Below are 576,716 nucleotides of genomic sequence, written 5' to 3'. Positions count from 1 at the left end.
CTGCACTCCAGTCTGGGTAACAAAGAAAGACTCTGTCTCAAAGAGAGAGACAGGGAGAAAGACAGAGAGAGGGAAAGGAGAGGAGAGGAGAGGAGATAAACTTTACTGTAATTTACACTATGGGTAAATGGTTGATATACAGAACCAACTCTTCTGTGCCAACTACTTCTGTGAATAGTTTTGGGAGAGGGGAGACACTAATGCCTGAAAGATGAGGGACATGGAGATGGCGGTTAGAATCAGGGCCCAGGCAACACATTTTGATGACCTCACGGTTTTGCCTCTATGAGGTCTGGATACCCCAGTCTTTCCCAAACACAAACATCTTACACTTACCTCCTCTTCTTCACAATCAGAAATAAGAGGTAATAATGTAGTTACTCACTTATTTTTTAAGGAAGTGATTGGGCTTTTATTCTCCCCAAAAGCCATAGAACGACTAGCTAATCTAAACCAAACCAAAACTTCTACCCACTGTTTCGCTGTGGTCAAGAAACACATTAACAGCTTTTGCCATGGGCTTGGATCAAAAGTCTCAAGCTGGGCTATCCAGGGGCTTAGCAGATTCCCATGCTTCCAGGCTATGGAGCAGTGCCCCTAAAGAGGATTTTCTCAAGTTAGCATTGTCAGTCATTCCAGAGGCCGGGCTAGGGAACAGAGCACAGCTAGGACTGGCTTGCCATCTGCAGCTGCCCCACTCACACTACCTCCCATGCACCTCACGCATGGACAGGCACAAGCACATTCCACCTCCCACCCAACAGACACACTCGTGCATGAGCTTGCCTGCACGCACACACACACCCTCCTCTCCAGTCTGTTTCCCTGCTGCCTCCTCCGCAATGCTCACTGCTGAGAAGCACTCCTTCCTCTGAGGTTCTGCTGGAAGGTGTCTATGGACACAGGTGAGGCCTTCCTGAGCCCCTGCTCCCATATGGATTGAGAATTACCAATTTTACTTTTGAAAAGGCCTTTTTTTTTTTTTTTTTTTTTTTTTGAGATGGAGTCTTAACTCCATCACCCAGGCTAGATTACAGTGGCATGATCTCAGCTTACTGCAACCTCCACCCCCTGGGTTCAAGCGATTCTCCTGCCTAAGCCTCCTGAGTAGCTGGGATTACAGGCGCACACCACCATGCCTGGCTTATTTTTATATTTTTATTAGAAACAGGGTTTCACGATGTTGGCCAGGCTGGTCTCAAACTCCTGATTTTAGGTGATCCGTCTACCTCGGCTTCCCAAAGTGCTGGGATTACAGGTGTGAGCCACTATGCCCAGCCTGAAAAGGCCTTTCTTAACTCCCTCTTTAATTTAATATCCCAGGATGTGAAAAAGAGATTTGGCCAAGAAATCAAGGGCTACCATGGATCAGGTAGTTGTGGACTCTTGGCGTTCCCAGTTTCAACATTCACGATTCCAGCTTCCCCTGTGTGACCTTGAAGATCCAGGACAAGTGGACATTGGCGATTTTCTGGTACACAAACTTGAATCAGACTCACCGCGTGGCTGGCATGCAAATGAGTCCCTTAATTAGAGTGAGCAAACCTAGTTGAGCACCTAGCATGTGCATCTCAGCCCAGCATCGGGGCTCTCTACTGGAAATATAGAATACATTTACCAAAAGAAGGGAGAGTCATTTAGGCATCTGAGGCTCTCGTGAAGGTCTTGGAATATATCTCCATAATGCCATGAGTCATCCCTTTTCTCTTTCACTGTCATAAAGACACCAGGAAATGTATCCTTAAGTGTGGGTGGGGATAAAGTATTTGGTTCTGTGAGCTGTGTTGATAGTACAACCTGCATGGATCAGTCAGTAGGTCAGGATTTAGATGACATAGGGTCCCCACATCAGGAATCCCCCAAATCAGGATTTCTGTTCTAAGCAAAGGAGTTAGACAAGCAATGGGCTTCATCCCTTCCTCTGGGAACTTGTGGTATCAGCAAAGAAAACACAGTCAGAAAGAGAAAAGAAAATGTAAGTTCTTTGTCTGATGAGTAGATTGCAAAAATTTTCTCCCATTCTGTAGGTTGCCTGTTCACTCTGATGGTAGTTTCCTTTGCTGTGCAGAAGCTCTTTAGTTTAATTAGATCCCATTTGTCAATTTTAGCTTTTGTTGCCGTTGCTTTTGGTGTTTTAGACATGAAGTCCTTGCCCATGCCTATGTCCTGAATGGTATTACCTAGGTTTTCTTCTAGGGTTTTTATGGTATTAGGTCTAACATTTAAGTCTCTAATCCATCTTGAATTAATTTTCATATAAGGAGTAAGGAAAGGATCCAGTTTCAGCTTTCTACTTATAGCTAGCCAATTTTCCCAGCACCATTTATTAAATAGGGAATCCTTTCCCCTTTTCTTGTTTTTCTCAGGTTTATCAAAGATCAGATGGCTGTAGATGTGTGGTATTATTTCTGAGGACTCTGTTCTGTTCCATTGGTCTATATCTCTGTTTTGGTACCAGTACCATGCTGTTTTGGTTACTGTAGCCTTGTAGTATAGTTTGAAGTCAGGTAGCGTGATGCCTCCAGCTTTGTTCTTTTGACTTAGGATTGTCTTGGAGATGCGGGCTCTTTTTTGGTTCCATATGAACTTTAAAGCAGTTTTTTCCAATTCTGTGAAGAAACTCAATGGTGGCTTGATGGGGATGGCATTGAATCTATAAATTACCTTGGGCAGTATGGCCATTTTCACGATATTGATTCTTCCTATCCATGAGCATGGTATGTTCTTCCATTTGTTTATGTCCTCTTTTATTTCACTGAGCAGTGGTTTGTAGTTCTCCTTGAAAAGGTCCTTTACATCCCTTGTAAGTTGGATTCCTAGGTATTTTATTCTCTTTGAAGCAATTGTGAATGGAAGTTCATTCATGATTTGGCTCTCTGTTTGTCTGTTACTGGTGTATAAGAATGCTAATATCCAGAACCTACAAAGAACTCAAACAAATTTACAAGAAAAAAACAAACAACCCCATCAAAAAGTGGGCAAAGGATATGAACAGACATTTCTCAAAAGAGGACATTCATACAGCCAACAGACACATGAAAAAATGCTCATCATCACTGGCCATCAGAGAAATGCAAATCAAAACCACAATGAGATACCATCTCACACCAGTTAGAATGGCAATCATTCAAAAGTCAGGAAACAACAGGTGCTGGAGAGGATGTGGAGAAATAGGAACACTTTTACATTGTTGGTGGGATTGTAAACTAGTTCAACCATTATGGAAAACAGTATGGCGATTCCTCAAGGATCTAGAACTAGAAGTACCCTATGACCCAGCCATCCCATTACTGGGTATATACCCAAAGGATTATAAATCATGCTGCTATAAAGACACGTGCACACGTATGTTTATTGCAGCACTATTCACAATAGTAAAGACTTGGAATCAACTCAAATGTCCATCAGTGACAGACTGGATTAAGAAAATGTGGCACATATACACCATGGAATACTATGTAGCCATAAAAAAGGATGAGTTTGTGTCCTTTGTAGGGACATGGATGCAGCTGGAAACCATAATTCTCAGCAAACTATCACAAGAACAGAAAACCAAACACCACATGTTCTCACTCATAGGTGGGAACTGAAAAATGAGATCACTTGGACTCGGGAAGGGGAACATCACACACCGGGGCCTATCACGGGGAGGGGGGACAGGGGAGGGATTGCATTGGGAGTTATACCTGATGTAAATGACGAGTTGATGGGTGCTGATGAGTTGATGGGTGCAGCACACCAACATGGCACAAGTATACATATGTAACAAACCTGCACGTTATGCACATGTACCCTAGAACTTAAAGTATAATAAAAAAAAAAAAAAAAAGAAAGAAAAGAAAATGTAAGTTAACAACAATGACTGACTCCTCAATTCAAGGAAAGATACGAGGACGTGCTTGTCTATAGGGGAAAGGTTTCTGTAGTGTCTCAAAGCACAGCTTTGATGACAGACGTGGCTTAATGTCCAGCTCTGCCATTATTGGTTTTAGTATTTCCCTAGCCTTCATTTCTTTATCTGAATATGAAAAATAATAAAGTATCTTCCTCACTGAGTTATGAGGTTTCAATTAAAAGATGTGTATGAACTAGTAAGTGCTCAATTAACATTAAATAGCATTTTTATGATTTTACTACCTGTTAGAGAATAACGGAAATCAGAAATTTCCTGGATGCCTAAAGCACCACTTTCTCCTTCAGCTGCTTTTGGTTTTGAGGTTTATTTTCCCTGTCCGATAAATGTCTCTGGGTTTCGACTCCTGTGAAGCCAGAGTGACCTCCAGAATTCAGTCCATTCTCTAAGCCTATAGTAACAGGCAAGCCCTACCTTGTGGTTATTAGATAACTTTACTCTCCTGAAAGAGAATTGGAAGGCCAGGGAGGGTCCGTCTGGGCAAACAGCTGGTTAATAAAAGCCAAGGTGCTGCAAAAGGAAGAAACAACGTTTCAGAAATGGGATGGGCCCCATTCTGTGATGGACAAGACATCTGTTTGTTCCATCTTGCAGATTTGGTAATGCTGGGTCTGGAGCTGTTTTTTTCTGACAGCATTAGATGGAATGCTGTGTCTATGCTCACACAGGGTGTCTTTTCAACTCCAAATGTAAATATTTAGCGCCAAGAATGGAAGAAATACTAGATTGCAGGAGCAAGCAATTACATGGTGTTTCCTTAAAGGATCCCCCAGTTTGGGACCACTTGATGGTAAATTAACTCTTGATCAACACCCCCATATAGTTTGGAAGGAGCAAAGTTTTAAAATCAGACTAGTCAGCCTGGAAGGAAATAATCAAAATACACATATTTGGGAAAGGACTTTTAATCAGATTATACAAAGAACTTTTGTAATTCAGTAATAAAGAGTGAAGCAACTCAATTTAAAGAAAAATGGAGAAAATATTTTAATAGACATTTTGTCAAAGAGATATACAAATTGCTAATAAGTTCCTAAAAAGATGTGTGAAATGCAAATTAAAACAATAATGAGATAATACTATACATTTATTCAAATGGCTGATTTTTTTTTAAATTGACAATATCAAGTGTTGGTGATGATGTGGAGCAACTGGAACTCTCATACATTGTTGGTGAGAATGGAAAATGGCACCACTGCTTTGGAAAACATTTTGGAAGTTGCCTATAATGTAAGACATACACTGATCTGATAACCTAGCAATCCCACTCATGGGTACTTACTCAAGAGAAATAAAATATGTCTACATAAGGACTTCTATGTGAATGCTCATAGCAACTTTATTCAAAATAGCCCCAAACTGGAAATAAAACAAATATCCATCAACAGGTGAATGGATAAACAAATTGTGATGTGGCTATGCCCCTGCTATGGAATACTACTCAGCAAAAAAAAAAAAAATGAATGAACTAACATATACAATAACATAGTTGAATCTTAAAAACATTACACTGGCCAGGCATGGTGGCTCACCTGTAATCCCAGTACTTTGAGAGGCTGAGGCAAGTGGATCACTTGAGGTCAGGAGTTCGAGACTAGCCTGGCCAACATGATGAAACCTCACCTATACTAAAAATACAAAAATTAGCCAGGCATGGTGGCAGGTGCCTGCAATCCCAGCTACTCCAGAGGCTGAGGCAGGAGAACTGCTTGAACCCAGGAGGCAGAGGTTGCAGTGAGCTGAGATCATGCCACTGCATGCCAGCCTGGACAACAGAGAAAGATTCCATCTGAAAAAAAAAAAAATTATGCTCAGTAAAATAAATGAGACACAAAAGACTACATACTGTGTTCTTCTATGTATATGATGCTCTAGAAAGACTACTCTAATGTACAGTGACAGGTTGCATAGGGCTGGGGTGGTGGGAGATTGAATAGGAAGGAGCATAAGAAAGTTGGTAATTCTCAGTACACATATTTCTTTTGCTTAGAATATATGTATAGATATTCCTTTTCAAAACACTTCCTACAAAGTTACAAAGATAAAAATGTTACTAATGAGAATGTAGTCTATGAATAGATTTTCCCTGTTAACCAAAGTGAAATAACAATAGAGAAAACTTATATAATATTTATTATGTGCCAGGACCCTTTTTAGACACTTCAGGCATTCAGTCGTCTCAGGAGCCTATGAGATCCATACTGTTATTATCCTCATAGTTGAGGAAACTGAGGTGCAGAGAGGGTGCTCAGATAGTAAGTGCCTCAGCTGAAAAGTGAAAGAATTAGGATCTGGACCCAAGTGGTATGGCTCCAGGAATCTGCCTTCTTAACCGCTTTGCTATGGTGCCTCTCTTGGAGTGGATAATATTTTGGTGCCAGAGACTTTAATTTCCTAGAATTAAAAACATCTCCTAGAAATGGAAGCAAAACAGAATAGCTCTAAATGGCAGAAGGGGGTACTTCCCAATCAGCATAAGTCGAGTTTCTTCTTGCTGAGAAGATCTTTGAAAGGAAATGGGCAACTCTTTACACAGGTCATTATTTTTCTGGAGGCAGGAGAATGAATTGAATCAATAGCTGAAAATCCCCTCTCATCCCTTGCCTGCGCTGGAGTTTGTAAGAAGGTTAGTTTGCATGCTGGGCAAAGGAAACACACATCTGAGCCAACATATGGATCTCAAGCTAGTTAATCCGAGAAGGGGCATGAAAAAAAACTTGAGGGGAAAAAATGAGAAAGGAAGAGTCTAACAAGTACCCCAGGATAAAGAAAAGAGCCCATGGGACAGAGATGACACCAGAGACTCTTTCCTGTGCAGAGATTAAGTGGGAAGGTGAGACAATAAAATCTCAATGCCCACTCCTGCACGAACTTACAAATCTTCTCTCTGGCAATTCCCAAGGGCAGGAATCAAGGGAGGTTCATTTTGGTGCCAGGCATCACTATCAACATCCAACAAAATCACCTGACCACAGAAATCTTCACAAACAAGCCATGCATGAAGAAGAATCAGCACCTTCCCAATGCAAGCAAATAAGGAGATCCTCCTGGGAGTCCCAGTTTCCCAAAAGCCTTGAGTCACAACTACCTAATTGCACTTAGCCTCCTTCACACCAACCTGAGATGGTGTCCTCTGTTCTAAACCCTTTTTTACAATCTTGGGATGCTTTTCAGATTCTATCTTGCACACGTTTTATATCTGTTTTTATTTCCTACTAGAATGTAAACTCCATAAAGGCAAGGACGACTCTGCTTAAACATCTGTGTATCCGCCTCACTATCTCCCATGCATTAACTACCGGTACATATTTGACAAAAGAAGACAGGAGGGAGGCAGGAAATGAATGAACAAATAAATGCATCCACATTTTCTTAAAATACTAATGATGGTAACCAGTAATATTAAGAAGCAAACTTGGCCAAGCACGGTGGCTCATGCCCGTAATCCTGGCACTTTGGGAGGCTGAGTTGAGTGGATCACTTGAGTCCAGGAGTTCGAGACCAACATGGGCAACATGGCAAAACCCCATTTCTGCTAAAAATACAAAAAGTAGCCCGGTGTGGTGGTGAGTGCCTGTGGACCCAGCTACTCAGGAGGCTGAGACAGGAGGATTGCTTGAACCTGGGAGGTTGAGGCTGCAGTGAGCCAAGATCACACCTCTGCATTCCAGGGTGACAGACAAGACCCTGTATAAAAAAAGCAAACTTCCCTAACCTGCCAAGGCCTCATGCTTCATGATGTTAAAACATCCCCGATAGCCGATGTCTTCTAGGGGCTCCATTGCTTCAGAACCAAATGGTGATTTCTGTTCTTCGTTGTTAGTCTGCCATCCCAACCCCGGCTGATAAATAACTCTTTGGATTGTCATCAGTGAGTAATATTTTCCAGGTGCCAAGTTTTGGATAAATACATCTGTCTTCCTAGGAAGCTCAGTAGTTTTTTTAAATGGGAAACTATAAAACTCCAAATGGATTGGCTTCTACTGGGTGCATCCTCCTCTACCATTCTTATCCTGGTTTGAGTAACAAGATCCAGATGAACTGTAACATTAGTTAATTTCTCTCTGGACCCTGATTTCCTATGAGAAAGGAAGGTGAATGACATTTCAAAAGGGCCCTCTATGATTTATGTTTTTGTATCCATGGAGGTCTTCCCAGAGTCTAGTATTTTTCTCATAACCTGTGGAAGCTCCTTTTGTCTGCCTTGAAAATATTTATTAGCTGAACAATTTTTTTAGGCAGATTGAAAAAAGAAATAGTCTAAAAGTAAAAGTTAAATAGAGAGGAGTTAGGAAAAGGAAAATAATTATTTGTGAATTTCCAGTAGTAACAAATGGTCTCACTTGAAAAAATACACACACACGCACACACACACAAGTGTGTGTACATCCATATGTATGTGGGTGTATGCATGTGCATGTATGAAGAGAATGGCATTTATTATTTTAGTACATCAAAATAATCCTACTTTTCCTATATTGTGTTACAGGGAACACAGATAGGCTACTTTTATCTTGTGCAACCAAACAAACCTTTGCCTAAAATGAATTCCAGCATGAATTGCCATCAGAACACACCCTGCCAGACCTCTGTGACACTCACAGCACAATACTAGCTCTTTGAAGCACAGAAAGAAATGTAAGTCCCTGGCCCTGCTTTAAAGAGTTTATTGTCTTCGTGGAGACACTCAAGACACGCATATAAAATCTGATCATATCATTCCCCAACAGAAAACCCCAGAATGGCTTTCCACTGCACTTAGGATAGAAAGTTAAAACATTAAGCTCAGCCTCAGTAAGTCTTTTACTCTCCATGCATTGCTCTCTGCATATTCAGCTAGGCATGGTGGCTTCTTCAGCTCCTCAAATACACCAAGCTCTTTCAGACCCCAAGCCCTTAGCACCTGCTGTTTTCTCGTCTGAGAGCCTTCTTCCTCCCCGCTTCAAGCCTGTGCTTAAATGTTACACACTCAGGAAAGTCTTCCTCCAATAAATCGGGCTATTGTTACCTTGCTGGAGTGCAATGACACGATCTCCGCTCACTGCAACCCCCGCCTCCTGACTTCAAGTGATTCTCCTGCCTCAGCCTCCCGAGTACCTGGGATTACAGACACTTGCCACCATGCCTGGCTAATTTTTTGTATTTTTAGTACAGATGGGGTTTCACCATGTTGGCCAGGTTGGTCTCGAACTCCTGATCTCGTGATCCACCCGTCTCGGCCTTCCAAAGTACTGGGATTATAGGCCTGCGTCACTGCTCCCAGCCCTGTAGTTTATCTTTATCTTTATTTATATTTATTTCCAAATTTCCCCCACGGAACTATAAGTTCCAAGATCCCTGCACTTTTTTGTTCCTTGCTATCTCAAGTCACTAGCACCATGCCTGTCACATAGTAGGTGCACAATATTGGTTGATTGAATTAATAACTCAATAAATGTGGAGGTTCACCAGCCATTCAAGACAAATTCACTGAAGGGTACAGTCCAGTCATGTTTTCTCAACTTGTTACACATGCTCTACCTAAATTTCTTGCTATGTTTCCTTTTGCGATCTTCCACCACTTGACAATGTAAGACAGAGGCCCCACCGCTGGGGTCACATGCCCAGTGCGGCTCTGGGCATCAGAGTCTGGTTATCAGACTTTTCCCCAGAAAGTCTTCCCTCTGGTGGCTAAACACTCCCTCCTAGCGCCGGTTCTGCCGTCTGCTTGGTAACACGGGGAGGGTGGAGTGGGAGTGGATGAGGTCTTTCCTAATCAGCAGAAGTTTTCATGAATCTTCCAGAGGAAAAGCCATTGTTGCTGAAACACAGGCCCAAGAAAGACACTTGTGGGAACACAGCTCTCCATATTCATCAGGGTACGAGTATTTTTGTCTTAATGCTTAAAGATAGAGACCACAATTCCCCACTTTACAGAAACAGAAGTAGAAGTGACACACTCAGAGTGACAAGAAAAGTTCTAAAGAATATTAAAAACCAGGCCTCCTGATGGATGGGCATTGGACACGCAGGAAATCTTCAGGCATTTGGTTGCATTCATAATGTTTCCTTTGGGGAAAAACAAGTCACTTTGCTTTCATGATGATAGTGGCAAGAGTGAGCACCCATCAGAACCCTCAATGGGGAAACAGACATGGATGCCAGGGCTTCCATAGAAACAGCAAGCATTGGAGTGGAGCCGGCTGCTGGCTGCCAGACCGTGCATTCCCTTCTGCCACAGAAAATCAGGGGCCTGTGGGGTGGGTCTCCTTTGTACTATAGTAGCCTGACCACTACATACCCCCCAGTTTTCCACAAAATTGTATATATTCCACATTAGACTCTTACACTCCTTACTTTGCAGTAAGTAGTGAAGACAGCAATGCATACCCTGACCAAGTTCTTGAGTGAAGTAATTTCTAATCTACTGCAAGTCCTGGAGAAGACTGGACAAGAACCACTTGCACCATGAGGGTGATGTCCCAGGGATCAGCAGTCCAGGGGCGAGCACGAGGTCATGCATGATGAGGGGTCCTGGGGTCGTGGAGGAGAACGTGATAGACTAGTTAAAGGATGTAGGACCATAGTACCAAGACAACTGCATATGTTTGTGCAAATGAACGAAGCTGGATCCCTTCCTTCTACCATAAGTAAAAATTCACTCCAAAGGATCAGAGACCTAGGTGTAAGAGCTAGAATTATAAAATTCTTAGGAGAAAACATAAGAGCAAACCTTTGTGACCTTGGGTTAGGCAAAGTCTTCTTAGATGCAACATCAAAGAAACAAACAATAAAAAGAAAAATAAATTGGAATTCATTAAAATTAAAAACTTGTGTTACAAACAATACTATTAAGAAAACGAAAAGACAACCCACAGAATGGTCAAAAATATTTTATTATTGAGTTGTAACAAAATCCAGTCTAGATAGAACACTATATAAAGAACTCTTACAATTCAATAATAAAAAGACAATAACACAATTTAAAAATAGACAAAGGATCTGAACAGACATTTCTCCAGAGAATATATACAAATGGCCAATAAACACACGAAAATATGCTTAACATCATTAACCATTAAATAAATGAAAATCAGTCACAATGAGATGCCACTTCATACCCACTAAGATAATTATTAAATAAATAAAAAATAGGCCAGGCCCAGTGGCTCATGCCTATAATCCCAGCACTTTGGGAGGCTGAGGCAGGCAGATCACTTGGGGTCAGGAGTTTGAGACCAGCCTGGCCACTATGGTGAAACCCCGTCTCTACTAAAAATACAAAAATTAGCCAGGCGTGGTGGCACACACCTGTAGTCCCAGCTACTTGGGAGTGTGAGGCAAGAGAATTTCTTAAATCAGGGAGGCAGAGGTCATAGTGAGCCAAGATCGCACCACTGCACTCCAGCCTGGGTGACAGAGCAAGACTCTGTCTCGAAAATAATTAATTGGTCTGGCGCAGTGGCTCACACCTGTAATCTCAGCACTTTGGGTGGAAGGATCACCTGAGGTCAGGATTTCGAGACCAGCCTGGCCAACATGGTGAAACCCCATCTCTACGAAAAATACAAAAATTTGCTGGGTGTGGTGGTGCACACCTGTAATCCCAGCTACTCAGGAGGCTGAGGCAGAAGAATCACTCCAACCCGGGAAGTGGAGGTTGCAGTGAGCTGACATCACGCCACTGCACTCCAGCCTGGGCGACAGAGCGAGACTCCGTCTCAAAAAACAAAAAAAAATAATTTAATAAAAAATAAAAATAAATTTTTAAAAAATGAAAGGAAGCAGAGATATCTGCAGTCAAGATCCCAGAAAGAAAAGAGGCACAGAGAGGTGACCTGACATTTGGCTCCTTTTCCCTTCAAGCTTTTTCCACTATATAGTTGGTGACAAAGAGGCAAAGAAACTAAGCAGAGCTTTTGGAGCTGGGGAGACAAAATTGGGGTTTTGGAGGAAAGGTCCTGTGAAACACCTCAGGTTTTCTGTTAAGACCCCTGAAAGCCTCTACTCTGGGATTAAAGATAATGAATAGCATTCACAAATACAGAAATCCAGCTCAATCCAAGATTGGATAAAGTAATTCACCCTCAGCTCAACTGCCTGGAAGAATCAGATTATATGATTATGGAAGTTAAAAACTCAGAAAAAAACAACAGATAAACTATTAGAATTAATCAGTGAATTTAGCAAGGTCACTAGATACAAGGGCAAGGTTAAAAAGTCCATTTCATTTCTATATATCTGTAAGGATTTTTTTTTTTTTTTTTTTTTTGAGAGACAGTGTCTCACTCTGTCTCCCAGGCTGGAGTGCAGTGGTACAGTCACGGCTCACTGCAGTCTCGACCTCCAGGACTCAAGCAACCCTCCCACCTCAGCCTCCTGAGTAGCTGGGACTACAGGCATGCACCACCATGCCCTGCTAATTTTTGTATTTTTTGTAGAGACAGGGTCTCACTATGTTGCCCAGGCTGGTCTCAAACTCCTGGTCTCAAGTGATCCTCCTGCCTCAGCCTCTCAAAATGTTGGGATTACAGGCATAAGCCACCATGCCCAGTCCCAGAAAATATTTTAAGATGAAACTTTAAAACCTGTACTATTTATAATAGCATCAAAAATCAAATATCTAGGAATAAATCTAACAAATATATGTGAGATCTCGCTACATAAAACTACACAATATTATTGAGCATAATTAGGGAGGACTTAAATAAATGGAGAGATACAGTCTGAGTCAGAAGACTCAATAGTGTAAAGATATCAGTTCCTCCCAGACTGATCTATAGATCTGATTTAGTCCCAATCAGAACCCCAGCAGGTCTTTCTGTCCAAATCGAAAATATATATGGAAATGCAAATCACCATGAAAAGTCCATAAAATCTTTAAGAACAAAATTGAACAGTTTATATGGCAAGATACCAAAACTGATTATGAAGTTATAATAAGACAATGTGATATTGGCAGAGGGATAGACAAATTAACCAATGGAAATAGTCCAAAAACAAACCTTCCTATAGTCACTTAATTTATGGCAGAAATGCAATGCAGTGGAGGAAAGAGAGTCTTCACAATAAGTGGTGCTGGGCCAATTGGAAATCTATATAGAGAAAAATGAATCTTGACCCCTACCTCACCCGACACACAAAAATCCTTTCCAGATGGATTGCAAATCTAAATATGAAATGTAAAACAGTAAAGTTCTAGATGGAAACATGTAATACCTTCATAAACTTGGACTTGATTAAAATTAAGAATTTCTGTTATTAATACATCCAACAATAGACTTGAATTCACAATATTTAAAAACTTCTACAAATCAATAAGAAAAAGACAGATAAACCAATTTTAATGGGAAAATGTGAATCCACACTACATAAAAGAGAATATCCGAATGGTTAATAAGCATATGAAAAAGTGCTCAACATCACTAGTTTTCAGGGAAATGCACATAAAATTACACTGAGATAATCACGAAACACCCACCAAAATGGCTAAAACGTAAAAGACTGACAGTACCAACTGTTGGCAAGGATGTAGAACATCTGACACTTTCATGCACTGCTGGTGGAAGTATAAATTGCTACAAACTTTTGGATAACTGTTTGGCAGCATCTAGTTAAACTGAACATATGTATACTCTGCCTGAGCAATTCTATTTCTACGAATATACATAACAGATATATGTACATATGTTCACCAAAAGACATGTGTAAGAATGTTCACAGAAGCATTCTTTGTAGTAACCAGACCCAGAAATAGCTCAAATGTCCACTATCAGTAGAATGGATACAATGTGGTATAGCCACATAATAGAATACTGTACAAAAATGAAAATAAGCAACTGCACCCAACGATACAGATGAATGGGCCGCAGACATAATGCTGAATGAAAGCAGCCAGTCACGAAAGAGGATAAACCTTATGATTCCACTGTTATAAAGTTCAAAGAAGGCAAAACGAATCTATGGTGTCAGAAATCACCTTGAGAGCTGCCTCTGCTGGAGGAGCTGGCAGTAGGAAGGAGAGGGGGCTTTGGCCCAGGTGCTGATTGCATGGTTGTGTTCACCTTGTGAAAATACATTTGACTAGCCAGTGACTTGCCCTCTTTTCTGTATCAATGCTGTACTCAAAATCTATTTTTAAATAATTGATCATCTGAATTTTATTGGCTTTGTTCGTATTTATTTTGTATAAGAACTAAGAGGCTATCAAGATTATAACTAGTCATGTTCATGCATATTTACATTTTATTGTAACAAAAATAAGAAGACATTAAGATGTTAGAATCATTTTTAAACTCCTTGTCTGAATTTTAGATATTGATGAGTGATGCCAGATATCAAAATCAGGAAATTAAACTTTTTAAACTTCTTCCCACTTCCCTCTCCTAAACTTCTGTTTTGTCGCTGTTAGTTTTGTTATCTTGTCTTTTATAACATATTTACGTCCTATTCAGTGATCACAAACCTCGTGGTCATTTATTCTTAATTCTAATTTACATTATTCACTTCTCACCTCCCACCTCTTTCTTTTACTTCAACTTTTTCATTCCTGAATTTGTCAGATGAGACCACTATTCAACATATAAGATAAAAAGACAAAACTGAAGTTACTGCTTTATAAGAGAGAACTGTGCTGGTCAGCAGAACTGACTATGGATCTCATACAGGGTTTAGGGGAAGGTGGAAGTTAGAGACAGGATTTCCAGGGGTGTAGGTGGGCAAACGTCATTGATGACACTGTTGTTGATTGGTTGGCACTTGGAGGCATGTTTAATTGAAGTGAGTCCCTCCCTGACTGGCTGACTTTCAGAAGGGAGACCTGACACCGATTGGTTGGCTTTGAAAAGCGTGTTCACTCAGTTGCCGCGTTGTTGATCTATTGGCAGGTGAAAAACAGGGATATGTCCAAAGTCTCCTAATGTACAACAGTTCCATTTTCTTGCCGTTGTATCATCTCAGTTTTTTAGCTCTCTTTTTCTGTGGGTGTTTTTCTCTTCTACACTAGCTTGTTCATCTATCTTTGTGTGTTCTGTCCCTCTGGTATCTTTTCTTCTCTAATATTCTATACATTTTCATGTCTTTCTTTTTTGAGACAGAATCTTGCTCCGTCGCCCAGGCTGGAGTGCAGTGGCATGATCTCGACTCACTGTAACCGCCACCTCCCAGGTTCAAGTGATTCTCCTGCCTCGGCCTCCCAAATAGCTGGGATTACAGGCACCTGCCACCATGCCCAGCTAATTTTTGTATTTTTAGTAGAGACGGGGTTTCACCATGTTGGCCACGCTGGTCTCGAACTCCTGACCTCAGGTGATCCGCCTCATCCTCGCAAAGTGCTGGGATTACAGACTTGAGCCACCACACCCACCAATGTCATTTTTTTTTTTTTTTTCATCTTTTTCATGCTTAATGTGGGCAATGCCATCCAGATGCTCTACAATCAGTGGCACAAAATTAGCACCCCATGAAACAAACTTTTATTTTCTTTGGTCTGTCTGATTTTTTTCTTTTTTCTTTTCTCTTTGTTTCAAAAAGGCAAATTTGTTGCCAACATTTAAAAGCTGGGAGGTGAGACATGAAATTTCAGAATTTTAGCTTCTCTTTGGAAAACAAAATCAAAAGACATGACAATACTGGACTTACGTTCTCAGAGAGCAACAATCACCTGGAGTCTTAATTTTTATAGCTTCATGTATTTTAATACAGGAACGGCACAGAAGACAGCCAACATTAAAAACATGTATTTGCATGTAGGACAACTCAGAAAAGTCTGCGGATGGAATCTGCTGTATGATAAAAGTGCTACAAACACCAGTTAGTTGTGGTCAATAAGAAATTTGCTTGTTTTAAAAAATTCAAATGCTGCCATCATTCAGAAACATTTAACAGGTATATTTGTAATTGCTGTAAAGTTGAACTGCTGAAACTTGTTCAACAAAACTTTTGACTTGCATGAATGCTTTACATCTCATTTATATTAACAATTCACACACAGATGAAAATGGAAAAACTGCCCACACCTGATTTCTGTCTCCTATTTTTCCACTCACAATCATATACTTAGGTACCCTTTGGCCCCATGGGAAAAAAAAAAAAATGTCTAATGTTCACAACTACCAATAACAGGAAGAAGAGGGTTTTTATTTTTTTGAGAATGAAACGTGTTTCTCATCATGGTAGATTATTAAGCCGTTCTCCACGTGCTAGCTGGATGCCTTTTGACGTAATTGCTACATGTCGGGCATGGACGGCACACAGGTTGATATCTTCAAAAAGGTCAACCAAGCCAGCTGTGGTGGCTCACACCTGTAATCCCAGTACTTTGGGAGGCCAAGGCGAGCGGATTACTTGAGGTCAGGAGTTTAAGACTAGCCTGGCCAATATGGCGAAACCCCGTCTCTACTAGAAATACAAAAACAAAATTAGCCTGGTGTGATGGTGTACGCCTATAATCCCAGCTACTCAAGAGACTGAGGTGGGAGAATCGCTGGAACCCGGGGGAAGTTGGGGCAGAGGTTGCAAGGAGCTGAGATTGCGCCATTGCAGTCCAGCCTGGGCAACAAAGTGAGACTCTATCTCAAAAAAACAAAAAAAGGCCAACCAGGTAGGCCTCCTTGCCTCCTGCAAAACACCAATAGCTGTAACTCTAGAAGCACAGATCTGTTTTGATGTCCTGTGCAATTTCTCTCACCAGGCGCTGCAAAAGAAGTTTTGAGTTGTAAGTTCAGTGGACTTCGGACACCATCTAATTTCATAGAGTGGCACAGTGGTAGGCCTGTAACAATGAGGTTTCTTTAGCCCTCCAACATGGGGCCCACTCTTGTGAGCAGCATTTGTAACCAGCTCCTTCCTGGGTGCTTTACCCCCAGTTGATTTGTGGGTAGTCAGCGTGGTAGGAGCCACAGTATAGAAACTTCCTTCCCCACCCACCTTCCTCAGCTGGAGCTCAGCAAGCTAGAGGTGGCAGCACGGAAGTGGCTATGAACACAATTTGGAGACTGTTTAACGTCGGCAGTTTTCAAACGTTAGTGAGCATCAGGACGACCAGGAGGGCTTGTTAGAACACACATTTTCAGGTTGGGTGTGGTGGCTCAAGCCTGTGACCCCAATACTTTGGGGGCACTGAAGCAGAAGCATCCCTTGAGGCCAGGAGCTTGAAACCAGCCTGGGCAACATAGCAACATCCCATCTCTACGATAAATTGTTTTAAAAATTAGCCAGGTGTGGTAGCCTGCCCTGTAGTCCCAGCTACTTGGGCAGCTGAGACGGGAGGATCACTTGAGCCCAAGAGTTCAGGGCTGCAGTGAACTATGATCATGCCACTGCACTCCAGCCTGGGAGACAGAGTGAGACCTCTGCCTCGGGGAAAAAAAAAAAAAAAAAAAAAAATCACAATACTCTTAACCTTTTCCACAGGCTGCCTATTTACTCCACAGGTTTTCTTTTCTTTACATTGGTAGATATTAGTAAGAATTCTCAGAATTTCATCACCAGCCTCCTTTTCTTGAAACACTCCAGGCAGGCAGGATGGGATTGGTAGATACCTGTGTGGTCTACACTAGAAGCTTTGTTTATTTTCTTGACCACCATGGTTTAAAGTTTCTAACAAGAGTTTGTGCCCCTTAACTTAATTTGTTTACTACTGGAGAGTTTTTGCTGTGTTTTGGCACTTTTTATTCCTTTCGTGAGATCTTCAGGAAGGAGCTATAGGCCAACTTCCTGTACCCTCATTGTGAAAAAATCCAACTCTGGGTAATTGAATGACCCTGTTCTAAATGGTCAATCTCTTTCTCAATGTTTGTCCTACCCCCACACCACTTCCCACCCCCAGAGACTAGAATCAGTCTGGGGCGAGGGCCAGGTATCAGGATCTTTAGAAGCCCTCTGGGTCATTCTACTGTTATGCCAAAGTTGAGAGTCACTGCCACAGTTCAGTGCTTTTCAAATGTTAGCGAGTGCGCCAATCTCTAGGTTCTAGCTAAACTTCAGATTCTGAATCAGTAGGTCTAGGGCGTGGCTCCACAGTCTGCCTTCTATCCAGCTCCCAGTGATGGTACCGCTGCTACTCCTTAGACCACACTTGGTAGTGAACTTTTAGAGCTAACTCAGCTAATGCTTTTGCCCCGGGTACGCTTAGTGCCCCGTGTCCTCAGACTCAGCGTGGCAGATGTCCTGTCTAAAGCATGGAAGGTGATGTACAGAGACTACGCTTTTTGGAAATTGCTTGGGACTCGTGTGGAGTGAGGTCAGATCATCATAGAGTAAGAGCCAATCACACATTGGACCCTGAAGTTAGCCACTTGTAATTATAGCAACTGGACATTCACAAATTCTTAGGGTTCCAGGAAGGGCATGGAAAAGATAGAAACATCCTCTTAAATCCTACTTCAGAACAGACATATGATTGGTACATAGGTACCTATCATTTGTCATCAGTTCTCCCAAGGATAAATGGCGCCACACAGAGAAATGCCATCACCAGCATGTCACCAGCATGCCACAGTGAGAGGCACAGGAGTGAGGCACAGCCAGAAAGAGAGGAACAGTGAGCAATGTTCCCATCTTCTGAGGAGCTGATGGGAGGCCAGGCAGCTGACTGCACTTTAGTAAGTGTGAAAAACAAGAAGACGTCACTGAAACTTATTCTTGGGAACACTCAGGGTAACTCTGAGAGTGGCCACAAAACCTGGGACCACGGCCAGGCTGTGTTAGTGCAATAGCACCACAAGATGGCGCCATTGGCTCGAGGAACACAGAGTGTCCGCCCAGTGCTGGTGAGGATTTTGCTTCAGCCCTGCTTTAGGGAACAATGCTTAGATCTGTAGAATGAAAACGATGGAAGTGAAAAATCAGGGCTGCTAGAAGCTGCTTTTCATCAGGCCAGAAGCCTTTCTTTTTTTCCATTTTAAAACATTTATTTTTTACTGATACACAAATATTTGTACATATTTATGAGGTACGTGTATCTTTTGTTACATGCATAGACTGCATAATGATCAAGTCAGGTTTTTTATCATATCCGTCACCACAAGTATCATTTATATGTATTGCAAACACTTCGAGTCCTCTCTTCTAGCTTTTTTGAAATATGCAATACCTTGTTGTCAACCCTGGTTATCCTACTCTGCTGTCAAACATTAGAACTTATTTCTTCTAATTGTGTGTGTGTATCCATTAACCAACCTCTCTTTACCCCTATCTCCCACTACGCACCCTTCCCAGCTTCTAGTGTCTGTCATTCTACTCTCTATCTCCATGAGATCAGCATTTCTAGCTCCCACATATCAGTGGGAACGTTTGACATTTGTCTTTCTGTGCTTGGTTTATTTCACTTAACATGATGACCTTCGGTTCCACCCATGTTGCTGCCAATAACATGATTTCACTCTTTTTTCACGGCCAAAGAGTATTACATTGTGTATATGTACCATATTTTCCTTATGTATTCATCCATTGATGGGTATTTAGGTTGATTCCATGTTTGCTATTATGAACAATGCTGCAATAAACAAGAAGGTATACATATCCCTTTAATGCACTGATTTCCTAAGCTTTGGATAAATACCCAGTAGTGGAATTGGTGAATCATATGTTAGTTCTATTTTTAGTTTCTTGAGAAATCTCCATACTGTTTTATATAAAGGCCGCACTAATAATTTACATTCCCACCAAAGTATGTAAGAGTTCCCTTTCCTCCGCATCAAGCCAGAAAGCTTTGACATTCAGAACAACCTAGCAATGTCTAAGGGGCATCCAGCTGTTGGTGGCTGACCAGGTCACTCTTGTTCGCATGACAGAAGGATACCTGGAGGAGTCTTTCTACCCACTGGATTAGTGAAAATAAAATCTTTTTCTACCAACTGGTAGAATCCTCTTTTGAAGTAAAAAATCTTTTCCATTTTTTATTTTCACCTTTTCAAAGTTATTATATATTGAAGGCTTATATGAAAGGAAATGTGTTAAAGGCCTCAAGTCCACTTAATCTTCACAGTAGCCCTGTGGCCTTGTTATTATCCCCATTTTACAAGTGGGGAAACTGAGGGCTGAAGAGATTAAAGCCACTTACCCAGAAGATGAAACCAGGACTTGAACCCAGTTAGATGTGTCTCCAAAGCCTGTGAAGGGAACCACTGTGCTATACTACCATCCAGTCGGTATTTATTCAGAAATGCACATGTGTACACGGCAGACTTTCTCGGTCCAGTATTCTGTGCCTTGCAGCAAAAACATCTCACAGAGACACGGTGTGGCAGGGGAAGAACAGGTATTTTAGGTGCCCATAAGCGGGGACCTAACCCATTCCTTAGCAGTTAAAAGTTCCCAGGACATCTTTATTTCTCTTCTTCCTTCTTCCTAGTATCTCTTCTTAGCATGAAATGCTATCAGCTGCTTCTACTAGCTGAAAAAACAACAGCTGCCTCCACAACCATCTAGGAAGGGCCCTGCACCTGGTGACTCAACTCCCTCCTTTTGCAACTTCCTTTCCAGGCCTGTCTCTCCCGCATCACCTCGCAAACACATTTCTTTTTCCTCAGTAAATTAATCTGTGAAATGGAAAGCAAGCCAGTTGCATTAATTCTTAGCAAAGTGTACACAACTGAGAGTCATTGCAACATATTATCCAAATATCATCCAAATAAGCGGTGTTTGGCTTTGGAGTAAAAGGAATGTGATTTCAGTGATGGTATTTCAGCCTACATATTTTTTATAGCTCAATGCTTTTGCTGATTCGGGGAGACAGACCCTGAGGAAAAGACCACAGTCAGGGAGAAAGGGTAAGGCCTGCAACTAAAAAGGATCCATTAGTAATTATGAAATTTCACACACATCTGGTGCTAAACGTTCTATGATAATAAGCAAAGCTAAAAAGAAGGCTATTTCTTTCCTAGGCTAATTCCATGGTCTGAACATAATACGCTCTTTTTTTCCTCAACTGGAGAAGGATAGACTACTTAAAAAAACAAGAAAGCTGAGGAAATCATTGGCTACTTTAACAATGATATAAACTATTCCAAGGTGACAAAATAACTCTAGTTTTCTTTATATAAAGAAAAAACTCCAGCTAATAAATGTGGAAGGAATGGTAGAATTAGAAAATCCCCGCCGGGTGCAGGGGCTCACGCCTGTAATCCCAGCACTTTGGGAGGCCAAGGCGGGCGGATCACCTGAGGTCAGGAGTTCGAGACCAGCCTGGTCAACATGGCAAAACCCTGTCTCTACTAAAAATACACAAATGACCTGTGCGTGGTGACGCGCATCTATAATCCCACTCGGGAGGCTGAGGCAGGAGAATCACTTGAACCCAGGAGAGGGGAGGTTGCAGTGAGCCAAGATCATGCCACTGCACTCCAGCCAGGGTGACAGAGGGAGACTTCTTCTCAAAAAAAAATTTTTTTAAAAAAGGAAAATCCCCATTGTTCAATCCCTAATTGAAATAACTGCTTCCAGCAACATAGTGAGCAAACGAAAAGTTGCAGAGAAAAGATGGAAGGTGGAGTTTGAAATGGACGGGTCTGGCTGACATTACTGACCCCCACTGATCTTGCCTGATGGACTAAAGACCCTCTGTGTCCCTTCGGAAGTGACGCAGTAGGCAGTGGACCAGCATCTCCTGGGAAGTGCATCTCCCTCAAACATTTGCACTCATACCAAAGAAGCCTCTAGATCTGCTTGCACTCTACAGGAAGCATGGGGGATACAGGAAGAAATTAAGTGACTCCACGAGGAAGCGAACACACAGTTTCAGAATGGAGAGCATTCTGCTGAGCAACGGACTCCGTTTCCTCACCAAGCGGGAGTCCACTGTGCAAATGAAGAGACGTAAGAAACATAGAACCAAATACAGCATGTGGACCCCCATCAGACAAACCCACAGTAAAGGGGGAGCGAGGCTGGAGACAACTCGGAGATTTTTATGAACTCGGTCTTATGATACCAACGAATTACTTTTAATTTTGTCAGATCTGATCATGGCATTGTAATTATATATGAATATGTCCATTTTTAGAGATGTTTACTGAAGTACATAAGGGTGAAATGACATTATTTGCTTTAAAGACTACCTACCTCAACCAAAAGGAAGAAACAGGAAATGGGATGGACGGATCAAGTGTCGTGTAGTCTTTATAACTGCTTAATGTTGGTGATGTGTAGATTCGGGTTCATTTCACTATTCTCTATATATGTGGGCCTTTCATTTTTTAAAAATAAAATTTCGTTTTGTTTGTTTTTTGAGTCAGGGTCTCACTGTGTCACCCAGGCCAGAGTGCAGTGGTGTAGTCACAGCTCACTGCAGTCTCAACCTCCCTGGGCTCAGGTGATCCTCCCACCTCAGACTCCCAAGTAGCTGGGACTACAGGTGCTCGCCACCACACCCGGCGAATTTTTTATGTCTACTGTTTAGCAGACGTGGGCTTTCTCCATGTTGCCCAGACTAGTCTTGAACTCCTGGGCACAAGTGATCCATCTGCCTCAACCTTCCTAAGTGCTAGGATTACAGGCATGAGCCACTGCACCTGGCCAAACATATTTTAAAAATCAAAAAGACATGCTCACTTCAGCGACATCAGGTAGGATGAAAGACAATTCAGTAAGTTGATGATATTTTCAGCTTTGATGGAACACACCCACAGCCCCTGGCAGAGTTCATCATCAGCCTCAGGTCCCTGAAATCATCTGTGTCAGGTCCCAAATGTCCCCCTTGTCAAACTGCATTGCATTCCATTTACCCATCTCAGAAAGATAGATGGCGCCATCAGCCTGGTTAGGATTGGTTTCAGTGACCAAGCATTTCTAACGAGAACACACTGCAGAAACCAACCACTTCCTTGCGTAAGATTTAGCTACAAACCCTGGTGGTTAAGCTGCGATGGGTTCTGCCAGCTTTGAGCCTGGGTCACAGACCTGTTCGAGGGCAAGCGTTCTTCCAGCACTCCAAGAAAGAGATGCTCGTTGATGCAGATGGCTCTGAAACATATGAAAAGAAGCTCAACTCCATTCATAAGAAGAGAATGCAAATGAAAGCATACTGAGGTTTTCAAGTTGTGGGAAATTACAATTGAAAACACACTCACTGGGGATGTGGGAAAACTGACATTCTCGTACTTTACCGGTGGGAGTATAAACTGGAGCAATGCCTATAAGGGGACAAACTGGCAGTGTCTAGTAAAATTACCAACACACGTACGCTTTGCTGCAGAAATTCCTCTTCCATGAATTTATGCAACTTACACTTGCTCCCACTTCAAATCACATTTGTCTAAAGTTATTTATTACTAAATCATTTAATAGCACATGACTTGAAAACATACTTATCAGAAGGGGACTGCTAAATAAACTATGGAACAGCCAAATACTACGTAATTTTTTAAATGCAGAAACTATCTTTATAATTATATTTAACTATCTCCAAAACACAGTAAGTGGACAGAAAAAAAAGGCAAGGTAAAACAACTGTGTATATAGTTAATTTTTAAAGAAAATGAAAAAAGAATACTTGTGCTTGCATTGCAGAAAATACTTCTGGAAGGGCTGGGCACAGTGGCTTACGCCTGTAATCCCAACACTTTGGGAGGTTGAAGCAGGAGGATCACTTAAGTCCAGGAGTTCAAGATCAGCCTGGACAACATGGTAGGATGCTGTCTCTACAAAAAAAATAAAATAAAATATATAACAAAAATTAGCTGGGCATGGCGGCGTGTGTCTACAGTCCCAGCAACTCGTGATGCGGAGATTAGGAGGATAACTTGAGCCTGGGGAGGTCGAGGCTGCAGTGAGCTGTGATCATACCACTGCACTCTGGCCCGGGTGACAGAGCGATGCCCTGTTTCTAAAAAGAAAATTAAAAATAAAATATTTTTGGAAGGATGCCCAAGACACTAATAACATTGGTTGCACTCAGGTAGCTGGGAGGAGGGAGAATTTTCACTGTAAATCTTTTTATGTCTTTTTATTTTAGAGCTCTGTAAATCCCTGACCTTTTCAAAAAATAAAAACAATTTGCTAACACAGAAAACAAAAAAAAATTGTCAGTTGACTTTCAAACCAAGCTTGAAGGGAAAACATCGTATTTTAATTAGGGGCTAGTCTGGGACTGGGAGCTGGAAGTTGTACCCACTGGAATGTGGGCCACTAAACGGCAAAAAGAACAAAACACAGTTAAAGCTCCCTGTAGGGGCAAAATATTTCACAGCCTGTTAAAGCCAACTTACAGTAGCTGGTCAACTTAATGCCAGTTTCATCTTACACTCAGGCTTCACTCTCCTGATGAGCTGGTCTCTGAAATCCTGAGGAGCAGACTCTGGAGGCTGGGCATGTCAGAGCCCCTGCATTTCAGCCCATGAGGGGCTCTGGGATGTGACTCTGAGAGGGAAATCCAGCTCGCCACCAGCGTCTGCATAACCCTGAAGCAGTGGCTTAGCGATTCTGGGCCTTGCGCTGGGCAAATGCACATATGAAGAATGCATCACTGAAACAGAGCACAGTGGACTCGAGTTTGTTTTTCAAACATGTCCGTTCAAGTGAGGACAGAGCCTGGTTTTAAAATCTATGAAACAATTCCTGTTTAAAAAAAAAAAAAAAGTAGTATAGGAACAACAAAAAATGTACCTGTCTTTTAGGGCTGTTGTGAAGATAAGTGAGTTGATACATGCACACAAAATAAGTCAGCTATGGCCAGTGCGGTGGCTCATGCCTGTAATCCCAGCACTTTGGGAGGCTGAGGTGGGCAGATCACCTGAGGTCAGGAGTTCGAGACCAGCCTGGCCAACATGGTCAAACCCCATCTCTACTAAAAGTACAAAAATTAGCCGGGTGTGGTGGTGGGCGCCCGTAATCCCAGCTACTTGGTAGGCTGAGGCAGGAGAGCTGCTTGAACCTGGAAGGCAGACGTTACAGTGAGCAGAGATCAAGCCATTGCACTCCAGCCTGGGTGACAAAAGTGAAACTCCGTCTCAAAAAAAAGAAAGAAGGAAGGAAGGAAGGAAGGAAGGAAGGAAGGAAGGAAGGAAGGAAGGAAGGAAGGAAGGAAGGAAGGAAGGAAGGAGAGAGAGAGAGAGAGAGAGAGAGAGAGAGAGAGAGAAAGAAAGAAAGAAAGAAAGAAAGAAAGAAAGAAAGAAAGAAAGAAAGAAAGAAAGAAAGAAAGAAAGAAAGAAAGAAAGAAAGAAAGAAAGAAAGAAAGAAAGAAAGAAAAGAAAGCAAGCAGGAAAGCAAGCAAGAAAGAAAGATGCAGCTATTATGGAAGGGAACATGGGAGTTGGAAATACTTAAAGCTCAACATATCTGTAGCGTCTGTTCTGCTTGACAGCAGTCAGTCATCTTTAAGGTCACGCCAGCATAGCTACAGACCACACCATGTGACCACTCTGAAGAATGACAGAAGGTAGGATTTTGGAGCTGAAAGGGCTCATGTCCCTGTGGTGTCGCCTCTTAGTGTTCACTGTGTGCTTTTCTCCACAGCTTCCCAGGCATGCAGAAAACTCTACCTCCTGGCCCTTCCTCTAAGTGAAGCCACCAGACTGGATCCAGCCAATGAAATGTGAGCAGAGGCGAGGACCTGGAAAGCCCACCAGCAAACCACGTGTGGAAATGGTCAAGCCACAGTAAAGAAGGAAACTAAAGCTAGAGTGGCTGTAATCCCAGCACTTTGGGAGGGCAGATCGCCCGAGGTCAGGAGTTCAAGACCAGCCTATCCAACATGGTGAAACCCGCCTCCACTAAAAATACAGAAAAGTAGTCAGGTGTGGTGGTGTGCACCTGTAATCCCAGCTACTTGGGAGGCTGAGGCAAGAGAATTATTTAAACCTGGGAAGTGGAGGTTGCAATGAGCCAAGATCATGCACAGCATTCCACCCTAGGAGACAAAGTAAGATTCTGTCTCAAAAAAAAAAGGAAACAATTCTTCTGTCACTGCCTAGAGAGCTGCCAAACCCATGGCAGATTCTGCATGGGTTAAAGTTTTAAAGTAAACTTTCATGTGTTAAACCACTGAAATTTTGGAGTGTGTTACTGAAGTGTAGCCTAGGCTAGCCGCACCCAGCCCTTACAGCTTTAAAGGTATCCCTGTTTTCAGTAACGTTACAGGAGCTTACAAAATGTTTTTGCTTTTAGAGGGAATTTGACCCATGTGGTGTGATGAAACCAGTTAGCTTTCAGGCTGGTCAGAATTTACAGGCTGTTTGTAATATACGCCATTCGCTTGGGTAGACAGATCTTTGAAAGCATCAGTTCCATGCACTCGCTTCAGCAGCACACATACCAAAATCAGAATGCCACAGAGAAGATTAGCAAGGATGACTCACACATTGGTGAACCATTCTATAAAACAAACACACAAGCAAACACTGGAACCACAGTGGCATAAGGTTGACAAAACAGAACTTTTGGTACAAAAAAGTTGGGAAACCTGGACAGTTGTCCGCTCGTTTTAGGGATGAAAACAGAGACCCTGGGAGAAGCTAGGGACCTGTCCCAGGTCACGTCTAAGCCTTATAAGGAGCAAGTCTCCAGGTCAAATGTCAAGGGGGAGAGGTAAAGAGCCCTCCTGCTTTAGATCAGCCTGGTCAGGCTCAACAGGCACTCAGGGATTTCAGCACCCCCAAAAAAGTTCCTGCCTGTTCTAGGGAAAATTTTAGGGAATCGAATACCCTACATGGATCTGTCCCAAATTCAGCAACAGGAAAGAAGCACAAATGAGTGAGACCAAAGCAGGGAACATCTAATTTGTTTCCATACCATATTGACAGATCTTCTACCTTTTCCAGAAACACCTAAACACTCGGTGCATATGTGAGATCTCTGGATTTTTCAATGTTGGCAATCATTTGAAAATGAAAACAAAAACTCTGTACGAATCAAACAAAATACACCTGAGGACTGCATTAGGCCTTCAGCGCATTTTGTTACCACTTCACCTTTCCTGTTTTCTTAACTGCAGGGACATGACCGTGGCGACAGCTACAGTCATACCACAGACACATCACTTCCGGTAGCATTACAAGATTTAGCTAACAAAACCATAGGATGCCCAGTTGAATTCAACTTTGGATAAACAATGGATAATTTTTTAGTATAAGTATGTATAGGCAATACATTTATTATAGAGTATAATTATGTCCAGGGAATATTATGTATTATATATTATATCACAAGTTATATGTATCAGTATTATATTATATATTATACTTATGTAATATTCCCTGGACATAGTTATATTCTACAAATATATATATATAGATATACACACACACACACACAAAAATATATACCTATACAAATTCAGCCTGGGACATGCTCATGATAAAAAATTATTCACTGGTTATCTGAAATTCAAGTTTAACTGGTGTCTTATATATGGACCAAGACAGTTAATGAGCTCTTCTTTCTTTGGTGCTAATTTATCAGGAAATCTGGAAAACAAAGGTATCTGGGTCCAGCTAGGCTCAGAGCAAGTCACCAAAGCTCTGGTGTGTGAATAAGTGTCTGGGATGATGTAGGAAGGACTTGATCCCACCCACAGAGTGGCTACTGTCCTGGGCAAATGACCACTGGAACTGGCTGTCTGGTCAGGCTCCCCTGGCTTCCTTCCAGGTGGGAGGCCTTTAGGCCACAACAGCAATGCATTTTATTTTCCCTGTCCCTTCCGCTCCCTGAGGGTCACGCCCACTACCCACGGGTGGATCCTCTGCAGGCCGCACTGGCTCCGGCCGTGCCCTTTCCTCTCCCTGCCATGATGGCTGCAGCAGATGCTGGGGCTCTCAGAGCACAGGTGGGCTCACTTCACTTGTCCTCCGAACACTCATCGTGCCCTTACTGCTGGTGGGGGCCGGAGCTATGGAGCTCAGCTGAGGTTGCTCCAGGCCTCCCTCCCACCCCTTGGGAGAGGGAGGCCAGCTCAGAAACCACAATCCTCCCTCCTTCCTGTAGACTTAACTATCTCACCTTGTCCACCCTGCTCCCCGGTGGAGCTGCAGAGGATATTCTTGTCAGCCAGGAAGCCAAACAGAGATCCCAAATGCTACCATCTGCCTCGAACCACCCCCATATGGTGGCACAGGTCAGTCCCATGATTGGGCAGGGTCAGAACTGCACCACCGAACATGCTGGAAGCCCCACTTTGTCCAAAGAGTCTCCATCTTCACTGCTCCTTCCTTGCCCTCTTCCTCCTCCTCCTTCAAAGGCACGCTCGTAAGGCAACTGGGTCCTCCACCCACATTTCAAAATGCTTTCTGACTGGGTCTCACTCTGACTTTAAAAAAAGAAAAATTCTCTTTGGGTAATTTTTCTTTTAATTGGTCAAACCAATCCATAACTGTGAAGGGCAAATAATTGTCCTCGCCCCCTAAGCCCTGTGGGGATGATGTAGTTAGTAGTATTCGTAGCTGCTGATTACTGGTGCTAACCACCCCCCGCCCCCACCCTGGGAGCCTTATTACAATGATTTGGACAAATTAACATGTGCTTTTACCCTGAGAGAGTATTTTATTCACCTGGGTGGGTAATTTAAAGACGAGCACTATACCTCAAGTATTATGACTAGATTTGCCTTTTCCTCCTTCGCTGGAGGGCCTGACTGAGTTCTCTAAGGCTGCTCCCTGGATGGGAGTGGACTTCGAGGTTGTCACTGCACTTGTGGATTCCTGGGAGGGAGGGAGATATCCCCTCCCAGAAGTTCTGGTTGAGAAGATTTAAAGATGGATTCAGAATCTAAATTGTTTGAACAGACACTTTAGGGGATTCCAGATCCAGTGAGTCATAGACGCCACTTGGAGAAAATATGAATGAAATGGTTTTCCTGGCTATTACTGGCCTAGCAGTTTTAATAAAGTTGTGTCTTAAAATTACATTTCCTCCATGGTGGCATTACATAATTCACATTTGAGTTTAAGCCGCAAGCCATAGTCAACACGCATGCATGTCATCAGCCAGGCTGAAACTTCTAGGAGGGTCTTCAGCGCCCCATGTGCTAGGGGCTTCTTGGAAATCCCCTGCCGGTCCTATGCCGTGGGGTGGGGAAATATGAATGCCATGGTTTGTAGTCACAGCTGTCCTGGGAGAGGGATCCTTGAATTTGAGTTAAATGAAATATAGTAAAGATGTCTTTGAAATACCCTCACATCTTTTTCTGGTTTGGCCAAGAGATGAACCAGGAGGACTGACAAGCGGAGGGAAAATGCTGACTTCACGCATTTACCTCCACTGGCCTCCAGGGGGCAGCAGAGCCAGGAAGACCATTCAGGCAGGCGGCTCAGGGAAAGGGAAGGTCCTGGTCGCTCTCACCTGCAGGGTTTCACGCCTTGTCCTCTCAGGCTCCCGGGGGTTGCCCTCGACAGCCACGGCCGCAACTCCCACCTCTGATGGAGGCGGCTTCGAGCCCAGGAGAAAGCCAAGTGGCTGGGCAAAGATCCAGGAGTCCCAAAAAGCCCTGTGAACCCCGAGCCCATAAACTGGATCCAAAGTCCTGAGACCAAAGCCCACATCCACCCCTTCCAGATAATTGACCCTGAGAAACTTACTTCTTTGCTTCCTCATCTGCGAAACAGGAATGGTGATCTACTGACCTCATGTGGTTGTTGAGAGGATTAAATGAGTTAATAGATGTTAACAACGACTAGCACAGAGTAAGTGCTTTTTAAATTTATTATTAAGAGACAGGGTCTTGCTCTGCTGCCTGGGCTAGAGTGCAGTGGCACAATCATAGCTTACTGCAACCTCGAACTCGTGGGCTCAACAGATCCTCCTGTCTCAGCTTCCTGAGTAGCTAGGGCTACAGGTGTGTACCACCACAGCTTTTTAAAATTTTCTGTAGAGATGAGGTCTCACTATGTTGCCTAGGCTGGTCCCAAACTCCTGGGCTCAAGTGATCCTCCCACCTTGGCCTCCCAAAATGCTGAGATTACAGCTATGAGCCACCACACCCAGCCAGAATAAGTGCTTTTTAAATGCTCGCTCCTGTGTTCACTTAACTCCAAACCAGTTTTGGAAAATGTGGGAATCTAGGTAGAATCGGGTTTTATTTTGTTTTGTTTTGGTTTTTGGTTTTTGGGTTTTTTGAGATTGAGTTTCGCTCTTGTTGCCCAGGCTGTAGTGCATGATCTCGGCTCACCACAACCTCTACCTCCCGGGTTCAAGCTATTCTCCTGCCTCAACCTCCCGAGTGGCCAGGATTACAGGTGCACGCCACTACGCCTGGCTAATTTTTGTATTTTTAGTAGAGACGGGGTTTCACCATGTTGGTCAGGCTGGTCTCAAACTCCTGACCTTGTGATCCACCTGCCTCGGCCTCCCAAAATGCTGGGATTACAGGCGTGAGCCACCGTGCCTGGCTAGAATTATTTTTTAATAAATTAATTTGCATTTGGGTTGGATTTAGATAATGTTTCAAAATAATACCTAGCAGGTGCTTTGAATTGCTAATTTGACTAAATCAGTGTTGGATTAATAAGATTTTCTCTAAGGGTATAAACAGTGGTATACAAAACATTATTCCAATTCTCAAAACTCTGGATACAATAAGATATCTTTAATACTAAGCTGCATTAGACATAATGTTTCTTGAAGATTCAGGATCTGCAGTGAATCTCAAATATTACTGTATTAGACATATGCAGACATGCTGGTTCACAGGGCTGTCTTGAAGATAGAAAACTGAATAAATAAATCAGCTGGGCGCAGTGGCTCACACCTGTAATCCCAGCACTTTGGGAGGCCGAGGCGGGCGGATCACGAAGTCAGGACATCAAGACCATCCTGGCCAATATGGTGAAACCCCATCTCTACTAAAAATACAAAAATCAACCAGCTGTGATGGTGCACACCTGCAGTCCCAGCTACTCGGGAGGCTGAGGCAGGAGAATTGTTTGAACCCGGGAGGCGGAGGTTGCAGTGAACCAAGATCATGCTACTGCACTCCAGCTTGGCGACAAAGTGAGACTCCATCTCAAAAAAAAAAAAAAGAAAAAAAAGAAAAAGAAAACTGCATAAATCAGTGTTTGCTGTGGGCATATTCACTCATTCGTGTTGTTTTACATATGCTGTTGTCTACTCAGGCAGCCCCAAACGATATATGCCCACCTGGTTGCTGGTGGCCCAAGCTGGTTTTAGATCAGGGACAATTCATAGAGATATACTGAGGTCAGAATGGTGGGCTGACCTAACAGATGCAGGTAGTAGATGCTCAATAAAGGCTAGTTCTCCCAGCTCCCTTTCCAACATCTCCCTTCATTTTTAATCTCAAGTCCATTGAGTGAGATTTTTTTGAAACTCTAATTGAAACTACTTCCTATTTTCTCAAGGGGGACAGGCCAAAGGAGATAGGTTGACAAAGATTTATTTATCCATGGCTTCCACAGCTATTCCTTTCGATGCTCAAGCTGTTCTCCAGCAACTCATTCATTTTTCTTTCTCTCTCTTTCTCTAGGGTCTCTGATAGATTTTGGTATACCTTTGAGCAAAGTAGAAAAAGGCTTCTAAAACAGCACATTTTCTGGTCTGACAAATTGGAAAAGGGCACCCACTCTGGATCTGAGGCCCCACTTGCCCCTTGGCTGGACCCATTGGTGCAATACACAAAATGGACAGCCACCACAGCAGCCTGTTTCACCCAGTGATCCCTGAAGGCAGAAGCAACAAGGAAAGCCAGGGGCTGCATGGACAGCCAGCAGTCTGCTAGTGAGGACAGAGCCCACTGGTATTGCCATAGCAGCCCCTGGGGCTGAGAAAAGTCCCACGTTTAACTCACCCACCCTCCCTCTATAGCAACCATCACACATCTGGTTCTGCCATATTTGGCTAGGAGACAGAGATACTTCCACAGATCTTAGGAATCTTTCATTTTAATCACAGTGGCAGGATGAGGTCATGGTCTAAAACCAACAAGCAGTGACTCAAGTCTTCTGAAGTGATAATTTTTCTCAATAACTGCTGAGTTTACTTTTGGTTAAGTCCAGTGGCTTTGCCCATGGTATATATGAAACTCTTGACATAGCCTAACAGTCTCAGCAAACTCTCAGAATCCAATTAGTAAATAAACTCCATTGTAATTTAAGGGAAAACCACTACCTTTCCTATTTACCCTTCACACTGAAATAGTAAATGATACTGTGGGAACATTGAAGCATATCCAGAATAGACCATCAACAAAAGGCAAGATTGCCTCTCCTGAGCCTCCTCTGCCCTCTGAGATCAGAATTTGGGGAGGATGCATTCAGAAATGATTTTTTTTCCAGTAATGACAATGTACAGTACCATATAAGAAATGAAATTGAAGCATTGATCTTATTCTTCAAATATAAGATAGCTTCAATATTAAAATTAACATATAAATTTAGCATCCATCTTATTTTCGACTCACTTCTGCTGAGTAAATGCACATATAAAGAATGAATCACTGAAACAGTATGCAGTGAAATAAAGTTCATTTTTCAAATATGTCAGTTCAAATGCAATCAAAGCCTGTTTTCTGGGCACCCAACAAATGTTCCCAAGATGCTCCTTCTCCCACCACTCCCAACCCCTCTATCCTTAGGGCAAGCTAGGGACCTTAGGATTTGAGTCCCTAAAGAGCAAGTCTGGCAATACAGGACTGTTACACCTCTTACCTCCTTCTCTAGTCCTGTTTCTTTTTATAAATTTGAAATGTTCTTAGGCTCTTATGAGCCCGTTGACGAACTTAACAGCCTGGACCAGTGGTCCAGAATCACTGCCCCTTTTCTCTGGTACCCGTGCCTCTCAAGTTTGCCCTACCGTTAATTTCAACCACATCCATGTACCTAACAAATGTCATGCTTCTCAATTCATCTATAAAACTACTTCCTCCCACCCCCATCAACAAGAATGTTGCTATTTCTTAAAGCTCAAATCTCGAGGGCAAAACCTATTCCCAGATGTCACTAGTAAACTGGAAATCATGGGACAGCCAGAAGGATCAGCAGTGCCAAAAATTCTGGCCCTCCCCTTGGGGGAAAGAATAGCACCTTTAAGCTCTTTTCTGGTCCTTCACCAACCAAATTTCCAGAAACAAGCAAGTCTGATCCCAAATGTATACTCAACCTAATAATTGACATTGATGCCAACACTGTTTGAACTAGATCTAGGGTATGTTCTAAGACTGTTTACATGTTGATGTTTACCCTTGCCCTAGAAAAGTAGGTGGGAATGGGGGAGAAAAGGCTTAACATCGCAGCATAAAAGTTTATAGCCTTCAGCCCTTTTACATGGCATAGATCTAAAAAGAAAACCCAAGGATGTGATGAAGAGGGAAGTCATTCTCACATCTTAGTAAGTGTACAAATTACCTGGAGAGGATGATAAAAATCTACTGCTTAGGCTACCAGGGATTCTGACTCAACAAGTCAGGCCCAGGAATCCACACTAGAAATTAAGCACCTGAGTACATGGACCACACTTTGACACGAATGCTCTAGAACATAACTAACCCACCCACACTCACAGCATCTTAGACAAACAAAGCATTTACACCAACACTAGGAGTGGGCAGATCCACCAGAAGGGAGGAGAGGCATTGTGGTTTAATGTGGATTAACTTTCTCTAAGACTGGGTTGACACACAAGTCAAACATCAGTTGATAAAAACTGAAAGTGTACAGCCTAGCCCGGCCCCCACATGTGTTGCCTGTGTGCCAGAGGGAATTACAACAGAAGTTGGTTTTTTTTTTTCTCTTCATCCAGATGTTCAGTTTCATGTGAAAGAATAACTGAGAACCTGTGGGCAGATGAGTATTCATTTCCTTTGAATTCTACATGCTGCGGCAGGATGGTCTCTGAGAGCTGAGTTAGAATCCAAGAGGTTTGCCTCTTTAACCAGAGGGGGCTCAGAAATCGGGACTCAGAGGGAGTAAAACTGAATGCTAGGAGGACATAGGATCTTAACACCCAATTTCTCATTTCTGACCCCTGACCACACTTACCCCACTGAAGCAAACATTTCTTTCTTTAGATTTTTTTTTTTTTTTTTTTTTTGAGACGAAATCTCACTCTGTCACCCAGGCTGGAGTGCAGTGGCATGACCTCGGCTCACTGCAACCTCCACCTCCCGGATTCAAGCGATTCTCTGCCTCAGCCTCCTGAGTAGTTGGGACTACAGGCACCCTCCACCACGCCTGGCTAATTTTTGTATTTTTAGTAGAGACGGGTTTCACCATTTTGGCCAGGGTGGTCTCAAACTCCTCATCTCAGGTGATCCACCTACCTTGGCCTCCCAAAGTGCTGGGATTACAGGCATGAGCCACCATGCCAAGCCTCTTTTTTCGGATTATACTGAGGACCAAAAATACCTGCACTAGCCCACAAATAAATTGCTTTACAGATAATTCCATTTTGCTGGCCATCATAAAGAGGTCAATAATAATGATTTATAGGCAAAATCAAGCTGTAAGGATGCCGTATCAGTGAGGTTTTGTTCAGTTTGGGTGGTTCAACCTGAAGTAATATCCGAGGACAGGCTTTGTAGCATCTTGGCTTAGGTGCTGTGGTATATTATTATTATTGCTTGTTAAATGTGGGTAAACTTTTGCAATGAAGATGCCTTTAAAATACATTTGTCCTAGATAGGTCCAGACATCAGCACTTCATTGCTACATAAAATGTCCTGGATATGTCTTTAGAATCAGGGGGCAAACCACGTTCTCCTCCTCCATGCCCTTTCTTCCTTATATAAACATTAATGTTTAAATATAACCTTAACAAGAAACCGTATTTACTTTTTTTTTTTTTTTTTTTTGAGACAAGGTCTGGCTCTGTGGCCCAGGCTAGAGTACAGTGGTACAATCTCTGCTCACTGCAACTTCCGCCTCCCCAGCTCAAGCCATCCTCCCACCTCAGCCTCCCAAGTAGCTGGGACTACAGGTACATGCCACCACACCTGGCTATTTTTTGTAGAGACGGGTTTTTGCCATGTTGCCCAGGCTGGTCTCAAACTTGTGAGCTCAAGCGATCTGCCTGCCTCGGCCTCCCAAAGTGCTGGGATTATAGGCATGAGCAACCATGCTTGGCCCATATTTACTTTTAAACACTCTAATATGTAACTATGTCAATTAAATACGTACTAGTCCAACTAGTACAGGGAATTTTTTCCCCTCAAAGGTTTTTCATGTCAAAAGTGCCCAATGGAAATAAAAATTAGAAGGCTCTTTTGTTTTAAATATTTCCCTTCCCATGGGAACCCATTCAAGGGTGCGGAGCATCTCAGGCTGAGAACTTGCCCTTCTCCCTTCCAGGACCAAAGAACCTTTTAAGACTTACTCCTGCACTGGGAGCTCTCTCTGCATCCTTGTCATGTAGAGGCTTTTATTTATTTGCTTATTTACTTTCCCTTCCACATTCATAAGTTTATCGTCTGACCTAAGCAGTCATCTTACCTTTCAAGCACTTTGAAAAATGGAAACAGTAAGTCAGAGAAGTGGTTGGTGTGAGCACCACTGAATATTACTGTTTGAAAATTCTCTCTAAAAAAAATCTGAGCAAGAAGTTTGTCATACACAGCACTTCAAGAATGTTTTTAAAATGAAAGAAAAAAGCCCTGGTTTTCAATGTTTGCCTCAAACCAGAATGCCATGTTCTCCAAGTAAGAATGAAGGAATGCACGTCTATATTCTGAATGCAAAGCTACTCAATTTAATGAATAGAAGCAATAGTTTTCATGGACTGCGTACTTCCTATGTCAGGTACTGGGCTAAGCACTTTCCTTGCTTCCCACACTCAACTGTACATTGTTGGGAGTTTTCCATTTTTACTTTGTTTTCAATGGGATTCTCCACAAAAATACCTGCTTATCTTGGACTCATTGGTAGGTAACTTGGACAATACATAGAAAGCACATTCTCTTACACATAGTAGGCACTCAATAAGTATGTTAGATAAATGAATGGATGGAGAGAATTAACTAACTCCATTCTTGAACAAATTATCTGTCTTTCTGAATATAGCCCTAAAACTTTGCCATTCATATTTCTCAGGAATGTCTCATTTAATTGATAATTTGATTCCTAACCCATGCATTAGTAAGTCATTTTTACATCAAGTTTCTATTTTTAGAGATCCTCTTTCCACAAGTAGAAATGACATAATCCAAGTTCGTCTTCTTAGTTTATTTTTTTTCTAGAGTCCTTAGCATGCTACATTAACCTGACAAAGCTTAATCTTGTGTTCGTTTCACAATACATTTCATGCAGTTCACAGCTGTGATTGGTTTTACATTGACATTACACATGTTTCGATTCAGCCATGTGAAAAGAGTAATTCTTAATGGGGTTTGTCTCTGAAAACTGTCCAAGCTTAAATAAGCACATGAGCAGTTCACTCTATTCTTAAGTGCATCTCTCTTTAAAATGCAAGGATTTTTAGCATAAGAATATAATGTCCCTGTTTATAGTCCATTTGCAACCGAACCACTTCCTTTAGGTTTCACATATCCTGAGGAATCCACTTTTACAAAATTGCATTCAAGTATATTATTTCATTTAACATTCCAGGTTGGGTTTAGGTGCAAGGCTGACCTTCAGCTTTACATCCCCAAATAAATCTTCCATGGACCCAGCCTTCCCAAGACTATTCTTAACATTAGACTCTCTTTTACAATAAACATTCAGCACTAAAGCCACCGAGCAGAGCTATTTGGCATTTTCCAGTGAAGTGCAAGAAGTTAAATAAGTTATGTTTTTATTGCTAATGTATAGACTCAAGCACAGTCACTTTGTCAAACAGAAGGAAAGGGCATACACAAGATGTGGCCTCTCCTCAGATGCCTCAGGGACAAAACGCACAGAAAATGTCATCTGACCGCCACCCATCCAGCACCACTTTAAGATGATGTATTGAGTATTCTAGAGTCTGAGGAGTCAGACCTCTCATCATAGTCGTCCTCGGTGTAAATGGACTGCTTTGACACAATGGGACACCCATCATCAGGGATGGAAATCCGAGGGTCTTCCGTGGCGCGGGCAGGAAGGACGGGCGAGCTTCTGAAGACGCTGGTAGAGTTACTGGGGAAAGGACTGACGTACTGGGACCTCAGCTGATACTGCTGCTGCAGCGTCATGGTGTTCCACAGGGTGACATCATTGGGCAAAAAGGGGCTCGACTGGTTTCTCGCCAAAGTATTCCTCAGCATCAGCGGGTACCGGGGTGGCTGGGGGAAAGGGTGCTGCAGAGGCACAGCCAAGGGATTGGGGACAACATTACTAGAGTCGGCAGAAAACCTCAAGGTGTCTGGGACTCGAAAGGCTGATCCCACAGACCATTTGGAAGACGAGATGGGGTAGGAGCTCAAGGTATGTTCAAAGATGTGCCCGTTGGAGGGCAACACTAGACTCTCGGGTTCTGCGGAAGTTCGCTCTGCTCCCGTGACTGAGGATCGGCTGGACAGAAGGACTTCCACGGCGCTCACCAGGTCCCCGCCACAGCCCTTGAGGATGAGCTCAAGCACCGTTGGCTTCTGGTTGGGGAATATCTTTTTTAACACTTCAAGCGGCGGTCTGTTGGCTTTCAAGCTGAAGGGCAGAGAAACAGTCCCCGAGGGACCCTCAATCAGGAGGTGATTCTGCTCCGCGTGATACTTGGGGCTGTCCGGGCGGCTCTCAGGGTTGCCTCCGTTTTTCTGGACAGCGTACCCCCCTTCATCCACGGACACTATCTCAGGGCTCTCAGGGGTGAAGCAGCCCTTACTCTTTGCCACATCTGGGGAACTCCTCTGGTCAGTGTCTTTGTCACTAAAGACCTCTGTATTGTCTGCCGGGTTGCCGTCTCCAAGTCGTTCTTCAGTCAAATCTGAAAAACAGAACAGCTGAGTTAATCTTTTCCTGGTGTGCATAAAGAGGAACAGATGTGCTCAGAAGAGACCTGTACACGTGCTTTTTGGAAGAGCAAATACATCTCAGTGGGTCATAATATAGTACAAGCCTTTTAAATTCGGACTGTATCACTAGCAAATGAAACAAAAACCCTGTAAATAAAGATCTTGAAATCAGAGTGGCTTCCTAGAATGCTTTGTGCAAGGAAGTTTGCCTTCAACATAGAATGGCTACATGAACCTATAACCATCGAAGATGTGGCTTTCATAGCAGTAACAATCTCAATAGAGAGCCTCTTTGGCGGCGGGGGGCGGGGGGACTCCTAGAAGAGCAAAGCTCAGGGAGAAACAGGAAAATGAGATCAGCTTGTCTTCCAGCTCCTCTTCTGTAAATAAGGTCCCCAGCTGTAATCTAGGGACAGCACCATCCAGATACCCACAGGGAATTTTAATATCTTAAATCTATTTTCCCATAGGTTGATTTTGTGTTAAATATGTCTTATGAACCAATCAGTATGTTTCATCAGATTACTACGTACAATTGCTAGCTAATTCAACTGCTGAAGTGAAAGATACCTCTATCCATTGAAATCTTTCATAAGAAGCCACTTGAGGGATTGGCAAACTTGGTTGCCAATAACTTGGACTAGAAAGTAAATGAAACCAGCTATGACTTCTGGGTGGCAGGATAAGTTGCTGGAGAGGAAAAAAGGAAGTGGCTAGAAAGGGTTTGTGAAACTGCACGGGAGCATTATCCATCAATGAAACAATGCCACGGCGGGCTCCAGCCAGATACCTGCGCGTGAACTGTTTTGCTGGTAACGTTCATGGAAAGGACTTGAAGACACTTTTTAAACCAGTGAAATTTGAAGATACCTTTTTGTATCATATGAAAAGAAGGAGGGGGAAAAAAGTTTCCCAAATAAAGCAGAGACTTGCTATAAAGTAAACCAGTAGCAAATTTACCATGTTGACCTAAGGACATTTTTACTTAACGGCTGGTGATATTGCCGAGCTAAGCACACAGAAAAGAATAAGTCAGAGTGGTTTGCTTTGCAGTAGTAAATTCTAACAGGCCATTATAATAAAGAAACATATTTTTTAGTGGCAAGCTATTTGCAAATAGAGTTTTATCCTTTTTTGAAACACGCACTGGCTGTGGCTACTCAAAGCCAGGGTAACTGATCGAAAGATGAAAATTCGTAAGGAGCCGGTTGTTGAGTTGTAAACAATTGCTTTGCCTGTGTTTTCTGCTGCCCTGCCTGAATGGCCTCATTGTTGCCTTCTCTGTGGGTACACCTGATTATGTACAGATAGCCAGCTGGTGAAATTTCATCAAAGCACCTTCTAGAAACCATCTTGTCCTACACTTGTTGTTTATTTTGAAAGCCTTAAAGGCCTACTTATTAACATTCTTCTAATACAGGATGTATCTTAAGTGTAACCAAAAAAACAAAACTTTGTGAAATTTCATCAAAGCATCTTCTAGAAACCATCTTCTCCTACACTTGTTGTTTATTTTAAAAGCCTTAAAGGCCTACTTATTAACATTCTTCTAATACAGGATGTATCTCAGGTGTAACCCAAAACCAAAACTTTGCCCTTTAACAAAGCAATACATATGTGGCAAACATAAGTAAATACATTTTAAAACACTCTTAAATTACCTCAGTGCAGGTATCAACATAAATCTGATAGGAATTCATACTTATCCCAAATTTGCATTTTAATTAAACTGCTTTTTTAACACAAAATATAAGGTTTCCAAACACAAAATATATATTTTCCAACACAAAATATAAGGTTTTCATTTGTGTTACATACATATGAAGCCATCTTCTCTCCTACAGCTTCTTAGGATGGGGGACACAGCTTTTACCTCTTGAGTTAATGTGGTATTTGAACTCATGTCCTTGATCCGAAAGAGAAAAACAGCAACAAAAAGGCTTCTATAGATTTACTTTATAATCAGCTAGATCTATTTAAACTTTCCTGACTCATGACCCATACATACTTCTTGGCTATTACTCTATTACTAAACATTTGAAAATTATTAAACACTTGAAAAGCGATGTACATTAATATACTATCACTTTTAGAAATTGGAAAAACAAGTGAAATACTCTCCCCATGTAAATATGGACATAAAGTATTTCTTTAAAATACTATGTACTTCTAAACAGTTTCCTTATTTTTTTAACTTTAGCCTAATTATTATTATCAGCACCAAGTATTTATATTTCTGCAAGATACTGGGAGAAACAGAATAAAGGATGAAAAACACCAAGAAGTGTAAGACCCACGCCTAACTTATGGACCTTATCTTCCAGCTGGGGAAGTAAAACACACATGCAGGAGAAAAAGCAAACAGGGCCTGGCAGCATTTGCTAAGCCTCAAATATGACACACATCGTATACCAATGTTCACAGCAGTAACATTCACAATAGCCAAAAGGTGAAAGCAACCCAAATGTCCATCAATGCATGAATGTATAAAACGTGGTGTACACACACACACACATACACACACAGTGGGATGTTATTCAGCCTCAGGAATGGAATTCTGAAACATGTTATAACATGGATGAACCTTGAGAACATGAGGCTAAGTGAAATAAGTCAGACACAAAAGGACAAATACTGTATGACTCTACTTATATTCGATCCCAAGAATAGGGAAATTCAGAGAGAGAGTAGTATGGTGGTCGCCAGGGGCTGGGAGGAAAAGGGAATGGGGAGTTATTGTTTCATGGGTATGGAGTTTCCATCTGGAATGATGAAAAGGTTCTGAAGATGGATGATGGTGATGGCTGCACATTTTGAATAAACTTAATGCCACTGAATTGTATCCTTAAAAACGGTTAAAATTGTAAATTTTGTTATGTATACCACAATAAAAAAAAAGAAAAAAAATATGCCACACAGTGTCATAGTAATATAGAGAATGAGGAGATTTCTTTAAGCAAGAAAAACAACTAGTCCTTCCTGGGAATGAAGGGTACATAGGCACAGATGGAAAGCTCAAAGCTCAACTTTTTCTTTTTTTGAGACAGAGTCTCACTCTGTCACCCAGGCTGGAGTGCAATGGTGGTCTCGGCTCACTACAACCTCTGCCTCCTGGGTTCAAGTGATTCTCCTGCCTCAGCCTTCCAAGTAGCTGGGACTACAGGTGTGTGCCACCATACCTGGCTAACTTTTCTATTTTTAGTACAGACAGGGTTTCACTATGTTGACCAGGCTGGTCTCGAACTCCTGACCTCGTGATCCACTCACTTCAGCCTCCCAAAGTGCTGGGATTACAGGAGTGAGCCACCATGCCCGGCCAGCTCAACTATTTTTAAAGGAAATATGTGAACCAAATAGCTCCGTGTTTTAAAAGGTACATCCCTCTCCCCCCGCCCCACTTTGGATAAGTTTAAAACACTGAAAACATATTAGGAAGTGTTTTCTTAGGTCTGCCAACCAAAATGACTCTTCCACAGTACACTTCAGGCTTCAGAAAAAAAGTGGATCAAACAGCAGAGGCTAACTGAAAGGGGAATTAGGGAATGAGGTTCTCACTAACCTAATGACTCTACCATTACAAAAATGGAGTCTTTTTTTTTTTCAACATAGCAACAGATATACTGTCCCAATCAACTGAATACTTGATACCAGGACTACAAGTCTGACAATACAAAATTCCACTCGTGTACCTATTTTCCTAAGTTCTGCGGAACAGACGGTAGTGGAATCTTATGTCAGTGCCAGCTTGTTCAGCAACTGTGAACTCTCAGACTGTGAAAGTCACTTTCTCATTTTGTTGTGTAACCCTTTGCCCCTGCTACTGGGACATGCTAGTGTATCATGCACTTCTGGTTACTTGTCAAGGAGTGGTGACAGATTACACTGAAGTCTCCACACTTTCTCTGCAGGTTTCTGTGCTGTCTGGCTATGGACAAAATATGAGAAAAGCTAACAGGATGTCACAGGAATCAAATCTACAAATTCAGCGTAAACCAAGCAACCACCTGAACTCAGCACTGTTTATACTGTGTTCAAAGGAAAGACAAAGATGATGAAAGAACAACAAGCAGAGCACACCTGTGAGGCTTATGCACCTGAGCCACACACAAAGTCCTGCTAAGGAGTGCTGGGTGAGCCGAATCCCCATCAACAACTAAGGCTGCTGGAGTTTCAAAACCAGGCAAAGGAAGACTAGCCTCTAACTTTGCATCAAGAATAGCTCCTCACCAAACAATAATTTCTGAAGGGCAGAATATACAGTCCCTGAAATTTTGTGGCACTGTGGTCTCTAGTACTGGTTGTATTATTGCACCTAAACTAAATATATTGTAAATTATTCTATTATAAATACAGACTTTCACAGGTAATTATAGAGGGTGAGTTCTGAGCCCAGTGATAAAGTGTAATTTAATAACAAGTACTTCTTTACATCTCCAGATTTTTTCCTAAATAAACTTTACAAATCATTCTAGTTGGTTTAAAACATAAAGGCCTTTTTAGACATAGAACTTTGAAACTGCCAAGTAACACAATAAAATAGGAAATACTCCTGAAACACTTTACCTTCTTTCTTCTTGAAACTGAAACCCTAATTCCTAGAACATTAAGAGTGTATTTCAGCTGATAATATTTTTACCCCTAGTAGATGGGTATAGAAAGTCAAAACTATTAAACAGAGAAGAAATCAATTTTATCGAATATTATAAATATTACTGAAAGTGATACAATATGCTGCTTCTATTGCTAAACATGTAGATATTTTTGAAATCTCACCAAATATTCACTCTTCTGTTTAATATTTCATGGGGTAGAAGCACTTACAGCTATCCCTGAAATAAACTCTACACTAGGGTGAAGAGGTTTTTAAAAGAAGTAGATATTCAATTAAAAAGAAAAGTTTTTCTATAAATAACAATGCTACCAACTTCAAAATATATATGCCATAAGATGACAATACTTTTTTTTTTTTTTTTTTTTTTGCTACAAGACTTAACTAAGGAGAGAAAATAAACACTTATAAAAGTGCTTTCAATCTAAAATTACAGTTTGAAAATGTAACTTTCTTTAGGGGAGTTTTTCATATGAAAATGCAATTTAGTAAAAAAAATACATGTATCATTTCAAATACTTTGAGGAAGTCTATCACATATGAGAAACAAATACCCTGCTCAAGATGCACAAAAGTGAAAAATCTGGCCAGGCATGGTGGCTCACGCCTGTAATTCCAGTACTTTTGGAGGCCGAGGCGGGCAGATCTCGAGGTCAGGAGATCGAGACCATCCTGCCTAACACAGTGAAACCCGGTCTCTACTAAAAATACAAAAAAATTAGCTGAGCGTGGTGGCACGTGCCTGTAGTTCCAGCTACTCGGGAAGCTGAGGCAGGATAATGGTGTGAACCCAGGAGGCAGAGGTTGCAGTGAGCCGAGATCACGCCACTGCACTCCAGCCTGGGTGACAGAATGAGACTCCATCACGCCACTGCACTCCAGCCTGGGTGACAGAATGAGACTCCGTCTTAAAAAAAAAAAAAAAAAAAAAAGTGAAAAATCTTTCTGACTTAGATGTCATAGGTTGTATCCATTCTATCCAATTATATCTACAAAAACAAAATAGTTCTTACATACAGAATGAAAACACAGAAAAATTGGCAGAGAGGAATATTTCCTAGCTCAAAAGTCACTGGACTCCCCCATCCTTTTGAAATCATGTCATGCATTTTGAAACATAGATTGTCATATCCTCATCTGTTCACTTGAGCTGTGAGGAACACACCTCTAAATAACAGGTCCTTGATGGGTAGTTTTCAAAGCACACAAATCTTGTAGCAGTGGCAAGGGAGGGAGCCCAGGCAGGATGGGACTTTTACAGGAGACCATTGCCTAGTCAGAATTCTAACCGTAGACAAACGTTTCACATTTTCTGTTACCTTTATCTCACACTAGAAGTGATGAATCAAAAAAAAAAAAAAAAAAAACCCTGAATGGTTGAAAATCTAAAGAACACCAGGGAATGACCTCGGTCTAAAAACTTTCCTTTTCTTCCTGGGGTGGGTTGCCGGGTTGGGGAGGGTTGTGAAAAGTTTAAAAAAAGAGCCATGCTTTGCTTTTTAAAAAAATCATCAACAACACTGAATAAATAACGTATGAAGGAATCAGAGTGGTTCCTTGACGTTATATTTTGAGGGAATATTGCTATAGACAGGACTGGGCTGAAGGAAGTATGGTTTGCAACTGTGGACCTCATATATTTTGTAAAAATTTAGTTTTGATCTCTTTCTTGACTCAGAAGGGAATATCTTCCAAGAAGCAGAGGGGAAATTACCTACAAATCTACATGTTTATTTGGTACCTTCCAAAATGCACCTGTCTACTCATCCATCTATTTAACAAATGCCCCTAAATGCCTTCCTATGCTCTCATGTACTGTCTTGGGTAAGATTATACAGAGGTGATCAAAGCACTGCCTCTTGACCACAGAGAAGCTTACAGTTTATTGACTAATCTTTTGCAAAATTCCAAGTAAGCTGCAGTTGGTTATAATTTACATTGAAATACAGCAAATAACTCCAAGGATAGCAGCTGGGCAGACCATAGTGTCTTCACAGGAGGAAATATTGTTTTAAATGCTTACATATAAAGATTATGGGTGCTAGAGATATATACTAAACAAAGTAATAATCAGTGGGAAAAACGTGGAACACTAATTCCAGTTCTGTAAAACTTACGTCTGTCTAGTTGTAATCAAGAGATTGGAGATTTTATAAAGAAATGATGTGCTGAGTCTTAAGTTTTTCATAATTATTATTGTTATTTGGTACTTGATTGTACCTTTTATAGCTGTTTATACAATGCCAAAAAAAAAAAAACCAAAACAACAACAAAAAAAACACTATACCTAGTTATTTTAGTTTCCCTTCTGAGAACAGTAGTATGCATTGCTCAGGCAAGGGGATTACTCACTAAGGCAATGTGGGACGTAACTGACACAATCACAAGGCGGTGGACCTGTGAGGACCAGCTGTCCTACCACTGCATCCTCCACCTCTGCCATGAGCACCCATGCACAAGCCATCAGAGCCACACAGGACTAGACAAGAGGGTCCAAGGACCTGAGCAGCTAATGGCTAAGGGGCTGCAACAGGTTTAAAGGGGGAAGAAAGGAAAAAAGCAAGAGGCGAGGAAGAAAGGAAGAGAAAGAAAGAGGAGGAAGGCAGGCAGGCAAATGGCTTTTTACTGGGCTTAGTCCTCCTTCCTGTCAGGAAGAAGTGCAACATTTCCAGAAAGGGGCTCCGAGTCCTCCAGGGCCTTTGATTTATGAAGATTTATTCCTTTGCTCTCTGTAAAGCTGTTAGCAGAAAGTGCTGACTGGCTGCAGCAAAGAATTTCTCATCAATGCTCTTTGATTGTATTTTGCAAACAAAATGCCTGTTGCTTGGTAACATTTCACTTGAGCCTGACCTTCTCCGAAAGTTATTGCTATCAGATTCGATTTACACTGTCCTCCTGTGATTACTGTAATCTTTTAAACCCGGGAGTTCATCCATCAGAGAACAAGAAAAGTTGGTTGTGTAAGTCGAGAGCAAGGCTATCCTCCAGATTTATAACACCAAGGAGTGATTTGGAGGTGGGGAGAGGTTCTTTCCCAGATAGCAGTAGAACTCTGGTTCCTAGACATGGAACACACTCTCGTTTTTCCTCCCAAACGGTTCCAGATCCACAGGATGGACCCCAGCACCTCTCTGACGCCAGTCCCAGGCAGCACGGGCTCTGCAGAGAAAGAACTAGGAGATGAACACAGGCGACCCCACCTCCAAGGGGCGCCCTGCGTGGTTACCGGGGCTGAGTGAGGAAGGCCTAGGCCTATGGTTGCCAGATAAAATAACAGCATGTCCAGTTAAGTGGGAACTTCAAATAAACAATGAAGGCTTTCTAGTAAAAGTATGTCCCATGCAATACTGGCATCCTATTTTTTGTTTGCATGATTTTTGCAAAAGCTGGCAACTCACCTCGGGACTCCTGCCTTGGGAAGGACAGGGTAGTGAAGCTCAGGAAAAGCAGAGAGGAGCGAAGGCTCAAGAGCTGGATGAGGGAGAGGCAAGGGATGTGCCTGTCTCTGGGCGGTTCCTGAGCTGCCTAGTGAGCTGCTTCCTGACAGTGACCAAGGAAAGAGCCGTCTCTAGCAGGCAGCAAAGAGCTGGGCTCAACTGCGGCTCCGACCCCCTGGTGCAAGGGGACGGCAGTCCAGTGCAGCCCCAGGGAGGCGCTGCCCCCTATCTTTGCCCCTACTTTGAGCCCACTGTGGCCAGGGTCCCAGTCCTGGGCCAGCTGCTACAATCTTCCACAACACATACACACCATCTGCCCTGCGTGCAAACCAGCCAGGCCAAGAGCTGGGAAGACCCGTCCCCGGCAGCATCCCAGCTCCAAGAGCCAGCCCTGGGGTGGGGTTTGGAAGAGACCTTAGTGCCTGTATGCGTGTTCCTTTTTATTTGGTTGGGTTTTGTTTTTTAAAATGCAACTGAGTCAAGACCCTCACCCTCAAATCAAGCCATCTTAAAATGAGACCCTGTTTTTCAATTCACAGGTACACTTCATAAATGGTTTTCAAGTATTTCCTGCTTTTCATTTCCTCCTAGCCAACAGTCAGCGGGCTTCTCATCCTGGCCTGGACGAGTGTTCCGTAGCAACCATTACACTTGCAGGTGCTTCTCTTTGGGGAAAAAAACATTTCAAAAAAAGGAAGTGGACCTTGCAGGACCCAGTCAAGCTGGAGCAGAAAAGCTCAGAGGCAAGCATAAAGATGCTAGGAGGGGCAGGGCAAGAGGAAAATAAAATAAAGGCAGTTTTCCAAAATCTCCTTACTTCTCCCCCTAGTTATCTTGTTTGCTCCACCCCCATCCCCCAAGAAATAAACAGGAAAGAAGATCCTACTTTCCCATTTGATCCTGCTCTCTTATTCCTAACCAACTATGTTTTCGATTTCTTTTTCCTTTTAAGAGCATTTAAAAGAATGCGTGTACATATTCATTTTGATGGCAGATGGAGACCTAGGAAGAGTCTACAACCACAGATCTTTCTTCTCATCACACCACAGGCTAAGGTGACCCAGGACACTCCCCTGGAGGAAAAGTTGGGGGTGGGGAAGGGAGCCACAACAAAAGAATGTAACTTTAGCTTTTCACCTTGGCAGTGACCCTTCCCTCAGCTCTTGAGCCCACGTCCTGAAAGGCTGGCTAGGCTGGTTGAAACTGCTGATTCAGATACACTAACAGTTGGAAGATCTTCATGCCTCCTATATTTTCATGGGGAGAAGGAGTGTGAGAAGAACGTAGAGGAATTTTAGGAGAAGAATAAATGAATTAAATAGTGTATGTACATATACATATATACACACATATATAGCTTAAATTACAATTTAAATTTAAACTATATATATAGCTTTTAATAGATATATACAGCTTGGTATATCTATATATAGATAGCTTAATATGTCTATAGATATATATAGCTTAATATATCTATATATAGATAGCTTAATATATCTATATATAGATATCTGTCTATGTAGATATATAGCTTAATATATAGATATATAACTTAATATATCTATATATAGACAGAAATCTATATATATACATAGCTTAATATATCTATATATACATAGCTTAATATATCTATAGATATCTGTCTATATATAGATATATAGCTTAATATATAGATATATAGCTTAATATATCTATATATAGATATAGATAGCTTAATATATCTATATATAGCTTAAATCAAAATGTTGGGCTCAATCAAAATCTAATAATTCCAGGTCCATCATAGATGGTAATCAAAGAGCAGGACAAATCCACATTCAAAAAGAAAAAAGAATACTTCATAACTAGAAGTAAAAACCACTAGAATATGAAAATTCTCCTTAAAAACACCACACATTGAAAGGGATATTCAACATACTACACCATTAGATAAAATAACCCAATTTCTTTAAAGAATCTAAAGCAGAATTTGAGAAAAATTTCTTCCAGTTACAAAACTGAGTTTTGATGTGAATACGTCACTCCCTAAACTGGGTGGTTTTCCTCCAGTGATTCACAGCAAACATCCTCTTCCTTAAGGCATGTGCTTTTCTCAAAGATTTCTGGAGAGGAAAGACTCCATGTGCTTTTGTATACAAGAAAAAAAATATCTCTCCACAGCTATGTACTAAAGAGGCCCTTTGTCCTGCAAAAAGACAAACCACATTTTAAAATCAAAGTTCACAAAGTAATAGATCTATGCTGCCAGCAGATATTTAAAGATTTCTGATGGTCTGTATACTTAATGCACATGTGGACCTACCATCCCAATAGAGCTTTGCTTACTCTCTGCACTTAGTGAACTACTTATCCAGGAGTAGTTCTGATATGCTTCTAAATAAATATGGAATGCTGTACACAAATACATTATCAGAACAACTGCAAAAAGGGTATAATACCTATAGCAGCAGGCAGTCTCCGTGAGCAGTTTTCTTCAACTTAAACCCCAAATGGACTTTATTTCTACAAGCACTGTGTAGAATGGACCCACTTGTATGTTTGTCTTCCTAAAAATTATCTATTATTATCCTACCTTTTTCCCCACTCCCCATCAGAGTGGTGATTGACTTTTTTTAAAAAAATGGAATTATGGGGTCAAAGCAATTGAAAGAAGAAAACAAAAGTTGTGTACATCAATGTACAAGGTATGGGGGGGTGACCAGCTGGAAACTGAGCCCTTGCTCCCTGATGCCTCAGTCCCCCAAAGTCATCACTTTGACCTCTCCTTGTGATAAATCCTATTCTCCTTTGCAATTACTTGTTTTCAATTTGGAAGGCTCAGGCTATCCCTGAGTACTAAGTAGGAGTAAAACAGAGAGCACAGCTCTGGGTTGTCCAGTTGAAATCCGTTTCCTTTTTCTCTTCTCCCAAAGCATGTATCCTGCTGCCGCTGCCTACTCCACCTTCCTGCCTGCCCTCACTCCTCCTCCTCCTCCTCCTGGGGTTGTGTTTTCAGTATTGTGACTGACTCTTTAGAAATCATGAACTTTAGCTATCCCAAAGAACACTGAAGAACACAGGATGTGAAAGGAATCTCCGTGGACAAAGACCACAGAACCCAATGCCCTATCACAGGAATGCTGCTGGGCAGGTGACCACTGCAAAATGCTACCTCTGATATGAACTCCGGCCTCTGCCCTAGTCCTGGGGGAAACGGAACCAGAAAAGCTGGAAACGGAAAAAATTAAGAAAACAAATTGGTACAAATCCACTTCTAGAGCTGAGGCCAAACTCTTCCTAGTTATTTATTTAAACCTATGGGAGAAAAAAAAACAAACAAACCTTTTTCTCCTCCCTCCCCTTCATCTGTGGCAACTCCATAAATATAAAAAGATGAGAGACAAAAGAGAGACAACTGGCGAGCATTCCTGAGAAATGTTTATATGCTAACTTGGATTAAATATCCACAAAATCCAAGTTCAGCAAACTCTCTTCAGGCTTTAAAATTCCCAGCTCTACTCTCAAACAGGCTGTTCTCAGAGCTTCAGGCCTGGAAAGCGTTGCTGAAAGGGCAGCAGAACTCCACCTGCCAGTCACCCGTCGACTCACCACGAAACAGGTGACTCCACCTCACTTCCTCAGCTCCACAGGCTCCAGACAAAGCAGTCCTGGGCTCCTGAAAGCCTTTCTCCAGAAGCTAGGGGTACCGTCTTTAGGGAGTTGGCAGGTCAGTGTAGGTACCAGTTTTGCCACGGTACTACCTGCAGGAGGGCTCTGGACCTTCCCACTCCTAATTCCAGCATGCCCTCTTCCGGGAGAAAGTGGGCTGTGTTCCTTTGTACACTTGCCCCAGTTAAGGAGAAACACCAAACACATGTCTACTTTATTCCAAGAGCCATCAAAAGAGCTCTCGCGCTGGGCAGAACCGCAAGCCAGAAATTCCCCAGGAAGAGAGAGACGAAGAGACTCAACTCAGGCCTGCCAAGCTCAGGAGGCCTGGATGGAAACGGATGGGTGGTGGGGGATCAAATTTTGTTTTTTTATTTCTTTAAACCATGAAGGCAGCTGAGGGCGGCCTGGGGAACAGTGTTAAAGGATCTAGGTTCTGCAAAGGAGTGAATTCTGGGTGCACCAGATTCTTGGTCCCGCTATCAGCTCAGGAGCCTTTCGGGACCTTTTTACTATCAGTGCTAAATGGAACTTATTTCACCAGTTACAAGAGTCTGGAGGCCACGGAGCAAAGCTAGAAAGGCCAGGGTTCTGCGAGCTGGATACTTGTCCTCACTCAAATTTTCCTGGGCCCTGGGCCGGGCCAGGCCGGCGGAAAAGCACAACCAGCTAGGAGTGTTGGGCTTTGGCGCCTTCCCTACACCTACCTACCCATTCCAACTCCCGAATGGCGAGGACCTCTAAAGCCTGCAGCCAGGAAAACCCTACCCCACCGTGGTGAGTGTGCGCGCCTGGGTTTTCATTTGGTCCTGCCTCAACTCCGTTGTCTCCCTGCTCAATCTGACACGTTCCGAGCCCTTTAATCTCAGAAGGCACCTGGCGATCCTGACGCACAGTCCCGTCGTTTGGCTCCCCGGAGGCGCCTTCCCTGCGGGCGCGAGTGCTACTCGCGCTGGGTCCAGACTCAGCCGGCTTCTCCCGGGAGAGGAAGCCCTGGCCTGGCGGAGAGTGGGAAGGAAAGCCCCGCGAGGCCCACTTCCCAAAACTTTGCCTCCGGGCCTCCCAAGTGGAGCTGCAGCAGACACTCCGAAGTTCGCCCACGCACCCCGCCAAACTCCCGCACCTCAAACACTCTTACCTGGCTTGGCGAGCTGCGCCTGCAGAGCCCCGGGCTGCGGCTCGGCGGTCCAGCGCAGCGTGGCGGCCGCGGCCAACTCGGCAGCAGGGCGCGGCGGCTGCGGCTGAGACTGCTGAGAGGCCGGCGGCGGCTGCGGGGCGGCGGCGGCGTCCCCAGGCGGCGGGGGCCCTGGGAGAGCGCGCAGCGAGTCTGGGATGAGGCTCTCCAGGCTCTCGTTGGCCTGCTGCCGGCGCAGCGCCACCTGCGCAGCCATGACCCGCTGCCGCTCGATGATGAGGATGCACTTCTCGCAGGTGCAGTCCTTGAAGCGGCAGTAACGCTTGTGGCCCTTGAGCCAGGACAGTACACCGTGGTTGCGGCAGCGCGCGCACTTGGGCGTGCGCTGCAGGGGCGCCCGCTGCGGCTGCGACACCGGGCCGCCCATGTACAGGTAGGGGGAGCCGTAGCCGTTCATGCCCCGGGCTCCCGGATAAGTTGGCGGGCTGGCGGCGGGAGCGGGCCAGGGACCGCTGGACGGCGGGGCTGCGAGGCCCGCTTAGGGGCGGCCTCCGGGCGGCGCGGCCCTTGATCCCGCCGCCCCGGTGGTCGTGTGTGCTCCCGGGCGACTGGAGGTGCAGCAGCCGTCTCTCCAGCTCCCTTCGCGCTCACAGCTTGGTCTCCCAGCTCACACCTAGCCAACCCCGACGCGGGCCGCTGCCTTGGGCGCGCAGCCGGGTCGGCACGTCCTTCTGAATCGCGGAGGCGCTCAGCGGCTGCAAGGAGCCGGCGAGAGCTCTGATTAAGGTCTGAGCCAGCTCTTCTGCAGCTCTCTTGCGCGCTGGCCGGACCCAACACCTCCTCCGCCGCCCTCCCCCAACCCCTCCTCCTTCCCACCGCCACCCCCACCCCTGGGGTCCCTGTCTCCTTGCACTCCCCGCCCCACGCCTTCCTCCTTCTTTGCGCCCCTCGGGTGCCTGCACTTCACCTTCCTTGCCACCTGCAGCCAGGCCACTCTCGCGGGGGCGCTCACGGCCCCCTCCTCCAAGCCCTCTCCGCTACCCGAGCCCGCAGCGGGAGACTGCGGCGCTCCAGAACGCGGCGGTGCTAGCGGGGCGGAGAAGGGGAGGACCTGCGGGAGTGAGGGCGGGGGTGCCTGTAAGCGAGTGAGGTGGCCGCTCCCGTTCTCTCTTTTTTCCTCCCTCCGGTCCACATCTGGCCGCGTTTTTCCGAGCCCAAGGCCGCTTTTATCCCGACATTTGGCCGCAGAAGCTCAGCTCCGGGAGAACTCGAACCTACTGGAGTGTTGCGGGTGCACCCCGGACCTGGGTGGAGTTTAGGATAGGGGAGTGGAGTACTGTTGGTTTAGGAAAGTTAGGTTCTTTTCGTAATTTCCTTTTAGAACGTATTTTTTTCTCTTTTGTTGCTTTAGAAGAAAATGGTTTTGGAGATCTGCAGGCCCAAGGATGACAACCCATTTTGCAGGCGAATTTTACTTTTCTACGCTCCTATGTTTTAATATAAAACAGTATCCTGAAAGGTCAGGGACGTACGTGTTCCCGTAAAGGATTTGTTAAGCGCCGGGTATAAACTTTCAAGAGGCAGACGCAGAAGCCACATTAGTGCCCCCAAAGTTACCGATATCCTCTTTCCTCTCTCCCAGCAGCCACTGGAAGCAAACGGAGGTCTTGCGCCAGCCACTCAATTCAAATCCCCACGGATTCTGTGATTTAGTTATGGATATGGGATGGGGCCACTTTTTCACCTTCTTAACCCATAGACCCCAGTCATAGATGTCTTGGGGGAGAGGGTCCTTGCACAAGATGACAGCAGAAAACTTCGTTTAGATTATTTGCGTGTTACCATTCCCCCAGGAGTGGTGGGTTTGGCCTAGTGCAGGCTATCGCTATATATGCACGAGGAAGGCCCTCCCCGCTCGCACCTCCCCCCTGCCCATCGGCAAACAAACAAAAACAAAAACAAAAAAACAGGTGGATACACTGCAGGGCAGCACAATAGCTCTATTCGAAGCGGGGCAGTTCCAGAGCCTTCGTTGGATACGCTTCTGAGAGTGTGCACCCAGCTCATCTCCTGGTGGGGAATCGAATGCTAGATGAGAGCAGGCAAGTCCGCTGCAATGCCCGGCCCCTCGTGGGTACAGAGGCCCTTGTCCCCTCGGGGAGGCCGCTTTTCTCTGTACTGCCCTGGAAGTAAGCAAGCAACCCGAAAATGTTCCTCTGGTGTTTGCTGTGAATTCAAGGGAAGCACCACCAGTCATTCTGGCAGCCAACCCTCTGCCTAGAAGGCTGATTCTCGGAGGAGAGGAGGGTGGAAAACGGAACCAGTTGTGTGTTTCCCTTGAAGCCCTTAGCTGTCCCCGTTTCATACGCGTCCGGGAGGTGGGGATCGCGGGAGACTGACCTGGTGGAGTGTGGACAAGTAGCTCTGGCATTCGAGTGCTAGCCTTGGGAGGCCATCCTCCAAAGCCGCGTGCCCTCGGTCTTGCCCCTTCAGCCACCACTTTAATCCTTCCTCTAGTCTCAACCTTCTCTAGGAAAACAAGCCCTAAAACATAAATGGAAGGAATTTCGTCAGCTTTGGGGACGGGAGGCAGAGGTCGCCCCCAGCCCTGTATAGGCCCGAGGCTAGGAAGTGGGGAGCTGGACACAAGTCATTTAACGTGCTGAGATATAGAGGGCCTCAAATGACACCTTATCTGAAAACTGTTGCGCTGAAACCTCCGGATCTCTTGGAAACGAGGGGACCAACGGACTTTTTTCGAAACCAAATTTCTTCCGATTTTCTTCAAATAGTCAGTGAAACGAGGAAGTATAAAGAACTTGAGCATGAGTAAATTTTTTAAAGAAAAGCAGAAGAGCTCTGCATCAGGTTTGTGGGGGCATTCTCACTACCAAGGCGACCCCTTTTCCCCCGTTCGTCACCTAGCCACCCTATCTCGTTGCCACTCAAACAGTCTGGCATTATTTGGTCCCGGGGGCCCGTTTCACTCTGGTGCACATCGGGGGCTGAGATCTAAATACTCATTTGATATAGTGCAGTAATCCTTTTCTCATATTTGATGGGAATGTTTTCCATATCCCAGTATTTGACAACATCTCCCTATAGGGACAGGTTTGTATTTATGTTGGTAAAATGTCCCCTGCCTCAAAGTCTATTGTAACCCAACACCTGACAACCCCGAGTCCCATTTCTGTTTGCAGAAAGGGTTTATTCAAGCACATAATGGGATCCCAGCAGAAAGCCTTTCAGAACAAGGGGCTATGGTAAACTTCACCACATGAACTCCGTTTCCAGGGCTATTAAGCTTTTAATTGGAAAATAGCAGAGGAAATTTCAAGGTGACTATAACGTGTTAGCAGTTAGTGCAGAGAAGAAAAGCCGAAGCGGGAATGAATGTAGAAAGCATATGGTCCAAATCACATTTAGGAGGAGCGGCCTGCTTCTACTAAGTCCCAGTAGCTTACACACTTATGGGAAAAATCATCAAAGAAATTGGAAAGGGAAGGGGGAGGATTACAAGTAAATGTAACCTCACTAGACTAGATCCATTGGTGCTCTCCTCTGGATGGTGTGTTCTCAAACCGCAATTAACTGAGTAGAATTGTGGCAGATAATCGTGGAAGAGGGAAAAATAATGTGCGTTTGTGGGTCTTTCTCGGCACACACAATCGCTGAGTGTGTGTATATGTAAAAGCTCAGGATGAAGGTGCACTTGCTGAGAAAGTGATACTCCAGATCTGGGAGTCCTGGTCGGTGCTCCTCATCCCAACTAATACTTAATCAAAAAGACAGTTTCCGATTGTCCCGGATGTATAACGCTTCAGGAAATTCTCTGCTGGATTCTCATGGAAGGGGAGGTCAGGTTTCCTATTTTACTGTTTTCATCACGATCACGGTGATGTCAGTGCAGGCAGACACTGGAAGCCTGAGCGTGAGGAACCACTGTGAAAGCAGGAAAACTTGCCCCCTCTCCCTGTGCGTGAACTTAACTACTCAGCTCTCACCCGGTCGGCTTCTCGACCTCGCTCTTCGGCCAGCTTCAAATTGAAAGGACTTGGGGGAATGTCTAGCCAGGGGGTGGGGCATCCAGCAATCAATTTCTTTAGATGACAATAGTGTCCTGGTTCTCCCTCAGTTGGTTGGGGACAGACTCATGCAAACCCCCCATGAGATCTCCGAAGCCGCCCTCCGGGGTGAGGGGTGGAGAGCAGAGGCCACTGGGGGTCGGGGAGACGACTGAATCCACATCGAGCGGCCCAGGACACCACTGAACACGGGGGATGGTCCTGGACTGTTGTCCCCACATAATTTTGGTAGGGGAAGAGACGGGTCGCAGTCTGAGGCCTGCTCCTGATCCCCAGGTGCCGAGGCCTTTGGGGACAAACAGGGAGAGCAGACGGCCTGTGACCTCACTGGCCCTAAGCCGACCGGGCAAGAGCAGCCAGGTCCTTCATGTTCTCGAACTCTCGAAGCCAGCAGCGGCTCACGTCTAGGAGCCAGCGCTCTCCCCCTTGCGGATTCCTCAGACCCAACCTGGATACAAGACAGCGCCAGCCTTTTGTGGGGTTGAGGTGTCGCTACAGCACGGCTTCATCTGAGGGCCCACAGCCGCGACCTCAGCCCCGCGCTTTCGAAGGAACTGGAAAAGCGCGCGCCTGGGGCCCTCCCCGCTGGGCCGCGGTTCCTGGAGGCCTTGGGCACAGCCCTCGTCCAGCTCCAGCCTCGCTCCCCTGTCGGTAGCGCCCGCAACACACCCGACGCCGAGGAGTAGAAGGGCGTGAGTCCGGCGGGGGGCGTCGGCCACTTCCCCACACCATCTTGGAAGGGAGGGAGACGGGTCGCAGACCCGGTCCACCCTAAATGCAAAGGAAAAAAACACGTCTCCACCAACGTAAAATGAGCAGCGCTGATGTTAAGTCTTAAGATAATCGTTACCCTGCGACTTTAAAACACAAGCGCTGAAAAAATAATTTTAGGTAATTTGAGCAACATTCAAGGGACAAGGAAAGTTTCTTTTCCCCAGAGCGTTTGCTCTCAGGGCTCTGGGGCACTTCTTCCTCGGGACAAGCCCCTTTTCCAGAAAACCTCACCAGCCTCCCGCCTCCTCCCTTGCCGTCCCCGAACAAAGCCCAGCCGCAGGGAAAGCAAGCGGATGTGCGCGCTTCTGGGAAAGCGTTCGGCTTCAGGGGCCCGAGAGTAATGAAGGGAAACGGCCGGCGCTGCCGGCACCCCAGGAACAGTGGGCTCGAACTTAGCCTGGAGGCCAGGCCGAGGCGCCCAGCGGCGACGCGGGAACTAAGAGTAGGGAAGTGCCCCACCCGGCCGAAAGTAGGCCCGGACCCTCTCCTCACTTTCCTGGCCCAGGAGCCTCAAGGGCGGGGCAACTTCCGGAGTGCTCGGGGCCCCGCCCCCCGACACGCCCCGCTTTCCCCTCCCACCCCGGCCTCGCGGGCCGCGGCTTTCAACTGTGGAAAAGTTAGTTTGCTGGTTATTTGCACCGGGGCGGGGACCTGGGGGAGCGGCGAGGGGGAGGAACTTAAACAGGTGGTGGAGTAGAGGCGGGTCCGCGCTTCCGAGGGCAGGCGGGCGGGGGAGGGGCAAGGGGGCGACATTTAAAGGTGAGAATCGCGAGCTGTTGGCGGTGCCCAGCTTCAAAGTCGCAGGGCCTCTAAGGCTGCGGATTTAAGGCCTCGTCCGCGTGTGCGCGGAGGGCGAAGGGAGAGCCAGCGCCCCACGCCAGTTTCCCGGACAAAATTCCCAGAGGGGCAGCGGCGCGCGGGCAGACAGCCACGACCCTAACCCGCCCGGCGGACAGGGCCTAGCGGGGGAAGCCAAGGAATATCCTCTACTCCTCCACAGGCTGCCCTTACAGTTTCTCTGTAAAGCGCGACAAAGCGTTCTCAAAAGCGCCATTAATGCGACTCGGTGCAAAGCGTCAAAATGCGGTGCGATACACGTATACGTAGGAAACCGGTTCAGCATTAAAGTTCAAGTGGAGCGGAGGAGGCTGCATTTTTAAATTATTTATTTTTTGAGACGGAGTCTCACTTTGTCGCCCAGGCTTGAGTGCAGTGGCACGATGTCGACTCACTGCAACCTCCGCTTCCCGGGTTCAGATGATTCTTGTGCCTCAGCCTCCCGAGTAGCTGGGATTACGGGCGTGCACCACTACGCCTGGCTAATTTTTGTATTTTTGGTAGGCGCGGTTTCACCATTTTGACCAGGCTGGTCTCGAACTCCTGACTTCAAGTGATCCGCCCTTCTCAGCCTCCCAAGGTGTTGGGATTACAGGCGTGAGTCACTGGCGACCGGCCGGGGGCTGCTTTTTTATGTGTGGGCGGGAGTCTTGTTTTCGCGAGAATCGAGGGAAACCGCAGTGCAGGCCAGGTGGGTCTGACTCCCACCCCTGTCCCCGATTGCGGTCTCTGAGCGTGGTTAACGGAGGGAGCCCCAGCTGTAGGTATGACGGTGGTTGTGGCAGCAAGAAGATGAGTGTCACCTAGGGCGTCCTGGGCTCCAACTCAGTGGCGCAGGGTCTGCAAGACACGAGGTAGAATATGAGCCAAGGGCCCTGGGGCGGCGGCGCGAACCCGGCAGGCCTGCTTGTTAAGGTGGGTTGTCGGTCCGAGGGTCAAGTGCGCTGGAAGCGGGGAGGGGTCACCGGCGCCCTCAGCCATTGCGGCAGTTGGAAGCGGCCTGGGGGAAAGCGTGTGCTCCCTTTGCTTCTAGCCCCTCGTGGAGTAGCGGCCGCTCATCAAGAGTTCAGGAGAATTAGGCCTGGCGCTCCTGCCACGGTTTACCCACACCGTAGCAGTCAAACATCTGCAAAACTTGTCAAGGCTATCTGGGCAATCCGCACAGTGCGCCGGACGATCACACGACGCCTGCCACGCCCACACTTGTACACACGCGTTCTGTGCACTCTTAACACTGCACACACCATGGATCCCCCCCGCGGAAGGGGGCAGAGCTTTGGAAACTGACACCCCCTCGAATGTGTTTATTAAAATACGGTTAAAATCCAGCCGTCAAGATGCACTGTCTGTGCTCTACCTTGTGTTTAGAATTGGACATTCATAACGCAGTCCCCCTAGGCCAGACCTTGGGCCTGTCTTGCACTCTCCTGGGTCAAGACTAACCACCCGAGGAAACCTGAGCGTCCCTCCAACCCACTACGCGTGGGAGGAAGGCTCCAGACCCCGCTTTTCTGGGGCTATTGCACAAAGGCCAGAAGCCGGGTCTTCCGGTCAGCTTGAGACCTTGCGTGGCCAGCGGAGGTCCAGGGCCCACCCCTCCCGCTGGGAGTGGCCGTTCCAGACGACCCCGTGAGGCCGCTCGGATGCAGCACCAAACTCGGCGTTAGGCGAGGCAGGTGGGCTTAGAAGGGCCTTTTCAAAAAGGGGGATGGCTGACCATTGGACAGGCCTAGTTCCCAGGGTGCAAGCGGCCAGGATGCGCATTGCCTGCGCGACCCACGCCAGCTCCGCCGAGCCAAACCTGGCTCTCGGGGCTCACCAGAGGCCCAAAAGGTGCTCAGTCAAGGCTGAGAGCGCGCTGGCAGCCTACCTGGGCCTTGCCTAACTTTCCAGAAATGCAGGGGCACTGAAGGGGGCAGTGCTGAGAGGGGCACTTTCCCACTGAGGAGGCGGGCGGAGCTTCTCCAACCACCCCGCGGGTCACAATTAGTGTGTTGGGTTATCTGCGGAATGGCGGGAGCTGCAAGACTCTGGGGATCCTCAAAAGCCAGACTTAAAGAAATAGAGGGGGCAGTGGGCAGGGGGGCAGTGGGCAGGGGCCCACGAAGACGCAGGCGAGCTGAGCGCGGGATACTCATCTTCCAGGAGTCCACTAAGAACACCTTGGAGGTGACGACTCCGCGGCCCGGTTCCTTTCCCCGCGCGCCCGCAGCCTCCGCCGTAGCCGTCACAATAGCTACAGCTACAGCCGCCCGCCGAAGGGCACACGGCTGCAGTAGCAGCAGCCTGACAAGTGTGATAAAATGATCTTCCTTAACTAAACTCGTAAAGCACTGGGCAATAAAACTCAATCTTCTGTAAAATCCAATTAAGTCATTATCTGACTGATTGTATCTTTAATTGAAAACAGAAGTGACAGTAAATTTCTGTGATATATCAGGATCAATCGATACCGCTATACGATTCAGCCCCAAGAAGTGATTTATAATGTCAAACCTATATAGGTAACTCCACATTATTCTCTCTAAAACCACTGGTGGATGAAATTAAGAGTAAGTGCATTTAATAAAAAACAAGATGGTCAGGTTATTGATTACAACAGATGGGGGTGAAATCAAATAGATGTTTTCAAAGCACAGAGCGAAGAAAATACAAGTAATTTCTTTTTTCCTGTTTAATACCGCTCACCAAATATACACACAAGAAAATTCAGTCATCAATAACATTTTTATTTCAGGTACAGCTGCAACTAAGCAGAACAATGAATTTTTTTTAGACTACTTTCATTTCAGGATGGCTTCTGTTACATAACAAAGTACTGCATAGCAATTTTTAACAAAATAATGAACTCAAATCTGTAGTAACTTTTAAAGATGTACTTATTTCCAAATCAGATTACAACCTAAGGTTACAACAGTCTAAATTGCATCCATTTTTTTCCAGTAGTGGAAAGAATGTATGATGAACTAATTCTACACCACCACTCAGGAACGCTGCATCACTAAGGTCACTTTAAATTGCACTGTTTTCAAATTACACCCTTTACCAAAAACGCAGCAATTTTTTTTTTACAGGCTTTAATGTTTCTGATTGTATTTCAGTTACGTTTTGGATTGGAAGGATGGGGTGGGGCTATTTCCAACAGCAACACACACAATATATCCATTTAGCAGACTTCTTAAAAATCACTAATTTGACTGCTCTTTTTTTCTCACCCATCAGGTAACTTGGCTAAATTTATATCTTTGCAAGTTTTTAAAAAATACTTAAAAAAAAAAAAACCCTAAGGCACCTAAGATTTCATTTTAAAACTAAAAGTAACATCTAATTATGACTCATTTAGAGGCACACAAATGGCTTCACTTGAATGAATTATCTTATTTCTTGAAAACTACATGAAACCAGTGTCATTTAAAAAATGAACACTATTATTTAAACTCTGTGAGCAAAACACTGAAATCGTGCAGATGGTAGTCACAGACCCTAAAGTATTACAAATGTGTTACAGCCTCTGGACTAAACTCTAAGGAATATAAACCAAACACGTTCTCAACAGTTAAGATAGTATGAGTCAATGCAAAATATTAACAAACCCCATGGAAAGTGGAATAAGCCTGTTATTCCAAGTGAACCGCCATCGGCAGCAGGCACTGCTCACTCGTCCTCCTCGATGACAGGAGTGACTGTGAAGCTGCTGGGCTCCGACACAGGCTCACATTCGAGCACTGCCTTTGTGCTCTCGTTACTAATAGGAGAGCTGCTGGAGAGGGAAACCAAGCCAGAATCTTGACTGCTGGGCGGCGAGAATACTGGGAAGTGAGGGGAGAGAGAAAGGGAGAAGAGTACGTTAAAAAAAGTGGCTGGTCTTTATACATTCAGTATTCAATTAGGTTACAACAAAGAAAGTGGCGCTCTCCATTTCTATTCTGAGTTGAAAGTGTTTTTATAGACACTCATTAAAACCCCTAGCATTTCTTTAGAATAAAAAAAATAGTATTCTACACAGTATACCTATTTAACGAAAGGAGTAAGCTAGATAGCAGAGTTCCACTTTAACGTTCATTAAAAAAAACAAAACAAGTCGGCTGCATCCTCTTTGGGAAACTATTTCCACCCTTCACCGGACTCCTCCCCTTTATGCAAAGGATGCTGATGAAACTTGTCAAGTGATCCATCTGACAAATTACCCCAAGCAAGACTCCACCCATGCATTTCCACCATGACAGGTAACCCACCCTACTTTTCCAAGATACAGCAGATGAAGTTGATAGGCTATTAACTTTCCTATTATTCCTCATGGCATACCAGGACAAAGACGGGGGGAAGGGGATGTCAGCACAGATAACTTTTAAAAAGTAAAAGGCAGTAAATGGGAGAGAAAATTTTTAGAAACACAAAAAAGTAAATAAATTACATCACACTAAAATAGAAGTCAGATACAAATTGTGAAAGCAAATCTATGAACATAAAACTCTACTGGAAAACGCACATTAAATATGAAGGATGCAAAAGTAATAATGTGTTAAGCAACTTTTGCAACCTTAGCAGCCACAGTAGATAAAAAACTTAAGCAAAAGGGTCTCTGACCTTCTTAACCTTAGCTGAGTTTAGATCCACCCCCAGAACTCCCTTCCTGCCTAGTGTGAATGTAATTAAGGGGAAGCTGCAGTGGTAATTTCTCTCCTCATTAACTTCCTGATTGGTTTCAGCCTCAGGATTCTGCCGGGCAGTAGTTTGTCACCAATTCCAAATGGCCAATCGTTAATACTAATGTTTGTGTAACTAACTGCCAGCATCTGCCACGGCTTCTTGTACAACAATAATGGTGAAAGGGTACATTAGTGCTCCTGTGTTAATTCAGCTTGTGTTCATCAATAGGGAAATCTATGATGTAATTAGCAAAATGCATTGGGAGCTGAGTGCTGAAGTCATTTGTAGGGAACTAAATCATAGTAGAAGCTGTACTGGGTCCTGATGTGTTTGCCATCAATACTTATTATGTTTGGAATTTAATAAGGTATATTACCATGCTGAAAAGAGACCTTTTTACAACTGAACACTATTTACGCTTGTTATGGGTTTGGAAAAGGTTTGCTGCAGCTAGTGGAACCACACAGAAATAAAAGAACAGAGCTGCGATTTAAGAAGCAGACCCTTAACCACTCCACTGGACCAAATTATTTCAGAAAGCCTCCTTCTTCCAGTGTGACATATGGGGTAGACAGATAGACAAATGGATAGTTTTGTACCTCAATATCCAATAAGGAAAGAGATGATCTGAAAATTCAGTAAGTGAATAAATTTGAAAAACAATTTAGGCAATTTTCCTGACAAGCAGTTACTTTTTATATTGATAGATTTGTTTAGTCTTTAATAATTTAAATAAAAAGCAAAGGGTAAGTTTCTAAGCTTTAAAAGATAGGAAAATAATTTTTTTTAATTTAAAGGGAGTCATTAAGTAGTATTTTAGAACAAAAAAGCATGCATATGCATATATAAATATAGCAACCAAAACTAGGAACCTAGGAAATCTGAAGCCTTCATCTTATTAAAGTTCATAAAAGTATCTTACTTAATTTGTATTGTTATATGCATTTAAATTCCCTGCAAATCCAAGGTGATTCATTAATTGTATACATGCACCTGGCTGTCATACATATATATACAGAGAAATGTTTTCCAAAGGCAGTAGACTGCTTTGAGATCTCTCCAGTTACTATACAGATCTGGAGAGCCGACTAAGAGCTTCCTGGAGAGTCCGTGAGTTAATGTCCCCATCCCCACCCCAACCAGTGACAGAAGTTTCTCTGTATAGAAGCTATGGGGAATAACAGTAAACATTGCTGACTACTACCTGGATGCCACACACATACTTCAGTGAGGTATTTCACTCTCAAACCATTCACTGAGAGAATTACTCTCCCTGTTTAACATAGGGATCCTGTGCAAGCTGTCAAGGGCAGCGCTGTACCGGTTAGTCTGACTCTGGCATGCGCTGGCCCCTGCACCAACCTTCTCCTGGGCACACATTTCGGAACTGGCCGCTGAACCTTCCCAATCCCTGTGTGAGTTTAAGGAGGCAAAGCAACGGACCTTTGCCAAGCTGATGCACAGGCTGTAAAGGAATAGGTATGTGTTCTCCCAACATGTTCAGAGCCCTGGGCCTGTTTCCAGTTAGCCGCTGACTGGGAGACGCTCTCTCCTCATTTAGCCAACTTGGGACTAAAAGGGAGGAGTGGAAATTTTGCAAAAGAAAGGAATTTGACAATATCCCCCTTTTGCTCTAACCTGCCTTATGAATATTTTCTTAGAAAATATTCTTGCGAGTGGGGCCACAAAGCATGCAGAATGTTACCTGCATGGACTAGGGGGGGTCCAAGCATACTTTTAAAGCATGACTGCACTCTAGAGAACATGTAAAACTCACCCTGTTTTGAAAAACAGCTGTATTTTTACAGTGTTTCTCCACTCAAAATTTAAACCCATGTTATTTTTATGTTTGTTCAAGGCTTAGCATTGTTTTGAAAAAATAGGCTGTTGAAGTTAGAGACAGTATCTGTTTACCTCATTTTTGTAGAGCACCTCATAGAGTTCTAAGTATAGGAAAAGATTTAGTGTGTTTTTCCTTAGTGACTAATGTCCAAAATCACTTTTACTACCATCCTTAAAGATCGTCCCTCAAAGGTACCTTCTCCATTTTAATGCAGTTTCCTTAAACCTTTGGAAGGAGAAGGATAATAGTTGACTATTGTAAATTATTTTATACCAATTAAAAATTCAAAAATCAAAATGATGCTTTTCGCTCTTTGATTCTAAGGGGCCCTACACAAGGCTAATTTCAACTCAAAAGTCTTGTCTTAGTTCATTTTGTAAAAATGCTAACTCCTAGCGTCACAGTGGCACTGTGGGGGAACAGATAGTATTGGTAGCACTAGAAATTGGTTCAATCTTTCTGGACAGCAATCTAGTGACATGTAATAAGAACCATAAAGCTGTTCAGCCCCTCTGACCTGGTAATTCCACTCTGGGGAATAACCCCAAAGAAAGAAAGAATAATTGACCCTGAGATGCTCAACACACCATCAGTGAAGATGTTAGTGACTAGCAATGCTCTTGTGCTTGGGGAAGGGAGGTGGGGCCAGCTGCACTGGGGTTGGGGGCAGGAAGCATTCACAGGCAATAAACAATTAAGGATTATACTACCCTATAATCATTGATAGCCTCCCAGCATTTACAGAAATGGAAGAAATTACTTCTGCACACCACAGCAGAGACTGAAAAGGAAAGAAAAGAAAAAAAGGAAAACTTGCCAATCTGATATTTTGTCGTGTAATGAAAGGTGGGTAAACCCTCCAAGGCTGACCCTTGTCTGAACCAGCAAATCTAGTATCTGTTTTCTCTCAAGAAGCCTATTTGTCTACAGAAGCTACTGGGATGTTCTTTTATTATGATTTAAAAATAAACAGAAAACCTTACACAGGATCATTCTTACCAATGAGGGGAAAAAACACTTCAAGATGATTTTGATGCCATCTAACCACGAGTATTCTTTTTGAAAAATATTTATACTGTCAAAAAAGAAAACCTGCTTTAAAACAAAACAAAACAAAACACTAAGCGCTAAATCTTTTGACATTGCAAAGACCCCTGACTTTTAACTTGAATGATCTGTTGGAAGTCAATGGACTGGAACGAGTAATTCTCTTCCAGTGATGTGAGAAAACAGGATATTCATGCTTTAAAAACATTTTTCCTTCCTCTATATGTTAAATACTATTAAACTCCTAAGAAACCATTTTAAAATAAAATACAAGTGGCATTTTTCAGTTGTTAGCAACTCTTCATCTAGATGCTGACTGCCAAGGCAGACAAAATTGCTGGCCTCTTCAGTTTCCTAGAGTTTGTAGGCATAAGAAAGAATCTGATGAAAAGCTGATGAAAATTTCTTAAACAACAAATTCTTTCACTTCATGACAATCATAGTGTTTGGAAATAAAATCATGTGCAATCAATACCACTTAGCATATATTTAATGTTTCACAATAGAACTCTTTTCCAGAGTAGAACTGCTGCCCTTCTCACTAACATTTAAAATAATTAGGATTATCTTAGCTGTCTGAAGCTTGGCAGGTTCAGTTTGTACTTTCAAATAGCATTAATTCTTGGCACTCAGAACAAGGGATAAAAGGTAAAGATATGAATGGAGATCTTTATTCCACCTGATCTATCATGGATTAGCTCATTCTTTTCCAGTTCATGCCTGCACTCTAGTTAAGAAGAAGGCTGAGCTGTAACTGATGTAATTAGAAACCACAAGCTGAGAAAAAAATAGCCCTTTGGTAATCTCCTCCATTTACCATAAATTTACTAAAAAAAAGTAATGATCTTTGAAACAAATGTGTTTTTCCCCCAAGTGCAATTAAAGAGTAGTGATGAGAGAGTGGAGTATAGGATTGTGTTTTCCGTAACACCATATCTTAGTTATCAGCTTTAAAATCGAATATCGGTTTTGAAGGGGGCTAGCTCTGCACTTTGCATACTGTAGAGAGAACTGGCCAATCACTGTGAATGAAAGATCCTATAGATGGAATCAGGTAAATTATCAGTGCTTCCTCTTTGATACAACTATCACAACCTTTGCAAGCACTGGGAAATAGCATACTTTAAAAACTAGGTGAGCTTAATAGAAAAGTACATATTAATGCAACATTACCTCTTTCCCTCTAAATTTCATGTAAAACATAAGGTACACACAATTCACAAAATAATAATAGAACAATTTTTTAACTCTCAAAAGGAACAGAAGCCAAGCAAGCATCCTTCTGCAGCACGTCAGAGGTTGGGGGAGCACTGGCCTGGGAGTCTGAGAACCTGGGCTCACAGTCTGGTCCTACTGTAGCTGCAGATTAGTTTCCCTGCTGCTTGTGAAACTAAGTGATAATGCACCCATCAAACTTACTCCCTTCCCCACTTACAGAGTTCAACTGATAAGCAAAGGGAAGAAGCCTTTTTTGTTTATATTAACATGGTATACAAAAAGGGAAGAGAAAGAAGGGGCGCATTCAGCCTTATACCCCACCAGGGACTCAAGCAAAATCAGCTCAGGGCCAGGCGTTCCTTCTCCAATGCCACCTCCACCCCACCCAGGCCCTCCTGGACCAGAGCATGGCAGCTGGTGGGTCCCCAGTGCCACCTCCACCCCACCCCAGCCCACCCCTGGACCACAGCATGGCAGCTGATGGATGGGTCCCCACATTCCCTGCTTGTTTCATAGAGGAGGTCACCACAAGCAACTCGCGTCTCAAAGCCATGAATAATCAACATGTCCATATGGCAGCAGCCCTACCCTGATAGGGGCCCAGCACCCTTTGAAGTACCTCCTCTCCCCTCACTCCTCGCCTTCCAAAAAACCCTTCTTGCGTGTCAGCAATGGTAATGCTCCAGGCTGCTCCCTTGCCCCCAAACTCAGACAGTTGTGGCAACTTTCCTCCCACTGACATCTCTCCCTAAACCCTCTCAGAGGTGAGCAACCGTGCACACGAGGGGCTGACTCACTTTTACTGACTCAGTTGCCTAGTCCCATCCAGGGGTGCCGCATTTGGTGATATACGCAATCTAAACAGCCAACGTCACTCTAAAACTATGTTTTAACCAAAATATATTAAGTCTTAACACCTAATCATTGGGTGGCTTTTAATTCCCTTTAGTAACAAGATCCTGCAGGAAACCCACAGACCGTCAGACTCTTTGCTCTCCTCTCTTCTCCAGTAAAATGAACACGACCTAGACTTTTAAGAAAACTCCTTTTGTACCCGGGAAATTGTTTAAGCATCCTGTACCCTAGGTTCCCCATCTGTGAAAAGGGGGTAGTAACAGATAGTTGTGAAGATTACTGGAGTAATGTTTACTCAATAAATATTAGTTTCCTTAATTCCTCTGTCAGCTATCTAAATCTCCATGTCTTACTGCGAGAAGATTCTTGCTTTTGGACGCACCAGAATCCTATCAGGATGTAGCGCAAGGTCTGTTTACTCCAGGTCACACATACATGTTGCCTTTTTGAGAGAACCAGGAACACATGTTTACTGTGTAACAGCCAGAGCGTCACATCCCAAGAAGCAAACGACCTATTCCTCACTGGCACGGGTCCTTTGTTGACATCAGCTCTGCCTTTTTCGATCTTTTTGAGGAGGGAGGTGAGAAGATGGCTGGCATCAAATCAAACACCAGAGTGTCTGTGAACATGCTTTATAAACCAAACAGAAAATAGCGTTATTATCCCATGATCAAGCAAACCATCCCTTCAGACTAGCATTTGGAGGAAGGAAGAATCTGTGGTTTTTGAGCCTAAGTTTGTCATAAAAGTTGGGAACTCTGGGAAGTACAAGGCACAAGTGTCAATGTTTCCAAAGAAGTACAGGTCTCATCTGCTCCTAATCTACAGTTACTGGGTTCCTGGAGCCCTGTCAGAACGAGGCTTGGTTCTGAGGAGAGGAGAGCAAAGAGTTACCCCGTGTGTGGGTTTACTGCAGGATGTTGTTACTAAAGGGAATTGAAACGAGGCATCCCAGAAACTGTCCCTAGGTCAGAATACAACAGAGCAGAGGGGTCAGGTGTGTGGGCTCCGGAGGCGGGCTGTCTTACTACCTGAAGACCCTGGACAGGTCCCTTGAAGTCTCCATGTCTCTGCTTCCTCATGTGTAAAATGGGATAGAGTAGAGCACTTAGGAGAGTTCTGCACAAGGTGTGGGGCCCTATTAAGTACTACGTTCCCCCCGTGGTCACCCACACGTGTGGTGCGGTGACAACCACATCTCAGCACCTGATGCTGTCTGAACTTGAGCCCTGTACTTAGCGTCGCTTCTCAGCACTGCTCCCCCAATCCACTTCCCTAATCCGCTTCCGTTGTCTACACCTGCCCCACCCCACCCTACTTCATCTTTCTTGAGCTTGAAGAGGCAGCAGTCAGAAATGCAGGCTCCTTTCTGGGAGACGGTTTTCCCACCACACTCTGCACTCTCGGCAGGAGGGCTGAGGGAGGCCTGCGTCTGGCTGGCTCCTCTCACTTAGGAGGACCTGTCAGGCTGGGCAAAGCCCAGCTCCTACCCCTCAGCCAGGAGCAGCCACTGTCTGAGAACTGTCCAGAAAGACCAGGAGCTCTGCCATCGACACTGGCACCTCAATAAACACCCTGTGCCTCAGTTTCCTCAACTGTAAAAGAAGGTAATAAATATCTCACAAAGTGGCTTTGAGGATCAGGGAGACAAAACAGTTGGTAAACCCTAAGGGTCTATACACTTGTTACTCATTTTCTCTGTCCCCTCTCCTCTGGCAGAAGCCGTTACTCTTCTCTAGGAAAGAACTGTGTCTGTACTCCATTATAAATTAATAGGATTTTTATTAAACATTGGTTGAGAAAGGAAAAAAAGTGACAACACACCCAAACACCTCTGAGTGTTCTTGGACAAGTTTCAATTCCGACATGAGGGAGAGTCAATGATTGCTTTCTTCATCCCTCTTTACACACCAAAAGACTGAAAGTTAAGATGAATTCCAAACTAAAACCTGAGCCTATTGTTTGTGCTTTTCATGGCATCATGTATAGGCCTTCAGTGACACTTAACCATTCCTGAGGCTGGGCCAACAGGCAAGCCGACTCCACTGAATCCGGCTAGGGCAGAGAGCCAGGAGAACCACCCGGAGGCAGAGACACAAAGTCCACAAGGTAAAAGACAAACCTCGGGAAAATGGAAAGTGAGCTGAGAATGTCTACCATCCATTGTCCAGCACAGTGCAGAGCACATAGTGGGTGTTTAATAATGGATACATGAGTGAGAAAAACGATGGAATTTAGCCTTCACAAGACACACTACAACCACGAAACAGGACTAACCCATGCATGCACTGGCAAAGACAGTCTCAAATCTAAAACCAGTTTAAGGTGGCTGGGTGCGGTAGGTCACACCTGTAATCATAGCACTTTGGGAGGCCAAGGCAGGCGGATCACCCGAAGTCAGGAGTTCAAGACCAGCCTGGCCAACATGGCAAGATCCCATCTCTACTAGAAATACAAAAATTAGCCAGGCAGGCCAGGCGCGGTGGCTCACGTCTGTAATCCCAGCACTTTGGGAGGCCAAGGCGGGCAGATCACGAGGTCAGGAGATGGAGATCATCCTTGCTAACACGGTGAAATCCCATCTCTACTAAAAATACAAAAAAAATTAGCCAGGCATGGTGGTGGGCGCCTGTAGTCCCAGCTACTCGGGAGGCTGAGGCAGGAGAATGGCATGAACCCGGGAGGCGAAGCTTGCAGTGAGCCGAGATCACGCCACTGCATTCCAGCCTGGGCGACAGAGCCAGACTGTCTCCAAAAAAAAAAAAAAAAAAAAAAAAATTAACCAGGCATGGTAGCACATGCATGTAATCCCAGCTACTCAGGAAGCTGAGGCAGGACAATCACTTGAACCCGGGAGGCAGAGGTTGCAGTGAGCCAAGATCATGCCACTGCACTCCAGCCTGGGCAGCAGAGCAAGACTCCATCTCAAAAAACAAAACTACAACAACAATAAAACCAGTTTAAGGAGTTTAAAGTACAAGTGTTTGACTCAATTCTGCCTGTAGTTACTACATAGTGACTCTATGCAAAGCCTGGACACAGAGGCAAAGGGAAAAGCAGCATCAAACACACCCTCTGACAAGTGGTGGCACCAGGACCCTGTCTGCCCAAGCCAAAGGCCAAAGACCCCAGCTTTTAGTGCGCTCCTCAGGGACTCTGTGCAATGCAAATGAGCGCTCGGATCCACATATAGGTGCCATGAGTGGGCTGGCCACATACATCACAACTGCATTTGAAAACAGAGTTAAATATATATGTGATCATCTCAGTAATGAAGGCAGGCTAGGCAAAGAAAATGCTCTATGAGTTGTCTCTGAAATAGACTTGGCATTTGATTCTGGGAAAGCTGTTTTCTCAGATACAAAAGGAACCAAACCCATACGGTAGGCTGTGACATTTGCCACTCTACAGACTAGGTTGGCTGTCCAGATATTTTGCAGTAGGAGAAATTTTTTTTTTTTTTTTTTTTTTTGAGACTGAGTTTTGCTCTTGTTGTCCAGGCTGGAGTGCAATGGCGCAATCTTGCCTCACCGCAACCTCCGCCTCCCGGGTTCAGGTGATTCTTCTGCCTCAGCCTCCCGAGTAGCTGAGATTACAGGCATGCACTACCATGCCCGGCTAACTTTTTTGTATTTTTAGTAGAGACGGGGTTTCTCCATGTTGGTCGGGCTGGTATCGAACTCCTGACCTCAGGTGATCCACCTGCCTCGGCCTCCCAAAGTGCTGGGATTACAGATGTGAGCCACCGCGCCCGGAGCAGTGTGAGAAATTTTTAAAGCAGCCTTGCAGAAGAATCACAGATGCTCCAGCCTGAAAGGGTAAGATGTGATGGAAATCCCAACCTTGATGGGCATCTCAAAGCTAAGAAAAAGGATTACAGTTTTGGAGTCAACACCACTGCCAGGGGAGCTGGTCACAAATGTCAACACTGCCTTCTCATCTAGCGCTCCAACGAGCTTGATTTCCTATCTAATCCATAAACCGCAGTTAGCCTTTCATTTTAGATTTATATAATCTCTGATAAAACACAATGTTTAACAAAATATTTATACTTAGGATGTGCATCTTTAGCTATATGGTTTTTAGAAAGTCTTTCATTTAAAAATATTCTGGGCCAGGCGTGGTGGCTCACGCCTGTAATCTCAGCACTTTAGGAGGTCCAGGCGGGTGTATCACCTCAGGTCAGGAGTTTGAGACCAGCCTGGCCAACATGGTGAAACCCCATCTCTTCTAAAAATACAACAATTAGCTGGGTGTGGTGGTGTGTACCTGTAATCCCAGCTATTTGGGAGGCTGAGGCAGGAGAATCCCTTGAACCCCGGAGGTGGAGGTTGCAGTGAGCTGAGATCATGCCATTCATTCCACCCTGGGCAACAGAGCAAGACTCTATCTCCAAAAATAAAAATAAAAATATTCTGACACTTTGCAATTAAGTGGATATGAAAGTTCCTAAAGCCATTTCTCAAGTAGAATTTGTATAGAATTTGCAGCTTATAATTTGAAAATAAATATTGTGGCCCAAATGATATGCTAGTAGCACGGTAGATAGAGGATTGCATACAGCAAATTATTTTCTCTTTACTACTAGGAGACTCATATTCTTCAAAAAGCAAATATTAATACTATTTATGGTGAATGTTACATGTAAGACACAAAACTTCAAAGTTGGCTTATCACACTATGCCAACTATTTCCTTCTGTTTCTTTCTAACTATAACCAGCACTAATGAAAATTTAAGATTAGTACATTATTAATATTTTTGTCTTTTTTTTTTTCTTTTTTTAAAGACAGAGTCTCGCTCTGTCCCCCAAACTGGAATGCAGTGGCATGATCTCTGATCACTGCAATCTCCGCCTGCCGGGTTCAAGCGATTCTTATGCCTCAGCCTCCCAAGTAGCTAGGATTACAGGTGCCCGCCACCACATCTGGCTAATTTTTGTGTTTTTAGTAGAGCCAGGGTTTCGTCATGTTGGTCAGGCTGGTCTCGAACTCCTGACCTCAGGTGATCCACCAGCTTCGGCCTCCCAAAATGCTGGGATTACAGGCGTGAGCCACTGCCCCCAGCCCAATATTTTCTTATAAAATAGAAGGAGGAAGCAAATACCAGGACACATCTAAATAGAACATATGTCAATTGAAAAACAATCAAGATTGAACATTTTAGGCATTTCCAGACAGAAGAATACATGCCTACTCAAAGTTGCACATGTTATTTTACCGCCTAAAGACAACACGGCCATCATGGATGATAAGGTAAGTTCAGATTACAGAAGCAAGTGCACACTCTTTAGGAATGGCTCACATTAAGGGTGAAGAGAAATAAGAAAGTAACAGCACAGACTGTGTACGCTTTTCTGAAAGAATATTTCTATACATTGCATAAGACTCCAATTGCTAAAATTCTTTAACATATATATTTCTTAAAACATTTTTGTGGTTTAAATACCTTCTGTCCAATTAGCCCCAAGAAAGGACTTTAACCCTAAAGAGGTTTAGTCTCTAGGCAACATGAGGCATTCAGGAAGTGTTACTGTTACTGTGCCGCCTTCTCTCCAGGTGTTTATGATATTTTTAATTGTCTCAGGACAGGTGAGCTCATGTTCATGTTTCCACAGATATTTTAGTCTCCCTTCAAGAAAAGATGTTCCATTGGGTATGGACATAAAGATGGCAACGATCAACACTGGGGACTACTGGCGGGAGGCAAGGGTTGAAAAATTAACTGTTGAGTGCTATGCTCAGTACCTAGGTGACAGGATCACTCATACCCCAAGCCTTAGCTTCATGCAATATGCTGAGGTAACAACCTGCACATGAACCCCCTAAATCTAAAATAAAAATTAAAGGGAAAACAAAAAAGGTTTTCCTTTTTCTCCCTAGTTGCAGCCCACCTGAAGCCAAACTTAATTGCAGCCTTTCTTAAGGGGCTTCTCAGAACCACCACCTATGATCTCTGGGTGAGACGATCCCAGAAAGGGTCTATTGGTATTGGGTCAACAGACAAAGGCACTGAACTTAAGAAAGGCTGGCAGTTATTTACCAAAGCATGAGACAAATTTTTATTTAATTCTTTCTTCCCCTGGTCAACGAATTGGTTTCTTCCTGCATCTGGGTTTTTTAACTTTTACATTTTTCATTGTAATAAAATACACACAGCACAAAATTCATCATTTCACCATTTAAAAATTGTCTGTATGGCCTTTTAAATTTTGGGTGTTTTTTTTTGGTTGTGGTGGTCTTTTTGTTTTGTTTTGTTTTTTTTGAGACAGGGTCTTGCTCTGTCTCCCAGGTTGGAGTGCAATGGCTTAGTCATAACTCACTGCAGCCTCAAACTTCTGGGCTCAAGTGATCCTCCTGCCTCAGCTTCCCAAAGTGCTGGGATTACTGGCATGAGCCACCACAACTGGCCCTTAACCATTTTTAAGTGTAGTGTTCAGTGAAGTATATGCATTTGAAGTACATTCACAACCATTGCCACCATCCATCTCCAAAACTTCTTCATCTTCCCAAACTGAAATTCTGTACCCATTAAACAATAACTGTCCATCCTCTTCTCCCCTCAGCTCCTGGCAACCACCATTCTACTTTCTGGCTCCATGATTTTGACTACTGTAGGTACCTCATATAAATGGACTCATACAGTATTTGTCCTTTTGTGTCTGGCTTATTTTACTTAGCATAACCTTCTCGAGTTTCATCCATGTTGTAGAATACATCAGAATCTCCTTCCTTTTAAAGACTAAATAACATTCCATTGTATGAGTATACACCATTTTGTTTATCCATGCATGTACTAATGGTCATTTGGGTTGCATCCACCTTTGAATAATGCTGGTATGAACATGGGTGTATAAATATCTCTGTGAGACCCTACTTTCAATTCTTTGGGGTATTTACCCAGATCAGAACTGCTGGACCATATGGTAATTCCATGTTTAATTTTTTGAGAACTGCCATGTGGGTTTCCACAACAGCTGTATTATTTCACATCCCCACTGGTAATGCACAAGGGTTCCAACTTCCCCACATCTCAGCAACACTTATTTTCTGTTCACTGATTTTTTTTTTAAATGACAGCCATCATAATTGGTGTGAAATGCAGGATTTAGTTTTTTGCTGCTCCATTTTTTTTGAAACAGGGTTTCATACCCGTAGCCCAGCTGGAGTGCAGTGGCACTATCACAGCTCACTGCAGCCTCGACTTCACAGGCTCAGGTGATCCTCCTACCTCAGCCTCCCCAGTAGCTGAGAATACAGGCATACACTATCATGCCTAGCTAAGTTTTTGCAATTTTAGTAGAGGCAGGGTTTTGCCATGTTGCCCAGGCTGGTCTTGAACTCAAGTCACTCACCTGCCTCGGCCTCCCAAAGTGCTGGGATTACAGGCGTGAGCCACCATACCAGCCAAGTTTTTTGCCTCTTTCATAATAATCTTTTCCTTCCTTTCCTTCTTCTTGCTCTCCCTTAGCCGTGACCTACTGTCCTGTCTCTATTTTATTACACAGTAATGCTGGCAAACTGGCTACGGTCAAACTCCCAGAAAACTTTCCCCGTGCTCACGTGTAACCTGCTGGTCACCAATGCCAGTGGTCTGCCCTGCTTTTTCCTGCCCTCTCTCAGGAGCACCGGACAGGTGTCCATGCCCTACCCTCTCCCTCCTCCCCAGTCCTCAGGCCACAGTACTCTCCTCTCTCCAGGCCCTCCCCACTCCACTGACCACCTCTTCTCTAATCCAACCCTGAGCACTGACATTCTCCAACTGCTGAACTGGGTTCTCTTTTGTCACGAAGGGCTTTAAATATCACGTCCTTGCCAATGACTTCACAATGTATACCTCTTTCCCTGACTTCTCACTGAGCACTATGTCTGTATTTGAAATAGCTAATGAACAGTTGGGCGCAGTGGCTCATGCCTATAATCCCAGCACTTTGGGAGGCCGAGGCAGCCAGATCATGAGGTCAGGAGTTCAAGACCAGCCTGGTCAACATGGTGAAACCCCGTCTCTACTAAAAATATAAAAATTATCTGGGCATGGTGGTGCGTGCCTATAATCCCAGCTACTTGGGAAGCTGAGGCAGGCGAATCACTTGAAACTGGGAGACAGAGGTTACAGTGAGCCAAGATCGTACTACTATTACAGTCCAGCCTGGCGACAGAGCGAGACTCAAAAAAAAAAAAGCCCAAACAACAACAAAAAAACAAAACAAAAACAACCTGAACCTACCAACTTCTCCTCCTCCAACAACAAACCTGATACTCCCTCATCTCTTGGGTCTTGAGCTCACCCTCTTCTCTAGCCAGCTCAGACTCAAAGCTTAGACTACCCCACCTGCCTCCCACATCTAAGTAGCTGTACATCCTGCTTTCTTGAACTCTGCCATATCCCTCCTTTCCAATGACCCTGTCCCACCACACCCTCATCTGAATTCTGGCCCTCATCCCCTTGCACCTTCTCTGCTAGCATCTAGTGCCCTATCCGGTCCCTTCTCTCTCTGCTTCACTTTACCCTGGTGGCCATTATGCTTCCAAAAGCATGTCTCTGACATCTTTCCTAAATAAACACCTTTGGTGGTTTCTGCAAAGGTCCAAGCTCCCTGGCCTGGCATTTGAAGAGCAACCTGATCCTCCACTTCTCCCCTGCGCTTAAGCCACATCCTAGCCTCTCTCCTGCTCCAGATGCCTGCACAGACCTCTAAGGTCCCCTGCCTTTGACACTGAGTTCATGCCAGTCCCAGACTCTCCCCAATCTCCACAGCTTAACACTCAACTCAAATGCCAACCTCCTCTAATCCCTCTAAACAGAAACAACCCCCACTTCTCTAATGCCCACAGTGCTGTACCTTTCTTGGGCCACTATCACTTTCACTCTCATTATGGAACTAATGACTCCCCTACAGACCAGAGGAAGGACCATGTTATGGTTCTATCTTTAAAGCCCTTTGGTGGCCACTAGCAAAAAGACTTAACATGTGGCCAGCACTCAACAAACAGTAGTTGATGAATAAATGAAAGATCACTCTCCTGAGACAAAGCCAGCCAATCTGTTTCCTAGACCAATAGTGATCAGCACCCTAGGTAAGTATGCACGGAAAGAATGGTGGAGAGGCAGCTCTGGCAAGAGAGAAGAGATGATTGCTGGCCCCACATCAAGGAAGGGACGAGGAAAACTAAGAAGCAGCTGCGGCAGCAGTGGAGAGGGAGTACAACAACAGAAGTGGCAACAAACCCAAAACCTCAAGAATGGGTCAGCCTCCTGCAGGAGAGAGAAGAATCCACTTGATAAACCTTCCTGTCATCAAAGGTTGGGGGGCAGGGGCCTCTGACAACTGCAAGAGAAGATTTTCATCATTTAGAAAATTCGTGTATGTGAAACAGATCATTTCTCAATGATGGCGAGTTAATGAGGCATCCCAAATCTACCCTTAAACTCAGTCCTTGGATGGGTATAACTAAACTCCAGACACTAACAGAAATATCAGAATGACTAAAGCTAGAAGACCAAAAAGATACACAGACTTTTTTCTTCTCCATAATAAAGGAGGCTTATTAAAGCTACTACCTTAAAGAAATAGATAAGGGGTGGCCATCAGATACGTTTTAGATGGATCATTATCATTATTAATTGACCAAAAATGTAAACATGATAAGAAAGCTTAACTCCACATATATAAAATTCTTCATCCAACAATGAACAAATCCGCATTCTTCACAGGCACACACAAAGCATTTATGCAAAATAACCATGTACAGTCCACAAAGAAAGTCTCTACAAATTTCAAAGATGTGTATCTTTCAAAACCTTTGAAGTCTTAGAGATTTAAGTCTATAGGCTATGACAATATTTCCTAAGGAAAAAAAACCTTTCAGCTTTAAAAAATGATCAACAAAAAAAAAAATGTAAATTTCACTGACTCTGCCTAATCAACACGCCAACATTTGGTCACAATATAATTAATTTCACCCTTAATGTTACTGTTGAAAGTATTTAAATGCCCAGGCACTGACTCCAACCCACACACTCCTCCCTGATCCCACATTCCGAGTAGATCAGGTATTTTCACACTTGGTTCATCTTCAGTGAAGACTGTAATTAAATCTTTAATTTGAAAAAAAGAGTGAAAGTCCAGCACTCACTGCATTATTGGCTGGCTTCGAAGCTCAGGGCAGAGAGCAGTCAAATAACAAATGGCGACCTCAGGTCTTTCAAGCATAAGTAATCTGCTAATTTCAGAAATTACCAGCTCATCTCAAAAGTGACCAATTTACACGTAAAAATGCTTTCCGCTGTTAGGCGCAAGCTTCCTGGGAATCAGAAATGTTACTTAAATTGCACAAACTCTCAGGTTTATGGGCTGCCTGGCCTTTTGATTACACCATAATTTAAAAAGTATAAATTTTAGAACATGTTTTATTTCATGTCCAAGATATTGGAAGAGGCCTCTTTGGGAGCCGAGTACTCCAAGGAAAACAATAACTACTGTTAGTCCCTTTCTTAATTTACCTCCACAACTAGCTAAAACTCAAGAATAAAAGAAGGCAGTGTGGTGCTAATTTGGTTACTTAATTCACAGAATATTTACTGAGCATCTGTTCTGTGCCCAGCACTGTTCTAGATACAGGGGATATGGCTGTGAATAAAACAAGGCTCTGTTCTCAGAAGAAAAACACCTGTAATCAGACACACCTGGGATTACGTTCTGGCTGGGTCACTGACTAGTTATGAGACCCTGGGCAATCATTTAACAGCTCTGAGCCTCAATTCCTCATCTATTAAAGGAAAACAACAATGTTAAAAGCTATGGTGATTTTAAAATATATACATAGCATAGCAAGCTCCTTAGCTCAAAACAGGCATTGAATGGACACTGGCCCCCTCCCTTCCCGTAATAAGAGAGCAGGTAATCAGCAAGTGCTTCAAACTGGCACCAGGGACTACCTGAAACAGAATCAGAAGAAGGTACTATTTTTTTTTCTATTATGTGTTTGACTAGTCCTCTGCATCTTCCTCACATCTGTGCTTCTTTTCTGTTCTTAGGTACCCTGTGCCCCTTGGTCCACTCCCAGGATCTTGTTTCTGTCAAATTACAACTTATATCCTCCCTCAATCTGCTCCAGAACAGTTCTATTCTTTGAGTATATTGCTTGGAGCTCCTCAAAGAAAAGCATTCAATTAAACTAATTCACTCAAGAGGTACATGCAAGCTCCATGCTGCCAAGCCTCTTGTTGATATTTTCATTTTAAAGAGGAAGCTTCCAGACATTGCAGAGATGTCATCTTTGGGGGCAGGGCAAATTGCTAAAGTGTCATCTATACCATTCAGTACACAGAATACACTGCTAGGTAAGTGGATAAATCAAGTTTTATTTTTACTACATCAAATTTTCATAATTTACAGAAAAGACACATTCTTGCTGATCAAGGTTACTGTCTATGTCTGGTCTGTGTTTCCAGCTTACCAGAGGCTCAGCCTTTCAAAGTGATTTACCAGTGAACTAATCTCAAAATCATCCTCAGTTTCTCTTTAACTCTGCCTTCCAGGAGCTTAACTGGAATGGAGTCCTTACAGCCAAACAGAAATGACTGGTATTTAAAGAAAAATACATATTAAAATACATTTATTTTTCTGCTAGCAGTTAACTCTCATGTTGTCTAGTGCTTCAGTGAGGCTCTAGAATTTAATTATTTGTCAGAAATTTTAATAAAATCAACTTTTAATTATTTCCATTAGCAAATATTACTAGTTGTAATACTGAATCAGATAAAATTGAGAGAAAAGGCAAAAGACACAAATATTAGCATTAGCTAACTAATATGCCTGGTAGTAAGGGGGATATACTTTTTATAATCCTAAACCAAGGTCATCCATTTATTTAAAAAGCACTTATAACTTTATGTATGAAAACAACTATGAAACAATAAAGGATGAAACATTTTCGTAGTAACAAAAAGTGACAGAAAAAGAAAGCAAGGATAAAAGGAAATCCAAGAAAACAGTCATTTCTGGAAACACTGTTTTTCACTTGAATTGTAGGAGTGCGATGCATTCTTTAACGAGTCGGGGCTCTGAGATGCTGGGGAAATAAAACAGGAATTCTTAGGAAGTTTCATCTACCAGCCTAAGGCAGGAGCTGGTATATGCTGACTTGGGGAAGCAGGCTTGTGAAATGAAGTTCAGCCCACATTACTTATTAGCATAATTATTAATAATAATTCTGTCATTCATTGAGCCCCTATCATGTTCCAGGCATTGTATTTTACCATCTTCACAAAAACCCTTTGGGGAGGTAGATATTAACATCCTTACTTGACAGATTTCAAAAGCAGACTCAGATTAACATGCCCAAGCTCACACAACTGCTGAGTCTCAGAGCCAGAATTTGTACTCAGGACCTGAATCTGGGACTGCCCACAAGAGACCACAGTGCATCACAACAAGCTTGCTGGTTGTATTCCTCACGCTACCTCCTGCTGACCCAGAGAGCCCTCTGCAGTAAGCTTTCCTCCTTCACATCCACAAATCTGTTGCCCAAGTACCTCTCTAGTATAGTCATGATTTTGTTGGAAAAAGACAGCTCTCAAATCTAAGGCATCAACTGAGTTGCAGGTTTGCCTTCTAAAAATGAGCTGAGCAAGGAGATATCCAAGAGACCCCAATTCCCACATCTTTCAATCCACTTTCCAAGCAGAAGAGACTTCAGCAATAAAACTACTATATGATCCAAGAATGCTTCTTCTGAGTGTATATTCAAAGAACTGAAATCAGGATCTTGAAAAGGTATCTGCACACCCATATTTACTGCAGCACTAGTCTCAGTACCCAAGGAATGCATGGAAGCAACCTACATTGTCCACTGACAGACAGATGAATAAGGACAACGTGCTATATGCATACAATGGAATATTATTCAGCCTTAAAAAGAAGGAAATCTTACTATTTGCAACTGAATGAACCTGGAGGACACTGTGCTAAGTGAAATAAGCCAGACACTGAAGGACAAGTACTCCATGATTTCCAGTTACATGAGAAATCTAAAATAGCCAAACTCACAGAAGCAGAGTAGAATGGCGGCTACAGGGGCTGAGAGAAAGGGAAAACAGGGAGGTGCTTAAAAGGTACAAAGTTTCAGTTACACAAGATAAGTCCTAGAAATCTCTACAGCTTGGTGCCTACAGTTGACAATATTGTATTTTATGCTTAAAAACTTGCTAAGAGGGTAGGTCTTATGTCAAGTGTTCTTATCATGAATAAACAAAATAATAAAGCAGACAGTAAGAAACTTTGGCAGGTGATGGTTAGGTTCATGGCACAGACTGTGGTGATGGTTTCGCGGGTGTATGCTTACCTCCAAACTCACCAAGTTCTATACACGCAATAAGAACAGCTTTCGGTATTGTCGATCATACTTCAGAAAAGTTTTTTTTGTGTGTTTTTTTTTTTTTTTATTTCCCCCCAAGAGAGGGTCTTGCTGTCCCAGGCTTCAGTGCAATGGGGCCATCATAGTTCGCTTGCAGTCTCGAACTCCTGGGCTCAAGCGAGATCCTCCTGCCTCAGCGTCCCAAGTAGCTAGGACTACCTACAGGTATACGTCACCATGCCGGTTAATTGTTTTTTTTGTAGAGAACCGCTTTGTTGCCCAGCCTGGTCTTAAATGCCTGGCCTCAAGGGATTACAGGTGTGAGTCACTGCCCCTGGCAAGTGTGTGTTTGTTTTTTGAGATGGAGTCTTGCTGTGTTGCTCAGGCTGGAGTACAGTGGCATGATCTCGGCTCACCGTAACCTCTGCCTCCCAGATTCAAGCGATTCTCCTGCCTCAGCCTCCCAAGTAGCTGGAAGTACAGGCACCCACCACCATGCCCGGCTACTTTTTTTTGTGTGTGCATTTTTAGTAGAGACAGAGTTTCACCAGGTTGGCCAGGCTGGTTTCGAACTCCTGACCTCAAGTGATCCATCCACTTTGGCCTCCCAAAGTGCTAGGATTACAGGCATAAGCCACCGCACCGGCCTGTTTTGTTTTTAAAGGGAGAGACTTTAAGGACCCATTGTGTGACTCGGTGGAGTAAATTGTTGGGTGGCCACTCATCTGTTTGCTGCCTGGCAAATTGTGAGTGTTTCAGTAACACAGTGTAAGCTGCTTGGTAAAATTCCAGGTTTTCTTTTAAAACAACTACTTGTTGCACAGCCTTCTGCGCCCCAACACAGCAGAGCACAGAGAAAGGATGGTCTGTCCCAGGCCAGCAGAGAGGCTTCCAACAGGCCGTGGAGAGGATGCTGACTTCCACAGACTCTAGGGCATCTAATGGTAGAGTGTGAAATGGAACCGTAGGGTCTGGGAATTTGAGAGCTACCAGACACCCAGATGTCAAAGAGTTTTCAAGAAGTCTTGTTTTTCCCAGTAGTTTCATGTCCCTCTGGAGAGGAGAGGAGAAAAAACGGGCCAAATAATCTTCCTCATATAAATGCTTTGCTTTTCCCTTCATCCGATTTAAGATAATGATGAGAAAAACTGTTCATTAAAGCACACTTTCAACAGAGGGGAGGAGGGGCGGGCCTGAGCAAGCAGGGGGTGGGTTGCAAGCAAGGCAGGCTCCACCCCACAGGCCTCAAGCTCCCCACTGTGTTCCCAAAGCTCAAAGCAGCAGCACAGGAGGCCCACATTCCCTGCAAATCCATACAGGTGTGTTTTCAGAGTAGATAAGTAATTACCCAATTCCACCTCATGTGACCTTCCGTGAAGTGAGGGTGGAGAAAATGAAAAATGAACTGATTCACCCCAGCGAGCTCCAGCACCTCCCAGTCAGCAGCAGCAAGGGCTCCTGGAACATCTAACAGAAACATCGCATGGCTGACCCCAGGCCCACTGCTGGGGGAAATCCATTCATCAAAGAAGCTAACACACAGTCCAGCTCCAGCTCAGATCTATGACTCCAGCGACAGGAAATGGTTAGTAGTACAATAATAAAACTTGACTTCAGACAGTATTTGTCTTGAACAGCTATACCGTCCCCTTGGGCAAGTCATCTCTGGGGCCTCAGTTTCCACATCTAAAGTGAAGGGGTTGGTAGGGAGGCGGAGGTTGCAGTGAGCCGAGATCACGCCACTGCATTCCGGCCCGGGCAACACAGTCAGACTCTGTCTCAAAAAAATAAAATAGAAATAAAGTGAAGGGGTTGAGCTCAGTGACCTCTAACTTCTCTTTCAGAGTTTAAATTCTATCATTTTGTTATGATTTCTCCAATCTCCATTTCTTTTAAGCTCTAAAGGTTTGGTGCCTGCTCAAAGTCAGAATAAATGGAGTACAAAACAAGAGTGGATAATTTAGCATTGAGTGATTACTTCTGAAGCAAGACATTACGAGCTTTCCTTCCTTAATAGACACATTAACATTTTCTGTCAATAATGGACTAGGCCAGGGGTGTTCAACCTTTTGGCTTCCCTGGGCCACATTGGAAGAATAATAATTGTCTTGGGCCAGACGTAAAATGCACTAACAACAGCTAGAGAGCTTTAAAAAAAAATCGCAAAACAATCTCATAATGTTTTAAGAAAGTTTACAAATTTGTGTTGGGCCACATTCAAAGCCGTTCTGGGCTGCATGTGGCTGTCGTCCCGTGGGTTGGACAAGCTTGGATTAGGCTCTTTCCATTTACTGGAATTCAGCCACTAAATGGGGTAGGGTTCAATTCCTCTATCCTTCGGCTGCTGTAGACGAGTTGCTTCAAATGACATGACAGCCTCTGCCTCATAATAAACTGCCAATCATGTAACTGGTCAAAATCAAATCATTACTTAAATCTGCATGATGAATTTCCTCACATTATTGGCTCTTTGGTATCTTGATGGGCACAGTCTATGAATCCAGTCCCTGCATTCCCTGCATTGTCAGGCACCGCTCTATTGTGTGAATCTCAATTACTGCCAGTGTAACCTTGCAGACCTGGACGTACACACCCATTAGCACAGAAAGGACATACTCCCCAACCTTTCCTACCAAGGAGACAGCACATTTTTTAGCCCAAATGGAAACACAGTTGTCCCCACACCATGTCAACAAGACAGCAGGGTGGAACTGCCTTCTGCTTTCTGGTTTTATTTTGGGGAGATCGCCTAGTAATGAGAAAGTAGCTACAAGGAAGGAAAGTCACAAGGCTCTTTACCAGAACCTCTGTTTGTACAAAAGCCAGCGTTTTTATGTGGAGATTGATTGGGATTCAGTGTGAGGTGGCTGTTAGGCAGAGATGGACTATGTCGGGGCTTGTCTTATGACCTGTGACCCACTCTTGTACTTTTCTTGCAGAGGGAGGAGACAGCCATGGTAGATGAAATGGTCCAGTTACCTGGCACTTCAGGCACTGCACAGATGCTGGCTGGAGCACTTCCCTTTACCACACTGGCTCTGATGGAAATGGAAATAAAAACCACCGCTAGACTCCATTTCCCATCCATCCAATAGACAAAAATGTACATGTTGGATAATACCGAATTGCTAGGAATACATTGCTGCTAGGATTGTAAATGGGTGCAGCCAGTCTTGGGGTTAATTTGGCAGTATTCAATACAACCTTACTTGCAGGCTTTCATCTCCCCAGAAAAACACCAGCACAATTGCACAAGGAGAGGGCAGCATTTATTTGTCAAATCAAAAAAAAAGAAAAATAACATGACTGCCCATAAATAAGGAAATTAACTAATAAACCATGCTCCATCCAAACTGTGGAATAGTCATGCCAGTTAAGAATAATAAAGTAGACCGACATGTACCAAACACGTAAGATCTCTAAGACCAAGCATTGAGTGAAAAAAGGAAAGCACTGAGGAACAATACATTGACTACGATACCCCTTATGTTAAAAAGCCAAGCAAACCGCATTTCTACAGAAACACATATCTGCATGTAATTTCATAGCAAAAGGTCTGGAACGACACACATCAAGAGTTTAGCTCTTGAGGCAACTGTTAAATAAAATGAGGGAAAAGTAGGCTATAACACAGTATTACGCCAAGATTACAACTGGCAAAATAAAAGTGTGTATTTTTTTTTTTTAAAAAAAGCAACTCATCGGAACTACAGAGAATAAAAACAGCAGTGTTCTGTTCATTTAAGAAAAAAAAATAAAGGTGTTTAACTATACATTGAGAAACATGTTCTGAAAAACCAGTTTTCCAGTTATTTCTGACTGCTCTCTTTTAAATCTCTGCTATTAAAGGTATTTTTTAGATGAATAAAAGTACAAAACACAGCAGTGTAGCAAGTTTCATCTTGATGAAAGTATGAAATGGCTGACTGGAAATTATTTTAAAAGACAAAAACAGGCCAGGCGTGGTGGCTCACGCCTGTAATCTCAGCACTTTGGGAGGCTGAGGCTGGTGGATCACCTGAGGTCACGAGTTCAAGACCAATCTGGCCAAGATGGTGAAACCCTGTCTCTTCTAAAAATACAAAAAAATTAGTCTGGTGTGGTGGCAGGCACCTGTAATTCCAGCTACTCAAAAGGCTGAAGCAGGAGAATCGCTTGAACCTAGGAGGCGGAGGTTGCAGTGAGCTGAGATCGAGCCACTGCCCTTCAGCCTGGGCAACAGGGCAAGACTCTATGTCAGAAAAAAAAAAAAAAAAAAAGAAAGACAAAAACATTAGAGTCTAGCTAGCTACACTGTTAAGACGAAGCACTTTATTTTCATTTTTTGAAAATGCTATTTTGCAAAAGATCTAATTTGTTGATAAAACTTGCAGTAGATTTCATTATTATTGTCAATGTGTTTTTATACAGCTCCTTCATCTAACACAGGTTTGGACAATTCCCTAGATTAAGTCGGTTTGTTTGGGGGACATGAATTTTGGGCAACTAGATTTACTAAATTATCTTGTTAACTTTGTAAGTGGTCACGTGCTTTCCAAAGCAAGTAATGGACTAATAGAACTAAAATATGCTATAGTGCCTATGTTTGAAACACCATAGAATAGTAATATTTAACGACAACATAACCTTTTATTATAAGCATTTGATATCATAATGGGTGCACAAATATAGTATTTGGAATAAAACACAATTTAAAGCACTTCAAAAAGCAAGAATCAGGGCTTGGTACCATTTACCCAAAAGAGGTTGTTACTTATAAATGAAGGCAACAGATTTCTGTTCTCAAAATGTACCTGCCACGCAAGGACCAAAATATCTGAAATTCCACCAGTAAAGATCCATTTCTTCAGAATAAATACCGATCTCTTTTTAAAATGCAAATAATCAGGAGGACCAAGACGCAAAATCAATTTTATTTTACCATGTTATTTATCAAATCGTTTTCTCTCAAAGGAGGGAGGGGTAAGAGGGGAGTGAGCTGCTGAAAACTGTATGTGTGCTTATGTGCTTATTGTGTGAGGATGCTGGAGGGGAAATTACAATAGTCTAATCCTACTAAGCATACTGTTTCCTGGAATTACTCTTGACTGTAATCTTTCCACTGAAATCTTTCAAAACACTGTGGTAGGTTCAAAATCAGAAATACACAATAATTAATGAGATCATGGAACTCCTGGACAACCAATACAGGTAACTACAAATTAGTGAACACTACTCATGTGCCAGGTGCAGCGTTAAGCCCTTTACAAACACTATTTCACTTACCCCACACAAAAACTAAATGAAATGCATCCTATCACCTCCAACTTACAGTCAGGAAAACTAAGGTTTAGAGAGGGGAAGAAATTTGCCCAAGTCAAATGGTGCCCAAGGTTATATGATTACTAACTGATGACCCAGGTCTGAGAGACCCCAAAAGGCAGTACTCTCAACCATTACGCAATGCTGCCCCTCTAACCAATACAAGGGAAAAGAATCTGGCCACAAATGAGTGCTTAAGCCCAAAAGCCAACCACATACTCTGAAAGATACCTTTAAACTCATCTTTTCTTTAAATCAATGTATTTCGGTTAAGAAAGATAAAAATAACTTCTTTCCCATCATGCTTTTTCGGCTTTTCTTACAAAAAATAAATCCGCTTGAGAATGGGGTACTTCAGTAAATTGTAATCTGCTGGTAGATCTTTAACACGTTATTTCCAACAATCCTCCCAAACCTCTTGCTCCTAGCGGGAGACGAAGTCCGTTTCACTATGGACCACATACATTGCCCCACCATCCCCATGACCTTCAGACTTAAAGGAAATAAAAATAATTATCAGCACCCCAAATCCAGGACATAAGTGTTAGGCAACTGTGTATTACTTTCATAGAAAATATTTGGGTAAATGTACTGTCACGTGTGAGTTCCAGTGACACGCCTGTTGAGAGAGTGCCCTAGTAGCCCCTGGTGCCAGTTCTTATTCTCCAGCCAACACCTCTGTGAAAGCATCACCTCACCTCCCTGTGACAGCAACCTGCATGGAGAAGAGACTATCAGTCACTTCCTGTCCTGTTATTGTCTTTCAAGTACACAGGTGCAACTCAGATGTGAGGGGGTTCAACACCTCATTGAGAGATAAGGGCCCATGGGAAGGTAAATACTCTATTTTATCCACAGATGAATAACTCTGGGAAACTCAATAGGAACTCTGCAGAAAGCCCTGAATCTAACACTTGTTGCCTTCACAATTTTATGTTGGGTTTTCTTCCTCGCCCTGATCTTTCACTCTTACTCCTTGGAATAACAACCTGATATGCTATCAAAATGCAAATCCTTATTGTCTTTGGTTCTGCTTTTATGTGAAACCCAAACTAAGACACAGATATCCTGTATACTTCACCAAGCAGCATCATGTAGGGTTGGGGGGTGGGGGGCGGTGAGCAGAGGTTTAAAGTCAGATCTGGGTTTGAATTCCTGCTCTGCTATTTATTTGCCACATTCCTTAAGTGAGTAATTCTTTGAGGCAGGTGGCTTAAATAACACCCCAATGTTTTTTGTGAGGATTGAAAAAAAAATAGAAATAAAGAATTTCAGAAGTCTCTTTAGAAACAACTGTAAGTTATATTAACCAAAATTTACACATGTACAAATAAACTCATGATGTTGCTATGAAATGACCAATACAACCAACCAACCTCTGGAAAATCTATGAACACAAGAAAATAAACAAAAGAAAAGCAAGAAACTTGAGATGTACCTCCAGAACCACAGGCATAGTGTTTTTAAAAATTTAAGAGATCACCATTACAATTTTATATCAAGTTTAAAATGAAAAATAGGCCACGCACAGTGGCTCACACCTGTAATCCCAACACCTTGGGAGGCCAAGGCAAGAAGATCACTTGAGCTCAGGAGTTCGAGACTAGCTTGAGCAACATGGCAAAACCTCGTCGCTACAAAAAATACAAAAATTAGCTGGGTGTGGTGGCACACGTCTATAGTCTCAGCTACTCAGGAGGCTGAGGCGGGAGGATAAACTAAACCTTGGAGGTTGGGGTTGCAGTGAGCCATGATCATACCACTTCACTCCAGCCTAGGTGACACACTGAGGCCCTGTCTCAAAAAGGAAAAAGAAAATTGTTATTTCTCTTTAAAGAAAGACAAATTGCCAAAACTGAGGAAGAAAGCTTGTTTGTAAAAGACTACCGTAAAAGAAACAGAAAAGTTAATCAAAAGATTTACTCCCCATCTCCAAAAAGACCAAGGCCTAGACGGTCATGGGCAATTTTATTCAAATACCAAGATGTGGTCACACCTATGTCACTTAAAATGTCTTAGAGAATAAAGGAAGATGAATGGCTTCTATTTCATGCTATACGTTCATTATAACCATGATATAACAACATTACAAGGATACCACAAACTAGGATAGAAAGCCAAGCTCACTTCTGGATGTCAGTGCAGAAGTCTTAAATAAATAAAAGCAACATGAACCCAGCAATGTACTAAAAGGATAATGCCTCATAACCAGGTAAGATTTATTCCATGCAAAAAAGATACTTGATATAAATATAATGTCCATACTTTTTTCTTTTCTTCCTATATTTTTGGTGGTGAAATACATAAAATTTACCATCCTAACCATTTTTTAAGTGTACAGTTCAATAGCAATGAAGTTCACTCAGGCTATTGTGTAACTAACCATCTCTACCCTCCATCTCCAGAACTTTTTGTGTTCTCAAACTGTAACTCTGTACCCATAAAACAGTAATTCTCCATTCTCTCCTCCCCTCAACACCCAGCAACCACTACTCCACTTCTTTCCTCTATGTTCTGACTACTCTAAGTACCTTAAATACATGGAATCATACAGTATTTGTCTTCTTGTGAATGACATATGTAACTTGGCATAATGTCCTCAAGGTTCATCCATGTTCTAACAAGTGTCAGATCTTCCTTCTTTTAATATTCCATTGCGTGTGTGCGTGTGTGTATGTGTGCACTCACGCATGCACCATATTTTCTTTGTCCACCCTCTGTTGATGGACACTTAGATTGACTCCCATTTATGCTGCTGTGAACATGAGTGTACAAATGTCTCTTTGGACCCTGCTTTCACTTCTTTGGGGTATATATCAAGAAGTGTAATTGCTGGATCATATGGTAATTCGGGTTCATAGTTTGAGGACCCACCATACTGTGTGCATAAAGGCTAAACCACTTTACATTTCCACCAACAGTGCCCAAGGATTCCAATTACTCCACATCCTTGTCAACATCTACTATTTTTTTATAGTAGCCATCCTAATGAGTGTGAGGCAGTATCTCATTGTTGTTCTTATTTGCCTTCCCTAATCATTAGATATTGAGCATCCTTTCATATGCATATTAGCCATTAGTATATCTTGTTTACAGAAATGTCTATTCAAGTCCTTTGGCCATTTTTGAAATGGGTTGTTTTGCTGTTGATGAGTTTTAGCAGATAGATCTCTGTGTATTTTGGATATTAATTCCTTATCAGACATATGATTTGCAAATATTTTCTCCCATTCTGAAGGTTGTACCTCTTAACTCTGTTGAATAGTGTCTTTTGATGTACAGATTTTAAAATTTTTCATCAAGTTCAATTTTTTTTCCTTGTTACCTGAGCCTTTAATGTCATATACAAGAAGTCATTGCCAAATCCAATGTCATGAAGCTTTTCCTCTGTTTTCTTCTAAGCCTTTCATAATTTTAGGTCCTTCATTTAGGTCTTTGATCCATTTTGAGTTAATTTTTGTATATGGTATAAGGTAAAGGTCCAGCTTCATTTTTTCTATGTGGATAGCCAGTTTTCCTAGCTCATTTGTTGAGGAGAATGTTCTCTATTGAATGTTCTTAGCACTCTTGTCAAAAATCATTTGACCATACATGTGGGAGTTATTTCTGGGCTCTCTATCCTAGTCTATTGGTCTCTATGTCTATCTTTCTGCCAGTATAATGTCCACCCTATAGCTACTAATGACTATTTCTATAATCTACAGAGGAGGGAGAGGAAAAATACATAGTATCTATATGAAAGAAATCATAAAACTTCACTACAAAATTTCTGGTTTTATTTTGTACATTCCTACATTATTTGATTTTTCTCCCCAGTGAGCTTGTATTACTTTTGGTAAAAATGATAAAAATCACCTTGTATGAAGCACTAAAATAGGAGTTAAGCAGAGAATAATACAAAGCTGTCTTTGTAGCTGAGGTGTGCATTAAATGCCAATAAAGAAATAATAAAGTCCAGAGAACAAACGAGAGAAAGAATATACAACAGAGAACAGGACAAAATATTTTCAACATGTGTGAGGAAGTTTCATATTTTAAAACAAGACTGGCCATGGTAAATTAACTGTTTTTGTCATTCATTTTGGAAAATATCCTGACATAGGAGTTTTAGAAACGGCTAATTAAAGAAGAGGACTTGGTAAATGAGGGAAGTTAGGAGGATTGGGTAGGGCGTTAAGATTGTTCCCAGCATATGGTGCAGTTTTAGAGTTAAGTGCAACAGGAATGAGCAGACAGTTAAAAGGAGGTCCTTAGTGGCCTGGTAAGTGGTCTCTAGAGCAGGGGGTAAGCACTGTGATGGAAGTATCTTGAAAGGAAGAAGCTGAACTATCTAGGACAGACAGAAGATGAGCAGGGCCAGACCAGGATCCACTAAATCATGTAAACGAAGAGGATTCTTAGGGGAAACGGATGCATATGGCATAAATGGGATGTCACTGGTACCTTTGAGGTAGGCCTAGAAGGCTATGGAGTGGGGCAACCCAACCTAACCAGTGAAGGCAGTGGTGGGTTACAAGATCACCCAGTAGTTGACAACTCCACCACCCACTTCTTCATAGATTAATGATTGCCTTTGATTAAAGAGTCCAGAAAACAAGCAAATCAGGCTATTAATGTTCAACATGATCAAGGTCGTACATGAAAAACCCATAGCTAAACATCACATTCAATGGTGAGATAATAATGCTTTCCTCCAAAATCAGAAACCAAAGAAGGATGCCCACTTGTGCCACCTCTGTTCAATACAACACTGTAAATTCTAGTCAGAGCAAATAGGCTAGAAATAAAAAAGCATCCAAATTGGAAAGAAGGAAGTACAAAAGTACAATTATCTTTGTTCACAGAGGACGTAAACTTATTGTAGAAAATACTAGAGAATTCACAAAAAAACTGATAGAGCTAACAAATTCAGCAAAGTTGGAGGATATAAAATCAACACACAAAAATCAGTTATATTTCTATGCCCTAGTAACAAAATATTAAGAAATTCTATTTACAATACCATCAAAAATAATACTCAGAAATAAATTTAACCAGTGAGGTGACAGGCACAGATAAAACTATTTAAAAATGCCTAAAGAAAGTATTAAATACCTAAATAAACAGAAAGACATCATCCCATTTCATGGACTGGAAGACTTGATACTGTTAAGATGACAATAGTACCCAAAACAATCTACAGATTCAATTCGATTTCTATCAAAATCTCAAAATCTGTTTTTTGCAGAAATAGAAAAACCCATTGTAAAATTCATATGGAATTCCAAGGCACATCAAATAGCCAAAACAACTTGAAAAGAAAGAACAAAATTGGAGGGATCACATTTCATGATTTCAAAACTCACTACAAAAGCTGCAATATAAACCCTCAAATACACAGTCAACTGATTTTTGACAAATGTGCTAAGACCACTCACTGGGAAAAGGAGTCTTTTCAATAAATACTGTTGGGAAAACGGGATATCCACATACCAAAGAATAGAGTTAGATCCTTACCTTACATTATATACAAAAATCAACTTAAAATTAATCGAAGATCTTAAGAGCTAAAACTGTGACTATAAAACTCTTAAAAAAAAAAAAAGAAGTAAATCTTTATAACTTTGGATTTGACAATGGTTTCTTCAATATGACACCAAAAGCACAGGCAACAAAAGAAAAAATAGGTAACTTGGACTTTATCAAATAAAAAAAACTTTTGTGCAAAAGACACTAAAAAGAGAGTAAAAAGACAACCCACAGAATGGGAAAAATACTTGGAAATCATAGCTTATAAAGGATTTGAATAAAGAACTCCTACAACAACAAAAACAAAAAACCAAACAGCCCAATTTAAAAATGGGCAAATGACTTGAACAGGCATTTCTCCAAAGCCGATATAAAAATGGCCAAGAAGCACATGAAAAAAATGCTCAACACCATTAGTCATCAGTGAAATGCAAATCAAACCCACAATCAGATTCCACTTTACACCCATTAGGAAGGCTATTATCAAAAAAATGGAAAATTGTAATAAGGGTTGGGAAGAACGTGGAAAATGTTGAACCATCATGCACTGCTGACTGGAATGTAAAATCATGCTGACACTGTGGAAACCAGTTTGGCAGTTCTGCAAAAACGTAACCACAAGATTACCATTTAACGTAGCAATTCTACTCCTAGATATATATCCAGAAGAACTGAAAGCAGGTACGCACACAGATATTTGTACACCAAGCTTCACAGCAGCATTATTTCACAATAGCCAAAGGGTGGAAACCCAAGTGCCCATCAACAGACGAACAGATAAACAAAAGGCATACACATACAATGCAATATTATTCAGCCATAAAAAGGAATGAGGTTCTGACAACCACATGCTACAACATGGATGAACCTTGAAAACACTGTGCTTAGTGAAATCAGCCAGATGCAAAAGGACAAATATGGTATCATTCCATTTACATGAGGTATGTGAAATAGGTGAATTCGTAAAGATGGAAAGTAGAATAGAGATTACCAGGGGCAGGAGGAAATGGAAAATGGGAAGTTACTGCTTAAGAGGTAAAGAGTTTCTGTTTGGAATGATAAAAAAAAAGTTCTGCAAATAGTGGTGATGGTCACACAAGATTGTGAATGCATTTAATGCTACTAAATTGTATGCTTAAAAATGTTAAAATGTGGCTGGGCGCGGTGGCTCAAGCCTGTAATCCCAGCACTTTGGGAGGCCGAGATGGGTGGATCACGAGGTCAAGAGATCGAGACCATCCTGGCTAACATGGTGAAACCCCGTCTCTACTAAAAAATACAAAAAACTAGCCGGGCGAGGTGGCGGGCGCCTGTAGTCTCAGATACTCAGGAGGCTGCGGCAGGAGAATGGGGTAAACCGGGGAGGTGGAGCTTGCAGTGAGCTGTGATCCGGCCACTGCACTCCAGCCTGGGTGACAGAGCGAGACTCTGTCCCAAAAAAAAAAAAAAAAGTTAAAATGTGAAATTTTGACATTTTATGTTTTTTATATATATATTTAACATAGTACGAAAAAATGTAATAAGAAAGGACTATCAGGACTTCCCTGAAGAAGACTTTTTTTTTTTTTTTAGATGAACTTTTGCTCTGTTGCCCAGGCTGGAGTGCAATGGTGCAATCTCGGCTCACTGCAACCTCTGCCTCCCAGGTTCAAGCGATTCTCCTGACTCAGCCTCCCGAGTAGCTGGGATTGCAGGCGCCTGCCACCAAACCTGGCTAATTTTTTTTGTATTTTTAGTAGAAACGGGGTTTTGCCATGTTGGTCAGGCTGGTCTCGAGCTCCTGACCTCAGGTGATCCACCTGCCTCAGCTTCCCGAAGTGCTAGGATTATAGGCATGAGCCACCACACCTGGCCTGAAGAAGGTATTATTCATATAGCTTAATAACCTCACAGGAAATGTTAAGTGGAAGAAGACGATGGCCCATCAAAAAAGCGAAGAAGAAAGCCAGGAGATAGTTCTTTCGTCTGGCATTAAATTTCATAACCACAGCGCTACTACAATCAAACTGCAGCATCTATGTACTACCAAGAAGGGGCAGACTTCTGATAAGTCTTAATTTGCAAAAGGAATGCACACATTTCAACAGTTGTCTCTTGACTCCCAAGTAAATAAATATCAAGCAACACACATCCTTCATAAAGAAGTGGAGACAAGCAATCCAAAGAGAGAGAAATATATTTTCCAAAATTCACTTTCTTCTCATAGAAATGACTGGGACAAGAAACCATGCTTTTCCGAGTTCTGTGCATCGTTGCCACATATGAAGTAGTGGTTAGAGACAGGCTGCTACCCAGAGTTGTAGAATTACAATAAAGTGTCTCCAGCCTTGAAAACGACTTTGGGGTATTTCACTCATGGGAGGGTGGGGATAGGTGGCACTTTTCTACCTAACAATATACAGAATTTCCTCTCTGGTTTCACAGCAGTGAAGTGCTATTCACAGGATTAAAAAATGAACAAATCATCTGCCTCCACTTCCTGGAGACAAACATTTGGTTTGATAAGTAAACAAAAAAGTCATTTATACTCAAAAGACCACTTGGATGGATATAAACAGTTCTGATTTACTCCAACGGGTCTGGAGGGGGTGTAATTTATTACAGTCCACTTAGCGCTGTAACAACTGCTTTTCAAAACCCGACATTGATTCATGAAAATGAACATACGGACTCTCTTTGCAGCATAAACCCTCACAGCCTCAGGCAAGCGCTGATAGAAATGTAGTACAAGGCATTGCCAGACTGGTATGCGGAAGCAAGCAATTACGCCAGTACTTAGCCCAATCTATCGCTCATCAGAAAAGTGTTTAGCACTGGAGTCAGACCCAGACAGGCTGACAAGGAGCAGAGCCACTTAACTGTCCCCTCCAGCAATTACACTCTCTCAACCCAAGAGTGTGTCAAATTAAAACAACTACACATTGACTTTTCACTTCTGTAAACATTAAGAGGTGATTGACAATTTCAGGCTGCAACCAGCCAGGCATTATCCATCTGCCCCTCCTTTGCCTATCTGCTCTTAGCTCTGATAGTCTGTTTCTTTAGGAATATTCCTATAGGACACCAGAGGATATAGGGGCTTTTCCACTGGAGCTTACTATCTCTTACATATAAGCAGCTATAGATGACCCTTAAAAACTGGGTATTTCACCCAAAGGATTATAAATCATGCTGCTATAAAGATACATGCACATGTATGTTTACTGTGGCACTATTCACCATAGCAAAGACTTGGAACCAACCCAAATGTTCATCAATGATAGATTGGAATAAGAAAATGTGGCACATATACACCATGGAATACTACGCAGCCATAAAAAAAGATGAGTTCATGTCCTTTGTAGGGACATGGATGAAGCTGGAAACCATAATTCTCAGCAAACTATCGCAAGGGCAGAAAACCAAACACTGCATGTTCTCACTCATAGGTCGGAATTGAACAATGAGATCACTTGGACACAGGAAGGGGAACATCACACACTGGGGCCTGTTTGGGGGTGGGGGGCTGGGGGAGGGATAGCATTAGGAGATATACCTAATGTAAATGACGAGTTAATGGGTGCAGCACACCAACATGGCACATGTATACATATGTAACAAACCTGCACGTTGTGCACATGTACCCTATAACTTAAAGTATAATTTTTAAAAAAATTGGATATTTAAAAAATTACCATTAGTCACTTTCAATTAGAAAAACACTAGTCACTTAGAACTAGAAAAATTGAAAATCACCCACAGTCTTTAAATGCACTACTGTTTTCACTGCTTCTATCATAAGTCCTTATTTTGGAGGATTCCCTTCCCTGGTTAACCTATACACCTTTATTTCAGAACTGTAGGAAAGATATAGTTGAGACAGTTGGGATAGACAAACCAAAGTAAGATAACCTAGAAAATATTCACCAGAGAGATCCAGGTGTGTCAACAACTGCCAATTTTATAGGCTTGTGCTTAGGACTCAACATTCAATGTCTGGTGTTCTCTGATGCTCATAGAAAAGGGCCACAGTCACTTGAAAGTGTCAAAACTTTCCTCTTTTGCCACTTTGTCCTCTTGGCACCAAGACTATTTAATGGGAGGAAGGAGAGTATTTAACAAATAGCGCTGGGAAAACTGGATATTCACATGCAAAAGAATGAAGCTGGACTCTTCCCTTACACCACATACAAAAATTAACTCAAAATGGATCAAAGACCTGTATTAAACCTAACAGCTAAAACTACCAAATGCTTAGAAGACAATGTGACACTGGATTTGGCAATGATTTCTCTTTTGAAAATTTTTAAATTTTTTAATTTTTGAGACAAGGTCTCAATCTTTTGCCCAAGCTGGAGAGCGTTGGTGTGATTACAGCTCACTGCAGCCTCAAACTCCTGGGGCTCAAGTGATCCTCCTGCCTCAGCCTCCTGAATAGCTAGGACTACAGGTGCATGCCACCACACCCAGCTCTGATTTCTTAAATATGACACCAAAAGCACAGGCAACAGATGAAGAAACAAGACAAACTGGACTTCATCAAAAATTAAAAATACGTATGCATCAAAGGTCACTATCAACAGAGTGAAGAGGCAACTCACGAAATGGGAGAAAATATGTACACATCTTCTATCTGATAAGGGATGAATGCTACATCCCCACTTTTGCTTTTAATGAAAGCATCCTTGCCAAGTCTCCAAGGCTCACATGCTGCTCCAAGGCCATAAGACAAGTTTTCCACTCTGGGCAAGTACTATTCTTGGACTGAGATCAACCAAGTTCTAGCTGAGTTACTCACTTACATCATCCTTTTTTTTTTTTTTAAGTGCGCATCACAGGTTAGGTCCAAGGATCAACTAATTCTGTCAGCAGTCACTCAACAAGTCTGTCAGTAACAGCTCCTCAACTCCACAGGATATTAGAATAAGGGCTGACGTTCCCACAAAAGTCAAGATCTTTAAACGATGTTTGTGACCATATGGGACTTGTTTTCTCAGGTTTAAACCATGCATTGTCCTTTCCTGTCACTGTAAAGGACCCGAAAAGTTGCCAAATAGAACTGCCTATGATGATGTAAATATTTTGTTTCTGCACTATCCAATACGACTGAACTAGCCTCTTGTAGCCACAGAGCACCTGAAATGGGCCTGTTGTGACAGAGGAATTGCATTTTCCATTGTAATTAAAACTGAAATAACCCTGTGTGCTGGGAGCTGCAGTACTGGATGGTGCAGGTCTACGACATCAGGCTGAAGACAAGGGTTTCAACGCTGGTTTGACAGCTTGAGGGTGAAAAGCGTCCCATGAAGAAACCCGGTCAGGAGAGAGAAGGTCACCCTGCTCCACTCCTAGCTGTGTTACCCATTCTCTCTATTCAGCAATCGGCTTACGGATAAAATAGAGTCAGTGATTTTTGCTCTACCTACCTGTGGTATCACAGAAACATATTTGGTCTTTGTCCGTGGTTCCTGGCACAGAGTTCCTAAAACCCTTGGAATTTCCTGAGTGATAAGGATGTCAGAAGCCTCTTTTGTTCTAATAAGGTGACTTGGCGGCAGGCAGCTAGATAACTTCAGGATGGGGGCTGGTCGCCTGAAAGACCCTAAAGCCTTGATTAAAAGTTTGGAGCTCTCGCCCGGTCGCAGTGGCTCACACTTGTAATCCCAGCACTTTGGGAAGCCGAGGAGAGTGGATTGACCACCTGAGGTCAGGACTTCGAGACCAGCCTGGCTAACATGGTGAAACCCCACCTCTACTAAAAATACAAAAATTCGCTGGGCATGGTGGTGTGCACCTGTAATCCCAGCCACTCGGGAGGCTGAGGCAGGAGAATCACTTGAACCTGGGAGACGGAGGTTGCAGTGGGCCGAGATCACACCATTGCACTCAAGCCTGGGTGACAAGAGCAAAACCCATCTCAAAAAAATTTTTTTAAATAAAAAAATAATAAAAGCTTGGAACTCTCAAAGGGCAAGGAGATACCCTGCCCTACGCACATCTTCCATTTGGCTGCTCCTGAGTTGTATCCTTTATTTAAAAAACTGCTAAGAGTAAGTAAAGCACTTTCTGAGTTCTGTGACTTATACAGAGAATTATTGGACTAAAAGGGGACTGTAGGAACCCCTAATTTGTAGTCAGCTGGGTAGAAATGTGGATAGCTTGGGCACCCCATTTTCAGCTGGAGCCTAAAATGGGGGCAGTTTTGTGGGACTGAGCCCTTAACCTGTGACATCTGGGCCAACTTCAGAAAGTTAGTGTCAGAACTGAACTGAATTGTAGGACACCCAGTTTGTGTCAAAAGGAAAAAAACCTCTCATTACCTAATAAGATTGTTGTTAGGACTGAACAAAATGATCTATGTCAAAGTGCTTCCAAGAGTAAAAGATTATTTTTCATATTGGGATGGTCTATACAGACATTAGTTCATGAATGTTAGCCATGGTCAGTTTACTCTGAAGTTATCATTGCATTGGCTCATTATAACATCAAGAAATGACGCACTGCTCTCTCATTCACGTCCCTGCGTGTGGAGGCCCAAATTCTGCCGGATCTGCCAGAAAAACTGGCAAAGTCTCTCACTTCAGCAGTACATCAGAGTTAAATTGTTTAAGGTTATGCAGAGCACTTCTTAAAAGGCAAAGATGGCATGGGTTAGGAATTTTCTGAAATTCAGAGGTAGAAATGAAATGAAATGAAATGAAATGAAATGAAATGAAATGAAATGAAATGAAATGAAATGATATTCTAGGGAGTTAAATGAGGAAAAGAAGAGCAGCAACCTGGAAAAGTGTTCCTGTGAGTGGGGTGTGAGTAACCACTGCGTTCTCCATCTCTGAGAGCCACCGCTGGCTCTAGGGATGCAATCTGCAGATGAGGACCTGACGTGGGCTGGGGTCTCTGTGCTGGAGAGTTAGGAAGGTAAGTGATCAGCAAAGACCAGAATTGAGGCAGTAAGACCTGAAAACATACAACATACTCCATTCATTTTACACACACTCACCCACCAAATCTCATCAAGAAGAAACATTTAGAGACATAAAACCCTTCAACAGTGTTAGTGACCGAACGTAGTCTCTCTGCCAAAACTACTGAAGCCTAGCTCCCAGTGTGACTGTATTTGGAGACAGGGCCTTTAGGGAGATAACTGGGGTTAAATGAGGTCATACTCTCTAAGACTACTGTCCTTATAAGAAGAAGAGAGACCACAGCTCACATTCCATTCTCTCTCTGTGTGTGTCTGTCTCCACACACACACACACACACACACACACACACACACACACAGGAAAAGCCCTGTGAAGACATAAGACAGCAGTCTACAACCCAGGAGAGAAGCCTTACCAGAAAGCAACTCTTGACTGCACCTTGATCTTGGAATTCCAGCCTCCAGACTGTGAGAAAATAAATTTCTGTTGTTGGGGCCACCTAGTCTGTGCCTTTTTGTTACAGCAGCCTGACCAGACTAATTGAAATAGTATTAGCATAAAACGGAAAAATAACACAGCCTGGACTGCTCAACGTCCATATGCACCACATTCCTCTCACTGCATGGAGGAGATTCTACTCATTACATTCGTATGCTGAATTCAAAGAACTGGAGACTTAATGAAATGAGACAGAACAGATATTTCACTTTGATAATCTTGTGGTTTAATAGTCTTTCTTGGTCCTGGAATCGTTTTTGAACTAAAAATAAACCAAGTCCCTCCATATAATGGAATGTTACTTGACTACAAAAAGAAGTGAAGCTCTGATACAGGCTACAACATGGACAAACCCAGAAAATATTATGCTAAATGAAAGAAGTCAGACACAAAAGACCACATAGTCTACGATCCCATTTATACAAAAAGTCCAGAATAGGCAAATTCATAGAGACAGAAAGTAAACTAGTATTTTGGCAGGGGCTGGGAGGGAGGGAGAAATGGGAGTGATATGGGGATTGTTTGGGGATGATGGAAATGTTCTGGAATTAGATAGCGGTGATGGTTCCATAGCTTTGTTAGTATACTAAAATCCACTGAATTATACATTTTAAAATGATTAACTTATGCCTGTAATCCCAGTGCTTTGCGAGGCTGAAAACAGGAGGGCCACTTGAGGCCCAGAGTTTAATACCAGCCTAGGCAACATAGCAAGAACCTGTCTCTAAAAAAATTTTTAAAAATAAAAAAATAGCCAGGTGTGGTGGTGCGCACCTGCAGTCCTATATAGTTGAGAGGCTGAGGCAGGAGCATCACTTGGGCCAAGGAGTTCAAGGTTACAGTGAGCTATTATCAGCCACTGCACTCTGGCGTGGGTAACAGACAGAGACCCTGTCTCTAAAAAACAAATAAAACAATCAAGCTCCATCCTGCCTCTACAGCTATGTGATAAGAAAGGTGAAGCATGCCTGGAAAAGGCTCCATATTTGGAGCATTTATCGAGAATCTGACTGTAATCCTGGTTTCTCTAACTTGAGAAGAAAACACCCTCTTAGGTTTAAGAGGAAGACTTCAACCAGGTCTTGAATAAGGTCAAGACGACTAGGCACACAGCTACTCCATCCCACACCCTACAGAGGCACAGAGGCAAGGCTGTTCTGCAGATAGGAAGGGAAGGGAGGTGTCCCTAAGACGGCTGACCTTTCGCTATCACTGCAGCCATGCCTTCTCTCATGGTTCAGCTCCCAGAGCATTATGTGAGGCCCAGACACTAACTGGCACTCAATGAATTTCTCACTTTTTAACTGACGGAGCCATCAGTTTACATCCCGGGGGGATTTAAGGAAAGAGACACTGAGGAACTGGCCCTGCAGAAGAGCTTTAAGAGTCACCGTTTGGCCTGGCACAACCAAGGGGACAACGGAACAAAATGCATGAAAAGTATAAATTTCCATTTTCATTCTGAACAGCAGTGGATTAACTTTCATTTACCATATACCAATGTGTCTAGCCTATAAAATAGAAAGAAATAATAGGCCGGGCGCGGTGGCTCATGCCTGTAATCCCAGCACTTTGGGAGGCCGAGAGGTCAGGAGATCGGGATCATCCTGGCTAATACAGTGAAACCCCGTCTCTACTAAAAATACTTAAAAAAAAAAATTAGCCGGGCGTGGTGGTGGGCACCCGTAGTCCCAGCTACTCGGGAGGCTGAGGCAGGAGAATGGCTTGAGCCTGGGAGGCGGAGCTTGCGATGAGCCGAGATCATGCCACTACACTCCAGCCTGGGTGACAGAGCGAGAGTCCCTCAAAAAACAAAAAAGAAAGAAAGAAAAGAAAGAAAAAAGGAAAGAAAAGAAAGAAAGAAAATTCTTTTGACCTTTCTGGACCTATGTATCACCCAAACAGAAGAAATAATATGTTAACATGTTCAAGGATAAACTACAATCCAGAAACTTTTCACCAAAAATTACTAAACAACATCAACCGAAATAAGACCTTTCCAAGCATGATTAGCATTGCCCTCTTGTACTATTTTTGTAGAAATAAAAATGATACTCTGGAGGCTAAGGCAGGAGGATCACTTGAGCCTAGGAGCTGGAGTCCAGCCTGGGCAACATAGTGAGATCCTCATCTCAAAAAAAGAACAAAGCTGAAACCACCCATAGAATTGCTGAACATGCTTAGAGAAGGTACTGTGCTCCTTTGTGGACTTTCCATTTTTGCCGTCTATCCCAGGGTGTCTCAGAGAAGACACAGATGAAGTACAAGCTTGTCAGATTTAGCAAATAAAAATACAGGATGCTGAATTAAATTTAGGCCAGACATGGTGACTCATGCCTGTAATCCTAACACTTTAGGAGGGTGAGGCAGGTAGATCATTTGAGATCAGGAGTTTTGAGACCCGCCTGGCCAACATAGCGAAACCCCATCCGTACTAAAAATACAAAAAATTAGCCAGGCTTGGTAGCGTGCGCCTGTAGTCCCGGCTACTCGGGGGTGAGGCACAAGAATCTCTTGAGCTTGGGAGATGGAGGTTGCAGTGAGCCAAGATCACACCACTGCACTCCAGCCAGGGCAACAGAGACTGTCTCCAAAAATAAATAAATAAATAAATAAAAATAAATAAAATTTAAATTTCAGAAACAATTCTTAGTAGAATAAAATATTCATATAACATGCTTATACTAAACATTTGTTGTTGTACATCTTAAACTTAAATTTAACGGAGTGTCCTATATTTTATCGCGAAATCTTAATAAAGTGATTGCACGTGTTGGGCCGACTACCCTGGCAAAAACAAACTACTGGGCTGATTTGGGGATAATCTCTCCTCCTCCAGGAGTCAAAGCCAATGGAAAGCTTCCGGCTCCTCTACTGCCCCTAGAGGTCAAGTGCCATACGCCCGTGATTGTTTGCTGCCTTAGGAAGCTTAGACCTGGCTGAGGTTAATCATCTCTAGTAAGAAGACACTGCAACTAAGAGGCAGAGGGTATGGCTGGGAAGGATATGTTAACCTCTGCATTTCAACTGAGGAAATCCCTAACCCAGATTTTATGCAAGTATACAAGGGGGAGAGATACTGGATTCAATGTAGAGTCAGGTGTTTAAAGACCACAAAATGATTCTCTAACAATCCTGCTACAGTTAACAGAGAATTTAAAAATATGTGTGTTAAGCAGATGATCATGGGACTGCAGAGCCGGCTGTTGTCTCTGAATATTATTTTTTTATGGAGCTCATTTTTAATATCGGCATTTTTAGCGTGAATGTAAATAAACCTGATCATGCAATAAATTCAGTGTGCTCTTTTATTTTGCAGATTTAAGCTAAAACACCATCAATCTCTTGGAAGCAGCATCTTTCAGTATAACACTAGGCAGCACTAGGATTTTGATACCCACTAAAAAAATTAATAAAGAAACCACTGACTTCACAGACCTCCCCAAGCAGATGTGCTCAACAGGATAGGCAAGATGCTCCACAATGGGTGGCAACAGTTGTATGGGTTTCTCCTCTTTGCCCTCCTATCAAAGGGGCATTCCAGTGTACCACAATACTCTCAGGAAAAAGTGTTCCAAGTTTTCATAAGAAAGGATGGCAAATATGATCGCTTCACACACTGCAAAATCAAAGCTGCTTCTAAACTGAAATAACCATCTACTCTAGTTCCCCCCGAAGATTCCACTTATGCCAATTTCAATGGACAACAGTTTGGAAGGTACATAAAATCTGGTCACCATTCTTTACACCAGGAAGCGCATTTGGAACCTGACCTCAGCATCTATTGTATACCCTGTGTATATGGGCAAGATGGGAAGTATATGCCTATATATAAATATAAATACATATAAAGCTAACTTTCAGTGTTCAGAAAACAAAAGCTATCCCCATATAACAGCCAAATTCTGACATAATTCAATTTGGACACCTCATCTGGTGTGCACTGCACTCATTCCTAGTGTAAACCCCACCGCGCCGGGCAATGATATACTGTAATGTCACATCGCAATCTGGATTTACTATAAAGGGCCGCTGACGAGCTTCAAAGCAGTAAACACTGCAGCGAGGTGTATTTCACACTGAGCTGGTTTTTATGAAGAACACTTCACCGCCCAGGCACGGCACCTGGATGATGAATGGTGAAAGATGCATGACAAGCTTCATCATTGTTTGTAAATCTTAACTGTTCCTGCTCACTAACTCTGGAGGCAATTTTCAAAGACAGCGGCCGACAGAAGGACAGCACAGCTTTCCTGAAGGTTATTCAAGTTGTACTTGGCCTGGGCCGTGCCTCTGAAGAGGCAAGCAGGGAAAATAAACTCCAGAAGTACTCCACACCATCCCTGAAAAAAATCGCTAGGGCCCTGTGGATTCAGGTCAGATTCAAATGAGGAAATCTTATGAGTGATGATGCTGGAAGCTCTAACCCAACTGGCTACTGTCACATCCAAGGAGGGCCCAACAGACACACGCCAGTTCTCCAGGATGTTTAAATACAAATGGTCTCTAAATGAGTAACAGAAACTGGCCAACTTGATTTGTGATGTGCTCACAAGAGAATTGGGTCCCTCTACTGAGCAGGCAGGTAGGGAACTCACTGTCACACCTGAATCCCATGAAGATAACATCAGCATTGAAAACATAGACAAACAATGTTTTCTAGAATTATGTTCAACCTGGCTACATCGGAGCATTCAGGAATTTCTAAAATGTAGTTTCCAGGGCTTCTCTCTCTCTCCCCCGCCCCTGTATCTTCTCTAGGCTGCAATTTTTAGCCAAAATGAAAACCTCTGTGTAGTTGCTCTGTGTACTGAATCTATAGCTTTTAAAGAATAAATTAAAGACGTAAAAGCAACCTCATGATAAGCTACTGACAGACTAGGTGAAGATTAAATAACATCTTCCTCAAAAATTATCTGAGGAAAACTGCCAGGCCTGTTAGTCACAGTAATTTAACAATAAAATAACAAGTAGAATATGTAATCACTTAACAGCTAATGCCCACAGGGAAAAAAGAGAATAAATATTTTTGAAAGTAGTTCATTGTGTTTCTATTTGCACTTATGATTTCAAAGCTAATCACTAGTCATTTCATTTTGTGATTTCTGCCCTTATCAAACATTAACCCTTCCACTTGACTCTCTCTTATTAAATAAAAGGAAAATTCAAATATAACCACACAATTAAAAGTGACTTTACTGTGCTCATAAAGGTATCTTAAAGTTTATACTGAGCTTTGGGAATAGCCATGTAAAGAGAAATACCACACCTGATATGCCGAAGGGTTTCAGTTTGCTTTTGAGTTTTTAACTATGACACAAATGTGCTACAGAAAGACACCCCCAGATGGGGGCATTTCTGCATAAGGCATGTGCTAACAGAGCAGGTTTTGGAATCTCATCATTACAGCTAAAGAAATTGCATCCATGCCTTTAGTTCCTGCAAATAGAATATTCCCAAGTGCACTCTCAACCCCAATCACAGCCCATTTCCTTAAAAATACTTAAGACAGGAGGGTGCTAGACTGTAGCCCACTGAGGCCTTAGATAGACGGCATCATCACTGAGTTTCAGTTCCTCCATGTGCCACACGGGAACAGGACCCCTCCCTTTCCCCTACCTAACAGGCATTGTCTCTATGCTTCAATATCCTCATCTGTAAAATGGGGATAATAATATTATTCAGAGAATTAAATGAGTTACACACAGAGTGGTCAGACATTGTCTTACAGACACTGGAGGAGCTGGACATGTGTTTGTAAGAGAAGAAAAAGAAAAGGAAGGAAATGAACAGAAAAACACAGGATATACTAGACAAAAGAGCGCCCAGGAAAGTGATTCAGGATCTGAGTTCGTAGGTTGGCTCCTCCTCTTAAACACTAGCAACAAGGCTTAGAGGCAGTCACGGCACTCTGCCTGCACACCCACCCTCTGCTAAGTGTGAATACGGAATAAGCACCTCTGACCCTCCGGCGGGGCTGCATTCTTAATCAAAATACCAGTCGCATATAAAGAACTAAGTCCCTAAAATTCAAGTTTTCCAAAGGGAAGATTCTACACAGCATAAATCCAAGATGTCTGTGGCCTAGGGACAGTACCCCATGTTTGTTGGTGTCTGATTTATTTCACTGAATGCCTCACTGGACTACCCAACTCCAGGTAGATGAGGAATGAACAGAAAAGATTCCACAGTTGGTTTCTTACTCATTTAAGAAACGACAAACCATCCCGGCAGTCATCTGAGAACACTGCACGATGGCAGGCACCTGGAGGAGTACAAAGCTGACCCTCCGTGTGGGCACACACCCTGATAATTCTTGCTAACGTGCTGCAGTGAATAGACCTTATCCTTACATGAGTGAGTCTGACCTCCCTGAGGTAGGCCCCTGGGAAGTGCCTGCTATTTCCAGACTACAGCCTGGAGGAGGTCTTGTCAAATGGCACTGCTTTACACAGAGGACACGTTGCTCTCACTCTTGCCCACAGTTTGCCTTGTGGGGTGCTCTTTGAATGGAGAAAGAGAAAGATTTGAAGGAAAGACAGAAATCTGCTTGTCCTCATCCAACAGCATGTCAGCTTGCTTCTGTACTATCCTTTAGGCATAAAGGGACCTGCTGGTGTTCTTCACATTCCCTGTAAAGCACCGGTATGTTTTACTCGGCAAATATATCATAAGTGTAATATATTAAAAATACATCTTTAAAGCTGCCATTTCCAAATGTTTATTATCTGCTTAAAATTAGTATGCTCCATCTTCCTCACTCTGCAGACCATGATGTCTAGCTAATTTCAAGAATCATGATACACATACGCTTAGCCCTCCTTAATGATAGTAATCATTTTCATTTGTGCAGCCCACTGCCAGGCACCTGCTGAAATAGAAAGATACATAAGCCATGGTAAAAGGTCTACATACAAGAATATGAAAGTTGACAGATTCTGCCATACTTTTACATAATTCCTTATGCGATCCATATACATAAAAATAGATACGTCTGTTATTATTGTTTTCCACTTTTCAGATGTAACTGAAGCTCTAAGGGATTGATCAGGCCAGGCGCAGAGGCTCATGTCTGTAATTCCAGCACTGTGGAAGGTTGAGGTGGGCAGATCACTTGAGGTCAGGAGGTCGAGACTAGCCTGGCCAACATGGAGAAACCCCATCTCTACTAAAAATACAAAAGTTAGCTGAGTGTGGTGGTGCACACCTATAATCCCAGCTACTCAGGAGGCTGAGGCAGGAGAATTGCTTGAACCTGGGAAGCAGAGGTTGCAGTGAGCCCAGATCATGCCATTGCACTCCAGCTTGGGAGACAGAGCCAGACTCCATGTAAAAAAAAAAAAAGAGAGAGAGAGAGAGAGAGATTGATCATCTTATTACTGGCTCCAGAGCTGGGGACCTGAGCAAGACCTCGTCTCCTGGGATAGCTCCGACGCCCTTCCATTCACTAGCCTTGTTGCCACTGAAAGCCCCACTTACTTCTCTGTTCCAAGTTAAAGCTGAGAACAAAATAGTCACGTAAGGAAAATAGATTTACCTACAAAGTGCCCTTTTCTTTGAAATTTAGCAAATAATAAGTCATTTCTAAGGTGTCAAGTTTAAATTAAACTAAACATTTTCTAAATGTTGCATAAAACACATTCAGCTTTCCTTAAAGCAGAGAAAGACAAGGGTTGATGTTTTTCCCTCCTACTGGCTGAGAAATACAGCTCAGGGCAGGATGCACAACAACAAACACAGCCCTCCGAGTCCTTGCCCCACTGTCCTTCGTGCCAGAGCCAAACTCTACAACATGTCGAAAGCATCATTTTCCCTTACAAGAAGAGCTATGTGAAATGCCTACACAGCCCTCGCAGGAAAAACTGGGGAAAGTCATGATAACACCTGCCATCTTTTACCTGCATTTTGTGATTATTGAGCTTGTTTGCACATCAGACACCATTTCATCCTCACAATACTGGCGTGGCCTCCACAGAGCCAACATCCTCACCCTCTCTCAGCAGGTAGGGAAACCGAGGCTCTCAGGGAAGCATCTGGTACTGCCACATAACCTGCTAAGTCAGGCGTCCCATTTAGATTCCACATACAGAATTCTCTACCACCCCACATGGCCACTTGTCACAGAATATCGCCTCACCTCACATAAAGGGCACCTTTGGCATTCTGGATCAAGAGCAAGTAGATCTGAGGGTGCTCCCAACAGAGGGAAGAACCTCAGTGCTCTCACCCGCAAACTGGGGAGGTGCAGCCAGATGAACTTCCCTAAAAGTCCAACTCTGAGGTGCAGCATTAAGCAAGTCCACTCCCTGAGGTGCAAGCTACCCATTTTGCATGCAGTCCTGGTCATCAGGAAGGACAGACCTATGGTTATCAGTGAAATCAGGCACTGCTAGACTCCCTGGTCCACGGCATTGTTAATGCCAAATGGATTCGAAGAGTCATATTTGGGAGCAGAGAGGCTTCTGCAAGCTGCTCACACATCACAGAGGAGCATGAAGCCTTCACCTGCATGGAGCCCGTCACTGCCGGTGGCCATCTGACCTTTGGGTAAAACGTAGATGCTCTGCACTCGCTTCACGGAGCTGCTGGCAGCCTCTGTGTGTTACATGAGTAATACATGAACACTCCATGATCTGTAAGCACCTGAAATGTTTCTTTCTCCTGAAAAGAGTGCAGCTTGGATGTAAAGGAAGGCTGAGGTTGCACGGGAGGCTGCCACTCTGAGTCGGAACCAAAAGAAATAAGGCACCATTTCTTTTTTTTTTTTTTTTTTTTGAGACGAAGTCTTGCTCTGTCTCTCACACTGGAGTGCAGTGACGCGATCTCAGCTCACTGCAAGCTCCGCCTCCCGGGTTCAAGCCATTCTCCTGGAAATAAGGCACCATTTCTAACTTTTAAACCGAGATCACAAAATAAATAGACAAACATATCTAAGTGTATTATCTTCATCTGAAACCTAAACCTTTTTGCAGGTGTTGGCCAACCATGTACTCCAGCAACTTATACTCAAGAATTCAACATGCAGAGAACGATGTCTGTTCTCAGATGTGCAGTACCACCCACCTCTAGACACAGGTGCATCTGTTAAAACAGAGGGGCTTGCTGTGGAGATGTCTCTTCATCCCCAGTTGGGGAAGCATCATTTCAAAGCCGTTCCCACTGTCGCTTCCCAAACACCTTGCATCTGTTACTATGACACGGCCACACTCAGATAAGCCAACCCTCCATGTGAGCACTAGACAAGTGATCTTCAAACAGTCTATGGAGTGGGAGGGACCTGCTTTAATTTTTTTTTTTTCTTTCAGTTTCCAACGTACTGTGGTCTGGTACTTTGGCAAAATACAATAAAAATGAATTACTAGAGCCCCCCCCCCACCAAACTTTTTTCTTGGCCAGGTACGGTGGCTTACACCTACAATCCTAGCATTTTAGGAGGCTGAGGTGGGAGGATCGCATGAGCCCAGGAGTTCAAGACCAGCCTGGGCAATATGGCAAAACTCTGTCTCTACCAAAAAAAAAAAAAAATTAGCTGGGCGTTGTGGTGCTCACCTGTAGTCCTAGCTACCTGGGAGGCTGAGGTGGGAGGATCACCTGAGCCTGGGAGTTTGAGGCTGCAGTGAGCTATGACTGCACCCCTGCACGCTTGCCTGTGCTACAGAGCTGGAGGGCTGTGTCGTGACGCAGTGCTGGATGCAGTGTGGGTCTCGGGGTCCCGCTCTGTCACCCAGGCTGGAGTGCAACGGTGTGATCACAGCTCACTGCAGCCTGAAACCCCTGGGCTCCAGCGATCTTCCTGCCTCACCCTCCCAAGTAGTCAAGCAGTCAGAACTACAGGCACGTGCCACCAAACCCAGCTAATTTTTTTTTTTATTTTTTTTTGTAGAGATGGGGTCTCACTATGTTGCTCAGGCTGGAAACTATTTTTTTTAAATAGAAAACAAGTGTTGGCAAGGATGTGGAGAAATTGGAACCCTCATATATTAAGCTAAGAATGTAAAACGATGCAGCTGCTGTGAAAAACAGTAACGTGTACCTCAAAAATTAAATACAGACTTACCATAGGACCCAGCAATTCCACTTCTAGGCATATACCCAGAAGAAGTGAAATCAGACATTCAAACAAAGACCGGTACACAAACGTTCAAAGCGGCACTATTCACATTAGCCAAAAGGTGGAAACAACCCAATATCCGATGAATGGCTGAACAAAATGTGATCTATCTATCCATACCATGGAATGGCTATCTATCCATAGCCACAAACAGGAATGAAATACTCATCTATATGACAGTGTAGCTGAATCATGAAAACATTTAAGTTAAGCGAAGCAAGACACAAAAGGCTACATATTATGAGATTCCATTCCAGAATAGGCAAATCCATAGAGACAGAAAGCTGATTAGTGATTACCAGGGGGCTGGAGGAGAGAAGATGGGGGGTTTCCTTTTGGGGTGATGAAAGTGCCTTGGAACCAGATAGAGGTAACGGTTGCCCAACTCTGTGAATGTACCAAATGTCACTGAATTGGACACTTTAATTATGGTTAATCATGTTAGGTGGATTTCACCTCAATAAAAAATAGGCTACTAGAAAAATGAAAGACAAAAAATATAAGCCCCAATATTTTATTAGACTCAACAGACAAAACTGCTCTATCAAATTGCTGTAAAGTTTGTTTCCTCTCTATTTCTCATCGCCCCTCTTAGACAAATAACAAAGCACCCCCAGACCCACATCAGACCATGGTCCCCACTCTGCAAACCCTTGGATCCCACCCCACCTGGCTTGCTCAGGGTCACCCCTACAGCAATTGTGACCCCACGCATTCTGTGTATCCACAAATTCTTCCTCTACTGGGATCACCTCATCAGCATACAAGCCTATTATAAAATCCCCTCTTTAAAGAAAGAGCCAAGGCCCTTCCTTGAACTCACTTCCCCACAGGTTGATGCCCCATCCCACTATTCCTCTTACAGCAGAACTCCTGAAGAGCTGCGTGTACTCACTGCCCCAGTTCTTCTCTCCCATGCACTCCTGAATACGCAGGCAGGCTTTGGTTCTCACCTCCCACCAAAGTGGCCACTAAGAAGTTCATTGATCACTTCCAACTTGCAACAGCCGACGGTCGATTCCAGTCCTCATCTCATTTGACCTATTAGCACTCTTTGGCTCTCATTAAAATCCTTTAATTTGGCTTCTAAGGCACCACTCACCCACAGTTTCCCTCCTGCCTCACAGGCTGCTCCTCCTCCCTCTTTTCTTTGCTAGTCCTCCTCATCTACAGGGCCATAAACACTGGAGACATGCAGGGCTCAGTCCTTGGTCCTTTATTCTATACCTACATTCATCTCTCCAAATGATCTCATCCCATTGACTTCAAACAACACCTATGCACTGAACCCCCAAATCATCATCTCCAGCAGAGATATTTCCCCTCCACCACAGACTCCACACATCCCACTCCTAATCAACAATCCACTTGGGTGGTTCATGGACATCTCAAACTTAACACATGGAAAGTTAAACTCGTAATGCACACAAACTTGTTTCTCCCATAGTCATCTTTACCTCAATAATTGGAAACTCCAGTCTTCCATTTGGTCAGGTCAAAAATTAAGGAGTCATCCTTTGCGCCTCTCTTCCTGTCCAATCCAAAGCCCAACAGCAAATCTTGTTGGTTTTATCTTCAAAATATATCCAGAATTCGACCACCCACCATCACCACCACGCTCCCACCCTCACTCAGCCACCATCTTCTTTTGCCAGAATTACTGCCATCACCTTCTAACTGGTCTCTCAGCTTCCACCCTTGCATCCTTATAGTCCATAAGAAAACAGTCATTAGGGTGATCATTTAAAAGCACAAGACAGACAAATCACCCTGTGCTTCAACCCTCCTATGGCTCCCCATCTCACTTGAAATAAAAGTCTAGGGGGCGGAGCAAGATGGCCGAATAGGAACAGCTCCAGTCTCCAGCTCCCAGGGCGAGCGACACAGAAGACAGGTGATTTCTGCATTTTCAACTGAGGTACTGGGTTCATCTCACTGGGGAGTGCCGGATAATCGGTGCTGGTCAGCTGTTGCAGCCCGACCAGCGAGAGCTGAAGCAGGGCGAGGCATCGCCTCACATGGGAAGCGCAAGGGGGAAGGGAATCCCTTTTCCTAGCCAGGGGAACTGAGACACACAACACCTGGAAAATCGAGTAACTCCCACCCCAATACTGTGCTTTAAGCAAACGGGCACACCAGGAGATTATATCCCACACCTGGCCGGGAGGGTCCCACGCCCACGGAGCCTTCCTCATTGCTAGCACAGCAGTCTGCGATCTAACCGCAAGGCAGCAGTGAGGCTGGGGGAGGGGCGCCCACCATTGCTGAGGCTTAAGTAGGTAAACAAAGCCCTGGGAAGATCGAACTGGGTGGAGCTCATAGCAGTTCAAGTAGGCCTGCCAGTCTCTGTAGACTCCACCTCTGGGGACAGGGCACAGCTAAACAACAACAACAACAACAAAAGCAGCAGAAACCTCTGCAGATGCAAGCAACTCTGTCTGACAGCTTTGAAGAGAGCAGTGGATCTCCCAACACGGAGGTTGAGATCTGAGAAGGGACAGACTGCCTGCTCAAGTGGGTCCCTGACCCCTGAGTAGCCTAACTGGGAGACATCCTCCACTAGGGGCAGACCGACACCCCACACCTCACACGGTGGAGTACACCCTTGAGAGGAAGCTTCCAAAGCAAGAATCAGACAGGTACACTCGCTGTTCAGCAATATTCTATCTTCTGCAGCCTCTGCTGCTGACACCCAGGCAAACAGGGTCTGGAGTGGACCTCAAGCAATCTCCAACAGACCTACAGCCGAGGGTCCTGATTGTTAGAAGGAAAACTAACAAACAGGAAGGACACCCACACCAAAACCCCATCAGTACGTCACCATCATCAAAGACCAGAGGCAGATAAAACCACAAAGATGGGGAAAAAGCAGGGCAGAAAAGCTGGAAATTCAAAAAATAACAGCCCATCTCCCCCTCCAAAGGAACGCAGCTCCTCGCCAGCAACGGATCAAAGCTGGACGGAGAATGACTTTGACGAGATGAGAAAAAAAGGCTTCAGTCCATCAAACTTCTCAGAGCTAAAGGAGGAATTATGTACCCAGAACAAAGAAACTAAAAATCTTGAAAAAAGAGTGGAAGAATTGATAACCAGAATAATTAATGCAGAGAAGGCCATAAACGAACGGACAGAGATGAAAACCATGACACGAAAAATACATGACAAATGCACAAGCTTCAGTAACCAACTTGATCAACTGGAAGAAAGAGTATCAGCGATTGAGGATCAAATGAATGAAATGAAGCGAGAAGAGAAATCTAAAGAAAAAAAAAGAAGAAGAAATGAACAAAGCCTGCAAGAAGTATGGGATTATGTAAAAAGACCAAATCTGGGTCTGATTGGGGTGCCTGAAAGTAAGGGGGAAAATGGAACCAAGTTGGAAAACACTCTTCAGGATATCATCCAGGAGAACTTCCCCAACCTAGTAGGGCAGGCCAACATTCAAATTCAGGAAATACAGAGAACGCCACAAAGATACTCCTCAAGAAGAACAACTCCAAGACACATAATTGCCAGATTCACCAAAGTTGTAATGAAGGAAAAAATCTTAAGGGCAGCCAGAGAGAAAGGTTGGATTACCCACAAAGGGAAGCCCATCAGACTAACAGCAGATCTCTCGGGAGAAACTCTACAAGCCAGAAGAGAGTGGGGGCCAATATTCAACATTCTTAAAGAAAAGAATTTTAAACCCAGAATTTCATATCCAGTCAAACTAAGTTTCATAAGTGGAGAAATAAAATCCTTTACAGATAAGCAAATGCTTAGAGATTTTGTCACCACCAGGCCTGCCTTACAAGAGACCCTGAAGGAAGCACTAAACATGGAAAGGAACAACCGGTACCAGCCATTGCAAAAACATGCCAAAATGTAAAGACCATCGAGGCTAGGAAGAAACTGCATCAACTAACGAGCAAAATAACCAGTTAATATCATAATGGCAGGATCAAGTTCACACATAACAATATTAACCTTAAATGTAAATGGACTAAATGCTCCTATTAGAAGACACAGACAGGCAAACTGGATAAAGAGTCAAGACCCATCAGTCTGCTGTATTCAGGAGACCCATCTCACATGCAGAGACATACATAGGCTCAAAATAAAAGGATGGAGGAAGATCTACCAAGCAAATGGAAAACAAAAAAAAGCAGGGGTTGCAATACTAGTCTCTGATAAAACAGACTTTAAACCATCAAAGATCAAAAGAGACAAAGAAGGCCATTACATAATGGTAAAGGGATCAATTCAACAGAAAGAGCTAACTATCCTAAATATATATGCATCCAATACAGGAGCACCCAGATTCATAAAGCAAGTCCTTAGAGACTTACAAAGAGACTTAGACTCCCATACAATAATAATGGGAGATTTCAACACCCCACTGTCAACATTAGACAGATCAACGAGACAGAGAGTTAACAAGGATATCCAGGAATTGAACTCATCTCTGCAGCAAGCAGACCTAAGAGACATCTACAGAACTCTCCACCCCAAATCAACAGAATATACATTCTTCTCAGCACCACATCACACATATTCCAAAATTGACCACATAATTGGAAGTAAAGCACTCCTCAGCAAATGTACAAGAACAGAAATTATAACAAACGGTCTCTCAGACCACAGTGCAATCAAACTAGAACTCAGGACTAAGAAACTCAATCAAAACCACTCAACTACATGGAAACTGAATAACCTGCTCCTGAATGACTACTGGGTACATAATGAAATGAAGGCAGAAATAAAGATGTTCTTTGAAACCAATGAGAACAAAGATACAACATACCAGAATCTCTGGGACACATTTAATGCAGTGTGTAGAGGGAAATTTATAGCACTAAATGCCCACAAGAGAAAGCTGGAAAGATCTAAAACTGACACTGTAACATCACAATTAAAAGAACTAGAGAAGCAAGAGCAAACACATTCAAAAGCTAGCAGAAAGCAAGAAATAACTAAGATCAGAGCAGAACTGAAGGAGATAGAGACACAAAAAAACCCTCCAAAAAATCAATGAATCCAGGAGTTGGTTTTTTGAAAAGATCAACAAAATTGACAGACCGCTAGCAAGACTAATAAAGAAGAAAAGAGAGAAGAATCAAATAGACGCAATAAAAAATGATAAAGGGGTTATCACCACCGACCCCACAGAAATACAAACTACCATCAGAGAATACTATAAACACCTCTACGCAAATAAACTAGAAAATCTAGAAGAAATGGATAATTTCCTGGACACTTACACTCTCCCAAGACTAAACCAAGAAGAAGCTGAATCCCTGAATAGACCAATAGCAGGCTCTGAAATTGAGGAAGTAACTAATAGCCTACCAACCAAAAAAAGTCCAGGACCAGATAGATTCACAGCTAAATTCTACCAGAGGTACAAGGAGGAGCTGCTACCATTCCTTCTGAAACTATTCCAATCAATAGAAAAAGAGGGAATCCTCCCTAACTCATTTTATGAGGCCAACATCATCCTGATACCAAAGCCTGGCAGAGACACAACAAAAAAAGAGATTTTTAGACCAATATCCCTGATGAACATCGATGTAAAAATCCTCAATAAAATACTGGCAAACCGGATCCAGTAGCACATCAAAAAGCTTATCCACCATGATCAAGTGGGCTTCATCCCTGGGATGCAAGGCTGGTTCAACATATGCAAATCAATAAACGTAATCCAGCATATAAACAGAACCAAAGACAAAAACCACAAGATTATCTCAATAGATGCAGAAAAGGCCTTTGACAAAATTCAACAGCCCTTTATGCTAAAAACTCTCAATAAATTTGGTATTGATGGAACGTATCTCAAAATCATAAGAGCTATTTATGACAAACCCACAGCCAATATCATACTGAATGGGCAAAAACTGGAAAAATTCCCTTTGAAAACTGGCACAAGACAGGGATGCCCTCTCTCACCACTCCTATTCAACATAGTGTTGGAAGTTCTGGCTAGGGCAATCAGGCAAGAGAAAGAAATCAAGGGGATTCAGTTAGGAAAAGAAGAAGTCAAATTGTCCCTGTTTGCAGATGACATGATTGTATACTTAGAAAACCCCATTGTCTCAGCCCAAAATCTCCTTAAGCTGATAAGCAACTTCAGCAAAGTCTCGGGATACAAAATTAATGTGCAAAAATCACAAGCATTCTTATATACCAGTAACAGACAAACAGAGAGCCAAATCTTGAATGAACTTCCATTCACAATTGCTTCAAAGAGAATAAAATACCTAGGAATCCAACTTACAAGGGATGTAAAGGACCTCTTCAAGGAGAACTACAAACCACTGCTCAGTGAAATAAAAGAGGACACAAACAAATGGAAGAACATACCATGCTCATGGATAGGAAGAATCAATATCGTGAACATGGCCATACTGCCCAAGGTAATTTACAGATTCAATGCCATCTCCATCAAGCTACCAATGAGTTTCTTCACAGAATTGGAAAAAACTGCTTTAAAGTTCATATGGAACCAAAAAAGAGCCCGCATCTCCAAGATGATCCTAAGTCAAAAGAACAAAGCTGGAGGCATCACGCTACCTGACTTCAAACTATACTACAAGGCTACAGTAACCAAAACAGCATGGTACTGGTACCAAAACAGAGATATAGACCAATGGAACAGAACAGAGTCCTCAGAAATAATACCACACATCTACAGCCATCTGATCTTTGATAAACCTGAGAAAAACAAGAAATGGGGAAAAGATTCCCTATTTAATAAATGGTGCTGGGAGGCCAGGCGCGGTGGCTCAAGCCTGTAATCCCAGCACTTTGGGAGGCCGAGACGGGCGGATCACGAGGTCAGGAGATCGAGACCATCCTGGCTAACACGGTGAAACCCCGTCTCTACTAAAAATTACAAAAAACTAGCCGGGCAAGGTGGCGGGTGCCTGTAGTCCCAGCTACTCGGGAGGCTGAGGCAGGAGAATGGCTTGAACCCGGGAGGCGGAGCTTGCAGTGAGCCGAGATCTGGCCACTGCACTCCAGCCAGCCTGGGCGACAGAGCAAAGACTCCGTCTCAAAAAATAAATAAATAAATAAATAAATAAATAAATAAATAAATGGTGCTGGGAAAATTGGCTAGCCATAAGTAGAAAGCTGAAACTGGATCCTTTCCTTACTCCTTATACGAAAATTAATTCAAGATGGATTAGAGACTTAAATGTTAGACCTAATACCATAAAAACCCTAGAAGAAAACCTAGGTAATACCATTCAGGACGTAGGCATGGGCAAGGACTTCATGTCTAAAACACCAAAAGCAATAGCAACAAGAGCCAAAATTGACAAATGGGATCTAATTAAACTAAAGAGCTTCTGCACAGCAAAAGAAACTACCATCAGAGTGAACAGGCAACCTACAGAATGGGAGAAAATTTTTGCAATCTACTCATCAGACAAAGGGCTAATATCCAGAACCTACAAAGAACTCAAACAAATTTACAAGAAAAAAAAAAACAGGCCGGGCGCGGTGGCTCAAGCCTGTAATCCCAGCACTTTGGGAGGCCGAGACGGGCGGATCACGAGGTCAGGAGATCGAGACTATCCTGGCTAACACGGTGAAACCCCGTCTCTATTAAGAAATACAAAAAAAAAAAAAAACTAGCCAGGCGAGGTGGCGGGCGCCTGTAGTCCCAGCTACTCGGGAGGCTGAGGCCGGAGAATGGCGTGAACCCGGGAAGCGGAGCTTGCAGTGAGCTGAGATCTGGCCACTGCACTCCAGCCTGGGTGACAGAGCGAGACTCCGTCTCAAAAAAAAAAAAAAAAAAAAAAAAAAAACAACCCCATCAAAAAGTGGGCAAAGGATATGAACAGACATTTCTCAAAAGAAGACATTCATACAGCCAACAGACACATAAAAAAATGCTCATCATCACTGGCCATCAGAGGAATGCAAATCAAAACCACAATGAGATACCATCTCACACCAGTTAGAATGGCAATCATTCAAAAGTCAGGAAACAACAGGTGCTGGAGAGGATGTGGAGAAATAGGAACACTTTTACACTGCTGGTGGGATTGTAAACTAGTTCAACCATTATGGAAAACAGTATGGCGATTCCTCAAGGATCTAGAACTAGAAGTACCATATGACCCAGCCATCCCATTACTGGGTATATACCCAAAGGATTATAAATCATGCTGCTATAAAGACACATGCACACGTATGTTTATTGCAGCACTATTCACAATAGCAAAGACTTGGAATCAACCCAAATGTCCATCAGTGACAGACTGGATTAAGAAAATGTGGCACATATACACCATGGAATACTATGCAGCCATAAAAAAGGATGAGTCTGTGTCCTTTATAGGGACATGGATGCAGCTGGAAACCATCATTCTCAGCAAACTATCACAAGAACAGAAAACCAAACACCGCATGTTCTCACACATAGGTGGGAACTGAACAATGAGATCACTTGGACTCGGGAAGGGGAATATCACACACCGGGGCCTATCACGGGGAGGGGGGAGGGGGGAGGGATTGCATTGGGAGTTATAACTGATGTAAATGACGAGTTGATGGGTGCAGCACACCAACATGGCACAAGTATACATATGTAACAAACCTGCACGTTATGCACATGTACCCTAGAACTTAAAGTATAATAATAAAAAGAAAAAAAAAAGAAATAAAATCTAATTGTTTGCAATAGCTTACAAAGACCTGCATGATCTGACTCCACCATCTCTCTGACCTACCCACTTAATGTTTTTCAGGATAAGGAAAGAAGGAATGGTTCCTATCCTTTTACAAAAAAAAGCATGAAAAACAGTAACATGACAAAAAGAAAAACATTCCCTGTAAAATTCCTCCCCACCCCCTGCCCAACATTCAATTTTTTTCATGTTGCCAGCTTTAGCAAATCCAGAGGAAGACACTGAACTTGGACTCATTTTTTTTAGATGATAGAGAAGCTAAACTTAAATTTATTTTTAAAGAAACTGAAGAAACATGAATTTAATGGGCAAATTTATACCTGAATAAGACTTTAAAGACATTAAACTTACTGAAAATACTGTCTTTCAAGTTATTTAGAAATCCCTATTTAGAATAAATAATCACTTATGTATTAACACAGTCAACCAAAGGAACTTACACTTGATGTATCTGCTAAATGTAACCGGTTATGAGCCAGCCTTTGCCAATATCTCACAAATGAATATACTGATGTCCGTATCCCCACCCATCATTTCCTCTCTCTAGCCTCAGCCCTGCCTCCCAGAAGGGCTAACATGCTCTCAAAGAACTCCCCACTGTGTCAATGCTGATAAAACTGAGGATCCAGTGTCCCATGAGATGATCTTTGAGGTGTCCTTACTGACCTCCAAACACAATACTTCCTTTACCTTCCCACTTCCTTTGTAAAAATTCACACAATATTAAAAAACCCAAAATAGCTCACATTTGGAAGACATTAAGCCACACTTCTTTTAAAACTTAGCTGGGATTTTAATTTTCTACATATTTGTACATTCCTTCTCGAAGATAATTCCAAAGTAGATAGTGCTGAGATTTTACAGTAGTTCTTCTCGGCTCTCGTTTCTGAAGCTTGAGCCTCCTACTTAATTGTTAGTGGGTTAGCGGGGTACCAGGAATTTAAGCCTGGGGTCTCCTCGCACACTACTCTTTCAAATAAACACATGGCCAGAAAAGTTACAAGAAATTGTAGGTGGTGTTCACCTATTCTTCTTTCCCTGTGAGCGCTGGTACGGCTGGTCTTTTTCTTTCCTGGACTGTAACCTCTTTCCTTCTGAGTCGCTTCCTTTTCTGCCATAAATTCAAATGCCTACTGCTCCACTCCAAATTCACTCCTCTCTGCTCTAATAAATTGCCTCTTATATTTTTGTCTTATTGCCTTGCTCTGAATTTACACCTTTGTCTCAAGAATGCCAACGCTTCTAAAAATATTCCATAATTCCTGGAGTAAGAAGCGCAAGGCAATTTCTTCCTGAAAGTGGGTTTCATTCTTAATTCTTTGTATAAACAAATGTTCCTTTAACTGCTTTATCCCTAAATTATGCAGAGGCTCCATCAGACAAGCCAGTTAGCATTCTGACCCTTCATGCTTGCGCTCCCTTACAGGGCAAGCTGGGTTAAAAATAATACCAGATTCCTTTTGGAGGCTGAGACGGGCGGGTCACAAGGTCAGGAGATCGAGACCATCCTGGCTAACACGGTGAAACCCCGTCTCTACTAAAAAAATACAAAAAAAAACAAAAAACAAAAAACAAAAAACTAACCGGGCGAGGTGGCAGGCTCCTGTAGTCCCAGCTACTCAGGAGGCTGAGGCAGGAGAATGGCGTGAACCCGGAAGGCGGAGCTTGCAGTGAGCTGAGATCCGGCCACTGCACTCCAGCCCGGGCAACAGAGCAAGACTCCGTCTCAAAAAAGAAAAGAATAATAATAATAATACCAGATTCATTCATTCACTCAACCAACAAATAACAAATAAAAGGCATCATAGCAGGTAAGAAGGTATAGAAAATGTGTTGTTTGTCCTTAGGGAGCTTATAAACAAACAAATACATAGACTCAAAAGCAGTATGAAAGAAGGACCTATGGGCACATATTGTATAGTATGAATACTTAAAAAACAGAGTTCTGCTTGTCCACTCCCAATAAAAAGTAATTCTTAATAAAAGTGAAACTTCAATCAACAATGTGTGCTTCCACCTCTCTGCAGCTCAAACTATATAGGCTCCCGTGACCTATATATTTCATATTAATAGAAGTCCTTTATTTTATGTTAATATGGTAAATAAAGCATACTTTGCCAAGCTATTTTAGACTTTATGGCTCTGAATTTGGAAATCAAAGCATGGTTCTGATTCTTATTCTCTAAGTTCTCTAGAGAGTCAAGTTATTTAGAAAATGAACATATCCATTTACTTAGTACACAGTAAGTTCTCCTAGATTGGTTTCTCTTCCAAGACACTCACTACTGCCCTGATATCCACTTACTGCCTATTGTGTGTATTTCTCACTTTCCTACATCAAAAGAGGATACTTAACTACAAAGAACTTAAACACGGGATCTGCAAACGCAGCAGCTGTAAAGACCTGCCTCTCACCACAGTGAAAATGCTGGGGGATGTTAAAATTGAAGTTGAGGAACTATGTATTTCAAAGTGCTTTGATTCATTTAACAGTCATTTTTTATTTCAAAGCCATTATATCAGAGTTATTTGCATTGCTACTGCATAAACTCTGAGATCTATTGTATTAAAAAATGTTTTATTATGTTATTTTCCCCCAAAAGATAAATATGCCTTCAATTTTAAAATGAAAGTCTTTGGGAAATGAGTTTTCAATATACAGAAACTCACTTCACAAAAAATACCAGGTCTTGAACCACATTTAAAGTGCCCCTGTATTTCATATTGATCCTCTATAAAATACATTTTTAGCTTCCAAAGGGGAGTGTCTCATCTTACTCCTGTCACTCTAAGAATCCAGAAAGAAAAAAAAAACATGGTATTAAGAATCAAGCAAGGCAAAGTCATTTTATAACTAAATTCTTTAAAGGATACTTATCCAGGCTTCACATAGCAATAAACTTTTCAACAATTACTAACAGCTAAGCCATTAGAGACAGCTAATGACCCAGTACTGGATAGCCATCCTCTCTCAACCCCAAATCCAGTCTGTATGACCAGATACCTACCGCTCGCCCTGGCTTCCGGGTAAGAGGGAGCATCCTCGAAAGTGAAGAACTGGGGCACGCTCTGGCCCAGGTAAGAGGGAGGCGGGTAGTAAGAATGCATCCTGTACTGGGAGCTCATTGCATGGCGGTTCTCCATGTTCTTCATCTGCTTAAAAAAAAAGAAGAAATATACTGAGACCAACATTGTATGTCACAACTAGTACAATAATTGCCTAATTCTTTAAAATAAGGTAACAGGCTGGGCACAGTGGCTCATGCCTATATTCCCAACACCTTGGGAGGCCAGGGTGGGAGGATCACTTGAGCCCAGGAGTTCAAGACCAGCCAAGGCAACACAGTGAAACCTGTTTTCTACATAAAAATCAAAAAACTGGCTGGGTGTCATAGTGCACAAGTGAGATCTCAGCTCAGGAGGCTGAGGTGGGAAGATCACTTGAACCCAGGAGTTTGAGGCTGCAGTGAGCCATGACTGCTTGCACTACTGCACTCCAGCCTGGGCAACAGAGCAAGATCCTGTCTCAAAAAAAAAAGAAGCAAATTAAGGGAATGGCCTATTTAAGTTGGAAGTGGCCTCAGCCATGAACATGCTCCTCCAATGTACTGGGCCTAGAACTATGATGGTGCCCTTTATATCTTAAGGTCCCCTCTAAAGCACCCCTGAAATTCCTTCTGGTCATCTGGTGCTCGATTAACCAGTATAAAAGAGAACAGGGTGGTGGAGAGGGGACAGTGCTGCTTAGGAGACAACACAATCTGCTGCAACACTAACACATTTGTTTGAACGGGAGCAAGCTATCAGACCTCTTCCCATGTTTCTTCATGTGTAAAACTGGCATTTTATCTTGGTTACCTTACAGAGTTCATATGAGGAGAGTATTTAAAAAGACTGTAGGCTGGGTGCAGTGGCTCACACCTGTAATCCCAGCACTTTGGGAGGCCGAGATGGGTGGATCACGAGGTCAGGAGAGCAAGACCATCCTGGCTAACACGGTGTGGTGTTAGCCAGGGTGTCGTGGCCGGCGCCTGTGGTCCCAGCTACTCAGGAGGCTGAGGCAGGAGAATGGCGTGAACCCGGGAGGCGGAGCTTGTAGTGAGCCAAGATAGCGCCACTGCACTCCAGCCTGGGCGACAGAGCGAGACTCCGTCTCAAAAAAAAAAAAAAAAAAAAAAAAGATAAACCAGTTCTGTTCAGAAATATGAATAATTTCAAAATAAACTAGAATAATTCAAAATCATGTTTTCCAATGAAATATTTTAAGTGCTACTTGAAAAAGAAAATAGGACTAACTTGACAGAGCCTGGTAGTGTAAAACTAGGTACTGGGCTTCCTCATTTTCTATGAACATGTAGATTCTGGACAATTCACCAACTAACGCTAGCTTAAGTGTACTTTGGGTATTATGATGCTGTTTGATAGAAAGAGCTAATTCCCTGATTTCTGCCTGATGCTTTGAGAAGCTCAAGGAATTTATTTTTGATCTCTACTGCTCCCAAGCTGAAATCTATGTTCTCATGAGTGGATTATTTCTTCTGGAGAAGCAAAGAAGACATCATTACAGGTGACTATTTCCTTTCAAGTGAAGTTTACCTGGGCAAGTCCCCTTTGTCCTTTCTGGTTTGTTTTTCTAAAGTATATTAAATGGTGTCACTTCTAGGCCAATCACCCTGTTTTCACTTTCTACCATTACATTAAATTTTTACTAAATAAAAGGTTAAAGAAGCTTTACTTGGAAAATAGCAAAAAAGGAAAAACTGGCTACCCCCAACGAGTAAGACCACATGGCAGGAGAGTCCATTAAGAAGCCATTAAACCATTTAAGAGAAAAGGGACAATCGTGGTACCTACTTACTACACATACCCAGTTATCAATTAGAACAGTGCAGCATCTTTCAATGATTCCCAGCATCTCTCAATGTGCATACGAATGGCCAGGGGGTCCTGTTAAAATGCAGGTCCTGATGTATAGTTAAGACTGGGGTGGAGGCCAGGTGCAGTTACTCACGCCTGTAATCCCAGTACTTTGGGAGGCCGAGACGGGCGGATCACCAGGTCAGGAGATCGAGACCATCCTGGCTAACATGGTGAAACCCCATTTCTACTTTAAAAAATACAAAAAATTAGCCAGGCATGGTGGCAGGTGCCTGTAGTCCCAGCTACTCAGGAGGCTGAGGCAGGAGAATGGTGTGAACCAGGAGGCAGAGCTTGCAGTGAGCTGAGATTGCGCCACTGCACTCCAGCCTGGGCAACACAGCGAGACTCTGTCTCACAAAAAAAAGACTGGGGTGGAGATGCTGATACTGCTGGTGCCCAGGGACTAGAATAAGTGATCCTTCCTCTCATACTTAGTAACCTCTCACAGCCCACGACCAAAGGAAAACCTTCTAAAAAAAATTTTTTTTGAGACTGAGTCTCATTCTGTTGCACAGACTGGAGTGCAATGGCACAATTTCGGCTCACTGCAACCTCTGCTTCCTGGGTTCAAGTTATTCTCCTGCCTCAGCCTCCTGAGTAGCTAGACTACAGATGCCTACTCTACAGACACACACCACCACTTCCAGCTAATTTTTGTATTTTTAGTAGAAACGGTGTTTCGCCATGTTGCCCTGGCTGGTCTCAAATTCCTGGCCTCAAGTGATCCGCCCGCCTCGGCAACCCAAAGTGCTGAGATTACAAGCGTGAGCCACTGCCCCTGGCTTAAAAATTTTTTTACCAGCTGTTTACAACCATCCAGGTTCCAGCTGAACTGGAAGAGGGAAAATATGTAAATAGCAATTTTTAATTTTCATTCTTTTTTATTTTTATACAGAAAATTCCCCAGAACTAAAAGTTTTTTTCAGGGGTCTGCTGCCATCTACAACTGCTGCAGCAGTAAACACAAACTCAAACACACTTTGAATTGAAAAGCCATTTCTGTCTCCATAGACTTCCTTAAGTCAATTACACAGTCTAAGTAATGAACACTGAATTAGAAGCAAGGTGCCGACGTAAGCCGTAATAGAAATAATGGAGCCTCTCTGCTCTGGGTGCTGAGTTTGTCACATCTACTTTGGGTTTGACAATATCTGCAAGCCAGTCCTTCAAGGCAAATGCTTTTCAATTTTCCCAGGGTACAAGAAAAGTGATAGGATTTGAGCCTAAATGCTCTGCAAAACGCTGGATTTTTTTTTTTATACTATGAAAGTTTACACAAACCTTCCTTTCAAAATGTTTGAAAAATGTTAACCGTGAGTCTATAGCAGGGGTCAGCAAACTTTTCATTGTAAATGGTCAAACAGCAAGTATATTTTAGGCAAGCCATACAGTCTCTAGCAATTTGTAAAATGAATGGACATGGCTGTGTTCCAATAAAACTTTATTTGTAAACAGTGGTACTGATTTCTTCTCAAACTTCACTCTCGCTGGAGTAAGGTGAGAAGGGAACCCAGTACTGATGCCTGGACTCCACTCAAGAAAATCTGGTTTAACTGCTCTGGGATGTGGCCTGGGCCCCATGTATTTTCAAAGATCCCAGGTAATTCTAATATGACACCAAGATTGAGAACCAGTGCTCTACAATTACCAACATATCGTCCACATACCTTGGAAATACGAGATCCCAACAATCCCCTATATTAACTAAAACATGTGAAAGGCTAAACCTGACAAACAGACTGGCTAACTGCTGCCAATCCCAATGTATATATTATTTGACAAAAAGACGAAGATGAACAGTAAAATTCTTTTTTCTTTAAACTAACGCTTACTGGAAAATAAATACAATTTCAAATCCACGCGTATGCTTATTTATTCCCTTAATTCCTTTTCCACGTTTTCAGAAAGCATGAAATAAAAAGAATTATTAGGAAATAGGAATTTAGTCATTTATACTCAAACATTCACTATCCTTAATGAATCCCCAAGATCACTGAGCTATAAAAGACTTCCAGTAAAAGAAGAAAAAGATACGAAGGGTCAGACTCCATTTGAGGTTACTAGAATATGAACTGATACGGTTTGGCTCTGCGTCCTCACCCAAATCTCATCTCACACCGTAATCCCCACGGGTTGAAGAAGATTCCTGGCAGGCGGTGATTGGATCATGCGGGCGGTTCCCTCGATCTGTTCTGATGATATGGAGGGAGTTCTATTGAGATCTGATGCTTTAAAAGTGTTTGGCAGTTTCCCCTGTTCTCTTTCTCCTCTCTCCTGCTGCCTTGTGAAGAAGAGAAGGTGCCTACTTCCCCTTCGCTTTCTGCCATGCTACAAGTTTCCTGAGGTCTCCCCAGCCATGCTGAACCGTGAGTTACTTAGACCTCTTTTTTGTTTACAAATTACCCAGTCTCGGGTAGTATCTTTATAGCAGTGTGAGACCAGACTAATACATGAACTTACTGAGGTCATCAGTCACTTCAGCTACATCCACCTCAAAGAATAATCCAGAACAACCCATCCACGTGACAACTTGCTCATAAGAGGACAGTTCTATGTGTTTCTAAGTGTATGTGTAGCCATGTAAACATGACGTTAAAACTGCAATTCATGGATGGGCGGGGTGGCTCAGCCTGTAATCCCAACACTTTGGGAGGCTGAGGCGGGTGGATCACCTGAGGTCAGGAGTTCAAGACCAGCCTGACCAACATGGTGAAACCCCATCTCTACTAAATACAAAAAAAATTAGCTGGGTGTGGTGGCAGGTGCCTGTAATCCCAGCTACTTGGGGGAACTGAGGCAGGAGAATTGCTTGAACCCAGGAGGCAGAGGTTGTAGTGAGCTGAGATTGCACCATTGCACTCCAGCCTGGACGACAGAGTGGGACTCCGTCTAAAACCAAAAACAAAAACTGCAATTAGCCCAGAAAAAGGCACGGCAGAATGCAATTTCAAAGTAAATCACTTCCTGCTCTCTTCTAACTTTAAAAAGAAAATCACAACCCTGCTACTTTTGGCTTAAACAAAATGGGAAAATAACGAAGCCTTTGAAACTCACTTTACTTAAACCAGTAGTTCTCAACGAGGGGCAGTCTGGTCCTCCACGGGGCATCTGGCAACATCTGGAGATGCTTTTGATTGTGACAAGGGGGCAGGGAGTTGATGCTGGCATCTAGTGGTCAAGGTCAGGGATGCTGCTGACTGTTACTACACGGTAGTGTCCTACAGTTCCCACAGGACACAGAATTACCCAACCCAAGGCCTGAACAGCACCAGGGTGAGAAGCTCGCTTTAAACTAACCTAGCACCACCCCTGTGCTCAGTCCCTCACCTCCAGCTAGAAGAAAACAGCTAAGTGCTGCTGAGGGACAAGAGTGGCAAAGAAATTAGAGGAGCCACAGTTTTCCTGAAGGGATATATATTTTTCTCCTTGTTTCCTCTCAAGGGTTTTTTTTATTCCTTTAAGCTAAGCAAATAAATAAACCAAGTAAACCCTAAAAATCCAGGATTCCAGTGAATGATGACTACCATTATTATTAGCAGTGGTCACTGGCAAGCAAGAGGCATGTTTTATATGTTATTACCCATCCAAAGTCTCTGAACCAGAGTACGACCCATGGATAAGAGCTGGCTGGCAGAGGATGCTCATGGTGTTAGTATTAACCTTGCAGGAAACCCAAGACCTTGGAGTTCTGTTTTATTAAATTGTTAAGAATATGCATCACAGTAAATCTGAGCCATCATTTCCTTTTATACATGTTAGTCACCCTATTTTATAGTAACAATAATATCTGAAAAAAAACATAAAAATGTTTGAGTTCACTTCTTTTTAAAAAAAAAAAAAAATCCCAAATACCAGTCATTGGTTGTCTAGCAACAATTTAGATAAGGTGAGTGTCTGGTCTTGCATCAAAGTGAACAGTCTATCCAGGTGAATAACTACAAGGGATTTGTGAAGACCAAATTGCCATCTAGTTGTTTACTAAACATGGCTCAGCTGCATAAACCTGGAGTTGATGTAAGAAAGGGGAACAGTTTAAATGAGAAGAGGTTTTCTATAGGATAACATTCCTAACTGCAAACTGGTATTTAAACAAATAGTGTAACGACTCAGCCAGGCACAATGGCTCATACCTGTAAATCTCAGCACGTGGGAGGCTGAGGAGGAAGGATTGCTTGAGCCCAGGAGTTGGAGACCAGTCTGGGCAACATGGTGAGACTCCATCTCTACTAAAAATTTGCAAAATTAGGCAGGCATGGTGGCACACACCTGTGGTCCCAGCTACTCAGGAGGCTGGGGTGGGAGGATCACTTAAGCCCAGGAGGTCGAGGCTGCAGTGAGCTGAGTTTGCCCTGCTGACTCCAACCTGGGTGACAGGGTAAGACCCTGTTTCAAAAAAACAGAAACAAAAAAAAAAAACTCCCTTGGTATTGATATGTGGCTTACAGTCTTTTAAATGGCAAAAGCTGTATTTGGGGTAAACATTTGGTTTTCTGAACAGAAACCTTTTTATACAGGTAGGACTCTTAACAGGCTGTGGAATTCTGGGTCTTCTGGTGGTGCTGAGTATGAAGGCTGGGGTGGACTTTTATTCTCATTAAATGATGGCTTTAGTTTTAACAGACACTTCTTTTCAAACCATCTAAATGGGATGCCTGTTCCCAAGCTCACCTAAGCACACACTGTGAACTGTCTCAGCCTACAGACTTCACCTGTGCCAAGGGTTTCACCCAAACAGCCCTGTTCACCTTCCGAAATACACACCTCATTCATTTTTCAGCATTCCACATTTCATGCTGAGAAAAAATTTTAATATATAAGCTAAAAATGATTGCTATTATGCACACATTTCCGAGATTACCGAAGCACCAGGCCAAATGCTGAGGTGTGTGACCCAAGCAGATTCCCATAGCGAAAACCCGCCCTCCCAACTTCCTTTCCTTTTGTGTCCAGTGCTCTGAAGATGAGTCCTTTGCTCCCTTCCTCCCCTGCGCTCACCTTGCTTTCTCTTAGGTGGTCCTGCTATGGAATGCCCTCCACTCCCCTCCTAGAGGGAGGAAAGGAGAGGAGGCAGACAGCGACAGGCATTTGTGAGGGCTCAGCCTTTGTCAGGGATTCCCACAAAGGCCAAGAGGATCCTTCAATGTGTGTGGGGGTGAGGGGTGGACAGGGGTGAAGGTGCTGTGCTACGTGTGGGGCTGGGGCTGGCCATTCAGACGCTGAAGAACCCAAGAGTCCTTTTTTACCAAACGAAAGCTCCTCCTCCAAATGCACCCAGGAGACGTGGGAGGGGAAAATGGGGGAGGCGTGGAGAGGAGGGTGCTCACACAACAGGGCAGAGAGAACCAATCATTTAAGAACTGATACAGTTAAGATGTTTTAAGTTGTAAATTTCAGATTTTCCACTACACATGCAAAAACAAAAGAAACAGTGTGGGTGGGGTTTTCAAAAAAAAGAACCCAAGGAAAGTTTGTATCACAGTAGCTCTAAAAATAAAAATAAAAAACAGCCCTAAGATGAACCATAAAAAAATAAACAAGTCATATGGAAATACAGAAGCAAAATTGACCATGAGGATATAAAGCAAGCCCTCCCCCAGTTTCCAGAAATTGTGGAGAGGGCATGGAAGAGAATTCACATCAGTCTTTTAAAAAAAAAAAATTCAGAGACAGGGTCTCTCTCTGTCGCCCAGGCTGGAGTACAGTGATGCGATCGCAGCTCACTGCAGCCTCTGGTATCATGGGCTCAAGCGATCTTCCCACCTCAGGCTCCTGAATAGCTAGAACTACAGGTGCACACCACCAAGCCCAGCTAAATTTTTAAATAGTTTTTGTAGAAACAGGGTCCCACTATGTTGCCCAGGCTGGTCTTGAATTCCTGGCCTCAAGTGATCCTCTCACCTTGGGCCCCCCAAAGAGCTGCAATTACAGGCATGAGCCACCATGCCCAGCCCACAACAATCGTGAATACCCATTAAGGACAGAAACCCCACAGGATATCAGAATTACACTTGTATTTATTAGTGGTCCATTTTGCTTATCTTTAGCCAAGAAGCAATTCAGATGTGAGTATTGTGACATTTTACAAAGGCCAAATTATTTTTTTAACTTGTGTTGCTCAACTGTTTTCACCATCTGCCATCAGTGGTACTGACAGAACAACAGTGCACTTCTTGAGACCGTATTTTCCAAAAGGCGGGAAGTGCTACCTTTTGTAGGGCCCTCAAATAATTCAGTTTGCAGTGTGTCTACATATATATATGTGTGTGTGTGATATATAGATATATATATTTAGAGAACTGTATGGAATTGAACAGAATGCAGTAGAATAGAAGAGAATAAAAAGAGAATAGTATATAAGAATTCATTGCATACACAATTTGGGTAAGGGGTAAGAGCTGTTCTACAAAACTTGTCATTTTGTGTACATCTGTGTAAATATATACTGGAATACAGTTTCTTACTACGGGTTCTCAATCTAAAATGTTTGAAAGACACCGATGTATAAATCAGGTAAAGGGAGGCAAGTACCTCTAAAAGGAGGTAAATAGTAAGAAAAGGCCAAATTTTTTAAAAAAAGTTTCCTTTTCCTAAAACCTCAAAGGGTCTTGGTGCATTTCAGGGGGTTCACAAAAGAGTGGTCAGTTAGGACCAGTGTCTGGCTGGGACTAGCTCAGCACCTTCTTCATCTTAAGAAATCCATGAAAGATTTTCCAGTTCCTGGGTTAGAAACCTACATTTGTCTAAATACAGACCCTGACTTCCCAACTGAACCCACATATACCAGGCATAAATGCAGGTACCATTTACATAAAAGTCACTAAGAAACAGAGTTTCAGTAAAATGGCTGGAGAGAAAGGACATTTAAAAGGTTGCATTTTTAAAATTTGGTTAATAATGATCAGCACACTCCACTCTCTCACATGTCCAGTCTCTGAAGGCGTTCTACAACACTTCTGAAGACTGCGGTGTGTGTTTGTATGGATGGGGGTTGTACTGGTGATATTCTTAATGTTAATTTTCCTGAGAAAATACTGGTTACTGACAATAAGATTAACCAAATTTCAGAGGAAGAAAATGAGCATCTATTGAGAAATAATATAGAAACTTGTCTCATTATCTCACGAGTCTTCATAATTTAATAATCATAGATATAGGAAGCAACTGCTCAGAGAGATCAAATAACTTGGTTCTGGTCGCAAGGGATTTAAAGTAGAGATGGCAAGATTCAAAGTAAATCACCCTCAGACGCTTCTGATATTTCTCTCTACTCAACCGAGGAAACTTTCTAATTTTAAATGAAGATATCTGCTTAGTATAAAGACCTACTTTGCTGCCTTTAGCTTTTAACTCTTCACATTTTCTCTACTTCTGGAGCAAATAAACTTTATTTTTTGATTGTCTGAAAACAAGAAGAAAAGATGCCCACAACCGCACATTCAGGAACTTTGATTTCAGAACCAGAAACATCAGAGGTATCCATATCTGTTCCCACCTTGATGGACAAACTTAATTAACCTTTGCTACTCTGTTCCAACCTACTGTTTTAGACAAAACTAGTGACCCAGAAGCAATATGTTACCATCACAATCTCCAGGGCTGCGACATCAAGAGATATAGCCCTATCAGCAGTATAGGGAAATAAGCCACTTGAATTAGCTGCTCTAAGAAATATGGATTATATTCATGTCACACATGAGCTGTCAGAAACATTAGGATACTTTTAGCATAAATCAGCAGTGTGAAGGGTATCTTATGAGTACAGAACATGAGAGCCTGCCGGGAGGGCAAGGTGAGGCTGTCTGGGGCCACATTCTAACTAAGCCCATGCGCACACTCACATCCTTTACCAAACTGGTATTCACGATCTGAATGCAGGCTGGTGACCTCTGATGGACACTCTCAACTTGTGGGTGGCATGAAAAAACCCTGCCCATTCTAATACCATGAAGAGAGTCCACCTCCAACTAATTGAAATGACACAAGAATGACCAAAAGCATCACGTTACCACTGTTCCCTAAAGTACTTTGATTTGGAAGAGAGAGAGAGACAGAGAGAGAGAGAGAAAGAGAGTGTGTGTGTGTGTGTGTGTGTGTGTGTGTGTGTGTGTGTATCACAGAAGCATGCTTGAGAGACAGCATGCCTAGTGATTTTCCAGAATTTCAGGGTTTTACAAGGAAAAACAAGAAATGTGCACTGCCCTGCAAGGAAGGCAGAGACACCATGGGAACAAAGGTGTCCTCTGCAGTCAGGCAAACTCCAGTTCAAACTCCAGCTTCCCCGCTGCCAGCTGTGCAGTACTAGCTAGCTACTTTATCTCCCTGAGCCCCAGTTTCCTCAGTCACAAAAGGAGGCTCACAGCCCTGAAAGCTTGTGTTTACGGATGAAACGCAATAGGAGACAGGAAGTGCCCAGCAGCGTGACGCTGCTCCAGGGCTGTTCTGCTCACACCCTCCTCTTCCCCTCACAGGTCCACCTGTTTCTATCGACAGGAGAATGGGTGACCGCAATGAAAGACTCCTCCTCAGGGTTTGCAAACAAATGACTCAAACAAAAAACCTTTCCATTACACACTTTAAAGATTATTTTAAGTACATAAACTTTAGTTTGACATATCCTGCAGTGCCACAAACACACACACACACACACACACACAGGCAAGGGAGTGAGAAGACAGCAAAATTTCCAGTCCTTCCCATTTTTTGGTTTTATACAAATACTCCAGATATAGAATTATGTCTGCCTTCCTTCTCCTAGAACTGGGACTTGCCAGAATGAGTGTTGTGAGAAGGAATGTGATAAATAAAATGTGGAGATAATACCTTTTTCCCCGTTCCTCAGTGTTGATCCTACAGCAAGGGTAGTTGTAAGAATTGGTGCCTGCGATGACAATTTTCCCAGTGGCTCTTTGTCTGGAGCCAAAGCTCAGGGAGGGTGGTGGTGGGCAGTTTCACACTCACCACCAAACTGTAGGGGTGTTCCTATGAACACCCCTTCCAGGAGGTTGTGCATCTCAATGGTGATGCCCGCAGGGCCAATGCTATACCAAGGAGGGGGTGCTGAGGGCAACCCATCCTGGGTGGAGGCAGTAAGGGGGGGTACTCACTGTGGGATAATTTTTTAAAAATAAAACCCACTAAAGTCAATCTATCACCATGCACTGGAAATTCTAAACAACAGTTGTGATCAAACACTCGTCCCCACCCTGCCTCTTGGAATGCCACAGCAAGGGCTCATCTTTCCACAAGGGATCACAGTTCTCCCAGGCTCTGATCGAAACAGGAATAAGAGAATTACATGTGTCCTTTTTTTTTTTTTTTTTTGAAACGGAGTTTTGCTCTTATTGCCCAGGCTGGAGCACAGTAGCGCGATCTCTGCTCACCGCAACCTACGCCTCCCGGGTCCAGGCGATTCTCCTGCCTCAGCCTCTCAAGTAGCTGGGATTTCAGGCAGGTGCCACCATGCCCAGCTGATTTTGTATCTTCAGTAGAGACAGGGTTTCTCCATGTTGGTCGGACTGGTCTCAAACTCCTGACCTCAGGTGATGCACCCGCCTCGGCCTCTCAAAGTGCTGGGATTACAGGTGTGAGCCACTGCGCCCGGCCACATGTGTCTTTTGAGTTTTCTTTCTCATCCATTCTACCGTGAGCCAGTACTTGACAGTCTCTAGCACAGTGCCATGCACGGAGCAGCCACGCACTAAAAACCATCAACGAATGCATAAAGGAGTCTCTTATACATACTCTGTAATACAGTGGATATTTTTTGGCAATTCTAGTCTTTTTTTTCTATCCTATTCCTATTACGGTATTTTTTAAAAAAACAGGGCAAACCTGTCTGTTATTCTTTCCTTTGATTTTCATCTTTATTCAAATGATGAGGAACACTTACGAGACCACAGAAGTACAGACTCCTAAGAAATCTGAGAATCACTTATACATGTACTTAAACATTCTAAAAAAGCAACTAATTTTATGTCATATTCATGTCTACTTAACAGGAAAAAAAGTAAGCTAAAAGGGCAAACATAAATGGGTAAGATTTTGGCCACCAGCCCAACCAAATCAAATCTGAAAGCTTTCAAAAACTGTGATCTAATTATCTAAATTTCAAGCCAATTACAGAATCCCCAAATGACTATATTATTTACTAACCTAATGCTATTGTGTCAGATAATAGGTAATGTAACGGCCTCACAAGACTAATAATATACTTCTGCCTCCGATTCAATTGTGAAGTAGTCCCTGGAGTACATCAGCACTTTACAGGGGATTTCTTACTCAGCCCAGATCAAACTGAAGTCATCTAACAATGGAAATGAATCTCTAGGACAGCCCAGGACTTTCACAAGTCTTCCAAAGGTTCCTGAAAAACCTAAGGTTACACTCTCTCTGGCTTTCCTGGGATGTTACCGGACCACTTCAACCAGACTGAGAAAACAATCCCTTAGGATCCCCAGGTCCGCACTCCTTCCAGATATTCTGAGTCAGAGCTGCCTGTTCTCCAGCGCCCCAGGTATCCAGAGGCCAGTTCTAGTTTCTTCTAGAATCTACATATTTTTAACCAAAACGCACTACACTGTAGCTAAGGGATATTCCTAAACCCAACCTCTCACCATCTGTCTGGGCTTAGCGTCTAAACTGCCCACCACCACCCTCCCTGAGTTTTGGCTCCAGACAAAGAGCCACTGGGAAAACTGTCATCGCAGGCACCAATTCTTACAAACAACTACCCTTGCTGTAGGATCAAAAGCGTGCAAGTCATTAAGCTTTCATCATCTGTGAAACAAAACAGCAATTCCTTCAAGGAAAGGTGTAATAAAAACCAGATGATGACTGTCACGATCATCACTTGTCATCAGTTAAAACGAGACAAAATAGAAACTCCTTGGTGAAAGTGCAGGCAGGTGAGGTGATCACTTAGAAACAGAAAGCCAGGACTGCATTCACCCAGGCTTAATGCTTCAGAGGAGTAATGGGGGGGAGACGGGAGGGGCAGGGACTTCTCACTGCTCCTTACAGGGCCAGCTGGAGAAAGAAAGCTTTGCTCCCTGCAGGAGTAAGACTATGTTGTAAAGACCCAAGAGAATTGGGTCCACTATTTCTCCTTAAAAGAGAGGAACCTAATGAGGAATTATGTTTCAGAAGAAAACATCATAGGCATGGCTAAGACTTGACAAGCCATTTAAGGCAAAGTTTGTAGTAATGGCAATGTGACCCCTAAACTCAGGGAGCCTGACATCTTTAATTCCACTGGCTTTAAATTTTCTAGGGTCTATCATGACTTTGGAGTTGCATTTCCTTAAACAGATGAGTCTCCAAAACTTGCCTACTGACCTAGTAGGCCCAATCATTACATCCTCACCATGTACCTGATGGCAGAACCTACTTGGGGTTCCTGTGAATGAATTCCTCAAAATGTTAGACTAGCACGAGGGTGTTCCCATAGCTGTCATAAAAAGGAAGGGAAAGCCAGGCGCGGTGACCCACACCTGTAATCCCAGCACTTGGGAGGCTGAGGTGGGCGGATCACTTGAGATGAGGAGTTCAAGACCAGCCTGGCCAACATGGCGAAACCCCGTCTCTACTAAAAATATAAAAATTAGCTGGGTATGGTGGCGTGTGCCTGTAGTCCCAGCTACTCAGGAGGCTGAGGCAGAGAATCACTTGAACCTGGGAGGCAGAGGCTGCAGTGAGCCGAGACTGCATTAGTGCACTCCAGCCTGGGCAAGAGAGCAAGACTCCGTCTCAGGAAAAAAAAAAAAAAAAAAAAAAAAGTGGTGGGGGAGGGGAAGAACCCCACAGGTCAAAAGGTAAGCGCAAATGTAAGTCCACATAAAGGAGCACACTGAAGCCTCTAAAGAACTTCACTGTTGTCACAAGGACACACTGAGTACTGCAGTGGTCTTTCTGGATTTCACAGACCAGTAAAATGTAAAAACAAAAAAAACAAAACAAACAAAGGTGGGGGAGGAGGGGGTGCAGTAAGAAGGCAAGAGACAATGGGTATCAACTTTTTATATTGCTGAATAAGAGCATTAACAAAAAAAAAAATCCCGCCATCTAATAGAATCATCACTTTACATTTTAAAAAGTTGAAAAGTGGCCAGCGGGGTGGTTCACGCCTATCATCCCAGCACTTTGGGAGGCTGAGGGAGGTGGATCACCTGAGGTCAGAAGTTTGAGACCAGCCTGGTCAACATGGCAAAACCGCATCTCTACTAAAAATACAAAAATCAACTGGGCATGGTGGTACATGCCTGTAATCCCACCTACTCAAGAGGCTGAGGCAGGAGAATTGCTTGAACCCAGGAGGCAGAGGTTGCAGTGAGCCGAGGTCACACCTCTGCACTCCAGCCTTGGTGACAGAGTGAGACTCTGTCTCAAAAAAAAAAAGTTGAAAGGCTACTGCCTCAATAAAAACAATTCCTTGAACTGAATAATTTGGTCTTAAAAAAAACTCACTTGTCCTTATTTTCCTCATTTCTCTGTAAACCAGCACTGGTAATGTCCTGCATATACAATAGTGAACCACTAGAAACATTCCCAGTAAAACAAGGAACAAGACAATGACACCTGTGCCTACCATCACTGTCTAAACTGAACAACGCACTAAGAATGTGAATTAGAACCGGAGGAATTTAGAGAGAAGTGAAAATGTCAGGAGCAATGTTTCCATGGAACAAATGCCTACCTAGAAACTCCAAAATAAGCAACTATAAAATTATTAGAATTACAGAGTTCATAAAGGTGGCCAAATACAAAATAAATACCACATCATAGCAACCGAACATGTATAAAAGAAATATTTTCAGTCATCAACAAGAATTTATGTCTTTATAATCCCCTTGAAAAAACAAATTATGGTTGTTAGCCTAAGAGCCCACAGCAAATATCTATTTTCAATCTCCTTTCCTGAGGGAAAAAATTACTTTAAATGCTTCCAACTGAATATGTCTTTATGAATTCCTTTTATGCCTGCTTGCAAACTCTGTCAATTTTTCTTTCCAGAGGAAAAAGCCAGGCAATGTGGTCCTACCAGTAGACAGTGGCCAATAACCAGTTGGCTGTAAAAAGGGACACTAGGGCCGGGCACAGTAGCTCACGCCTGTAAACCCAGCACTTTGGGAGGCTGAGGTGGGCGGATCACGAGGTCACGAGTTGGAGACCAGCCTGACCAACATGGTGAAACCCCGTCTCTACTAAAAATACAAAAATTAGCTGGGCCTGGTGGTGTGTGCCTATAATCCCAGCTACTCAGGAGGCTGAGGCAGGAGAACCACTTGAACTAGGGAGAAGGTTGCAGTGAGCTGAGATCGCGCCACTGCACTCTAGCCTGGGCGACAGAGCGAGACTCTGTCTCAAAAAAAAAAAAAAAAAAAAAAGGCACCAGGGCTAGTTTCACCTGCTGATGGTGTGGGCCATGGGGGTGAGAGGGCAGCCTTGGTGACAGGGTGTGATCTTGTGGATCACAAGACTGTGAAGGGTTCCTGGCCAAGGGTGAGAGGGCCCAGGGCAGGTTCCTAAGGCAAGTCACTCCTGCTTTCTCCATCCAGAGCTTCCCAGGAGTTTCCAGTGACCAGATAGATGCACATCATCCTGGGAAACCTGACCGTGGAGCTCAGTGGCAAAAAAAAACTCATGTGAAGTCTCTTACTATGTCTTAAAAATTGGTCAGGCGGCCGGGCTTGGTGGCTCCCGCCTATAATGCCAGCACTTCAGGAGGCTGAGGCAGGCAGATCACCTGAGGTCAGGAGTTCGAGACCAGCCTGGCCAACATAGTGAAACCCCGTCTCTACTAAAAATACAAAAATTAGCCAGGCATGGGGGCAGGTGCCTGTAATCCCAGCTACTTGGGAGGCTGTGGCAGGAGAACTGTTTGAACCCAGGAGGTGAAGGTTGTAGTGAGCAGAGATCACACCACTATACTCCAGCCTGGGCAACAGAGTGAGACTCTGTCTCACCAAAAAAAAAAAAAAAAAAAAAAAAAAATTGGTCAGGCATTGGTGACTCATGCCTGCAAACCCAGCACTATGGGAGGCCAGGGTAGGCAGATCACTTGAGAGCCCAGGAGTTCAAGACCAGCCCAGGCAACATGGTGAAACCCCATCTCTACAAAAAGCATAAAAATTAGCCAGGTGTGGTGGTACATGCCTGTAGTCTCAGCTACTCAGGGGGCTGAGGTAGGAGGATCGCTTAAGCCCAGGAGGTGGAGGCTACAGTGAACTGAGATTACACTACTGCACTCTGGCCTGGGTGAGAGAGCGAGATCCTGTCTCAATTAAAAAAAAACAAAAAACTGAAATGGAGCTATGCACAGCAGCTCATGCCTGTAATCCCAGGGCTTCTAGAGGCTGAGGCATGAGGATCACCTGAGCCAGAAGTTTAAGACCAGCCTCGGCACCATAGTGAGACCCCCATCTCTACAAAAAAGGTTTTTTCATTAGCCAGGTGTGGCATGGTGGCACACACCTGTAGTTCCCAGCTACTCCTGAGACTGAGATGGGAGGATCACTCGAGCCCAGGAGTTGGAGGCTGCAGTGAGCTATGATTGCACTACTGCACTCCAGCCTGGGTAACAGAGCACGACACTGTTTCCAAAAAAAAAAAATTAAGTCGATTTTGCATTCTGCTGTCTTCTCCCTATTATGTCTGTTTTTTTTTTTCAATTGAAGAATATTTTAAAATCATATTTGTTCATTATAACTGTCTGCTGAGAGCCAGCTTCCGCCTTGTCTTCCCACGGCCCCACCCTCACTGCTCCTTCCTACAGCACAAACGTGGCACAGCTGCAGAGAGAGCTCTGGCTGCCCCCGCACAGCAGATGCTTTGGAAAGTGACTTGTTTTGACCATTCTTTTAAGCTAACAAACAGGTTGTCCTGATGCTGAGCCACACTAAAAAAAAAAAAAAAAAAAAAGCGGGTGGAGGGGGCGGTGGGGGCAGTGCGACAACAAGAGCCTGTCTGGCTGCTCCTTATGGCGGACAAGCAGTGGAAAGGTACTGGCTTTTCTGACTGCCCTGCCCAACCCTCCCACCCTCAGCAGGCAGAGGTGCTGGAGCACCAGCCCAGGAACACTCACAAGGGGGCACTTCTTTCTGTGCTTCAAGCCCCAGATGCCAGAAGTCGGTTTCCTTCCTACCTGTATCTCAGTTTCAAATATGGAGCAGTTTAGGTGCTCCCCAACTACAGGGATCAAGAAAAAACAGCCTTCTCCCAAGACCCACGTTTGTCAATTTTTGCGTTTTGTTCATTGGTAGATCCCTAGCACATAGTAGGCTCTCGAAGCATGTTAAGACATGAATGCATTCCTGCGAGGTGCCTATTCATCCACGGACAACCATAAAATACTTCAGAGGAAACCACATAACCACCAGAAAGAATGAAATCACTGCCAGTGCTGCCATCTGACCACACCCTAAACGTGGCTGGAATGCAAGTCTACACATCTGGTGGCACAAGCTTTGGAAAAGCAGTCAAGAGGGCGCCTGCCATAGGGCCTGAAAGGAGATCCGAGGCATAGCTCAGAGTCCTCCCATATTTATTTCTGCTCACTTGATATGCACCTCTCCCTTGTCAACCTGGTACAACATGTTTATTTAAGAGATAATGTTGCTGTGGAGGAGTGCACAAGGCAATAAACAGCTTTTGCAGGCAATTAAATGCAGAAGTGAAATTGAGCTGCTGGTCAGCGGAACCAGCCATTCATCGTGAGTTTGTTCCAGTGTCACAAATGTTATTCCTGTTTCACAACAGGACAGGAATCTATGATTGGGCCACAAATCTCCTCCACTGGCTGAGGCAGACCAGAAGCAATTAAAAGCAGCTCTCAGCAGGCAGGGCATTTACACAAAAGAGCCTTAAGATTCTGGAATGCCGAGCTAGGAGACTGCTCTATTTTTTAAGTAGGTTTGGCACTTAGTAGGTGCTCAGTAATTATTTGTGGCTTACTTGTTTTATAGAGAGGCTTGCAGGAAGTCTCAACTGTACAATAAAAAGTTTAAACCCTTTCTACTCATCTCTAAGAATTCGTTCTGGCTTTAAAAAGTTATGATGATCTCCACTAGGGTCAGTTTTTTTTTTTTTTCTAGGAATCAAAAAGGAGTTACTGGTTTTAATACAAATTGTTTTCTTGTTTCTTTTTTAAAATGTTGATTTTTTTTTTGAAGAAATATTTGAATCTTTCTTGATCCTGACATAAATCAGAAAGGAGTTTTCCTACAGGATACAAAAATCAACATACAAAAATTAGTTAGCATTTCTATATATGACTAGTGAACCATCTGAAAAAGAAATCAAGAAAACAATTCCATTTACAATGGTTAAAAAAATACATATAATCAAAGAGGTGAAAGATTTCTATATTGAAAACTATAAAACACTGATGAGAGAAACTGAAGACAGATAAAGATAATTCCATGTTCATGGACTGTAAGAATTAATATGGCTAAAATGTCCACACTACCCAAATTTGTATCAGAATCTAAAAGAAAAAGAGATTTTGTATCCTGTTAGGCAGGATAGCTAATAAAAAGATGACTCCATCTGGTGAAGTTAGGAGGAGAGTCTGGCCTTAGCAACATAGTCAAGAAAGTAGTTGAAGACCCAACCTCAGATTCTGGCCCTCAAGGTTGAGCCATTTTCACACCAAGTAAATCAGTCAGGAGAGAACAGCACAGGTGCTCTCCAAGTGCAGCTGTGGAGCACCTTCTACAGAGAAGAGAGATAAGCAGGGCAGCAACGAAAGAGCCCCCAACTCTGCCCTCTCCTAGGAAGCTGCCACCAGGAGGGGCAAGGCATTGTCCAAAGAGCAGAGTGAGAGAGCCTTCCAGGAATAGCAGAAAAAGCGAAGTGCCAAACGGATCTCTGTTCCTGACACTTCTGCTACCTCTCTGGGCCAGGCACGGTGACTCATGCCTGTAATCCCAGCACTTTGGGAGGTTGAGTGGGCGGATCACTTGAGGCCAGGAGTTCGAGACCAGACTGGACAACATGGTGAAACCTAGTGTCTACTAAAAATACAAAACTTAGCCAGGCGTGGTGGCACATGCCTGTAATCCCAGCTACTTGGGAGGCTGAGGCACAGGAATCACTTGAACCTGGGAGGTGGAGGATGAAGCGAGCCAAGATCACTCCACTGCACTCCAGCCTGAAAGACAGAGTGAGGCACTGTCTCAAAAAAAAAAAAAAAAAGAAAAAAGAAAAACGACTATGGTTAAAAAGTGGGCCATCCAGTTTCTCTCCCTTCAACATTAGCTAAAGGTATTATTTGTAGGTTTTTACTATTTAATTTTAATACTTTACAACATCTATGTCTTAACCCATTTTGCACCATTATAATTTTTACCCATGCTTTATGTTTTCTGTTTCCTAAGGGGATCAAATTCTTCTCTGACGATATAGAAATCAATCCATACACATTCATACTTGGTCCATATTCACATGTCAGTGTTTTAATAATAATTAACATATGTATTTTTATACCCTATCTTGCTACAAAGGGGATTTGAGGTAGCTAATGAAAATGCATATGAACAAACACTGAAGAATTCAATAGATTTTTTAGGCTGGGCACGGTGGCTCTCACAGACAGTTATAATGAAAAAATATGATTTTAAAACATTCTTAGGAAAAAACCAACAACAACATAATAGGGAGAAGATAGTAGAATACAAAATCTACTTAATCTTTTTTTTTTTTTTTTTGGGAGACAGCATCTTGCTCTGTTATCCAGGCTGGAGTCCAGTAGCGCAATCATAGCTCACTGCAGCCTCCAGTTCCCGGGCTCTCATCTTAGTCTCAGTTCCATAAATCATTGCATTTCCTTTATATGCATATTACTTCTCAATTCCAATATCAATGTGCTTTAAGCTGCCTTCAAAAATAGTATGATTCCCTCATGCCTGTAATCCCAGCACTTTGGGAGTCCGAGGCTGATGGATCACGAGGTCAGGAGATTGAGACCATCCTGGCTAACATGGTGAAACCCCGTCTCTACTAAAAATACAGAAAAAAAATAGCCACGCATAATGGCACGTGCCTGTAGTCCCAGCTACTCAAGAGGCTGAGGCAGGAGAATCGCTTGAACCTGGGAGGCAGAGGTTGCAGTGAGCTGGGATCGTGCCACTACACTCTAGCCTGGGTGACAGAGCGAAACTCTGTCTCAATAATAATAATAATAATAATTCCAAAAATAAAACGTATGGAAAACTTAAGAAAATTTGTAGCTCAGGGGATTAAAATTGACATTTTAATATGCCCAAGATGTCAGATCTCTGAGGATAGCAAGAGAACCAAAAAGTGGAATGACTTCCATTTTATCAACCTAATGACTTCAATTTGAACAACATTTTAATATCTAAAAAAGGCAGAGGCAAAAATAGAACAGAATGGCTCAAATTTCAACTCACATTTTCTTGAAGTGGGCTTAGGAAGGTCAAATAATTCTTTTTTCTTTTAAGACAGAGTCTCACTCTGTTGCCCAGGCTGGAGTACAATGGCGTGATCTCCACTCACTGCAACCTCCGCCTCCCAGGTTCAAGCAATTCTCCTGCCTCAGCCTTCTGAGTAGCTGGAACTACAGGCGTGCGCCACCACACCCGGCTAATTTTTATACTTTTAGTAGAGACGGGGTTTCACCATGATGGCCAGGCAGGTCTTGAACTCCGGCCTCAAGTGATCTGCCCACTTGGCCTCCCAAAGTGCTAGGATTACAGGCTTGAGCCACCGTGCCCGGCCCAAATAAACCTTAAAAAGTCAAACTCACAGAATCAGAGAACAGAGGTTGCCAGGAGCTCGAGGTGGAGGAAATAAAGAGATGTTGCATTAGCCGGGAGTGGTGGCGCACGCCTATAATCCCAGCTACTCAGAAGGCTGAGGCAGGAGAATCACCTGAACCCAGGAGGTGGAGGTTGCAATGAGCCAAGATCACATCAGCCTAGGTGACAGAGGGAGACTCCACCTCAGGAAAAAAAAAAAAGACTAGAAAAAAAATTTCAGCTTAAAATGTTCTTACTCCTTCAACAGAACAAGATACTAATGGTTGACAGATATCTACTAGTCAAATCAAAGCATTTATAAACAACAAGGGAAATAAAATTCATTGAGCTGGGAGAAAAAAAAAAAGATGATGGGCAAAGGGTAAAAAGTTTCAGTTACGGCTGGAAGTGGTGGCTCATGCCCAGCACTTTGGGAGGCTGAGGTGGGCCAATCACGAGGTCAAGAGATAGAGACCATCCTAGTGAAACCCTGTCTCTACTAAAAACACAAAAATTAGCTGGGCATGCTGGCGGGTGCCTGTAGTCCCAGCTACTCAGGAAGCTGAGGCAGGAGAATCACTTCAACCCAGGAGGCGGAAGTTGCAGTGAGCTGAGATTACACCACTGCACTCCAGCCTGGGCAACAGAGCGAGACTCCTTCTCAAAAAAAAAAAAAAAAAGTTTCAGTTATAGGATGAGTAAGTTCTGGGAATCTAATGTACAGCATGGTGACTATAGTTAGTAATATATTGCATACCTATAAAATACTAAGAGAGTAGGTCTTAAATGTTATCACCACACACATAAAAATGGTAACTCTATGAGGTGATTAATGTGTTTGCTAATTAGCTTAATTGTGGCAATCATTGTGCAAGGTATACATATATCATCACATTGTACACCTTAAATATATACGTTTACTTACCCATGATACCTCAATAAAGCTGGGAAAACGAAAAAGAGGGTCAAACACTTGCACTGAACTCCTAAATATATATGTGGCATTGCGTTGAATCAAATCCCTACTGAGAAAGCCTGAGCATAGCAAATGCATCCAGAATGAGAACAGTTCTTGCAGAATCCTAATGTTTTTCACTTGGAAGGGGGCTTGGAGGTGTCGAGTCTAACCTTTCACCTACATATTCCCACGACATACCTCTGTACATGGTAATCTAGCCTCCGAATGCTTTTGATGCCTTGAATCTGCTGCTAACAAACAGGCATGATGAAAATGGTTGCAACTGAGGAAGCAGAATAGCCCTGGATAAACGCTTCCTTCTCTGATAAAGTAAAATGTTTTTACTCCAAATATCAAATGCTCTTGATTGCATGCTATTTTAAAAACACATACTTGGGGCCGGACACGGTGGCTCATGTCTGTAATATCCCAGCACTTTGGGAGGCTGAGGCGGGCGGATCACCTGAGGTCAGGAGTTCAAGACCAGCCTGGCCAACATGGTGAAACCCCATCTCTACGAAAAATACAAAAATTAGCCGGGTGGAGTGGTGGGCGCCTGTAATCCCAGCTACTTGGCAGGCTGAGGTGAAAAGAATCACTTGAACCCAGGAAGCAGAAGTTGCAGTGAGCCGAGATCCCACCACTGCACTCCAGCCAGGGCAACAGAGCGAGACTCTGTCTCAAAAACAAAAACAAAACAAACATACTTAGAAAATGAAAGACTGACCTCTATTCCTAGCAAAAAATGCACCCAGGTTGGGTCCAGCTCAACAGTGACCTAATTCCTTTTCTTATCTTTCTTCCATGCAGATTATGACCTGTTTCCTTCCCAAGGTGCCAATTCATCATGCAGAGTACTGCCACCCAGAAGGCTTTACCAAGCATTTTCTAAGGTGCCCAAGGAAAGTGGTGGACAAAGCTGGAGGAGGTGGTACCTCATTCAGCACTGGTGAATCTGCCTCTGGCCAACTGGTTATTTATGCCACATTCAAAAAATGAGAAAAAAATTGAAAAAGAAAACAAGTTTGTACATTATTTCTTTCCAATTCCTTGCAGCCAACCTTTGGGGCTAAAGGGCATTATTGACAGAGTAAAAACATCCTTACACGTTTTGCATATTATGCCTACGTGTGTGCACAATGGCACACACACATACGTGTTATGTGTGTACTTGTGTGTCACCTGTGTGTGCCTCTGTGTGTATATGCATGTGTGCCTCTGTGTGTACGTGCATGTACGCCTCTGTGTGTACAAGTCCGTGTGTGCCTCTGTGTGCACAAGTGCATATGTGCCTCTGTGTGTATGTGCATGTGTGCCTCTGTGTGTATGTCACCTGTGTGTGCCTCTGTGTGTATGTGCATGTGTGTGCCTCTGTGTGTACGTGCATGTGTGCCTCTGTATGTGCATGTGTGCCTCTGTGTGTACGTGCATGTGTGCCTCTGTGTGTACAAGTCCATGTGTGCCTCTGTGTGCACAAGTGCATATGTGCCTCTGTGTGTATGTGCATGTGTGCCTCTGTGTGTATGTCACCTGTGTGTGCCTCTGTGTGTATGTGCATGTGTGTGCCTCTGTGTGTACGTGCATGTGTGCCTCTGTGTGTATGTGCATGTGTGTGCCTCTGTGTGCACAAGTGCATGTGTGCCTCTGTGTGTACAAGTCCATGTGTGCCTCTGTGTGTACGTGCATGTGTGCCTCTGTGTGTACGTGCATGTGTGCCTCTGTGTGTACAAGTGCATGTGTGCCTCTGTGTGTACGTGCATGTGTGCCTCTGTGTGTACGTGCATGTGTGCCTCTGTGTGTACAAGTGCATGTGTGCCTCTGTGTGTACAAGTCCATGTGTGCCTCTGTGTGTATGTGCATGTGTGCCTCTGTGTGTACGTGCATGTGTGCCTCTGTGTGTACAAGTGCATGTGTGCCTCTGTGTGTACGTGCATGTGTGCCTCTGTGTGTACAAGTCCATGTGTGCCTCTGTGTGTATGTGCATGTGTGCCTCTGTGTGTATGTGCATGTGTGCCTCTGTGTGTACGTGCATGTGTGTGCACATGCATGTGGCTCTCACACATCCAGTTCACTCTCTGGGTAATTAACGTCATACCTGCCACTGGTTTCCTGTCTGACCAGGCACATAAGGTCCTGGGAGGCCCCGAAGGCTGTTCTTCACAGGGGATCCCCCGAGGGGATTTCCCACCTCCCCAGAAGCAGAATCAGCAGCCAAGGCCATGGAGTACTGCGGGTAGTTGTATAGATTGTTGTAGTAAGGAAACAGAGGTGGCTGGTAGAAGCTGCTGTAGTAGGTGGAGTCTGAAACCAGGTCAGGTGTGTTCTCCACGTGCCCTCTGCTGGTGACAGCAGGAATATCCTGGATGACCATACGTCCCTCTAAATTGGAAGAAAAAAGAAAGACAACATGGTGTTAATGTGAGTCCACGAAACTTTACCTCTATACCTTCCTACTCAACACCTGTGGAGGAAGGCACCTGAATATGCAGAGGACAAAACCATCTGTTGCTTCTCCTATAGCCAAAATAAGGGAGGGTTTCTAAGGTTCATTGCACTCTGGTGGCACAACCGGAAGACTCAGATGATTGTTTTTACTGACAGTACCAAAACCATTTTAGAGGTGATTTGAATTACATAAAGCCCAACACCACAACTTCTATCCAGAAATTCCTATCCTAATGTCAAGATACTGAAGATCAAATCTAGTTGACCTGATTGTGCATTCTTAAAACAAAATTAATTGTAGCCACATAGATATGCCAGAAGGTCAAAGCAAGTGGTCAAGAGTTTAAGTGAATTTAGGTGAACACTGTTTCCTTAACTTCCTTCCACAGCTGATCATGTATCTTCAGAAATCTGGCCAAAGGTATGGACCATGGGCAAACTTCTAGTGTAAGAGGTCAGTAACTATTTCAGGCTTTCTCAACTATTCAGTCACTGCTGCAGCATGCTTGTGCTGCAATAAAACTTTATTTATAAAAATAGGCAGTGGGCTGATCTGACCCAAAGACTAGTTTGCCAACCTCTGGCATAGACATTAAACAGTTTATTGTCAATTCCAATAAATGAAGTCCTAAGTTACCCATCCAATGGACATTTATTAAACAATGTTCTAAGAGCCAGTCCGGGTGCCTGAAACGTCTGCCAGCCTGTCTTGCCCACAGGGAGTCTACAGTCGAGGATAGAGGATAAGAAGGGATTACAAATACCACCACCTGCCATCATACAGGAAGACCCATAAACTTTCATGGGAAGTCACAGGAAAGAGAGACGGTGTATTAGGAATTCATGGACAAAACTACACCTGAGTTGCACTTAAAAAAAGGACACAGGTGAAAAATGAGAAAAGGAGAGGAAGGAGAAAGGGCCAGCAAGGACAAAGGAGTGGAAGCAGGAAAGTGGGGATAGAGTTTGGAATGATGGGCAGGGCAATCAGGCTGAGGAACTGAATGAGAAAAGGGAAGGAGACATCCAGTATGAAAGATGGGCTAGGGTAAGGTGAGGCGGGCCTCAGTCCGGCTCTCCTGACTCTGGGATGTAATGGGAACCACTGAGTTCTGAGCAAGGAGGTTACACCATCAGAGCTGTGCTTGGAGGAGATTTATCTAAGGGCAATTGCTCTGGGCAAGTGATGGAGAGAGAGATCAGAGGCAGAAAGACCTGCTAGGGAACCACCAAAGTAGTTCAGGGACAGATCTATAAGGCCTGCAAATACAAGAGAGGAGCCTGTTCCAGGGACATGTGGGGGATGAAAAGCAACAGAACTGGAGGGCTGAGGGGTTGCCAGGAATTAAGATGCAGGAAAGGCAGAGAGCAGGAGCCTGGGTGTGTAGAGCAGAGGGCGGGCAGGCGCGCAGGTGGAGGGCTGGGTGAGGGTGAGGAACATGAAATGCGTGCTTTTGGGAGAGGCTGAGACTGGAAGCCAGATCCAAGAGCCACCACTGGAGGTGCTAGCTCCATCTGGGCAAGGAAGGGAGGAGCTGTTATGGAATAAAGGAGAGCCAACGCCAGGAGTGCGAAAAACAGAGAATACAATGTCAGGGAGCTTAAAGCTGACATGAATCACAGAGCGAGCAGGCTGTGGTGTCAACTGCTGCTAGGACATCAAGCAAACAGTTCTGGAAAAGACCAACACACAACTAGGTCTTCAGGGCCTTGCGGTTTTAACCATGATGAAAGGAGCAGACACAGGCCTGCCAGACAGCAAGGAGCAACAAGCAACAAGAAATCCAAAGAGATGACTCCAGTGAATGGCCTCTCTCCTACCAAGACTGCCAGGACGCAAGCAGGCACCCAGCCTCTGGGCACGCCACTGTGTCCTCCACGCTTAGCACACTGCCAGACACAGTGGGTCAACATTTGCTGACGGGACTGAGGAATAATCATTTTTCAAGTAGCTTGGCATCAAAAATCATGTGAGTTAAAAGTAAAAGCTCCAGCTAGGCGCGATGGCCCATGCCTATAATCCCAGCACTTTGGGAGGCCGAGCCAGGTGGATCACGAGGTCAGGAAATCAAGACTATCCTGGCTAACACGGTGAAACCCTGTGTCTACTAAAAATACGAAAAAAAAAAAAATTAGCCAGGCATGGTGGCACACGCCTATACTCCCAGCTACTCAGGAGGCTGAGGCAGGAGAATCTCTTGAACCCGGGACGTAGAGGCTGTAGTGAGCTGAGATCCGGCCACTGCACTCCAGCCTGGGCAACACAGCAAGACTCCGTCTCAAAAAAAAAAAAAAAAGTAAAAGCTCCAGGGAGTCATAAGATCTTGTCGTTTCACTTTTACTTTGTTTATTTATTTGAGACAAGGTCTCACACTGTGGCCCAGGCTGGAGTGCAGTGGCGCGATCTCGGCTCACTGCAACTTCCTCCTCCTGGGTTCAAGCAATCCTCCCGCCTCAGCCACCCAAGTAGTTGGGAATACAGGCACAAGACACTATGCCTGGCTGATTTTTGTATCTTTTTTAAGTAGAGACGGGATTTCACCATGTTGTCCAGGCTGATCTCGAACTCCGGAGACCAAGCAATCTGAATTTTAATAAGCTCTTAGGAGATTCGTTTTTGTTTTTGTTTTTGTTTTAAAAGGGTCTCACTATGTTGCCCAGGCTAGTCTCAAACTCCTGAGCTCCAGCGATCGACCCACCTTGTCCTCCCAAAATGCTAGGATTACAGGCATGAGCCACTGCACCTGGCCTTGTTTCACTTTTTAAAAAGGTTTAAGGCAGGGCGCGGTGGCTCATGCCTGTAATCCCAGTACTTTGGGAGGCTGAGGCAGACCTGATCATTTGAGGTCAGGAATTTGAGACCAGCCTGACCAACATGGTGAAACCCCGTCTCTACTAAAAAGAAATACAATTAAAAAAATTAGCCAGGTATCAGTGTGGTGGCACGCGCCTATAGACCCAGCCACTCTGGAGGCTGAGGCAGGAGAATCGCTTGAACCTAGGAGGCAGAAGTTGCAGTGAGCAGAGATCGCACCACTGCACTCCAGCCTGGGTGACAGAATGAGACTCTGTCTCAAATAAAAAAATAAAAATAAATAAGTAATATAAATAAAGAGGTTTAGGCATTCTTAAGCAGGGAGAAGTGGCTCATGAGAGAAATTTCCAGCACAAAACATGGTGCAAAGAAGGTGATCAGAAACCATCCACTGGTTGAGTGTGTGGGAAAACGAAAACATGCAAGGGACGAGGAGGGCATAACTAAAGTGCAAGCTCTGGAAGGTTTGGTTGAGATCTACAACAAAATTATTTTTGAAGCCTCATTTTAAAGTCAGCACTGGTGTCTCTTTTCTCTGAAAGGAGACCAAATCCACCTATCCTGGGCTCCTGAAAAGGCACTCCCAAACCACTATTTTATTCTATTCCTTTCCTTTCTTCTCTCCTCTTTCCAGCTAATGAGATGAGACATTCCAATGTCATTATTCCACATCCCCAAGTCTAGAGAGGGCACATATCCATTTGCTCCTCCTCAACTTCCCCATTGGGCCTTTCTCTTATTTTAAACACCAGTTTGGGCCAGACGCGGTGGCTCACGCCTGTAATCCCAACACTCTGGGAGGCTGAGGCGGGCAGCCTGAGATCTTGGCCTGAGCCAAGATCATGCCACTGCACTCCAGCCTGGGTGACAGACCAAGACTCTGTCTCAAAAACAAACAAAAACAAACACAAACACCAGTTTGGTGGCGTTAAGTGGTGGTTTCCTATATCATTCTTTTGTTTTCAAGGTCATATCTCTATTGTTCATCTGATTACAAAAGCAGTATGAGCTTCCCAAATCTAATAAATTATACGAGCATCTAAGTCAGAAAAAGAATAAATGACCTATCCTACCACGCAGTCATAAGCATTGATGGTTCATTCCTATACAATCTCATAGACGTTTAGGAAGGCATTTTAGACACTTAGGCCTGTCCCTGCAGTAAAAAACACTGAATACCTCCCACTTAGGGCCTGTCTTTCAAAAGCAAGCTTCTTAAAAAGGAAAATAAAATACAGTAGCAGACGAATAATTAAATAGAAACCCAAGAATTTCAGCATTCTAGAATCACGGCACAGCACAAGTTCTTGAATTTCTGCAGCATAACCTTAATCTGCACCTTTCATCAGGCCTCAGTTTATCAAGCAACAAAATAATGGCAGTAATAACTCTGAAGGTAACAAGAGAATGGCTTCAATAAACTGCACAGTAAACCTCAGATAAAATGTTATGTCAGGTCAAAGCAATAATTTGTTTTGTTACAGCTGACTGTAATTAGTTAACAACACCATTACTTTTCCCCTTACCCATATTTTATTTACTCTTTCAAGTTATACCAGGCTTTAAGAATAAATATGAGATATGTATTGGAAAAGTTGTTCCATACCAGTATTTAAATAATAAAACCATTTGAACTTTGGAAGAGTAGATGTCTACCTTTACACTGTTAAAATGTTTAACCACTTTTAAAAAGTTAGATTTGACAAAGTACCATGTTTATAAACCACCAAACTCTATTTGTTAAAATTCCAAATTAAAATTCTCAGTCAGTGTTAAAAACAGCTTTATAACTCCTCGCATTTATATGAACACTACTAGTACATGGAAAGGTTGAAATTAGTATCTGTCGAGCTACATGTCTCTAATCCAATGGTTTGCACCATGTGGTCCCTCAATCAGTAGCGTCAGCATTACCTGGGAACGTAAAGAAATGCAAATTCTCGGGTCCCACTATAGACTGATAAAATCACACACCCCGAGAATGGCACCCAGCAATCTGAATTTTACTAAGCTCTCCAGAGATTTTTTTTTTTTTTAATTTTTTTATACAGATGAGGTCTCATCATGTTGCCAAGGCTGGTCTCACACTCCTGGGCTCAAGATATCCTCCTGTCTCAGCCTCCCAAAGTGCTGGGATTACAGGTGTGAGCCACTGCACCCAGCCCAGGAAATTCTCATGTGCTAAAATTGTTGAGACACACTGGTCTACTCGAAATTCAAAGCAACTGCTCCATACGCTATTCCTAAAAACATGAGAGCTGACTGCATCACTGTGACAGTCCTGACAGTTAAATAAAAGTATACAACAAATGAGGTCAGGCACAGTGGCTCATGGCTATAATCCCAGTACTCTGGGAAGCCAAGACGAGAGGTTCACTTGAGCCCAGGAGTTCAAGATCAGCCTGGGCAAACAAAACTCCTCTACAAAATTAAAAATTAGCTGGGCATGGTGGTGCATGCCTGTAATCCCAGCTACTAAGGGAGGCTGAAGAAGGAGAATCACTTCAGCCTAGGAGGCAGAGGGTGCAGTGAGCCGAGATTGCATCACTGCACTCCAGCCTGGGCAATGCGGCAAGACTCTGTCTCAAAAGGAAATTTAAAAAAAAAAAAAAAAAAAAGGATTCCATTGTACTGAAAAGGTGGGCTTCTACCTAAACCACTCAGAGCTCGGATCCCAAGCTATATGTGCTGTGTGTGTATCGCTGCCAAATGGTTGTGACTTTCATGGCTTACATCCAGACTTTCTTCATTTATTCTAACCACAATAACTTAATTCATTTAGTCAAGTGCTTACTCCAGTTGACAAATATTTATTAAGCACCTACTATTTGTCAGGCATTTGGTTAGGTACAAAACACTGCAGAGTCAAAATTTAATATTCTTCAGAAGACTTCTGGGTAATCCAGAGGAGCAGGTGTTATAAAAATCATTTATTCTTGACCTGAAGTTGTATTTCTATCTTTAGATTTGATTCATTCATTAGTTATCGTATAACAACTATGTTCAAAGCTTTCTTTAAATGTTGTCAAAGGCACAAAAAACATTTTAAACATTTCATTTCTTCTTAAGAATCTGCCATCTATTTGGGGAAATCAGGTGCAAACTGGGAAATCTACAAAGCAATAATCCAAGTGCCACAGTGACAGTACAGATAATGTCACCAAAAGGTTCTATACAGAGAGGTGTCAGAAAAGGCCACGGTGAGTGATGAGCCAGAATGGAGGTGATTTACAGACAGTGGGTAAACACTCAAAAAAGGAGAATAATACCAACAGAGTCATGAGGGAGGTCAACAGAGTCCCAAAGGAGAGAAAGGATAAGACGCATTCCAGTCACAGTGACCAGATGAGCCTGGCTGGAGTGCAGAGTTCACAAGAGACAACTGCAAATGAGAATGGAAGGTTATGCTGGAGTTAATTGCTGAGGACCCTGAATGTGAATGCCAGGCCAACAAGTTCTCCTCTAGGGAATCAATGAAGGTTTTCAGAGCAAGGGAGTAGCAGAAACATATTTAGAAATCTGACCAAAGCACAAAAGACAGACTTAAGAGAATAAGGAGGTGGGGGAATAGACTAGGCGCTTTAAATACTCCAGGCAAGAAGTAGTCACTACAAGCTTGCACAAGGAGGCTGTAATACTGGAACTTCATGAAAATCACTGGCAGGTCTCCTATTCTACGAATTCCCTCCAAACAACTAAGTTACATTGTTTTGTTTGCTTGTTTGTTTGTTTGAGAGAGAGTCTCGCACTGTTGCCCTGGCTGGGGTGCAGTAGTGTGATCTTGGCTCACTGCAACCTCCGCCTCCCGGGTTCAAGTGATTCTCCTGCCTCAGCCTCCGGAGTAGCTGGGATTATAGGCGCCCGCCACCTCATCCAGCTAATAAGTTACATCGTTAATATCTATCATCCAGGGACCAGGAAAGCCATCCAGGTTCCCTTTTGATGCTTGTTCAACTGCTGAGTGATCATAGGATACTCTAAGGAACATCTGACTCCTTGCCCAGACTGACAGAGGATAAGCATACGAGCAGAGTATACCTACCATCTGTCCAGCCCGTTCTACAGCAAACTCCCCAGAGAGAAGCCAGCAACATTTGCTTCAACACTGGGGTGTCAGCAAAGACGGCAGGCCAGCCTAAGTGTCCCTATTAATTGACGATATACTTAAAAGTTATATTTCCAACTGATATGCCACAAAATATACAAATTTATCATACAAAATTTAAAATATACACATATATTTATGTATACATAAAATTTTCAAAAAGTGGTTTTCCACATACAATTAATTTAAAAAAGTAGTTTTCCACATACAATTAATCCCCCAACCATATCCATTCCCACCCTGAGCCACAGAAAGAAAAAAAAAAAAGTCACAATAAGAAGTGACAGTTTGGCCGCGCATGGCGGTTCACGCCTGTAATCCCAGCACTTTGGGAGGCTTGAGGTCAGGAGTTCGCGACCAGCCTGGCCAACATGGCGAAACCCCGTCTCCACTAAAAATACAAAAATTAGCCAGGCATGTTGGCCCATGCCTGTAGTACCAGCTACTCAGAAGGCTGATGCAGGAGAATTGCTTGAACCCAGGAGGCAGAGGTTGCAGTGAGCCGAGATCGTCCAGCCTGAGTGACAGAGCGAGACTCCGCTCAAAAATAAAAAACAAACAAAAAAACACAGTTGGCTCCATGAACCTGAGCTGAACGCACCAATGTTTATCAAGCTCTGACTGTGAATTACTCCCGCCAGTCTCCATGGCTCATGTGCACTGTAACAGGGACTTTTAAAACCGCATGGCCAATACAACTAAGTACAGCAACCACAGAAGTATATTGAAGGGAAACATTTTAATGAGTCTGCTGAAAATTCTTAAGCTAGATCTCACTCTCTTATTTTTCTAGAATGGTAACTGGCCAAAATTGCTCAATGAATAATAACAGAAACCTAGCAGCCCTGTTTTCAAGAGAATGTGCTTTATTATTATAATGAATAATAACAGAAAGCTAGCAGCACTGTTTCCAAGAGAACGTGTTGACTTTCTTAACCAGTAGTCCCTTACAGAACTATCAACCTGTAGATCTGATACAGAAGTGGGCAGGGAAGTGCTGGGTAGAGGAGGGCATGGTCCCTGGCGAAGGCTCCACTGCCGGGGCCTGTGCCCATTGACCAGGTGAAGACAGGCACTTCTGCCTTCACACCTAAATGCTGCATTTCCCAAGACTACCTGGACTGCCACGCCTCCATCCATGCCTATAAAAACCCCCGAAACCCTAACGGGCAGACACACAAGTGGCTGGGCATTGAGAGGACTAGATTGGTGGAAGAGGGCAAGTAGCTCAACGTCAAGAGCAGAATGACAGGCACTGGCAGGTCATTGACAGGCCTAGGCCATTGACCAGCAGAACAACGCTGAGTTTGGCTGGGAAAGCAGGAGAAGAGTCGGGCCGCTCGACAGCCTGATTCCAGGGGAAACTCATCTCCTTTCTGGCTCCCCCATCTGCTGAGAGCTACTTCCATTCAGTAAAACCTTACACTCATTCTCCAAGCCCATGTGTGATCGGATTCTTCTGGTACACCAAGGCAAGAGCCAGGGGATACAGAAAGCCCTCGATCCTTGCAGTAAGGCAGAGGATCTAACTGAGCTGACTAATGCAAGCCACCTACAGACAGCTAAACTAAAAGGCACCCTATAACACACACCCACTGGGGCTTCAGCTGTAAACACTCACCCCTAGACACTGCCATGGGGTCGGAGCCCCACAGCCTGCCCATCCGTATGCTCCCCTAGAGGCTTGAGCAGTGGGGCACTAAAGAAGCGAGCCATGCCCCCTTCACACGCTCTACAAGGGGACAAGGGAACCTTTCCCACTGCAGATCTGCTGTTACGACGCAAATGGAAATATGAAGTCAGATGTTTTAGTTTTTGTTTGAGACCGAGTCTCACTCTGTTGCCCAGGCTGGAGTGTAGTGGTGTGATCTTGGCTCACTGCAACCTCCACTTTCTGGGTTCAAGTGATTCTCCTGCCTCAGCCTTCCGAGTAGCTGGGATTACAGGTGCAAACCACCATGCCCGGCTAATTTTTTAGTAGAGACAGGGTTTCACCATGTTGGCCGGGCTGGTCTCGAACTCCTGACCTCAAATGATCTGCCCGCCTCGGCCTCCCAAAATGCTGGGATTACAGGCATGAGCCCTTCACCTGGCCAGATGTTTTAAGTGCTACTATTGGTATACACTCCTAATTTGTGCAATAAGAACAAAAGATCAGAAGGACTGGATCCAACCACTCAGAAAGGCAGCAGGAACTCAATAAATATATATCTGGAAATATTACCAATAGCATTTGTCCCCCAGACCATAACAGAGCTCACTGTCTCCTCTCAGATGCATCTGCAGAGATGTTGCTTATGAGCTCAATCACTTCTTATTCTAATAGTCAGGTTCGTGGCTCCACCCGTTTACCTTCTGCACATCCAGTTCTTTGATAGGGCTTCACAATCCCTCTGCTACTTTTTTTTTTTTTTGCACTAACATATGCAGTGTGAAATATGATTCACTCCTTCATGAGGGATCAATACCTGCACATGATAAATACCCTTATCGATCCTGGAGTGTTATATGCTGGTCTCTGGGCCCATGGCATATTAATAGTAGTTAACCAGTAATTCATTTTAAGGTGGGTGAAGGCTTGCCGCCCTCTTTGCTGGTGTCATGATTCCCAAAGTTGTTGCACTTTGAGTCCTTTGTGTTCAAATCTGGATCCACCTCCATGAAAAAACCAAACGTCACAGTTTTCAGCATGAAGTAAAAAAAGGTACCAAATAAAATCAAATTTACCATTGACAAACAGTAAGACTACTTGTGACTCACATGAGCTCATGTAAGTGATTAATTTATATACTCCAGATTTTCTCTTTGTAACCCCATACCTTGCAGGGTGCTTGTGCTACTTAGCTTCTGAGTTTTAAGTTACATATCAGTAAGGCAAAATTATTCACCAGTAAGTCTGAAAACTATCCATCACCAACTAAAATGTTGTGTTGAGCACTAGGAGGGTATAGCAAAAGCATAAGTTGTTTTCCCCATTTTTTTTTTTTAAAGAAATAGGTCTTTCTCCGCCCAGGCTGAAGTGCAGTGGTGTGATCATGGCTCATGGCAGCCTCCAACTGCTAGGCTCAAGTGATCCTCCTGCCTCTGCCTCTCGAGTAGCTGGGACTAAAGGTGCACGCCACCATACCCTGGCTAATTTTTTTTTTTTTTTTGTAGAGACAGGGTCATGCTACATTGCCCAGGCTGGTCTCAAATTCTGGCCTCAAGTGATCCTCCCACCTCAGTCTCCCAAAGTGCTGGGATTACAAGTGTGAGCCACTGCACCCAGGCTCTCCTTCTGGGGGTAGGGGGGGTTAACGTATTTTTTTAAAAGACTGTATCATTCGATGATGACTGATTTCATGGAATCTGGAGGAGGGCACTGGGATGCTCCTCACTTAGGGGAGAGAAGGATTCATCCCAACCTTCAGAGTACAGGGGTTCCGCTGATGTTGGCTCAGTGGTGTTGCTCTTGTAGCACAAGACACGGAATGTGGTAGAGCCTATTTCTCCTTTCTCCCAGGAAGAGATTTTTGTCTTGTCTTTTTAATGTAATTTGGTTCTGAAGGAACGTCAGCTCCTTTTTTTTTTTCTTGGCGTGAACTCTTTCCATAGCAAACTGAACCTAAAGTTGGCTTTTAAAGATAGGAGCAGGCTTCGTTCAAAGGGGAGTGGAGCATCAATGTGGGAGGGATGGCAGGCTATGTGCACGGAATCTGGAAGCAGTGAGAGAATGAAAAGGGCGGGATAGGAAGGCTTGGTGGCTCACGCCTGTAATCCCAGCACTTCGAGAGGCTGAGGCAGGAGGATCACTGGAGGTCAAGAGTTCAAAACCAGTGTGGCCAACATGGCGAAACCCCGTCTCTACTAAAAATACAAGAACTAGCTGGGCATGGTGGCAGGCACCTGTAATCCCAGCTACTCGGGAGATTGAGGCAGGAGAATCAGTTGAACCTGAGAGGCAGAGATTGCAGTGAGCTGAGATCACTCCACTGTACTCCAGCCTGGGGAACGGGGTGAGTGAGACTGTCTCAGGAAAAAAAAAAAAAAAGATGCAGGGGAGAGGGGGGGCATCGTTGAGCACAACCAGATCAAAGAAATCAAGCAGGGAGAAGACAGGAAAATACAAACATAAGGCTGAGCAAACACAGGCCTTGAAGGTGAGCAGGTCTTGATTTGAAACAGGCTGCCCTGGGGCTACTAAAAAGCCCAGGGAGTCAAAGTCCATCCATTGTGTGCAGCAACTCCCAAAGTGCTGGCTGAGAAGAATGCAAATCCCTGGCCTGGAGGAGCTCAGGTGATTAACAGTGAAAAGGAGAATGTAAAGGATCCAAAAAGGTTTCCCAGAAGACACCTTTAAGCAAGAGAAGGTTCTGGATGTAAAAAGGGTAAGAAAGGAATTCCCAGTCAAGGAAAGAGAGGAGACACACAACAAGAGCTTCAAGGCACAAGTAAGGTTAAGAGAAGAGCCTGCAGAGCAGGTAGAGCACAGGGTACACTGCAGGAGGAGAATGGGGGTGCTCCTGGCACAGTGGTATGGAATTTGGGATCCCCCTTCACACCCCCAGAGAAACTTAATCGGGCCTGAAAAGGCTGGCATGTAAGGCACAGCGGCATGCCAACGTTCGTGGCATCCCACTTCCACCTGCACGGGTTTCTGCCTCTCCCTGCCCTAATTCCTGCTCTCTGCAGCTTCCTCCTCCTTCCACACCTCTGCCTGTGCCTCAGAATTCCCCCAAGTCACTGAGGAGAACTGTTAATCCTACAGTGAGAGTCAGATTTGGAGGAAATGCCATTTTTCCGACCCTCCAAGGCAATGGCTCATGGCCATGAAAGCTTTTCTCACGGCCAAGACAGAGATTTCTCTCTTTAGGCCAATTCAGAATGTCCTACCATTGGCAAGATACCAGAGACAGTTTGGGACTCTATCAACACCTTCAGCAGATTGGAGGAGCAGGTTGTGCCACAAACAGGCCAATGGGAAAGCTTGAGTTTGGGGGTGGAGGAGAAGAAACAGATGATTCCCAACACAGTTCCTCTCCATCAAGGGCTACATTCTAAAAGGTCTTACGGAGCATCCCTAATCAAACCTTTTAAATATTTCATACACTGAGGATGTTTTAAATAAGGAACTTGTTTGGCTGACTGTGTACGTGTATTTAGATCTCCACAGAAAAGATCTGCTCTGAACTGTAATCAAACAACTTAAAACAGAGAAGCTTAATTTATCAGGGTCTTTCTCTCCAGAGCATGAAGGGAGCTGGACAGAAAGGTAGCAAAGATACATGTTTAAGTTTGCTCATGGTCAGCTCCATGTAGATTTAGGATTCAGATCCTGCTTTGATAACTTTCTTTTACTAGTAAGAACATAGATGTTTTATCTTTGTCCCTGCAGGTCCAAGAAGGTGATGTGAAGGAGTGAGCGAACCTTTACATAAATGTAAACAGTTAAGAAACCGAATTATACCTCACCATATTGTTTCACATAGCTTCCGTTCAACTCAAGATTATACCTAGTTCAATTTATTATCGCCAATTTTCAATCAGGCATTTGTCTTGTAAATTTTTCCACTGTCATGAACAGTAACTTACCCAATTTTACAGGACTGCAGAGCCCCCTCCCTACCAAGAATGTTTCAGAACCTGCCTCTAAATCAGAAGTTTTCCAACTTGGCTGCACAGGAGGAGGAGGTCGGAGGGGGGGCGTCTATAGAATTCCCCATGATCAGGCCACACCCCAGACCACTTTGCACGACAGCCTCCCGAAATGGGACCCAGGCCCCAAAATTGTGCAGCACTCCCAGAGTGACCCGCTTACACACACACACACACAGAGCAAGTTGAGAACTGCTTTAAACCCATTCAAGCTTGGTGCTTTGACGTCAAGAAATCACACCCTTATATCTTATCGCAGCAGCTGTCAAAATGTGGTTGGAGGTCCTAGCCTACAACCTCCTTCTGAGGGCCCAAGAGGTCAAAAGTATTTTTGCAATAACATAAGGATGTAATCTGCCTTTTTCGCTGTGGTGACGGGCACTGATGATGCAGGGGCAAGGGTGGGGAAGACCGCTGGTCCTTAGCACACGGCAAGCTACCCAAAGTATACTTTTTTCTCTTTTATTTTTTGAGACGGAGTTTTCATTGCCCAGATTGGAATGCAATGACGTAATCTCGGCTCACCGCAACCTCCGTCTCCCGGGTTCAAGCAATTCTCCTGCCTCAGCCTCCTGAATAGCTGGGATTATAGGCATCTGCTACCATGCCCGGGTAATTTTGTAATTTTAGTAGAGACAGGGATTCACTATGTTGGCCAGGCTGGTCTCGAACTCCCGACCTCAGGTGATCCGCCCACCTCGGCCTCCCAGAGTGCTGGGATTTACAGGCGTGAGCCACCGCACCTGGCCCAAACTACCCAAGTAGCTTGCATACTCCTCATTGCTGTGAAGGAAAACATTAAAACTTTTTAAAAACATTACGTCAATTTTGCTAAAGATGCCCTTGATGAAGCAGAAACAGTAACTTGATCAAATCTGTACCTTAGAGTACACGTCTTTTTAAAAACTGTGTGACTCAATGGGAAGGACTCATACAACCTTTCTGCACACCAAAGGAAAAAGGACATTTGTACAACTGTTGAAGAGCTACACTCACTGCTTTTTCTTAAAGGAACACCACATCCTTGGAAGAATGACTGATGACAAACTACACTTGCTGAAACTCGGATATTTGGTGGCATTCTCTTGAAAATGAACTAAGTGAGCCTGTCCCTTCAAGGAAAACATCTGACAGTATTTATTGCCGAAATTTGAGTTTTCCAGTAAAAATTTTTTAGAAAATGTATGGCCCCCCCACTATGTCACTGACAGCTTCCAAACTTGAAGATTATTCTAACAAGATCAGTAGTAGTATTAACGAATATGATTTTCTGGTATTTTGTAATAAAATGTGTCAACATTTGGAAGTTGTACATAACTTAGTGAACTAGTATTTCCCAAATGACCAATGCATAATGTTATAAAGTCATACACGGATGAAAGAGACATCCAAAGTACAAGAGCATCTACGGCCATACCACCTTGAACGCACCGGCAGATCTAGTCTGATCTTGGAAGCCAAGTCTGAGACAGATCAATAGATTTTAACGAAACAGAGTACAAAATGTTCATTAGCATAGTTTTAGTTTCCACACCACAACTAATCTTTAAGCAATTACCACTTGTTAAGTTTTGGGTCTAGTATCAAAGAATAGTGATGATGACGTAAAAGGCTATTAAAATACTTCTATCCCTCTTCTATCTACGGGAAGCTGAATTTTCTTCCTGTATTTCCATTAAAACAACAGTCTGCCTGAAGCAGCAGCTATGCAAACCCACCTACATCCTATTAAGCCAAACATAAAAGAGATTTTCAAAACTGTAAAAAAATTCCACTGTCTTCATTTGTTTTTTTTTTAATTTTGAAAAATGTAATTTTTATTGAAATATGTTATGTACGCTAAGAGGTAATGAGTTTATTATTTTAAAAGGATAATTTTTTTTCATTTCTTAATTTTAGTTTCTAGTATGGTATTGATAGATATAACCCACATAAATAAAAGCTCTTGAGGTCCTCAATACTTTTTGAGGTTGTAGAGAGATTCTGCAAATAAAAAGTTTGAGAACTTCCATCTTATAGGCTCCTGTCTTTTTAGGGGAATTGATTTGAGAGAATTAGAGCCTGGCACCTCATTCTGAGCTGGCTCTCAGGGTTGTGTTATTAGTAGACAGCAATAAAGTCCCAACCAGGCAGCTCTGGCTTTATCCTTATGTCTGAAATATTTTTTTCCATGAAACAGGCATTAAGAATGACACAATATGGCCAGGCAGCGCAACTTCAGGTTGAGAGCACTGGCTCCCAAGCAAAACTAACTGATCGGATCTGAAATCTACTGCCATGCAATCATGGGGCAAGTTACATACGTTTTGCATGTCCCAGCCTTTGCATGTAGCACAGAAATACTACTACTTGAGAATTATATGAGAGAATACATGTACTTAGAAAGGTTCTGCCTCGTGTTGAGTGCTCAATAAATGTTAGCTATTATTATTATCACAATCACAACACAGTGATAACATTTTCTGCCATCAAGCAAGAAAGCCACCAAATAACTCCGCACAAACAGTTATCCTTGCTCCAAATCCTCATCATTAGGGTACTGCAGGAGGGCTGGGCTGCACCTGGCCAGGCTTCCCAAACTCAGCTGAACTTGGAATCGTCCACTCCAGGCCTTCTCTGAGGTCAGACAGTAGCCTTGAGTGCATTTGGTGTGATATTACTCCCTAAAGTCATAATCAGGAAATGCGGGAACAATGTGTTTCTCCCACAAGGCAATCATGACAGGGCTATTTTAAACGTCAAACACAAACCTGGAGCCAGGAAAGCAACAACCGCTTACTGTGCACCTCCTGCAAGCCACCACCTCTACTTAGGGAGGCAAATGCAACCCAGTGGAGTAGAGTGCACCATTCCTTCCCTTTTCCAGAATCTGTCTCCCCAGCCCCATCTCCTCCTTGATTCGATTCTGCTTTTGAGAAGTGCAGCCAGTCCTGTGATTCCCTTAAGACAGGCAGACATTTTTATTGGGAGGAGGGCGGGGCGGCAGCTGCAGTTCCAGGGCTGAACTTTTAGCTTGCTATAAAGTTAATGTGCTATTCAGTGTTCGTTCCAGGCAAGGCTGTGGGGCTGTGTATTTTCTGCCACCCCCGGAAGGCCATTATCTGTAATTGCCCATTACCATGCATAATTATTTCTCCTAGCATGGTCTATGACCTCCAGGGTTGCTGGTTGTTTTAGCAACCTGCTCCACCTAACCAAATTTGTGAAGGAAGCTTTTCTGACCTCCAGTACTTCAATGGTATATTCCAAAGCCAACCTTGGGTCATTGTACAGGCACACCTATCCAGAATCAGGAATATTTCAGATCTCTTCCAGGTGTACTTTTCTCACCTCCATGGAGTTTTACCTCCCCTAAAATAAAGGAAAAATAATCAACTCTCCACTGTGTGGGAGCTGATAACCCAAACTGGGAATTATCTGGAGCCCTTTATACTCCCTTTGCTTTGATTCTGCTGTTTAATTGTACCGTGTTTTTTTTTTTTTTTTTTTTTTTGAGATGGAGTCTGGCTCTGTCGCCCAGGCTGGGGTGCAGTGGCCGGATCTCAGCTCACTGTAAGCTTTGCCTCCCAGGTTTACGCCATTCCCCTGCCTCAGCCTCCCGAGTAGCTGGGACTACAGTCGCCCGCCACCTTGCCCGGCTAGTTTTTTGTATTTTTTAGTAGAGACGGGGTTTCACTGTGTCAGCCAGGACGGTCTCGATCTCCTGACCTCGTCATCCACCCATCTCAGCCTCCCAAAGTGCTGGGATTACAGGCTTGAGCCACCGTACCCGGCCTGTATCGTACTTTTTAAAGATTGCTACTGGGAAAGTTAACAGACACAGGGAAACTTTACATCTTAAATTCAATACAATCCCATATTTAGCTTCTTTTTTTGGAATGGGAGGAGGAATTATGTTCAAATCAGTGACTGAAATGAGATGTGCAGATTCCCTGTGGATTTAAAATATTAATGCTGGAACTGACATCTAGTGCTACATTTGAAAGTGTAGCTTTACATTTAGCTTGCTTTTCAACAGTAGCAGGGAAAGAAAAGGGGCAAACAGGGTTGCTGGCCATACATGTGCCCACCAAATGCTTAGCCACTTGCTGGCATTTCTTTGTCTCCTCCACCATCGCCTCCTTCAGAAATCTTACTGCAGGTGGGTGAGACACACCTCTAAGGTATTACATGGTTCAAAAACTGTTCAGCAGAGTGTACGTATATCCTGGGAACGAGACCACTCAATTTTTGTGTGGCCCCCACTAACGTCTTTACTTTCCTTCTGTCTTCCCCCTCCTTTGGAATAAAGCTTCTTTGACATTAAAAGAAGGTGATTCTACAAATAAAAACTCATCCATTCTTTCAACCATCATTTTTACCAAAGTCAGGGAAGGTGAACTACAGAAAATTAAATCCAATAGCCTTTCACAGAATGTGACCACAGAGAAGTCCTCAGAGGTAATTTCATCCCATTTCTACACCCAGAGAAGTTCAAGTGGCAAGTCTGAGGACACCCATGTAACTAGAAGTGGGACCATGGCTGAGGCAGCCTCATCTGAGACCTCACAGTTGTCTACCATGCTGTGTCAGAAGGGGAAGAGGGAGTTGTGAAGACTGGCTGATACACATTCTCAGACACCTGTTACCTGGGCACAGTGGTCATGCCCGTAATCTCAGCACTTTGAGAGGCCAAGGCAGGAGGATTGCTTGAGGTCGAAAGTTCCAGACCAACCTGAGCAACATGGCGAGACCCCATCTCTACAAAACATTTTAAAATAGCTGCGCATAGTGGCACGAGCCTACAGGCTCAGCTACTCAGGAGGCTGAGTGGGGAGGATCACTTGAGCCCAGAAGGTGGGGGTTACAGTCAGCCATGATTTCACCACTGCACTCCAGACTGGATGATAGGGCAAGACTCTGTCTCCATAGATTGAAAAAGAAAAAAAAAAAAAGCCTATTGACAAGGAGTCAACCTAGCAGTTTCCTGGAAGAGAATATAAATGACTACTAACTTTAAGCACTCACATGAGAGTGTGTCAAGCACAGAGGTCAAGTTCTTAAGCTCCAAAGACAGACTGTGATGGTCAGAGCCTTCTCTCCTTTTCAGCAGGGAATGTCAGGTAAGGCAGCGGCTGAGAGTCATGATTTGGCCCCAGGTCACTTCCCACTGGCCCAAAGCCCCTGACTTGTGGCTCTTCTACCTTATCCTGGAAGCAGCTCCCTCTAAATTCTGGCTTCTTGTTTAGCTCTGTACTTGGAAACTGCAGCTTCACTGTCAGCTGCTGCTAACCTAACTGTGTTGTGCTGTTCTCAAAGGATGTATACAAGCTACTCTGAACTATGTAAGAAGATCTGTCACCCAGTTCTCAATTGTGTCCCTAGGGCTAACTGCTCCACCAAATCTACCACGAACCACAGGGATAAAAGGGTGCAGCAAAACATGCCATACTGTGTCAATTCCAGCAGCCTCAGCGTAGGGATGGGAACTCAAGTTCCCAGCCAGGCACATGACACAGCTCTGACAATCACATGTGGTTATCTCTTTTTGGCCAGAGACAGAGGCTTCTGGCTTTTAAACACTGGAGGCAGCTGTTTTCCAGCAGTTCAAAAGCCCTGAAGGCTCTGGTAACTTGGGATATGAGTGTATATATCTATGTGTATGTACATACACACATGCACACACACATACATACACACACATCCATGCATACACATACAAATGTCTCAAAATCTTACCTGAAAAAATCAAATCTAAACTGAAAGAAATGACTACCAAGAGCCATTCTGGGCTTCTTAGCTAAAATGTCTCTATGGCAACCAAGAAGTAAACAGCATGGCAGAAGGTATCTAACTGACCCACAACTATAGTCACACCACCATCCATGTATTTTCATTTTCCTCATTTGGTGATCTTCACTGTACAGAATTCGTACATCTGAATCACCAGAAACCTAACATGCTTTCTGAAATTTTTCCTCACAAGGTCTTGATACCTCTCAAGTATCAAGAACTATGTGACAGTACTCAAAATAGATGTAGAACCTAGGAAAATCTCTGTGGGGAGGGTCCAGCCTGTGTCAGAGAAGTACAAAGACTCTAAAGCCCTCAAGCCCAGGTCTGGGAGCCCTATCTGTGGAAAGTGAGTTTGCAAAGTCTGTGGGCAGCACCTAGTATCATCTGAACTGCGTCAACCACTAGCCTCACCCGCGATTCTCAAGGTTTATTCTACCACGGAAACAATACTGGTTTTAAGAGTAAAAGAATAAAGATATGTTTTTTTTAAATGTACAGTGAGGCAAGGGTCATTATCAGAACGACAAGCACATACTCCTACAAACATACAGGTTTTAAGATTAAGTTGCTGGCCGGGCGCAGTGGCTCACGCCTGTAATCCCAGCACTTTGGGAGGCTGAGGCGGGTGGATCACGAGGTCAGGAGATCGAGACCATCCTGGCTAACACAGTGAAACTCTGTCTCTGCTAAAAAAATACAAAAAATTGGCCGGGCGTGGTGGCGGGCGCCTGTAGTCCCAGCTACTCAGGAGGCTGAGGCAGGAGAGTGGTGTGAACCCGGGAGGCAGAGCGTGTAGTGAGGCAAAATCACACCACTGCCCTCCAGCAGGGGCAACAGAGTGAGACTCCATCTCAAAAAAAAAAAAAAAAAAAAAAAAAAGATTAAATTGTTGTTATTGTTTTTTTTTTTTTTTTGAGACGGAGTCTTGCTTTGTCGCCCAGGCTGGAGTGCAGTGGCCGGATCTCAGCTCACTGCAAGCTCCGCCTCTCGGGTTCACGCCATTCTCCTGCCTCAGCCTCACGAGTAGCTGGGACTACAGGCGCCCGCCACCTCGCCCGGCTAGTTTTTTGTTTTTTTTTTTTAGTAGAGACGGGGTTTCACCGTGTTAGACAGGATGCTCTCGATCTCCTGACCTCGTGATCCGCCCGTCTCGGCCTCCCAAAGTGCTGGGATTACAGGCTTGAGCCACCGCGCCCGGTCATTGTTATTGTTTTTAATAGAAGGTTATGACAAGTCCCAAGAAGAGAGGAAGGAAGGCCGAAACAGCCAAGAAGGAAGTTCCTTTTGTGTTCACAGAGAGGACGCATACCTAAATTTTACTCAAGAAATTAACCCATCAAGATTTGAAGAAAGGGCTGCTGCTTTGTTCCAAATTCCTTTCAGGCATCATGGCCCTTTTTCTAACTAGGAGCAGGAAGTTTATGGCAGTTGCCATCATTAACAAGAATATCTAACCTAGTATGCACAGACATGTATTTAAGGCTTGTGTGTATCTCATACACATTTGCTGTATATATTAAGATTGTGTATAATAAACTTATATACAAGTTCAGAAACAAAGGGCTGAAAATGACAATGAAAGTCAAACAAAGAACTAGATCTAGATATAAAAAGGGATCCAACTATATCTCAACTGTATAAATATTAGATGCAAGTGCTATGATTCTCATGTTCTGATCCATGAATCGAAATTTACACAATCTCAAAAAACAAAACAAAACAATGTAATAGAATCTCAAGACTCGGAAAAACCTTCAAGAGGTATTGTTGACTCATTCATTACCTTCAAAGAGAATCACACACTCAAGGAGTAATGGGATTCTATCCCCTATTCAAAGCTGAGAGAGCACCATGCCAATGCTAAAATCTCACTTACCAAAAGGACTACATTTTAAATTTGCTTCCTCATTTAATCTTAAGAGAAATACAAAATACATGGTCACCATACTCTGTAGGAATAAATTTATTTCCTTGAAAGCTTTTAGGTACTTTCCATTTCCAAGTTAAATATACCCACTTCCTATATTTCTTTTCCCCTAATAATTGAATTTCTGGGGGAGTACTAGAAGGTGAACTTTTTCTCTTCTTTTCTTTTTCTCACTTCCAAATCTATGCATTGTCTATTCTCTCCCTGCAGGTCATCTTTATCCTTAGTCTCTCCAAAAGGACAATACAATACTTAAAAGGCATTAGAAGGCTATTCCCCCAGTTACTAAAACACCTTTCCACTGCCTTTCACCTCACCTTTGCCACACTGCCAAGCTAATGGGTTTCCCTTCCTTTATCTCACTCATTCACAAGACCTAGGATAACCTAAGAACATTAAATGTTTATAGAGGCCAGGCATGGTGGCTCACGCCTATAATCCCAACACTTTGGGAGGCCGAGGCGGGTGGATCACCTGAGGTTGGGAGTTCAAGACCAGCCTGGCCAACATGATGAAACCCTATCTGTAGTAAAAAAACAAACAAAAAATACAAAAAAATTAGCTGGGCGTGGTGGCGGGCACCTGTAACCCTAGCTACTCGGCAGGCTGAAGTGGAGAATCGCTTGAACCTGGGAGGCAGAGGTTGCAGTGAGCCAAGATCATGCCACTGCCCCCCAGCCTGGGCAACAAAAGCAAAACTCCATCTCAAAAAAAAAAAAAAAAAGTTTATAGAAATGTGTTTTAAAATTCAAACTTAAAAAAACAAAAACTTACAAATGGGCAAAGGACTTGAATAGCCATTTTCTCTAAAGCAGATAGACAAAAATGGTGCATAAGTGCTGAGAAGATGCACAACATCATTAGCCATCAGCAAACTGCAAATCAGAACCACAAATGATACCACTTCAGGCTCACTAGGATGGTGTGATGGTTAATTTTAGATGTCACCTTGACTGGGTTAAGGGTTACCTAGCGAACTGCTAAAGGATTATTTCTGGGGTACGTCTCTGAGTGTTTCCGAAAGACACTGGCATGTGAATCCATGAACAGAGTAGAGAAGATCTGCCTTTCATGTAGGGGGGCCAGCTGGCTCAGACGGAACAAGTTTTTGTGTAAATGTATGTTACACTGCTGGAAATGTAAAACGGAGCACCCACTTTTGAAAAACCTAGCAGTCCCTCAAAATGTTAAACACATACCCACCACATGAACCACCAAGTGCACTTTGAAGTATATACCCAGGAGAATACATACATTTACACAAAAATTTGAACATAAAATGTTCTCCATTAACTGGTGAGTAAACAAAATGCTGTATATTCATACAATAAAATACTAATGAGTACTAAAAAGAAGTCCTGATGTCCTGAAATATGCTACAACACACATGAACCTCAAAAACATGCTAAGCAAAAGAAGTCAGACACAAACAATCCCACAGTGTATGATTCCATTTACATGCAATGTCCAGAACAGGCAAGCCTATCGAGATAGAAAGTAGGTTAGTGGTTACCAGAGGCTGGGGGAAGGAAGAAACCTGAGTAACCAGTAAGGGCTATGAGTTTTTTGGAGAGGGTATGAGAATGTTTCAGAATTTGATAGTGGTGATGTTTACCCAACTCTGTGAATATATTAAACACCACTTTAAGATAGTGAGTTTTGGCTGGGCATGGTGGCTCACGCCTGTAATCCCAGCACTTTCGGAGGCCGAGGCGGGTGGATCACGAGGTCAGGAGTTTCAGACCAGCCTGGCCAACATGGTGAAACTCCGTCTCTACTAAAAATACAAAAAATTAGCCAGGCATGGTGGCGGGTGCCTGTAATCCCAGCTACTTGGGAGGCTGAGGCAGGAGAATGGCATGAACCGGGGAGGCAGAGTTTGCCGTGAGCCGAGATTGCGCCACTGCACTCCAGCCCGGGCGACAGAGCGAGACTCCGTCTCAAAAAAAAAAAGAAAGAAAAACAATTCAAAGACCAGTCGGACACAGTGGTTCCTGCCTGTAATCCCAGCACTTTGGGAGGCCAAGGTGGAGTATTGCTTGAGCTCAATAATTCAAGACTAGCCTGGGCAACATGGCAAAACCCAGTCTCTACAAAAAATTAGCTGGGTGTGGTGCTGCACACGCCTGTAGTCCCAGCTACTCAGGAGGCTGAGGTAGGATGATGGCTTGAGCCCAGAAGGCAAAGGTTGCTATGAGCCTATGATTGCCCCACTGCACTCCAGCCTGGGCAACAGAGCCAGACCTTGAGTTCAAAGACCCCCTGAAACCCAAGAATACAGTTTTAAAAGGCTTGAATGTACGGGCACAATGGCTCACAACTGTAATCCCAGCACTTTGGGTGTCAGGAGGATCAGTTGAGCCCAGGAGTTCAAAACCAGCCTGGGCAACATAGCAAAACCCTGTTTCTACAAAAAAAAAAAAAAAAAAAATTAACCACGCATGGCGGTGCACACCTGTAGTTCCAGCTACTTGGGAGGCTGAGGTGGATTACCTGAGCCCTAGGACTAGAGGCTGCAGTGAGCCATGATCACACCACTGCACTACAGCTTGGGCAATGGAGTAAGACCCTGTCCCAGAAAAAAAAAAAAAGTCAAGAAAATGAGACATATGAGATCCTACTTAACGAACAAAATAAGCAAAGCCTTTAGACCCACCAGGGGCTCTTTCTTGGTCACAACAGAGACCAGAAAAGTGACAGATAGAAAAGTATCAGAAAGCTGGCTGGGCGCAGTGACTCACGCCTGTAATCCCAGCACTTTGGAAGCCAATGCGGGTGGATCACAAGGACAGGAGATCGAGACCATCCTGGCTAACTCAGTGAAACTCCGTCTCTACTAAAAATACAAAAAATTAGCCGGGCGTGGTGGCGGGCACCTGTAGTCCCAGCTAGTCAGGAGGCTGAGGCAGGAGAATGGTGTGAACCCGGGAGGCGAAGCTTGCAGTGAGCCGAGATCACACTACTGCACTCCAGCCTGGGCGACAGAGCGAGACTCTGTCTCAAAAAAAAAAAAAAAAAGAAAAAAAAAGAAAAGTATCAGAAAGCTTAACCTTCTGAGAAGAGACTACAATGCTGTGGCTAAAAGGTTTTCAGAGCTGAAGAGCTAACCTTAGTGAAAAAATTATGATGGACGCTGTCACAGGAAAGATTCAGGAAGGATTCACCAAAAAGTCAACCACAGGATAGCTACCAGAGCTGTGTGGTTTTTTTTTTTTTTTTTGGTTGTTGTTGTTTTTGTATTTTTGAGACAGAGTTTCATTCTTGTTGCCCTAGCTGGAGTGCAATGGCGTGATCTCGGCTCACCGCAAACTCCGCCTCCCGGGTTCAAGCGATTCTCCTGCCTCAGCTTCCCGAGTAGCTGGGATTACATGCGCACATCACCACGCCCGGCTAATTTTTTTCTATTTTTACTAGAAACGGGGTTTCACCATGTTAGCCAGGATGGTCTCAAACTCCTGACCTCAGGTGATCCACCTGCTTCAGCCTCCCAAAGTACTGGGATTACAGGCGTGAGCCACCGCGCCCGGCAAACTGTTCTTTCTTACAAGTGGAGCAGTCACAGTAATTTGCCCCAAAAAGGTCAACTTCTGAGAGAAAGCTCTCAAAAACTTAAGAAATTTATTCATTCAACACAAACTGGGTGCTCAGCTGTTTATCTCCAGGGTCGTATTTTTACAACATTACCATATACACGTGCAGCGGTCTTCAGGTTCAGCCAAGTCTGTAACTAGGAAGCCCACCAACTACGCAGAATACACAGGACTTTATCACAAGCCAAAATACGGACACAATGCAGAGACTTGCATTAATAGCTAATATAAACCAAACGGGGAGAAGAGGAGAAAAGACCATTAACTGTGCGACAGAGAATGTGACACCTTAAGAAAAAATAGAAAATAATGAGGAACAGATTATTAAATTCTCGGGGACTGAAAAAGCCAAAATAGGGAGGAGAAACAAAGTCACTGCAGATTAAATATAGAGAGCTTTAAGCCAATTATAAAAGATCAAAGAGAACAAGAGAGGGGAGGAGTAGCCTTACAAGTAACCGAGATAGGAGACCTTGGGAGAAATATGGCCAGAGTCAAATCATTACAGTTTACAGTAAAAGTAATCTAGGGATGACTTTGGAGGAGAATTCACTAGAGACGACAACTAGGAGCAACGACCTGGAGACGGAAATTCAAAAAGCTCTTAATTTTAAAAGGTACACAATTCCAAAGGGAAGGTAACTCCTATGGAGGGCAGCTGGGAGGATTGGCAAAGGGAAAGGTGCAGATGAATACACCTTTGTATTCACAATGCAAATGTAGATGAATATGCCAGTGCCTTGAGCCACATTTTGATTTCTACGCCATCCACCTTTAAGATGTGGCATGGTCTCCATTGCATGTCACCATAGTGAAAGGGGAAGAAGAGGCAAAAGTTGTGGCCTTAGTAGAATATCCTTGAAATTCACTGGGTACTTTCTGTTCTGCCCCTGATAAAAATCTAACAAGGTCCTTTGGATGTCAACTTCCTCAGAAGCCTCAACCATCCCTAACTATATCAGAGTTTTACCAAGAGGAGCTGCACTAAGAAAAGAGCTGCTACTATAAAGGATGCTAACTTTTATTTTTATTATTATTTTTTTCAGATAGTGTCTCACTCTGTCACCCAGGCTGGAGTGATGTGGCACGATCATGGCTCAATCCAGCCTCAACCTCCCCAGGCTCAGGTAATCCTCCCAACTCCGCCTCCTGAGTAGCTGGGACCACAGGTGTGTGCCATCATACCCGGCAAATTTTTTTGTTTTTTGTAGAAACGGGGTTTCACCATGTTGCCCAGGCCGGTCTCAAATTCCTGGGCTCAAGCCATCTACCTGCCTTGGCCTCCCAAAGTGCTGGGATTATAGGCATGAGCCAATGCGCCCAGTCAATGCTAACTTTTAAACTTAACACTTTTCATTTAAGTATATTCTGCAATTCATAAACAACATTTTACATATATTCATTCAAACGCTACTACGATAACCTTGTAAGGTTGAGAGACCAGGAAGTACAATGGCCCAAGACAGAGGAGCTAGCTATGCTTAGAAAGGTGCCCAGCACAGAAAGAAACATAGCTGGAACTGCGATTGAAACCCAGGCCTTTTGATTCCAGGTTCAGTAACTTCTTGTAATAACATGAAAAACCCAGACACACAGCTCTTCACTTTTATTCTAAGTAGTGAATAATTCTGTGAATTTTGTTTTTTTAAAGCTATCATCATCAATACACAGGATATTATCAAATATCAGAGACAGAAAGCTAAAGAAAATATATAATACAGCTAAGAGATCCCCTGTAAGATCCAGGATAATGCTTGCCTTGTAAAATATTTTCTTTCAGGCCAGGTGCAGTGGTCACGCCTGTAATCCCAGCACTCTGGGAGGCAGAAACGGGCAGATCGCTCGAGCTTAGGAGTTTGAGACCACCCTGGGCAACATGGTAAAACCCCATCTCTACAGAAAGATAAAAAAATTAGCCAGGCATGGTGGCTTGCTCCTGCAGTCCCAGCTAATCGGGAGGCTGAGGTGGGAGGACTGCTTGAGCCCAGGAAGTCAAGGCTGTAGTGAGCTGTGATCGCATGACTGCACTCCAACCTGGGCGATAGAGACCCTGTCTCAAAAAATAAAAAACAACAATCGCTTATTTCCTAAGTGAGATTGTACATATCACTATATAATCACAAGGATGACTAAAAGCCTATAGTATAACTTAATTTACAGAATGATAAAAGGTAGTATGTTAATAACACTGCACTTACTGATACAGAGAAAGTATATCTCAAGAAAGGAAAATAAGAGAAAAGGAAAGCAAAGGGAGCCTTGGACGTAACTATTTTACTTACCCCTGTACCAGAGTACAAACCACCTGGCCACCTACTGGGTTCCAATTACTACTCTCACGACCACGATGACAGAGTAATGGAGCCCGATGTAGGGCATGAGCATGGGCTGTGGGTCACAAACCTGGGTTTGAGTTCCAACTCCACCACTTAATACATGTGCCATCTTGTGGAAGTTACTGAACCTCAATTTCCCTATAATTGAAAAAACATACTTCCTATTTACAGAGTTGCGGTAAAGATTAAATGAGAATATAAATAAGACAACACCTGCCACAAGGCAGACACTCGGTAAATGAGAGCTACTCGGATTATAATTATTACTACCACCTATGAAAATGTAATGCCAAAGAGTTGAGAATTAAACCAACTGCATGCTCAGGAGGCACAGAATGAAGCACTGCCCGCTTTCCTAGCTTCACAGAGAGGAATTAGGAAAACGTGACTCAGTCGTGTGTGGATCTTCAGTTTGACAAACGTTACTTCTTCCTCCTACCATACTGCATCCTGGAAACACAAACTAATGCGAGAATTACATTTCTTTGCTTAATCACCCTTATTATGCTTTGTTTTTTTCAGTCCTACCCAATTTCCCCCGGCTCCTAGATGCATGCTTTTGTTCCCTGTCAAACTCCTCTCCACTGCTGTAAATAATCTCGCTCCCTCTTTTATATTACCTTTCAAATATTTATAGACTGTTATTCTCCTTCTCTCCAAGTCGTACATCATTTTTGTTGCCCTTCCCTTGGATTCTCTCTAGTTTATCTACATCTTTTAGAAAAAAACAAACCCCAGGTGCTTCATGATGAAAATAGCACACCCAAAGCTAACCACCCCAAACCAATAAGGCCCCTTATTCAAAGCCACACAAAAAGGCTTTGATGTGCCTCTTACTCCTTTCTCCTGTAACTCATAATTCCATCTCTCAGATAAAAATTGAGGGAGAGGGTGATAAGGAAAATGAACACCACCTTCATCAAGTGAATGACTGCACTCTACAAGGTAGCAGCTCCTGGGGTGGGAAGCCATGGGACAGTCTCACACACATCTCAGACTCGCTAATGAGGAATCATGCACCACATACATACATTGCTTCCGCTTGTTACTTTCTTGCCCATCCACTGCATTTGGTATCAGTGTATCAGCCCAATAGTGTCCTTGAGACTCCCTCATTGCTTTCTGTTTTGCCCCTAATGAAAAATCTGACACTGTTTATTTTCAAGTAAACACAAGTTTTGAGAGTGTTTTCAAGAAGGAAAACTTCTGAAACTAAACAATTAAAAATACTATCCCCACCATGGGGTGAGTCCCTTTTGCAATGGATCACAGTGTGACACACTTAGTTCAGCTTTCCCACATTTCTTCTTAAAGGTGGTGATGACATTCCCTTGTCCCACCTGCAGGTCAGTGCTGATGCCTCCTGCTTCTTAATCCGACATGCATGTCCTGATGATTTCTAAATGTGCATTGATGGTGCTTTACCTGTTCTGCTGAAGGTAACGTCCCAAACTCAAGAGTCCTGAGTATTTGTGTGGTTATAAAACAACCCCCAGTGTCTCTCTCTATATTTTTTTTTTTTTTTTTTTTTTTTTTTGGAGATAGACTCTCACTCTGTCACCTAGGCTGTAATGCAGTAATGAGATCTTGGCTCACTACAGCTGCTGCCTCCTGGGTTCAAGCGTTTCTCCTGCCTCAGCCTCCTGAGCAGCTGGGATTATAGGTGCCCACGACCACATCCAGCTAATTTTTGTATTTTTAATAGAGATGGGGTTTCACCATGTTGGCCAGGCTGGTCTCGAACTCTTGACCTTAGGTAATCCGCCAGCCTTGGCCTCCCAAAGTGCTGGGATTACAGGTGTGAGCCACCGTGCTGTGCCCTGCCCTCTCTCTCTTTAGAAAGGATGACAGATGGCCAATACTGAAGGCATCTATCAGTGAAGTCAACAAAACAGAAAAAGAAAAGCAAGGTCATGAAAAGAAGGGGGAATACTTATATTCTAATGGGACGGTTTAATACATTTACCATGTTTGAGCATAGATTCCTGGCAACTGGGGGTGTAGGGATATGTGATGGGTTACATAATCCTCACCCAAAGATGTAATTCTTGTTGTATCTGTTCATGTAGCTTCATTTTGCAAAAACTAGTTTATGGCTACAGGATAAATCATATCCAGGCTCATTAATCTGCTCCTCCTATTAATATCCGAAATGTGAGCTCTATGACATGTTCATGTACTTCATCACAGTGTACAAAGATTTTTTTCATAAATATCTTATATTTCATATACATCATATATAAGATTTATGAAAAAATTAAGTACCACACATATTTTAAGAAAAAAATGAGCACTCTAACAATTCCATGAGATATACTAGATAGATATTATTTTATTCATTTCACAAATGAACAAATAGACAAAGTTAAATGAACTGCTGAAAATCAGAGAGGTGGTAAGACACTGAGCCAGGTCTTTTGACTCCAGATCTTAGGTTCTTTCACTGAGAGTCCTTTCCAGGTATAAAGTTAAAGATAACAACAAATCTCTTTTCCCAGGTGTCTTCAATATTCGAGACCTTTGATCGAGCTTCCACTACCATATACCATTCTCTCAGGGAAAACCTGGAGATGTCATGCAGGAATAATGACAACGCTCATTCCACATCAACGCAAACAGTAAAATGACTCTGAGATAGCTGAAGGTAACATGCATTCTAATTCCATGCACACTGACCATACCGGTAAGAATAAGATTAGCCTCTAGTAACCAGAATATGTGACTGGAGAGTATATCTCCCCATTCCTGCATCATGGCCAAACCACAGTTTATTATATAATGAATGGAACTGTGAAACTTCCAAGCCGTGACTGTGAAATGGTTTAGTCATTGAAGCTTTTGGTGTAAAACTTGAGACCTACTCATGGCTAAAACTGAACTGAGGAATAGAAGTTGAAAGAATACTGGCGGGCGGGCGCTGTGGCTCATGCCTGTAATCCCAGCACTTTGGGAGGCCAAGGTGGCCGGATCACGAGGTCAGGAGATCAAGACCATCCTGGCTAACACGGTGAAACCCCGTCTCTACTAAAAGTACAAAAAATTAACCGGGCGTGGTGGTGGTCGCCTGTAGTCCCAGCTGCTCAGGAGGCTGAGGCACAAGAATGGCGTGAACCCAGGAGGCGGAGCTTGCATTGAGCCAAGATTGCACCACTGCACTCTAGCCTGGGCAACAAAGGGAGATTGTTATCTCAAAAAAAAAAAAAAAAAAGAATACTGGCTGGGCATGGTGGCTCACACCTGTAATCCCAGCACTTTGGGAGGACAAGGCGGGCAGGTCACCTGAGGTCAGGAGTTCAAGACCAGCCTGGCCATCATGGTGCAACCTCGTCTCTACTAAAAATATGAAAATTAGCCGGGTGTGCTGGCAGGCACCTTTAATCCCAGCTACTCGGCGGGCTGAAGTGGAGAATCGCTTGAACCTGGGAGGCAGAGGTTGCAATGAGCCGAGATCATGCCACTGTACTCCAGCCTGGCGACAGAGCAAGACTCCGTCTCAAAAAAAAAAAAAAAAAAAGAAGAGGAAGAAGAAGGAGAAGGAGAAAGAGGAGAAGAAGAGGAAGAGGAAGAAGAAAGGAAAAGAAGAAGAAGCAGCAGCAGCAGCAGCAGCAGAAGCAGCAGCAGCAGCAGCGGAAGAAGGAGAAGGGGAAGAAAGAATACAAAGAACACATTGGTTTAGCCATTCTATGGCCATTTTCATTTGGACTGAAGAATGGCCTATCAACAGGAACTGGAAAAGCTACAGGCTCCTCTGCTCGTCCTCCAAAGAGTGCAGTGACAAGGACTCAGTCCTGGGGTTCTTCTCACCCCTGCAGTCTGTCTCCTGCCAGTCTCATATAGTTTCCTAGTTTAAAACACCACATGGGGGGAAACTTGCAGCTCATATCAAAAAGGGCCCATCTCCACAATAAATAAGGAATTTCTTGATGTTGGCCGGGATCAATAGAGAAATAGGCAAAGGACATAGACAGTTCAGAGAAAAAAATACAAAAGACCTTTAAACATACGGAACGATGTTCAACCCCCACTAACAAGGGAAATCTAGATTATAAACTATACCAGTTGCATTAGTCATCTTTCACTGTTAACAAATCACCAGAAATTTAGTGGCGCAAATGACACAAATTGATTATCTTAGAGTTCTGTGGGTCCAAAGTCTGACGCCAGTCTCTGTCAAGGTGTCTACGTGTCAAGGTGTCTACGGGGCTGCATTTCTTTCTGGAACCTCTAGCAGAGACTGTTTCTTTGCTCAATCAGTTAGTTGGCAGAATTCAGCTCCCTGCATGTTAGCAGGACTGAGGTCCCATTCCTTGCTGGCTGTCAGCTGGGGGCTGTTGCTAGCCTGTCGAGGCCTCCCATATTCTTTGGCTGAGGGTTCCCCTCCTCTACCTTCAAAGCCAGCAACAGCAGGTCAAGTCTCCCTCAAGCTTGGAAACTTTCCCGTGTCTTTTGTCATGGCATCTCTGGGAGCAGCCAGGAAAGGTTCTGTCCACCCTTCCCCTGCCCTGTATTTTTTTTCAGAGACATGGCCTCACTCTATCACCCAGGCTGAAATGCAGTGGCATGATCACTGTTCACTGCAGCCTCGAGCTCCTGGGATCAGGCAATCGTCCCGCTTCAGTTTTCCAAGCAGCTGGGACTAAAAGCACTCACCACCACACCTGGCTAATTTTTTTTTTTTTTTTTTTTTTTGTAGAGTCCTGATCTCACTGTTGCCCAGGCTGGTCCCAAACTCCTGAGCTTAAGCAATCCTTCAGCGTCAGCCTCCCAGAGTGCTGGGATGACAGGCGTGAGCTACCACACCCACGGAGCGCTCCAGTTTTAAGGATTCATGCCATTAAATTGTGCCCATCCGGAAAATCCAGGATCATCTCGCTCATCTCAAGACTCTTCACTCAATCACATTTGCAAAGTCCCTTCTGCCATGTAAGGTACCATCTTCACAGGTTCCAGGGATTAGGGCATAGGCATCTTTTGGGAGGCCATTATTCACCTGACCACACTGATGTACATAACCTCACCTAACTAGGAAAACTCCAACAACCTAGTACTGGCAACGCTGTAGCAGCCACTCTTGTAAGGGAATACCATTGACAACACCTACCAAAATTACACATAAATGTACCCCCAACATAGACTTCCCGTCCCAGCCTTTCTTTCCATCTCTACTGCCACCACCCCAGTCTAAGCAGCTCTCCCCTTCACCTGGACAACAGCACAACCTTCCCATCCATCTCTCACCTAGGTCCCTTCAAACAACACCACACAACAGCAGAGAGATATTTTAAAAAAGTAAATGAGACCACACCATTCATTGCTTTAGTAGTTAATGGCTTTCCACTGCATTCATGCTAAACTCCCAACCCTTTCCGTGTCCTACCTGTGCAGCCCTACTGCTGTAAGCCCATGACACAACCCCACTGGTGTCATCACCCTGTGCGCACAGCACTCGGGCTCACAGCTGCCTGCCTCAGCACAATCTCACCTTGCTGCTCCTTTCTCCTCAAATGCTCTTTCCCCAGATCTTGATGAAAACAGCTCACTGTCATTTGGGACTAGCTCCGATTTAACTTCCTTAGATAGACCTTCCTTCTTTGACCACCCTATTTAAAACAGCCACTGTCCCCTTGGTCACATCCATCATATCACTTTGTTTTTCTTTACAGCACTTACCACTTACAGCAAATATCTTATTTATTGATGTACTTGTTTATCAACTGTCTTCCCCGGCAGCCCCCCAGAGATATAAGATCCATGAGAGAGATATATGCACTGCTATATATCCTGCACCTACAATAGGATCTGGCTCAATGCAGCCATAGAATGAACATTTGTTGAATGAATAAAGAAGTAAAATGGAAAAACAGAGTAAGAGGAGCAAGGGAGGAAATCTTGCTCGGACAGCAAACTCTCCAGCAGAGATGAATTCAATTCAATTCAGCAAACACTTATTGTTCTTTGATAAATTCAATCTGCTTCACTGAACTAATTTGTATTTTATATATTTTATTTTACTTTTTATGTATTTAATTTTTTTTTGCGATGGAGTCTTGCTCTGTCGTCCAGGCTGGAGTACAATGGCACGATCTCGGCTCACTGCAACCTCCGCCTCCTGGGTTCAAGCAATTCTCCTGCCCCAGTCTCCCAAGTAGCTAGGACTATAGGCATGCGCCACCACGCCCGGCTAATTTTTGTATTTTTAGTGGAGACGGGGGTTTCATCATGTTGGCCAGGCTGGTCTTGAACTCCTGACCTCAACTGATCCACCTGCCTCGGCCTCCCAAAGTGCTGGGATTACAGGCGTGAGCCACCGTGACCCACTATATATTTGAGATAAACCCTAAAACCTCAGGACTAGAGTTAACGGGTAGTTAAGGGCAATTTTTATAAGTGCTGAAATCAACACTGAAAGGCATCTGTTAGTATATGTTGAATGGCAATGGACAGCTGAAGCAGTATCTAAGAACCCTCAATGCCAATAAAAATCAGAAAATCTGCTATTACTATTACACTGAATTGATTATTTTCTTTTGACAACTACCCAGTATTTATAGTCTACTTTAAGAGTTTCTTATACATTTTTTTCTGGAAAGCATGTTCAGTGGTATTGTACAATAAGACCAGATTAGCAACTATGAAGTCTGCCTGCAGATGTTAAGAGACTAGCATAAACTTGCTTTGAAGTGTAATTTGGTTCAACAACAGTAATCAATATTTATGTGAATTTTCATAGGAGAGTCAAAAACACTGGTTTTTTTATCATTTGGAAAGTGAAGACACCTTCAGGCTGAAACAGAAATGCACATATACATTTGCATAGCTGCTTCTAACAATTGCAAAAGGGACCTTGACAAGTCAACACTCAGTGAGAGAGCATTTAGAGCCCCACGGGACCCACAGGCACCCCTACTCCACTTCCTTTGCTTCACGGTACAACTAAGGGCACTCCTAGGCTCAGAGTCCAGATCATCAGACAGACTTTACAGTGTACTGCATAAGGTGTTAGTATACAGTCCCCTGCATCCCTTCCCTATAAACCTCAGTTATTTGAAAGACTTTGGAGCCCACCATTACCCAAGAGGCATAGGTTAGAGCAGCACATAAAACAAAGAAAGAAGTCAGCAATACAGGAAACATTTGGGAGTTAAGAGAGCAAGAAAGGATGCTGGCAAAGATCAAAGGAATCATCTTAACTCATGTGAGTCTACAGGTGATTTCAGAAGCCAGGAAGCTCTGAAGAAAGCTGGGCTTGCAGAAGAGACTGGCCTCAGTCATAAGTTAGTTCATGAGAAAGGTAAATGGGAAATAACCGTTTAATGGGTACAGAGTTTCCGTCTGGGAAGTTCCGGAGATGGATGGTGGTGACGGCTGCACATTATGGTGAATGTACCTAATACCACTGAACTCTATGCTTAAAAATGGTTACAATGATAAATATATATATATATATATTTTTTTTTTTTTTTGAGACAGACTGGAATGCAATGGTGCAATCTCAGCTCACTGCAACCTCCGCCTCCCAGGTTCAAGCGATTCTTCTGCCTTAACCTCCCAAGTAGTTGGGATTACAGGCACCCATCACCACGTCTAACTAATTTTTGTATTTTTAGTAGAGACAGGGATTTGCCATGTTGGTCAGGCTAGTCTCGAACTCCTGACCTCAGGTGATCCACCCACCTCGGCCTCTCAAAGTGTTGGGATTACAGGCGTGAGCCACCGCGCCCAGCCTAAAATGATAAATTTTAAGTTGTGCATATTTTACCACAATGAAAGATTTAAAAAATAAATTAATTAATATAAAAAGAGGGAAAAAAGACATTCACAAGACTCCAAAAGTAAGTAGGTACCTGAGGGGTGATCAACAGGACAGGATCCTCAAACCACCAGGTAACTAGGAATACGTGAGTCAAAGAACTCCAGGGGGATGCTGATGAGTAGGCAAGTGACACTGATGACACAGATGACCTTTGTGACCTTCCAAAAGTTCCCTATGGCAGCAAGTGCAAGGCAGCACCATACAAGGACAATACCTAGTATCACCACCTATAAAAGCTCCCCAATGCTAAAACCGGGTCTGAAAGTCTGTGAACTGCCCTCTTCCCACTGGCCACATGAAGGACAGCTGTCCATTTTCACCAACTCTCAGGTTTTCTCTTTCACTCCCCAGAAGAGTGACAGTGGTTCTCCAATTTTAGAAACTCACAGATTAAAATTATTCTTGCCAAATTTTAGGGCAACAGAATTCTTGCTCCCTCATTTTCAGGAAACACATGTCACCCAAAGTCCAAAATGTTACTTTAGCCCTTCCTATAGATACCAATATTTCTACCAACCAATAATACAGCTACAGCAAAGAAAGCCTCTCCCCAGGTCCCTTTATGAATTGCTTTACTTCCACAAACACTGTTCCTTTCAATATAAACTCTATGTGACAATGAAGTAAAATAGGAACATTTTTCAAAGACTGAGAAATATATATATAAATTTTTTTTTTTTTTTTGAGACAGAGTCTTGCTCTGTCGCCTAGGCTGGAATGCAATGGGGCAATCTCAGCTCCCTGCAACCTCCACCTCCTGGGCTCAGACAATTCTCCCACCTCAGCCTCCTGAGTAGCTGGGATTACAGGCATGTGCCACCACGCCTGGCTAATTTTTGTATTTTTGGTACAGATGGGATGTCACCATGGCAGGTTTTGAACTCCTGACCTCAGGTGATCCACCCACCTCGGCCTCCCAAAGTACTGGCATTACAGGTGTGAGCCACCGCACCCAGCCTATTAACATGTATCTATTGATAATAAAACGCAAACCTATAGAATCCTTCATAATCTAAACTTGCCATGAGAGACTCTCACAGGGTTTTAATTATCTGTGGCTTGCTGGCCACAGATAATGCCACAAGGCATCTTCCCTTGTAACTTAAAAAAAACTTAGTTTGAATTTTCTGGGACCCTCATAGACTGTTGGTAGGAATGTAAAACAGTGCAGCCTCTTTGGAAAAGTGTGGTAGTTCCTCAAAATGTGAAGGACAGAGTTACCATAAAACTCAGTAACACCACTCCTTGGTATATACCCAAGAGAATGAAACACACATTCATTCAAAAACTTGTGCACACAAGTTCACAGCAACATTACTCATAATAGCCGAAAACCATTAGCAACCCAGACGTTCACCAGCTGATAAACAGAAACATAATGTGGCATATATCCATATAATGAAATATTACTTAGTAATAAAAAGGAACAATAATAATTAAAAATACATGCTACGACGTGGATAAACTTACAAACATCAGGCTAAGAGAAGTAAGACACAAAAGGTTACACATCTTATCATTCCAGTTATATACAATTTCCAGAATAGACACCTCTGTAGAGACAGAAAATATACTAGTGTCTGTCTAGGGCTGGAGGGAAGAGTACATGGGGAGTGACTGAAACGTTCTAAAACCAGAATCTTGTGACTGTGGTATGCTGTTATAAAATTTATTTGTAAATTTAACTCCTGTATTTAAGTAGTTCCTGGCTCTAGATGTTTTCTAAATTTCCTTTCTAGTCAAAGGTAGACCAGTAGGTTACTTCCTGTGTACTTTGTTTTTATAATTGCTTTATTAAAATACTTTCCACAAAAAGTTTCTATCTGACCAATTAAACTGCTATACTTGACATATAAGCAAAGACTATCCCTGAGATAAACAAAATTGAGATGCTATCTAAAATGGGCTATCAAAACCATCAGTCCCTGGCCGGGCACGGTGGCTCACCCCTGTAATCCCAGCACTTTGGGAGGCCGAGGCAGGCAGATCAGGAGGTCAGGAGATCGAGCATCCTGGCTAACACAATGAAACCCCGTTTCTACTAAAAATACAAAAAAAAAAAAATTATCTGGGCGTGGTGGCGGGCGCCTGTAGTCCCAGCTACTCGGGAGGCTGAGGCAGGAGAATGGCGTGAACCCAGGAGGCGGAGCTTGAAGTGAGCTGAGATCGCGCCACTGCACTCCAGCCTGGGCGACAGAGGGAGACTCTGTCTCAATAAATAAATAAAATAAATAAATAAATACAAAAACAAACGAACAAAAAAAAAACCCACCAGTCCCATTAATCTTAAGTGTTTTCTTTCATTTCTGCCTCTACTGCTTCAGTTTAAGGAGTTTTGTTTTGCTAGAAACTCTGAAAATTTGTTTTATTTGAAAGTAAAATTTGGGAATGTTTTTATCTGAAAACCTTTTTCTTAATCTAATATCATTTCCTATTCTAGCTGTAATTGAAAGCTGTCTAAAATCAAATGGATCTCATTTCACTTAAGTGGCCAAAATCTTTCAAAAATAAACTCCCAATCCAATTTGTACAAAACGCTTTTATTGCTTATTTGAATAAAGTATTTCCTCCTTTACAACATTAGAAAACTCCAAAGATAAGACCAGCCTGGCCAACGTGGCAAAACCCTGTCTCTACAAAAAATACAAAAATTAGCCAGGCATGGTCGCATGCACCTGTAATCCCAGCTACTCAGGAGGCTGAGGCATGAGAATCACTTGACCTGGGAGGTGGAGGGTGCAGTGAGCCAAGATCACACCACTGCACTCCAACCTGGGCAAGATTGAGACTCTGTTTCCAAAAAAAAAATAAAAAATTAGCTGAACATGTAGCAAGCCTGTAGTCCCAGCTACTTCGGAGACTGAGGCAGGAGGATTACTTGAGTCCAGGAGTTTGAGGCTACAGTGAGCTATGATTGTGCCACTGCATTCCAGCCTGGGCAACAGAACGAACCTCTGTGTCTTGAAAAATTTAAAAAAAAAAAAAAATGGCCTTGGTGTGTAGGCTCACACCTGTAATCCCAGCACTTTGGGAGCTGAAGCAGGAGTTCAAGACCAGCCTGGGCAACAAAGAGAGACCCTGTCTCCACAAAACGAAAAAATGTTTAAATTACCCAGGCATGATAGTGTGCACCTGTAGTCCTAACTGCTCAGGAGGCTGAGGAAGGAAAATTGCTTGAGCCTAGGAGTTGGAGGATGCAGTGAGCCATGATGGAGCCACTATACTCCAGCCTGGGAGACAGAATGAGACCCTGTCTCTAAATAAACAATAATGGTCAGTCCTGGTGGCTCATGCCTGTAATCCCAGCATTTTGGGAGGCCGAGGTGGGCGGAGCACCTGGAGGTCAGGAGTTCGAGACCAACCTGGCCAACATGGTGAAACCCTGCCTCTACTAAAAATATAAAAATTAGTGGGAGTGGCTAATTTAAAATACAAAAATTAGCCAGGTGTGGTGGCGCATGCCTGTAATCCCAGCTACTCAGCAGGCTGAGACAGGAAAATCCCCTAAACCTGGGAGGCGGAGGTTGCAGTGAGCCGAGATCGCACCACTGCAATCCAGCATGGGCAACAAGAGCAAGACTTCGTCTCAAAAAAAAAAAAAAAAATTAATTAATTAAATAAAAATTTAAAATAAAATAAAAATTTGCAAAAAACTCTACAATGTTTAAAATGCTATCTTAAATTTAAATAACCTCACAGAGAATTTTTAGGACAGTGGCAATGCTCTGAATACTGTAATGGTGGACACATGCTATTATACATTTGTCCAAACCCATAAAAAGTACATCAACAAGAGCAAACCTACGCAAACTACGGATTCTGGATGACAATGATGCATCAATGTAAGTTCATCGATGCTAGCCAATACACCACTCTGATGGGGGATGCTGGTAATATGGGAGAGGCTCTGCATGTGTGGGGGCAAGGAGTATATAAAAAAATCTCCATACCTTCCTCTCAATTTTGCTGTGAACCTAAAACTGCTCTAAAAAAGTGTTTTTAATTTAAACAACTCAGTAGCTTCCACTGTGAATTCACCAGCCATACCTCTTACTTGTAAAAACTGCATGGGACACTATTCCATTTTCAAACGAACACATTTCATGTTTTATGAACTTTCAGGCATTTAAACATACAACACAATGTGTTTCCCAACTGGCATGTGCTCTCTCGCTGTATGCTCTCCAAGTGGAGTAACTGCCGAAGAAAAGTGAAGGAAAGGCCCCTTCAGTATGAGACACAGACCTGACTGACCCTCCTAACAGGGGAAAGGTGATTGAAACTGGGCCACGAGCCACAGAAGAGGCTGGAGCTGCCCAGGGGGGCCCAAGGTGGTTTGATCTGGGGGAGGGTGAATGTGAGTGTGGATGGAAGTCCCCGGTGCTCCAAAAGGGAGGGCCCCAAGAGAGATAACATTCAGGTCCTTACAAAGGGCACACATGCAGAAGTGAATTATCTACAATGCAACCCTTCATCTGACAGTTTCTGCACAGAAAAGGAGAGGCAGAGAACTATGCAGACCCTAGCATAAGCACTGTGTCAAACAGCATTCTACAGGAACATGGGAGATTGAAGAAAAAGTAGAATATTAAATAAAACAAACAAAGAGGAGCCTAAATTTACAAAGAGGAAGAAGACCTGAGATTTAAGTCAGCTAATAACTTTTGAAAAAAAAAAAAAAGTACATTTTATGCCAAAGTTCAAAAAATGAAACCACAGGAAAAAAATGTAAATTTGCCGTTAATTCTTTGTCATTTATAGCCAAAAACGTTTATCTTTTCTTTTTTTCTGAATACTCCAAAAATGGCTGGGAATAAACTATTTGCTTATCAATAGCGTATCTGCGGCTGGGCACCGTAGCTCACACCTATAATCTCAGCACTTTGGGAGGCCGAGGCAGGAGGATAACTTGAGGTCAAGAGTTCAAGACCAGCCTGGCCAACATGGTGAAACCCCATCTCTACTAAAATACAAAAAATGGGTAGTGGCAAGCACCTGTAATCCCAGTTACTCAAGAGGCTTAGGCACCAGAATCTCTTGAACCCGGGAGGCGGAGGCTGCAGTGAGCTGGGATCGTGCCACAGCACTCCAGCCTGAGCAGCAGAGCAAGACTGTCTCAAAAACAAAAACAAAAACAAAAAAGTGTACTGCTAACAACTGATCCTGATAGCACAAGCAACAGCAACAGCAATCAACAGAGTTTCTTCAAAAGGCTATTTCTTTCCACAGTAATACCCACAGTTATATAAGAAAATAACAACAAAAATATTTTATACTCGCTATTCAAAGACTATTCAGTTAATCTGGTCAGTCTTAGCCAATCTTTGGCTAAAGATTTTAGAGGTTTTCTTCCAGTATATGTTATCCTCCTCAGAGGCCAGTTTCTCCAATAAATGAAACAATAATTAATTTCCTTCTAAGTGTCCTCAGAATTTGGCCAATAATCTTGGCAATAATTCTTGAGCACCTCTCTTCTTCACTTTTGGCCCTTTTGGGAGCCAAAAGGAGGTAACTAAGAAACTTCAAGGACTTAAAAGTCTACTAAGGCCGGATGCAGTGGCTCACGCCTGTAATCTCAGCACTTTGGGAGGCTGAGGCGGGCAGATCGCTTGAGGTCAGGCGTTTGAGACCAGCCTGACCAACATGGTGAAACCCTGTCTCTACCAAAAGTACAAAAATTAGCTGGGCATTGCCGTGCACACCTGTAATCTCAGCTACTCAAGAGGCTGAGGTGAAAGAATCATCTGAGCCCAGGAAGTGGAGGTTGCAGTGAGCCAAGATTGCGCCACTGCACTTGAGTCTGGGCGATAGAGTGAGACTCTGTCTCAAAAAATAAATAAATTTTAAAAAGTCGACTAAATTTCACTAAACTACTGACCTAGTAAACAACAGACATCAGGTATCAGAAAGTAGAAAGTCAGTAACTTGCCCCAAGGTGTGCCAGGTTGCTAGGTTTTACCACTCCATGACAACTCCTACAACTTTCACCTCTCACTGCATAACTTCAAATCGTAGCCTTCCACATCTATTTTTCTTTCTTTTTTTTTTTTTTTTTTTTTTTTTTGAGACGGAGTCTCACTCTATCGCCCAGGCTGGAGTGCAGTGACACAATCTCGGCTCGCCGCAACCTCCACCTCCCAGGTTCAAGAGATTCTCCTGCCTCAGCCTCCCAAGTAACTGAGACTACAGGCGTGTGCCACCATGCCCGGCTAATTTTGATATTTTCAGTAGAGACAGGGTTTCCCCATGTTGACCAGGCTGGTCTAGAACTCCCGACCTCAGGTGATCGACCCGCCTCGGCCTCCCAAAGTGCTGGGATTACAGGCATGAGCCACTGTGCCTGGCCGGCCTTCCACATCTATACAGTGGAATTCTAGGTCGCTAAAAATTCTCAGCTGTAGTAAATGCAAAAAGCTAATTAGACAGAAGTATGAACAATACACTTCCACTATATTAATTATGTGAATATTTTACATGTACATATGAAAAGGATAAACAGACACATACATCTGTACATGTAGTAAGTCATCCTGGAATGACAAAGAGAGCTGCAGGTTGGGGTTAGAAGAACAACGATCTTTTATGGGACATATTTTTGTACTCCACTATACATGTTTACCATTTACCTGCATGAAATTATTTTAAGTAAAGCCAACATCTGAAAAATGAATATAAGCTATACATTTGTTAGTAGGAAGCTATTGAAGAAGTTAAGCTCCCTTTGCTGCATACAAGCTTCAGGACTCTCCACAGTCAGTCTGTCTTTTTCTCTCTCCCCAACACTCCCACACTCCATCTTTCTGTCTCTATATTTATGTAATTTAATGCTGCTGGCATTTCAATTTCCCTCTTGCTCACATCCTAACCCAGTTCAGAAGTTATCAGTTCCCACTCGGGAGGTCTGGTAGCAAATCCCATGAATGACAGCAACCTGTGGCTCCTGCCCCACAGAGATGAGCTGGTTAGCAGAGAACCTATTGTCCGCTGGGCATGGTGGCTCACGCCTGTAACCCCAGAACTTTGGGAGGCTGAGGCGGGCGGATCACCTGAGGTCAGGAGTTCGAGACCAGCCTGACCAACATGGAGGAAACCCCGTCTCTACTAAAACTACAAAATTAGCCAGGTGGCACATGCCTGTAATCCCAGCTACTTGAAAGGCTGAGGCAGGAGAATCATTTGAACCTGGGAGGCAGAGGTTGCGGTGAGCCAAAATTGCACCATTGCCCTCCAGCCTGAGCAACAGGAGCAAAACTCCGTCTCAAAAAAAAAAAAAAAGAGAGAGAGAGAGTGAGCCCATCGTCCTCAGAAGGTAAAGGCTCCCCCGGAGCCATACTTGCCCACCTGTGCCTGAGCAAATGAGCACAGCACACCGTAGGCTTCCACATTCCCCTTCCCTATGAGTGCTAGTTCAAGGCTGTAGAATGACTCCGAGGTCTGTCAACTCCACAGGTGAGGAAGGGACTCTGGTAAAATCTTCCTTGACCCTGAACCCTCTATCTTGCCCCACTGCTGCTTCCTTTTGTAACTTTCCCTATCACCACTCTGAAACACCCTTGTGAGAGTCGTTCTGAACTCTGCACAGCCTGAAGTCCTTCTCTAAAGCTTTACTATCTTAGGGTTTATAATCAAACCGTGATGTCATGCCACATCCAGCACTGACACTGATCCATCACTGGCCTTTCCCTGTATTTCTTCCTGTGAAGACCCATGGCTGCTGACTTCTGTGCCAACATAGAATGGCAGGGACTTTTTCCCCTAATATTGTTGCTAACTGTCCACCAGCCCTAAATTGCTCTGAGGATTAGACCACAGCCTCTAAACAATCATAAGTGTCCATTTTTCAAGGAAACATGACAACTGGTCCCAGTCAAGTAGAATGGGAAATCCATGGGTTTTGGAACCAGACAGGGCTGGAATAAATCCTAGTTCAGCCAGCTCCATTCTGTGGCAGCCTCCTTACCATTTACTAAGCCTTGGTTTTCCTATCTATAAATGAGGATAATTCCTACCTCCTGAGACATTTGTGAAAATCAAATGAGTTACTCCCCTACGGAAAACCCGGCACTGGGATTTGCCGTCTTTACTCATGTGACACATCCCATTTCTCATCTCAGCCCCACGACTAAATCCACCAGATTAGCCGTGACCCTGTATCATTTAGTCACTAAACCTTGGACACATCTTAAAATCTTAAAGCGTAAAGATCATATTTCTGATATACTCCTTCCTTTCTATGAAAAGCAAAGTTTTGGCTGGGCACGGCAGCTCACGCCTGTAATCCCAGCACTTTGGTAGGCTGAGGTGGGTGGATCACTTAAGGTCAGGAGTTCAAGGCCAGCCTGGCCAACATGGTAAAACTCCATTTCTACTAAAAAATACAAAAATTAGTCGGGTGTGGTGGCAGGCGCCTGTAGTCCTAGCTACTCAGGAGGCTGAGACAGGAGAATCATTTGAACCGAGGAGGTGGAGGTTGCAGTGAGCCAAGATCACACCACTGCACTCCAGCCTGGCAACAGAGCGAGACTCCATCTCAAAAAGAAAAGAAAAGAAAAGAAAACTATTATAAGGACATACTATTGAGCAGCCAATCCAAGCAGAGAAAAAAGAGTATCTTGACCTCTGTTAATTACATAGTCAATAACTTCAGTAAAATACACAGAGACAGACACAGACACACCTTCCTGCTTTCTTTGGTGCGTAACTTCTTTTTTAACTTCTTTTCTGCTTAACTTCCTTTTTAATAATGGCTAAGATTCATAAGATCTTTAAGACCCTCAGGAACCCTTTCCCTCATTTTTGACAAGAGGAAAAAAATGGCCCAGAGAGCTTAAGTAACTTCTCCAAAGTTGCACAGCTAGTTAATGATATACGGTTGTGTGACTTTAGTACACAGTGGTTAAGCCCAGCAAACTGAGTAATTCATGAAAGCTTAGTCAGGGTGATTATCACACTGCTAGGCTGTATTTCATGGAGCTTAGAACACTTTAAAGACATTTAAAGATATTCTGTGAATTATAGTATGTGTAATTGCCAGGAACAATAAGATTCCACAGGTCTTTATTTGGTGGATGTCTTATAGCTCCCACATTCTAGACCAGTGCCATCAAATTAGACTTTCTAAGAGACAGAAATGCATTATCCAATATGGTAGCCCTGAGTTGTATGTGGCTATCGAGCACACAAAATGTGGCTAGTGTAATGAAGAAACTGAATGTTTTCATTTATTTCATTGTAATGAATTTAAATTTAAATAGCTACATGTGGCTGGGGGCTTCCATACTGGAACAGACCCCTGTACTTTACTCCAGACCCCTGTAATTTAGAGACCTAGTGCAGTAAGCACATTGAGTATTGAGCTTTGGAGACAGATAAACTCTTTCAGATACTTTCTAATTCAGTAAACTTGGCCAATCCCGTAACTGCCTATGTCTCAGGTTTCACATATGTAAAAAAGAACACAGTCCTCCTTAGCACCCAGAGGAGAGAGTTCAAGCCAATGTGGCCTGCCTTCCTGTGATACTTCCCAGTGCTCATTCAAATCTGACACTAGGATTGGGCCTTTCTAGACACTTTCCCCAAATGGATGCAGTGGAGAAGTGGGCTTCTAGTTCTAGGAAACAAGGACATTTAGTTCCCACAAGGATGACTGGAAAATGAAGGGGTGGACTGAGATGAAATCTGAACAAACTCACCTCTGACATCATTCCCTGTCCAGATTCAGTCTTGACTAATAATCAACAGGAAAGAGTTGAACCTGCATTTCTAGAATTCATGGCCCCTGCCTTTGTGATGCAGGCAAAAACAGACCTTCAGAGGGAGAATCCTTTACAAAATCCTCTAAGCTCTAAACACTGGATGTAGCTCAGGGGAGTCCTGTTTCTGTGGCTGCAGCCCTTCTTCCTCCCTCATGCCCCGTCTCCATGTGAACCCCAGCGCCCCCAGATTACCTGAAGCTGCAGTGGTGGGGACACTGGCTGGTGGTGGCTGAGAGGGGCCACTGCTCTCAGTCATGAGGCACGGGTTGCTGCCGTTGTTCTCTCTTTTGACAAGGAGCTCGGCTGCACTGGGCAGTGGGATGGGGTGGCTGATGCCCAGTTCCTCCTCCTGGGCCTGCTGCCTTCTCAGGGCCACCTGAAAGCACACGACAACGAGTCATCCTCCAGCACTCCAGAATCAGCTTTGCCAAAGCACAGAAGCCCCACCCATCCCAGACACCACGATTCACTAGCTCTGGAGGTGAGGACTGAAAATCTCCCATTTCTTCTTAAACCCACCCAGGTAACTATGATGTGCAAAGCTTAGAAACAGTTTTGAGCCAGACAGTAGGTGCTCAAAAAATGCTTGTTGCCAGACATGGTGGCACATGCCTGGAATCCCAGCTACTCAGGAGCCTGAGGCAGGGGAACCACTTAAGCCCAGGAGTTTGAGGCTGCCGTGGGCTATGATCCGGCCACTGCACTCCAGCCTAGGAGACAGAGTAAGACCCCGTCTCTTAACAAACAAACAGAAAAGCTTGTTAAACAAATCATTGTGTAGAAAATGGTTGGTTAGGGAGGATCAGGAAAAAACTGTAGTCAGCCAAGTGAAGGAGTACGATCTGAAGAGCAGAGTAGGTCAGGAGCAGTGACAGATTAGGAAGGAAAATGGGATCACTCCTTCATTCCACAAACTTGTAAAAGGCCACTATACTAAAAACAGGGACCAGTAAGAGTAGATTGGATCCTACATTACTTACAGTTTAACAAATGAAACAGGGCCAAGAATGGTGGTTAACATCTGTAATCCCAGCACTTTTGGAGGCAGAGGTGGGCCAATCACCGGAGGTCAGGAGTTCGAGATTGGCCTGGCCAACATGGTGAAACCCCATCCTCACTAAAAAAAATACAGGCCGGGCGCGGTGGCTCAAGCCTGTAATCCCAGCACTTTGGGAGGTCAAGACGGGCGGATCACGAGGTCAGGAGATCGAGACCAGCCTGGCTAACACGGTGAAACCCCGTCTCTACTAAAAAATACAAAAAACTAGCCGGGCGAGGTGGCGGGCGCCTGTAGTCCCAGCTACTCGGGAGGCTGAGGCAGGAGAATGGCGTAAAACCCGGGAGGCGGAGCTTGCAGTGAGCTGAGATCCGGCCACTGCACTCCAGCCTGGGCCACAGAGCCAGACTCAGACTCCCTCTCAAAAAAAAAAAAAAAAAAAAAAATACAAAAATTAGGCCGGGCGCGGTGGCTCAAGCCTGTAATCCCAGCACTTTGGGAGGCCGAGACGGGTGGATCACGAGGTCAGGAGATTGAGACCATCCTGGCTAACACGGTGAAACCCCGTCTCTACTAAAAAATACAAAAAACTAGCCGGGTGAGTTGGCGGACGCCTGTAGTCCCAGCTACTTGGGAGGCTGAGGCAGGAGAATGGCGTAAACCCGGGAGGCGGAGCTTGCAGTGAGCTGAGATCCGGCCACTGCACTCCAGCCCGGGCGACAGAGCGAGATTCCCTCTCAAAAAAAAAAAAAATACAAAAATTAGCCGGGCATGTTGGCCCACCTGTAGTCCCAGCTACTTGGGAGGCTGAGGCAGAAGAATCGCTTAAACCCAGGAGGCAGAGGTTGCAGTGAGCCGAGATCACAACACTGCACTCCAGCCTAGGCAACAAAGCAATACTACGTCTCCAAAAAAAAATTTTTTTAAAGTCGAAACAGGAGGCAAGCAAACATGCCACTACAACACAAGGCAAACTGTGACAAACACCACAAGAGTGGTACACAGAAGAAAGTACCTTTCACTCCTACAGAAGAAAGAGAGAGAAATGTCTTTAACATGTTAAAATCAGCCAGCAGTAGTATTTGGACAGAGCATTGAAGAATAGGACGAGGAGGACTTGGACAGGCAAGGATGAAGGGGCAGAACATACTGGAAGAATATGGAACAGGGTGGACAGGAAAGGCAGGGGCTGCTTAGGAAAGCCTGGAGAGCCCTGTTTCCTGGGGTGGAGGGAGCATGTGGGAGAAGCAGTGGAGAAAGGGACTGGAATCTGGCATTGAAGTCCCTGAAGGCAGAAGAGGCAGAAGGCAGGGAGGAAGGGTGAAGACAGGTGTGTGATATTCCAGACAGACGAAAGGAGAGAGTCAGAACTGGAGACTGGAAAGGACCTGACATATTCTTCATGGTCCCTCTTCAATTTATCTTCTTTTAAATAACATTGTTAAAGATTGAAAACAGGTCAGGTGGGGTGGCTCACACCTGTAATCCTATCACTTCGGGAGGCCAAGGCAGGGGTAACACCTGAGGTCAGCAGCTTGAGACCAGCCTGACCAATATGGTGAAACCCCGTCTACTAAAAATACAAAAATTAGCCAGGCGAGGTAGCATGCGCGGGTAATCCCAGCTACTCAGGAGGTGTAAAGGAGAATTACTTGAATCCAGGAGGCGGAGGTTGCAGTGAGCCGAAATCAAGCCACTGCACTCCAGCCTGGGCGATGGAGCAAGACTCCTCAAAATAAATAAATAAATAAATAAGATTAAAAAAACAGGTTTAAAGAAAATTAACTGTATTTTTGCTTACTGCATATAATAAAGACTTTCTGTTGAAACTGACTAAGGCATGGTGCTCATGAAATGACAGTGAAGCACTCCTACCGCAGAGCTGCCCAAATATAAGCCAAAGGTAAAATCAAAACGTTAGATTACAAAACTCAACTACGGGCTGGCCGGGCGCAGTGGCTCACACCTGTAATCCCAGCACTGTGGGAGGCCGAGGCGGGTGGTCACCTGAGGTCAGGAGTTTGAGACCAGCCTGGCCAATATGGTGAAATCCCATCTCCACTAAAAATACAAAAAGTAGCCGGGTGTGGTGGCCTGCGCCTGTAGTCCCAGCTACTGGAGAGGCTGAGGCAGAAGAATCACTTGAACCCGGGAGGCGGAGGTTGCAGTGAGCCAAGATCATGTTACTGCACTCCAGCCTGGGGAACAGAGCGAGACTCCCGTCTGAAAAAAAAAAAGAAAGGAAGAAAAAACAACTACAATTTATATGTTGCTTTAGGAAAACTGTAGTCCAAACATAGAAAGCTGATTATAATTGGGAAGTAATTTTTCCTCATGGCCAAAAATAGTCTTCGACTTAGAAAAATTAACCTTAAATAATTAATGACTTAAGATTAAATAATTAAGCTTGAATTTCCTATTATTAACCAAGAGGCTTAGAAAGAGAACATCAATGAATCTGACCAGAAAGAAGTTTTAAACCCCTGCAAACCTCTGAAGTATGTCAGTGCATACTCACATCCTTCCTTACACAAACCCGATGCATATGCAAAATGCTCAGGTATCTCGCTAAGGACCTTCTCTCAATGTTTCTTAGGAAATATATAAAAAGGAAAGGGGATAACAATTGATTAAAAATGCAACTATACGATTATTTTAGAATCATATATAAGATCAATTTCAAACTGTTTAAAAATGACTAAAAAGTAGTTGTTTTACGGATTTTTAAGGATTCATCTGGCACAGTACACACATTCTGGTGTAGGAAAAAATACTGAAGTTTCCCATTCTAAGTGACCTTGAGTTGCTTTTGTTTTTAACGGTGTAAGCAGCCTCCTCAACTAATAAAGGTTATTCAAAATTAATTTCTCTACTAGAATATTTTTACTACATTTTGAGAAATCCCCCAAGCATGTTCTCCACACAAAACATTTAAGCCAAAGACTAAATGTTTAGAGTATTTTTCTACCCAGTGTAATTTAGAAGTCCATTAATTTTTTTCAGTAAACTCATTGTGACGCATTTTATTGCCACACCCAGTGTATTCTTTTCATCCACTGTAGATTAAGCTTAAAATACCTATTAAGAAATTAAGCAAAACAATATATATTTTCATGATTGCACTAGCCATCTGTGAAGTCAAAACACGTTTAGTACAAAACACATTTGTAAAAATCTAAAGTATTACATAAAAGCATATAACCTTCGGGCATTTGTTTTCAATGGAGGATATTTACATGTTCCTAATCAAAAGTAGCACATCGTTAGCAAACATTTCTTTGTTATCTTTTCATTTTAAATAACCTGGCTTAAAAAGATGAAACAACTGTTAACTGGAAATAACGTAGATTACTGCCTTCTAAAAATCCTTTTAGAATACTAACGACATTAACTTTCCGTTAAAATGTTAAATTACTAGCCGACTTACGAACCTTTAAAAAAACAAAACCACAGACGGACAAAAATCTCAAACTCTAGCGCGCTTTTTTCCACCTGCGCATATTTTTTTAAATTCGTAAGCGTACTTTAAAACATATTCAAAGAATTTGCACTTTAATCTTCGGTCGAGAATGCAAATTTTAAAACGCTAATAAAATTTCCAGAGTTCTCAAAATGGCTGAGGCGCTCAGCCTCCATCCACGCGGGACAAAGATAAAAAGTGCGCCAGGCGCTCAGGAAACACCACGCAACGCGCGTCCAGTGCAGCGACTTTTCCAGAAAGACAAATAAGGCTTTCCGACAGGTTACCCTGGTAAGCAGCAGCCCGGCCGAGTCTCCCTTTCCCCCTAACGGAACGGCCAGCACTGGCGCCCTCCAAGATCCTTTCTTAAATGTGCAACTCAGCAAAGAGGCAGAGTCAGGGATTCTGGGGGCGCTCGATGAAATCGAACCCCGAAACCCTCAGCTCCCAAGGCACGGTCGGAGATCTTGGGACCCTGAAGCGGAGAGAATTCCGCAATACTCTACTGGGAGAGCGGGGCTAGAGATCCCGGGGATTCCCTTGGTGTCGAACCCTCCCCACTACCCTCACCTCGGAGGACCGGAGCGAAGATCCTGAAGACTCCTCTAGACCAACCAACCCTGCCAACTCTGTTGGAGCGCGGGCTCTGGGATCGCGGGGAAGCCCAGAGGGGCGAACCCCGAAATTCCCTGCCCTGAGAGCAGGATCAGGGATCTCAGGGACCCGGGAGGACAGGGAACCCCCATGACTCTCTTCAGCGGCGCGAGTTAGAGATCCCATGGACTCCCGTACAGGTTAACCCCCCAACTCCGCTGAAAGGCAGGGTCAGAGATCATGGGGAACCCCGAGCCGAGCGAAGCCCGCAACTCTGCCCGGCGGGCGGGATCAGAGACACGTCCCTGGCCCTCCCAGACTGGCGTTGTAGCGTGGCCGGGAGCCCAGGACCCCAAGCGCAGCGGCCGTCGGCAAGTACTGCGGCGTCTTTCCACAACCCAGGACCCACATGGCCACGGCCATGGTGGGGGGACTTCATTCAAAACACTCGGGCCCCGCCGGGAGCGGTGGCCCACGCCTGTAATCCCAGCACTTTGGGAGCCCGAAGCGGGTGGATCACCTGAGGTCAGGAGTTCGAGACCAGTCTGACCAATATGATGAAACCCCCATCTCTACTAAAAACAAAAAAATTAGCCGGGCACGGTGGCGTGCGCCTGTAGTCCCAGCTACTTGGGAGGCTGAGACAGGCCAATTGCTTGAACCCGGGAGGCTGAGGTTGCAGTGCGCCGAGATCGCGCCACTACAGTCCAGCCTGGGGCAACAAAGCGAGACTCCATCTAGAAAAAAAAAAAACTAGGGCTGAACCCCGGCTCCCGGATGCCCGCACCCACCTGCGCGGCCATCACGCGCTGCCTCTCAGCGATCAGGTTGCACTTTTTGCACTGGCAGTCCCGCCACATGCAGAAGCGCTTGTGGCCCTTGAGCGGCGACGCGTAGCCGTGGTTCCTGCAGCGTGCGCACTTGGGCAGCCGTGGGGACTTCTTGCTCCCGGCACCCAGGCCCGACGCCCCGGAGCTGGAGCCGCCTCCGCCGCTGCTACCCCCGGCGCTCGAACCGCCGGCCGCCCCCACTAGCGCCCCAGACGCTTTGCCAAACCCCCCGGCTTTGCCCTGCGGCGGTGCCCCGGGGGCGTGAGGGGCTTCCGACGGTGTAGAGGGCTTGCTGAATGCCTCGTCGTTGGGCATGGTGCCCCTAGGAGAAATGCGAGCACTCTGGCCGCCTCTCTCGCCTGGTGATTGCTGCGAGGTATGAACCCGACGGACAGCGAGGCTCGGGAGGAGGAGGCGCAGGAGACGTGTTCGCTGTAGCCGGAGGTGCAGCTGGAGTGGCGAGGTCTGGACACGCCACGCCCGGAGTGGTGGGGGGTTGTGCCTTTTCTTTTGGCGCGCGCGCGCGCGACTCAGAACTTTTGGATACTTTTCAGAACATTCCCGGGACTGCCTGGGAGGGAGCGTGGCCACGCCCACCGCCCCCCGACTCCAGCCACCGCTCTCCAGCTGCTTGCAAACTTGCACCGGCTGCAAGCATCCAGGGCTTTGCTACAGGGTCCCTGCAAGCCCACCGAGAGGTACAGAGCGGCCTGGGAATCGTGGGCACCCCTCCCCCCGCTCTCGGAGGCGCCAAGACCCCGTTGCCAAAGCACGTTGCACCGAGGAAGCTGGACTCCCCAGGTCAAGAGCAGAGCCATGCTTGCATGCTTGGAGGAGGTGCAAACCACCCTACGGGGTCTTCTAGCTCCCTTTCCCCCAGAGGGGCGCACCAGATTTGATAGAGCCGACTTTGGCAACAGCCAAGTCAGAAAAAAAATGTTTTCTCTCTCTTAAGAGCTATGAGGTGGAAGGCCTCAGAAATGTATAGGGTAAATAAGATTTGGCCTATTTGTACGGCAAATAAGATCCTCAATGTGCAGGGCACAAGAACTTCAAAAATTTCAAAGGTTGGAACTTTCTGTTCTCCGTTTATCCCTTCCTGCACCAGTGTTCATTTGCTCACAAGACTTCTACCTCCTTCGCTCCAGATAACTTTACGATCTACGATCTACTATTCCAGCCCGTGTTCCCGTTCACTTCAGGTGCATATAGCTTCTTGCCTGTGAGGCCGCTTAAACTTACACTCTGCAGGCACGGGAAACTCAAACTTAAAAAGAAACATATATATTAAAAAACTGAGGTGGGGGGTGGTTACACATATGTAGACATTTATCAAAATTCATTCTACACTTCATATCTGTGCATTTTACTGTATGTCATTATACCTCTAAAAAAAAAAAGAAAAAAAGAAAAAAAAAAGAAAGAAACCAACCTGGTTCGATCATCTTACAGCCTGTCCCAGGGTTCTCATCCTGAACTCCCGCCCCAGCCATGCCTGTGTCCTCTCTGCACCTGCACAACAAATGCTCAGCAGCTAAGGCCTGCTGAGCAGTTCTTCCTACTCACCCACGTGCTCCCTAAGGCCAGTCCTTCACCTCAAGTCTGAATCTCTGCAGTAGCTCCCAGCTGGTATCTCCATGTCTTAGTCTTCCGGTATATTCTATACACACAGCAGGGGGCCCCAGCAGTGCTTTGCTATTGTTTTCCATGTTAACGAGTTAAAGACCGGGAGTGGGTCTTAATGCACTTTGAATGCTCCTTCTTTTCCACCAGCACTGGTATTAACCTTCAGGATCCTGGGCCGCCTCCAGACCTAGGGGATTATTTCTCCAAAGAGGCATGGTCACCCTGTTCAGCTTCTCATCAAAATGGTTGTACTGTGGCCACCTCTTTCAGCAGTTTGGTGTTTTCAGTACTGAGTTCTGAAATCCTCGAATCTGACTTTGGAGCTCTAATTCTGAGGCCTCTCTCAAGGGCCCTTTCCCTCAGTCTGAAATTTCTCCATTAGTATTCTCTGTCTGAAAGTTACTTCCAAAAGAAGCTTCTAGCTTTACACAGCACCTCTACCTGTGAAACCAGTGAAACTCTACTCCTGACAGGAGCTAGGATGCAACCATCTATCCCATTCTGGAACCTTATAAATGATAACCACTACTTTGTTCAGAATATCTCATGTCTCTTAAATCTTCCATTAAAACACGCATGTCAATTGCTATTATCCAATATTTATGTTCTTTTTCCAGATTTATATTTTATTTATTTATTTATTTATTTTTTAGAGATAGAGTCTTGCTCTGTTGCCCAGGCTAAAGTGCAGTGGCACAGTCATAGCTCACTGTAGCCTCCAGCTTCTGGGCTAAAGGGATCCTCCTTGCCTCAGCCTTCCAAGTAGCTGGGACTAGAGGCATGTGCTACCACGCCTAATTTTTCTTTTTCTTCTTCCTTTTTTTTTTTGAGACAGAGTCTCACTCTCTCGCCCAGCCTGGAGTGCAGTGGCGTGATCTCGGCTCACTGTAAGCTCCGCCTACTGGGTTCACACCATTCTCCTGCCTCAGCCTCCCAAGTAGCTGGGACTGCAGGTGCCTGCCACCACGCCCAGCTAATTTTTTGTATTTTTAGTAGAGACGGGGTTTCACCATGTTAGCCAGGATGGTCTTGATCTCTTGACCTCGTGATCCGCCTGCCTCGGCCTCCCAAAGTGCTGGGATTACAGGCATGAGCCACCGAGCCTGGCCCCAATTTTTAATTTTTTGTGGAGACGGAGGCTCACTATGTTGCTCAGGCTGGTCTCAAACTCCTGGCCTCAAGTAATTCTCTTCCCTCCACCTCCCAAAGCACTGAGATTTATAGATGTGAGCCTCCGTGCCTGAGCCATATTTATATTTTAATACTAAACTGGAGCTGAATCATTCCCAAGGTCCTGTCCAATTTTAGACACTGAAGTAGATGCAGGAAGAAGCAGCTGTCAAATCCCAAATTACAAGGGAATATGTGTTCTTTACAAGCAGCCTATCACTGGAATCTGTGAAGGAGGAATTTAAGCCCACAGAAAATTCAAGGCTAAGAATCTCTGTGACCAAGGCATAAAAACATAAAATGTTGTGATGAAGTTAATGGCCTAGTAAAGTTTTTATTCACAAAACACAGAAGAGGTACCAGACAGGAGACCACCAAAAATAGAGACAGGCCCTGCACAGTGGCTCACGCCTATAATCTCAGCATTTTGGGAGGCTGAGGCGGGCGGATCACCTGAGGTCAGGAGTTCGAGACCAACCTGGTCAACATGGTGAAACCACTTCTCTACTAAAAATGCAAAATTAGCCAGGTGTGGTGGTGCATGCCTGTAATCCCAGCTACTCTGGAGGCTGAGGCAGGATAATCACTTGAATCCAGGAGGCGGAGATTGCAGTGAGCCAAGATCATGCCTTTGCACTCCAGCCTGGGCAAAAAGGGCAAAACTCCGTCTCAAAAAAAAAAAAAAAAAAGTGTCCGGGCGCGGTAGCTCACACCTGTGATCCCAGCACTTTGGGAGGCAGAGGTGGGTGCATCATGAGGTCAGGAGTTCGAGACCAGCCTGACCAACATGGTGAAACCCCGTCTCCACTAAAAATACAAAACTTAGCCAGGCATGGTGGGGCGTGCCTGTAATCTCAGCTACTTAGGAGCTGAGGCAGGAGAATCTCTTAAAACCCGGGAGGCAGAGCTTGCAGTGAGCCGAGATCGCTCCATTGCACTCTAGCCTGGGCGACACAGGGAGACTCTGTTTCAAGAAAAAAAAAAAGTGTCTGGGCGCAGTGGCTCATGCCTGTAATCCCAGCACTTTGGGAGGCCAAGGCAGGCAGATCACTTGAGGCCAGGAGTTCGAGACCAGCCTGGCCAACATGGTGAAACCTCATCTCTACTAAAATACAAAAATTAGCTGGGCAGGGTGGTGGGCACCTGTAATTCCAGTTACTTGGGAGGCTGAGGCTAGAGAATCACTTGAATCCTGGAGGCAAAGATGCAGTGATCTGAGATAGTGCCACTGCACTCTAGCCTGGGTGACAGAGTGAGACTTTGCCTCAAGAAAAAAAAAAGAGAGAGACAGGAAGTCCCCAAGAATGAACAAATTTGTACTGGATATTTCGAGTAGCCTGGCTTTGTTGTCTCCTTTCTCTCCTCTCCTTTTTCCAGACATGGAAGCCATAAAGATGATACAGATCTGTATTTACTGAAATAGAAATGTGTCCAAGACATATTAGTAAGTGGGGGGAAGGGCAGTTCTAAAACATGTCAGGGTTAGGCAAAGACTTCTCAGGCATAACACCAAAAGCAAAAGTGGGCTGGGTGCAGTGGTTCATGCCTGTAATCCTAGCACTTTGGGAGGCCAAGGCAGGTAGATCACCTGAGCTCAGGAGTTCGAGACCAGCCTGGGCAACACGGTGAAACGCCATCTCTACTAAAATACAAAAAATTAGCCAGGCGTGGCAGCCTGCTCCTGTAATCCCAGCTACCGAGGAGGCTGAGGCAAGAGAATTGCTTGAACTGGGGAGGCAGAGGTTGCAGTGAGGCAAGATCACAACACTGCACTCTAGTCTGGGCCGCAGAACAAGACTCCATCTCCAAAAAACAAACAAACAAACAAACAAAAGCAGAAGTGATAAAAGGAACAAAACTGACAAACTGGACTTCACTAAAATTCAAAACTTTTGTGTCTTCAAAAGACACCATTAAGAAAATGAAAATATGGCCTGACACGGTGGCTCATGCCCGTAATCCCAGCACTTTGGGAGGCCAAGGCGGGCAGATCACCTGATGTCAGGAGTTCGAGACCAGCCTGGCCAACTTAGTGAAACTCCATCTTTACTAAAAATACAACAATCAGCCAGGCGTGGTGGCAGGTACCTGTAATCTCAGCTAATCAGGAGGCTGAGGCAGGAGAATCACTTGAACCCTGGAGGTGGAGGTTGCAGTGAGCCAAGATAGCGCCACCACACTGTAGCCTGGGCAACAAGGGGAGACTCCATCTCAAAGAAAAGAAAAAAAAAAAAAAAAAAAGAGAAGAAAAAAGAAAATTAAATGAAAATACAAGCCAAAACATTTTTTGAGAAAATATTTGAAAATCACATATCTGATCATCAGATATCTGATTTGTATCCAGAATATATAAACAACTCTTACAATTTAATAATGAAAAGACAACCCAATTGAAAAAATGTGTTTAATATGGCCGGGCATGGTGGCTTACACCTGCAATCCCAGCACTTTGAGAGGCTGAGGCAGGAGGATCTCTTGAACCCAGGAGTTCACGACCAGCCTGGGTAATATAGGGAGACCCCATCTCTGTAAATAATTTGAAAATTAGCCAAGTGTAATAGTGTGCACCTGTAGTCCCAGCTACTCAGGAGGCTGAGGTGGAAGGATCACTTGAGCCTGGGAGGCTGCAGTGAGCTGAGATGGTGTCACTGCACTCCAGCCTGGGAGATAGAGCGAAACCCTGTCAAAAAAAAAAAAAGATTTGATTAGACATTTTACCAAAGAAAATATTCAAATTGCCAAAAGATGCTCAGTATATTTACTCATTAGAGAAATACAAATTAAAAACATGATAAGCTATTGCTTCACACTCTCTAGGATACCTATAATAAAAAAGATAGACCATAGCAAGTATTGACTAGGATGTGAAGAAACCAGACTCTCATATACTGCTGATGGGTATGTAAAATTGTGGAAAACTTAACATATGACCCAATAATTTCAATACTAGGTCTCTTCCTCAGAGAAGTGAAAACATACGTCCATGCAAAGACTCGTACATTAAAATGTATAGCAACCTTTTTTTTTTTTTTAAGCAGAGTCTCACTGTTGCCCAGGCTGGAGTGCAGTGGCATGATCTCGGCTCACTGTAACCTCTGCCTCTCGGGCTCAAGCAGTAAGCCCTACCTCAGCCTCCTGAGTAGCTGGGATTACAGGCGCCTGCCACCACACCCAGCTAATTTTTTTTTTTGGAGACGGAGTTTCACGCTTGTTGCTCAGGCTGGAGTGCGATGGCAATGGCGAGATCTCGGTTCACCGCAATCTCCGCCTCCTGGGTTCAAGCGAGTCTCCTGCCTCAGCCTCCCAAGTAAGTGGGATTACAGGCATGTGCCACCATGCCTGGCTAATTTTTGTATTTTTAGTAGAGTCAGGGTTTCTCCATGTTGGTCAGGGTGGCCTCAAACTCCTGACCTCAGGTGATCTGCCCACCTCAGCCTCCCAAAGTCCTAGGATTACAGGCGTGAGCCACCACACCCAGCCTAATTTTTGTATTTTTTAGTAGATGAGGGGTTTTACCATGTTGGCCAGGCTGGTCTTGAATGCCTGATCTTAGGTGATCTGCCCGCCTTGGCCTCCCAAAGTGCTGGGATTACAGGTGTGAGCCACCACGCCCAGCCCAGCATTATTTATTTGAAACAATTCAAATGTCCATCAACCGGTGAATGAAAGAACAAACTGTGATATAGCCATACAATGGAATATTATTGAGCTGTCAAAGGGAATGAAGTAATGATACATACTACACCATGGATGAACCTTGAAAACATTACGCTATGTAGAAGAAACCAGATTCAAAAGACTACCTATGGCAAAACAACATTTATATGAAATGTTCACAAAAGGCAAAATCAATAGAGACAGAAATTAGATTAGCAGTTGCCAGGAACCGGAGGTAGATACTGGGAGTAAGTGCAAATGCATATAAAATATTATTTGGGAAGCCAGGCATGGTGGCTTGTGCCTTTTGCCTGTAATCCCAGCTACTTGGGAGGCTGTGGTGGGAGGATGGCTTGAGCCCAGGAGTTTGAGGCTGCAGTAAGCTATGATCATATCATTGCACTCCAGCCTGGGCAACAGAGTGACACTCCATCTCCAAAAATAAATAAATAAATAAATAAATAAATAAGGCTGGGTGTGGTCGCTCACACCCATAATCTCAACACTTTGGGAGGCAGAGGCAGACGGATCATGAAGTCAAGGGGTCGAGACTATCCTGGCCAACATAGTGAAACCCCGTCTCTACTAAAAATACAAAAAGTTAGCTGGGCATGGTGGCATGCGCCTGTAGTCCCAGCTGCTGGAGAGGCTGAGGCAAGAGAATCACTTGAACCCAGGAGGCAGAGGTTGCAGTGAGCCAAGATCTCACTATTGCACTCCAGGCTGGTGACAGAGCGAGACTCTCTCAAAATAATAAAAATTTTTAAAAACTAATAAATAAATAAATATATTTTAGGAGTAACGAAATGATCTAAAATTGGATTGTAGTAATGGTTGCAAAACTGTAAGTTTACTAAAATTATTTGTATGATTAAAACAAATTTTATGGTATATAAATTATACCTCAAGGAAGCTATTCAAATTTTTAAATTAAAAAACACAAAGAAAACTAGCTATAATGTACAGTGTGGCTCCACTGTGCTTTTTTTTCATTGTTGAAATACAAACTAATGCATGTTTCTATCTGCTTGAGCAGGTTATATAATTTTCCCTGTGTAATAGGATTATGGATGGTATTCTACTTTACAATCGTTTTTTTTTTTTCTCCCAAGACAGAGTCTTGCTCTGCCGCCCAGGCTGGAGTCCAGTGGTGCGATGTCGGCTCACTGCAACCTCCCTTTCTGGGGTTCAAGCAATTCTCGTGTCTCAGCCTCCCTAGTAGCTGGGATTACAGGCACCCGCCACCACACCCAGCTAATTTTTATTTTTATTTTTATTTTTAGTAGAGACAGGATTTCACGATGTTGACCAGGCTGGTCTAGAACTCCTGGTCTCAAGTGATCGGCCCGCCTTAGCCTCCCAAAGTGCTGGGATTACAGGTGTGAGCCACCACGCCCGCCCTATCTGATTTTTTTTAACACTTAGCAGGCATTACTTTTACTATTAGAATAAAACAATACATTGTTTTATTGGTGAGGCAATATAGCATATTGATTAAATGCATAGTTTTGAATCCAAGCTCTGTGACCTTAGGCTCCTTAATCGCTCTGTGACTCAGTCTCCTCACCTATAAAAAGGGGGTTAATACTAATGCCTACTTCAAAGGGTTACTGGGAAGACTAAATTAGTTAATACTTGGGGAGTGCTGAGAAAAGTAAGTGGTACACAGTAACATATCTTTTATTGTGGTGGTTATTTCCCAATTGGAAAGAAAAAAAAGAGTACAGAGAAAGTAAATATATACACATATACACCTTCCACATATTGGAAGAACCTGTGGGGAGGGGAAGCTACAGAAGGCACTGATGATCAATTCCATCTACTTTGCATTTCGTCCACAGAAAGCTGTTTTCCGGATTGGAAAGAAAGAAAGAGTACATAGAAAGCAGATATATACACATATACACCTCCCACATATTGGAAGAACCTGTGGGGAGGGGAAGCTACAGAAGGCACTGATGATCAATTCCATCTACTTTGCATTTCGTCCACAAAAAGCTGTTTTTGTCCCTTGGTACAACAGGTCAAGGGAAACTTCTCTGTGTTGCCTCTGACCATATATATGAAGTGAGATACTATATGATCAAAATATTCAGCTCCCTGTGTCAAACGTGCTGCTGTGACTCAGCTGGCCTGAACTGACAATAAGGTGCACAGCTGTGTGTAATCAATGTCCCTGTTGATTCCATCTCATGCAAGTCCTCCTCCACTAAATGCTACTACTCCTACCAGCAGGGAGAAGGGACAAGTGGGACTGCTAGGACCTGAAGCATTGAGTGGAGGAGGACCTTGTATGAATGGAAGATTGAACTGTAGTCACACAGGATTTGAGGAGGCTGAAAGGAGAAAACAAGACATTCTAGGTCATGGGAACAACGGATGGAAGGCTGGGCACTGGGAGTGTGCCTGTAGGTTGGGGGAGAGGGCACAGACATGCCAGTCTGGAACAGAGGAGTCAAGCTGGAGCCCAGCAGGAGATAAGGTTGGAAAGATAGCATGGCACCTTGCCTGCCAGTAAGGAATTTGGCTTCTATCCTTTAGGCAAATGGAGAGTGATGGAGGCTTTCGTCCTTGAGGTGTTTGAGGAATGAAAGTGTAAGTGTGGGTTCTGCCAATCACTGCCTGATCGGAACAAACCAGTTAGCAGCATCTTTGAGCTTTCTGTCCTTACACAGGGACAATATTAGGTATTCGGGATGTTTGTGAAATGCCCAAATGTTTGTTCTATGCCTGCCACATAGAAACTGCTTGATCATTGTTGGTAGCTGATGCTGACTGTAGTTTGGATTGGAGGAACAGGAGGAACCTGAAAGCAGATAGTGCTGGCATGGACCTAGTTGTTCAGAAAGATGGCTATGTTTGAGGTTGCAGCAGTGAAATCTAATTACCAACCAGTTTCCTCTACACATTTGAGTTCTCACCAACATCCACGCAGACAAACAAAGGCAGTCAGGATCCTGTGTATCTTAGGTAAGAACACAGGCCTCACAATCAGACTGCCTGTGTTGGAGTCCCAGTTTTTGATATTTACCAGCCATATGCCGGTGGGCTAGTCACTTACCCTCTTTGTGCCACCCTTTCCCCATCTGAAAATTGGAAATAACCTGACAACTGTTGTGAAGATGCCATAATTGATGGATGTAAAGGGCTTAAAACAGTGCCTATGAGAGAATAAAGACTGCCCAAGTGTGAGCTATTACTGTTTTCTAATTCTGTCAGAGGAATTTTTTTTTTTTTTTTTTTTTAGACGGAGTTTCACTCTTGTTGCCCAGGCTGGAGTGCAATGGTTCGATCTCGGCTCACTGCAATCTCTGCCTCCCAGGTTCAAGTGATTCTCCTGCCTCAGCCTCCCGAGTAGCTGGGATTACAGGCATGTGCCACCACGCTCAGCTAATTTTGTATTTTTAGTAGAGATGGAGTTTCTCCATGTTGGTCAGGCTAGTCTTGAACTCCTGACCTCAGGTGATCCGCCTGCCCTGGCCTCCCAAAGTGCTGGGATTACAGGCGTGAGCCACCGCATCCGGCTCTTGTAAGAGAAATTTTGAAGCACAAATTGAAGATGAAGGGAGCTAGGAGGCAGGTTTTAGGATCTGAGCAGTTTGCTAGTTCTTCCCAAATAAGGTGTTCTCAACAATGTAAGTAATTAGAATCCCAGCTTGGAAACCGGAAGTAAATGACAAAGCCTCTAGGGTGTCAACATTTGTCACCAGCACGGCATCCTGATGTTATCTGAGCATCCAGAGCCTGTCTCAGGCTCTTAGGAAGATGAGGAGTACACTAAGGGGCACATCATAAGCAGCACACTGGCAGGCTAGCAAAATGGAAGGCTGATGAGATGGGGTTTCACTACTTTGGCCAGGATGGTCTCAATCTCTTGACCTTGTGATCTGCCCGCCTCAGCCTCCCAAAGTGCTGGGATTACAGGCGTGAGCTACCTCGCCTGGCCAAGATATTTATTTATCTATATCTTTTTGAGACAGAGTCTCACTCTGTCGGCCATGCTGGAGTGCAGTGGTGTGATCTCAGTTCACTGCAACCTCTGCCTCCCGGGTTTAAACGATTCTCCTGCCTCAGCTTCCTGAATAGCTGGGATTACAGGCGCCTGCCACGGGCCTGGCAAATTTTTGTGTTTTTAGTTAGAGACGGGGTTTCACCATCTTGGCCAGGCTGGTCTCAAACTCCTGACCTTGTGATCCACCCACCTCAGCCTCCCAAAGTGCTGGGATTACAGGCATGAGCCACTGCACTGGCCCCAGGATATTTATTTTTAAGATAATTGTAGATGACTCTTCAGTATTAACTGCTGTTTTGAAACAATCAGGAGACTGACTCACATTAATCTAAAGAAAAAAAAAGGTTTACCATCATACGTTTTTCTTGTAGAATCAATTGCTTAAAACTCCAAGAGGGCCAGCGCAGTGGCTCACACCTGTAATCCCAGCACTTTGGGAGGCTGAGGGGGGTGGATCACTTGCAGTCAGCAGTTCAAAACCAGCCTGGCCAACATTGTGAAACCCTGTCTCTACTAAAAATACAAAAAATTGCTGGGCTCAGTGGCTCACGCCTGTAATTCCAGCACTTTGGGAGGCCAAGGTAGGTGGATTGCCTGAGGTCAGGAGTTTGAGACCAGTCTGGCCAACATGGTGAAACCCCGTCTGTACTAAAAATACAAAAAAATTAGCCGGGTGTGGTGGCATGCACTTGTAATCCCAGCTACTCGGGAGGCTGAGACAGGAGAATCACTTGAACCAGGGAAGTGGAGGTTGCACTGAGATGCACCACTGCACTCCAGCCTGCGTGACAATGTGAGATTCTGTCTCAAAAACAACCAACCAACCAACCCAAAAAATTAGCTGGGCGTGGTGGCATACACCTGTAATTCCAGCTACTTGGGAAGCTGAGACAGGAGAATCACCTGAACCCGGGAGGCAGAGGTTGTAGTGAGCCGAGATTATGCCTGGGTGACAGAGCAAGACTTCATGGCAGAAAAAAAAAAAAAAAAAAAAAGGCCGGGCGGGGTGGCTCAAGTCTGTAATCCCAGCACTTTGGGAGGCTGAGACAGGCGGATCACGAGGTCAGGAGATTGAGACCATCCTGGCTAACACGGTGAAACCCCGTCTCTACTAAAAAATACAAAAAAACTAGCTGGGCGAGGTGGCGGGCGCCTGTAGTCCCAGCTGCTCGGGAGGCTGAGGCAGAAGAATGGCGTAAACCCGGGAGGCGAAGTTTGCAGTGGGCTGAGATCCGGCCACTGCACTCCAGCCTGGGCGACAGAGCGAGACTCCGTATTAAAAAAAAAAAAAAAAAAAAAAAAAAATTCAAGAAGAAATCTGCTTTTAAAAATATCTATTTTGGGCCGGGTGCGGCGGCTCACGCCTGTAATCCCAGCACTTTGGGAGGCCGAGGAGGGTGGATCACGAGGTCAGGAGATTGAGACCATCCTGGCTAACATGGTGAAACCCCGTCTCTACTAAAAATACAAAGAAAAAATAGCCGGGCTTGGTGGCAGGCACCTGTAGTCCCAGCTGTTGGGGAGGCTGAAGCAGGAGAATGGCGTGAACTGGGGAGGCAGAGCTTGCAGTGAGCCGAGATCGCGCCACTGCACTCCAGCCTGGGCGACAAGAGCAAGACCCCGTCTCCAAACAAACGAAAAAACAAACAAAAAAACATCTATTTTGCAGCTGGGCCATGTGGCTCAAGCCTGTAATTCCAACACTGTGAGAGGCTGGGGCAGGCGGATCGCTTGAGCCCCGGAGTTTGAGACCAGCCTAGGTAACATGGAGAAACCCTGTCTCTACAAAAAATAGAAAAATTAGCCAAGCATGGTGGTGCACCCTGGTATTCCAGCTACTCAGGAGGCTGAGGTGGGAGGATCACCTGAGCCTGGGGAGGTTGAGGAGCCAGGGAGCTGAGATTATGCCACTGCACAATCTGTCTGGGCAGCAGAATGAGACCCTATCTCAAAAAAATAAATAAATAAAAATCTATTTTGCAAAATTGAATTTGATGGGGGATAAACTAACAATATACATGTACTGCTTGAAATTTGTGAAGAACAAACAAATGTCAAATTGCTATATTAGATTTTTTGTTGTTGTCGAGACTGAGTCTCCCTCTGTCGCCCAGGCTGGAGTGCAGTGTTGTGATCTCGGCTCACTAAAACCTACACCTCCTGGGTACAAGCAATTCTCGTGCCCCAGCCTCCGAGTAGCTGGGATTACAGGCATGCACCACCACACTTGGCTAATTTTTGTATTTTTATTAGAGACGGGGTTTTTACCATGTTGGTCAGGCTGGTCTCGAACTCTTGACCTCAGATGATCTGCCAATCTCGGTCTTCCAAAGTGCTGGGATTACAGGTGTGAGCCACCACGCCTGGCCTGCTTTATTAGATTTTAACTTATTTTAACAACCTTTTTTTTTTTTTTGACATGGAGTCTCACTCTCACCCAGACTGGAGTCCAGTGCCACGATCTTGGCTCACTGCAACCTCAGTCTCCCGGGTTCAAGCAATTCTCCTGCCTCAGCCTTCCGAGTAGCTGGGATTAGAGGCACCCACCACGCCTAGCTAATTTTTGTATTTTCAGTAGAGACGGGGTTTCGCCATGTTGGCCAGGATGATCTCGGTCTCTTGACCTCGTGATCCACCCTCCTTGGCTTCCCAAAACGCTGGGATTACAGGCATGAGCCACCATGCCCAGCTCAACTATTTTTTAAAAAGGAGATGATCGCTTTCTGAATTTAATAATCCATCCAAAATTATTGTCTATTTAAATACTTTCTTGTACAATTAATGATCTGATAAACTGAGAATATCTCAAGCTTTCCTGTGCCTTCTGCTATAAGAGACCTAAAAGAATAGAGGAAACAGTGAAAACAAATACTGAAATAAAATTTCATTTAAGAGTTTCAAGATGAATTGGAAGTTAAAATGTCTATCACCAAAAGTGGTCAGATACATCCCCTATTGGGTTCAATAGCCACTATCTTTCTGATTTTTCAGCTTGTCAACAAAATAAAAACAAGTCAAACAGATTAGCATATGGATACTGCTAGGATAAATAACAATGTAAGTGTACCTGTATTTTTATCATAGATCACTTAACATTGGGTAGAGAGTTGGGAATAGTAAAATGAATATTTTGTGACTGATTCAAAGTTTAACAATTGAAACCCTAAGTAGACACATATATGTAGGCTATTATGTGTTTTATCAATTTTTTTTTTTTCAAAGAAGGCCTTGTTAGGTTTCCACTTTACCAACTATTGGAGAAAACTACACCATTTTAGAGATACATTAAAGAAACAAAAACTCACCTAATTACAGAAGAGAGATGAGCCAACACACACAGTCTGGCTCTGTCAACTAGGCTGGAGCGCAGTGGCATGATCTTGGCTCACTGCAACCTCCAACTCCAGGGTTCAAGTGATTCTCCTGCCTCAGCCTCCCAAGTAGCTGGAACTACAGGCGCATCACCACACCAAGCTAATTTTTGTATTTTGGGTAGAGACGGGGTTTTGCCATGTTGCCCAGGCTGCTCTTGAACACCTGACCTCAAGTGATCCACCTGCCTCGGCCTCCCAAAGTGGTGCTTATATATTTCTATATGCCAGAGTTGATTATATGATTATTGCCACAGCCGTCTGCTGCGACTTGAAGGGTCAAAACTACCTTTAGCCAACCATGCCTTCAGGTCCACTGATAAAAAGCACGTTACTGGCCCTTGGAAAATAGGGAAAATGAGTGAAATATTTCACCATAGAAAAAAATTAGCAACAGTTCAAGAGGTGTTGCGACTCATTGCTGAACCATTAGTGCAAGATTCATTGCTAAAGGTTACGTTAAGGAAGTTAAGGAGTTTAGAAGAGAAAAACACGTAGGATTCGAGCGGGACGGGAGGCTTCCTGGAAGAAGCAGGCTTCCAGGAGAGCAGTTTTTGGATTTATGAAGCATATCAAGGAGTGGTAAACATACAAACTAGAATTCGATCTTCTAAGACAGGGCTGGGTCTCATGGTGGGGACATTCACGCAGTCCCGACTCTGCCCTCGACATTCCATCCCTGGCACAGTTCCCTGTCCCCCAGCATTCCTTGCAGACTTACACCGTCCTACTCTCATAGGCTCAGGAGGAATACAAACCCTTTCCTTTGTTTACAGATTCGTTTCGGAGACAAGACTGGGGTATTTTTATTTATTACCATTTACAAATACTAATAAAAGCTGCAAACAGTCACAGAAGAGATAATCATAGTGCCATGAATTGACACACTGGGGCCTGCAAAGCGTAACCTCCCGCTCTTCTTCCTGAGAACACTGAAAAGAATCGTTCTTGACTGGGGCTTTACCAGCTCGCAGCCAGGCTGCCCCTGCCCCATAGATTCGCCCCACGTGACTGGCGCCAGCTGCCTGCAGGTCACGTGCTAGGGAGAGGCGGTCCTCAGGCCTGCTCCCCACTGATTGACAGGGAATGTCTTTGTTTTCCCGCCCACACGGTGAGGTCAAAGGGCTCTCCACGTGGGAATATACAGCGGTAACCGGTAACTCTCACTGGGGGAGGGGGTGGAGGTGGGGAAATGGAGCTGGGGGTGTGGGGGAAGGGAAAAGTAGGGAAGACAGGAAGCAAAAAGACAGGGAGCCTGGTGAGGGGTGGGCCATGGGCCAGTAGTGTGGGGGATGGGGGTGGAGGATGAGAATATGTTTGCACCTGGAGAGTACTATAATATTTGAATTAGGCGTGTCAGAGAAAATACGTAAATATTGCATGGGACATATACTTTTAAAAAGTATCCTTTGTTTACCTAAAATTCAAATTTAGCTGGGTGTTCTGTATTTTTATTGCTAAATCTGGCAATCTTACTTTTAAGGATCCTTGGATACACTACTTCCCCCAAGGATTCATAGAAATAGAAAAAAGGACCGACGCGGTGGCTCACGCATGTAATCCCAGCACTTCGGGAGGCTAAGGCAGGCGGATCACTTGAGGTCAGGAGTTTGAGACCAGCCTGGCCAACATGGTGAAACCCCATCTCTACTAAAAATACAAAAATTATACAGGGGTGGTGGCGCCCGCCTGTAGCCCCAGCTACTCGGGAGGCTGAGCCAGGAGAATCGCTTGAACTGGGAGGCAGAAGCTGCAGGGAGCCGAGATCACACCACTACACTCCAGCTCTGGGCCACAGAGTGAGACTCCACCTAAAAAAAAAAAAAAGGTCTGGGCAACTTAGCATGCAAGACCTGTTCTCTACCAAAAAAAAAAGTGCTGGGCATGGGCATGGTGGTACATGACTATAGTCTACAGATGGGAGGATCACTTGAGCCCTGGAGGTCCAGGCTGCAGTGAGCTATGATTGAGCTATTGCACTCCAGCATGGGGGACAGAGCCAGACCGTCTCTAAAACAAACAAACAACAATTTAAAAGCAGTAGAAAAAAAGATCCTTTATACCAGTAGTCTACAAGCCACAGGCACTTCTGCCAAATCCAAATATCTTCTGTGTTTGTATGGGCTCCTGCAAAAAAATGAGTTTTACTTTTCTTTTTGAGGTGCGGTCGGTCTTGCTTATTGCCCAGGCTGGGATGCAGTGGTGTGATCATGGCTCACAGCAGCCTCAGCCTCCCAGACTCAAACAATCCTCCCACCTCAACCTCCCAAGTAGCTGGTACTGGAAGAGCATCCCACCACACTCCGCTAATTTTTTTTTTTTTTTGGTAGAGACAGTGTCTAGCTATGTTGCCCAGGCTGGTTTAGAACTCCTGGGCTCAAACGATCCTCCTGCATTGGCCTCCCAGTGCTGGGATCACAGGTGTGATCTATTGTCTCCTGCCAAGTTTTACTGTTTTTTTGGTTTTTTTTGGGTTTTTTTTGAGACAGGGTCTCACTCTGTCGCCCAGGCTGGAGTGCAATGGCACAATCACGGCTCACTGCAGCCCCTGCCTCCTGGGTTCAAGCCATTCTCCCACCTCAGCCTCCTCAGTGGCTGGAACTACAGGCTCGCGCCACCACACCCTGCTAAATTTTGTGTTTTTTGGTAGAGAAGGGGCTTCACCATGTTGGCCAGGCTGGCCTCAAGTTTTACATTTTTAATGGGTGAATGAAAGTCAAAAGTAAACTATTTTATGACACATAAAAATGGTATGAAATTCAAATTTCAGGGTCCATTTATAAAATGTTATTGGAACGCAGCCACACTCACCCCATTCTTGTACTGTTGAGCTGCTTTGAAGATAGAAGGGCAGTCAGTGTTCAATAGTTGCAACAGGGACCAGATGACCCACAAATCCTAAAATATTATCAGGTCCCTTACAAAACAGTGCATGACTCCTGCTATAAACTTTCCTTTTTCTTTTTTTTTGAGACTCCCAGTATGATTTTTTAAATAAAGATAAGTCAAAAGGGTCTAACATTTGGAGGTATGTCCAAAGTCTTATAAATGGCAGGTATGGTCTAAAGTGGTCATCCTGTCCTTGCCCCTCAGACAGTCCCCTCTCCCAGGCCCCTGCTAGCTTAACAGATGAACAGGACATAGACCCTGCCATTGCAGATCTCATGATTACCAGGAAAGGTGGCCATGTAAGTCAAGTAGGACAATGGCACTTTGAGGAGGGAGCAGCTAATTTCACCTGGGAAAATAGGGAGAGTTACTCTGAGAGTCCAGCCTTACCAGGCAGACAGGGAAGACAAGAAACCTAGTCAGCCAAGCAGGCAGGTGCATGATATATTCCAGAAGTGGAGACATGTTATGTTTGGCTGAACTTGAGGGAGAGGGGTGGTAGGCAAAGAAGGAATGACTAAAGATAATAGCAATAATTAACAAAATCCACATACTGCTTTCTACATGCCTAACACTGTTATGAGTGCTTTGTGTATTCTTTTTATTTTTATTTTTTTGAGACGGAGTCTTGCTGTGTTGCTCAGGCAGGAATACAATGGTGCCATCACAACTCGCTGCAGCCTCAACCTCCCAGGCTCAAGTGATCCTCCCACCTCAGCCTCCTGAGTAGCTGGGGCTGTAGGTAGGTGCCGCCATGGCTGACTAATTTTTATTTTTTTTTTGTAGAGATGGGGTCTCCGTATGTTGCCCAGTCTGATCTTGAACTCTGATTCAACTGATCCTCCTGCCCTGGCCTCCAGTGCTGGGATTAGGGGCATGAGCCACTGTAGCAGGCCATATTAATTTATTTAGTTATATGGCCTGTATATTTATTTAGTTGTCACAACAACCATCAACAGAAGTCATGTCATTATCCCCACTTTAGACTTGTGGAATCTGAGGTGTACAGAGGTTGACTGATTTGCCCAATCTAAAAAAAGGGGAAGAGCAGTCAAACCCAGGTTCACTTTTTTTTGTTGTTTTTTAAAGAAACGGTATCTTGTTCTATTGCCCAAGCTTGAGTGCAGTGGTGTGCATGTGCCGCCACGCATGGCTAATTTTTTTTTAATTTTCTATTTTTTTTGTAGAGACAGGGTCTTGCTAGGTTGCCCAGGCTGGTCTAGAGCTCCTGGCCTCAAGAAATCCTCCCACCTCTGGCCTCCCAAATGTGAACCTAGGTTCACATTTTTAACCACATCCTAGGAAGGTCCCATTGCGCTCTCTTGTTCCTCAGATGGTGGCAGTGGGAACAAGTGGGTAGTAGGAAGGGAGAAGTGGGATATTTCTTAGGTCCTGGGATGATCTTGGACAATTGTGTGAACAGTGACAACAACTGAGTGTGGGTGTTCTACACTGAGCACTCTTGAAGCCACAGCAAACAAAACAAAGGGGCAGATAAGTAATTGTTAAGTGTGCTGCAGACTAGTTCTAAATGCTATGGAAAAATCAGGAGAGAAGTGGAAGATTTCTGTTCATAGAGAAGTTATGACTGGTATCAAAGGAGCTGTCTTTTGGATACAGAAAACAAGGGGGTGTAATTAGCTGGGTGTGGTGGTGCACACCTGTAGTCCCAGCTACAGGGAGGCTGAAGGAGGAAGATCACTTGAGCCCAGGAGTTTGAGGTTATAGTGAACTACGATTGTGCCACTGCACTCCAGTCTGGGTGACAGAGTGAGCCCCTCTCTTAAAACAAAACAAAACAACAAGAGGTGTGACGTCTACAAAAGTCTTTCCCATCTTTTCTATTTGACTTTGTTCCTATCTGTAACCCCAGCACCTAGACCGAAACCTGTTATCCCCAAGGGGCTCATTAATTTTTTTTTTTTTTTTTTCTAGACAGGGTCTTGCTATGTCATCCAGGCTAGAGCTCAGTGGCACAATCTCGGCTCACTGCAATCTCTGCCTCCCGGTTCAAGTGATTCTCCTGCCTCAGCCTCCTGAGTAGCTGGGACTACAGGCATGCACCACCATGCTCAGCTAATTTTTGTATTTTTAGTAGAGATGGGTTTTCACTATGTTGGCCAGGCTGGTCTTGAACTCCTGACCTCAGGTGATCTGCCTGCCTCGGCCTCCAAAAATGTTGGGATTACAGGTGTGAGCCACTGTACCTGGCCAGTTTTACATTTTCTGAGATTTCTTGCAGAGTTATTGTGTGCAAACACAAGTAAAAACGTGCATATGTATGTTACTTTCCACTTCCCCTCCACATTTTTTATACAAATGGTGGCGTAGTATACATAGTGTTCTATATGTGGCTTTTGTTCACTGTGTATACCAAGATTATTCCCTATTTGTTCACTGTGTATATCAAGATTATTCCCTATCAGAAGGATCTTTTTTAACCTATTTGACCACTGAATCCACTCCATGGATGTGCCACACTTTGTCAAGTCCTTTACATTAGTCACATAGGTCTTGTTCTTCCTTGGCTCTTGGAAACAGTACTGCTATGAGGAATGTAAGGATGATGAATGAGGAGGTTCTGGGCTAGGGAAGTAAAATGATTTAAAATCATCATTCTTTTTGACTAACCAGAAGTCCCCACCACTCATGAGTGTGAAACCACCCACTGTCAGAATCTGATAGCCCAAAAAGTGGCCCAGTCTAATGAAAGAAAGACAGTGGGCTTTGGGGCCAGACCAACTTGAATTCCTATCCTTGCTCTACTCCTTATGACTTTGATTCCCTTGGAAAACCTATCAAATTCCTTTTCAGTTTTTCACATCTAAATAGGGGATGGTAGTGCTCCTAGACTATGAAGATTAAATTAAATAAGACAATGAATATTAATAGATTGCTTAGGTACATGGTACATAGAAGGGAATTTATTTCTGCCATCATCTCATTGTGCTGTTGTGTCGTAGCCCTCAGAATTCTCTTTCTCATTCTTCTCTTTCTTATTATTCTCTTTGCCCCTTTATTCCACTTATCTCGACAAGAGCAATTGAATAATCTGGAGGGCTATGGCCTGTATAAAACTTGAAGACATTACGCTAAGTGGAAAAAGCCAGTCACAAAGACCCACGTATTATATGAATCCACTAATATGAAATGTGCAGAAAAGTCAAATCTATAGATTGATGGTTTCCTGGGGTTAGGGGTTGAGGGAAAATGGGGAGTGACCACTAAAGAGTACAGGGTTTCTTTTTGAGGTGATGAGAGTGTTTGAAAATTGACATGGTTGCATAACACTCAGTATACTAAAACTCACTGAATTGTACATTTTGAATGGGTAAATGTTAAGACATGTGAATTAAAACTCAGTAAAGTGCTAGGCCAGGCGCGGTGGCTCAAGCCTGTAATCCCAGCACTTTGGGAGGCCAAGGCAGGCGGATCACAAGGTCAGGAGATCGAGACGATCCTGGCTAACACAGTGAAACCCCGTCTCTACTAAAAATACAAAATATTAGCCGAGTGTGGTGGTGGGCATCTGTAGTGCCAGCTACTTGGGAGGCTGAGGCGGGAGAATGGTGTGAACCCAGGAGGTGGAGCTTGCAGTGAGCCAAGGTCGTGCCACTGCACTCCAGCCTGGGCGACAGAGCAAGACTCCGTCTCAAAAAAAAAAAAAAAAAAAAAACTCAGGGAAGTGTTTATAAAAAGTGCTCCAGGCCAGTTACAGTGGTTCACACCTATAATCCCAGCATTTTGGGAGGCCGAGACAGGAGGATCTCTTGAACCCAGGAGTTCAAGACCAGTCTATGCAACATAGGAAGACCCCATCTCTACAAAAAGCTTAAAAATTAGCTGGCATGCTGGCACACGCCTGTAGTCCCAGGTACTTGGGGGCTGAGGTGGGAGGATTGCTTGAGCCCTGGAGGTTGAGGCTGCAGTGAGCTGTGATCATGCCACTGCACACCAGCCTGGGCAACATAGCAAGATCCTGTCTAAAGAAAAGAAAAAAAAAAAAAGCTCCGGCAGGGAGGTAGCAGAGAAAGAAAGGAGAGGATTCTGGAGCAGCAGAGAGATAAGACTGCACACAAGGTACAGACCTCAGATAGCACTGGGCATCAGAGGGCCTAAACTTTAGTCCTGGCTCTGCCTCTTGCTGACTGTGTGACCTTGGAAAAGCTCTTTCACCTCTCTGTGCTTTGTTCGCCTCATTTAAAAATGAAATGAAATGATGACCTAGGGTCTCTTTCCTGACTAAAAGTCTACAATTTGCCCCCTGCCTCAGGCTGGGGGAGGAGAGGTGAGGGGAAGCCAGAGATAGGAGGAGAGCAGAGATCCTTGCAGGGCCTTTCCCTCCTTTCTGCCCTGCCTGCACCCTGCCCTCCCCTTGAACCCTAGGCCTTTGTTCAGCTTCCCCCAGCCCTGGAAGTCATGCATGCAGGGGAGAGTATGAGGGTTGGGTCGGGTGTAGGTCATGAGGAGGCTGGGACAGGAGCCACACTGTCCAATACTATTCCATTTTCTAGTAGAGATTATAGACCTTGGGAAGAAAGCAACTTGGGAAAATGAGTGAAGAACCAAGGCAAATGTTCCAGGCAGAGAGGTGGTTTGTCCATCTACTTATAATGTTAACTTTTCCATCATTAGGGTCAAGTAGCATCCTTTATGTATTTATTTACTTTTTAAAAAAAATTTTGAGACAGGTGTGCTCCACCCCACCCAGCTAGTTTTTGTATTTTTAGTAGACAGGGTTTCGCCATGTTGCCTAGGCTGGTCTCGAACCCCTCAGCCCAAGCAGCCTACCTGCCTCAGCCTCCTAGAGTGTTGGGATTACAGGCGTAAAGCACTGTACCCAACCAGTAGCATCCTTTAATATATGGTAGTGAGCTGTACTCAATTAAGTATGTGCGTTTCAATTTTTTATTGTGGTAAAATATACATAAAATGTTCCATTTTTACCTTTTATAAAATGTACAGTTCAATGGCATTAAATACATTCACTTGGTTGTGCAACCACCACCACCATCCATCTGTTTTTAAATTTTTATAATGAAGTATAAGGCCAGGAGCAGTGGCTCACACCTGTAATCCCAGCACTTTGGGAGGCCGAGGCGGGCAGATCATCTGAGGTCAGGAGTTTGAGACCAGCCTGGCCAACATGGTGAATCCCTGTCTCTACTAAAAATACAAAATTAGCTGGGTGAGGTGGCAAATGCCTGTAATCCCAGCTACTCAGGAGGCTGAGGCACAAGAATCACTTGAACCCAGGAGGTGGAGACTGCAGTAAACCGAGATTGTACCACTGTACTCCAGCCTGAGCGACAAAACGAGACTCCATCTCAAAAAAAAAAAAAAGAAAAAGAAAAAAAAAGGAAGTATAATACACATAAAGTACAAGAATCTTAAGTGTTCACCAGTCAGTTTTTACATTTGTATGTATCCACATAACTAACACTCAGATTATGATACAGACTATTTACAGCACACCGGAAGTCTTCCTCTTGCTCCTTCTCATCAATTATGTTTTTTGTCCTTGCTAAATTTAAGTCTTTGCTCGAAGTAAAAACAAAAAACAAAACGTGGTTCTTTTGCAAGCAACTTAAGTGGTTTTGCAAATTGCATAGTTAGTATTTCAATGTTTCATTCCTAAAGGTTCAAGTCCCAGTGTACTCTGGCAGGAAGGCACTGTGCTAGCACAGCGAACACATTGCTCTGCAGAGAATCTGCTCTCCTCCAGTCAGATGGAATCCCCCTGTTGCACATCCCAGGGCCAGTTTCCAGATTAAAGAATTCTGAATGTGCTCTAAATTCTCACTGCAGATGGGACAATGGTAACAATCCTTTTGCTAAACAAAATGCAGAAGATACATTCTACTAGCTGCCAGGTAATTTACTGGGTAAGGCATCTACACTTATGCCCCACCAGTGACTTCAAAATATTTGCTGATTCTGTAGCTGGATTAGAAATGACATTTTAGCCCACTTTATCATTCTGTAGCAGAAGCTGAAAGCTATAGAAGGTTAGCATTAGCCTGTGATTTATTTTTCTTTTCAGTAATTACATTTATTTATAAATATATTTATAAATATTTATATTATCTATTTTGCCTTGTTCAAGCAAAATAGATAACATAAATATATATCTAAATATAGATATATTATAAATATATATTATAAATATATTTATAGATATATCTATATTGAGATGGAGTCTCGCTGTGTTGCTCAGGCTGGAGTACAGTGGCGCCATCTTGCTCACTGCAACCCCCGCCTCCCGGGATGGAGCAGTTATCTGCCTCAGCCTCCTGAGTAGCTGGAATTACAGGCACCCGCCACCATGCCTGGCTAATTTTTTGGAGAGACAGGGTTTCACCATCTTGGCCAGGCTGGTCTTGAACTCCTGACCCCATGATCCACCCGCCTCGGCCTCCCAAAGTGCTGGGATTACAGGCATGAGCCACCACGCTTGGCCTATTTATATATATATTTTTTGAGATGGAGTCTCGCTCTGTCACCCAGGCTGGAGTGCAGTGGCGCGATCTCCACTCACTGCAACTTCCACCTCCCAGGTTCAAGTGATTCTCCTGGCTCAGCCTGCTAAATAGCTGGGATTACAGGTGACAGGCACCACGCCTGGCTAATTTATATGTATGTATGTATGTATGTATGTATGTATGTATTGAGACGACGTCTAGCTCTGTCGCCCAGGCTGGAGTGCAGTTGCGCGATCTCGGCTCACTGCAAGCTCCGTCTCCCGGGTTCACGCCATTCTCCTGCCTCAGCCTCCCGAGTAGCTGGGACTGCAGGCGCCCGCCACCAGGCCCAGCTAATTTTTTGTATTTTTAGTAGAGACGGGGTTTTACCGTATTAGCCAGGATAGTCTCCATCTCCTGACCTCGTGATCTGCCTGCCTCAGCCTCCCAAAGTGCTGGGATTGCAGGCGTGAGCCACCGCGCCTGGCCAATTTTTTAATTTTTTAGCAGAGATGAGGTTTCACCATGTTGGCCAGGCTAGGCTGGTCTCGAACTCCTGATCTCAAGTGATCCGCCTATCTTGGCTTCCCCAAAGTGCTGGGATTACAGGTGTGAACCACCGCCTCCGGCCTAGGAAGGTGACTTTTTCTTTTTTTTTTCCTCTGTTGCCCAGGCTGGAGTGCAGTGTCGCAATCTCAGCTCACTGCAACCTCCTCCTCCCGGGTTCAAGCGAGTTGCCTCAGCCTCTCAAGTAGCTGGGACTACAGGCAGGAGCCACAACACCCAGCTAATTTTTTTGTATTTTCAGTGGAGACAGGGTGTCACCATGTTGGCCAGGCTGGTCTCAAACTTCTGACCTCAAGTGATCCACTCGCCTCAGCCTCCTGAAGTGCTGGGATTACAGGCGTGAGCGACCGCACCTGGCCAGGCAGATGATTTTCAAAATGAATTTTGTGGACTTTCTGGCAACAACAAAATTCATGTAATCCAATTTTCCTAAAAATAAATTCTGATATTTAGAATTTATTGAACTTTCCTGTGTGACTTAATCCTTAATGATAATTTGGGAGTGTGGTCTATGGCTATTTTAAAAGACTGTATTCTCTCTGGTAGGTTCGAAATCTTATTTATGCACAGATACATGCAGTCAGGCTCATTTTGTTTTCAAATGCTCCACATTCTTACTTGATGCCCACTGGATTTGTTGATTTCTGAGGAAAGTGTGAACACAGAGCTGTTCATTTCCTCTCTTGAATTAATTTGGGTTTTCCCTGTATAGTTTGAAGCTCTGTTGTTGGGGCATAAAGACTCATGATTATTACATGTTCTCAGTAGATTATACTTGTTATGGAGGATGAAATGTCTTGTCACTTTTAATGATTTTTTTTCTTGAATTTCATTTTGTCTGGATCAGTAGTTTTTACACTTGGTTTTCTTTTTCTCATCTTCTGCCTGTAGTTTTTTCATTTGTATTTTACCGTGCAGACTGAATCAACATAAAAAAACATGCAAAACTTTTAATTTTGCATTAATTCTTAAAAACCTAGACAAAAATTCATTAGGCTAACAGAACAGACTTTTTTTTTTTAGAGATGGAGTCTCACTCTGTCGCCCAGGCTGGAGTGCAATGGCATAATCTTGGCTCACTGCAGCCTCCGCCTCCCAGGTTCAAGCGATTCTCCTGCTTCAGCCTCCTGAGCATCTGGGACTACAGGCGTGTGCCAACACACCCAGTTAATTTTTGTATTTTTAGTAGAGATGGGGTTTCATTATATTGGCCAGGCTGGTCTCAAACTCCTGGCCTCGTGATCCACCTGCCTCAGCCTCCCAAAGTGCTGGGATTACAGGCGTGAGCCACCGCACCCAGCCTTTTTTCTTTTTGAAGAGACAGGGTCTCGCTGTGTTGCAAGCTGGAGTGTAGTGGCACAATCATAACTCACTGTAACCTCGATGTCCAAGGGTTCGGGGATCCTCCCACCTCAGTCTCCTGAGTAACTGGGACTACATCTGCACACCACCACGCCTAGCTAATTTTTAAATTTTTTTTATAGAGATAGGGTCTCACTATGTTGCCCAGGCTAGTCTCAAACTCCTGGCCTCAAGCTGTCCACCTACCTCAGGACTCTGTAGTGCTGAGATTATAGGTGTGAGCCACCATACCCAGCCTAAAAATAACTTTTGTAAAGTATAATTTAGAAATCATAAAATTCACCTGATTCAAGTATAGAATTGGATGATTGTTAGTAAATGTACAAGTTGTGCAAACATCACTGTAGTCACAGTCTTAGAATATTTCATCACTCCAGTGAGATTCCTCTTATCCATTTACAGTCATTGGCTATCCTTCCTACCAGCCCAAGGTAGCTACTAATCACTTTCTCTCACTAAGATTTGTCTTTCTTGGACATTTCATGAAAATGAAATGATACAATATAGAGACTTTAGAACCGGCCTTCTGTTACCTAATATAATGGTTTTGTGGTTCATCCATACCGATGTGGAATACCACATTTTGTGTATTTATTAACCATTTGATGGACATTTGCATTGTTTCCACATTTTTAGTGTGATGAATGAAGCTGCTGTATGTCTTTGTAAAGGCATATGTTTTCATTTCTCTTGGATAGATACCTAGCAGTGGAATTGCTAGTTTATAGGGTAACTTTATATTTAACGTTTTAAGAAACTGCTAAATTCTTTTCCAAAATGGCTACACTGGCTGGGCATGTTGGCTCACGCCAGTAATCCTAGCACTTTGGGAGGCTGAGGCAGGCGGATCACCTGAGGTCAGGAGTTTGAGACCAGCCCGGCTAACACGGTGAAACCCTGTCTCTACTAAAAATACAAAAATTAGCTGCGCGTGGTGGCGGGCACCTGTAATCTCAGCTACTTGGGAGGCTGAGGCAGGAGAATCACTTGAACCTGGGAGGCAGAGGTTGCAGTGAGCTGAGATCCCGCCATTGTACTCCAGCCTGGGTGACAAGAGCAAAATTCCATCTTAAAAAAAAAAAAAAGCAAAGTGGCTACACCATTTTACATTCCCACCAGCAATGTATGAGGAGTCTAGTTTTTCTGCATCCTCCACAACACTTATTATTATCTGTATTTTTTATTATAGTGATCCTAGTGGGTGTAAAATATATCTCACTGTGCTTTTAATTTGCGCTTCCCTAAGGCTAATGATGCTAAACATCTTTTATGTGCCTATTAATTATTCCTATACCTCGTTTAATAATCTATTCAAATTATTTGCTATCTTAATATGAGATTGTTTGTCTTCTTCTTACTGAGTTATAAGAGTTCTTATTCTAGGCCAGGCATGGTGGCTCATGCCTGTGATCCCAGCACCTTGGGAGGCTGAGGCAAGACGATTGCCTGAGCCCAGGAATTTCAAGACCAGCCTGGGCAACATAGTGAGATCCCATCTCTACTGAAAATAAAAAATTAGCCAGGCGTGGTGGAACACAGTTGTGGTCTCAGCTACTCAGGAAGCTGTGGCAGGAGGATTGCTTGAGCCCAGGAGGTCAAAGCTGCAGTCAGTCATGATCACACCACTGCCCTCCAGCCTAGGCAACAAAGCAAGACCCTCTCTCAAAAGAAAAAAAAAAGAAAAAGAAATGAGCCAGGCACAGTGGCTCACACCTGTAATCCCAGCCTTTTGGGAGGCAGGTGGATCACTTGAGGTCAGGAGTTCGAGACCAGCCTGGCCAACATGGTGAAACCCCATCTCTACTAAAAATACAAAAAATTAGCTGGGCATGGTGGTATGTGCCTATAATCTCAGCTACTAGGGAGGCTAAGGCAGGAGAATTGCTTGAACCCGGGAGGCGGAGGTTGCAGTCAGCTGAGATTGTGCCACCACACTCTAGCCTGGGCAACAGAGTAAGACTCTATGTCAAAAAAAAAGAATAGAAAATGAAAAGACAAGCCACAGACTGGGAGAAAATATTCACAAGTCATGTACCTAATAAAGGTCTTATGTCCATAACTCTCTCTCTTTCTCTTTTTTTTTTTTTTTTTTTTTTGAGAGAGTGTCTCACTCTATGACCTAGGCTGGAGTGTAGTGGCATGATCATGGCTCACTGCTGCTTTGACATCCTGGGTTCAAGCGATCCTCCTGCCTCAGCCTCCTGAGTAGCTGGGACTACAGGTGCATGCCAACATGCCTGGCTAATTTTTAAAAAAATTTTTGTAGAGATAAGATCTTGCTCTGTTGTGCAGGCTGATCTTGAACTCCTGGGCTCAGGCAATCCTCCTGTCTTGGCCTTCCAAAGTGCTGAGATTATAGGCATGAGCCACTGTGCTGGGCCCCTTGGCCTCTTTTTATTTTCTTAATGGTGTCTTTGGAAGTATAAAAGTTTTGAATTTTGATCAAGTCTAATTTATCCATTATTTTCTATTATGTCTTGTGTTTTTGAATGTTCTAGCTAAGAACTCTGCCTAACGCAAAGAAGACCTGGTTTTGCTGAATATACAGTTGGAGAGGAAAGGATAAGTTGATTGCTTTAGTAGTTTTTTTGTTTGTTTGTTTGTTTGTTTTTTTGAGACAGGATCATGCTTTGTCACCCCGGCTGGAGTGCAGTGCTGTGATTACAGCTCACTGCAGCCTCAAACTCCTCGGCTCAAGGAATCCTCCTGTCTTAGCCTCTTGAGTAGCTATAGGTGCTACTCAGGACTATAGGTGCACAGCACCATGCCCAGTTAATTATTTTTATTTTTATTTTTCTTAGAATCTCACTATGTTGCCCGGTTTGGTCTTAAACTCTGGCCTCAAGTGATCCTCCCTCCTTGGCCTCCCAGAGCGCTGGGATTATCGACATGAGCCACCATGCCTAGCATGGCCCTAGGAGGTGACATTTCTATGTGTTGTTGATTTAGAATTTTTGAATGCTTTTTGAGGTAATATTTGAATGCATGTCTCATGAAAAATAATTTAAATCTGGTAATCAGTTTATAATCAGAATAAGAATGGCTAATATGTATTAAACTGGCACTTGGCTGAACTCTTTAAATGAACAAATCTCACTTAATCACGATACCAAACCTCTGGAGTAACCACTGTTATTCTCATTGTGTTAAAGATGGGGGAACTGAGGCACTGAGAGGATAAGTAAAGGGATGAAGTAAGGGTTGTAATCCAGGCAGTCATAAACGAGAGTTCAAGTATGCTCAATCATGATGATATACTCACTCCATGGTGGCTAATACTTCAACTTCTGGCTCCAGAATTCTGTGAGCCTCATCTGAATGCACAAGTACAAGCCTCCTGATTCTCAGCTACTCACTGGGAGCTAGCTGTGGGATCAACAAGTCTTAAGTGATTTTTAGGTCTTGCCTGTATAAAAGTTTTTTCTTTTTCCTTCCTTCCTTCCTTCCTTCCTTCCTTCCTTCCTTCCTTCCTTCCTTCCTTCCTTCCTTCCTTCCTTCCTCCCTCCCTCCCTCCCTCCCTCCTTCCTTTCCTTCCTTCCTTCCTTCCCCTCTCTCTCTCTCCTTCTTAGGCAGAGTCTTGCTCTGTCACCCAGACTGGCATGCAGTAGCACAATCTCATCTCACTGCAACCTCCATCTCCTGGGTTCAAGCGATTCACCTTTCTCAGCCTCCCAAGTAGCTAGGATTACAGGCGCCCGCCACCACACCTGGCTAATTTTTTATATTTTTAATAGAGATGGGGTTTTGCCATGTTGGCCAGGCTAGTCTCAAACTGCTGACCTCAGTTGATCTACCCGCCTTGGCCTCCCAAAGTGCTGGGATTATAGGCGTGAGCTACCGCACCCGGCCAAAAGTTTTTTCATAGCTCTCTAGGGTACCTAAAATTCCTACCTTTGATAGTTATATGTTTCGGGATGAAGCGTTAGCACTGCAAAATCCTTGGTGAAAAATTCATCTTAACGTAACATTCCTTTTTTTCTTTTCTTTTTTTTTTTGAGACAGAATCTCACTCTGTCACCCAGGCTGGAGTGCAGTGATGCAATCTCAGCTCACTGCAACCTCAGCTCGCTGCGACCTTCGCCTCCTGGGTTCAAGCGATTCTTGTGGCTTAGCCTCAGGCTCCCTGGTTGCTGGAATTGCAGGCGTGTGCCACCATGCCCAACTAATTTTTGTATTTTTAGTAGAGATGGGGTTTTACCATGTTGACCAGGCTGGTCTTGAACTCCTGACCTCAAGTGATCCACTCGCCTTGGCCTCCCAAAGTGCTAAGATCACAGGTGTGAGCCACCACGCCAGGCCCATAACATTTCATTGAATGTGAATCTAGGCCTACTCTTTCTGAATGATTATAAACTCCAAGATGGTTGGAATCATGTTTTCTTTTTGCATGCATTTTAAAATGTGGACTTCTGGGCTCATGGTCTGTGAAGCTTTATCTGTGAGAAAGGCAATCTAGGTTGAGGGTATGGTCCTCTGGAAAAGTTTTGCATTTACTTCTGACAGCTGCTCCTAAGGGTGTTAACAGCCCATAACCACTTCTTGACATTAATATCTCAGCCCTCACAGGTAGTTTAACTTCCAGCCCTAAAACTCTGTGAAGATAGGTTTGTGGTTACCAATTCTCATGGAAGATGTTTTCCCCATATCTCGTCCCATGCGTCCAAAGCCAAGGCCCAGGCAGACAAGCTCCCTCATCATCTTTCTTGGCCAATGGTGTGATTTTCTAGTCCACTCTTTCATTCACGATGTATCCCTTTGACAACCCCAGCTTTGTGTTGGTTATCAATTCTAACTCGCTTTTAGGAGAAGCCAAAGGCCTTGTCTCCTGGTCCTGTGAGACCCTTAAAACCCAAGTACCTTCATCACTAAAACAGGTGCAGCCCACACTAGGGTATCCAAAGTGTCCATTCTCTTACCTTCAGTTTTTTAGCTGCTTCTTTGTGTTTGACCTCTGGGGATTTTCTTCATTTCCTTGTGAGATCAACCATATATTTATAGAATAATTATAATATTTTATTCATAATGTATAGGTCTTGTGTTGTGGGGAGTTGTTCAAAGTATCTACCTTGCCATTTTGTTGGAAATGAAAGTCTGCCAAAAACCATATTTTTATGTCTTTACATTTTCTTCAATACCAACACTGTTTTGTACACAGATTGATTGCTTAATCATAAATAATGATTGAATGAATATCCATGCTATTCCCAAGGGATAACATATTATTCCATGAAAATATATTTGATTATCATATTTTCATTTCGCACTGACACCAGATTCATTCCCTTAACAGATACAACACATCTAAGATAGGGGAGCTTTAGTGGAAAAATAGAGAAGAAGTGAAAGACAAGGACAAGATTCAAAAGTTAGGCCCAGGCAGGTCCTTCGTAGGTTAGGGAAAGGGACAGGGTTGTCAGGCAGTGATTTCATTAAAGGGAGGGACTTCTGGGAACCTAGTCCCAACTTATGCAAATTATTATATGGAGGGCAGTTTCTTGAGTATCACTTTTCCATTTATAAAGTCTCTAAAAGTTTGATAAGAAATGTGGTAATGTGTGAACAGAGGTTAAACTTGCTTTCCTCAATTTTCTTTTCTTTTCTTTTTTTATAGAAGGGTCCTCTTGGAAAAATTAGGAAGAGAAAAGAGACTCCATATTTTCTCTTCAAACATGTGGGTGGTGAGATTTAGAAGGGGCAGACATGTTCACTGATTCTTAGTAAAAATATTTGTTGAACACCCACTGAGTGCCAAGCCATGTGCTGGACACAGGGCTATAGCTGGGAACATGGAATGAGGGCCTGGCTCTGTGGTACTTCCATTCCATTTTACAGATAATCACAGAAAGAGATGTATACATACAGATTATGAAGCATGTTAGGAATGCAAGTCCATGAGAGTGTGGTGGGCCGGGCACAGTGGCTCACGCCTGGAATCCCAGGACTTTGGGAGGCCGAGGCGGGCGGATCATGAGGTCAGGAGATCGAGACCATCCTGGCTAACATGGTGAAACCCCGTCTCTACTAAAAATACAAAAAATTAGCCGGGTGTGGTGGTGGGTGTCTGTAGGCCCAGCTACTCAAGAGCCCAAGGCAGAATAATGGTGTGAACCCAGGAGGCGGAGCTTGCAGTGAGCTGAGATCGCGTCACTGCACTCCAGCCTGGGTGACAGAGCGAGACTCCATCTCAAAAAAAAAAAAAAAAAAAGAGTGTGGTGAAAGACTATAACCTGGGGTTGGTAGGGAAGGGAAATCAAGGAGCATCAAGAAAGGCTTCTTCTCAGAGGAAGCAGCTCTATGCAGAGATCAGAAGGATGGGCCTGTGTTAGGCCAATAACATGCAGAAGAACAAATGGTGGAGGGAACAGCCTGTGTGCAGTTTCTCATTAGTCATAAACGTATTTGCAGAAAATACTGAAGCGTTTGCTTCATTATAATATTACCTGCCATGCGGTGGCATGTGGCGGCTCCCTGATTGTTTTCCTTGAGCTGGGCAGCCCGGCATCATCAGCTCCACTTTCAGGATGAAGGTAGCAAGGCTCTAAGGTGCCCGGCTACCTGCCCAGGTCACATATTTTAAAGAGTCATAAGGCTGGGCACAGTGCCTCATGCCTGTGATCCCAGCACTCTGGGAGGCTGAGTCGGACAGATCACTTGAGGCCAGGAGTTGGAAACCAGCCTGGCCAACATGGTGAAATCCCATCTCTAATAAAATACAAAAACTAGCTGGATGTGGTGGTGTGCGCCTGTAGTCCCAGCTACTTCTGCTTGGGAGACTGAGGCAGGAGAATTGCTTGAACCTGGAAAGTGGAGGTTGCAGTGAGCTAACTCCACTGCACTCCAGCCTCAGCAACAGTGCAAGACTCTGTCAAAAAAAAAAAAAAAAAGGTCATTCGTGGAGCTGGAGGTTGTGCTCTGGTTGTTTAAGTAGTTTGTGTTTAAAGGGAAAGTTTGAAAGGCCCCCAGAAACAAGTGGTTTTCTTTCAGACAGCAGCCTGGCAGCTTATGGGATGCCCAACAGAAATGGCTAGCAGTCTCTCGAAATAAATGGCATTTTGAATAGGACAGAGGCTCAGGAGGAAGAGGTCCTAGTGGTAGATTTAACTGCAAGTCATCATCATAAATATAGCCTGTTTCATCAGAGCTGTAATAAGGTTCTTGTGGGTGGAGTGTGCTGGTTTTGCTGTCAGAAAATGAGTAATGCAGTGTTAGTGCTACAGCTATTGACAACAAAACAAATTTGTGTGGAAATTACTTTTAATATTGAGTTACTACAACTTAATGGCCACATTTTTTTAAAGATCAGCTAAATCAAAGAACACTAACTCCTCTCATCATTCATAAAATTAAAGGTGAAACAGCAAACAGAGTTGAAAACCCTACCTAGTCAATGAAAAACACTACCTCGTACTTTTCCCTTTATTTTTATGTATGTATGTATGTATTTATGTGTTTTAATTTGTTTATTTTTTGAGACAGAGTCTTGCTCTGTCGCCCAGGCTGGAGTGCAGTGGCACGTTCTCTGCTCACTGCAAGCTCCGCCTCCAGGGTTCACGCCATTCTCCTGCCTCAGCCTCCCGAGCAGCTGGGACTACAGGTGCCCGCCACCATGCCTGGCTAACTTTTTGTATTTTTAGTAGAGAAGGGGTTTCACTGTGTTAGCCAGGATGGTCTCAATCTCCTGACCTTGTGATCTGCCCGCCTCAGCCTCCCAAAGTGCTGGGATTCCAGGCGTGAGCCACCGCGCCTGGCCAATGTATGTATTTATTTTTGAGAGACAGGGTCTCGTTCTGTTGACCAGGCTGGAGTGCAGTGGTATGATTGTGGCTCACTGCAGCCTCGACTTCCTGGGCTCAAGTGATCCTCCCATCTAAACCTCCTGAATAGCTGCAGCTACAAGTGCACACTACCATACCCAGCTAATTAAAAAAAAGATTTGTAGAGATGGGGTATCACTACATGCCTAGGCTAATCTCAAACTCCTAGGCTCAAGCATTCCTCCTGCCTCAGCCTCCCAAAGTGCTGGGATTGCAGGCATGAGACACATTTCCTTTTATTGCTACAGATAGTTCTAGTATGTTCTGCAAAAGGGCCTAAAGCATGTTTCTCACGTTTTTTGATATTGTTAATTTTTACTCTGCTTTAGCTCAGGCTGCTGTAACAAAATGCCATAGATTGAATAGTTTAAACAATAGACATTTATTTTCTTACAATTTTGGAGACTGGAAATCCAAGATGAGGGTCCAGCACAGTGAGATTCAGGTGAGGGACCTCTTCTGGGTTGCAGACTGGTGACTTCTTTATCCTCACCTGGTAGGAAGACAGTGAGAGCTCTCTGGGGTCTCTTTTTTTTTTTTTTTTTGAGACGGAGTCTTGCTCTGTCACCCAGGCTGGAGTGTAGTGGTATGATCTCGGCTCACTGCAAGCTCCGCCTCCCGGGTTCACGCCATTTTCCTGCCTCAGCCTCCCGAGTAGCTGGGATTACAGGCATGCACCACCACACCCGAGTAGTTTTTGTATTTTTAGTAGAGACGGGGTTTCACCATCTTGGCCAGGCTGGTCTTGAACTCCTGACCTCGTGATCCACCCACCTTGGCCTCCCAAAGTGCTGGGATTACAGGTGTGAGCCACTGCGCCTGGCCTCTTTGGGGTATCTTATAAAAGCACCAGTCCCACTCATGAGGATTCCACCCCCCATGACCTAATCACCTCCCAAAGGCCCCACCTCCTAATACCATTACATTTGGGGTTAGGATTTCTTTTTTTTTTTTTTTTTTTGAGATGGAGTGTCACTCTTGTTGCCCAAGCCGGAGTGCAATGGCGTGATCTCAGCTCATTGCAACCTCTGCCTCCCAGGTCCAAGCGATTCTCCAGCCTCAGCCTCCCAAGTAGCTGGGATTACAGGCATACGCCACCACGCCTGGCTAATTTTTTTGCATGTTTAGTAGAAATGGGGTTTCACCATGTTAGCCAGGCTGGTCTCAAACTCCTGTGCTCAGATGATCCACCCACCTTGGCCTCCCAAAGTGCTAGGATTACAAGTGTGAGCCACCACACCCAGCCTAAGGCCACCTCTTAATACATCATATTGGTGATTAAGTTTGAACACATGAATTTTACAGTACATTCAGACCGTAGTACCATAGTTACAGAAAGGCTGATTCACATTGAGGTTAATCATCTAAACCCAATTGTCATTATAGTGTTTTCTAGAAAATAGATTAAAAAATAAAATACTCCCAAGCTTGGCATGGTGGTTTACACTTGTAATCCCAGCTACTTGGGAGGCTGAGGCAGGAGAACCGATTGAGCCCAGGAGGCAGAGGTTGTAGTGAGCCATGATCACCCCACTGCACTCCAGCCTAGGCAACAGAGTGAGATGCTGTCAAAAAAAAAAAAAAGGAAGGGAGGGAGGGAAATATAGAAAGCATATAAAAATATTAAGAGAGGGAAAAAAATGTTAACTCAGGTATCTTTGTAGAAAATGCTAGCAATTTGAGGTATTGCCTTCCCTTTTCTTAAGAAAATTAAATCACTTATTGATTACAGATGATAATAGATGATACACAAGCTTCATTGCCGTCTATAATTTTATCTGGTAGCATTATTCAATTTAGATATGTTGCATAGGATGTCCCAACAACCATTTTTAGAACCGCATGATTTTGCTTGGGTGATCCCTTTTAACGGTGAACTTCAGGTCACAACAGTAACTGTCAGATCAACTACACCAAGATTTCTGAAGACAATGGCATCTCCACCCAAACAGGTTGTAAATAAATTCCAAATAGAACCTGTCATCACCCCGAAGGAATTCTAACTTCACACTGTTGGGGAAATTTACCAAGATAGCTTCAGAATAGACTAACTTTACACAGCACATTTTTCAAAAAGACATTTAGCATCATGATCAGACTATTACATTTAGCAATCAACAGCATGGGTGCAAAAAAAGTACATTAAAACCCTTTGTTGGAATGCTCTTCACTTTCCACAGAGTAGAAGCTAAAATAAACTGTTATACAATTAGTCACAAATACAGTCCTTGAGTTTTTTGCACATACACAAGTCTTTGTCTAAAACATGTCTTCTTTGGAGCAGCTATTGCCTTTCTTTTCCTTTGCATATTTTCTTTCCTTTTTTTTTTTTTTTTTTTTTTTGTTTTGAGATGGTATCTCGATCTGTTGCCCAGGCTGGAGTGCAGTGGCGTGATCTTGGCTCACTGCAACCTCCGCCCCCCAGGTTCAAACAGTTCTCCAGCCTCAGCCTCCCGAGTAGCTGGGATTACAGGTGCACGCCGCCATGCCTGGCTAATTTTTTGTGTTTTAGTAGAGACAGGGTTTCACCATGTTAGCAGGCTGGTCTCTAACTCCTAACCTCAAGTGATACACTTACCTCGGCCTCCCAAAGTACTGGGATTACAGGCATAAGCCACCGCACCCAGCCACATATTTTCATTTATTCATAGAATAGATACTAACTGACCACCTTTTATTCTGGGATATGGGGATGTAATAGTCAATAATTGGCAAAGCTCCTGTTATCATAAAGTAAACCAGAAAATGAATGAATAAGCTGAAATAAGGATAATTTCACATTCACCAGAGAAGAAAATTGAAGAAGGTGATCAGGAGGCTTGTGTTCTCTTCTTTAGATCGGGCTTTCGGGGAAAGCCTCATGAGGGCATGATGTTGAGCCATGCTTGACTTGAATTGCTAGGAAGGATATAGCATGTGAAGAGATGGAGAAGGGCATTCCAGGCAGAGGAAGAGCTGGGCAGAGATCCTGGGATGCAAACAAGCTGCATGTGTATGAGGCACCAAAAGAGGTCCTGAGTAACTGGAACTCAGCAAGAGACCAGGAGAGAGGGAGGAGATGTGGTCAGAGAGCTGGACAGAGGACTGAATCATGCAGGCCTGGACAAAGGTGTGGGACTTTATGATAACTGTTAATCATTGTATATGAATTTGTAAGAACATATTTGTCATTCTGCCTTTTTCCCTTTGACGTTATTAATACACTTTCCCCATGTCATTACATAGAGCTTAAAGTCATCATTTAAAATCAATACATACAATTCCTTCAAGGAGATAATAATTTATTTAACTACTTCCCCCACGAAAAGCATGTCCTCTTAACAAATATCCCTGAGTGGAAATATGTAGGCCAAGCACAGTGGCTCATGCCCGTAATCCCAGCACTTTGTGAGGCTGAGGCGCAGATCATCTGAGGTCAGGAGTTCAAGACCAACCTGACCAACCTGGTAAAACCCTATCTCAACTAAAAATACAAAAAAATTAGTTGGGTGTGGTGGTGGGCGCCTGTAGTCCCAGTTACTCAGGAGGCTGAGGCCTAAGAATCTCTTGAACCTGGGAGGCAGAGGTTGCAGTGAGCCGAGATTACGCCACTGTACTCCAGCCTGGGTGACAGAGACTCCATCTCAAAAAAGCAAAAACAAAAATCAAAAACAACAACAAAGAAAAACACAGAAATCGTTTGGGACACAGACATGTGCACTGGGAGAACACTACGTGAGGATGAAAGTGAAGATAAGGGTGATGCTTCTGCAAGCCAAGGAACAGCAAAGATTGCCATCAGACATCAGAAGCTAGGGGAGGGCCTGGAACAGAGCCTTTCTTCACATCCCACAGGGAACCAACCCTGCTGACACCTTGATCTTGGACTTTTAGCCTCTGGAACTGTAAGACGTCAAATTTCTATTGTGTGTAAGCCACCCAGTTTGTGCGAAGCCCTAGCAAGCTAATACAGTATCTGTGCCTGCTGGACAGCTGATGAATTAGAGAGTCCAAAAATATGTGACTTTGTCTTGGAAAATACAGAAGAAATAAAGCCCATAAATACATGATATTCATCTGAAGCCAATTTGTGGCCGTGGGCTTGAGTGCCACAAATTGCCAACTACAAATTACAAAGATTTCCTGAAATTCAAATTAAAGCCCATGTAGTTTCTGGAGACTTTGAATGGTCTGGCTTTGCTCAACCATGCTGTGTTACAGACAAATTATGCCACCCCATATTCATGCTGTTGGAGGGAGGAGCTAGGAACTGAATGTAAGCATCGTGGCTAATTCTTTGTATTTTTAGAGGGTTTTCATGTCTTTCTTTGATTTCTAGGTGGTATAATACATGGCAGTTGTTTTAAATTTTGTTCCTTTTCTTTCTTGAGAGCTATACCTTTGTATAAATTGAAAAGTCACATTCCTGTTCAATTTTAAATTCTCCTCTTCTAAGTTGTGATTTCCTTTGGCTGTCCCCAGCCCATCAGCTCTAATATTCCTGCATAACAGTACACAGTGATGTTATGGAGGAAGATGACGAGTGGACATGGTAGGGACAATCTGCAACCCCCCGGCTCACTCACACCACGAGGAGGAAAGCATCTCCTGAAGGAGCAGTGGCCGAGCCATCGGATGGGCAGATAGAGCCACCCTTCCCTTCCCAAAGTGCTACAAGGAGGTGGCCCTTTGGGGAGACTGACACTTGGTTTAGATGACAAAATCTCTCTTCTGAGGACTCAGCAGTGAAAGCACAAAGTCTCAGCACAAAATCCAGTACAGTATAACCTTTTAAAGCCTTTGTCCTGTTAAAGACTATTTACCTGAGTTGGCAGGTAAAATGATGGCCTGAGGATAAAAACATGTAGGGCAGCACATGAAAGAATCAGTGCACTGTTAAAATGAGATTTGTCATTCAAGCAGAGAAACCTTTGCCTGTTAGGGCTGTTGAGGGCACCTTCAAAGGTCTGGGGCCAAGGATGCTGACAGGGCCAGAGAACATTTCAGCAAGACCCCTTTCCCGCACTCGCCTCCCAATTCTGCTCTGGCAAGAAGAGTACAGGAAAGGATGGATTCATTGTGAGCAAGTTCCCTTGCCAATCCCCTCACCATTATGATGTATTTATTTTTCTTGTTTGGCTCCGATAATAAGTTTGATTATCAGGTGGCCTGGGGTTTGGGCCACTGGGATGCCTTTGCTTTTTAAAGCGCAAGAAAATGGGCAAGATTTACAAAAAGGCAAGTCAGAACTAAGGCATCTCAAAAACAACTTGATCGCCCTGCCTCCAGTGGCCTTTGGAGGGGGAACATAATTGAATCAGTGACTTTGAATACTGAGCCGCTTTGCATGACTCATTAAACTGCCATTTCCAACACTTTTGGCTTGTGCTGTAAGAATGATAGAATCCTATAACAATCTATATGTTTAAATTCTTTTCTATTTGAAAGCGCCTTGTGGTACAAGTGCCTTCAGATGTGAGCACAGACATCAACTGAAATACAAGACAGTCATAATAGAGCTAAATTTGATAAACCACTCAAGCATGACCTAGGCAACCCAGCCTGTTAAATCAGGATGCAGAATTAATTGCTACTCTTTTATTTATTATCTTTAATCCCTCATTGGATACAGTTGACTTGTTACTTCCTGGGATGAGGCCACAGCATAGGCGGGGATGAATAATTTTTAAATTACGAAGCAATTTCTTTGTTACAAACCTGGGCTCAGATGTAAATTCTAATCATTTCCTTTTCCCAGGACAGTGTCCTCTGAACTCAAAAGGGCGTTCATCCTTTTCTTCCTTCTACTCATAGCAGGTAGAAAGCCAGGCATGTCTAATTCTTAGAGGTCATTGTTGTTTTTCTTGCCCTCACTAAGGAATTGGCATATTCCCCTGAGACTCCTTTTTGACACCCTAAAGTCTCATTTAAACCCTATCTTATATTACAAATAATAAAACTCTCCTGGGTGAACTCGGTCTTTCTCCAACCCTGTCACACCCTGCCTCTGACATGGCTTCTTCATTCATGTTCATTTTTTATTGTTGATTTTTTTTTTTGAGACGGAGTTTCACTCCATCACCCAGGCTAGAATGCAGTGGGGAGATTTGAGCTCACTGCAACCTCCACCTCCCGGGTTCAAGTGATTCTCCTGCCTCAGCTTCCAAAGTAGCTGGGATTACAGGTGCACACCATTATGCCCAGCTAAGTTTTGTATTTTTAGTAGAGAGGGGGGTTTCATCATGTTGGTCAGGCTGATCTTGAACCCCTGACCTCAAGTGATCCACCCTCCTTTGCCTCCCAACATTCATGTTTATTTTAGCAAGTTTTATACCTCTTAGGAAATAAGGTTTTTCTCACTTTGAGCTGTCAGTGGTTTTGAGCTGAGCCAGAATGAATAAATCAACCAAATGAATTGACAGGCTTTGATTTCAGGAGCATCAGGAAGCCATTTTCCTTCCTGCTTATTCCACAGCTTCCTCCATTGTCTTGGTGTTGCCTAAAATGCCACTCTTAGGAATTTCATCCTTTGTCTTTGTTTCCTGGTAAAACGTACATTCTTGTGGCAAGCATAATGCTTTATACCTTTTTACAGTTGAGCTTAAGTTCACAGAATCCCATCCTGAGAGGAGGCCATGTAAGGAGGAGAAGAGGGAAGTGAAGAGTGGGACAGTTGTGATGAGGGAAGGGCCACACACTGGAGATACCCAGAGAGTAGGAAATTGCATTGAGGGAGCATTGATGTGGGAGAAAGGCATTACCATAGAGGGGTGCAGCACAATCGCCCCTCGGTCTCCATGGGGAATGGGTTCCAGGACACCTTTTTTTTTTTTTTTTTTTTTTGAGGTGGAGTATCACTCTGTTGCCCAGGTTGGAGTGCTGCAGTGTGATCTCAGCTCACTGAAACCTCCACCTCCCAGGTTCAAGCCATTCTCCTGCCTCAGCCTCCCCAGTAGCTGGGATTACAGACGTGTGCCACCATGCCCAGCTAATTTTTAAAAAATTTTTTAGTAGAGACAGGGTTTCGCCATGTTGGCCAGGCTTGTCTCGAACTCCTGACCTCAAGTGATCCTCCTCCCTCAGCCCCCCAAAGTGCTGGGATTGCAGGCATGAGCCACCCCACCCAGCCCAGGACCCTTTTCAGATACCAAAATCCATGGATGCTCAAGTCCTGTGGCGTAATGTTTGCATATAATTTACACAGACTCTCTTGTATACCTTAAATCATCTCTGAATGACTTACAATACCTAAAACGATGTAAATGCTACGTAAATAGTTATTATACTGTATTGGGCAGGGAATAATAACAGAAAAAAAGTGTACATTTTAGGTACAGAAGCAACCATCCATTTTTTGCCCGAAATATTTTCCATCTGCCATTGGTCAAATCCACTGATGAGGGTACCCACAGATACGGATGGCTGACTGTACATATATACCCTAAGATGCTTCTTTATTAAAACAACTATTCCTGATTATAAAAGTAATTGATACTTATGGTAGAAAACTTTACAAAACGTGTAAAATATTAAAAATGCCCATAATCTTTACAGTCCAGAGATATCTAATAATTTTCCATGGTGATTTTTCATGGCCCCATAATATCCTGTCATTTATTTTACCAATTCCCCAACAATTTTTGCTATTACAAGTGATAATAGCTAACATTTACAAAGCCTTCTAGGGTGTTTTCTAAATGGCTGTTGTCAGTTAATTCACTCAACCTTCAAAGCAGCCCGATGAGGAGGTACAGATATTATTCTCATTTTAAAGATGAGGAAACAGGCAGTGGGGGATAACCTGTCCAAAGCCACACACTAGACAACAGTGAATTCAAGATTCATCCCCTGGCAGTTTGTCTTCAGGGCGTGGGCTTTTAATGTTTCTGCACAAATTGTTTTCTGAGGCTATTTTCCCTAAGATAGCATCGCTGGGTCCAAAGTTCAAGAGCATATTTAAGGCTCTTGAAAACATCGCTCAATTGCTCTCTGTAAAATTTACTCTTTTGGCAATGTGTTTCCACTTCATTTGCTTCCTTGATGTTTAAAAACAAAACGAAACACCTGTGTTGCTGCAGCTGAATAGCTCTATTTACACTTTGTGTCCCATCCCTGAGCTGGACAGCAGGAGAAGGGACCAGAGAAACAAAGATTCGTCGGCACAGGAGACCTGAAGTCCTTGAATTAAGGCAGCTTTGGAGATTTCTAAAAGCACATTTAGATCAGGCACATCCTGGGCTTGGCCTCCCTGTTCTTTGAGTTGCCTTGGATATGAGGCGAATTATCAGTGTCACTCCTTTTGGACTTTTATTTTTTTAAAACCCCGTGTCTGGGAGTCACTGACAGAATCCTCCCCAGCCCTCTGTCTTCAGAGCACAGTATGTGCACTTAGGACGCTGGCGTGGGGGAGGTGCCCCCTGGAAGGGCAGCCTGAGCCAGAAAGCCCAGAGATTTACTTGGTTAGTTGGTTGGTTGGATGTTTGTTTGTTTTCTGGAGATGGAGTCTCACTCTGTTGCCTAGGCTGGAGTGCAATGGCGTGATCTTGGTCCACTGCAACCTCTGCCTCCTTGGTTCAAGCGATTCTCCTGCCTCAGCCTCCCGAGTAGGTTGGATTACAGGCACATACCACCACGCCCAGCTAATTTTGCATTTTTAGTAGAGATGGGGTTTCACCATGTTAGCCAGGCTGGTCTTGAACTCCCAACCTCAGGTGATCCACCCTCCTTGGCCTCCCAAAGTGCTGGGATTACAGGCGTGAGCCACCGTGCCCAGCCTATTTGTTTTTTATTAAAAAGGCTTTTAAATGTCTCAATGAGAGATCAGTTAACCAAATTATGGAATACCCATTCAATGGGATACTATGAATGAGGTAGATCAGTATACACTGACATGGAAAGATGACCAAGGCATTCTTTCAAGTAAAAAAAGAAACAAAGAACAAGTTACAGAACTGCACCCATCATATAATCCCATTTCAGAAAATGCATAGAAAACATTTCCTCTAGAAACTGGGATGGATAGAGTTTAGGGCCTTCCATTTTCTTTTTGAGACGGTGTTTACTCTTGTCACCCAGGCTAGAGTGCAATGGTGAGATCTTGGCTCACTGCAACTTCTGCCTTCCAAGTTCAAACGATTCTCCTGCCTCAGACTCCAGAAGAGCTGGAATTACAGATGTGCACCACCACACCCAGCTAATTTTTGTATTTTTTGTAAAGATGGGGTTTCGCCATGTTGACCATCCTGGTCTCAAACTCCTGACCTCAATCTGCCCAGCTCAGCTTCCCAAAGTGCTGGGATTACAGGTGTGAGCCACCGTGCTGGGTCCCATTTCCTATTTTGTATATGTTTCCTTGAAATTTTCAGTGAACATATGTTCCTTTAAAAATTAATATAAAATCAATAGAGACTTTATAGTAAGGTAGAACAGTCGGATTATACAATTTTAAAATATGCATCACTTGAGCCTAGGAGCTTAAGACCAGTCTGGGCAACACAGCAAGACCTCATCTCTCCAAAATAAATAAATGATAAATAAATAAATAAATAAATAGGCCGGGCACGGTGGCTCATGTATGTAATCCCAGCACTTTGGGAGGCTGAGGAAGGCGGATCACGAGGTCAGGAGTTTGAGACCAGCCTGACCAACGTGGTGAAACCCTGTGTCTACTAAAAATACAAAAATTCGCCAGGTGCGGTGGTGCGTGCCTGTAGTCCTAGCTACTTGGGAGGCTGAGGCAGAAGAATTGCTTGAACCCAGGAGGCGGAGGTTGCAGTGAGCCAAGATCGCGCCACTGCACTCCAGCCTGGGTGACAGAACGAGACTCCATCTCAAAACATACAATAAATGAATGAAATAAAAAAAATTGTATCTTAATTAGCTGGGCATGATATACCTGTGGTCCCAGCTGCTCAGGGGGCTGAGGTGGGAGGAGCCCTTGAGACAAGGAGGTTGAGGCTGTAGTGAGCCATGATCACCCCACTGCATTCCAGTGTTGGTGACAGAGCAAGATCCTGTCTCTAAAAAATAATATTAAAATAAACATTTTAAACATGCAAACATATAAACTCATATTTATAAACAGAGAAAATTTTATATGTATAAGTAGAAAACAGGATCTCAGGGAATATTAATAGTACTAATTGAACTTGTGTTTGCGGAATGGAAAGATGTTTTTTTCCCTTTGTATTTTCTAAATGTTTGGTAATTTGATGGCATAGCTACTGTACACTATTAACATACTTTAAATATAGATGCAATGAAAGAAGGAATGAAATCATATCAAAATTAGAAAGGCAACTCTGAAAGGAAAGGGGAGAACGTGGAGCGGCCGCGAGAGTGGAAACCTGGGATCCAGACACCTGACTTGTCCCCGAGGCTTCAACTGTGTGATCTGGGGCAAGCCACTCGACCTTTCTGAGCTTCAGATTCTGCATCTAGCCTGGGGATTCTCAAACCTAACTACACATCAGAATCACCTCAGGGACTTTAAAGCAATCAGTGTTCCAGCCCCTCTGAGGTGGGGCCTGGGAAGGCTCAGCAGGTGATTCTGATGAGCAGACAAGCCAGCCTCAGCTCTGGGAGGGGCCCCACCCTTAACCCAGGCCCAGAGTGATTATTTAAATAAGTAAATAAATAGATGTTTGTGCAGATCTTGAAGAGCTTTAAAGACACAATGTGGCCAGATCACACATCGGTTTTGAAAAGTGGTTGCTCCTGGCTGTGCGTGGTGACTCATGCCTGTAATCCCAACACTTTGGGAGGCTGAGGTAGGCGGATTACCTGAGGTCAGGAGTTCAAGACCAGCTTGGCCAACATGGTGAAGCCCCATCTTGACTAAAAATATAAAAATTAGCCGGGCGTGGTGGCACACACCTATAATCCCAGCTACTTGGGAGACTGAGGCAGGAGAATTGCTTGAGCCCGGGAGGCGGAGGGTGCAGTGAGCCAAGACTGTGCCATTGCACTCCAGCCTGGCCGACAGAGTGAGACTGTGTCTCAAAAAAAAAAAAAAAAAAAAAAAAAAAAAAAAAAAAAAAGAAAGAAAGAAAAGAAAAGAAAAAAAAGAGAAGAGAAAAAAAAAAAGAAAAAAGAAAAGTGGTTGCTCTTTGCTCATAACAGCCACTTTCCATTGGGGTTTTCACTCGGCATTTGGATGTAAAGAGTATGCATTTTTAAAGCTGTCCAAATGCCTATTTATGCAGCAGACCATAACTCCTCTCTTGATAGGCTGCTATGCTTTATCAAGTAAATGATACACATTTAAAAAACTGTCTGAAGGAGCATTTACCTGAGGGACTGTTATTGTGTTTGAGTTTTTTTTTTTTTTTTTTTTGGTTTTTTTTTTTTTGAGCTCTCATGGTTCATTGGGTAAATAATATCTTGCAACCAATTTTTAAATAGACATGTCTAGCAAGATGCCATTTTATCAATCTTACACACTCTCGTACCCTTCAGAGAGGGCCCCTTTAGGTCATTTTAGTTTTAAATTTCACATTAAGGCCAGGTGCAGTGGCTCACGCCTGTAATCCCAGCACTTTGGGAGGCCGAGGCGGGCAAATCATCTGAGGAGGACAGGGGTTCAAGACCAGCCTGGCCAACATGGGGAAACCCCGTCTCTACTAAAAATACAAAAAAGAAAATCAGCCAGGCATGGTGGTGGGCGCCTGTAATTCCAGCTACTCGGGAGGCTGCAGCAGGAGAATCACTTGAACCCGGAGGCAGAGGTTGCAGTGGGCCGAGATTGTGCCATTGCACTCCAGCCTGGGCGACAAGAGTGAAACTGTCTCAAAAAAATAAATACAAATAAAAAATAGTTTCACCATAAGATATTTTACCAAAAAAGGAAAAAGAAAGGATCAAATCTTTAAAAATGGGTTTGAAGCATCTGGCACCTGACTTTTTTTTTTTTTTTTTTTTTTTACCTTCAGTAGATAAAAAGACTTTTTTCACTTATTATTCTGTGGTGCTACTTCAATACTAAATTCAGAACATTTTTGCCTTTACGGCAATAGACCCCAGCCCTGTTGTTCAGTGAGGATTCGTGGTTGGATTATTTTTGGAGAAGGTGGGGAGATTGGAAATGTTACAGAATGAGAGGGAGTTACTTAGATATGATTGGGAAGTGGAACAACTTCTGGTAGGACAGGGTTTGTGTCAGCATGAGCCGTGTGACTCCTCTAAGAACTAGAGGCAGGGACAGGGCATTGACATAGGGATCCTAATTAGGAGAAGAGGAGGATTCAGTAGAAAATGGCAACTAACTAGAGCATCAGTAAATAAGACCAAGGATCTTATGTGGATCAGTGTTCTTAGTTGCAGACAACAGAATTCACTCAAGCTAGTTTAAGCAGAAAGGGGTTTACCAATGGGTATTACTGGATTAACAGAATCCCCAGGAAAGTCACACAACCTTGGAAGTTATACAAAGGAACAATGCAGCCACAGATAGAGCAGCCACGAGAAATGAATCACACTTTTAAAGAGTGGTTTCCAAAGCGTGTCCCCCAACTAGCAGCATCAGCATCACCTGCAAACTTCGCACAAGTGGGAACTCTCAGGCCACTCCTCAGACCTACTGAAGGAGAAACCTTGGAGTTGGGGCCCAGCAATCTGTGTTTAATAAGCTTTCCAGGTGATTCTGATGTACCGTGAAGTTTGCAAACCACTGCCTGATGATTCTAGTGCAAGCACTAATGCTGCTGCTTCCCACTCTTTGGCACCTGTGAAATTGGGGACTGGATGCTGGAGATTCTGCCAGAGCTAACGCAGAAGAATCAGCTGTGTCTGCTCATGTCTTTGCCAAAAGAACTCATCCCCCCTGTCTATATATGGCTGCTGCCTCACACTGTTCACTTCTAGCTCTGAGACTCCTGGAAGTCATCCTCTGGGGAGAACCAGAACCATGTTATGTATCTGCACACTAGCTGCAGAGAAATGAAATTTAGGCCGGGCGCGGTGGCTCATTCCTGTAGCCCCAGCATCTTGAGAGGCTGAGGTAGGTGGATTGCTTGAGCCCAGGAGTTTGAGACCAGCCTGGGCAACATGGCGAAACCCCATCTGTACAAAAAAATATGAAAATTAGCCAGGCAGGGCGGCATGTGCCTGTAGTCCTGTAGCAGGACGAGCCGCAGACAAAACTCCTCAGACACCGGATTAAAGAAGGAAGAGGTTTTTTTATTCGGCCGGGAGCGTCAGCAGACTCGCGTCTTAAGAGCTGAACTCCCCAAGAAAGAAATACTTGGCCTTTTTAAAGGCTTACAAGTTTAAGGGGTTCACGTGAAAGGGTCGTGACAAATCGAGCAAGCGTGGGAAACGTGACTGGGGGCTACATGCATCAGCTAACAGAACAGAAAGTTTTACAATGCTTTTTTTTCATACAGTGTCTGGAATTTACAGATAACATAAGTAGTTTAGGCCAGGGGTTGATGTTATTATTACTTTGTTTAACTCCTAGGACTGGGTGGTGGTGTCAAGGTTGTCTGGCTATTTATCTTACTTTTGTTTCTCTCTCTTCTCCTGTCTTGTGAATTAGGCAAGGTGGGGGGAGGAGGGCAGCAAAAGTAGTAGTGGTCTCCTTCCTTAGTCCCAGTTACTTGGGAGGCTGAGGTGGGAGGGTCATTTGAGCCCAGGAGGTCAAGGCCGCTGTGAGCCAAGAATGTGTCACTGTATTCCAGCCTGGACAACAGAGTGAGACCCTGTTTCAAAAGAAAAAAAAATGGAATTTAGCTTTCCAGAATCTTCAGAATTTAGCTAGAAAGCAATTGGAATGGACATTGAGAGAGCCAACATCAAGCCATTGACTCCATGTCCCCTTCCTCTTGTGGATGCCCATGACTACATGTAAGGCAGCCTTTTATAGCAGGGTGGGTACAGAAAAATGAAAGCTATTGAGGCTGGTCACCCAGCCCTGGCTCCACACAGGACAGACAACATCCCATAGGAACCCCAGCTCTGTGAAGTCTACCCCAGCCACTGTGTAGAATCCAAACACTTGCCCTAGATTTCAGGGATCCTTAACTCAGACACAGTCTGAGTTACCGTAACCACAACAGAAGAATGGTAGAAGTGGCCTGTGGTTTAGAGAAAATAACGTTCTTCCTAGCTCCCTTTTGAAACAGTAAATCGAGGTAGAAGTTGTTCCCAAGGGAGCATCCCTTCCTTGCCTTGATGAAGTGGATTGTTTCCCAATACTGAACAGTTAACAAGCTTACCTCCAACTGCGTGCACACATTTCACAATCGGAGCAAAATCTTTGTAAATACGTTTTTTGTATTTACACGTGTCCTATTAAGTAACATTGCTTTAACAGTACTAACTGGAAGGTATATCAAGGCTCATTACCAACAGCAGAAGTTCATTTACTTGGTAGGCTCTGCCTGCCCCAGGTGGAGGCAGGCCAGGAAGACCGAATAAATTCAGCGTTGTCTCCTGAGGCCCCGCTTCAACCTAACAAAGCTGTACCTCCTTGTAATTCTGCTCAAACATCGTCTCCTTAAAGAGGCTCTGCTTGAGCACACAGCTCACGTTGTCCACCCAGAGGTCACCGTGGATCACAGCGCCTGCATCAGCAGCTTCTCAGTACTTAGCAGGCTGAAATGAGCTCATGTTTATTTCCCTGGTGGAACAGAAGCTCCACGGGGGAGGGACTGGTCCATCTTGTTCACCATGGCGGCTCCATGCCTGCCTTCCCCAGTGTCTAATAGGCCCACAATGCAATGAATATTGTGGAATGAACAAGTGAGTTTGGGTGGCCCCAGGGCTGCAGTGCTGATGTCAGTAGAGTGTGGTGGGAAGCTATCTCTCACCTCGCAGGTGGGAGAGGTGATGTTGGATGTGGCTCCTTTAAAATATCCACCTGTTCTGGCCAGCCCGGTGTCTCACGCCTGTAATCCCAGCACTTTGGGAAGCCGAGGTGGGTGGATCGTGAGGTCAGGAGATGGAGACCATCCTGGCCAACATGGTGAAACCCCGTCTCTACTAAAAATACAAAAATTAGCCGGGTATGGTGGCACACACCTGTAATCCCAGCTACTCGGGAGGCTGAAGCAGGAGAATCTCTTGAACCCGAGAGGCGGAGTTTGCTGTGAGCTGAGATCGCGCCACTGCACTCCAGCCTGGTAACAGAGTGAGACCCTGTCAAAAAAAAAAAAAAAAAAAAAAAAAAAAAAAATTCCTGCCTGTTCTTTCCTCTAGAGACGGGTGGAGCAGGCTCACAGGGCACAGCTGGGAGGGGAGGGAGGCACCCCGTGGAAGAGGCATCTCGAGCATGGCCTCGGGAAGGATTGTGTTTGTGCCAGAATGATTGTTTCCTCCAGGCTACTCCTGAACCTAGAAACCAGCTTCTCAATCAGGGAGAAACTAGAGGCAGCAACTTCCCTACGTGGTGCTCATGGCTTCAGGGAAGAAACCGAAATCATGACACGACACGAAGGTATCTTACCCAGGGTCTTTCGTTGAAATTTGCTGTGTGTGACTGATTTGAAGAGATCTGTACTGTTTCTCATAGGTAGGCTTTTGCTTTCTCATTGCTACGCAGTTGTTCTAATTATCCTGGTTAATTTCCTTTCAGATATTTTTGTTTTATTTTAAAAATGTGAACATTGACCAGGTGCAGTGGCTTACACCTGTAATCCCAGCACTTTGGGAGGCTGAGGCGGGTGGATCATTTGAGGTCAGGAGTTCAAGACTAGCCTGGCCAACATGGTGAGACCTGTCTCTACTAAAAATACAAAACTTAGCAGGGCGTGGTGGTGTGCACCCATAGTCCCAGCTACTCGGGAGGCTGAGGTGGGAGAATCACTTGGAGCCGAACCTGGGAGGTGGAGGTTGCAGTGAGTCAAGATTGTGCCGCTGCACTCCAGCCTGGGCGATGGAGTGAGACTCCGTCTCAAAAAATAAAGATAAAAATGTGAACATTGATGTAGTATTTCCCCCACATATTATAGTTTTACATTTCCTAAAACTACAAAAAGTAAAATAAGCATAAAAGAAGCATACTTGGTTCAGACCTAAGTGTGCTGATGCCCTGGTGGCCCCCCATACGCAGCAGAGCGTGTGGGTTAAGAACATGGGCACAGAGGTAGTTTGGTTCACTTATGGGGGCCTCTGTAGTTCGTTTAACATCTCAGAGCCTTTAGTGCCCTCCTTTTTTAGATGAGGATAAGAACCTCTTAAGATTTTTGTGGTAATGAGCTACTTCCTGTAAAATTAGATACAGCCTGGCCCAGAATAAGTGCTCACCTGTCATTACCTAGGGGCAGACCAGGGGCTAAGGTAAAGGTATCCTCAGGAGAGTAAGCTAATCAGCCACTTTGGAACATGCCCCCAGCTGTCACACAGGAAGATTTAGTCACTGTCCTGGGTTGACAAGTGTCTACCACCACCCCCACCCAATTCATGTTCACCTGGAACCTCAGAATGTGATCTGATTTGGAAATAGGATCTTTGTAGATGTGATTAGTCAATTTAAAGTGAGGTCAGGCTGGGCACAGTGGCTCATGCCTATAATCCCAGCACTTTGGGAGGCTGAGGCGGGCAGATTGCTTGAGCCTAGGAGTTGGAGACCAGCCTGGGCAACATGGCAAAACTCCATCCCTACCAAAAATACAAAAAGTATCCTGATGTGGTGGCGTGCACCTGTAGTCTCAGCTATTCAAGGGGTTGAGGTGGGAGGGTTGCTTTAGTCCTGGAGGTCAAGGCTGCAGTGAGTCAGGATCCACTGCACTCTAGCGTGGGTGATGGAGACTCTGTCCAAAAAAAAAACCAACATAAAACAAATTGATATCATACTGGATGCCTGGATTAGAGAGGGCTAATTCCTGGTATCCTTATATGAAGAGGGAGAATGTGGACACAGACACACGGGGGAGAACACCATGTGAAGACCCAGACACAGGGAAGAGGCCCTCATGAAGACAGGCAGAGTTTGCAGAGACGCATCTACACACCAAGGAATGCCAGGGTTGCTGGCCACCACTGGAAGTGAGTGGAGACAAGGGCTCTCCCCTAGTCTTCAGAGAAAGCTTAGTGATGCCAGCACCTTGATTTTGGACTTCCAGCCTCCAGAACTGTGAGATAATTTATATTGTTTTAAGTCATCCAGTTTGTAGTAATTTTGTCATTTAGCAGGGACCACACTGCATTGAGCGGGCCTTATGCCCTGCCTTCATCTAAAGCCTCTTGCTTTTTTTAGTTGTAAATTTTAGCATGAATGAGATTAAGAGAACAAGACTTAAGGGTTTTGACAAATGGGCTGTAGCTGATACTTTATTAGATGATCAGGCATGCGAGCAGATTGAGGAGGATCTTAGAACATGCATTAATTACTGTTGAACTCAGAAATGTTGCTGCAGCAGCAGCACTGACAGAAGCTTTCCCTGTGACTTTTTTTTTTTTTTTTTTTTTTTTTGCCAAGATCTCACTCTGTTGCCCAGGCTGAAGTGCAGAGGCACCATCATGGCTCACTGCAGTCTCAACCAGGGCTCGGGCAATCCTTCCACTTCAGCTGTCCCAGTAGCTGGGACTACAGGCATGTGCCACCATGCCTGGCTGATGTAAAATTTTTTGTAGAGATGAGGTCATACTATGTTGCCCAGGCTGGGGTCAAACTCCTGGAGTCAAGCAATCCTCCTGTCTTGGCCTCCCAGGGAGTTGGGATTACAGGTGTGAGCCACCACACCCAGTCCCTGTGACTTTTTTTTTGATGGAGTCTCACTCTGTGCCGTGCTGGAGTGCAGTGGCATGATCTTGGCTCATTGCAGCCTCCACCTCCCAGGTTCAAGTGATTCTCCTGCCTCTTCTGAGTAGCTGGGACTACAGGCGTGTGCCACCATGCCCAGCTAATTTTTGTAGTTTTAGTAGAGATGGGGTTTCACTATGTTGGCCAGGATGATCTCAGTCTCCTGACCTCATGATCTGTCTGCCTTGGCCTCCCACAGTGTTGGGATTACAGGCATGAGCCACCGTGCCCGGCCCCCTGTAACTTTTGAGAGTCTGTGTAGCACTCTGCAGTTAGGGTATTTTACAGTGCAAAGTGCCCATCAACAGAAAACAAGTGAGAAACCAGCATCACTCGGTGTGGCGCAGACTTCCCTCATTAGACCCTGTGCCCTGGCCTGCAGGGTACGTGCAGTGGCCCAAGAAGCAGCCGCACCCTACCATAGCATCCTAGCTGGGCTCCAGCCCCACACAGCGTCTTGTTCATTTATTTGCTTACTACACATCTATATCTCTCCTAAACTAAACAAAATCAACTGAAGCGACAACAAAAAACTGTTCCTCCATCTTGCAGCCCTGGCTACTGCCATTTAGCCAACCATCTTTCCCCATTCAAATGTCTATTTCCTTATTCAGCATAGATAGATGGAGCTCATTTATGTGCTGAACACGGTACACGCTGGGAATAACAGCAGATCCTTAGCACTCTGTTAGGCACTGTGCTGAAGGATTTGCATATATTATCCCTTCCAGTCTTCACAACCCCACTCAATAGGTCATAGAAAATTTTCTATTTTACAGATGAGGGAACAGGCCCAGTGATGGCAGGTGACTTGTTCAAAGTCATAGAACTAGATCAGCTAGGTCTATGAGCTGGTCACAGCGCTAGACCAGCTCAAGGCCTATGTTCTTTACCACTGAGGCCTGTGTGTCTCTTAGAGTAAGATACAATCCCACCCTCCAAGGAGCCCATCTGGAAACTTTCCCCCACCTTTTCCTACAAGCTTTGATCCTGGCCGGAAGACCTCAGCTTTATATTCTTCATCTATAAAATAGGAAATCTAACTTTAGAACTGTTAAGTGAAGTGTGATGCCTAAGAGTGATAAGGTGAGTGCTCCAAGGTGTCTGTTGAATGGAAGTGACAATTTATATTAACTGATTCCAAATGAGTATTCATTTATTGTCATGGAATCAAGTGTGTTCAGCTCAGTTTTGTGGGTTCAAGGTCATGACACCCCTTTTTGTCCTCTCTGCTACATACTGCCTCAAAAGGGTGGCCTCCCCTGCTACAGAAGCATGTGATAGGATAAGACCACATAGATGAGAACAGAGCTAAGATTTTCTCAATCCTTTTCATCTTTCTTCAACCAAATGCATCCTGCAAATGAATTGACCATATACAGATATCTTCTCAAGCTCATGAAGCCTCCAAACAGTACCTTTTGGAGGGTGACTCTTACAGGCTGAATTGTATACTCCCCACCAAAATTCCTATGTTGAAGTCCTAACTTTGCAGGACCTTAGAAAGTGACTATATTTGGAGATAGGGTCTTTAAATAATTTCATTAACATGAGATAAATAGGGTGGGCCCTCATCAGTATGACTGGTGACCTTTTAAGAAAAGGAAATTTGGCTGGCACGGTGGCTTACGCTTTAATCCCAGGCCTTTGGGAGGCCAAGGCAGGCAGATCACCTGAGGTCGGGAGTTCGTGACCAGCCTGGCCAACATGGTGAAACCCCGTCTCTACTAAAAATACAAAAATTAGCTAGGCATGATGGTGAGCACCTGTAATCCTAGCTACTCGGGAGGCTGAGGCAGGAGAATTGCTTGAACCCAGGAGGAGGAGTTTACAGTGAGTCAAAATTGGGCCATTGCTCTCCAGATTGGGTGACAAGAGTGAAACTGTCTCAAAAAAAAAAAAAAAAAAAATTTAGATACAATCATACATGGAAAAAAGATGATGTGAATACACCTGGGAAAGACGACCATGTACAAGCTAAAGAGAAGCTCCAACAGATCTTTTTTTGGGGTCTTAGAAGGAACCGACCCTCCAGAAACCTTGCTCTGAGACCCATCCTGTGGAACTGTGATGCATACACTGCTGTGAGGCTACCCAGTCTGTGGTGCTTTGTTCCTGCAGCCCTAGAAACTGAATACAGCGGCTTGCACATTAACAGGTCAAACTCTTTAGGTTCCAGAAGGTTGGGGGACAGGGAGATTTTGTGGTTTAATCGTCTTTAGGGATATCTACACAAAAAGGGCTGAACTACAGTGTGAGATAATCAGTGAAGACACTAAGATTTATAACTTTTAGCTCCCAAAGAGTATTTTGGTCTCAACTTTATGGAAAGTTCCTAAAAACTGAGCAGACTCTCCCTTGCTTATTAGGGATTAAATCACTGTAGAAAGAGTTGTGGAGTAGCTATTAGGAAAAGGCTTGATGTTTAGTCCTTTCTGTGCTAGTATTAGGATGGGCTGGGTTATGCTGTAGAAACCTACAAGCTAAAAATTTAAGTGGCTTTAAATGACATGTTTTTGCTTTTTTGTTTTTGAGACAGCTTTGCTCTGTTGCTCAGGCTGGAGTGAAGTGGCATGATCTCAGCTCACTGCAACCTCTGCTTCTGAGGTTCAAGTGATCCTTCCGTCTCAACCTCCCGAGTAGCTGGGACTGTAGGTGCACACCACCACACCCAGTTAATGTTTTTGTTGTTGTTGTTGTTGTTTGTTTTGTAGGGACAGGTCTTGTTACCCAAGCTGGTCTTGAACTTCTGAGCTCAAACAGTCCACCCCCTTCAGCCTCCCACAGTGCTGGGATTACAGGGTGAGCCACTGAGCCTGGCCTTTTGGGTTTTTGCTCATCCCACTTGTCCATCAGTGGTTGGTTGGAGGCTCTACTTTGCATCCTTCCTGCATGCCCCAGGCTAATAGAGCAGCCACTGTCTAGAACATTCCCAGTCATTGTAAAGGGAAAGGGAGCTCTGGAGGGTCTCACACTGATAATTACATGCTCAGGCTCAGAAGTGACACATGTCACTTTTGCTCATGATTCATTGGTCAGAACTAGTCAGTCTCTACCAGCTACAAGGGGGACAGGAAGTGCAGCCCTACCCTGTCCCCGGAATAGGAGAGAGCTAGAATACTTGGTGAACATCACTAATATCTATAACAGTCTACCCATCTGGTAACCAAATATTCAATTCACCCCTCCTTCACACACAATATAACCATCCCCCTCCCATTTCCCAGGGAGCCCAAGCATCCCATCCAGTTTCAGTATTCAGCTCAAAGTTTAGGATCTCATGACAGTCTACTTTAGTGAATGAGGCACAGTCTCATTGACGTGGAGTACGGCTCCTCTTGATTTTGAAGCCAGTGAACTAGAAAGATGAGCGATTCGTGCTCTCCTCTCTCTAAAAATGCAGTAGTTGAATAAGGCTGGGATAACAGCATTAAATGCTCCCAGTGGAAACGGGAGAAGTGGGAGATACACAGCATTCGCTGGTCCATAGCAATCCTGAAGTAGACTAAGGGTGGGCGGACATTCTGAGACTTCCACCCCTGCAGAGACGGTGTGTTTCTTGAATTGGGTGGCCCTGAGTCAACTCCCATGAGTAGTTCCTTCTGTGTTCTCCATGGCCCTTGGTTCTGCTTTGTTTTTACTTTCCTGGATATCATCTGAAGAGGGCACTAGTGAGATGATCTGTTAAATATTATGATATATATGTTATATATTTGAAAGAATACACACAGGTTTTCATCCACATTTCCTGGCTCATAACTCCCATAGCCCTTGTTATAATGTTAGGGCGCTTTAGGCCTTAGAAAACAGAATCTCTGACTTTCTCCTGCCCTCCTTTCACTTGCTCGTTTTCTTTCCGAGGCAGGAATCTCCCCCAGCCTTTCTGTCTTGGAGCTGACCATAAAGAAATTCTCTGATCTATCTTGTCTGATTATAGGTCATAAGATGTAAAGAAAGGGTCCTGCCCCATACGCAGGAGGAAGGAATGCTGCAGAGAGAGGCCAAGAAGAATCTGAACAGGCAGGCCTTGCTGAGTTTCCCCACTCAGCCTATTAGTATTTATTAGATCATACCTTTTTTCCCTAACCATTTCCACATGGCTATCCATCTTTCATGCCTCTCAGATGAAGTCTGTGTAAAAGGCCCAAGGGGATGGATTCTCCATACCTCTCTAAAAGTATGGAGAACTTCTGGATAGCTGAATACATGGAGGTTCCTGGAATGTAGTGTCCCTAGGGAGGGCATGGAAGCTCCACACCCCTTCCATACATCTCTATGTATCTTTTTATCTGTATCTTTTGTAATTTTTTTTTTTTTTTTGAGATGGTGTCTCACTGTGTCACTCAGGCTGGCGTACAGTGGCATGATCTTGGCTCACTGCAATCTCTGCCTCCTGGGCTCAAGCAGTTCTCCTGTCTCAGCCTCCTGAGTAGCTGCGGTTACAGGTGCGCACCACTATGCCTGGCTAATTTTTTTGTATTTTTAGTAGAGACAAAGTTTCACCATATTGTCCAGCCTGGTCTCGAACTCCTGACCTCAGGTGATCCACCTGCCTTGGCCTCCCAAAGTACTGCAATTACAGGCATGAGCCACTGTGCTTGGCCTGTAATATTCTTTCTAATAAACCAGTAAACCTAAGTGTTTCCTTGAGTTCTGTAATCTATCCTAGCAAATTAATCAAACTCAGAGGAGGTTGTGGGATCCCCAATTTACAGTGTCAGAAGCATATAACACAACCTTAGGCTTTCAACTGGCATCAGAATTGGGGGCAGTCCTGTGGGACTGAGCTCTCAGCATGTGGTATCTGACACTGTCTCCAGGTAGATAGTGTTGGAGTTGAACTGGATTGGAGGACACCCAGATGATGTCACTGCATGTTGATTACTTGCTTGGCATATAGGGAAAAACCCCTAAACATCTGGTCACAGAAGCCCTTAGTGTTGATTATTGTGGAATAAGCAGAGAGGAAAGACAGTTTGTGATTTGACCTTACAACCTCCTTGGGGGATGAACAGCATTCTCAGACTGGTTGCTGCTCCAAAGTGATGATGGGCGGCGAGGAGGGGAGGAATAAGTGAAATAAGGACTGGGGAGGGGAGAAGGAAAGGGGAAAATGGGGAGAAGCTGACCAACAGGTACCAGGTTACAATTAGATAGAAGTAAGTTCTGGTGTTCCGTTAGTCAGGTGACGATGATTAACAGTAAGGTACTGAATATTATGAAACAGCTAAAATAGAGGCTTTTGTGTGTTGTTGCTGCAAAGAAATAAGTGCATGAGGTGACACATTAAATACCCTGATTTGATCATTATACAGTATATAATATCATATCAAATTGTATCCCATAAATATCTGTAATTACAAGATGTCATTACAAGGATCATTTAAAATCTCAAGCAGTCACATTTTTAGGCTGGGCTAGTGATTCTTTTAAAAACATGATTAACTTCTTGACTATTTTAGTCAGTGTGGAGGCTAAAGCAGCTCCATCTTTGATGCTAATCCTGGGAATGCCTGTGTAAGATTTCTACTTTCATATGCCACAGATCCTGCCCTTCCATCGTTTACCTTGACGTTAATGTAAACACATACTTACTATAAATTCTGCCCTGAGGCAAATTCCCTCTAATATGTAAGCCCTGGGTCTGGGGTGGGGGTAACAGAGAGGGGATACACCATCTCTTCACTTGCAGCCTGAGGCATGGCTTTTGTTTTTAAGGGCCTGTTAGATGTCCACCTGCCCCTCAAGAAAATTGATTTGTTGCCTCCTCCTCTGGCCCTCAGTTTCCTCAGATTTTGAAGGTAGGTTTATATAGACCTGCTTAGGACATAACATTTTCAGGTGCTTTTTAAAATAACTGACATCTTGTAATTATAGATATTTATGAAATACAATTTGATGTTTTGATTTATATTGTATAATCAAATCAGGGTATTTAATGTGTCACCTTATGCACTTATTTCTTTGTGGCGAGAACATGCAAAAGCCTCTATTTTAGCTATTTTATATGGTACCTTACCGTTAATCATCGTCACCTGACTAACAGAACGCCAGAACTTACTTCTATCTAATTATAACCTGGTACCTGTCGGCCAGCTTCTCCCCATTTTCCCCTTTCCTTTTCCCCTCCCCAGTCCTTATTTCACTTAATGTCCTACAGGTTCATGCATATTGTCACAAATGACAGGACTTCATTCTTTTTTATAGTGGAATAGTATTGTGTATGATACTACATTTTCTTTATCCATTTGTCAGTTGGTCACTTAGGCTGATTCCATAGTTTGGCTATTGTGAGTAGTCCTGTGATAAACATGGATGTACAGCTATCTCTCCGACATACTGCATTTCCTTTAGCTATCTGGTAGTGAGACTGCTAGATCATGTGGTAGTTCTATTTTTAATTTTTTGTGGAACCTCTCTACAATTTTCCACTATACTAAAATACAATCCCATCAACACTGTGTGTTCCCTTTTCTCCACATCCTTGACAATTCTTGTTTTCTTTATTGTAGTCATTGTAATTGGAGTGAGGTGGTATCTCCTTGTGGTTTTGATTTGCATTTCCCTGATAATTAATGATGTTGAAAATTTTGTCCTGTACCCTCTAGCCATTTGTGTGTCTTCTTTTAAGAAATGTCTATTAAGGTCTTTTGCCTTTTTTAAAATCAGGTTATTATTTGCTGTTAAGTTTCTTATATATTCTGGACTGGGAGTGGTGGCTTATGCCTATAATCCCAGCACTTTGGGAGGGCGAGGCAGGGGGATCACCTGAGGGTCAGGAGTTCGAGACCAGCCTGGCCAACATGGTGAAACCCCGGCTCTACTAAAAATGCAAAAATTAGCCAGGTGTGGTGGCATGCACCTGTAATCCCAGCTACTTGGGAGGTTGAGGTAGGAGAATTGCTTGAACCTGGGAGGCAGAGGTTGCAGTGAGCCGAGATTGGGCCACTGCACTCCAGCCTGGGCAACAAAGCAAGACTCTGTCTTGGGTGGGGGAAAAACGTTCCTTATATATTCTGGATGTTAATCCCTTGTCAGATGTAGAGTTTGTAAATATTTTCTCCCATTTTTTAGATTGTCTCTTCACTCTGTTAATTGTTTCCTTTGCTATGCAGGAGATTTTTAGTTTGATGTAATCCAATTTGTCTATTTTTGCTTTTGTTACTTGTGCTTTTGAGGTCTTCTTTAAAAAATCCTTGCTGAGCCCAATGTTGTAAAGCATTTCCCCTATGTTTTCTTCTAGTAGTTTTATAGTGTTGGGTTTTACATTTAAATCTTTAATCCATTTTGAATTGATTTTTGTATAAGGTGAGAGGTAGGGGTCTAGTTCCATTTATTGAAGAGACTACCTTTTCCCTAATGTATGTTCCTGATACATTTATTGAAAATCAGGTGGGGCATGGTGGCCCAGGCCCGTAATCCCAGCACTTTGGGAGGCCAAGGCGGGTAGATCACTTGAGGTCAGGAGTTTGAGACCAGCCTGGCCAACATGGTGAAACCCCCTCTCTACTAAAAAATACAAAAATATTAGCCAGGTGTGGTGATCCTTGCCTGTAGTCCCAGCTATTCAGGAGGCTGAGGTGGGAGAATTGCTTGAACCTGGGAGGTGGAGGTTGCAGTGAGCTGAGATGGTGCCACCGCACTCTAGCTTGGGTGACAGAGTGAGACTCCGTCTCAAAAAAACCAAAAACAAAAAACAAAAAAATCAGTTTGCTGTGGGTGCACGAACTTATTTTTGGGCCCTCTATACTGTTCCATTGTTCTGGATGTCTGTATTTATGCCAAATTTAACCATGCTGTTTTGTTTACTAGAGTATAATTTGAAATAAAGTAGTATGATACCTCTAGATTTGTTCTTTTCACTCAGGATTGCTTTGGCTTTTTGAGGTCTTTTGTGGTTCCATATGAGTTTTAGTATTTTTTCTATTCCTGTGAAAAATGTCATTGGCATTTTGATAGGGATTGCATTGAATCTCTGGATCACTTTGGGTAGTATGGCCATCTTAACAAAATTCTAATCCATTAACATAGGATATCTTTCCATTTATTTGTGCCATCTTTCATCAGTGTTTTATAGTTTTCATTGTAGAGATCTTTCACTGTCTTGGTAAAGTTTATCCCTAGGTATCTTACTGGTTTTGTAGCTATTTTAAATAGAATTGTTAATTTCTTTTTCAGATAGTTAACTATGAACAAATAGAAACACTTGATTTTTGTGTGTTTATTTTGTTTCCTGTGACTTTAAATTCATTTATTAGTTCTAACAGCTTTTTGGTGGAGTCTTTAGGGTTTTCGATATGTAAGATCATGTAGTCTGAAAACAGGGACAATTTGACTCCCTTCTTTCCAATTTGGATGCCTTTTCTTATTGTCTAATTGCTGTGACTAGGACTTCTAGTACTGTGTTGAATAGGAGTGGTAAAAGTGGGCATCCTTATCTTGTTCCTGATCTTACCCCCATTCAGTATGTTAGCTATGGGTTTGTCATATATGGCCTTTATTGTTGAGGTACATTCTTTCTCTACGTAATTTGTTTAGAGTTTTTTCATGAAGGGATTTGAATTTGTCAAATACTTTTCTGCATAGATTTAAATGATGTTTATTTTTCTTTTTGTTAATGTGACATATCACATTTATTGATTTGAGTATATTCAACCATCCTTTTATCTCTTGGATGAATCCTATTTCATCACAATGAATTATCTTTTTAGTGTGCTATCGAATTTCTTTACTAGTATCTTGTTGAGAATTTTTGCTTCTATGTTCATCAAAGAGATTGGCCTGTAGTTTTCTGTCTTGTGTCCTTGTCTGGTTTTGGAATCACGGTAATATTGGCCTCATAAAATGAGTTTGAAAGTATTCCTTCCTGTCAAGTTTCTGGAATAGTTTGAGGAGAATGGTGTTAGTTCTTCTCTAAATGTGTAGTAGAATTCAGCAGTGAAGCCATCAGGTTCTGGGCTTTTTTTTTTTTTTTTTTTTAATGGAAGACTTCAAATTTGCTGAGTTGCTACTCATCTGTTCAGGTTTTCTATTTATTCATAATTTAATTTTGGTAGGTTGTATGTGTCTAGGATTTATCCATTTCTTCAGTGTTCTCACATTTCTTGGCATATAGTTATTCATAATGGTCTCTTATGATCCTTCACATTTCTACGATGTAAGTTGTAATGTCTACTTTTTCATCTATGATTTCATTTATTCGGGTCTTTTTTTCTTGGTCTAGCTAAAGGTTTATTGATTTTGTTTATCTTTTCAAAAAACCAACTCTTCATGTTGTTGATCTTCTGAAATGTTTAGTATATGTTTTATTGCTGCTCTGAGCTTTATTCTTTTCTTCCTTCTACCAATTTTCGGTTTAGTTTGTTCTTGTAGTTCCTTGAGGTGCATGGTTAGCTTGTGTATTATAAATCTTTCTCCTTTGTTGATGTAGGCATTTGTTACTGTGAACTTCTCCCTCTTAGAACTGTTTTGCTGTGACCCATAGGTTTTGGAACATGCTTCCAGTCTCATTTGTTTTAAGGAATTAAAAAATTTTCCCCCTTATTGTCTTCATTGACCCACTGGTTATTTAGAAGCATGCTCCACTTATTTATAGGGTTTCTAAAGATTTTCCTGTTGATTTCTAGTTTTATACCATTGCGTTCCAAAAAGATACTTCTTGAGTTTGTTAAAACTTGTTTTGTGGCCTACTGAGATTTCTTAGCTTTTGCTTGTCTGAGAAGGTCTTTATTTTGCCTTCATTTCTGAAGGATAGCTTTGCCAAATAGTTTATTCTTGGCTGAAAGTTTTTTTTTCTTTCAACACTTTGAAGTTTATAATCCCATTCTCTCCTGTCCTGTAAAGTTTCTGCTGATAAATCTGCTGATAGTATAATGAAGATTCCCTTATATGACTTGATGTTTTCTCTTACAGCTTTTAGAATCCTTACTTTGCCTTTGACTTTTGACAGTTTGATTATAATGTACCTTGAAAGGGTTTCTGGGGGTTGAATCTTATTGGGGACCTTTTTTTTTTTTTTTTTTTTTTTTTTGAGACGGAATCTCACTCTGTCACCCAGGCTGGAGTGCAGTGGCTAATCTCTGCTCACTGCAAGCTCTGCCTCCTGGGTTCACACCATTCTCCTGCCTCAGCCTCCCGAGTAGCTGGGACTACAGATGCCCGCCCCCACGCCCGGCTAATTTTTTGTATTTTTAATAGAGACGGGTTTTCATTGTGTTAGCCAGGGTGGTCTCAATCTCCTGACCTCCTGATCCGCCTGCCTTGGCCTCCCAAAGTGCTGGGATTCCAGGCGTGAGCCACTGCGCCTGGGCCTGGGACCTTTTTTTTTTTTTTTTTTTTTGAGGCAGGATCTTGCTCTCTGTTGACCAGACTGGAGTGTAGTAGTGTGACCATAGTTTATTGCAACTTCAAATTCCTGGACTCAAGTGATCCTCCTGCCCCAGCCTCCCAAGTAGCTGGTAGTTATTATTAGTATTGTTTTTTTGTTAGAGACAGGATATCACTGTGTTGCCCAGGCTGGTCTCAAACTCCTGGACTCAAGTGATCCTCCTGCCTCAGCCTCTCAAGGTGCTAATATTGCAGACGTGAGCCACCATGCCTGGTCTCATCGGGGACTTTTAAGCTCCCTGGATTTGGATATACATCTCTCTCTCAAGATTTAGGAAGTCTTCAGCTGTTATTTCATTAAATAGGTTTTGTATTCCTTTCTTCACTTCCTCTCCCTTTGACATTTCTATAATATAAACACTTGTTTGCTTAATGTTGTACCATATGCTTTTCTTCTTTTTCCATTTTCATTTCTTTCTTTCTTTCTTTCTTTTTTTTTTTTTAAATGCTTTGTCACCCAGGCTGGAGTGCAGTGGTGTGAACATGGTTCATTGCAACCTCAACCTCCCAGGCTCAAGTAATCTTCCTGCCTTAGCCTCCTGAGTAGCTGGGACCACAGGCATTTGCCACATGGCTGGCTAATTTTTATATGTTTTGTAGACACGAGGTTTTGCCATGTTGCCTAGGCTGATCTTGAAGTCCTGAGCTCAAACAATCCGCCCATCTCAGCCTCCCAAAGTGCTGGGATTACAGGCAAGAGCCACCATGCCCAGTCAACACCTGTCTTAAAGTTCAGAAATTCTTTCTTTTGCTTAATCTAGTCTGCTGCTGAAGCTCTCAGTTGTATTTTTTTATTTCATTGAACAGCTCTAAGATTTCTGATTCCTTTTTATGGTATCTATCTCTGTGGAATTTCTCATTCAGATTATAAATTGTTTTCTGGTTTTACTAAATTGTTTGTATTCTCTTGTATCTTGCTGTGTTTCCTTAAGATCATTACTTGGAATTTATTTTCAGACATTTCATATCCTTTGGGATCTATTATGGAGATGTATTGTGTTCCATTGGGGGTGTCATGTTTCCTTGATTTTTTTATGTTTCTTATATCCGTACATTGATATCTGTGCATCTAGTGGAACAGGCACTTTTTCCGATTTTATGGAGTGGCTTTTGTAGGAAGAGGTTTTTTTCCCTGTAGTTGGGTCCTAGGATATTGATTGGAAATGGTGCATTGCTTTTGGTTCTGGATGAACTCAGTAACATGGTATTGTACAGATTCTTCCACTGTAATTCTTGATTGTGATGTCTGCAATTGTCTCAGTGACCTGGGCCATGGGGGTTCATGACAGTGGTGCTGCAGTTTTGCTGGGGCTGGGGGCACTGGGTTGGTTGTCAGGTCGGAGGGAGTGTGTGTGTGTCATGAGCTAGCAAGCTGTGCAGTGAGCTCTGCAGAAGGGCAGGGCCACCACTAGGCTGGGTGCAGGCATGGCAGGCCAGGGAGCTGTGTGGGGCTCTCTGGAGGAACAGGGTTGCATCCTCTTGGCTGGATGTTTGGCTGAGGGTGAGTACATGAGAGCTCGGTGGCTATGAGTAGCTCTCTCTGGGAAGCAGGGGGCATCTCTAGGCTGGCTGTCATGCCAGGGGCAGGCACATGCAGGCTGGGCTGCTGTCACACTTCCCACTGTGCAGGTCCTCCTGTTTCCCTGGGGAATAGGGTGTCTCATGGGTTCAGACATTGGGGTTTTGGTCATTCCTCCAGGCCTAGGCTCTGAGCAGTTGGAGTATTGGTGCTGCAAGTCCCATGTGAATGCAGTGGGATGATGGCAGGGCCTCAGGAATGGAGGGGGTTAGTGGCTACTGGTCCCTAGGACAGAATGTGCTCCAGCTATGGGTCTGGTTTTAAGATGGCATTATGCCCTACCAGCTTAGATCATGGAGGGTGGGAGTACCAAGAGTGTTCCTGTCTTAGGGCAGGGCAGCGGTGTGGACTCCTGGCAACTCTTTCTCCTGGATTTAAGGCCTGTGAGGACTGGGAGACCCTCCTATAGCAATGACTTCCGGTATTTGTGGCAGTCACGGGGACCCGTAAAGGGTCTTCAGCTTACCTTTTTCCCCATAAGAAGAGGTCTCCTCTGGCTCTGAGCTGAATCCAGTTGGGGAGACAGTGTGTCAGAGGCACGATGCCTCACGCCCCCCCTGCGGTGCCACCCTGAGCTGCTGTGCCCTGCAGGGATTTCACCACTCCACTGGTACTTTCCAGCATTCTTTCTCCATCACTTTAGTCGAAATACAGTTTTTTGGTTTTTTGGTCTTCCTCAAAGCCAACAGGGAAGAGTCTTTTTCATAAGACAGGCATTGGAAGCTTCGTAATATGGGCTAGACGTGGTGGCTTACTCCTGTGGTCTCAGCACTTTGGGAGGCCAAAGCGGGCAGGTCACTTGAGGAGTTTAAGACCAGCCTGATCAACATGGCAAAACCTCATCTCTACTAAAAATACAAAAATTAGCCAGGTGTGGTGATGCATGCCTGTAATCCCAACTACTTGGGAGATGAGGCATGAGAATCACTTGAACCTAGGAGGCAGTGAGCCGAGAATGCATCACTGCAATGGTAACGTTGCTAGCCTGAGAAACAGAGCAAGACTCTGTCTCAAAAAAAAAAAAAAAAAAAAAAAAAGGCTGCTACGTCATATGATCAAAAGTGACATTCTATCACCCTTTGCCATATTGTTTTGATTGAAGCAAGTCCCGGGTCCCACCCACAGTCGAAGATGAATATCACAAAGGTGTGAATGTCACAGGCCCAGATGATGGGACAACCATAGAATCTGTCTGCCACACTAATTTTCTGATTTTATATATATATGAGAGGCGGGGGGAGGGGGGGGTTGGTAGAGAGAGGAAGAGAGAGAGAGACATGGAGTTTTGCTCTTGTAGGCTAGGCTGGAGTGCAATGGCGTGATCTCAGCTCACTGCAACCTCTGCCTTCCAGGTTCAAGTGATTCTCCTTCCTCAACCTCCTTAGTAGCTGGGATTACAGGCATGCACCACCGTGCCTGGCTAATTTTGTGTTTTTAGTAGAGGCAGGGTTTCTCCATGTTGGTCAGGCTGGTCATGAACTGCCGACCTCAGGTGATCCACCTGCCTCGGACTCTTAAAGCGTTGGGATTACAGGCATGAGCCACTGTGCTGGGCCAATGTTCTAATAATTTGAAGTGCACATCTAGCTTCTGTAATAATGTACTATTTTAAAAATATTGGGCCAGATGCAGTGGCTCATGCCTGTAATCCCAGCACTTTGGGAGGCCAAGGTGGGCAGATCACCTGAGGTCAGGAGTTCCAGATCAGCCTGGCCAACATGGTGAAACCCCATCTCTACTAAAAATACAAAACAATTTGGCTGAGCATGGTGGCACTTGCCTGTAATCCCAGCACTTTGGAAGGCTGAGGCGGGGGGCTCACCTGAGGTCAGGAGTTCAAGACCAGCCTGGTCAACATGGTGAAACTCCGTCTCTACTAAGAATGTAAAAATTAGCAGAGTGTGGTGGCATGCACCTGTAATCCTAGCAGAAGGCTGAGGCAGGAGAATGGCTTGAACCTGGGAGGCAAAGGTTGCAGTGACCTGAGATTGTGCCACTGCACTCCAGCTGGCGTGACAGAGCAAGATTTGGTCTCAAAAAAAAAAAAAAAAAAATTAGCTGAGCATGGCGGCCAGTGCTTATAATCCCAGCTACTTGGGAGGCTGAGGCACGAGAATTGCTTGAACCTGGGAGGCAGAGGTTGCAGTGGGCCAAAATTGCACCATTGTACTTCAACCTGGGTGACAAGAGCAAGACTCTCAAAAAATGAATAATGTTGTATTAAAGTTTTAAAGCTTTAAAAATTCAACAGAAAAAAAGATTATAAATGACCCTACAGGGTACTAATTTCTTTGTGAAAAATTTTTTTAAAGTTATGCTTAGTTCTAATTATTGTGCTTCTAAAGTTAAAGGGTATTTAATAAAGCTAATAGGAAAGATTGAATTTTTTTTTTTTTTTTTTTTTTTTTTTTTTTTTTTTTTGAGACTGACTTTTGCTCTTCTTGCCCAGGCTGGAGTGCAACGGTGCAATCTCAGCTCACTGTAGCCTCTGCCTCGTAGGTTCAAGTGGTTCTCCTGCCTCATTCTCCTGAGTAGCTGGGATCTCAGGTGCACGCCACCATGCCCAGCTAATTTTGTATTTTTAGTAGAGATGGGGCAGACTGGTCTCGAACTTCTGACTTCAAGTGATTTGCCTGCCTCAGCCTCCCAAAGTGCTGGGATTACAGGCTTTTTTTTTTTTTTTTTTTTCCTGAAACCTTACCTCAGATAGGTGGAGGGTCACCAAAAATTAAAATAATCTCAGCACTTAGGGAGGTAGAGGTGGGTGGACCACCTGAGGTCAAGAGTTCAAGACCAGCCTGGCCAACATGGTGAAACTCTGTCTCTACTTGGGGGAAAAAAAAAAAAAAAAAAAATTAGCTGGGCATGGTGGCGGGCTCCTGTAGTTCCAGCTACTCCAGAGGCTGAGACAGAATTGCTTAAACCGGCGAGGTGGAGGTTGCAGTGAGCCGAGATCATGCCACTGCACTCCAGCTTGGGCGACAGAGTCAGATTCCATCTCAAAAAAAAAGATTAAAAACACACTAGTTGGCAATGGGGGTCATGTCCAGAAGGCGATGCCTCTCATCAAACCTTCATGGGGTTGTCTCTAGAAATCCAGATGTTTCCTCTGGAGGCTGTCATGGAAGGAGATCTAAACTAGAATGTGGAGGGCCTGGGTTCACTTCTCTGGGCTTTAATTTTCTTTTTCTTTTTTTGAGATAGAGTTTTGCTCTGTTGCGTAGGCTGCAGTGCAATTTCGGCTCACTGCAACCTCCGCCTCCTAGGTTCAAGCAGTTATCCTCAGCCTCCCGAGTAGCTGGGAGTATAGGTGCGTGCCACCACACCCAGCTAATTTTTTATATTTTTAGTAGAAACAGGGTTTCGCTGTGTTGGCCAGGCTGGTCTCGAACTCCTGACCTCAGGTGATCCACCTGCCTCGGCCTCCTAAAGTGCTGGGATTACAGGTGTGACCCACTGTGCCCAGCCTAATTTTCTTATATTTAAGATAGGAATAAAAATGATACTTGCAACAGTTGACTCTTTAGAGGCAGATGAATGAGAAAAATCAATCTATATCATTTGGCTTTCTTAGAAGTTCAATGTCTAGAGTCTATAGATGGGGCATTCTTAATCCTCAGTTTTTCTTTATTCCATTTTACTTTGAATTCTGGGATACATGTGTAGAACATACAGGTTTGTTACATAAGTATACATGTGCCATGGTGGTTTGCTGCACCCATCAACCCATCTAGATTTTAAGCCCCACGTGCATTAGGTATTTGTCTAATGCTCTCCCTCCCCTTGCCCCCCACCCCACCAACAGGCCCTAGTGTGTGATGTTCCCCTCCCTGTGTCCATGTGTTCTCATTGCTCATCTCCCACTTATGAGTGAGAACATGTGGTGTTTGGTTTTCTGTTCCTTTGTTAGTTTGCTGAAAATGGTGATTTCCAGCTTCATCCATGTCCCTGCAAAGGATATGAACTCATTCATTTTTGTGGCTGCATAGTATTCCATGGTGTATATGTGCCACATTTTCTTTATCCAGTCTATTATTGATGGACATTTGGGTTGGTTCTAAGTCTTTGCTATTGTGAATAGTGCTGCAATAAACATACATGTGCATGTGTTTTTTTATAGTAGCATGATTTCTAATCCTTTGGGTATATACCCAGTAATGGGATGGCTGGGTCCAATCGTATTTCTGATTCTAGATCCTTGAGGAATCACCACACTGTCTTCCACAATGGTTGAACTAATTGACACTCCCACCAACAGTGTAAAAGCATTCCTATTTCTCCACGTCCTTGCCAGCATCTGTTGTTTCCTGACATTTTAATGATCGCCATTCTAACTGGTGTGAGATGGTATCTCATTGTGGTTTTGATTTGCATTTCTCTAATGACCAGTGATGATGAGCTTTTTTTCATATGTTTGTTGGCTGCATACATGTCTTCTTTTGAGAAGTGTCTGCTCATATCCTTCATCTACTTTTTGATGGGGTTGTTTCTTGTAAATTTAAGTTCCTTGTACATTCTGGATATTAGACCTTTGTCAGATGCATAGATTGCAAAAATTTTCTCCCATTATGTAGGTTGCCTGTTCACTCTGATAGTTTATTTTGCTGTGCAGAAGCTCTTTAGCTTAATTAGATAGCCATTCGTCAGTTTTGGCTTTTGTTGCAATTGTTTTTGGTGTTTTAGTTATGACTTTGCCCATGCATATGTCCTGAATGGTATTGTCTTGGTTTTCTTCTAGGGTTTTTATGGTTTTAGTTTTTATGTTTAAGTCTTTAATCCATCTTAAGTTAATTTTTGTATAAGGAAGGTGTCCAGTTTCAGTTTTCTGCATATGGCTAGCCAGTTTTCCCAACACCACTTATCAAATAGGGAATTCTTTCCCCATTGCTTGTTCATGTCAGGTTTGTCAAAGATTAGATGGTTGTAGATGTGTGGTATTATTTCTGAGGCCTCTGTTCTGTTCCATTGGTCTATATATCTGTTTTGGTACCAATACCGTCCTGTTTTGGTTACTGTAGTCTTGTAGTGTAGTTTGAAGTCAGGTAGCATGATGCTTCCAGCATTGTTCTTTTTGCTTAGGATTGTCTTGGCTATATGGACGCTTCCTTTTGTTCCATATGAAATTTAAAGTGTTTTTTTCTAATTCTGTGAAGAAAGTCAATGGTAGCTTGATGGAGGATAGCACTGAATCTACAAATTACTTTGGGCAGTATGGCCATTTTTCACGATATTGATTCTTCCTATCCAGGAGCATGGAATTTTTTTCCATTTGTTTGTGTTCTTATTTCCTTGAGCAGTGTTGTAGTTCTTGAAGAGGTCCTTCATATCCCTTGTAAGTTGTATTCCTAGGTATTTTATTCTCTTTATAGCAATTGTGAATGGGAGTTCACTCATGATTTGGCTCTTTATTATTGGTGTATGGGAATGCTTGTGATTTTTGCATATTGATTTTGTATCCTGAGACTTTCGTGAAGTTGCTTATCAGCTTAAGGAGTTTTGGGGCTGAGATCATGGGGTTTCTAAATATACAATCATGTCATCTACAAACAGAGACAATTTGACCTCCTCTCTTCCTATTTGAACACTATATTTCTTTCTCTTGCCTGATTGTCCTGGCCAGAACTTCCAATACTATATTGAATAGGAGTGGTGAGAGAGGACATCCCTGTCTTGTGCTGGTTTTCAAAGGGAATGCTTCCTGCTTTTGGACATTCAGTATGATATTGGCTATGGGTTTGTCATAAATAGCTCTTATTATTTTGAGATATGTTCCATCAATACCTAATTTATTGAGTTTTTAGCATGAAGGGGTGTTGAATTTTATTGAAGGCATTTTCTGTGTCTATTGAGATAATTGTGGTTTTTGTCATTGGTTCTGTTTATGTGATTACGTTTATTGATTTGTGTATGTTGAACCAGCCTTGCATCCCAGGGATGAAACCAACTTGATCGTGGTAGTTAAGCTTTTTGATGTGCTGCTGGATTCAGTTTGCCAGTGTTTTGAGGATTCTCGCATTGATGTTCATCAGGGCTATTGGCCTGAAATTTTCTTTTTTTGTTATGTCTCTGCCAGGTTTTGGTATCAGGATGATGCTGGCCTCATAAAATGAGTTAGGGAGGAGTCCCTCTTTTTCTATTGTTTGGAATAGTTTCCGATGGAATGTACCAGCTTCTCTTTGTACCTCTGGTAGGATTTGGCTGTGAATCCATCTGTTCCTGGGCTTTTTTTGGTTGGTAGGCTATTAATTGCTACCTCAATTTCAGAACTTAGTGGTCTATTCAGGGATTCAACTTCTTGGTTTAGTCTTGGAAGGGTGTATGTGTCCAGGAATTTATCCATTTCTTCTAGATTTTCTAGTTTATTTGTGTAGAGGTGTTTATAGTATTCTCTCATGGTAGTTTGTATTTCTGTGGGATTAGTGGTGATATCCCCTTTATCACTATTTATTTGATTCTTTCTTTTCTTCATTAGTCTGGCTAGCAGTTTATCTGTTTTGTTAATCTTCAGAATATCAGCTCCTGGATTCATTGACATTTTTCGGAGGGTTTTTTTGTCTTTCTCATTCAGTTCTGCTCTGATCTTAGTTATTTCTTGTCTTCTGCTAACTTTTGAATTTGTTTGCTCTTGCTTCTCTACTTCTTTTAATTGTGATGTTAGGGTGTCAATTTCAGATCTTTCCCACTTTCTGATGTGGGCATTCAGTGCTATAAATTTCCCTCTTAACACTGCTTTAGCTGTGTCCCAGAGATTCTGGTATGTTGTGTCTTTGTTTTCACTGATTTCAAAGAACTTATTTCTGCCTTAATTTCGTAATTTTCTAGTAGTCATTCAGGAACAGGTTGTTCAGTTTCCATGTAGTTGTGAGGTTTTGAGTGAGTTTCTTAATCTTGAATTCTAATTGATTGCACTGTGGCCTGAGAGACTGTTATGATTTCCATTCTTTTGCATTTGCTGAGGAGTGTCTTCCAATTATGTGGTCAATTTTAGAAAAAGTGCAGTGTGGTGCTGAGAAGAATGTATATTCTGTTGATTTGGGGTGGAGAGTTCTGTAGGATTCTATTCCACTTGGTCCAGAGCTGAGTTAAAGTCCTAAATATCCTTGTTAATTTTCTGTCTCATTGATCTAATACTGACAGTGGGGTGTTAAAGTCTCCCACTATTATTGTGTGGGAGTCTAAGTCTCTTTGTAGGTCTCTAAGAACTTACTTTATGAATCTGGATGCTCCTGTATTGGGTGGATACGTATTTAGGATAGTTAGCTCTTGTTGCATTGATCCCTTTACCATTATGTATTGCCCTTCTTTGTCTTTTTCAGCTTTGTTGGTTTAAAGTCTGTCTTATCAGAGACTAGGATTGCAACCCCTGCTTTTTTCCGCTTTCCATTTGCTTTGCTTGGTAAATATTCCTCCATCCCTTTATTTTGAGCCCCTATGTGTCTCTGCACATGAGATGTGTCTCCTGAATATAGCACACCAATGGGTCTTAGCTCTTTATCCAATTTGCCAGTCTGTGTCTTTTAATTGTCGGCATTTAGCCCATCTACATTTAAGGTTAATATTGTTATGTGTGAATTTGATCCTGTCGCTAGCTGGTTATTTTGCATATTAGTTGATGCAGTTTCTTCGTAGTGTCATTGGTCTTTATATTTTGGTGTGTTTTTTAAGGGGCTGGTACCAGTTTTTCTTTTCCATTTAGTACTTCCTTCAGGAGCTCTTATAAGGCAGGCCTGGTGGTGACAAAATCCCTCAGCATTTGCTTGTCTATAGAGGATTTTAATTCTCCTTTGCTTATGAAGCTTAGTTTGGCTGGATGAGAAATTCTGGGTTGAAAATCCTTTAAGAATGTTGAATATTGGCCCCCACTCTCTTCTGGCTTTTAGGGTTTCTACAGAGAGATCTGCTGTTAGTCTGATGGGCTTCCCTTTGTAGGTAACCTGATCTTTCTCTCTGGCTGCCCTTAACATTTTTTCCTTCGTTTCAACCTTGAAGAATCTGACAATTATGTGTCTTGGGGTTGCTCTTCTTGAGGAATATCTTAGTAGTGTTCTCTGTATTTCCTGAATTTGAATGTTGGCCTGTCTTGCTAGGTTGTGGAAGCTCTCCTGGATAATATCCTGAAATGTGTTTTCCAACTTGGTTCCATTCTCCCTGTCAGTTTCAGGTACACCAATCAGTCGTAGGTCTTTTCACATAGTCCCATATTTCTTGGAGGCTTTGTTCGTTCCTTTTCATTCTTTTTTCTCTAATCTTGTCTTCATGCCATATTTCAGTAAGTTGATCTTCAATCTCTGATCTTTTTTTTCTACTTGATTTGGCTATTGATACTTGTGTGTGCTTCACAAAGTTCTTATGCTATGTTTTTCAGCTCCATCAGGTCATTTGTGTTCTTTTCTAAACTGGTTATTCTAGTTAGCAGTCTCCGTAACCTTTTATCAAAGTTCTTAGCTTCTTTGCATTGGGTTAGAACATGCTGCTTTAGCTCAGAGGAGTTTATTACCCATCTTCTGAAGCCTGCTTCTGTCAGTTCGTCAAATTCACTCCATCTAGTTTTGTGCCCTTGCTGAAGAGGAGTTGCAATCATTTGGAGGAGAAGAGGCATTCTGGTTTTTGGAAGTTTCAGCATTTTTGCGCTGGTTTTTCCTCATCTTTGTGGATTTATCTACCCTCAGTCTTTGAGGCTGGTGACCTTTGGATGGGGTTTTTGTGTGGAGATCCTTTTTGTTGATGTTGATGTTACTGCTTTGTTTCTCTTCTAATAGGACTGTCTGCTGCAGTTCTGCTGCAGCTTGCTGGAAGTCCACTCCAGGCCCTGTTTGCCTGGGTATCACCAGTGGAGGCTGCAGAACAGAAAGATTGCAGCCTGGCCCTTTCTCTGGAAGCTTCGTCCCAGAGGGGCACTAGCCCCATGCCAACCAGAGCTCTCCTGTATGAGGTGTCTGTCGACCCCTGTTGGGAGGTCTCTCCCAGTCAGGAGGCACTGGGGTCAGGGACCCACTTGAGGCAGTCTGTCCCTTAGCAGAGCTGTAGTACTGTGCTGGGAGAATCCTCCTTGTCAGGATCCACTGCTCTCTTCAGAGCCGGCAGGCAGGAATGTTTAAGTCTGCTGAAGCTGTGCCCACAGCAGCCCCTTCCCCCAGGTGCTCTGTCCCAGGGAGATGGGAGTTTTAGCTATAAGCCCCTGACTGGGGCTGCTGCCTTTCTTGCAGAGATGCCCTGCCCAGTGAGGAGGAATCTGGAAAGGCAGTCTGGCCACAGCGGCTTTGCAGTGCTGTGGTGAGTTCCGCCCAGTCCGAACTTCCTGGCATCCTTAGAACTGTCAGGGGAAAGCCACCTACCCAAGCCTCAGTAATGGTGGACGTCCCTCCCCACACCAAGCTCGAGCGTCCCAGGTGGACATCAGACTGCTGTGCTGGCCGCAGGGATTTCAAGCCAGTGGTTCTTAGCTTGCTGGGCTCCATGGGGGTGGGACCTGCTGAGCGAAACCACTTGGCTCCCTGGCTTCAGCCCCGTTTCCAGGGGAGTGGACAGTTCTGTCTTGCTGGGGTTCTGGGTACTGCTGGGGTACCAAAAAAAAAAAAAAAAGGCTCTTGCAGCTAGCTCGGTGTCTGCCCAAATAGCCACCTAGTTTTGAGCTTGAAACCCAGGGCTCTGGTGGTGTAGGCACATGAGAGAATCTCCTCATCTGCAGATTGCAAAAACCATGGTAAAAGCATAGTACCTGGGCCAGATAGCACAGTCCCTTATGACTTCCCTTGGCTCAGGGAGAGAGGCCCCTGAGTCCTTGCACTTCCCGGGTAAGGCAATGCCCCACCCTACTTCTGCTTGCCCTCTATGGGCTGCACCCACTGTCTAACCAGTCCTAATGAGATGAACAGGTTATGACAGTTGGAAATGCAGAAATCACCTGCCTTCTGTGTTGCTCTTGCTGGGAGCTGCAGACCAGAGCTGTTCCTATTTGGCCATCTTGCCAGAGCCACCCCCAATCCTCAGTTTTTCTAGGAACTCAAATTTGGAAATCAAAAGGTAGATCTTTTTTTTTTTTTTTCTATTTGCAATCCTATAACAATCTCAAACCTCCCTGAGGCATAAGAATTACCTTAGGCTAACTAGGGGAAAAGTCATTCACAAAATGTAAAAGAGAAAAATACATCTAAAATATATTATTCTTATTACATTCTTTCAAGCTTTCCATAATGTCCTTTACCTTATCACCAGTCACCCCAAATCCCTGTCAAGCCCTGCCCAAATTGCCAACTGGAGTAATGACAGTAATGATTATTTATTGGCTACTTAGTATCAGACAGATGTGCTTTTAAACTTTAACCTTGTAGATGTTCATATCCCCATTGAACAGATGAGAAGCTAGATCTTAGAAAAGGAGACTTGTGCAAAGTAGCAGAGCTAATTTTGGGGAGAAAAATTGTTTAGAAAACTCATTCATGTCTTGTTTGCTTTTCTGACTTTGGCTCAGAAGTCATTCATTCAAATGCTGCAACTTTAAAACTTTAAAACACAGCAAGAAAAACATTCATTAAATAACATGGATGCTTAACACACTGCTCAATAAATGGCAACCAATATTATTTATTAACATTTCTACTGATGACCAGGAAGATAAATATCTTAGTGTGCAGAGGACAGAGTCCATGGCCACAATCTTGGTATAGTTTGATTTTTTTTTTTTTTTTTTTAAACAAGAAGTTTATTTAAACAACAAGACTCTTGACTTGAAGGGAAAACTATCTAAGATTCTTTTTTGTTTTAGAGTAATTTATCCCTACTTAAAGACAGATTGCCCTACATGTAACAGCTACGTACAAAAAAGTTATAAAATTGTCCTTGGTTTTACAATGATAAATGAAAAACATTAAAATTCTCCAATTGAACAAGGTATGCAAGGATTTTTATGTTGTTTTTGTTAAAACAGTGAGAGCAAAATAACTTACTGGAATATAAAGATAAGAGCTGAATGAGCATGCCACTAATGGAGAAAGGGGGTATTTTCACAGAATCAGTATTTTTCCCCATCCCGTCTCCACTTGATGTCAATTAAAACATACCATTGGCTGTTTAGTTAAAAAAAAAAAAATGCAATATGCTTGTGCACATATACCAGTTACTTTATGTACAATAAAGGAATGGGGAAGGGGGAAATGAAAGAATAGAGAAAACTATACGGTAGTAGTCAGGATGTGGTGGAACCAAATTGCAGTTTTCTAATTGAGAATGTAATCTTGGTCTTTAAAGAACAGAGTTCTGGAGTAAAGAAGCAGGTTCCCTTTTCAGTAGACACCTCCCGTCTGCTGTTGGAACACATCAATTGTATCTTCATCCTCCATTTCCAACTGTGCAGGTGTGTCTGTTTCATTGATTGGTTGCCCGTCGAATCGGAATCTGATCTGCCTCATTGACAATCCCTGTCGTTCACAATAGGCTTTCATTAGTTTACTAAGTGGTGTATGCCTCTTAATCTTAAACTGCACCACAGAACCATCCTGCCCCGCCACCTTCAAATTAATATGATCGTTGTTCTCAGTCTTGACTCCTTCCTTGGGCTTTTCGTCGGCCATGGCGAGCGCCAGAGTCTCCTCAGCTGCCGCTTCACAAAAGAGGTACCAGGTCCGCACCAAATGAGCACACAAGCAGCACCAGGAGCGGCAGAAGAAGCTAGTTTGATATTTCAACAGCTGGGCAGGAAAGAAGGTAAGGTGCTTTCGGAAGACAGGAGATCCTGGGTGAGATGGAAACGGGATTGAGTTTCCCCTTTTCTTTTGGATGGGAATCTAGAACACCTGGGATCTTGTTCAGGTTTGACTAATACTGTGGAGAGGCCATTTAAGGACCTTGTGGTTTAGTTTCCTTACCCATAAAATGACAGGTCAGGATGTTGGCAGCGAATCTGAAAGGGTCTGCAGCAACTTCGATGCTTGCCTCCTCAGAAGAAAGAATTTGAGGGGCATAAGGCAGAGGGAGAGACTGAGGCAAGGTTTAGAGAGTGTCAATGAAAAAGTCAAACTCTGTAAAATATTCAAAGACATTTATTCTGAGCCAAATATGGGTGACGCAGCCCTCAGGAGGTCCTGAAAACAGATGTCCAAAGTGGTCAGGGTGCAGCTTGGTTTATACATTTTAGGGAGGCAAGAGACATCAATCAAATACATTTGAGAAATACATTGGTTTAGTCCAGAAAGGTGGGGCAATTCAAAGGCTTCCAGGCTATAGATGAATGTAAACATTTTCTGGGCAATTGGTTGAGTTTGTCTAAAGACCTGGGATTCATAGAAAAGGGAATGTTCAGGTTAAAAAAAAGGTTGTGGAGGCCAAAGTTCTTTTGAAGTCTCATAGTGGCTGCCCTTAGAGACAATAGATGACAAATATTTCCTATTCAAATCTTAGTTAATCTCTTTAGGATTGGGAGGGTCTGGAAGAAAAAGATCTAGCTATGTTAATAGAGATTCTTTACAGATGCAAATTTTCCCTCGTAAAGAACAGCTTTGCAGGGCTGTTACAAAATATGACGAACATGTTTTGGGGTAAAATATTTTGATTTTATCCCTTGTCTCATAATGTTATGCCAGAGTCAGGTTGGAAAATAAGTCACAATATATAGGGCTAAATAAAATCCATCTGATGAGAATTTATGATTTGTAGGGCATGATTCCCCAGATCCCTTAGATAGAAATTTGGGCAAGATTTAACCAAAAAAAAAAAAAATTAGATTTTAGTCCTCATGGAATTTCACCATGTTGCCCAGGCTGGTCTTGAACTCCTGACCTCAAGTGATCTGCTTGCCTCAGCCTGCCAAAGGGCTGGGATTATAAGCGTGAGCCACCGCACCCAGCCTGACCATATGCTTCGCAGGCACTTTATCTGTGATATTTCATATAATGTTTATAGCATCACACCCATTTGCCTTTCTAGAAGTTCAGTGGTTACAAGTCTAGGGACAGGCATTTTTACCATCCATATTCTACAGATGGAGAAACTAGGGCTTAAAAAGGTAAAGTCCCTTGCTCAAAGTCTCGACTGGTAAACAGGAAGCTAGGAGTCTAAGTTAGGTCTATCTGGTTCCAGAGGCTCCTCCTTTCTCGAACCCTGCAACATGGTGGCGCTTGTTCTCCATTGCAGAGCACTGGGGATGGTCGTAAGGTGATGGTGATGGCGGTGGCCATATGGTAGAAGGAACTTCATCCCTTGCAGACCAAGGAATATGGAGAGTGCAGTATGCAGATTCAGACACTAGGTGGCAGAGTGCCACAGGGCAGACAGCTCCCTATGCCTGGATCTGCGGGGTGTGGTTCTCTCCTGCATCCTGAATTCTTTTAAATTAAGAAAAGGCTACGCTCTCCTGTAAACCCTGCGGTCTTTTACACTAGGACCAAGATATGTGCACCTAGATATATGCTCAAACTGTACGTGTTTCATCCTTTATTGCGAGACATGAAGGAATTAACGAAAAACACAAGTGGAAAGGAAAAGAGCAGTGGACTCAATACTGTAAAAGGCAAAGATTCCCTTTAAATTGCTTTTTAAAAAGTTTTTTTCAAAAAGATTTTTAAAGTTTTTTAAAAAGAATTTTAATAAGAAATTATAATGTTTTATTTGGAAACATTTAATATTAAATTTCCTTTAATTTCCACTTAGGTTTTTTAATTGTTATTTTTATTTTACTCTGTTGCCCAGGCTGGAGTGCACTGGTGCCATCTCCACTTACTGCAACCTCCGCCTCCTCAGCTCAAGCGATTCTCCTGCCTCAGCTTCCGGGGTAGCTATGATTACAGGCGCCCACCACCATGCCCAGCTAATTTTTTGTTTTTGGTAGAGAAGGAGTTTCGCCATGTTGGCCAGGCTGGTCTCAAACTCCTGATCTCAAGTGATCTGCCCGCCTGGGCCTCCCAAAGTGCTACGATTATGGGCATGAGTCACCGTGCCCAGCCTCCGCTTAGTTTTTGAAAGAAGTAGTTAATCTCTTTGAATTCTTTGTTTTCTTTCTCTCTTTTTTTTTTTTAAAGACAGATTCTTGCTCCTCGCCTAGGCTGAAGTACAATGGCATGATCTCAGCTCACTGCAACCTCTGCCTCCTGGGTTCAAGCAATTCTCCTGCCTCAGCCTCCCAAGTAGCTGGATTACAGGCTCCTGCCACCACCCCTGGCTAATTTTTTTGTATTTTTAGTAAAGACAGGGTTTTGCCATGTTGGTCAGACTGGTCTCGAACTCCTGACCTCAGGTGATCCACCTGCCTCGGTTTCCCAAAATATTGGGAATATAGGCACAAGCTACCATGCCCAGCCAATTCTCTTTTCCTTTGTTTTACTGGAGGGAAAAATGTCATTCTTCTAATTCTGGAAGGAAAGCATGTATCATTTTATAAGAAAGAAGTCTAGTTTGATGTTTTATAGTCTTACAGTATTTCAGAGTGTTAGACTAAGACTCAAAATCATGTGTTTCTACTATAGGTAAAAATAGGCTTTTTGAATTTGTGTGTGTGTGTGTGAGAGAGAGAGAGAGAGAGAGAGAGAGAGAGATGGAGTCTCCATCACCCAGGCTGGAGTGCAATGGCATGATTTTGGCTCACTGCAACCTCCACCTTCCAGGTTCAAGCCCTTCTCCTGGCTCAGCCTCCTGAGTAGCTGGGATTACAGGTGCGTGCTACCATGCATGGCTAATTTTTGTATTTTTAGCAGAGACCCGGTTTCACTATGTTGGCCCGGCTGGTCTCAAGCTCCTGACCTCAAATGATCTGCCTGCCTCGGCCTCCCAAAGTGCTGGGATTACAGGCGTGAGCCACCATGCCCGGCCCCAAAATAGGCTCATCTCTTGATGTTGCCCATAAGTGAATAAAGTTAAGGCAAGAGGTAGGTCTCATGTAGCTGGCTCCAGAAGCCCCTCTTTTGGCTGTCACCTTACTTTAGGACAAAGTCGAGTCTGTCCAGTGGCCTACAAGAGGAAGTAATTCTGCCTTTTCCAAAGTTGTCTGGAGCATGTTTTCAAAAATGCAGACTGTCACTTTAACCATATGAAGTCTTTAACCATATAAAGTCACTATTTTGCATGCCATGATTACTGGTTATTTAAGCTTCATCAGTGAAAAGAAACAGCAGAGCAAGAGTCAAGCTTTAGTCTAATAAGAAATGAGAAACTGAAGCTGTCAGCCACCGAATGGGAATGAAGGGACACTGAGCCAAGGACATGCCACCTTCCTACCCTACAACTCAGAACCTCACAAGGGGAGGCTGTTTTGCCTCTTTAGTCCGGTGTTAAGCTGGTTTTAATCTCCATCTTAATTGCCTTCCTTCCAAATGGATGGATATATTCAGAGAGAGGATCCTGATCAATCCTGATTGTCTGCCAGGATATCCACTGATATGGGTAGGGCCACCTGGCATACCCTTGTAGGGCCATGCTCCTGTGAATCAGGCAGTCACATTCGGTGGCAAAGGAGACCTGCATTTGATGTTCAAAATGAGCCCAAGGAGCTTCAGCTCTTGGTTGCAACACTGGGGACAAACTATGAATAATAAAGTGAGTGACACAAGGGCTTAAGGTCAAGAACTCCTGTGGCATTTTGGTTTAGCTCAGTTGGAGGTGTAGGAGGAGTGTGATGGAGCTGAACCTACATTACAGAGGAGGCTCCATCATGCCAGACCAAGTTGAAGCCATTGAGTGACTTTCAACAGGAATAACATGACTGCACTGAAGGCGACAGGGCTGGCAGTGGGGAGACCGGTTCGGATGTCCTTGCAGCAATCCAGGAGAAATGCTGGTGCTCTGAACTATGCTAGCAGCAGTGGGAGAAGAGGATGGACCCGAGAGCTGTGGGGAGGAAGAACCTGTAGACTTGACCACCTCGCTGACGTATTCCTGGGGATGAGTCTTGGAAGTTCTACAGCGCACCTGGAGGGACGGTGGGGTTAGCGAGGCCGACACTGAGGAACACAAGCGTGGATGCTTGCGCACAGCCTCGCAGCAGATCCTGATTCCCGGGAGGACCCCTTTCCTCCCACATTTGACATGGACAGTCTACGTGGATTCCTCAGAAAAACCTCCTCACTGCCCACAGGTTGCTTTTCCTTGTTCCCCATCGGAGCAGGCTGCTGGAACTCAGCAATGCAGCAGACGGTCCAGGGGTCAGACCAGCTATTGCCCATACTTGGGGGATAACTTGGAAGACAGTCGTTTTTGTGGGAGTGCCTGTGTGCTCTGGGGAGAGACGCCAGTGAGTGAAACTGGAATGAACAACCTGACCTCAAGGAAAAAAATGACCTTATCGTTAGCAAAACAGCAAACGCTTCCGCAGTGCCTGTTTCCAGAGCGCTTCACAAGCATGAGCTCATGTGGTTTCCTCATCACTTGCTTTTCCAGCTACCACAGGTTTGGAGAAGGCAGCTGTGGATTCTCTTTGGCTTTTGCTGGAGAAGTTTCTCTCTTCCTGGTCAGGAAGCCACATGACCTGAGTGTAACTCGGACGGTGGTGCTGAGCGCTTGCTTGTGGACTCCTCTGGGGTCTGCGGATGACTGGCAGGACACGGGAACCTGCAGGTTTTACTAGTTTCCTACTTGCATGGACTCTTTCTTGCCCCAGCTCTGGCTAGGTTCCCAGCCTTCGTTAGAATTCAAGGATGCTTATCTGCAAAGACTTCTGGACAAGAAGGTGTAATGTTCTTTTGTGTGTCAATTTGACCGTGTTAGGTGATGCCCAGAAAGCTGGCAAACCTCTATGCGGGTGTCTGTGACAGGGATGAGCATTTGAGTTGGTGACCGAGTAAAGAAGGCTTTCCTCACCACTGCGGGTGGTACCATCCAGTCTATGGAGGGCTTGAATAGGACAAAAATGTATAGGAAGGTAGAGTTCCTGTTCTGCTTGAGCTGGGACCTCCATCCTCTCCCGCCCTCAGACACTGGCTTCCCTGGTTCTCAGGCCTTTGGGTCTGGGCTGGAGTCACACCACTGGCTTTCCTGGGCCTCCAGCTCACACATGGCAGACCATGGGACTTCCTAGCCTCAGTAATTGTATACGCCAATCCCTTGTAATCATCACTTTCTCTCTCTATATATATGTATATCCTATTGGTTCTGCTCCTCCAGAGAGCCCTAATACAATGGAGTATCATGGGACTGTGCCCCCCAAACCCTATGCTGTGTAGCACCCTGATTCCTGTGACACCTTCCTTATGATGTAGGAGATGTTAATACTGGCGGTAAGATTGAAAATAATTTTTTAGAATGGCTAGACACACAAAGTAGCAGTGCATTTAAACCTTGTCTCCTATTGTAGTAGCGTGAGGCATTCCCGAATAAAAAGGAAATAGCAGAAACAAGCAGGCTGGTCGCTTGGGAAGGGCACCTTGAGGGGCCCTTATCAGAGCTACAGCCCGAGGTACTGTGGCAGGTAAATAAGTTGTTCTTGACCGATCAATGGAAGTGTTCAGACTTGCCAGCGAAAACCACAACCTAGAGAACGCAGACGGCCCCACTGCAAGGACAAGGAATCTCTTGGAGCTCAGACTTTCTGATATATATTATTTTCTCCACAGTGCCTGGAAATGGTGTCCTTGTTGGTTTTCTGGGAGACAGCAAAGCCTCCCTCCTCTTTCCCCGCATCCTCGGGGTGGGAGTGACAACCTCATCACTTGCATTTCCAAGTAAATCTGGCTTGGAGAAAGCAGCTGTGGATTCTTTGGCTTTCTTTCTAGAAGTTTCTGTCTTCCTAGTCGATGAGTCCCATGACTTAAATGTAACAAGGGCAGGGTTCTCAGGTGCCTGTGTGATGCTTCTGGGCTTTGCAGAGTACTGGCCAAACCCGCCATGGAGGCCACGGTAGGCTGGGGTGTGGGACTCAGGCACACGGAACACTGCACAGTTGGGATTTCAGGAGCAAGGGCATCTCCAGAATCAGACTTCTGTGTCCTTAAGCAGGGTCTAGAATGTGTCAGGGAACCCATTCTGGGCCTGAAGAATTGTCATGTTTCCTGTCGTTCCTAGATTGTCATGGTCAGACGAAGAGACCGTCTCACAAGCCCCAGGCAGAATTTGGGATCGTTGTTTGTGTAAAGGCAGGTATAACTTGTAGTCTTTCCCTTGGAATATATTTGTCTTCCTAAGTTAATCTGTTACAGGACACCTTATTTGATTTCTTGTCTGGAATCTGAGTCTCTTATCACTAGAAATACATGTTGCTTTGGTGAAGAATGCTTTTCTCTCTGCAAGAGGGGCAGTGCGGCGAAGTGATTGAGTGCAGGGACTCGGCGCAGCTCTGCCTGGCTTTCTCACTAATAACTGTGTGATCTTGGACAAGTTATTTAACCTCTTGATGGTTCTGTTGCTTCATCTATAAAAAGGAGATAGGAATGGTGTTCAACTACTTCATAGGTTTGTGGTAAGGAGAAAGTCAGTTAACATGAACAGAGCACTCAGAACAGTGCCTGCTGTGTAGTTAAGTGCTATCTGAGGGTTTGTTGTTTTTCACGACTTGAAATTGGAACAGAATATGAAATAAAGGATGTCAAGGCAAAGCAGGCTCTCAGTAACTTGGAGTAGTGACAAAAGTCTTGGCTTAGAAGGCAGGAGGCCTGCTCTTTCCGATCAGGCTTCCCACTAAGTAGTGGGCTCACCCTGAACCAGTCTGAGCTTCACTTCCTTTATTTTAAAATGAGGTGGTGGCTGGATGTGGTGGCTCATGCCTGTAATCCTAGCACTTTGGGAGGTCGAGGCAGGAGGATCATTTGAGAACAACCTGGGCAACATGGTGGAACCCCATCTCTACAAAAAATTTGCCAGGCGTGGCAGTGCACACCTGTAATTGCAGCTACCTGGGGGGGCTTGAGGTGGGAGGATCACCTGAGCCCGGGAAGTCCAGGCTGCAGTGAGCCATGATTGCGCCACTGCACTCCAGCCTGGGTGACAGAGTAAGACCTTGTCTCAAATAAGATGAGGTGGTGATAACAGATGAATGGATAAACAAAAGGTGGAATATACAGACAGTGTACTATTATTCAGCCATGAAAAGGAATTAAGTTCTGACATGTGCTACAACATGGATGCACCTTGAGGACATTATGCTAAGTGAAATAAATCAGACACAAAAGGCCAACTTTTGCATGCTTCCACTATGTGAGCTCTCTAGAATAGGCAAAGGCACAGAGACAGGAGGTGGGACTGAAGCTACCAGGGGATGAGGGAGGGGATATGGACAGTATTGCTTAATGGTTATGGAGTTTCTTTTATGGGTGATGAAAACGTTTTGGATATGGATAGTGGTGCTAGTTAGAAAACATTGTAAATGCACTGCATGCCACTGAATTATACACTTAAAATAGTAAAAATGGCAAACTTCATACTATGTACGTTTTACTACAATAAAAAAGTCAAACAATTAAAAAGAAGAGTGAAGTAGGCTGATGTTGAAAGAAAAAGTTACTTGCTATAAACTTGGAAACTTTTCTAGACCATGAGGCTACCAGAAAGAAAAAGTGACCAGCCTGGGCAACATAGTGAGATCCTGCCTCAGCATTAGCTGGGTGTGGTAGAGTGTGCCTGTGGTCCCAGCCACTTGGGAGGCTTCAGTGGGAGGATTTCTTGAGCCCAGGAGGTTGAGACTGCAGTGAATCATGACTGTACAACTGCACTCCGGCCTGGGTGACAGAGTGAGTCCCTGTCTTAAGGAGAAACCAAAAAACCCCAAACACATCTTATTTTGTGACTGAGATGATACATATGTATACACACACATGTAAAGTTTCATGAAATGTTGACCATTACTATATCTGATACAATCAAAATTTCAGATTCATTCCACTTTTAAAAATGTTTGTAGTTACATTAATTTTGTAACCCATTATGTCCTGTTTAAAAACATTGTTGGCCAGGCACGGTGGCTCATGCCTGTAATACCCGCACTTTGGAAGGCCGAGGCAGGTGTATCACCTGAGGTCAGGAGTTTGAGACCAGCCTGGACAATGTGGCGAAACCCTGTCTGTACTAAAAATACAAAAATTAGCCTATGTGGTGGCCTGTGCCTGTAATCCCAGCTACTTGGGAGGCCAAGGCAGGAGAATCGCTTGAACCCAGGAGGTGGAGGTTGCAATGAGCTGAGATCGCACCACTGCACTCCACCCTGGGTGACAGAGCGAGACTGTCTCAAAAAATAAAAATAAAAATAAAAAATAAAAAACATTGTTATTGGGAGATTGGCTCATGCTTGGATGTGTCTACCACTGGCCACTAGGGGGAGCTTCACTCCTCAGACTGAGGAGTGAAGGGAACTGGTGGGGTTGCAGGTGGCCGTAGTCTCTGTGCTGGCCGGGACCCCACTCAGCTAACCTCTTGCACTCCTTACTAAGGACTTTCACAGGGGGGCGGGTGGTGCTTGTTTGGAGTTTAGCTGAACGAATGTCTATTTGAAGAAACCTTTCCTGCCTCATTCCCGCCTGGGGGGAGCCCATTTAAATGTGTGCTAGTTGGATTTTTGGCTCAGCACTTGGACCCTCTTCCTCCTGGAGAAACACAGAACAGGTCTCTTTCCTGTTGGCATAATGGCCCCCTTCAGATGTGTTACTGACAGCCTGAAGACCTGCCATGAACGGCGCGGTGGCTCACACCTGTAATCCCAGCACTTTGGGAGGCTGAGGCAGGCAGATCACGAGGTCAGGAGTTCGAGACCAGTCTGGCCAACATAGTGAAATCCAGTGTCTACAAAAAATACAAAAAATTAGCTGGGTGTGGTGGTGGGTGCCTGTAATCCCAGCTACTCGGGAGGCTGAGGCAGGAGAATCATGTGAACCTGGGAGGTGGAGCTTGCAGTGAGCCGAGGTCATGCTTCTGCACTCCAGCCTGGTGACAGAGTGAGACTCTGTCAAAAAAAAAAAAAAACAAAACCAAAAAAAACCCCCAAAAAAACTTGCCATGAACAACCTGCAAAATTCACCCATTGGACAGGTTATGAACCCTACTGTGCATCAGGTGCCCTCCTCTCAACCTCAGCAAATCAGGCTGGTTCTGCCTGCCATTTTGGTTGTTAGGCAAATGGCATCCCTAGAAGGGAGTTGAAGCTCAGCAGGGAAGCAGCATAGAGAAGCAGCCCTGCAGTGTCAGAAGCCAGCTGCAACGGGGACTGCCTTGCCTGCCCTGGGCTTTCTCTGAAGCAGGTGTGAGAAGTCCCCTATCTTGGCTGGGCGCAGTGGTTCACGCCTGTAATCCCAGCACTTTGTGAGGCCGAGGTGGGTGGATCACCTGAGGTCAGGAGTTAGAGACCAGCCTGGCTAATATGGCAAAACCCCGTCCCTACTAAAAATACAAAAAAAAATTTAGCCAGGCGTGGTGGTGGGCGCCTGTAATCCCAGCTACTTGGAAGGCTGAGGCAAGAGAATCGCTTGAACCTAGGAGTTGCAGGTTGCAGTGAGCGGAGATCGCGCCACTGCACTCTAGTCTGGGTGACAGAGTGGGACTCCTCAAAAAAAAAAAAAAAAAAAAAGTCCCGTATCTTAGCTCCAGGATCTCTTCAGTGTTTGCAGGGAGAAGCCAGAGGTCCTCAGGCATTTCAGCCTCCCTCCATGAGCACAAGGAGGATCAGATCACTGGCTGATTAACCCCATCATCTTCAGTGCTTCCAAAAATGTTGAACATGATTTTTATCTGTGTTCTCCCATTAGCTCCACCTGCTCTCCTATAAGGCTGTTGTTCATGCTTGGCCAAAGTGATGACCGCAGCATGCTCCACCTTCAGAGCAGGCAGAAGAGCTGAAACGTCCTTGGGCAATGAGGATTCCCTTAACTTTATTAGCAAGAGATAATGCTCTCCTCTCAGTCAGCTCCTCCACTTCCACCTCCTGGGGTCAGTATGGCACAACCAATGTCCAACCCCTATGTGACAAGTTAGTCTGGGATCAGCTGTCAAGGTAAAGAAGATGCCTTCAGGTCACTGCCCAGAGACAGAGCTAGACTTGCTAGATAAGACTGCCTCAGAGTAGTTCTTCCACAGGAATTCAGAAATGACTCTGCAGCCTTTTCCTGTTGGCCACAGAAAATAGCCATGGCTTGTGGTGAAATAACGCTTACCAGCTAAGGGTTTAAGGGGTGACTGTATGATTCATCCCTGTCCCTGCTTTGATTCTCAGTTGGAAGCCAAAGGCTGCGGAGGTCAGATTTCCCCAGTGCTTTATGGTACAGTCTCCTCAGTGGGAACAGGCTAGAGATGGAATTCTTCCCTCACGGGTGCCTCACCCCGGTACTCCTCAAAAATACCGCTTGAAACTAGCTCCCAAGGCAGTGCATGGTGGTCATGTCTATAATCTCAGCACTTTGGGAGGCCAAGGTGGGTGGATCACTTGAGGCCAGGAGTTCGAGACCAGCCTGGCCAACATGTTGAAACCCCGTCTCTACTAAAAATACAAAAATTAGCCAGGCATGATGGCACATGTCTGTAATCCCAGCTACTCAGGAGGCTGAGGCAGGAGACTCGCTTGAACCCAGGAGGCAGAAGTTGAAGTGAGCTGAGATCGTACCACTGCACTATAGCCTGGTGACAGAGTGACACTCTGCTTTAAAAAACAACCCCCCAAAAACTAGCCCCAAGACTTTTATGATAGCTGTCTTCTCTTACAGCTGTTTTTGGGTTACCACCCCCATATTTTCCAACAAGCTACCGTTTTCTACCTTCCGCTTACATTCACAGTCACCGGACACTTAGCAGATGATGGCTCTTTGCAGGGGCTTCTTGATGGCAGCACTCAGGGTAGTGATAATGGTGTGGCTGAGAGCTTACAAAAGGGCTCCACCACAGAAAAGGCTCTGCAGTCATCAATCTCAAGGGTGGACCAGAGTTCCTAGCTCCACCCTTCCCCACAAGTATTTAAGTAGGTTATTAGAAGTATGTCTCCTGAGCAATTCCAGAATCCTGGCTGGAGCTATTATTGGGAGCGGATCCCACTCTGATGGATTTATTGCATTTTATGGCTCCAAATCCTTTCTTTTCTATAGCCAAACATTGCGGCATGTGGCTTTGCAGTTCCTTTCACTGAAGGATTTGTTTCCCAGTCTCTTTGAATCTGGACTGGTCTTGTGACTTGCTTGGGCCAATGGAGTGCCATGAAGTTAATGGAGTATGAGTTCTGAGCCTGAGCCTCCAGGATCCTTGTCCACCTGTGTTCTTGCATTTCTGTTATGGCCATGAGAACACACTTTAGCTATCCAGCCTAGGTCAGGTGACAGCTATGAGACTGGCCAAGGTCACAGAGCCTCTTCACTGGGCACCCAGAGGTGGGAGCAATACATGCATACTATGGTAGGCTACTGAGGCTTTGAGGACTGTTACCTAATAATATCGTGACCATAAATAACCGACATGTTCCACTTAGAAATCAGAATGATGCACTACTTGAAGAGTTATCAGAAGCAACTTTCACCTTCAAATCAAATAGTTCCCTGTAGATTGCTTCTTTCCTTGCATTGCCCCAAACTGAATATCTTTCATTGATCTTCAGTGCTATAGGTGTATTTCATATCTTGGTAAAAACTGGACAGTGAACACAAGTGCAAAGTCATTCTTTATTAGGCATCAAATGAACAGGAGGGGGAAGCAAAGGGAAGAGTGACTGCCTACATTTCTGTAGACTCTGGCTAACAGCCTGTCCACCCAGATGGGTGGATTGCTAATAGCAGTTAATGTTCATATGTTGGCACCTGGGTGAAACTCCTCTCCATGCAGAGGTAAATGTAGGTACAGATCATTGAAAAGTAATCTTTAATTAATTGTTTTTGAGACAGAGTCTCACTCTTGTCACCCAGGCTGAAGTGCAGTGGTGTGATCTCAGCTCACTGCAACCTCTGCCTCCTGAGTTCAAGGGATTCTTCTGCCTCAGCCTCCCAAGTAGGTGAGTAGCTGGGATTACCGGGGCAAGCTACCACAACCGGCTAATTTTTGCATTTTTAATAGCGACGGGGTTTCACCATGTTGGCCAGGCTGGTTTCCAACTCCTGACCTCAGGTGATGCCCCTCTTCACCTTGGCCTCCCAAAGTGCTGGGATTACAGGTGTGAGCCAACTATGCCTGACCAAAAGGTAATCTTCAGAAGACTTATTGGTGGGTGATGATAGTGTTTGGGTCCCCTAATTTAAAAAAGGGTTAGAAGCAGTGACAAGAATTTGGCAAAACAAATTTCTGAACCCAAGACTGTTGTGCACTGGCAAGTGTAGGAGGTTTGTCCTCAGCCGGAGTCCCTAAACTCCGACACACAAAGGTAAGTAAAATGACTGTGCTCTACCCTTTTAAATACTGTAGGCCAGGCACAGTGACTCATGCCTGTAATCTTAGCACTTTGGGAAGCTGAGGTGGGCAGATCATCTGACATCAGGAGTTTGAGACCAGCCTGGCCAACATAATGACACCCCGTCTCTCCTAAAAATACAAAAATTAGCCAGGCATGGTGGTGTGTGCCTGTAATCCCAGCTACTCGGGAGGCTGAGGCATGAGAATTGCTTGAACCCGGGAGGTGGAGGTTGCAGTGAGCCAAGATGTCGCCAGCGCACTCTAGCTTGGGCAGCAGAGTGAGACTCTGCCTCACCAAAAAAAAAAAAAAAAAAGGTTCTACAGACCAATATCTATAGCAAAGTTTATAAGACAGACGACAAGCTTCTGGCTATTTGGTTATGTAGTGATCATATATCTCTGACGATGATTGAAGCATATGGGAAACTTCATTAACGTTCCTTTGGTCATTCAAGGCCTCCCATCAATCAGTCTCAGCAAGTATACTTTCTGAGTGTCCTGTCTCCTGGAGGTTAATTTATAGATGAGAGAAGATGTAAACAAGTTGCCTCCTTTCCCAGGGAAACACGATGTCTTCTCCCTCTTCTAACTCAGACTCATCTTAGTCTCTGACCTCAGCTGTGGACATACAGTATGTGTCCTTAGGCAAGAGGCTCTTCAGTTGGTTTCTGGGTCCACTGGGCCCCTGTGGCTTTCCACCACAGATTACTCAGTCTCTTGGATCTTAGTATGAACACCTGGGATGACCGTTTTTCTGCTCTGGAAAGGAAAAACACTGTGCAGTTCTGCCCCATGGCAGAATCAGAACCCAGGAAGGAATGCAGAGGCAGCAGCTGAGAGGGCAGCAGTGCAGCGCACTCTCCTCCATACCACCCGGCTTTCCAGAGGAGACCATGTTTTTTTTCAATTTTTATTTTTTGAGACGGAGTTTCGCTCTGGTTGCCCAGGCTGGAGTGCAATGGCACTATCTCGGCTCATTGGGTTCAAGGGATTCCCCTGCCTCAGCCTCCTGAGTAGCTGGGATTACAGGCGCCCACCACCATGCCCGGCTAATTTTTGTATTTTTAGTAGAGACAGGAGTTCACTATGTTGGCCAGGCTGGTCTCGAACTCCTGACCTCAGGCGATCCACCCACCTCAGCCTCCCAAAGTACTGGGATTACAGGCATGAGCCACCGCGCCCAGCCAACCATGATTTTTAAAATATGCATTCATAAGGGAGTGAGCCGACACAGACTCATGGGATTAGCATAAAGAAACATTTCTTTCCAACTGAAATGTATGAATCATTTTTTTTTTTTCTTACAAGACTGCTGTGAGTCAAGTTCTATGGCCAAATTCTGGATGAATACAGGATTTATAAACACTTGATATATTGTCCAAGTTGTAGAAAGACAGACTTCCTATTGGGCAATGGTATTTTTGTAGAATTTGTTTATACTGGGGAGCAAAAGTTCCACAGGGAACAGGTTAACCCCTTAAGGCTTAGTCACTGGAAACTGCAAATAGACGAAAGCCCTACAAAGATGAAAGAACAGACACTTAGTGCTCCCTGATGGACAGGAATCCTATTTATCAGAGCCCTTCCTTTAGAGCAGCATTTCTCAAAGTGGGGTTTCTGGACCAGAAGCACCAGCATCACCTGGGAACTTGTTAGAAATGCCAATTCTTGAGCCTTTCCAGACCTACCGAATTGGAAACGTGGGGTTTCACAATGTGTTTTCACAAGCCCTCCCGGGGATTCCGATGTACACCAAAGTCTGAGAGCTACACGTTTCTGAGAGACAATCTAGGCAGACTGTACAAAGGAAATGGCTTTCCTTTCACAAAAATATTTAGTCCCTAGTGCCCTAAGGCATCCATTGTAGATAATAGATTACTTTTTCTCTCTGCAACTAGGATGGTACTGGTGTGTGCCATCCCTGGGGATTAAGAAAGTCATCCAAATAGTTGTCACTGTTCTATGATTAAGTTCCCAGTGACAGTTTTGCTGCTGTCCACCAATCAACTACTAAGCCTTTTGGTTACACAGTAGCACTTCACTCCGAGGAACCAGTTTCTGTATCAATAAAGGAAACCTAAGTTATGCTGTGCCAGCAAATCACTCCCTAGCTTCTCTGGCTTAGCATGATAAAGGATTATTTATTGTTCCTAATACACCTGCGGCACAGCTTGGCAAGGGAACTCTATTCCACATAGTCACTCAGGGACGACGCTAATGGGATGTCTATGTCAACACTTGCTTCCGTGATCATCACTATGACAAGGGAGTGTAAGATATGGTAAACTGGACTGGCTTTTAAAGCTTCCATCTGGAACTGACACATAAGCTCTTCTGTTTCATTGGAGAAGTCACATGGCCATGTCTAACTTCAAAAGTAGGTGGGTAGTACATCCTATCCTGTTGTGCCCAGAAAAAGAACTGGAGTATCTGAGAACAGCCCTCGTGACTGCTATTCAAGGTTATGAGTGGGCCACAAGGGCCATCATGCAAAGCTATGTGTTCACATTCAAGAGATGGCAGGGCTAAGACTTTCCAGCTTTTACATTCTTTGATCATATTGACTCTCAAATCTACACCCTCCTTCCCAAGATCTTTTTTGATCAAACTTTTTCATTTTCTTAAACTTGCAGAAAAAAAGAAGTTAATATACATACAGGAAAGCACACAAATCCGTGTGTCTGCAGCCTGATGAATGGTCACAAAGTGAGCATAACAGTTCAGCTACCCCCCCAGGCAAGAAATCGACCATTACCAGGAGCTCACCAGCCCCATTTGGGCTCCTTCCAGCTCCCTCATGGCAACACTCCTGATTTCCAACACCATACTTCAGCTATTTTTTTACACTCATTCATTCAACTAGTATTTCTCAGCAAGGCACCGGAACTTCTCAGTCCTGGCAGATAGTGTTACAAACCCAACACAAGATTTCATCCTAGTAAGCTTCCTGTTGGTAGACTGGATTTTCTGGGGCGTGACCTATTTTAGGCAGGATGGGGGGTGGGTGAGCTCTCTGAACTCGCAGGGATTTTACCTAATAAATATTTTTCTTATTACCTGTTTATTTAAGCACATCCAGTACTTCCTACAAGAGCAGATGGGACCATAGCAAGAATCTCCTTGCTGCCTGACACATGAGAAGCAGCCTGCCCAGCTGGCACCTGCTGTCCTACAACCAGCCTCAACACGGCATCGAGCTGCCTGCACCAGTGACAGCAAAGCAGCACCCACCTGTCTACAGCTCAGGTATTTTCTCTCGCTCTCAGTCTCACAGCCTCAGCCTTCCAGGAGGTTTCTAGGGCTGGGTAACTAGTTCCTTCTGGGTTGAAGAATGGGGAACGTGTACAACTTATTTTGGCTCAAATATAAGATTGACATTTGGTTTTAGAAATAGGAATATTTCTTATGCAGCTTCCATTTTATGAAAATTAAGGATACGTTTCTCATCCTCTTATCTATTTAATCAACAAAGGTCTTAATGGAGGAGTGGACAGCTGGATTCTTAAAATGCCAGCTCCTTCCCAGTATCCTCTAAATCAGACATTTCTGTTTGAGCATGCACCTGCAAAAATGGTATGTTGTTTTCCAGCTTCACTGCAAGATCCTTGCCAGAATTCAGGATAGGTATCTCAAGGATACCATTACAAGTTCCAATTAATTCCATCTTTCATACTTGAAAAGCTGTGACTGTAGGGTCCCTGTAGGGAATAGCTGGTGCCTTCAGTGGGGAGGGGCTCGAGAGTGAGCAGCTCAGGGACACTGTGGTCTACAATTCAGCCACATCCTTTGTGGTAATAAACTGCAACAAAATGTACTTTAAATATATTTTTATAATCAGTTGGCTTTTAAATTACAGCCATGCTGAATAAGAGCAGAGAAAACATATGATTAGTAATTTCCTTATGTAGAAAGTGGAACAGTTTCTGGCTAAGGCCCAGGGCTTTAAAAAATGTGCTTTTAGTAAAAAAAGAAAATGGAAAATTGTCTTTATTCCAAAGCCAAAGCAATGGTTCATGGCCTCCTCCTGAGCAGTAACAGTCCAGCTCCACGAGGAAGTGGAAATGGAAAAGATTAGCTTGGGAAAATATTCTAAGCTGTCTGCCTACCCAGCCACTGTCATCTATATACTGAGCCACCCTCTCTGGTCCTTATAAGCACAGAAAAATGGATCTGTAGCAGCCGTGTTTACTGGCCTTCTAGAAATGACTATTCCAGGAGATGCAGAAATGCTACTGAACATGGATGTGCAGCACAGAAAGCCTATGTGGGATCCCGATCACCAGTGAAAGGTGGCTCCTTATAGAGCTAAGGGAAAGCCAATGTTTGTTTTGATGCAGCTCCCTGACCTTGCCTAACACATTTGGGGAAGAATAGATGTATCATGTTTCATACTTCGGGAGCAACAGCTTCTTAGTGTGGACCAAAGGCTATGTTCAGAAACACCTGGAATGCTTGTTAAGGACAGGGATTCTCAGATTGAAAGACAGAATCCTCAGAGCAGGCTGGAAATGTGCTTTTCTTGGAGAACAGAGTCTCGTTCTGTTGGCCAGGCTGGAGTGCCACGGGGTGATCTCGACTCATTACAACCTCCGCCTCCCAAGTAGCTGAGATTACAGGCCTACACCACCATGCCCAGCTAGTTTTTTGTAGTTTTGGTAGAGATGGGGTTTTGCCATGCCCAGGCTGATCTCGAATTCCTGAGTTCAGGTGATCTGCCTGCCTCGGCCTCCCAAAGTGCTAGGATAATGGGCGTGTGCCACCGTGCCCGACTGAAATTTGCATTTTCTGCCTGCTCCCTCTGGGAATTTTTAAGCATCCTGTGAAGGGAAGGCTTATATGAAATCATAAAAATGTAATTCTACTTGTAGCAAGCTCCCCCCAAAAGATCTAGCAGGATTTACAGAAAGGTTATATTTGGTCATTATTTCCTTTGAAGGAGAAATGGTTTTCTTATGTGATTCCATCTGCAAGGACTGTCAGATACCATCAGTACTTCAGTACTACTAAAATCAGGGATACTGTTTTTCTCCCAAGTATTGACAACTTATAAGGAAACGGCTCAGTGCTTCATTTATTTTGGAGACCAGTGCTAGATGAAATGCTCCTAGTAAATTTCTCCAGAAGCACCCTTCCTCCCCCTTGGTGAGGCATTTAGTTGTCAGTTTAGTTGTAATAGTGTTAGGACAAGTTGCCAGTTTTTCTTTTTCCTTTTTTTTTTTTTTTAAAAAAAAGAGATGGGGGTCTCACTACATTAGCCAGGCTGGCCTCAAACTTCTGGACTTAAGCAATCCTCTCACCTCAGCCTCTGTCCCAGTAGCTGGGATTACAGGTATGAGCCACCACACTTGGCTTAGTTTTACTTTCTTAACATTAAACTCTCAAAAGTCCCACTGTTCCATTCCTGTTGTCTTGGGGTGGCTCCCAACTGTCAGTGGCTTGACTTCCCAGGCAAGGTTTCTGGGAAATTGGCTCTTCGTCACTTAATGGTTTAAACATTGTGTATGTGTGAGACAGGGTCTCACTCTACCACCCAGGCTGGAGTGCAGTGGCACAATCATGGCGTACTGTAGCCTTGACTTCCTGGGCCAAGGTGATTCTCCCGTCTCAGCCCCCAAGTAGCTGGCACTACAGTGCATGCCACCACACCCAGCTAATTTTTATCTGATGTAGAGATGGGGTCTTGCTATATTGCCCAGGCTTGTCTCGAACTCCTGGTCTCAAGTGATCTGCCTGCCTCAGCCTCCCAAAGTGCTAAGATTATGGGTGCGAGCCACCACACCTGCCTAGACTTCTCTTAAGCTGGAAAATAAGATCAAGAGTTGCCAACCCCATGCTGGCCTTACTTGGGAACCTTGCCCAAGCCTCTTGTCACAAATCCCTTTTATGGAGTTTGTACCTCAATAAACTGCAGCCGTACCAATGGGGATAATCAGGTTTGTTTATAAAGTGTACCAGGATCCCAAGATAAAAGGCATTCTAAATGCCTAGTGTGATTAGAGCAAACAAGGTACCAGCTAGCATTCATTACATAGAGGTTAGATACATATCGTGTAAGACCTCACTCAATGATAAAACAAACACTCATTTTCTTTTTCAAAATCTAGCATGAGAAATCAGAGGGCAGCATGCAGACCCGGGGGTTCATTTGCTCATTTATTTACATTCATGCCTTTCCTTTCTCAGATGGAACAAAGAAAATTTCCAGGCCCACAAACCACCAGAGATACAACCTTATTTGCTCAAAAGGTAGGTCATGCCCATAAGGGGCAGGCCACGCACAGCTCTACCTCTCTACACACACACACACACGCACACACTCTCACTCTCTCTCTCTCTCTCTCTCTGTCTCTCTGTGGCTGTGACCTCACTTTCACAGTTCATGCAGAGGAGGAAGGTCGTCCATGTGGTCCTGGGAGAGCTGGTCTGTTGCTGCCCAGGTCTGCCTGCATGGCTCTCTCAGCCCCCCCCAAGTTTTCCTCCAAAAGGTTCAGATCTTGACTCTGAAACAGACCTCATAATGAAACACCTATGGGAAAAGTCTATTCTCTGGCCTTTTTCCTGAGCTCAATAATGTTTAATTTTTAAAAAGGGGAAGGAGGGAGGGAGGAGGGAAAGAAGTCTGATATTTCTCCAGTGCACTTGGCTCTCACAGATGGCCTTGGTCAAAATTCACCACCAGCAATTGTGCCAAAATGCCTAGTTTGAATTCTGGCTGTCATGCTGCTTCATTTAATGAGACGGTTCCAATTTCCTTTACTGTTTAAAAAGAATTTGAGGCCAGATGCAGTGGCTCATGCTTGTAATCCCAGCACTTCAGGAGGCCGAGGCGGGTGGATCACGAGGGGTCAGGAGATCAAGACCATCCTGGCCAACACGGTGAAACCCTGTGTCTACTAAAAATACAAAAAATTAGCTGGGCGTGGTGGTGGGTGCCTGTAGTCCCAGCTAAACTCTGGAAGCTGAGGCAGGAGAATGGTGCGAACCTGAGAAGCGGAGCTTGCAATGAGCTGAGATCACGCCACTGCATTCCAGCCTGGGCAACAGAGCGAGACTCTGTCTCAAAAAAACAAACAAAAAAAAAGCCCGGCTTCATCTCTCCTTTCTTGTCACTACACGTTTCACCCAGTCACCTGGCAGTTGTACTCAGAGTCAAGGACTAGTGCTTCCGCACCTGAGAAGAACCACCTCGGGCTCCCCTTGGAGGCTACCTGTCGGAAGAGTGCTTTGCCTAAGGAGGCCTCAAACTTCAGCCTCCTGACTCACAATCCCAGTCAGGAGTCAAGCTCTGGAAGTGGACAAGTGCCCTTGGAAGATGCTGTCTCCCTGTCGGAGCCTGGAGCCTGTGACCAGTGGACTGGCATACTCGCCCTCCCTGCTCAGCTCAATCCATCAGCGTGTGCTGCCACTGCTGCTAAGTCAATCGGCTCGGGGTGGACAGCTGTCAGAGATGAATCAGGGACAAGCAAAAGAGCTTAATGAAATTTTATTTTGAAAATATGGCAAGAGTCTAAGGCACTTCAAACATTTAAATACATAGAGGACCAAAGTAAATGTGACATGGTATAAAGGAATCCATAAATACAAAGAGAACTACACCATGTTTCTCTAGAGGCAAATACAAGAGCCAATTCCTCTAACACAATCCAACCTTTATCATTAGAGTTGTGCAATTAATAAAAATGATAATGTTACATGTAGTTCTTCATATCTTTAGTATGGAATATAAAAGTTGAAAATACTGTGTCAATTTCATATAGATACTCTTTTTATAAAAAGTCATATATTACATCTACCTAGATAAAACCAAATGAGAATATTCTTTTGTAAGTTTTATACTTTGAGAGTTTTGTCTAGCCCAGGCCCAAGTTACCGATGATCAAAGTCATCTCAACTTCCTTATTTTAAAATAAGACAAGAAAAATCAAAACTATGCTGGAATGAGATTTTGGAAGAGCTTCCTAATAGTTCCACATTTAATAAATGTAAATATTTGAGGAAAAATTTTAAAACATCTCAATGAGAACCTGACACTTCTTTGTGGGAGTGAACAGAAGGTACCCCTTCAGATCAGGTCAGAATTTCCTATGACTGTACAAAACAGTGCAGAGACTCAACAGCAACAGAGACTGGGTTAAAGTGTGCCCTACACAGAGAGAAGATGGCCAGAAAGGAGGTGTGTGTGCCCAGGCTGGCAATCTCTGCACTATGAAAGCTTCAGCCTTTACCCCTGGGCTTGATGCTTCCGTTTGCTGGTGAGCTCAGGCACAATACATATACATTCAGTATCTGTCACCCCAACAGGAACAATTAGCAGCTTAATGGTGGCATGTAAATGAGGGCTATTTGCATACAATCAATCAAATGAACCTCGGTGGGTGGGGCCAGGAGACGTCTTCCTTCCAAGCCTAGGGGTGCCCTAGAGACCAGGAAAGGAAAAAAACTGGGGGTTAATAAGTGACTTCAGGCAGACGTGTACCCTGTGACATAGGATCTTGGCCCACCACAGCCAACAACCAGCTGTGAGCCCGAGCCAGGAGAGCTCTGAGAAGAGGGAACAGGTGTCCACAGCTCCAAGGCCAGCTGGGCTCAGCAGTGCTATGTCCGGCTGTCCTGGGAAGTCACCTTCCCACTCAGAGTGAACTGTGGACTACAGGCTGCCTGCCATCTGCTTCAGGAACAATGCCAGAACCATGGGGAAATATCCCCATGGGCTCGGAGGGTGCTATCTGGATAATTCTGCACAGAATCAAAACCTCTATGGGGAGCTGTGAGAGCATCTGTCTTACAAGGACAAGCAGGGCCCAGCCTCTGCTAAAACAGTTCTCCTGCCCTTTAGGGGCAGAGGCAGAAAGGAAGAACTCTTAAGTTCCAGACTAAAACTTCCATTTTCTGAATCAACATAAAATCTGTCTCCTGTCAGTTCCTGGAGGAAGGGGGTCCACCAGTCTGGTGGATTTCAGCCTATTTACAAATGCCAAATGCACAACACTGACCGGAGACTGGGCTTTTGCAAAGTTGACATGGGCATACAGAAGAACAGCGATGTCCTTGTGTCCTGCTTCCAGGGCGATCGAGAGCGCGGTGCTGCCATCCTTAAGATAAGACGGAAAGAATAAGCTATGTTGGGTTTCTCAAACCTCCAGGCAACCAAAAGGTAGCAGAACAAAACACCCTCCAGTAATTGGCAAGGTTCCCCAAATATCCCTCCTTGTTCCGTCCTCTGGGAAACTTTTTCAGGACCTGTAAGTGTGAAGGCCTGAGGATGTGAAGATGAACGAGGCAAGCCTCCACCCTCCAGAGGTCCCAGTTACCAAGCATTCTGCCCACCAGGAGGGGGAAGCAGAAGATGGGGACAGAAAGTTTTTTTTTTTTCTTATAATTATGAATGACCAGGCAAGCAGCAGTAGTGTGTGTTTAGACTCTGCAATTTGCCAAAGATCTTTTACCTTTCCTCTTAGAGAGGGCACTGTGATCCTAAAACCCTAACCACCTCTGTTTAAGGCTCCAAGGAACATCTGTGTGTAAGCACACAATCCCAGTGGGTTACATAGATACATATTCTGGAAATAAGAGGGGAAACACTACATATGGGGGAAAAAAGCTTCACTTAACTGCTTGATTTCCATTAAATTTCAGCGATTATAGATGGATATACAGGAGTATCAAGGGAAAGAACATAACTTGTTTTCTGTCTAGTCTTTGTTTTTTGAGACAGGGTCTGCCTCCTAGGCTGCAGAGCAGTGGGACAATCACACATCACTGTAGTCTTGACCTCCAGGGCTCAAGTAATCCTCCCACCTCAACCTCCAAGGTAGCTGGGACTACAGGTGTGTACCACCACACCTGGATAATTTTTTTTTGTAGAGATGGGAGTCTCACTATGTTGCCCAGGCTGGTCTTGAACTCCTGGGCTAGAGCGATCCTCCTGTCTCAGCCTCCCAAAGTGCTGGAATTACAGGAGTGACCCACTGTGCCCAGCCTATCTAGTCTTGAAATAAGGATTTCCCTCTGGTCAGCAGCAGCAGGACGACACAGTTCTCCTTTGGTTTAATCTTAGGATCCTTCCCTCACACGCTTTGAATTTTGAAAGAGAATAGAAGTAAAATCAAACAAAAACCACAGCACAGCTAACAAACTCTTCTGGAAGAAACAAGTCAGAAGCTCTCCCTCCCACAGGGGAAGAAGGGAATCTGGTACAGCTGTAGCTCCTGTGTGCTCCTGTGGAGGTAACTGAGTGTGAAGCTAGTCAGTCCCTCATACCAGTGAAAAGCTCAGCTGGTTTGTTCTCCCTACTGGCTTGGGCCCAGAAGGATCTGACCTACAAAGGATATTTTCCTAACTTTTTGGTGTTTTGAACTGAAGAAGCTCTGATCCAAACCTGTGATCCGTAGAGAGAAACTTTCACAAACAGAACCAAGCCAGCCCGACCTCTATGACCATCTATTAAACCATCTCACTGCCTACACACCAGTTCCCATGCCTTCTATCTATCGCCATGCCTCTCCTTTGGCCTGGAGACACCCAGAAGTACCCCACTTGCTTGGGTTTCCCGGTCAAGGAGTTAGATGGAAATGTGGACAGCCTGGGAACTGGGAGAAGAGAGCCGAGTGGTGTTGATGGGACAGACTGAGAAGAAATGGGAAAATGCTTCAAGAAGTCAAGCTAGTCTGCAGGCTCTGGGGTATGCTGTGTCATAAGCTACTCACTTTGATGGGTCACAGTGCCTTCACTTTGGGTGGGAAAGGTTCACTGTAGTAGGAACTGGTGTTAGTCACTGTGTAACCACAGCCTCTAATGATTAATAATCCAGATTTCCAAGTGGACCTGTCAGAAGTCACCTACAGTGAATTTGATTCTGCAGTTCAAATCCATTGATTCCCCTTTAGTAGAGTGCCTCTTGGACATGCCCGTTAAGTCACTTTTTCATGTCATGAATTATGGGGTAGGACCTATTCTGCTTTGGGCACTAGTTTGAGAGTGTTAGTTTACACACACTAAGTGTAGCCAAGCTTGGCTGTGAAGGGAGGCGCCTGGATGGCAACACAAATCCAAGAGGAGAATAAAGGAGGATTTGGTCTCCCCTGGCCAAACAGCACTCCCAGAGCTCCCGCCCAGAGTTCCCCAGACCCCTGGCCAGGAGGCCCAGTGGAGACAGCTTACGTTGTCCTCCAGGTGACCATTGCAGCCGGGCTGGGCCAGCAGCAGCTTGACGATCTCCACATGCCCATGCTCACTGGCACACATGAGGGCCGTGGAGCCCTCGTCATCCTGGATGTTGACGTCAGCCCCACAGGCCAGCAGGCCCTTCACCATGTCTATCCGTCCGTGACTGACCGCCAGCATGAGGGCCGTCTGTCCCGCCTGTGGGAAGAGATCACAGGGACTTCAGAAGTACATACTGAGCTGGCAGTGGTGGCCCCTAGTGGGGCTGTGCTAGGGAAAGGGGGAAAACAGTGTGGTGACAGAAGGGAAAGAACTGGCCATGGAACTACTTGGGGTGGGTGGTGGCAAGCAAGGAGAAACCAGCTTCCCATGAGCTATGAGCTAAGAAAGGGCATAAAGTAAGGAGCCAATTTCCCTTTAGTGTGGAGGATGTCTCAGTACAGTGAGGGGTTGGAAGTTCAGGTGGTTAAAGTCAAACTGGGCGGTGGGTCACGCCTGTAACCCTAGCACTTTGGGAGGCCGAGGTGGGCAGATTGCCTGAGCTCAGGAGTTCAAGAGCAGCCTGGGCAACACTGAAACCCCCCCCAAAAAACCCAAGTGTGGTGGCACATGCCTGTTAGTCCCAGCTACTCGGGAGGCTAAGGCAGGAGAATCGCTTGAACCCAGGAGGTGGAGGTTGCAGTGAGCCAAGATCATGCCACTGCACTCCAGCCTGGGCGACAGAGCGAGACTGTTTCTTTAAAAAAAAAAAAAAGTCAAGCTGTGAACACATCTGGACCTAGAACATCACCTGCGACAAAGACACTGCAACACAGAGACAGGAAGCAACAGTCACCAAGTATCTGATGGGGATGCCCAGTCATTTATATGTAAGGGAACTAACAGCATTTCCATGCAAACTATGCAAGCAGAGGAAAGGCAAGGCAAAGGAGGGAGAAGTTTCCAGTGTGAAATTTAAGCCCATATTTCCCTGGTGTGTTTGCTCAGCAAGGAGCACCAGGCAGTGCATGGACTCAGGGCAGGCCTGCGAACAAGTGCACGTGGTGGGAGTGTGGCAACTATGCCTGGTCTGCCAGAGTGGCCACCACAGTCCTGTCTGCTGCCTGCTGGTCAGGGGTGCATTCTTGAGCACGGGAACCAAGCGCACTAACCTGACTAGCTTTGGCGTTCACATCCCCGCAGCCAAAGAGTTCTTCCACAACCCGCATGTCCTTCTCTGCTTCCACAGCGGCGAGGGCTGCCAGCATGATGGGGGTGTAGCCTGCCTTGTTCTGGTGATCGACATTACACACATCTGCAAAAAAAAGTCTCTTAGGAAGCAGACCCTTCTAACAGCAGCCGCTTACAGAGCCACTGAAGGGATGGTGTTTACAGGAGCCCAGTGAAATGGCACCAGGTGGCTGGAGACCAAGAGTGACTTAGAATGAAATGTGAGAGATGTTTTCATACTAAACCAAAAACTTTTTTTTTTTTTTCCTATTTCACGAGACCTGAAGCAACAGAAACAACGGTAAGCTTCTACAGCATATCTTGTTTGCAACTGGTAGCAGAAATGCAATGGCTTGGAAGTCTGGGTGGTTGTTCTAATGGCTGCTCTTGAGAATAAATGATCATATGGAATCTAGGCACTTAGCTGTGTTTGGAAAGTGAAGCAGGTAGTGAGCTACTCATCAAAGAAGTGTTTGTAAAAGCTTATGTATGGAACGTTGGACAGGGTGGTACCTACTTATCCAAACACTATTCATTCTGAGACTCTGAATTTATTACTCTAGCCTGTCAGGGGTCCTGAGAAGCAGAATTCCAATCATGTAATACCCAGCTCTAGAATTTATGGTCTGAGAGCAAATGCAGTTAAGTCCCCTTAACAGACTCGATGAACCAGACCTTTTCTATTCCTGTAATTCTTAAGGAGTCTTCAGGGACTAAATTATCCTTCGGGCATTTAAAAGTTCCTTCAGCGCTTTCTCTGAAATGACCGGAATGGTGAGTGTTAGAAAGCAGCTTTTATGTGGGACCAAATATGAAGTGAAAATGTTTAGAATGTTTCTATCATAAAGGAAAAGATAAGGTACCATGAACATTTACCTTAAGATCCCAAACAACTCCATGCTAAGGACATGTTTTTAAAAGTGGGTGTTTTTTATGCAGAAAATAAAAGGCCCTGTGGTGGAGAAGCGGGTGAGTTCGTGTGCGCTTCGGGGCTCCTCAGCCTCTCAGACTTTGCTCTGCATAGATGCTGAAGTATCCTAGATCTGCACCTTATGGAGCCAGAATCTCAGTCTAGAAGGATGAGCAGTAATACTTCATTAAGAAAAGTGATTAACCCAAACCATCCAACAATGGCATTAAAATTATTTAATTTGCCAAGATGTTTTATCTACTTCTAAGTATACTAAGCTGTTCCTGTCAGGAGTGATAGTGAAATCTTGTTTTCAGCTTCCCTGGATATTATCTACTTCTGTTTAAACAGTTTAATCACTCCGGCTGACCATATCACCAGCTCTGTTTATAGTCTGGAAAGCCTAAAGAGGAGCGGCTTGAAATTCCTTCCTGTAAGATGGAAGCAGTTATATCCTAACATGGCTTCAAAAACAGGGAACAAACACTTATAAAAGAAGGATAAATCTGCTTGGGTTTCTTCTCTGCATTAATTCCAAGTTCCCAAAACAGAGCAGAAGAGATTTGGACAGTGGATGAAGACAAAATTTTGGAAGAATATGCAATAAAACTGTCCAATTTAAGTCAGGTTCACATTGTATCCTCATTAATCAGACTGAGGTTCTGTGGATTCTCTGTGACACACTGGAAGTAAAAATACGTATTACAAAAATTGAAAGATTTGGGGACTATGTGACACAGGGCTGCTCCATTTGAACAAGAAGTTGAAAGCTCAGTTTCCTGAGGGGACCACCTGTGTATATGCCCCTCCCTCACTTCATGTCTAAGACGTCCACTGGCTCTATTCTGGGATGACAAGTTTCTACTATTCTATTATGGTTGAGAGACAAGAATCATATGCCCTTTGCTCTATGCTGTTTCCCCAATAATAGAATATTTTGGTGCGAATGGTGATCATTTGACCATCTGTTATGGTGGCTTTGCTTAGTCCCCATCTTGACTAACCACACACTTCTGCAAGGACAGCAGTCATGGAGTAAGGACAAATCAAGTGGTCCACAAGCACCAAGACTGTGACTCTGGGCCTGTAAGCAGTACTCTGCCTCCTGAGTGCAAACCGGCCAAGCCTGCATGATTCAGCTCAGGAGGGAACGTAAGTCATGCTTCTTACCAGGGATACACCTCTCACTTGAATGCAGCTGAACTGCAGCAGCAAGAAGATCCTCAAAACCTCCTTTCAAAACAGATCTGGAATCTGTGTCACCCAGTTTTGTTTAAACTTCAACCCTCTTGACTCAAGAAAACTCTTGCCATGTCATGTGGAAAAGCAATAAAAAGGATTTTAGCATGGTCAGAGAATTCGGGAGCAGCTCAACCAGGTTCTCTGAGATGAGTCACAACCCAAGTGCTGTTAGAGAAGAGATGGGGTAGAGGGGCAGCCAACATACCGGCATCCAACAGCAGCTTCACAATCTCGAAGTTGGAGTGGGACACGCTGTAATGGAGGGCTGTGTTGCCGTTGCCATCTGCCAAGTTGATGACATAGCGGAGGACATCTGGGGAGATGGCCTCAAAAGCAGCTATGTAGTCCCCCACCATGGCTGGAATGGCTGACTTCTGACTGGACACGCGGAACCACTCGTGCTGGAGGGTGTTCAGACAGAACCTCTGCCAAAACACAGTGTGGTCATTAGTTCTATTTATAGACTTTTTGAGACCTAGTTGAAAGCGCAAGTAACCTATCCTTTTATAGTCAAAGTATATATGCAGTTAGAATCTGCTCTCAAAACCCAACAGTGCTAAGGGAAGCTTCAAACACCAAACTGGGACATTCCTCCTGATTTTAAACCACACGTAGATTAGATCTCATGTCTATAAAGGAGCCCAGACAGCACTGTGCAGAAGCAGAGGCTCTGGAGCCAGACCACTGAGTTTCAAATGCAGGCTCTGCTACCTAAAACCTTTATGACCCTAGGGAAGTTATTCTGCTTCCGTTTCCTCATCTGAAAAATTGGGATAATACCATTCTTTCATAGTTTTTGTGATGAGAATAAACACTAAGGCTTGACTCAATTTATTAAGCTATTAATATATGTAATCATACTGGCCTTGAAAACAATTTTCATAGCAATTAGGAAGAAATTAACTAGCCTACACTGAATTATGCTGCTTCCTTCCTATTCAAACTCACTTCCTTCAACTCCTCAGCACAGCACTAGATTGGGAGACTGTAAGGGTATAGCCAACCCAATTCCCACCCCAATCCCAAATGCAACTGTTCAACCATGGAAAGGGAAAATAAAAAGGAAGCCCATCTGGAACTAATTTCATTTTCTCATCAGTTCCACTCTGACTTTCTTAAGCTGTGGACACATGAAGAAGGCACTTGCTTTGTGGATGATCAACTCAAACCTGGGTTACATGAAGCTCAACAGAGTGAGCATATAGTCAGTGCTGGTGATGAGGATGACTACAATGTCTTTTCAATGGACCTTCCTTCATATGAGTTTAATATTCATTTCTGCTGTGCTTACTCTTTAAAAGTTTAAAAACATATCAAAGAAAGACAGCCTATGTCAAAAGCATCAGAACTTAAGAAGTCCTCTTTCTGCAGAAAAGGTAGAGTTGGGATTATACAGCTTCCATCTCTTTATCATCCTGCTACTGATTATTTAGTTTTAACCTTTTCAATCACATTTTGGGTCACTTGAAAAGTATCCCTTTTTTCCCTGTATTTTATGTATTCAGATTTCTATTTCTTTGGAGTTGTCACACTGAAAGAAGGGAAATTATGTCTTCCGGTCATCCTAACTCTATTACTGCTAAATAACTGGTGTCCTGACATGATTATCTAGCCCTGGCACTGGGTTCACTCGTCCACTACTTTTCACAACACAACACTTTCACACCAAATGAAAATTCAATTAACAAAAAAATGTACCCATCACAGAGGGTGTGGATGACACCATGCTTGGCAATTTGTAGGATGCAGGAAAACAAAATCCTTCCCAAAGGCCATGTAATGTATTTTGAGAGCAGGGAAAGAAAAGTATACTATGGCTATAAAATTTGGGGTTGTAAAGCACCAAGTTTTAAGATTAGATTAAACCTGATGGGAAATATTGACACTGCAGTGAGATTTTATGGTTTTACTAGTGACCAAGGTATAGCCAGGTATTTTCATGAATACAAATCCAAGAATTTCAATATGTATTTCTAGGTTTCCCCTTGACTAGGATTTTTTTTTTTTTTTTTGAGAGGGTGTTGCTCTGTCTCCCAGGCTGGAGTGCAATGGCATGATCATGGATCACTGCAGCCTCAACTTTCTGGGCCTCCAGCTATCTTCTTACCTCAGCCTCCCAAGTAGCTAGGACCACAGGTACATGCCATCATGCCTGGCTAACTTTTGTATTTTTTGTAGAGACAGGGTTTTGCCATGTTTCCCAGGCTGGTCTCAAACTGAACTCCTGGGCTCAAGGGATCCACTGCCTTGGCCTCCCAAAGTGCTGGGATTACAGGTGTGAGCCACTGTGCCTGGCCTTGACCAGGAATTTTATTTAGTACAGCTGGCCCTCTGTATCCACAGGTTCCATTTCCATAGATTGAACCACCGGCAGAGTGAAAATATATGAAAAATATGCAATACAAAACAATACAGTATAACAACTATTTATATAGCATTTACATTGTATTAAGTTTTTGAGGCCGGGTGCGGTGGCTCATGCCTGTAATCCCAGCACTTTGGGAGGCTGAGACAGAAGGATCACAAGGTCAGGAGATTGAGACCATCCTGACTAACACAGTGAAACCCCATCTCTACTAAAAATACAAAAAATTAGCTGGGCATTGTGATAGGTGCCTGTAGTCCCAGCTACTTGGGAGGCTGAGGCAGGAGAATGGCCTGAACCCAGGAGGCAGAGCTCGCAGTGAGCTGAGACCATGCCACTACACTCCGGCCTGGGCGACACTGTCAGCATTTCACCATGTTGGCTAGGCTAGTTTCGAACCCCAGACCTCAAGTGATCCACCTGCATCGGCCTCCCAAAGTTTTGGGATTATAGGCATGAGCCACTGCGCCTGGCCTTGTATTAGGTATTATTATATAGAAATGATTTAAAATATATGGCAGAATTTCAAGTATATGTGTAGTTTATATGCACATACTACACCATTTTACATAAGGGACTTGAGCATCTGTGCATTTTGGTATCCTTAGGGGATCCTACATTTTCTCCATGCACTGAAGACAGCTGTCAACCAGTGGGTTAGTCTGGCCTATGAAAGAATGTGCACATAACTTCAACACATGAGAATGTGTCATTCTTGGCCTTGGTGTCAGATTAACCATTGCCATAGAAACACTTATGTGTCCTATGTTGTACCATTCATGATCACTAAGGCAACCACAAACTCTGCTGTTTGCTCTCAATCTCTTAGACTGTGAGAAGATGACAAGTACAGTTATTTTTATGTTGAAAAATAGTGGCTGCCTGCATTCCACATCAGAGCATAGCATACAGTTTCATAACTGAAAGGAATGCTGACCTCGGCCCAGATAGCATATGTTTTTAAAAGAAACCTAACTTAAAAAAAAAAAAATTCTTGGATGCTGCTCCCTGGATCTTAATGTTCTATAAATAGAAATGAAATATGTAGAAAGATGACGACTGACTGCAATTAGCCCTCCTTTCTGTCTGCAAGTGTATGCCTCACAGATGCCTCCACCCCCCAAAAAAGTACAGGGTGGGTAAAGGATGTCCGAAGTTGGGCCTCAAGGAAACACTGGCAGTGTGATCCTGGGAGCGAGACATGATGTTCACCCAGTCCACTCATGCTGCAAACAGTTCAGGACAAAAGCACGCAAGCGACAACTCGGGCAGCCTACAGTTGGCCTTGACAATGAGCCCACTTGTGCACCTTGTACACACGGGGATGGTGTTTGCAGGTCAGACTCACCATATCTTTGCTGGTCAAAGCTTTGGGGTCATTTATATTATTTTTCAGTAAGTTGCATGCAGACAACATCTTTTCACTTAATTCATACCTGAAAGGGAAAAAAAGAACTTACGATTGGGCACAAGAGGAAAATCATTTTTATTTCAACCCAAATATATATATATATATATAAATTTTTTTTGAGACAGGGTCTTGCTTTGTCACCCAGGCTGGAGTGCAGTGGCATGATCTTGGCTCACTGCAACCACGGCCTCCTGGATTCAAGCAATCCTCCTGCCTCAGTCTCCCTAGTAGCTGGGACTACAGGTATGTACCACCAGGCCCGGCTAATTTTTGTATTTTTAGTAGAGACGGGGTTTCACTATGTTGGCCAGGCTGGTCTTGAACTCCTGACCTCAGGTGATACACCCACCTCGGCCTCACAAAGTGCTGGGATTACAGGTGTGGGACAGACACTATGTCCAGCTTCAACTTTTAAAAATGTATTTTTAAAAGGCAAGTGGCCCCAAGCCAGCCTGGGTGGGTTATTATGGCACAAGGTGCTTGGATAGAGGCAGCACAGGCATCCTTAGGTGTCCAAGGGTCATGTGCACTGTGCAGAGCCAATACCTCCAGCCAGAGATTGAGGCCTTGTTTGAGAGGGTGACTTTCGGCGTCAGCAATTTGGCCTTTATGACACTCTGGAGTAACATTTAGAGATTTTCTTTTGCCATTTTTAAGTTTTTTTTTTTTTTTTTTGAGACAAGGTCTCACTCTGTTGCCCAGCCTGCTACCTCAGCCTCCCAAGTAACTGGGAATACACGTGTGTGCCACCACACCCAGCTTTGTATTATTTGTAGAGACAGGGTTTCACCATGTTGCCCAGGCTGCTCTCGAACTCTTGGGCTCAAGTTATCTGCTTGTCTGCCTCAGCCTCCCAGAGTATTGGGATTATGGGTGTGAGCCACTGTGTCCAACCTGTTCTAAGTTTTTAAAAATATTTTTAATCTTAAGGGGGTTGAAGGGAGACCCACATTACTTTTTTTCTGAGACAGGGTCTTGCTCTGTCACCCAGACTGGAGTGTACTGGCATGATCATGGCTCACTGCAGCCTCAACCTCCAGGGTTCAAGTGATCCTCCCACCTTATCCTCCTGAGTAGCTGGCATATGACACCATGCCCAGGTAATTGATTTTTTTTATAGGGATGAAGTCTATGTTGTCCAGGCTAGTCTCGAACTCCTGTGCTCAAGCGATCCTCTTGCCTTGACTTTCCACAAATTACCGTATATCCATTGTGCTGACCAGTAAATCACACATCCGAACCCACACTTGGTGACTCAAGTGTTTAACCCATATAAAAAATGACATATGTTATATAAATTACATCTCAAAGCTGTTAAAGAGCCATGTGAAACACTTGGAAATATAAACCAAAAACACTTACCTTGTGTTAATGCAGTTAAACTTTCATTTGCCAAATTAAATAGAGGTTAAGTTTTCTGAAGTGTTCTATTTATACTTCACATAGTGAAAAACCATACTGAACTTTCCATCTTTTCTATTCTCTATTTTATGAGCATCAAATCCTTATCAATGGTCTTGAAAGCTTACATTTTTAGGCACGTGTTTCAGCCAACCAGTGTTTTTCAGATACTATTTATGATATACTCAAATCCATTCTCGTGGTATTCCTGATCACTCAATGTATAACAAAATACAAACACGTGATACTGCATCATCTTTACAGTAAATGTGATCTTTGGCTGAAGCCTCATCCACACAATGATCCTGTAATAATGATACTGACACCCACATCAACACAAATAGCTAAAGATAAAATCTGAAGTCTTAAAGTATGCTGGCCACCAAAAAAAAAAAAAAAAGTCTTTAAGGTAAGGTGTTCAAACAATGGAAGTTTTAGTGGATTGTGGTTCCATATATTCATATATTAAATTACATAGCAGAGTTGAGGTTTCAGAAAACAAGGGTGATTAGGTATCAGGCCATTCTCTTTTCTATCATAAGAGATTTAAGAGTTGCCATAATCTGCACTTGTATATATTAGTATCTCAAGATGTGTGTACCTCTGAGGAACAGATAAAAGCAAACACATTTAATTATAAAAACTCTGAACTGGCCAACTCGATTGCCAAAGTACATTAAATGTGGGAGGGGCAAGGAAGGGAAGGGGAATGTACCACACCTCTCTCTGATTTCCACCTTCTCAGGTTCACATTCTTGAACCTGCATTTCATCTTCCACCCTGGCAGACTTGAAACCTTCAATATTAACTGCATGGTGCCCTTCTGCCATTCCCCGAGTGTCTTCATCCTCCTCCTCTTCCTCTTCTTCAAGAGGATACTCAATGACATCACACTCGTCATCTGACTCGGAAGAAGAGCTTTCATCTGAGCTGGAATCATCACTTGAAGTTGTTTCATACCTAGGTGGCAATTGGGATTTCAGGAGATGCAAGCTGTGCCCACAAAGCCCCAGTGATAGAAATTTCTATGAAGGGATTTGCTAATTGACTCCAGAAATTCCACTAGTGATTTTAGATCCTGCACTTAGAAGTTCAAAGTAAGGTCTATTTAAATGCCTGGTGGTTTTGAATGGATTCTAACTTAAATTGGTAATCAGTATCATATAACCAATTGGTATCATGTATCACTTGTTAAAGAAAATAATGGCATCTCGGGCTTAGTATAAATCAAGAGAAAACATTTTATGGAAAACAGATTGGTAGTTGCTAAGTTTTTGTCCCCCCCAATCTCATTCATTTCTTCCTATTTCATACTATTAATCCTCCCAGTATCAAGGTGAATAGATTACATAGGCAATCAATAGTTCTGCTGGTGTATGCCCTCCAAAATCTCCTGGTCATATCACTGAATAGAACTTTTAAGATTTGGAAAACAGGCACCATAAGGTTAAACCCTGATGGTACACTTTGCTATAAACATTATCTTAACTAACTTTGTATTCTTTCTTATGGAGGCCATGTATCAATTCATTGATTTGATTCAATTGTAGGATGACAAAGAGGCTTAACTATATACGTGGGGCAATGGAAAGAGAAGGAACAAACAATAACCATTCTATTTAGAAAGCAAACTGGTGATATGGCTATCAATTGTGAAAGGCCCTACGATTTGGGTGGTAAACATGGAGAGCTAAGCAAAACGACCCATTTTGAAGGAACAGATGACTATTGTTGGCTCAGAGAGTGATGCTCTCAGTCTTTTTCTGCTCAGTTGTGAGTTCTCATACAGGTTAAGTACAAGTTGTCCAACACAGTGCAGGAACCCTGCTGCATTCGTTGAAGACTATTTCTTTCAGCTCAGAGGTGAGGATATGTAAACTGCTCGGCTTCATCAGGTATCCTTAAGACAGTGACAAATCCTTAAAGACAGCAAGAAGAGGAAAGAAAAGAAGCCCAAATGCACCTTTCTGCCTTTCTGAGGGGGGACTCTTCCATCACCGCGCTGTGGCCGCTTCCCCGACTAGGCACCTTGAAATGTGACTTAGATAGGCAGGAGGCAAAGGAGACCGACAGCATTAGCCTCTAGAACCACCATCTTTCCTTACCCTCCATTAATGCCAACAAACTGGAGATTCTTTTTCGCGCCATTTGAATCTTTGTTACCATCTTTCTTCTTCATGATAGACTTCAGTGTACTTTCATTGTTTGTACATGCTGTGAAAAAGTCAAGGTAATAAAAATGAAAACTCATACCCATACATGTTAAATGAATAATCTTTCTTCCTGTACAATTTTTTTCTCACGCGTGTAAATGTAGATCTTGGCATGTGTATGTGAGAAGTTTCCACAAAATTCAATGGGAAAGTGCGGGCATGCAAAGAAAATAATTCAGAGTTCCATTAATAACATTCTTCACATGGGAAAAAAATTAATTAGTACTTCCAGACATAACAAAGTGGTGACAATTGACATTTGTGTCCGGCTTTATTGCTTATAAAGTGATGTCGTGTCTCATTTGAGCCTCAAGGACCATTTAGGCATTAAACAGGGATTATTATTTTTCTTCAGCTGTGATAACCTGCCAGAATGTGAATAAAAGGTTATTTAAAATATTTCATAATTTGTAATATCAGGTAAGCTTTCTTGTGCAGCTTTCTTTCTTTGGTAATTTTGAGACAGGGTCACTTTCTGTCACCCAGGCTGGAGTGCAGTGGCATGATCTCAGTTCACTGGAACCTCCACCTCCCAGGTTCAAGTGACTCTCTCACCTCAGCTGCCCGAGTAGCTGGGACTAACAGGTGCGCACCACCATGCCTGGCTGATTTTTGTATTTTTTAGTAGAGATGGGGTTTCACCATGTTGCCCAGGCTGGTCTCGAACTCCTGGCCTCAAGTGATCTGCCTGCCTTGGCCTCCCAAAGTGCCGGGATTACAGGTGTGAACCACCATGCCTGGCCTCTGTGGTAACCTTATTTAAAGATATTCTGGGCCTACCTTCCAAACAACGATATTAACTTTCTTCTAGGTCAATTTAAAAGGTACACTGACATTAAACTGGAATGCTGACAATGCTGGCCCTAGAATCCTGATGCCAATGACTGTAAGAAAAGTTACCATAGAGGCCAGCGGCGATCTGGTCGTCTGTCAGGTTCACTGGAGACAGTGTATCTTCCTGAGTGGGGAAGGCATCCAGGCTGCTGACTGGTTTTCCTTCTGAAGTCCCCACTTCTTGCTCAGGCTGGGATGTCTGGGAGCTTAAGGGACTTCCTGACTGAAGGCCTCCACACTTACAGGTATATCCCAAATTACTGCCTATCAGGAAAAAGAAAGGTACAGAGTATGTGATGCTAGGACTGAAAAAGCAGGATTAAAAAAACACAACTCTTGCAACTCATAATTTAAAATGGGATTATTATCCCAGCCACCAAAACTCCGAACCCCCTTTGACTCATCACCTCTCCTGATTTCATTAGCATAGGCAGACTGCTGAGCCTCGTCATTCTAACTCCACAGCATCTCTTCTTTTCTGTTTTGGCTGCTACCATTGTAGCCTTGGTTTCTAGTCATGGAAGTAGCATCCTTACTGCCCCTCTTCCATCACTATTTCCACTCTGACACAATGCTTCAGAGCATTACTCCCAGCCAGCTCCAGTGCCATTGTTATTCTAGCTAAAACAAAATGTGACAACGCCTAAATAGTACCCACTGCTCAGGAAATGTAGTCCACACTGCAGAGCCAGAGATTCTAAACTATCCATAATCTGGCATCAGCTGACCCTCCCAACTTCATTTCCCACTCCTCCTGTCATCCTTACTGGTACAGGGACTGCATCCATTAAGTGCCAGTACTCACTGTATTGAGATGCAGGTCTTGTTTCCTGGCAGCATGCCTCAGCTTATGCCCTTCTACCTGGAATACCTTTCTTCCCCCATCTTCACACAGCGACACCCTCCCATCACTGCCTCTTCAGACCCTTTCCTGATCTCCTTCGCCAACAACGTTCCTTGACCTGAACTCTCACAGCCCATCTTTTGTACCTTCTGGGATCTGTGATACAAGGTATAAGATGATGTGGATGATGGTTTTAGACTCCCTTGTAGATGGTAAATATTTTGAGGGCATCAAACAGTTCTGATCAACCTTGTTTCTCTTCCAAATCTACTAGAGTGCTTTTGTATGTGTTAGCCACTTAAAATCTGTTCACTGACCAAAGCAGAAAATTTGGATTAAATAATACTTTGTAATTAATGTTTACAGATATGTCAATGAAAAGAGTCAAACTCTGTTTAAAAAAAAAAAAAAAAAAAAAAAAAGAGGTTTACTCTGAGTCAAGTATGAATGACCAAGGCCAAAAGCACAATCTCATGAGGTCTTGAGAACATGTGCCCAAGGTGGCTGGGTTACAGCTTAATTTTATACATTTTAGGGGACTAGAAGTTACAGGCAAACACAAATCAACACATGTAAGGTGTACAGTGGTTTAGTCTAGAAAGGTGGTAGAACTCAAACGAGGGGGGGGCTTCCAGGTCTCAGGTAGATTCAAAGATACTCTGATTGGCAACTGGTTGAAAAAGTTAACTCATTATCTAAAGGCCTAGGAATCAAGAGAAAGGAGTGTGTGGGTTATGATAAGGGGTTGTGAAGACCAGGGTTCTTACTATGTAGATGAAGCCTCCAGGTAGCAGGCTTCATCTACACAGATGGTAAATGTCTCTTTTCAGATCTAAATAGGTACCAGACTCTTAATCTCTCCTGGATCAGGAAAAGACCTGGACAGGTAAAGGGATTCTCTACATAACGTAGATATTCCCCACAAGAGACAACCTTTGCAGGGCCATTTCAAAACACATCAAAGAAGCCAGGAGTGGTGGCTCACGCCTGTAATCCTAGCACTTTGGGAGGCCAAGGCAGGTGGATTACCTGAGGTCAGGAATTTGAGACCAACCTGGTCAACATGGTAAAACCCTGTCTCTACTAAAAATACAAAAATTAGCTAGGTATGGTGGTGGGTGCCTGCAATCCCAGCTACTTGGGAGGCTGAGGCAGGAAAATGGCTTGAACCCGGGAGGCAGAGGTTGTAGTGCCGAGATTGTGCCATTGCACTCCAGCCTGGGTGACAGAGTGAGACTCCATCTCAAAAAACAAAACAAAAAAAGACAAAATAAATTGAAGAAATATATTTCAGGGTAAAATACTTCAATTTCTTTTAGGGTCTGCTATTTGTTATATGACACTATACTAGAGTCAGGTTGGAATTTGTTATCTTATTGCTATAAAGAGTCTGTTTTGTCACTCCTAAGATTTCTGTTTTAATGTTAATGCTGGTCAGTTGTGCCTGAATTCCAAAGGGAGGAGGGTATAATGAGGCATGTTTGACACCTCCTTCCCATCATGGCCTGAACTAGTTTTTCAGGTTTACTATGGAATCCCCTGGCCCTATTCAGTTGGTTAGGGGGCTTAGAATTTTATTTTTGGTTTACAGGTATATCACAGAATTTTCAATGTGGGCGATGTGCAAAAATGTTTGTAATATATGGTTAATTGAAAACAGCAGATAATAAAATTCCATGTATTGTGTGATCCTATTAAAATACATTCACACACACACACACACAGAGTTATCTGAAAGACTCTGTGCTAAATGAAACAGCTATGGTAGTTTTAATTTTTCCCTGGAATAGGCTGGGCGCGATGGCTCATGCCTATAATTCCAGCACTTTGGGAGGCTGAGGCAGGTAGATTACTTGAGGTCAGGAGTTTGAGACCAGCCTGGCCAACATGGTGAAACTCCATCTCTACAAAAATACAAAAATTAGCTGGGCATGGTAGTGAGTGCCTGTAATCCCAGCTACTCGGGAGGCTGAGGCAGGAGAATCACTTGAACCCGGGAGGTGGAGGTTGCAGTGAGCCAAGATTGTACCACTGTACTCCAGCCTGGGTGACAGAGCAAGACTCTGTCTCACCAAAAAAAAAAAAAAAAAAAAAAAAAAAAAAAAAAAAAAAAATTCTCTCTGGATTTGCAATTTTTTTCTGTAGTGACTATGGGTTAACTGTGTTCAAAATCACTTTTAAAAATGAAAAATTATTTGACTTGTCTAAAAATTTTATCCTAAGCATGTACGAAAAGATACAGAAGGCTACTGTTTCTATGTTTAAAACAGTAAAAAGAGGCAGACAGTCTGCCTATAAGCAACTAGCACATAAGCACTGGTATATTCATACAAACGAATTCTATACAGCCATTACAAATCTTTATGTAGGAGAATATTAACATAGAAAGATGAGCGTGGTGTGTATTAAAAATAGGCCATATAATAGCATGGAGAAAATAAACCTACTTTGGTAAATACTTTTAAATTTTTTTTTTTTTTTTATTGAGAGAGAGTCTTGTGCTGTTGCCCAGGCTAAAGTGCAGTGGTGTGATCTCGGCTCACTGCAACCTGTGCCTTCTTGGTTCAAAAGATTCTTGTGCCTCAGGCTCCCAACTAGCTGGCATTACAGGTACCTGCCATCATGCCTGGCTAATTTTTGTATTTTTAGTAGAGATGGGGTTTCACCATGTTGGCCAGGCTGGTCTTGAACTTGTGACCTCAGGTGATCTGCCTGCTTTGGCCTCCCAAGGTGCTGGGATTATAGGCATGAGTCACCGCGCCTGGCCTTATTTTTAATTTTTGTCTCAGTTCAGGTTGTTTTCTTTCAAGACGGAGTCTTACTCTATTGCCAGGCTACAGTGCAGTGGTGCGATCTCAGCTCATTGCAACCTGCACCTTCCAGGTTTAAGCAATTCTCCTGCCTCAGCCTCCCGAGTAGCTGGGGCTACAGGCACATGCCACCATGCCCGGCTAATTTTTGTGTTTTTAGTAGATTCAGTTTCACCATGTTGGCCAGGTTGGACTCGAACTCCTGACCTCAGGTGATCCACTTGACTCGGCCTCCCAAAGTGCTGGGGTTACAAGCGTGAGCCGCTGTGCCCAGCCTCTCAGTTCAAGTTTAATGGAAACTAGGAAAGATCACTAGGCTGATTCCCTCATGATACAGAACACAAATCAGCATCTACAACACAGCTCAGGCCATTCCCACCAAGGGAAGAAAGGCTGGCCTCTCCACCCCTTGTAGGAAAGACCTGCTTTATAACACACCAGAATTCATCTGAATCTGAAGTCTTAAGTTTTACTCATGGGAAACAAATACACAAAAGAGGTTTTGTTCTCATTGCTGCTTACTGGCATTAGTAAATAATTATATTTACATATATATGTATTAGAAAAATCATGGAAGGATATACAGGAAAACTGCTTTGCTAAGGCTACTATAACTTTTTTCTTTTTGTCTCTAATATTTCCTAAATTATACTTTATAAACATAAATTACAAACAAAAATTAAACATTTAAATCTACTCACAATGTCAGGTGATTACAACTTTATCCCTCTCAAAGTAAAGCTCTGAAATCTCTTAGATTCTTAGAAGAAAAGCAGTTTAAGTGTTGACTGTAATTTTGAGGCAATCTGAAGAAAAAGAACTAATAACAAGCCCTAAAACTGCTCTGAGGTCTACTCTTCATAAGAATCACCTGTGACGTTGGCTAAAATGCAGATTCTCAGGCACACGGTGCCAGAAGATCAGATGGGGGCCAGTGACGGTATTTCTGACATTCCCCACCACCTATAAGAATCACTGATGCAGGTGGCCCACTTTGAAAACTGGTTTAAAACAATGACACTATCATGAAAGAGAGTTGGCAAAAAATTTTAAGTGAGGCATTAGAGATCAACTAAATTTTGTTGTTGTTGTTGTTTTTGTTTGTTTGTTTTGAGACTGAATCTTGTTCTGTTACCCAGGCTAGAGTGAGTGCTGTGGTGCAATCTCAGCTCACTGCAACCTCTGCCTCCTGGGTTCAAGCGATTCTCCTGCCTCAACCTCCCAAGTAGCTGGGGCTACAGGTGCGCGCAACTGTGCCTAGCTAATTTTTGTATTTTTAGTAGAGACTGAGTTTTACCATTTTGGTTAGCCTGGCCTCAAATTTCTGACCTCAAGGGATATCATCTAAATTTTAATTCTCATTCTTCCAGCTAAGGATTCTGAAGGCCAGCTAGGTTCAGTGACTTGCCCCAGGCCACAGAGCTGAACTAGAACTCACGTTTCCTAATTCTGCAAACAGTCACTTGTCCACAAATCAACAGCACAATTCTTTCTCCTTTAGCTGTGGGACGTGGGGGCTACCTGGATGATTCCTTTACAAATCCAACTTCCTCAACACACACACACAATACTGAATTCAGTGGTCCAAACAATGTTTAACGCCATGTAACCTGATGTCCCCTATATGTCCCCTAACTGCAAATATGAAAAGCCTAACTTACCTTTGACTTATTTTAAGCAAAGTAAATAAAGCAGGACATTTATCTTCATTTTTCCTTTCATCATTACTTAGAAAATATTGCAGTGGCCTCCAAAAAGTCTCACTAGTTAATCAGAGTGACAGAACACTTTTTTTTTTTTTTTTTTGAGACTGAGTCTCGCTCTGTTGCCCAGCCTGGAATGCAATGGCGTGATCTCCACTCACTGCAACCTCCACCTCCTGGGTTCAAGTGACTCTCCTGCTTCCGCCTCCTGAGTAGCTGGGATTACAAGCGCTCGCCACCACGCCCAGCTATTTTTTTTTTTTTTTTTTTTGAGACGGAGTCTTGCTCTGTCGCCCGGGCTGGAGTGCAGTGACCGGATCTCAGCTCACTGCAAGCTCCGCCTCCCGGGTTCACGCCATTCTCCTGCCTCAGCCTCCCGAGTAGCTGGGACTACAGGCGCCCACCACCTCGCCCGGCTAGTTTTTTGTATTTTTTTAGTAGAGACGGGGTTTCACCGTGTTAGCCAGGATGGTCTCGATCTCCTGACCTCGTGATCCACCCGTCTCGGCCTCCCAAAGTGCTGGGATTACAGGCTTGAGCCACCGCGCCCGGCCACAGCTATTTTTTGTATTTTTAGTAGAGACAGGATTTTACCATGTTGGCCAGGCTGGTCATGAACTCCTACCTCGGCCTCCCAAAGTTCTGGGATTACAGGCGTGAGCCACCGCACCTGGCTGCCAGAACACTCTTTTTAGAGAAACACTTGTACGAAGCATTTTCCTCTTCAAGAACCAACGACGACTTTTTAAATGCAAATACATGATAGTTTTGACGATTATTGAAACCATAAACATGAAAAAAGTAGATAATAGTTTAATAAACTCCTGTGTTCCCATTACTAGCTTCAACAATGATTAGAAGATATCTGGTTTCCCTGATAACTCCCTCTGCCCACTCACACTGGATTATTTTGAAGCAACAGCTAGAGATTCTATCATTTTCATCCATAAATATTTCAGTATATGTCCCTAAAAGAACAAACTCTAAAAAATGCAAACCATTGAGGCTAAAACTATCAAACCTTAAAGATAATTCTTTATGATTATCACATAATCCAGTCAGTATTCAAATTTCTTCAGTCTTTTCTTTGATATGGCATCTCACTCTGTCACTCAGGCTGGACTGTAGTGGTGTGAGCTCACTGCAACCTCTGCCTCCCAGGCTCAAGCGATCCTTCCACCTCAGCCCCCGCTCCAAGTAGCTGGGACCACAGACGTGCACTACCACGTCTGGCTAATTTTTTTTTTTTGTATTTTTTAGTAGAGATGGGTTTCCACTATGTTGCCCAGGCTGGTCTTAAACTGCTGGGTTCAAGCTATCTGCCCACCTTGGCCTCTGAAAGTACTGGAATTACAGGCATGAGCTAGTGTGCTGAACCTCCAATAGTCTCTTAAAAATTTCTTTTATAGGGTGTTTGCATCAGAATCCCAGTCATGTGTTTCCATTGGCTGCTATTAAAGTCTTTTAATCCATAAGTTATCTTTGTTTAAATACAGCTTAAAATTAAAAAAAAAATTCAAATACGATTTATAGACAATAAAATGCACAGAATTAATTAATTACAGACAGGGTCTCACACTATCGCCCAGGCTAGAGTGCAATGGAATGTGATCATAGCTAACTGCAGCCTTGAACTCTCGGGCTCCAGCAATCCTCCCACCTTGGCCTCTGGAGTAGCTAGGACCACAGGACCCAGGTGCATGCCACCATGCCCCATGAAAACGCACAGATTTTAAGTGTAAGTCAGATGGAACTTGGTAAATGTATATGCCTGTGTAACCACCTCTGTAACAGAGATACAGAACATTTCTAACAACCCGGTAAGCCTTGCCTCCCACCCCTTACAGATAGTGTCACCCAGTGATACCCAGTGATATAATTTTTCTCACCACAGCTTACTTTTGTAAACCAGGGCTTTTTAAAGCTTCTCCAATCAAGGTCCACTTCCTCATGCAGGCATCCAAGGGTCAATGTGGAAGGTTTCATCTTGCCTGTGGGAATTTTACCTCTCAACTACTCCTCCACTCTGTCCATTCTGTTCAGAGTGGTCCTGTGACTTAATTACGAGTGGGGAGTAATTAGATCGTCCTACAGGTCTGGAAATTCACCATCCTTCACCAGCTGAATTCGACCCATACTCTTTTCAAGGCTTGGCCCAAATTCTATCTTCTCTAGTCTTTCTTCTATGATACCATTCCAACCATTCCACAGAGATCTCTTTTTTCCCCCATCATTGTCCTGTAACACTTACTATCCAGACTAAAATATGCCCTGTCTCCTCGATGAGACGGTCAGCATCTTGAGTTCCTCCATGCTACATTCTTATTTAGTGTCCTATCCAGTGCTTAGAACAGTGCTGGACCATTGAAAGCCTTTAATAAGTGTACATGTAATTCAACTGAAGGTCATTAGGATTCCACTGAGGCTAACTGGTAAGGCAAAGAACCTCATTAAATTCCAAACTGGCTCTCATCTGTCAGGTCAGAGGGAACTGGTCTCCTATATTGCCAGAACACGTTCTTTGGATGGTGCTGAAACTCTGGCTGGTCTTGAGTGGCCTATAAACAACTCTCTGAACTTGATAAGGACCCATTTGTAGTTGTAGGCACCACATGCATCAACATAAGACTGACAAATGACTGCTGTGTTTGAGCAAAACAAAGAAAATGTGCAGCCAGGAAAACCAAAGAATAAAGGAGGCCAACAAACAAAATTCAACAGTTTCAACCCTAGCTACCCTTTAGAATCACCTGAACTGAGGGTGGGACTTTAAAAAATGTAGATACAATAAACTATCTGGGTGGGTCCAGGTATGAGAGAGAGAGAGAACATATATTTGCAGTTGAAGTAGAACTCCATCTCAAAAAAACTAACTAACTAAATAAAATAGAATTCAGGGGCCTTCCATAATTCTAACTTGTGGGCTTTCATTAGTTTTACAAAGGCAGTTTAGTCTTGGGAAGGGCTATTATCATCCTTGCTTTAAGGTTAAACTATAAACCAAATTCCGCCCACAGTTAGTGTGGCCTGTGCCTAGGAATGAACAAGGACAGCTTGGAGGTCAGAGGTAAGATGGAGTCAGCTATGTCAGGTTTCTTTTACTGTCATGATTTTGGAAAGGCAGTTTCAATGCCCCCACCCCCTTGGGTTTCAGTACACCTCAATCCTGAGGTGTGAGCTATGGAGAAGGGAAAGGCTAATGACAGCTCTAATTCCTTCTTGCTTACGGGACATGGTTGGGGAAGGGGTTGCCCCCAAGGTCAGAGGAGTGAAACCGTCTTCAAGTTGACTTTATGCATTCACTGGTGTCTGGTTGCGGTCATTCTTATCCACAGTTTTAGTACAGCACATAAGTGAATAGCAGACTGTAAGATTAATGATAAGCCCTACCATAAGGAGTGAAAGTCCTAGCTTCGGGAGTCCCTGTAGAACCAACCTGAAGCCTTGAGGGACCCACGTAAATGACCCTGAGAACCAATCAATTATTGGGTTATCAGCAGATAACCTTGTCCAAAAAAATGGACAAGGCTGGAATCTAACAAAAGGGGTACTACAGTTTTTCTGAAACATAATTTTTCTCTCTCTGGTTTTCTATTTCTACCAAAGACCAATCATAGTAGGACCAATTTATTTCCAAAATAAGTTTTAGTTTTATTATGCTTGGGCTAATTATTTGCATAAAGTGCAGCAAGAATAAGTATTTGTCATATACCCCCCCCGCCCCCCCCCTTTTTTTTTTTACATTGACTTTGCTGAAATTTTTCATAAGGAATCTCAGATTAGACCTTATAAAAACCTTTTGAGCCCAGCCAAGGATTTATTTGTGCCTGCAGATACCTATATAAATTAGGTGACTTCCTCTTTTCCTAAGGGCCCAAAATAATTTGGGGCTCCTGAGCTTGTCAGAAAGTGACACTCTTTACTTACCACAGGTTAGGAACCCTGTAAAGGACAAGGTACGAGGTCAGTTTTTCCAAGGGGCTTTCACTGGCTCTAAAGGTCAACTTCAGTTCCCCAAAGTAGTCCGTAAACATGCCATTCCAGTCAAAGCCTTGGTAATATAACCAATGTCTCCAATTGCAGGCATCAGTATTTTTAAATTTCTCCTTAGGTGATTCTATTGTGCAGCCAGGATTGAGATCCACTGAATTAAATTAACCAATATAAAAGTTGACTACTGAAAATAAGAGTTTGGACTCCCCTCTAGTTTCAACCCATCAACTTGGATCCATGTGAATTCTTAGGAATTGCTGGTGGTTTCATTAACAGCTCTGGGCCACTAATAGTAGATGTTAATGCTAAACAGACAGTAAATGCTACCTGAACAATAGGGATAAAAACAGGAGTAATTACGGGCTGGGAGTGGCTCACACCTGTAATCCTAGTACTTTGAGGGGCTGAGACAGGAGGATGGTTTGAGGTTGGGAGATTGAGGCTGCACTCCAACCTGGGTGACAGAATGAAACCCCGTCTCTATGGAAAAACAAAAAGCAGGCTGGGTGCATTGGCTTACGCCTGTAATCCCACCACTTAGTGAGGCTGAGGTAGGTTAACTGCTTGAGCCCAGGAGTTGCAGACGAGCCTGAGCAACATAGTGAGATCCCCGTCTAACAAAAAACAAAACAAAAAAAACAGCTGGGCATGGTGGTAAGTGCCTGTAGTCCTATCTATTGGGAGGTTCATGTGTGAGGATAGCTTGAGCTTGGCAGTTAGGGGCTATGGTGAGCTATGACTGCACCACTGCACTCCAGCCTGGGAGACAGAGTGAGACCTTGTCTCAACAAAACAAAACAACAACATGTGGAGTAATTACAAAACACCTTCAGAATTCTGGCACTCTGGTCTAGATGCTCAAAATTCCCACCGGGTGGCAATGGTTTTCACAGGCGCAACTGGGAAGTTAATGAACAGCGGAGTGGGCAACTGTGAAGTCTTCTGTCATTAACTCAAACTTATTGGCCATAAACACCAATAAAGCATGAACCTCATTTTACGACTTGGTCAGATTAGTGATCACTAAAGGACAACAAGTGACAGAAATCTCAGTGTTCTGGAAAATAAGAGGAACACCTTCGATGTATTAATTATCATTCCAAAGTGCACTTAGCTTTTATAATTATCCATATATTAAATTCTAAGGCAAATGAGATGACTATAATGAAAAACAAGTCACTTAAAATGAAAACTTTATGTCCTTGACTTTAGGAATGTTAAAAGCAACTGTTTTACAAGAAAAATAATTCAATGAAACTAGAGCTGGGAGGTGGGAGGGTCACTTGAGCCCTGAGCCCAGAAGTTGGGGGCTGCAGTGAGCCCCGATCATGCCACTGCACTCTAGTCTGGGTGACAAAGCAAGACCCCATCTCTTAAAAAAGAAAAACAAAACAAAACAAAAAAACACCCAAAACTAGAGCTGAACAGGTTTTAAAGAGATCACTTCTCCAGTTTTCTGTGTAACATTTATCTGTCCAGAATGGGTATTAGTTATTGGTATATAGCAATGGGCTTCCAAATTCATTAGAAAATTGATTTAAAAATATATATTAAAATGGATTTTAAAAGTTGCTCTGTTCATCTATTCCAACTGTTCTGGTATGCTGATCTATATTTGTATTGATAGTGCCAAGTGCTTTCTGAAAACACAAAAAAGAAGAGTGCAGCCAGCTAATTAACCATGTTGCTGTGCCAAATTTTCAGCTTGACATTCTGATTTAATTTTTAAAGAACATCTAAACTTACTTGTTGAGAACAGGTAGGACTGAAATTTCCAATTCATTATGGAATCCTTTCAAATATTCAGGTTAATTTCCCAAAGTATGACTAAAAATTCAAAGGGATCTGAAATAATGTTTGTTTTTCTTTAAGAAAAAGGGTTTGAGGCCAGGCGCGGTGGCTCATGTCTGTAATCCCAGCACTTTGGGAGGCCGACGCGGGTGGATCATGATGGTCAGGACATCGAGACCAGCCTGGCCAACAAGGTAAAACCCCGTCTCTACTAAAAATAATAATAAAAAAAAAAATTAGCCGGGCGTGGCGGCGCGTGCCTGTAATCCCAGCTACTCAGGAGGCTGAGGTAGGACAATCACTTGAACCTGGGAGGCAGAGGTTGCAGTGAGCCAAGACTGTGCCACTTTCACTCCAGCTTGGGCGACAGAGCAAGACTCCGTCTCCAAAAAAAAAAAAAAAAAAAAAAAAAAAAGGGCTTGAGTATGAATTCACTCTTTAAGCCCAAATGATGGAGATTATTAATGAAGGACCATCTTCTTTTTTGGTACATACTACTTTGTGAGGAAAAGCATGTAGCTTTGATAGAGGAGAAAGGACAAATATGTTGTTTCTACGCTCTCCTCTTAGAACTCAGCCTAAATGCTAATGCATGTGTGGTCAACAACATAAACAGTTAACTCACACTTGTATAGACTAATCCTGCTGAAGGGACTGTAGGAGAAAAACTAATCTCACCCTATTCGTTTGACACAGGAGGCGACGGAAGTCCACAATCTCCCTGTCTAAAATGATACAGTGGCCTGGTGTGGTGGCTCACACCTGTAATCCCAATAATTTGGGAGGCTGAGGCAGGCAAATTGCTTGAAACCAAAAGTTCAAGACCAGCTGGGCAACATGGGAAGACCTCATCTCTAAAAATAATACAAAAATTAGCCAGGCATGGTGACATGCACCTGCAGTCCCAGCTACTTGGGAAGCTGAAGAGGGAGGATGGCTAGAGCTCGGGAAGTTGAGGCTACAGCAAGCTGTGATCATGCCACTGCACTCTAGCCTGGGTGACAGAGCAAGACCCTGTCTCAAAAGTAAAAAAAAAAAAAAAAAAGAAAAAAGAAAAAAAGATACAGCAAGTTACCTACATAGCCAGTAAGAGAGGTCATGAGAGGTCAGCTCTTCCGACTTCTAGGCCTTCCACTACCTACATCATGCTTTTATACCTGCAGAGTCCCAGAAACACCTGGACCCAGAAACACTTGGACTGCATTGTTTTGGTGCTTTTGAGCATTTTTAAAAGAAAATGATTAAAAAGCCAAGTGCTAAGACAGGTAAATGATATATTATTTGAACAAGGAGAAAACTACCTAGAAACGTATTTTGTAATGATTTATTTCCCTGCTTTTGCTTTGGCTCAGATCTCTTGTCTATGACTTACTTTCATAGTTATGGGAATGACTTCGAGTTCATTAACTTTTGATAACTTAAGATAACCAAGAGTATAAATATGGAAGCTGATTTTAAAAAGCAGTTCTTATCAGTATGAGAGATGAATGTTCTATAAATCATGGGGTGGGCAGTTAAATTCCACTGTTACAGTTTTGTTTGTATTTGCTCAGAGACAGTTATATATTTTTAGAGTATTTGTAACTGTAAGTCATTTGTCTGGAATTTTCTCTCTCCTCTTCCCTCTCTAGAAGAAAATAGTAATTAAAAAAAGAAAACAGTAATCTATGCCTCAAACGAAAACAATCCAACTGATTTACAGGAAGAATAAACTTTTTTCACCAACGTTTTTGTTATAACAGAAACTCATTTCCTCTTTTTTATTTTATAAAAGAAAATATTAAATGCATTAAACTCAAACTATCAGGAATTAAAAAATACAGAACACTTCTGGTCACCATCAGGTTCCAATTTCATCAAAACCAAGACATTCTCTCTCAAATCCTAGAAAAATTTTTCGTGACCTTTTAGGTGAAAAAACACAGATGCAAACTATGTATGATTCAAATTTTATTACAAAAATGTATGTTTCTAAAATACAGACCTGCACATCTATAAATACCAAACACACGTGGGCTATCACCGGAGTGCGCCAGGGAGGCTTTAACTCTTTTATTATACACTCTTCTGAACGTTTAATTTCTTTTTCTTTTCTTTTTTTGAGACAGGGTCTCACTCTGTTACCCAGGCTAGGGTGGGTGACAATCACAGCTCACTGCAGCCTCCACCCACGGGCTCAGGTGAGCTTCCCACCTCAGCCTCCTGAGTAGCTGGGACTACAGGCGTCCGTCATCATGTCTGGCTAATTTTCGTATTTTTAGTAAAGACGGGGTTTCACCATGTTGCCCTGGCTGGTCTCTGACTCTGGGCTCAAGCAATCTGCCAGCCTCAGCCTCCCAGAGTGCTAGGATTACAGGTGTGAGCCACCACGCACAATCCCACTCCATCTCCACAGACAAGGTCTCATCCTGTCACTCAGGCTGGAGTGTAGTGGCATGATTGCAGCTCACTGCAGCCTCAACCTCCTGGGCTCAAGAGATCATCCCACCTCAGTTTCCTGAGCAGCTGAGGCTACAGGCACAGGATAACATGACCAGGTAATTAAAACAAATTCTTTTGTAGAGACAAGGTCTCACTATTTTGCCTAGGTTTGAACTATTAATTTCTTATGATGCATGCTCCAGTTGTAATTTTAAGAAATTAAATATAGTGTTAAGCATTATGATGCTGCTAAAAATAATACTTTTTTGCATACTGAAAAGTGACATCATCAACAAATCTTCAACTCTAGGAGAAATGAACAGAATTCTATGGATTGGCCACTAATACTCTTCGTTTTGAGCTTTGACATGGATTCTGAATGACTCTGGACTGAAAATTTATCAATTTATTTTGTGTTTCCCATTGTTATCTATTTACTTCTTTATATTGATACAACGGTTAGTTGGAGAGGCGTAATAATTGGGTGGGGGCATCACCCAGAATAATGAAGATGAAAATTTAGGTTGAAAACAAAAGACCATTTGTACAATTTCTGTGTGGCATCATTTGTTCTAGATCTACATTTCTATTTCTGGAAATACTCTAACAACAACATCAGTCAGCTTTCGTTGAGCATTTATACTCTGTGCTTTACTCCTATTGACTCACTGAATCTTCATTACAACCCTGTGAAGGAACAAAGACAATCTTGTTCTAGCGACAGAGAAAGAATGTGAACCCACACTGTCTGGTTTCAGAGCCCAAACTCAACAACTTCTTTAAATTAGAATACTGTGTTAGGTTCATATAAGTGATCATTTGTATGCTGTTTTTGGTAGGTGTCAGACCCAAATTCCCTACTGTTTTATTTGGGGGAAGAAAGCACTGAGATGAATACCCTTCTATACTCCAGTATATCTTTTGGTACAGAAATGCATTCTAGACTGTGGTGAGTGCTATTCTCTATGGCATGGTGTACACAGGCATGCACGGTGCACCCTGAGCCACCTGGATTCTGAAAGCTTCTAAGTGTTGAGAATCTCCACTTTAGTATACCAAGTTGCTTTAATTTTCAGTACACGTAACAAATGCCAGATAACAAAAATGGAACACTCTGCGTTCATTTCCTAATTCATTCTTCACTAGAACTTGGTGAACACACAAATACGATGTGTATTACAGAAATACTTTAAAGTTGTTCTTGTGTGCGCTGAGAGGGGCTGCCATTGTGACTAAATAAGTGCTGTTAAAAATATTTATTGTTTTGTTCACAAGTGCTGTAGGTCTCCTGTATTTTAGCTGATTAATTAGGTGTTTGCTAACAGGGTCGGATCTAACCAGTGATGTGTGGCATGTCAGTGTAACTGGAAATAGACCAAAAAACACTGTCACACAGCCAGACCAAACTTGCTCCCTGGTGTTCGTGCTCAGGGGGTCAGCAAATTACTTCACTATTACAGCTGAATATTTTTGGCAAGAATGTGAAATAGAAACCCCAGTTTGGGGAGGAGGGTGGAAGGCTGGGAACAAAATGCTTTTATAATGGATGATCCATTGTGCCATCTGTGTCTGGAGGTATTTAAGAATTTTATTTTGACTTCATCTGACATCATGATTTTTAAAAGGATGTCAAAAGCAGACATGGCATGAGTTCCTGCAGACTCTGTTTCAGTCCACAGATCATTTTAATCCTTGTTTATTCTAAAATGACTTCTCTGTATGTTTATTAGACTCTTTGGATTCTAAAAGGCAAAAAAACCCCACACATGAACTGTCACGTTCAGTTTTTTCTTACACAACAAACTAACTGTCCTATAGCACAGATACTGAAAATTAACAATAATTGAGGTTTGAAAGTGGAAACCAGCTGGGCACAGTGGCTCACGCCTGTAATCCCAGCACTTTGGGAGGCCAAGGCCGGCGGATCACAAGGTCAGGAGATTGAGACCATCCTGGCTAACACGGTGAAACCCCGTCTCTACTAAAAATACAAAAAATTAGCCGGGCGTGGTGGTGCGCACCTGTAGTCCCAGCTACTTGGAGGCTGAGGCAGAAGAATGGCGTGAACCCAGGAGGCGGAGCTTGCAGTGAGCCGAGATGGCGCCACTGTACTCCAGTCTGGGCGACAAAGCGAGACTCCGTCTCAAAAAAAAAAAAAAAAAAAGAAAGTGGAAACTTAGGAAGATATAAAAATAATATATTTCAGTCTGTTTTAATCATTGCCCCATCAGACACTAATAGTCAGAAAGACTGGAATTTCTGTGGATGGCTTACTTAAGTCTGTATTACACATTTTCAAGTAAAATTAATCTAATGCAAACTCTTTCCCAGGTCACACTGATTCATGAGAATTGGAGAGCCAGAAACAGAAGCCAGGCAGTATGGTCCCAAGCTGAGGATAATGTTATACACTGTGAGAGGCAGTGCACGTGGTCACAAGCAAAATCAGGTTGGTGAGGCTCACAGGGAATTACTGTAAGTCATAAAATCATCCAGGTCGGTTTTCTGATAATTAGCTTCAATTTCAAGAAGGAAGGGTGAGCAGGAATCCCAATGAATATGAGAAAGAATAAGAAAGACAAAAATGTAAGTGCCTATCAGACCAGGTGCAGTGGCTAATGTCTGTAATCCCAGCACTTGGGGAGGCTGAGGCAGGTAGATCACCTGAGGTCAGGAGTTCGAGACCAGCCTGACCAATATGGTGAAACCCCATCTCTACTAAAATACAAAAAAGTGGCTGGGTATAGTGGTGGGCACCTGCAGTCCCAGCTACTTAAGAGGCTGAGACACAAGAATCGCCTGTACCTGGGAGGCAGAGGTTGCAGTGAGCCAAGATGGCACCTCTACACTCCAGCCTGGGTGACACAGCAACTCTGCCTTTAAAAAAAAAAAAAAAAAAAAAAAAAAAAAAAAAGCAAGCACCTATCAAAATGAAGACTGGGAAAAGACTCCCTTCTCTCCAAGTTCTTGCTCAAGGGTCCCTTCTGTGCCCACCTCATCTCAAACAGCCCTCACCCTGACTACTACCACTTGCTGTTCCCACAACTGGAGTTAATTTCTTCACAGTATTTATCACCTCCTGACATATTATAGGTCTACTGTCTATCTCCTGCACCCCACCTAGAATGTAAGCACCGCAGGGACAGAGGCTCTGTTCTTGTTTTGTTCATACTATATTCACAGCCTATACCTATGCTTGAGACCGAGTAGGAATCCAAGTAACAATTTTTACTTCATATTTTTTTAGAGATGGAGGTCTCACCATGTTGCCTAGGCTGGCCTCAAATTCCTGGGTTCTAGCAATCCTCCCGCCTCAGCCTCCAGAGTAACTGGAACTACAGATGTGTACCATTGCACCTGGCTCAAATTCAATAATTATTTGCTGAATTAACGAATGAATTAATGGAATCTCTCCTCTCATAAACATTTCAACTGAAAACATTTTATGTCAGCATTTCTAATTGATAATATACTGGTAATAGTGGGTACAAACAGGGTAGGATTTTTTTAAAGGCACTTCTATAAATAATGAGCAAGTAAATAACTGAAAGACAAAGAATAAAGCATCTTACCAAACTAGCAGCCCCAGAAGACAACCTCTAGGCCAGCCAACACCAGTTTACTTTTCTTCCAGCGTTAGTCCTCAGCCAGAGGCCAGTGAGGCTACCAGATAATAAGAATCAGCAGAGGTGCTTATGGATTTGGATTCTTAGTTTTCGTTCTACAGATTACCACTCTAAAGCTTTCTCCATTTCTCCTCCAAAAATGGTTCCAGCAGTTAAAAAATAATCCTTAGCTCCTGGAAAGACATTTTCCCCCAACCTTCCTCATTCCCAGGTCCTCAGGGTACCACCTACCTGTGATTTTACCCAGACTGGTTTTCTGGAAGTCAGGGTTCCTCAGCTCTTCAGTGCTTGCAGATTTCATGACAGAGTTGATAGACGACAGGGTGCTGATGAGCTGAGAGTTGAGGGAGCCAATCTGTGAGTGAGGCTCCCCGAAAGCTTCTGCCAGTTCACTATAGTTCTCAGCCAGCAGTGTCTGCTGTTCTGCCAGCAGCTTCTGGATGCGCTCAATGTAGTGATCCAGGCCGGTCATCATTCCAGGTGGAGCCTGGGGCTGGGAGTTCTCCAGAGACTCCCCTACAGGGTCATCCCCAACCCCCACGCTCCTTCTGCTGGCTGTCAGCCCCACAGTCAACTGCGGTGGCCCACAAGCTATGGTCCTCATTTTGAGACCAACCAAATAGTTGTCGTTAATATTTATCTGCCCCACGCCTGACTCTTTGGTCTTCACAGCTGATGGCCTGTCAAACCCAGAATGGCCAGAAAGCAACGTTCCAACACCAATGGACCGCGTCTTTGTGGAGGAGTTGATGTCCTTGACACGGCCTTCTCCTACAGCTACTGTCCGCGTCTCCACAGTCTGGGTGCTGGTCTGCTTGTCCAAAGTGCTTAGGCAAGTGTTGGTGCAGGAATCTATGAGGGTGGCTGTCTCGGTGCTGGTGAACTGGTGCACCTGTTCCAAATCCGTGCTAGTGTCCTGGTCTGCGGTACGAGGCACTGCCATGACAGCAGCCTCCACTTGGCCAACAGCCTCAGTGTTCATGCCCCGGGAGGCACACTCCTTTGGAGAGCAGACAGTCACGTCAACAGAACAATCTCCACAACCGATAGACCGCACTTCTTTGAGATTCAAGTTTGTCTTGAGGAGTGTGAGGTCATTCACAGACTCCTCTGTGTTGCTGCCTGTTTCGCAGATGCTGACTTCCACACTCACACTCTTGTCACACATTTCCACAGACCTCCCAGCACAACGGTCGTGCATTTCCACCCTCTCCTTAACAATCCACCAATTCATGGGCAGCTCAGGCCCTACGACTTTGTTCTTACATTCGGGCTGGCAGGAGATGCCTACACTGTTTGTTTCCATGGAGGTCCCAACACACGTGTCCACCAGGTCTGTGTGACTGCCGACCATTTGGTCTCTGGTCTGCACCACCGCCTCCACCACCTTACTGAAAACAAGTGGCTGGGCCATCGTGGCTTTGTCAACCTTTTTCCTCGACCCAGCAGCCTGCAGCTCTTGTTTTAGTTTAGTCATCTCCCGGTCATGGGTGGTTTCTCTAAGCTGTACTTCTAGGCGATAGATCTTTTCCTTCAAGGCTTCTATGGTCTGCTGTTGCAGCTCAATTTCTTTGTCAGCTTCAGTCGTCACTCCAAGCATGGCCTCTGTCACACTGACCCCACAATTCCTCATCTCAGTAAGTGTCCCTACAGCTGCATCCTTACAGGACCTGGAGCCTCTGTGGTACACGATGATGTCATTCATGTTCTCCTCGGCACCCACAGCCACAGACCGGCACTCTCCATTCTCCCTGAACTCTGAGGAGGCCTCACAGCTGCTGTCCTGGATCTTCTGCTCCAGGGCTTGCATGTCTGCTGTAAGCTGCCGGAACTCCTTTATCCTCTGGGTGCTCTGTTCTACGCTCTCCATTTCTTCCTCCTCATAGTCGATGTATAGTTCCCCACCACTTCTTCGGGCCTGGGAGAGCTGTTCCAGCTGGGAGGCGTTCCCTGCACTGTAGGACCGCTTCCTCACACCACAGACATTGCTCTGGGATGCAGCCCTTTGGTTTTTCAGCTGTGAGGCCAACTGCCTTTTCTCTTCTTGCAAGACAGATATCTTTACCTGGAGCACAGGGATGGTTCGCACCTGCTCCTCCAGTTCCTTCAGGCGTTTCAGAGCAATGGCCATCTGCTCACGGATGTGCTGCAGGTGCATAGGGCTCACGTTGGTCACTGGGGTGGAGATCCCTGAGCTCAGAGGGCTGTGGCGGATGGAGCTCCCCATGGAGGAAGTGGTGGGAGCAGCTGGGGCATAGCCACCATAATCCCCATTACCTTGGTATCCATTGTGAAGCTGGTGTATGGCAGGATTGTGGTTTCCAGAACCCACAAAAGAGGGGAGGGAGCTTGTGGAGCCCATGCCTCCAAAACTGGCCAGTCTGGGCCTCCTGAACTCACCCGGTGTCATCTGCATGGTGGCTCTCTCCTGTTCCAGTCTTCTCCGGGTCTCCATCAGTGTCTTGGTGACATGAAGGTTATGCTTTGGGAGTTGTGGTGAGGGAGGTGGCAGCTGTTGATTTTCTGGGATGGTAAGAAAAGGGAGTGAGGTCTCCAGAGGGGCAGGTGGCTTTGAGATTGGAGTTGACGTAACTTGGCTTCTGGCTAGGAGGAAGCTGGGGCACTGCTTGTTGTCATCACTGTTGGAGGATGAGAGGGATTCGGTGGAAGTCCATATACCTTGCTGACCAGATGTGGTCCTGGGTTCTGGGCATGGCACGGATGGCTTCCGCCTCTTCTGGATGTTCAGTCTTTTGATGGTGTTTCCCTTCTGTATGTCATCCACATATTTGAGGAAATCTAAGTCTAGTTGATAACCATAGGGGGTCTCCACAAAGTAAGGGTCTTTTTGTTCCTTGTCCTGGTCTCCATTCAGAATATCATCTGCTTTTCCTAGAAGAGGGAGAAAAGAATATTATAATGACACGCAATACACATAATGGTAAAAACTAGTATTTGTGTTTGTTGCAGTACAGCAAGCTGGTATGATTTTAAGAGTTGACACACCTATGTTGTAAACCTGGATCTACAACAACTGGGTAAGCAAGTTTTTTTTTTTTTGAGACAGGTCACTCTGTCATCCAGGCTGGAGTTGCAATGGCGCGATCTCGGCTTACTGCAGCCTCTGCCTCCCGGGATCAAGCAATTCTCCTATCTCAGCCTCCTGAGTTGCTGGGATTATAGAGGCGCACCACCACGCCTGGCTAATTTTTACATTTTTAGTAGAGACAGGGTTTCACCATGTTGGCCAGGCTGGTCTGGAACTCCTGACCTTAGATGATCCACCCTCCCCGGCCTCCTAAACTGCTGGGATTACAGGCGTGAGTCACTGCACCTGGCCTGGGTAAGCAAGTTAATAAACCTCTCTGAACTTCAGTTTCTCCCTGAGTAAAAATGGAGATGCAAATATTTAACTCACAGGCTTGAAACAATGTAATGAGATAATGATTGTATTATTTTTTAAAATTTTATCTTAGATTCAGGGAGTGCATGTGCAGGCTTGTCACATGGATCTATTGTATAATGATGAGCTTTAAGCTTCTAGTGTACACATCACCCAAATAGTGAACACTGTACCCAACAGGTAATTTTTCAACCCTCACTCCCCTCCTTCCCTACTTTTGTAGTCTAAAATGTCTACTATTTCCATCTTTTTCCATCTTTATGTCCATCAGTACTCAGAGATAATGATTTCAACAAGTCAAGCACACAGTAAGTCCTTACTAACTATTTTTAAAAGAATTCATTATAAAAGACACAAAAGGCCGGGCATGGTGGCTCACTCCTGTAATCCTAGCCCTTTGGGAGGCCAAGGTGGGTGGATCACCTGAGATCAAGAGTTTGAGACCAGCCTGGCCAACACGTGGTAAAACCTCGTCTCTACTAAAAATACAAAAATTGGCTGGGCATGGTGGCAGGTGCCTGTAATCCCAGTTGCTCAGGAGGCTGAGGCAGGAGAATCACTTGAATCCAGGAGGTGGAGGTTGCAGTAAGCCGAGATCGCGCCATTGCACTCCAGCCTGGGCAACAGAGCAAAAACTCTGTCTCAAAAAAAAAAAAAAAAAAAAAAAAAAAGACATGAAAGCATTGTCCAGTAGATAATTTCATTGGTCATCTACAGTCTCTTCGAATATAGACAGCAGACATTAAGATTCCTGTTTTTCAAAGTGTTATCTGAGGCACACAAAAAAACCAAAAGTCAGCAGCAGACAGACAAAGTCAGCAGCAGAACCAGGAGGCCTGGGATGAGATGTCCCTGCCCCTGTCTTTTGCAGACTGGGCTGCCTTTCTAAATGGAGGCCAAGGGCACTCAGCTCCTGACTGCCTCCACAGGATTACAATTTGCCTTGACACCTCCCTGGCTGAGAAAGCTGGGGCATGGGATATTTAGTGATTAAAACTCTGGCAGCAAGGGTACAAGCACACAGAAGAAAGACTTCAACTCTATTTCGTGTCTTCCACTTCTCAGTTTCTCTCCTCATTTAAAAACAAAACCAAACCCTGTCTTAACTATAGGAAAAGTTTTCTACGTGTTGACTTCTTTTGGACAAAACATTCCCTATCTCAGGAACACCTTGTTTTGTATTGTGATGAGTTCAAACAGATGCAAAGAATGAAGATAAGGGCAAAACCTACATACTCCAACCACTGGATCATGTGGCATTCAGTAAATACTACTTAAGGCTAAACCAGACATTTAAAAGAGGAAACACAAGAACCTTTCAAAGCACAGACCTTGTCGCTGACCTGGGCTATGCATTTCAAATGCAAATGCAAGGTCATTTTTATTTGTTTAAATTGTAGGATCAAGTCATGTGTTGTGTTTTCCCAGGGCCACACTAACAAGCCGTGCATTTTTAGAGCTATGGAAAGAACCCAAAAGCAGTGAGTGAAAATGTAAGCCATCAGTCTCCTTGCCCTCTTCTGAGTATACAAACCCACTCGACGGCTGTCAAGTTTGAAGGAACTTCCAGCAAACCTGGTTGCTGTCCGCCCTCCCAACCCCCAGCACTGCCGAACATTTGCACCGCCAGTGTGAATGCTCTGAAGAACACTTCTGTCTCCATCTGCCCGCTTTCTTCCCAAATGTTGGAAAGAAAAGTACAAAAATGTTTGCCAAGCAGAGGAATAAAAAGGACATATATTATGTCCCAATTTAAAACAATATTAAATTGTTCTAGCTGTTTGATTCTAACACGTGTGGGAAGTGAATTCTATGTGAAAGAAGTGCCCAGCAGCGGTCATGCCCTAGCCCAAGAATGGGAGGGCTGGCCAGGAGCGCCCTGCCTGGAAATTTGTGCTGTTCATAGTGCTCATGTTAATAGAATGTAGCTGTCCTTTTCTCTTTCCTTTTTAGCTTTCATCTCCACATGGAGAAGGTGATCACTCAAAATATGCAGCCAGACCTGTTTCCAGTACTGTCTGAAATTCCATAAACAAAGAGAAACTACAGCTTGGGTGTCAGACAGGCAGGCTAATCTGGCCCACCCGGGATGTGTGTGTGAGCCGGTGAGTCTAAGCTGGACCCCTGTAGACCTGTGGGGTCGCTGTGGTCGAGTAAAGTGGCCAAGCAGCGCGCAGCCTTCCCGGTCACCCTCGCCCAAGGCCCCCCGGGGATTCGGCCAGCGGTGACCGCCCCACGCCACTCGCAGCTCACCTGCCAGGTGGCGCCCGCTGCGCTTTCTGCCAGCCCGCGCTGCACCGCACACCAGCTAGCTCCCAGCTCACCAGGACCCAGCCTCAGACGTCCTCGATCCTCACCCCACAAGGAAGTTTCAACATTCGTGTAAACTTAGCCAGCCACGCACAAATGCCATAGGCTGAGTTTTCACCAATGAAGTCTCCCTCCGGCTGCAGTGACACCACCCCCAGCACACTCAGCTGTTCCGCATTCCTTGTTTTCTTAATGAAAACAGGAAACCGGGATCTTCTGAAAATGTGTGTTCTTCACTCCAGTTTTGCCAGTTGATTTTTAAATAAAGCTAGCACTTCAAGCATCTCTACAGAGAGGCTCTGTTTTTCCTATACTAGTCACTTCTTCATGAAAGAGTCTGTGTTCTCCTGCTCAGCCCTCGGTCACCTGAGGAGGTGCAGAGGCACAATCAGCCCCACTGTTCTCTGTGGGTTTCAGGGTCCCAGCAGCACTCACTGGTTTCAGAGCACTGCAGGATTCTGCTCAGCCCTGGGCTCATGACACGTGGCAAGTAGTTACCCTTTATCATTAATTTCAACTGAGCCTTTGCCACTGATGAAAGCTTCTTCTTAAAAAATGAAACAAAAACAAATCTTTTTTTCCAGATACAAAAGTAGTACACGCTTGTAAAAAAAAAAAAAAAAAAAAAAGCCATATACAGATAATTTAAAGAACGTAAGAAAAGGCACTCAGATCTTACCATCTAGTGGCAAGCGTTAATATTTTGGTGTAACTCCTAGTTTTTCTATGTATTTATTAACATAGCTACTTTTCCCACTTAAGGATTTTCAGTAGGAAAGATGAACTGACTCAACATCAGTATTTAAAACACAACAAAACATATCACAGTTTTTACCAAAACCTAACTGGTCCATCTTTAGTTATTTCTTTAGTTCACCTTGTAGGAATCACAAAAGACATGGATCACGCTGAATTACCCGCAAATGAACTTTGGACTTCTGGGAATCAGGAGAGGTTAGAATTTAACCAAGTTAGGCTTGCTTATTTCCTAATACTGCTCAAACCAGGCTACCCAAAAGACTTGTAATTCAAGCTTCCTTTTCCAGCAAGTAAAAAAGTGAGATGTGTTTTCAAGGTGTCATTTTCACAAACAACTGTCCATGGTAAAAATTATTCTACAATAAAACTACCCAGTGTCATTATTTTTTTTAATATCCTGCTTTCTAGTGTATGTTTGCATACATCAACATAAATTAGGCATTTATGAGTCCCTGATTTATTTCCAAACTTTAATAAGACCAAAGAACTTTTTTGTCTTTTGTACCAGACTATAAGCATGCAGACAGCAAAAAATTTAATTAAAAAATATTTTTTTTGGCAGGGAGCGCTAGCTCAGGCCTATTATCCCAGCACTTCGGGAGACCAAGGAGGGTGGATCATCTGAAGGTCAGGAGTTCGAGACCAGCCTGGCCAATATGGTGAAACCCCATCTCTACTAAAAATATAAAAAATTACCCAAGCATAGTGGCGGGCACCTGTAATCCCAGCTACTTGGGCTAAGGCAGGAGAATCGTTTGAACCTGGGAGGTGAAGGCTGCAGTGAGCTGAGAACACTGCAATTTTTTATATATATATATATATATATTTTTTTTTTTTCATTGCTTCCTCTCCCAACCACACACCAACTATCAATATGCTGGGAAGAAAGGAGATGTTTAACAATGTTTACTGAAGGAATAAATAACTGGATATATAGTATAACAAAATAATCTTGCTAGAGTACAGTGGCACCATCTTGGCTCACTGCAACCTCTGCCTCCCTGGTTCAAGGGATTCTCCTGCCTCAGCCTCCCGAGGAGCTGGGATTACAGGCGCGTGCCACCATGCCCAGCTAATTTTTGTATTTTTAGTACAGATGGGGTTTCACTATATTGGCCAGGCTGATCTCAAACTCCTGACCTCAGGTAATCTGCCTGCCTTGGCCTCCCAAAGGGCTAAGATTACAGCTGTGAGCCACTGTGCCTGGCCAACAGTATAAGAGAATAAACTTTGAAAAACATCTTGATGCTCTGAAGACAGAAGTTGTTGGTTAAATATTAGTGTTAAGGACATTTCTTACATGATACTATTTCAGTTGTTATCTTTAGGTTGTGGAATTATAGGTGATTTTTATTTTGTTCTTTATAATTTTTACAACACATGGGTATTTGTCCTTTTTTTTTTTGAGACAGGGTCCCACTCTGTTGCCCAGGCTAGAGTGTGGTGGTACGATCATGGCTCACTATAGCCTCTATCCCCTGGGCTCAAGTGATCCTCCTGCCTCAGCTTCCTGAGTAGCTGGGAACTACAGGTATGTAGCACCATGCCTGACAATTTTAATTTTAATTAATTTATTTTTATTTTTTATTTTTAGTAGAGACGAGGTCTTGCTATTTTGCTCAGGCTGGTCTTGAACTCCTGGCCTCAAGCCTCTCCCACCTCAGTCTCTCAAAATGCTGGGATTACAGGTATGAGCCACTATACCTGGCCTGGGCATTTGTCTTAAAATATATTACAAGAAGTCACTGTTTGGAAGGCAAATGGAATTGATTGCAATAAACTGAGAAAGTTCATTTGGGAGGTGAATGAATGGGGGCAAAGACAGCTTGATGTTCTTTAGTATACATCATCCCCTCCTTCTACACTAATGGGGGCAAATAAAAGTCTATAAGCAGAAGTGTCATGTAGTATACCCCAGGAACCTCCATTAAAAAAACAGAAATAATTCTTTCATCTATGTTCTTATTTGTGCCTTCCTCCGTCCTGCTGCCTGGAATGCAGATGTGATGACTAGAACACTAGTGTAACTTTGAAACATGAGTTCATATCTAGGGTGGAGGAACAATGTACCAGAAGGAACTTGGGCCTCAAAGGACTTTGTGGATCAGAGCTACTATAACATTCCTGAAAAGCCTACCTCTATACTTTTAAGTGAAAAAGATACAAAGGTCTATTTTGTTTTAGATATTGTTTGTTTTGGTCTTGTTTACTTGGCGTTACACTGAATTCTAACAGATACTGCAGTTCTTCCCCCATTCCCTCTCAAAAATTAAGACTAGATCTTAAAAAGGAGAAAGATGCTAAATGATTAACTGGAAAAGTGTTACAATAAAACTTAAATTATTAATTCAGGATGAAGAGGAAGTATAAAAACAACACTTTTGGCTGGCAGCGGTGGCTCACGCCTGTAATCCCAGCACTTTGGGAGGCCAAGGTGGGCAGATTGCCTGAGGTCAGGAGTTCAAGACCAGTCTGGCCAACATGGTGAAACTAGGTCTCTACTAAAAATGCAAAACATTTAGCCAGGCATGGTGGTGTGCACCTGTAATCCCAGCTTTTCAGGAGGCTAAGGCAGGGGAATTGCTTAAACCAGGAAGGTGGAAGTTGCAGTGAGCCAAGATCACGCCACTGCATTCCAGCCTGGGCGACAGAGTGAGACTCCATCTTAAAAAAAAAAAAAAAAAAAAAAAAAAGTTTAAAAAAAAAAAAACTCTACCTGGGTTATAAAGAGACTCTTAACTGCTTTAAAAGTCTTTTTGGACTAACAGAACTATGCCTGCTTTTGCACAGTCAAAATTCCACTGGCTATATCTGCAACTGAAATCCTGAGAGTAACAGCTTCCAACTAAATATTCTGGAATTGGAGGGCTGTCCCTGGTGTTTATAAGAATTTTTTGAATGTCTGGAAATCCAGCGGTGGAGACTGCTCCTGGCACCACCTCTACCTTCATTATATAAACATTTATTGAAAGCTTAACTAGGTACAGAAAATGGTCCTATTCAGTGTAAGGAGTAGGAGGAAAAATTTATAAGAAATAAAATAAGATACAGTCTAGCTGAGAGATGACTACCAAACACCCTTAACATAACACTAATTGAGACCAGTTACAAAGGCATATGTCAACAATGCCGGCCGGGAGCGGAAACTCATGCCTGTAATCCCAGCACTTTGGGAGGCCAGGGTGGGCAGTTCACTTGAGGTCATGAGTTTGAGACCAGCCTGGCCAACATGGTGAAACCCTGTCTCTACTAAAAACACAAAAATTAGCCAGGTGTGGTGGTGCGTGCCTGTAATCCCAGCTACTTGGGAGGCTGAATGCAGGAGAATCGCTTCAACTTAAGAGGCGGAGGTTGCAGTGAACCGAGATCGCACCACTGCATTCCAGCCTGGGCGACAGAGAAAGATTCGGTCTAAAAAAATCCAAAACACAACAACCCTGACCCCACTCTGAAAAACCAAAACACAATGCAGTATGAAAGTATGTAAACTAGTGATCAGAACAGAACCAAGTTAACCAGAGATGAGTTCTGAAGACAAGGTAAATGACAGAGTAAAAAGGTGAAGGGCCAGGGCAGCGCCTATTGGTGCTGCTGAAGGAATGCCAAGGTTAGACAAGGAGAAGACGATGAGTAGAGGCCACCAATCTCACAGCCTGGAGCAGGGCAAGTTTTTCCACTGAAACTAGGGACTAAAAGGTGTCAACAAAGATTGTCTTCACAATTGTGTGTGTGTGAGACTGAGGTAGGGAAAGAGGCTAAATTCAATGGGACCAGTTAAAATGTTACAATACCCAGGGGGCAGTGTAGACCGAATAAAACATTTATTCACACATTCAACTTACATTTATAATTGATATTGATAATAAAGGCACATGAATTAGTATCTACTTTCTATCTCTGTCTCTCTTTCTCTATCTCTCTAGTTTTCTGTGGATCTTCACTTACTATTTAGCATGTACTGTTCTAGGAGCTGGGAACACTGAACAAAAGGGACAAAGCCTCCGCTCTCTCAAGGCTCACAGTCTAGTGGGGAGGGGGTGCATAGAAAAGTAATTAAAGGCCGGGCGCGGTGGCTCAAGCCTGTAATCCCAGCACTTTGGGAGGCCGAGACGGGCGGATCACGAGGTCAGGAGATCGAGACCATCCTGGCGAACACGGTGAAACCCCGTCTCTACTAAAAACACAAAAAATTAGCCGGGCGAGGTGGCGGGTGCCTGTAGTCCCAGCTACTCGGGAGGCTGAGGCAGGAGAATGGCGTAAACCCGGGAGGCGGAGCTTGCAGTGAGCTGAGATCCGGCCACTGCACTCCAGCCTGGGAGACAGCGAGACTCCGTCTCCAAAAAAAAAAAAAAAAAAAGAAAAGTAATTAAAGGCAGAAGTGAAGCAAACAGCTACATGACAGCAGTCATTGCCAGAAATTATACCAGTGTCTCAAGGTAAGTGGATGGACTGCTAACTAACACTGGGCTCCATGTCGTCTTAGGTTGGCATCATCTCTGAGCAAACTTACTCCTAGACACCAAGGGTCACAGAGTCCATTTCCTCCCTCTCTCTCCCAACTAAGTTTGCACAGTCTGCAATTTGGGGTAACCAAACACCAACGTGACGGCATCAATTAGAGAAAACTCTCCAAGTTCAGACCAAATTCCCATGTGTTCAGAGAAAAGGTGGAATCAACAAACTGGTGGCAAGTCTGCTCCTTATTTATATATTTATCTCCTATAAAACTTAGTGCTCTGTGAGAGGGGCCCAATTTACGGCCTCGAGAACAGTGCGACATTTGCTTGCAATTCCTCTGCATTAACAAAGTGAAATGGAGTTACGGGTATTTCAACAATCATTCATCTAGATTCATAAAGTACTATATGATTTTAACTTTCAGTGAAACTAAACTTGCTGTCCAAATAATACGTGGTTTGGAAAGACATAAAAATTAACGTACTTACCAGGAAGATTAGATCACAGGAAACTAGTCTGGGAGTACTAACCTGCTTGCAGTGATTCTCAACTGGAGGTAATTTTTCTTTTAAACCAACCAAACGAGGCGTGGAGGTGATTTTGCCCCAGGAAGAGACATTTGGCAATGCCTGAAGATATTTATCCTTGTCACTGCTTGGGGTGCTACTGGAATCTAGTGTGTAGAGGCCAGAGCTGCTGCACACATTCTGCCATGCACAAGACAGGCCCTCCCTCCCCCAACAAAGAATTATCTAGCCCATAATGTCAGTAGCGCTGAGGCTGAGACAGCCTGTGCTGGAGACAGTGAGAAGAAGAAAAATTCACAGATAGCAACTGAAATTTTGGCTGTATAATCTGTAGTCTTCTGCTGGCGTGGTGGCTCACGCCTGTAATCCCAGCACTTTACGAGGCAGAGGCAGGTGGATCACCTGAGGTGGAGAGTTCAAGAGCAGGCTGACCAACACGGAGAAACTCCATCTCTACCAAAAATACAAAATTAGCCGGGCATGGTGGTGCATGCCTGTAATCCTAGGTACTTGGGAGGCTGAGGCAGGAAAATTGCTTGAACCTGGGAGGCAAAGGTTGCGGTGAGCCAATATCGTGCTATTGCACTCCAGCCTGGGCAAGAGCGAAACTCCGTCTTGGAAAAAAAAAAACAAAAAAACAAAAAAACTGTAGTCTTCAAGTTTTTCATTTCCTATTGGGGCCAATAACACTATGCTCAGGTGACAGAGTGACAAAAATGCCACTTTTGAGTAAAAAAAGCATTCAATACTTTTCTACATACTCTACCACAATGAGCCATTCTTTAACATGAGCAAAAAGCACTGGGGTGAAATAATGTGTCCTGTGGACTTTATAACGGAAGAGACTTTGATATTATTACTTTATCTATTAATTAGGACACACTGACTTCTTTGTTCTGATTTCACTGCTGCACACTCTAGGCCCAATTACTGACTGATGGTGCTGTGAAAAATAATTACACTCTTGTGCCACAACTTTCACACACTATTTGTGTTTTTCTTCGCCAGATACCACACCTGACTGTTGAAACTGAAGAACTTTGCTAATTCCCATTAATGTTATTGTCCCCTCTCAGATGAAGCATGAAGATTTTGCCTGAAGAGCTGAGTCAGTCCTAGAGAAGTACATAATTATCACAGATTTCCACATTTAAAAGCCCCAGAGTGTAAGCATCCTGCTGTTCAAAGCAGTCAAAAAGATTCCATGTCAGCAGGAAAGCAAAGTAGGATGAACTCAGGAAGAGAGGCAAATTCTCATGAAGCTAATTACTCAGAGTATGAAAGTAATTAAGTTAGCACATCAACTTTTCCAAGAGTGGAAAGTGTTCTAAGAAGACAGGGAAGTACAACAGCGTCCTTCTGAACGGGTTTAGCAGGCGGCATCTCCTGATGATACTGTTCGCATTAAGCTCTTTGAGACCCAGCAGCTTCGCTTCCCATATCAAATTTGTGTGAGGAACACCATTTGTTAGAGAACACGCAATAAAAAGGGTAGCAATATGAGTGTTCCTCCTTCTGGCTTAAAAGAATGTATAGCAAATGAGATTTTCTTTTGCTCTTGCATTTACCAAAGAGTTCTTTTTAAGCCTGCTCTTTTCCCTCCCAGATAAAACCCACTCATTCAGTCATTCAAATGATGGGCACCTGCCAAGTGCTAGGCTTTTTCTAAGAAGCCTGAAATCCTTCTCCTCACAGAGTTTATACTGCCTATTGTAATTTCACCAATACCTCTTCAGGTTATAGGTAGGTAGGTAGGTAGGTAAGTATGTTTTCATTCATTCTTTTAGAGACAGGGTCTCGCTCTGTCACCCAGGGTGGAGTGTAGTGGCACAGTCACAGCTCACTGCAGCCTTGAACTCCCCAGCTCAAGTGATCCTCCTGCCTCAGCCTCTCTAGTAGCTAGGACTACAGATGTGTGTCATCAAACTTGGCTAATTTTTAAATTTTTTATAGAGATGGGGTCCCACTATGTTGCCCAGGCTAGTATAGCTGTTTTAAATAGCTACCTAAACACTTCATGCAAATACAATTGTAACATTAAAGAAAGCAAAAGTATTTGCCAGAAGTTCATAAGAAATATCAGGTCAGTTGACACATATGTAGCATAACTGCAATTTTAGAGGCTTGGTTTGTTTATATGATTAAGTTAAAATGTGGTGTTGCTTCCTGTACTCCTCTTTCTAACTCCTTTTGGCTTCTCCCCCCCAGTCTTTGGATTTCCTCTCATGGATACTCTTATCTTGACTTTTTTTTTAACAGACATTAACTTGCACACTACTCCTATATCTTCCACTGTCTCTCATCACTACCCCTCTCCATACCAGCTCCATCTTCCATGTTTACCTGTTCCCACACTCCGTAAAGAGAATGCTGATCTAAGGAAGATGCAGTTGTTACACTGAAAGATGGACGTATTCTTTCATTCAGCAAATATTTATTAAGTGCCTGCAATAGGCCAAACACTGCTAGGTGCTAAGCAAAACAGACACAGAGCCTGTCTGGGTAGAACTTATGAAGCATAGGAGGAGACAGACAAGTGATCACATAACAACCGTACTAAGTGTTGTGAAAGTAAAATACAGGCGTTATGCTGGAACAGAGCAGGGACCCCGCCTAGGCTACAGGTAGGGAGGGTTCTTCAAGGGAGTGGTAGCTAAGGAATCCACCGGGCAGTGTGCTGGGGATGTGTGGAGGGATGGGAGAAATTCTAGGCAGAGGAAAGAGCATATGCAAAACCTGCCACTTTTAAGAACTGGGAAGGGGACTTTGCAAAGACTGCAGTGAGGCAGAAAGGGGACAGACAGAGTCCTAGCCCAACAGCACCCTGGGGATCAAGTTTTTGCATCACAGATGCATTGGTAAGCTATTGAATGGTTTTAAACAAGGGAGTGAAATGATCAGATTTGCATTTTAATAAGATTGCTCTGCCTAGATGCTGGAGATTAAAATTCTCCTCAGTATCCTCCATTAGGGTTTCCATGGATTATTCAAGTCCCCATGAATTTTTGTCTAGGTAGAACAAATTCCTTTGCACCATGTGAATTTTATCTACCCAATTAGAAAATAAGTGGTAATAGTAAGATAAGTTCTGGTGGTATTCAGCCACTAGAACTTTGACACTGTCTGCATTTGGGCTAGCTAGCCTGTAGCCTTAACTCTGTCTGCCCCTAATACTTAGGAGGAAACTGAGAAGGCCCAACAAATTCCAGCTACTCTGGAGACCAGGATCAGGTCTCTAGGCTTGTCTTCTAGGGCTGTTACCTCATTCTGCTACTAAAAAAAAAAAAAATTTCTTTAAACCAGTGGATGACTCACCGCAGAGAAAAGTGATGGGATTCCTTTTCTGAAGGTTATTAAAGTATGAGAAATCTAACCTGGGAAGGACGGATATGGCATGAGTGAGGGCAGGAAGAAAGAGGAGACAACATTTTAGGGAATCCAGGTTCTGATTTAGCATGTTGAGATGCAGAACACAGACTCGCTCTGTGTTTGAAACTCTAGGATGGGAAGAGCAAGGACTGAAAATGCCCGTGAGGCTAAGACAACACAGACCCTGGCAGTCAGCAAGTGTCTCTGGAGGCAGGAGAGAAAGGCGGGCAGCACGCTGTTTCCAGCTTTGTGTACCTCTCCACCCACACCTGACCAGGGCCTGAATTGGCCAATAGGGAAAGCTAAAGGCAGATGATAGGGCCTGGGGAACTTAAGCAATATACTCTGAAAATGCAAAACTTCTACCCACCAGATGGTCTCCGACAAGCTGAATTTCAGGTTGGCTTGCCTCTAGTGTCCCGAGTGTTACTGCCTACCACAGATCTTGTTGCAGGTGACCCATACTGTCAGAGATAAATACATATCTAGAATTCAGATAACACCCTCTGCCTACCAGTTATTATTCTCAATCGTCGTAAGACATCAGATTGGCTATTTAATGCCAGTGTCAAGGGTCTATTTGATTCAAACTCTTTTGAACCCCCACTAGCCAAATCTAGGATAATTTGAGCATTAATATAATTAATGATAGTAACAAGTTACAATCCATTGAATAAACTAAGTATCTACTTGTGAGTCCACTATGCTATAATAAATACGTTGGAATACCAACTAATACATACAAGGAATTATGTAAACAGAACATCACCATGGACTAATTATTAGAACAGTGGCTGATTCAGGTAGGAATTACTAGCTAAGGTTAGTGGATAGAGATTTCCTACCAAAGACTAGGACACTGGTGTGGTCTCAGAATATCTCACCAGAAAATAACATCAATCGTTTTAAAAAAAAAGGTGACTCTTTGATGAGAAAGCTGACAAATAACCACCTCGACCAGGTGATCAAAGTTGACATCATGTATTTGCACGGGGAAGAGCAGAGCGTCACTTTTGCGCTGTCCTGCCGAGAAGACATGGCCTGGACCCTGCTTGAAACACATTCTATAGAACGTCAGGCCTCTCTTTTTAAAACCATCAAGGCCATGAAAAAAAGGTAAAAATGACAACTTTTCAGATGGAAGGAGACTAAAAAGACATGACAACTGCATTTCTACACACACACACACACACACACACACACGGAACAAATACGGTAAAATGTTAACCACTGGGAAATCTGAATCTGGGTGAGGGAGCCATGAGAGCTCTTTTAACAAATTTTCTGTATGATTAAAATTATTTAAAAATAAATATTATTTATGTCTTTCTTCGTTTGCGCATCAATGTCCTTAGGGTGCATGAGTGCAGTCAGCCTGTCACCAGGGAGCACAGACCAGACTCTGCTATTGCTCATAATGCAAATATGCAGCCTGTTTTCAGGGGCAGATGGCTTTGCTTTCCTGTATTAGATATTATTTGAGAAATTTTACATTTGTTTCAGGTATTTCTGGAAACGTCTACAACTTCTCAATTACTATCCTTGCAAATTGATGTGCCAGGAGCTCCATTTTAAAGAATAAAGCCTAAAAGCTCTTTTCTGTGGCATAAAATGTCAACAATTTAACCCCAATCCAGCACCTCCCAGGTTCCTCCCCAGCCCAAACCTCAACATACTGGGAAACTTTCAAGCTTATCTATCTTTGCTCATTCTATCCCCTCTACCCAGCTCATTCTATACCTCTACCATTCCCCATTCTCTCCCATCTGTCAAAATCAGCTGCATCATCCTTTTTAAAGGGCCCAACCCAGATGTCTCATTTTTGTAAAGCCCTACTTACCCTCAACTGCTCTGTCCTGGGAAGAACTGGTCCCCTTCTTCCCTCTTTTTTCCTAAGTCACTTTGCCTATATATGCCGAACTGTTAGCAGGCACATGCCTGTGTTTCTACCAGACTCTAAGTGTCTAGGGGAGGCAGAAGTCAAACTTTTTTTTTGAGACGGAGTCTTGCTCTCTCGCCCAGGCTGGAGTGCAGTGGCGCGATCTCGGCTCACTGCAAGCTCCGCCTCACGGGTTCACACCACTCTCCTGCCTCAGTCTCCTGAGTAGCTGGGACTACAGGCGCCCGCCACCACGCCTGGCTAATTTTTGGTATTTTTAGTAGAGACGGGGTTTCATCATGTTAGCCAGGATGGTCTCGATCTCCTGACCTCGTGATCCACCCGCCTCGACTTCCCAAAGTGCTGGGATTACAGGCGTGAGACACCACACCCGGCCCTCAAGCAGTATTTATGTTTGTATTCCTCAGTACTTGGCGCTTGGTACATGGCCCTCTTAGTATCTGTTGAAGTGAAAAGCCCCACATCTAGGCATCTACTGATGAGTAAGTATAACAGAGGAAGAGAGGAAGACATGTAGTGATTTAAAGCAGGCACTCTGGGACCAGACTGCCTGGGTTTGAATCCTGGCTCTGCTGCTTTGTAGCTGTCAGCAAATTAGATTATATTCCAATTGTTTGAGAAAATAATAGTACCTGCATCAGTGTGTTGTCACTTAGAATAATGTGTGGGTTCTATTGTCACTACTAGTGGTACCGGATCACCCTTTGTTGTCTGGAGAAGCACACAACCCTGGCCCCCCAGAGAGGATCCAGAACTCTTCCTCCTCTATAATACTCTGCCCCCACCTCCATGAAGTCAGGGTTTAAGGTATTTGTGATACTTGTTCAAGATCAAGTAAGTCTGCTAAAATCTTGAGTTTTACTTTGGTTTCTTCTTCTTAAGAGTGGATGAGGGAGATGCCAGTAGGGCCCTGTAGGGGATGTGTGAGTGTGTGCGTGCACTGCTTGGGCAGAGAGGTATGTACTAGGTAAGGGGGAGTCCTAGTCCAGCACAGGAAGGAAATAAAAGCAAAAGCAGACAAACACCCCCTAACTTTTAGAGTATATTATGGCCAGGTTAAAATATCTCCATCTCACAACATGAGGACAAAGGTGAGTGCTGATTATTCTGCACACTCATTCTGCAGCTCTCCTGAAGTCCTCAGGGCACAGTGCTCTCTAACACACCATGCAGAGACGGTGCTTTAAACCACCTAGAGCACCTCCATGGTAGTCATCCTGAATGGCCTGCCTAGGCTGGGGGAAGGTATACTTTTCTTTTCATAAAACAAGAACAGGAACTATGATCACTTCCTAGTTCATGGATGAGCAATGGGCAGGAGAGCCCTGGAATCATACAATGTAGTGATGTGATTCATACCCTTAAAACCAGGGGGTCAGTGGGACTCTGATTTCCAAAGCTGCTTCCAGGCTATGAATAACTGTTGACTATACTTGATACAAAATTTCTTAACATGGCATGCTATGTAACCAAGTGAAGAAAAATGAATCACAGCAGGTGTCAGACCAGATGAGCTCAGGCAGACAGAGCCTGCAGTCTTCCCCTCTGCACATCCCACTCAGTGGCACCTTTCCAGCTGCATCCTAACTAGCATGACCTAACGATCCCCAGTGCAGTGTCCCTCCTGGGTATTGCCAGTTCTACTCTGGGCATGATTTTAGAGGCTAGAAGCCAGGCCGCACGTAAGAGTGAGGAGAAGACAGTGGAAAGGGTTACATTCTCATTATTGGAACAGCCTGTCTTAATAAAGGGCACATTGTGCTAGGGAGGCATGTGATGGTAACAGGGACCTTGTGGTTCATACAGTGGCCCTCTTCTCCAGTGTTCAGTGCCGACTACAAGAGGCAGCAACTCTTCACCCCAAATCTGTCTCAAAAGAGCCAAAATGCCATGGGTACCTCAGTGCAACCCCAACTATGCTGCTCTCTAATGTCCACTGTCTAATTTTAAAAGTTATTGCTGAAATACAGCCCAAATCGATCATGCATGCACAGAAGAGAATGAGCTTGGACTTATTTTCCAAACTTTCTTCAAAAGTAACATGCTGTTCTAAGCGTAAAAAGGAAATGTGCCAGTTCAGAGAGTAACTCTGTGAAAAGCAGAAAGGAGCACCGGCTCACTGAGGGATAAAACAGGCTTTTCTAACAAAACATTACAGTTTTTTTGGCCAGGGGGAGGTGGGGTGGCAGTGGAAAACTATTATTTGTATGAATCCCTGTCCTTATTTTGTTTTATAGTGTTTATAAGAGAAAAAGAAGCCAGCTTTAACGAATATTGAGCAACTCCCTATTAGAAAAACAGAGCTGAAAACAAATACCCAAAGATGGACTTAGCAACAAAAAAGGAAATTCTTGAATTAACTAAACCTTAAACTTAAAAACTCAAATCTTAGCATATATATATGTACAACCATTCACTCCTGCAACAATGACATCTTTATGTTAAAGCCATAGGTAAAGCTGAAATTTTCACTGGACCAAAAATCAAGTACTGGGTTATTCTTTCTGGCTTGAAGTAAAAGCAAATCTCTTTCACAACACACAGAGCTCGAGTTTATATTTCACCAACCCCCACTCAAACATCATGCTCTCCTCCTCTCTTTCTTTTGTGGGCATTCTTACTTACCCACCCAGAAACAAAATAACTGTGATTTTCAGCGAGCAGGAAGCCAGGTCTCAGGCAAACTTCCCTCAGCATTAAAGGGACTCCACACATTAGCAGGCATAGAGCCCAGGAGCTGTTGCAGAGAATTTATTTATACCCATTTGGAATTTCCTGACGAACTAACAGCCTGCTGGCCACGGGGTTTAATTCCAGGACTCTCGGCGTCAGTGAGACAGCAAAAATTACCAACTAACAAAACTGCTAGCAAGATTTTAAAAGAGAGACAAAGACTTCTCTCATCTCCCTTCTGATTTTTCACACTATCCTCATACTCTTTAGACATATGAAATGCTGACCTAGAAATGCAGCTGTAAGCCTGTTAATTCTAGGAAGAAATCAGAAAGGCAGCAAATGTTTCCTTATTGTTTGTGCTGACTTACTCCCTCTTTTCCCAACCCTCCACTGCAGAGAAAGGCTCTCTGTTATAATTTAAGCTATAGCACAGCAGCTGGCTTGTGAAGGAAATGATTTAGTTTTATGCTGAACCGAGGCTGGAGTGGAGGCAAGTGCTTCCTTTTTGGTTTCAACATATAATTAGAAGGCTAAAAACAATTAACATTTGTAAATCATAGGCCCAAGCCTCTTTCCCTTGCTCTGTACCTTCATACACTTAAACACTGCATTGCTAACATCTTCAGCAACCTTTGTTTTTGTTTCAAAAAGTTAGTAAGAATGGTATGTTCCCCTAATGATTTAAACTCATCACCTCAAAAAAAAAAAAAAAAAAAAGAAAAAAAGGTTTTTTTGGGATAGTGTATCACTCTGTCACTTAGGCTGGAGGGCTGGAGTGCAGCAGTGCAATCACAGCTCACTGCAGCCTCAACCTCCTGGGCTCATGTGATCCTCCCACCTCAGCCTCCAGGCATATGACACCATGCCCTGCTAATTTCTGTATTTTTTGTAGCGATGGGGTCTTACTATGTTGCCCAGGTTGGGCTCGAATGCCTGAGCTCAAGAAGTCCTCCGGCTTTGGTTTCCCAAAGTGCTGGGATTATAGGCATGAACCAACACACATGGCCCAGAATTTTTTTTTTTCAAAAGCAGAAGAAAACATTTTTGTCAAAAGTAAATGATAAAATAAAGCTCAAGAGAATTTTTAGAGTTATGGGTATGTTCTAAAACTGGATTGTGGATATACAACTGTCCACATTTACTAAAACTTATCAAACCATACACTTAAAATGGGTGAATTATCTATGGTATGTAAAACAGCTCAATAAAGTTTAATTTTTAAGTCAAAAAAAAGGAAGAAATAATGTAACCCAAATCTCTTACTAATGGAGGTCTTGTGAAAAGTAATATGAAATTATTTGGATCTGCTATTTCAAAATTTCTGTCACTTGAAGCTTGGTTGTTATTTTTTAATCTGTTGGTTTATCTGGTATAAACCAAGCCCAAATAAGTGCCATGGTCTTATAGAGTTTAATCTTTGTATCTTCACACAGGAAAATGTGTGTCTCAAAGATAATCACCTTTAAGGTCTCCCATCAGTAACTGTGGTCACCAGTAAGAGAATAGACAGAAGGAAAGTAAATGGAATAAGGCAGGGCATGTGCAGGCACCAAGATGAGCCAAACTAGGCAGGTCTAGTAGATTCTCATAAAATGGTGCCTCTCTCTACACAGCTGTCCCCTGTTTTGAATTTTACAAAACAGGCTATTTAGAGTCATCCCTCATCTTTGTTAATCTCTGTTTTATTGTTTAGAACTGGCTTTGCTTGCCTGCCATGTGATAAAATTCAGTAAATCTTGTTCAACTAGTGCCACATTTACTCAATGTACTTAGACACAGGTGAAGAAGGCATTTAAAAGAACCCTTTTCTGGGGGGGTGTGGTGGCTCATGTGTATAATCCCAATTCTTGGGGAAGCTGAGGAAGGAGGATTACTTGAGCCCAGGAGTTGAGACCAGCCTGGGTGACACAGTGAGACCCTGCCTCTACCAAAAAAAAAAAAAAGAAAAAAAAAAAAAATTAGCCAGGTATGGCGACTTGCCTGTGTAGTCTCAGTTTCTTGGGCGCTGAGACTGGCAGGATTACTTGAGCCTGGGAGGCTGAGACTGCAGTGCGCTATGATCGTGCTACTGCACTCCAGCCTGGGTGACAGAGTGTTCTGGTATTACTCCTTAGTTACATTATTATATTCCAAACCAAGAATTAATACGGGCTGGGTGCAGTGGCTTATGTCTGCAATCCTAGCACTTTGGGAGGCCAAGGCAGGAGGATCACTTGAGCTCAGGAGTTTGAGACCAGCCTAAGCAAAATAGTGAGACCTTGTCTCTATTTAAAAAAAAAAAAAAATACACATACACGTAATTTAAAAAATATCAAAAGACTTGTTCTTAAAAGTTAAACGAGTAAAGTACTGAATGTAGTGTTTCTTGATCCTGCAAAAAAAAAAAATTCTGCTACACTTTTATTCATAAATATTGTGTTCTGGTAAGAGTATAGATTATATAAAGCAGTCGAAGCAATTATTTTGCTAAAGAAGCTTGTATCTGACCCTGTGGGTGTTTGCCTGTGTGCTTCTGTGAAGGTGAGGTCCAGCAGAAAAAGTCATTGTATGCAAATAAATGTCTAGTCCTTTATCAGATGATGACAAGGGCTGGGAAGGGAAACAATTAAAAATATGAACCCCTTCTGCCTGGAAACCATCAGTCACAAAGGTTCCCGCTGAAGAGAGAAAGACACACCTATCTGCCTTCACTCTCTCAATATACGTACAAAGAAAGAAGCCAAATAAGATGTGGGAAGATGAAGATGTACTCAAGGCTTGGCCTCTGACAGGCAGAGAGTAGCCAGAAAAGGTGACGCCCAGTGAGCAAAGGAACCTAATGGAGACAAAAGCCTTCTGTGATACAAGCTGGCTGAGAGTATACCAGTACAGTCTTTATCCCTGGGATGGTGACTTCAGAACTTTGAGACCTGAACCTTCAGTTCTTATGTTTAACAGGATTACTGCTGCAAGACTTTTCCCCCAGAGGGCCTGCTCCCTTTGTCTAGAGATAAGAACAAAGTTAAATTAAGTAGTTTGTGGTGGCCTGAATTATACTGTGGACAGGTCAAGATGCCTATTTCCTGACATCCACTGAATTTACCTTTCTTCCCCAATGTTCCCTGTCCCTGTCTTTCCCCACCACCCGCTGTGCACAATTCTTCTGGACTCCACTGCTCCAGGTGCCTTTTACATACACGAACTCATTTAATCCTCACAAGCCTACAGCAAGGTATGATTATTTCGGTCTTTCACAGGTGAAGTGTATGTCATGCGTAAGCATGCTACTATTCTACTGCTACTGCCTACTCTACTGTTGAATTCATACTACTTTGGTACTGAAAAGCCACAAACTAGGGACATTCTCTCTTATAGTTTTTTTTTTTTTTTTTTTTTTTTGAGACAGAGTCGTGCTCCATCACCCAGGCTAGAGTGCAATGGCGGGATCTTGGCTCACTGCAACCTCTGCCTCCCGAGTTCAACCAATTCTCCTGCCTCAGTCTCTCAAACAGCTGGGATTACAGGTGCCCGCCACCACACACAGCTAAATTTTCTTTTTTTTGTATCTTTAGAAGAGATGGGGTTTCACCATGTTGGCAGCCTGGTCTCAAACCCCTGACCTCAGGTGATCTACCCAGCTTGGCCTCCCAAAGTGCTGGGATTACAGGCATGAGCCACCATGCACAGCCTCTTGTAGCTCATGTAAACACCACCACCACCACCACCACCCAAGGACAACAATCAAAACAATCTCACATTCCTCCCACCCTTTCTGTCTCAGGTAAGCTTACCTTGTAAAAACTCTACCTATGAGTATTTGCCTTAGAGACAGACTGAAAGGAGGATGCGCTGCTATCCCACTCTGAGGGCCTGGGTTATTTCTGTTATACTGGACTTCCCCAAACCCCTAAAGAGTTCAAATACTGTATTGTGCTACTTTAACCCACCCCTCCTTAGATGCTTGGGATGGGTGTGAGACCTACACTGTCTGAGCTATAATGAGGGAGAAAGTGGGTATGGCCCTTTCCACAGCACCAAGGCTCTTCTCCATCCACCTTTTTCATAGCCTTAGGGTGTGACAGGATTTAGGGGATTAAAAGGAAAGTCCAGCAAAGGCGCCTGCTTTTCCATTCCTCCTCTTGCGAGGTGTGCACCACGTTGGGTCTTGGAAAAGGACTCCTCCTTTACATGCCTGGATTAGCAGGATCTGCTCAGAAGATTTAATGTGAGGGGAGATTTTCCAAGGAGAGGCCACCCTGTCTTCCACATGAGGAGGGTGTGCCCTGGCAGAGGGGTCTGATTCTTGACAGGAGAGTGACTAGGAAGAGGATGCTATCTGATGGTCCTATCTTAAAAGCCAAGACAAATAAAAAGTCTTGTGTCTTCTTATCCTTTATTCAACAAATGCATTTCCCCAAATATATGTGAAGGCTTAAAACTAGTGTCGCACCGACTTTCTACATCTTAGACTTTCTTTACAGTCTGGATTGCCCCATGGTTATTACCTTTATCACATCTAAATAAGAGACGGTCTCATAATATATTTTCATCCAAGATTTGAAATCAGCATTAAGAAAACCAAAATCAAATGAATTGGGGGACACAGAACTATATAAGAGAATTAAGACTTTAACTTAGATTACTACAAAGACTCTATAAAGGCTGTAAATAAGGGATAATAAGGACTATTTATCTCCTCACACCTAAAAGAGGTGAGGTGAGGTCTGTAGAGACATTCCCAAGAAAACAGTGGGAAAGAAGGAAAGCAGGCCAGCCAGCCATAGTTCCAGGGGCTACCAGCTCAGGTTCTTACTTACAGTTGCAACCAGCCCATCAAGCTGCACCAGAGAATAAGCCTGAGACAAAAGGAACCAACTGGAGTCCTACCTCCTCCCTCTCTGGCTGTGTTGTTAACAAGCCGCAACAGGCAAAGAAAGGCCATGGCAGCTAGAAGGAATGTTCCCAATGGCCCCTGACAATAATCTCCCCCTTGGACAGCCACAGTGTACCTGGTCACCTCTCTCTGGAACCCAGGGCATTTAATAGACAATGCCATGTTTCTCTCTTTTTTTTTTTTTTGTTTTTTTGAGACAGAGTCTTGCTCCGTCGTCCAGGCTGGAGTGCAGATCTCGGCACACTGCAACCTCCGCCTCTTAGGTTCAAGCTATTCTCCTGCCTCAGCTTCCCAAGTAGCTGGGATTACAGGCGCCTGCCACCACACCCAGCTAATTTTTGTATTTTTAGTAGAGATGGGATTTCACCCTGTTGGCCAGGCTGATCTCAAACTCCTGACTTCAAGTGATCTGCCTGCCTTGGCCTCCCAAAGTGCTGGGACTATAGGCCTGAGCCACCTCACCAGTGGCAATACCAGCTTAAGCCTGCCTTAGAGCAAGTGATGGAGAGAAAGCAGATAACTACAACTTTCACAAGAGGAGGCAGAACGCAAGAGTGTGTGTGTGACATGGTGAAAGCCATCTGTTCACCCAGGAAACATACCCAGGTGAAGCGTCACACATGGATTCACAGAGCGACCAACTGGGAACTTAGGGGAAAAAGCAGCAAGAAAATTGCAAAGTGTATAGCACATCAGATTGGCAACTGGCAGGGCTCAGGCCCACAAATTCTTATGCAGGTGCTCGGCCTGATTTTTGACCTGTATATATGCCCAGCATCATGCCAGCACAAAGTAGGTGCTCTGCAAATATTTGCTGGTTGAACACTGAGTCTGCTGACTCTGCAAGGACCACTAAGCAAGGCATTGTTGGGCATACAAAGAAGATGACATGATTCTTGCCTCTTAAAACACTCAAGTTTATAAGATTAGTGAGGCACACAACCATAACTCTTAATTAAAAGCAACTGATGGCAACAATTTAATAGAAACAATAATAGAATAATAACAGAATAGGAATAAAGAAGAGGAAGAGAGGAACTCCCACTGGGAGTATCTGAGAATGCTTGTTGGGAGAGGTGGGAGAGGTAAGAGAGGTTGCAGGACTTGAAGGATAAGAAGGGCTTATATTAATAGGTATGGGAAAGATGTTCATGTTAAGAGAACAAAGCCACTAACTGGGGAACAGGGCAGGGTAGGACTGGGAAACAGCGCTGGAAGGGAGCAGACGCCCCTATTTCTTATGCAACTCTTTGGATACAGCTGGTCTCTGAGTACCTGTTGTCACGGACCTCTGGAAAGGCCTACTGTGATTTTTATACACACAAGAATGGAAGAAACAGAAACAGACCATGATTTCAGCCAAAATAAGGCCCAAAACAAAAGTTCAGAGTTAAGAGAAGGAACTAATAGTTAGAGATTAAAGTTTGTGAAAGTGAGAATGTTTGGGGAGACAGAAAAGTAACAGAAGAATACAAAGCTCAATGATCCTTAATCTTGCCAGCCATCCTTATATATATAAAACCACAAAGCGGGGAGAAAAAGGCAAAGAAGGACCAATGCTCACAGCCTCGGGGCTGGTCCATTACCCAAAGAAGGAAAATGGCCACCCTTCTGCCAAATAAACCTGTATGGTCATTTAAGAGTGAGTGACTGAATGAATGAACTCACTGAAATGAAGTATTTCTATGGAGTTACATATCATTCCTTCCAGTGGTCCCCAAACACAACCCCAATTTAAATTCAGCAGTATTTGCAAAGTCTCATCATCAAAGTGTCCAGGGACAATATGCCAAAGGATAATACCCCAGAGGAAAAGCCCCCAGCCCTAAGCTCCCTTTACCTTTCTGGAAGATGTTCTGTCTCAGGTTTCTTCATTTACAATCAGTGTCCTGAGGTGTTGTGAATTCCAGCTGCTGTTTTCTAGCACCCAAGTAACATCTAGCATGTTCCTCAGAGAACATGCAGCTCCAGCACGTGTGTGATGCTCGGGCCCACTGGGATCCCTTACCAGATAGGCTCATAGGTAAGAATCATTGCTCTTATGATGCGATGCCGCTATTTCCCCTCACACTGCCAAACGGCTGTCCCTGGGACAGATTTGGAAGCGTGTAAACTGTGGTGTTAATGGAAAAATCCGGTGGCAAAGGGCATCAGTGTTTTGCAATTAATTTTTTTCTTCCTGTAAGCTGCACTGTTGAAATGGTTTGACATGCAAATCATCCCTCCTTCCCGACCAGTGTACAGACTTCCAGGTCTCCACCCTAGTGTGTTCTAAAAATCAGTGTATCATCAGGCTGATTCACCACTTGAAGAGGTGGGACACCGGTTGGGTTACATGCTGCATAAGCTCAGCAGGTACTTCTGCCTCCTCTGCCAGGTCACAAGAAGACAAACCAGTCTTTGTCGCACAGCTGAGGGGGAACATGCCAAACGGGTTGCCCCAAAAAACATATTCACAGTGCGTCCCTGAGTTGAATAAAGCATCCCACTCAATCCACCTAAAAACGCTGAGGGAAAAATAAATAAATCAGCTGCACTGTGTTGGGTATACGGACTTACATGAGGGGGATACTGAGAACAGAGGAAGAGAGAACTTTTTTCTGGTTTTAGTTAGGAAAAAGTAAGAGCTGATGCACGCGAGTAGGGTTTTTAAGATATTAAGCACTGGGCATATAAGTTACTGGAAATACCCCATCTCTCTCTTTTATGTTTTTAGTTGGGAATATTCTTCCCCCTTTCCTCCTGGAGACTCTTAAATGTACCTGCTGTACAGAAATACTTCAGTCGCCTTGGCCTAATGGACAGTTGATGCAAATGGAAAAGGCACTCAGTAAATTGGGCAGGGATGGGAAAACTGGGCAGGACAAGCTGAATCAATGTTTTCACAAAATTATTTGCAAAGTGGATGGATGGGATTTATCAACTAAACCAAATATTGTGAGACTAAATTCAGAAAGTCACACAGCTATCTTTTGATTCTAACAGAGATCATGTCCAAAGTATAAAAAGATCCCTAAGGGAAAACTTTTCCAATGGAATAAAATCATGAAAAAGGAAATAAAATAAAGTCGGTACTAGTAACTATTAGTAGCAAACTGTTTCCATAAATGGTTACTCTAGTACTACCTCCTTTAAGTAAAGGTTTGTATGGTGAAATTCCAATTCCACAACCTTTGATCCAGTTGGGAGGGAAATCAGGGATCAGGCAAATCTGGCCATAAACAAGGTAAGAGTACAAAGATTTAACTTTCAGGATAAGAACAAATCCCACAAATCCAACAATTTGTCCCTTAGCACAGCTCTCCCTTATGTCTGTAGTTCTGTTTTTCTATCTGTTGATTAGAACGGCCTTCTCATTTTTATAGAATATTATTTAATCTGAGTTTCAGCCATGGCTTGCTTTAATTAGGACAAGAAATCTGGTCACTATATATATATTTTAAATCTCAAAATAGCAGCATACTTATTTTTAAGTGGTGAGATAACTCATCATATAGACCTACCAGCTGAGATGACTAATGCTATACGTACAAATGGGCTGCATTTCAAAAACTTGTGTTTTCAGGATTCATAATGAACAGCAGCCCAAAAGCAGAACCAGGCTTAGCCTGTAAAACATGAGCATACTTTTCCTAAAGCATGTGGAAATGAGTAACTCAGTTAAGGCTCACTCCAAAAATATCCAACAGAGAAGCCAAGGAAGGAAAAAGAAAATAGTCTGCTTTTGGTTTTTTGAACTTAGAATTTCTATAACTGTTTGAATGAATTTTATAAAATCTGATTTCCTGGATGCGCCTTCTAAAAGGTTTTATTAGAGAAGTCTATCCAATGCAATTAAAATTTTTTTTGCCAGGAAAGAGCAAGAACTTATCGTTTCTGTGACTTTGAGAATTATGATAATATTTTTCATGCCAGATCAAATCAAACCACCTTTCATAGAAAAGGAGCCAAAGCAGTGGCTGTGAGCTTTAGTCACGATCGTTTTCCTCCAAGCCCATACAAACCTTTCTCAGAAACTGCACAAAGGAGATGAACTGAAATTATCCCAGACACAGGAAGAAGGCAAACCCTGGAAAAGGAAGCAAATGAGCTATACCTTTGATGGGTTCAGCGAGCCCACCCAAGTCATTCAAGAAAGAGGGGAAGTGCATAATCAGAAATAAATGCCAATACTCACAATGGGAAGTCTGCTGAGGAAGAGCAGAGCACAGAGTTTTCAAATCCTTGTAGGAAGGGCTGTTTTAATCCTTTGACTGGCTACCCAGTCTCTTAGAATAATAGCAACAGCTCGAGTCCTTAACACAGCGAATCTCCCTGTTGGGTATTTATTTTGTATGTGTGTGGTTTTTTTTTTTTTTTTTCCCTTTTTGGCACCTATAAAGTTGGTACTGGACAAAAATCCCCAACCAAAGGGTTTCTTTGCTCAGTACCCAGGAGCAGGAGCACAGATTTTCTCCTTCCTACACTCAAATAGGCTGGTACTCACTGGAAGATAAATCATCCTTCCTTGGCTTAGCTTGAGAGCTAATCGCCTGTCTGAAATCTGATGCTTAAGCCATTATGATTGGCTCAAGGCTTGGAGCAAGAAAGCTTATAAGGTGAAGCTGGCTACAGGTTAAAACATAGCCTTAAGAATTTATAAAACAAGCAAGCTCTGATGAGCGAGGGGCTTTTCCAAACCTCTCCGGGGAGTGGGGGAATTCTGGGGTTCTGATTAACCAGACAAGCAAGACTTCGAAACCCAAGGTGTCCCCTATTTGTAGGTGCTCCCAGGATTTTAACAGTTATGAAATTGAAATCTAAGAAGTAGTTACATTATCTTCTCAAACACCACCACTATAAGAAAATTATTTCATCTATAAACTTCAGTGTGAAATTAGCCTTCAAAAGACTAATAACTGCAGTTTCACTGGAAGTTGAAATGCCTAATCTAATTAAATGCAATTATTAAACACACTAATACTAGGATGAAGCTGTATGATGCAATAAATAAAGGAATTAGAATATGTTTATTAATTTGAAATAGTCCACACTAAGAAAAAAAATAACTTACCAACGTAATCCCTGTCAGGGAGGACGTTTTATTTTCAACCACTATACTTTAGGGTTTTATGCAGTTTTCTGAAATATGTACTTTTCCCTTCATCTGTTTAATCAGAACTTCACAGATATCACACTTCTGATTTTAAATGTCAACATAATAAAGAATCTTGAACAAAGGAAAAACGTTCTACATGTCTAATTTCTGGCTTAGTCATTAGCTGTGTGAGCTCAGCAAGTTGTGTTTTGTCATCTGAGAGTATGGAAGGAAGCCTGGACAACTGAAATGAAAAGACGCCCTTTTAGTTCTTACCTACAAGCTTATGGTAGGCTCCTACCTATGTGTTTATGTTTTACCCTCTCAGCTACTCTAATAGTATCCAACACACTACTTATGGGAGAATACAAAGCACAAATAAGAACACACATTTTAATCCTTCTGCAAATTCATTCAACTAGGAGACCCTGAAAAGTCACGGAGGGTACCCATGAATTAAAGCAGCCACAGTTTCTAATGAGTGAACCCTCTGCCTTCGGGGTAATGCTAACACAGATGACAGGTCTAAGACTCACCACTATGGGTACACCGCCTCTGCTGTGCTGTGTCTTTCCTTACAGATGGTCTCAGAAAACACCAGGTTGGTTCCAGCCAGACCAGTCAGTGCAAACTAGTCTTATACTTGACAAACAGCACATAATTCCTGCTGTCAGGTTCACTGCAGTGGGCTCAGAGTTCTGTTTGAGAAACGCTCCTGCCCAGAAAAATATTTACACAAGTGAGAGTGGGGTGCACCGCACTGCAGCATTCTGCCTACCCTGCCATGAGTCTGGCTCTGTCTGATTGACCCGGTCTTATCAGTGGCCTTTGTACTCATTTGAGATCAGCATAGAGACAAAAGCTGGAGCCAAATAAATGATCAAAATAACAAGATTCAAGCCCCACAACAGTTACTAAAGCCATGAAAACACTGTGCCCTTTAACTCAGTCATCCTGCTTCTTTGAAATTGTTGGGAAATAATAAAAAAAGGAGGAGAAAAAAGACCAGGCAAGATGTTCTCTGCAACATCAGTTACCATAGGGAAAATCTGGAAGCAGTCCAAACATCCAAACAAAAAAAGAATAATTCAACTGCTAGAAACACCATAAGGAATATTATACAGTCACCGAAAATAATAATTTGAAAATTGTTTTCCAGGAAGACTTGGAAAAATGCAAAGAATGTTAAAGTCAAGAGTTGATATCCAAATCTATAAAAGCTTATTAAAACTGCATTTGTTAGCCTGAAAAGGTTGAAAAAGAAATACTAAAAATAGACCTAGTGTGGAATTTTGAGTAATTCTTCTCTTCTGGTTTCCTATCAAATTTTATGTTATCATTAATTTAAATAACTTTTTTTTTTTTTGAGATGGAGTCTCACTCTGTCACACAGGCTGGAGTGCAGTGGTACCATGTCAGGTCACTGCAACCTCCGTCTCCTGGGTTCAAGCAATTCTCCTGCCTCAGCCTTCCGAGTAGCTGGAATTACAGGCGCCCACTACCACACCTGGCTAGTTTTTATATTTTTAGTAGAGACGGATTTTCACCATGTTGGCCAGGCTGGTCTTGAGCTCCTGACCTCAGGTGACCTACCTGCTTCGGCCTCCCAAAGTGCTGGGATTACAGGCATGAGCCACTGTGTCCAGCCTAAATAACATTTTAATGCAATTCAATAAGCATCTTTAATAAATAAATATGTATCTGTCTGAAAAAATATATTTCCAGGCTGTAAAAAAAGAAATAGCATGAGGCAAAAGCTATAATAAATTGGGGAAGGCAACTAGTAGCAAAAATAAAGACAATGAGAGCAGGCATAAAAAGTCACCTCCCAGTGCTCATCCATTATGTCACTTAACTGGGTTTAATGAGGATGTTACTACAACTCTGGCCCCAATATCATGGCGTCCAGCAGGGCCTGACAGGAGGGTACCTGGGGTGTTTCCTGATTAGCAGCTCGTGACAGGGACAAGCGAACAAGGGGAATGGTGCTATCCCCTGATATCTGACCAGCACTTTATGTTTTAAAAAGTGTTTTTACAGCTATTGTTTTATTTTTTCCCCGCACAACCACCTTGTGAAGAAGGTAGGATAGCTATTATCTTTCTTTCACAAATAAGCCACTTGTTATTTGGCTTCTAAAGCATATCTAAGCTCTAATTAAAGTTTCACAACATTAATTAGTGTTTAGAGAGGTATCAATCAGTGCATCCAATTTACAACATGATTCAAAAACTTGGGGAAAAAGCAGACTGCCTCATCCCCACACGCCAAAGAGATACGGCTATTTTCCTAACCAACGATCACCATTTACTTCCTAGTTGGCTATGAGAGAACAGTCAAGAGCAATTTATGATGCTCTTATCTCCTTAACAAAAGACATTAGAGTACTGTTAGCAGTACCATAATAACATGTTTTTTGTTTTTTGCTTTAGAGGTAGGGTCTGGCTCTGTCACCCAGGCTGGAGTGCAGTGGTACCATCATAACTCACTGCAGCCTCAAACTCCTGGGCTCAAGTAATCCTCCCACCTCAGCCTCCTGAGTAGCTGGGACTACAGGTGCATGCCACTATGCCTGGCTAATTAAAAAATTTTTTTTTTCTTTTTGGTAGAGCTAGACTCTTGCTATGTTGCCCACACCGATCTCGAACTCCTGGCCCCAAGCAATCCTCCCTCCTCGGCCTTCCAAAATGTTGGGATTACAGGTATGAGCCATGCCATCTGGCCTAAAATGTTTTAAATTAAAGAAAACAATACTGTACTGATCAAGAGAAGTAGGATGGAGGATCTGGTGAAAAAGAGAGAACACTATGAGGAATGACTGATATTGATGGGCTGATGGTAAGGAAGGGCAGGGGGTGCAATCCGGAAGGGGTACACAGGTAGGGCTGCGCACAAAAGTAGAACACCATTAAACTGAATTTTAGATAAACAATGAACACTTTTTTAGTATTTTTTTTTTTCTGGCAACTGTGTACACAGACTTCAACTTTCCCTAGAATGTACAATCCTTGAGGGCAGAAATTTTTGCCTCTTTTGTTCACTGCTGTATCCCCAGTACCTAAAACAGCACATAGTAGGTACTCATGTATATCTGGCCTATATTAATAAGGTTTATTTCTTAAGCTAAGTAGTGTGTACAAAGGTGCTTGTTATATAACTTTCACACATTATGTATGTCTGAAGTGTGGCATAATACGTTTTACAAATTACAGCATTAATGAATAGCTCGTTTTAAAAGCAGTTTCTTTTACCTAACCTCACTGAAGGACTCCAATGGGAAGTCCAGAGTATAAAAGGTTGTGAATCACCCCTTACACCCCATTTAAATGTTACATGGGGATGTCAACTTGAGATGATCAGTCGTCAGATGTATTTTGTGCCAAGGGCATGGTTTGGCCTTTCCCAGAGGCTCCTCTTTGGCTTGTTTTATTACTATTTCCATAGTCTTATTTTATTAAGACTATGGAAAGTGCTTCCTTTGCCACTGCCCTGACTCCATCATCACATGAAATTTCCCCTCATGCTCTATGGAGCCTGAGCAGCAATTTTCGGAAATTGAAAAAACATATAATTTACTCCACATCTAAAACTCCTACTAAACCCAAACAGCTTATCCTTTCTTCATAGGAGACCAGTAATTAGCCCTCACTAGCTGCCATGAAGCCCTTTTTATCTCACCTTCATCTAGGCTCTCTAAATGTTATTTACATGCACAGAAGTGTATTTATAACCCGCATCTCTTACATTGAGTATTTTTTTAAACATCGGAGAGGTGTTTCTTTTGTAATACAAAGTGGGAAAAGGTAAAGGAATGATTTTTATAAACATATTCTCAACCATGTGAAATATATAACATTTGAAGACTATATAAAAAATAGGAAGACATTTATTTCTAGGTGGTATTATCATCAGTAATTCTTGCTTTTGTTTTGTTTTGTTTTCAGACAATACGACACTTTTAAATTTTCAGCTGGGTGCGGTGGCTCATGCCTGTAATCCCAGCACTTTGGGAGGCCGAGGTGGGCAGATCACCTGAGGTCACGAGTTCAACACCAGCCTGGTAAGCATGGTGAAACCTCATCTCTACTAAAAATACAAAAATTGGCCAGGCGTGATGGCATGGGCCTATAATCCCAGCTACTTGGGAAGCTGAGGCACAAGAATCGCTTGAACCCAGGAGGCAGAGGTTGCAGTGAGCCGATATCGCGCCGCTGCACTCCAGCCTGGGTGACAGTGCGAGACTCCATCTCAAAAAAAAAAAAAAAAAATTTTTTTCTATGAGTGTCATATATATGGTATACACACATTTGTGTTTGTATATACATATATGTATGGATGCGTATTACTGTGTGCGTATATACATATACAGACACATACACATATATATGTTTGTGTATATATTACTGTTTATGGTTGAGTCTCTAATTAGATTTGCTTACAGACGTACAGGGGTCATGGTGACTAGAATAAGTAAAACATCTCCCCCTTCACAGTCCAGATACCTGTCTGCAGTAACAATTCATACTCTGACACCCTGAAAGTCACAAATCAGAGAGCTTTCTTTTGCTTTCCACCTCAATGCCTAGACCTGTTAGGCAGGATACCAGGTGGGAAGGAAAAGTTATAGCTTGCTTGATTATTAGATCTCAGGAACAAAGAAAAAAGGTAAGTACAGAACAAACCAAGTTGGAAAGGAATTAGTGGGGTATGTATTTAAACCTATGAATAAAAGATTTTGCCCAAGGCACCAGAAGAAGGTTGAGGTCTTGAGGCACCAACAACCGTAAACACCTCTTCTCCAGAGTGTGTGAATGGAAGCAAATGGAGGGCAAGGGAGGAAACCACATCATCAGAGGGAATTGAAACCCACCCACTATACTTGAAATTTCATCTTTCAATTTCCTCTCTCATCAAATATTTTACTAGAGAAAGCCATCATAATTCTGATTTATTTATTTATTATTTTTCTGATATGGAGTCTCACTCTGTCACCTAGGCTGGAGGGCAGTGGTGCAATCTGGGCCCACTGCAACCTCTGCCTACCAGGTTCCAGCCATTCCTGTCTTAGCCTCCTAAGTAGCTGAGATTACAGGCACGCGCCACCATGTCTGGCTAATTTTCGTATTTTTGTAGAGATGGGGGTTTCGTCCTGTTGGCCAGGCCGGTCTTGAACTACTGAGTTTGGGTGATCCATTGCCCTCGGCCTCCCCAAGTGCTGGGATTACAGGTGTGAGCCACCGCCCATAATTCTGATTTTTCTTACTTCATTTAGGTAAGTCCCTGAACTTCTCTGTGACATTACATAGGAATGATGATGACAGTAAAATAATAGCTTAATCTCATTAGATTATTGTGAGGATTAAGTATGAAAATGCAGGCAAAGCATTTTAGGCACTATGGTGCATATTAAGTGTTTAATGAATGTTAGATGTTATCATTCATGTCTTTATTATTGATAGTAGTCCCACAGCAGAATCTACAAAAGTCTCAAGAAGCTGGGCAGTGAAAAGGTCAAAAATGGAATGGACAGGGAAAGATCAGTCATCCCAGAACAAACAACTGAGTTTATCTGGGTTTGGGTTACAGTGTTCTACCCAGAGGAGATACTTGCAGCTGAGACTGCTAGAATAAAAAGTCACATTCATGGGCTGAGAATGCCCACTTTAGAGGTCATTTCCTGCTGTTGTCTTCAAAAGTGCTTTACGGCTTACATAGCTCCCGTAAGTGTTTCTGGTGCGCTCACTGGTCCTAAACCGGCAGGTGGATATACTTACCGATGGTTTACATGTGGAGAAATAGCCCTGCCCAATATTTCATGGTTGGTGCTGGAACTAGGACTCAAATTCAGGTTTCCTGGCTCCAATTCTACACTTGCTCCAGTATATAATGTTGTCATTTGAAGGTGTTCAGAGCCAGCAGAGGTAGGACTCTGAACTCAGACGCTCAGAAAACATTTCTGCATAGACGATTACTGTTCTCACTCATTCAGCTATCTGGCAGATAACTCAAAAAAGAAATGAACACTCGGCATGCCATTTTGGGCAGGTTGTCCCCATGGTGATGTGTCTCTTAGGAGGATCTTCTCTGCATTTCGTGTATAGATTTCTCCCAAATCTCACAGGAGCAATATTGGAACAGAAAGTGAAACTATATAAATCTCTAATACAACCAAAATAAGAATTCAAATACATGTCTTTATGATTCATAATATGGTTGTTGCATATTCCTCATAGAATCACTTTACAGAATATATACTTCCCTTCCCCGCTTTCTCTTTGTTTAGCAACATCAAACAAAAGCTGCTTGGGAGTGGATACTAGGAATTGGTTTTAAGCATCCAAACTAATTTCCTCTCTCCTCATTCAATCCCTCAGAAAGAAGTGCAAGAGGAGTATACATTACATTTGCATCAGCATTCAGGATTTAAATTTGTCTTTCAACACTTCAGCAGAATTGACTTAGGTAATAATTTACTCAACTGATTTCAGTGCAAGACTCTAAGATAAAAGCAAATTTTCTGAGAGTAAAACAAAACAAAACCAAACTTCAATGGATAGAAAATTGCTTTGAAACCCTAGTTATCCAGGCAACTTGCTATTATCCGTTCATTATTAAAGAGAATAAAAAATTAGTTTGGGAAAAGACATACATTTAACACACACACTCCAGAGCACAGGGTTACCTGAGGCACTGCCGTTAACCTTTGTGGTATGAGCCATGCTGGCTTGAGCCCAATGATAGATCCACAAAGGAGTGAGGAGTCATGCAAATTTTATGCATCAAGTTCTCAAAGGCATTCAACCTGAAACAATAAAGAGAGTCTCATCAAAATGGATCATTTAAAAATATGTACAACACTAAATCTTAGACTTCTGTTTACAAAGATGACTGCTAACAGAGAAAGCAAATCAGAATGGGGGAAGAAAGACTGTAGATCCAGGAGGTGACTGCACTGGACCTGGCAGTATGGAGATAACACCCATGGATGTACCAGTGGCTACATACTGAAAGGAGGTCTCTACACATAATATTCTACGGGAAACAAAACTGGTTCTCTAGAAATGTGACTATTTTAGGAAAGTGGTCACCAAATACAAACGACCTCCTAATGTGTAGCGCTATACAAAATATTTTTGTTTTTTTAAGCATGTCTTCCTTTCCAAATTCTGGTTCAAAAGGTTCATTTATTCAACTGCATTTCAAAGCAATTATTGCACGAAATGTTTACATTTTTAAAAAGATTAACTTTATGGAAATTCTTTTGAGATATCTGAAGTCTTTCTACCAACGCCTCTTTCTTACATGCAACCAGCTTTCTAAAGCACAAATCTGATCCAGTCAGTCCTCCTCCTCTTAAACAAACAAACAAAAATTCATTATCTCCCACTGTGCTGTTGGATAAACTTCAAATTGTTAGAGGCATTCGAACCAGAGTAACTCCATCTTGAATAGGGGCTAGATAAAATAAGGCTGAGACCTTTATTTTAAGTCTACATTCCCAGGAGGTTAGGCATTCTTAGTCACAGGATGAGATAGGTCAGCACAAAATACAGGTCACAAAGACCTTGCTGATAAGCAGGTTGTGGTAAAGAAGCCGGCCAAAACCCACCAAAGCCAAGATGGTGATGAAAGTGATCTCTGGTCATTCTCACTGCTCATTATACACTAATTAGAATGCATTAGCATGCTGAAAAACACTCCCACCAGTACCAGGACAGTTTACAAATGCCATGGCAATGTCAGGAAGTTATCCTATATGGTCTAAAAAGCGGAGGACCCCTCAGTTCCAGGAACTGCCCACCCTTTCCTGCAAAACTCACGAATAATCCACCTCTTGTTTAGCATATAATCAAGAAGTAACTGTAAGTATAATCAGTTGAGCAGCACATGCTCCTGCTCTGCCTATGGAGTAGCCATTCTTTATTTCTTTACTTTCTTAATAAACTTGCTTTCACTTTACGGATTCACCTCTCATTCCTTTTTGTGAGAGATCCAAGATCTTGCAGTCTGGATGAGGACCCCTTTCCGGTAACAAAATGATAGAGCATGGCACATAGTTTTGAAACACTGGGGTCCACACTGGGCAATATATTCATTTTATATTGATATTTCTATTTAAAAGTTACCTGAGATTACCATAATAAGACTTATATTTCAAAATTTTAAACAAAAAAAGAAAAAAAAAGAAAAAAAACACTGTTTCCCCTTTGGTTTTTCCAAATACCATCTGAAAAATACTAGCAAACAGTAAACAATAGTATATATAGAAATTCCATTTCCATAGTGCTCAAACTCTGACTCTAAACCCATGAAATGAGAAGAACTTGGGTGAAACAAATTCTAAGTTGAGAACTGAAGTGTCAATTCAGAAACCCACATGACCTCCTAGCAACAGGATGCTAAAATGATATCCGTATACACTAATTCTAATGCAGCCATTGAAATCATGTAAGTTTTTAATAAGGTAAAATATTCAAAGTATGTTGGTTAAAAGAAAAACAAAACTGTATACTATCCTAAACCTAATTTTATTAAAAATACATATGTATGTACATATTTAATTTAAACAATGAGAAGTAAATGTACCAAAACGTTCACTGTGGTTGCCTCTGGGTGATGAAATCATGGATTTTAGCTCTTTTCTTATTTTTGTAATAATAATTATTAAAAATAAATATTTAGGCCGGACGCGGTGGCTCACACCGGTAATCCCAGCACTTTGGGAAGCTGACGCAGGCGGATCACCTGAGGTCAGAGTTTGAGACCAGCCTGGCCAACACAGCAAAACCTCGTCTCTACTAAAAAATACAAAAATTAGCCAGGCTTGGTGGTGTATGCCTGTAATCCCATCTACTTGGGAGGCTGAGGCACCAGAACCACTTGAACCTGGCGGGGCAGAGGTTGTGGTGAGCTGAGACTGCACCACTGCACCCCAGCCTGGGTGACAGAATGAGACTGTCTCAAAAAATAAAAATAAAATATAAATATTTAGACCCTTTCTGTCAATGTTGTTTTTTTTGTTTTAAAAACCTCAGGGAAAAGAAAGGGTATTTTTAAAAATACTATGCAAAAAAGGAAACTATCAGGCTACAATCATGAAGTACAGGGGTCGGAAATATAAGTAAATAAAAAAGGAAGGAAAAGGAAATGGCTGATTGCTTTGATCACACAGGGTGAGAATTTCTTGCCACTTAGCTAGTGAAATTTTCCTCATTGTTTAAATGGGTTTGCACCACAGTTCAAAGCTAACTACCGTGAAAGCAACTCAGGGTAAACTGAAAAGGAATCTTTTTTCTCTCTTTTTTTTTTTTCTTTTTTAAACAGATTGCTTCTGACAAGCCTTCCCCCCACATGGCTTTTCCAGCTACAGTGACTAGCACTGTGTTCACCCGGAGAGAGGAGATTCTAAACTGTCCACTCCCTGCTGATCCTTAGTTTCTGGCTGGTGGCACACCAGGACAGGATGGCTCCAAGCTCCCTGATGAAGGGGTGATCACCTGACTTTCTCTTGGAAACAGAGGCACTGGTTCAGGTCCACAACATTGAACTTGGAGAGCAATAACCTTTGTGTGCACAGTCATTGGTGGCTGAATCAAAAGGCAGGCTTTAGGGATAGAGTAAATACTGTCTTTTAAGAATAGGAGTGAACGTCTATAAATTTCTGACAAACGCAGTTTTATTTAAAAAAAAAAAAAAAAAAAAAGTGGAGACTGGGAAGACCAGAGAGGGAGGCGGTAGGGAAATAAAGGGGCAAAGGAAAGCAGCCCAGTTTCTGGAATTATTCAACTAAGCATACTTTTAAAAGCTAATAACCACAAAACCCTAAGCCAAACCCTGTTTACAGGCCCCCTCCTAGCCTTGTGCGTTTGCACTCTTGCTCCATAACTGCTTGTAAATACCACCATGTAAAACCTTGAAGGCAAACAGAAGACAAGAAGGGACAAGCTGCATGTGCTGGGGGTGAATGAAGTATGTGTCAAGGTATTTAGATGGAGATGTGCCCAGAATCTTCCTAGTCAAGTTTAATAAACGTTGGCCCAAGGTCCTGTCCCGCTATTGAAACTCTTTCATCGGGCAGATCTTTTTCTCAGATCCAATTTGGTGCCTCCCACCCTTCCCCAAACTGAACAATAAAACCAAAATAAGTAGGAAACCTAAAATTAGGAACTATAAGCATATCACTGGTAAAATAACAAGACACTGTAGGCCGGGCACAGTGGCTCATGCCTGTAATCCCAGCACTTTGGGAGGCTGAGATGGGTGGATCTCCTGAGGCCAGGAGTTCAAGACCAACCTGGCCAACATGGCAAAACCCCATCTCTACTACAACTACAAAAATTAGCTGCGTTTGGTGGTGCACGCCTGTGATCCCAGCTACTTGGGAGGCTGAGGCACAAGAATCACCTGAACAGGGAGGCAGAGACTGCAGTGAGCCAAGATCATGCCACTGCATTCCAGCCTGCACAGCAGAGTGAGACCCTGTCTCAAAAAAAAAAAAAAAAAAAAAAAAAGACACTGTCACTGGGTGTGGATCCTGGCAGTGTCTGTGCAAAGAGAACGGCTGTATATTGTGCATTGATTTTTCTCAGTTATTGTTCATGCTGACAGGTGGCCTCAAATTGTTGAGGGCTCATTCTTCTTAATGCTATGCAGATTCTTATGCCGGTACCTCGTATAAACCAGAAAAGGTTTGGCCACAGTCCATTCCTGTGTTACAGATCGATAAACTGCTTCTTTTCTCCCTCAGAGGAGAGTGCAAACCAGTAAATCTTAAGTAGTACAATGGTGGCTTAGTTCTCCTAGCTAAGAAAAAAGCACTCCTGTGAAAGGATTTAGGAAAATACATCAACAGAGAAAATAAAGAATTTGTCTTCGTCTATATTTTGGGAGACTGAATGAAGGATGCTGATGCATGTTTTAGTAGATCACCAAGTAAGGTACAATGAATGACGGAAACATTGCATGAGCTGACCCCATAAATACTTTACATTAGCTAAAATGATACAAATATGAAAAATAACACACTAGAACTTTGCTAAAAAGACACCAATGCAAACAAGTAGTCATATAAAATTGAGATTTGATACATACTCTGCACTGCTAAACTATCAAATGCCACTATCTCAGCTAGAAACAAGATAATGCTGATGATATTGATGGTAATGTTGATGGCAGGTAATGTTAATAGACCTCTTACTACTATTATTGAAATACAAAATGTCACCTAAAGTGTATCATTAAGTACTACTAATAAAAAAGATGTCACTTAGATGACAAAATGCTAATCAAGAAATTACATTCATTATAAGACACATCCTCAATTCAGAGGCGATATGAGAAAAATGTGTATCTTACAACTGATGAAACTGTTACATTCAAGGGACTTTTAAACACACTTAACAGTTATTACCTTGTTTAAACTTCACAACAACCCTACAAAGTACTACCCCTTCTCTCCATTGTATACATATGAAACAAGCACAGGGAGTTTTAGAACTTGCTCACATCCCACAGCTAGTATGACAGCACTGACATTTAAAACTGTGCAATTCAGCCCTAGAGTTTTGTGATTATGTGATTTAGAGTAAGGGCACTACGGTTTTAACAAATGAGAACTTAGGGTATAAATGAGTGATGCATACACGTAAGGTAGTCACCTTAGTTACGTATATGATTACTGCAAGGAGGCTTTGCGCAAATCCTTTTTAGATAAGAAAGCTGCATCTTGGAATTTCACTTTTTTTTTTTTTTCTTTTTTGAGATGGAATCTTGCTCTGTTGCCCAGGCTGGAGTGCAGTGGCGCAATCTCAGCTCACTGCAATCTCCGCCTCCCAGGTTCAGGCGATTCTCCTACCTCAGCCTCCCAAGCAGCTGGGATTACAGGTGTGCGCCACCATGCCCGGCTAATTTTTGCATTTTTAGTAGAGATGGGGTTTCACAATGTTGGCCAGGCTGGTATAATATGTTTTTAGAGCAATTGTATTTGCAACCTTATTCCTTGGAGTAACACATTTAAGAGCCTGAAGTACTTATATGACACACAGGAAATGTTTCTCAGTACTTAACCAGTACACTCTTTTCTTTCTTTCTTTTTTTTTTTTTTTTTTTTTTTGAGACAGAGTCTCACTCTGTCACCCAGGCTGGAGCACAGTGGCACCATCTCGGCTCACTGCAAGTTCCACCTCCCGGGTTCACGCCATTCTCCTGCCTCAGCCTCCCCAGTAGCTGGGACTTCAGCCGCACACCACCATGTCCAGATAATTTTTTTGTATTTTTAGTAGAAACGGGGTTTCACCGTGTTAGCCAGGATGGTCTTGATCTCCTGACCTCGTGATCCGCACACCTTGGCCTCCCAAAGTGCTGGGATTACAGGCATGAGCCACCAGATCCGGCCCCAGTACACTCTTTTCTAGACTGCACAGTATTAGTAGAGCAGGCTTGACTATCAACCTTGTTCTTTACATGAATGTCAACTGTTTCAAAAAATCAAATACTTTCTAAACTGAAAAACAAAAAACAAAAAATCCACCAGGTGGAAGGTTCTAAATGCAATGGTAGGGGTTTCCTCAAAATAAGAATTATACTTAAAAAATGTAGATGAAAGCTGGCTTCACTTCTCCCCACAGAATAACCAAAATAAATATACATCATCGAGATTATCACCAGCAATCTCCCACAACTCATGAAAGAGAATGGGTCAGTTCCTGGGGCCACTGAGAAGTAAAAAAAAAAACTCGAGGAGACAGTAAGAGAATCAGATTTTCATATCTGTGACACCCTTCTGCTTGGTATCAAGCACATGTAATACTTCCCCCAACTCAGATTCTACATTGGAAAAAGTGAGATTAAGGTAGACACATAACTTGCCTACCATCTTGGCTTCTTTGGCAGGAGACCTATCCATGCCTCAACCCATGAGAAGCATCAGGGGTGCCTGAAGGGAGACACCACCCTGTGGACAGCTACACACAAAGGGAGGAGGTGGGATTACCATCTCCAGCCCTGGAAGCTCCGCTCTCAACCAAAGGAGATGCCAACTCAGCGTGGCTGTTCAGCAGCACTATGCTGTAGGAGGTAGATTCCACAGGTCTCTTGGGCATGAACTCCTAGCCAGCCTTTCCATACCACAGGGATAGCTCCTTTGGAACTCCCCCATTTCAGCCAGGCAATCCTCTGATCCTTTGTTGGAAGAACAGAGGCAAACCTGGCTTTTAAGTACCACTTAGTGCAGAAAAAGAGGCAGTGACCTAGCAGAAAAAATGTGTAAGAAATTCAACAGATAAATTACAAATAATCTCTAAGCAAATGTAACCAGTAAAAACCAAAATAGACTACACAGAGAATACTGGAATAATAATAAATCCTTTAATGCAAAGACACAGACATATATCCACAAGAACATGGAACCATGACCTCCCCAAATGTATAAAGCAAGGAACCAGTGACTGACCCTAATGAGATGGTGATTCATGAGCTCTCTGACCAAGAATTCAAAATAGCAGTTGTATGGAAACTCAGGGATCTCCAAGATAACACAGAAAAGCAATTCAGAAACTTATCAGAGGAATTTAACAGAGACTGAAGTGATAAAAAAAACCAAATGAATCTTGAAACTGAAAAATATATTTGCTAACTAAAAAATTCATTGGAGGCTCTCAACAGCAGAATGCATCAAGCAGAGGAAAGAATCAGTGAGCCCAAAGACAGGCTCTTTGAAATTACACAGAGGAGAAAAAGTAAAATGAATGGAAAGATATTATAGAAAGATTGCCTACAAGATATAGAAAATTACCTTAAAAGACCAAATCTAAGAATTATTGGTAATCAAGAGAAAGTTGAGCAAGAGTGAGGGGTAGAAAAAAGCTTACTCATATGAGAAAAATATACAGGTAGAGGAAGGTCAGAAAACACCAAACAGATATGACCCAAATAAAACTACCCCCAAGGCATATAATAATCAAACTCTCAAAGGTCAAGGACAAAAAGAGGATACTAAAAGCAGCAAGAAAAAAGGAGGAAATAACATACAAAGAAACTGCACTTCATTTGGCAACAAACTCTCAATGGAAACCATATTAAGTCAGGAGGAAGTGGAATGATATTTTCAAAGTGCTGAAAGAAAAACCCCCCAAAACCCTGCTATCCTCAAACACTTTATCCAGTAAACAGCAGAAATAGCCTTCAAGTATGAAGGAGACAGCGTCTTTTTCTGACAAACAAAAGCTAAGAGAATTTACCATCACTAGATCTGTCTTACAAGAAATGTTAAAGAGGGTTCTTCAATCTGAAATGAAAAAACATTAATGTGCAAAAAGAAAACATTTGAAGGTATAAAATCTACAGGTAACATCAAGTACAGAAACCCCCAGAATATTCAAATACTGTAATTGTCATGTGCAGTCCACCCGTAAGTAGCCCGTAAGTCTAGCATGACACCTAGAAGACAATCTATCAAAAACCATAACAGCAAAAGCAACCTGTTAAGAGACAGGCAATATAAAAATATGTAAATTGGGAGCAAGATGGCCGAATAGGAACAGCTCCAGTCTCCAACTCCCAGCGCGAGCGACACAGAAGACCGGTGATTTCTGCATTTTCAACTGAGGTACTGGGTTCATCTTACTAGGGAGTGCCGGACAATCGGTGCTGGTCAGCTGCTGCAGCCCAACCAGCAAGAGCTAAAGCAGGGCGAGGCATCACCTCACCTGGGAAGCACAAGGGGGAAGGGAATCCCTTTTCCTAGCCAGGGGAACTGAGATACACAACACCTGGAAAATCGGGTAACTCCCACCCCAATACTGTGCTTTAGGCAAATGGGCACAACAGGAGATTATATCCCACACCTGGCCGGGAGGGTCCCACGCCCACGGAGCCTCCCTCACTGCTAGCACAGCAGTCTGAGATCTAACTGCAAGGCAGCAGCGAGGCTGGGGGAGGGGCGCCGCCATTGCTGAGGCTTAACTAGGTAAACAAAGCCACTGGGAAGCTCGAACTGGGTGGAGCTCACAGCAGCTCAAGGGAACCTGCCCGTCTCTGGGGACAGGGCACAGCTAAACAACAACAGAAGCAGCAGAAACCTCTGCAGACGCAAATGACTCTGTCTGACAGCTTTGAAGAGAGCAGTGGATCTCCCAACACGGAGGTTGAGATCTGAGAAGGGACAGACTGCCTGCTCAAGTGGGTCCCTGACCCCTGAGTAGCCTAACTGGGAGACATCCCCCACTAGGGGCAGTCAGACACCCCACACCTCACAGGGTGGAGTACACCCCTGAGAGGAAGATTCCAAAGCAAGAATCAGACAGGTACACTCGCTGTTCAGCAATATTCTATCTTCTGCAGCCTCTGCTGCTGATACCCAGGCAAACAGGGTCTGGAGTGGACCTCAAGCAATCTCCAACAGACCTAAAGCTGAGGATCCTGACTGTTAGAAGGAAAACTATCAAACAGGAAGGACACCTACACCAAAACCCCATCAGTACGTCACCATCATCAAAGACCAGAGGCAGATAAAACCACAAAGATGGGGAAAAAGCAGGGCAGAAAAGCTGGAAATTCAAAAAATAAGAGCGCATCTCCCCCGGCAAGGGAGCGCAGCTCATCGCCAGCAACGGATCAAAGCTGGACGGAGAATGACTTTGACGAGATGAGAGAAGAAGGCTTCAGTCCATCAAACTTCTCAGAGCTAAAGGAGGAATTACGTACCCAGCGCAAAGAAACTAAAAATCTTGAAAAAAAAAGTGGAACAATTGATAGCCAGAGTAATTAATGCAGAGAAGGTCATAAACGAAATGACAGAGATGAAAACCATGAACGAGAAATATGTGACAAATGCACAAGCTTCAGTAACCGACTCGATCAACTGGAAGAAAGAGTATCACCGACTGAGGATCAAATGAATGAAATGAAGCGAGAAGAGAAATCTAAAGAAAAAAGAAGAAAAAGAAATGAACAAAGCCTGCAAGAAGTATGGGATTATGTAAAAAGACCAAATCTACGTCTGATTGGGGTGCCTGAAAGTGAGGGGGAAAATGGAACCAAGTTGGAAAACACTCTTCAGGATATCATCCAGGAGAACTTCCCCAACCTAGTAGGGCAGGCCAACATTCAAATCCAGGAAATACAGAGAACGCCACAAAGATACTCCTCGAGAAGAGCAACTCCAAGACACATAATTGCCAGATTCACCAAAGTTGAAATGAAGGAAAAAATCGTAAGGGTAGCCAGAGAGAAAGGTCGAGTTACCCACAAAGGGAAGCCCATCAGACTAACAGCAGATCTCTCGGCAGAAACTCTACAAGCCAGAAGAGAGTGGGGCCAATATTCAACATTCTTAAAGAAAAGAATTTTAAACCTAGAATTTCATATCCAACCAAACTAAGTTTCATAAGTGAAGGAGAAATAAAATCCTTTACAGATAAGCAAATGCTTAGAGATTTTGTCACCACCAGGCCTGCCTTACAAGAGACCCTGAAGGAAGCACTAAACATGGAAAGGAACAACCGGCACCAGCCATTGCAAAAACATGCCAAAATGTAAAGACCATCGAGACTAGGAAGAAACTGCATCAACTAACGAGCAAAATAACCAGTTAATATCATAATGGCAGGATCAAGTTCACACATAACAATATTAACCTTAAATGTAAATGGACTAAATGCTCCAATTAAAAGACACAGACTGGCAAACTGGATAAAGAGTCAAGACCCATCAGTCTGCTGTATTCAGGAGACCCATCTCACATGCAGAGACATACATAGGCTCAAAATAAAGGGATGGAGGAAGATCTACCAAGCAAATGGAAAACAAAAAAAAAGCAGGGGTTGCAATACTAGTCTCTGATAAAACAGACTTTAAACCATCAAAGATCAAAAGAGACAAAGAAGGCCATTACATAATGGTAAAGGGATCAATTCAACAGGAAGAGCTAACTCTCCTAAATATATATGCACCCAATACAGGAGCACCCAGATTCATAAAGCAAGTCCTTAGAGACTTACAAAGAGACTTAGACTCCCATACAATAATAATGGGAGACTTCAACACTCCACTGCCAACATTAGACAGATCAACGAGACAGAAAGTTAACAAGGATATCCAGGAATTGAACTCAACTCTGCAGCAAGCAGACCTAATAGACATCTATAGAACTCTCCACCCCAAATCAACGGAATATACATTCTTCTCAGCACCACACTGCACTTATTCCAAAACTGACCACATAATTGGAAGTAAAGCACTCCTCAGCAAATGTACAAGAACAGAAATTATAACAAACTGTCTCTCAGACCACAGTGCAATCAAACTAGAACTCAGGACTAAGAAACTCAATCAAAACCGCTCAACTACATGGAAACTGAACAACCTGCTCCTGAATGACTACTGGGTACATAACGAAATGAAGGCAGAAATAAAGATGTTCTTTGAAACCAATGAGAACAAAGATATAACATATCAGAATCTCTGGGACACATTTAAAGCAGTGTGTAGAGGGAAATTTATAGCACTAAATGCCCACAAGAGAAAGCTGGAAAGATCTAAAATTGACACGCTAACATCACAATTAAAAGAACTAGAGAAGCAAGAGCAAACACATTCGAAAGCTAGCAGAAGGCAAGAAATAACTAAGATCAGAGCAGAACTGAAGAAGATAGAGACACAAAAAACCCTCCAAAAAAATCAATGAATCCAGGAGTTGGTTTTTTGAAAAGATCAACAAAATTGACAGACCGCTAGCAAGACTAATAAAGAAGAAAAGAGAGAAGAATCAAATAGACACAATAAAAAATGATAAAGGGGATATCACCACCGACCCCACAGAAATACAAACTAGCATCAGAGAATACTATAAACACCTCTACGCAAATAAACTAGAAAATCTAGAAGAAATGGATAATTTCCTGGACACTTACACTCTTCCAAGACTAAACCAGGAAGAAGTTGAATCCCTGAATAGACCAATAGCAGGCTCTGAAATTGAGGCAATAATTAACAGCCTACCAACCAAAAAAAATCCAGGACCAGAGGGATTCACAGCTGAATTCTACCAGAGGTACAAGGAGGAGCTGGTACCATTCCTTCTGAAACTATTCCAATCAATAGAAAAAGAGGGAATCCTCCCTAACTCATTTTATGAGGCCAACATCATCCTGATACCAAAGCCTGGCAGAGACACAACAAAAAAAGAGAATTTTAGACCAATATCCCTGATGAACATCGATGTAAAAATCCTCCATAAAATACTGGCAAACCGGATTCAGCAGCACATCAAAAAGCTTATCCACCATGATCAAGTGGGCTTCATCCCTGGGATGTAAGGCTAGTTCAACATTCGCAAATCAATAAACATAATCCAGCATATAAACAGAACCAAAGACAAGAACCACATCATTATCTCAATAGATGCAGAAAAGGCTTTTGACAAAATTCAACAGCCCTTCATGCTAAAAACGCTCAATAAATTCGGTATTGATGGAACGTACCTCAAAATCATAAGAGCTATTTATGACAAACCCACAGCCAATATCATACTGAATGGGCAAAAACTGGAAAAATTCCCTTTGAAAACTGGCACAAGACAGGCATGCCCTCTCTCACCACTCCTATTCAACATAGTGTTGGAAGTTCTGGCTAGGGCAATCAGGCAAGAGAAAGAAATCAAGGGTATTCAGTTAGGAAAAGAAGAAGTCAAATTGTCCCTGTTTGCAGATGACATGATTGTATATTTAGAAAACCCCATTGTCTCAGTCCAAAATCTCCTTAAGCTGATCAGCAACTTCAGCAAAGTCTTGGGATACAAAATTAATGTGCAAAAATCACAAGCATTCTTATACACCAGTAACAGACACACAGAGAGCCAAATCATGAATGAACTTCCATTCACAATTGCTTCAAAGACAATAAAATACCTAGGAATCCAACTTACAAGGGATGGAAAGGACCTCTTCAAGGAGAACTACAAACCACTGCTCAGTGAAATAAAAGAGGACACAAACAAATGGAAGAACATACCATGCTCATAGATAGGAAGAATCAATAGTATGAAAATGGCCATACTGCCCAAGGTAATTTATAGATTCAATGCCATCCCCATCAAGCTACCAATGAGTTTCTTCACAGAATTGGAAAAAAACTGCTTTAAAGTTCATATGGAACCAAAAAAGAGCCCGCATCTCCAAGACAATCCTAAGTCAAAAGAACAAAGCTGGAGGCATCACGCTACCTGACTTCAAACTATACTACAAGGCTACAGTAACCAAAACAGCATGGTACTTGTACCAAAACAGAGATATAGACCAATGGAACAGAACAGAGTCCTCAGAAATAATACCACACATCTACAGCCATCTGATCTTTGACAAACAAGAAATGGGGAAAGGATTCCCTATTTAATAAATGGTGCTGGGAAAATTGGCTAGCCATAAGTAGAAAGCTGAAACTGGATCCTTTCCTTACTCCTTATACGAAAATTAATTCAAGATGGATTAGAGACTTAAATGTTAGACCTAATACCATAAAAACCCTAGAAGAAAACCTAGGTAGTACCATTCAGGACACAGACATGGGCAAAGACTTCATGTCTAAAACACCAAAAGCAACGGCAGCAAAAGCCAAAATTGAGAAATGGGATCTAATTAAACTAAAGAGCTTCTGCACAGCAAAAGAAATTACCATCAGAGTGAACAGGCAACCTACAGAATGGGAGAAAATTTTTGCAATCTACTCATCAGACAAAGGGCTAATATCCAGAACCTACAAAGAACTCAAACAAATTTACAAGAAAAAAACAAACAACCCCATCAAAAAGTGGGCAAAGAATATGAACAGACATTTCTCAAAAGAAGACATTCATACAGCCAACAGACACATGAAAAAATGCTCATCATCACTTGCCATCAGAATTGCAAATCAAAACCACAATGAGATACCATCTCACACCAGTTAGAATGGCGATCATTAGAAAGTCAGGAAACAACAGGTGCTGGAGAGGATGTGGAGAAATAGGAACACTTTTACACTGTTGGTGGGACTGTAAACTAGTTCAACCATTATGGAAAACAGTATGGCGATTCCTCAAGGATCTAGAACTAGATGTACCATATGACCCAGCCATCCCATTACTGGGTATATACCCAAAGGATTATAAATCATGCTGCTATAAAGACACATGTACATGTATGTTTACTGCGGCACTATTCACAATAGCAAAGACTTGGAATCAACCCAAATGTCCATCAGTGACAGACTGGATTAAGAAAATGTGGCACATATACACCATGGAATACTATGCAGCCATAAAAAAGGATGAGTTTGTGTCCTTTGTAGGGACATGGATGCAGCTGGAAACCATCATTTTTAGCAAACTATCACAAGAACAGAAAACCAAACACCGCATGTTCTCACTCATAGGTGGGAACTGAACAATGAGATCACTTGGACTCGGGAAGGGGAACATCACACACCAGGGCCTATCATGGGGAGGGGGGAGTGGGGAGGGATTGCATTGGGAGTTATACCTGATGTAAATGATGAGTTGATGGGTGCTGACGAGTTGATGGGTGCAGCACACCAACATGGCACAAATATACATATGTAACAAACCTGCACGTTATGCACATGTACCCTAGAACTTAAAGTATAATAATAATAATAAACAAACAAAAAAAAGTAAAAAAAAAAAAAAAAAAAAGAAAATATAGAGTTCTTCATAGGAAGTAAAAGACAGAAGCTCTATCTTCTATGAGCTAATAATAGAATAAGATAAATGATATATCAACTACTCTCTATCTCATCAGTTATATAAATATATAGATGCATATATGCTCATATATATTTATATCTAAATGTATATATTTACAAATATATTCATATGTAAATATAAATTCAAATTCATTGATGCATACCTACCCATATGTATATAGAAATATAAATTCAAATAAAATATAATATTAACAAAAAAATATGTAAATTGAGACCAACAAAAGTCAAAATGTCAGGAGATGGAATTAAAGATGGAAGGTTGTTTTAAAGTTTTTTATTTATTCTTTTTTTGTGATCTAAGACAGGAATCTCCAACCCCTGAGCCATGGACCAGTACTGGTCCGTGGCATGTTGGGAACCAGGTCACACAGCAGGAGGTGAGCACAGGCCAGCAAGCATTACGGCCTGAGCTCCGTCCGCCTCCTGTCAGATCATCAGCAGCATAGATTCTCATAAGAGTACAAACCCTATTGTGAACTGCAAGTGTGAAGGATCTAGGTTGAGCATTCCTTATAAGCATCTAATGCCTGATGATCTAAGATAGAACAGTTTCATCCCAAAACCATCCCCACTGCTCTGTCTATGGAAAAATTGTCTTCCATGAAACTGGTCCCTGGTGCCAAAACAGATTGGGGACTGCTTATGTAAGATAAGCTGTTATCTCTTTAAAATAACTTGTTATATCTATAAGATGTTTTCTATAAGCCTCATGGTAGCCACAATGTAAAAACCTAAAATAAACACACTAAAAAATAAACAACAACAAATTAAAACATAGTACCAGAGAAAGTGACTTAACCATAAAGGATGACAGGAAGAAAGGAGGACAAGAGTTATAAAACAACCAGAATACAAGAAACAAAATGGTAATTCTCCATTCAGAAATTTATCGGAGAAATTTAACAAAGAGGCATTATTCAAAAAATCAAACAGAAATCTTAGAACTAATACATCTGATGGACTGAAATTCAGCTCCCAAGTATATAAAGCAAACATTAATAGATACAAAGAGAGACTGTAATACAGTAATAGTGGAGGACGTCAAATACCCCACTTTCACCAATGAACATATCATCTAGACAGAAAATTAACAAAGAAACCACTGTATCAAACTACACATCAGACCAAATAAGTCTAACTGGTATTTATAAAACACTTCACTCAACTGTTCAAATACACATTTGTTTCATCAGTACATGGAACATTCCCAAGAATAAACCATATTTTAGGCCACAAAACAAGTTTCAACCAATTTTAAAAAGTAGAATCATATCAAGTATCTTTTCTGACCACAATGGAATAAAACTCGGTATCAATAAGAAGAGGAATTTTGGGCCGGGTGTGGTGGTTCATGCCTGTAATCTCAGCACTTTGGGAAGCTGAGGTGGGCGGGTCATCTGATGTCAGGAGTTCAGGACCAGCCTGGCCAACACGGCAAAACCCTGTCTTATTAAAAATACAAAAATTAGCTTGGTGTGGTGGTGTACGCCTGTAATCCCAGCTACTTGGGAGGCTGAGGCAGGAGAACCACTTGAACCCAGGAGGTGGAGGTTGCAGATTGTGCCACTGCACTCCAGCCTAGATGACAGAACGAGACTCCATCTCAAAAAACAAAAACAAAAACAAAAACAAAAACCTTTGGAAATTATACAAAAACATGGAAATTAAACAACATGCTCCTGAACAAACAATGAGTTGATGAAGAAATAAGAACATTTAAAAATTCCTCAACACAAATACAAATGGAAACACAACATACCAAAATCTATGGGATACAATAAACACAGTACTAAGAGGGAGGGTTATAGCAATAAACATCTACATCAAAAAAGTTGAAAGACTTCCAAAAGACAACCTAAGAATGCAGCATCTCAAGGAACCAGAAAAGCAAGACCAAGCCAAACCCAAATTTACTAGAAGAAAGGAAATAAGGATCAGAGAAAAATAAATGAAATTGAGATTAAAACATTACAGAAGATCAACAAAACAAAAGTTTAGTTAAAAAAAAAAAGACAAACCTTAGCTAGACTAAAAAGAGAGGACACGAATAAATAAAATCAGAAACAAAAGATACAAAACAACAGAGACCATAGAAGTACAAAGAATCATTAGAGACAATTGCCAACAAATTGAAAAATCTAGAATAAAAAGATACATTCCTGGACATATACAACCAAAATTGAACCATGACAAAAGAGAAAACCTCAACAAACCAATAGCAAGTAATAAGATCAAAGCTATAATTAAAAGTCTCCTATCAAAGAAAAGTCCAGCATCTGATGAATTCTACTAAACATTTCAAGAAGAACTATAATAATTCTACTCAAACTCTTAAAAAAAAAAAAAAAAAATTGAAGAGGAGGGAATGCTCAAACTCATCCTGCAAGGCCGGCATTACCCTGATACCAAAACCAGATAAGGCCATAATGAAAAAAAAAAAAAAAAAAAAGACAATGATAGGCTAATTTCACTGATGAACACAGACAGAAAAATCCTCAACAAAACACTAACAAACTGAATTCAACAACATATTAAAAAGATCATTCAACATTATCAAGTGGGATTCATCCCAAGGATGCAAAGATGGTTCAGCATGTGTAAATCAATAAATGTTATACACATTAACAGAACCAAGAACAAAAACCATATGATCATTTCAATAAGTGCTGAAAAGTATTCAATTAAATTCAATATCCCTTTGTTTTAAAAACCTTCAACAAACCGGGTACAGAGGAAACATACCTCAAAATAGTAAAGGCCATATATGACAAATTCACAGCTGACATCATACCAAACAGGGAAAACCTAAAAGCCTTTCCAGTGAGATCTGGAACAAGACAAGGGTGTGCACTTCCACTACCTTTATTCAACATAAAGTGGAAGTCCTGGCCAGACAATTAGTCAAGAAAAATAAATAAAGGGTGTTCATATTGGAAAGAAAGAAGTCAAATTAGCTTTCAATGTAGATGACAGGATCTTCTATTTTTAAAAAACAAAAAACTACTAGAAGTAATAAGTGAATTCAGTAAAGTTTCAGGATACAAAACCAACATACAAAATTCAGTAGCATTTATATATACCAACAGTGAACAATCTGGAAAAGAGAGAAAGCAATCTAATTTATTATATCTACACAGAATGTAAAATACTCAGGAATTTTTTTTTTTTTTTTTGAGACAGGGTTTTGCTCTGTCACCCAGGTTGCAGTGCAGCAGTGTGATCACAGCTCACTGCAGTCTTGATCTCTTGGTCTCAAGCGATCCTCCAACTTCAGCCTCCCAAGTAGCTGCAACCACAGGCACGTGCCACCATGTCTGGCTAATATTTTGATTTTTTTTTGTAGAGATGATGTCACACTATGCTGCCCAGGCTGGTCTCAAACTCCTGGGTTCAAGCAATTCTCCTGCTTTGGCCTCTCAAAGTGTTGGGATTGCAGGTGTCAGCCACTGTGCCTGGCCCCTAAGAATCAATTTAACCGAAGTTGTGAAAGATCTTTACAAGGAACACTATAAAACACTGATTAAATAGATGACACAAAAAATGGAAAAGATATTATTCCATGGTCATGGATTGAAAGAATACTGTTAAAATGACAACCCTACCCAAAGCAATTTACTGATTCAATGTAATCCCTATCAAAATACCAATGATACTCCCCATAGAAATAGAGCAGACAATCCTAAATTTTATATGGAACCCCAAATAACCAAAGCAATCTTGAGCAAAAAGAGCAAAGCTGGAGGTCTCACACTACTTGACTTAAAAATATACTACAAGGCTACAGTAGCCAGAAAGCATGGTACTGGCATAAAAAACAGACACAAACACCAACTGAACAGAATAGTGAACCCAGATATAAATCCATGCCATTTGCAGCCAACAGATTTTTAACAGAGGTGCCAACAACATGCAACAGAGAAAGGACAGTCTCTTCAATAAATGGCACTGGGAAAACTGGATAACTATATGTAGAAGAATGAAACTAGACCTCTATCTCTCACCATGTACAAAAATCAAATACAAACGGATTCAGATTTAAATCTAACACCTGAAATTATAAAACTACTAAAAGAAAACATTGGGGAAATGCTCCAGGACACTGGTCTGGGCAAAAATTTTTTGTTTAAGTTCTCAAAAGCACAGGCAACAAAAGCAAAAATGGACAAATGGGATTACATCAAGCTGAAAAGCTTCTGCACAGCAAAGGAAACAATCGACAAGCTGAAGAAACAACCCATAGAATGAGATAAAGTATTTGCAAACTATCCATCTGACAAGAGATAAACAACCAGAATATATAAGGAGCTCAAACAACTCAACAGCAAAAAGTCATTAATCTGATTTTTAAAAGGGCAAAAGGCCTGAACAGATACTTCTCAACAAATGACCAATGGGTATAGGAAGTGCTCAACATCAGGAATTATCCAGAAAATGCAAATCAAAACCACAATGAGATATAACCTCACCCCAATTAGAATAGCTTTTATCAAAAAAGACAGGGACTAACATGCTGGTGAGGATATAGAGAAAGAAAAATCCTCACACGTTGTTGGTGGGAACGTAAATTACGACAGTCACTGTAGAAAACAGTTCAGAAGTTCCTCAAAAATCTAAAAGTAGAATACCATATGATCCAGCAATTCCACTACTGAGTATATATCTAAAAGAAAGAAAACCAACATATTGAAGAGAGATCTATACTTGCATGTTTATTGCAGCACTATTCATAATAGCCAAAATATGGAATCAACCTAAGTGTCCCTCAATGGATGAACAAAGAAAATGTGGAGGCCAAGGCAGGTGGATCGCTTAAGTCCAGGAGTTTGAGACCAGCCTGGACAACATAGCAGGACCCCATCTCTACAAAATAATAATAAATATTTAAAAAGAAAATGTGGTAAAAATACACAATAGAATATTATCCAGCCATAAAAAGAATGAAATCCTGTCATGTGGAGCAACATGGATGAAACTGGGGTCATTATGTTCAGTGAAATAAGCAAAGCACATAAAGACAAATATCGCATGTTCTCACTCATATATGGGAGCTACAAAAGTGAATCTCATGAAGACAGCAAGTAGACTGGTGGTTACCGGAGGCCGGGAGGGGTAGAGGGGATGGGGGATGAAGAGCAGTTGATTAATGGGTACAAATACACTTAGAAGAAATAAGACTTGGTGTTCGATAGATCAGGAGGATAATTACAGTTAACATTAATCAAGTGTATTATTCATACACTCAAAATAGCTTGAAGAGAATAATTCAAATGTTCCTAACATAAACAACAGATAAAAATTTAAGGTGACTGATATCCCAATTACCCTGATTTGATTGGATGAATGTATGAAATTATCACATGGACCCCCAAAATATGTACTATATCAATTTTTAAAATGAAAAATATGAAAGGAGAAACCACCATTTTGATATGAAAGTTCTAGAATCTTTTTATAATACATCACAGTATTTTTGTTCATTTAACAATAAAATTTAAAAGGCAATAGAATTAACTTTACCTAAAATCTAGAAAATACAGAATATACAAAAATTATTCAATCTTGCAACCCTAACAATTGTTATCACTGGAAGCTATTTTCAATATTTTATATACTTGTATGACTATTTTAATTAATTACCATAATACATTTTAAAGATCTACAATATCCTAGAATTTGTACCAGGCACTCTTTAGTTTCTATGTTAGAGGCATAACATAGACTAAGGCATTGTACCTTTCCTAGAAGTTCATACACTAGGGCTGGAGGCAAATATTATAGAAACAATTAGAAGAGTAGTGTATACACAGTTCAATTCCAGTCCATAGAAAGGTGGTCTTATTTTGCCTGACAAGGGTGCACATGGCCAAAAAAATTATTCATAATAAGAGATCACTTGGCCTAAATCTTAAAGGATGAGTGAGTGCTTTTCAGGTCAAGAAAGGTAGAAGGGCATTCTAGGCAGAGGGGATGGCACATACAAAGGCGGAAGATGAGAAGAAGCACATGGCAAGTAGCGGCTGGGGCCAGAGCATGGTCTCCTTATGAGGACTTAGTCGTAAATGAAGCAAACTGCCCGAGACAAAGGTGACCTAAGGAGACTGGGTAATAAAGAGGAACCTTAAAGAACTAGATTCCACAAGAACCAAACTGAAAAACGCACATACACAAATACAAATATTTTACCCTAACAAAAAATGTTGAGCTCATTTGACTTCTTCAAGTAAGTTAGTCTTTTGTATGGGCAACCAAAAACCTGTCTTATTATACATCAAGTATGATTACTCACATATTCCTGTCGACTACACAAAAAGTCAATAATTAAAGTAACAAAAGTACGCTGGAGTAGAAACTCTCACCACAGTTTATTATCTGATTATCTTCTGGTGATTTCCAATACTGGCTCCTACCATAGGAAGAGTAGGGGTGATATTAACCAGCTCTTAGACATTTTGCAACCAAATTACCCAACATGACCCAATCCCATTTGGCTTCTTCGAACATAGTAGATAATTTTCTTGGTATGAGTGGGTTAGAGGTGAAGAGAAACCTCAATTACGGATCAAGATCTAAATTATAATCTGTGTTAGTCAGTTTCTATTGCTACAAAGCAGTACCTGAGACTGGGTAATTTATAAAGAAATGAGGTTTATTTTGGCTCATGGTTCTGCAAGATGTACAGGAAGTGCAGTGCCAGCATCTGCTTCCGGTGAGGGCCTCAAGAAACTTAGAGAAGGAAAGGGGGAGCTGGCATATTACATGGTGAGACGTGGAGCAAGAGAGAGAAAGGAAAAGTGCCAGGCTCTTTTTAAACAGCCAGCTCTCTCATGAAGTCAGGGGAAAAAGCTCATTTCTATATAGGAAGGCACCAAGCCATTTATGAGGGATCTGCCCCTGTGATCCAGACATCTCCCACCAGGCCCCACCTCCAACATTGGGGATCACGTTTTAACACGAGATTTGGAGGGGACACGGATCCAAACCAGATCAGAATCTTACTTGGATACTGGCTTTCATTTCTAATGTAGGAAAAAGGTTGAGATTTGCCTATTAGGGAAATTTTACGCTGTATTTGCCCAAACAATTATACGTGCAACTTTATTCTTATTTATTTATTTATTTTGAGACGGAGTCTTGCTCTGTCGCCCAGGCTGGAGTGCAGTGGCCGGATTTCAACTCACTGCAAGCTCCGCCTCTCGGGTTCAGGCCATTCTCTTGCCTCAGCCTCCCGAGTAACTGGGACTACAGGCGCCCACCACCTCGCCCAGCTAGTTTTTTGTATTTTTTAGTAGAGACGGGGTTTCACCGTGTTAGCCAGGATGGTCTCGATCTCCTGACCTCGTGATCCACCCGTCTCGGCCTCCCAAAGTGCTGGGATTACAGGCTTGAGCCACCGCGCCCAGCCGCAACTTTATTATTTGGGGTAATAAAGGTAAGAAGCTGGTGGAGGTATTTTTATCACAGGCACAGAAACAAATAAAAATGTAGACAATAAAGAGAAAATATGGAAGAAACAACAGTAAATAAATTCATTTATTCATTCAACAAATGAGTGCCCTTTGTGTGCCAGGCACTGTTTTTGGCACTGAAGATATAGCAATGAACAAATTAGACACCTACCCACCCTCTCCCCCAAAAGTAATCTAACTAGAGAACTGTGCTTTGAGTCCAAAGAAAATTAAATTTAGGTTCATACTGTGCTTAACAGATTAGCTGTACTAAAAGCTAATTCCTGACTCATCTTTTTTGCCTTAGGTATTAGTCCATTCTCACAATGCTAATAAAGACACACCAGAGACTGGGTAATTTATAAAGGGAAGAGGTTTAACTGACTCACAGTTCAGCATGGCTGGGGAGACCTCAGGAAACTTACAATCATGGCAGAAGGGGAAGCAAACGCATCCTTCACATGGCAGCAGCAAGAAGAAGTGCCAACCAAAAGCGGGGAAAGCCCCTTATAAAAGCATTAGATCTCGTGAAAACTATCACAAGAATAGAATCAGGGTAACTGCCCCCGTGATTCAATTACCTCCTATCGAGTCCCTCCCACGACACACGAGATTATGGGAACTACAATTCAAGACGAGATTTGGGTGGGGATACAGCCAAACCATACCACCTTATTTGAAGAGTTCCCATGATAGCATCTGCCTCCTTGTGTCCCAAAGTGGGCATGAGTGTGTTCAGCCTTTCTAGAAACCCTCACTGCTCATCCATTCTACATCATGAAAGTACACATCAGTATCTTTCCAAGAGCGTACACAAGGGCTGCACTGCCAACGAACAGGTTAAAACCATCTCGGAGCTGCAAATGCTTTCAGAATCCCGTGCTGGCTCTGCTCCAGCTGGGTCTCTGAGACCCACACAGCTTCCTGAACATTTAAAGAAAACTAACACTTACCAGTGAAGGTTTATCAGATCATGAAAACCTAGGCTGAAAATCAGCTGTTCTGCTACAAAAGAAAGCAGCAATAGATAGTCTAAAGAAGAGCATCTGAATGAAAATCAGAATGATTAAACTTTCTTCTTTTTCAGTTAACCACCTTTATGTTTCTTCCTGAGTTGGGAGGAAAATAATTTTATGACTCAGTATAGGTACAATAAGACTGTATTCCTTTGTTTGTAATTGATCTAGGGAAAACAGACCCTAGCAGAAACCTAAACTTTGACTTTATAAACATGATTGTATTAGTGGAGTCTTGCTCTTACTGAGTAAACATTCCTACTGCTGGTAGTTTCAACTAAAGTATCAGTGCTTTTACCTATTTAAGCATTAAGGAACAACAATGTAGTGGCCACAGATATGAGTTAGTTTAGCATGATTTGAAAGGCTCTCTGTTCATTATTTATTTTAAATGTACAGTTCTCATTTATTTTCTGCTTTAGCAAAAATTTTTCCTTTAATTCCACTGAGATTGGATTCTTACGTGACCTTCTCTGATCAACTGTTAAATTGATGAATACTGTTAACAAGCTCAAGTGTGCCTGGGACTCTCACTAAGTAAAAGGGTGACATGTAACACATCCTCAGATTCATTTTTTTCTGAAAACAAGTTTTATTTAAATAAGGGTTTAGGCCCAGCGTGGTGGCTAACGCCTGTAATCTTAGGACTTTGGGAGGCCAAGGTGGGTGGATCACGTGAGGTCAGGAGTTTGAGACCAGCCTGGCCAACATGGCGAAACACCATCTCTACTAAAAATACAAAAATTAGCCAGGTGTGGTGGCAGGTGCCTGTAATCCCAGCTACTCAGGAGACTGAGGCAGGAGAATCACTTGAACCCAGGAGGCGGAGATTGCAGTGAGCTGAGATCATGCCACTGTACTCCAGCCCGGGCGACAGAGCAAGACTCTGTCTCAAAACAAAAAAAAAAAAAAAAATTAATTTTTATATAAGGTGTAAGGAAGGGATGCAGTTTCAGCTTTCTACATATAGCTAGCCAGTTTTCCCAGCACCACTTACTAAAAAGGGAATTCTTTCCCCACTTCTTGTTTTTGTCAGGTTTGTCAAAAATCAGATGGTTGTAGATGTGCAGTGTTATTTCTGAGGCCTCTGTTCTGTTCCATTGGTCTCCATCTCTGTTTTGGTACCAGTACCATGCTGTTTTGGTTACTGTAGACTGTAGTATAGTTTGGAGTCAGGCAGTGTGATGCCTCCAGCTTTGTTCTTTTTGCTTAGGATTGTCTTGGCAATGTGGGCTCTTTTTTGGTTCCATATGAACTTTAAAGTAGTTTTTTCCAATTCTGTGAAGAAAGTAACTCGTAGCTTGAAAGGGATGGCACTGAATCTATAAATTACCTTGGGCACTATGGCCATTTTCACGATACTGATTCTTCCAATCCATGAGCATGGAGTGTTCTTCCATTTGTTTGTGTCCTCTTTTATTTTGTTGAGCAGTGGTTTGTAGTTTTCCTTGAAGAGGTCATTCACATCCCTTGTAAGTTGGATTCCTAGATTATTTTATTCTCTTTGAAGCAATTGTGAACAGGAGTTCACTCATGATTTGGCTTCTATCCATCTGACAAAGGGCTAATATCCAGATTCAACAAAGAACTTAAATTTTCAAGAAAAAAATCAAACAACCCCATCAAAAAGTGGGCGAAGGATATGAACAGACACTTCTCAAAAGAAGACATTTATGCAGCCAACAGACATGACAAAATGCTCATCATCACTGGTCATCAGAGAAATGCAAATCAAAACCACAATGAGATAACCATCTCACACCAGTTAGGATGGCGATCATTAAAAAGTCAGGAAACAACACCTGCTGCAGAGGATATGTAGAAATAGGAACACCTTTACACTGTTGGTGGGACTGTAAACTAGTTCAACCATTGTGGTAGACAGTGTGGCAATTCCTCAAGGATCTAGAACTAGAAATATCATTTGACCCAGTGATCCCATTACTGGGTATATACCCAAAGGATTATAAATCATGCTACTATAAAGACACATGCACACATGTTTATTGCAGCACTATTCACAATTCACAACAGCAAAGACTTGGAACCAACCCAAATGTCCATCAATGACAGACTGGATTAAGAAAATGTGGCACATATACACCATGGAATACTATGTAGCCATTAAAAAGAATGAGTTCATGTCCTTTGTAGGGACATGGATGAAGCTGGAAACCATCATTCTGAGCAAACTATCACAAGGACAGAAAACCAAACACCACATGTTCTCACTCATAGGTGAGAATTGAACAATGCGAACACTTGGACACAGGAAGGGGAACATCACACACCGGGGCCTGTTGTGGGGTGGGAGAAGCGGGGAGGGATAGCATTAAGAGAAATACCTAATGTAAATGACGAGTTAATGGGTGTAGCACACCAACATGGCACATATATACATAAGTAATAAACTTGCATGTTGTGCACATGTACCCTAGAACTTAAATAAAAAAAGGGGGGGAGGTTAAATACATTACACCTAACATTAAAACTGGAGGGAAAACAAAACAAAACAAAACCTCAAAACCAGTTTGTTACTTCCCATGGCACTGGACAGCTGTTGCCATTAAGTTGCAAGCTCTACAGCTAGCTACATGACTGCTACATCAGTTTGAGATTTGTTCCCTTGTCAAAGGTTTAACTTTGATGGAAGGTTGGCCTCACATTCTGGTGTTTGGACATCCCTTAGCTAGGATATGTCTGGTCAAAAAGACCTTTGTGGTAAGCCAGATGTCCTATCATCTCACTACTGGGAAGGGGGCCTCTCTAAAACTCTGCTCCTGGTCAGGTTGGGGACACCAGGGGATCTTTCTTTGACCACCAAAGGCTCCCTTCCAGTGGTAGAGCTGCTGTTGCTGCCTTACCCCATCCTCTCCTCTCAGATTCACCGAGGATTGTTCAGGTGGTGACATTCTCTTAGGACAGGGAACTCTGCAGAGGGAGAGCAGAGGAGCAGCATCTGGCCAGACGTAGTTGTCTATGATCTTAGGGCTGAGTGTGGCTGAAACATGATGGTATTGCTTTGTTTCAGGCTTGACACTGCCAGGCGCCTACTGCTTGACCTCTGTTTAAATGAGGCACTTCAAGACTAGACAGCATGGTTCTTTTCAGTTTACTGCATGAAGGAGTTACCCTAGGCCAAGTTAAAAGCAGACCACAAATCGTTACATTATACAAGCTGTGAGGTTTTTAAACTTGTGACAAGGGACAGAAAGGAAATTCTACTCATTGCAAGGAAATCTTCACTCAAGCTTCAGCGAGCCATAGCACTTAAAACCCATGAACATTTAGCTGGTTGTCCTTAGCCATTCCAATCTCTATGAGGAACTGCCATATGTTCTTGCGCTGGTCACCCTGTAGCTGAATGACTTCTCCATATTCTGGATGCTCAATTACAGTACCATTGCAGGCAAATTTCTTTTTAAATGCCTGCATTGATTTATTTTTATCATAATCATCAGCAATCCCTTGGACAGAGTAAGGGTCTTCCTGCTGTTTCTCTGTTGGATGAATTCTTATACGGATATAATCCTCAGTGCCAGCAGGGAGCAGGTCATCACCCTTACTTGTATCAGCAAAGGGCTGGAAAGAATGGAGGTTCTGGATTGTGGACATACGATTCCCTATCCTCAGTGGAAATGGCTGCAAAAGGGGGAAGTGGCAGGAGAAGGGGGAGCTGAGTCCTTGGCAGTGGCGGCGACTCAGTGACTCGGGGCTCCTCAGATTCTTAACCTCAAAACACTAGTGCTTGGTATCGTTTGGATTTGTGTCCCCACCCAAATCTTGTAAGTTCTAATCCTCCATGCTGGAAGAGGGGCCTGGTGGGAAGTGATTAGATCATGGGGGCGGACTTCCCCGCGAACTGGTTGTTTAAAAGTGCATAGCATCACTTTCTTCCCTCTCTTTTTCCTGCTCCCACCATGTAGGATATGACACCTTCCCCTTTGCCATCTACCATGACTGTAAGTTTCCTGAGGCTTCCCAGCCATGCCTCCTTTACAGCCTGTGGAACTGTGAGTCAATTAAACCTTTTTACTTCATAAATTACCCAGTCTCAGGTAGTTCTTTGTAGCAGTACAAGAACAGACTAATACAGTTCTCAAAGTGGGCTCCCAGAACAGCAGCATCAGCATTATCTTCTGGGAACTTGCTAGAAATCCAAATTTTTGGGTCCATCCCAGACCTACGGAAGCAGGAACTCTGGGTTTGGGGCCCTGCAATCTGCATTTTCATAACCCTCTAGGTGACTCTGAGGTAGGCCAAAAGTTGTCAAAACCCCTATCTTCAAAGATGGGTTAATTGGGAAAAAATTATGCCCTAAGGCTCCAAGAGCCAAGAATATCCTCTGATTTTAAGAAAATGACACCTAGGGATTTAGAAAACATCCCTCAGGAGGCCTAACTTTGTTTCACTCATTTATTCAAAAACAGTAACTGAGAACTCAGTATCCAATAGGCACAGTACTAGGCACTACAGTGGTGAACAAAATAAACTCAGTTCTTACCTTTTTGAGGCTTTAGGCATGAACTGTATGTGCACAAACGAAAAAAGTTATAAACATATTGTCGTAAATGCTATGAAGGAGGAAAAAACAGGTGATGAGTGAGAATAACAGAGGCACCCTTCCTTAAGACTGAAGTTGAGCATATGCAGATGCATAGGAATGAGTGGTCCTTAAAGGTCTTTCCAGGGAAACAACACTGAAACTAAGACCTGAAGGATAAGTAGGAGTTAACTAGGGGGAAGGTGGAAGGTGAAAATGGTCCCAGGAACAGCATACGGCCCAGAAATAGACCCACACAAATGTGCCCATGTGATTTTTGACAAAGGCATTTCAGAAAAGAAAAACTCTTTCAGAAAAGGAAGGAAAGTCTTTTCAACAGTGTTATAGCAATCTGACATCTATAGTCAAAATAATGAATCTTCTTGACCTTCTGTCTTATATAAGTTAATTCCAAATGGATCTTAAATCTAAAATTAAAACAAAAAACTATAAAACTTAAGAAAACCTAGAATATCTTTAAGGCCTAGGGCTTGGAGAGGTCTAGACACAATACCAAAAGTAAAAGCCATAGAAATAAAAATTGACAATGTGGTCTTCATCAAAATTACAATCTTTTTTTTTTTTCTTTAAAAGGTCTGGAGGCTCAGGGCCAGAAAGAGCTCCATATATTTGAGCTACTGAGTTTTTAAGAGAGGGAAAGAGCAGGCTGGGTTGAAGTGAGAGGTAAGCAGAGGCTAGCTTATGAGATGTGCTTAGTCCTGTTGGTCATACTAGGAAGACTAGGTTTTCTTCTAAGTTAAAAGTCATTGATGGGTTTAAGCTGATGAGTAAAATAAAATAAATGATCTTATTTTTAAGTGTTATGTTTATGCATAGGTTTCTTACTATCTTTAAAGAGAGGCAGCTCTGGGCTTCCTTAGTTTATCATCATGGGGAAAGGACACTGGATATTCCAGGAATAGTTTATTCAGATTTCACATAGAGGATTTCACCTTGAAGATATAACCAGCCCTTCGATTTAAAAAATACATGTATTTTTTCCACTGTTTAAAGCAGAAAGGAGCTGAGTATGGTGGTACATACCTGTAGTCCCAGCTACTTGTGAGGCTGAGACAGGAGTTCGAGGCTGTAGTGAGCTATGATTGCACCTGTGAAGAGCCACTGCATTCCAGCCTGGGCAACCTAGGGAGACACTATACCACCCCCACACCACCACCACCACCAAGAAAACAGAAAGGCTCACGCTAAATGGAAATTACCCAGATTTTCTTGTGTTTTCTTCAGAACATACAAGTTCCTAACTTAAGCTTTAAAGAGGTCAAGTGTCTGACCTAGAGGGGGCTTTACAATTTGCTGCCTGATAAAAGCTCTCACAATGTTAAATTTAAGTTACCAACACAGCATACACAACTCAGCTGAAAATGAATATGGGAAAAGCTGGAACCAGAGATTGAATTCGGAGTTTAAAAAGGCAGAACCAAATCAAAACCACAATATCACCTTATACTCATTAGGATGGCCACTATTTAAAAAAAAAAAAAAAAAAGACAAAAACAAACAACAAAAAAAACAAAGCATTTGGTAGCATGTGGAGAAACTGGAACCCGACATTGGTGAGGGTTGTTGAAATTGTAAAATGGTGCAGCTGCTATAGAAAACAGTATAGAGGTTCCTCAAAAAAATAAGAACTACCATATGATCCAACAACCCTACTTCCAGGCATATGTCCAAAAGAACTAAAAACAGGAACTCAAAGAGATATTTGTACCCCATGTTCACTAAAGAATTATTCACAATGACCAAGGTGCAGAAGCAACCTAAATGTCCATTAACAGATGAGTGCCTAAGGAAAATGTGGTATATATATATACAATGGACTACTAGCCTACAAAAAAGAAAATTCTATCACATGCTACAACATGAATAGAATGGAAACTTGAGGACACTGAGTTAAGTGAAATAAGCCAATCACAAAAAGCCAAATTTCTATGACATATACATGTACTTAAACTCAGAAACAGAAAGTAGAAAGGTTGCTGCCAGGGGCTGGCGCGAGAGGGAGGGGGAAACAAATAGTTGTTTGATGAGTATAGCATTTTAGTCATGTGAAATGGAAAAGCTCCAGAGATCTGTCATATGGCAATGTGCATACAGTTAACAATAATGAAATGTACACTTAAAAATTAAGAGGGCAAATCTGTGCTGTGTTTTTTACCACAATAAAAAAAAAGGAAAAAAGTAGAAGTAGCATTTACAGTGCTCCAATCACACTCAAGGTCAAGCTGCCTTATGTTGCTTTCCTTTAGTGGAAATAAACCTCGCTTAAGCTTTTCACTTTTTAATAGAGGAGACTCAGAACAATATCTTCTTTTTTATTGTCACAGACTCTCCTGCTAGGACAAGCACATCCCTTTCATGATTCTTTGAGTTCTGCTGACGTTCGCCTACTCATGCTAGACAGGCAAATATTCAGGCACAGGGAGGGAGTAGGGGCATCTGCCATGGAGATGCCTATTTAAAAATAAGAAATGACTGAAAAAGCCTGATCCCATTCTGTTGAGGAATGCCTTGGAAAACAGGAGTATGGTCAGAGACTGACCAATGACAGGCCACACCCAGGAGACAGAGCCTTGTCCCCTGGTCAGCATGAGGTAGAGGCAGAAGGGGAAGACCACTGGCTCAGCCCCATCCATTTCCCAAGGAAGCTTTCATAGCCTCTAATTCAAATATCAACCACTTCCGCCATGTTCAGCTGAGAAAACGCAACAGGCCAGAGGAAACAGATTCCACAGAAGGGACTTAAACTCCTTCTTCCTCACACAAAGGTCTTGTCTCTCCCTCTCTCCTTCTGAATAGGCTCTGACAGCAAGGTCTCAACTCCACCACACTAGGAAAGGCGCCAGACTGTGGGACCTGCCAGAGAAAAGGCTTCACCCCTAACCCAGGCCTGAAAGGTTGGGCTCAAGCCAGAGACACAGGATGAACTCATGTCACAAGAAGACTGGCTCCCAGAGCCTGCAGTCTGACAGCAAGAAAGTACCAAAAGTGACTAGCTCCTGCAACGAGGCCCTGGGGCATTACTAAACTTTCAGCCTCCTAGGGCAGTAACACCTCAAGGGCAAGGTCTAAGGCAAGGAGGAAGCCAGAAGGCAAGATTCTCCAACTCAATGAATCCTGGGACTCAGTTATAAAGGGGAAAGGCCTGTTAATACATGTGTCATACTAAAGCAAAATTAATTTACAAACATTTGATTGAAACTCTGAGTAGGCAGGTAGGGAGAAGCAAAACCAAAATGTTTTAGCTATCAAAGGAAGGGAAATAGTCATTAATGGCAAAATATTTATTGTTTCTAAGTTAAGGTGTCTGAAACCTCAATGACATTGCTTTTATTTGTTCTAGACTACTTAAAAATATATAAAAACTGTGTGTTGATAAGCACTTACACAGGTCAACACTTTGTAACCACCTCACTACTCAAAGTGCAGACCCCCAGGCAATCGCAGCATCATCCGTCAGACTTGATTTAAAAAAAGCAGCATCTTGGGCCCTACCCTAGACCTATGGACTCAATCTGCATTCCAGCAAGACCCCCAGGTGATTTGTATGCACATTGAAGTGGGAGGAGCACTGGTTTGACCTTTATTTTTCCTCATCAAGTCTTAAGCTTCCTAACCCCATTACCTTTTTATCTGGAGCGACCTACAGTGATGGTTCACAATCTTGGATTTTTTTTTTTTTGAGACAGAGTTTTGCTCTTGTTTCCCAGGCTGGAGTGCCATGGAGTGATCTCTACTCACTGCAACCTCTGCCTCCCGGGTTCAAGCGATTCTCCTGCCTCAGCCTCCCGAGTAGCTGGGATTACAAGCGTGTGCCATCATGACCGGCTAATTTCTTGTATATTTAGTAGAGACGGGGTTTCACCATGTTGGCCAGGCTGGTCCTGAACTCCTGACCGCAGGTGATCCACTTGCTTTGGCCTCCCAGAGTGCTGGGGTTACAGGCGTGAGCCACCGCGCCCAGCTGGATGATTATTAGAATTACTGTCTAGGCCTTACCAAAGACCAATTAAACTATTCTCTGGGGGTGGGACCTGAGCAGAAGTGTATTTCAAAGCTCCTCCAGGAGATTTCAACTGCTACATTTGAGAGTTATTGGTCTATTCCAGTGGTTCTCAAAACGTGTTCCGAGATCAGCAGCATCACCATCACTAGGGAACTTGAACTTGTCAGAAACCACATTTCTTTTTCCTTCCTCCCTTTATCTTTTTTTTTCTCTCTCTCTCTCTCACACACACAAATGCATATCCTGACTATGCTTATTAAAAAGGAACTCAGTAAAACTTGAGGAAATTCTCAGAAAGCAGGTATTCTGGTATCTCTTTCATACAATATATTTGGTACCTGAAACAAAAATATTTATGCCTTAGAAGGATGACTTAAAATTCACTTAAAAATGTGGATGCTGCTAGGGGCTGATGTGGTCATAGGGTCAAAGCAGACAATGGATGAGAAAACTATTAGAGTGGTAAATATATTGTCCCTTCTGGTTGAGTGTTTGAAAAAAAATTCTACTGTCCTTTGAGTGGTTTGCAAACAAGTGACGCTCTATGGGGCTTACCTGATAGCAACAGAATAGTAGTTCCTCCAAATCTGAGAATACAGTATGCCAAGATTCTCCCAGAGATTTTGATTCAGTGAGTCTGACATAGGGTTAAAATTTACATTTTTAACAAATACTCTCAAGTGATTCTTGTCTTCAGCAAAATCTGGAAAACACACTGCCTTCTAAGACTCTTATTCTCTGGGCCACTGTTTCTCAAAGTGTGGCCGTGGACCAGTGGTGTCAGCATCACCTGGGGACTTATTAGAAATGCATATTCTTGGGCCCCACACTGGGCTACTGAATTAGAAACTTTTCAGGTAAGTCCAGTCATCAGTGTGTTAACCACTGCATGTGGCCATTTTCAAAACTTATATCTTTTAAGTAAAAACCATCTGCTCTTATTCAAATACCTAATTTTTGGTAAGAAGCCACTCAATTTCAGCCTCAGCTTGTGTCTTTCATGTGGAAGCAAGAAAGGGCATAATGAACAGTCTTTGGCTGTAACCATGAAGTATCCATGCGGACAGGAACACATTGGAACACACTGCAAAAAATGAAAGCAGTTGTGCTAGTGTGATGGGAGCTTTAAAAAGTATTACACAATTTTACTTTTATTGGAATGACAATCTAACAGCAACTGTAAACACAAAGAAAACACTAAGTATCCAATGTGATGAGGCTTGTTCATCGTCCTAGTTGCTTTCCTTTCCTTCTCTTTTTTTGTTTGAAGAAAACATATCAGCAACAAAGGTATGAAAACCAAACCAGATCACAGTTCCATTACCTCCAAATGCAAGAGAACTGCTTGAAAACAGGGGAGCACAAGACAAAGGACATTTATAACCCAGGGACAGGCTTTACAGAGCTCTTGAAACCTCCGAAATCATATGCAAAGTTTTGTGGTTTTCAGCAAACATGCATCATTCAAGGGAGAGGTTTTGCAGCCTTTATTAAATATCCAAAAGAGGCCAGACCCAAGGAAAGTCAGCAACCCCTGAATTTCCACGTATCTCAACGAATGCATATCTGAACAAAAGTCCTATTAATTTAATCTTCTCTTACATGAAAAAAAATTCTCTTACCTGGAAACCTTTTGCTCTGGCCTTAAAAACTGCTTGTGAGAACTGGAGACTCATCTACCACAGCAGAGCTTGGAGACAAGCAAAGTAGTAGCACTAGAGAGACCAAGAGCCTGGGAACTGCATTTTCATTTCCACTTGGCCTCAAACCACCTCTGGGACTCTGGGAATATTACTTAAATGCTCTGGGCCTCGGATTCTTCATGTCCAGACTGGGACAGCCCTAATGACACTTCCAGGCCTGACATTCTATGATTACGCTCTTCTAAATCCTGGGCCCACAGGGAACACAAGGCTCCCTTGAGCTGACGTAGCTAAATAAAGTTACGGCCATATGGGATGCTGTGTATGAGTCAGCAGGACACAGGTCTTGCCTCACAGGACCCAGCTGTGTGCAGGAAGCTTCTGTGGCACAGTGAGGACTAGTCAGAGAATTCCCATTGCTGATGCCAGAAGAGATGCTGAAACACCTGGGCTCTGTGTTCTCCTCTAACTCAGCTCCCAGGGTGGCTACTTTTGTCCCATTCCTTCCAAATTAAGTTTGCTATTCCCCCTCCATGTACTAGTACTAAATATTCAATAATAAAGAAATGAATGAGAGAGAAAGTAAAAAAATCAGCCGTAATTCTACTACTATCAAGGTTTTGGTGTATTGCTTCCCAGTTCTTCCTTGTGCTTATATAAGCATGTATGTACCTATACATTTTCCCCAAATGTTCCTTTATAACTTTTAACTTCATATTAATCTTCCTAAGATAATAACCACATCTCTTTTTAATGGCTGCATAGTACTCCCCTTTCATATTTGTGTCATTTGGCCTTTCTTTATTGTTGAATATTCAGATTCTTTCTTCACACTGCAAACACTTTATCTTTGAGACAGAGTTTCGCTCTTGTCACCCAGGCTGGAGTGCAATGAATGGCACGATCGCGGCTCACTGCAAACTCTGCCTCCCAGATTCAAGTGATTCTCCTGCCTCAGTCTCCTGAGTAGCTGGGATTACAGGTGCGCACCACTATGTCTGGCTAATTTTTTTGTATTTTTAGTAGAGATGGGGTTTCACCATGTTGGCCAGGCTGGTCTCAAACTCCTGACCTCAGATGATCCAACCCGCCTTAGCCTCCCAAAGTGCTGGGATTACAGGTGTAAGCCATCGCACCTGGCCCATGCTGCGAACACTTTGATGAACATACTTTTACATGCAGCTTTCTGTACCCGTCCAATAATTCCAAACGAATATGTGCAATAATTATAAATGGGTAAATTATAAGAAGTGAATCTGTGAGATGAAGAAAATAAAGACTACACATTCTAATGGATAATGTCAGGTTGTCCTTCAAAAAGCCGGTATTCATTTATATTCTCGCCAAAATATTATAGGAGGGATAATGAAACTAGATTCCATTCATAAATTTATTGCTTTGAACACAGTAAACACATCCTCAAAACAATGCATCAAACATCCCTGCATTCTATTAATTTTAATATAGCAACTTTAGTTTTTTAACATGGGATTCTATGTTTATTTTTCATTTCTGGCTCAGAGCAATTTATATATTATAGAACTCAACCTCTGTATATCATAGGGACATTATCTATGAGGGTAAATTTGTAGATAATTTTTGAAATTCTCTCATCCGTAAGTCTAAGAATGGAAAATCCCTAACTTACTTAGAGCATTTCATTATCCACTACATTATATGGAGCCTGATGTGTAAAACAATTAGTCAAAATAGAGATGTGAATAAACTCCAGACTTCTGTCCTAAGACTGAAGAGGTCATTGTGTTGAGAGAACAGACTGAGTACAGAACAGAGTTGGACCCAAGGTAACTTGTGGAACAAGCATTCCTTTATCCTTTCAACAGAGGACATATCTAATGCATGGTACTTACACATACACCCAACACATGCAGATGCTTAGGGAAAATGCCAGTAAGTCACAGAAGAAAGTTCTAGGTATTTCTGCCATTATTAGGCCAGGTTTCCCAAATTAGTACGATGGAAGCAGAAATTAACACAGCCAACTCTGGATTATATAAAAAGATAGAAAATTTTTCAAGAATTTTGAAGCAATGAAACAAAACAGATTTTCTTAAAAGGAAGAGAACAAAGAATATAAAGAAAAATATAAAATGCACATATATTAACACACATTTGTTTTGGAGGTGCTCTTACAGAAATAAAACCCCATTCCTAAGGACATATGTATGATTTTTAATGTTGTATGACCATAGAATTCTTCATTGCTATGCTTTAACAATTGAAGGGGCTCTGAAAACCGTCCCGAGTTCAAATTCCTCCTTTCACAGATGAGGACGTTTTTGTGAAACGTTTTGTTAAACAGCCAGAATACAGTCACACAAACTAGTTAGTGGTGGCCCTGTTGCTTTATTTAGAGGTGGAAAGAGAAGGCACATAACATCTTTTTTTTTTTCCTTTGATAGAAGCACGAGGAAATGGAACTCTCCTTTCTGCATTTCTTCTCATTTCCTATTTTCTTAGTCTTCCGGCCCTTCCCTCCACTTCTTTCCTTGTAGCCTTTCATAGATGTAAAATAAGCCGTTACTGGAAGTCCAAATCCATGGACTATAACATTTCTTTATTCAGTTCATTAGCAGGAACACTGGGCCTCTGTTAGGGATACCTTAAGATTGGTAAAGAGACTGGAGACAATACTTAGGCTTTAAAAGTCTGGGTGGTCCCTCTTACCCTAACCTCTAGCTAAAACACAGCTCCTCCTGACAGTTGAGGGTCTGATGTGTGCCACTCTAATCTGCATATTTTACAACAGTGATACGTGAAGTTGGAGCCTGCTGAAGCAGACACTTCCTGACACCCTGCTACTCAAGTCATGGCCTGTGGTCCAGCAGCACCAGCATGCTCTACGGCTAGTTAGAAATGCAGAATCGTAGGCCCCCATCCTAGACCCAGAGTCAGAATCTACATAACAAGAGTCTCACATTAAGGTGTGAGAAGCCCTGTTGTAACAGAGATCTTTAAGCCACTTTTCCCTTGCTGGAGAGTAAAACAGGGATCGTACTAAAAATGTTCCATTCCCCTGATTTTTCTTTATTTCCTGATCTTTTACTTTCACTTTGCACGAATTAAATAATATACATTCTCTGGCTCTAATATGCACAGAGGCCAATCCCAAACTCCAGTACAGCTGCCAACAGAGAAAGGTAGATTTATGTATTTGATTTTAACTCAGCACAATTTGCAATTAACTTTTTGCAAGCTGCCCTACAATGAAAATATTGGGATTGCATATTAATAAAACAGTAAAGTAATCCCTCCACCTTTATACAAATTTCATAATGCTGGCAGTAGGGATAGTTTTATTCTATTATACTGGGGATTGCAAGCAGTCATACAAAGTGGCACCTTCCCCTCTGCTCGGAAAAACACAGGACTGCAGAATTTTCTCTCTAGGCTTTTGGACCTTTCAATCCTCTTTTCTCATTCTAAAAGGGTAGCCGGGATGAGGCAGAGAAGCTGCAATGTAGGGCCATCCCTCCAAGCTGCATCGTTAACTGTCATCCCATGAGTCACACCAAAGGAGGTGCACAGGTGGGGAGGGGTGACAAAAGCATTTTACATCTCCCTGGTTGGCTGCCATGGGTGAATGATGGTCAAAAACAAGATCAATACTAGCTTAACACATAGCTCACAGTGAATGAAAACCTTGATGGGCCTTTAAGAAGGAATGTCAGTCTTCAAGCTCCAACAAGCCATGCTATGGTGAAAACTACTGAAGTGTCAAAGCTACCGTTCTGTGCCAGAGTGAACAAACACATGCTTTCGTTTTAACAGCTCATTAGGAAACCTGCTGTAGTGTGTAGCTATAATCAGGCACTACTTACTGAACTCTGTAAGTTGCATTCCAGGATATTACTGGACCAAATCCACACTCTGTAAATCAGCTCAGCTCAGTGACTGAAGTCAGTTATCACAGATCTGTACAATTTCACTAATTTGCTGGCTCTTCATTTAATTTTCTTCTATGCTTTGAGCCAGGGTGACCAGTTAAGGTGAGGTCCAAATCGGGATGCTTTTGAGGGTGTTAAAATGTTAAGTAGATGGGATGTAGGGACAAGAGACATAAACTAGGACAGGGAAACTGGGACATATAATCTCCCTACCTATAAAGAACTAATGGGAAAAAAACAGAGGGGGAGGGGGAATAGGAATAAAGAGAAATACTGGAAGATTGCTATGAAGATACTCTAGAAACCAACTATACAACACGTATCTTATATATATATCCTTATATGCCAGGAGGCTTAATATATTATCTTATTCGCAAGATACAGTAAAAACATACCATGGGTACTAAGAACGGCTGACAATAATGCGAGATGTCAGATGAAGCTGTGCTGTTCTTAGTGTCATCAACACTTAGTATAAATGCCAACAAAATGATTTCTGGAATGAGAGTCTCCCAATAATACAATCTCAAACATTCTCCCAGGAACTGCATTTGACATGCAGGTACATTGTTTTCCTCACTTTAACTACAGTCTCATCCCTGGATTATCTACATGGTTTCAGAATAAAGAGTGTCCCAGCTTCTATTTTAAACCGCACATGACAACTGACATGTCCACAGCTTTAAAATTTTACAGTGTTTTCACATACATTATCTTAGACAAGCTTCAAAACAGCTTCATGAGATACTCTTCCTCGCAACAGATAAAGAAATTGAAGTTCAAAGACGTGAGCTCCCCTTGGCCTGTGATTCCGCAACAGCACTGATTATACTCTACCTTTGTTCCTATCATGTTGCTCTTCCCCACTGGGCTTTACGCTTTGCAAGTGTGATGATTATGTCATTTTAATTTTCCAAGAGCTTCACACTCAGAGGCTAGGATACTCAATGTTCAAAATTATTTTTAATTAATTATAACACTTCTTTTGCATGAATGGATAAATTTCATAAAAAAGGAATTGGTACATTTCTATTTCTATGTCTGTGATGCCATTTAATGACCCAGAGATGGCAAATCTTTTATATATATATATATGGCATATTTTTAAAATATGTTGAGATGATCCTATTGAAGAAAGAAGAAAGAGAAACTTAACTACAAATGCAGTTAATACAAGTTAAAGGAAAAGAACCAGACAGGCGTGGTGGCTCACACCTGTAATCCCAGCACTTTGGGAGGCCAAGGTGGGCAGATCACGAGGTCAAGGGATCAAGACCATCCTGGCCAACATGATGAAACCCCGTCTCTATTAAAAATACAAAAATTAGCCAGGCATGGTGGTGCATGCATGTGGTCCCAGCTACTCGGGAGGCTGAGGCAGGAGAATTGCTTGAACTTGGGAGGCGGAGGTTGCAGTGAGCCAAGATTGCACCATTGCACCACTCCAGCCTGGCGATAGAGCGAGACTCCGTCTCAAAAAAAAAAAAAAAAAAAAAAAGGAAAAGGAAAAGAACACCCAGAAATGGTGGTTTCTAATCTGTAGACTGGCTGTGTGTGAGGTGCACATGAGAGCAGAGGGTTGCAATGTACTAGATCAACTGGGTCCTTTAGTGTTCTACCTGATTTCCATGGACTTCAACAACATCTCTACAAAAAACACTTTCCCAAAATTACCCACTGAAGATCTGGGACTGGGGCTGTTTCGTATCTCTGCTATGTATAAGTGTGAGCCAGAAGAACTGAGGTTGTTTGGCACTTTCTTTAGTATTCGTTGTTCTGAGTTAACAAGTAAAAAATAGCTCAGGATACCCGATGAGATTGTGGTGAGAACTTTTGCTCCTAACATTCTTACAATGCTTCTCCTCATTTGACACTATGGATACTCACAACTATACTAAGTTTTCTCAAGACCACTCCCCTTAAAGCAAAGTGAAACTTAAAAAAGAGTGGGGATTAAATACATTTTCGTAAAACGGAAGACTATATCTACTAAAAAACTGCACTTGTTTCTGTAGTTTTCACTAGTTTGGAACCTGACCAATGTTAAAGACAGAGAAAGAAACCAAAGAGATATGAAGTGACCGAGTCTTCTTAAAGTTTCTGTTTATTATTTATTTCTCATATTTCATAAATATAGTAAAAGTACAACACAGTAGTACAACACAGTATAGTCATTTATAATGCCAAGAATTTTAATAAATCATTATGTAATAATGACATATCTTACCCAGAACTTAGCTGTCTAGTCACAATAATTAGAAAATTAATGAGAACAGAAATAATCAAATAAGTAAATAAACTACCAAAAATACTATGGATGAATTTATCTTATACAGAAGGCTTAAATCCACGACAAATTTATACTTAGTTCTAATTAACTTTGGATGTCTCCCTCCCCTCTCCTCACGCTATAGCTTAGGCCAGATGACAAAGTCATGGCGATTGCTTCTGGAAGGCCTAGTTAACTCAAAGCCAAATTCCTATAGCAAGGGAAGTGATTTTTACAATGATGTTTAAAGGTGGGCTTGGTGGCTCATGCCTGTAATCCCAATACTTTGGGAGGCTGAGGTGGGTGGATGACTTGACGTCAGGAGTTTGAGAGCAGCCTGGTCAACATGGTGAAACCCTGTCTCTACTAAAAATATAAAAAAAATTAGCCAGGCATGGTGGCATGCACCTGTAGTCCCATCCCAGCTGCTTGGGAGTTCTGAGATGCACGAATTGCTTGAACCTGGGAGGCGGAGATTGCAGTGAGCCGAGATCATACAACTGCACTCCAGCCTGGGTGACAGAGAGACTGTCTTTAAAAAAAAGATACTTAAAAAACAAAAATGATCAGGCAAATTGCTCTATAAACTGTCCAGTTCCTAGGGACATTGCCATCACAGCACAATACAATAATATGATTGAAAATAATGAACCTAAGAGATGATTAAATCATGTTCAATATATTATTATACAAAGACTGAAAGCATATAACTTCAGAAAGTTTTCAAAAGAAAATTATTTAAGTGAGAGAGGAATACAGAAGATATAATTAGAGAGAGAACTCACGTACCATTGGGAAAGCTTAGCTTTTCAGAATAGCTTATTTTCAGACAGAGAAACATAATCTGCATTTTTACTACAATTCACTTACTTATTTTAAATTTTATTTTATTAAAAAAATTTTTTAAGTAGATACGGGTCTTACCATGTTGCCCAGACTGGTCTTGAACTCCTGGCCTCAAGTGATCCTCCTACCTTGGCCTCCCAAATCACATGCTGAGATTACAGGCATTAACCACTATGCTTGGCTTACAATTTATTTTTAAATATTTTTCCACCTATTTCCTTGTGGTGCCTGGTGATAATCCCTATTTTCTGAAGATCTGTATGGTTGTCAAAATAGGTATCCTAAACAAACCTAGAGAAACTTACGAAGTGTCTACTCTGCCTTGAAATTATCAGCTCCATGGGTCCACTACGATGCCTCAGACCTCTTGTTGTTCCTACACATCATCCAGTCAAATGGGTAAGCATTCAATAAATGTTTGTTGAAATAAATCTTTTAATTTTGTGCCTAAATCATGAGACAATTTCCTAATGCTTTGTTTTTGTTGTATAGACCAATTTTTTTTTTTTAGATGGAGTCTCGCTCTGTCGCCCAAGCTGAAGTGCAGTGGCATGATCTCAGCTCACTGCAACCTCCACCTCTGGGGTTCAAGCAAGTCTCCTGCCTCAGCTTCCCGAGTAGCTGGGATTACAGGTGCATGCCACCACCATGCCCAGCTAATTTCTGTATTTTTAGTAGAAACAGGGTTTCACCGTGTTGGCCAGGCTGGTCTTGAACTCCTGATCTCAGGTGATCTGCCCATGTTGGCCTCTGAAAGTGCTGGGATTATAGGCATAAGCCACCACACCTGGCTTAAAGTCATATTTTAAAAAATGAAATCCCTAATATATAAAAAATAGACAAATTTATACATTAAATACTTTTTAAACATTAGGGATTTCATTTCTTAAATATATGACTTCTTTTATTTCACTGCTTATTTTTTTTTTTAAGACGGAGTCTCATTGTGTCACCCAGCCTGGAGTGCAATGGTATGATCTCAGCTCACTGCAACCTCCAGCTCCTGGGTTCAAGCGATTCTCCTGCCTCAGGCTTCTCAGTAGCTGGGATTACAGATGTCCACCACCATGCCCAGCTAATTTTTGTAGTTTTGTATAGATGGAGTTTTGCCATGTTGGCCAGGCTGGTCTCAAACTCCTAACCTTAAGCGATCTGCCCACCTTAGCTTCCCAAAGTGCTAAGATTACAGACATGAGACACCACGCGCTCCCTAAGTCTAATTCTTTTTTTTTTTTTTTTTTTTTTTGTAGAGATGGAATCCTGCGCCATCACTGAGGTTGGAGTACAGTGGTGTGATCTCTGCTCATTGCAACCTCCGCCTCCTGGGTTCAAGCAATTCTCCTGCCTGAGCCTCCCGAGTAGCTGAGACTACAGGTGCATACCACCATGCCTGGATAATTTCTTTTGTATTTTAGTGGAGACGGGGTTTCACCGTGTTGCCCAGGCTGGTCTAAACTCCTGAGCTCAGGCACTCTGCCCGCCTCAGCCTCCCAAAGTGCTAGGATTACAGGCGTCAGACACCATGCCCGCTAGGGCCTAATTCTTAAACAAAAAATGTCACAGCAGAATTCAGTTCCTTTTCACACAGGTTAATAGTAATATTAATGCTTGATATGGTTTAGATCTGTGTCCCCACCAAGTCTCACGCTGAACTGTAATCCCCAGTGTTGGAGGTGGGGCCTAGTGGGAGGTGATTGGATCATGGGGGCAGAGCTCTCATGAATGGGCTAGCACCATCCCCTGGGTGCTATTCTTGTGATAGTGAGTCAGTGAGTTACTGTGAAATCTGGTTATTTAAGTGTGTAGCACCTCTCCTCTCTCTTCCTCCTGCTCTGGCCACGTAAGATGTGCCTGCTTTTCCTTTGCCTTCTGCCATGATTCTAAGTTTCCTGAGGCCTCCCCAGAAGCCACCATGCTTCCCGCATGGCCTGCGGAACCTTGAGCCAATTAAACCCCTTTTCTTTATAAATTGCCCGATCTCCAGTATTTCTTTCTAGCAGTGAGAGAACGGACTAATCAATGCTTCTCAAAAGGGTAGCACATACACACAAATCATAGGTACTTACCATCTTGATTGAAACCTCAGTGACCATAGCAATTTATAAACCTGTGTTTTGTTTAAGTGCATTCCCAGAAGACACTATAGCTCGGTCTCTAGACCTACAAGGCCAGGATCTGCTCTACTTCTGCTTCCTCTGTTATAGAGATTAAAAAGACTGGCGACTAGCATTACCACATTACTAGCAGCATTCTACTGCATGTAGAAGAACCAATGTAATCATTGCATTGATAAGAACAAATCATGCTCCTTATGACACATGACACTGCACTAGAACACACATTTTCTCACATGCAAAAACAAATCAAGGCCAGGCGCGGCAGCTCACACCTGCAATCCCAGCACTTTGGGAGGCCAAGGTGGGTGGACCAACTGAAGTCAGGAGTTCGAGACCAGACTGGGCAACATGGTGAAACCCCGTCTCTACCAAAAATACAAAAATTAGCTGGGCACAGTAGCAGGCACCTGTAATCCCAGCTACTCAGGAGGCTGAGGCAGAAGAATTGCTTGAACCCAGGAGGCAGAGGCGGAGGCTGCAGTGAGCCAAGATCATCCCACTGCACTCCAGCCTGGGCAACAGAGCGAGACTCTGTCTCAAAAAATAATTAATTAATTAATTAATTTTTTTTTAAAAAGCAAATTCTAGTTTATTTACATTAAAAATCTTTTGCTTTTAAACCGAATTCTTATGGGAGAAGGCCCCTAAAGCTTGGACCAAAATTTTGGGTAGGTATTAAACCAACCAAAAAAGGTACTGCAAAAAGGATCTTATACCTGCCAAAAAACCATTTAAGAGTTAACCAGTATTTGAAAGATGTTTTTAAATGGCAAAAAGCAGATCTTAAAACAATAACTACAGTAAAAGTAATCAAAAAGATATTTAAAGGCAGTGACTTTGATGCTTATTAAAGTTAGGGATCTTCTCACCAGAAAATAAAGATACACACCAAACATACACCAAAAAATCTGTATGAAATTTCAAAGGAAGATGGAGATGAATGAGGGTCACTTCCTACCTTCAACGGATCCTTGGTTCAAAACTTTTGTTTTAAAGGATAAGATCTTTCCAAATTGTGATCTGACGAGAACCTTAAAAATGACCTATCCTGTGCTATTTTAATGTTTCCAAATAGGCTTTCCTCTTTTTTATTAAAAGGTCCAACCGTATTTAATACAGAGCTATAAAGTAGAAGAAAAGGAGATAAATTACTTAGTAATAAACACGCATTAAAAAAATTTAGAATGCTAAGCATACTTACCATTGCCATTACTTTGACACTGGCTTTACAAGGAGAAAAGAAAGCCAAGGAGAGGCCTAAAAATAAAACTCTCAAAATATCAAAAGGAAGCACTAACTTTCTTCCATCTAGAGAAGCAGCTCACTAGAGAAAAAAAAAAAAAAAAAGGTGACAGGCCCCTATTTATTGTGAAAGAGAGAGAAATTAATTTGCCTCTAGAAATTCAAATACATTTCAAGTAAGAGTTACCTACCACAAAAGTTCTTGTCTGGCTTGAATTCTTCTCCCACTCAAAAGAGGAGAATTTTATCAGCTGGTAATTCATAGAAATGTAAACCATCACACTGTTCTGTGTCCAAGAACCAAGAATTTTTCTACAGGAAATTTACACAAGTGACCTTATGCACTACCAAGATTAGCAAAATCAAAAACTTGTTCAAAACTAGATCTGCCAGCTAAGCTCTACTCTTCTTGCAGTTTTTAGTTTGTTCAAGTGTAAGTTAATTTAGAGAAGCTGCTGTAAAAATAATGTCGATTTTTTAAGGTTAGGCAGGATGAGAAAATCGCTTTTTGTATGTGACCCTCAAAGATAAAGGTTATTCCCTTCCACTATCTTTGTAAAACACAAATGGGTAACTTAACCATGCAGTTTTCTGCAGACCCATTTTTTCTAGGACCTTTCATGCTTTTATGATACAGAGGTAACAAGCCAGAGAGCACAATGAGGAAAGAGGTTAAAAAGTCCAGCACCTGCCGTGTCAGAAGTAAGCTGGTTTAATCCGCACAGAAATCCAAGCCGACAGTTCATGTGAGCTCAACCTTTCTGACTACTGGCATCCTATCCCCCAATTAAAACACAGTATTTAATATACCCATGGACATAGAAAGTAGAATAATGATTGCCTAGTGCTGGGGGCTGTGTGGTGGTTGGGGGGGAAATGGGCTTTTGATTGCCAATGGGCATGGGTTCTCTTTTTGGGGTGATGAAAATGTTCGAATGTTGTTTGTGGCAGTGGTCACATGATTATGTGAATTTACTAAAAACCATTGCATCATATATTTTAAAGGGTGGACTGTACAGTTTGTGAATTATATCTCAATAAAGTAGTTCTTTAAAGAACTAAAATGTATGAATTTCCTTGTCATTAAGATCAGGGTAGGTTGATAGGTGAAGGTTAAGATAGGACAAAAAGGTATTAGAAGAAATGGCAAGAGTGTAAGATAAAAATAGGTAGAGAAAAAAAATCACTGGGTTCTTTCTTATTGAATCACTCCCTCATCAACAAAGGACATGGGCTAAGCTTCCCTGCACTTAGGATTTGATGATGCCTCTGTTCCACGTTTCTTCAGTACAGGGTAACATGCCTTAAAATTATCTGGAATCCCAACGCTTAGTAGAACACCCTAAACTTTGTGCAGCAGCTCCATTTGCATGTTGTTCATGGTGGTGGTGATGATCTTAGCCATTTCATAAAACAAACCCGTCTCTTGGAAAGGATATACAGAGTACCAAGAAACAATGAGGATCGCCAAGATGGATGTTCTACTTTCCTTCCAGTGACCAAAGCAGATATCTGATAAGGAGGATTCTTCTAACTCAGGAAACAATGATTAGCTCAAACACTTTTATTTGTTTATCTGATAAAGACAGATTATACACATTCATGTCCAGACTATCCTTAAACATACTTTTCACATCTGATTGCATTAATTATCAGTTCCATGGGAAAACCCAGTTTCTTACTGCATTTCTCACCATCACAGGGCTTCTTCCCACACTGGACTACATTTTTCAGGCTTGAAGTGTATCACTGGTGTAAATGGAAAATTGGTTTGGGCTATCAACATGGCTCTTGGCAGCATCTATTTAAACACTGACATCAAAATTTAGCTCTCCCTTTTAAAATTTCATTGCAACACAGACATTTAAAAATGGTGGCTGGGTGCAGTGGCTCAGGCCTATAATCCCAGCACTTTGGGAGGCCGCGACAGGTAGATCACCCGAGGTCAGGAGTTCAAGACCAGCCTGGCCAACGTGGAGAAATCCCGTCTCTACTAAAAACAAAAAAATTAGGCTGGGCACAGTGGCTCACGCCTGTAATCCCAGCACTTTGGGAGGCCGCGACAGGTAGATCACCCGAGGTCAGGAGTTCAAGACCAGCCTGGCCAACGTGGAGAAATCCCGTCTCTACTAAAAACAAAAAAATTAGGCTGGGCACAGTGGCTCACGCCTGTAATCCCAGCACTTCGGGAGGCCGAGACAGGTAGATCACCCGAGGTCAGGAGTTCAAGACCAGCCTGGCCAACGTGGAGAAATCCCATCTCTACTAAAAACACAAAAATTAGGCTGGGCACAGTGGCTCACGCCTGTAATCCCAGCACTTTGGGAGGCCGAGGCAGGTGGATCACCTGAGGTCAGGAGTTCAAGACCAGCCTGGCCAACAAAGTGAAACCCTGTCTGTCCAAAAATTAGCTAGGCATGATGGTGGGTACCTGTAATCCCAGCTACTCGGGAGGCTGAGGTGAAAGAACTGCTTGAACCCGGAAGGCAGAGGTTGTAGTAATCCGAGATTACGCCATTGCACTCCAGTCTGGGAGACAGAGCCAGACTCCACTGAAAAAAAAAAAATTAGCTGGGCAACATGGCACACACCTATAATCCCAGCTACTCGGGAGGCTGAGGTGCATAAGAACCACTTGAACCGAGGAGGTGGAGGCTACAGAGAGCCAAGATTACACACTCCAGCCTGGGCGACAGAGCGAGACTCTGTCTCAAAAAATAAAAATAAATAAAATAAAAATGATGATGCGTGCCCCCTAAAAAGGAGTTTCCATTCAGATGCACTACCCCTGCCTGAGCAGTGAGAATGAGAAGCCAAGAGTCTTTAATCTCATGAAGCATAGAGTTGGGAAGACAAGCTCTTGGTTTCTTAACTCAAATGTGGAGTTACCCTAAAATGAAGCTGAGTACAATGTGGTCTGAGAGACTGCTATGGTCTCAATGTTTGTGTCTCCCTAGATTTATATTTTGAAGCCCAACCTTCAACATGTTGGCATTAAGAGTGGGTCCTCTGGAAGATGATTAAATCATCAGGGTAGAACCCTGATGAATGGGATTAGTGCCCTTACAAAGGGTTTGAGGAAGCTTGTTAGCTCTTTTGCTCATCTGCCATGTAAGGACATAGAAGGTGCTATTCTTGAGGAACAGGCCCTCACCAGACACTGAATTTCCTGGCACCTTGATCTTGGACTTCCCAGCCTTCAGAACTGTGAGCAATAAATTTATGCTGCTTATAAATTACACAGCCTGTAGCATTTTGTTACAGCAGCCTGAATGGACTAAGACAGAGACTTTCCTTAGAGCCTGAGACACACACAGAAGGCAGAGGGTGTGGCACTGTTTGGTAAATCATCTAAGATTAGGCCAGGCACAGTGGCTCGTGCCTGTAATCCCAGCACTTTGGGAGGCCAAGGTGGGCAGATCACTTGAGGCCACAAGTTCAAGACCAGCCTGGCTAACATGGTGAAACCCTGTCTCTATTATGAATACAAAAATTAGCCAGGTGTGGTGGTGTGTGCCTGTAATCCTAGCTACTTGGGAGGCTGAGGCACAAGAATCGCTTAAGCCAGGAAGGAGGAGGTTACAGTGAGACAAGATCGTGCCACTGTACTCTAGCCTGGGCGATAAGAGTGAGTCTCTGTCTCAAAAATAATAATAAATAAATAAAAATAAAATCACCTAAGATCAAATCTCCATGTGAAAAGAAAGTGAACTCTTGCCACACTGATTACTGCCAATGATAAGAATGAGAGAAAATTAAAGGGAAGGTATATATTTAAGTGAAATAGGGTGGAATGTAATCCCAGCTAAAGTAAAATGACAGCTTTGAAGAGACCTGTTGAAGCCTAGTGAAACAAAGTGTTCAGCAATCAGATCTGTGGGGGAAAAGTATGTCTTAGGAGTGTTTTTATGGGACTCCTGTAGAAAGGTAGGACTGAGGTGTGATTTTGTTATGCACTATTCATTTTATGAAGCTTCTAGATCATTGACTTTGCTCAGGTGAATATATTAAAACACACAAAAATAAGTATAGTCAAATCCACTTGCTCAGCCATAGGAAAAAGGAATGAACTGCTTCTAAGTTGGGGACATTGCTGATGCCCCTTTATCTGTCTCTTCCTGGCAGTAACACAGTCAAATTGAATGGCAGAGAGAATTATTATTCTCTGGAAGGGTTAGAAGAGAAAATTTCCATACTCTGATAGAGGATCAGAGGAATCTACAGAAAAGAATTAGAAGGAACCAAGTACTTCTTCAAGGGCAGATAGCAAATTGAACAAGTTTATGAAAGACAACAAAGTCAATCTGTCTCAAAAGAATGGAAACTCAAAGTTTTCCCAGAACCTGGAGCTAAAGAACCAATATATTCTTTGCCAAATATTTTGCCTTTGGTTGAAAAAACACATTGAGGCACTCTACAGAGCTGGTGCTAACAATAGAACTTGAGCCCCAGTGGCCAGGAAATAGAGATTTATCTGAAACTCTGCTTATATGCTTATCCTGAACCAAACAATCTCTCTGACATAGCAGAGGGTCACAAGTTAGTTACCTTCTTAAAAGGCAAGATGATGACGAGAGCAAAACCTCAGGACCAATGTAGGAAGAGAAAGCAAAAGTGGCAAAATATGATTCAAGTGACACTCCCGCTCAGTAGGCTCTACTGGTATCAGCAAGAAGGCTTTTACCACGTGCCCTGACCCTGGACTTCTCAGCCTCCGTAGCTGTAAGAAAAAAATTTCTTTACATGCCACCCAGTTTTAGGAATTCTATCATAAGCCACAGAAAATGGGCTAAGAAACAACTCAATGACTGCTCTGTTTGTATCTTAAGGATTATATTTGATAAGAAGTTCTGGATCCTCCATTTCAGTTCCTCTAACAGTTACTGATACTGCATAAGCTTGGATATTAAACAGTATACATCTGTATGTAACCTGGATGTGATGCTTGGCACTTCTACAGCCATTCAGAGTGAGTCTGAACATGTACCAGCACATGGTCCACGGCACAGTGGAACGAAGAGTAGGAACCAGAGTCTCTGATGGTTTTGCTGAGCCACTGAATCAATCAATCCCAAAAGCTGCTTCTGGAACTTACGAAAAATACTGGCTTTTCTTATGCTGAAGGCAATTTCCCATCTGTCTCAGTCTAAGAGTTTTTTTAAATATATGACACATTGGGAGTCTCACATAAAATACTCTGAGTACCCACTATTAAGAAAAGTATCTGACAAGCACCTCCCTAAAAAAACTCTAAACATGTTAACATTAAATATTTAACCAGAAAAAATATACACTCCTTCCTGGCTTATTTCTTGATCCCATAGGACAGTGGTTCTCAAAGTGTGATCCCCAGATAAAGCATTAGCATCACCGGGGAACTTAAATACAAATTCTTAGGCTTCGCCCCAGACTTGGTGAGTTAGATATCCTTGAAGGTAAGTCCCAGCAATATGTACTTCAGTAAGTATCCCAAGTGATTCTGATGCATGCTAAAATTTATGAAACTTTGCTGCAAGAAACACTACTTACGTCATCAGCTATCAGTCATCATTAGCCACAATGTAATGAATGCTGAACCATACAAAATGTGCTACACAAGTGCCACCTTACCGTCCATATTCTAAACAAAGTACTGTCATAGATGATGAAAGGTCAGAGAAAAATGAATATTCAACAAATGCTGAAACAAAAGCTTTCACATCATTATTGTATATAGATAATGAGACTATTTGGTAGTGTTTGAAGAAAACAGAAGACCTGGGAATAGCAAACTTGAGAAAGAATAGGGTTGAGAGAAGGACAACTCTTCCAATAACCTAGGAGAAGTTCTGCTGATACAGCTGAAATTAAGCAGTTGTTGGAGGAATGGAATAAAGCAGAAACTGTTAAAAAATGGGGAGAAGGGGCACACAACTGGATGAAATAAATAGAGCACTAGATAAAATATTCCTGAAAGGTACAAACAAAGTTTTGAATAGGGGACTACAGAAGGGCTGGCAAAGTCTGAAGTGGCTTGGTTTAAAAAACGTCTCTGAGGGAAAGGTTGGCTCTCTGGGACTAAAGGAAGGGTTTTTGTTTTTGTTTTGGGACAGAGTCTCACACTGCCGTCCGGCTGGAGTGTAATGGTGCAGTCTCGGCTCATTGCAACCTCCACCTCCCAGGTTCATGCAATTCTCCTGCTTCAGCCTCCTGAGCAGCTGGGATTACAGGCGCCCAACACCACGCCCAGATAATTTTTTGTAGTTTTAGTAGAGATGGGGTTTCATTATGTTGGCCAGACTGGTCTCTAACTCCGGAGCTCATGATCCGCCTGCCTTGGCCTCCCAAAGTGTTGGGATTACAGGCATGAGCCACCGCGCCTGGCCAGGAAAGTTGTTTAAAGGTGTACAGGACAGAATGCCCAGCAAATTGTGAAGTGGACAATGTTCCAGACTCTGTTGATGGGAACTGACTGAGCCTCCATGATCTCTTTAATATTGTTCTGAATGCTGTGGAACAGAAGAGAAGTGAGATGTTTACAATCCAGGCAGGAAAAAGGAAAAAGGGAAGGTGGATATTTAGCCATCGAACACAAAAGAAATCAGAACATACCTTGCACGATCAGAGGTGCTAATATGAGAAGCAGTAATATATGGCAGCAGTCTGGATAAGAGCTCTGAAAAGTTTGAAATTATTCTGATAATTCTCAGCAAGGAGATTTTTGCATATAAAGATCTAAGAGCAGAGCTCTCAACCTGGCCGCCACTAGAATCCCTGCGAACTTTTACAAAAACAGCCTGGGCCCTAACCCAGGCCAATTGAAACTGAATCTTTAATTGATGCTTGGATAGGCAAATGTTTTGAAAGCTCCTCCGATAATTCTGATGTACAACCATTTGCTTGAGAATATCAGAAAAACAGTAAAACTATGAAAATCTAAAGGCTATGTGTACCATGCAGAAACTGAGTTAGTGCCTCATTAAGAAGGAATAAAGCCAGGCATGGTGGTTCACACCTGTAATCCCAGCACTTTGGGAGGCCGACGCAGGTGGATCACTGGAGGCCAGGAGTTCAAGACCAGCCTGACCAATATAGCGAAACCTGTCTCTACTAAAAATACAAAAATTAGCCAGGCGTCGTGGTGTTCACCTGTACTGCCAGCAACTCGGGAGGCTGAGACAGGGGAATCACTTGAACCCGGGAGGCAGAGGTTGCAGTGAGCTGAGATTGTGCCACTGCACTCCAGCCTGGGCGACAGAGTAAGACACTGTCTCCAAAAAAAAAAAAAAAAAAAAAAAAAAAGTAATAAAAAGGAATGTGAGTAAACGGATGAAGGGATATTAATAAATTGTGAATGCCACATTAACTTTTTCTTATTCTACTAATATAGAATTCTTACTATTCTAACAATAGAAAGGGAACACTATTATTCCATTTTAAAGACTAGCTCCAGTCTCAAGGGGCTGATTATGAATATGATGTAAGAGTACTTCCATCTGTGGGTTATAGTAGTCTCAGCATTTTGGGGAAAAGGTGTGCACAAATAAAGTCAGCGTTTGTGGTTCTCTGCGAAGTACATGAGGGAATAGAGAGCAGCACAGGCACGCCCCAAAGGACCTCAGGGTCCAGCTAGAGAGATGTGACCTTCACACAGGTGGCAAAGGGGTAGAACAGGGACGGGGCAAGGAAAGTTCCATGGAGCAAAGGGAACTTGGGTAAAGGCCTGGGGGGCTGGGTACCTAGGATCTAGAGGGGCAGAGAGGTTTGGTGGTAGGCAGGCACAGGCTTTTTAGGGTTACCATGAGGTCGGGGTGGAGGAGGGATATATAGGGAGAAAAGGAAGCCCTATAGTCCTGGTGGCTGACTCTCCACCTCCGTTCCCCCTATGCTGGTTACCATAGTAACAACATTCCCTTTACCTGTGATTGGCTTGTAAAGGACCATGTGACTCATTTTTGGTCACTGTGATGTAAGATGTTCTCTAGGGTGTGTCTGGAAATGTTTCCTCACTCCTACAAGATCCACAAGATGCCCTGTCTAGATGTGATGCCTGGCACTTCTGTAGTCATTTTGCCAACAGGCAGAGCAAGTCTCAGGATGTACCAGTGCATAGTGGATGGCAGAGTGAAGTGACAATAAGAACCTGGGCCTCTAATGATATGAGTGGGCCACTAAATCTGAAAGCCCTTTTGCAAAAATTATGACAGTGAGAGAAATCTAGCACGGTTCAACCCCATCCTGCTTCTGGCCTCACAGGTTGGCTCATTCCTGGGCATGGGCTATGACAACCATGGGAGAAATTTAGTTTATAATTTAACTTTGAAACAAGGATGGTAACAGTCCCGCCCTAAAACTAATTCTCCTCCTTGTTCAGGTGCTGAAACTGCCTTTGTAAGACTAATAAAAGGCCACAAGATTATAATTATGGGAGGGGCCTAAATAGTATGCTGAAAAGTATGCCTAAAATGTAGGCATACTTTCTATAATCCCTTACTGCTCAGGAGTCAGGTGGCCAGAGGTTGCAAGGTTTGTGACTTCCCCAGTTGCTCCTATAGATAACATCACTACTATAGAACCTAAGATTGGTCTTTTGAGATGCTTGTCAGACTTCTGCACTCAGGCAATTGAGTGACCCCATCAGGAGCCAGGACTCATAACTCAACCAATCCTGCGCCTCACCCAGGAAGTCCAGAGATGGACTCAGTGCAGGTGAGGTGGCACAGGATTGGACCATTTTCCACACCCCTATGATTTCATCCCCAATCAATCAGTGGCACCCATTCCCTAAGTCCTCTGCTTACCAAACTATCCTTGAAGAGCCCTAACTCTCCGAGCCTTTGGGGAGACTGATTCAAATAATAACTCTATCTTCCACATTGTTAGCCTAGCATTCATTAAACTCTTTCTTTACTGCAATACCACAGCCTAAGTGAACTGGCTTTGTCTGTGCAGTTGGGCAATTACAAATCAACCCCAGAAGTTCACCTCTGAACTTATGAAAAAGATAAACCTTTCTTACCATGTAAGGCAATTTGTTTCAAGGTTTTCTTGGATTTTGACTTGCATCTATTTATGGCCCGGTGCAGTGGCTCATGCCTATAATCCCAGCACTTTCGGAGGCTGAGGTCAGAGAATCATTTGAGGCTAGGAGTTTGGGCCCAGCCTGGGCAACATAAGGAGACCCTGTCCCTACCAAAAATAAAAACTTAACCAGGCGTGGTGGCATGTGCTTGTAATCTCAGCTACTTGGGAGGCTGAGGCAGGAAGATCTTTTGAGTCTAGGGGTTCAGGGCTTCAGTGAGCTATGAACAAGCCACTGCACGCTAGCCTGTGTGACAAAGGGAGACCGTCTCAAACATTAACAAATAAAACAAAACACCACTCTCATTGTCTAATGAGGATCAAAGCAGATAATGTGATAATTACAAGATAAATCCTCAATGTGACTCAGTGGAATGAAAATGTCCTTCCCTGTCCCTCACTTTGGCAGTCTATGTGCAGCTATAAAATTAATTTTAAAAGACCCATCCAAAAGGAAGGACTTGCCCTGTGCCTGAAGGTTACTAAACTTGCATTTGAAAGAAGTCGTAAAAAATTACAAGCTGCTTTATTTTTCACAAAACCTCCATCTGCACCAGTTACAGTATATGTAGTAATTATCTTTATCTTCTCAACCAGTTTTTAAAATATTTTCCATTCAACTTTCATTTTAAGATTAACAATACAATTACTAAACCACTGTCCTTTAACCTCTTCTCTTAGAGCCCTAAGGTAAAGCTCAATTATTGAGACAAATAATTACACGCTGTTGATGTATCATCCTAGAGATCAAAATCTAGGGCCATGAAATTTCAGTAATATTTTTGGCCAAAAAAATCTGGAAAAGCTCGCTGCCAGTATCTGATGTTAAAGGAAAATATGAATTCTGACTTCAAAAGAAGTTCACTGCCACTTTTTAAAGTTTGACCATACCTAGTCAAACTCAAATTAAGGGTCAAATGTTATCTCCTTTTCATTCAAGCCTTTGTTAAGTGACTATTAAGGGTTAGACACAATCCCAGGAAGACAGGGATTAATGACATAGTCTTTGTACTCATGCAATACAGAATGATGGAAAAGAAGTTATTATAGCATACTGTAATTTAGCAGTGTGTTAAATACTTATCCTATTGGTGTGAGCTGAGAGCTACAGAACCACAGTGGTAGATCACCCAAACTGGCATGTGAAGAAGGGTTATCTGAGGACACCACCCCTGAAATGAGGCTTAAAGATGACTAAATTGGCCCCCAAGGGGAGGAAGTACAGTCTTCAAAGAGCACCCAGAGCAGATGCAAAGGGAAGAAGAGACCACAGAATGGGGTGTGTGAGGAGTTAAATATGCAAGGGATGGATGACTACGGGTTTTGCATACCAAGCTAAACAGTTGGACTTTATTTTGGAAACAGCAGAAGTCACTGAAAGACACATGAGCTCAGAAGCCACCGTACTGGGTTAGTTTTCAGTAATTACTGCTCTGGCTGTGATGAGGAAAATGACTTGCCTTACCTAGAGGAGGAAGAATGTGTTATAAAGGAGATCCCAAAAGGTTGTTTCAGTGCAGAGGTATAGAGTGGGAATTAGGAGGGAGGTCTGGGCTGGAAGTACAGATGAGAAGCCTCAGTGCGTGGGATGGCTGAGCTCAAGGGTATAGTTGATGGTCCTCAGGAGATGAAAGGAGAAGTCTTAAATCTTGGGATGGAATACCAAGGAGACTATGAAATTTTCCTGGTTAAGGCTGCCCAGGGGGGAAGCCCCACAAATCCTGGGGTGCTAATGAGGCCACACAGCATTTCTTTTTCTGTGTGGGCTGCATAACTTGCATAGATAATTCTGTTTGATGGGCATAGGCTGTACTATATATTTAATCTATTTTCAACTCAACTTATAAATTCATGCCCTTTGTCTCAAAGGCAAAGGAGTAAGGAAATATTTGTGGTGCAATGCAAAACATATTAACACCGAACAGAAACAACAATAACAGCAGCAAAAGATACCTATCACTCCTAGAACTGCTTATACCAAGACACATATTTCTACCAATCAGTCATACCCTCACTTGGCCTTTTCCTTAAACAACCAACAACCAGATCTTGACTAAGCCTTTTTTTTTTTTGGAGATGGAGTCTTGCTTTCACCCAGGCGAGAGTGCAGTGGCTGAGTCTCGGCTCATTACCACCTCTGTCTCCCGGGTTCAAGTGATTCTTGAGCCTCAGCCTCCCAAGTAGTTGGGATTACAGGCGCCTGCCAGCACACCTGGCTAAATTTTTTTATTTTTAATAGAAACAGGGTTTTACCATGTTGGCCAGGCTGTTCTCAAACTCCTGACCTAAGGTGATCTGCCCACCTTGGCCTCCCAAAGTGCTGGGATTCAGGCATGAGCCACAGCATCCAGCCCCAAGCTTTCTGCAGCCTCTCTCACCTTCCACCTGAAACAAAGCTATGCTTCAGATTATTACTTTTTAATCCTTTTTTGTTTTTAATTTTTGTTTATTTATTTATTTCTGAGATGGAGTCTCGCTCTGTTGCTCAGGCTGGAGTGCAGTGGCACGATCTCAGCTCACTGCAAGCTCCGACTCCTGGGTTCACACCATTCTCCTGCCTCAGCCTCCCGAGTAACTGGGACTACAGGTGCCTGTCACCGTGCCCAGCTAATTTTTTTGAATTTTTAGTAGAGATGGGGTTTTACCGTGTTAGCTAGGATGGTCTAGATCTCTTGACCTTGTGATCCGCCCACCTCGGCCTCCCAAATTGCCGGGATTACAGGAGTGGGCCACCGTGCCTGCCCCCCTGCCCTTTTTGTTTTTAAGACAGAGTCTCGCTCTATTGACCAGGCTGGAATGCAGTGGCACAATGTCAGCTCACTGCAGCCTTGACCTCCCAGCCTCAAGCAGTCCTCCCACCAAAGCCTCCTGAGTAGCTGGGACTACAGGCACATGCCACCACGTCTGCTAGTTTTTGTATTTTTTAGTGGAGACAGGGTTTTGCCATGTTGGCCAGGGTGGTCTTGAACTCCTAGCCTCAAGGGATTGGCCCTTCTTGGCCTCCCAAAGTGCTGGGATTACAGACGTGAGCCACTGCGCCTGGCCTTCACTTTTATTCTTATCATTATTCCCTTGGTTCTTGAAAAACAAGCACTCTTCCACTTATAGATGAGCAAAGTGCCTAGTACAGTGCCTGACACACAGAAAACACTCAGTAAATGAGTTATTATTGCCTGCTGTTTAAAATATGGTCCTCTCCCTGAATCACTGATTGGGGCACCCATTAGTCTAACTGTCCTCTCTACTTTGTTATGCCACTTCTCGTTACATATGTATACAAGGTGTTATATCTCCAACACGTTTGTATTATATGTTACAAATGTGAGGCACTATAACTGAGTTTTTTAAGATCTCCACTGGAAGAAGGAAGAATCAGGCATCATTTGCTATTTATATTTGCTTCAGAGACCAATACACTTCTCTCAGGATGTGTTTGGATGTTATATAATTTATTCATATGTGATGTGCCTTTATAGAAGACACTAGAATAGTTAAGTTACTGAATCATAAAATGTCATCGCCTTTCCTAACAATGTACCTGAGCAGATGGCAAACAACTACTTTTATGGCTTGTTTCTCCATTACACGTAGAAATATTTATTAACATTGTATTTCTGTCATATGTGTGCAACCAGCAAGAAACCAAGTTAGGCAGCTGCTACTGTGGCTGGGGGAAGAGAGTGTGACGGGTGACCCACTCTGGTTTTTGTCTTAGCAGGTGACCAAGCAAAGCCTCGGCCTGAGGGAGGGGGAGCAAGAACACGGCTTACTCCCCTGGTGCTAAAAAGTGGTGAACAAGGCAACCCCATCAGTGGTGGGGAGCAACTCTCATGACAAAACAGTGTTTTATCAGATCTGATATCTCACTGACCATAAACATACATTATTTTACATACTACTGAGAAAGGAAAGGCATGCAAGATGGGATTTTTTTTTTTTTTGGAGACAGAGTCGCACTCTGTTGCCCAGACTGGAGTGTAGTGGTGTGATCTCGACTCACTGCAACCTCAGCTCCTGGGTTCAAGTGATTCTCCTGCCTCAGCCTCCCAAGTCGCTGGGATTACATGTGCTCATCACCATGCCCAGCTAATTTTTTGTATTTTTAAAGATGGGGTTTCACCATGTTGGCCAGGTTGGTTTCGAACTCCTGGCCTCAAGTGATCTGTGCACTTTGACCTCCCAAAGTGCTGGGATTACAGGTGTGAGCCACCATGCCCAGCCCAAGATGGAAAACTGAACAGGGATCAGGGACCACTTGAATCCAGGGAACCAAAAGGCCGCAAAGAAACCCGCCATGCAGAAAGGGATGGCAAAGAGCCTTGCATGTTTCAGCCTGGGAACTGGGCAGAGAGGGGAGGAATCTCCCCTGAAGATTTGAATCCTAAGTCAGTAGTTACTCTCATTTGCATTCTGAACTCACATCACCACTGTGGTTCAAATGCCATCAAGCAGGGAATCTAAACTTTGGTCTTAGTTTACTAGCACCTCAGGTGACCAGCAGACACAGACACTGAAGAAATGAACTTCCACGGCAACTTTTTAAGATGGATCCTGATTTCAGATGTTAACTATAAAAATATGTACATCTGTGAACAGAAAAACAGGAACGCCCACCTACTGGGAGGCCCATTCTGGGAGTTATTCAGGATTTGGAGCTAAGAATACCAAAGTTAGGAAGAAGGCAAGACAGAAACCAAAGTCTCAAAAACAAGACGAGGTCTGATAAGTTACCCACTGAAGGGAATGAAAGCACCCTGGAGACAGGCAGAGTCACTAAAGACTCTGCAGCCAGGAGCAGGTTGAAGACAAGCAGCCTGGTGCTTGGGCTACAGCTCCGTCCACTTGTTTTCTGACTTCAAGAGTAAGGAGAGAAGCCATCCCAGCTTCAATTCCTCATCAATAAGATGCAGGAAATATTCTCTAGGATTACTGAGGAAATGAAATAAGCAACTGTATTTTAAGTGTTTTATATACTGTAAAAGCATTGTGCCAATAAAATTATACTTGTTATTCTAGATACAAATATTCTGAATGCTCCTTAAGACAGATTCTGTTTTTCTTTTTTGTTGTTGTAATTTTCACTTAGCAGGAGGCTGTATATAAATCAAGCCCTTAGTAAATCTTTATTTAGTGAATATATAAATACTGCCAACACCTGGCCCCAGCCCTATTTGGCCTGAAATTCCTGAGGGTTGGTTACCACTATTGCTGAAAATAGAAAGGGAAAAACAAGAACAAAACCCACCAATCCAAGACAGGATGTATTTGTGCTTAATTAAACAAGCACACGGCACTCTCCCACCCACCCTTGGTCTCCCTGAAACTCAGACCTGCAAAACCAATATACGAGGTGGAATGACATGATGCTTTCACAATAGCAGACTGAGGAAGACTCCAGAAGACAACTTTACAATGTATTAAACAAGATAAAAGGCAGCTTCGAAACAAGAAGATTGTTCATTACTGGCAAAAAGACCCACATCATCATCAAAGAGGACCTTGGGAGGAGAGATTACATTTTAGGTCCCCAGGAATATCCTGATAATCAAGCTTACCAGCAGAGATAAGAGAAAAAGGTCCTCGCCTGGGCACAATGCTTCCAGTGGGAGGGGGAGAAGCTCTTTGGCTGGGAGTGAGAAATCCCGGGCAGAAGATGAGGACTTCCATTTCCAACCTGGGTAGCCCTGGGTACTCAAAGTAGGCTTTGTGGTTTAGGGAGGAGGAGGAGGGAATGGAGACTTGGGTTCTTCCAGGCTCTGCCCTCATCCATCACATGTTTCTGGGTGGACTTGTCCATAAAATGAAGAGTAGGACAGGAGGATCTAGGGCACAATCTGTATCTTACACTTCATGATTCTAGATTTTCCAGGATGGCAGTATTTAAGGAAAGGAATTCTGTGCTGTTCATTCTCTGTTGTCCAATCCCACCTTTTTTTTTCCCCCTTGGAATAAAGGGTAGAAGAAAAGAACAAATCAGATAAATATGAAATAAAGACCAAAGAGATACACAGAACACCAAAAGGAATGAGTTAGAATGTGAAGAGAAGCACCAGTGTACACCAGTGCAAAACACCAATGGCAGCTGTCTGTCTTCTATCTGATTTAACACACTGTAAAGCTGTCTTCTGGAGTCTAACTTCAGTCTGCTATTGTGAAGGTATCATGTCATTCCAGCTTGTATCTTGGTTTTGCAGGTCTGAGTTTCAGGGAGACCGAGGGTGGTTGGGAGAGTGCTGTGTGCTTGTTTAAGCACAAATATATTCCGTCCTGAATTGATGGGTTTTGTTTTTTGTTTCTCCTTTTCTATTTTCAGCAATAGTGGTAACCAGCCCTCAGAAATTTGAGGCCAAATAGGGCTGGGGCCAGATGTTGGCAGTATTTATTTATTCACTAAATAAGGATTTACTAAGGGCTTGATTTATGTACAGCCTCCTGCTAAGTGAAAATTACAACAACAAAAGAGAAAACACAGAATCTGACTAAAGGAACATTCAGAATATTTATATCTAGAATAGTAAGTATAATTTTATTGGCACAGCTTTTTTTTTTTTGAGATGGAGTCTCGGCTCTGTGACCCGGCTCACTGCAACCTCTGCCTCCCGAATTCAAGCAATTCTCCCACCTCAGCTTCCCAAGTAGCTGTGACTACAGGCATGTGCCACCATGCCTGGCTAATTTTTTTATTTTTAGTAGAAATGGGGTTTCACCATGTTGGTCAGTCACTCCCAACCTCAGATGATCTGCCCGCCTCGGCCTCCTGAGGTGCTGGGATTACAGGCATGAACCACTGCACCCGGATGCACAATGCTTTTATAGTACATAAAATATTTAAAATACAGTTGCTTATTTCATTTCTTCGGTAATCCTAGAGAGTATTTTCTGTATCTTATTGATGAGGAATTGAAGCTGGGATAGCTCCTCTCCTGACTCTTGAGGTCAGAAAACAAGTGGACAGAGCTGTGGAATGCACAAAGGCCAAGCATGAAAGGGGAGGGCCAGAAAGTTGACTGGAGTGCAGGGGAGTTTCTGAAGTGATTTAAGGTGCGAATAAGAGGCTCAGGATGAAAATGATCATATGGGGACCATGGAGAATGGTTAAAATTGGGAAATGAACTGAGTGGTGAGAGATATGGGCAGCCCAGAAACAGGCTAAACTATCACAGACTTTCAGTACACAGTGCAACACACTCAGGGGCTGAGCTTTTTAAAGCACAGGTCCATGTTTGGTCAAGGAGACTCAAAACTTCTTTCCATTCATTTTAGTCTGAATACTTGTTTGAGTAACTCTTTCAGAATGTTTCTATAGGGGCTGTTTCAGTTAACAAAGCAGAGAAAAGCAGAAACCTGTCTAAAACACTAATTTTTAAAGAGTGATCTCAATGTTGTTGTTTTCCAGATATTCCTCGCACAAGAAGGTTTGTAGAAATACAGAACTTTTAACAATGGATAACTATGAGAAGACCCAACCCACAAGTTTCCTGTAGATTAAGATAAAAGAAAAACAAATACATAGGCAATCTTGGAGGCCCAAGATTCGCCCAGTAATAAACAGTTTTTCTGGAAAACTGGAAACAAGGTTTATTTCACCTCAGTCAGGCTGTTAGCCAGCATTTTTGTTGGACTCAAGTTCTTAAAGATTCAAATATTTCCTATTCTCAACCTCTGGCTTACAGCTAAATACTTCACGGTTTTTATCTGCGGGCTGGCCCTACTTGATAAGGACTTAGAAAACTGTACTAAAAATATGTTTAAACAAATCTTTCCCGTGACAGTAGCAGTCTTTTCCTCCATGAGGAAATCTGGCTCTTACAGCTAATCTGCAGGAATTCGTTGCCAAATAGATCTGTGAGCTGTGTGTTTGCCCAGGACACTAATAGTGCTAACTGCTGCATGCTCTTAGAAGCACCTTTCAGACCCCAGGGCATCGTACAAACACAATTTCATATTCCATTTCATTCCACTGCCATTTCATAATTTAGAAATTAAGGAACAGAAAAGTTAAATAGCTTGCTCAGGACATAAAGTAAGTCCAAGTCAAGGTTTAAGCTTTTAAACTGAAGCCTGTCTGGCTGCACACTCCTTTTCCTCAGAGAGGGGCTCTCATTGGTGGTTTGGTAAGGTAGCTTTTTTTCAGTTGTATTTTTTAAAGAGGATATTGTTTTTGTTTGTTTGTTTTTTTGAGACAGAGTCTCGCTCTGTCGCCCAGGCTGGGGTGCAGTGGTGTGATCCTAACTCACTGCACCCTCCACCTCCCAGGTTCAAGCGATTCTTCTGCCTCAGCCTCCCGAGTAGCTGGGACTACAGGAACGACTATGTCTGACTAATTTTTGTATTTTTAATAGAGATGGGGTTTCACCATGTTGGCCAGGCTGGTCTCAAACTCCTGACCTCAAGTGATCACCCACCTCAGCCTCTCAAAGTGCTGAGATTACAGGCGTGAGCCACCACACCCGGCCTGTTGTCACCCTTGTTTTTAATGCAACTTTTACGATGCTTCTGGTTTTCCTAATTGAGGAATAATTAATAGAAATTGTACATATTCAAGGTATGCAATGTGATTATTTGATATATAGATTGTGTACTGATTACCACAATCAAATTAATCAACACATCTGTCATCACACTTAGTTACCGTCTGCATGGGGAGGGAAGAGAGTAAGGATACTTCCTAATCTCCAGAACATATTCATCTTATAAATGAAAGCTGTACCCTTTGACCAACATCTCACTGTTTCTCCCATGCCCCAGACCCTGACAATCACCATTCTACTCTTGGCTTGTAGATTCAACTTTTTTATATTCTACATATAACTGAGATCATACAGTATTTGTTTTTCTGTGTCTGGATTATTCCACTTAGCATAATGTACTCCAGGATCATCCATGTTGTTGCAAATGGCAGGCTTTCCTTATTTTTATGGCTAAATATTGTTCTATCCTGTATATATATACCACACTTTCTTTAATCATTCTTAGGATAAATGGCACTTGGGTTGTTTCTGTATCTTTGCTATTGTGAGTAATGCTGAAATAAATGAAAGTGAAGATATCTCTTTGACATACTTATTTGATGTCTTTTAAATATATATCCAGAAGTGGGATTGTTGGATCATATATATAGCTAATTTTTACAAAACTTCCATACTCATGTCCATAATGGCTGTACCAATTTTCACCCTAATAGTGTACAAGGGTTCCCTTTCCTCCATATCCTTGCCAAAACTTGTTACATTTTGTCTTTTTGACAACAGGCACCCTAACAAACCTGAGATACTATTTCATTGTGGTTTTGATTTGCATTTCTCTAATGATTAGTGATGTCAAGCACCATTTTGTTTCTTTTTTTTTTTTTTTTTTGAGACAGAATCTCACTCTGTTGCCCAGGCTGGAGGGCATTGGCATGATCTTGGCTGAATGTAGTCTCGACCTCTTCCAGTTCAGGTGATCCTCCCACCTCAGCCTCCTCACCTCAGTCTTGCGGGTAAACTGAGATTATAGGTGCATGCCACCACGCCTAGCTAATTTTTGTATTTCTTGTAGAGACAAGGTTTCGCCATGTTGTTCAGGCTGGTTGGGAACTCCTAGACTCAAGCAATCCACTTGCCTCGGCTTCCCAAAATGGTGAGATTACAGGCATGAGCCAGTGCACCTGAAAAGCATCTTTTCATTTACCTGTTGGCTATCTGTATGTCTTCTTTGGAAAAGGGTCTATTAAAGTCCTTTGCCCCCATCTTCACTTTTTTATTTTAGTATTGAGTTGTACAAGTTCCTCATATATTATGGACATTGACCTCTTATCAGATATATGGTTTGTAGACATTCTCTCCCAGCCTGTATGTTACCTTCTCATTTTGTTGGTTGTTTCCTTTGCTGTGCAGAAGCTTTTTGGCTTGATGTAGTCCCACTTGTGTGCTTTAGCTTTTGTTGCCTGTGCTTTGAGGTAATAGCAACAAAACCATTGCCAAGGTCAATGTCCAGAAGATTTTTTCCCCTATGTTTTCTTCTAGAAATTATATGGTTTCAGTCCTTACCGTCAAGTCTTAATCCATTTCAAGTTGATTTTTGTATACAGTGTTAAGCGTCCAGTTTTATGTTTTAGCATGTGGATATCCAGTTTTCCCAACAGTATTCATTGAAGAGACTGTCCTTTCCCTCATTGTGTATTCTTGGCACCCCTTGTCAGGGTGTTTCTGTGCAATCCTCCAGGTAGGTACTAGATCCACCTGACATTTAGGTAATTACGCATTTATCATTTACTCCCACTGGATTTTAAGCTTCTTTCCAGGGCAGTGACCATGCCTTATTTATCCTGTAGCAGCCTTTCACCACACTTAGAGCAGTGCCCCAACACACAGAGCTTAGGAAGAGCATGAAGTGATGACATACACAGATTATTAACTTCTTTGTGCTCCAAGGGAAGTCTTTTATGGAGACTAAAAGTACAAATCATCAGTTCCAAACAAATTTAAATAGGTTTCAGGTATTCTTCTACTGACCCAAATTAGACCACTCCTTGTTCCCCTTTTCCTTCTATCCCTTGTAAATTCCCACGACACAACAAACCAACAAAAACTCTAAAAGTAGACTGTTGTATGAAAAAGACCCTAAACCTATCAGTTTAAAGAAGAGCTGGAAAAATTTTTAATGAAAACCAAACTCAGTATAAACTTTTCTTCCCCTCTTCCCTCCTTCCTTCTCAAGAGGCTTACGGCAGCACCAGAGCTCCCCAGAACAAACCAAAGCCCTCTGGTGGAACATTTGGATTTCATCTCCCATCTGGACTGTACCCCTTCCACCGGTGAGGGCAAAGTTCACATGTGAAGTCCACAGAGTAAGATGCCTCGATGGGTAATGTGGGGATTCAGGAACAAGCGAGTAAGCAGGGCTGGAAACAGATTCGAGTTGCATTTGTGGTAGGTTCTGCTTAGGAGATGGCAGGGCAACCCATGCTCTTGTTGACAGCAAAGGAAAGAGGAACTCACCACTGGCTGGAGGAATGTCCACTAGTCATGGATGGGAAGGCAGAAATGGATTATCAAGTTTTAGACTTAAAAAAAAAAAAAAATTGTAATTGCAGATGTTCCTTGCAGTTTAAGATCAGAGTAAATATACCAGTACAAAATCACTGGAGTCAAAGGCCTTTGCATGTGTGGTTTTTTCCGCCAGTAATGGGTCACATGGTCAGAACTCCCTGTATGAACTCTCTTTTTTGGTAATGATGACTTGAGAATTTCCACACTTGCCAAGTCAGTATTACGTGGAACTCAAACCTGACTTGGTGCATATGAAGACTTTGCTCACACTTGTTTTTACTACAGTCAGCAACACTTCATAAAGCCAAATTTAATGATATAATTTTGGCAGAGCTAATATAAATAGCTCAAAATTATTAATTTACCATTGGTTGCAATTATTAACCAGTATCTACATTATGTGACAGTTGTCAGTTTTCTATTTACCTTTATTAGGTGAGGCCCCAAAGTAAAATTTTTAGCTAAATATATTAGGTTCCCCAAAGGGTCAGGAAAGGAGCCTGAAAACAGAGAAGAGACTGAATTGAATAGCTTAGATTTCTAGTACTGGGCATTCTGAAAGCATTTTGGCAATTTATCCCATAAATGAGAATTTAGATCAGATGGGAGATAATAAATTAGATAATTTGATTCAAGAGGCTTAACTCTGGTTAGTCAAATGATGACTAATTTCCAATCTGGAATTTGATCAATTAGTAAACCGGTACCTCAAAATTGGTTAAGAGTAAAACTGTTGAGAGCTGTAGTCATTTTAAAAAGGTGTTATGTCTTATTCCCAATCAAATCTCATATTGCTGAATTCTATTATGCTCCAATATTAAATTTTTAAAAGTTGGCTTTTTAAAAATTGGATTTTAAAATTGGTTTTCGAAAAATTTTAAAAGTTGGTTTTTAAAAATTTTAAAAATTTTTAAAAGTTGGCTCATGCCTGTAATCCCAGCACTTTGGGAGGCTGAGGCAGGCAGATCACGAGGTCAGGTGTTTGAGACCAGCCTGGCCAACATAGTGAAACCCCATCTCCACTAAAAAATACAAAATATTAGCCAGGTGTGATGGCGGGTGCCTGTAATCCCAGCTACTCAGGAGGCTGAGGTAGGAGAATTGCTTGAACCTGGGAGGCGGAGGTTGCCGTGAGCCAAAATCACGCCATTGTTCTCCAACTCCGAGTGACAGTGCAAGACTTTGTCTCAGAAAAAAAAAAAAGAAAGAAAAAAAGAAAAAAAAAGTTATAATTATCATTGTTATTTTGCTTTTCTCACAAAGAATTATGTCTTGCTTACCTTGGCCCAAGAGAGCAGGTTTTATTTAGGTGGCAGGTCATTTAAGAGTTAACATCCTATTCCAAGACAGGGTGGGAAAGGAATGGATGTGATTAATGACACTGAGTAATAGAGGGTATGAGTATGCGCATTTTGGAAGACAACAGTGTACCTGACAAAGTTTTCTTGCCTGCCTAGATCTGAACTAGACAACTGAGAATACAATGAAAGAAAATTTTTTTTTTTTTGAGATGGTGTCTTGCTGTTGCCCAGGCTGGAGTGCAGTGGCGCGATCTCAGCTCAACCTCCAGCTCCTAGGTTCTAGCGATTCTCCTGCCTCAGCCTCCCTAGCAGCTGGGATTATAGGCGCACACCACCACACTCGGCTAATTTTTGTATTTTTAGTAGAGAGGGGGTTTTGCCATGTTGGCCAGGCTGGTCTCGAACTCCTGACCTCAGGTGACCTGCTCACTTCAGCCTCCCAAAGTGCTGGGATTACAAGCGTGAGCCACTGCACCCAGCCACAACAAAAGAATTTAAACTAGCTAACTCTACTTGGAAAAACAATCTCACCAGTGGAAGACTCTATTTAAAGCATTTAAAAATCATTGCAAATTATTAATATTTTAACATTTCAACATCTTAATATGGGCATGTATTGCATATTAAATCCTTGAAAATTACCGTACGGCTGATCTACGAACATCTGCATTCCATAGTCCGTGCGCACCCGCAAGTCAAAGGTAAACTTTCTTGAGATTCATCACTTATCTTTATCACTAGATGAATGCTGAAGAGTTATTATGATTATATAGTAGCAAATCTGATTCTAAAAGAATGATGAATTCAGCTACTCTTAACTAATGTTGGCTCTTCCTTGCATTAATATTCACGTTTTCAAAATTTAAAGCAACTGGGCCACCCAAATCTGAGAATAGGCAAAGGGACAATTATATAGTACCTGTCCCAAGAAAGAAGTTGCTTTCACATCAGCCTGTCCCTGATGCTGCTGCCCTAATTTAATACTACTTTTTTCTCTCGCCCCCTCTTCTACCCAACTAGATAAATTAAACTGTGTGATGGTTTTAAGTGCTGTGTGGCTTGAAATATAACATTTATACAAACTATTCTTGAGGCACAAATAAGAGGCCTCTCTGAATTTCAGAAGCACTGTAGCTCTCCCCTGTTCCTTTAAGTATTGACTCTAAAGCAAGAACTGAGGATTCAGACCTACAAGGAAGCTTTTAACTGACCTGGGTAAGCATTTAAAAAGAGAGGCATGTACTTAGTTATGGCCATTTTCTTTCCTAAAGGTCCTGTGGATTTTGACCAACAGATACTAAATTTATGTTCAGAAAATGTAGAGTTGACATTTTAAAACATTTTCTTAAGTCACAAGGTGCCTGAAAATAAGTAGTGTGGTTATTTTCTCTAATTTTCTACTTTTCTTCTTTGATAAGTTTATTCTCTGTTTTAAGGCTTGTGAGGAACAATGGATTAATAAGGTGGAGCCAATTTTGCCTAAGGACAGATATTAAATGTCAGGGATGAGAGGAGGAAACACTGCCTGTTCACCCAGTGTGCAGGAGCTTTCTTACTGAATGGAAGCACCACTTCCCAAATCAGCAGTCTGAGTGTTGTGCTTGAAGACTTAAAAAAAAAAAAAAAAAATTAAGCAAGCTCTGGCATTCATCATCATTTAAAAAAAAATCATTTCATGAATGTCTACTGTGCATGTGAAGCAGTGATTCAGATGCCTAGCAGTGAATATGTTTTTTTTAAATGATGCAATCTTTGCTTTAAAAAAAATTGTTCTGATAAGTATTTTGACAAAGAGACAATATCTGTTTCTTCATTTTAAAAATGTGATCTGGGGCCAGGCACGGTGGCTCACGACTGTAATCCAAGCACTTTGGGAGGTCGAGGTGGGCAGATCACTTGAAGTCAGGAGTTCGAGACCAGCCTGGGCCAACATGGTGAAACCCAGTCTCTACTAAAAATACAAAAATTAGCCAGGTGTGGTGGTATGTGCCTGTTGTCCCAGCTACTCAGGAGGCTGAGGCAGGAGAATTGCTTGAACCTGAAGGTGGAGGTTGCAGTGAGCCAAGATCATGCCACTGCACTTTAGCCTGGGCGACAGAGCAAGACTCTGTTTCATAAATAAATAAATAAATAAAATGTGATCTGGAATAAGAATAGCCTATATTTTCTTCAATGAATGCCATACTTTTACATTACGTGGGCTCTAATCTGTATATTTTATTCTTGGGAATACTTTTCTTTACCCAAAGGAAGCAGAATTCCATGGATAGTACTGAAATAACCTTCAAGATAATGCCTTGTGTGCAGGATGAATTATAGCAGGAGGCAGGTAGGCCAAACTGATTTCTTTGATAACTGCCTACAATAAGTGGCATCCGGAGAGTGGTTCCATAAATGTTACTGACTGAGTCAGGATTCATGTCATCCTCCACTCTGCCCACAGCTTCTTTCAGTAAGAAATTCCATTCTATAAATATGTTTTCTTTTTCACAAAAGAGAGAAGTCTTACATGGAGCCTACTCCTATGAGAAACCTGAGCAGAAAAGAGGAAAGTGGAAGAAGCAATCTGAAGTGTGCACATGCACATGTCACAAACTGGCCTGCTGAATTTCTGCCAAGGAAGACAGGTGCAGAGTGTCAGCCTATCAGCCTAAGTTTACGGTGGGAAAATTTCAGCCTGGGAAGTAACTTTTTCTGCCCACCCATATTGGTGTGCCTCCCCCAACAGCCAGGTGAAAGAAGAGCAGCTGGCTCCTTATCAACATCAAATAGCTGTAAAGGTGATATTGGGCTCTGCCTGCCAGGCTGCCTTCAGGGTCCCAAAGAACAAAGCTCCAGGGTCCTGAACGTCTTTAGCCAGAGAAGAAAAGTAACTACTTCTTAGGCTAAACAGATAAACCCAAACATGAGCTAACATTTTTGAGAAAATAAGGAAATAAAACGTAGGCTATTAGACATTTGCCACACGTTCCTCCTCCCCAATCCTTCTCCTAACCAATTCCATTTATCCTTTGAAGATAAAAGACAAGTCTGGTTTTGAAAAATAAATGTTAAACAATGAAGGCAACAAGTGACAGTTGTAGAATACAGACTGTTAAAGAAACTAAACCACTGCCAAAAGAACTGGACTCAGTAAAATAACATTAAGGACAGTTCAAATATATCATAAATTCTTTATATTTTACTAGACATAATGATTCCTTGCAAGAATGAAAAACAAAAATTGACCTAACTGACCCACCATTCACTTATGGTACTATATTAAAAAAATATATATTCTTAGACTACTGAGATCTTCTAGAGAAGGAACTGCATTTTAGACATGTGGAAGATCACATTACTATTCACCAAAATTTCCCATTCCTTCCTAAGGAGGAATCACATATCCTCACCCCCACTCAACTCAGGTGTGGCCATGTGACTTGCTTTAACCAATGAAGTGGTAGCAGAAATACCATGTCTCGCTTCCCAGAAGAAGCTTTAAGGGCTAGTGTGGAACTTTGCCTTGCTTTCTTTCCCTCCTCTGCTATGAAGAACAGCAATGACATAAACAGAGGCTGCTCCATCACAGATTGAGGTCAACACTGAACAGAGCTGCAGCTGACAAATAATGAACATGCAGTGTGAGTGAAAAATCAATGTGTGTTGTTGAAAGCCACTGAGATTTGGGGTCTTGTAGAATGATTACTATCTTGATTGATACTGAGTGGCTTACAAACGGCACTTAGTAAAGCCAAGCCTGGATGGAAGGACAGAGGATATAAAGTATTCAGAAATTCTAGGGGTGAAATTTGGTAGATATCAAGTGACTATAAATCAAATATTTCTTTGATTTATATGTGTAAAGACAGCAGCTTTTAGGTTAAATGACAGCTTGGAGAAGTGACAAAATAGAGGTTTCATAAATTAAAGATCTGGCTATGCAGTTTGATAGTAATTTAAGTGGTGTTCAGGATGTCTTTTCTAATTATCAGCACAAGATCTATTATCTTTATTCCAAGTTGCTTCAGATGCGAGTCGATACAATATCACCTAAGCGCTGAGGAGTCACTGAAGTGACTGCTGAAATGGCTTCACTTTAGTCCTCATGGATATGTCATGCAATAAGGTAGGACTGGATAAAAGTTAGAAGTCTAGTAACCCAAACAAGTTCCTAAGTTTAACTAAACCTGAAAATTTCATCATGTTGATTGAAACTCTTCAGCATTAAACATTTCTTTACTGAGCTTCAGTGGGTGTGGTGCTCCGCTGATGCTGGGTGGGGAGGTGACATCGGTATGATGGATACAGAAGAGTCCCTGTTGATCTTTATTATGAGAAACTTTCCTTAGGCTTTCCTGCCTGAAGAAGCTTGTCTGGGCAGGCAAATGGCATCAATACAGGTGTTGAACATATGCTATCAGCTGGCACCACCTTTGGCTCTTGGCATACCAAGGACTAGAAGTAGGCCAGCATTTTCCCACCTGGATTCAGCAGTTGTTTTCCCTGTTCATTCTTTCATTCCTCATGGGTCTTTAGCTAGGTCAGGCATCACTTGGGATCTCTTCTACCACTATCTTCTGTCTTTAAATGTCAAAGAGAATATATAACATTTGTTCTTGATGTCTTGGACATACTTTATGGTAACCTGATATCCAGAAGCTGGTGTTAACTGAACAAATGCAAAGACCAACCAGGGAAAATAAACTGAAAACACACCAATTAATCAAGTGTTTACCTAGAGTATATACTATGGGACTGACTCTGTGCTAGGTACAAGAACAAGTGGGAATCAAATTCCAGCCCTTCAGCTCGAGTCGCCTTTTCAGTCTATTTGATAAGAAAAACAGAAAAACAACAAGATTATCTCCCCTCTTCTTAACTAGCACAATTATAAAATGTGGGTACTCAAACCATCACAGGTAAGGCTTTCTCTCACCCAATGATGCTTCTGTAGGAAGAAAAAAAGAGGGAATTCTAGCAAAAAGGAAGAGCACATGATGCCAGATGGACTAAAAGAGCAAAGAATACAATTCATCAGCAAATTATTTGTCTATTAACAGTTTCAGATAAAAATGCAATAAAATATATTCATAGAACGCTGTTATCAAGAAGATGATACACTATGCCAGGGGTGGTAGCTCAAGCCTACAATCCCAGCATTTCGGAAGGCCAGTGCAGGAGGACTGGCTTGAGGCCAGGAGTTTGGGACCAGTCTGGGCAACACAGGAAGACCCTCTACAAAATATTAAAAATTAGCTGGGTATGGTGGCGCACACCTATGGTACCAGCTACTCAGAAGGCTGAGGTGAGAGAATTGCTTGGGCCCAGGAAATGGAGGCTGCAGTGAGCCATGATTGCATCACTGCACTCCAGCCTGAGACCCTGTCTCAAAAAAAAAAAAGGCGGGGCGGTGGGTACCATAAAGTTATATATGTACAATTTTGTACTATGTTAAAAACTGTATGTAGGAGCAATCATAATCAGCATACATACATAAATATGAATGAGTAGAAGTTTAAGGTGATGCACTGTAGTTGTGATTTTTTAAAAATATAAAGTAGATTCACATACATTTATTTAAAAGATCATACTCACTAAATCCACAAGGCCCATAACCTACACCAAAACCTCTAGTGCAGCAGTTTTCAACACTAGACAGTATTGCCCCCACTCCAGGAGGCACATGGAAATGCATGGGAGTGTTACTGGGCAATTATGTCTAAGGGGCACTCCTGGCATTTAGTGGGCAAGGGCCAGGAATGCAGAATACCCTGCCGCACACAAGACAGCCCCACACAATGAGAAACTGTCCTACTCATAACACCAGCAGCACCACTGTTAAGAGACTGCCGCTAGGACAGGACCAGGATCAGTGTCACCCAAGATATGCTATAAAAATCCTAAAATTTAACAAAATACCATTAACTTTATGCCAGTGTGATTTAAAAATAAATCTTTTTCATTTAAAACACTGCAGAAGTATATAATCACTCCTCAAAGATGGAAATGGGTAAAAGACCATATTACCTGAATAGAGAAAATAATCGCATTTCCTGAGAGAGATCATATTGCTTTCATGTTAGAAACAATTTAAACAAACACTGAGGGTCAAAAAATTATCCCCATCTGCTAAACACACTTTTGTACCTTATCAATACACCATTATCCCACAGGTGGTTTGTGAACTCGTCAGTAACTCCTGCCCCGGATTGAAAGTTCAAAAAGAAAGAAGCAAGGACAAGTGGCTAGAAACCCTGTAGCCACTGGCATGACCAAGAACTGAACACTCTGCTGGCCAACTTGCTCCTTGTGAAAAATGGCCCTCTGGTGCCACCCAGAGATGCTTGGAGCTGCTATGAATAGCACCTTCTTCCTGGCCTCAAATAAGACAGGAGGAGAAAATGGAAAACTACTCTTTCATATAGGGTGTAGAAATGAGATCCTTTATGCTCAATTAAATGGTTTTCCTACTTTGATGCATGTTTAGTACTTAAGACAGTCATGCTCATATTTAACCTCCCAAAAGGCTGTTGATACTGCCATCTAGTGAATACAGTCCTTTTTACAACAGAAAGTCACAAAACTTTCTGTTTTTCATGAGTTCAGGAGCCTACATTTTTAAAGTAAAGTTCAAGAAGTGTAAGTATCCTGTTTTTAATCTCATTTGAAATACTACTTATTTTACATTTAGAAGAGGGAAAAAAGTTAGTAATAAAGAGTTTGCACTCTGTGGATTCCTTTTAGGAATTTCAAAATTTCAAAAATGAATACAACAGGAGAAGGTAAGCAAATTTGATTTTCTATAAAGCAGGGGAGTCCAATCTTTTGGCTTCCCTGGGCCACACTAGAACTGTCTTGGACCACAAGTAAAATACACTAACACTAATGATAGCTGATGAGCTTTAAAAAAAAAATCTAATGTTTTAAGAAGTTTATAAATTTGTGTTGGGCTGCATTCAAAGCTGTCCTGGGCCGCATGCAGCCTGTGGGCCATGGGCTGGACAAGCTTGTCATAAAGGACTGAAGCTCTGCACTGTCTCCAGCAATGATTGTTACAGGTGTACTTGCTATCTACTGTGCTGTTCAGAGCATAGTCCACTTGTCCCTATATGGTGAGTACTTGTACTTTTCTTGAGCTGCTAGCTTACTGAATCTTAAAGACACTATGAACTATGTATCTGGTCACAATTCCTTCTTTGCCTTGGCTGCTAGGAAGCATGGAGCCAAATTACTGGCCTATTTCAGTCTACTTACAAGATCTTGTACAGTACATGCTACCTCTATCTTCACTCCATATTTCCTCCTCTTGATATCTTTCTTCTGTCCCAATATCACCCACTCATTTTAAATTTTATTTTGTATGCCCCTTTACTTTGGTACATATAAATAAAACACATTAGTGTTATTTACTGTGTGTATGATGCTCCTGTTGGGATCCTCTGCATGTAACCATAGGCATATGGATGGCAAATATCACAGGCAAAGGTGATTTGTGTCTTATATGACTCTTAGGGCCTCTTTCTACTTCTTAACTCCCCATTAGGAGAGCTGCTGCTGGTCTAAACTGGGGTTCGAAAGATACAGTCAAAGGTATTGTTCACATATAACTGCTACCTTTTCCACATTCCATTTCAGCATGGCCGCCTGAGATGTCTGGCTTAAATTTCTGCAGCTTCTTCAACTGATGAGACTGCTTTTTTTACTTCTAATCCCACAAATCCTGTCTCATTGTTTCTGTACTTTGTCCCATTCCTAGATAGTTGACCTATGTATCCCAAATAATTTTTTTTAATATGAACTTTTTTTTAACATAAAGGCTTACTAAAAGGCAGAACATAAACTGTTGTAGTAAAAGGCATAAAGATGATGATACTGAAACCCTAAAGGCTCTCCTTCAAAAACAACGGATAATGTGGGATACCTTATCACCACTTTAGCAGACATCATGCTTGTCTGAGAAGCCGGGCCTACATACTGTTGAACTGTATTCATTCCTGTTGAGATAGTAACACCCAGTGAGAGTTCATCACTGGGACATCTTAGACTTTGTACTGAATTTTTATCTCCAATAACTGGCTATTAAAAAAATACAGATTACAAAAATCACATTCTCAGTCTTACCCAAGAGCCACAACACCTGGCTTTGTGTATTTTCTCTACAGCTGCCAAAAGCACAAAACAACAGATCGTTTCCTATTAACAAAGTACAAAGTAAGAGGTATGGGTGGGTTTGTGTAGGAGGTACTATGGGTAATATGTGTGCTCATTATGCAAATAAAAGCCAATCCTATTTTTAAATGTACTTTTATAGGTACAGGCAAGTATACATAAGAGTTACATGATCGGCTGGGCATGGTGGCTCACACCTGTAATTCCAGCACTCTGGGAGGCCGAGATGGGCAGATCACAAGGTCAGGAGACCGAGACCATCCTGGCTAACAGTGAAACCCCATCTCTACTAAACATACAAAAAATCGGCCAGGTGTGGTGGTATGCGCCTGTAATCCCAGCTACTCGGGAGGCTGAGGCAGGAAAATCGTTTGAACCTGGGAGGCGGAGGTTGCAATGAGCCGAGATCGCACCACTGCACTCCAGCCTGGGTGACAGAGCAAGACTCTGTCTCCAACAAAAAGAAAAAAAAAAGAGTTAGATGGTCAAGGTCAAGGTGATGAAGGTTATGAAAATATTACTGGGAAAATAAACTATCAAAAATGCCTACAAAATGGAATGACAGTGTCATTCGACAGATAATTAGTGTCAAAGGTTCTGAATTTTAGACATGCTCATATCTAATGGGATTGACATACCTATCTTATGAAAAAGTGAAGTGAAATGTAACTTCCTCAGTGGCTTTTTGGAATTCAGCTTCTGTGCAAGGAGCAGGCACTAAGACACATCTGAAAAGCACGACAGACAGTGGACATGGGCCGTAAGGTTTTTATTCCAAGTTCAATCATTACTTGAGTCCTGTACTTTTTTCTGTGTCCTACACAGAATCCTGGAGATAAGTGTAGTCATTGAAGCTTACACATTGGAAATTAAGGCATAGAGTTGCTGAGGAACTGGCCCAATGAGCTGGGCTCTTGGTTCAGCGACAACTGTCGGTGACTTACTAAAAGATTCTTTAGTTTGCCTGTTGTTTTTAGTAGAAAGCTGTGGGCTGGACCCAGTACTAGCAAATGGAACTCAGAGGGCTGACAGCGACATCTCTGAAGGCCAAAAAACCTCCTCACATGTCAAGTCAACCATCCCTTTAGGTCTTGGGGATGGAGACAGGGCTGGCAGGTGGAGTAGCAGGAGACAGGGCTGGCAGGTAATCTAATTATAATCATGCCAGAGTAATAAAGTGAGTGAGAACATAAAGGACACAGCAGACGCTTTCTGTCAGAGACAAAGAATTCAAAAACCACCAAACAGGAGAATACCATTGCATTCTTCTTCTATGGGACTGTGGACGATGTTAACCATTTATAAACAGCACTCTTGTGTACTGGACTCTTTCCCTTTGCCTAGTCTCAGTGCCCAGAAAAATAACCACAAACATTATTTCTGCCTCCAGGTCTAGAAGATAGAATCAAATCTTAAACTCAGGTCACAGATGTGCAAGTCTAAAGTTGTCTCAACTAACGCTCCGAGCTTTCCAAGGCTAGCTATGCCTCCAGTTCCTGGAATGTACAATTCTCTTATCTACAAGGATTCTTCAATGACCCTTAAACCCAGGAAAGCTGGAACCTGCAGGTTCTAGCCATCTCTTGATCAGAGTCAAGGGGGCATGGACATCATTTAACATTCCTAACGCAGCAGACGGTACTCTGTCAAACCAGCTGCTAAATTAAACCAACACTGGACACCTCTATGGCTTGTCTGCAGAAGGAACTGCCAGGATTCTATTTTTTATATCACGTATCTAAACCAGTACTTTATTTTTTCACCTATATAGTACACCATTATCACTTCCATATCACTCAATTCTTCAGGACTATCTTTTCTCATTCTACGTAACATTTGCTTAAGGTCTCATCATGGTTCACTTTGGAGAGCAGGACTGCAGTTCAGTGAGAATTTTTTTTCATCTTATATACTTCTAATATTCTAATTTATTAGGATAATTGTGTGCTACTTTTATAAAGAGTTTTGGTAAACGTAAGTGTTTAACCAAATTAAAATGTATTCATACCTTTAATCTAGTTATTCTTGTGAATTTATCACAAGGAAATAACTTATTATGGCCTGAAGATTTCACTGCGATGATACTTAAAGTAGCAAAGAATTAGACACAATCTAAATTTTAAACATAAGAAAGTCAGCTTTAGAAATTATTGTACATTAATGTAACAATATTTATCATTATAATTGTAAAGGCTTCATGAATGAGTGGGAAGTCCTGATACCTCATTTATATGAGGTATCATATAAAAAAAGCATTCCAAATAAAAATTAAATAACATAAATATATGTATAAGAAAGATAAAAACATTTGTGAGAGTGGTAAAGTGCATACGTAATTTGAAATTTTTAAAATTTTCTTCAGTGAATATAAAATACTTGCCAGTAGCCTGAGAAAAAAAAATTTTGCTATAGTTCCAAACTATGATATTAATCAAATTAAGATACTTCTCCTTTATTTAGAATTAACTTCAAAGGGAATGAAAGAAGTACCAATAGACTAAAAGGCAAAATATGTTAACAGGATCAATGTCTATTGAATCTACTCGTTATTTAATTTAATTTATTTATTTATGTTTTGAGACAGAGTCTCACTCTGTCACCCAGGCTGGAGTGCAGTGGAGCAATCTCGGCTCATTGCAACCTCCACCTCCTGGGTTCAAATGATTCTCCTGTCTCAGCCCTTTTAGTAGCTGGGACTATAGGTGGCATGACACCACACCCAGCTAATTTTTTGTATTTTAGTAGAGATGGGGTTTCACCATGTTGGCCAGGCTGGTTTTGAACTCCTGACCTCAGGTGTTCCACCCTCCTCGGCCTCCCAAAGTGCTGGGATTACAGGTGTGAGCCACCATGCCCAGCCTATTGATTCTATTTAAAATGGACTTGTAGCTAGCAATGAAGTTTAAGGAATTCCCAAACAACTGTTAAGCAAATCTATTTAATTTATAAACAATAAATTTATAAAGTGTTATCTAAATTAAAATAATATAATAAAATAATATAGTGGCACTATAATAACACCACTGCGATTAGTAGTTTAATAATGTGGTAAATAATACTAGGTAAAGCCAATTGCTATTTGTGGAAAATCTTTTTTTTTCAACCAGCTTTCTGAAGGGTTAGGGATCAAGTTTTCCTTCCTTTGAGTTCTGAGAACATGAAGATTTTCAATGATCTTGCAGAAGTTCAAGTCCCACTGAACAAGGAAGGACAGAGATCAGCAGTGACCCCTAAAGCTAACAACAAGCGTGAGTATATGCCCATGTGTTATTTCCCATGCTTCCATCCAAGAAAATGCTCTGTTGAAGCAATGTGTATGAATGCATCTATTATGCATATCACCATGGCCTTATCCCACTCAGTCTCAACACTGGCTTAGTTCACCTCCCTTGGAGACAATCTGGACCATCAACTGGGGTGGAGGCTGTTAAGTAACTCTATGAGTTGTCCTCATCTAGGTAGCTCTTCAGGTGTGGTTCATCAGCCACACCCTAGTAACTGACAAACTTTGTGAACAATTTTTCAATTCTGTTTACTGTTTATCTCCCTGGCTTGATGAAAGACAGACTGACCAAATCAGCCGGCGTGATCACGGCACTCCTCCTGAAGTGCCTAGAGAGACAGCTCACTCTTGTAAACTCCAACTACCTTGACAGTTTCCACATGTAAATGCCCTAAAGTCAATCATCTTCATCCTACATGCTCTGAAACAATGATCTTTTCTTATAGGTAACATTGGCCAACATTATATATAAATAAATTTTTAAAAATGATTTCTTTTAGCTCTTTAAGAGAATACACAAATACTGATAAAGGAGAGTTGGTCTATTGTCATGTAGAATGTGCTATACAACAAATGAAACCATTATAATTCTGAAAGTTTTTTAGTCTTTCCTTCAAAGATTCCATGACACTAGATAAATTACACACATATACGCACACACACAGAGATTTTCACAAGGAAAAATGAACATTACAATACAACCGGGTAAACGTACCAAGAACATGAAAGGAGGTTGCTAAGGTGTTTCCAAAAGATTGGCCTAATTTTAACACCACATCCATTTCAGTGCTTTTTTCTTTGCCTAAAATCCTTACCACCACACCATAGTATTTCCTCCCAACGTAGTAAGTTAGGAGAACAAGGAAATGGGAAGAAACTACAGAGGTTCTTACAGCCCTGCCAGCAAATTTTCCTAGCACTCTGCTGCTGGGTTGGGTGAAGAGAACAAGGCTAGCCATCCAGCCCTGGGTGAGGCACATGTGCAGGTATGTGCAGCTGGTCCTGGACTTGGGCAGGAGCAGGAATCTGCGCAAGAACCAACAAGCCCACAGGAGAGGTACTCAACCAAACCAGTGTTTAACAGGCACAGCCATCTCCTTTTCTTTTTCTTTTCTTCTTTTTTGAGATGGAGTCTTGCTGCAACACCCAGGCTGGAGAGCAATGGCACGATCTTGGCTCACTGCAACCTCTGCTTCCCGAATTCAAGCGATTCTCCTGCCTCAGCCTCCCAAATCGCTGGGACTACAGGTGTGTCACCACACCCAGCTAATTTTTGTATTTATAGTAGAGACGGGATTTCACCATATTGGCCAGGCTGGTCTTGAACTTCTGACCCCAAGTGATCCACCCGCCTTGGCCTCCCAACATGCTGGGATTATAGGCATAAGCCACTGCACCTTGCTAACCATCTGCTTTCAAGTGGATTTTGATATGCCAAAGTTTACCTCAGTGCCACTCCGAATGACCCAACAAGCATGCAAATGAATTGAGGAAGGTGAAAGAGAGTGCCATTGTATTAATTACTAGTCTAAGACCCTGTTTTAGAGAATGACCCAGGAAAACATAAAACTAGAATTCAAGTCCCAGACCCCCAGTTTTCCTTGGGCATAAAACACTTAAAAATAAAAATCTGAACGGGCAACTACACCTCACTAGTTTCTTCTTAGTTTTTAAGCCAACTCAGTAGCCTGCCTTATCTCATTCTAAACCTTCTGAGAGCAGGGACTTTGTTTTTCCTTTCTGCTGTTTCCACAGTAGTAAGAACATATGGTGGGTCCATATATATTTGATGAGAGGCTGAATACATTTCAAGAGCTTACTAGTTTCAGTCCTCTCCACAAAAAAGTAGATAAAAAAGAATTTTTATCTACTAAAAAGTAGATAAATTTTTATCTACTTTTTAAAAAGCTTTAATCTTCCTTTGTAGCTACCACTGTCATAACAAAGCACTGACATATTGCATCTTTTATTTTCTAAAAAAATATATGTATACATATAAAAATAGATGTAAATAAAATATATATGTGTATATAAATATATAAAAATAAATGTGTGTGTGTGTGTATACATATACACACATACAGAATTTCGCTCTTGTTGCCCAGGCTGGAGTACAATGGTGGGATCTCAGCTCACTACAACCTCGACCTCCTGGGTTCAAGCGATTCTTCTGTCTCAGCCTCCTAAGTAGCTGGGATTACAGGCATGCACCACCACACCCGGCTAATTTTATATTTTTAGTAGAGACAGGGTTTTACCATGTTAGGGTAGTCTCCAACTCCTGACCTCAGGTGATCCACCTGCCTTGGCCTCCCAAAGTGCTGGGATTACAGGTGTGAGTCACTGCCCCTACCACTTCCAGCCCTTCTAAAAATATATTTTTAAAAATTTTACATATTATATAAAAGTTCTATTATATATGTATGTACGTATATATGTGCGAGTGTGTGTGTGTGTGTAGGAATATGTGTAATTCAATGCCATATACTGGGGGAAAGCTCTATGGTTTTTCTTCCCCTATAATTTTTCAAAAGGGAAGACATGATCATCTTAATTTGATAAAACTGACTGAATAGTAAAACCCAGAACCAGAATTTAGGGTGTGGCAGAGCTTGTTTAATCACCACCTATTCTAATAGGAAGGGAGTCAGAACACAGGGCCCCCTGACAACAAAGACCTGGCAATCCCCTCAAATGCCATCTGGTGTATGGGCCAGTGAGTTCCATTATCATTACTCTCTCCCATCCTGATCACTGCTCAACCCATAATAAAATCTGGGCACAGCAGCTCTCTGTTCATTTCCAAAGCACTGAGGGAGAGTGGGCCACTGGGTGGTCTCCATCTCTATCCCCCTTCTTTCCCCTCAACATCCCCAGCCTGATCATGCTTCTTCTCTTTTAAAACCCAGAATTTTACTATGGCATGGCACTCACAGTCATTCATCATTTGGTCTCTCCCTGCCTCTCCACCTGTAGAGAAGAGATTACAGGAAACAGTATTACACAGCTGCCTCATGTTTAATGCTCTCTTACCCCTCTACATCTTTGCCCAGGCTGATCATTCTGTTTAGAGCAGGAGGGCTTCATTGGTTTTTCCTCCCACATGCTCTTTAAGACTGAGTGTAGGCACTTCCTCCTCCAGGAAGTCCTTCCTGATACTCTCTGCCTGTTTTAGATGCCCCTTCCCTGTGTCTCCATAGGAACCTGTGTGTGAATTCAGAACTTAACATACAGTTAAGCACATGCTTTACTATCTGAGAGTGATTATCTTGCCTCATGGCTAGTATTAGGGGGTTCCTTTTTTTTTTTTTTTTTTTTTTTTTTGAGACAGAGTCTTACTTTGTTGCCCAGGCTGGAGTGCAGTGGCACAATCTCAGCTCACTGCAACCTCTGCCTCCCGGGTTCAAGTGATTCTCTTGCCTCAGTCTCCTGAGTAGCTGGGATTACAGGTGCATACCACCACGCCCAGCTAATTTTTCTATTTTTAGTAGATACAAGGTTTTATCATGTTGGTCAGGCTGGTCTCGAACTCCTGACCATGTGATCTGCCTGCCCCAGCCTCCCAAAGAGCTGGGATTACAGGCGTGAACCACCACTCCCGGCTGAAGGTTTCTATTAAAAACAAATGAGATGGTATTTGCAAACTGTCAGACACTGCCCTATTGCATTAGTCCATTTTCACACTGCTATAAAGAACTACCTGAGACTGGGCAATTTATGAAGAAAAAAGGTTTAATTGACTCACAGTTCTGACTGGATAGGGAAGCCTCAGGAAACTTACTATTATCATTATTTTTTGAGACAGAGTCTTGCTGTCACCCAGGCTAAAGTGCAGTGGCACAATCTTGGCTCACTACCACCTCCATTTGTCAGGTTCAATTTGATTCTCCTGCCTCAGCTTCCCGAATAGCTGAGATTACAGGTGTGTGCCACCCGCCCGGCTAATTGTTATTTTTTTAGTAGAGACAGGTTTTGTCATGTTGGCCAGACTGGTCTTCAACTCCTGACCTCAAGTGATCTGCCTGCCTTGGCCTCCCAAAGTGCTGGGATTATAGGTGTGAGCCACTGCACCCAGCCAGGAAACTTATAATCATGGCGGAAGGCCAAGGGGAGGCAAGGACCTCTTCTTCACATGACAGCAGGAGAGACAGAGAGAGACGCGGGTGCAAGGGGGAAACTGCCAAACACTTTTAAACCATTAGATCTTATGAGAACTCCCTCACTATCAAGAGGACAGCATGGGGTAAACCATCCTCATGATCTAATCACTTCCCACCAGGTCCCTCCCTCAACATGTGGGGATAACAATTTGAGATGAGATTTGGGTAGGGACACAGAGCCAAATCATGTCACCAGTACAATGTCTGCTACACAGTGCTCGTTCAATAAATGGCCATTATTAGAATCATTATCATTGTTTACCACATATGTCTCCAGGAAAAATACAAATTTAAGGACCATAATAATCAGAACAATAACATATTTGGTACTTTGAATATCAGCTGTAACATTAATCTTAGATACTAATTTATTTATGAACTGGTACCCCAAAGTCAAGATTCCACAGGATGGGAAACTGTTTTGCTGAAATCACTGACACTCCATTCTCCTCCCCAAACATAAAGTTAATGAAAAAACAAAGACAAAGAAACCAAGCATGGTAAGGCCAAAATAATTTTACTTCTTTTTTTTTTTTTTTTTGAGACAGACTTGTTCTGTCACCCAGGCTGGAATGCAGTGGTGTGATCTTGGCTCACGGCAACCTCTGCCTCCCAGGTTCAAGTGATTCTCATGCCTTAGCCTCCAGAGTAGCTGGGACTACAGGCGCATACCACCACGCCCAGCTAATTTTTGTATTTTTAGTAGAGCCAGGGTTTCGCCACATTTGGTCAGACTGGTCTCAGACTCCTGACCTCAGGTGATCCACCCACCTCGACCTCCCAAAGTCCTGGGATTACAGGTGTGAGCCACGATGCCTGGCCTACATTTTTTAGAAGAGAAAAATTCAAACCAGTACACTTATTAATTAATAATAGAATCGAAGTAAACTATTTGCTGTTCTAGAAGTAGGGAAAGGTAAAGAAAATGATGATTTTAGAGTTAAGGTACTGTTAAGAGTAAGAATTACTGAATTTCAATGTGACATCTCTCTACATAACTAGGTCTAAAGGCACCAAGAATATGACTTACATTATTCACCTTTACATTAGGTGGAAGACACACAAACTGCTCTTAGTAAATTCTTCTGGCTGAGTTATCATACAATGATTAGTTATCAAAGCTACTTCAAGTTCTCTTATTGCTGCAAAGATAATTTACACATTCAGGGTCAGAGCCAGCCAGCCATGTTTCTGAACTGCACACAATTCAATGCTAGGCTGTATTTGCCAGTTGAGATTTGTGCCACACAGACACATTTAACATCACCTCCAAATTAATGTGCACCAGGGATGGGATGAATAGGGAAATTTCTTACAAAATGCCATGGTCCAGAGGAAAAACATCCTTGAAAAAGATTCATCTTTTAAATCCTGATATAAATCTACTCTTAGATCTATATTCTGAAAGAGAATAAGAGACTCTTTACCCATATATAAGAAACAGGTGGTAAGGCCCACAAATGAGTTCTGAAATAGAACAAAATGCTTAAGAAGATAATTATCACTGTGGATAAATACGCTTTGTAACGATGATAACCCCATTAGCCACATGTGGAATGTGCCTTGACTGCATGTTTGGTTTTCACGAAGAGTTGAGATATAATAGCAGAAATATGAAAAATTACAAAGGAGTCATGCTGGAATCTCATCTAAACAAGATCTACTTTGCAAGAACTAAAAACAGCAGTCAAAAGAAGTTCTACTGAATCACTGAATCATCAAGGAGAACAGGCTTTCAATCTTAAATAGTTTGTCAATGTCATCTGACTGTAAAGACTTCACACATCAAATTATAAGGACAAAAATAACTTATCAAAAGTTTATGCAAAAAGAGTTACTTTATTATAGGATGATGAATCTGTACTTAGACGTTGTAAATCAGGTATTTACCTCTATAACTAACCAAAAGATATTCTCATTAAAATATGGAATAGGGGCCGGGCGCGGTAGCTCACACCTGGGTAATCCCAGTACTTTGGGAGGCCAAGGCGGGTGGATCACGAGGTCAAGAGATTGAGACCACCCTGGCCAACATGGTGAAATCCCGTCTCTACTAAAAATACAAAAATTAGTTGGGCATGGTGTTGCGCACCTGTAGTCCCAGCTACTTGGGAGGCTGAGGCAGGAGAATCGCTTGAACCCAGGAAGGGGAGGTTGCAGTGAGCCAAGACCATACCACTGCACTCCAGCCTGGCGACAGAGCAAGACTCCATCTCAAAAATATATATATACACAAAATTTTTAAAAAATGTAATGGGCTAAAAATGAGAGTAAAAAACCCAGAAACAGTTATTGAAGGTATGTCAAAAACGTCTGGATGCTAATGCTAGCCCGTCAATGTAAAAGCATTTTTCCACAAAAAGTTAATCTATTACATTGATAATCAAAGTACCTATTTTTCTACAGGGTATGTGCATTGATTTTAACAACTCAACATTAAGTGATCAAAATGACTTTACATCAAAGTGACCGACTACCTAGAAGTATCAAAAATGAGTTTCAGACCTGGAACAACCATGTTCACAGGAAAGAGCTTACCATAAAACTCATGGAAGACAAAAGCAACGCTACCCCAGTTGCAATGTGCCTGTCTGGTACCCAGATACTGGTTTCTAAACACCATTGTCCAATAAAAGGACCCAGGCTCCTTAGAGAAGTGATCAATTCCAAAAGTAGGGCAAGGAAAATACAAGATTAGCCTGGAGCATCAGAGAATGCCATAAAGTGAGGAAGTACTTGAAAAAAGATAGAAGCACGTCAAAAGGACATCAGAGTCAGCTTGAAGGAGCTCCCAGTGGCCAGAGCTAGAATAATTTAAACAACAAAATAATGATGATAATATTGGGTTATAACCCACAGAATGAAGTAACTGTCCATGATGAGTCCACACTAATGGCACTAGCAATAAGGGAAACTGACATCAAGTAACCTCTGTTATGAGACAATAAAAAAGATACATCATTGCTTTTGTGGTATTCTTTAAAAAAAAAAAAGCATAACCTAAAAGTAAACATTAGAAAACATCAGACAGCCCCAAATCTAGAGTCATTCCACATGACAACTGACCAGAAACAACTGACAAGGAATGACAAGGAACTATCACAAACTGATAGTTTAAGGAGTCAGAACAACTCAATACAATGTGGATCTTGGATTGGATCATAGAACAGAAAAAAAGGATAGTGGAAAACTGGATAGAAAGCTAGTAAGGTCTGTTGTTTAGCTGGAAGTATTAGACCAATTTAAATTCCCAATTTTGATAATTATATTAACGACAGTTTAATATGGTTATGTAAGATGTTAACATTAGGAGAAACTGAGTGAAGTGTACATGAGCTCCGTACTAACTTTGCAACATTTCTCTAAATCTAACGTTACTTCAAAATAAAAAGTTTTTAAAGACTGATGGAAGAGGAAAGCACCTGTCGTTACTCTTACTCCTCACTTCCATCTGGCTTTCTTTTCTTTGGGCATTTTACAAAAGTATCTCCCTCTGCTTTAGTTAATTGCGAAAGAGCACAGAAAGGTACAAGACACGAGACTCAGAAAGTCAGAACATCACAGTGACCCTCCTGAAAAATGAAGATGGGCTGCCTTTTGGAGTGTACCTAAACTTTTCAGTTATCCCAGAACAAAAAGTATTTAACTTTAGGATGTGTTAGTAAATTCCCAAACTCGTCTTTCTTGGATAGTGCAAAAGAAGAGAACACCGGATGTTCACAGAATCTGTCAACAAGCAGAAGATCTTTTGGCATAAAATCCAAAGCTACTTAAAAATGACTGCCAGCAATAGCTAGAGGGATAATGAAAGATATGTTGGGAGTCAGATGAGGTGAACAGAGGGCAAGAGTACAAGAAGCCCAAGAAGCATATATGTGCTACTAGTTGTTTCCTCACCTAATAATATGAAGTTGGATCCACAATGCATTTACAAATACCTGTTTATATAGCTCATACACATACCTAAAAGGACTTTTTATTTATTTATATTCTATTTAGATTATTATGTATGTTACCACATTGTATGGGAATGAAAAGAGTCAGACATACCCTTCTTTTTCTTCTTTCTTTCCAAGTATTTAATTACTCAATGTGATGCTCTTAGATAACAGTGAATAGCATCTACAATGATATAAACAGGCACTTAAAAAAAGGAAAAAATATATTTTCCTGTCTATTAAAAAGTACAACATGCAACAATGGAATATTATTCAGCCTTAGAAAGGAATGAAATTCAGACACGTTACAACATATATGAGCCTTGAGGACATTACACTAGGTAAAATAAGCCAGTCACAAAAAGACATTGTGTGATTCCACTTATGAGGTACCCAGAATGGTCAAAATTACAGAGACAGAAAGTAGAATAGCCACCAGGGGAAGAGGGGAGTGGCGAGTTGTTGTATAATAGATATAGCACTTTGTTTTGAAAGATGAAAAAAAGTTTTAGAGACTGGTTGCACGATAATGTGAATGTAAATAACATTACTGAGTTGTACAATTAAAAAAACAGTTAAGATGGCAAATTATATGTTATGTATAACACAAAACTTAAAAAAAAATTTTAAGGTAATTATGTGCATTTTTTTCCTCAGCAATTCTTATTACCTTAAAGACGTACACGGGTATATGCTGATTTGGGTACAAAATTGTTAACTGTTGCATTATTTATACTATAAAACACCAAAAACACACTAAATGATCATTAAAATAAAGCCTTAAGCAAAGTACAGTCATCCCTTGATATACGAGGACTGGTTCCATGACCGCCTGCAAATACCCAAATCCTCACATACTGAAGTTCTATAGCCAGCCCTGAAGAACCCGCATATATGAAAAATCAATTCTCTCTTTTTGCAAGTTGCGCATCCCTCAAATGCTTTATTTTCAATCCATGTTGGGTTGAAAATATCTGCATAAAAGTAGACCTGCATGTGGACCTGCATTTAAGTGGACCTGCATATAAGTGGACCCTTAAGTGGACCCATGTTGTTCAAGGGTCAGCTAGGTAGCACATCAGTATGATGGGTTACTCTGCAGCACTTAAGAGAAATAAGTACACTCACAGAGAAAGACACAATCTATAATTACGTAAAATAGTAAGTTAAAATGTAAGACAAATTATATGATTTTATTCATAGTAAGAAAGTATGTTTGTATATAAATGCATGGAAAGTATGTAGAAGGATGTATATCTAACTTAACAGGGACCACTCTAAGGAACATTTGGAGGAATAGTGGGGTTCTTACCTTGAATTTTAAAATAACCACTAGAGAACATTTTTTAAAAAATAAAAATATTATTTCTTGCCGGGCATGGTGGCTCACAACTATAATCCCAGCACTCTGGGAGGCCGAAATGGGTGGATCACCTGAGGTCAGGAGTTCGAGACCAGCCTGACCAACATGGAAAAACCCTGTCTCTACTAATAACACAAAATTAGTCAGGCATGGTGGCACACGCATGTAATCCCAACTACTCAGGAGGCTGAGGCAGGAGAATCGCTTGAACCCAGGAGGCGGAGCCAAGATCACGCCATTGCACTCCAGCCTAGGTGACAAAAGTGAAACTCCGTCCCCCACCAAAAAAACGAATAAAAACAAATCATTCATAAAGGAAATTAAGAAAACAATTATATTTATAATTGCATATAAAGAATAAAATACCTAGGGATGGCCAGGCATGGTGGCTCACACCCATAATCCTTGCACTTTGGGAGACCAAGGCGGGCAGATCACCTGAGGTCAGGAGTCTGAGACCAGTCTCTACTAAAAATACAAAAAATTAGCCAGGTGTGGTGGTGTGAGCCTGTAATCTCAGCTACTCAGGAGGCTGAGGCACGATAATCGCTTGAACCCAGGAGGTGGAGGTTGCAGTGAGCCGAGGTTGCGCCACTGCACTCCAGCCTGGGCAACAGAATGAGACTCTGTCTCCAAAAACAAACAAACAAACAAACAACCTAGGAACAAATTTAACACAGGAGGCAAAAGACTTACATACCGGAAATTACAAGACACTGCTGAAGAATAAGATCTAAATAAATGGAAATACATCCTACATTCACGGATTCGAAGTCTTAATATTGTTAAGATGACAGTATTACTCCAAATCATCTGCAGATTCAATGTACTGCTTATCAAAAATCCAACAGCCTTTTGCAGAAATGAAAAAAGAGATCCTTAAATTCATATGAAGCTGAAAGGGATCCAAATAGCCAAACAACACGAAAAAAACCAAGAAGAAAAAAGTGAAGAACCCTCACTTCTCAATTTCAAAACTTACTACAAAGCTACAGTAATCAAAAACGGTGTTGTACTAGTATAGAGATAGACGTATGGACTAATAAAGAGTCCAGAAATAAAATCTCACATATATGGCCAACAGATTTTTAACAAGGGTACAAAGACCATTCAAATGGGGAAATATAGTCTCTTCAGCAAATGGTGCTGGGAAAACTGAATATCTGCATACAAAAGAACAAAGTTGGGCCCCTACCATATAGAAAATACCATATAGAAAATTAACTCAAAATGAATTAACAACCTAAGTATAAAAAATAAAAGCATAACTTCTTAGAAGAAAACATAGGGAGGCCAGGCACGGTGGCTCATGTAATCCCAGTACTTTGGGAGGCCGAGGTGGGTGGATCACCCAAAGTCAGGGGTTTGAGATAGCCTGGCCAACATGGTGAAACCCTGTCTCTACTAAAAATATAAAAAAATTAGCCAGGCGTGGTGATGCATGCCTGTAATCCCAGCTATCCGGGAGGCTGAGGCAGGAAAATCACTTGAACTCAGGAGGCAGAGGTTGCAGTGAGTCAAGATCTTGCCACTGTACTCCAGCCTGGGCAACAGAGCAAGACTCTGTTTCAAAAATAAAAATTAAAAAATTAAAAAAAAAACCTTAAAAATGAGAAAACCTGTGTGCAAATCATGTATCTATTAAGGGTCTAGCATCCAGAATATATAAAGCACTCTTACAAGTCAACAACAAATAACAATTTTTAAATGGGCAAAGGACTTGAACAGACATGTCTCCAAAGAAGATATGCAAATGGTCAATGTGCACATGGAAAGATAAATACCATTAATCATTAGGAAAATATAAATCAAAACCATGATAAAATACTACTTTATGTCCACAAGGACGACTATAATTTTTTTAAAAAGGAAAATAAGTGTTTGCAAAGATGTGGAAAAATTGGAACCTTGTACATTGTTGGTGAGACTAGAAATGGTTTGGCCCTATGGAAAACAGTTTTGCAAAAAGGTTACATAGAATTCCCATATGACCCAGCAATTACACCTCTAAGTATGAACCTGAAGTAACTGAAAACAGGGACTCAAGTACTTGTACACCCATGTTCACAGTAGCCTTATTCATAAGAATCAAAAGGTGGGGAAAAAAATCAAGTCTATCGACAGATGAACTGATAAACTATGATATATCCATACCATGGACTATTCAGCTATAAAATGGCTGAGACATTACAACATGGATAAATTTACTAAGTGAAAGAGGCCAGACACAAAAGGTCACATTTATAATAAATGAGAACATTTATTTTACATTTATTTTACATGTGGCATCTAGAATTGTAAATTCATAGAGACTGAAAGCAGATGAATGATTATCAGGGATGAGAGAGAGGAGAGAATAGTGTGTCACTGATTACTGATTAGAGGGTTTTCTTTTATAGTGAAAAAAATGTTTTGCAACTAGAGAGAGATGGCAGCTATACAATATTACGAATGTACTAAATATGTCTGAATTGTCAATTATTGAACTGCCTATTGTTATATTACGTAAATTTCATCTCATTAATAATAAATAAAAGTTAAAAAAATAATGCATAGGTAAGACCAAAATACCAACGGGGAATTGGTAAAGTAATGATGGCGTAACGAGACAGTAGTACCACTGTAAATAGGCATCTTCTGAAACCCGTTGCCTCTCCGTGGAACATTCTAAATAAAGAGCTATTGCCAGGGGAAAAGGAAACCTACCCAAAACTGATGGTAAATGATCACTGGCTCCGTGACAGCAAAATGATCCACTGCCAGAAACAAAAGCCTAGTTTAGTTTAGCATAGGGGCTCAGAGGACAGCCAGCCTTGGTTGCCTTTAGTCTTTTCTCTATCCGAACTTAACCTACAGTGATGTACATTAAAAGAAGTTCCATACCCTCCCTTACAGGTGAGGAAACTAAACCATGGCTGCTTCTAGAGCCCATACACAGGGATGTGGGTAGCAACTCAAAAAATATTTACTAACTTGGTATACAAGTTGAACGTCCTTAATCCAAAAATCTGAAATAGAAATGCTCCAAAATCCAACACTTTTTGAATGCTAACATGACACCAAAAGTAGAAATTTCACACCTCGCCTCATGTGACAGGTTACAGTCAAAATGCGGTCAAAACTTTATTTCATGCACAAAATTATTAAAAATATTGTATAAAGTTACCTTCAGGCTTTGTACCTAAGGTGTATACGAAACATAAACGAACTCTGTATTTAGACTTGTGTCCCGTCCCAAAGAAATTTCATTATGTATATGCAAATATTCCCAAATTCAAAAAAGTCCAAAGTCCATAATACTTCTAGTCCCAAGTATTTGGAATAAGGGATGCTCAAACTGTGAAAGTTATTTGTTGTCCTTTGTCAAGCTGTGGAAATTAACAATTCTTCTATCCATCATCATAAATCTTCTCATGAGCCTGGGTGCAGTGGCTCATGCCTATAATCCCAGCACTTTGGGAGGCCCATGCAGGAGGATCACCTGAGACCAGGAGTTTGAGACCAACCCGGGCAACAAAGCAAGACTTCACCTCTACAAAAAATAAATTAGCCAGATGTGGTGGTGCATTCCTGTAGTCCCAGCTACTCAGGAGACTGAGGTGGGCGGATCACTTGAGCCCAGGAATTTGAGGCTTCAGTAAGCTATGATCATGCCACTGCTCTCTAGCCTGGGCAACAGAGTGAGACCCTGTCTTAAAAAAAGAAAAAAGAAAAAAGAAAAAAATTCTTATGAATAACTGTCCAAAAGCACACCCTAAATCACAGCAGGCTCATTTTGCAAGCTTTTCTCAGGTTCTTGTTCTATTTGCAATGCTCAAGTTTGGACCTGAGGTGCTCCTGCAACGGCATTAGGTCTACCCTTCAGAGTGCTTTCACAGCAAGAGAAATTCACACCAGAAAAGGCACTGTCCTTTTAGCCACTTTCTGGGCCATGTGAATAACTCTCAGTTAACCCCTCTCAACAGGTATCAATCACCACATTTTAAAAATAGAGACAGGGTCTCACTATGTTGCCCCAGCTGGTCTTGAACTCCTGGGCTCAAGCAATCTGCAGGCCTTAGCCTTCTGAGTAGCTGGGACTATAGTCATGTGCCACCATGCCAGGCCATCATTGCATTTTAATTTAAACTATTTGTTTTGGCTATTTCAATGTGATTATTAGGACAAAACAAGAAATTTAAAAGGCAACTTTTCTAAAAATTCTTTTTTTCTTTTTGAATCTGCGTTCTGCTGAATAAAAATTCTTAAAATCAAACTGTTTCTATAGTAAGAAAAGATGTCAAAGTATCTGTATATATTTATTGTTTAATTCCTCTGACTGTAATAAATAAGCCATTACCAATACAGAATGGCTGAATCCGAAAGGATTTGTTTTATATATTAGAGGTTGGAAGAGGAGAGACAGGGAATCTGAACTCTCCAGATTTTTATATTTGGTTTTAAAAGTCTTTTCCTCATTTAAAGTGTCATTATTAAAAAATTATTAATTTTTTAAAAATTCTAGACACAATTGAAATCACATTCAATATTTTTGAACATTCCAAAACATCTGTAATTGTGGATCAGAGTTTAGGAAAACAAAAAAACACTCAGGGATTCTCTACTTCATTTCATTGTATCTTAAGACATTTTACAAAATATAAACAATCTCACACTTACTAACTATTTAAGACTTTAGAGTGTTTCTGGCTCACTTTAGTCTCTGGCAGGGCTGGTTCCCATTTTGAAATGAGAACTCTATGATAAGGTGGAGGATTTAGAGACTTACAAAGTCAAAAAGAAATCATAACTCCTACATTTTTAATCATCCATCCTTCTGGTATATGATTTGTCCCATAATTCTCACCACAAAATGAAGAAAGTTTTGAAGAACGAGTTATTCTCAATGTAAATCTCCAGCCAGCCTCTGTCAATCATGTTGGCCTTTTCCCCCTAGTTAGCCTTTTTCCACCTCCTGCCTGAAAACTACACTACTATTTAATTGCTTTGTGACTTCACATTTTATTAAAGGCAGAAAAACATAAAGAGCTAAAACAAGGAGATAAGCCTATTGCCATAAATTGTCCCCTTAAGCAATGAAACTTGCCTCTCTAGTATAATAAGGTGGGTACTGTGAAAACCCCCAACAAGTGCAATTCTGCATAAGTCCACAGCCCCCATCACTTACAGCAGACCTTACAGTTCTCTCTCGAGTGCAGCGCCATAGATCAGACCCCAGGGCAGTCAGCAGCATGCTTTCTAAAGCCAGTGTGAAGGGCACAGCCCAGGGAGTCACTTTGCTCTCTACGCTCACTCACTCCAAATTTATCTTGGGTTCTCATGGCCGGTGCGGGGGAAGCAGAAATAAGAGACAAGGTTATAAAAAATTTTATAAACTGATAGCACCCCAGCTGCCATCCCATTCCCTAGAAATCCAGTCATAACCCAGTGAACACATTTTAGCTAAGTGATCATTTTCATAAATTTAGAAGAATTCACTTCTCTCCCTTTTGAGTCTCCATTTCTTCCTCTGTAGTGGGAAGGAAATCATCATTATCAGATTATATCATGTTTCTGAATGTGCCCAAGCCCCTGCCCTCTGGAAGATCACATCCAATGATTTACACAAACAAATCAGGTCTTTGTGTTTAAAGCCCTATGAAAACATCAATGGGCAACTTCTCTAAGTTACTCTGGTTTTTTTGCGACCAGCCAAAAAACAAAGGCTTGTATCTAGAATTTTAAAAAAATTAGTAATTTTTAATAATGACACTTTAAACGAGGAAAAGGCCTTTAAAACCAAATATAAAAATCTGGAGAGTTCAGATTCCCTGTCTCTCCTCTTCCAACCTCTAATGTATAAAACACTGAGGTGTATAACAAAGTTTATGACATTAGTCAAAAAAAACATGCAAGTATATGGTGGGGGGGGGGGATGTATAAAGATCTAATAAATCCACTAAGCATAAAAAATGTCTGGAAGGATATACAATAAATTTAGCAGTGGTTATACTAGGAATAGGATCAAAAAGTGGGATACAAGAATCCTTTTTTTGTCTCTATAAATGTTTGAATATGTGACAATGGGCACATGTGACTTTTGTCATTAATCTTAATTTTCAAAGAGTTAAAATAAGGAAAAGAATAATGACCAGTATTTTCCAAACCAAAAACTGGAACACGTGGTCTGCCAAAGAATTTTTATTCCACATCTAGAGATAAGAAGCAGTTAGGAAAAGTAGTCACTGGAATGTTCAAATTTCCAGGTTTCAATGGTTTTAAAAAAAATGGCAGCCAGAATAATCTAAAACAAGATTGTCTACTAGCATTAGATATTGAGCAAATAGTACAAATCCCTAAGTCAGTCACACTGTGTCTTCTCTCCTCTTAGAAGGTAGGCTACGGTGAGTGACCCCAAGATCATCTTTCTTGGTATTGAGCCAGCATGCTCATGAGGAATTTGGCTCAAGTCAATGAACAGTTTCTGCATTTACGTTTTGCACAAAGGACTACCCAAGGAGAGAAAAGCGAACAAAAGAAACAAAAAACAATATAATAGTGCTTAAGGACTATAATTTGAGTAAGACTCTCTAACAAACAGGAACCACAAAAATTGCAGGTGCTATTCATTTGGGAAAGAAATGAATTTTAATTCCTATCTCAAATCACATTTCAAACTAAATTTTATACAGATAAAATATTTTAAAATGTGAAATGAAACCATAAAACTACAATAAGGTAAATATAGGTAAATGTCTGTGAATCTTGTGGTTAGAGATGTAATATTGATTCACTTCTTCTATAAATACTTGCCAGGTCTGACCAGCAGATCCTGGCCAAGCGATGGATGAAAAAACATACTCAGACACAAGTATCCAGTGAAAGAGCGGGCTAGGGGACCGGGCTGCTCACAGAAAGAGTCCTAGCAGCTGTGACCCTGACAAGCCAGCGCTGCTGGCATTTATTCAGTACAGATTTAATGACAAAGGCTTTGAGTCAACATACTTGTGGGTAACATGGTTCCCCTCCCCCAGGTTTCCACAGCTCTCCCCAGGCACGCCTCCGCCCAGAGAGCAGTCCTGCACACAGATGATTAAAGGCCAGCCTCCAAGGCCTAAGTAACTTCTCTAGATCAATTCCTTTACATCCCCTTGTTATCTAACCTTTGCTCTCAGGCTCCGGGTAAGAGAATTTGGCTGCCTTAGGTTTGCATCTTTTCCTACAATTTCTCCCACCCTGACCAATCTCCTACAAATACTATATGTTAAGTACTAGAGATCTTGCTGTGGACAATACAGACAAGGTCCTTGCCCCCATGGAGTTACAGGCTAGAGGGGGAAACAGGAAAAGAGTAAGTTAGTAAGAAATAATAACCATGGCTGGGCACAGTGGCTCACTTCTATAATCCCAGCACTTTGGGAGGCTGAGGTGGGTGGATCACCTGAGGTCAGGAGTTTGAGATCGGCCTGGCTAATACGATGAAACCCCGACTCTAATAAAAATATAAAAATTAGCTGGGCATGATAGTGGGCACTTGTAATCCCAGCTACTTGGTAGGCTGAGGCAGGAGAATCGCTTGAACCCAGGAGGCAAAGGTTGCACAGTGAGCCGAGATCGCACCACAGAACTTGAGCCTGGGCAAGAGAATGAGACTGCATCTCAAAAATAAGTAAATATATAAATAAAAAATTGCATACTGAGAAATGCTCAAAAGGGTGTGCGTGCATGTGCACACACATGCATGCCTACATTTTCCAAGCAAAGAAACTGCACCTGCAGAATCTCAGGGACAGGAAGGAGGTTGGCATATTCCCTGGACTGAGAAGAGACCAGTGGGGCTGGAACACCGTGTTCAAGGGTGAGTGACAAGAGGTGGGGCTTTACAGCAGGCAAAGCAAGATCATGCCAGGCCCTGCAGGCCATGGTAACAAGAATGCCATGACGAGCTCAGGCAGGGGTATGCCAACATGTGATCACACTTGAAAGAGATTACTCTGCTATGTGAAGAACTGACAGTGGGCAACAAATACCAAGGCATTCTTATATCCTAGTTAGCCTATATGGAAACCATAAAGGAAAAGATTTGACAACCTAAATTTAAATATATACATTTAAAAGCAGTATAAAAATTGGAAGAAATTATCAAAACAATGAACATACTTTTATAATAAAAGACATTTTTAAAAATTTAAATCTTTAAAATCTTATTGTTGCAAGTCAGTAACAAAAATAGCAAATACCCCTCTGGAGAAATGGACAAAGGATATGAACAGAAAAATCACAAAGGAATATAAATGGCATATGAAGAGATGTTCCTCTATCTATAAAACTGTTAAGGTTTTTTTGTTTGTTTGTTTTAAACTGCACTATCCAATGTTAAGAAGGGTATGGGAGAAGAGATCTCTCGCATACTGGTGATGGAATTGTACATTGGTTCAGTCTTCCAGGCAGTATGTATTATACACTAAACCTCTTTCCTAATCTTATAAGGAAATAATTAAGAGCAGCCTCACAAAATATAGTTAGAAGGATGTACATTAATGTACATGTCCAAAGTGAAATTTGATAAAATATATTCCTGAAGCAGAATATTCATCAACCTTTAATAATTACACAGCAGTGACTACTGATAAGGAGAGAGGTTTATAATTTTCAACTGAGAAAAGCAGGGTACGTTTCTGTATTTAAGAATCTTATTTAGGCATATACACCTAAAAAAAAAATCTCTGGAAGAATACAAACAGTGGTTATTTAATGGTGGTAAAGTTACACATTTTTAACAGGTTTTTATTTATCGATACATCTTTCATTTTTCTAGTCACTATATACTGCTTTTAACAATGCATGAAGTCTCTAAACAAAAAAAAATAAAAAAATAAAATATATATATATATCTAAAGCACCATAAAATAAAACTTGAGACATACTAAACTGAATGGTAAAGGAGGAGATGGAGAGGAGGCAGTGCAGACTGGAGTTGGATGAGAAAATGGTAATGTTAGAAAGGGACTTTGGGGGGCATCTGCCTAGTCCAACTCCTCATTTTGCAGATTAGGAAAGCATCTACATCTACCATCTCCTCACTTCACCTCCCTGACTGTAATAACACAGGCTATTAGAACACAAAACAAAACTATTGCTACTAGGTCTTCACTAATTAAAAAACCATGTACCCCGTGAGAAGCAACCATAAATATCATCACTGTGGCACTTAACTCCTGAGTAAAAGGTACCCAGACAAGAGCACAGCCTGACAGCTGCTTTGGTATTTGGAAACAAGAGGGTTATTGCGGAGTGCCGTTTTTTTCCTCACTCCTCAAGCAATTAAGAAATATTTCCATCCTAATATTGCTCCTGTGCCTGTCTAGCACTGAGCTCACAAAGAAACATCCTCAGATGGTTACATACATCTGGCAAGAATAACCTCAGCATGCCTAAGGCGTTCACAGAATCTGTCGACTTGGAGCCCAGACGTTTTTATCTGGGTCCTGCCTCCTGTGCACAGCAGAGGTCTTTGGCAGGCATTTCTAATTCCTTGGCCCATTTCCCACAACAGATACTCTAAATGGTTTCCCTTTCTCAAATCTAAAACCCCAAATCTACCACTTTTACTCTCCAGAAATAAATACTTTCTTCTTTCTTTATTCAGGCCATAACCCGTCAGCCCTCTTAATGTTCCTTTCTATTTCAAATTACCTGTGTCTACCTACTCCATCTCCTCCCTCCTTCCTGGCTCAGGGGTGGCATCCCTTCTGTCTCAAAGATGAAGCCCTCCACCCTGATCTATTCAGCCAGTCCTGTAGTCACAGAAGTCCTGGCCCCCTAAGTTTTCCCCTTTCTTTATGACTCCTTCCCCGCCCCCACCTCTCTCCCCACTGGGTACCTCCCTCTCTTTTAGTATATCTAAGTTTCCTTACCCCAACTCTGCTGCCTCCTCCCAGTGGCATCCTCTTTTGCTCCTTCTTTTCCAGCAAATCTCTAGACCTGGGCATCTACACCTGCACCTCCTTAGCTTATCATGATGTTAAGAAGCATCAAGAGTAAGTATTTACAGTCAGAAGGCCCAGAGTACACATTCAGCTCTGCCACTGACCATTTCCACAACCTTCAGTGAGCAAGCCACTTAATCCTCCAAGTCAATTTCCTCCTCTGTAAGATGAGATTAATAACACCTGCTCCATCTCCTTCACAGCTGTGTTGTGAGGATCAAATGAGATAATGTGTGTGGAAGGGCACTGGGAGCTTAATATAAAGCACTTTAACATTCTAGTTATTCCTGTTATTACTCTATCCCTGATCTCTCAGCATCAACTGAGTCAGGCAAGGTAATTTGTGATCTTCAGGTTGGTCACAGTGTTAACACTAACAATGCTTCAATGTCAGCTTTTTAGCTTAATTCATTCAAAAACAAGTACAACCTTGCGTTTTTTTAATCATATGGGCAGGGACTTCTGGAAAACAACAGTAGTAAGCCAACAATTATTGAACACATACCAAAAGTCAGGCGCTGTTCTAAAGTACTTTACCAGAGAGTTTTATTACTATTTTCATTTTACTTATGGGGAAATTGAGGCAGAGCACAGTCATGATTTGAACCCAGGCATCTAACTCTAGAGTCTATACCCTATACAATTCTGTTAGTGGCAAAGTGGGTGCCAGATAGAAATAAACCAGTCAGGAGATCATGACTACTACAGCATTAGAGGCAAGAGATAATATGGGTTAACAGAATATCTAGAATGTTTTTTAAAAACACATACCTTTCTTTTTTCAAATAGCTAACTACCAATGCTGCTGAGAGCTGAAAGTTACCAGGTACTTCAATATACTGCTACTGAGAGTATAAACTGCTGTGACCTTTCGAGAAAACACAGTACATCAACAGAGTAAATTAACAGAATACATCAAGACCTGGGTGCTACATTCTATCAGTGTTCAGCAATGCCACTTGTAGCAATTTATCCTAGGGAAATAATCACAGATGTGCATGAAAGATGTTCACTGCAATGTTATTTCTAAAAGTAAATAACAAGAAACAAGATAAATGTCTAATAAAAGGAGAAGGGATAGAGAAACCATTACATTTCCATATATCTGAACACTATGCTGTCATTTAAAATGATGCTGCAGAAAAGAGGAATAAGCATTTTATTAAGGAAAAGAAGTATGTAAAAAAGCCCATTGATATGGGCTTTGGTATCTGACTGGTTAAGTTCTGAACTGGTGGGTTTACCAGCTATGTGAACATGGGCAAGTCATTTCCTTCCTTCCGGCCTTCCTTCCTTCCTTTCCTTCCTTCCCCCTCCACTTTTTTTTTTTTTAAAACCAAGTCTAGCTCTGTGACCCTGGCTAGAGTGCAGTGGTGTGATCTCAGCACAATGCAACCTCTGTCTCCCAGGTTCAAGTGATCCTCCTGCCTCAGCCTCTCTAGTAGCTGGGATTACAGGCGTGTGCCACCATGCCCAGCTAATTTTTGTATTTTTATTAGAGACAGGGTTTCGCCGTGTTGGCCAGGCTGGTCTCGAACTCCTGATCTCAAGTGATCTGCCTACCTTGACCTCCCAAAGTGCTGGCATTACAGGAGTGTGCCACTGTGCCTGGCTAATTTCTCTGAGCCTCAGTTGTCCTGTGTATAAATGGGGATAATAAAAGTACTAACCCCAAGGGTTATGAGAATAAATTAATATATATAAAATGCTTGGTATTTAGCTTGGCACAGCACAAACATGCAATAAATGTTACTCAAGTTGCAAACATAGAGAAAGCTAACACAACATAAACACATATTCTAAAAACTTGGAAGATAATGTAGTACAATTTTAACACTGATTATCTCTAGAAACAGAGTAACAGATTTTGATTTAAACTCTATTTTCTAGATTTTATTTATTGAATAAAGTCAGCAACATATTAATATTTGAGTATCTCCATTTTTTTCAAGTAGTCTTAATACTCCTTTTGATCTATTAAGTTTCCCTATTATCCAGTCTATGCATATTGTGTTTATGAAAATGGGGTATTTATTGATTTAACCTGAAGAGTAATACAATTCACTTTTATTCTTCAGAGTAAAACAGCTTGCTCACATTTCATCCTATAAAAGTATTTTCCACAATCAAATCATACATTCGTAGATCAAGAGCAGTCTGAACAGATTATTGGAGCATAGAAGACTAGAGAATGGATTTGTATCTCTAAAAAGCAAAGTTAAAGGAGACAAACATGACAACTTCATGACAAAGAAAAAAATGATATGTTACCTTAATTATGTAAGGTCAGAAATTACTGCAATAAATATTTCAACTCCATGGACAATTTCCTAGTGTGATCAAAAGATCAAAGTAATTCACTAGTTCAGAAGTCCATCCAGTATAGTGACCATCATTCTGAAAGGAAAAAGACATCTCTTTGAGGGAAACATAATGGAACAATACTCATTTTTAGGCTTGAGATCCACAGGAGAGAGGAATCAATCATTAGAGACAGCTATGCATTTTGGAAATCAAAGTACAGTTAAGCCACTTTCCTGCTGGGGGTGCAGGGGCAGGCCAGAATAAAAGGGAGCCTAAGATACCATGCAAAGAGTCCCTTTTGCTTTAGGTAAAGGCTAGCTATTTGCTCTTGTGACTCACCACCACTGCAAAGAAAAGCGCTGGATCCCTCACAGCTTTCCACCTTCTGTCCTGTTCTCCTCCGTGTTTGGCAGTACATACATAAGAAGGCACACGTGTACCTCTCTATTTTTATATATTTTTAAACTCTGTCATACTTACTCAGACCACTCCATAACAAACACATGGCCTTTCTACTAAAACTAACAGCAGTTCCCTGGGACTAAAACCTTGGAACTGTTTTCAAGTCATCCCTCTCATCGTTACCTTCCACTATCAGTCCACCACCACTTTTCCCCGAATGTCCAGCTGCTCTCTACCCCTTCGTTTTCACTCCTATCACACTGCTAAACCAAACCTCCTTGCCATACCCCATCTGTTTATAACAAGAGCCTCTAACTTGGCCCCTCTGCAGATCACAGCCTATCCACTCTCTTACACAAAAATTGTTTTCATCCTATTTCTGTAACCTTGAACAGGATTGGGCCCATCCCTTTGACTGTAAAATGAAGAACTGGTCTCAACGTTCTCCATCCTCACTGTGCTCTGAAGTCAGATGTCACTGGACATGAATCCTGATCCAGCCACTCTGCAAAACTTAGACAAGTATGTCTGCTCACAATTCAGTCTTACAATGCATAAAATGGGAACTAGTACATCTACTCCAAAGGCTGCTGTAAAATAATAATGGGATCTTATGCCTTACAGATCACACAGCAGGTACTGAACAATATTGGTTATTCCCATCCCACCTTACAGAATCCCACAAGCTTTGAAGTTCTCTGGTCTTATAACTTCCAAACTTAACATTTTCTTACATCTACATCTGTAGTCATAATGATTTTCTCTTCCATCACATATAAACTCCTCTGTTGACCTTCAGTTCTTCCATTATCTATCACTACTTTATCTTCCTCTAATTTCCAATAAATGCCTTCTATTCAATCAGATTAGTCTGATTATTTTCCCAAGAACACACACTTACACCCTGCCTTTGTGCCCATCAGTTCCCCATAGACTTTTCTTATCCCCTCTGTCAAGGCCCAGTTTGAATCCAAAGCCGCCCAATGGCGACCTTGCAAATAATTTAACCCTCACACACTGCCTTAACATTATTGTCTACTCTTTCATGTTTACCGAGATGAGCTGTCCAGCTGACAAAGACTATTCTGATTATTCCAAGTTAAGCTTTTTACTTCAGTGTGGATTGTATTAGAGTTTTTACAAACTACATATTTTTTGGATCGGTTCTGTCAATGCTTTTTGAAATTCATAGGCCTTTATGCCTTAAGGTAAGAGTCTTTTATTAATTCCATCATTTTTATTTAAGGCTCACACAAGGAGCTGGTTCCATTATCAATGGGTAGACCATTGGCAGACAATCTGACAGCTGTCTCATGAAGCCAGATAAGAGTTCTAAGTATGTCTAATGTCTGTCAGATTTTGTGACAAAGTGAACATGTTCTAATTTCAAGTACCATTTTAAGACCAAACTCTCAATGGCAGCAAGGATGATGCATGGTGGGGAAAGATGACTGGTCACTAGAGTTTTACCTGAAGATGATGGTTGAAGCTCCAGGGATAAATGAAGGTTCTAAGGGGAATCAGTAGAAGACACAGTGAAGGGTCAAGGGACATGGAAGAAGACACTGAGTGGTTACAGAGGAAGGAGAGTAACTACAAGGGTGGAGAGGCACACAAGCCCAAAGAGAGCTGAGTAACACATCAAATGCTGCAGATGAGGACAAAATGTCACTGGGTTTAACAATTAGGAAGGCATGACCCCTTAAGGCAATTTTCAAAATGGCAGATACAGGATGCTGACTCAGGGCATTGAGGAGAAACTAGGAGGAAGGCAAATGGAAACAAGCAGAGACTGCCTGCCAAGAACTTTGGCTCTCAAGCCAAAAGGTTTGTAGTGGTCATTTTCTAATCCTGAACTTAACAGCTCAACGAAATACCCAAGCTCACTCTTCTTCCCTGCCAAGAACTTTGGCTCTCAAGCCAAAAGGTTTGTAGTGGTCATTTTCTAACCCTGAACTTAACAGCTCAACGAAATACCCAAGCTCACTCTTCTTCCCTTGCTTCTCACCTGTCCATGTGCAGAGATAACTGACAGTTGACTGCAAACCCTTCCCGCCTTTTTTCTTCCAACACCACCTTCACATGCCTGGTTTTGGTTCCCTAAAAAATCTTACAGAACTATTCAACAGCTATATGTTATCAGGTCTCAAAAGCTAAGTTATATTCTTCTTCTGCTGTAGGTAAATGATAGTACTTAACATAAAAGGAAAGACACCAAAATGTGTCAAATCAACAGAACAGAAGTCCAGGTTCAGATCAAATACCATATTACTATCTTTGGGTAACCTATGTAATTTATGCTGAATTATTAAAAAATAGTTTTTCTTCCTTCAAAATAGTGTTTTGTTCTTTACTGTTTAGAAAAATCAAAGAAAAAAATAAAAATCATGAGGATAATTAGCACTTTGTTGAACCTCCTTGCACTTTGATATGTATGCATGATACATATAAACATAATACACAATGTGTAAGTGCATGTAAGTTTCTCTAAAAGTGAATCATATGGTATTACTGGTAACTTGTTTTTCCCACTTATTCTGATGGAAATTCTGTATCACTGAATAGTCTTGAATGCTTTCATTTTTAATGACTGCTCAATGATCCATTTTAATAAATTCCCTTGAAGTACTTAAGTCACCTCCAATTTTTGATTATATATTTAATGCTGAGAAAGATATCCTTCACTATACCATCAAGTATTTGCCTGGGATAAGGTCAAGGTCAAATGTATAGAAAATGTGAGAATCTGATATTGACAATTTGCCCTACACAATGTTTGACCCAGCGGCACATAACAATACTCTTCCACACCCCCTCTAACACTGGGTCATGTTATTTTTAAAATTGTATTCTATAGATTTAATTTTAAAATTTTGATAAGCATATCTTTGGGGTTGAACACTTTGTACCTTTTTACACTCTTGTTCATGTTCTCTATTTTTCTACTAGTGTGTTCATCTTATTGATCTGGAATACCTTTTCGTATATCCAGGATATTAATTTCATATATCCAGGATATTAATTATGGATGTATAGATTGATATATATTAATATGTAATGGATTTTTACATTTATATATTAATATTAATCTATATATCCTGGATAATGGAGAGAAAATAGTGTATTTATTAAAACTTTTGCCTACAAGGAACAAAATCAACTCAAGCATATTAGAGCCAGAAAGGATCTTTATATAATGATACTGAGGGATCCTTCACATAGAAGGATACTAATATATAAGCTTTGTCATGTGTGTATTACAATTCGTTTCCCCAGTGTCTTTTATTTCTAAAATGGAAACATGACTACTTCACTAATCTATTTTGAAGATTCAAGAACATGCAAGTATTAAGTCATGAGTGGAATTAATCATCCTAAAAACAAAAACAAAATTGCTGCTACTTAGGACTTAATAAGGTCCCGTATTCTCTGTCCTTATGATGAACCTACTAGGCAGGCATTTCCATTCCTCTTTTACAGAGAAAATGTAACAGATATCCATAGACAGTAAAGTGATAGTTAGATTTTAATTTTTACAAATAAGCTCTGTATTGATCCTAAAAAAGACTTGGTAACAGAATTAATCCCAGCTGTGTTTGTAGTAAAATTTCCTCCTTAGAAGTAATTCCAGGGACTACTCCCATTTGTCTGCTAGCCACAAACCAAGTTACTAGGTTCTGCAGCAACCATTCTTTTAAGTTTCTCTAAATTATCTTCTTCCCCTTCCTCTAGGACATCTTTACTATTAAGTGTCATTCTGATAGCAAGAAAAATATTTTTGGCTAGGAGCCAAGGCTACATTATCAGTCACTACAAGTTTAACCTGATGGCAGATACTTTGCTAACATTATAAATACATTAAAGGGACTTCAGTGGCTTATACGTTAGTGACGTCTATAGTAACAGCATACATCTGAACCCACGCTTTTGTTAGGGGCAAAGCACACTGTGCTGTATAAATATTTTATGTATAGCCCGTACTGAAATTCTAGATTAAGAGGCATTCACAGAGCCTCTGTAATATGCTGGTTGCTCAAGACAGCATATTTTTATCACAATTGTGTGCAAGCTTTGCCATATTCTACAGAGATCTCCTTTATTTAATCATAGTTCCCCCACCCCCAAGTGTTTTTATTTTTTAAATGCATTGGTTGTGCTATGGGCAAGGCAGTATCTGAAATAATGGCAAAAGTAAGGTAGCTGATCATCGAACTGGTTCCGAGGGCAAAAGTGCACAGTGTGAGTGAGCCTGGTAGATGAGATAACAGAGCTAGACTACCCATTGCCAGAAAAGGGAAAAGGAAATACTTTTATTAGTTCACTGAAGACTTACAGAAAATGCTTAGGAATTTGAAGGCTACTCTTATGGAATAACAGGTTTCCAAATGGGTTTTGGAAACAGACAATAACAACAATAAGAAATACCTCAAATTCTCCTGCTAATCTGGGGCAGGTACAGCCACATCCCCCCATACTCCCCTCCTCCCACAAACCCCCAGCAACTAGCCACGAGGAAGGGCAGCTGCCACCTCTACGTGGGGAACTGGCCAATAGGCGACTGTTGCTAGGTGACCACAGAGGAAGCAGTGTCTCTTGCACCACCTGGCGGCAGCCGGCATTTGAGCAGTTACCGACTCTGGGGCAGGGGGAGTTCTCAATGTTTTTCCTCTGAAATTTCCTCACTCACAAGAGTCGAGGGCTCTGGCTTACCTGCTTCAGGGAGGTTGTGGTAGGGTTCCTTAAGGAGAAAAGCGGGTGAGAAGATAGAAAGGTCTGCCACACTTAGGGGAGATCTCGGAAGTGAATGAGTGTGAAACTGAGTGGCAGATGGCCATACCTGCGCTCTGGCTGCACCCTCAGGTGTGCAGCAACCCCAGGGGGATGGCTGGATGTGGACAAAGCATCCTCCCTAGCCTCAAATGCAGCCCAGAAGCAGTAGGGCCTGGTGTAAACGGGTAACTTAGGAGGTCTTCCTGACATCATGACATTAGTAAAGCCTGGAACCTTGGCACAACTCTGGGAGAGTGATATGGGAAACAAATCCAAGAATAATCGAGATGAATCTTTCTGCTACCCAAAAGCAGTAGAAGGTTAAAGTCAAGATTAAGTCTATTTAGCAAACTGCAATATTCTCTGCACCTCTAGTTTGCGGACTAAGATTCATTCCCAATTCAAATTAACCCCTTAGTAAACAAGTACACTACTGAAGGGTTCATAGCTAGTAACCTATATATTTTTCTCAGTTCAACATCATTGACTCCCATCAGTGGATCAGAGATCAAAATGGTATTCAGAATAAAGGACCCTTTTAAAGCAGATTCACGAGAAGGCTCTTGTATCATGCAAGCATTTCACAAAGAACTTCCAGTCTTACTTGCCACCAATGCCATGTAAAGGGTCTGTTTAAGATAGGCATCACTGGAGACAGCAGATGCTGACAGCCATGAAGCCTCATGGGGTGGAGTCACTTTGGAAAATTCAGCACAATCCAGGACTGATTCACTGTCTGGCCTGAGGTTTTTCACGTCCAACCTCCAGATTTTCTTAGAGCCAAAGATGATTACTTTCCAAGTGTGGGGTTAATGAATAAACCCACAGCAACATGTCAATGGAATAACATAGGGAGAATGCTTTTGTTCCATCTATGCAAGCTACTCCTCTTTGGGGTCTTCTAACTGGGTCACAGGGTCAGAGGTGGACCTCCCATAGTGCCTCCCTGCACTCAATTACCTCCCCCACCATGGCTCACTGGACCACATAAAGACATCAGACCTACGCTGAGCAAGATGCTCCTTCCCTAGGGCTTTAAAATTGGGGCTGAGGAGCTGCCAGGCAGGCTCCAGATGGAGCTGGATCCGTGTGTTGCATGCTGTGGATGACACAACAGAGCTGGAATGCAGAAAGGTGAGGATGGAGCTGAGAGAAGCAGGGACAACACACAGAGACAGAGTTCTTCAACTTCCTTGGGCTTTTCTATTTTTGATTCTAGGTTTTCTCTGAGGATCTGGATTTTGGGGAGGACTTCAGTATCCTGATAACATCTTCCCCAAGTTTGTTTTGCTCCTGGAAGCCAAAGATTCCCAGTTGAATACCATCCTTTTCCCATTACCAAGCTAATACCCAGCTGTACTAGGGGAGCCCACACTGGGGGCAGAGGGAAGCACATCCAGGGTGGGTGGGTTGGGGAAATCTACATGGAGGGCACCAGTCCTCAACTGAATGTCTCCCCAGTTACTAGACCTCCCATCCCTGCAGCTTCAGTGTGTCTTCCCTGCCACACTGTGCCTCACTGCACCTGATTTTTCTAGGCTTGCAGGTGGAATACTCTGCTTCAGCTGGCATTTTTTTATGTCTGTGTGTTCAAACATGCATATAGTCAAGTTTTCCTATTTTCAGCTGCAGACATTTTATTAAGTCAAGATATAACAGTGAAATTCCTAGAGTTATGAGGGTGCTCTGCCCTCCATCCCCTCCCCATGGATAAGCTCGTCATCTTTGAGATGGAATTTTTAGCATGGCTTGAGCCTACATTTCAAATAAAAGTTAAATATTACACAGAGGTGGGTGAAAATGATTATCTAGAGTAATATCAGTTTTCTGACAGAACTGGTAGGATCTGGAATAATTTCTCCCATAAACATCCAAGTACAATTTCTCGAGGGTAAAGAAGAGTCCAACTTAGTAATGGGCATTTTATTTTCAATTGTCACGCTTGATTTTTTCCTAAAACTTGCACTGATGCTATAACAATGCATAAATCTAGCTGTTTACACATGTATTTTCAAAAATCAACATTGAGATATACTCCTAAACTATGATGATGTCCCAGGGGAAAACAATTAGACTAGATATAGTTTTTAAGATTTTTGTATAGAGGGCTGCACCACCCCACATACACAAAAGAAGGCTTTTTCTTTCAGGATTAATAAGAAATGAAACATTTAATTGTCTGTGCTCCATGTAAACAATGTTGCTAATATATATCATTTTTACCCTCCATGGCTTGACAAAGGCAAACACACACACACACACACACACACACACACACACACACACACACGTGAAAGATAAAAATAGACTCAAGAATCCAAATCATAATTCCTTACTTGATAGCTAGATATATAAAGCAAGAAGAATGTTTCCTACTTTGTTTGAAACAAAGAAAACAAAAGGTGAATGCTTTTACTGATTTATTTCTGGGGTGATCCAATGAGAAAGCAGTTTTCTGAGGGATCCTCATTTGGCTCAGTTCTGCCCTTTAAACCATAAGCCAGTATGGCCAGTTCCATAACCTCTGGTGTTTTTCTCTTCTCTCTCAGTTCTTGTGGAGGAAGTGACCACATCTAAGGGTGACCTGGTTACAAGGTAGAAGAAGGCCTCCTAGCTGGGCTCTGAGTGAGGGAATGATGTGTGCACAGGCAATGATAAGCAACTAGCACTCTTTCGGGCTTTGCAGGATGCCATCGTGAGCTTCAGGGTGCTCCTATCCCCAGAGTTTACAGGTGAAACAGCTTTACTTTCCCAGAAAATTATAATAAAAAGTACAATTTCAAAATCCTACTTCTCATGTGTAAAGCCAGTGGTTCTCAAGTGTTAGCATAAATCAAAATCACCTGCAGGGCTTGTTGAACCATAAATTCCTGGGCTCTACCCTCAGAATTTCCGATCCAAGAGGTTTGGGGTGGAACCTGAGAATGTGCACTTCTACCAAGTTTCCAAGTGATGCTGTTTCTGGTCAAGGGACATTTTGAGAATCAATGCCTTAAACAAAGAAGTTTGAAGGGTGGGCATAAACTATCTGGGAGATGATACTGAGAGGTGAAGCTGGCTGGGCTTCTGGGTCCAGTCGGGACTTGGAGAACTTTTCTGTCTAGCTAAAGGACTGTAAACACACCAATTAGCGCTCTGTGTCTAGCTAAAGGTTTGTAAGTACACCAATCAGCACTCTAAAAACGCACCAATCAGTGCTCTGTGTCTAGCTAAAGGTTTCTAAATGCACCAATCAGCGCTCTGTGTCTAGCTAAAGGTTTGTAAGCACACCAATCAGTACTCTAAAAACACACCAATCAGCACTCTGTGTCTAGCTAAAGGATTGTAAATGCACCAATCAGCACTCTGTGTCTAGCTACAGATTTGTAAACGTACCAATCAGCACTTTGTAAAAACGGACCAATCAGCACTCTGTAAAATGGACCAATCAGCAGGATGTGGGTGGGGTCAAATAAGGGAATAAAATTTGGCCAACCAAGCCAGCAGCGGCAACTCGCTCGGTCCCCTTCCACGCTGTGGAAGCTTTGTTGTTCTTTAGCTCTTTACAATAAATTGTGCTGTTGCTCACTCTTTGGGTCTGCACTACCTTCACGAGCTGTAACACTCACTGCAAAGGTCTGTGGCTTCACTCCTGAAGTCAGCGAGACCATGAACCCACTGGAAGGAAGAAACTGGACACGTCTGAACATCTGAAGGCACAAACTCCAGACACACCATCTTTAAGAACTGTAACACTCACCACGAGGGTCCGCGACTTCATTCTTGAAGTCAGCGAGACCAAGAACCCACCAGAAGGAACCAATTCCGGACATAATACAAGCTTTCTGTTAATAGTATGGGAATCTAACAGTTATTTATCATGCACCAGGTACATGGTATGTACAGGGAATGTCATGGTTTGCAAAAAAGACAAGGTCTCTCCTCCTCCTCTCCCACAAACCTGAAATAAAATTACTGTTCCAGGAGGAAGCACCAACTTCAGGATGAAGCTTTCTGTATCTCCAACACAAACTGCATGCCCTATGAGGAAATGTACAGTCCCCTAAACAAAACAAAGTCTCCTTGATTGCCAGTGGAAGAATTGAAGCAAATATCTGAGCCTGCTCTCAAGAATGAGATTACAACTAGAAAATGATGATGCACCCAAAAGATACAAGGAGCACACTATGACAAGCACATGATTGGCATGAGGGCTAAATGCAGGGGACCTGTGGGAAAGACAGACACAGTGCCTGGCAGAGCACAGGCAGCTCAAATATTGGTTCCTCTTCTGCTTTCTTACCTATCTGTACATTACAAGGGAGGCCCAGTAAGGTTGTCTATGCTGGGCCTTCAAGAAGGCTAGGCTACCAGCTGCTTCTTACCTTGTATATACTCAGGACCCAAGGTTAAGTTATCTCAGCAGCCCCAAGCATTTAAACTCATAAAATTATAAAAGGATGGTATGAAGCTAGTGGTACTGAAACTTTATCATGCATCAGAAGGATTTGGAGGGCTTTTTGAAAACACAGATTCCTAGACTCACACCTTCAGAGCAAGTAGTAGGTCTGGTAGGTCCCAAGAATTTAAAAATTCTAGTAAGTTTCCAGATGATGTGAATGACGCTGGTCCATAGACCATACTTTGGGAATCATTCATTAAACTTACTGTTTTTTGTTTTGAGATGCAGTCACACTCTCGCCTAGGCTGCAGTCCAGTGGCACAATCTCAGCTCACTGCAACCTCCACCTACTGGGTTCAAGCGATCTTCCTGCCTCAGCCTCTCAAGTGGCTGGGATTACAGGCATGCATCACCACATCTGACTAATTTTTGTATTTTTAATAGAGATGGGGTTTCACCATGTTGGCCAGGCTGGTCTTGAACTCCTGACCTCAAGTGATCGGCCCGCCTTGGCCTCCCAAAGTGCTGGGATTACAGGCACGAGCCACTGTGCCCAGCTAAGCTTATTGTTTAAGCCATTCCTTCCTTGCTATTAACTAGAACACTATCTCTGTAATTAATTTTTTTTGAGAAAGGGTCCTGCTCTGTTGCCCAGGCTGGAGTGCAGTCTACATGACAATGGCTAACTGCAGACTCAACCTCCCAGGCTCAAGCAATCCTCCCACCTCAGTCTCCTGAGTAGCTGGAACACAGATGTTCATCACTGTTCCTGGCCTTTTTTTTTTTTTTTTTTTTTGTAGAGACAGGGTCTTGCTGTGTTGCCCAGTTGGTCTCGAACTTCTGGGCTCAAGTGATCCTCCCACCTCAGTCTCCCAAAGTGCTGGAATTACAGGCAAGAGCCACTGTGCCTGGCCTCCATAATCTATCATATAAAACAGAAGTCTCATATAAAGTACTAAGAATGGTGGCTTTTATCACCAACTGTGTGACTTACCTCAGGCAATACCGCACTAACTTTCTCTGTGCTCTAACTTTCCAGATACAAGTGGAGCTTACCTCCAAATTATATAAATCTCACTGAAGGTTATTACTATGCAGTTTTAAGGCCATTACCGAGCATCAGCTGCTGCCTTATCTTCTAGAATATTGTTCACTGCTTTAACTGAAATACATCAGAACATTTAAGACAAGTACCCTAGACCCCTCATATGCCAAGCATGATGGGAGAAGCCCAGGAGCTTTTCCTGTTTTTGTTTTTTGAAACATAAAGCCTAGCAAATGTTAGCCTTCTCAAAAATCAGAATAATCTGAGAAGATGCTTTTGATATAAAATGACTTCAAGTTTAACTGTGGGCATAAAGACAAGGCAAATACAAGTTTCAACTTAAAAAATACAGGCCAGGCACAGTGGCTCACGCCTGTAATCCCAGCACTTTGGGAGGCTAAGGTGGGTGGATCACAAGGTCAGGAGATCGAGACTATCCTGGCTAACACAGTGAAACCCCGTCTCTACTAAAAGACACAAAAAATTAGCCAGGCGTGGTGGCGGGCGCCTGTACTCCCAGCTACTCAGGAGGCTGAGGCAGGAAAATGGCATGAGCCCGGGATCGTGCCACTGCACTCCAGCCTGGGCGACAGAGCAAGACTCCGTCTCAAAAAAAAAAAACCTCTCTCTCTCTCTATATATATATATGTATGTATGTATGTATATACACATACACTTAAAAAGAGAAAAAATATTTTCTTTTTTTTTTTTTTGAGACGGAGTCTTACTCTGTCACCTAAGCTGGAGTGCAGTGGTGCGATCTCGGCTCACTGCAACCTTCACCCCTCAGGGTCAAGCGATTCTCCTGCCTCAACCTCCCGGGTAGCTGGGACCACAGGCACGTACTACCATGCCTGGCTAATTTTTGTATTTTTAGTAGAGATGGGGTTTCATCATGTTAGCCAGGCTGGTCTCAAACTCCTCACCTCAGGTGACCCACCCGCCTCAGCCTCCCAAAGTGCTAGGATTACAGGCATGAGCCACCACGCCCGGCTAAGAAAGAATATTTACAATCGTTACAAATAAAAAGGTTTCCTCCCTGTTGAGAACAGAGTGGTACAGCTACTCATTTCAATATTAACAATCACATAAATGACATACTTCAACCTAAGGTAGAAAAGCAGGAAGTGAGGCTTGTTTTCCCAGAGCACCCCAGTCAACTAGGTCAAGCATTAAAATACACCAAGGAAATGTTCTCTCCAGCCTCATTCATTATCAGAGTGCAGACTCTGGTATTTCAGTAAAGACCACTGGGACCCTGCCCACTCAACATCCTCATGATCTTTAGCCTTTATGGAATGTTACAGGTGCAGAGCTTCGGCCCCCTTTCCTAAGGGAGGAGTGGGTATGAGCTGGGCCTTTCAAACATGTCCAGCCAGAGAACAAAGGCCACATGATGCTAGTGATGCATCAGTGATTTCTATTTCTACAGGACAAGACTCCTTCCACTATAATAAAGACAAATCCAGGTTGCCCTGGCAAACTTTTTGGAAGCACAGAGCTGCGGTGGATGGGCACAGCCCATTAATCTCCTCCTTGGCTCCTCCAAGCAACTCTCAGCTTTCTACTCTAAACCTCTAATTAAAGCTAAATGCAATTACAAAACAAAAAGTGCACTGTTAATCTATAGTCCACCCAATTTAACAAAAAACCTTTCTAAAGTGTATATGAATCTTGTAAATGTAGGGAAATTGACCTTCTGACATCAGTCACTCTCACCACAATGAAATAATTCCTGTCTTTTCACTCAGGATTTTTAAAGCAAATAATCAATCAATGGGTGAGGGTGGGGGTGGGACTGCTGAGCTAGAAAATACCAACCATTTTAACATTTTCTCTAAAATAAAAATAAAATGCCTGCGACTTACTTAATCCTTGCTATCCTCACCACCTTTTCTCACTGATAATGGCTTATATTACTTCTGGCTTTAAAAAAAAATCCTCAGCCGGGCGCGGTGGCTCACGCCTGTAAGCCCAGCACTTTGGGAGGCCGAGGCAGGTGGATCATGAGGTCAGGAGATCGAGACAATCCTGGCTAACACGGTGAAACCCCATCTCTACTAAAAAATAGAAACAATTAGCTGGGCGTGGTGGCGGGCGCCTGTAGTCCCAGCTACTCGGGGAACCCGGGAGGCGGAGCTTGCAGTGAGCCGAGATGGCGCCACTGCACTCCAGCCTGGGTGACAGAGCGAGACTCCATCTTTAAAAAAAATAAAAATAAAAATAATAATAATAATAAATCCTCATTTTTATTTATTAGATAAGTTTAGTGACTGGTAAGGCAACAACTTTATTCCTCTAGGTCCTCCACATTTACAAATTATACTTTATTCTCTGATAATAGACTGTCCTTTGGTAATGACATTAACTCATGTAGCACTTGACTAATTGCAGCAGCATATCAGCATCATGAAAACTCAGAGTCAGACTCTCTTCCATATCTGCCAGTAATTACAATTTATACCAGCTCAAATATTTTCTCACAAAGCATGCCAGAAGAAAAGAGAACTTTTGGTTAAACTTCAACCTTATTGTATTAGGACATAAACTGTGATAATAGTAATGAGATTGCAAAGTATGAAAAGGCAAGTCCTAAAGAGATCACTGGATCCAATCTTACCTTTTTCTAGCCCCAAAATAAATTTTATTTCAGAAGTTTTTAATACAAAGATGGAAATGTGTAAAGACCGTTATGCCAGAAACAGCGATGTTTTAACTCATGAGTTAAAAATGGAAAGTCAGTGTTTTCCCTCCACTAATACATCTCTAACTTATGGTTGTAATAAACAGTGATTAGAAACATACTTTTTTTTTTTTTTTAACTCATGAGTTAAAACATGTTCTGATGCAAAGAATGCACTGACATTAGAAATTTCTGTTTATGCCGGGCGCGGTGGCTCACGCCTGTAATCCCAGCACTTTGGGAGGCCGAGGCGGGTGGATCACAAGGTCAGGAGATCGAGACCATGGTGAAACCCCGTCTCTACTAAAAAATAGAAAAAAATTAGCCGGGCGCAGTGGCGGGCGCCTGTAGTCCCAGCTACTCGGGAGGCTGAGGCAGGAGAATGGCGGGAACCCGGGAGGCGGAGCTTGCAGTGAGCCGAGATTGCGCCACTGCACTCCAGCCTGGGCGACAGAGCGAGACTCCGTCTCAAAAAAAAAAAAAAAAAAAAAAAGAAATTTCTGTTTAACACACGTGTCCTTCAAAAAAGCAAAAGTAGGGCTGGACATGGTGGCTTATGTCCATACTGTAATCCCAGTGCTTTGGGAGGCCATGGCAGCAGGATTGCTTGAGGCCAGGAATTCAAGACCAGCCTGGGCAACATATCGAAACCGTCTCTACAAAAAAAAAATTTTTAATAGCCGGGTATGTCAGCACAAGCAAGTAGTCCTAGCTACTCAGGAGGCTTAGGCATGAGGATGCCTTGAGCCCAGGAGTTTAAGGCTGTAGTGAGCTACAATTTCTCCACTGCACTCAAGCCTGGAAAATGAGCAAGGCCCTGTCTCTTTAAAAAAAAAAAAAAAAAAAGTATATTTCTAATCACTGTTTATTACAACCATAAGTTAGAGATGTATTAGTGGAGGGAAAACACCGACTTTCCATTTTTAATTTGTTTTAAACTGAAATGCACTAAAAAAGGAAAATAAGCATTTCCTACCAGCAACCTCCAAAGTTGGATGGCAGAAAAAGACGCCCAACCACGACGTTCCAAGTCGTTCTGCACCTCGACCCACAAGTAACCTGGGAATACTATCACTTGGTGACCTTGGGACTTGATTTATGAGACATAAAGCTAAAGTACAAACTCAGAGTCCTTACCAAATAGGTAAGAATTTTCCTATAAACCCATGTTTTTCTCTCTCTGAAGAATCTATGTGCCGCCTTGTAAACAAAATGAATTGCCTTTAACTTTTCTGATAAATGACAGAATATACCTTGCTCTACATGTCTGTTTCTCAGCTGAGACTCTATAGTCCAACTGTATTTCAGGCATTCATTCAAAAACGCCAAATTGTTAAGTCTCTAAATGTAAATTTATATAAGATTAAAAAGTGCCTAGGAATGAGACAGTTATCTTAGTCATGTTTTTCTTTTTAAAAAATGTATTCTCTTTTTTAAATATTTTTTTATTTAGAAGTGAAGCATAGCTATTTCCCTGCCTACTACAAAGAAAAAAGTAATCTACCTTGTTAAATAACATGTGACCTCCTTGGCGAAATCTTAACAAGCAATACATTCCTGACTAAGGCTTTTTATCTTATTATTTTTCCAGTGTAGGTGTTCAGAATTTTCATTAAAAAGGGCTCTAACACTGGAACAAATCCATTAACACATGTTGCCAAAGGAACACTCTGTAACTTCTGCATTATCATACCCTCTAGCAATTGTCAACAGTCTCTCTGGCAAAGGCTTCCTCTGGTTTATACATAACGGTATCAAGTATCTCTGTTTGCCTTGGTAACAACGCCTTTTCTTGTAGAGAAGACATACGACACCACCATGTCACACAAAACACCCCACAGTGAAGCGGTTTTGGATGGAGCGCTGGAACCATCAAGGGGCTAGGTCCCCAAGGAGATGGGCACTCTCTCATACCTCAACGGAGGTGCAAACTGGTCCCATTTTTACAAGAAATCAATTTGACAAAATGCATCAAGGGTCTTTAGAGTGGTTAGTTTTTTAAAAAATATATGTTTGTAACTCCTGACCCAAACATTTCACCTCTAATAATATACAGTAAGAAAATAATGTTCAAAAAAATTCCACACAGACTTCAGCACAAATATATTCACTGGCCATTATAATAGCAAAAAGTCAAAAACTTACATTATTATTAAAATAGTATGCAGAAGCATGTTTAGAAAGTCTCATGAAAAACTAAGCCAAGGGGTCTTAAAACAACTTTACTAAATTCACATGAAAAGCAACATAATTTAGTCACTAATTAGCATGCATATTTCCTAAAAACTTACAAAAACTACAAATTTTCAAAGGCTTGGTATATATGACAATTAGTGTAAGTTACTGGAGGCAAGTGGTGTTTAAAAGGAAAATAAGTCTCCAATGCTCAGTTTCCATAATAGAATGAAGCAGCATGCACTCACATTTTATCAACAGCATTTAGAAAATTATTTCTGCCTTTTATGTTGATGAAAGATCCTCTAACAGATTAACTTTCTGGTAAGAGCACCCCAGAGACAGGGTCTAGGTCACAGATTAGGCTTCTAGGGACCTGTGTCTAGATTTCTATTTATACGGCACGCTGTATACCCAGCTGGGCCCACTGGACAACAGTGCAGCCATCAGTGCAACTGCCAGCAAACCTCTCTTTTGTCTCAACACTGTTAACTATGCTCAAAAAGCAAGTCAAGGCTTTATACTCAGGGCAGACTAAGGACATCAAATTTTCATTGTAATGAAAACACAGCTACAGATTTAAAATTTTAAGTCTACATTATCGCCACAAAAACGTTTTGTCCCCAAATGTACACACACAATCATACTAGGCCAAAGAAAAATACATTCTGCAAAGTAGCAATGAAAGACCACTCTCCAAGCACAGATTAAAACAAAGCCATCACAGAAATAAGACATTTAAACAAACAAAAAACCAATACACGGAGAAAAAAACTATTCTATTCTCCTAAATGTTTTAAAAAACATAAATCCTAATATGAGACTGTGTTGAAAGTAATGAAAAGGCCTGGGGTAGGGAAGGTGTATAATGAATGAAAACAGAAACCCTACAACATATCAAATGTTATGGAATCTGATGCAGGTTGAGAACAAAGAAAAATGTAAGCCCTACACAATTAACATAAGTGAACTACATATTGAAATGAGAAAAAAAAAAAAACAAACCCAATCTGTTTGAAAAACGATTACAAAATATTTCACTAATAATGAATGCATTAATAGAAAAATCAGAAGTAATAAATCCAAAAGCTTCCTTGAAAAGCCAACTAGAGAAGTAAATTTCTTGTAAGTCTAGATGAAAGAAAAGTGAACACAATTAGAATAAATGTATTATCAGTCAATTTTCTGTTGCTTATAACGGAATACCTGAAATTGGGTAATTTATACAGAAAAGGTATTTATTTCTTACAGGTACAAAGGCTGAGAAGTCCAAACTCTAGGGCTGCATCTGGTGAGGGCCTTCTTGCTGGTGAGGACTTGGCAGAGTCTTGAGGCAGCACAGAGAATCACATGGTGAGAGGGCCGAGTGGGCTAGCTCAGGTCCCCTCCTCTTCTTAAAAGCCACCAGTCCCACTCCCGTGATAACCCATTAATCCATTAATCCATGAATGGATTAATCCATTCATGAGGGCAGAGCCACCTCTTAAAGGCCCCACCTCTCAATATTGCCACATTGGGGATTAAGTTTCAACATGAGATTCACATGAGACATTGAAACCTTAGCAAGCACTATAACGTACTGAGGGACCATAAATAGGAGAATGACGAACATACAGAGATAGGAAGAGAGAACATACAGAGATAGGAAGCTATGCTTTTTGAGACAAAGTTGATAAAACAGAGGGGAGGCAGGAAGAAAGGAAGGCAGGTGGGCAGGACTGGGTCAGGCAGCTGGATACAGTAGTGTGTCAGGCAGATACTGAGAAGATACCTCTGCACTAACAGCCTTCCACTGCCCCACAGTGGAGCTGGTCTCTAGATAAAGCTCTACAGCTGGGTAGAAGAGCACCAGAGCCATCCATCCCTCCCCAGGAGCTCTGTCTACAGTGAGCTATGTACTCAAACATACCCCGATGAGTATGGAAATCGATCCCATTTTTAAAAGACATCAATTTGGCAAAATGTATTAAGGGTTTTTTAAGTGATCATGATCTTTCAAAATGTGACTTCTGACCTGTAATTTTGCTTCTAATAATACACATACTAAGGAAATAATGTTTTTAAAAAATCAACCTTGGCCAGGCATGGTGGCTCACGCCTGTAATCCCAGTGCTTTGGGAGGTTAAGGTGGGAGGCCAGGAGTTCGAGATCAGCCTGGGCAACATACTGAGATCTTGTCTCTACAAAAAAATTTTTAAAAATTAGGCAGGCATGGCGATGCACACCTGTAGTCCTTGCTATTCAGCAGGCTGAGGCGGGATGATAGTTTGAGCCCAGGAGTTTGAGGTTAAAGCATGCCATGATTGCACCACTGCACTCCTACCTGGGCAACAGAGTGACAATCATGCCACTGCACTCCAGCCTGGGCCATAGAGCAAGTCTCTGACTCTATGGGAGACAGAGAAAAAAAACCCATAGACTTACACATAAATACATTCACTGCCTCACTATTGTAAAACAAAAATTTCAGAAACATGATAATTATTAAATTATGATACAGATCTTAAACATGTTTATGAAGATGAAGGAAATGCTTACTTTATAAAGTTAGGTTGAAAACTGGGTATGATGTTGAAGATTTTAAACAAAAATACAAAAATGAATGGAAGGGAATATATCAACATTTGAACATTTTTGCCTTTGGTGTAAAAAATCTTGAGAGGTTGATTTTTAACATGCATTATAGATAAGATTACAACCATATCATTAAGATAAATGTAAACTACTCTCACACAGGATCACTCTCTACCTCATACCTGACTCATCTGTGACTTTAGTCAAATTAACTTTTGAGCTTTGTTTTCTTCTCTGTAAAATGAAGGTAATCATAGTTACTTGATATGGGTGCAGAGAAAAAAAAAATAAAACCAAGAATGCCAAGTGCTGAACTTTGGCACTCTCTCTCTTTGGAAGACTGTAAGTTTTGTCCATGCTGGTGACTTTGGAGCCAGTTTTAAAAATTAACTCTAAATTCAATACCACTGGGCCTCTTAAAGTTATAAAACATCCGCAATCTTCTATACTGCAAGAATGTACTCAAATGAGAAAGTCTAATTCTGATAAGCTCGGGCATCTCCCAAGGTAACCAATAAATTTTAAAATGGGCCAACACTGCATTAAAGTTCCATGAGGAAGGGACTTATCAAGAAGTGCTGCCTTTCAGAGGAAAACATTCTCATGGATGACTAGGTTTCACATTTCCAAACACGTTTCATTTATATGGCACATTCAAACTAAGAAATGCTGCAAAAGTTCTCTCTGCTGGCTCCAATCAATGTAGAAGGGACTTAGAAGAGGGAAGTGAAACTGCTTTTGCAAAACTGTGACAGTAAGAGATATCTGACCCTTGCTTCTAACCTCCAAACTGTGCTTGGTCATTCCTGGGCATGGGCAAAGCTAACTTCGGGGAAAATTTAGTTTATAGTTTAACTTTAAAGCAAGAATGAGAATAGCACTTTCTAAAACAAAATCAATTTTGTAAAACTAATGAAACAACACAAGGTTAGGATTATCAGAAGGGCCTGAATTCTGCTAAGATGTAGGCAAAGAAGGCAACCCTAAGCAAAAAGAACAAAGCTGGAGGCATTACACTACCCAACTTCAAACTACACTACAGGGCTACAATAACCAAAACAGCATGGTACTGGTACAAAACCAGACACACAGATCAAGGGAACAGACTAGAGAACCCAAAAATAAGGCCACATACCTACAACTATCTGATCTTTGACAAACCTGACAAAAACAAGCAATGGGAAAAGGACTCCCTATTGAATAAATGGTGCTGGGATAACTGGCTAGCCACGTGCAGAAAATTCAACCTAGACCCCTTCCTTACATCATATACAAAAATCAACTCAAGATGCATTAAAAACTTAAATGTCAAACTCAAAAACTTGGAAGATAACCTAAGCAATACCATTCTGGACACAGGAATGGGCGAAGATTTCATGACGAACACGTCAAAAGCAATTGCAACAAAAGCAAAAATTGACAAATGGGATCTAATTAAACTAAAAGGCTTCTGTGCAGCAAAAGAAACTATCATCAAAGTAAACAGACAACCTACAGAATGGGAGAAAATTTTTGCAAACTATCCATCTGACAAAAGTCTAATATCCAGCACCTACAAGGAACTTAAATTTGTAAGAAAAAAAAAAAAAAAAAAAACAAACTCCATTAAAAAGTAGGCAAAGGCATGAACAGACACCTTTCAAAAGAATACACAAATGCGGCCAACAAGTATGCGGAAAAAAAGTTCAACATCACTGATCATTAGAGAAATGCAAATAAAGACCACAAGGAGATAACATCTCGCACCTGTCAGAATGGCTATCATCAAGAAGTCAAAAAATAACAGGTGCTGGTGAGGTTGCAGAGAAAAAGGAACATTTACACACTATTGGTGGAAGTATACATTAGTTCAACCATTGTGGAAGACAATGTGACAATTCCTCAAAGTTCTAAAAATAGAACTACCAATCCACCCAGAAATCCCATTACTGGGTGTATACCCAAAGAAATATAAATCATTGTATCATAAAGATGCATGCACATGTATGTTCACTGCAGCACTATTCACAATAGCAAAGATATGGAATCAACCTAAACGCCCATCAGTGGTACAGTGGATAAAGAAAATGTGGTACATATATACCATGAAATACTATGCAGCCATAAAAAAGAATAAGATCATGTCCTTTGCATGATAGCTATAAGCCATCATTCACAGCAAACTAACGCAGGAACAGAAAACCAAATACTACACTTTCTCACTTATAAAAATGGGAGCTAAATGACGAGAACACATGGGCACGTAGAGGACAACAGACACTGAGGCCTAATGGAGGGTGGAGGGTGGGAGGAAGGAGAGGATGAAGAAAAATAACTAATGGATACTAGGCTTAACACCTGGGTGATAAAACAATCTGTACAACAAACCCCCATGACACGAGTTCACCTATATAACAAACCTGCACATGCACCCCTGAACCTAAAATAAACGTTTTTTTAAAGTGTAGGTATAAACGATAACCAGCCATTGTTCTGGAAGTCACAAGATTTGTAACTTCCCCAATTACTCTTGGAAATAGCATCACTCTTGCGGAATCTAAGATTGGCCTTTTGAGATGTCTTTTCAGACTGTTGCATTTTTGAAGACTGGCTGACTCCACCTGGACCTGCAACTCATGACTCAACTGGTCCTATAGCCCCTAACCCAGAGGCAGACTCAGCGAATGAGGGCTGTTTTCCACACTCCTATGATGGCATCCCCAGCCAATCAGCAGCATCCATTCTACAGTCCCCTGTCCACCAAACTATCCTTGAAAAACCTCAACCCCCAAAACTTCAGGGAGATTCATTTGAGTGATAACTCCATTTCCCATGTGGCTAGCCGGCTTTGTGTCAATTAAACTGTTTACTGCAATACCATGGTCTCCGTGAACCGGAAGACCCTATCAGGTGACTACACAAGTTGTACTCTGCAGAAGAAATTCTTAAACTACTGCCTGCACAAGGTAAAATGGGAGCAAACATGAAACCATTCTTTAGGGCTGACTTTCCCACTGCAAGAACTATGGGCTAAATCTTAAAAGACGAAGCTGCTACCATTTTTCTCTTCAGCAGCACCTAGTCAGGGAGTTGAATGGGTGGGAAAGATCTTAGCAGGAATAAATGTTCTCCAGTTCTCCGATTAACTTAAGTTGCAAAAGGTTTACCTGACATGCCTAGTGGTCTTCAAAAGATATAGGTATGGATTTGCAAAGGAAAAAAAGGGGATTTTTCTGTTTCTAAAGTCACACTTTGGTCTCTCTTCTCTAACCACCGATATTTGTCTAATAGTGAAAGCAGTCACCATCTAGCCTCACCAGGCTACTTCTCAGTGGAGCTGCCCTGCACACACTCCTTGTTACCAGGCACGTCTGTGCCAGTGTCTTCATTTCCCACCTCATGCAGTCACCTGTGTGGACCAGAGTGGGCTTCCCAAGAGAAGCCAAAAACAACACTGTATGTCAATGAGACTCACATGAGTTGACCTGGAATGACAAGGTGAACTGAATCAAACAGATACTGACTCTCAAGAATATGAATTAAGAAGCATAGAGAATAAGCAGTTAGCAGTAAGGGTATCTCCTGCAAGAGTGTTAGGAAGTGGAAGAGGAGCTGCAAAGAGCCAGAACTGGGTGCATGCTCAGATTACGAGAACACCAAAAGTAGGTATGGGCAGAAATAGGTATAGCTTTTAATATTAATATGAAGCCATCATGGTTATCAATACATCCTAAAACACTACCTTTCATCTCTTCTTTTAACATTGCAACTATGTATGTTTCATATTACCATAAAACAATCTGAACATGACATGTATTCTCAATAGAGATATGTTCACGTATATAATTTACAACTAAGTGTACATATTGAGGATACATGTTCAGATTTTTTGTATGTATGAGGGTGTCTGGTAAGAAAAAGTTTTACAAATTCTACTTTGCTATAGAAAGTGCACATTCTATGACACTAGGAGACGGACGTGAGAAGTTAAGACAGCTGCCAAGGACAGTAAGACAAAGATCCTGTCTTCTAGAGGTTCACAGGCCATAATGTGTTACAGCGAAGAAAGAAAAAAAGCACCAGTGATTTTTATTGAGTTTCCAACAAATATTTGTTTAGCACCTATGTGTGCCCTGTGCTAGTCTAGGGATTTTATATCACTTTCTAGTGACACAGTCACCATGAATCAAATAAGCTATCAGGGCTGAATTGAATTTGCTGGGTCAGTGGTCCCTAAACATTTCTGAACCACAGAGCAATTTGAGATTCTGATTAAAAAGAAAAGAAAAGAAACCTCTCCCTAGGAAAGCACACATAACTACAATTCTGGACTCAATTTCACTGACACTTCTGACCTAACACCCAAGGATAAGAAACTAATGGGTCTACTGCCTATTTGAAAATATAGACATACATATCTATTAAATCATGTGATCCTACACTGAAGGATTGTTTCAACAATGCAAAGTACTTCTGAGGTTTATTAATAGCCTTATATCTTCAGTTAACAACATATTATTAGTGGCAATGAGAGAAGTCCCACCACAAATAAAACAGCATGTTTATTCTCAAGTACAATGCATCCAACTGACACAGACTATCACTCCAGTTACACAATGGCTGTTCAGAGTTCTCAGTTAATGGAATATTCACAGTTTAAGACCAAACACAATGCACAAAGAACAGAAAAATAGACAAAGTTGCCATATTAGGGGTAGCAACATTAGCTTCCCAGCAACAGAGACTCTGGGGAGGGCTACACATAAAATTATTTTCTATTAAGGGTCAGTAATTACTGTAAAAATAAAGTCTGACAAAATATTTCATTCATTTGCTCTAAGTGATTTTACATAACAGAGCTACAGAACACAGGCTTGGTTCCATCTTTCCTCTTAAATAACCAAAAAAGGTACCTGATCTAATCTCTTTCATGTAATTAGAAATCACCTGAAAAATGCAGAATCTGGCTGTGAGAGTGATTTGAGAATCGATGGATCTCAGTTTCCCTGCTCGTAAGATACGAACAGCAGTACTTACTTAACAAAGATAAGAAGCACACGTTTTCAAGGGTGCCTCTCTAATGTGTTAATAAAACAATTTCATTTTTTTCATTCAACAAATATTTAGTGAATTGCAACTATGAGCCAAACACAAACAGTAAGGCAAAATCAAGCAAAATCAGACCTAACTTTTGCCTTGATGAAGTTCACTAGCTCTTTCATCCATTAGAAAGCTTTAAGTTGGAAAGTTCCACTAGAATCAGTTGTCTAACTTGACAACTAATATTTGTAAAGCATTTTACAGATCATAAAGCACTATCCAATATATCATCTTAGGAAATCCTCACTGTAACTCTCTCTCTGACTTGTATTGGTAATTCGTCTCCTATACAGGTTAAGAAACTACAGCTCAGAGAGGCCCAGTGGCTTACTCAAGCAGTGAAGCTGGAATCCCCTTTGCTGATCATCTCAGTGCACTACACCATCTCACTGCATTGAGCTTTAGGTCAGAGGATAAAACATGTGCAAAATCACTTTGAGCTCTTTACTGGGAACATGATCTAAAGCAGCTCTTTGTCTGTTCCCATCTTCCCAAGAAGCAGTTGTTACCCAGCTCTGACAGGATGTAGAAAATGCAATTTACTTAGCTGGAAAACCCCAACTTACCTAAGTTATAAAATGGTTAATCTGCTGAAAGACTCCTTTACTATTTCTATCATACAGGCAACCTAACAGTATTGCGTTGTTGCCTGCCATGTGCCTCTCTTCCTTGGTCAATTTCTACAGTGCTTTCCGAATACAGAAAACTTCTGCAGTTATTTTCCCTGTTACAGACTCTTAACAGTTTTCTATAACAGTATGACTTACACAGTAAGACTGAAATGTGAAAATTCTAGATGAAACAGTCACCTGGTCCTACATTAAAACTTACACGAGTTTTTTAAGGAGCCTGAGATCACTGTCCAACATTCAACCCACTGCCAAAATCCCTATGACAACATCTCTAATTTGGGGTGATGTGACTTCTTTAACACATGCAGTTCCTATTACTGGTAACAAGCAGTTTGGCAATAAGTATCCAAAGCCATAAGCAAATAGTACTAATGTCGACTCAGCTATTCTGCTGCTAACAATTTGTCTTAAGGAAACAACTCAACAAATATACAGGGATGAGTGTATTTGAGATATCTTCATTGTCGTGTTGTTGTTTATACTAAGAAATTGGAAATGACCAAAGTAACTATCAGCCAGGGATGGTTTTAATAAATAAGAGTGCATTCATATAGAGAGATGCTATGTAGCCATTAAAAATCATATGAACATATAAATAGTAACATAAGATATACAAGCTCTATCAAGTGAAAACTGATTACTAAATAGTATATGATATCCATTTTATGTGTGTTTACAGAGCGAAAAATCTTAATTTATTGATATAGAAAAACATGTCCTTCTTGTATCTACTCATAAGTTCCAATCCTGCCCCCTGAAGTTGAGAATTAACTTTGCTCTCCTTTCCACCTGATAGCCTTTCAACTATTCCTGGTAGGGCATAGTTTCTAGTCTACTTATTTCCCTGGCTTACCCTCTTAAAATGTAGAACTTGTTTGAAAACAAGCCCTTGGAAGCAGCCTAACAAAGTCAGCAAACAACGGGATGATTATCTCCTTAATTCTGAGTACTGTGCCATTAAAGCTGCCAGAGAAGGCCACCTATATCAAATGGCTGGCTGAAATCTTAAATCTTTTTAACAAGAGCTGCTACTGATCCAGGTCTCCCATTCTATAAACATGCACTTTTTCCCCTGACTCTAGGAAGCTGCATTCAGTAGAGCTTAATTGTATATGTGTTCATGTTGATTGCCTTCAACTTTTTGCAGCCTTTTCTATTATGATGTCTGACATCCAGTTGGTTAGCTTCCCTCCCAAAAATGGGATAGACAAAAATTTGATCCACCTTTCTTGATCAAAGACCACTCTTCTCAAAGTAGAATACCATGACATTTGGAAAGGACTACTAAAACATTTTATTTGGTGATAATTTAAAATATTTTAAAACAAACACAGGTATGTTGAAAATACAAAGTGAATGCATCTTTATGTGGAAACATGAGATTTCAAAGACATTTTGCTCCTGGCTGTGCTTCTAAAGTCTCCCTATACCCACCCATAACCCAACTTTTAATTCCTGCACCCTCAACCCTCTAAACCCTCCAAAATAAAGTATAAACTTTCCTCTTCCTTAATAGTCCCTTGATGGAAAAGTTAGAATAGCACTGGTAAGGCAGCAAATTGCACAAAGTCAACAGTTAATCAACCTGCAACACATTCATCTATCTTACTATAATCAAGCCCAAGCTTTTCCAGCTTATCCATAAAAAATCCTAAGAAACTTAATGAAGCATGAGGTTTTTTATTCTGATATCCCCTAACAACAACATTACCCAAATTCTCTCTCCAATAAGTATCTGATTTATACAGGAAATGAGGTTAATTCAAGAAAGGCTTGTTCTTGAGAAACCCATGCTGACTTAACCACACTTCTTTCCCAGCTAATCACAAACTATCCCTTCTTCTATCCATTTATTCCATTAGAGGATTATTCCATGTCTGCTGTTTAAAAGGCACTGAACTAGGGTCTACAATATAAAACATGGAGTAAGACAGAAACTTCTCTTCTAGGAGGAAGAAAGATGACACATAACTACAATACATGGTAAAAATGCTTAAGAAAGTTCCAGAAACAGGGAAGCACTAGCCAGCAGAAGGAAGGGTATGTGAAGAACAGAGTATGTGTGAAAGGGTATAACAAAGATAAGACTGGGGCACATTGTAGAGAGCCACAACTACATTTAACCTGAGAAAACTCAAATCTTGTTAGGAAATCACCTGAAAGCCTTCTGGGTCACATTTAGAAAAATCTCTCATTCTCTATTTCAGAAAATTTACATGTTTTTAATTTCTGAAAAATATCTGTCTTTTCAGTCTTTTTCACCTTTCTCCTGTCTTGAAAGATTGTCAACAGAAGTCTACAAATCAGAAATTATTATGCACTTACATTTGACAGTTTACAGAGGTTTAAGGCTTATATAGCATTTTCAAGCAGATTGCCTCTGCAAGACTTTTTTAAGTATCCCAAGATACAATGAAATCAGGGCTGGACACTCAAACTCAATTTCAAGTACCACATATTCAGTCACCACCCTCAGCCTAGGCATCCATCACTTTTACCTACATTTTTTTTTTAACCTTTCCAATAAAAAAGTCATCATCCTTCAAGTTTTCTAAGCTTGGAAAAAAAGAAAATCACAAGTGAATGACAGTGTTGACCGTACAATTAAAACCTTCAGTGCACAAAAATATTAAATGGATGATCTCTGCAAAAACCTCTGCAAGAAATTATAAATGGCAACTACCATTAACTTTTAGTTTAGAATAAATCTATAAAACCAAAAGAACAGACTAGACAATTCACAAGAAGGTGACAAATCTTTGGGAAAAACACTCAATGCCTATCAAGCTCCCCAAAAAAGGCTCATTAAAAATACAGATCACAGTTGTCAATTAAGAAAGAAAGATGAAAAAATACAGTGCATCCTTATTATTCATGGATTCCATATTTGCAAATTCATCTTCTAAAACTTATTTATAACCCCAAAACCAACGCTCATGGTCATTTGCGCACATGTAGAGAGAACCAATTTTTTTTTTTCTTTTTTCGTTATGGAACGTTTCACTAATTTGTGTCATCCTTGCACAGGGGCCATACTAATCTTCTCCGTATCATTCCAATTTTAGTATATGTGCCAACTGCAGCGAGTACACACCAAAATATTTGAGTCATTACACATACACGTACCCAGCTGAAGCCAAACCAGCTTACACTCTTTGTTTTAGTCCTTATACGATAAACAAATGTCCTTTTTGTGACCAGTTTTTAGGACTTGCTTCTTTTTTTCATTTTTGTGGGTTTCTTGGTGATTTTGCTGTTTAAAATGAGCCCCAAACATCATGCCTTAGTGTTGTCTAATGTTCTTAATCACAACAAGGCCATGATGTGCCTTAGGGAGAAGAGATGCATTGGATAAACTTCATTCAGGCATGAGATATAGTGCTCTTGGCTATGAGGTCAATGTTAATGAACCAACAATGTATACTAAACAAGGTATCTTTAAACAGAAACACATGTAAAACAAGGCTATGTATTGATGGGTTGACAGTTGACAAAATCGTTACAACCAGAGGCTCACAGGAATCTAACTCTGTATTGTTCCCCTAGGAGCAATGGCTCAGTATTCACTAATTATGTCCTTAGTGACTTTATAGAACATAACTGCCACAAATAATAACAGTGGGGTGTTTTTCCAAATTATCCTCTATTTCCCCTATTTCCTATCTCTGGATATCCTATTTATATAACAGAATGTTATATACATTGTTACAGTTGGTTTGTTCAAATAGGAGTCCAAACGAAGTCCCCATACTGCACGTCATTACTGAGCTCCAAGTCATAGGTCTAGACTTCCTTGCTACGCTCCTCTTTAATGCCCTTCTAAAATTTTCCTCTAGGCTTTTCAAAGGTGCCTGCCCATTCTACACTGGTTTTCTCCACCTCCTCTCACAGCATCTGACTAATCCTCTCTTCACTCCTGAGTTTCTTGACATTCCTACCATTGTTTGTGTAGGTTTGTTTGTTTGTTTGTTTTTTGAGAGACAGTCTCACTCTGTCATCCAGGTTGGAGTGCGGTGGCACGATCATAGCTCACTGTAGCCTCAACCACCCAGGCTCAAACAATCCTCCCACCTCAGCCTCCTGAGTAGCTGGGATCACAGGCATGTGCCACCATGCCCAGCTAATTTAATTAAACCAACCCAGGCTGGTCTCAAACTTCTGGGCTCATGCAGTCCTCCCACCTCAGCCTCCCAAAGTGCTGGGATTACAGGTGTGAGCCACCACACCTGGCCGTACAGGTCCTTTTTACAAAACAGATTTCCTTAGTTCTTGGGGGCCCTCTGTAACTTCTTGGCCTGCCTTCTCCTGTTCTTCCTCACCCAAGGATTACTACTCTTGTTATCTGTCTTCTACATTACTATCTGTGGCCATGAGATCATATATACATTTTTGACTAACAGGTTGGCTATTTTTCAATAGCCACCTACCAAAAATTCCCTGCGTTAAACTCCAGGATGATATGGACATTTTTCCCCATTGTCACTTAAAATTCCTTTAGAAACATCTGGTAGGATCCTGAAACTCCACATTCATTTTTGTTCTAATTTTTTAAACCTTCTAATATGAAAAACATCAAATATATACAAAAGAGAATACTATAGTGAATGCAATGCGCCCATCACTAAGCTTCAACAATGATACATATTTTGTCAGTCTTTTTAATATAGTCCCTCTTTTTCTGTTTTATTTTTGCTGGAATCTTAAAGCAAAACCAAAACAATATATCTTTTCACTTATAAGAACATCAGTGTGTGTTTATAATTAATGAATAAATTTGTTTTTTTTTTTCCTTTTGAGACAGGGTCTTGCTCTGTCACACACGCTGGAGGGCATTGGTGCACTCTCATCTCACTGCAGCCTCTTGAGCTCATGTGATCCTCCTGTCTTGGCCACCCAAAGTGCTAGGATTGCAGGCATGAGCCACCACACTCGGCCAGAAATTTGTTTTTAAAGTAACTACCATGCCATTAACCTAACAAAATTAACAATTTCTTATCATCAAGAACTCAATCCATATTCAAATTTTTATCGTCTCAAAGGTGTCTTGTTACAGTTGGTTTGTTCAAATAGGAGTCCAAACAAAGTCCCCATACTGCATGTCATTACTGAGACCATACTGGGACTAAGGCAGAGAGGAATGAGCTCTAAGTGAGTCTGTAACAAGGAAGAAAGAAGCTCATTCAACTAAAAGAATTAAATTGGAGGCCTGGCCCGAGAAAGTGGAAAAATAAACAAAGAAAACTAAAACCATTCAGGAACATCATCAAGCAGGGCAAGAGCTACAGAGAAAGTACCAAAGGGGCTAGGAATTTGAGTAAAGCGAGTAATTGGACAAATGACAGAATTATCTTAATGGAACAAGGACTTCAGCTTTAAAAATCTCACTTTGGATCAATGAAGTAATGAAAAACAGTTACTAAAAAGCAAAACTTCAGTCATTGTATCTAATTTAATTCCCCACATTTTAGTTTCATAAGCACTTTTGTACACCATAGCACTTTAATAAGTTTAAAATGATCATGGCTAACTCCATGAGACTAAGATCTGGATCTGGCTGACTCCAGAGACTAAGACTTACCACATAGTCAGAGGAGAGCACAACTCAGAAACCAAAGTTCCCAAAGTCTTCCCTGGGAATCACTAAATTCACACTGAACTTCTATCTGCATCAGATATGGACACACACACAGAAATGTTTTATATAAGCAATGCATGCTTATTAATTTTTTTTTAAAAAAAGGTAAGAAGCAAGATAAATACTTCTCAGTTTTTGAGGTTTATTAGAAATAGCTCTAAAATTTCTCCTCCTCTTTAAAATAAGATTTTTAAAAATGCTTCTGTATTCAGTTACAATTCTTTGGGAATTTTCCCCCCAAGGTAAAGCCAAAACAGACTTTAGAGAAAGAATAAGAACTACAACTTATTACAACTACCCCACCAACAACTTTGCAGTAATATTTTATAGTATGATTAAAAAGTCATTTTAAGTATAACTCTGAAAATGTTTAATGATTACTTTAAATGTGAGCACTGATGTTTGTCTACACAAGTTAATGATGTATTATAACATCATGAAGGTTAGAAGTTGTTTGTTTTTATTTAAACAGAAGGGGTTGTCGGTATCCTTATCACCACTAAAGGTAGTTTTAACATTTCAAAGGGATTTTTTCCTAATTGTATTTTGAAAAACACATTTTTAAAAACACGTATGTACTAGGAACTCACAGATCTTGTCAAACTGAGTATTTCATATTCCAGTACAAGTCTGGACACATCAAATCTAAAGGAATTTCTTAAGGCTTAGTAAACCAGCCGCCGTGATCTAGTTTCCAGCCAAATGGGAATCTTACACTTTTACAGTTATTTCAGCTAATTCTTAGTCACTACAAGAAGAGAAACTCAGCAAAGGTTTGATGCTGAAACATTCCAGAAAAAGGATAATCTCCACCATATAGAAACTACAGTATTTTATCTAATTGGTATCTCAATCCTGATTTATGTTCACTCATTTATTTAATTTAGCAGTATAGTGACTATGCCATATACGTAGCAGACTGAGTGGAAGAGTTTATCATCAAAGCTGACACTGTGTACACTTTGCACACCTAAGTCACGTGCCATCATGTACATGGTGTGGAAGGTAGGGGAGGCAGGTGTCCCCGCTGTCTTCCCAATAGTGGTGATGGCTCCACTGAGTCATCTTATCACCCTTGACTATGGAGGACTTCAGATCACCATCCTGCTTTGGATTACTGATGTGGTATAAGACTAGGAAATGGCTTTCTCAGGGATTATCTACTGGCCAGCTCATTTCACTAGCACTTATTACTATGTAAGGGTTCTACTGTCTTACAACCTGAATGACAGCTCTGGTCATTCAGATTATTCTGATGTTAGTTCTGTTTAGAAATAATATTTTCTATTTTATTTTCACATTGAAAATCAGTCCAATTTGCTTCAGCCTCCAAGAGCATGTTTATGTAAAATTAAATGAGCACTAGCCACAAGCTGCACTTTTTTTCTAAGTGGGAAAATGGTTAAGAAGACCGCCATTGTGGATGCCCATCAGGGTGGATCCAATCACTGAGGACCAGAATAGAACAAAAAGGGAGAGGAAAGGCAAATACGTGCTCTCTGCTTGAGCTGGAACTTCCATCTTTTCCTGCCCTCAGACATCAGCACACCTGGTTCTTGGATCTTCAGACTCAGATGGAGACGGAAACTTATGCCAAGTGCTCCCGGGTTCTCAGTCCTCAGACTCAGACTGAATTAGACCAATGGCCTTCTTGGTTCTTTAGTTTGCAGATGGCAGATCTTGAGACTTCTTGGGGAACATCCTGGGACTTCCTGGCCTTCATAATCACATGAGCCAATTCCTACAACGAATCTCCTTCCTAATATACCTATGCTGTCTCTTTGGAGAACCCTAATTCTCTTTGGAGAACTCTAATATCTAACACAGTTGGCAACTTGTCAAAAATGTAAATCTGTAGGCCAGTCTCAGACCTCCTGAATCAGAAGGTCTGGGATTGGGGCCCAGCTACCTGTGTTTTAACATAATCCTCCAGAGGACCCAAATGCACGCTAAAGTCTGAGAACTACTGCTATAAATTAGATTTTTTAATTGAGCATTCATTCAGATTTCCATTACATTTGGGTTTAATTTCCATTAAACCTATTAAGTACAGTTTATTTTCTAATATTGCTAAGTACAGATTTTATAATATTCCTATAAAAGTAAATTCGTATAGAGGGAAGCTTTGAATTTACCAACAGTTCAGTAGAAGAGGGTGACTAATATGCAACTGAACAATTGGCTTCTATTTTTCTCATACTTGGTCTCTGGAACAAAATCTTTAAAACAGTTTATAAGGAAATGCTTCATTACATTTCTCACATTTACTTCATCCCCTGTGTTACACAGGTTCTCGGCATTTGAGGTGACTTCTGATAATTGCCTAAAATGAACCAGAATTACGGGGTGCTGAAGATCAAGGACCCTGAGAAGACATGAAGCTGACGACTCAGCTTCATCGCTTTCCACCTGCGTGTTCTAAGAAAACTCTGCCACTTTAAGCCTCAGTTTCCCCAAATGTACAATAAAAATTACAGTATACCCCTCATCACAGGGAGAAAATCAAAGGTGTTTAAAGCTGACTGCCTGGCACAAAGTAGCCCTCAATGCTCCACAGTAATTTAGTCATTTTTAGCTAAGAGAATTATTTCTTTTTAAATACTTCTGAACACACTTAAGTCCCTAGAAGGCAGAGACTGTCAACATCTAAACTGCTTTTCACAGCAAGCACCTGATAAACGATTTCTAAAAATAAAGGTGATGAAATTACAATTGCATTCTTTTACAAATACTCTGTCACCCAGGCTGGAATGCAGTGACACAATTACGGCTCACTGCAGCCTCAACCTCCTAGGCTCAAGCCATCCTGCCATCTCAGCCTCCCAAGTAGCTGGAATTACAGACATGTGCCACCAGACCTGGATAATTTTCTGATTTTTTTTTTTAGAGAAGGGGTCTCACTATGTTGCCCAGGCTGGTCTCAAACTCCTGGGCTCAAGCTATCCTCTTGCCTCGGCTTCCCAAAGTGCCAGGACTACAGGCATGAGCCACTGAGCCCAGCCACAATCACATTGATTTCTAACAAAGGATTCCATGGTAGAAAAATAGCTCATTCTGCAAATAAAAGCAGTGTATGCAATATATGTAACCACAAACACCCTCATCAAGAGAAAACATTTCAAAATGTATTCTTTAAAGATCCCTAAACTGTCATAGGGAAAAAGGCCAAGGAATAGTACAGACTTGAGCAGATTAGTCAAGAATGTGATTTGATGAATTAAAGAAATTACATTTTGGCAGGGCTAAAGCAGAAGGCAGGCAAAATTCCAAGTTTCTTCTGGTTAATTCAAATGAGCAGTACCCTTCCTTTGTGTAGCTAATAACATAATATTAAAACATATTATATTTAAAAGGTCAAAAAGCCATGTGAAAAGAAAAATTCACTGAAGAATCTTTTAGATATGTGCCAGGATGACATGAACACCATCATCAAATATTGTTGAACAACTGCTGAGGAGATGAGGGTGTGGGGTCTTCATAAAAATAAGTTTGAGTCTTGGCTTGGGCAATCACCAGCTAACTGACCTTAGTTAGGCAACCTCCTGATTGGTCTTCTTGCTTCTACTTTTGTCTTCTTACTGTTCATTCTCCCACAGTAACCACACAAGCAGGCCAGAGCTCCTTTTCTACCTCAGTGTCTTTGCATACGCCATTTCTGCTTTTCCCTCTCAGAGCACCCACTGCCAGTCTTCATACGGACAATTCAATCAGTCCTTCAGGTCTTAAGGCACTTCTCAAGAATGCTGTTCTTGCCTAGGCTAGATTAGATCCTCCTGTTACATGCTCCCTTTATTTTTGTTTTTTTGAGACAGGGTCTCACTCACCCAGGCTGGAATCACAGCTTGTTGCAGCCTTGACCACCTGAGCTCAAGTGATCCTCCCACCTCAGCGTCCTGGGTAGCTGGGACCACAGGTGCACGCCAACACATTCAGCTAATTTTTGATATTTTTTTGAAGAAACAAGGTCTTGCTATGTTGCCCAGGGTGGTCTCCAACTCCTGGGCTCACGCAATCCTCCTGCCTTGGCCTCTCAAAGTGCTGGGATTACAGGCGTGAGACACTGCACCTGGCCCCTTATTTTGAAACTCTTACCACCATTATAACAACATTGATCGTGTCTTTTAAAGTTGTCAGTTTGCCCTGCTAAACTGCAAGCTGTGTGGAGGCAAGAACATGTCTGTTCACTGCTGTATTTCTAGCACCAAGTGGAGAGTCTGGAGCACAGGTGAGAGTAACCATTATACCCAGTCCTCGCCGTTGTCTCAGCCATCCAGGATCACCTGTTGACTTCACAGAGTTAAGAGGTAAACACTTTCAGATCAGTTGGGTTCACAGATGTGCAATATTGTCAGATGAAAAGTAAATTCAACATCTTTCTGGTTTCCAAAAGCAGAATCAAGAAAAATCTGAAAAACTGTGGACCCTCTGAATTTAAACTGACAGCTAACTTCAGATTCAAAATTTGGGAATCATGCCTATAAAACCAAACAAACTAGTAGATTGAATCTGGTATGAAATACCATCATGGGTAACAGCTGTGCCTCCCATCTACTCAATCTGGGTAAAAAGAGAGAAAACACGCAAATGTGTGTTTTCTGCTTGCTCTCATTCTTCATCTTTCCACCTTTATTGTAACTGCAAAAAGCCCCAGGAAACAGAGGGGGAGAGCTGCCTGAGCTTCTTATGACAATCTGGTTATACTGAGCCATACATGCTGTATTAACCATGAATTGCCACCCCAACCCACATCACGTTCCTCATTCATTCCCATCCATTTTCCATCTTGGCTTTCCTCCCTCACCCATCTCTTTTTCAGCTTTACTTTCTACCACTCAACTTCTCTCAAGACATGAGGCACAAAGATACAGCAGAAAGAGGGCTGGATTTAAAGACTCCTGGAACCTTTTCTTGGAGAAACTGCTAAAATATTATCACAGGAAATTATTCTGGAGTCTGGGAAAAAGAAGAGTTTAATAAAGTACAAAGACAGTTCAGAGAAAGAATGGAAAAAGAAGTAGGATAACATGAAATTGTTAGGAAGAAAAGACTCCTGGGCCTTACACTCATAATTAACCTTGTAACTCCCACACCACCAAACATCTACAGTGAAGAGCTTGTGTATCTTAGGCTGCTGGCCACCACCTTGCACGTGAGAGAATTTAATCCAACAAAGGAGACCAAGTCACTTTCCGACAATGGTGTAACGTTTTTGTTTTATTAGAGACAGGGTCTCCCTCTGTTGCTCAGGCTGGAGTGCAGTGCTGCGATAACTCATTGCAGCCTCAAACTCCTGACCTCAAGCAATCCTCCCACCTCAGCTTCCCAAATTGCTGGGATTGTAGGTGTGAGCCACGCCACCTGGCCCTGATAGTGGTGTTTTGGTAAGATATCTTATCTGTTCTTGCTGCTTAGCCCAAAGAAATATACTGTTCAAGATCTGCAATCAGGCTTCATGTACGGATGTGGAGAGAAAGGAGTGGCTAGGCACCGTGTTATTAAATAATAAGTGGGTTTTTTTTTTTTTTTTAAGTAATAAACACCCTATAACAGCTTTCATAAAACCCAGTTAAGATTGGAGCTTTAGAATTACCAATATCCAAAACAATACTTAAAATTACAATCTCCCCCGGTGGGGGGGCGGTTGAGGGGGGGAACCTATCACAGACTGCTTATTTATCCCACCTGCAATGTGATTGCTTGCAAACAGGTAACTCGTGATTCTGAATAATTATCCTGCATCCAACCCAGTGGTGTTGCGACTGCTGACATTCCACACAAGAAAGCAAGTCTTTTCTCGTGAAAGGTGTCAGTTATGTGGAAAGGACCAAAACCCACCTCAGTGTCCCCAGTGTTAATTCTCCTTTGTATATTTCCCTAGGGAACTTTCTGACCACTGCCCCCTCAACCCAGGACTGTGTGTGTACAATCCCCCAACCTCCATTAAGGTTCATTTCACCCTGTGGAAGCTAGAAGGAGATGAAAGCACATCTCCAGGAAGAATTGGGCTTATTTCCTCCACACAGACAATAACCGCCACCTGCACGAGGATTTACACGCCTCCCCCCACCAGCTTCCTAGTTCCTATGTCATAGAGTCACAGCCACTCGTACCCCAGAGAACGATGAGGAGAAAGAACAAAGGGGCCAGGTGGCTCGGGCAGAGGGAGGAAAAGGTGGCTTCTCTCTCACACTCCCACAATACAGCTATTGCCAGTGGAAGCCAGGTTGATCCCCATCTCAGGTTGTGTTGAGACAGCTGTTGGAGCCAGAATAGGAAAAGGAAGGAAAAAACTGTCCTCCCTAAGGACTGCTAGTTTTTTTATTTTGAAGGAAGGAAAACTGCTAAACACAAACAGGAGCCTGTCTTGAAGCACTGTGGAGCTTTCATCTATCAGTTTAGTTCTATCCTGCCATGAACCACTCCTTGGCAATTCTCACCAGCAAGTTGGAGAGCCTGAACATGAACGAAGTCAGCCATAGGAGGAGGCCATTGTTTACTCTTTTCCCAAAGGGCACAGTCAGTGACAGGAGTCTTCGGCAGGCACCTGGCACACAGTCACATCCACTACAGGAAGTCAGCGGGGAGACCTTACAGGAAGGTTCTGGGAGGGGCTCTTCTCTATTCTCTCAAGAGGCCTGGGAGGACTGTCAGAGTAAGAGTGAGGACAAAATAAAATCAGAGAAGAAAAGGTGAAAAGCTGAAAATTCACACAGGTTTCCTTGTCCTGTTTTTCTGTGGAAAAAGTAGGAAAAAAAACGAGAAAAGAAACTTTATAATGTAATTAGTGGGATTATAACAAAAAAAGTAATTCTATGTGATCATATGTGTAATTTCATGCAATGACAGTTCTTTGACCAGACCATAAAATTTCTGTCATTTATATATTTGCATTTACTGTCCCTCTCTCATTTTATTTTTTAAAAATAGAGTTTTACTATGTTGCCCAGGCTGGTCTTGAACTCCTGGGCTCAAGCAATCCTCCCATCTCAGCCTCGCAAAGTGCTGGGATTACAGGTGTGAGCCACTGTGCCTAGCCTCTATTTCATTTTTATTACACAAACATAACATGGTCATTATAAAACTTTAAAAATCTTGATAAAAAATTTTAATTAAATTCTCTCAATTCCCAGAGAAACTCTGCAATTAACATTTTAGTATATCCTTTCATATTTTTTCTATACACACATAAAAATACACGATGGGTTAGTTGGTAGGGGTGCGTTTATAAAAACTTCCTCTATTACAACTATTGGAATTTTTTCACAGAAGTCACAAATATATGTTTGTGCAAATAAATCTGTTTGCATTCTTTTCTTAAACATTCTTGAGAAATACCCCTGCTATTTAGTGTTAAAGTCAACCCAGAAAGCATGTGAGGGCATCTGTACATGCTGCTGAGGGTTTAAAAGCCAAAGAAGTACCAAGTTCACCTACAGCAATAAAAAGCTCAGGAACCCCCCAACTATCTCACTGACAAACCTTCAGAAAGCCCTCCTGAGTTAATACCTAAAATAACACGAAGAAAAAGCTAGGACTCTTTCCTGGAGGATCTTTTGCTAGCTGCCTGAAGTGAGAAAAACCTTTTGTAACCACTTTTACTGAAGGTGTGCAATGTGGTTTAGAATGACTGCTGATACTAAAGTTTCATAATTATCTTACTTTCCCTTATTTATCCACAACATTCTTTTCTCAAGAAATCATAAGGAATTGTTTAGTACTAATGTAATAAAAGGATTTGGCCAAACCATGAAATACATGAGAAATAGTTTTCTTAACTACAGAAAACCATATGCTATCATAGTTATGAACGAAGATTATGGATTTCATGGTATAGGCAACTTAAACAGATGTTTAACAACACTTCCTGCAGTCCTAAGGGAAAAAAAAAAGAAAGTTAGATGATCTCAGGCTTTTTTTTAACATCAACATCCTTCAGCCTAAAACTTACCACTTTTTGTCCACCACCACATTCCTCTTTCATAGCATGGGTTAGTCCACTACAGAAATGTAAAAGCTCCAATGTGATTTACTATTTTGTAGAGTGGCAGACCAAGCAGTTATACACAGACACAAGAAAAACATGCTTATATCATTTATATAACAGTACCCACCATGCAGGAAGAGAATTCTTATCACTAGCCCTATCTTTGAAACCCTCTCTTAAATGTGAGACAATTTAATAGAAAGATGTCTAAAATATATCTGCATAAAGAGCAATTCAGAAGGGAATGTGCCCACAACCAAGGCCTGCCTATTTCAGATTCAACATGACCAGCAGTTTATCTTAATCTGTCTCCCCATCACCATCTTTAAATTAAGACACTTCCTGTTTTTAACCCAGTCTCATTGCTTGCACACACTCTGTGCCAAATCTTAATATTCAAGCTTGTTTTCATTCTTGCATAGACTTTAGATTTATACATTGTTTCAGGGTAAAATATTTCTGAAAACAGAAAAGGCAACTTCGCTCTTCAAACTTACCCAGGGCTTTCCAAGACAGTTCTGTGAATTCAAGTCCTTCCCCATTGACAAAATGTTACTGTAAACGTTCTTGTTAATTGAACCCAAGACACTGTCAGCCTGACATTAGAGGGGCTCACAAAACTTAGCCAGCAACCTTTTGTACTGAGCAAAATACAGATTACCAAATGAGCAGCCAGCATGTCTAAGGGACTCTCGTGCTGCAATTTGAGAAGGCTGAAAAAGAACACCAAGAGAGGGAGCTGCTAATTAATTCTTCTCCTCAGTATCAGCCCCAAATGTTTCAAACAACAACTGATCTGGGAACACAGTTTTGACATTGTTGAGATAATGACCTGATTTGTTCCCAAAATGCTGGGAGAGCTGCTGCAACCCTATCTGGTGAGAACCATTTGTACTCTTTCCTTCCCAAAGCCAGAGTAGGCTCCTTTCCAAAGACAAGGAATACTTCCTGTCTTTTTTCCAAGCCTGACAGTCAAGGGGCTAACTATGCATTAAAGCCTTATCAACACAGCACTGAAGTATGGGCTACTTTAGATTAGCCCATACTTGGTTGCCAAAATAGAATTTCCTGACAGATACTATTAAAATACAGATGTTTTACAGTGTGCCCAGAAACAGAAATTAAGTACACAAGATTGCACAGAATTTACTGCTCAGGGAGAGTGGGGGTGGGAGAGGGAATAGTGAAAATGGCTACATAAGAATAAACAGATGAAACCTACAACGTGATGAATAAGAGTTCTATGGTAGAGGGGTGGGAGAGGCAAGGTGAAAACTGCCACAAGCAAATGAGACTGCAGCAAAGTATGCAAGGTGACTGTTCTCAGGTCCACCCACCTCCAGCTATCACCCTCTCTCACCGCCTTTCCCCTTAAGCCTGAAAGGTTCACAGACACCAGGGTTTCTCAGCACAATTAGTATTTGGGGCTGGATAATTCTTTGTTGTTGGGAGTTGTCCTGGACACTGCAGAGTGTTTAGCAGCATCTCTGGCCTTTACCTACTAGATGACAGTAGCACCTACCCTCTCTGGTTCAGTTTTAACCATCATAAATTTCTTCGGATATTGCCAAATGTCCCCTGGGAGGCAACACTGCCCTAGATTGAGCAGTGCAGATATATCCTAGGTCACCATGCATGGAAGGTGTATTCCGCATACTAAACAAGTGCACCCAGCTAAGGTGGTACCTAAGAGCTGAAGTCCCACACACGGTCCACTCACCAAACCAGGGACTATGTCCATCCAGAAAGGCACACATTTTCGAATGTCCTCAAAGGCTCTGTACTAGCAGGGCGCGGTGGCTCATGCCTGTAATCCCAGCACTTTGGGAGGCTGAGGTGGGCGGATCACTTGAGGTTAGGAGTTTGAGACCAGCCTGGCCAACACAGCAAAACCCTGTCTACTAAAATCTACAAAAAAATTTCCTGGCATGGTGGTGCATGCCTGTAATACCAGCTACTTGGGAGGCTGAGGCGGGAGAATCCCCTGAACCCATGAGGCAGAGGTTGCAGTGAGCCAAGATCACGTCACTGCACTCCAGCTTGGGTGACAGAGCAGCGAGACTCCGTCTCGCAGGGCGGGGGGTGGCGGGGAGAGGCTCTGTACAGGCCAAGAGAAGTACTGCATCTCCATATGCTGTCACTCTGCCATGAAGCCCCTGAAAGTTCTTGTTGCTAAGCCCAGCAGAAATGACTCAATTCTCATGGCTCTGCAGGAGCTAATGCTGGTAACCACTGCCACCTTGAAATGCACCCTTGAAGGTTTCCTCCATGCTTTCTGTCCATTCTTCCTCAGTCTCCTTTGCAGGTTGCTCTTCAGAGTTCTGCCCTAAGCCCTCTTCTGCTCCCCCACCTCTAACTAGGTGATCTTATTATCTCATCCGCTGCAGTTACCATCCACATGGAAAAGACTCCCAGAACTCAATTCATTGTGCTCTGTTTTCTGAACTTAAATGCAGGGTTCAAGCTCACATTTCCCCTTCAATGACCTGTAGATCCTTGAACTCAATATGTCCATAAATGGGCTCATGATCTGCCCTCACAAACCTCCCAGGCTTCCTTTCACTGAGTAGCAGCCAGATCCTCCCAGAAGTCTGGGCACTGGGCTTGATGTTTCCCTCTCCCCATTCAATCAACTCACAGAGATTCTACTCCTAAACTGCCATTTGTCCACTTTTTCTAGTCCCACGGCCAGCTCAGGCTACAATTTCTCACTGGGGGATTACTACAGGTGCCTCCATTCTCAGGCCACCCTCACACACCCAAGCTGGAGGGGTTCTTCCAGCCAGCACTTCACCTACCAACTTAAAACTTGTGATTTCCCACCACCCTTGAGATAAAGTTTAAAATTTCTTAACAATTTACCAGGCCCTTTATGACCTACCCTCCCACCCCCTCCACCCAACAATCATACACTAAACTCTCTTTGGTTCTAAACACAGGATGCTCCCCCTCCTCTCCTCTTCCCCAAATCTACCACTTCACCTGGCTAACTCCACCTCACCCAACAGGTTTCAGCTTCAACTCTCTGACCTCCACCTTCCACTAATGTTCCCAGTATTACGTGCCCATAACAGCCCGTACTTCCCCTATCAGAGGGCTTACTCTGCTTATTTGTCTGGTTCCCCAATGAAATATGTTACATCTCCGCTTTGCATCATCCATCAGCTTCGGCCTCACTTATTCCTCCACATAGTGTTTGTTGCCCGGTCCATCTATTAATTGTTAATCTCAAATTTGTTATGGCTCATCAGCAATAGTAAAGATAAGAAGTACCATGACTACAGAATGCCCCTCTCTGCACCAGATGCTGTAGTGATGTTAAAACACATAAACAACACAGAACTAGTCCTCAAATATATTAAAGTGGGGAAATGACATAAGAAGTTAACAGGGCCCAGTGCAGTGGCTCATGCCTGTACTCCTAGCACTTTGGGAGGCTGAGCGGGGGTGGCTTGTTTGATTCCAGGGGTTCAAGACCAGTCTGGGCAATATGGTGAAACTCTGTCTTTACAAAAAATAAAAAAAATTGGCCGGGCATGGTGGTGTACACTTGTGGTCCCAGCTACTCAGGAGGCTGAGGTGGGAAGATCACTTGAGCCTAGGAAACGGAGGTTGCAGTGAGCCATGATCATGCCATTGCACTCCAGCCTGGGCAACAGAAGCTTACCTCAAAAATAAAAATAAAATAAAAATAAAAATAAAAGTAACAGAATATGAAATGTTATATTTACTAAGCAAATAAAGGTAGTCTAAGAAAATAGGTAGGTAGGCAGGAAACAAAAAATTGAGAAATTATCAGGATTAAAGAGATATGATATGGAGCCTCCTAACAGAGAAGCCCTGGATGTGGATTCAGATTTTGAAGATGGTAAGGAGCAAAACATCAGGCATAGAAATTAACTAGAGAAATGTCAAGTCTTGCAACAATCAACTACTTTTTAAAATCAATTAGAGTTACGTTTTTTAAAGTGGAAACTTTGTAAACTGCTGCTAGTTTTCCATCTGCACTGATGGCATGAAGCAGAATGGTCATTTTTTGGTGAAATGAGAACAAGTCATTGAGATCTGTGCCGACTTCCATAGAAGGACAAACACACAGCAGTGTGTCTTCTGAAGCCTGGGGATTTTCAAACATCAATGTTTTTTGTTTTGTTTTGTTTTTTGAGACGGAGTTTCACTCTTGTTGCCCAGGCTGGATTGCAATGGTGTGATCTTGACTCACTGCAACCTCCAACTCCTGGGTTCGAGCGGTTCTCCCGCCTCAGCCTTCCGAGTACCTGGGATTACAGGCGCCTGCTACCATGCCCAGCTAATTTTTTTTTGTAGTTTTAGTAGAGACAGGGTTTCACCATGTTGGCCAGGCTGGTCTCGAACTCCTGTCCTCAAGTTATATGCCCACCTCGGCCTCCCAAAGTGCTGAGATTACAAGCATGAGCCACTGCGCCTGGTCTCAGTGTTCTCAAAATACATTATATTGTATAGAAAAATTAATAAATAGGTTGGGTGACAAGTTAACTTGTTACCTTTAACGGTTTATCACTTTTCCTCCCACTTTTATTAAGGTTATAATTAAAAAATAAAAACTGTATATATTTACAATGTACATGGTTTGATGTACATAGACTCTGTGAAATTAAATCTAGCTAATTAACATATCCACCTCACACTTATTTGTGCTGAGAACATTTAAGAGCTAATCTCTTAGTAATTTCCAAGTATACATTAACTACAGTCACCACACTGTACAATAGATCTCCAGAACATATTTATCCTAACTGAAACTTTTTACCTTTAACCAACATCTTCCCAAGTACCCCTAATCTCCCAGACCCTGACAGCCACCATTCCACTCTCTGCTTCTGCGAGAGTTTGACTTTCTTGGATGCCACATATAAGTGAGAAAATGCAGTATTTGTCTTTCTGTGTCTGGCTATTTCATTTATGAATAGGTTCATCTATATTGTTGCAAATGACAGGATTTCTTCTTTTTTAAGGCTGAAGAGTATTCCATTGTACACATATACCATATTTTCTTTACCCATTCATCTACTGATGAACACTTCCATCGTCTCCATATCTTGACTATTGGGAATCATGCTTCGAGGGACACAGGCGTACAGGTATCTCTTTGATTTCAGTTCCTTTGGATATATACCCAGAAGTAGGATTGGTGGATCATACAGAAGTTCAGTTTTTATTTTCTGCAGAACTTCCATACTCACACTATTTTCCATATTGGTTGTACTAACATTCTCATCAAAAGTCTAAGAGGGTCCCTTTATCTCACATTTTCCCAACACATTTGTTACCTTTTGCCGTTGATAACACCCATTCTAGTAGATGTGAGGTGATATCTCACTGTGGTTTTGTATTTTTTAGCAGAGATGAGGTTTTGCCATGTGGCTAGGCCAGTCTTGAACTCCTGACCTCAACTGATCTGCCTGCCTTGGCCTCTCAAAGTGCTGGGATTACAGGCATGAGCTACTGCACCTGGCCGCTCACTGTGGCTTTAATATGCATTTCCCTGATTAGTAATATCGAGCACCTTTTCATATATCTGTTGGTCATTCGTATGTCTTCTATTGAGAAATGTCTATTAAGGTCCTTTGTTCATTTTTAAATCAGGTTATTTGTTTTCTTGCTATTGAGTTGTATGGGTTGCTTGTATATTTTAGATATTAACCCCCTATCAGATGTATGGTCTGCAAACACTTCATCCCATTCTATAGGCTGTCTCTTCATTCTATTGTGTGTTTCCTTTTCTATGCAGCATTTTTTTTTAGTTTAACACAATCCCATTTGTCTATGTTTGCTTCTGTTGTACTTCTGAGGTCATATCTAAAACATCATTGCCCAGACTAATGTCAAGAAGCTTTATCTCTGTGTGTTCTTCAAGTAGTTTTATACTTTTGGATCTTACTAAGTCTTTAGTCCATTCTGCAGTCAAATCCTCTACCCCTGAGCCATGCCGCCCAATCTTTAGTCCATTTTGAGTTGATTTTTGTATACGGTGTGAGAAAGGGGTTTAATTTTTCTGTTGTGGATGTCCAGTTTTTCCAACATCATTTACTGAAGAGACTCTTTCCTCCATTGTGTGTTCTTGGCAACTTTGTCAAAGAGCCACCGACTGTAAATATGAATTATTTCTGGGGTCTCTATTCTGTTCCATTGGTCTATATGTCTGTTTTTACGCCATTGCTATGCTGTTTCGATGACAGCTTTTTAGTATATTTTGAAGTCAATAGTATGATGCCTCCAGTTTTTTTTTTTGGGGGGGGCCGGTTTTCAACAAACCAAAACTTAAGAGATGCAGCAAAAGCAGTACTACAAGGAAGTTTACAGCAACAAACTCCTATATTAAGGAAGAAAGATCTCAAATAAACTTAACTTTACACCTCAAGGAATTAGAAAAAGAACAGCCCAAAGTCAGAAGGAAAAAAATGAACAACACAGCAAAAATAAATGGAGACTAGAAAAACAATAGAAAAGATTAATAAAACCAAGAGATTTCTGAAAAGATAAAATTGACAAATTTTATCAATTTTAGCTGAACTAAAAAAAAGACAAAATTATAAATGAAAGATGAGACATTACAATTGATACCACAGAAATACAAATGATTATAAGAGACTACTATAGATAAAGATATGCCAACAAATTAGATAACCTAGAAGAAACGGATAAATTCCTGGAAACATACAACTTACACCAAGGCTGAATAATACAGAAATAGAAAATCTGAAGAGACCAATAGTAAGTAAGGAGATTGAATCAGAAATAAAAACCTCTCAACAAAGAATATTATTCCGGGACGTCATAGCTTTACTGGTGAATTTTACCAAACATTTAAAGAGAAGAATTAACACCAACCCTTCTCAAACTCTTTCCCACAACTGAAGAGGAAGGAATCAACCCTTCCAAACTCATTTTACAAGGCCAGCAAGGAAACTACAAGAAAATAAAATTATGGGTCAATATCCTTGATGGCTATAGAAGCAAAAATCCTCAATATAATACTAGCAAACCAAATCCAACAGCACATTAAAAGGATCATACACCATGAACAAGTGGGACTTATCCCTGTGATGCAAAGATGGTTCAACATATGTAAATTAATTAAAATTAACACCACATTAACAAAATGAAGGATAAAAATCATGTGATCATCTCAACAGATGGATAAAAATCATTTGAAAGAATTCAACATCCTTTCATGATAAAAACTCTCAACAGATTAGGTAAAAAGAATGGACCTCGACATAATAAACGCCACACATGGCATGCCCGTAGCTAATATCACACTCAGTGGTAAAAAGCTGAAAGCCTTTCCTCTAAGATCAGGAGCAAAACAGGAGGCCCACTCTTATCACTTCTATTCAATATAGTACTAGAAGTTTTAGCCAGAGCTATTAGGCAAGAAAAACACAACACATCAAAAATGGAAAGCAAGAAGTTAATCTGTCTCTGTTTGCAGATGATATAATCTTATACATAGAAAACCTTCAGAACTTCACCAAAAAATTGTTAGAATAAATGCAGTAAAGTTGTAGGATACTAAAATCAACATATAAAAGTCAGTAGCATTTCTATTATGTATACTAATAATGAACTATCTAAAAAATAAAGAAAATGATTTCATTTACAATAGCATCAAGAAAGAATAAGGCCGGGTGCAATGGCTCACACCTGTAATCCTAGCACTTTGGGAAGCCAATGCAGAAGGACTGCTTGAGTCCAGGAGTTTAAGACCAGCCTGGGCAACAGAGAGAGATGTCTCTACCAAAAAATTTAAAAATGAGCCAGACATGGTGGCGCACACCTGTAGTCACAGTTACTTGGGAGGCTGAGGCAAGAGTATCACTTGAGCCCAGGAGTTCAATGCTGCAGTGAGCTGTGATCGCACCACTGCACTCTAGCCCAGGTGACACAGCAAGACCCTGTCTCAAAAAAAAGAAAGAATGAATGAATGAAATACTAAGTAATAAATTTAACCAAGGAGGTGAAAGATCTGTGTGCTGAAAACTATAAAACACTGCAGAAAGAAACTGAAGACATAAATAAACGGAAAGATATCCTGTATTAATGGATTGGAAGAATTAACACTGTTAAAATGTTCATACTCCCCCAAGTGACCTACAGATTTAATACTATTCCTATCAAAATGCCAATGTAATTTTTTACAGAAGAAAAAAATTCTAAAATTTGTATGGAACTACAAAACGCCCCAAATAGCCAAAGCAATCTTGAGCAAAAAATGTACATGACATTTAAAAACTGGAAAGTTTTAAGCCAGGCATGATGGCTCATGCCTATAATCCCAGCACTTAGGGAGGCCAAGGCAGATGGATTGCTTGAGGCCAGTAGTTCAAGACCAGTCGGGCGAACATGGTGAAATCCTGTTGCTACCAAAAATACAAATATTAGCCAGGCGTGGTGGCTTATGCCTGTAATTCCAGCTACTCAGGAGGCTGAAGCAGGAGAATCACTTGAACCCAGGAGGTAGAGGTTGCAGTGAGCTGAGATTGTGCCACTGTACTCCAGCCTGGGCAACACAGCGAGACTGTCTCAAAAAATAAATAAATAAAACAAACACAACAAAAAAAACCAGGAAAATTTTCAAACAAAAAGTTTTACAGGTGTCATTTATGAAGTACTTACGATGCCAAATGTCTAACAAATATGTTGTCAATTGACCCTTATAACCATCCTCTGAAGGACAATCATTATTCCCGTATTACAAATACGAAAAATGGAGACTCTGATCCAATCAGAGACAGAATTCAATCCCAAATCTGACTCCTTCCCTATGTTCTAAGCTGACTCTCAAACAAATAACTAAGAAAACAACAGCTTTTGCTAGATAGCACCATGCTGCTGAAACCCACCTGTTTGAAAGAACCTCTGCAGGTATCTATAATTAAGTTAGGACTGTTCCAACTTGAACTAGTTGCTGTCAGTTTAGTTTTAAAAATTACTCCAGCCTGAGGCAAAATGTGCCTCTTGGGAACCTCAAAATTGTTTTGTCAATCATGGAGAAACCTTTACTGAAATGCTATAAATGGTTTTCTTTTCCTCTTCTTCCTGGAGAACTAAGAACAATTCGGTAATGTGCAAGATGTCTGCCCCTCCTTTATGCAACTTTTTATAAAAAATAGGGTCCTAAGATAGAGGACCTTGCACACAGTCTCCTGTTCAGCTGCCTGAGAAGGCATTACTGAGCACTTACTGCATCCCCAATTTTTTGCAACACGATCTTTCTCAAATACAACCATCCTAAGTTGGGCACTATTATTAACTTTTTTTTTTTTTTTTTTTTTTTTAACAGACGAGAAAGCAGGGGTTGAGAGAAGTCCAGAGCTTGTGTTCTTTCCGCTCTCCCAACCATGCTGATTCTGCCACAGCTCTACCATCTGCTTACCAGCACTGCCCTCAATAGCTCTGCTCCAAGACAAAAAAAGGATGAATAGCTAACAAGAGAGAGGGGAATCAACAGTAAATAGATGTTTGAGCCTACTCAGGGCAACTTGTTGTGTTGAGTGAGAAAATAAAAGGATGGACCCTATCCTCAAAGAAATTAAATCCAGGAATAGTGTTAAGACACATGAAAACAAGTAAAATAGAAAACATTCCTTTCTCAATCAAGAGTTCTCCACCTCAGCACTGTTGACATTCTATAACTCTTTGTTGTGGGCTGTTCTGGGCATCTCTGGCCTCTACTCCCTAAGATGCCAGTAGCACTCCTCCCCCAAAATCATGGCAATCAAAAATGTCTCCAAACACTGCCAAATGCCCCTGGGGGGCAAAAATCAATCTCCCACCCCCACCTGTTGAGAATCACTGCTCTGAATGATACAGGTGTTGAAATATACCTATTATTATTATTTCACGTTATTACAGGGCTTCATCTTAGGTGCAAGCTTTCAGAGTTCTTTTTCAACACACGAATCAATCAAGATTTATAATCTCAAGAGAAAAAAAGAGCCCCCTAAATTACTTGTTTATCAAAGACATTAGCAACACTTGAGAGACAATTATCCCAAACCTGTGGCTTGTTGAAAAATTAATTTACCCCATCCATGCTTTGATCTTCTAGCAAATTATTTTCTGAGACAAGATTTAACTTGTGAGGGCCTGACAGGCTAACCAGCTGTCAGACAGGAACTGGTATCAAATTCCAAGTGTCGAGTGGAGAGGGGGCTTCTCGTCCTCCCCAAGGGAACCCTGCTCAGTAACATACCAAATGTCACAGAGGGGTCCAATTTTCCCACGAAAGAGCAGAGGTGCAAGCATCAGCACAGCTTAGCTTTGTTTTCAAAGGAAAAAGGGTCCTTTAGGAGGTGGTTTAATTTTATATTTCAGTGTTTCCGTTATGAAAGCGTTCTTGTTTTAGTTTTAGTTCTTAATTTCACCATAAGCAAGAGAGTCACAACTCAAGTGATCTCCTTGCTTCTCTCTCGCTTCCTTACTCTAAGAGACAAGGAGGTAGCTTCCAGTCTTCCAAAAGCTCTTGTTCATCTCACGCCTGACCTGCAAGGTGTGTGCTGCCATCCAGGTGGAAGAGATGCACCCTGAATAAAATGCTTGATTAGAAACCACACACTTTATCTAAAGGGGTACCGACTGTGAACTAAGAGAGATAATGGTATTGTGTTTACACCTTACTTACTGTGTGTGGCAGGCAGAAAAATGGGCCCCCCAAAGGTGTCCAACTTCTAATTCCCAAACCTGTGAATATGTTACATTCATGGCAAAAGTCATTGTGCAGACGGCATTAAGATTAAGGACTTTGGGATGGAGAGATTTTCCTGAATTATCTAGATGGACCCAATCTAACGAGTCTTTTAGAAGTCTTTTCTTTCTGTGGTCAGAGAAAGATGGGATCACAGAAGAGGAGCCAGAAGAAATATCAGGCGTAAAAGGGACTAAATTTGCCACTGGTGGCTTTGAAGATGAAGGAAGGGGTCACAAGCCAAGGAATACAGGTGACCTCTAGAAGCTGCAGCAGTAAGGAAATAGATTCTCTCCTAAAACCTTCAGAAGTAACTGGTCCTGCTGACTCCTTGATTTTATTCCAGTCTGTGCTTTTGTGTATTTTTTCTTTTTTTTTTTTTGAGATAGTCTTGCTCTGTTGCCCAAGTTGGAGTGCAGTGGCACAATCTCAGCTCACTGTAAACTCTTGCCTTCGAGGTTCAAGTGATTCTCTTGCCTCAGCTTCCCGAGTAGCTGAGATTACAGGTGACTGCAACCACGTTTCGCTATTTTTTTTTGTATTTTTAGTAGAGACAGTTTCACTATGTTAGCTAGGCTGGTCTTGAACTCCTGACCTCAAGTGATCCGTCCACCTCAGCCTCCTAAAGTGTTGGGATTACAGATGTGAGCCACCGCGCCCCACACATGTGCTGTTTTAAGCATGAAATTTGTGGGTTTTATTACAGCAGGAATAGAAAACTAATAGACTTTAGTACCTGGAAGTGGGGTGCTGCTACAACAAATGTCAAAAAATGTGGAAGTGCCTTTGGAACTGGGTAGTGAAGGAGCCTGGAAGAATTTTGAGGAACATGGTAGGAAAGGTTTACGTTGCCTTAAACAGACCTGTTAATAGAAATATAAACAATAAAGACTGCTTGTGAGGACTCAGAAGACTGCTTGTGAGGAGCATGGTAGAGAGAACATAAATAGCCTCAAAGAATACCTCAACTGTCAAGAACACAGGAAATCACAAATACCGTGATTCTATAGCCCATTTGCTGCCTACTGTGCACCAAGCAAGTGGAGCCCCAAAGCTGGCAAAGGCCCTAACACTCAGGGACAACTCTGTCACCCAGCAGGTGTACTGTATTGTCTGTCTCACTTCATGCCGAGAGTAAAGCCATTTTCCTTGCATGTTACTAATTTCCTAGCCCTGTGACCTGGGGCGGACCACCCCTCTGAACATCACTCGGGGATGATCATAGTACCTGTGAGGTCACACGTGAAAACTCACAGTACAGTGCCCAGTAAACAGTAGGTACCAAAAATGTGAGCAATTTCTCTACGTGAAGAGAAAGAAGGGTGGGCAGGAATAGATCCTTCCTTTCTCCCACAGGAAAGCCCCTGAGGACTCTTCCCCCAGCGAAGACTTAGGGCCTCTGCATAAGGGAAGGCAATAGAGGCAAATGGTAGGGGATCCTCAGGAAGCCACATAAATCAAAGGCAAGGTTTGAGGACCTAATGGGGTTATTCCAAAAGCAAGGGACATAGGTACTAAGGTCTGAGGAAACTGCCCTCGGCAACAGAGAAAGAAAAAAAGGAGGCTGCGTTGTTTCTTTGGGTGACTCTATTGCTGGAAATTTGCCCACTGCAGCCTGAGAACACTGGGCAGAGTTACTGTGCCACTGTCAGTGCCAACTTGGACAGGAAGTGATGCGGCCAATCCCACGGTTGTGAGGCCAGCAGGAGGGGCAAAGGGGGCATCCTCAAAGAAAGACATCATTTTAAATTCTCTGGCCTGGCTTCTTACCTCAGCTTCCCCTCGCCCCAACCTCCACCCATCTCCATCCATGGAATTATAATACACAACTCAAATTAAAAGACTAATTGTTCCTACATGGGCAAAGTTTTACAGAAACACAGAATTTTCTACTTAAGATGAATAAACAGCTTTCTTATTGTAAACATGTTTTAGTGTTGGTGCTTTTATCAAGTTTCTGGGAGAAGCTATCAGAGGAAGAAAAAAGGCACTAGAAACATCTGATCCTTTGTCTCTTTACATCTGTACCCTTGACTATAAATTACAGTAATTCATTCCCCAGGATGAACAGTCAATAGTTAAATGTCAGCCTGTAGGTTGCTGCCTAACTAAGAGGGGGAAAAATCACCCTAAGAGTCATCAAGATAAAACTAAGGGGCAAATAATTAAATAATTCTCTCCTGGTATTTTTAAAGATGTATGTCTGCCAACACGGTCCACATTTTTTGCTTAAGAGCGGCATTTTCCCCTTTTCTTTCAAGAAAATCTCCTTAGTGCCTGCTGAGAAGATATCACATCTTACATCACTTTCTGTTGATAGTGAAATCCACAGCCTCCCCAGCAATGTGATTAAGGCACAAACTTTTGAGACCAAAGCACATGTAGCCAACTGAGCACAATGCTTTCAAAAAAAGAACAAGTTTCAAAAGTTCTTCTAACAATTCCATTGTTCAGGATTCACAAGCTGGAAGAACGTACATTTCTGCATTTTCTGAATTTCCACAAGTTGGGTCAGTCTAAAGGCTCATTCTTCACACTCCCACAAACTATTTATTACTCTATGCCCTTTCCAAGTAAATCAAGACAGGCTGTTATCAAAGCAGATGCATTATTTGGGTCCAGCAGAAAACAGAATTGGTTCTGCCCACCCCTTTCTCCCAATCTGTAAGCCTCTGTTCATCCCTGTGAATAAAAATGCAGAATGACAAAAAGGCTGGGTGACTTACATTATTCTCCTTATCTCAACACTAATGTGAAATCTGGGGGTGTCAGCTAGTCAATCTCCAGGTCCTCCTAAAAGACAATGTGCCTGGTGGTTTTGTTTTGCTTTTCACAAACATGGAAAAGGGGAGGCATGGCTTAGAGGCAACTACATAATGAACTTAGCAGCCGAAAACAAATTCCAGTCTACTTCCAGAAGATGAAAAACAACACATAATGCATAGAAACTCTTCAAAGCTCCCATGACCTTTGCATCTGTCTCACTCTATCAGGAACTAGAAATGCCACCTCAGTTTTGACATACTGGGCCTCCAAAAAACAGCCTCTCTCATCCTTGGCTTCTCACCCAGCAGCACCACCTTCAAACTAGGACAGTCCAGATACCAGAATATGATCCAGTAAAAACTGTTCAGGATTCAGATAAGTCATAAATAAAGATCAGATGGTCTTAAAAGTGTTTCGGAGGAGGGGAAAATATACAAATAATTTTCCATTTTCTATGCCTGTCCAGGAGCACTAGGTAGTATTTAGACTGTACCTGCCACTTTAAATGCATTATGCCTTACCTCATCTGTATCCCACAAAGAGCCCAGTGATAAACTATGTCCATTCTTCAGATGGAGAAACAGGCTGAGAAAGGTTAAACATGCCTAAAGTCACAAACTGGCAAATCTAAACTCTGCACCCACACTAATGCTCTTAACCTAAGCTTAATATCTATGATATACGGTGATCAGCAACAGATTCTAAAAACAGCTATGACCCCTCCAAATCGCCCTTGGGGTTCAATGAATTTTACTGAAAAAATTAATGATTATCTCCTTTTTTCAGCAACCTTTGTTCAACACCTCACACACGCAGCTGTGCCTCTGACTGGCAATAAGTCACAATATCTCCATGGCACCTGCTTCAAAGCAATGCGAATATTCAAAAGTGCTTTCCTCTTCAAACACATCACTGCAGGACAAAATCCAATTCGAAAACTGTTCCGACCAGCAACATGGTGCCAGAGATGCCCCATTATCTTCGGCAAAACACCCAGCCTCCAAGCACAGCCACCTCCCTGCTTGCTCCTGCAGCTGTGTACACAAGGTTTATTATACCCAAATGGCCAGCTTTGCTTTCTTGCCAAGAGATAAGAAAAACAAGGTTGAGACCCTACTGCTGGTATGAAAATCTTCGATTCACACTCCAGAAATCTGGAGATGCACTTCTACATAATAAACTCAAGCAGTTTTGCCCACTTCCAAGATGTTTCAAAAACAGTGATAAAGGCTGTATTCTATTCCCAGGGGAAGGCTTAAGCAGCAAATAAGATGCTCAAGCCAAGTAGCTTGGTGAAGACTTTTGTATAAGGAATGTTAAGCTTCTGAGTATCAACTATATATCTAAATTTAAAAATAAAACAATTAGAATGTAGAATGGTTGTTACCAGGGGCTGGAGGGAGTGGAGGGAAATGCGGAGTTAAGGACTGAATGGGGGCACAGTTTCTATTTAAGAAGATGAAAGAGTTCTGGAGACGGATGGTGATGATGGTTGCACAACAATGTAAACATACTTAACATCACTGAACTATACACTCAAAATGATTGAAATGGTTAAAACAAAAAAAGGCTTGAGGCAGGAGAATTGCTTGAACCCAGGAGGCAGAGGTTGCGGTGAGGTGAGATTGTGCCATTGCACTCCAGCCTGGGCAACAAGAGCGAAACTTTTTCTCGGAAAAAAGAAAAAAAAAGGATAGATGCTCTCAAACTCCTTTTAAATCTGTATGCACTGTTATGTCTAAGTGGGGACCAAGTCCTCTTTAGAGTCATCCAAGAAAAGGACTGACCACAGGGGCTCAGAGTGGCCCACAGATGATTTTACAGTCTAGTCTATAATATCTCTGTGTTTGTGCTCATGTCCAATGTTTTACATTAATTATTCCATAGGAAAAAAACAAGTTGTTGAAATTCCTCACTCATGTGCATGCTGCTTGGAGGCCAGGTGGATGTCTCAGGTGAGCATCTAGACAAAAGTTCTCTTCTCTCTTGGTATCACAATATAACACAACAACAATCTAGCCCACACACACACACACAGAAGCAGCCACCTTTTTTCCCAATATATGGGCTATTGCAGAGTAACACTGAGGACATACGCCACAAGGCGTTTTATTCTGCCACAGTTCAGAATAAAATGGTCTCTGGTTCACTACAGTCTCTTTTCTTCATCTTAGGCAAATAAAGACTTTCCACAGAAAGAAAATCACAGATGCTGCTGTACTCCAGTTAACTACTGATGCTGTATTTTCATCACCTGCTGTATTTTCATCACGCAAGTCACATCTCAAATGACAGAAAGCCCCCACAATCAAATCTCTTTATCCAACTCTCAAACTGAGTTTTGCTTTGTAATTGTTGACCTATTTAATTGCTTTTTCTCTTCCTCAAGTCTGCATGTTCTGATTTGTAAGCCGATCTTGATCCCAAATTAAGTACTACCTTATTTTTTCTTCTTTGAGACAGGGTCTCTGTCACCCAGGATGGAGTGTAGCGGTACAATTACAGCTCACTGCAGCCTCGACCTCCTGGGTTCAAGCGACCCTTACACCTCAGTCTCCTGAGTAGCTGAGACTACAGGCACGTACCACCACATCTGGTTAATTTATTTTTTATAGAGGGAAGGTTCTTGCTTTGTTGCCCAGGCTGGTCTCAAACTCCTGGCCTCAAGAGATCCTCCTGCATGGGCTTCCCAAAGTCCTGGGATTATAGGCATGAACCACCACACCCAGCCAATTAAGTACTTCTCACCATTGTTTTAGCATCTATTTCCCCCTCATTGGAGGGATTTAAAAAAAAAAAAAGGGAAGCAAATCTTGTGTTAGAAAACTCTGACCTTTACCAGCCTGGGTCCCTAAACATTTTTTGAGTTACATAAAGTATGACCAGTTTCCTTTAAAGTTTGCATAATTCATTTTTTAAAATTATTTTATTTTATTGAGATGTTGTCTCACTTCGTCACCCAGGATGGAGTGCAGTGGCATAATCATGGCTCACTGCAGCCTCAGCTTCCCAAGTAGTTCGAACTACAGGTATACCCCACCATGTCCGGCTAATTTTGTATTTTTCATAGAGACAGAGTTTCATCATGTTGTCCAGGCTGGTCTTGAACTCCTGGGCTCAAGCACTCCACCCTCCTGGGCCTCCCAAAGTGCTAGGATTACAGGCATGAGCCACCACTCCCATATAATTCATTTTTAAATGCCACTACAAAACTGACAGTTAACATCAACAATAAAATATTTAATGCAAGCCCAATCCTCTCTAATACAAACATATTCTTAACAATTAGAATAGTGTCACAACTAAAACATGAATAGCTCAACACCACAGAGCTAGGCAGAGCAACACAATAGAAGTCAACAAACAGACACACAGGTATGTGGGATTTAGTCAGAGGGAAAATGGACTATTAATAAATGATTGGGAAAATCAGTAGACATCTGGGAAAAAAAGTAAACTGGGATCCATATGTACTAAAATAAATTCAATATGGATAAATAATATAAATATACAAATACTGAAACTACAGTAGTTCCAAAAGAAACCCTGGGCATTTGAAAAATAATAATTTTAAGATGGGGAACTCCTTTTTCTCTTCATGACATTAAATCCAAAGACTTTAAAATAAGCTGCTGAAATTCATCTACATAGAAAAATGTAACACAACCCGAGTCAAAAGATGAACAAACTGCAAACAACTCCAATTCTTATCACATGAGGGGCTTATTTCCCTTAGGTATAATGTAATACAACTTGGTAACAGCCCAATGGCAAAGGATATGAACAGTTCGCAGAAAGATAAATACAAACAGCTCTTACAAATTTGTGAAAATATGCTCATTCTCCTAAGAGAAATGCAAACTAAAACCAGATGAGATACCATTTTTTACTTAACAGATTGGCAAAGATTAAGAAATGTCATAACATACTGTGCCGGCAAGGATATAAGGAAACAGGTACTTTCATACCTTGCCTGTGACAGCATATGTTAGCACAGCTTCCATGAAAGGCAGTTAGAGTCGTATCTTTGACAAGTACAAATGCACATATCCTTTAACCTGGTCATTACACATTCATCACACATGGCACTATCACCTGTGAGCATAATAATATATGTACAAAGTTACCCCTTGCAGCATTGTTGGATGTAGCAAAATCAATAGGAAACCGATTAAACAAAATACAGAGTTAAAATAATACTATGCTGCCATTTAAAATGATTTTTTAAAAAACCCATACCTCTATATGGAGCAGTCTGAAGACATATGGCTTTAAGAAAAAAAGATGCATAACAATATATAAAGTCTATCATCATCTGTGATTTAACAGGGAGACAGAATATGATCATACACACACACTTTTAAAAATACACATGAGGCTGGACGCGGTGGCGCACGCTGCAATGCCAGCACTTTGGGAGGCCAAGGCGAGCGGATCACAAGGTCAAGAGATCAAGACCATCCTGGCCAACACAGTGAAAACCCGTCTCTACTGAAAATACAAAAATTAGCTGGGCATGGTGGCACCACTGCACTCCAGCCAGGCGACAGAGCAAGACTCCATCTCAAAAAAAAAAGTATATATATACACACATACACATATATACTCACATATATACACATATATACACATATATATACACATATATACATACGAACAGAGTTATCTCTGGAAGGAAGAATACCAGGTGCCTCTAAAGAGAGAATATGGTAGCTAGTACAGGAAGTGGGTGGCTTTTCACTATACACTTTTTGTATCTTTTAAATTTGAGCCATGGGCCAGGCCCAGTGGCTCACACCTGTAACCCGAGCACTCTGGGAGGCCAAGGCAGGAGGATCACTTGAGTCCAGGAGTTCAAGACCAGCCTGGGAAACATAGTGAGACCCTATCTCTATAACAAATAATAAATTAGCTGGACGTGGTGGTGTGCACCCGTAGTCCCAGCTACTCGGGAGGCTGAGGTGGGATGACTGCGTAAGCCCAGAAGGTCAAGGCTGGAGCGAGCAGGGATCATCAGACTGCATTCCAGCCTGGCTTACAAATAAGACCCTGCCTCAAAGAAAAAAAATTGAGCCATATTAGCCATTTGAAAATGGCATGGTGGCTCATGCCTGTAATCCCAGCACTTTGGGAGGCCGAGGCCAGTGGATCACCTGAGGTCAGGAGTTTGAGACCAGCCTGGCCAACATGGTGAAACTGGGTCTCTACTAAAAATACAAAATTAGCTGGGCATGGTGGTGGGCACCTGTAAACCAGCTACTCGAGAGGCTGAGACAGGAGAATCGCTTCAACTCGGAAGGCAGAGGTTGCAGCGAGCCGAGATCAAGCCACTGCACTCCAGCCTGAGTGACAGAGTGAGGCTCTGTCTCAAAAAAAAAAAAAAAAAAAAAAAAAGTTACTTTTTAAATCAGTAAAATAGTTGTAAGGTAAAGCTGAGGAAATCCACCAGAAAATGGAATAAAAAGACCAAGACATAGAAAATAGGAGAGAAAAGGGTAAGATAATCAGAGGATTGCCCAGAAGGACCACCAACATTAGAAAATGCAAATTCAATGAAAAGAAGGAAAGTTATCTAAATATAATTTTTTAAATGTTCCAATAATTGAAAAACATTAAGTTTCCAGTTTGAGAAGGTCACTGTGTGCCCAGAAAAAATGAATGCAAAAAGACCAATCAGAATACTTGGACAAAAAGAAAAACCCTAAAAACTTTCCCGCCTCGGAGTCTCGCTCTGTCGCCCAGGCTGGAGTGCAGTGGCGCGACCTTGGCTCACTGCAAGCTCCGCCTCCTGGGTTTACGCCATTCTCCTGCCTCAGCCTCCCAAGTAGCTGGGACTACAGGCACCCGTCACCACGCCCAGCTAATTTTTTGTATTTTTAGTAGAGACGGGGTTTCACTGTCTTAGCCAGGGAGGTCTCAATCTCCTGACCTCGTGATCCGCCAGCCTCGGCCTCCCAGAGTGTTGGGATTACAGGCATGAGCCACTGTGCCCTGCCCCTAAAAACTTTTAAAGAGATGTGATGGGAAACTCTATTTTTTTTTTTTTTTTTAATAAAAAGCTAGAACTTTAGGGAACAATCTCTTTAAAGTTCTGAGGGAAAAGGACTTTAAAACTATAACTGTATACGTGGCCAAACTAGTAAGTGTGAAGGTGAAAGAAAAAAAAAAAAAAAGACAATTTAGACATGCCAAATCTCAAGAAGACTATCTCCCTTGTAACCTTTTGCAGAAGCTGTTGGCCAATGCTCTCTACCAAGACCAGAGAGCAGCCGAGTGTAGTGGCTTACACCTATAATCCCAGCACTCTGCGAGGCAGAAGTGGGCAGATCACCTGAGGTCAGTAGTTCGAGACCAGCCTGGCCAACATAGTGAAACCCGATCTCTAACAAAAATACATAATTAGCCGGGTGTGCTGGCACCTGCCTGTAATCCCAGCTACTTGGGGGGCTGAGGCAGGAGAATCATTTCAACCTGGGCGGTGGAGGCTGCAGTGAGCCGAGATCCCGCCACTGCACAAGAGTGAAACTCCATCTCAAAAAAAAAAAAAAAAAAAAAAGACCAGAGACAAAAAGAAACCACAAGGAAGGAGGATACCACAGTATCCAGAGAAGAGAACATACAGAATGGCCTGGACACTTCAGAAGGGATGCCTTCAGGAGGAAAGGATGAATGGACAGCTACCCTGAGGTGTACAAACACACAGAGAGCAGGGTTAGGCTTCAGTTTGGGAGTGAGTCAGTGACAGGTACTTAAAACAAGCACTCAAAACAATTATTAACTCTGGGTGGGCAAAAGCTATATGAGGAAGGAAATGTCATTTAAATTACATGTCTTGGCTGTGAATTATTTCCAGTAAAAATAATACTATAAACATTGTATATTAACCAAATAAAAATCTCATTAATATTAGAGCAGGAGAAGAGATGTGTTGGGGGAAGTCACAAGAGTTTATCTTCATCTTCCACAGTGTCAGGAAAGTAAATATCCAGAATTGAATTTTAAAAAATCAAGAAATGACATGATAAGACTGCTTTCTCAAGGTAGCGTCATTTTCACAGGTCTAAAGCAGTCAAATATCAGCATTTTCTTATCGCTCAACATCAGAAGATAGATGAGAGATTCCTCTGAGGAGAGGGAATCAGGTGGGAAGAGCAGGGCAGACAGCTACTGTTTTCACGGACGGTTTTGTAGAACAACTTGACTTTTTGAAGTGTGAGAAGACAAGTACATAAAACATTGCTAAATTTTTTCATTTAAAGAATTTTTTGTAATTTTTATTTTTTTTTTGTACAGACAGGGTCTTGCTAGGTTGTGCAGACTGGTCTTGAACTCACGGCCTCAAGCAATCCTCCAGCCCCAGCCTCCCAAAGTGTTGGAATTACAGGCATGAGCCACCGCACCCAGCCTTAAAATCTGTCCTAGAGCCAATATTCAAGGGTTTTTCCCATATGAGAACCAATGATGGTCTTATGTGTGCTGCTCCCACAACAAAAGCCATATTTCTTTTTTTTGTTTGTTTGTTTTTTTTTTTTGAGACGGAGTCTCGCTCTATGGCCCAGGCTGGAGTGCAGTGGCCGGATCTCGGCTCGCTGCAAGCTCCGCCTCCCGGGTTCCCGCCATTCTCCTGCCTCAGCCTCCGGAGTAGCTGGGACTACAGGCGCCCGCCACCTCGCCCGGCTAGTTTTTTTTTTTGTATTTTTTAGTAGAGACGGGGTTTCACCGGGTTAGCCAGGATGGTCTCGATCTCCTGACCTTGTGATCTGCCCGTCTCGGCCTCCCAAAGTGCTGGGATTACAGGCTTGAGCCACCGCGCCTGGCCAAAAGCCATATTTCAAATCACATCTAAGACAGTCTAAGACTTCTAGGTCGACCACTGTTGCTGCTGCCCACCAGCTCCCGCCTGTGGGCTGGGGAACAGTCATTGCTCTGCCATCCCATTTGCTGGGAGAAATGCCTGAGAGACAGGCCAGGATCACACTCCTTGAAGACTTCAGGATTTTGCAGGTTTCTCATTAGCTCCATAATTTTTATAATTGTAAAGTGACTAAGATCACAAAATAAAATCAGAATTCCTACTTTTGTGTTTCCAAGAAAGGCCTCATTCTCCTCAGAGGCAGAGAGGGATACATGTGGGTTTGCATGCAGAACTCAATTAAAAGCAACCTGAATAAGAAACAACTAATTTGTCAATGGCTTTAGGTAACCAAATTTCAGAAACAAACTGATCCTTTATTTTAGAAAGTTTAAGAAAATATTGATCCTTTGGGTGACAAATGCAATTTGTTTTGTAAAACTAACTGTGCGGTTTCCAAGGGGTCCTTGTGAAATCCCCAATTCCAGTTCTAATGGAGAAACAGCAGCCAGGGGAGCAGGGAAATCAGCCCAACCTTTGCTGCTTATTCTCCTAAATCACAGGGCTAACGTCACCACACGCCTGCTTAAATAAAAATACAACACTTATTAGAGCCATTGACAAATCTGGCCAGCTCAAAAATACAAAATTCTACAGTTTTTTGTATTCCTCAGTTTGGGAAGCCAAGGCAGGCAGATCAGTTGAGGCCATGAATTCGAGACTAGCCTGGCCAACATGGTAAAATCCCATCTCTACTAAAAAAACAAAATACAAAAATTAGCTGGGCATGGTGGCACATGCCTACAATCCCAGCTACTCAGGAGACTGAGGCACAAGAATCACTTGAACCAGAGAGGTGGAGGTTGCAGTGAGCCGAGATCATGCCACTGCACTTCAGCGTGGGCCACAAAGCGAGACTGTCTCAAATAAATAAACATGTATATACACACACATATATATACACACACACACACACACGTATATATACATATTCTGTCAGAAATCAGGGTCTTTGGGTTTCAGAAGCAAGAGTTGGCTGGGAGCAGTAGCTCACGCCTGTAATCCCAGCAGTTTGGGAGGCCAAGATGAGCGGATCACCTGAGGTCAGGAGTTCGAGACCAGCCTGGCCAACATGGCAAAACTCCATCTCTACCAAAAATATAAAAATTGTCCAGGTGTGGTGGCGCGCGCCTGTAGTCCCAGCTACTTGGGAGGCTGAGGCAGGAGAATGGCTTGAACCCGGGAGGCAGAGGTTGCAGTGAGCCGAGATCGTGCCACTGCACTCCAGCCTAGGTGACAGAGTGAGACTCCACTTCAAAAAAAAAAAAAAACAGCAAGAGTTTGGGATTGACTAACCAAAGCAATAAAGCAATAGACAACAGTAGTTTACAAGCATGTTAATACCTGTGTAAGTGAAATTCAATCAAACAGAAGCCTGTAGAGAGACAGCATACCTAAAATTACTTTCAGAACACTGATAAAAACCAGTAACTAGCCGGGCATGGTGGTTCACACCCATACTCCCAGCACTCTGGGAGGCCAAGACGAACGGATCACCTGAGGTCAGGAGTTTGAGACCAGCTGGCCAACATGGTGAAACCCTGTCTCTATTAAAAATACAAAAATTAGCCGGGAGTGGTAGTGGACACCTGTAATCCCAGCTACTTGGGAGGCTGAGGCAGAAGAATTGCTTGAACCTGGGAGGCAGAGGTTGCAGTGAGCCGAGGTTGCAGCACTGCACTTCAGTCTGGGCGACAAGCCAAGACCCATTAAAAAAAAAAAAAAAAAAAGCAAAAACAGTAAGTGACATACTACTGGAAACAATGGTGCCAACCTAGCCAAAGCTAAAATAAAACCAGCCATAAGCTAAGATAAACAAATCTCTGTAATAAATGAATTATCTTCCTTTGAAGATTGACTTGAATTCTTACATGCCATACACTCCCAAAAGTTACTTGAAAAGTCAAACAATAGGCAAGGCGCGGTGGCTCACGCCTGTAATCCCAGCACTATGGGAGGCTACTCAGGAGGCTGAGGCAGGAGAATGGAGTGAACCTGGGAGGCAGAGCTTGCAGTGAGTGGAGATCACACCACTGCACTCCAGCCCGGGCGACAGCGCGAGACTCCGTCTCAAAAAAAAAAAAAAAAAAAAAACCAAAAAAACCCAAAAACCAAAAAAAAACAAAAAACAAAAAACAAAAAAAGAAAAGTCAAACAATAAAAGGCAGAGTTGTTGTCAAGGAAAAAAACAAAAAGAACTACAGAACAACTTAATCAAGTAAAGGCTGGGGAAAGGGGAAAGAAAGGGAAGGGTTGTATTATTTCACCAGCAAGTTGAAGCCAATCACTTTCACAAGCATGACACTTAGTTCCTGACATCCTGGTAGCCAAAGCAGAAAAGAGAATCAGGTAAGTTGGGGGTCCCTGTTCATCAAGGAAATAAACGTTTTCCTAACAGTGAACTGAAATATATATTTCCTCACATAATGGATTCTGAACAGCATAGTAAATCCTTATCGGCAGTTCATTTAACAGCAAACATCTATTCAAGTGTCTTCTGTGTTTCCAGGTTCTGTTCTAGGAGCTTGATGTACCACCAACCAGCAAACCAGCTAAAGGTTCCTGCCCTGGAGAAGCCCATATTCTACTGGGATATGCTGAAAATAAACAATAAATATAATAGGTAAATTCCATAATAATACTAGTTAATTTGTGATATTAAAAAAAAAAAAAAAGAAGAGGCAAAGCTGATTAAGAGGGACCAGGAGTACCAGGAGAAGACAGGTTATAACTTTGAACAGTCACGGTACTGACATGGGGACATCTGAGCAAGGACCTCACTGAGGTGAGGACAGAGCACTTCAAGCACAGGAAGGAGTCAGTGCAAAGGCCCTAAGGGAGGCAACAGGGTTATCTGTGGAAGAGCAGAGAAGGGGCGAGCACAGGAGAGGTTACAGAATAACAAGCGACCAGGCAAGGACAGCCATGGAGTTCACTGTAAAAACTTGTCCTCCCAGGGAAACAAGGAGCCAACAGAGAGTCTACGCAGTGCCACAATGTGAATTTTGTTTCTAAAAGACGGGTGTTGAGAATGGATTGCAAGGGAAGCAGAGAGTCCAGGTATCAGGCTAGTGTAGTAATCCAGGTGAGAGAGGATGGTGGCAGTGGAAAGAAGGAGGACGCAGATTCTACACATATTTGAAGGTGGAACAGGATTTGCTACTGAATTAAAGGTAGGGTGTATGAGATAGGGGAGTGAAGATGATTACAAAGTTTAGGGGTTTTACCACCAGAAGCCTGTGGGGAGAAGGAGTTTGGGGGAAATAAGAAATTCTGTTTGGGTGACGCTGAATTTAAGGTGGCCACCACGCACTTGGGTGTAGATACTGGGGAAGTAGTTGGACCTTATGGAGTGGAACTGGAGAAAAAAGTCAGAGCTGGAGACCTAAATGTGGGAATGATTGGAATATCAACCACATTTAAAGTCATGAGAGAAGATTAGGTCACCATGAGAATGAGTGTCTACAGAAAAGAGATCAAGAACTGAAACCTTACAGAAGATTTTTTGCATTATCCATCAATAAAAGCAAAAGGCTAACATTAAGTCAGGGAAGGCATTTTCATGGGAAACCACAGCTCAGCAGTGCAGGCATTTAGCTTTCGGGCCAATTCTGGCTTGATTCCCATGAGCTGTCAGCACCAAGGGAGGAGTAATGAAGTGAAAACCAGGGCAAGTCAGAGGCTGGTGGTCAGGACAGCACAGGCAGGCACACACTGCTAAGCCTAAAGAGTGCATTAGAGTTTACAGAGTGAGCTACATTAGATACCAAAGTCACTCATCAGAAAATACCAACTTAAAAACCCCAAAGTCAGCATGAAGTCCCTTCCAGTCTGTCCCTGCAGAAGTAACCATTATGGTATTTGCCTTCTGCCAGTTCAACCCCACTCTGGGTCCCAGGCCTGGAGAACAGACCCTGGGGCACACCAGGACCCCCTTCCTCATGAGCAAAAGGGCTCAAAAAGAATGCCTTTCTCTGAGTCTCAGTACTGAGACAGAGTACTGAGTACTCTCGGTATGACACCGAGCATATGCTCTGCTTGTGAGAACCACGCAGGAGACCAAGTGAGCACGGAAAGGAGCATTAGGAGTGCTATCTAGCTGTGTGTATGTGCACTCCCTTACACAGAGCCCTCTTAAAACTTTTAACAGAACGAAGGAACCATGATATATGTATCTGTACCCAATCTTGGTCCAAAACACCTGCAGCATCTTTCAAAACTAGATGTAATACTTACCTTTAATTTAAAAATAAATAAAATTCAGCACAAGGGAAAACAGAATTGCAAAATGCGACCTAAATTAGTAAATAACCATCATGAAGCTCTCCATTTAACAGTGGGATATAAATTTGGTCAAAGCAATGAGGAAATCACAATCTCTTACAATATTTACATTATTCAATAAATCAAACATTTTCCCAAGAAATGTGCCAACATGTTCTAATGCCAAGGCCTACAGCAACTTTTCTAACAGTTCTCAAAAAAACAGCCACTGAGAGAGGCAAAAGGGATCACCATGTGTGAGTTTCCTGTGGCTGTTTCTTAAACTATTCTCTATTTCTAAATAATGTAAGCTGAAGACATACTAGATGTTCATTCAATAAAAGAATCTGGGCCAGGCACTGTGGCTTATGCCTGTAATCCCAGCACTTTGGGAGGCCGAGGTGGGTGGATCTCCTTAGGTCAGGAGTTCGAGACCAGCCTAGCCAACATGGTGAAACACCATCTCTACTAATAACACAAAAATTAGCCAGGCGTGGTGGCACGCACCTGTAATCCCAGCTACTTGGGAGGCTGAGGCAGGAGAATCGCTTGAACCTGGGAGGCAGAGGTTTCAGTGACCCAAGATTGCACCACTGCACTCCAGCCTGAGCAACAAGAGCAAAACTCTATCTCCAAAAAAAAAAAAGAATCTGGAGGGAAAAGAAAGTACAGAATTCCAAGTGCCCAGTGTTTTGATGAAATTTCATGAATGAACACTATTTCCCAAAAACGAATTTTCATGAAGAGTTGGAAGTAGGTTAACAGCTCAGGAAGAACTCCAAGTGCAGCAGTCTGACACCAGCTGAGGCTTGGTCCACCTACACTAAAAGTCAACCAAGCAGAAGAGACTTCAGCATTATCATAAAAATTACAGCATGTACCTCAGACTCTTGCCTAAGGAGATGCCCCCACACCTCAGAAAAAGGAGTGTGAGGGTGAACATGCAGAAATGGCCAAGCTTCCCCACAAAAAGAATCTCAACATGTAGATGGTGAATAACCAACTGAGGCACAAACGTTCTGTTCCTCACAGCAATGTGTGATTACATTTTGTCATCTTGCTTCAAAGAATTCTGATTTCATATCTTTTATATAAGACAGAAATTTCCTAGTAAGAATATCAGCAACAGTTCAGCAGTTTCATTTCTGAAAGAAAAATACCAAGACGGATTGATGAGGCCTTAATAAATTTTATTTCTGTCAAAAGGCCCCATCACTACCCTTCTCTTGCTACTTTTAATTGGCTGCCAAAACTATATTAATTCAGGCAATTAAACAAAAATCAACTGACCAATAGGATAGCAACGATGCATGGAAAATCAAGATATAAAAGTCAAGAGAAGAAGTGTAATTTCTTGATTAAAATACAGATCTAGAGCCATGGGAAACAACTAATGGAAAGTTACCAAGTTGTTGGTACAGCTCTCCAACTCATAAAAGATTAATCAGTCCTGTCCAAAAACTAGACCCTATTTTCCATATCTAGGCAGATTTCTGAGGCATAACCTTTTCAAAATAAAACTCAAAGTACAGATTTAACCAATTCTAAAAACTATTTCTGAATCAGAATACAAGCCAGTAAATCTTTTTGAGTTAAATATAGTTTTCCATTATGGTAGATTATATTGTTGTTTTCAATTATTCGTTAACCTCCCTGAAAGAGGATTATATCCCCCATTGTCATGTGACTTACAGCATTTCCAGATGGAAGAATTAATCGCACTTCTCCACCCCATTGCTAGCAGGCCTGGCCGTATGGCTTTCTTCAGCCAAATGAAGGCGAGTAGAAGTGACACACAAGCAGAAGTGTTAATAACTATGAATGAACTGGTTATTTCCTTTTTAATTTTTATTTATTTGTTTGAGACACGGTCTCACTCTATCAAGCAGGCTGGAGTGCAGTGGTACGATCACAGCTCACTGCAGCCTCAACCTCCCCGGGCTCAGGTGACCTCCCACCTCCCCCTCCCAGGTAGCCGGGTCTACAGGTGCATGCTACCACACACTGCTAATTTTTCTATTTTTTGTAGAGATGGGATTTTGCAATGTTGCCCAGGCTAGTCTTGAACTCCTGGGCTCAAGTGATCTATCCACCTCGGCCTCCCAAAATGCTGGGATTACAGGTGTGAACCACCGTACCCGGCCACAGTCATTTCCTTTCTTACCCTCTACCATAAGTATGTCCCAGAGTAGAGTGGCTCATTAAGTCTAGAAATTAAAATATATTGTTTTAAGTCACTGAGCATAACTAGACTAATGTAAGTAATGAAACCACTTCATTTTTAAAGCTGTTTCAATGATCAGTGGAATGGAATGAATGATCATTAAGTTTTTGCCTTATAAATGCATGATTTAAGGGGAGGAGAAAAATCTTTTTTTTTTTTTTTTTTTGAGACGGAGTCTGGCTCTGTCACCCAGTCTAAATGACTTGTTTGACCTTTAGAAGACCTTATTGAGAACAATAGTACGTTCAAAGACGACGAGGTTCAACAGCTTGCCATTCCAAAGGCATGTAATTAATCTCTAACTGATGGAGGATAAAACAAGGATCGAGGTTATAAACTTAACTGGCATACCAGTCTCCTGGCAAAATAAGGAAATGTAATTGTTTGGGATTTTATGAGAGGTCAAAATCATTCCAAAAAGTCCAGGTTCTTCTTTAGCTTTTTAGTATTAGTCTCTGCATGGGAAATCTTACCAAGATCTGAGGATGTGAATAGTTTCACAAATGACTGCTTAAAAAAGAACTTGATGAAAATTACTAGACCTCTCAAACTTTTTTCTAGAAGCCAAAGAAAAACAATACCCAAAGTTAAGACTCCTCTCATAGCTACTCTCATGAAAATATACAAGAATTAAAAACTTAATTTCTGAAGGAAAAACACTCAACACCACCTCTTGCAAATTTGTGGCAGATCCTGACAAGCTAGAAGTCCAGAGAAACTCAGAACACTTACTAAGATAAGGCTGACAGATCTTGATATCCAGAGGCTGTGGTGAGAGCGGGCTTTGGGGGAAGAGACACAATTATAAGGTGCCTAGTAAAAGTTGAAAGACGCCAGATGCAGTGGCTCATGCCTATAATCCCAGCACTTTGGGAGGCCGAGGCAGGCGGATCACCTGAGGTCGGGAGTTTGAGACCAGCCTGACCAACATGGAGAAATCTCATTTCTACTAAACATACAAAATTAGCCAGGCGTGGTGGTACATGCCTGTAATCCCAGCTACTTGGGAGGCTGAGGCAGGAGAATCGCTTGGACCTGGAAGGCAGAGTATGCAGTGAGCCGAGATCACGCCATCGCACTCCAGCCTGGGCAACAAGAGCGAAACTCTGTCTCAAAAAAAAAAAAAAAAAAAAATTTAACACAATGCTAAGAAACTCCATATAGGCTTCATGGAGTTGTGGTTTCCTACAAGACTTGGGTCCCTGAGCCTGCCTCTACCCTTTACTTCCTGCCAGAGTTCTACCTCTCTTGTTCACTGTATCTCATCTAGGGTCACTGCCCTTTCTCTGCTCCTCTGGCCTAAAGTAAACAAAGTGGCTCTTCGGGGACTTTTCCTAGGGAGTTTTATACTCCGGAAATACCACATCCTAGGCCTTCCTTCCTTTATCTTCCTCCCAGCTCCTCCTCCTCACACACTTAAACACCATGGAATGACACACTTAAACACCATGGAATGATGACAGTATTTCTTTCCAAACACAAAGAAGCAAAGAAAACATACACCTGGCAGGAAATAGTAGAGTTTCGATTCTAGAACCCATGCTCCCAAACCCATGCTCCTAACCCCTAGCCTAGATTGAATCAGATCCCCTTGAAGTGTCTGGCCAAAAAATAAACGTAAAAAGCCAGGAAGAAACGGGAAAGTAAAAACTTCCCTGGGTCACTGGGGGTCAAGGAGGGAGAAGGGGAGGCTTAGGATGAAACAACCCAGCCTGGCACCTGAGCTTAAATACAGACTTCAACATGTGAACAACTGCTTTAAGCCAGGACTCAAATCAGATGGGCCTACTAAACAGGTAAGCACAGTTATCTGGTCAAACTGGATGTGAGGTCAGAGGTTTACAACACTTTCTTTGAAACGTTCCCAAGAAAATGATTCATAAACTATACAAACGTCAAGCCCTTTTAGCAGTGTTTCCTCCTTTTGCTATCCAAGTTGACAAAGCATGAAAGAGTGACAGTTTTTTCCACAGTACTAAGGCTACTTTATCAGGTCATTTGAGGATGGCTAAGAACCCTCAAGGTTGGCCGGGTGCAGTGGCTCATGCCTGTAATCCCAGCACTTTGGAAGGCTGAGCCAGGTGGATCACTTGAGGTCAGGAGTTCAACACCAGCCTGGTCAATAACGTGAAACTCCGTCTCTACTAAAAATACAAAAATTAGCCAGGCACAGTGGGGCACTCCGTAATTCCAGCTACTTGGGAGGCTGAGGCAGGAGAACTGCTTGAACCTGGGAGGCGGAGGTTCCAGTGAGCCGAGAGCACACCACTGCACTCCAGCCTGGGCGACAGCAAGACTCCGTCTCAAAAACAAAAACAAAAACAAAAAACAAAAAACGAAAAAAAAAAAATCCTCAAGGTCTTATTACTCATTCTTAACCTCAAAAGGTGAGCCACTGGCACACCCTTCCCCACAACAGGCAGAACTGAGCCCAGACATATTATCCCCTCTCTTTCTCAGTATAAGAGATGCTTACCTTCTCTAGAAAGTGTGAAAAAGCTCTATAAGCACATAGGATTTCACTAAAAGGAAAAAAAAAAAAAGGCTTCCAATTAGGTTTTCCTATTTTCCTATGAATATCCTAACAGTAGGCTTTTGTTTCCTGAGGTTGGCTAAAATAAACCTAAAAAAGAAACAAAAAGAAACAGTGTTCTTTATTAACCTAAAAACTAATCAAAACTGTCCTGACAAAACACAGCTTGCAGCCCAGCCGCAGTGGCTCACGCCTGTAATCCCAGCATTATGGGAGGCCGAGGCGGGCAGATCATGAGGTCAGGAAATTGAGACCAACATGGCCAACATGGTGAAACCCTGTCTCTACTCAAACTACAAAAATTAGCTAGGCATGGTGGTGCATGCCTGCAATCCCAGCTACTTGGGAAGCTGAAGCAGGATAATCACTTGAACCAGGGGGTCGGAAGTTGCAGTAGCTGAGATCACACCACTGCACTCCAGCCTGGGGGACAGAGCGAGACTCTGTCTCAAAAACAAAAACAAAAAAAAGCAGCTTGCTGAATTTTGGAAGGATAACTAATAGCTCCCTCGTGGCTCTAAGCTCACCAAAAAACACAAGAAGGGTGTGTGTGTGTGTGTAGAGGGTGGTGAAGAACAGAAACCACACTCAGATGCACACCTGGCAGGGCAGCTGGGGTCAAACCTCATTAGGACAAATCTCTTCATAACCCAAGTGTTCAAACCTACGCTGATGGAGGCATGAAATTTCTAATCACCTGAAGGACAGGTACCACCCAAATCATCCTGAAGGACAGGTACCACCCAGTGGGCTAAGCCACTATAATGATAATTACTGAATCAATAGCTTCATGCAGATCTGACAGCCTTAGTATGCTACTGATAAAATGATCCATATTCATTCAACAAATATTTCTGAATGTCTATGAAGTATAACCTAGTAACTCTCCTCCCACCTGGGCACATCATAAAAGGCCTTGCTATTTCTCAAGCCAGTGTCTCTGCACTGCACCTCCCACCCACATTTCTGTCATTCCCAGCATTATGAACAATGTTCAGATCCCACTCTACAGCCAAAACCGCTCCCCTTCCCTCCTCACTGACTCTAATAAAGACCCACCAGAAAGAACATCACTAAGTTCATATGATCTCATTTGGGAGCTAGCCCTGAATTCCCTAAACTTTAAAAAAGTAAAAACAATATACAACTTTCATCAGCAGTTATTTGAATCGCTTCTCCCAATTGTTACTGAAACATGTCAGAGCTGAGAAACCGCGATGAATTAAGCAATCTTCAATCATGTCTCTCAACCAACTTTCCTCCTACTCCTGAATTATAACTCCAAAAGGAATTAAAAGTGTGGTGTCTCTGGAGGCAGAGAAATCTTATTCGCCTTCAAGGTCAGAAGCCTGAATTCTCCAAAAACCCTTTAGATTATTCGACCCAGGACATAGTCTTGCCACCAAGAGGTCAAACAATACCTGTAAGTACCTTACAGATATTTAAGACTACCTTGTGTCTATTCCGTGATCAGCAATACTCCAATAATATTTAAGGGAAGATGGAATATATGCACAGAAGTACAAAGCTAGATGACAGTGGCATGTTGGATTCCTAAAGAGGCATACCGGTCTTAAAAAGAAACAACTGAGAGGATAAAACAGGTGCCCAGAATAAAAGCTAAAGGAAGAAATTTCAAAATGTCAACAGAAAATAAATTAAAACAAACTCAAACACGTCAAACCATATGTGAGTTTTCCTTGAAACTACCCATTTCATTTGCTAAGAAGTTACAAAAACTTACAGCACTGCTATTGACGCCTCACACTATCTAGCTTATCCCTATGTTAACAATTCCTCTTTTACCGTTTAAAAAATTGTGCATCAGTTTCTCAAGTTTTCTTTTACATTTATGTGGAAATTTAATTCCTGGAAACTACAGAACATGATTCAAATTCTCCTATGAAAGTATCAAAGTGAAAGGCAAAAATCAATAGATTGATTTAGCAAATTAGAAAACCTGAAAGAGTAATACAGTACAAGCAAAGCTTCACCCTTTAAATACCTTAATTCTCAGAACTAGTAGAGTTATCCAAAAACTTCTCTGTTCTTTAAATTTTTATTAGAAGTAAATTCCTTGAAATACATCTCTCATAAAACTAAAAGAAAAAACCACAATGAATGAGTGTAGAGAAACAGAAAAGCTAGAGTGGTTAAAGAACTGATACAATGTCTCTAGATGAATTATTTAATTGGCTTTGTTTTACTACTTTGCTATGCAATAAAATAAAAAGTATGAACCCTTTTTGAGGTGTTCATCTTCATTAGTCACCCAGGGAATCAATAACACACGTTTACTAGATTAGTTAAAATAAGACAACAGACAATAACAAGCACTGTGAAGCAACTGAAACTCATACACCACTGTTGGGAATATCACTTCATAAAACCACTTTGACAGTATCTACTCCAGCTGAACTGCATGGCCCAAAAATTGCACTCCTAGATCTACATCTAACTTAAATGTGTAGATATATTCACCATAAAATACAAAATCATTCATGACAGTACTGTTCATACTGGTCCAAAACTGGAAACCCAGTGTACAGCTACGATAGGATGAATAGCAGTATTCACATGATGGAACACTATACAGCAATAAGCACGAACCCATAACCACATACAACATGGATCAATCTCACAAATATAACATGGAGGGAAGCTAGACACAAAAGAGTACATGCTCTGTGATCTCAGGTACATGAAGTTCAAAAACTGACTAAATTGATCTATGATATTAGATGTAAGGATACCCTTGGGGTAAGAGTTGTGCTAGAAGGGGATATGACACCAAGATGGTCAGATTGGTCTGTGGCTCCATTTGGGTAAAGGAAATGAGGGAGTATTTGGCAGAACACTGAACTGAACCATCTCATAACAGGGATAAGCCCATCCCCTAAAAAGGGCTACCCTGAAGCTATTATTTTTATAGGAAAAAGCAGCTCTATGGAGATGAATAGGGAGGGACTGAGAAAGGAAGGAAGGGAGGGAGGGAGGAAGGGAGGGAGGCAGGAAGGGAGGGAGGGAGGGAGGGAGGCAGGAAGGGAGGGAGGGAGGGAGGGAGGCAGGAAGGGAGGGAGGGAGGGAGGGAGGGAGGCAGGAAGGGAGGGAGGGAGGGAGGCAGGGAGGGAAGGAGGGAGGAAAAGAGAAAAGGTGAATACAGTATTCAGGTTTCATTTCTACTTTTGTTCTTTGAGATGGAGTCTCGCTCTATCACCCAGGCTGGAATACAGTGGCGTGATTTTGGCTCACTGCAACCTCCACCTCCCGGGTTCAAGCAGTTCTCCTGCCACAGCCTCCCAAGTAGCTGGGACTACAGGTGTGCACCACCAAGCCCAGCTAATTTTTGTATTTTTAGTACAGACGTGGTTTTGCCACGTTGGCCATGGCTGGTCTTGAACTCCTGACCTCAAGTGATCAGCCTGCCTTGGCCTCCCAAAGTATCTACTTCTGTTCTAATTGCTTTTATTCTATTTTTCCCCAAGGTCAAAGGGTGAACCAGTCAGAATTAACAACAGAAATCTGAAAAAATTTAGCCAAAAATATGCAGATATCAAACACAAATTTACATTCTTGCCACTAACCAAGCCATATTTTATTAATAAGACAAATATCAAAAGAGGTTATATCTGCAATATACAATGAATGCAAACCAACAAGACTAGAGGTTCTTATGTGTTTCTTGGGTGATCAGATAATTATAAAAAGGGATTAGTTATGTGTTCTGAGAGTTAAACTAAGCCCCATTGCTCAATTATATTAACTAAATGAATTCAAAAAAAGAAAAAACCCAAAACACCCCCAACAGAGTTACAGGGCTCCTGACACTCTGTTTCCAATTAACTGATTGCTTTGGTAATGAAAAAAGCAAGAGAGCACCTATTTCTGACAGGTTTTTCTGCATGCACATCCACATACAAACACTCAACTCAGCCATGTGTTTGTAATAAGATTCTTCATTGGTGAAAATATCATTTGCTTCCAGCATTCATAATTTAAATGCAAAGTGCAGGGAAGGAAAAGGTAAACAGGTATCTGAGTTTAAAAGCCAAAGAGAGAAAATAAAAACTCAAATTATGCCACCTGCTAGGCTCACAAAGAGGACATGCTCATAGACAATTCCCATCTCTAGTGGCTGCAGTGTTTTAACAAGAGCCTCATTGTCAAGCATCCCCCATTCAAGGCAATTTTGCTGTTTTTCTGCCGTGTCCCTCCCCAACACCATACCATTCAACGAACCTGAGTTTTCCATATCTCTATGGTCTGGTAAAGAATAGACTGCTTTATTTTAAATCAGAAAGGTAACCAAAAGAAGACAACTAAAAATAATAAGACAAAAATAATAAGATGTCTAACAAAAACCAGGAGGCAGAGAGAAGAGGAAAGAAAGGTGTGAGGGAATATAAATTCCACTTCTTCCTCAGCAGGAAATTAACAGATACTGTCAAATTTATGAACCCAAGGATAGACTGGCAGTATATTTTATACTGCAAATTCTTTGACACTCCCATCAAGTGGCAGGTCGATGTCCCCCCTTCTTGAGTCTGAGCAAGTTTTGTGCTACAACCAATAGTTTGGCAAAAGGGAAGTTATGTAACTTCTGACACTATGTCATAAAGGGCCATGCAGCTTCCAACTGATCTGCCCGAGGTGCTCGTAGCAGGGTGTGATAGTTAATTTTATGTGTTGACTTGGAGGATGTTTTCAGATGAGATTCACATTTAAATCAGGTAACTATGGGTAAAAGAGACTGCCCTTCATAATGTGGATGGGCCTCACCCAAACAGCTGAAGGTACGAACTGAACAAAAAGACCAGGCCTCCCTGAGCTAGAGGGAATTCTCCAGCAGACCACCTTCAGTCTTCTTCTAGATTCTCCTCATCTCCATCTGTCGGCCCACACTGCAGATTTAGGACTAGCCAGCCTCTAAACTGAAAAAGCCAATTCCTTGTTTTAAAAATCTCGTGTGTGTGTGTGTGTGCATATTATATATATATATACACACAATGTATGTGTATATATATACACACATATATATGTATACACACATAAGTACATATATATACACACACAACACACACACACACTATTGGTTATGTTTCTCTGGAGAACCCTTAGCAATACATGAGGGAAGCCTGCTGCCACACAAGTTCAACTACCTGGAGCCACCATGCTGAAGTCACCACGAAGACATGTAGTTGCCATGAAGACAAATGAAGTCAACATGTGTAGGTGCTCTGCTCAACAGCCATTGCTGAGCCCAGCATTCCAGCTACTCCCACCAAGGCAGCAAGTCACGGGAGCGAAGCCTTTTTGGACCCTGTGGACCAGAACATCCACCAGCTGGGTACCAGGGAATGACCTCAGTCAACACCAAAAGCAGCAGAATCACCCAGCCCTGCCTGAACCCCTGATCCACAGAATTCAAAATACCATAAAACAAATTTTTAAGCCACTAAATTTTGGGGGCTAATTTGCTAAAATAACAACTAGAAGAACTAAAAACAGAAACAGCAGTTATCACACCTAAACCAAGACTGTAGCTGAGTTGGGACCAGACAAGAGTGATGAGTTTTGTTTTTATTTTAAACTCTTGTGGTTTATATTATTTACACTATGTGTATTAGAAATTTTAAAATTCAGAAATTTAAAAATTAAGGGAATAACAGCAAACATCTTTAAAACTTACTGTATACCAGCCACCCTTCTAAGTGTTCTTGAGTCTGGACAGGTTTGTGATTGCCTCAACCAACAGAGTTGGTTTTAACTCAATCAATCCTCACAAGAACCCAATAAAGGAGGTGCTTTTATTATCCCTGCTTATAAATGGGAAATTGACACACAGAGAGGTTCAGTAAGTGTGTCAAAGGTCACACAGCAAGCAATAGATCCTAGATTAAAAGTAGCCAGCCTGGGCCTACACTTGCAATATTTCCAGAGATCACCAGGCTGGCTTGGTACTCACAAGTCACAGGAGGAAAGGTACAACCTCAAATTGCCATTCACCTGGGTCTCCAAGCATATGACTGACCATGGTATTATGTATCAAGCACTGCCAACTTCTACTTTTTCAAAACCTATTGCCTAAATGCAGTGCCCTTTACTCTAATTCCCACCTGTACACATTTTTCAAGGCCAAATCCCCCTAAATATCACCCAGATCTCTCTACTCAGCATTAATTTCTCCATCTCCTTCCTTTCCAGAGTGAACTTTTCATATCAATATTGGGTATTTCTATCATTTTGCCTATTATTAATATGATTTTGCATCATTATACATTCATTCCCTATGAACTCTTAGCTTTCTAGTCTCTGATTTCCCCCACCAAGGCCTTGCACATAATAGAAATTTAAGTACTGTTTACTAAAGTTAAGTGATATTGGCTTATTCTGAATGAAGACTGGTCTAGTAGCCTTCATCTTAGAGAAATTATCACTGAATTTTACCTGAGGGGAAAGGAGAGGAGTTAAGATCTACAATTAGGCAAAGAAGCAGCCTACTGCATTCTAATCTCTGGCAGGTGTTTACCATTAAACTCCATGATGCTGACTAGAATGCACCAAACAGCTTTCTCCCAAAAAGCTCTAAGTACTTTTTTCTGCCTATATATTAGTTCACTTATTTTTGGCATCTTCCAGAAAAAGAATGGTAAGGAAGCCAGCATCACCGACCCCACTGTCCAGGGGTCAACTGTGGCTCTCCCTGCACACTGTTGATCTCTCTCCTTGAGAAGGCTCAATGTCTCTTTAGTGATGTCTGCTCCCTAGCCAATTTCTAGAGATTCCTTAAAGCTAAGCTCAAGTCTTACTTTTGGGGGAAGCAACTCCTAACCATCCAGACAAAAAAGACTTCTCCCTCAGAACTTAAACAAGCACTGCATTTGTAAAAATAAACACTCCTTGGTCATGTATAAGAATTTTGCCTAACTGGTATTTTTAATTCTTAGATATAATTTCTGGACAATCAACTACTTAATGGTATGATCCTTCTTATATCCTTTCAAGCTCTTGGCTCAATACCTTTGCAAACAGTATCATATAAAGAAAACTAATAAGTGATCGGTAAATGAAACTGCCACAAAAGTTCAATTTATGCTATTTTTAAAGAAGTTATCAGGGTCAACCTCACCATTATTTTCAGAATTGCAATTTAACCCAATGAAACACCCTTTTGCAGGTAATGTATTAGCAATGTAAAGATTTCTTAGACTGGGTGCAGTGGCTCACACCTGTGCGCCAGCACTTTTAGGAGGCCAAGGAGGGAGGATTGTTTGAGGCCAGGAGTTTGAGACCTGCCTGGACAACCTAGCAAGACCCTGTCTCTTCAATTAAAAAAAAGGAAAAATTAGCTGAGCGCAGTGGCATGTGCCTGTAGTCCCAGCTACTCGGGAGGCAGGCTGAGGCTGGAGGATTGCTTGGGCCTAGGAGTTCACGGTTACAGTGAGCTCTGATCCTGTCACTGCACTCCAGCCTGGGTGACACAACGATATTCTGTCTCAAAAAAATTAAAAAAAAAAAATTTCTTTAATCAATTCCATATTAGGTTCAAGGACAACTCTGCAGGCAGCAGTTTAACAATAAAGATCTCAAGCCACATAAACAAAAATCTCAAATTTATGAAATACCCAAGAGGGAGGTAAAAACTATATGCACAAAGATGATTTCCACAACAGTATGTACTAGTAAAACACCAGAAATTAACACACATTTCTAATGAGGATTATTAAATGAAAGCATATCCTTAGACATATGCAGGGATTAAACAGTCATAGAGACTGAAGCAATATTAAGATACTGTGTTAAGAAACAAAATACAAAATTGAATATTAGAATTGTGACTTCATAAAAACATGAACAGACATGGAAAAGCACTGGAAATGAAGAAAACAAATAATTAGTCTGCTAGGATGGGTTAAATACAGGTCATAATGGGCCGGTGGCTCACGCCTGTAATCCCAGCATTTTGGGAGACGGAGGTGGGCAGATCACAAGGTCAGGAGAAGGAGACCATCTGGGTCAACATGGTGAAACCCTGTGTCTACTAAAAGTACAAAAATTAGCTGGGTGTGGTGCATGTGAATGTAGTTCCAGCTACTCAGGAGGCTGAGGCAGGAGAATCGCTTGAACTCGAGAGGCAGAGGTTCCAGTGAGTCCAGATCGCACCACTGCACTCAGCCTGGCGACAGAGCAAGACTCCGTCTCCAAAAAAAATAATAATAGGTCATATTTTGTCCATGTGCCAAACTCTGCAGATCTACTGCTCTTCCAATTTAAAAAGGATGCAACAGAACTCTCTCACACTGCAGGTAGAAGTATAAACTCCACAACCACTTCAGAAATCTGCTTGACCGTATCCTCTAAACTGAATCCTAGTACAGAACTTGGAAATTCTACTTCTGAATAGAATTTGTACAAACGTACACATTTATATTGGGTATTGTGTATCAAGACATATACTAGAATTAGAATGTTCAAAGTCACACTATTTGCCATGGAAGAAACTGGAAACTATGCAAATGCCCCTCAACCCTAAAAATTGATAAATTGTAGTCATACAATTGAATATTACACAGCAGTGAAAATAATTGTACAGCCACAAGCAACAACACAGCTGAATCTCACAAATATCATATTGAGAGAAAGAAACCCGGATACTAAAAGCTATATACTGTGTGAGTCTGTGTACAAGCATGAAAACAGACAAATCTATCCACAGTTGGTATAACGGTTACTCTTCCGGAGGGGCAGTGATTGGACAAGAGTATAGGGGCACTTCTGCAATGCTGGCAATATTTTAGTTCTTTCCGTGGGTACCTGTTATATGTTTATGTTCACTTTGTGAAGATGTACTCTTAAGATGTACAAGTACAGGCCGGGCGCGGTGGCTCACACCTGTAATCCCAGCACTTTGGGGGGCCAAGGCATGGCAGATTACCTGAGGTCGGGAGTTCGAGACCAGCCTGACTAACATGGAGAAACCCCATCTCTACTAAACATACAAAATTAGCCGGGCATGGTGGTACATGCCTGTAATCCCAGCTACTCGGGAGGTTGAGGCAGGAGAATCGCTTGAACCTGGGAGGCAGAGGTTGCAGTGAGCTGAGATCACACCATTGCACTCCAGCCTGGGCAACAAGAATGAACCCCATCTCGGGGGCCGGGGGGGGGGGGGGCGGGAAGGGCCGAGCGGGTTGGCTCACGCCTGTAATCCCAACACTTTGGGAGTCAGAGGCGGATAGATAACCTGATGTCAGGAGTTCCAGACCAACCTGGCCAACACGGCGAAACCCTGTCTCTCCTGAAAATACAAAAATTGGCGTGGTGGCTCACGCCTGGAATCCCAACACTTTGGGAGGCTGAGGTGGGCGCATCACGATGTCAAGAGACCGAAACCATCTTGGTCAACATAGTGAAACCCTGCCTCTACTAAAAATACAAAAATTAGCTGGGTGCGGTGGCACGTGCCTACAGTCCCAGCTACTCAGGAGGCTGAGGCAGGAGAATTGCTTGAACCCAGGAGGTGGAGGTTGCAGTGAGCCAAGATCTCACTACTGCACTCCAGCCTGGCAACAGAGCGAGACTCCGTCTCAAAAAAAAAAAAAAAAAAAATTAGCCGGGCATGGTGGCAGATGACTGTAATCCCAGCTACTTGGAAGGCTGAGGCAGGAGAATCGCTTAAACCTGGGAGGCAGAGGTTGCAGTGAGCTGATATTGTGCCATTACACTGTAGCCTGGGTGACAAGAGCGAAACTCCGTTGGCGGGGGTGTGGGGTGTGGGAGATGTATGCCTATGGTACAGCTCTTCCTCTTGTTTTGAGAGAGGATATTGCCCGGTTGTCTAGGCTGGAGTGCAGTGGCATGATCACAGTTCACTGCAACCTCAAACTCCTGGGTTCAAGTGATCCTCCTGCCTCAGCCTCCCAAGTAGTTGCGACTACAGGTGCATGTGCCACCACACCCGGTTTTTATTTTTTAAGTAGAGACGGAGTCTTGCTATGTCAATGTTCTAAATTACAAAAAAAAAAAAAAAAATGGCATAAGCCAACTCACCCATGCAACAGGCCTAAAACTTCCTGAAACACTTGAAAACAAGTTGACTTTTTATTGAAGAGTGAGAAGTGTAGTGAATATTGCATAATTTGGATAGCTTCAACTCTCCTTACTAAAAATGATTTTTAATACATGCACACATTATCCAACAAAAAGCCAGAGTGAAGGGTCCAATTTTTCTGCCGCTTCAGAATCTGCTCACCCTACAGTTACTCCATCTTAACAGTCCTCAGCTCCCACAAGCACTGCCCCTTTAGGCCATTCTCCCATCCCTCTCCCCAGTTCCTTGCACTGCCCCCAACTAGATCCTTTTCCATCCTCCTCCTCCCACCTGGACTAAAAAGTTAATGTATGCACACACTAACTCAGAACTATTTATGAACAGACACCGATACTCATGAAATGAAACTAGTCTTCAATGTATCAATTCCAGTAGCCATTTGCCTGTGGTTTTTTGGTTTCTTTCCTTCGGGCCAGTTTGGATATTTTAAAAAATTATTTTTAAGCCTACAGTCTTTTTTCCTTCTAACATTCCCTGCCGAGAGCGCACACACACACACACCCAGAACTCACTTTTGCTGAGGTAGAACCTCGACTAGAGTGATTTATGGACTAGGCAAGTCTAGAGTCCAGAGAGCATCCCTGTGCCCTAAGGGGATAAAATGTATTCCCAATTTGTGTATCTCTAAAGGAGGCAATTATTCCTCTACTGGAAGCTTCTCTTCCATCCTTATTCATTTTAACCTCCCCATAGGACAGTCAATACTTAATTTTTCTTCCATTGCTTCAGCAGCACCTTTCCCCAAACCTAGTAACAGAAAAAGGACCGAAGGTAATAACCTCTCAGTTTTCTCACTCAACCTCTATCTTGGAAAAACTTCCTAAGTAGCTGCCTTAAAATGAGGGAGAAGGGCTGGGAGATTAAGAATGACTGCTAATCGGTATAGGGTTTCTCCCCTTTGGGGGCAACAAAACAGAACTAGATAGTAGTGATGATTTCATAACTTTATGGATATATTAAAAACCACTGAATTTTACATTTTAGAAGAGTAAATTTTTATGTTTATTACACTTCAACTTTTTAAATAAAACGTGGCACTTCTCCACACTTTAGTAGAGAAAGTTTGATGAAAAGAGAAACTGGCAGATGAATAGCTAGTTAGCTGTTACACCACCTAAAAATGAACTTGAATAAACTCAGGAATCCAAAATAAGCAAACAGACCCTAATTTCCATTCAACTCCAGAGATGGGGGGGCAATGAAGGTGAGGAAAGGAATTGTACGATTATAGATCTGGATGATTAAGCTTCTTCATTAGCCTCGGGTATCAGGGTCTAATAGAATCCATTATTTAATAAGATGGGCTGACCCTCCGTAGAGGCCATGTGCAGAAAGCGAGCGCTGGGGGACGCCATAAATTGTTGTTAACGCTAACACGGCCAAGGCCTTCACTAGGTCATGCTCGTGCAGCACGGCTCGTGCTGACCTGCAAGAGTCACCAAGAACAGTTGCCTCTGAAAGTTCCATGGGACCCAGGTGAAGAAGACGAAAGGTCAAGGGGCAGTGGCTGCTGCGAGTGCCTCTGCGTGTTCGCCAAAGCGGCATGGAAAACGGGACATTCAGGGGCAAGCCCGCTTAAGGGTCCCTGCACCTTCCTTCGACCTGGAACAGCTGGTCCTCCGAAACCCACGCTGTCCGCGCCCGGCTGGGCTACCCCCAGAGGCCCTGAGCGCCGCAGCGCCCACACACACCCCTCCCCCACCTCCCCGCCCTCCAACCCTGGCCGGAGCCATCTCGGAGTTGGCGGAGGGCGACCTGAAGCCACCTGCCCCTCTGGGGCCGAGGATAAAGGGGTCTTGACCGCCACTCCCTCCTGCAGAGCACAGCACCGAACTTCACGGAGAGCCGCTTCAGAGAGGGTCCCCCATTCCACCCTGGGCTGGGGAACGGCCCAGAGGCATCCAAAAGCCAGAGCTCCGGGCCGGGGGCGGGCAGGCGCCCGCACCTTCCCGCCGGCCGGCCCAGTCCGAACTTTCTCGCTGCTCTGTGCCCAGCGTGTCTCTCAGTCTTCCAGACCGGCCGAGCTCCGCCGCTGCACAGCGCGCCAAACTCCGACGGCCGCGGGGCCGACGCCACCTCTCGGACCCCTCCCTAGGACCGCCCCGAGGCCGCCGGGTTCACCCGGGCAAGCGGGAGCCCGCGGGGCTGCCCTCCGCCACCCCCACGGCCACCGTGCGACCCCAGCGCGCGCCAAGTTGGCTCGGCGCGGGGGCCAGCCTGAGGCAGCGGTAGGAGCCTGGCGCTCCGGGGCAAACCCTCAGCGAAAAGGGGCGCAGCGCAACCCTCCCGCGTCACTCACCTTCAGCCGCTCTTCTCAACCTGCCGGCCGTTCGCTCGCTCCGCCGCGGACCCGGAGCTCGGGGAGGGGCGGGGCGCAGGGGGCGGAGTCGGCCCCGGCTGGCAAGCGCCAGAATTAAACCCTGAATCGCACAGCAGCCTTCGGGCTCTGCGGCCGCCGCCTGGGCGGGGAAGCTGGAGCAGACCAGCAAGCCTCTCACCCGGGGTGGGAGACAGCTGTGGCTGTGGCTGCACTCCGAAGCGGCGCGTGAGAACGGCGCGGCCGGTGAAGCCCTGACTGCTCCCCCAGTCCCGAGGACGCCCGGCTCTCCGCGGCGCGCTCTTTGTACCGCGGAGCCGGCAGCGGGCGGATCTCTGCGCCTGCGCGCCGCTGCAACTCCACCAGGCCCACGAGGCACCTTCGTGCACCTTCGCCGCCTCGCCTGGCCCGCGAGCCTTGCCGCGGCGAGAATTAAGCAGAAGAGCTTCCTCCGCCCCTGCTTGCTCCTTCTACCAACCCGTATTTACCACCTCCATTCTCGCACACACACCCGCAAGGGGAAAAGAAATCCACCCCACCGTGAGACGGTGCGGTCCTCCCATCTCCAACTGGGGCGGGCGGGGGTCCTGACCACGAGGATGGCCTGCTCAATGTCCACCCCAGCGCGTTTGTACCGCCCCTCCCTCCACGCCGCTAAGAAGTTTGCTGACCGCGGATGAGAGAGGGACTGGAGCGTGCAGAGCTGTTTCCCACAGGTGCCTCAACAGCACTGTCGCCGGGGCGGCCAGAAACCTCCCGCCTACAAGGGCACCTCCCTTGTGACCTCCGTGCATTCGCCCTGGCTTGGCGGCAGGACACAGTCCTCAGTGGAAAGGGGAGGATGCGTGTTCAGAAGGTTCCAGGTGCCTGGGGACTCCATAGAAGACCCAATGCCTGCCTCGGGGACTCAGGATTGAACTGGCTTCCTAGTTCAGTCCTAAATACGCGATTTGGAGCCATCCAGTAGGTACAAGAGAAATTAGTAGGAATTGAGAAGTTGTGACTTTAGTCTTTCAAATTGAAGGTAGCTAGAATAAACATAGAAAGAGCTTGGAAACAGAAGGAACGACTTTATAAAAACCAGGTATTACTTAAAAAACAATGTCAGCTCTTCAATCAACTGATTTTCTTAAAGGGGAGAGTCCTCCTCTCACCCCCAAGCTCTCTAGCACCGCACACATCCAGCAGGGCGTTGCACACGCTTAGTCTTTTTTGTAAGTGTGCAAGAGCCATCAAACTTCACAAGGCAACATGCTTGCCTCTGGGGAGAAGACGCTGCTTCCCCACAGTTCACAGCGAAGCACACCTGCAAATTCCTGAACTTGATGGCTCCTGACTGTTTAGGGAATAGGCAAAGGGCAGCTGGAAGAGATGTGAAGGCAGGAAACCTCATTTTGAATCTCAGCCCCTTTGCCAGCTCACTCGGTGGCAGTAAGGAAACTCTTTCCTCGTCCTGGGCCTTTTTCATCTGTAGAATAGGGCATTGGATGCAGTAGATATTTTCTAAAATCCCCACCACCACCACCACCACTCCGCCCCAAATGTCTACCATTCTATGAAAAGGAGAATTATTTCCATGGTGATAAGGGATGAGATATCAGAGGCAGGAGGACTCCTGCATTTAAAAAGTACTCGTGGACCGGGTGCGGCGGCTCAGGCCTATAATCCTCGCACTTTGGGAGGCAGAGGCAGGTGGATCACTTGACTCCAGGAGGACAATACGGTGAAATCCCGTTTCCACCAAAAAAAAAAAAAAAATTAGCTGGGAGTGATGGCGCGGGCCTGTAGTCCCAGCTACCCTGGAGGCTAAGGTGGGAGGATCATCTGAGCCCTGGAGGTCGAGGCTGCAGTGAGCGGAGATCGAGCCACTGCCCTGTAGCCCAGGCGACAGAGTGTAACCCTGTCTCAAAAATAAATAGTGCCCTCGACTGGGTGCGGTGGCGCACACCTATAATCCCAGCACTTTGTGAGGCCGAGATGGGCAGATCACTTGAGGCCAGGAGTTCAACACCAGCCTGACCAACATGGTGAAACCTCATGTCTACTGAAAATACAAAAAATTTGCTGGGCATGGTGACGCACACCTGTAATCCCAACTACTCAGGAGGCTGAGGCAGGAGAATCCTTGAACCCGGGAGGCGGAGGTTGCAGTGAGCCAAGATCATGCCACTGCACTTCAGCCTGGGCGACAGAGCGTGTCTCTTGTCTTAAAAAAAAAAACAAAAACAAAAACAAACAACAACAACAAAAAACCTCCCCAGAATTCCCAGCCTTCATCTCTCCTTTATTTCTCCTTCTTTGCATTTAGTCAGTAAACATTGATAGGCCCTCAAGAGTAAGCAAAACTAATCAATCAAAAGTATGGCAGATTCTGAATTTTTAGTGGATTTATACTTGAAATTTCGTTTTTAATTTAGTCATTTTATTGACATACAACTCACATGCCATACAATTTACTCCTAAAATGTATAATTCAGTGGTTTTGAATTTATTCCCAAAGTCACGCAACCACCACTACTAATTCCAGAACATTGTCATCCCAGTAAGAAACCCCATACCCATTAGTTGCTCCCCATTCCTCCCTACTCCCAGCCGCTGGCTACCACTAATTTACTTTCTGTCTCTATGGATTTGCTGATTCTGGACGTTGCATATAACTAGGAACATAACAACATGCTACTTTTGGTCTGGCTTCTTTCACTTAAGGTAATAGTTGCAAGGCTCATCCATGCTGTAGTATGTTTCTGTACTTTCTTCCTCCCCCCACCCATTATACCATTTATTGATGATAGAATTGTACTGGAAAACAGTCACAAAAGAACAATCTTTGAATAGAACTGTTTACTAAGTGAAACATTTCTTGAAATATAACATGCGAAAGATTGTCAAACATGTCAGCATAGAAGCCCTCGGATTTATTCAGAGACTCTTGGCTGGGCGCTCGTGCCTGTAATCCCAGCATTTGGAGAGCCCAAAACAGGAGGATAGCTTGAGCCCAGGAATTTGACTGAGACCAGCCTGGGCAATAAAGTGAGACTTCATCTCTATTTTAAAAATTTAACAATTAAGAAAATTAAAATACTCTCAGCAGTAATTTTCACAATTTCCAATTTTGTGTGTGTGTGTGTGAATACCTGTATCTGGGAACAATGAACCATATTTTAGCTGGGCTTCTTGGAATAGATGTGCTCACACTGAGATATATGAAAGAAAAGAATTATTTTTGGTCAATGGATAAGCCCTTAGCTATAAATGAAGGCAACAAATAGCTTCTAAATATCGAATGGTCTATTCAACACTATTTTTTTTTTTTTTTTTTTTGTAAAGTTTGTGATTGGTCCTTGGTGCCTTGATTGATTTCTTCTCATTTTCAAGAAAAGACAGAGACTAGTATTGAAGACCTTGCGGGCAGACACCTTATTGAGGCCACTTTAACCAGTCAGTGAGTTGTTTGGTCCTCGTTGAAAGTTCTTGGCATGGATTTAAAACGGAACTTTTAAGAGTTTTAAAGTCCTAAGTTGCAACCAACTGTTGTGTGGTGGATGAACTTTTTAGAGAGGGTGGTCTAGAATTTCATTTATATTTTCCAGCATTGCTCCAAATCCATTTTGAAGCATTTTGCTCAAGCTTGAAAGAACCAGAATTGTTTTTTTTTTTTTTTTCTTTTTTCTCAACTTTTATCTACACAAGATGTCGGAAGACTCAATGAATCAGAAAGTTTTGGCTGTCCCACTCTCAGTATAGCTTTGGAAGAAGAAAGTCGTTCAGTAACTGCTGGAGTACAGAAAGTAGTTTGTAACATTGACCTCTCTTTTTATATAGTCATATGTTGTAATCTTTCCTTTTTCAATAATAGAACTTTCTGAAGGTTCCACTGTTGCTTTCCAATTTTCAGATTTTGAGAGGGCCTCATCTGTGCGAGTCCAGGGTATTGAAGCGCCGTAGGAGGGAGAAAATCAGGGTATAGAAAAACTTCACTTGGCTCCTCTGTGAAAGATTCTACAATATTTTCTATTGTTTCTGGCTTTAAGTTTAGGTGCGTCCTTTAAATATAATTGAGTAAAGTATCCTTTACCTTTTTGTTTTCTGATAAATCACCTTTATCTGTTAAATTTCCTTCCACACTGCTGTTTCCATATTTCAGTTTCCAATTTGGAGCAAACAAAGTTTCACTTGTTGTTTTCTGTAGCTGAACATGAATTAATATGGAACTTATTTTCGTCCTTAAAAAAGTCTTCACCAGCATAGGACCAGCAGAGACCTAATGGCATCTGCAGTCCAGGGTAAGAACAAACTTGCTCATCAACTGAAGCACTTGTTAGTGAATGGTTCAGAGTGAAGAGCCTTATGAAGTTACCAGTTACATTAAAGCCAGTTTCCATTACAGATTTTTTGGCATTCCTGTTACCTATGAGATCTCTTTCAGTAAGAGGATAACTCCATAACTGACATGTCACTTGTTTATTATTCTTGTTAATTTTGCTTCATGAGAGATGTTTGACACACATAGGTTACTGCCACAGTTGTCACTATTTTTTCTCCCCATTTTGTTTTAGCCCCCTCTGCAAGGATGGCAGTTGGTGGCAGCCTTGTCGGCAGTGGCGGATCTTCAAGGTCTGGGGGCTGGCAATAGTGGAACTGTGGCAGCAAGAATGGGGCTCAGGGATGCCAGCTTCAGCTTGAGGGAGTTAAAAATATGCTACTCTAGCATATTGACCATTTTTAGTTAAAGGCACTTGAAAAACAGCAGGTGCAAGAAGATCACTCAGCCCTTCCATTTCTTAAAAGCAGCTGATAAAATTCCCATGGAAAAGATGTTCTCTTTCTACCAGAAGAAAATATTCTCATCATCAAGGAGGGAAAGAATCTGAGGGAAATATTACAAACAAACTTGTCAGACTAATCCTTGTCCTCTTCACCGCTTCTTCACCAATTAACTAGCAAGCCCCTTTTCCTTGTCACATTTTCATGATGTACTTCTCTTTGTCTAAATCAGTATATACGTGTTCATCTCTAATTGCATCTTTGGGTCCTCATTTCCTTGTAAAATCTCCTTTGCAACACAAAACTTGTATTAAACAAATTCGTATGTGTTTCTCCTATTGATCCGTCTATGTCAGTTTAATTATCAGTCTTAGCCAAAAATCCCAAAAGGGTGCAGGTAAAAAATGCCTCCCCTTCATGTTCCTCAGGGCTATTTCTGATTTTAAGGTGTCTCAGGCCCATGTGTCCTTTCCAGAGTCTTCTTCCCTGGCCCCTGCTTCAAGTACAAGGCAAATGATTTAGCAGGAGCCCCCTTTGCAAGGATGGCAGTTGGTAGCAGCCTTGTCGGCGGTGGAGGATCTTCAAGGTCTGGGGGCTGGCAATAGCAGAACTGTGGCAGCAGGAATTGGGCCCAGGGATGCCAGCTTCAGCTGGGGCTGTGACTCCTGGGGTTTCAGTACATCTTTCCTTTTTATTGCTGGACAATATTCTATTATATGGATGTATCACATTTTGTTTATCCATTCATCCTTTGATGGCCATTGGGGTTGTTCCACTTTGGGCTATTATTAGTAATGCTGCTATGAATATTCAAGTGTGTGTTTTTGAATAAATGTGTTTTCCTCTCTCTTGGGTATATATCTAGGAATGGAATTTCTTGGTCATATGATAACTCTATGTTTAACTTTTTTTTTTTTTTTTTTTCCTGAGACGGAGTCTCACTCTGTTGCCCAGGCTGGAGTGCAGTGGCACGATCTTGGCTCACCGCAAGCTCTGCCTCCCGGGTTCACGCCATTCTCCTGCCTCAGCCTCCCGAGTAGCTGGGTCTATAGGTGCCCACCCAGCTAATTTTTTAGTAGAGGCAGGGTTCCACTGTGCTAGCCAGGATGGTCTCGATCTCCTGACCTCGTGATCCACCGGCCTCAGCCTCCCAAAGTGCTGGTATTACAGGTGTGAGCCACTGCACCCAGCCGAGTCTATGTTTAACTTTTTGAGGAACTACCAAACTGTTTTCCAAAGTGGCTATACACTTTTAGATTCCCATTAACAACGTATAAGGGTCCTAATTTATCCAAATGTTTGCCAACAGTTGTTGTTATCCTCTTTTTGATCATAGATATCCTAGTGGCTATGAAGTAGTATCTCATTGTGGCTTTAATTTGCTTTTCTCTAAGACTATGTTGAGAATTTGTATTGGCCATTTGTATATTTTCTTTGGCGAAATGTCCATTCACATCTTTTGTCTATTTTTAAATTAGGTTATATGTCTTTTTATTGTTGAATTGTGAGAAGTCATTGTTCATATCTGATAAGTGATACTGGTCCTTTATCTGGTATATGATTTAAAATATTTTCCTCCATTCTGTGAGTTGTGTTTTCACTTTTTTGATTAATGTCCTTTGAAACACAAATGTTTTTAACTTGATAGTCATGTATTTTTACAATATAATGTAAGCTAACTCATGTTTCTCAAAGTACTGCATGCTATTGTAACAAAAAACCTTTGAAAATATATTTTTAAAAGGATAAAGGAAAAATAACAATTACTTATGGCTCCATCACCTAGATATAACCACTGTTAAGATTACAGCAAATTTCCTATGCAAATTATTAAACACACATTACTTATTTGATATCACACCCAAGGAAAACATGTGGCCTTGTACTCTACACATGGGTCATAAGGAGGACTATCCTGACAGCATGCCCATGTTCAGAACCTTTTTGTCTCCTTCCTTTCTCATCAAATCTAATTTGTCTTGTGTCCATTGTCTCAGAAGTCAGTTAAGCTAATCTAGTATTAATACTGAACATGACCACGCCTTATACAAGCTTTGCAGTTAAAGAGCATCTGCCCTGGTTCTGAGTTTCGCCCCATCAGCCCATTTGTGTAGTAGACCTTCCTGTGGTGCATTTAGTTATCTGCTAAATACTTGGAATTGTGTGCAAATAGCAATAACCAACTCTCGAATCTCTCTGAGCTTCAAGTTTCTTGTCTGTAAAATGGCTGTAATACCTACCTGTGCCTCTTTCATCAAGTTGCAGTAAGGATCAAACCTCTCAGAGTAAGTTGGATCAGAATGAGCCGTAGGTATGCTGCAGGTAGAAATCTCGTGCCCTGAGTTTCCCATCAGGGCCTAAGAGGGCATATGGCAGCAAGGAAACAAGTCAGGAGGGAGCAAGGAAGACACCCCAGCGAGAGATCCCCGAAGTCATACCAGACCTTTGGGACGGATGGAACTGGGGTAGTCCCTAGAAGTAATTTTCTTCTTTATACTCTTGTGTGTGTGTGTGTGTGTGTGTGTGTGTGTGTGTGTGTGTGTGTTGGGGTGGGGCGTTAGTACAGGGTCTCACTCTGTCGCCCAGGCTGGAGTGCAGTGGCACAATCACGGCTCACTGCAGCCTTGACCTCCTAGGCTCAATTGATCCTCCTACCTCCGCTTCCCAAGTAGCTGGAACCACAGGCACATGCCACCATGCCTGGCTAATTTTTTGTATTTTTTGTCAAGACAGGTTTTGCCATGTTTCCCAGGCTGATCTCAAACTCCTGAGCTCAAGCAATCTGCCCACCTCAGCCTTCCAATTTATACTCTCCTTAATTTCATTTTAAAAAATGGTTATATACTACAGTTATAATTAAGAGGTTTTTTGAAAGTTTTTGTCATTCTCAAATATTTTACCGAGCTGTGAGAGAAGGATTCTTGAACATTAAAGGGAAATCATGGTGGCAAGAGTGTGAGAGAGAGAGGGGGTGTGTGTGTGTGTAGAGTCACATGCACACCTGAAAACCAATGAGTCTCCCTCAGAGAACAGGTGAACTGGGGAGGGTGTGCACAGTGGGACAGCTGGATTTGCCACCTGCGGATCCTTCCCAATGCCAACCCCAGAGGCTTCAGATGTATTAAGGAAGGCTGCGTGTTCCCTCACCCTTGCCCACGGTCATACTGCCCTTAAGGAGTCTTCTTTTTCTTTTTCTTTTTCTTTTGTTTTCTTTTTTTTTTTTTTTTTTTTTTTTGAGACTAAATGCTGAAGTAAAAGACCTAATATATCACAACCTGCATGTGATAGCCCCACACTTCTGATTCCTGGAAACAGCTGTTTGAAAGGTAAAGGACATATTGATTCATTTACTTCAGTCCCCTATTTTAAAAATCAAGTTACAGTTCAGTTTGCATTAAGCTGGAACCTCTATGAATACATTTTCTATGTGGCTGATGGACATAATTCTAGTTCAGGAAATTGAGCTAAGAGTAATCTTCATTCATAATTATAATTATTATATCATTGTTACTATTATAAAATATTTATAGAGCATTCAAAATGTGTATGGTATTCTACTAGGATCCTAAGTAGAGGGATTATGTGTACAAACCTGTCCCTGCAGATCCACTTTATTTAGAACATTTATTTATTTATTTACCAAATATTTATTGAAGTCCTGCTGTGCTGAAAGTGCTGGCTGAGGCTTCATAAAGGACAAAAATATAAATAATCCCAAGAAAGTACCTGTCCTTTAAAGGCAGATAATACATGTATAAAAATAACTGTAACGCTATTAGACTTTGGCTTGAGACACATATATAAAAATGTTGTTATAACTAAAACAAGAATATAATTCTATTTCATTAATTAATAAATCTATTTATTTATTTTGAGACGGAGTCTTGCTCTGTTGCCCAGGCTGGAGTGCAATGGCACGATCTCAGCTCACTGCAACCTCTGCTTCTCGAGTTCAAGCAATTCTCCCACCTCAGCCTCCCAAGTAACTGAGATTACAGGCATATGTGCCACCATGCCTGGCTAATTTTTGTATTTTTAGTACGGATGGGATTTCACTCTGTTGGCCAGGCTGGTCTGGAACTCCTGGCCTCAATTGATCCACTCGCCTTGGCCTCCTAGAGTACTAGGATTACAGGTGTGAGCCATTGCATCTGGCCAAGAATATAATTTTAATAATCAACAATTCTTGTTAAGAGCTTACTTCCATGCTTGGCACTGTACTAACTGTATTCCCTGAACCAACTTACTTCTCCTGTAAGGTAATCATGATTATTATCTGCAGTTTGCAGAAAAGAAGAAGGGGCCTCACAGAGGTTCAAATAGCTGCAAGAAGCCACAGTGCCAAGTGGTGGAGGCAGAATTTGAACCCAGGTTGCTGAAGGCCAGAGCCAGAAGTCCACCCTGACCCCTTCCAGCTGGGACAGTGTATGCATTGCAGCGTGTGTGTGTGTGTGTGTGTATTTAATTATGCTAGTGATGATAACTTTACACTGAGTCACTGTCACTGAAGCTTTTCTTCCTCAGCAAGGAAACCCTGACATGGTGACCTTTTGATCTTAACCTTATAGCACCATTCTCTAACCCAGCAGGTTTCAAACAACTGGACTGTCATTTGAGCCTCAGAGCCTTCTCATCAAACAAACTTTAATGGAAGATAAAAATGAAGATTTTCTGAACGAAGCTGAATGGGGCTGGAGTGGGGTGGAGGGAGTCTTCCAAGGGAGGCGGGACATTGTGGGGAGGAAAGGAGACTGCTCCACATGATCATCATAGCTGAAGCCAAATACACTGATGTCAATAGAACCTCATGACCTGATGAAGTTTTAGAGTTATATTCAATGCTCCTTGATATATGAAGTGCAGCTCTCTTCAATGATGATCTTTTTTTAATGTAGAAGATGGCATGCTTACCTAGTGGTCCTCAAAACTTTGTCAGGAAGGTGGGTCAAGTCAAAAGTTGAGCACCAAAACCAGCCAGTCTGAAGAAACTGAGTTGGAGGCATGATGGCTCTCTGCTCATAGGATCTGGTTACATAAGAGCCTTTAAATGAAGGCTGTATTTGAATGAGACCTGGTATCTCTAACATAGTCCCAAATTTCAACAAAGAACGGTTAAGTCAACTTTTTTCTTCTAGCCATGATTGTAGAGTCTGACAAAGGACAGCCAGACGAGGGGAGGAGAATGCTGAAAGAGAAGGAGGCAGAAACTCACAGTCTGGGGACAATGACTTTAGTGCAGGAGGACCCTCTCCGAAATTCTGCTTTGATACTTGGAGTCAAAGCAATTATTTATAAGATTTTTCCAAAGCTTTATTGTCTGCTGTCATTCCTGTATTTCTCTAGGAAACACACAGAATTCTAGAAAGTTATTATCTAAACAAGTAAGTTCACCTAGTTACTTTGCACTCACTGTCTTAGGTTAGCCTTATATTTGCTCACTTATTTAACAAATGCATGTGTTCAATATTTGTTCACGGTCTATGTACTTTAGGAGGACTTGCCCTTTCTGTGTTATGTGTGTTTTATGTATCTAAGACAGCTAGTCTATTTAACTTGCAGTACACTGCCCAGCTAATTTGCACTGTTTTTATTGTGCCAGTTATTATTTTGAAAAACTGGAATTTAAATTCCAACAAAAGGGACTGTTTGAGATGGTGTGACACATAGTAACGGGCAGGATGCTATATAGCCAGTATAGATCCACTTCTGAGAAGGCTTCTTGGCTCTTCTAAGGAGACTCAGCAACTCACATGGTTGCTGGCAAAAGGCTTGTCATGTGGACTGATCCATAGCGCTGCCCATGACATGGCAGCTGGTTTCCCCCAGAGCAAGTAGGGAGAGAGAGAAAGTTAGAATGACCAAGATGGTAGCTGCAATGTCTTGTATAATCTAATCTCAGAAGTGATATACCATTGCTTCTGCTATATTCTTTTTTTTTTTTTGAGACAGAGTCTCGCTCTGTCGCCCAGGCTGGAGTGCAGCGGCACAATCTTGGCTCAATGCAAGCTCCGCCTCTCAGGTTCACGCCATTCTCCTGCCTCAGCCTCCCAAGTTGCTGGGACTACAGTTGCCCACCACCACGCCTGGCTAATTTTTTGTACTTTTAGTAGAGACAGGGTTTCACTGTGTTAGCCAGGATGGTCTCGATCTCCTGACCTCGTGATCCGCCCGCCTCGGCCTCCCAAAGTGCTGGGATTACAGGTGTAAGCCATCGCACCCGGCCACTTCTACTATATTCTAGCATCACACAGACCAAACCAGGTACAAAAGGGACTATTGGAGGTAGTGTGACACAGTAACAGGGGAGAATGCTACACAGCCGTATAAATGCTAAGAATACCCTATTGGTACACAGGAATAATTCTAAGAGGAAAAATCACATATGAAGTAGGAGGTATATGCTGATAACAATTACATATAAAAAGAATGCTTGTAAACTACCAAGGATCAGTGGAGATCTTTAAATATCAAAAATGATAGAATTGGGCTTGAGTCCAATAAATTCTTTATATTCAAAAGTTTATTAAAACTTAAAATGTATGGCTGCGTGCGGTGGCTTACGCCTATAATCCCAGCACTTTGGGAGGTCGAGGCAGGTGGATCATGAGGTCAGGACTTCAAGACCAGACTGGCCAACATAGTGAAACCCCTTCTTACTAAAAATACAAAAATTAGCGGGGTGTAGTTATGTGCACCTGTAATCCTAGCTACTCAGGAGGCTGAGGCAGGAGAATCTCTCGAACCTGGGAGGTGGAAGTTGTGGTGAGCCGAGATCGCACCATTGCACTCCAGCCTGGGCAATAGAGCAAGACTCTGTCTCAAAAGAAAAAAAATGTATACAAACTCTTAGTATTTACTGCTACATAAACAAATTTCCAGCCAGGCACGGTGGCTGATGCCTGTAATCCCAGCACTTTGGGAGGCCAAGGTGGGCAGATCACCTGAGGTCAGGAGTTTGAGACCAGCCTGGCCAACCTGGTGTAACCCTGTCGCTACTAAAATACAAAAATTAGCCAGACATGGTGGTGTACACCTGTAATCCCAGCTACATAGGAGGCTGAGGCAGGAGAATTGCTTGAGCCTGGGAGGTGGAGGTTGCAGTGAGCCGAGATCGCCCCACTGCACTCCAGTCTGGGTGACAGAGCTAGACTCCATCTCCAAAAAAACAAAACAAAACAAAAACACCAAAACAAAAATAAATTATCCCAAAACTAGCAGCATGAGACTATAAATGTTTATCATTTCACATAGTTTCTGAGGGTCAGGAAACTGGAGCTGCTTCACTGGATGGTTCTGGCTCAGTCTCTGGTGCGGTTGCAATCAGAATGTCATTGGGGGCTTGTGTCATCTGAAACCTTGACCAGGGCTGGTGGATCCACTTCTAAGAAGGCTTCTTGGCTCTTCTAAGGAGGCTCAGTAACTCACATGGTTGTTGGCAAAAGGTTTGTCATGTGAACTGTCACATGACATGGCAGCTGGTTTTCTCCACAGCAAATGGGGATAGAGAGAAAGACCAATAGAATGACCAAGATGGTAGCTGCAATGTCTTTTATAACTGAATCTTAGAAGTGACATACCATCACTTCTGCCATATTCTATGGTAGCACAAACCAACCCTAGTACAATATGGGAAGGGACTGTACAAGGATGTGAATATTCAGAGACAGGGAGGCCAGCTACCAGGCCACAACTGTTTTTCTTTTCTTTTTTTTTTTTTGAGACGGAGTTTCATTCTTGTTGCCCAGGCTGGAGTGCAAAAGCACTATCTCAGCTCACCGCCAGCTCCGCCTCCTGAGTTCAAGCGATTCTCCTGCCTCAGCCTCCCGAGTAGCTGGGATTACAGGTAAGGGTCACCATGCCTGGCAAATTTTGTATTTTTAGTAGAGACGGGATTTCTCCATGTTGGTCAGGCTGGTCTTGAACTCCTGATCTCAGGTGATCTGCCCGCCTCGGCCTCCCAAAGTGCTGGGATTACAGGCGTGAGTCACCACGTCTGGCCACCACAACTATTAAAAACAATAAGATATCTTTTCTCAAAAGCATGTTTTGGTTATTAAATATATATTTCAAATATACATTTAAGTGCATATTTCAAAATATTTAATCCTAATTAAACTTTTCAAATAATAATAATAATGATATTTACTTAGTACTTTCTATAGGCCAATCATTATGTTAAGCATGTGATGTGAGACTGTCTGTCACAGACAGCCTCACAGTTGTCCAGGCAACCCTCAACAGCTCTAAAGGATGCATTTATTAGTTGCCTCATTTTACAGAAAGGAAACTTGAAGCACAGGAGGTTTAAATAACCTGCCCAAGGACACATATCTAATAAGTAAATCAGCATATAAACCCAGAGCTATCCACGTAAGTACCGACAGCATGACTAAGCTATACTGATTCTCTCTAGTCAGTTTTGTGAAATAAATCTCTAAGTATCCATGCTTTACAAGTTAAGTACTATCATTCTATTTAAGTAGTTAAGGATTTCCTTACAGTCACAGAGTAAATAAACTAAGACTCAAAACTGGAAGTTAGGTTTGTGGAGTTCTTTGTCACAATTATGATGACAATAATGACTGACTTTTCTCCTACTACTCTCCTCTCCAGCCACATTGCCTCCTGGCTGTTCCTGGAACACTCCAGGCATGTTCCTTGCATTAGTCTGTTTTCACGCTGTTGATAAAGACATACCCGAGATTGGGTTATTTACAAAAGAAAGAGTTCAGTAGACTTACAGTTCCATGTAGCCAGGGAGGCCTCAAAATCATGGCAGAAGGCAAGGAGGAGCAAGTCACGTCTTACTTGGATGGCACCAGGCAAAGAAAGAGCTTGTGCAGGGAGACTCTCGTTTTTAAAACCATCAGATCTTATGAGACTTATTCACTATCACAAGAACAGCATGGGAAAGACCCACCCCCATGATTCAATTACCTCCCACTGGGTTCCACCTACAAAATGTGGGAATTGTGGGAGTTACAATTCAAGATGAGATTTGGGTGGGGACACAGCCAAACCATATCACTCCTGCTTTAGGTGATTTTTGCTTGATGTTCTCCTTCTTTTGCCCCAAATCAGCATGCTCCTTCCTTCTCTCCTGTCCACAAACATCACCTCCCCAGAGAGGCCCACTATCACCATGCTATTTAAAATTGCACTCCAGGCCGGGCACAGTGGCTCACACCTGTAATCCCAGCACTTTGAGGGGCCGAGGAGGGTGGATCACGAGGTCAAGAGATTGAGAGCATCCTGGTCAACATGGTGAAATTCCATCTCTACTAAAAAATAGAAAATTAGCTGGGCATGGTGATGTATGTCTGTAGTCCCAGCTACTCTGGAGGCTATTCTCCTGCCTCAGCCTCCAGAATTGCTTGAACCCAGGAGGCGGAGGCAGAGGTTGTAGTGAGTTGAGATCATGCCACTGCACACCAGCCTGGTGACAGAGTGAGACAATTGTCTCAAAAAAAAAAAAAAATGCCCTCCAGGAGTGGGCATGGTGGTTTACATGGGTAATTCCAGCATTTTGGGAGGCTGAGGCAGGAGGATTACTTGAGGCCAGGAGCTCAAGACCAGCCTGGACAACATGGCAAGACCACATCTCTACAAAAAGATTAAAAATTAACTGGGCGTGGTGACACATGCCTGTGGTCCTAGCTGCTTGGGAGACTGAGGCAGGAGGATCCCTTGAACCTAGGAGTTTGAGGCTGCAGTGAGCCATGGTTGTACCACTGCACTCCAGTCCAGGCAACAGAATGAGACCCTGTCTCAAAAAGAAAAAAAAAGCCACTTTAGCCCTTGACATAGTCTCATCTTCTTTCTACTCTTCTTTTCTCACAGCACTTATTGCCATGTATATTCTAATTAATTCATTTATTTAGTGTGTTTATATTTGTTTTCCTATGTCAGAATATAAGCTCCACAAGAGCAGGAATTTTGCTGTAGTCATAGTCCTGGCACTTACCACACTGTCTGGTATATAATATGTGCTCAACAATAAATATGTGTTGAATAAGCAATGAAGTAAACATAGGGGGCTTAACGTAGTTTTGCCAATATCAGAGTTGCTCAGTTGAAACTTTAATTGTCAAATTATTTTCCAGCCATCTCTTTTTAAATTTGATAATGAAATTATCTAAAGATTTTGTCCAAATAGATCTTTATGGAGATACTTTTTAAATGAACATTTTATGTTTACTGCTATATTTCTCTATTATTATTATTATGTTAGTTTGGGACAAGGTCTTGCTCTATTCTCAGGCTGGAGTGCAGTAGCACAATCATGGCTCACTGCAGCTTCAACCTCCTGGGCTTAAGCGATTCTTCCACCTCACCCTCCAACTAACTGGGACGGCAGGCGTGCGCCACCATGCCTGGCTTATTTTTTTTTTTAATTTTTAGTAGGGATGAGGTCTTACTATGTTGCCCAGGATGGTCTTCAACTCCTGAGCTCAAGCAGTCCTCCCAAAGTGCTGGGATTATAGGTGTGAACCGCCATGCCTAGCTATTTGTTTAACCAGTGGAGGTGTATTAAAAATATCTAGAAACAACTAAAACTCTAGAAGAAGAAGATGTCTTTAACTTAGAAGTCAGAAAAACCTGGTCAGTATTGAAGTATTTCCGCTGCCCAAGTAATAGCCTATTTCTCCATACAGTGGCCCTATAAAACCTGAACAAATATTTATCTTTAACGTCAAAAAATTCAGTTAAGCAAATGACATTTCATAGTGAATGAAATGAAAGAACTTCCTTCCTTTATTTATTCTGGATGATCTGTACTTAGTATGGTTTTGTTCCCCCAGACATAGAGGTATTGTTTAATACAAGGTCAGCATTCAATCTAACTTTGCCATGCTCTACCTAGAACTGTTAACTATAATCTTGGTTATTTCAGAGTGCCAATTTACTAGTAAACAGTATTGCCAATAACAGTCTCATTGATACTATTATTTTTCTTCAAACCCCATGGGGCAGATAAAAAATAGTAATAATAGCTAACTAAGCTTTATTAAATGCCTGCTAAGTGCTGGGCATCATACCTCTATTATCTCTAATACTTTCACTAACCCTACAGGGTAGATACTGTAGTTGTGGAGCCCAGTGAAGTTAAGCAATCTGCTAAGATCAGGGTAGAGACTCAAACCAAGATTATCTCTGTCTGATTTTCAAATCTGGGCCAGTTTCAAGGTGCCACTCTCTGGCCCAAACTATCAGTCTAAGCAGAAGCCTTATCTGGTTATGTTTACTTAAGTTGCAGCAACCAAATACTGCATGAGACATACTTACACTAAAACATTATTCATTGTTTATCTGAAATTCAAATTTGACTGGATGCTCTGCATTTTTGTTTGCTAAATGTGGCAACTGTATGTGAAGGGACCTTGGAGATTGTTGAGTTTAGTGGTTCTTGGTGGTTATTAGCCAGGGGCACTTGGCAAAATAGATCAGGAGCGCCTTTCCAAAATACACATGTAGGCTCTACCCCAAACTGCGTAACGATTTCAGAGTGTATTTATTGAGTACCTTCCCCACACCAAGCACTTTTCCAGGCTTTGGAAACAGCAAGAAACACAAAAAAATTCTACCTTTGGGGATTTTCCAGGTGATTCCAAAACTCCTCCCAGTTAAGAAATAATGGATCAAGCATCCTCATTTTACAGATGGAGGAAACTGAGGCCCAGCATGGTGCCATGATGACTCCAGATCACTGAGGTACTAGGTGAAGTCTCCTAACTTCTAGCCCTGTACTTTTTTTTTTTAACTATCTCTCCACTGATCATAAGTCTTGAACTTTCCACATTATGCCCCTAATATTCCATTATCCCTAAAATTACAATATTTGGTTTGTAAAATACAGACCCAAAAGCTATGTCATTCTTAGAATAATAAACAACACTGCTTGAGATTATACATGATAACAGGCAGCAGTAAGAATGAATCCCGACCCCAAATGAAAGTGGCAGTCATTATTGACACTTCATTCTTACAAGACAGCCACAGTTTACACTGTCTGTATGCAGCATTTTTTATTTACATTGGCTGATTCATTCCCCCAGTAACCCTGTGAATGAGACAGGAAGGATGTTATCGTAACTGCTCCTTTGCAGTTGAAGTAACTGAGATGAGTTGATGTGTTCAAGTTCAAGCAACTCATAAATGGCAGAAACAAGGTTCAAATCCAGATTTTCTGTCTCCAAGTTAGAATAAAATAATCTGAGGACGAATGAAAATTTTGGCTTGTTTTTTGTCTTTTTTTCCAGCATGAATGAGCAACAAAGTGTTGAACACAAAGGTGGAAGAAACTTGCTGTTACTTGTTAGACTCTAATATCCCTGCTGACTCCAAAGCCTTTCCTTTTCCAGACGCTCCATCCTCCTCTCCTCTTGAGCCACACATTCCCACCACACTGGATATTTTGTGAGGCTAGACCACTGACTGCAGCAGAAACCTCAGCCTCTGTCAAAATGCATACACATTACCCGAGAACCACACCCCAACATGCTCCCATATTTGTAGGGATTCATGGAGTAGATAAACCAGTTAATACTGAGTTTGTGTGCAGTTAGTAGCAGTGCTGACCCCCTCCTCATAGAATGAATATGGACCAAAGAACAAGAAACCTAGAAATGAGAGTTGGGGAAGGTGGGGCCTATGTTGAACAGGGAAGGTGTTTACTTCTTGTCAAAGTTTCACATAACCCCAAGGCAGACATACACTTTCTTAGAGAGTGAAACACAAATTCCACAAGAATTTTAAAGAGAAAACTGGAAAGAGCTGCGGGATGCTGTGTCTTAGACTCTTGTGGGTACCAGGCTGCCTTCTGCAGTAAGAAATCACTGACAGAGGATTTGGGAAGCCCAACTCTAACCCACCTCCATCATTTGAGGTCTGAGCAGACATGCCTAGAATAATTTGCCCAGGTGCCACCATTAGATACTACAATCCACACTTCAGCTGCTGTTTTCTAGTTATCTACCACTCCCAATAGGGCAGCTGCTCAATGATCTCTAGTGACCTATTGATGACCCATTGATTTTAACAATGGCATTAGAACTTAGAACAAAGTTCTGTTGCCCCAGGAGCCAAGTCAATCCCAAGTAACTTGTACAGACTCCCTATACTAAACAAATATATTTTAGGTACTGATACCCAACTTACGATAAGGTTATGACATCCCAATGAACCCACTGTAAATGGAAAGCATTGTGAGTTGAAAATGCACTTACAGCTAACCTATCAAACATCATAGCTTAGCCTGGCCTACCTGCTCAGAACATTTACATTTACGTCAGCCTACAGTTGGGAAGAATCATCGACACAAACCTATTTTATAATAAAGTGTTGAATTTCTAATGTAATTTATTGAATGCTGTACTGAAAGCGAAAAACAGAATGGTTATAGGGGTACTTGCAGAATGGTTTCTACTGAACATGTATGACTTTCACACCATCATAAATTTGAAAAACCATAAGCCAAACCGTCGTAAGTTGGGAACTGTCTGTATTTGCAGGAGCAGTCTTCTAAGCTGTTCTCTGTGCCTACAGCTCTCCTCCTCAACTATCTTGTATATACCCTACCGGCTGAATTTCCTAAAAGACCACTTTCACCATATCTTTCTTTCACATAAAAATAAAATCCATCCATGGCACTGCCTTAAAAAAAACCAATGTTTATTCACCTGATCATCCCCATTCAAATACATCTCTTAGGTAAGGATCAAGTGAGAAAAATGTGTGTGAGGCCGGGCGTGGTGGCTCACGCCTGTAATCCCAGCACTTTGGTAGGCTGAAGTGGGTGGATCACCTGCGGCCAGGAGTTCGAGACTAGCTTGGCCAACATGGTGAAACCCCATCTCCACTAAAAATATGAAAATTAGCCAGGCATGCTGGCGGGCTCACGTAATCTCAGCTACTCAGGAGGCAAAGACAGGAGAATCGCTTGAACCCAGGAGACGGAGGTTGCAGTGAACTGAGATCGCGTCATTGCACTCCAGCCTGGGTGATGAGAAACTGTGTCTCAAAAAAAAAAAAAAAAAAAAAAAAGGAAAGAAAAATGTGTGTGAAAATAACTTGGAGAGTATAGCATGTTGCATTGATACAGCATTTCAGAGCTTTTGAAGTGCTATATTAATCTGTTCTCACACTGCTATGAAGAAATACCTGAGACTAGGTAATTTATAAAGGAAAGAGTTTTAATTGACTCACCATTCCACAGGGCTGGGGAGGCCTCAGGAAACTTAAAATCATGATGGAAGGGAAAGCATACACATCCTTTTTCACATGACAGCAGGAAGGAGAATAAACACTAAGCGAAGGGGGAAGCCTCTTAAAGAACCATCAGATCTCCTGAGAACGAACTCACTATCATGAGAACAGCATGAGGGAAACCGCCTCCATGATTCAGTTATCTCCACCTGGTCCCACCCTTGACACATGGAGATTCTTACAATTCAAGGTGAGATTTGGGTGGGGACACAGAGCTAAACCATATCAAAGCATTTTGTATGTCTTACTTGATTTCAAGAAATCGGAGAAGACATGTTTATGTTACTTTTTGTATGTGTACATTTTGTCTCAATAAAGTGAGCTGTTAACTTCTAGGTCTTACTTTTTTGTGGGTTGGCTGATATAAAATGTAAAATTTCATATTCAATTACATTAAATATCATTACCATATCATATTAAATATCAATAAAGCAGATGAGTCACCTAGTTTTTTACTGCAAGAAGACATAAAAATTAGACTTTTGCCATGATTAAACTGTATTTCTACTATGTTTAGAAGAGCAGAACAAAGTTGTAAGAAGCACAGAAGTTTATGACTACTTCAAATCAGACAAAAATTGTTTATATAATTGAAAAGTCTTAAAATATGGAAAATATTTGAGGTTTTTGCTAGTTTTTTGTCTTTTTATAATGACAGAAATATAAGTTCAGAAAAAGGTAGTATCTCTAGTTGGAAGACAACTGAACACTGATTAAAAGCTTATGTTAGATTAATTTTTATTTGTAGAAGGCAGTACAGTACATGGATTAAGAGTGTGGCCTCTGCAGCCAGTGTGCCTGCATCCAAATCCTGCCTCTACTACTCACAGGCTATATGACCTTGGAGAAGTTATGTGACCTCTGTAGACTTCAGTTTGGTCATCTGTAAAATGAGAATAATAATAATATCTACACCATAAGGCAGTTGTGAAGATTAAATGAGTTAATATTTGCACAATACATACTCAGCATAGGTCTGACACATAGTAAACATTTTGTAAGAGGTAATGGCAATGATGATGATTACTTGAAGAGGAAAGACAGGATCAAATTCAGGGTTACAAATTCAAATTCAGGTTACAAAATCAAAATCAGAGTTACAAGGACTTATCCAGGTTCTCCTATGTATCCTGGTTAAGCAATTTACTTTTGCAGGGCTGAATCTTCCTTTGTAAAATGGCATCTATGATCATATGTAATATAATCCTTTGATTACAACAGATCTGGAGATTTGCCTTCCTGTCTGATATTCAATTAATAAAGGTTCCAATTCTAATTCTTAGGGTCTGGTCAATAATTTTTGGAGTGAGGTGAGATTCATCCCATTGCAAGAGATGGAAAACACGAGTCAAACTGGCTGAAGACAATGGGAAACTTCTCAGCTCATGTAACTGAAAAAGTCTAGGGGAAGCTCTGACTTCAGGTTCAGCTTGATCAGAGCCTCAACCAGGGATCTCCAGTCCAGACTCAGCTTCTCTTCAGCTTCTCTCCATCTTCTTTTTTTTTGGAGACAAGTCTTGCTCTGTCACCCAGGCTGGAGTGTAGTGGCACGATCTGGGCTCACTGCAACCTCCACCTCCAGGGTTCAAGTTCTCCTGCCTCAGTCTCCCGAATAGCTGGGATTACAGGCATGCACCACCACATCCAGCTAACTTGTATTTTTAGTAGAGATGAGGTTTCACCATGTTGGCCGGGCTGGTCTCCAACTCCTGACCTCAAATGATCTGCCCACCTCAGCCTCTCAAGGTGCTGGGATTACAGGCGTGAGCCACTGTGCCCAGCCTATCTCTTTACTCAGCAGTTTTTGCTTTATTCTCAGGTTCTATGTAGCTCCAGACTCTTATAATCATTATTGCAAACAGACTTAGACAAAAGGAACATGTGAATTTCCCTCAATAACTCTGCCAAAGTTTCCTTGTACCTACAAATGGCACAAGAGATTTTTTTGAGATTATAAAAATATTAAAAAACCAGATTTTTGTGGTTACTTTGAAAATTTACTAAAAATCACTGAATTGTATACTTTAAATGGGTGAATTTTATGCTATGTGAATTATACCTCAACAAAGCCCTTAAAAACAGTTTCCTTGTATCACTCTGGTTCTGAGGGGTTCACATGCCCATTTCTCAATGGGTCACTAGGTCAGAGGAATGTGATGCTCTGATTGGCCAGGCCTGAATATCACACCCACTCCCTGAAGATGAGGATAAAGTCAGTTTCATCCAAAGCACAGTGACTGAGAGTGAGGGTGGAGGGTGGTTCCCCAGTCGAAAATCAGGTGAATGAATGCTGTTTCTTAAAGCCCAAGAACCAAAGTTGATCTAGGACTAGTCCAGGCTTCCAGGGCCTCTCTGAACTCAAATCTGGGCCTGGATAGGCCAAACCATTGATACATTTATGTCTTATGAAACCTAGCTTTTTTTTTTTTTTTTTTTTTTTTTTTGCATTCTCCATGGAGGATGTCAAAACAAAGCAAAATGTAATGAAGGCGGGATGATTCCCATGCTAGATTCTTATTCTTGGAAACATTGAGAGTAACTATCCCCAGAAAAATCCAGAAAGTTCTCTCTGTCTGGGTGCTTCCCAGTGCTCACTGGGGCCATCGCAGGCCATAGACGAGGGAGGTATACTGTGTTACCTCTTCATACCCCATTCAGCAAGCCACTAGACCTGTGCTCCTTGAGAACAGACAAGGAACAAATTCTCTACCTTTTTTTTTTTTTTTTTTGGTCACTTTATATCTTCTATCTCACCTCTCCTTATCTCTTTCTCAAACTTGTTTGTCAATGTTTTTGACTGTGGCTTCAAAGGAGGGATGAGGTAATGTATCAAAATGAACCATGTCATTTAAATGATTTTCCAGGGCAAGGGGAGAAACAGTGCTTACAGTACTCGAGGCTCTTTTTACTTTGTTGAAGAATGGCAAAATCACAACAAAAGCAGACACATCTGGAGTGCTTCCCAGAGCAAAGGCATTGTGCTGAGCACTCTACATCTCTTGTTCTTTTAATCTTCACAACATCCCTGAGGAGTGGATACTTTTTTCCACATTTTACATGTGAGCAATGGTTCAGAGACGTTAGGTAAGGCCACACAGCTAGCCTGAAACAGAGATGGGCCCTCTGTAGGGTGGTAACTTTTAAACAAATAACTGCTTGTCTGCCTGTAACAAATCTGGCTGTCATCTGAAAGCCTCTTCATAGTCACAGACATGTTCTTGAAACCCCTTGGCTTCCAATGGAAGGGGAAGTAGCTGCCCTCAGCTCACAAGCACAGAAGCAGGGAGGAGCCACTGAAATGAATCTGTAAAGTTGAAGGTGTGACTACTGGTGGTGCAAACTGACACCCTACCTGCTGCATGTGGGCACAGATGGATCTGTTTGGCCAGTACCTGTTGGTAGTAATTATTATTATTTTTAATGAACTTTAATGCCTTTTATGGGGTATCTTCTCTTCAAATCACACCTGCTCTCTCTCCCTCTTTTTTTTTTTTTTTAAATAGCCCTGATAGCTTATCCCATTACTTCACATCCGTATGTCAGCTGTCTGGCTCTGAAAGGCCTTTGCCTTTACATCTCTGAAAGAGCTAGCAGTTTGCCAAGAGTGCCTGTCTAGCCCTCTCCTCTACCCTGAGGTGTCAGGAAGTCTGAGTAGAAAGCCAGGAGAATACATTTTCTCATGTAACCAATGGGTGTGTTTGCCTAATAGACTATAAACTTCCATTTCATTATGGATCTATGAGGCTTTTGAGGTGGCACCAGGAACCTTACCATTTTTGCATTCCATTGTTTCCATCTAACTTAACCCTTGCATCAGTGCTATAAAGTACACAGTTCTGTAGTTCCCATTTTATAGATGAGAAAACTAAGATTTACAGTTGTGTCATAGCTGGCCTATCATAACAGAAATCAGACCCCAAGCCCTCACTCTTAGCCACTATTCACAGTCTATGTTCTCTACACATTAGGATCACCTGGGAAGCTCCTCTACAGTTCCAATATTTGATTCAAACCAAAACCAATTAAATCTAAATCTGTGGGGGATTGAAGCTAAGACATCAGTGCTTTTTTATTAGTGCTCCAAGATGATTCAAATGTGATGAGAACATTGCATTATCATACTCCCCTCTAATCTACAGGGGATATGTTCCAAGACCCCAGTGGATGCCCTAAACCATGGATTGTCCTGAGCCCTCTATATACTATGTTTTTTTTTCCTATACATACATACTTATGATAAAGTTTCACTTATAAATTTGGTACAATAAAGGATAACAACTAATAATATAATAAAACAATATGCTGACCTCATTACTCTTTTGGGCCATTATTAAGTAAAATAAGGGTTACTTGGATGCATGCACAGTGATGCTGCAACAGCTGACCTGACAACCAACAGATCAACTAAGTGATATACAGGTGGGGAGCTTCTATAGTGTGAATACTCTGGACAAAAAGATGATTCACACCCTGGGCAGGCAGAGCAGGATGGCTAAGATTTCATCATGCTACTCAGAATACGGACAACTTGAAATTTATGAATTGTTTATTTCTGAAATTTTCTATTTAATGTATTTGGACCTTGGATAAGGGGGGACTACTGTATCTGAAGAGTCAGCGATACAAATTCACACGTCAAATGAGTGTGTTGTTTGGGAGATGGCAGCTGCTTACATCCGATGACAGGCCAGCAGGTGACTCTGGGCCGTTGAGTGTGCATTTACACATCCATATGAATGGTACAATCACACGAAGTGGGAACGGTCAACCACATGTGACTGTAGTCAGTTTTTGGAGACAGAAGACTTGGGTTTGAATCCATGCCCCTGTTAGTCGTATGACTTTTCGTGTGTTATTTAACCCCTCTGAGCCTCAGTTTGCCTGTCTCGAGAGAGGGGAAAACAATGTGCCCCATTTTGGAGGTTGAGTTGGCGAGGAAGGGCATGCATGTACTGGGCTCAGCACAGATTCTGGCACGTTGTAAGCCATCAATTGCTGCTATTTATTGATGGCACTTAGTACCCCAGCAAAGGTGTATACCACATAATAAAGACAAATTCGAATTCTGAGAATAGTTTGTGCCTCCTCACTTCTGATCACTAAGTGTTTAGGATTACCCTCTTCACTTGAAAATTCAATTCATTTGCTTGGGTGACTTAGCATCAAGGGTGATTGTCTGAGAGGTAACCCAATGACTCTGTTAACAGGTCTGCAAACAGGCAGTAGGGCTGGGATATGGACCAGGTGAAAACAAGGGGAGTGCTAAGGGCTCTGACTGCAGGTGGTAGGGCCCAACTATGGGAACTGTGACCCTAAGAAAGCTTTTACTTCATAAGAAGGGAGAGGTCCAGAGGCTGAGGAGGAGGCTCAGAACAGAATTGGTAATGGGAAGCCACTTTTAGGATCTGAGGAAGAAGTTGAGAGGTTTAGTCGGATCCAAGCACGACCCTCCTCCTTGCCCCTGGGCTTCTTGTTTGTCCTGTTACTACCTAACAACTCTATCCTCCTCTACACTCTCCATTTAGCTGAATGTTCATCATTCATCCCTTTTCTTTTTTCAGAGACAGGGTCTTGCTTTGTCACCCAGGCTGGAGTGCAGTGGTGTGATCATAGCTCACTGCAGCCTCAAACTTCTGGGCTCAAACAATGCTCCTGAGTAAGGATCCAGGTGTGAGCCACTATGTCAGACTTATTTGTTCTTTTAAAACTCACTCAAGCCTTGCCTATTCTGCTGCTCTTTCTGAACCTATCTAGATCAAAGTTAGAAATGCTTCCTCTGAGCCGCCATAGGCTTTTTGCCTGCCATCGTTGATTGCCTTTATATGGACATGTCTTATTTTTAAGTATTTTTGAGTTTTCTGAGGATGGAGACCACATTCTACACTTCTGTTCAACTCCACTTTCTCCTACCACAGAGGTTAATGTGTTTGGCTCTTATCAGATAAAAGTACATTATTTTTACACACCACATCACAGAACTCAGCAGGCAAATAAGGCTTAAGGATCTGCTAGTCCAGGAGTGGCAAATGTCCTCTTGATCCACAGGTCAAATCCTTCCAAAGTGGTCTATTTGGCCAGAACAGTCTATTTTTGTTTTGTTTTGCTTTGTTTTTAAATACAGATGGTCTCCAACTTACAATGGTTTGACTTACAATTACTCAACTTCACGATAGCGTGAAAGCCATACACATTCAGCAGAAACTGTACTTCAAGTACCATATAATCATTCGGTTTTCCACTTCCAGTTCAGTATTCAATAAATTACATGAGATATTCTACACTTTGTTATAAAATAGGCATTATGTTAGACGATGTAGCCCAGTTGTAGTCTAATGTAAGTGTTCTGAGCATGTGTAAGGTAGGCTAGGCTAGGCTATGATGTTTGGTAGGTTAGGTGTATTAAATGCACTTTTTACTTAGATGGGTTTATTGGGACACAGTAGCCTCATGGTAAGCCAAGAAATATCTATACCGAATCTGAATGTCTTTAGGTGGGCTGTGCCTGTCCAGTCCTCTGCAGTTCGGTCCACTTTCTAATGCCTTACCATTTTACACAATTTATCTGCCCAACCCCTTAAGGAATTTGAGAGTGATCCCTAATTTGTAGATCTTCCCCACAACATCTCTAATACATGACTCCCCTGCCTGGACTTTCAGAGGCAGGGAGCTTATGAGGAAGTATGTTCCACTGGTGGAACGCTGACTAAAATAATTCTTCCTGAATGAAAATCATAACTTAGAGTCATCTACTGAAATTAACCTGCTACATACTAACTACATTAAACCCTTATGCTAACCTACTTTTTACTGCTGAATGCTTTCCCCATTCTTAAGTATTCCACCACAGGATGATATAAGCCTTTTTAGATATACTTTCTAATCTGTTATTTAGACAGAGGACATGTAACTTAGAACTGCATTTGACTTTGTTCTTCAACTATGGTCATCTGAAAATGACCTTCTTGGTAAACATTCTGCTTCATTCATATAGAATAAGGGCTGCATGTGTCCACCTAGCCTTTTGTACTCAATGTGAGATTTTCAGATATCCTGGAATAATCTTACACATCTGTCTAGCTCATCAGATTATGGGTGATTTGAGAGTCTGGCATGAACCAGCATTCCAGAAGGTTGCAATTTGAGTATATGATAGACCTAAGTAGATCTTATCTCATGTTGCCCCATTAAGCCTAGACATTTTCACAGCTTTATGCTGTACAGCAGTTAGCTTGTGCCCGAATGCACAGGAATGCAACTCCAGCAATTATTTACCAGGTGGAACGTGTTTTTTGTGTTTCTGTTTTAAGGGAACTCCGTTAAAGTTTTTGATTCTAGTTTTGATGGAGTGGATTGTAAACCTGTTATAACCCGCTGAGGGGGGAAAACCCCATATTTTTCTGTTTTCAGGAAAAATCATTTCCATATGAAAGGCCATCTGGAGAACTGGGCATATAATAAATCACTGTTCACACCAATTATACTTACCGGGGAGCCCAGCTATTTTCTTGCAAGTAGAGACAGGAGAATATTGACTGCTGAAAACAATATTGCTATGAACTTCCTTAAGGGTCAGGAAGATGCCAGATGGGCATTCTGAGATGAGAGAAACTACCCTAGTGTGGGGAATGGAACCCCATTTGCACGTTTCTCTTCTTCTTCAGCTGTAGTCCTCACAAAAATCAAATATATTCTTATCCTATGTGACTATTCTTACATACTTTTAAAAAGTTTTTTCCCTTGCAATTTGTGTAGCTCCACCAATCCGAATCAAGATGCTGGTTTTCAAGTCAATGCCATTTAGCAGCTGAATCACCTGCAGTGAGTCATCTAACTCCCTTAGCCCCTCCTCCCCTATTTGGAAAATGTGGCTAATGAAAATGACCTAACATGGCTAAATGCCTGATACATTTATGTAGAGATGTCTGTAGGAAGAATGAGCAGTGAAGAACTCTGGTGACATCAAGCCCCTGTCCCCTGCATTTAGGCCCCCAGGGCTGCCTGGTTCTTGTAGGTTAATAAGCAGCTCCAGTGTTCTTCCATTAAATCCCCGTTTTCCTTAGTTGAGTTGGAATTGGCTTCATGTTACTTGCAATTACAAGAGTTTTGACTAATAGCTTATGCATCTATTAACATTGGTAACCAGGAAGAACACACAGCAGCATGGAAAAGGAATTTTGATGAATTTTACAAAGAGCATGATATAAAATTGTGAATGATATGTATTGCAGTTATTTGCAATAATCATGCCTATGCAAGACAAGTGAAAAAGAAATATTTTAAAAATGTACGGGCGGCTGTAATCCCAGCTACTCAGGAGGCTGAATTGCTTGAACCTAGGAGACGGAGATTGCAGTGAGCCAAGACCGCACCACTGGGCCCCAGCCTGGACCACAAAGCGAAACTCTCCAAAAAAAAAAAAAAATTTTATGGATGTTTAGCATGGTAGAGTTATGGATGATTTGTTTTCTTCATGTTACGGGGTCAAAAACTTAGGAAACTACATTTGACTGTGCAAAGTAAATGTGGCTTCACTTGTTTTCTACAACTGATCAAATCTTACTCATTGGCTCCACATCCACATTCATCACTAACTGTATTTTAGCCTCTTTGGATATGAAAGGAGTTTTGGTGTAAAGAGTTTGGTTGTGTTTTTAAAGGTAAGTGGCTCTTGTTGTCTCCCCTCCTTTCTAGATGGTTTCTTGGTATATTGGGGTGGCAGTGTTGTGAGAAAGTGAGCTTTAGGAGTGAGCAGTAGGAGAAAGTGGGCTTTAGATTTGTATACACGGGTCCTCATGCTGTGATTAGGTTCGGTATTGACATTTTTTAGCAATGTCTCGGGATACCTGGTTGACTTGTAGTACTGACATCTGTGCATGGGAAAACTGGCTTTTTCAAGGAGGCACAAAGGCACTCATGTAGACCCTACATCTGATAATCATGCTGTGTTTTTATTTTTAGTTGTCAAATGATCCTTTATTGAAATTTTTCCCTCGTAGTTCATAGCTAGCTGGATATTTACTTGCAGCACTGTTGATGTGATGTCATCTATGATGTCAGGAGGCTGGTGCCCATCAACACTGCAGCTCATAGACTGGGCAGTCTCCAGGATCTCTTTACGGGTCCCAGAGAGTTCTGTGACTAAGGATTGGTGCTGCATCTGTCGTGCAATGTTGACAGTCTCATGAAAAATGGCATTTCCACTGTGCTTGATTTTTTTGCCTCTTTCTGTCTCTGGTTCCTTGAGGGCTTTGACGCTCATGGCAGAGGCAGAAAGTACCACCTCAGTCTGAGCCTGTCTGTTCTGATTGGTCAGTTTCATTGTAATCCTTTGACTCTTCTGATGACCTGTGGCCTTGGGAATGTCATCACCAACTTATTTTGGAGATAGGTCCGGGGGTTGATCTTAAGGGCTAGGGCAGACACGGTACCCAGTTTTCCACCAGGGCACCTGGCAGGTATATGACCTTGATCTCATTGGGATTGAACTTGGGCAGCATGGCAGAGGTGGCTAGATGAACCCAGATGTAGTATGACTGAAGAAAGTTGCACTTTGGCTTCCTCCAAGCCAAGAGGCCCAAGCTGTTGGTTTTCACTTTCTGTGTTACATATTGGCATGGGCCAATTGGGCGGGGGTCCCTTTGTTGAGTTTTAACTGAGGAGCAGGACACAGTCTTTCTCCTCTTTTGGGATTCCTTTCTTTCAATTTATCTACTACTTGTGATATCGGCCCTGAATGGAGAAGCCAAGACATATAAAACTCACTTTTCCCCTTCAATCTCTATCTTTTCTTCCCCTGGCATTCCCTTGGTTTGGAAAGGAAAAACACCGCATATTTTCTGTGCAGTAGGGATACCTCATACTTCAAAGATCATTTCTCTCTACCAATAGCTTTAGAATTCAGGTTCATTGTTTTGACCCTTGATATTTTAATGGAAGTGATAGGAATCCAGAAAATCATTTTCTTTATCTCCAACCTCTGAATTTTAAAGACAGTTATTCTAGGAACTCAAAATTGGAAATCAAAAGCTAGATTTTTTTTTTCTATTTGCATTCCTGCTATAACAATCTCAAACCTCCCTGAGTCATAAGAATTACCTTAGGCTGAGGCAAGGGCACGCCCAAGATGGCCAAATAGGAACAGCTCCAGCCTCTAGATCCCAGCATGAGTGACACAAAAGACGTGTGATTTCTGCATTTTCAACTGAGGTACTGGGTTCATCTCACTGGGGAGTGCCAGACAATCAGCGCTGGTCAGCTGGCACAGCCCAACCAGTGAGAGCTGAAGCAAGGTGAAGCATTGTCTCACCTGGAAAGTGCAAGGGGGAAGGGAATCCCTTTTCCTAGCCAAGGGAAACTGATACACACAACACCTGGAAAATCGAGTAACTCCCACCCTAATACTGCACTTTACCAAGGGTCTTAGCAAATGGCACACCAGGAGATTATATCCCACACCTGGCCAGAGGGTCCCACGCCCACGGAGCCTCTCTCATTGCTAACACAGCAGTCTGAGATCTAACTGCAAGGCGGCAGCAAGGCTGGGGGAGGGGCGCCCGCCATTGCTGAGGCTTAACTAGGTAAACAAAGCCACTGGGAAGCTGGAACTGGGTGGAGCCCACCACAGCTCAAGGAGGCCGGCCTGCCTCTGTAGACTCCACCTCTGGGGACAGGGCATAGCTAAACAAAAAGCAGCAGAAACCTCGGCAGAGGTAAATGCCCCTGTCTAACAGCTTTGAAGAGAGCAGTGGATCTCCCAGCATGGAGGTTGAGATCTGAGAAGGGACAGACTGCCTGCTCAAGTGGGTCCCTGACCCCTGAGTAGCCTAACTGGGAGACATCCCCCACTAGGTGCAGACTGACACCTCACACCTCACATGGTGGGGTACACCCCTGAGACGAAGCTTCCAGAGCAAAAATCAGACAGCAACGCTCGCTGTTCAGCAATATTCTATCTTCTGCAGCCTCTGCTGCTGATACCCAGGCAAACAGGGTCTGGAGTGGACCTCAAGCAAACTCCAACAGACCTACAGCTGAGGGTCCTGACTGTTAGAAGGAAAACTAACAAACAGAAAGGACACCTACACCAAAACCCCATCAGTACGTCACCATCATCAAAGACCAAAGGCAGATAAAACCACAAAAATGGGGAAAAAGCAGGGCAGAAAAGCTGGAAATTCAAAAAATCAGAGTGCATCTCCCCCTCCAAAGGAACACAGCTCATTGTCAGCAACAGATCAAAGCTGGACAAAGAATGACTTTAACGAGTTGAGAGAAGGAGGCTTCAGTCGATCAAACTTCTCAGAGCTAAAGGAGGAACTATGTAATCAGCGCAAAGAAACTAAAAACCTTGAAAAAAGAATGGATGAATGGATAACTAGAATAATCAATGCAGAGAAGACCTTAAAAGAACTGATAGAGATGAAAACCGTAACACGAGAAATACGTGACAAATGCACAAGCTTCAGTAACCGACTCAATCAACTGGAAGAAAGAGTATCAGCGATTGAAGATCAAATGAATGAAATGAAGTAAGAAGAGAAGTGTGGAGAAAAAAGAGTAAAAAGAAATGAACAAAGTCTCCAAGAAGTATAGGATTATGTGAAAAGACCAAATCTACGTCTGATTGGTGTGCCTGAAAGTGATGGGGAAAATGGAACCAAGTTGGAAAACACTCTAAGGATATCATCCAGGAGAACTTCCCCAACCTAGTAAGGCAGGCCAACTTCCAAATTCAGGAAATACAGAGAACACCACAAAGATACTCCTCCAGAAGAGCAACTCCAAGACACATAATTGTCAGATTCACCAAAGTTGAAATGCAGGAAAAAATGTTAAGGGCAGCCAGAGAGAAAGGTCAGGTTACACACAAAGGGAAGGCCATCAGACTAACAGCAGATCTCTCGGCAGAAACTCTCCAAGCCAGAAGAGAGTGGGGGCCAATATTCAACATTCTTAAAGAAAAGAATTTTCAACCCAGAATTTCATATCCAGCGAAACTAAGTTTCATAAGTGAAGGAGAAATAAAATCCTTTACAGACAAGCAAATGCTTAGAGATTTTGTCACCACCAGGCCTGCCCTACAAGAGATCCTGAAGGAAGCACTAAAACATGGAAAGGAACAACAGGTACCAGCCATTGCAAAAACATGTCAAAATGTAAAGTCCATCAATGCTAGGAAGAAACTGCATCAACTAGTGAGCAAAATAACCAGCTAATATCATAATGGCAGGATCAAGTTCACACGTAACAATATTAAACTTAAACGTAAATGGACTAAATGGACCAATTAAAAGACACAGACTGGCAAATTGGAGAAAGAGTCAAGACCCATCAGTTTGCTGTATTCAGGAGACTCATCTCACATGCAGAGACACACATAGGCTCAAAATAAAGGGATGAAGGAAGATCTACCAAGCAAATGGAGAACAAAAAAAAGCAGGGGTTGCAATCCTAGTCTCTGATAAAACAGACTTTAAACCATCAAAGATCAAAAGAGACAAAGAAGGCACTACATAATGGTAAAGAGATCAATTAATCAGGAAGAGCTAACTATCCTAAATATATATGCACCCAATACAGGAGCACCCAGATTCATAAAGCAAGTCCTTAGAGACTTACAAAGAGACTTGGACTCCCATACAATCATAATGGGAGACTTTAACACCCCACTGTCAACATTAGACAGATCAACGAGACAGAAAGTTAACAAGGATATCCAGGAATTGAACTCAACTCTCCACTAAGCAGACCTAATAGACATCTATAGAACTCTCCACCCCAGATCAACAGAAAATACATTCTTCTCAGCACCACATTGCACTTATTCCAAAATTGACCACATAGTTCGAAGTAAAGCTCTCCTCAGCAAATGTAAAAGAACAGAAATTATAACAAACTGTCTCTCAGACCACAGTGCAATTAAACTAGAACTCAGGACTAAGAAACTCAATCAAAACCGCTCAACTACATGGAAACTGAACAACCTGCTCCTGAATGACTACTAGGTACATAACGAAATGAAGGCAGAAATAAAGATGTTCTTTGAAACCAATGAGAACAAAGATATAACATACCAGAATCTCTGGGACACATTTAAAACAGTGTGTAAAGGGAAATTTATAGCACTAAATGCCCACAAAAGAAAGCAGGAAAGATCTAAAATTGACACCCTAACATCACAATTAAAAGAACTAGAGAAGCAAGAGCAAACACATTCAAAAGCTAGCAGAAGGCAAGACATAACTAAGATCAGAGCAGAACTGAAGGAGATAGAGACACAAAAAAAACCTCCAAAAAATCAATGAATCCAGGAGCTGGTTTTTTGAAAAGATCAACAAAATTGATAGACCACTAGCAAGACTAAGAAAGAAGAAAAGAGAGAAGAATCAAATAGATGCAATAAAAAATTATAAAGGAGATATCATCACTGACCCCACAGAAATACAAACTACCATCAGAGAATACTATAAACACCTCTATGCAAATAAACTAGAAAACCTAGAAGAAATGGATAAATTCCTGGACACTTACACTCTCCCAAGACTAAACCAGGAAGAAGTTGAATCCCTGAATAGACAAATAGCAGGCTCTGAAATTGAGGCAGTAATTCATAGCCTACCAACCAAAAAAAGTCCAGGACCAGACGGATTCACAGCTGAATTCTACCAGAGGTACAAGGAGAAGTTAGTACCATTCCTTCTGAAACTATTCCAATCAATAGGAAAAGAGAGAATCCTCCCTAACTCATTTTACGAGGCCAACATCATCCTGATACCAAAGCCTGACAGAGATACAACAAAAAAAGAGAATTTTAGACCAATATCCCTGATGAACATCGATGCAAAAATCCTCAATAAAATACTGGCAGACCGAATCCAGCAGCACATCAAAAAGCTTATCCACCATGATCAAGTGGGCTTCATCCCTGGGATGCAAGGCTGGTTCAACATTCGCAAATCAATAAACATAATCCAGCATATAAACAGAACCAAAGACAAAAACCACATGATTATCTCAATAGATACAGAAAAGGCCTTTGATAAAATTCAACAGCCCTTCATGCTAAAAAGTCTCAATAAATTCAGTATTGATGGAACGTATCTCAAAATAATAAGGGCTACTTATGACAAACCCACAGGCAATATCATACTGTATGGGCAAAAACTGGAAGCATTCCCTTTGAAAACTGGCACAAGACAGGGATGCCCTCTCTCACCACTCCTATTCAACATAGTGTTGGAAGTTCTGGCTAGGGCAATCAGGCAAGAGAAAGAAATAAAGGGTATTCAGTTAGGAAAAGATGAAGTCAAATTGTCCCTGTTTGCAGATGAACATGATTGTATATTTAGAAAACCCCATTGTCTTAGCCCAAAATCTCCTTAAGCTGATAAGCAACTTCAGCAAAGTCTCAGGATACAAAATCAACGTGCAAAAATCACAAGCATTCTTATACACCAGTAACAGACACACAGAGCCAAATCATGAATGAACTCCCATTCACAACTGCTTCAAAGAGAATAAAATACCTAGGAATCCAACTTACAAGGGATGGAAAGGACCTCTTCAAGGAGAACTACAAACCACTGCTCAGTGAAATAAAAGAGGACACAAACAAATGGAAGAACATACCATGCTCATGGATAGGAAGAATCAATATTATGAAAATGGCCATACTGCCCAAAGTAATTTATAGAATCAATGCCACCCCCATTAAGCTACCAATGACTTTCTTCACAGAATTGGAAAAAACTGCTTTAAAGTTCATATGGAACCAAAAAAGAGCCCGCATCTCCAAGACAATCCTAAGCCAAAAGAACAAAGCTGGAGGCATCACGCTACCTGACTTCAAACTATACTACAAGGCTACAGTAACCAAAACAGCATGGTACTGGTACCAAAACAGAGATATAGACCAATGGAACAGAACAGAGCCCTCCAAAATAATACCACACATCTACAATCATCTGATCTTTGACAAACCTGACAAAAACAAGAAATGGGGAAAGGATTCCCTATTTAATAAATGGTGCTGGGAAAACTGGCTAGCCGTAAGTAGAAAGCTGAAACTGGATCCTTTCCTTACTCCTTATATGAAAATTAATTCAAGATGGATTAGAGACTTAAATGTTAGACCTAAAACCATAAAAACCCTAGAAGAAAACCTAGGTAATACCATTCAGCACATAGGCATGGGCAAGGACTTCATGTCTAAAACACCAAAAGCAATGGCAACAAAAGCCAAAATTGACAAATGGGATCTCATTAAACTAAAGAGCTTCTGCACAGCAAAAGAAACTACCATCAGAGCGAACAGGCAACCTACAGAATGGGAGAAAATTTTTGCAATCTACTCATCTGACAAAAGGCTAATATCCAGAACCTATAAAGAACTCAAACAAATTTACAAGAAAAAAACAAACAACCCCATGAAAAAGTGGGCAAAGGATATGAACAGACACTTCTCAAAAGAAGACATTCACACAGCCAACAGACACATGAAAAAATGCTCATGATCACTCGCCATCAGAGAAATGCAAATCAAAACCACAATGAGATACCATCTCATGCCAGTTAGAATGGCAATCAATAAAAAATCAGGAAACAACAGGTGCTGGAGAGGATGTGGAGAAATAGGAACACTTTTACACTGTTGGTGGGAGTGTAAACTAATTCAACCATTGTGGAAAACAGTGTGGCAATTCCTCAAGGATCTAGAACTAGAAATACCATTTGACTCAGCCATCCCATTACTGGAGATATACCCAAAGGATTATAAGTCATGCTGCTATAAAGACACATGCACACGTATGTTTATTGCAGCACTATTCACAATAGCAAAGACTTGGAATCAACCCAAATGTCCATCAGTGACAGACTGGATTAAGAAAATGTGGCACATATACACCATGGAATACTATGCAGCTATAAAAAAGGATGAGTTCATGTCCTTTGTAGGGACATGAATGCAGCTGGGAACCATCATTCTCAGCAAACTATCACAAGAATAGAAAACCAAATACTGCATGTTCTCACTCATAGGTGGGAATTGAACAATGAGATCACTTGGACATAGGAAGAGGAGCATCACACACCGGGTCCTATTGTGGGGAGGGGGGAGGGATAGCATTAGGAGATATACCTAATGTAAATGACAAGTTAATGGGTGCAGCACACCAACATGGCATATGTATACATATGTAACAAACCTGCACGTTATGCACATGTACCCTAGAACTTAAAGTACAATTAAAAAAATAAATAATATAAAATAAAATAAAAAGTAGGCAAAAAGCATGAATAGACAATTCTCAAAAGAAGATATACAAATGGCCAAGAAGCATATAGAAAAATGCTCAACATCACTAATGATCAGAGAAATGCAAATCGAAATCACAATGTGATACCACCTCATTCCTGCAAGAATGGATGTAATCAAAAATCGAAAAATAATAGATGTTGGCATGGATGTGGTGAAAAAGGAACGCTTTTACGGTGTGGGTGGGAACGTAAACTAATACAACCACTATGGTAAACAGTGTGGAAATTCTTTAAAGAACTAAAAGTAGATCTACCATTTGATCCAGCAATGCTACTACTAGATATCTACCCAGAGGAAAATAAGTCAGTGGCAGAGGGCAGTGGCTCATGCCTGTAATCCCAGCACTTTGGGAGGCTGAGGCAGGAGGATCACTTGAGGTCAGGAGTTCAAGAGCAGCCTGGCCATCATGGTGAAATGCTGTCTCTAATAAAAATACAAAAATTAGCCAGGCATGGTGGTATGTGCCTGTAATCCCAGCTACTTGGTAGGTTGAGGCAGGAGAATCTCTTCAACCCAGGAGGCAGAGGTTTCAGTGAGCCAAGATGGTGCCACTGCACTCCAGCCTGGGTGACAAGAGTGAAATTTTGTCTCAAAAAATAAAAAGAAGTCATTATACAAAAAAGATATTTGCACACGCCTGTTTATAGCAGCACAATTTGCAATTGCGGGAATCAGCCCAAATGCCCATCAATCAGCAAGTGGTTAAAGAAAATGTGATATATAGATATAGATATACATATGTATATATACCATGGAATACTACCCAGCCCTAAAAAGGAATGAAATAATGGCATTTGCAGTAAGCTGGATAGGATTGGAGACTATTATTCTCAGTGAAGTAACTCAGGAATGGAAAACCAAACATTTTATGCTCTCACTCATAATTGGAAGCTAAGCTATAAGGACGCAAAGGCATAAGAATGATATAATGGACTTTGGGGACTCAGGGGAAAGGGTGCGGGGGATGAGGGATAAAAAAGCTACGTATTGGGTACAGTGTACACTGGTTGGGTGATAGGCGCACCGAAATCTCGTAAGTCACCAGTAAAGAACTTACTCATGTAACCAAACACCACCTGTTCCCCAAAAACCTATTAAAATTAAAAAATAAATTAATTTAAAAATAAAAAAAAAGAATTACCTTAGGCTAACTAGGGTAAAAGTCATTCACAAAATATAAAAGAGAAAAAACGTTTAAAATATATTATCCTTATTACATTCTTTCAAGCTTTCCATAATGTCCTTTACTTCATCGCCTGTCACCCAAACTCCCTGTCAAGCCCTGCCCAAATTGCCAACTGGGGTAACAACAGTAATGATTGTTTATTGGCTACTTATCAGACAAATGTGCTTTTAAACTTTACTATAACCTTGTAGATGTTCATATCCCCATTGAACAGATGAGAAGTGGGAGCGTAGAAAAGGAGACTTGTGCAAAGTAGCAGAGCTAATTTCAGGGAGAAAAATTGTTTAGAAAACTCATTTGTATCTTATTTGCTTTTTCTCACTTGGGCTCAGAAGCCATTCATTCATTCAAATGCTGCAACCTTAAAACTTTAAAACACAGCTAGAAAAACATCTATTAAATCATATGGATGCTTAACACACTGCTCAATAAATGGCAACCAATATTATTTATTAATATTTCTACTGATCACCTGGAGGATAAATATCTTAGTGTGCAGAGAACAGAATCCATCATGGCCAAAATCTAGGTACAGTTTATTATTTCAACAGCTGGGCAGGAAAGAAGGCAAAGTACTTTGGGAAGACAGGAGATTGAGACGGAAACAGGCGGTTGGGTTTCCCCTTTTCTTTTGGATGGGAATCCAGAACACCTGAGACTTTTTTTTTTTTTTTTTTTTTTTGAGATGAAGTCTTTTGTTCCATTGCCCAGGCTGGAGTACAGAGGCATGATCTCAGCTCACTGCAACCTCTGCCTCCCAGTTTCAAGTGATTCTCCTGCCTCAGCCTCCCGAGTAGCTGGGATTACAGGCATACCCCACCATGCCTGGCTAATGTTTGTATTTTTAGTAGAGACAGGATTTCACCATGTTGGCCAGGCTGGTCTTGAACTCCTGACCTCAGGTGATCCGCATGCCTCGGCCTCCCAAAATGCTGGGATTACAGGCATGAGCCACCGCTCCCAGCCTAACACCTGGGATCTTGTTCAGGTTTGGTTAATACTGTGGAGAGGCCATTTAAGGACCTTATGGTTCAGTTTTCTAATTTTTTTTTTTTTTTTTTTTTTTTTTTTTTGAGACAGAGTCTTGCTCTTGTTGCCCAGGCTGGAGTGCAATGGCAGGATGTTGGCTCACTGCAACCTCCGCCTCCTGAATTCAAGCAATTCTTCTGCCTCAGCCTCCCGAGTAGCTGGAATTATAGGCATGCACCACCACACCTGGCTAATTCTGTATTTTTTAGTAGAGATGGGAATTCTCCATGTTGGTCTGGCTGGTCTTGAATTCTTGACCTCAGGTGATCCACCCGCCCTGGCCTCCCAAAGTGCCAGGATTACAGGCGTTAGTCACCGCACCCGGGAGTTTTCTTACCTATAAAATGATAGTTCAGGATGTTAGCAGCCGTGAATCTGTATGAGTCTGCAGCAACTTCAATTCTTGCCTCCTCAGAAAAAAGAATTTGACTGAGGAGTATAAGTCAGAAAGGAGAGACTGAGGCAAGGTTTAGAGAGTGTCGACGGAAACAGTCAAACTGTGTAAAATATTTGAAGACATTTATTGTGAGCCAAATATGAGTGACACAGCCCTCAGGAGGTCCTGAAAACATGTGCCCAAAGTGGTCAGGGTGCAGCTTGGTTTTATACATTTTAGGGAGGCAAGAGACATCAATCAAATACATTTGAGAAATACATTGGTTTAGTCCAGAAAGGTGGGGCAATTCAAAGGAGGGCAGGCACCTTCCAGTCTATAGGTGAATTTAAACATTTTCTGGTTGACAGTTGGTTGAGTTTGTCTAAAGACCTGAGATTAATAGAAAGGAAATGTTCAGGTTAAGATAAAAGATTGTAGAGACTAAGGTTCTTCTTTAGTGGCTGCCCTTAGAGACAATAGATGGCAAATGTTTCCTATTCAGACCTTTAGAAGGTGCTAGACTCTCAGTCAGGTGCGGTGGCTCACACCTGTAATCCTAGCACTTTGGAGGGTGGGGCGCGGGGGCAGGGTGGGTGGTGCTGAAGCAGGTGGATCGCAGTGAGACCAGGAGTTCAAGACCAGCCTGGTCAGTGTGGTGAAACCCTGTCTCTATTAAAAATACAAAAATTAGCTGGGTGTGGTGGCAGGCACCTGTAATCCCAGTTACTCGGGAGGCTGAGGTAGGAGAATGGCTTGAACCTGGGAGGCAGAGGTTGCAGTGAGCTGACATGGCAACACTGCACTTCAGCCTGGGCAACAGAGTGAGACTCTGTCTCAATAAATAAATAAACAAATAAATAAATACATAAAGGTGCTAGACTCTTAATCTCTTCAGGTGGGAGGGCCTGGAAGAAAAATATCTAGCTATGTTACCAGAAATTCTTTACAGATGCAAATTTTCCCCCACAAAGGATGGCTTTGCAGGGTCATTTCAAAATATGGCAAAGAAACATGTTTTGGGATAAAATATTTTGATTCTCTTGTCATGTAATATTATGCCAGAGTCAGACTAAAAAGTCACAATATATAGGGTTAAATAAAATCCATCAGATGAGAATTTTTGGTCTGTAGGGCACAACTCCCCAGACCCCTTAGATAGGAATTTGGAAGATAAGAAAAAATCAGAGCTTAGTCCTCAAGCAGGAGTGAAAGTTTATTCAAAAGCTTTGGAGCAGGAATGAAAGGAAGTAGAGTACATTTGGAAGAGGGCCAAGGGGGCACCTTGAAAGATCGAGTGCACAGTTTGACCTCTGACTTGCGGTCTTATAGGCTGGCATACTTTCAGGGTCTTGGGTTACTTCTCCCAATTCTTCCCTCGGGGTGGGCTGTTCACATGTGCAGTGGCCTGCTAGCACTTGGAAGGGGAGTATGCACGGTGTATTCGCTGGAATTGTACAGATGCTTTCTCGAGGCGTTCTTCCTTTACCAGTGTAGCATTCCCACAGGAAGGTCATTTACCAATTAAACTCTGCCACTTTGCCTCTTAGTGCACGTGCTTGAGCTCACCCGTCCAGTTCCTGAGATCTTATTGGGAAGCTGCTGATCATCACTTTCAGGTTTTTTCTATCTATTTGGAGACTGCCTTTCCCTGGTGCTGGCTGCAACCAGTTATTATTTGAGAGAGACAGTGTAACAACCATCTGACTCACCTGATGGTCACCTGACATTCCTGGTCGGGGTGGGGGGCCCTCTCCTGCACTACACATGTCTGCCTGACTATCTACTGTAACAAGGACGCCATCAGATGATTGCTAAGGTTTCTCCCCATGTGAGGAGTCCTAAGAAAATGGTATTATCGGAGATACTGAAGAGTCCTCAGGGAAAGTCTAGATGGCCTAGACAGCCTGTGGCGCTCCATGTCACCCTGCCACCGTCTCGCTATCTTTTGTCATCCTCTGATCTCCTCCTGCTCAACCCCATTTCAGGGGAGGAGGAAAGAAATGTAGAAAAGATAATGAGGCAAAGTGGCGATGGGTAGTGAGAGGATGATGAAGTGGTAGATAATGGGAGAGTGGAGGGAAGACACAGAAATTATACACATATACTTTTTTAGAGAAAGAACATGGGGAAAAGATAGGGGGCATCAAAGAAAGAACATTTACCTTCTTTTTTCATCAAATAAAATAATCGCTGACATTTATTAAGCCCTTGTCCTAGGCCTGGCACCTTGTTCAGTTTTTCACAGGCATCATTTCATTTAGCCCCCATACATCTCATTTTATAGATAAGTGAGAAACAGACTTATAAAATTAATCAGTGTGTCCAATATCACTAATTAGTAAGAGACAGGACAAGGCATTGAACTTTAGTATCTTTGACCCCTGAGCTTGTACTTATAAATACTAGCACATGGCTTTCCTACCAGCATTTCCTCTGAGCCAGGGAATGTCACCATTTTCCTTATGGCCATCAGCATTTAGACTCGATGTCATTGCTGACCTACAGTGATGAGCTCATCACCATGGGCAGACAGATAGGCAGGCAGCTAGCCATGCACTCACTCACGCACTGATGACACTCAGGAAGGCTTGGTGAAGACAAAGACAATGAATATTATAAATAGAAAGTATTTCTTGTGAGGTGCCATCATGTAGGGAAAGCTTCTTAATTAACTCTGGCTGGGTCTAATGTTGAAACTAATTCTTGGCCAGGCATGGTGGCTCACGCCTATAATCCCAGAACTTTGGGAGGCCGAGGTGGGCAGATCACGAGGTCAAGAGATCAAGACCATCCTGGCCAACACGGTGAAACCCCGTCTCCACTAAAAATACAAAAATTAGCTAGGTGTGGTGGCACATACCTGTAGTCCCAGCTACTCGGGAGGCTGAGGCAGGAGAATCACTTGAACCATGTAGGCAGAGGTTGCAGTGAGCCGAGATTGTGCCACTGCACTCTAGCCTGGTGACAGAGAGAGACTCCATCTAAAAAAAAAAAAAAAAAAATTAAAATTATTTCTTGTTCTTTCTGGGTAGAAGATAGTTCCTGCACATGTGCCCAGAAGATCACAGGTACCTGTGGTTTGTTGGGGGATAATATACACAAAAATAAGTGGTGAATATAAATAGCTAACCACAGCAAATGTTCTCAGTATTATACCTATCAGAAAACCCAAGAAAGCCTCATTGTAGGATACCTCTAGGTCATCCTCTAGCGATTATGATTGATGATCACAGAGCTGTGATGCGATGATGTCCCATTAGGGGTCTTCCACCTGCTTATCATTTCTCTGCCTGATATTTCAACTGTAAATTTGTGAGGAAATTTGGGAAAGACTGCTTCAGACCCCTATCCGATAGTCTCCAAGCTGTGTGCACTTTCCCTGGATCTTTCTCTGTTTCAATGCAGGGATATTACATCGATTTTGGAATCAGTCAGAGTCACGTTCAAATTTCGCCTCTGCTGTTTAGTGAGTGAGGGGCAGTGGTACGAATCCCTTGTCCTTGAAACTGCTGCATTCTCTCCTGTAGAAAGAAATTACGGCAGGTGTTATGAGGATCAGGTGAGCTAGCACATGCAATGCACCAGCACAGGGCCTGGAATATGGCAGGTGACCACTCACTGCAAACTCTTATACTTCATGCTTCAGTTATGTATTGCTATATAAAATACCAACCCAGGCCTTAGCGGCCCCCAGGACTACACCCATTTGTCATGAAGAGCCTTAGTGAGCTTTACTTGAATAACAACCATTTATTTGCTCATAGTTCTGTAATCTGGGCTGGGTTCTTCTACTGGTCTCACCTGGGGTAGTTCATGCTTTCATGCCGACCATCAGGAAGCTGAACTGGGGCCAGAAATCCAAGACAGCATCACTCACGTGTCAGGAAGCCTGGCTGGGGTGCCTGGGCCAGCTCGGATCAAGCCTCTGCTTGGTGTAGTGCTCTGTTGTCAGCACCTTAAAATTCTTAACAATTTTAAAATAAGGAACCCTGCATTTCATTTCACACGAACCCCTGAAAATTGTGTAACCAGTCCTTGCAGCTGGATCTCCTTCTACACTAGCTCAGGGCTCCAAGGGAGTGAAAGCAAAAGCTGACAGGCTTCTTAAGACCAAGGCTAGAACTGGTATGGTATCACTTTGCCACATTCTATGGGCCAAAGCAATTCACAAGGCCATCCCTGATTCGAGAGGAGGAGTGGGAAAATCTTTATGGCCATCACTCGACCTCCATTTCCTACTTTTAGCATTTTCAGCAGCTGGGTCCTGAGAGAGCTCTTCTGGTGCTAAGAAGCAGATACCTCCCCAAGTGACCTCATAAAAAGAGGAATGTGTGGTAGAGGGTTGGAAATCTCTCAGAAATGAGGCATAACCCCATCTCAGGAAAGTGGAAAGAGTTAGAAACTCAGGATCTGAGGCTACGCCTTGCTTCTCAGTGGTCACATTGACTTCCTTGGTCAGTCATGGCTTGAGGGGAGGTCAGGGAAACTGGTCACTCAGAAGAGACAGCTGCCCTTTACAGAGACTGTGGGCAGGCCAGCTCTCTATAAGAGGCTGTGAATAAGGTAGGGTATATCTCCTGATAGAAATGTTTTTTATCAGCCATTTATGAAGCACCAATAATTATATGTAAGACAGTATCTTGGCCTACGGGGATATGACTCTAGGAGAGCAGGGCTTCTTTGTTTCAGTCACATAAGGGTCTATCTCTTTAACTCTAATTGAAGTCAGGGATGGGGGCAGGTGAATAATCAGAAGTTAATTCTTACTGTCCTTGGGCTTGGGGAGTCAGCCCCAGTCCTTGGTGACTGGCTCACATATCCTCATGTGGCTAGCAACACCCACCTACCGAGGCGGTGCAGGAGAACGCTTAACTCACTGTCATCTCCAATGCCTGGCTTCAAGTGATTCTCCCGCCTCAGCCTCTGGAGTAGCTAGGACTACAAGTATGCACCACCATGCCTGGCTAATTTCTTTTACAGAGATGGAGGTCTTGCTATGTTGCCTAGGCTGGTTTCAAACCCCTGGCCTCAATCAATCTTCCCACTTTGGCCTCCCAGAACCCTGGGATTACAGGGGTGAGCCACCGCACCTGGCAGAGAATGCATCCTTTTACAAAAATGCCAA

The 576,716-nt window shown here is 42.6% G+C and overlaps 4 protein-coding genes, 1 non-coding gene and 1 pseudogene across 21 annotated transcripts; all 6 read right to left on the bottom strand.

Annotated features, from left to right (window-relative positions):
• Positions 1 to 35,743: 35,743 nt before the first annotated feature.
• Positions 35,744 to 51,367, bottom strand: DMRT3 (doublesex and mab-3 related transcription factor 3). Its single transcript, XM_007969396.3, has 2 exons — positions 50,530 to 51,367; positions 35,744 to 37,669 (listed from the first exon to the last, which is right to left on the bottom strand). The coding sequence occupies exons 1-2, from the start codon at positions 50,981 to 50,983 to the stop codon at positions 36,705 to 36,707; spliced, it is 1,419 nt and encodes a 472-aa protein (XP_007967587.1). The 5' UTR covers positions 50,984 to 51,367; the 3' UTR covers positions 35,744 to 36,704.
• A 7,547-nt stretch (positions 51,368 to 58,914) lies between these two features.
• On the bottom strand, positions 58,915 to 193,617 carry DMRT1 (doublesex and mab-3 related transcription factor 1). 2 transcript variants are annotated; one of them, XM_007969398.3, is made up of 5 exons: positions 192,867 to 193,617; positions 187,217 to 187,400; positions 142,925 to 143,208; positions 119,205 to 119,349; positions 58,915 to 60,031 (listed from the first exon to the last, which is right to left on the bottom strand). In XM_007969398.3, the coding sequence occupies exons 1-5, from the start codon at positions 193,218 to 193,220 to the stop codon at positions 59,877 to 59,879; spliced, it is 1,122 nt and encodes a 373-aa protein (XP_007967589.1). In that variant the 5' UTR covers positions 193,221 to 193,617; the 3' UTR covers positions 58,915 to 59,876. The 2 variants fall into 2 exon arrangements, with proteins under 2 accessions (XP_007967589.1, XP_072878272.1); XM_073022171.1 differs by lacking the exon at positions 192,867 to 193,617 and adding an exon at positions 191,453 to 191,719.
• A 72,573-nt stretch (positions 193,618 to 266,190) lies between these two features.
• LOC119624365 (small ubiquitin-related modifier 2) lies at positions 266,191 to 267,189 on the bottom strand. The gene has a single exon (XM_037998464.2). It carries the CDS (start codon positions 267,086 to 267,088, stop codon positions 266,801 to 266,803), a length of 288 nt encoding a protein of 95 aa, XP_037854392.1. The 5' UTR covers positions 267,089 to 267,189; the 3' UTR covers positions 266,191 to 266,800.
• Positions 267,190 to 287,246: 20,057 nt separating this feature from the next.
• On the bottom strand, positions 287,247 to 533,782 carry KANK1 (KN motif and ankyrin repeat domains 1). Of its 16 annotated transcripts, XM_073021541.1 has the most exons (15): positions 491,296 to 491,466; positions 453,406 to 453,531; positions 434,640 to 434,675; positions 355,750 to 355,869; positions 354,842 to 355,181; positions 319,947 to 322,607; positions 302,594 to 302,791; positions 301,586 to 301,694; positions 300,201 to 300,440; positions 298,017 to 298,104; positions 294,509 to 294,728; positions 292,094 to 292,236; positions 290,940 to 291,140; positions 288,773 to 288,871; positions 287,247 to 288,195 (listed from the first exon to the last, which is right to left on the bottom strand). In XM_073021541.1, the coding sequence occupies exons 6-15, from the start codon at positions 322,168 to 322,170 to the stop codon at positions 288,133 to 288,135; spliced, it is 3,585 nt and encodes a 1,194-aa protein (XP_072877642.1). In that variant the 5' UTR covers positions 322,171 to 322,607; positions 354,842 to 355,181; positions 355,750 to 355,869; positions 434,640 to 434,675; positions 453,406 to 453,531; positions 491,296 to 491,466; the 3' UTR covers positions 287,247 to 288,132. The 16 variants fall into 16 exon arrangements, with proteins under 16 accessions (XP_072877642.1, XP_037854393.2, XP_007967591.3 ...); XM_037998465.2 differs by lacking the exon at positions 354,842 to 355,181 and having other exon boundaries at positions 491,296 to 491,469; XM_007969400.3 differs by lacking the exons at positions 354,842 to 355,181; positions 434,640 to 434,675; positions 491,296 to 491,466 and adding an exon at positions 533,636 to 533,781.
• On the bottom strand, positions 381,294 to 382,555 carry LOC103219532 (eukaryotic translation initiation factor 1 pseudogene; annotated as a pseudogene).
• On the bottom strand, positions 480,164 to 480,269 carry LOC119624564 (U6 spliceosomal RNA). The gene has a single exon (XR_005240728.1). It is a non-coding gene; the product is annotated as a U6 spliceosomal RNA (small nuclear RNA).
• Positions 533,783 to 576,716: the final 42,934 nt, after the last annotated feature.

The sequence above is a fragment of the Chlorocebus sabaeus genome, chromosome 12 (assembly GCF_047675955.1).
Source record: "Chlorocebus sabaeus isolate Y175 chromosome 12, mChlSab1.0.hap1, whole genome shotgun sequence".
Lineage (NCBI taxonomy): Eukaryota > Metazoa > Chordata > Mammalia > Primates > Cercopithecidae > Chlorocebus > Chlorocebus sabaeus.
Note: the sequence above shows the minus strand (reverse complement) of the source record. Positions and strands in the feature narration are given on the sequence as shown.

Coding starts and splice junctions, on each gene's coding strand:
- DMRT3 (XM_007969396.3), bottom strand. CDS start 50,983: ATGAACGGCTACGGCTCCCCCTACCTGTACATGGGCGGCCCGGTGTCG. Junction 37,670..50,529: donor GGCGCAGCTCGCCAAGCCAG/GTAAGAGTGTTT, acceptor TCTGTTTTTCAG/ATTTGACTGAAGAACGACTT.
- DMRT1 (XM_007969398.3), bottom strand. CDS start 193,220: ATGCCCAACGACGAGGCATTCAGCAAGCCCTCTACACCGTCGGAAGCC. Junction 143,209..187,216: donor CCCCACCACTGCAGCTTCAG/GTAATCTGGGGG, acceptor CTTCCAATTTAG/AGGGACGTATGGTCATCCAG. Junction 60,032..119,204: donor CCCGGAAGCCAGGGCGAGCG/GTAGGTATCTGG, acceptor CTCACTTCCCAG/TATTCTCGCCGCCCAGCAGT.
- LOC119624365 (XM_037998464.2), bottom strand. CDS start 267,088: ATGGCCGACGAAAAGCCCAAGGAAGGAGTCAAGACTGAGAACAACGAT.
- KANK1 (XM_007969400.3), bottom strand. CDS start 355,786: ATGGCTCATACCACAAAGGTTAACGGCAGTGCCTCAG. Junction 301,695..302,593: donor GATCGCCGCTGGCCTCTATG/GTAACTTTTCTT, acceptor ACTTTTTCACAG/CATGTACAAACAATGAAAGT. Junction 298,105..300,200: donor AAGGTGGAAATCAGAGAGAG/GTGTGGTACATT, acceptor TTTCCCTTTCAG/GTATGAATTAAGTGAAAAGA.